The 576,716-nt window shown below is 39.2% G+C and overlaps 9 protein-coding genes, 1 non-coding gene and 1 pseudogene across 18 annotated transcripts; 5 read left to right on the top strand and 6 right to left on the bottom strand.

Annotated features, from left to right (window-relative positions):
- Nucleotides 1-86,678: 86,678 nt before the first annotated feature.
- Nucleotides 86,679-87,365, top strand: LOC122739180 (chloride intracellular channel protein 1-like). Its single transcript, XM_043981016.1, is given in 2 exon segments — nucleotides 86,679-86,857; nucleotides 86,860-87,365. Coding segments are annotated over 2 exon segments (597 nt in total). The 5' UTR covers nucleotides 86,679-86,766.
- Nucleotides 87,366-111,697: 24,332 nt separating this feature from the next.
- ASAP2 (ArfGAP with SH3 domain, ankyrin repeat and PH domain 2) lies at nucleotides 111,698-402,005 on the top strand. 4 transcript variants are annotated; one of them, XM_043983860.1, is made up of 29 exons: nucleotides 111,698-112,240; nucleotides 210,241-210,313; nucleotides 239,675-239,820; nucleotides 266,409-266,483; nucleotides 268,112-268,161; nucleotides 275,842-275,971; nucleotides 280,545-280,630; nucleotides 294,704-294,779; nucleotides 295,602-295,688; nucleotides 297,113-297,121; nucleotides 305,379-305,482; nucleotides 305,577-305,646; nucleotides 312,107-312,194; nucleotides 318,834-318,882; nucleotides 318,970-319,136; nucleotides 322,516-322,649; nucleotides 338,766-338,860; nucleotides 354,046-354,235; nucleotides 359,395-359,480; nucleotides 363,523-363,638; nucleotides 365,691-365,758; nucleotides 368,240-368,353; nucleotides 370,058-370,295; nucleotides 374,906-375,067; nucleotides 377,132-377,306; nucleotides 388,166-388,215; nucleotides 388,725-388,813; nucleotides 396,761-396,883; nucleotides 399,265-402,005. In XM_043983860.1, the coding sequence occupies exons 1-29, from the start codon at nucleotides 112,115-112,117 to the stop codon at nucleotides 399,337-399,339; spliced, it is 3,051 nt and encodes a 1,016-aa protein (XP_043839795.1). In that variant the 5' UTR covers nucleotides 111,698-112,114; the 3' UTR covers nucleotides 399,340-402,005. The 4 variants fall into 4 exon arrangements, with proteins under 4 accessions (XP_043839795.1, XP_043839793.1, XP_043839794.1 ...); XM_043983858.1 differs by lacking the exon at nucleotides 297,113-297,121 and having other exon boundaries at nucleotides 111,968-112,240; XM_043983859.1 differs by lacking the exon at nucleotides 374,906-375,067 and having other exon boundaries at nucleotides 111,968-112,240.
- Nucleotides 270,196-270,302, top strand: LOC122744785. Its single transcript, XR_006355130.1, has one exon. It is a non-coding gene; the product is annotated as a U6 spliceosomal RNA (small nuclear RNA).
- On the bottom strand, nucleotides 346,413-348,118 carry LOC122740945 (beta-synuclein-like). 2 transcript variants are annotated; one of them, XM_043983864.1, is made up of 3 exons: nucleotides 347,888-348,118; nucleotides 346,670-346,754; nucleotides 346,413-346,505 (listed from the first exon to the last, which is right to left on the bottom strand). In XM_043983864.1, exons 1-3 carry the CDS (start codon nucleotides 348,091-348,093, stop codon nucleotides 346,413-346,415), a joined length of 384 nt encoding a protein of 127 aa, XP_043839799.1. In that variant the 5' UTR covers nucleotides 348,094-348,118. The 2 variants fall into 2 exon arrangements, with proteins under 2 accessions (XP_043839799.1, XP_043839800.1); XM_043983865.1 differs by having other exon boundaries at nucleotides 346,413-346,418.
- A 491-nt stretch (nucleotides 402,006-402,496) lies between the features above and the next one.
- Nucleotides 402,497-412,571, bottom strand: LOC122743077 (annotated as a pseudogene).
- A 17,343-nt stretch (nucleotides 412,572-429,914) lies between these two features.
- LOC122744359 (annexin A11-like) lies at nucleotides 429,915-432,202 on the bottom strand. Its single transcript, XM_043989823.1, has one exon. It carries the CDS (start codon nucleotides 432,176-432,178, stop codon nucleotides 430,649-430,651), a length of 1,530 nt encoding a protein of 509 aa, XP_043845758.1. The 5' UTR covers nucleotides 432,179-432,202; the 3' UTR covers nucleotides 429,915-430,648.
- A 5,440-nt stretch (nucleotides 432,203-437,642) lies between these two features.
- LOC122744065 (vacuolar ATPase assembly integral membrane protein VMA21-like) lies at nucleotides 437,643-441,866 on the bottom strand. Of its 3 annotated transcripts, none has more exons than XM_043989401.1 (3): nucleotides 441,675-441,866; nucleotides 441,164-441,313; nucleotides 437,643-440,954 (listed from the first exon to the last, which is right to left on the bottom strand). In XM_043989401.1, the coding sequence occupies exon 3, from the start codon at nucleotides 440,856-440,858 to the stop codon at nucleotides 440,565-440,567; it is 294 nt and encodes a 97-aa protein (XP_043845336.1). In that variant the 5' UTR covers nucleotides 440,859-440,954; nucleotides 441,164-441,313; nucleotides 441,675-441,866; the 3' UTR covers nucleotides 437,643-440,564. The 3 variants fall into 3 exon arrangements, with proteins under 3 accessions (XP_043845336.1, XP_043845338.1, XP_043845337.1); XM_043989403.1 differs by having other exon boundaries at nucleotides 441,172-441,313; XM_043989402.1 differs by lacking the exon at nucleotides 441,164-441,313 and having other exon boundaries at nucleotides 441,675-441,865.
- Nucleotides 441,867-462,732: 20,866 nt separating this feature from the next.
- LOC122739179 (integrin beta-1-binding protein 1-like) lies at nucleotides 462,733-481,595 on the bottom strand. The gene is given in 8 exon segments (XM_043981015.1): nucleotides 462,733-462,861; nucleotides 463,128-463,222; nucleotides 463,225-463,276; nucleotides 464,463-464,555; nucleotides 468,956-469,092; nucleotides 475,710-475,788; nucleotides 480,032-480,133; nucleotides 481,457-481,595. Coding segments are annotated over 7 exon segments (657 nt in total). The 5' UTR covers nucleotides 480,104-480,133; nucleotides 481,457-481,595.
- A 12,459-nt stretch (nucleotides 481,596-494,054) lies between these two features.
- Nucleotides 494,055-546,371, top strand: CPSF3 (cleavage and polyadenylation specific factor 3). 2 transcript variants are annotated; one of them, XM_043987027.1, is made up of 18 exons: nucleotides 494,055-494,522; nucleotides 497,303-497,366; nucleotides 498,236-498,333; nucleotides 501,843-501,971; nucleotides 504,299-504,476; nucleotides 505,631-505,720; nucleotides 507,937-508,087; nucleotides 513,704-513,879; nucleotides 515,732-515,890; nucleotides 517,346-517,492; nucleotides 519,821-519,973; nucleotides 524,346-524,454; nucleotides 526,377-526,475; nucleotides 531,330-531,424; nucleotides 533,739-533,826; nucleotides 541,144-541,213; nucleotides 543,899-543,995; nucleotides 546,230-546,371. In XM_043987027.1, the coding sequence occupies exons 1-18, from the start codon at nucleotides 494,473-494,475 to the stop codon at nucleotides 546,329-546,331; spliced, it is 2,055 nt and encodes a 684-aa protein (XP_043842962.1). In that variant the 5' UTR covers nucleotides 494,055-494,472; the 3' UTR covers nucleotides 546,332-546,371. The 2 variants fall into 2 exon arrangements, with proteins under 2 accessions (XP_043842962.1, XP_043842964.1); XM_043987029.1 differs by lacking the exons at nucleotides 494,055-494,522; nucleotides 497,303-497,366; nucleotides 498,236-498,333 and having other exon boundaries at nucleotides 501,920-501,971; nucleotides 504,427-504,476.
- Nucleotides 546,372-552,026: 5,655 nt separating this feature from the next.
- On the bottom strand, nucleotides 552,027-552,523 carry LOC122744489 (60S acidic ribosomal protein P1-like). The gene has a single exon (XM_043990002.1). The coding sequence runs from the start codon at nucleotides 552,387-552,389 to the stop codon at nucleotides 552,042-552,044; it is 348 nt and encodes a 115-aa protein (XP_043845937.1). The 5' UTR covers nucleotides 552,390-552,523; the 3' UTR covers nucleotides 552,027-552,041.
- A 3,677-nt stretch (nucleotides 552,524-556,200) lies between these two features.
- On the top strand, nucleotides 556,201-570,174 carry IAH1 (isoamyl acetate hydrolyzing esterase 1 (putative)). 2 transcript variants are annotated; one of them, XM_043990000.1, is made up of 6 exons: nucleotides 556,201-556,337; nucleotides 559,466-559,518; nucleotides 560,964-561,109; nucleotides 563,594-563,755; nucleotides 566,700-566,821; nucleotides 569,317-570,174. In XM_043990000.1, exons 1-6 carry the CDS (start codon nucleotides 556,242-556,244, stop codon nucleotides 569,494-569,496), a joined length of 759 nt encoding a protein of 252 aa, XP_043845935.1. In that variant the 5' UTR covers nucleotides 556,201-556,241; the 3' UTR covers nucleotides 569,497-570,174. The 2 variants fall into 2 exon arrangements, with proteins under 2 accessions (XP_043845935.1, XP_043845936.1); XM_043990001.1 differs by having other exon boundaries at nucleotides 556,248-556,337; nucleotides 560,996-561,109.
- Nucleotides 570,175-576,716: the final 6,542 nt, after the last annotated feature.

The following is a 576,716-nucleotide window of genomic DNA, read 5'->3' as shown; positions in this document are numbered from 1 at the left end:
TCATAAAATGTCAGAGATGGAATGAATCAAAGAAATTATCTAGTTCGCTCCTCTCATTTTCAGTAAGCTATGTGACAATGGGGTGTCATTTATCCTTTGCAAACCTCAATTTTCTCATTTGTAAAATGAGAATAATACTTAACACTGTCTTCTTCAGAGGTTTGTGGTAGGCACAGCTCTTCATAAAACTGTAAAGTATTATGTTAGTGTGAGGTATTAAAAATCATCTAGTCCAGTTCTCCCATTTTACAGGTGACAAAACTGAGTCCCAAAGAGATGAAGTCACCTCCCCAGAGTTATGCAATGATATCTCTCTGACTAGGATCTCTAGTCCATGTCTGTAGTGTGTTGACCCTCTTTTGAGGCATTGGTCATGAAAATCGACAGATTAGGATGGGGAAAGACAAATCAATCATTAAGAACCCTTCCTAAAAAGGCCAGTTCTCAGGTATTCACAGCTCTTAGTACTCAGTAGAAAAACTCCCCTCCTAATCCTTTCACTTGTTCCTCCAACCTCACATTTCAGAAAAGGCCACTAAGGAAGTCAGTGGTAGCTAAATAATTCCCCCTGTAATCCCTGGTGCGGGATACCGTGTTGCCCTCCCCCACCAATATTCTGGGCTCCAGGTCTGATCCTGGGGATTGATCTCCCACAGGGGTCTTTGCTACCCTTAGATTTTACTTTGGGGGAAAATCTCTAAAATAAAGTTTATCTCATGTCTAAGTTTCCCCATATGTGAGTAGTGAGGTGCCAACTCCCACACAGGTACATGGTATATAATCTAACAGTGATTGTCTGGAATCCATTCTTTGAAGGCCAAGTGTATTACATTTCACTGTTCACTCAGAGTTCTCTGATACCCTTAGGGGGTTAGGGGTGTCTCTTCTCTCTACCATTGGTTCAATCCCCCACCCATTTCATACCCCCCAGTTTTAGGGGCCCAAATACCCTAGTTACATTTAACCACCCAATTCATATTAGCTTTTACAGAGGAATATTTACTTCAAAGTAAACAAGAACAAACAAACATTTTCCAGAGACATAATCACCCCTTACACAATCTTGGTATCTGGGGAGGGGAGGAGGAATTAGGAATTAGGTTCACAATTTAGGTCAGTTCCTGCATAGCATTAGTCTCCCCAAATTCCAAGTTCAAAGCAACTCCCTTCCCCCACTAGCCCCCCTGACTTTGGCTTCTTAGGGGTCCTTTGTGGGGCCAGTTGCAACATCTAGCCTGAAATCTTGGGTTCCAAGATTCCCATGGCTAGAGCTCATGGTGGGAGACTCCACTCCCTGAACTTTGAGCTACACTGAACAAATGAAACCAACCAAAACATCAACCCTGTTTCTCTTACAAGTTCTCCAAGTTGACCTGGAAGAAGGGGAAGGTGACCCCCAAGACCCTCTCCAATTTACTGCATGGCATCCCTACTGTAAGTAAATGAGTCTTTCATCCCAACCTAACAAATGGGTCCCTCACCCCACCCCCACCCCAGGGTCCTAGAGTCTTTCTATAGCATTTATTAAGTGTTCACTATGTGGCAAGACCTGAGTTGAGGACATAAATACAAAAAAAAAAAAAAAAAAAACCAAACCCGAATATAGTCCTTGTCTTCAAGTAAAGACTTTGCTCAGGAATTGTATTTTCTGACATGTACTCTGAAAAGGAAACTGAAAGAGAGAAGATAGTAATTTGGGATCCATGAATTCCCCTCTCACATTCACCATGTGTTTCTCTTATAAGCAGCTAATGATGGGGGGGGGGATTGGAAGAGGAGGCAGAAATTGCCCCATTTTCTTTTCTTTTCTTTTTTCTTTTTTAGTGAGGCAATTGGGGTTAAGTGACTTGCCCAGGGTCACACAGCTAGTAAGTGTTAAGTGTCTGAGGTCGGATTTGAACTCAGGTCCTCCTGAATCCAGGGCCTGTGCTCTATCCACTGCACCACCTAGCTGCCCCTAGAAATTGCCTCATTTTACAGAGATGAAATCTAAGGCTCAGAGAGAGGAAGCAATATGCCCAAGGTCACACAATTAATTTGAGACTAGAATCCAGGTCAACTAATTCCTTGCCCATTGGTTTTTCCACTACATGAAGCCACCTTGTGGTTTAACTCTTTAGCCATTAAAATACAAGAATAAATCAAACTTATTTGAGTTAACATACAGGCCTGATGGAAATGAAAATAGCAGGAGAGTCTGAATACAGCTATCTGCCCTTATATCTACATGCAAATAATTATGACAACTCCTGACAAATAACATTTACATTTGGAATCCAGCTGTCAAAAGGAAGTAGCTGCCTTGAGGTGTTTAAGGGCATCTCTAAGGTGAATTCTTTCAGCTTAAAAAAAAAATCATGTGAGTGCAAACTATTTATACTGTATTTCTATGGAAGTTTCAAACTGAAGTCTCGTTGTTCCCAGAGGATGACTCATGCATGCCCTTTAAAAAGGAAAAAAAAAAAAGAAATCAACAGATGTGCTTCGATGGAGAGCACACATAAAGAATGTGGTTCATTTTTCTAGCTATCAGGAATTTTAATTTAGCTACCCCAAGAGTAAAGTAGCTCCCCTCAAAAAGTCAGCCTGACCTTGTTGAGTGAATGCATTCTCCTGTTTCTTGCTCCCCACTGGGCAAGGGGGGAGTATATCCTATATCTTTTAAAAAGGGGGTGGTGGTGGCAAACAAGCTTTTCCATGATGTCTTTTAAAGTTTTATTAGAAATGGAATTCCTGGGGGCAGCTAGGGGGTGCAGTGGATAAAGCATCGGCCCTGGATTCAGGAGGACCTGAGTTCAAATCCAGCCTCAGACACTTGACACTTACTACCTGTGTGACCCCGGGCAAGTCACTTAACCCTCATTGCCCTGCCAAAAAAAAAAAAGAAAAGAAAAGAAAGAAAGAAGAAAAGAAATGGAATTCCCTAAATAGATAATAGCTGTATTTCCATGGGTAGGTCTCTTAACCTTAATGCTCTAGACATATGCTCAGAGGAATTAGGGGTCTCGCATCAGTACCTCTACACACTGGGAATTCCCTCTACTTATGAAATTATCAGTCTGGCCCTCTCCCCACCAAAAACAACGTTTTAAAAGAAATTGGATATCCTTGTCATCCTAGGTTTCTGTCCAATTTATCTTTTTTTATTTTTTTATTATTTTCTGTGTAGGGCAATGAGGATTAAGTGACTTGCCCAGGGTCACACAGCTAGCAAGTGTCAAGTGTCTGAGGCTGGATTTGAACTCAGGTTCTCCTGAATCCAGGGCTGGTGCTTTATCCACTGTTCCACCTAGCTGCCCCTACCCCCAATTTATCTTTAGAAGGAATACTATGTCCTCCAGAAGTCTTTTCTAACAATCACAAAATCTTAGGTTTGGAAATTACCTCAAAGGATATCTACTGTAGCTCTTTCTTACCTAATCAGGAATTCTTTCTACAGTAACCATAGAAAGTTGTTATCTAGCCTCTGCTTAAAGATTCCTATAACAAGTACATCCATTATATCCTGAGAACTCCCATTCCAGTTTTGGACAGCCCTAATTGTCAAAAAGTTTTTCCTTATATAACCATTGTGTCAGAGGCTTCTTCTTTAAAGAAAGTCACAAATACAATTTGGGAAATTTCTCTCTACTCAGATAATCTGAGAATGTGAATATCTAAAAACACTGCCTCTATTCAAATTCCATAATCACCATCTCCCCTTACAAGCACCTGGGCTCATAAGGCTTAAAACATGAACAGGTTTATTCGGAAGTTAAGAGAAAGAAATTGGATTCATAGCAGAAATTATAGAAAATAACAAAACCTATCAGTGAGTAACCCTTCCCCCAGAACACTACACCTAGTCTTGGTTACTTACAGTCTTGTTCTGGATATGGTACCCTTTGAGTATAACAGGTGTTCCTTCATACTAGTGTACTGTGTTGGCTGCTTCTGACAGCTCTTATTGTCACCAGTTGCTGTTCCATATTGAAGTTTCTTTTGCCATTCTCCTCTACCCATGCTTCCTTTGGTTCTTTTTTTTTTTTTTTTTTGGTGAGGCAATTGGGGTTAAGTGACTTGCCCAGAATCACATAGCTAGTAAGTATTAAGTGTCTGAGGCTGGATTTGAACTCAGGTCTTCCTGAATCCAGGGCTGGTGCTCTATCCACTGTGCCACCTAGCTGCCCCTCCTTCAGTTCTTAGCTCACAGGAGATGATGGTTGTGGTTTTTGAACTTCCTTTCTGTCCTCATGTTTATAAATTCCTTTCAACAATATATCCATGGGTAAGATAATTGAGGGACTTTACAATGAAAGGAAGGTGTTTTCCCCCCACAAATGTCCATTAATAACTACCAAACTCTGGAAATGTCTTCTATTTAAAATAACTTTTTTTATGAAGCATACAATAGCTTTTATTTCATTCCACAGAAATTGTGTACATCACAAAGGATTCACAGGAGCCCACAAACAGATAGCATAAAGCACTCTCAAATCAACACCATTTTATTCCCTTGATATAATGGGTCTCTCACCCCTCAGCCCAGTGTCCTAGAGTCCTTCTATTTAGCATCACTCACTGGTCTGGGTTTCCCTCAGAAGGGAACTGAAGTTGAGGTTGCCAGTGGGGCAGTATTCATAAGAACTCATTGAATATGATGAGGTAAATTAGTGCTCCCATCTCACTCCTTGTTGAGATGTTATGTGACCCACATATTTGACAGATGCTCAACATAACTGACATTTGTCAAGCAACAGCTTTGGGATAGCAGCCTCTAGCCAATCTAACATCATTATCCATCACTCTTGTCCTTTCAGTGTCTTCTCTTCAAACATAACAAAGCCATCCTCATTGCTTAGCAGTTATTTAGAGGTGTTGGTCTATCACCAACCACTTTCCTTGTGGGTCATTAAAAAGTGACAGTTGCCTCCAGAAGTCCCTTGTGGTACATGCTCATAATGGTAAAGTTTCTACTCACATGAAGGTCATCCTCTCCTTATCTTCCTCAGCCACTGTCATGAGCTAGCATGCAGGTCTAACATGAAGAACCACTGACAGGTTAGCAGACAGTTCAATAAAGGCAAGAAGCATTGATTAAATGCTTGCCATGTTCCAGGCAGTTTACAATCTATGGGGAAAGAAAATACACAAAAGGGAACTGGATGGTAGGGAGAAGGAACTGTGCATGATGTTAAAGTCCCAAAAGTCCTAAGAGGAGCCAGGAGGGGAATGAAAGTTGACCAGACTGAGCCCCTCCCCAAAATGGAAGCCCCCAGAAGAACTCACCAAAGGGAGACAACAAAAGGATATTCTAGGGAGAAAAGGCTGCAGGGACTCATGGATGTTCCAGGGTGAGACTCCAGATGAGGAATAGTGTTAAAAAAAATCTAGGGCAACCTGGATTCATGGCATTTTATAGTGATCCACCTTAATTCTTTTTTTTTCTTTTTTTTTAGTGAGGCAATGGGGGTTAAGTGACTTGCCCAGGGTCACACAGCTAGTAAGTGTTAAGTGTCTAAGGCTGGATTTGAACTCAGGTACTCCTGACTCCAGGGCCGGTGCTCTATCCACTGCACCACCTAGCTGCCCCTACCTTAATTCTTTAATTCACCTCCTGGGCATGTCCTACATCCCATTCTTGCACTGAAGATACTGCAGACCTAGTGCTTCATTTCTTCTATTCCTAGTGTACCAGGGATTCTCCAAAATCATACTCCTCAGGGTCTGAACATGAGGCTGAGGATTCTGAAGCATTGGATTACAAATATCTCCTATGCTTTTATCAACATTGCCTTCTCTTCTCCTATAAAGCTTCTGGATAAGAGATACAGAGAGTCCAAATTAATACTGCAGAGAGACTGAAATCTATCCCAATCAAAGTAGAAACTTGAGAAATGTCTTTTTGTGTGAACATACCAAGGCCATGGTATCCATCCCCTCACTAACATCTACAGTCATGCCAATAGATAGTTGGCATTGGTATACCATGATATCATAATAATACAGATAATCCATTTTGCTAAAGTCCTCCCTCTCAAAAACTATAGAGATGTTCATATCTCCTGTTTTGCTTTTTCATTAAATGACAAAATAGTTACTCATTGATTGGTGAATATTCGTGGTGCGAAAACAAAAGACAACAAAATTTGCAAAATAAAGATCAAATGAACAAATCAAGGGAAAGGCAGAGGAACCAAAAAGGGGAAATTCTGTTTTGGATCTGATACTTGTTGACCGAGAGGAACTTGTTGCTGGAATGGAAATGATGGGAACTTTTGGAGGAAGTATCCACCCCATCTTACACTTTGTGATGTAAAAGGGTGTATTAGCCTCCTAACTGGTCTTCCTACTTCTACTCTCTCTTCTCTTCAACACATCCTCCACATAGCTGCCAAAGTGATATTCTTAAAACACAAATCAGACTATGTCCCTCCTCCATGCACTCAAAAATCTTTAATAGCCTCTTATTAACCTCACCAAAAATATGAGTTATGTCAGTGGCTTTTTAGGCAGCTAGGTGTCAAAGTGAATAGAACACTGGACTTGGAATCAGGAAGAGTTCAAATCTGGCCTTAGACACTATTTTTAAAAGTATTTATTTTATTCTGAACTTAAAGGAAACAAACATTTCCATAATACAGTAGAATAGCATTAGAGAATAACCCCTCCCTTCTTCCCTTCCCGAGACAGCAAACAATCTGATATGGACAATACATGTATGATCATGTAAAACATCACCATACTTCTCACTTTGCACAAGCAAACTTAATCATAAAAAATTGTAAGAATGTGAAAAATAGCATGCTTCAGTTTGTTCCATCAATATCACTTCTTTCTTTGGGTGTGGATAGTATATTTCCTCAGTAGTCACAGTTCTTCATCAAACAGTATCGTCTCTGTGCATTGGTTCTGCTCATTTCCCAAAACATCATTTCATACACATCTTTCCAAGTTTTTCTAAAGTTATCCTGCTTGTCATTGCTTATTGCACAATAATATTCCATCGCCATCATATACCATGGTTTGTTTAGCCATTCCCCAATTGGTGGAAATTCCTTTGATTTCCAATTCTTAGCCACCACAAAAAGAGCTGCTATAAATATTTTTGTGCAAATAGGTCTTTTTTTCTTTTGGGGGATGTTTTTGGGATATAAACCTAGTAGTGGTATTGCTGGATCAAAGGGTATGCACAATTCTAAAGCCCTTTGGGCATAATTCCAAATTGCTCTCCAGAAGGGTTGGATGTTTTCCCAACTCCACCAGCAGTGGATTAGCATCCCAGCTTTCCTACATCCCCTTCAACATCCAATATTTTCCATTTTTGTTACATTTGCCATTCTGATAGGTGTGAGGTGATACCTCAGAGTTGTTTTAATTTGCATTTCTCTGATCAATAATAATCTAGAGCGTTTTTTCATATGATTATTGATAGCTTTGATTTCTTTGTCTGAAAACTGCCTGTTCAAATCCTTTGACCATTTATCAATTGGGGAATAACTTGTATTTTTATAAATTTGATGCAGTGCTTTATATATTCGAGATATGAGACCTTTATCAGAGATATTTGTTTCAAAAATTCTTTCCCAGCTTTCTACTTCCCTTGTAATCTTGGTTACGTTAGTTTTGTTTTTGCAAAAGCTTTTTAATTTTATATCATCAAAGTGGCCTCAGACACTTAGTAGCTGTGTGACCCTAGACAAGTTCACTTAACCCTGTTTGCCTCAGTTCCTCATCTGTCAAATGAGCTGGAGAAGGAAATTGCAAACCACTCCCATATCTTTGCCAAGACAACCCCAAATGGAGTCATGAAGAGTTACAACTGAAGAGACACAAATGAAATGACCGAATAACAGCTGCTTTTTAGATTACAATCCATTTCATTTTCCCCTTTCCCTGAGAATTAAGGAAGTTCGTATTCAGATATCAAGAATTCAGGTTCAGTAATGGCACCAAAAAGACATAGACATGAAAAGTTGGATGGCCTTTTGCTGTAATTGTAGACAATATGGACATGTATGTTGAATGTACCTGAGAGGAGAACCTGGCATCAGGATGACAGATGATGGAACCAGGACCAGGGGCTACCCTTGGTCCATAAAAAAAATCAATGCTTGCCTCAATACAATTTCTTAAGTTGACTTCACCAAGATTAAGGTTCCTGGGTAGTGGTAATGGTGAAGATTTAAATCAGGGCATTGTGCTGAAAAGTGGATCTCAGGTAACAATTGTTTGTCAATTCAATTTGATAAATATTTAATAAGTGATTGCTATGTGCAGAGCTATGTTCTAGGTTTTAAGGAAACAGATGTAATAGGGTGAGGTTGATGAGGAAAAAACCCTGCCAATCAACCTGATGAGATGGAAGGGTAAAAATCTTGTCTGAAGGTTCCCTGGAAGTATACATTCACCCTAGCACCTTGCTAAGAGGACACAGGAAACTCCTCTGATTGGTCTCCAGTAACTAGGGCTGCCTTTTTTTTTTCAGTGAGGCAGTTGGGGTTAAGTGACTTGCCCAGGGTCACACAGCTAGTAAGTGTTAAGTGTCTGAGGCCGGATTTGAACTCAGGTACTCCTGACTCCAGGGCTGGTTGCTCTATCCATAGGGCTGCCTTTTGATAACTAGACTCTTACCAAAGAAACCACACTCCCTGAAATCTATAAGAGTGAGAAAAGAGAGCAGGTGTACTATCCTCCCACTAGAACACTTGATTCCATATGCCATAGGGAAAGGGAACAAGCATTTATTTACGGACCTAATATGTTCTAGGCACTGAACTAAGTGTCTTACAATATTATCTCATTTGATATCACCCAGAGTATCCACAGCCTTTTCAGTAGAATTAATGAAGTCATGGATTTAGAGGTGGAAGAGACATTGGAGGCCATCAAAACCAACTCCCTCACTTAACAGATGAGGAAACTGAGACCAGAGCTTCAGGGTCACATAGCTAGGATCAGAGGTCTTCTTGCCTCTAAGTCCAGTATCCTAACCATAAGACCACTTAACTACTTCTTGTCACACTTCACAGTTGTCCCCCAAGACTAAACAGTTCTCTGTGAAGATCTATATTCCTCTTTGAGTAGCAACCCTTTAATAATTGAATATTTATTTTTGTTGTTCACTCTTCCACACACAGTAAATAAAAGTAGAGTGCTCCTTAGGCTTCATGCTTGCCTTATAAGGTGTGCTCTTTCAATTTGGCCACTAAATGTAGACAGCCTATGCTTAACAATCAAATTTCTGATAAGCTCCCAAAAGATAACCCCTGTGGCATAGTCTTTTTCCTGGTACCCGAGTCCTGGATATACTTTGAGCTGTCTTTGCTTCTCTGGCTCATCACCCCCATTCAGCTATAAGAATGTGGGGGGAAGCCCCTTCATACTTTGAATGTTTGCCAGATGTCTATAATGAAGAGGTAAGAGGGACAATGACCTTGACTCTTGGACTTAGCTTTTATTTGTTCTTTCTTTCTTCACCTACTTATCTAAATGGAAGAACAGAAAAGACTTGAGTTTGAAAACTGGGAAACCTCGAACTCCCAAAGCAATTTTATAGTTATTGAGCAAACAACTACTACTGGGCTATATTAGCCTTCAGAGATGAAAGTTATAAAGTTTATAGAATATTCACCATAACTGTGGCTTTTGAATAAGAGACCCAAGCCTTGAACTAGGAAGAACAATCGACGATAGATAGATAGATAGATGAATGAATGAATGAATGAAAGAATGAATGAATGAGCAAACAAATAAATGAATAAAGACACCACCTAAATGTATGAGCTAGCCTGTACTATCCTGCCCTTTCTTACAAAGAGCCTGGCCTCCAGGGTTGGGGAGAATCTCCTATTAGGGAAGTGCAAGTCTTCAGCAATATCCAAAGTTCTGAGAATTCATGAGGGGAAAAATTTTCTTCTGCACTTAGGGAAAGGGTTTTTCTAAAAGAGCCTATAGCAGTACCCTGGGTCAAGAATTCAGATGAGGAGGGGCAGCTAGGTAGAGCAGTGGATAAAGCACTGGCCCTGGATTCAGAAGGACCTGAGTTCAAATCCAGACTCAGACACTTGACACTTACTAGCTGTGTTACCCTGGGCAAGTCACTTAACCCTCATTGCCCCACAAAAAAAAAAAAAGAAGAAGAAGAATTCAGCTGAGATAGAAACTGGATTATAAACCGTAGAGATTATAGACACATGTTAACTGCAGAGACTATAAATTCAATGGGGAAGTCTCTGGTACAGTCTGCTGAACCAAATCCAATAGAAGCCAGTGACTCGTGGACCTAGTCTTCTAGAGACCAGAGAAACAGCGAGTCTGTCAGAAACCATAAGATCACAGTCAGTGGGAGTAGCATGATGATGCTCTTTTAACATCACTAAAAAGAATCAGTGATATCAGGGGCCTTGCAGCATCAGAAGTATGTTGCCTCATGTACCTTTGCCATATATGTTCTCTATATATCCTACACATATCCATGTGTGTTCCCTATGTATGCTAACTCTTCCCACTAATGTTATATGTATTTGTAGAAGAGTCTATTTCAGGTTTTCTTGGGGGGAATTTGTTGCTTTTTATTACTATACCTTTTTTTTAAAACTTTTTTTTGTAAGTGAGTCAATTGGAGTTAAGTGACTTGCCCAGGGTCACATAGCTAGTAAGTGTTAAGCGTCTGAGGCCAGATTTGAACTCAGGTACTCCTGACTCCAGGGCCAGTGCTCTATCCACTGTGCCACCTAGCTGCCCCATTTACTATGCCAATTTAATAAATGTCTTTTTTATGAAATAATTGCATCCCCTGGCTGACTAGTAAAGGTAAACACAACAGTGGGGACTCAAGAGCCTTAGGGATGGTGGAACCACAGAAAACCTTGAATCTGGGGTGTCTATCCCCTGGGCAAGTCTGCTTTACAGGTTGGAGTATGCCTATACTCTAGTGTATTCAAGTAAGAACTATATTCTCTCTCCAAATGTGTGTCCCACCACAATTTCTGCTGGAGTGAAAGAACATTATCTAGTGTTGCTTTCTGAAATATCTAGTGGAGAAAGTGGGATCTACATACTTCTCAGGCATGGCTACACAAAGGGGAGACTAAACTTTATAGTCCCTGTTATGCTTATCCTGAGTCAAAATGTGTCTCTTGGTGTTTCTAGCTCAGTTCAATTCAATTTTTAAAAAAACAAACATTTATTAAGTTGCCCTATGGCGCCAAGAAGAATAAGTCAAAAACCTGTTCCACATGATAGTTCTCCATGACTTGAAGACAGCTATCGGGGGTGGCTAGGTGGTGCAGTGGATAAAGCACCGGCCCTGGATTCAGGAGTACCTGAGTTCAAATCTGGCCTCAGATACTTGACATTTACTAGATGCGTGACCCTGGGCAAGTCACTTAACTCCCATTGCCCCGCAAAAAAAGAAAAAAGAAAAAAGAAAAAGAAGACAGCTATCAAGTCATTAAGAAAAATGTTAATTGACATAGTAATAACCACCCTTTTAGTCCAATCATTCAGGTTGCAAATCAGCTAAACTGTATTAATATATATCCTGATTATGTATAGTTATGGTATTCATCTGATAAATCAGCTAAGAAACACTCACAAAAAGAAATGAGTTGGTTTGGTATGACTTGCTCTTAGTGAACCTATGTTAACTCATTGTGATCACCACTTCCATTCTAACTATGTACAACAAGTTATCTAATAACCCTTTGAAGAATTTTACCATGGATCAATTTCAAGCTAGGCCATGGTTTCTAAAATCCCTTCTTTTTATTGGGACATTAGCAACTCCCCAGTCTTCTATACCTTCCTACTTCTCCATGACTTTTCAGAGATTACTGAAGAGTTCTCTAATATCATACAAAGTACTGGACAGACTAGTCCCAGTCCGGGACCAGGGCCATGGGGTGGTACTCCTGGAATGAGATAACTAGGAGATATCTGGTAGGCTGGCTAATGCATCACAGGAAAAGGAGAGGGCAGTGGAATGTTGCTGCCCTAAAACACAGCTCTTTCCCATGTAGGAAATACAACAAGAAGTTAGTTGTGCATAGCCAAAGCTCACCAAAAAGAGCTAGGAGATGGGATCAGACTCAAAATACAGCCTAAAAACAAAGTCAATGGAACAATCACTGCCTTAAGTGAGTGAAATTGGAAGCAAACATCTTGGTTACTTCAAAAGCATTTGGGGCACCTGGTTTTTTGAACTCTTGTCTGATATTTGACTACATTTGTTTAGCCCTCAGATCCTGACTCTGCAGCTACCCTATCTGGTGTCCCTGGGTATGGGGTAAGTAGCAGAGCAGGTTCCTTCCTGCTGTTAAAAGAAATAAGACAAAACCTGGTACTTTAGAGAAAGACTAAGACAATCTGAGTATATGGAGGTTGGGGTGGGGATAGATGAGAGATAGATGCATGGGGACTATAGGAAGAAGAAAACAGAGCAAATCTGGGAATGAAGGTCTAAATATAAGCAATAGCCGTGTCTCAAGAAAGTTAACCAAAATCTAAAATGGGGCAGGGGAAGGGCTTAGCAGTGGTGCTGGATGAGCAGGGAGGTACAATCCTAAGGAATTAGTCTTCAGAAACAAGTTTTTGGAGGAACTAGCCTTCAGCTCAGTTTTCAGAATCTATTTGTACCAGGAGCTCATAACCAGGCCCCCTACTGCTCCCACGCCTGTTGAATTTGTTACTGATATGGTATAAGCTAGCTCTGACAGCTGCATTGCTGACCTCTGATTCCAGATCTTTTGCATGGCACATGACTCTGGCTCCTGCTTCTTGGTTATTTTTCCTAGGATAATAAATCATTTCATTGAATATGCTACCTCTTGTTTCTGTCCTGAGTCATAACTAGGGTGGGGTAATGAGGACTTTGCTCAAGTGTACTAGGCTTAGTTGGCACTAAAATTTAAAACATGCATTCCTTTAGAAACAACTGAGCTTAACACGTAGTTACCAAGACTAATTAAAATAGGAAGTGACCAGATTGGGAACATTGTTAATAATATCCATCTGTGAATCACCATATCTCCCACTAACTGGTCTTAATAATTTCTTGTATTATTATTTTTTTTGTGGGACAATGAAGGTTAAGTGACTTGCCCAGGGTCACACAGCTAGTAAGTGTCAAGTGTCTGAGGCTGGGTTTGAACTCAGGTCCTCCTGAATCCAGGGCTGGTGCTTTACCCACTGCACCACCCAGCTGACCCCAAATGCTTTTGTGTGTGTGTGTGTGTGTGTGTGTGTGTGTGTGTGTGTGTGTGTATTGGGGTTAAGTGACTTGCCCAGGGTCACACAGCTAGTAAGTGTTAAGTATCTGAGGCCGGATTTGAACTCAGGTCCTCCTGAATCCAGGGCTGGTGCTCTATCCACTGCACCACCTAGCTGCCCCCAACTGCCCTCTTTTGTAGTATTTTTATACCAAGAATTATAAAGTTGATTTGAGAGCCCATTTCACCCTGCTTGCCCCAGGTGCCAAAATCACCAGTGATGGCTCTGTTTCTGATCTTCCCCCTCATTTAGCCATTGCTGAGGTCATATTTGACAGGCTTTTGTCTATAGCCTCTCTTGGGGTAAAAGAACAGTAAAATTGTCTCAGAAATAGATCAAACTAGAGTACAAGAGTCCACTATGGTTCAAATAAACTGTCCTTATTACAGTTCCTCACACACAATATTCCATCTCCTTTCTCCATTCTCAGCTAGAAGAGTTTGTATTTTGCCCTAAAGGTACCTGGGAACCATTGAAGTTTCTTGAGTAATATAGTGATATGGTCAGGAATGGTCAGATTAGACAGCTGTGTAGTACAGACTGTAGAGAATGACTGCTAGAAAACCAAATAGGAGACTATTGTCAGTTGTACAGTACTAAAATTCTAGCTAGTCTGTCTAAAATATCTAATGAGTGGTTGCCAATAAATTATAAGCTTTAGCAAGAGTTAGACTTTTAAGCATTTATTAAGGAGAATAAGAATTTGGTAAAGAGAAAAGAAAAGGCCTAGATTCCTATCTATTAAAGGGAGAGCACATTTCTAGCTCCGCTCTCTACCAGAGTCCAAAGGGAAGAGACTGAGACCGAGCGCCAGTCTCTTCCTTCCTCCTCCCACTAGCCCGCGTCACTTCCTGACGCCAAAGAAAAGACTCCTGGTCTTGCCCTCAAAGACCTTCGCTTCATGGGCAGAACTCTTCTACAGTAAGTCTCCAGCAGGTGTCGTCATTCCAATCGTTACACAGTCCAGATGAGATAAGGAAAAAAGTGTATTCCTGGCATAAGGGACAGTTTGTATGAAGACATACAGGTAGGAAATAGTGATATTGAGTTCAGAAAACAGCTGGTTATCCAGTTTGGTCAGAATACAGAGTACATGAAGGGGAATAATGTGAAATAAAGCTAAAAAGGGAGGTTAGAGTTAGATTGTGGAGAACCTTAAGTGCTAGGCTTAAGAAGTAGGAGGGAGCTATGGAAAGTTTTTTTAGTAGGGGAGTGACATGGACAGATCTGTGCATAAAGAAAATTGATAGCTTTGTAAAGAATAAATTAGAGGGAAGAGGGATTAAAAGCAGACAAAACAATTAGGAGGTTATTATAACAGTCTGAGTAAGAGACAATGAAGGCCCAACTAGAAGAGGAACTGTGTTACTTTTTTTTTTAGTGAGGCAATTGGGGTTAAGTGATTTGCCCAGGGTCACACAATTAGTAAGTGTTATGTGTCTGAAGCTGGATTTGAACTCAGGTACTCCTGACTCCAGGGCAGGTGCTCTATCCACTGCGCCATCTAGCTGCCCCCTGTGTTACTTTTTTAATTGTCATGTAAGTCTTTTTATTTTTTAAAATGCACAAAAGAGAGCAGAAAGAAAGCCAGAAAAAAATCATAGATGAATAGAACACTTTTGAAAGTTGCAAGTTAAAAGATTATTTATGATGTTATATTTTAAAAGAAAAGCAATCTGTACAGAAAAGATTAGCAGTTTGATATACCACCTTCTTTTTCTGTTCTACTATATATATGGAAATGCCCATTTTATTTGATGTTTAAATGCAGAATTAAATTGGAATTTAAAAATAAATTCTAACTGCCCAAAGAATATTTCCACCTGGGTGTCCCATTGATACCCAAAACTTAAGATGCCCCAAACAAACTTCTTTGCCTTCAAATCTGCCCCCTCCCCCTAACTTTTCTTTTTTTTGGTGGGGCGATGAGGGTTAAGTGACTTGCCCAGGGTCACACAGCTAGGAAGTGTCAAGTGTCTGAGGCTGGATTTAAACTCAGGTCCTCCTGAATCCAGGGCCTGTGCTTTATCCACTGTACCACCTAGCTGCCCCCATCCCCCTAACTTTTCTATTTCTTCTGCTGGCATGACTGTTTCCCCAATCACTCATGCTCAGAACTTCAGTTATTTTTCTCTCTCTCTGTCAATACCACACATCCAATCACTAATAAAACTCTATCAGTTCCACCCTCACAATATCTCTCACATTGGATTTGTCTCTCGACTTACAAGGCCACCATCCTTGTTCAGACCCTCATTACTTTCTTCTGACCTTAAGTTATAGCCTCCCAACTCTTCTCCTGGCTCATATCCTTTCTTCTCTCTAATTCTATCCAAATTATGCTCATAATACATTCGTAGGATATTATGGAGTTAAGATTGATAGGATTTGGCAAGTAATATGATATTGGGTATGAGAGAAAGAATCAAAGATTATGCTGGGGGCAGAGTCAGGAGGACCTGAGTTCAAATCTGACCTCAGGCACTTAACACTTACTAGCTGTGTGACCCTGGGCAAGTCACTTAACTCCAATCACCTCACACACACAAAAAGGTTATGCTAAGGTTTCAAGATTGGCTGTCTGTAAGGGTAGCAATATCAGGAATATAATTAGAAAATTTAGGAGGAAGATCAGGTTTAGAAATGAAGATAATGAGTTAATTCAGGATGTGCTGAATGTAAGATGAAGACAGTTGGAGATATGGGATGGGAGGTCAGGAAAGAAATTAGGGTTAGATATGTAGATTGAGGAGTCCTTTGATAGAGATAGCAATTTAGCCCATGGGAGCAGGGAGATGATATTGCCAATAGAGAAACTATAGAGAAACAATGAGAATTCCTAGGACGGAGCCTTGAGGAATCATTCACACACTTTAGGGGGTAGGAAGAGGCTGAATCAGCAAAGGAAACAAGAAATTCAGCAACAGATGTGAAGAGAACCAGGAGAGAACAATGTCATGGAAGCCCAAGGAGAAAAGAATATCTAAGATGATGGGGGCAGCTAGGTAGTATAATAGATAGATCTCTGGGCCTAAAATCAGGAAGACCTGAGTTCAAATCTACCCTCAGACACTTGTTTAGCTGTGTGATGGTAAGTTACATAACCCTGTTTGCCTCAGTTTCCTCATTTGTAAAATGAGCTGGAGAAGGAGATGGGAAAGCACTACAGTATCTTTGCCAAAAAAACCTTAAATTGAGTCACAGAGAGTTGGACATGACTCAACAACAATAGGATGATAGGGAAGAAGACAGTGTCACAAACTGTAGAGAGTTTGAGGACAATGAGGACTAAGGCAAGAATATCAGAACTATCCAAATAAGATGATCGGTAACTTCTTAGAGAACAATTTCAGTAGAGTAGTAGATCAGAAGCCCAGTTTGCTAGGGGTTGAAAAGTAAATGACCAGGAGGTGGAGACAGCAAGGGTAAATGACTCTTTTTAGAACTTTGGCAGTACAAATGTGGAGAAATATAGGTTGATAATTTGAGAAGATATCAGGGCCAAGATAAAGGAGATCTTTTTTGTTTTGTTTTGTTTCAGGGCAATGAGGGTTAAGTGACTTGCCCAGGGTCACACAGCTAGTAAGTGTCAAGTGTCTGAGGCCAGATTTGAACTCAGATACTCCTGAATCCAGGGTCAGTGCTTTACCACTGCGCCATCTAGCTGCTCCCCTGTTTTGTTTTTTAAGACAGGTAAGACCTGAATATATGGATAGGCAGTAGAGAAGGAACTAAGAGATAGGACAAGATTAAACAGCAGAGAGGAAGGGGAATGATTGATGAAAAAACTCCCAAAGGAGACAGGAATATTAATCCAAACTGTACCTGAGCAGGAATCAATCTTGATGTGGTCTTCCAATCTCTGCTTGAAGACCTCACACACCAAATCAACCTGTTCCACTTTTGGAGATAACATAATCCAAATCCTTTGTCCAAGAATTGCAAATTGCATACTACAATTAATTACATTCAGTTATCTGGGAAAGTCTATGGGCTTTTAAATGACAGCACATGGAGGTAGTCTTGCCTACCTGATGGACTACTGCTATTTTGGGAGTGGGCAGATGGGGGAGAAGGAAGAAGATGCCAACCAGAATAGGATACAGTTATGTTAGGAACAGTGAGGGGTAGGGGGACATACAAGTTCTTTTAATGTCCAGGAGTGTAATTGTCTAAGCCTGGACATTTGAACTGCTTTAAAGAGTTTAGGAACTCTCTTAGCATGAACTCATCCTTCTTGGGCTTCAATTCCCTGTTAACCCCCCTTGTTCTGCTTTTTCCAGTCTGAAAATCATTCTCCCAGATAGGAAAGACAGAAGCAAAAGAGGAGTTAGGTAGCTTGGCTGCATCCCTCTGATCTGTTAACATTACACCATCTGCCCCCAAGCACTTGGCTTATCCTTTCTTTGTTCTGAACATAGTTTTAAAAGCTCTTTTTATTGTCATTAGCTTTTTTCTGCCAGCCTCAGCTCATTCTAGGCTTTAGCTTCCGGACACTCTTCTTACAGATCTGTATCTCTCTTTTGTATTCTTTGATCATATGCCCCACCTTCCATGTATGTAGAGATTTGAATTCTCGCCAGAGTTCCCCATGGAGTCACATTTGTTTCTTTCGCTTACTCCCCATTTTCTTCACCCCTTGCCCTGCCTTCTCTTTTAGAGTCACTGTTCAGGAGTCTGTATCTATCATATCTCTGAATTTTTTAAATTAATTTTTTTAGTTTTAAGTGTATAACTAGCTTCCTCCTCTTCTTCTCCTCCTCCTTCTTCTCTTTCCCCTTCCCCCTCCCTTTCTCCTCCTCCTTCTCCTCTTCCTCCTCCTCCTTCTTCTGAGAAGACTTGGAACAGGAGAGGATTTCAGTGTTGTGATTTTATTGTGTAGGAAACTCCCTCTGTCTGGAGTCAGAAGAGTAGGATTCAAGTCCCACTTCTGACCCATACATCATGTGTGGCCTAGGGCAAGTTGCTCAACTTCCCTAAATCTCAGTGTCTTCACCTAAAAGATAAAGCAGTTAGTCTAGATGGTTTCTGAGGTCCCTTCTAGCTCTAGGTTCCTCATCTACCTGACAGCATTGATATGAGGATCAAATAACATAATATATGTAAAACACTTGGCAACCTTAAAGCACTATAAAATGCTAATTTTTATTATTATCACCAAACATTTATTAAGTGGTATTATGTGATAGGTGCTGGGAGATACAAAGACATAAATAAAAAACAGGCCCTAACCATACACACACACACACACACACACGTATAAATACACATGCATAGAGAGAGACAGAGTGACAAGGAAAGACAGAGATAGTGACAGAGAGAGAGAGAGAGAGACTGAGGGACAGAGAGAGAAAGAAAGAGAGAGAGACTGAGGGACATAGTGAGAGAAAGAAAGAGGAGATAGACTGAGAGACAGAGACAGAAAGACAGAGATACAGAAAGAGAGAGAGAGAGAAAAAGAGAGAGAGAGAGAGAGAGAACATGCATACACAAGTCCCCGAACTTGCTCTATGATATAGTATTAAAGAGTTGCCCCAGGGCACTGAGCATTTAGACAGTTTTCTCAAAGTCATTTAGCCAGGGAAAGACTTTAGTCCAGATCTTCCAGACTGAAGCCAACTCTCTAGCTATTGTGCCTGGCATTGCCTTCCCTTCCTTCTCCCTTACAAATTCAAAGATCATCTAGTCATTTTCTCTGAAGGCTTATAAGATTTAGAACTGGAAGGAACCTCAGAGATGATATATTCCAAAATCTTTATAGATAAGGGAGGTAGAATGACATCCAAAGTGATACAGGTAGTAAGTGGCACAACTGGGTTTCTAGCCTGTGTCTGCTGACTTCAGAACTCAATGTCATCTCCTCTCCATTACATTAAACCTATTCTGTGAATCTACAGTTTCAGTTCTCATTGCTTCCTCTCACTCAAAAGAGATTAAATTCAGTTATATTAATAAAAAACAACTACTCTTAGAACAAGAAGGGAATCTCAAGAGACATTTAGGACTATGGCTTCAGGTAAATGCAGATATAAGCCATTCAAAACAGATTCTTGAGAATACCCACAGCTTCCTTCTCATTCCAGTGTTTTAATAGTCTCATATCCCAGAAATCTCTCCTTCTGGCCAACCAAAATCTCTCTTACAAGATGAATATTTCTGGTATTAAACTATAATAAGAAATTTTTTAGCTTGTGGAATTTTCCAAGAAAATTGGTGAAGAAATGCGAGAGCTTTAAGATAAGGCATAACAACTAGTTTACTTAGAGAACCCTAAAGAATCCACTAACAATCAATGAAATAATGACTTCAGCAAAGTAGCAGGATATAAAATAAATCCACATAAATTATCAGCATTTATGTATATTACCAACAAAACCCAGTAAGAAGAGAGAGAATGGGAATTGCATTTTAAATAACTGTAGTATAGATAAGATACTTGGAATCTGGATGCAGATTGAACCATACTGTTTCTACTTTTTTTGGATTTGTTTTTTTCTTTTTTGAGGGTTTTCCCTTTTGTTCTGATTCTTCTTTCGCACATGACTAAATATGCTTAATGTGATTGTACATATATAACCTACATCAGATTGCTTGCTGTCTTGGGGAGGAGAGAGGAAAGGGAGGGAGGGTGAAAAATTTGGAACTAGAAATCTTATAAAAACAAATGTTGAAAACTGTCTCTACATGTAACTAGAAAATATTAAAATATTTTTATGATAAAAAATAAAAAATTTTAAAAATAAAGCACTAAAAAATAAAATACAATATTTGGGAATCTACTTACCCAGACACACATAGGAACTATATGAATACTACTATATAACACTTTTTTTTTTTTAGTGAGGCAATTGGGGTTAAGTGACTTGCCCAGGGTCACACAGCTAGTAAGTGTTAAGTGGCTGAGGCTGGATTTGAACTCAGGTACTCCTGACTCCAGGGCTGGTGCTCTATCCACTACATCACCTAGCTACCCCTATATAACACTCTTAATGGAAAAAAGACAGACCTAAAGAATCAGAGAAATATTCATTGCTTGTGAATAGGCAAGTCAATATAATAAAAATGACAATACTACCTAAATTAATTTACTTAGCACTATACCAATGAAACTACCAAAATGACTTTATAGACTAGGAAAAATAATAATTAAATTCAAGATTCTCAAAGGAAATAGTGGGATGGGGAGGGAAGTAGGTAAAAAGAGGACCTAACAGTACCAGATCTCAAGCTATACTACAAAGCAGTAGTCTTCAAAACAATTTGGTACTGGTTAAAAATTAAAGAGGTCAACCAGTAGAAAGATTAGGTGAACAAATTATAGAATAAATTGAACATAGTAACATATTACACCAAACACTGAAGCCTATACCCACTATTTGGCAAAACAAACAAACCTGCTCAGTGGGAAAAATGGAAAGTGGTCTGGTAGAGATTAGATAAGTTCCAAATGGTAACTTGACTTGGATATGAAACATCACATCACAAGCAAATTAGAAGAGCAAGGAAGAAATTACCTTTCAGATTTATGGCTGAGGGAAGAGTTCATGACCAAACAAAAGATAAAGTTATAGAATATAAAATTGAATTTTTGAATACATAAAATTTTAAAAGATTTTATTTAAACAAAACCAATGCGTTCAAAATTTAAAATCATCTGAGGAAAAGATCTTTGTGATAAGTTTCTCTGATAAAAGTCTTATTTCTAAGATATAAATTAATACTCCACAATTGATAATTGGTCAAAGGATATGAGCAGGCAATTTTCTAAGGGTGAAATTCAAATTATCAATAGCTATATGAAAAAGTGCTCCAAATCACTAAAAATTAGAGAAATGTACATTAAAGGAACTTTGAGGTTTTACCTCATATCCATCAGATTGCCAAAAATAACAAAAGAGGAAAATGACAAATTTTGGAGGGGCTATAAGAAAACAAGCACATTAGTGTATTATTGGTGGAGCTATAAATTGGTCAAGTTGTTCTGGAAAGCCAGTTTGGAACTATGCTCAAAACAACACTAAATTTTGCATACCCTTTGTTCCAGTGATACCACTACTAGGCCTATACTTTCAAAGCGATCAAAGAAAAGGGGGAAATGACTCATATGTACAAAAATATTCAAAGCAATCCTTTTTGTATTAGGAAAGACCTGCTAGAGGGTAGCCCTCAACTGGGGAATGGCTGAATACTATCTTGCTGTAAGAGAGACCGGGAAGACTTGTATGATTTGATTCAGAGTGAAGTCCAGGAGAATAATTACATGATAAAAACAACATTATATAAATGAACAACTTCAAAAGACTTAAGAAATCTGATCATGATGACTCAACGATCAGTCAATTCTAGAGGAACTGTGACAATGAAGAATGCTACATACCTCCTGAAAGACAAATGATGAACTAAATAAGCATGAGACACATATTTTGGAACATAGACCATATGGGAATTTGTGCTTTTTAGCTATGGATATATTTGCGACGTGTTTTGTTTTTCTTTCTTTTCCTTCCAAAGGGGGAGAAGGGGTAGGAGAGCAGGAAGATGGGAAGGGAAAGAAATAAGTGCTTGTTAACTGGAAACAAAATTTAATTTAAAAAATTAAGTATAGGCACTAGTCCCAAAAGAAAAACCTATTTGTAGATGGTGGAGGTTCAAGGTCCCACAGTTTGTGGTACAATACAGATTTTTAGGGAAGCAAAGATTGGTTGCAACTTTTCATGTGGTCATTTTTAGCAGAAATTGTATGTGATATTATAGAAAAAACACTGACCTTAGAGTCATACTAGTTGTATGACTCTAGGCAAACTATTTAACCTCTCTTAGCCCTCAGTTTCATTAGATACAAAATCAGGTTAATAATACCGTACTTGTTTCTAGTTTATTGTAAAGATTTTTAAACCTTAAACCACTGTAGAAATATAATTGATTAGTGTTTGTCTTTGTTTACTCCAAGTTCATTTAAAAATCATTAAATGAGGGCAGCTAGGTGGCACAGTGGATAAAGCACCAGCCCTGGATTCAGACGGACCTGAGTTCAAATCTTGCCTCAGACACTTGACACTTACTAGTTGTGTGACCCTGGGCAAGTCACTTAACCCCAATTGCCTTACCAAAAATAAAAATAAAATAAAAATAAAAATAAAAATCATCAAATGTTTTTGCACAAACAAAACCAATGTAGCTAAAATTAGGAGGGAAGCAAGAGAATGGGGGGTGGAAGGGAATCTTTGCAGCAAATTTTTCTGATAAAGGTCTAAGACATACAGGAAACTGACTCAAATTTATAAAACTATGAGCCATTCCCAAATTGATAAATGATCAAAGGATATGAAAAGGCAGTTTTCAAAGGAAAAAATCAAAGCTATCAATAGCCATAAAAAAAATGCCCTAAATCACTAATAAAGATATGAACATTTAAAAAAACTCTGAGGCACTACCTCATACCCACGTGATTGACTACGTTGACAAAAAAAGAAAATGACAAGTACTGAAGAGGCTTTGGGGAAACAGGTACTTTGTTTGTGAAGTTGTGAATTGGTCTAAACATTCTGGAAAGTAATTTGGAAGTATGCCTAGAAAGCTATTAAACTGTATATAACCTTTGACCCAGCAATACCAAGCTATACCCTGTAGGGATCAAATTTAATATATGGAGGGGCAGCTAGGTGGCACAGTGAATGGAGCACCAGCCCCGGATTCAGGAAGACCTGAGTTCAAATCTGACCTCAGACACTTGATACTTAACTAGCTGTATGACCCTGGGCAAGTCACTTAACCCTCATTGCCCCACCAAAAAAAAAATTAATATATGGAGAGTTAATTGGGTGATGCCAAAATATTGAGGTCCCAGAAATAATGAGGGACCTCTAGGTTCAAAGCTCCCTCCCCTCCAAACTGCCCTTTTAGATATTTCTCCAAGGCCAATAAGAAAGGAGCCTTACAGCTTCTTTTCCACAGAAGGATCAGATTTTATTACTTGGGAATTAATTAAACAACAAAGGTAAAATTAATAAAAATAAAAGATAAGGAAGTAGGGGAAAAGAAATACAGATAAATTCTCCTAGCTCTAACCTAAGTCTATACAATCCCCAACTTGCTTCCAGTTAAGCTAATTCAAAAGAAAACAGGGCTTTTGTGTTAACTCACCACCTGGGACATCTGCTCTAGCTGCTCACGCCACTGGAAGAGCAGAAGAGAGAGAAGAGAGCCAGCATTCTGGAAGCAACTCAGTCTCCCCTCAGCAAGTGTTCAATCTTCCTCCCCCAAAAGGGGAGGTCCTTCAAAGACTGCCTGTGGAGAGGTTTCTCCTTCTGACCTCAGTAACATACCTAACTTTAGGACCAGGTGTGGCCCCTCCCTACTGAGTCAGCTAAATTCCAATAATTTTTACCACAACCCCAAAGAGATCAAAGAAAGAAAAAAAGGACTCATGTGTATAAAAATACTTTAGTGGCTCTTTTTGTGGTGGTAAAGAATTAGAAACAAGAGAATGCCTATCAATTGTGGGACAGCTGAACAAGTTATGGTATATGAATGAGATAGAATACTATTGTGCTATAAGAAATATTGAAGGGAAAGGTTTCAGAAAAACCTAGGCAGACTTTATAAACTTATATTAAGTGAAGTGAACAGAACAAGGAGAATAATTTCTATAACAACAATATTTTAAAGACAATAAACTTTGAAAGGCTTGGTAACTTATCAATACAATGACTCACCACAATTACAAAGGACTCATGATGAAGCATGCTATCTAGAGATAGAGAGCTGATAGACTCAGAGTAAATATTGAAACATTATTTTCCTTCCTTCCTTCCTTCCTTCCTTCCTTCCTTCCTTCCTTCCTTCCTTCCTTCCTTCCTTCCTTCCTTCCTTCCTTCCTTCTTTCCTTACTCCTTTCCCTCCTTCCTTTCTTTCTTCTTTCCCTCCCTCCCTTTCCTTTTTTCTCTTTCTTTCTCTCTTTCTTAGATATAGCTAAAGCGGGAGTTTGTTTTGGTTGGCTATACATATTTGTAAAAGGATTGGTTCTTATCTTCCCAATGGAAGGGAGGGGCAACAGGAAACGAATTGAGAACAGAAAATAAAATTAAAATGAATTTTAAAAATAAAACTCTTCAAAGCAGAATTCTCAAATATCCTTTAACAGGCTCATTGTATTATTTAGTCCACTCACCTCAAGGCAACTGTCAGTGAAGTTATACTCTGAAACTTTGTCAAATCCTGGAGGTAACTGTAAACTCCTAAAACTGTCAAAGTTCAATTCAACAAGTATTTATTGATTGTATATAACATACAAAGTACTGTTCTAGATTGATACAAAGACAAATATGAAAAACTATTCCTGTCCTCAGGGAAGTTCATCCTCCAGTGATATACAAAATGTAACCTAATATAAAATAATACATAAGATAAATATGTATAAGGTAAAATTTAAGATAAATTGGGAACTGAAGAGGTAACAACAAGAAAGGATGTGGAACCCGAGTTGATTCTTGAAAGACGTCAGGGATTCTAAGAATCAGAGGTGAACAGGGAGTACATTCCAGTCATGGGGCACAGATTTGGCAAAGGCACAGAAAACAATAGGAGATGGAGATTCAAATGTGAAGAGCAGTAACTGGGCTGTAGTGGATTTTCCCACTTCATATTGATGGATCTATTTCTTACACTATCATACATTTCTCCCTCCCTAAGGAAGGCTATGGATAAGAGCTTGGCCTAAAGTAGTCTGCAATGACAGCAGGCTGTCCTGGTCTAAGCAGCAATGGCTAAATTAGTGAGGGGTCAAAAATTGGGTCATAACTAGTGATTTTGGTGCCCAGGGCAAGCAGGATGAAATGTACTCCCAAATTAACTTTGTAATTCATGACCTGAAAATATTACAAGAAGTAATTAAGACAAATTAAGTTGAAAGCTATGATGGATCACAGATGGGTACTACTAACAATGCAAATTATCTGGTATCTTCTTGTTTTAAGTAATCAGTCTTACTAACCAGATGCTAAACTCAGTAGTTTTTTTTTTAATTTTCCCTAATTACATGTAAAGACAATTTTAACATTTTAAAAAAAATTTTGAGTTCCAAATTCTCTTTCTCTTCTTCCCTCTCCTCTCCCCTCCCTGAGGTGGTAAGTAATTTGATATAGGTTATACATGTGCAAAATATATTTCCATATTAGTCACATTCTGAAAGTAAACACAGACCAAAAAAAGAAAAACACACACACACACAAAGTGAAAAATAGTATGCTTCAATCTGGATTCAGACTCCTTCAGTTCTTTCTTTGGAGGTGGATAGCATTTTTCATTATGAGTGTTTTCAATTGCTGAGAAGAGCTAAGTCATTCACGTAACCCCAATAGTTTTTTTTTTAAGTGAGGCAGCTGGGGTTAAGTGACTTGCCTAGGGTCACACATCTAGTAAGTGTTAAGTGTCTGAGGCCAGATTTGAACTCAGGTCCTCCTGAATCCAGGCCGGTGCTCTATCCACTGCACCACCTAGCTGCCCCCTACCCCAGTAGTTTCTGAAGGAATTCGTATTTTAAATTTTGATGTCATTAAACTTCAGAGATGGAATGTTGGATTGAAAGAATAGCAAGTAGACCAGTTTGGTTGGAACAAAGAAGACAAGAAGGAGAGTACTTACTGCAAAAGAAGCCTGAAAAGGTAGGATTGTGCCAGATTGGGAAGGGCTTTAAATACATTGCTAAGGAGTTGATATTCATTCTAGAGGCAAGAGGGAGCCACTGAAAATTCTTCAGTAGAGGAGTCTTTCTGAGACATGCTCTTTTGGAACATTGTTTTTGTAGATCTGTGGAAGATAGATTGAAAAGGGAAGATTAGAAATTGGCAGACCGGGAGGGCGGAGCCAAGATGGCAGAGGAGAGGCTGTGACTCCCACAACCTCCAGATAAACCCGTCCATTCATGCCCAAATAATGCAGTAAAAATCAAAACCCAGAACAGCCTAATGCACATAAGAACAGAGTGAGACTATTTCTCCGCAAAAGAGGGCAATTCTGATCACCTACTGATCAGGCTGAACAGCTCAGCGCGCGGTCCAGACCCAGCCAGGGACACTGCTTCCAGCACACATCACAGTCTTCAGCACCAGCAGCTTCTGAGGCTCTGATCACAGACTGGTGAGGGGATTTGGCGGTAGGCCAGGGTGAAGTGGAGGCAGTATCTACTGGAGTTGGGGCAAAGCGCCCTGGGTCTGGACCAGTGGGCTGAATCGAGTGGTGGTGGCCGAGTGGAGGAAGGGCAAAAACACGCCAAGCTTCTGACCATAGAGAATCAGAGTTCAATCAGACTTCTGTTTCCAGGTCAAAGAGAAAGCGGCTGTGATTACTCACAAGCCAAGCAGGCTGAGAAGTCCAATCACCCCCTGGGCCATGCTGTAGCACGAACAGTGTGTCCTGGAAGCTGCACTACACTTTAAGGAATAAAAAGCCAAGAAATAGTAAGCCAGGATGAGTAGGCAGAGAAAGCAGAAGACCACCGAAAACTTCTTTGGGGGAAAGGTAGACCACAATACATCCTCAGAAGAAGATAATAACAGGGTCAAAGTTCCAACATCCAAAGCTTCCAAGAAAAATATGAACTGCTTTCAGGCCATGGAAGCTCTCAAAAGGGACTTTGAAGAGAAAGTAGGAGAGATAGAATGAAGATGTACAGAAAGAGAGGAAGGACTGGAAAGAGAAATGAGAGTAATGAAGGAGAGTCATGAGAAAAAAGTCAATAGTTTGAAAAGCCAAATGGAAAAGGAGATTAAAAAACTGTCTGCTGAAAATAATTTCCTAAGAATTAGGATTGAACAAATGGAAGCTGGTGACCTTAAGAGAAACCAAGACACAGTAAAGCAAATCCAATTGAATGAAAAAATAGAGGGCAATGTGAAATATCTCCTTGGAAAAACAGCTGACCTGGAAAATAAATCATGGGGGGCGGCTAGGTGGCACAGTGGATCTGGCCTCAGACACTTGACACTTACTAGCTGTGTGACCCTGGGCAAGTCACTTAACCCCCATTGCCTTGCAAAAAAGCAAAACAAAACAAACAAACAAACAAAAAACAAAAACAAAAAAAGAAAAGAAATCTAGGAGAGATAATTTGAAAATCATTGGACTACCTGAAAACCATGACCAAAACAAGAGCTTAGACACCATCCTCCAAGAGATTGTGAGGGAAAATTGCCCTGATGTTCTAGAAGCAGAAGTTAAAAATAGAAATTGAAAGAATCCACCGATCACCTCCTGAAAGAGATCCCAAAAGGAAAACCTCCAGGAATATTATAGCCAAATTCCAGAACTCCCAGGTCAAGGAGAAAATATTGCAAGCAGCTAGAAAAAAAGGAATTTAAATACTGTGGAGCTCCAATAAGGATAAAGCAAGATCTAGCTTTAAAGCAAGATTCTACTTTAAAGGACTGGAGGGCATGGCATATGATATTCCAGAGGGCAAAGGACCTGGGACTACAGCCAAAAATCACATACCCAGCAAAACTAAGCATCATCTTTCAGAAGAAAACATGGAATTTCAATGAGAAAGAAGAATTTCAGGCATTTGTTATAAAAAGACCTAAACTGAATATAAAATATGACTTTCAAATACAAGACCTTGGAGAAGCATAAAAAGAAAAACAGGAAAAAGACTTCATGAAGGATATTAAAAGATCAAACTGTTTATATTCCTACATGGGAAGATAATACTTTGAACTCATAAGAACTATCTCAGTAAGGAATTAACAGAGGACACAGGTCTGAACTAAATAGAAAGGGATGATATCTGTAAAGCATTTATGTTTTGTTCTTTGTGGGGTGTCTTATGTCTGGGGCCGGATTTGGGCTTGGGGCCTCCTGGGTCCAGGGCTGGTGCATTGTCCACTGTGCTACCTAACTAACCCATAATGACATCTTTAAAATAGGGTTGAGGTGTAGGAGAAATAGACTGGGGGAGGAGGAAGGGGAGAGATGGTCTGGGGAGAGGTTGTTCACATGAAGAAAATAAGAAAAAAGCTTATGGAGGGGAGGGGAAGAGGGGGGAAGGAATTAGGGAGTGAGTGAACCTTAATATCATCAGAATTGACTCAAAGAAGGACTAACATACATACTCAAGTGGGTATAGTAATATATTTTTGCCCTGAGGGAGGGGAGGGAGATGATAAGGGGGGAGAGGGGAAGGAGGGAAGGGCAGATTGGAGGAGAGAGCAGTAAAAAGCAAAATACTTTCAAGGAAGGTAAAAATGTTCTACATAACTGCACAAGTATGACATATTGAATTGCTTGATTTCATAGGGAGGGTTGAGGAGAGAGGGAGGAAGAAAATTTGGAACACAGAATTACCTCAAAGACCTTAAACTCATCAGAGTTGGCTCATGGAGGGAATAGCATTCACACCCAGTTGGGAGGAGTAATCTATTTAACCCTACAGGAAAGTATGAAGGGAAGAGGATAAGGAAGGAAGGGTGAAAAAAAAAAAAGGGAGTGCAGAGTAGGGGCAGGGACAGTCAGAAGTAAAACACTTTTGAGGAGGAATAGTTTAAAAGAAGATAGAAAATAGAGTAAATATCATGGGAAGGGAATAGGATGGAGGGAAATAGTTATGATGATTGAATATAATGGCAAAACATATGGTACCTACTTTGCTGGCCTAATATGAAGAAAATTCTTTGTCAAGTTTAAGGTACTTTATTTAGGTCATGATGAACAGGATACTATCAGAAAAACCTAGAAAGACCTACATGAACTGAAGCAGAGTGAAATGTACTGTATACAAAATAACAGCAATAGTGTAAGATGATCTGCTGGGAAGCATGTGGTTATTTTCAGCAATCCAATATAACCCTGAAGGACTTATGAAAATGACAACCCATCTACAAAGAAAAAAGTGATAGTATCTGAAAATAGATGGAAACACATTTTTTTCTTTTTTTTTTTCTTTTTGGTGAGGCAATTGGGGTTGGGTGGCTTGCCCAGGGTCATGCGGCTGGTGGGTGTTGAGTATCTGGGGCCGGATTTGGGCTCGGATGCTCCTGGTTCCAGAGCCGGTGCTCTGTCCACTGTGCCACCTAGCTGGCCCTGGAAACACATTTAAAAAAAAAATTTTCCCTCTTTGACAATTCCTCAATCTGAAGTTTTGGGGTTTTTTGGACTGTTTTCTCTCACAACCTAGCTAATGTGGGAATGTTTTCCATGACTACTCATGTATAATTTATTTTGAAATGCTTAAGTTCTAGTGGGTGGGGGGTGGGAATGGAGGAGGAACAGAAGTTGGAACACAAATTTTTTAAAAATTGATGTTAAAATTTGTTTTTACATATATCTTGGAAAATAAAATTCTATTCAATAAAAAAATTTTTTAAAAATAGGCAGACCAATTAGGAGGCTATTATAATAGTTCCAGTTCATACTTCAGGGATTCATATGAGCCTCTACACTACTACTACAGTAAGGGTTAGACTTTCTTCAGAAGACAAATAAATTTGAGACTGCTAGAGATTCCACCCCCCACATTCTAATGAGATCTGCTTTCTACGCCAGGAACTGATGCTGGCCTCAGCATTATAGTATTATCCTGAGTCTGTACATGTCCCAGAAAGACGACTACTTCTTCTTCTTCTCCTTCTCCTTCTCCTTCTCCTTCTCCTTCTCCTTCTCCTTCTCCTTCTCCTTCTCCTTCTCCTTCTCCTTCTCCTTCTCCTTCTCCTTCTCCTTCTCCTTCTCCTTCTCCTTCTCCTTCTCCTTCTCCTTCTCCTTCTCCTTCTCCTTCTCCTTCTCCTTCTCCTTCTCCTCCTTCTCCTTCTCCTCCTTCTCCTTCTCCTTCTCCTTCTCCTTCTCCTTCTCCTTCTCCTTCTCCTTCTCCTTCTCCTTCTCCTTCTCCTTCTCCTTCTCCTTCTCCTTCTCCTTCTCCTTCTTCCAGGGCAATGAGAGTTAAGTGACTTGCCCAGGGTCACACAGCTAGTAAGTGTCAAGTGTCTGAGGCTGGATTTGAACTCAGGTCCTCCTGAGTCCAGGGCCAGTGCTTTACCCACTGCTCCACCTAGCTGCCTCCAAACAAACATCTTCTGGGGGGAAGCTAGGTGGCACAATGGATAAAACACTGGCCCTGGATTCAGGAGGACCTGAGTTCAAATCTGGCCTCAGACACTTGACACTAGCTGTGTGACCCTAGGCAAGTCACTTAACCCTCACTGCCCTGCCCAAAACAAACAAACAAACAAACATCTTCTGAATCACTCATAGTAGTAGTAGTAGCAGAGGGTGACATCCAGGATTTATTCCTCTTCATCAGGGGCTTGGTCCTTTCCTTCTCTTCTAACCCTGGTACCATGAGTTGCTCCTTCATCCAAGAACTCTTTCTAAAGGTTGGGGTTCAGGAACTCTCTCCACTCTTCCAGAAGAAAGGTTCAGGATTCCCCACAATGAACAATGTGACTTCCCTCCCTCTGCCTGTCACCTCTTTGAAGAAAAGGCTTTGTTATTGCCTCTCTTGGGTTATCATCTATGGCAGTGATGTCAAACTCAAATAGAAATAGCAAAACTAATCCATATGGAAGTATACCTGTGGGCTGCATATTGACTTAGTTTTAGAATGTACTGTTGTCTATGTTTTATTTTATTTTTTTTTGTTTTGGTTTTTTTTTGTGTTTTTTTTTTTGTGAGGCAATTGGGGTTAAGTGACTTGCCCAGGGTCACACAGCTAGTAAGTGTCAAGTGTCTGAGGCTGGATTTGAACTCAGGTCCTCCTGAATCCAGGGCCGGTGCTCTATCCACTGTGCCACCTAGCTGCCCCGTTTTATTTTATTTTTACTTATTTTGTTAAATAAGATCTGGTTACTGGCACTTGAGAGGGTTCCGGGCCACATGGCCCTCACCTGTGTGGCACCTCTGATCTATGGTGCTCATGGGAGATGATGTTTCCTAGAAAAGGACTAAGTCAAGTCAAGAAACATTCATGAAGCACTTATGGGTCAGGTACTGTTTTAAGTGCTGGGAATGCAAATACAAGCAGAAAGATAGTTCCTGCCTCAAGAAGCCTACATTCTAAAAAGGGAGTAGGAGGGAGGTAGAGGGTGGAGATGAAGGTTCCCTTGAAGGAAGGAATTGTAGAGAAAGTCCAAAAGAGTCAGAAGTGTAGCCTATAGAGAAATGAAACCACAAAACGTGACAGGCTTCATACTGCCTCCCTGTTGCAAACATCCAGGTCACCTTATATGATGATGACACATTGAAATAAAGGTTTCTATCGTCTATTTCTTTGAAAAACATTTGTTGGTACACCTAGGTGGCACAGTGGATAGAGCACTGGCCCTGGAGTCAGGAGTACCTGAATTCAAATCCGGCCTCAGACACTTAACACTTACTAGCTGTGTGACCCTGGGCAAGTCACTTAACCCTCATTGCCCTGTCCAAAAAAAAAAAAAAAAATCCCATCTTCTACAGAAAAACATTTTTCAATCAAATTTGATATTCAGCTGACCAAAGGAAGTGAAAACACAATGGGTTTGTACCCAGAGTACTTGCAGTTCATGTTATATAGAGCTTCAAGGTTTGCACAGCACTTTAAATGCATTAGCTCATTTGATGTTCCCAACAGTCTTGGGAGGGAGGTGCTATTATTATCCCCATTTTACAGATGAGGAAACTGAGGCTGGTAGGGGTAAAGTGATTTGCTTATAGGGTCACACAGCTGGTAAGTGTCTGCCCTAAGATTCAAACCCAGATCCTCCTAAGAATATTGAAGACAATATGTTAGTTACTACGTCATCTAGTGCCTCTAGCCAAAACACTGGCTTTCGGTGCTCATGATAATACTTACCACTTGAATGACCTTAGGAGAGTCACTTCCTTTCTCAGGGTTTCAGTTTTCCCCCACTATAAAACGAGGGAGTTGGAATTTTGTTGTTAAGTTGTTTTTCAGCTGTGTCTGACTCTCTGTGACCCCAGTTGGGGTTTTCTTGGCAGAGATACTGGAGTGGTTTGTTATTTCCTTCTCCGGCTCATTTGACAGATGAGGAAAGGAGGCAAAGAAGGTTAAGTGACTTGCCCAGGGTCAGCCATACAGCTAGTAAGTATCTGAGGCCAGATTTGAACTCATGAAGTTGAGTCTTCAGGCCTGGTGTTCTATTCACGGAAGCACCTAGCTTCCCCATCCCATCTAGTTGGAACTAGTTGATTTCTTAAAATCCATTCCATTTCTAGATCCATCCTACATACCTCGAGGAGCCACAAGCAGCTTGATCTCAGTTGGATTCATTTTTTAGGAGGGGGAGAGATGCTGTGAGGGTTTTTTGGTGGCAAAAAGACAAAAATCCATTACATTGTTTGTATTAACAGTGATTGCTCGAATGGAATGGAAGATTGATAAGAAATATCAAGCCCTATGAGAGCACTCTTCTTGCTTGCATCCTATGAAGAAATTCCCCAAGAAGAGTCAACCTATGAAACAAATTCCTTCTTCAGTAAGGAATGAGCCATATTCCCTACCCAACAAACGTTCCCTTGGCTTCGTAGCTTGGATGCTCCTTCACTGAGGTGAATCCTTCTTCCTCACTTTTAGCTGAGTCATTGCTTGCCTTCCACTTGGAAACTGCCTTTGGAGAAAAAGGAAAACAAAATTAAATAAAAGGAACCCCCAATTTATGATTGGGTTGTGTCCAAGGGTGGACTGGAACCAGTTCGAACTGGCCAAAGGAGTTGGTTGTTAAATATTTGTGTATATTTTCACTGTAGAAACTCACAAGCTACAAAGCAGGGCTTGATTTATTATTTTGTTGATTATCTAAACTCAAGAAAGTGATGGAGGGGCAGCTAGGTGGCACAGTGGCTAAAGCACTGGCCTTGGATTCAGGAGGACATGAGTTCAAGTCCGACCTCAGACACTTGACTAGCTGTGTGACTCTGGGCAAGTCACTTAACCCCAACTGCCTCACAAAAAAAAAAAAAGTGATGTAGAAAATGTTAATAATGAAGATTCAAATTAAAAGTGTGTCATGCCTACATTTTTTTTTCCTGGAGCACTGATTGGTAAACATTTCTGAGCATGCCCCTGGTTGTGCTCCACAAATTCATAAGTAAAGCAGTTGTTTGGAACTGATGCTATAAATGCTGGTTAGGTTCCCAGCCTAGGCCCCAAAGAGTCTTAATTTTGGACAATAGCATTTGCTTGAGTTCTGGGACCTGGGAGCAGGAGATCAGGAAAGAAGAGGGGATGAGGAGAGTCTTTTTTTTTTAACTCTTTTCCTAGACACAGGACTCTTCTAAGCAAAGTTTTGAAGCAGGTAAATCTTTGACACTACCTTTGCTACAATCCTCCTCCACCTGCTAGGGTTCCTCTCCCTAGGACCTATTTAACTAATTGTATTCAGTTTTTGCCTACTTTGGGTATCAGTTTCTTTACTGCAAAATCAGATTTATTTCTAAGTTTCTTTACAACTCTGACATTCAGTAAGTATAAAGCTCTCCCACCCCTCCTCTTCCTTTCCTTCTCACCCCACACAGATACTTAAAAATTCATATATATCTGCAGTCAATTATTAGACACCAAAAAATAGACTTAAAGCATTTTCTAAATAATTCAAAGATACCTAATTTTCTTTAATAATTTAAGTAACCAAACCTAGCATCATTTTTATAAGCATTAATATAGGTTCATATTAATTAATTGCTATAATGATATTAATAATTAATATAATGATAATATATAATGATATGTTTATTGAACACTCAGTATATGCTAAGAGATTTTTTGGATTCTATAAAGGTTACAGAGATAAACAGAGAATGACCCCTGTCCTTAACGTGCTAGTTGTCTAGTGGTAGAGGGATTCACAGAATGGAGGAAGCATTTGTTCCTGGTAAGGATCAGGGTTCACTTCCTAGAGGAGGTGGTTAGTATACATTGTCACCTAGCTGGAAACATGCTGGACCTTAAAGGGTGTACCCAACTGAAAAGGGAAAAGGGAAAGACATTCCCCAGGAAGGGAATAGCATAATTAATGATGCAAAGTCCAGAAAATTCAGAGCTTGTCTGAGCAATAGGGAGTAGTCCAGTTTGCTCAGAGAATAGGCAATCCTAGAGGATTAATGGAGATGAAGCCAGAAAGACAGGTTGGGTCAGATTGAGGAGGGCTAAAGGAATTTGGACTCTATTCAGTAGGCAATGGGGAGGACTCCAGATTTTTGAACATCGAAGTGAGCTAATAAAAATGATGCTTCACAAATACTAATCCAGCAGTGGATTGGAGGGAGAGACTGGACATGAGGAGGCCTCTTGGGAGGGGAGAACTATGTGATACTTCGATAGGGCAGATTGTTTGCACTAGGAATTAGGAGTTTGGTGTCAGACAATGGCAAAGGTGAGGCAGATTATCATTTAGCATAAACTGGGTCTGGCCATGAAGAAAGAAACTTAAAGAACCCCATTTCCCAGAACGATCGGCCTTGGGACAGTGAAAAGAGCACTGGATAGGAAGATTACCCTGATGTTTCAAGGTTGGATGTGACTATAGTAGAACAGAGCAGCATTGAGAGAAAAAATAAAAGTACAGAAGAAGAACTGGTTTCAGAGAGATCCTAAGTTCCTTTTTAGATGTGTTGGTTTTGAAGGTTTGTATTTCTTTTTTTTTTTTTTTTTTGGCAGGATAATGAGGGTTAAGTGACTTGCCCAGGGCCACACAGCTAGTAAGTGTCAAGTGTCTGAGGCTGGGTTTGAACTCAGGTCCTCCTGAATCCAAGGCCAGTGCTTTATCCACTGTACCACCTAGCTGCCCCCTGAATTTGAAGGTGTGGAAAGAGATCCAGATGACAGCTGGAAATGCCAACTAGACAATGTCTGCATCAAACCATAAGTAGTAGCACAGGACTAGCAGGGCTTTGCCCCCTGGAATTTAAAGGGCACTGTAGCAACTAGATACAACCAAGCTTAACATCTAGTTAAGCAAGACTAATTAAAATTGGATGCTAGTAGAAGCTTACCTCCTCAGCACCTCAGCCCATCAGGTCCCATGACCCTGTCTCCTCCCTCCCACCCCTTCCTATTGCCTTTGTAACCATGACCTTGTGGTGCTCCCTCCACAGGAAGCCAGTGCCCTAAGGACTCTGTGTTCCCCCACATAGGCTGGTATCTTGGATCTTTCCCAAACAACTAAATTTCTCTTAAGATGTTCATCAAGGGGTGGCTAGGTGGCGCAGTGGATAAGCACCGGCCCTGGATTCAGGAGGACCTGAGTTCAAATCCGGCCTCAGACACTTGACACTTACCAGCTGTGTGACCCTGGGCAAGTCACTTAACCCCCATTGCCCTGCAAAAAAAAAAAAAAAAAAAAGATGTTCATCAAAAAAGTGTATTCCTGCTGCTTGCCTTGGGAGGGCTTGGTGAAGCTTGTCCCAGGTTCGGAGACTGTTAGTTAAGACTCTCTTCTCAAGCTGACAGGTTTTCTGGTAAGAATTCATCTATGTACAGTTATCCCTTCCACACTGCACCTTTCCCCATTGCAGTTTTGCTCTATGGAGGTTCAGCATAAGAAATGAAACGGGAATTTCAGGGGAGTTTTGCAGAGGCTGCAGATGACACACAAAAGTCAGCAGAAGACACAAGAAGTTTAGAAACTCAGAAATGAATTCTCTATATACATATATATATACACATATATACATATATTATTGTATAATTCCAATATATTTTATCTTTGAATACCATAATAATTCAGTCTTCTCTGGTACAAAGGAAGGGCCAAATATTTTATGTGGATTTTCTAGATCACAGAGTGCCATGCCCCTAAACTGCCTTGATGTGGAAGATATAACTATACAAGCATTTATTAAGTGCCTACTATGTATCAAGAACTGATACAAAGATTTAAAAAGTAAGGAACAATCTATGCTCTCATAAAGTTCACCATGGCTTCACAATTATGCATTACCTGGCTATTACTGAAGCCAAAGTTAGATTTTATTTTATTTTATTTTTTTGCCCAAATCATCCAGATAATTAACACAATTGCCTATTTGACTCCTGCACTGGAGCCAAGGCCTAAGTGCATGATGGTCCCTCCAAGACACTAAACTACTCTCTAAAGGCAGATCAATTCTCAAATGAAAGACTCTGGCATTGACTCAGACTTTTAAAAACTTCATCTGACACAAGGTGCTTAAGTAAATTATCCAGCCACAAAAGGAATTTTCTTGAATGACAGATAGAGGCTTTTAAATAGTCCTTGGCAAAGACTATGGCTCAGCTATTCTCCTGAAGGAGGCTTTAATCAGCATTCCTTTGCAGTACCAGGCACGGCTCACCATGCCCACCAAGCTGAATCAGAAACTCCAGTGGCTGCATAAATTTTGATCATTGTTCCATTCAAGCAATATTCCTATTCCCAGTTCATAGCTATTTTCTCTTCCCCAGTATCTTATTCTGTATCCCTGGACTATGAGTCATGAAATTGGGTTCAAGTCTTTACTCTCCCAATTACTCTCTCCGTGACCTTGAACAAGTTATTAATCCCTCTGAATCTTAGTTTCCTCATCTATAAAATGGGTGATAATCATAGCTGTAGTATTTCACAGGTTTATTGGAAGCCCCAAATGAGATAGTATACATAAAGTGCTTTGTAAATGGTAAAATGTTAACTATCTATCTGAAGGGGGGGCCTGGAATTAGGAAAACCTGAGTTTAAATCTAGGCTCAGACACTTGGGTAAGTCATTTGATCCTGTTTGCCTCAGTTTCCTCATCCGTAAAATGAGCTGGAGAAGGAAATAGCAAACCACTCCTGTATCTTTGCCAAGAAAACCCTAAATGGAGTCATGAAGAGATCGGTATGACTGAAACAACTAAACAACAACAAATCTACATACAAACAGACACACATATTTGTTCTGTTATCATTAATAATAATACAATTATAATATATGTCATCTGTTTCATGAGTTACCATGGCCAAACCTGGTAACCAGCCTTCAGGTGCTTTAGTCTCTCTCCAGTTATCTAGGCTGGTCCTGGGCCTCACTCTGTTGCCAGGAACGCTTACAATTTTTTTTTGGGGGGGGGGGCAGGGCAATGAGGGTTAAGTGACTTGCCCAGGGTTACACCGTGTCAAGTGTCTGAGGCTGGATTTGAACTCAGGTCCTCCTGAATCCAGGGCCAGTGCTTTATCCACTGTGCCACCTAGCTGCCCCTTAGGATCACTTACAATTTAAGGTGGCTAAAGTGCCTATCTGCTTAGAGTTCACCAAAATCCTTGATGAGTGCAAATCCCAGCAAGTCTTTGTCTAAACTATAAATATACAATAATAGTAAAACTAAACAATAAGACTGAGAAGTTCAGTTATAGGGAGGAGGGGAAGAAAAGGTACCATGCCTCCCTCTCCCCTGCAATGAAAGACACTTTCAGCATGGTGCCCTTGTGTTCAATCAATAAACATTCACATTTAGATTCTAAGAAAACAGGGGTTTTATTTAAGATTTTATAAGATCCTCTGTGATTTAAGTCCAAGTTAATCAGGCACCTTCCAAATCGAGTCAGAAAAACTATGGTTTGGCTTTTGGAATCAGTTCAATTGACCTCCAGCTTTCTCTATAGGCATATTTTCTGATACATTTTAGAAGTGGAGCAGGGGGTAGATTCTTCTCCTCCTCCCCTCCCCCAACCTAGCTCTTTGCTTAGAGGAGTTAAGGTGACATAATCATCATTTTTGGTTACTTGGGATCATAAATGAATGATAAATTGCACATTAGTCAACTCCATGTAAGCTCTTAAATATGCTTATTTCTTCTTACTTTGCCCTCAGAAGAAAAACAGCTATTCACTATCACCTACACGATCTCTCTGTCTCTCTGTCTCTGTGTCCCTCTCTCTCTGTCTCTCTCTGTTTCTCTCTGTGTCTCTGTCTCTCTGTCTCTTTCTCTGTCTCTGTGTCTCTCTCTGTGTCTCTTCCCCCTCCCACCCCTGCTTCATCTGCAGTTTCCTCATCTGCAAAATGAGGGAATTAGCTTAGAAGGCCTCTGAAATCCCTGAAACAATTTTTGGAATCAATTTTTTTTAATGACTCAGGTTTTGAGCAGTGACTCATTAAATAATACTGCAATAGTCTAGGAGAGTCAGACAAGCAACCAAAAGTGTGTGACTTGGGACCAGGCAAGTAACACTGGCAATGGAGTATCCTGTTTCAAACATCCTATAAAGATAATCTTTTTTTTTAACAAGCCATAAGTCACTTGATGAGAGGGATGGTATCTTTCCCATTGTGTATAGTGCTAGTGGCCTTCCACGTATTCTCAAATATCTCATTCAAGCCGGAATATACTGAGGCTCTACTATATTATATGTATGGCAATACTTAAGTGTATACATGAGCCAGCCAAGGTCTCTGTATTCAAAGAGGATACAGTGTGGTAATTCATGTAACTTCAGTGTCAGAGCATTTCTCTGACATGAGAACTAAAGTCTGCCAACCTTATACCAGGATACCACGTGAACTTTAGTATCTGGTTTGTTTCATTCCCCAGGGTTCTCTGTAGGTATTCAGGTCAATAAGACATTAAACAGAGAAAAAAAGTACTTATAGAGCAAAATGCTTGGGAGGACTCGTACCCAAACCCACAGACAATCAAGAAAATTCTACCATCTCCCACAGAGACCTATATAGTCCTTATGACTTACAGTACTACCCTGTGTGGCTGAGTTATTTAAAGACCCCATCCTTCCTTCTTCCTATCCTGGCCCTGCACAGCCCACATGACTTATGGTATTTGTGAAGGGTAAAGCCCAAATTTGCTCCTGTTCATTATGACTCCAATATGTTTCTCAGTTCTGAGTTCCCTCTTCAGTCTTTAGATACATGCTTCCCTGTCACTCTGATCTGTTTCCCTCGACCCCACCTCTATCACACTCTATCAACATCACTGTTGATTCAACATTCCCAGCTATCACTAGCTGCTTCCCTTCAGGGGCTACATGGATACGACACCCTTCATCACAAGTCTCTAGCCAGACCCATTCATATATGTCTTCGTGTCTGGCACCAATGTCTTTAAATCATTTTAATTCAGTTCAACTCAACAAGTATTTATTAAGCATCTACTCCTGGTCACTGAAGATAGAAATACAAATAAAATAAAATATGAAATAAAATAAAATAAAACCAACCAAATGGTCCCTAACCTCAAATAGTCTTCCCTCCAGGGCCATATGGATCAGTGAAGCCCTTTCTCCAGAACACACCAACTTCTACCTGCTGCTTGCTGCCTTTAGATTCAGGTAATGTTAACTGGTCCCTCTTAAATTCTCTTCTTCTATAGTCATCCTTGGAATTCACAGCACTTGAAAGGAATGTGCTTACCCACACTCATAGCAAAGGTCTGCTATATTATTATTCCCATTTCTTGCACTTTTAGGTTTAAAAAATACTTTCCTCACAATGACCTGTAAAGTAAGCATTGTAAGTAAGCACCGCCATTTTGCAGATGAGGTGACACTCATAGTTACCTAACTAGTAAGTATTGGCATTCGAGCCAAGATCTAGCTCCAAGTCCAGTGCTCTATTATTCCACATTCCTTCCTTGTGCTAAGGGCACATAAAGCATATACAGACAACTATAATATAATATATTATAAAATATAATACAATAATATATGATGTGATATGATGTATGATATGACAGAACATGACAGAACAAAACAGAATAGAACAGAATAGAATAGAAATTTGGGGAGTGACAAAAACAACAACGAAGCCCTAGAGTAGTAGGTAGGTAGTATATGGAAACATCTACCTTGGCTCCAACTCTAAGTCAACTTGGAAATAAGATATTCCAGGGGGCAGCTGGGTGGCGCAGTGGATAGAACATCAGCCCTGGATTCAGGAGGACCTGAGCTCAAACCCAGCCTCAGACACTTGACACTTACTGCTGTGTGACCCTGGGCAAGTCACTTAGCCCTCATTGCCCTGCCAAAAAAAAAAAAGATATTCCAGTGCCACCACTACTGTCTATCTGAGTCATACACTTCTGCTTGCCAGTCTGATTTTTCTAGACCACTGCCATATTATTTAGCAAATTACTGTTCATATTCTGAGGAATATTTTTTTTGATTGCACAAAGTGTTTTTGGTTCCAAGGAGTCCAATACAAGCCAGCTAGTAGTTATAGATAAGTAAGTTTGTCAAGTACAACTGGAAAAAAAGTGTTCCTTAATTCCGTTTGCACCTTGTTATTTAATTCAGGATGCTATTGACATGATTTCCTTTCCCATGTTCGTTATTATGACACTCAGGATAAATTGAATGAATGAATGAATGATATGTCATAACCACTATTATTGCCAAGCCTTGTGCTATGTGCTGGATATACAAGTGCAAAAGAAAAGAAAGCTTTGGGACAGCTAGGTGGCACAGTGGATAAAGCACTGGCCTTGGATTCAGGAGGACCTGAGTTCAAATCCAGCCTCAGACACTTGACACTTAACTAGCTGTGTGACCCTGGGCAAGTCACTTAACCCTCAATGCCCTGCAAAAGAAAGAAAGAAAGAAAGAGGAAGGAAGGAAGGAAAAAGGAAAAGAAAAGAAAGCTTTGCCCTTGAGGAACTTATGCTCTAACAGGGAGGAATAACCCAAATAGGGAAGTGGTAACCAAGGCAAGGTAATGTGGTTTGGAAAATTATAAGGATGGACTGAGGCATTCTTTTAGTAGCAATGGTTATATTGATTTGATTGTTGTTCCAGAACTAGAAGAAGGTGGGGAATATAGAAGACATATCCACAGCCACGTGGGTGCAGGAGAGAAAATAGGGAGTAAAGTGAAAAATTAAGTGAAATGTACCACATATAGTACTCACCAGTAAGAACAGTGGAGTTCTGGGATAAAAGTTCTAGAAATGAAAGGGTTAAGATGGGAGCAAGAGAGTGAAATGAGCAGAACCAGGAGAACATTGTACACAGTATCAACGACATTGTGTGATGATCAACTGTGATAGATGTGGCTCTTCTCAGCAATACAATGATCCAAGATAATTCCAAAGGACTCATGAAAATGTTCTCCACATCCAGAAAAATAGAACTGTGGAATCAGGATGCAGATTAAACCATACTGTTTCTACTTTTTTTGGTTTTGGGGGGGGCAGGTAGGTGGCACAGTAGGTAAAGCACTGGCCCTGGATTCAGGAGGACCTAAGTTCAAATCTGACCTTAGACACTTGACACTTACTAGCTGTGTGAACCTGGGCAAGTCACTTAACCCTCATTGCCCTGGAAAAAAAAGAAGTGTCTTTTTTTCTTTTTGAGGTTTTTCCCTTTTGTTCTGATTCTTCTTTCACAATATGACTAATGCAAAAATATATTTGGCTTCATTATACATATATAACCTATATTGGATTGCTTTCTGCCTTGGGGAGGGTGGAGAGAAGGGAGGGAGGGAGAAAAATTTGGAACTAGAAATCTTAAAAAAACAAATGTTGAAGACTACTTTTACATGTAACTGAAAAATAATAAAATAATTTTATGATTAAAAAAAAAAGGATGGGAGCAAGACACAGCTCAATAGTCCTCAGTTTCTTCTTCTATTAAAAAGGATTGAATTAGGTTATATCTAAGGTTCTTTCCACCTTTAAGTCCTAAGATCCTGTATGTAAGTTGTCTACCTCTTTTGGAAAGGGGGAGAAAAACAGCTGGTTTTGAAAGGACCTGAGAGAAAGCAGTCCCTAGGCAAAAAGCAGTAATAATAGCTAACATTTATATAGCTCTTGTCATATGCCATACGTGGTACTAAGCTCTTTACAATGATTATCTCACAACTCGGTGAGATAGGTGCTATTATTATCTCCATTTTACAGATGAGGAAACTGAAGCAAAGACAGGTTAAGTGATTTGCTGAGGGCCACATAGCTAGTAAGAGTCTGAGGTCAGTTTTGAACCCAGGTCTTCTTGACTCCAGGCCCAGTGCTTCCTCCTCTGTACCACCTAATTGCCCTCAAAGTACTTCTTGAAGGCAAAAATAGCCAAAGTGGCCTGTTTCTCAACAGCTAATAACTAGATAATTAACATGATAGATGATAACTAGAATTTTTTTAGTGCCTGAGAAAATCAAATATTGCTGATTCATTCCATATCTAACAAAAATGGAACTTTCGGTTTCTCACTCTAAGGTAGAATCAAATGACTTCACGCAAGGAGTCCCCGTTTTTGAGGCTGAAGACTTGTAAGGACAGCAAGAGAAGGCAAAAGCTGAGGAAGGAGAGAACAAAAGCAGAGCCAAGGAGAAGGAACGGAGACAATCCTGCTGTTTCCAAGGAGCTGAGCTCATCTCAGACCAGCTGAGGAGAGTGTGAGTCCACATGAATAGGACCACTCCCTGATCCTTGAAAGGAGCCAAGCCCAATTGTACACAGCTGGGGAGATGGCGCCTAGAAAATCGGCCAAAGTGAGAGCTGAGGATGCTTAGAGCCTGCACTAGCCACTTGCTGGGCTGACTAGAAGAAGAAAGGTTTTGTATCTGCTGCTGGAAGTTAAGCTGATTGGAGGAAAAGAATTGTTGCTGTGAGCTTATTGGAGGAAAAGAATCTTCTCTAGAATAACAGAACTGCCTGGGGGAAAGGAGAAGCTTGGCTGCCTTAGCAACTATAACTTGAGAAAGGGAATGTCCCTCTGAAGCTTGTCTGCTTTGTCCTTTACTGTCATGGGTAGCTTGAGAGGATGAAACCCCTTGGAGTCCAGCCAAGAGAGCAGACCTGAATAGCTCTGCAGACCCCAGGATTAGGGAAGTTTCTTTGGGTAAAGAGTATAACCCTCCCTTAGAGCCCTGCCTAGGAGTGGTTCAAGTGAAGTAGCTGCTTGATGCCACCTGGAAAGCAAGACAAGAAAGAACCCTCTGAAAGCTGTCTCCTGATGTTGTTCTTCTTGTTTGTCTTTTGATCTCAAAGAGGTGATGTCATGATTTGCGGTGAATTGGATTTAAGTGAGGGAGGGATGTGCAAGGTCACCAACCTCACTCTCTCCTCCAGAGCCATCTGGGTCCAGTGGCAAGATATATCAGGATGACTGGAGATGGCCCCAGATATTTAAGGCAATCGGGGTTAAGTGACTTACCCAGGGTCACGCAGATAGCAAGTATATGAGGCCAGACACTGACATCAGCTAGGTAGTACAGAGGATAGAACACTGGTCCTGAAATTGAAGTTGGATCTCCTGATGTAGTATCTTATTTTTGTTGTTGTTGTTTGTTTGGTTTTGGTTTTGGTTTTGTGGGGCATTGAGGGTTAAGTGATTTGCCCAGGGTCACACAGCTAGTAAGTGTCAAGTGTCTAAGGTCGAATTTGAACTCAGGTCCTCCTGAATCCAAGGCCAGTGCTTTATCCACTGTGCCACCTAGCTGCCCCCAGATGTAGTATCTTATTGATGTAGTACATTTCCCTGCTACTGACTACTCAGGGTTTGCCCTATCATACTAAAATGTGACCTAATGGGCCAAGTCTTCTCAGAATTGGGTCATCAAATGGCCAGAAACAAGAACCACAGTTCCCATGTAATTGACCAGAATAAGGGAGAACCAGTCTGAGCATATTCCATGGAATGGTCCTTGTTACAATAGTCAAGCTTATTTTTAAATAAACCCCTTATGTAAGCTTGTTTATTTGCTATTTGTCTATATCTTACAAAATCTGAAGGCAGAAAAATGCTGGCCATTTTAGCTTTCCATATGTTTGCAACCAAAAATCTGAATAAAGGAAGGCACATTATGTAAAATGATCTCCTACCTTCTGTCTTTATTTCTATCAGGAGCAGAATACTCTTGGAGTCTTCTGAACTCCTCCTATGGTCAACGTGACCAGCAAAGAACATAACACAAGGCAAAAAGCAAATATACTTTATGTCCCTGGATCAGTTATCAGTGTTCTGTAACTTCTGACATAGGCATGCCAAAGGGCATAAGCCTGGGTTCAGAAGGTACAGTAAAGGGCAAAGCTATCGCTGATTGTATGACACAGTATCATTGCTGGGATCTAAATTCTGTGTCTAAGACTTCAACTAGCTTATGGTATAGTTCAATACACAAAACATGTGTGAATATGTGTATATTACATTCCGTCGCATATTTATACATATCTGTATAACACATTTACACACATCTATGTATATATGTAAATGTGTTTATACAGATATGTATAAATATGCAATGGAATGGAATGGAATATAATTTAGAGCCATAGTAAATTCACTGAGATATCCAGACTTCTCAGAGCTCCACAGCTAATTCATAATGAGGCTTTCCCTGAATCTCTTCTCCCATCAAAACTTTCCGATCTTAGATCATAGTATAAGGCACAGTTTGGAAAATATTGGCCTGGGTTATTTCTCCTTCCATAAACTGCCTACAGATAATCTCTCCCCCAAGCAGCCAGAGCCTCCTTCTTCTCTAAGGCTACCTTCTATCTATTCTAAATATATCTTGTTTGTGATATATGTATGTATGTGCATATATATACATATATACATATACATATTTTTATATACCTGGAGTCTAAATTAGTTATATACACAGGTGTGTATGTGTATGTGTGTGTACAATGTATGTGTGTACACACACACACATGTGTATATATATATATATATATATATATATACATATATAAATTCAAATGGGGGAAAATACAAAGACACACAATGTCTTTGCATTTTCCCCCATTTGAATATAAGCTCCTTGGGGGCAGGGACTAGTTTTGTTTCTTATTAAATACCTAATGCTCAGAAAGATCTGGGTTCAAATCCTGCCCCTGATACTGGGTTTGTAACTGACTCCTTTTCTAGTATCTCAAACATGCTCGCGTCTCTCGCATCCTTAAAAAATTCTCACTGTGGATTCAGGAGGGCCTGAGTTCAAATCTAGTCTCAGACACTTGACACTTACTAGCTGTGTGACCCTGGGCAAGTCACTTAAATCTCACTGGATTCTTCTATCTCCACTCTTTTGTCCTTTGTGGCTAACCTTGAGAGGTCATCTACAATAGATGCTTATACTTTCTTATTCTCTGGCTTTTAACCTTATCAATCCACCCAAACTGTTCTCTCCAAAGTTACCAATGACCTCTTGGTTACCAAATCCAATAGCATTTTATCAATCCTCATTCTCCTTTACTTCTCTGCATCCTTTGATGCTGTTGATCACTGTCTTCTCCTTGATACCCTCTTCTCTCTAGGTTTTTGGGATACTACTCTTTCCTGGTTCTCCCTCCTACCAATCGGATCACTTCTTAGTCTCCTTTGCTGGATCCTCATCAAGATCATGTCCTTCAACCTTAGGTGTCCCAGGATACTTTGCTCTGATGCTTCTCTTCTCTATACAACTTCACTTGATGATCTATTCATGTCCAATGGAATTACCATCTCTATGCTGAAGATCTCAGATCTACCTAACCTGTTCTAATTTCTCTGCTGACCTCCAATCTCACATCTCCAATTGCCTTTCAGTCATCTCCAATTGGATGTTCAGTAAAAATCTTAAACCCAACATGTCCAGAATGGAACCAATTATCTTTCCCCTTAAATTCTCCCCACTCTTAACTTCCCTATCATTGTAGAGGAAAACACCAACCCTCCAGTGCCTCCGGTTCACAACCTCAGTGTCATCCTGGATTCCTCACTGTCTCTCGCCCCTTATATCTAATCCATTGATTGTCTCCTTCTCTCCTCTGACACTGCCCCCTCTCTAGTGAAGGTCCTCATCACCTCGAACCTAAATTATTATTAGAGCCTGCTAGTGGGTCTGTCTACCTCTACTCCCTCCCCCCTAATTCATCCTCCATTCAACCACCAAAGTGATTTTCCTGAAGTGTAGGTCTGACCATGTTACTCCCCTCCCTACTTAATAAACTCCAGTGGTGCCCTATTGCCTCCAGGATCAAATACAAAATCCTCTATTTAGTGTTCAAAGTCCTTCATAACCTAGCCTCCTAGCCTCCTAGCCTTTAAGTTCACAATGAAAAAAGAAAAGCTAAGAGCATTCACTTAGGGGTTTCCTACTTTTAATAGCATTTTCCCTCTTTCTCTCTCTATCTTCTCTCCTCCCTCCCTCTCTCTCTCTCTCTCTCTCTCTCTCTCTCTCTCTCTCTCTCTCTCATAGGGCAATGAGGGTTAAATGACTTGCCCAGGGTCACACAGCGAGTAAGTGTCAAGCGTCTGGTCAAGTGTCAAGGTCAGATTTGAACTCAGGTCCTCCTGAATCCAGGGCCAGTACTTTATCCACTGCTCTACCTAGCTGCCCCACCCTTTCTCTCTCTCTCTCTCTCTCTCTCTCTCTCTCTCTCTCTCTCCCCCCCCTCCTCTCTCCTCTCTCTCTCCTTTTTCTTTCTCCCCCATATCTCTATCTCTTTCTCCGTCTCTATCTGTCTGTGTCTGTCTGTATTTTCAGATTCTGGATACTGCCTGCTTAGACCTATAGAAACTGCCTAACACTACCTTAGTTAATATATCTGAATTAATCCCTATTTACCATCCCTGGCACAGATGGTTTCTCTAGAATTACTCCAGACCTGCCTAAAATTACCACGCCTGCCTGATGCTTCTGTCTTTGGCTGATTCCTCTGGAATTTGACTTTTATCTTGCTGACTGATAATACCTGTCATCTCTTTTTTGCCTATACAAACTCCTAGGACTGTTCCCTCTGGCTGGCCTGTCCTGTCCTGTTATTGCCTGCATTCAGATGTGACACATTGGCCTAGTTCCATTGTTCCTTCTGATGCTAGGAGTGATGTGGGATCTTATTCAGTGGTTTTCTTTTAGTCTCTATCCCTTGCTCACTACAGTAATAATAATAACATTTATATAGCACTTATGATGTGCCAGGCACTGTACTAAATACTTTACAATTATTATATAGTATTTACAATACTTACTGATATTATTATTATGTGGGTATCCACATTACTTAACCAGCAATTGGTGGAGCTGGTCCTGGATCGTCTAACTCTAAAATGGAACAGGACATGTGATTGTTTTTCCTCAGGAGCCCTTGATGCCTAGCTACACTCAAAGTTGCTAAATAAAGCCCGCTCCTTCTTCCGTTGCTTCCCACTTCTCACACATAGAACTATAACTAGGAATTCTGGCACCCAGGGCTAATCCAGGAAGGATATGAGGCAGTGATTCTAACTCCCCAACCTAAGTTTTGGGAAAGGGTAAAGGAGTTAGGAGGTGATGGGAGAAGGACATGATGTTGAGTCAGGGATGGGGGAGAGAGATTGGAGGAGAAAAGCAGTCCTTGGTCTTTACCAAGAGATAGGTCTCTACAAGAGGCAGCCCAGGGTTGGGCTGCACAGACCCAGAAGACTCCGGGGAAAATAGTGGCCAAAGAATGACTACCATGAACCTATATATCAGTGTCCTAGAGAAAAGCCCCAGACTCCCTAAGTTATCTTTCTACTTCTACAGGTGAAAGAGCTGGTGCCTCATCTTCAATAAGTCCTTGATCTTTGTAAGTTCATTCATTACTCTAGGGTTCAATAGATCATAGATGGAGAGATAAAACCCAGAGATGCAAAACTAACAATAACAATTCACATTTCTGTCCTGTATTAAGGTTTGCAAAGCAATTTCCTAGGGATGATTGGGTAGTTCAGTGGATAATGTACTGAGTCTGGAATAAGGAAGGCTTGAGTTCAGATCCCACCTCAGACATCCTGGGCAAGTCACTTAACCTTGGATTTCCTCAGTTTCCCCAACTGTAAAATGGGAATGATAATAACACATACCTTCCAGAGTTGCCATGAGGATCAAATGAGATAATGTTTGTAAAGAGCTTAGCATAGTGCCTGGAACATATTAGGTACTTAAATAAATGCTTGTTTCTTCATCAACAGTGGCAAAAGCTATGGGTATAAGGCAATCCCCTCCCAGTCTAAAAAGATGTCAATCTCTTGGCATTATGATCCTTCGAATTTCTATATCTCTGACTTGGTGTCTATCTTCTACCACCTAACACATGTCTTTATGTTCCTCCCATGACCTAGCACAGTTGGACACTCAGTCCCATTAAATAGGTATTTTTAAAGGACCTACTATGCACAAAGCACTATGCAGGCCTCATTAAGTGTTTGTGAAATAAGAAGAAAGGAAGGTGTCTGACAAAATTTGAAAGACAATCTTCACCAGTCTAAGATGAAAATATTATAAATTTCAGAAATTTTCAATAATATGGATTTCTTGTTAAAAGGCATTAGATCTAGGGGGGGCAGCTAGATGGTACAGTGGATAAAGTACCAGCCCTGGATTCAGGAGGACCTGAGTTCAAATCTGGCCTCAGACGTTTGACACTTACTAGCTGTGTGACTCTAGGTAAGTCACCTAATCCTCATTGCCCCACAAAAAAAGGCATTAGATCTAGATGGCAGAAGAAAAAGCAGGGACTTACCTGAGCTCTCCCGAATTCCCCTCCAAAAAACTTTAAAATAATACCTCAAAATGAATTCTGGAGTAGCAGAACCAATGAAAGGACGGGGTGAAACAATTTTCCAGCCCAAGACAACTTAGAAGGTTGACAGAAAGGTCTGTTGTACTGGAGTAAGAAAGAAGTGCAATCCAGTGTAGACAGTGCCTCAGGAAGACAGGTGCAGGCCTTTGGGCAACTGAATTGCCAGCAGCAGCTTCCTCCAGAGCTCTCAGCCCACAGATGGTAAAGGGGTCAGACAACTGGTCAGAAGGAAATTATAAGGGACTCTTTACTGGCACTGGGTGAGGGACTCTTTTTCATTTCCCAAATGTAGATATGGGTCACAGTCCTGGGTTGCAGTCCCAGGGCAAGGAAGATCACTAGCACGACAGAGCTTGTTAGCTACAGGGGAGGAGGTATGCCAGTCACAATTCTAGGGTGGAAAAGAGTACTTTTTGTCACTCACAGACCAGAGCACAGGCCAGCTAAGTAATAAAAACACCACTTCTTAGATCACACCTTAGAAGAACTAAACATTTATGGGGCCCCAAGAACTGGCTCTGAAAATAGCTGTGCAAAAAACCTGAAGCTTGAGACAGTGAGCCCTCTTTCCTGGGAGCAGAGATTAAGTTTAACATAAAATTAAAAGTCAAGATATAAGCTGGGAAAATGAGCAGACAAGAAAAAAACCTGACCATAAAAAGTTTCTCTGGTCACAGGGAAGATCAAAACACAAACTCAGAAGAAGACAACAAAGTCAAAACTATTACATCCAAAGCCTCAAAGAAAAATGTGAATTGGTCTCAGGCCCAAAAAGGAATTCCTGGAAAACCTCCAAAAGTAGTTTTTAAATCAAATAAGAAACTTAGTGGGGAAATAGGAAAAGAAATGACAGTGATGCAAGAAAATTATGAAGAAAAAAGGCTCAACAGCTTGGTAAAGATGGTACAAAAAATAGTGAAGAACATAACACCTTAAAAAACAGAATTGGCCAAATGGTAAAAATATATACAAAAATTCACTGAAGAGAAGAGCTCCTTAAAAAGCATAAATGACAAATGGAAAGGGAGGACAAAAAGCTCACTGAAGAAAAGAATTCCTTAAAAATTAGAATGGTGCAAGTGGAAGCTAATGACTCCATGTGACATCATGAAAACAAAATCAAAAGAATGAAAAAATAAAAGAAAATGTAAAATAACTCACTGGAAAAGGAACTGACCTGGAAAATAGATCAAGGAGAGATAATTTAAGAATTATTGGTCTAGCTGAAAGCCATGATCAAAAAAAAAGAACCTAGATATCATCTTTCAAGAAATTTTTAAGGAAAATTGCCCTGATATCCTAAAACCAGAAAGTAAAAGAAACATTGAAAGAATTCACTGATCTCCTTCTGAAAGAGATCCCAAAATGAAAACTCCTAGGAATAGTATAACCAAATTCTAGAGCTCCCAGGTCAAGGAAAAAACATTTCAAGCAACCAAAAAGAAACAATTCAAATATCATGGAGTCACAGTCAGGACAACACAAAATTTAGCAGCTTCTACATTAAAGGATAAGAGGGCGTGGAATATTCCAGATATCCAGATAACCAAGCAAAACTAAGTATAATCCTTCGGGAGAAAAATGGAGATCTAATTAAATAGAGTGTTTTCTTTTTTATTTATTTATTTATTTTAAAATAATAAATACTTTTATTTATAGTTTTGAGTTCCAAATTTTATCTCTCTTTCCCTCAATTCCCTCCCTGAGCCAGTAAGCAATCAGATATTGGTTATACATGTGCAATTGTGTAAAACATTACCATATTGGTCATTTTGTACAAGAAAACTTGAATAGGGGGCGGCTAGGTGGCACAGTGGATAAAGCACTGGCCCTGGATTCAGGAGTACCTGAGTTTAAATCCAGCCTCAGACACTTGACACTTAATAGCTGTGTGACCCTGGGCAAGTCACTTAACCCCCATTGCCCCACAACAAAAAAAGAAAAAAAGAAAATTTGAATAAAAGAAAAAAATGAAAGTGAAAAATAGAGTGCTTCACTCTGTTCAATCATATCAGTTCTTTCTCTGGAGGTGGATAGTTTGCTTTATCATTAGTCCTTTGGGATTGTCTTGGATCATTGTATTGCTGAGAATAGTTGTTATTCACAGTCCTTCATCAAACAATATTGCTGTCTCTGTGCACAATGTTCTCTTGGTTCTGTTCACTTCACTATACATCAAAGGAATATTCATCAATTGGGCCTGTGGTATATGATGGAGATAGATTATTATTGTGGTATAAGAAATGACAAGCAGGATGACTTCAAAAAGGCCTGAAAAGACATGTACGAACCAATGTACTATCCCACAGCTTTCAGATCGGCTAATATAGAAAAAGAAACTGACAAATGTTGGAAGGGATATGGAAAAATTGAGACACTGATGCACTTTTGGTGGAGTTGTGAATTAATTTGACCATTCCAGAGAACAATTTGGAACAATGCCCACAAGGGCTATAAAACCATAAATATCCTTTGACCCAGAAATACCACTACTAGATCTGTATTCCAAAGAGATTTGTTTTAAAAAGGATCTATATGTACAAAAATATTTATAGCAGGTCTTTATTGGTGGCAAAGAATTGGAAATGATGGAGATACTCATCAATTGGGAAATGGATGAACAAGTAGTACATGATTGCTACAGAATACTATTGTAATATAAGAAATGACAAGCAGGATGCTTTCAGAAAAACCTGAAAAGACATGAACTGATGCAAAGTGAAATGAGCAAAACCAGGAGAACATTGTATATAGTAACAGCAATATGTATAATGATCAACTATGAATGACTTAGCTATTCTCAGCAATACAATGATCTAAGACAGTTCTGAAGGACTTGTGATGAAAAATGCTATCTACCTCTGGAGAAGGAACTGATAGGGTCTGAATGTAGATCAAAGCATACTTTTAAAAACTTTATTTTTCTTGTTGGTTTTTTTAATCTGCATTTTCTTTCATGTCTAACATGGAAAATATGTTTTGCATGACTACACATGAATAACCTATATAAAATTTTTTGCCTTCTCAAAGAAGGGACAGGGCAGGGAAGGAGGAAGAGAATTTGGAACTAGAAAAAATTTTTAATGAATGTGAAATTTTGTTTTTACATGTAATTGGGGAAAATAATATTAAATATTTTGAAATTTTGAAATAAAAGGCATGTGATCACTAAGAAGGGAAATGGGAAGATATATACTCAGAAATTAATATGATGTAGAAATAAAAGTCATCATTAACAATATTTTTATTTTTATTTATTTTTTTGGTGAGGCAATTGGGGTTAAGTGACTTGCCCAGGGTCACACAGCTAGTAAGTGTCAATGTTCTGAAGTCACATTTGAACTCAGGTACTCCTGACTCCAGGGCCAGTGCTCTATCCACTGCGCCACCTAGCTGCCCCCCAACAATATTTTTAAAAGCAAAGAATTCCAAATTTCACAAATAGAAAAAAAAGGCTCTAGAAAATGTTTTTAAGCTAAAGCTGAACATCACAAGATATCTCTGATGATTCTTTATCTCACATATTAACCCTTGATTGAATAATTGACTGTAGGGTAGTAACATTTTATGAGATCCTAGAAGGCAAGTAATCTTGAAAGCATAATAAATTTGAATTGCAGCTAACTAATCTCATGGAAAGAAACACACTGGCCCATGCTAAAACAGCCCTCGTGACAATATCATTTCAACATTAGAAGCATTCCCATAATTGGTTTCATGTAAAACAGATACCAAAAGACACCAGCTCATTCCCCAAGAGAGTGCTGGAGTATCCAGCCTGAGATGAGTTCCTTAATTGAATGTATCTTAGCTAGGATATCACAGCATGAGCCCTAGGTGCTGTGTCACAAACCTCAATGTTATGACAACATTTCATTTTACACATGATCCTCTTTGTTCCCTATCTCATTCTCTCCTTCCCACCCCTGCTATCTCCCCCAAGGGTTAAGTGTTATGTTTTAAACAGCAGTTGCTAACATCCAATAAATGTAGTAGAAGAATTACAAAGAGTGAGCAAACTGAATTTCCCATTTTGACTGAGGAATGAATTTTACTTTTTATTGTCTGTGAAAATACAATCAAACACTGTTTTTGATACCAGATAGGGTTCTGCTCATTTGATTCTATCCTACTCTGGGCCATTTAGGATGTGAACCCATTTGTTTCTCTCTAGAGATTATCATCTACTAGGAATAGGGACCATAACATTTTATGTGGTAGCCTCATTGTTAAGGCTATGTTAAGTAGTGGTGTATGTATAGTCAATTAAATCTTCTCTGACGCCCTCCTGGACTATTCAAGTCTGCAACTTTTTCACCCTGAGAAGAGTTCAAAGGCAGATTGAGAATGAGAACCATAGAATTAAGAATTTGAAGGGGACCTTCATAAAACTCCACTTTTTTTTTCACTGAGAGAGGAAAATTAGTCCCCGGTAGGCAAGTGACTTGCTCAAGGTCACATGGATAGTTATGTCTAAAAGGAAATATGACATATTTCTCCAAATCCATGTGGTCTCTACAGTTCTTCAGATAAGATATTCCATCTCCTATCTGATCCGACTCCAGGAAAGCTCTGTTATTGGGAGCTGACTGGAAAAAGCAGAATGCTCTGCTGTTTGAAGAGCTGACTGGAGAAAGGCTGCCTTGCTCTTTAGCACTTTCTAGAACTCTTTTTTGTTGTTCAGTTATGTCTGATTCTTCATAACCCCATTTGGAGTTTTCTTGGCAAAGATACTAAAGTGGTTTGCCATTTCTTTCTCCAGTTCATTTGAAAGATGAGGAAACTGAAGCAAACAGGGTCACATAGCTACTGAGTGTCTGAGGCCAAATTTGAACTCAGGTCTTCCTTACTCCAGACCCATCACCTAGCTACCCCTCTAGAAATCTCTGCCAACAGGCACCAGGAAGAGTCTATATAAAGGTTTTTGTTGTTTGTTTGTTTTTTGGCATTCTCTCCCAGCCTGTGCCTCTTAGAATTACCTAGCTTCCTTCAAGGCTCCAATATCACCTTCTAAGACCTTTCTTGATTAGCCCCTGAGGTATTGGTGCCTCAGTAACCTTTGTGGACAGGTGGAGTATTGGCCAGATGCCACGGAGTAGAGCAGTTATTTGAAAAACAAATACCAACCTTTCACTGCTTCTGGTACATTTATCTATTGTGCAGTTAGCTGTCATTTTCTCTCTCTCTTCTCCTTCTCTGCCAGACTTGTTGAGCAAGTGGTCTACAATCATTCCCTCTCCTCTCTGTTCTAAAACCTCTACAGTTTGGCTTCCCAAACTTATCATTCAAATGAAACTACTTTTTCCAACTACATTTGGCATCAGTAATCTCTAATTGCCAAATTTAATGGTCCTTTATCTTTACCTATCTTGACCTCTCTACTACCTTTTTGTCAGTCACCTTCTCCTGGATATTCTTTTTTTCTCTAGATTTTCCTAATACTATTCTTTCTGGGTTCTCCTCCCACCTAAATGACCACTCCTTCTTGGTCTCCTTTGCTGGATATTCATCCAAGTCACAATGGCTAACCATAGACATCCCCCAGGGCTCTGCCCTGGACCCAATTTTCTTCTTCCTTGACACTATTTAATTTGGCGGTCTCATCAGTTTCCAAAGATTTGGTTATCATCTCTGTGCAAATAATTTCTAGCCCTAACCTCTTTTTTGAGCTCCAGTTGCCCATTGGACATTTCATAATGAATGTCATAGATAAATGATAGATAGATAGAGATGCATACATACATGCAAGCATGCATGAATACATGGATATATGGATACATAGATGTCCAAAAACTGAACTCATTATCTTCCCCCACCCCCACTGAATCCTCCCTTCTTTCTAACTTTCCTGTTATTGAAAGGGTACCATCATCCTTCTAATTACCCAGACTCCTAATCTGGATGTCATCCTCAATTCTTCATTCACATTCAAAAGAAGAAGAAAAACACCATTCCATTTCATTTCCTCTACTAGACACCTCTCTAGACCCTTCTTCCATACCTTTTCAGCTTTTTAGCTACATCTTTTTGCCTAAATTCCCACTCCATCATAGTCTCCCTGTCCCAGTGATTCTGATCTCCTAGTTGTCTGTATCTAAACCCCTTCCTCTGTTCCACATTGACCAGTCCCTTATTCCCATTCTCAACCCAATGCCACTTGTCCGTAACCTACCCTTACCTTCCATTGTGCTCTCTGGAATGCCTACTCCATAAGTAATTACCTTTCATGTTAAATCTTTTTCCTTTCTCACTCCTTCCATCCTCTGGTTTTCACTGACCTGACTCCTGATGACACGGCTTCCCTGGTTGCCCTCTTCAGCACTGGTTGTACTTTTATGAATTTCCTGACTCACTAGTTGACACAGGGGAGTAGAAATTCTCCATTGTCACTTCCAGGCTTTCTCTTTCCCCCTACCATCATTACTCAATAATCTCACCTCCTTTGAGGTTCTTGTTCTCTGTCTCTCTGTCTCTCTGTCTTTTGTGGGGCAATGAGGGTTAAGTGACTTGCCCAGGGTCACACAGCTAGTAAGTGTCAAGTATCTGAATCCAGATTTGAACTCAGGTCCTCCTGAATCCAGGGCCAGTGCTTTATTCACCACACCACCTAGCTGCCCTCAAGGTTCTCTTAATACATATTTATTACCCAATCGAGATTCTAGTAGCTGTTATCTATCCATCTCCAGAACACTTCTTTCTTCAATGAGTTCAGTGTTTAGCTCACAATATTTTCTCTTCAAATCTTGACCATAATTATATTAGGGAACTTCACTATACATTTTGATACTCCCTTCAATACCCTGATCTCCTAGTTCCTCAATTTGTTCATTTCCCTGAGCCTACTCCTCCAGCACACTCCAGCCACCCAGAGATGGCCGTATGTTTGATCTAGCTATTACCCATACATTCACCACTTCCATGTTCTTGAACTCTGAAATTTCTTTATCTGATTGTCATGAAATTTACCTGTTGTCATGAAACCCCAAACTCTGCTCTTCTTCTTTGCCATCAAATCTCCCCACTCTCTTCAGTTCTTTCTCAGGCTGTCAACTCTGTATTTGCTTCGATCTTCTCCCATTCACATTGGTGAACCAATTCAACTCTCTACTATTCTCTTGAGACCCTTGCCATCTTATCCTGTCACCAGTCTTGCCCTGCCCAGCCTCTGCCTGGTGTTGTTCCCACCATAGACTGCCTTTGTTCCTACACACACACTGCTAATTGAAGCTGGATAAAATCACAAAACCATGCTGAATGAATCCATTGCAAATTTATGTCACATACTATTAATTGGGCCCTCACAGCAGCAAGGCAATTATGTTGCACATCCCAAGTCAACTCACTCTCCCACTCACCACAGTACCTTTTCAAAACCTTTTCATGCCTCCTCAATGGCTCTGCCTCCAATACCATCTCAACTTAGAACTTTGTCTCATTCATAAAATTGAGGTTATTCACCAAAAGCTCCCTCTTCTCTTATGCCTTCCACCACTATCTCCTCCCCATTATCTCACACAAAGAGATGACCCTCCTCATTGCTAAGACTAACTCCTCTACATTCACAAGTGATCCCTTACATCCTGTCTTCTCCAACAGATTGCCCCCACTATCATTCCTACTCTCTTTCATCTCTTTTTGTCTGCTGACTCCTTCCCTACTTCATATAAACATCCCCATGCCTCCCTCACACTTGATCTGTCTATCCTATTGCATCAAATCTCTCCTCCTTTTTGTAGCTAAACTCCTTGACAAGGCCATATATAGTTGGAACCTCCATTTCCTCTCCTCATACTATATATATATATATATATATATGTATATATATATATATATATATATATATATATATATTTTTTAGTGAGGCAATTGGGGCTAAGTGACTTGCCCACGGTCACACAGCTAGTAAGTGTTAAGTGTCTGAGGCCGGATTTGAACTCAGGTACTCCTGACTCCAGGGCCAGTGCTCTATCCACTGCGCCACCTAGCTGCCCCTCTCGTACTATATTCTTAACTTGCTGCTTCTGATTTCTTTTAACTGAAACTACTCTGTCCAAACTTATACATGATCTCTTAATTGACAAATCAAATGCTCTTTTATCAATTCTCATCTTTCTTGCCTCTCTCTAATCTTTAATACTCTCAGTCTTTTTTTTTTCAGGGCAATGAGGGTTAAGTGACTTGCCCAGGGTCACACAGCTAGTAAGTGTCAAGTGTCTGAGGCCAGATTTGAACTTAGGTTCTTCTGAATCCTGGGCCAGTGCTTTACCCACTGTGCCACCTAGCTGCCCTTCAGTCTCTTTTCCTTAATATTCTTCTCTCTAGGTCATTGTGATAGTATTCTCTTCTGGTTTTCCTCTTACATTCTGTCCACTACTTCTCAGTTTCCTTAGCTGGATCTTCATCTAGGTCAAATCTGCTAACTGTAGGTATTCTGCAGGGCACCATCACAAGCCTGCTTCTCTTATCCCTCTATATTATTATTATTATTTTTTTTTTAGTGAGGCAATTGGGGTTAAGTGACTTGCCCAGGGTCACACGGCTAGTAAGTGTTAAGTGTCTGAGGCCAGATTTGAACTCAGGTCCTCCTGACTCCAGGGCCGGTGCTCTATCCACTGCGCTACCTAGCTGCCCCTCCCTCTATATTATTTCACTTGGTGATCTTGTCAGCTTCCATGGATTCAGTGATCATTTCTACGCGGATGATTCCTAGATCTATATATCCAGCCCTAATCTCTCTCCTGGACTCCAGTCTCACATCTTCAACTGCCTATTGACATCTCAAACTGGATATCCTGTAGACATCTTAAACTCAGAATATCCAAAATTGAATTCATTATCTTTGCCACCCAACAAACCCTTGCCTCTTCCTAATTGTCCTTTCTGTCAAGGGCATAACCCAGGCTCACAACCTAGTTGTCTTCCTAGATAGATCCCTCTCTCCCACACACCCATATCCAATCTCTTGCCAAGTTCTGACAATTCTGCTTTTGTAACAGTTCTGGTATACATCCCCTTCTCTCCTCTGGCGCTACTAGCACCACCACTATATAGGTCTTCATCACCTCATACTGGGGCAATAGCCTGCTGACAGGTCTCCTCGACTCAGTCTCTTCCCACATCAGTCCATCCTCCATTCAGCAGTCACACTGATCTTCCTAAAGCACTGGTCTAACCATGTCACCCCTCCACACAATAAATTCAAGCAGCTCCCTATTATTTCCAGGGTCAAATGTGAAATGCTCTGTTTGTCTTTTAAATCCTTTTATAAACTGGCCTCTCGTTACCTTTTCAGTCTTCTTACACTTTAGTCGCCTCCATGATCCACTGACACTGGCTTTATTGCTATTCCTTGCACAAGACACTTCATCTCGCAAATCAATGACTTTTCAATGTGTCACCCGTTCCTAAAATGTTCTTTCTCCTCACCTCCACCTCCTAGCTTCCTGGATTCCTTCAGAACCCAGTTCAAATCCTACCTTTCTCAGTTCTCCTCATTGCTAGTACCTTCTTGATAAGATTGTCTCCCATTTATGCTATATACATATACATATATACATACACACATTTTATATACATAGTTGTTTGCATGTTGTCTCCCCTCAAATGTTAAGTACTTAATAAATGATTGTTGATAAATCTCTGGGTTCAAAAGCAAAGATGTGGATTTTGGGGGTTAATTTCCCTTTTCTCATCCCCAAACCATGTACTTATTGGTTGGAAATTAAATCATTGTAAATGATCAGATGCTTTAAGAACACATATCATATCCCCTCTGACCTACTCCCCCAACTTTCATTCACACATTTGGGTTACATTCCTAAAGAACAGCTGCTTCTTTGGGTTCTAGGGTAATTTGTTAGTCTATGTTCTTATGCCAATAAAACATAAACCCCAACCAGTGTTCCTTGCAATAATGTTCATCCAGTAGATGCAATTAGTATTCAAGAAAAGCATTTACTAAAATGGCTCATAGTAAGAATAGTAGCTAATAAGCATTCTACCCATAAGCTTGAGGTGTACTGTCTTCCCAATATACATCACATCTATAAGAAAAGGAGGCACATATAGAATACAAAAGTAATGTGACACATTTAAGAAAGTCATGGCCAAGGTTATTTATTCCTCTGGTACTGCTGGGCCTTTCTTACCTGTGTGTTTACCACAAAGCTCCCCCTGAGCTATGAGGGTTACTTATCTGGGATCTCAGAGTCTGTTCCTGATTGCCAGGGCTAGTTTCCTGTTAAGTCCATAGCTGGTTTTCTTTGCTTCCAGAGGTCCTTCTCCCTGAAACTTCTTCCCACTATCTATCTAGAAATGGGAGATCACTCTGTATCCATATTTTTTTCTGTAGTGTTTCTCTATTTTCTCCTCTATGCCTTGAACTCTCTGTAATTGACTCACCAAGCGCTAAATGGGTTGTCTCCTCCTGGGTGAGTAGCTCCATTGATTGATACCATGGACTATGGCAGGAGAAAAAAGGAAAATTCTTCTCCCCCATGAGAAGTGAAGAGCTGAGTTTTTCCTTGCTTCAACTTCCTTGAAGTGACTGGACTAAAAGTCCATCCCATCATTGTTTGTCTAATAAGATTGTTCCTTTCTGATTCTCTAAAAGGATTCATTGGCACCTTCCCTTGAACAACCTCATTTTTACAGTCAATTTAACCCCATGTTGTTGCTTCCCTTTCTGTGATGAGGTCCTGGGCTTTCAAGTCCTTTACTCAAAGAAATACATACAAACATTTAAAGGAACATATTTCAGCTTACAGGCCATATTATTTATAGTCAGGGAATTAAACCTCCCCCCACCCAGCCCCTCCCAATCAGAGAGGAAACAGGAAGTAAAATGACTAGACTGTAAAATGATCTCCCAACTCCTTTCTGCATAGCAGGGAAGAAAGGAGAAGAAAACAATTGTGGACGGAATTCTAGCATTCACCTGCCTTCACAATGGCTGATTCCCAGGTAGTTCTTTGCTCCATATTGATCTCTGTTGTCTACTCCATCATTTTACCCCCCACTTTCATGAATACTCCACCATGCCACAAAGTCTCAGCTTGCTTGCTTGTCTTGTTATAAATCATAGGCAAGCACCCAATCCTTCATTCCCTGTTGGCTCATTGAGAGAAGCACAGAGAACCAGCATGACTCATAGTATTTCTCTTCTTTGGTCTATACACATAGCTTCTTATATTTTGGCCACTTGGCTTCTTGATAGAAGAAGCCTTCTAAAGTGAAAAGTTCTGGAAACTTAGGGAATTCTTGGTAATAAATATCTGAGCGCTAACATTTCCACTGTACCAAATTACCCTGGTAACATCCCCAGGGGAGGGGTTTACATCTTGTGTTTATTGTATATGTATTTGATGTTTATTTATGTAGGTACATGATGACTCTGCCAATAGAAAATACGCTCCTAGAATTCAAAGACTGTTTCATTTTTGATGCTGTATCCACAGTGCCTAGCACAGTGCCCGGCATACAAACAGAATGTTTCATCAGTGCTCACTGATTGACTGATTTACCCTTAGTGATGAGGTATTTGTCTAAACAACACTATGTAGTGTTCATTTCAAACCTAAATCTTATAATTGGAAAATGCTGTGAATTAATGACATTGTGAGGTAAAGACAGATGTAGACTTTCCCTGAGAAGATTGCTTCCCAGCCTCTTATTGTTATAGGGGCAGCTTGAAGAGGGAATGATTTAAGATCAGTTCAACAGATGATGCTTAGATGGGTGAGGGAACAGGAAGAGGGCTAGTGCATGTGGCATATGAGCTGATTGGAAGCCAGCTCTGAGTGCTATGAATGTGGCAGCATAGAAGGAAATCAAATTTTGCCACTGAGTATCCATTCAGATGTATGTTTGAGCAGAAAGCTAAGAGAGGAAGAAGCAAGGGTGGAGGGACTAGACATCTAGTATAAGTGCATGCAGGCCACTGTATTACCTGGGAGACTTCAGTGCCCTAACATGGCATGGATCTCCTTCCTCTGTACAATTGTCATAGTACGTGTGACATTATTGGAGGGAGGGAATTCTTATGTATAACTTATATCTAATTGTTTGCCTTCTCAAAGGGGGGTGAGGGAGGAAGAGAGAGAATTTAGAACTCAAAATTTTTTAAATGGATGTTAAAATTGTTTTTTACATGTAATTGGGAGGGGGCAGCTAGGTGGCACAGTGGATAAGCACCAGCCCTGGGTTCCGGAGGACCTGAGTTCGAATCCAGCCTCAGACACTTGACACTTACTAGCTGTGTGACCCTGAGCAAGTCACTTAACCCTCACTGCACCATCTAAAAAAAAAAAAGTAAATTAGACTAGTGAGGAAGGATGGGGTAAATAATGTCAAAGATACTGAGGAAAAATAGGAAGGAGGGAAATACACAAGTAATTATATCTTAGAATCAAAGGGATGAATTTACCCATAAAACAGAAATGAGTAGCAAAATGGATTAAAAATCTGAATTCAGCAATATGTTGCTTTCGGTAAACACAATAAAAATAAGAGAGACACACTGAGATAAAATAAAGGGCTAGAGAAGAATTTATTATTATACCCCTGTAAAAAAAAAAAAGCAGGGGCAGTAATCATGATCTCAAAGCTAAGGCTAAAATATATTTAGCTAAAATAGAAAAATAGGGAAACTCTACACTATGTGTTACCAGTATTATTCAATATTGTTTTAGACCATTTAAAATAACTAGACAGTACAAAATTCCTGAGTGTATACCTGCCAAAACAGACACAGGAACTACATGAATATAAACACAAAACATTTTTATACAAATAAATTAATATTTAAATAATTAGAGTAATAGTTATCATTCATTGGTAGGTAAAACCAACATAATTTTTAAATTGTAATTTTATATAATATATTTATTAAATTCCATCCCAATTAAATTACTAAAAATTATTTTACAAAGTTAGAAAAACCAATAACAAAATTTATTTAGAAGAACAAAAGGTAAAGAATTTCAAAGAAACTGAGGGGGGGAAATGTAAAGGAAGATTTAGCAGTACCAGACCTTAAACTATATTATAAGGTGAGAGCATTGTTGAAGTATAAAATGGATAATTTGGATTATTTTACATTAAAATTTTCTTGTTTAAATAAAACCAATATAGCCAAGAATAGAAGGGAACCAGAAAATTGGAAGGAAACTTTAATAAACAATTCCTCAGATAGGACATGATAGTACTGTAAAACTGCTGAGATATAGGAAATGATGAGCTGATTAATTTAGAAAAACATGGAAAGACTTGGACCTATTAAGGAAGATACTATCCACCTCAAGAGAAAGAAATGAGATATAGAAAAATTCATCATATGGTCTTACAACATACATGTATGTTTATAGATATTTATGTATATATCCACATTTAATTGTAGTCTGGGGATGGAGAAACTAAAGTAAAAAGTGCATAGCAGGGGGCAGCTAGGTGTCACAGTGGATAGAACACTGGCCCTGGAGTCAGGAATACCTGAGTTCAAATCTGGCCTCAGATGCTTAACACTTACTAGCTGTGTGACCCTGGGCAAGTCACTTAACCCCAATTGCCTCACTTAAAAAACAAACAAACAAACAAACAAAAAAAAGTGCATAGCAGAGAACAAAAGAAAACCTAGAATGAAGCAAAAAAAGAAAAAAGCTTGGTAGCTTTGGAAACAATGTATAATGTTACAGAGGCTTTCTTGAAATGGAAATTTATTGTTTTATATTGAATCCACTCATGTTCTGCTGTGTACATGTAATTTTTTTCTTTTCTCATTTTGTGTTTAAATTTAAAATGAATTTAAAATTTACACAAAGGAAGAAAGGAAAGAAGGGAGGAAGGGAGGAAGGAAGGAAGGGAAGAAGGGAGGGAAGGAGAGAGGGAGAAAAACTCCCCAAGCAAAATAAAAGATACATGAGCAAAGAATATAGAATTCAAGGAATTTTCTTTTTTCTTTTTTGATTATTTGTTCATACGTTAAATTTTTTTGCGTTGATACCTATTGATTTTATACTACCTACATCTCCCAGTGTGTCCCACCCCACTCCCAGAGAGACAACCCTTGCAACAAAGAATAAAAAAGAAAAGGTAGAACGTCAGCAAAACTAATCCATATATGGGGGCGGGGGAGGGGGGCGCGTGGAGAGAAATCTAACTATATACAGTGTTCCATACTTCTTCAAAGAAGTAGGGAAAGGTACCTTCTTCTATCTCTTCTTTGGAGCCAAGCTTGGTCATGATAGTTTCATAATATTGAGTTTCCATTGTTTTGTTCTTGTTCTTTTCACATACATTCTTGTCCTCGTAGTGTATGTTATTTTCCTGAGTCTGCTTACTTGACTTTGCATCATTTCATATAAGCCTTCCAATACTTCTCTATATACTGTAGGGAAATATTACATCATATTAATATACTATGACTTTTTTGCCAATCCTTGCTCTCAAGGATTAACAGAGGAGAAAATATGGAAACAACTACATACAAACAAAAATATACACTATAAACTGAAAATAATCAACAGAGGGAAGGCACTAAGACCAAGGAGGACTGGGAAAGCTTCTTACAGAAGAATTTCTTAGACATTTCCCAATTGATAGACACCTACTTTGTTTCTAGTTCTTTACTACTACAAAAAGTGCTTCTAGAGTCACATAGGGATTCAACGGATAGAGCACAGGGCCTAGAGTCAGGAAAACCTGAGTTTAAATCCAGCCTCAAACATTTTCTAGCTATGTGATTCTAGATAAATCACTTAACCTCTGTTTGCCTCAGCTTCCTCCACTGTAAAATGGACATAATAAAAGTATCAATTTATCAGGATTGTTGTAAGGATCAAATGAGATAGTATCTATAAAGCACTTAGCCCAGTACCTGGCACAAATGATTATTCCTTCCCTATATATATTTGGGAATATGAGGTCATTCATTTTTGTCATTGACTCCCTAGAAGTCTATATGGAATAGAATTTCTTATTCAATGGATATTGACATTTTAATCACTTTCTTTGCATAATTCCAAGTTGCTTTACAGAATGGTTGGACCAATTCATAGCTCCATCAATAATGTATCAGTAGTCAATAACGTATCAGTAGTTTTACTGTCTTTCCACAATCCCTCCAGTACTGACACTTCCTATCTTCTGTCCTCTTTGGCAATTTACTGGTTGTGATATGAAACTTCAGAGTTGTTTTAATTTGCATTTCTTTTCTATTAATGTGTAAGAATTTTCACCAGCCATGTAATAATCCAGTTTGACTGTCACTTAGAGTGTACAGAGAGGAGTAATAGAGAATGGAGCTAGAAAGTTAGAGAGGACTTTGAATGCCAGGCAAAAGAGTTGGAAATATACCTGGAAGACCAGGAGGAGCACCTGAAGATGTTTGAGCAGAGGAGTGGTATGACCACATCAATTCACGACAAAGATTCTGGCAGTGTTATGAAGAATAAATTGGAAAGGAGAGAGAGTAGATGTAGAAAGACCAGTTAAAGTAATAGTTTAAGCAGATGGTAACATAGGTATATATTAAGGTGGAAGGATGTGAGAAATATTATACAGTTGGAATTGAAAGGATAGAGATGACTGATTGGATGTGGTTGAGGTAGTGAGTAAGAGGAAAGAATCAATTGATAATTTCCAAGTTTCCAAAATTAGAATATTAGATGAATGGTTATACCTTGAACAGAAAGAGTGAGCAGATTTAGGACAAAAGCTACTAAGTTTTATTTTGGACATTTTGAAATTGAGGTGCCAGTAATTGTCTTGATGGCGATATCCTATAAGCAATTCATAGAATCTCAGAATTGGACTGGGCCTCAGAGGCCATCAAGTCTTACCATAACATGAATAGGTTTTTAGCATCTATAGTATTGCCAACAAGTGGTAATTCACTCTACTTGGAATTTCCAATGATAGGGACCTGCTATCTCCAGACCCAGCCCATTACACTATACCATGAAATACTAGAAACTGCAGGTTGAAAAATTTATCACTTATCAAGTACCTAGCAAAACCTGGGGGCTAGAATTATAAATCAGAAGCTTACTATCTTTCATGACCATATAACAAATCCCCATTCTACAAATAAAGGCCTCAAAATATCTGGAGAACTCAGCCAATAAGTTGTATTAGAACCGGAATGTTATCACAGACCAAACTGTTGCCCACAAAAAGCTGAATGTAATATTGATCCATAAAAACTCAAAACCAATATTTTAACAAATGCTGCCATGCCAAATATTCCTAATGTACAAGTTGTGTAAAACACAATGCTTTCAAAATTTAGAAACCTAGCAGAAGAAATCACAGAAGAGGTACATATAATCTCTGCTGTTCAGCCTGCTAAGGAATTATATAGAAGATATTTTACATGAGCTTTAATACTTTTGTCAACTACAAAAAGCTTATCATCTTAATGCTGAATAAAAAAGAATAATTGCCCTGGGTCTATTTTATCTGAACTCCATTAACTAAGACAAGAAGAAATATTTTTATATAATCATCATCAATAATAATAATTGACCATATATAGTACATTAAAATTTGCAAAGTTTTTCCCACATTATCTCATTTGATCCTCAAAACAACTCTATAAGTGCCACTGATAATCTTATCCCCATTTAACAGGTGAGAAAACTCCAAACTTCAGATTTTTTCAGATATTTTTATTGGCTGCCCCATATCTGGAATGGTCTCTCTCCTTATCTTCATCTCTGTTTCCTGACTTCCATGGATGTTCCTTCAAGTCCTAGAGATTAAGTGACTTTCTAAATATCACAAAATTTGTAAGTGTCTGAAATTCTAACCCAGTTCTTTCTAGTTAAAGCCCAATGATCTTAAATCATGCAGCTTGATTAAAAACATAGTACCCAGTTCAGCATCTCCATGTCACAGTTTATAATTGAAAAGACCAACTAAGGGGTTCAAGTTCTTCTGAAAGATCATAAACCTAATACTCGAATGGTCTTTATTGGTGCTCATTGCTTCATTCACTGAAAATGGATCAAACTATAAACCATTATCTGCAGGACGAATTTTGTCCGGGAAAGAGACTATATTCAGAGCATCTGTCAGTAAGTTTTTTGCAATAAGTTCAGATGGAAGGAGCTGATACTAAGGTCATGGGAGATAAATTATCAAAGGAGTAGGAGTTAGAGACATTTCAGAGGCAGAATTACTAGATCATTCTTGTTCTCAAACTCTGTCTCAGGAGGGAATGGTGAAGCTGGAGAATGAGTTCATTGAAGCTCAAGCCCAGAAATGTTATTCTCAGAACTACATAGAATCTTTTACTGGATCCTAAGCTAGTCTAAGATCTCATTCCATGGCACAAACATGAGGAACAAGCACAAAAATAAGAACTGGCAAATGAGGTCACTCTGAGTCTGGAAATACATGGTCAAAGAAGGAATGAGGGTGTAAGAGAGGAAGGAAATAGCCTTGGACTGGATGTGACCAGGGTGTGTCCTTTCTTAGGAAAAACAAATGAGGAACTTTCACTGAACAAACAACACAGCTCTCCAGATCTGTCTTAGCCTTGCTTATCTGAGAGCTGACAGACCCAAAAAAAGGGCCCAATAAATGGCATTCTTAAGCCCAAGGTAGAGATATTTAGAAAATAATTCATAAATCCCAGTAAAAGAGAATTTAGGATGTAGCTTCATAGAGTATGGGAATTCCATAAAACAGGGAACCTAAGTTTTCTGTTTGAAGAGATAATTAATATTCTTATATGACTAAAGAACCAGTACTTCTGTTTGGAGGAAGGAAATATCCACTGTTCCAGATACTGTGGGTGAATAAACTACTCCCTCAGTGAAAGTTAAACAAGTACTTTCAGAATGATTGTTTGGCGCTTTCACATCTCTAGGGAACCATCTGTTGCTCTCAGACAGTAATTTTCTAAATAGTTCCCTGGAGGCCCAAAAGAGTTAATGTTCTTCTGAAAAGGTCTAGCTTAATTTAGGGAATGGTTCTTTCATCTGTAAATTCACCCGTAAAACCCAGATTCTAGGGCCACCCAAGTCAGTCAGTCAACAAGCATTTATTAACCACCTACTATATGTTAGGTTCTGTGTTTGTGAATATGAAGAAAGACAAAAATCAGTCTATGCTCTGAAGAGCTCACAATCTGGTCTTACCCACACTGGATTCAGTCCTGGTGTTTGACCCACAATCAATCCCCTTTCTCTACTTGGCTTATTGCCCCCACTTTTAATTACTCCAGGAAAACTGTAAAATGGAGATGTCATAGTGCATAAAGACCTGAGTTCAAAGGCAGCCTCAGATGCCTACTAGTTATATGACTCTGAGCACTTCACTTAACCCTCTGTGCCTCTATTTCCTCATCTGTAAATGAGGACAACAACAGTGCTCCCTACCTTCTCTGATACCAACACCACCCTGGTACAGGCCTCATCACCTCATGCCTGAACTACTGCAATAGCCTCCCTGTCAGTATGCCTTTCACAAGTCTCTTCATACTCTAATCTAGCCTCCCACTCTGCTGTCAATGATCTTCCTTTTAAAGGTCAGGCCTGACTGTGTTACTACCACTTATAAAAGTCCAATGGCCCCCTATGAACTCCAGAATAAAATACAAAACCTTCTACTTGGCATTCAAAGCTTTCATAAGCTATACCACCAGGACCACCTTTTTAGTTTCCTTACTCCTCTCACCCACATACAAATGACATTGGCCTTCTTGCTATTCCTCCAAAAACACAATTCTCCAAACTTCAGATATTTTTACTGGCTGCCCCATATCTGGAATGATCTCTCTCCTTATCGTCATCTCTATTTCCTGACTTCCATGGGTTCCTTCAAGTCCTAGTTAAAAACCTCACTTTAGGGGGCAGCTAGGTGGTACAATGGATAAAGTACCATCCCTGGATTCAGGAGGACCTGGGACCTGAGTTCAAATCCAGCCTCAGACACTTGACAATTACTAGTTGTGTGACCCTGGGCAAGTCACTTAGCCCTCATTGCCCTGCAAAAAAAAATAAAATAAAATAAAACCTCACTTTCTATTAACTTTGGTTTTTTTTAAAAAAAATTTATTTAAAGTTTTGAGTTCCAAATTCTATCCCTCCCCCCTTCCTTGTTGTTTGTCCTTCATTCTCAAAGATGGCCATGACAATGGGGTGATGTCATGACTTGTAGTAAATTGGATTTAAGTGAGGGAGGGCTGTGCAAGTTTACCAACTTCACTCTCTCCTCCAGAGCCATCTGGCAAGATAGAGATCAGGATGACTGTAGATGGCCCCAGATGTTTTAAGGCAATGGGGGTTAAGTGACTTGCCCAGAGTCACACAGCTAATAAGTGTGTGAGGTGAGATTTAAACTCCATTCCTCATTACTTCAGGGGTGGTGCTCTATCTGGTGTACCATGTAGCTGCCCCTAGTAGACACTTACTAAATGTTTATTGACTGACTGATCTCCCAGTGTTGTTGTGAGGATCAAGTGAGCTGGCATATGTAAAATTATTTGTGACCTTAAAGAGATATATATAAATACTAGCTATCACCACCACCACCATCATCATAATAAACATTTTCATTATTATTATCAATTATATTTGGCTAGTGGTTTCCCCAAATGTCGACAAAAGGGCTCTAGCTTCTATAAAGACCCTCAAGGAAGAAATGCATATAGGTAGATCAGCCTTTATTTCATCATACAAGAAATGCAGAAGATTGAATGGACTCACAGGAACCCATAAACAGATAAAAAAATAATTACTAACAGTCAAATAGTTCTTCAGATCTCTTTAGAAGGAACTAAACTTGGTGTCACCACCGAAACCAGCTTTTGATATTCTTGTAGATCCTCACCTCTCCCATAGGTTCTTTCTTTCTTTTTTTTTTTTTTTTTAGTGAGGCGATTGGGGTTAAGTGACTTACCCAGGGTCACACAACTAGTAAGTGCTAAGTGTCTGAGGCCAAATTTGAACTCAGGTACTCCTGACTCCAGGGCTGGTGCTCTATCCACTGCACCACCCAGCTGCCCCTTCCCACAGGGTCTTACTCAGTCCTGTTCAGAAGCACTCTTCATGAAGAACTGTCCTTTGGAAGCACCCAAAGGCTCAGGCCCTATAATTACATCAAGGTGATTGGCAAATTTTGTGATTGATCAGGAACAACTGTGATCAACTTCTCCTTACCCCGTGCCAAAAACATACACCCACACACATATCCAAGCACCCTCACATTTGTCCTCCAGGTATTCAAGGAGATTCCTTAAGTACCAATAATTATGTTTGCATTGCCATGGCAAGCTAAGACCTGTTAGGGAAAGTGGACAGGACTCCATTCTACCGAGTAAATTCATGATAATCCCTAAAATTCCCTTGATGTTTGAGCAATTGCCAGGTTAAAGAGGGAAAGATGCTGGCTTCGCTGTTCAAAGAGACTCCAAAACAAGACAAGAATGTTCTAGGCATGAAGATGGAAGCAAATGATCCCAGTAAGCCAGAAGTAGTTATAGCTGCTTGATTTCTAAACTTGTTCCATGAAGGGTTTTCCTTTTCTCTTTTTTCTGCAGCCTAACTCCTACCTGGGCCTTGAGGAAACTCATGACCAGGATCAAGCCCAGTCTTATCAATTCTATCTCATAAATCTTTGGTTAGTGATCATCCAATCTGGCCTGTCACTTGTAAAAATCTATACTTTCCCCAAGAGAGGTAATCTCTTGAATGTGTCCCTCTGAATTTTACCATGCTGGTGCTGTCCCTCCTGTTTTAGTTTGGATCACTTCTGATCTTGTGTAACAGTGAATATTTCAGTATAAGATTTTACTACTGCAATTGCTTCCTAACAGGTGCCCTTGCCTCCATGATAGGACCCTAGATTTAGAGCTGAAAGAGACCTTAAAAACCCCTCATTTTACTGATAAGGAAACTGAGGCACAGAGAGGTTAAGTGACTTACATAGAGTCACACTGCTAGGAATTGTCCGAGATGGGATTTGAACCATCTTCCTTTGCTCCCAGTCTAGTACTGTCTCCACTGTTCCATGCTGCCTCTCTGTCTTCTCTTTCCAATATATTCTATATCTCCCCCTCAAATTCCCTCCCCCCAAATCTTCCCAATGCATAGGTATGATGAAATGACTTTACTGCTTGAAAACCTTTAATGAATCGTCACTCACCACAAAATAACGTCCAAACATACTGCAGCATTCAGAGCCTTTCACAATCTGAATCCCACTTCCTTTGTTGGTATATGCTCTATGCCCCCTGTCACTGGATTATTAGCTGTTCCAAGAACACTTCCCATTGTGTTTCCCCTGTGTTTTTTATCATGACAAAGGAATGATCTGGGCATAAGGGATCTCTAGGGAACCTTTTGTTGATCTCAAACAGTCATTTTCTAAGTGGTTCTCTAGAGCTCTGAGTTAATGATCCCAAAGAGTTAAAGGCCTTCTTACTTAAATTTAGGGACTAACTCACTTATCTAGTTGCTTGCATATGCATAACCTTCACATCCTAATTTTTATTCCATTCTCCTTTTATTCCACCTTGGTTGGAAATTCTATCCATCCTCCAGCATCCAACTCAGTTGCCAGCTCTTCTATCAGGAAGCTTTCATTAATACACCTAGATCCAAGTGATCATTGCCTTCTCTGCACTCTAGTAACACTTGGTTTCTACCTCTCTCATTCCCTTAAGGCAATTAGATATGGACCTGGAATTAGGAGAGACCTAGGTTTAAATCTTGACTCCAACACTTCATAGCTATGTGATACCAGACAGGTCAGTCGGTCAGTCAACAAACATTTATTAAACACTTCCTATGTGCCAGATGGAGCAGCTAGGTCTGGAGTCAAGAACACCTGAGTTCAAATCTGGCCTCAGACACTTCGTTTCTGTGATCTCGGGCAAGTCACTTAACCTTTGTTTGCCTTAATCCTCCGGAGAAGGAAATGGCACACCAATCCAATATCTTTGCCAAGAAAACCACATGTACTTGTACTAGAGACTAGAAGACATCTATAGTTAAAAGTGCTTGCCCATAGTAGGTGTTCAGTAAATGCTGAGTGACTTGAATTGAGTGGGAGAAGGGTAAACACTCCACAGAAACCAGACTGAGAGATGAGGAAGGTTAACAACTCTCCTGCTCTCTGATAAAGACCATCCCAGAATAACATGTACTAAATAAGTCTGGCTGGTGCTCAGAGATCCTGAGTCACAATGTTAGGACTCTTTTGGACAGAGATAGTTCAGAGTTTCCTGGTGACCGCATGAAGTAAACTGTGCAGCCTGGTGAATTTGGCTAGTGGTTTCCCCAAATGTCGACAAAAGGGCTCTAGCTTCTATAAAGACCCTCAAGGAAGAAATGCATATAGGTAGATCAGCCTTTATTTCATCATACAAGAAATGCAGAAGATTGAATGGACTCACAGGAACCCATAAACAGATAAAAAAATAATTACTAACAGTCAAATAGTTCTTCAGATCTCTTTAGAAGGAACTAAACTTGGTGTCACCACCGAAACCAGCTTTTGATATTCTTGTAGATCCTCACCTCTCCCATAGGTTCTTTCTTTCTTTAGGAGGTGCTAGAGTGGCATTTTGACCTTGAGGTTATTAGCACATCAGATAACTCCAGAGCAACCTGGTCTATTGAAAGAAAAAAAAAACTCTAGATTTAGAATCAGAAGACACTGTTTCCATAACAGGGGTAAGGGAGCTGAGCCTGGGCCCTTCCTTATTGTCCAGTCATTTCAGGCCTGCTTGACCCTTTGTGACCCCATTTAGGGTTTTCTTGGCAAAGATGCTAGAGTGGTTTGTGGTTTCTTTCTCCAGCTCATTTTACAGATGAGGAAACTGAGGCAAACGGGGTTAAGTGACTTGCCCATGATCACACACCTAGAAAGTATCTGAGATTAAATTTGAACTCAGGAAGATGAGCCTTCCTGACTTCAGACTTGGCACTCTACCCACTGCACCACCTAGCTGCCCAATGCTTGCAATGGGCCCCATATTTGCACCACTTCCAGAAGAGGCCAGGGCACAGGCTCAGCTCCATCACCTCTGTCATACTTCAGACCTGGCTATATTACCTACAACAAGACAGTTTGCTTCTCTGGGATCAGTTTCCTTATCTGAAAAATGAGGTTAATAGTACCTAAGTCGTACATTTCATACAATTGTTGGGAATATCAGATAATTTATATAAAGCACTTCATAAATTATGAAGTGTTTTATGAATGTCAGCCAGCTGGAAAGAGGGAGAGAGAGAGAGGAGGGAAATAAGTGTTTATAGCATGCCTACCATGTGCTAAGTACTTTAGAATATTGTCCCATTTGATCTTCACAACAATCCTGTAAGGTCAATGCTATTATTTCTCAGAGGAAGTTGAGGTTAAATAACTTGCTCAGGATCACATAGTTAGTAAGTGTCTGAAGTAGGATTTGAACTCAGGTGTCCCTGACTTCAGGCCCAGCACTCTATACATCATACTAACCTACTGCCCCTCTATTGCCCAGAAGTATCTGTTTCATCAGCTTCAAGAAACATCTTGTATCATATATATGTGTGTGTGTGTGTGTGTGTGTGTGTGTGTGTGTGTATATAGGTACATACATAGATACACAGAGTCTGGTCTATTGAAATAAACTAGATTTAGAGTCATGGTAGGCACTCTATGTATGCATGCATGTATGTGTGTGTATATATATCACACACACACACATACATATGCATTCACACACACACACACACACACACACACACACAGGCTAGCCTTCTCTATCACCACCAGAACAAGAAACTTGGCTTTGATTTTTTTTCTCTCTCTCTTTCAAGTTTCCGGAAACCTTTATCTGCTACAGGAATTCCTGTCTATTCACCTTCACTGAGGCCACTTGTTCTTAAGTATCTTTCTTTGCTCCATTCTTCAGAAGCCTGCTGAGATGGAGACATCGCTTCAAATGGGGAGTTCCAGATGCTTCTGACAGGAATTTAATGACCAGAAAGTCCCTAATGCATAAATGGATGACTCCACTCCTTGATTCCAAGCTTAGGCCATGTCCTCCATGCCCTTCCCCCTTCAGAGTAAGCAGCGCTCTGGGTGATCTTCCACAGTGTTTTTGCCCTTTTAGACTAAGCGGTATTCTGGGTAGTCCCAGAAGGAATCTGGAAATGAAGTGCTGAGCTGTGTGTGCTTTCTTTAGATAGCTGCAATTACCAGTTCAGAGAACTAAAGCCAAAGGCAAAGAAAGGAGTCAGAGGTAAGAAAAGCAAGACAAATCTAGGCCCTTCCAGGCCAAGAATAATGCAAGGGAATATATTTTTCAAGGCATTACAATGCCTGGTGTCCCCATGGTGCTTTCTGAGAAGAAGAAAGAAGCCCTTATTTAATTGACTACAGGCAGCTGGGTGGTTCAGTGGATAGAGCTCTGAACCTGGAATCAGCAAAACCTGAGTTCAAATTCTGCCTCAAATGTTTCTTAGCTGTCTGACCCTGGGTGATTCATTTAGCTTCAGTTTCCTCATCTATAAAATGAGGATAATAAGGGTTATATTAATCTTAGCTATTATTATTCTCCTGCAGCTGCAAGGAAGATCTGTGGGCTTTTTCAGTGAAGACTACTCCTTAAAAAGAACAACAAAGAAAGTAGGAGGTGATATTCATAAGAACTAACATTTCTATAATGCTTACTATATGCCAGCCACTAGGCTAAGTACTTTACAAATATTATTTCAACTGAACCTCACAACAACTCTGGCAGGTAATTGCTATTATTGTCCCCATTTTCAGATGGGGAAACTGAGGCAAAGTGACTTACCCAGAATCACACAGCTCAGAAGTATCTAAGACTGTATTTGAACTCAAGTCTTCCTGACTCCACGCCTGGTGTTCTAATCACTACACCACCTGGCTCCACAGGAAGAAGTGCCTCCTCATTAACTATCTAGGATGTATTTTGTATAGATTTTGTATGTACTTACCTATTAGAATTCCCATTCCCATTAGAATTTAAGATCTTTCAGAGAAAAGAACTCTGGTTTTTGTCTTTGTATTTCTAGCACAGTGCCAGGGACATTTGCTGTTCGGTTATTTCAGTCATGACCTACTTTGAGGTTTTCTTGGCAAAGATACTGGAGTGGTTTGCCATTTCCTTCTCCAGCTCATTTTACAGATGAGAAACTGAGGCAAACAGGGTGAAGCGACTTGTCCACGCTCACACAGTAGGTGTCTGAGGCTGGATTTGAACTCAGGAAGATGAGTCTTCCTGTCTCCAGGCCCCAAGCTATCTACTCCCCATCTTAGCTGCCCTGACCAGGCCATAGTAGGCTCTTAGTAAATCCTTACTGAGTGCCTGGCTGATATGTTTTTATGTTCCTTAGTCTAATGGCCTTTTCTAAGTCTACATCCCTCTCGACGTCTCTGCAGCCTTTGATACAGATCACCCTCTTCTCCTTGACAGCTTCTCTCTAGGTTTTCATGACACTGCTCTCTTCTAGCTGTACTCCATTCTTGAAACGCTGGCCCTCCTCATCTCTGCCTACCTGATTCTCTGGCTGCCTTCAAGATTCAACTAAAACCCTACCTTCTGCTGTAGGCTTTCTCTATCTTCTCTTTCCCCATAATTTCTCCTGTTCCTCTCATTGCTAGTGCCTTCCCTCTGAAATTATCTTCCATTTATTCTGTGTATGTCTGTTACATACATGTTTCGTTGCATGTTGTCTCACCTGTAATAGAGCCCCAAAGCCCATTGTTTTTTGTTTTGTTTTGTTCTGTTTTGTTTTTTGCAGGGCAATGAGGGTTAAGTGACTTGCCCAGTGTCACACAGCTAGTAAGTGTCAAGTGTCTGAGGCCGGATTTGAACTCAGGTCCTACTGAATCCAAGGCCAGTGCTCTATCCACTGTGCCATCTAGTTGCCCCCCAAAGCCCATTGTTATGAGACTCTCTCCTCATTGGTGGAGATCAATGGGCCAGCATGAGTGGAGGGTGGAGTTGATAAAACAGGAAAAGAGAGGTTTGCTGTCTCTAAGTGTTCCTTTGGACTCTTCAGTTGCTTCTAGTTTCTAGCTTCAAGATAGAAGCTAGAAGATGCCAACACCATTTCCAATTGTTGAAGGAAAAGACTCTGGGAATAAGTCAACACAGAGGAGCTGGCAGTCTCTGTCATGCACGTCCTTATTCCCAGCTTGCTAACACTAGAAATTTTGTGGAATTTCCCCTTGGGTAAAATCTAGGAGTCCCTTGGCTGAGCTGAGTTCCTTCTCTCCTAATGGGAGAGTTCCTTCACTGTGTATTCTCTGGGATATATTCTCCTCTGGGTACCTTCTCTGATTTCTGCTTTACTTTGGATAAATGGGTTTCCTTGCTATATTCTATGTATATTCACTATGGAACCAGTATTGGGTGGAAAGGGAGTCGTCTTAAATATAAAGCTTAAGGTTCTGTTCCCTCCGATTAATGAAACAGGAATAAAAAAAAGTTAGATTGAACCTGAAAATCATATTCCATAGACTCATAATATTTAAGGGAGAAGACAGAGATAATTCTTGCCCAGTATCCCCACTCTCCAAGGAAAGCAGAATGGCCAAGCTTCTACCCCCAACCTCCTGCTTCCCTTCCTGGTAGGAATTAAAGTCTCCCTTGGAGAAGAATGAGAGAAGAGGCTAGAAATGTCTGTTCTGTGGGGCAGCTAGGTGGTGCAGTGGATAAAGCACCGGCCCTGGAGTCAGGAGTACCTGAGTTCAAATCTGACCTCAGACACTTAACACTTACTAGCTGTGTGACCCTGGGCAAGTCACTTAACCCCAATTGCCTCACTAAAACAAAAACCAAACAAACCATCAAAGAAATGTCTATTCTGCCTCTCTCTGAGCTACACAATGTTGCAAGAAAGGGGGTGGGGGGTGGCAGCTAGCCTTTGCTATGCTTCCATAAGGATGGGAGTTCTATGAGAATAAAAATTATGTTTTTGCCTTTCTTCATATCCCTGCCACTTAGCACAGTGCTTGGCATAGAGTAAATATCTAATAAATACTTGTTAATTGGCTAACTGATTTATTCTTGTTCTGGGCATGTCTTCCCAGCTCCCAACCATCTAGAATGGGAAGTCCGGTATCAAGGGCAGAAGCTGAGAGAGAGAAGGCAGGAGAGGAAGAGCTCATGTTGGTCAGTCTTGCAGAAGCACCACCATTCCTGTTAATAGTATATCAACATCTTCAGTACTTAAAGGCAATTTACTATGACAGAACCACAAAGAAATATAGACTGTATATATGAGGGGAGGGTTTTGTGGAAACTGAGACTCAGAAAGGTAAAATCACATGCCCAAAGTCACAGAGCTAGTTAATGTCATAGCAGGGATTTGAACTCAGGTACTTAGATTCATTGAGAGGCAATTTGGTAGTGGTTGGTGAACTGATCTCAAAGCTAGGAATTCCTGAGTTCAAGTCCTCCCACGGAGACATACTGACTGTGTGGTCCTGGACAAGTCACTGAAACTCTCAGTGCTGTCTGCAGCTCTCTAAGAATGTAAATTGCAGAGAGGGTAATAATCTGCCTTAATTGATAGTGAGAGTTTCTTAATCCAAGGAGTTCCCCATAGCAACAAAATCAAAGCTCTAGACCCCATCCCTATTACACGCATGTGCATAATTATCAGGAAACTAAAATCTAAATAACTGAAAAACCAGTGATAATCCAAGAGCCTGGAGAATGGACCATACCTCCCTTTTAACAGCAGAGAGGTGAGGAACTACTAGGTTATACTCTTATATACACTGTCAGATGTTCTGCTTAATTGTTTTTCTTTGTTATAAGCGAGGATTCAGCATGGAGTAGGTGGTGTGGTATGGTTTTTTCCTAAAATGACTAATGTAACAATAAAAGGTATGAATGAAACTTATATATGCATGCATGTATACTGAGATGAAATAATGGGATTTAGCAGATACTCAAAGACCCACCTGGAGATTAATCTATCTATACTGATTGAATCAAGTGAGAGTGATTGACTGCTGATTAAGCCTACTTCAAGTTAATTGGATTGTAATCACACCTGGCTAGCCCTTAAGAGGGTATTGTTCTCAGAAACTAGACTGTGAACTCAACTTGAGAACACCTTCAAAACCAATAGATTTGGATGATGCCAACCAATCACCTTGAAGTAGTGTGTAAGGACTGCCTCTGTTCCAGTTCTATAAAAATCGTCCACAAACAGCTTGCTAGTGTGTTCCTGATTAAAGCAGGCTTGTGGAGGAGGACTTCAGGAAGAACCCAACCAGGCTGGAACTCTAGGCTAGACTGGAGCTGAAGCTTCTGATTTAAGGCGACCACAATTTAGATTTTAAACATCACAATACATAATAATAATTATTATTACAATAATAAGCAGCATTTCTATAGCAACTACTGTGTGCCAGGCACTGTGCCAAGAGCTTCACAAATATTATCGCATTTGATCCTCACAACAACCTTGGGAGATAGGTGCTATTATTATCCCTACTTTACATTTGAAGAAACTGAGGCAAGCAGGTTAAATGATTTGTTCAAGGTTACACAGCTAGTATGAGGCAATATTTAAATTCAGGCCTTCCAAACTCCAGGTCCAGCACTATATACACTGGGTTACTTAACTACACACACACACACACACACACACACACACACACACACACACACACACACACACACACACACACAAGAATTAGTAATATATATGATAGAGAAATCAATTGAGGTTGAGAGATTTGTACATTGTCGCTATGATACCTCTGGGGTTTGGTCCTGGTTCCATCTCCCCTTGTATCATGGTGTTTGAGGGTCAGCCCAGAGTGGTGGTCTAGGACACTCCAGAATCCATATACAGCATGCCCTAGGACTGAATGTCTGAGAAATGATGAACTTGTATTCAGATTCAGGCCAGCATCACCAACCTAACTGGTCTCAGTTGAGTTTATTCCCCATCTTGCATCCATCAGAGGTGCGCATAAAGGGGTCAGAGTATGCCAACACACCCCAGGGGAACATCCTCATCAGTCCTTTCTCTCAAGAAAAGGAGAAGATGCAAAGGTAGAGTAAGATGAAGGTGCACAGGCCTTTCTGAACCACCATCAATACACATTGAAGGTCAATGGGGATAAAAAGCACTACGAGCACAGTGAAGATCTTGACCCCTCCTCTGTTACTTTGGACAGGTTCATAGGGATGGTGCAGAGCCTGAAGGAATAATTACAGCCATTGCAGGTGCTGACTTCAGGAATCACACCTCATTTGCAATGCCTTATGTAGGTTAACCAAATGGCTTTTCCCATGCTTTCCATGATGACTGTTCCATGACTGTTATTTTATTCCCCACCCATTTCAGGGAACAGCAGAAGGAAATGTGAGGCATTCTTTTTTGTTTGTTTGTTTTGCAGGGCAATGAGGGTTAAGTGACTTGCCCAGGGTCACACAGCTAGTAAGTGTCAAGTGTCTGAGGTCAGATTTTGAACTCAGGTCCTCCTGAATCCAAGGCCAGTGCTCTATACACTGCGCCACCTAGCTGCCCCCAATATTAGGCATTTTTAGTCTTTCAGATTCAGCCCTACACTTTCTAATTACATCAGGAACAAAGGATATTAATTAATGGAAATTGCGGAGGGGCTGCACTGACCAGCTTGTGTCTCATGTCCTAGATGGAAAAGGAAAGTTTGTTGGGTGGGAAATCTACCAACATTTTGAGGCAGAGCTCTAGAGAAGGCATAGGTAGGTCCATGAATAGTCTGGTAGATGTTTCCATTTTGATGCTATGTATTAAGTAGCATTTGGGATCTATGCTAAACTACATTAATGAGTTTTGCCAACTGAGAGACTTTTATGGGCCCGAAGGAGGATCATTAGTGAGGAGGTTGGTGAACATCTAGAAAGGGAAGGGAAACAGTGATTACAAAAGGCCATGGGGCAGCTAGGTGGCGCAGTGGATAGAGCACTGGCCCTAGAGTCAAGAGTACCTGAGTTCAAATCCAGTCTCAGACACTTTACACACTTACTAGCTGTGTGACCCTGGGCAAGTCACTTAACCCCAATTGCCTCACCAAAAAAAACAAAAACAAAAACCCAAAAGGCCATGGAATGGCTTCATGAAAAATAAGTCATAGGGCAGCTAGGTGGTGCAGTGGATAGAGCACCGGCCCTGGAGTCAAGAGTATCTGAGTTCAAATCCAGTCTCAGACACTTTACACACTTACTAGCTGTGTGACCCTGGGCAAGTCACTTAACCCCAATTGCCTCACCAAAAAAAAAAAAAGGATAGGTCATGCTGAAGAATTAGAAACTAAGGTAGTGCCCATCAATTGAAGAATGGGTGAACAAATTATAGTATACGAATATAATGGAATGTTATTGTTATACCTGAGATATTTATAACATTTTGCTACATGATATAATATTTGTAAAAAATATATAATGCCTGGCAAATAGTAGGCACTATATAAATGCCTATTCCCTTCTCTTTCTTCCCTCAATTTCCCCTAAGAAATGAAGAACAAGACACAGAAAAACCTGGGAAGAATTATATGAACTGATGCTGAGTGAAGTGAGCAGAACCAAGAGAAAAATGTATACTATAATGTCAATATTGTAAAAAAAAAAATAAGTATTTTAAAACACTTAAGAACTGTGATATTGCAATAATCACATGATTCCAAAGGACCAGTGGTATAAATGCTCTCCACTGTATGACAGAAAGGTGATGTATTTATATGCAAAATGAGGTATACATTTTTGGATATTACCAATATAAGAATTTGTTTTACTTGACTACGTTCATTTGTTAAAGGGTTTTCTTTTTTTTTCCTTTTTCAATGGGGATAGGGAAGGTGGGAGGCAGAAAAAAAATGATTGATAACTGTTAAAAATATTTTTAAAAAACATAATAAGTCATGCTAGACTAATTACCACATTTTCTTTTTTATAGTATTACTAAACTAGTAGATGAGAAGAATGCTGTGGATACGGTTTAACCTAGATTTTAATGATGCTTTTGATAAGTATCTTATACTATTCTTCAAAAGATAGAAAGAGTAAGATTAGACAATAACATAATTATGGATTTAGAAATGGTTGGATATCTAGACTCAGAGTTATTAATAGTTCCATGTGCTTGTGGCAGAAGGACTCCTGGGGAATACCCTCGGTATCTGTGCTTGGCCCTATGCTGTTTAAGATTTTTATCAATGATTTGGAAACAGACACAGATGGTGTACTCATCAAATTTGCAGATGATTCAAAGCCAGGATGGGAGGCTAACGTAGTAGACGACAGTCAGAATTCAAAAGGACCTTGACAGGCTAGAGCACTGGGCCAAAACTAATAAGATGAAACTCAAAAGTGACAAATGTTAGGTCTTGCACTTAGGGTACAAAAAATCAGCACCACAAATATGAGATGGGGGAGGCATCAATAGATAGCAGCTGTTCTGAAAAAATCTGGAGGTTTTAATGGACTGTAAGCTCCATGTGTCAACAGTGTGATGCAGCAGTCAAAAAAAAAAAAAAAACCCGAATGTAATCCCAGGCTGCATTAAGAGGGGTCCAGCTTCCAGAAAGTGATAGCCTCTCTGAACTCGGGCCTTGTCAGGCTTCCTCTGAAGCATTGTCTTCAGTTCTGAGTGCCAAGCTTTAAGAAGGAAATTGAAAAGTTGGAGACTTTCCAGAGCAAGACAAGCAAGGTGGTGAAAGGCCAGCCTTGAGACAAATGAAGATCACTTGAATTAAGTTGGTAGGTTTAGCCTGAAGAAGAAATAGACCCCAGGGTGAGTGGAGGGGAGGCAGTATGACAGCAAATTGCATGTGTTTGAAGAAATAGTTAAATATTATTCAATAATCTCTGTTTTAGAAAGTAGGAAAGTGTATAAGTCAACTTAGAAAGCTGGGAAGTATATAAATCATTTTTGAATAATTTGTATTAAAAAGAGTAAAAAATATTTGGTAATTAAAGTGGTAAGCTTCTACTATCTACAAAATTTACTTAGGTAGAACAATGCATTCCCCAAGGATAATCAAGTTGAGACAAGTCAATGAGCATTTATTAAGTACCTACTATGTGGCAGTCACTATACTAAGTCCTGGAAACAAAAAGAAAGGTAAAAGACAATCCCTGCCATCAAAGAGCTCACAGGGTTTAAAGGGAGAAGGAGGGGGGTGAAGCCAAAGAAGTATAAACTATATATGTGTATATATGTATGTATAAATGTACATGTATGTATGTATGTATGTATGTATGTATGTATGTATGTATAGGATAAATTGGAGAAAACCAAAAGAGGGAAGTAACTAACATTAAGGGGATCAGGAAAGGCTTCTTGTAGAATATGGGATTTTAGCTGGGACTAGAAGTAAATCAGGGAGGTCAAGAGGCAGAGATGTGGAAGGAGAGAATTTCAAGCATGAGAGCATATAGTGAAAAGGCATGTAGTTGGAAGATGGACTATCTTGTGTAAGGAACAGCAAGGAGACCAGTGTTACTGAATTATAGAGTCAATGATAGTGGGAGATGGGTGTCTAAGGTGACTAGAAAGGTGTGGGGTAGGAGAGTAGATTCTTAAGGGCTTTGAAAATGCTAAACAGGGGCAGCTAGGTGATACAGTGGACAGAGCACTGGCCCTGGATTCAGGAGGACTCAAGTTCAAATCTGATCTCAGACACTTGACACTTACTAGCTGTGTGACCCTGGACAAGTCATTTAACGCTCATTGCCCTGCAAAAAAAAAAATAAATAAAATACTAAACAGAAGAGTTTATTGAGAGGGTGGGTGGAGTTGAGGGGGAAGTGACATGGTCAGACCTGTGCTTTTGCAAAATCAGTTTGACAACTGAGTGGAGGGTGGAGTGGAGTGGGGAGACACTTGAAACAAAGAAACAAACAGGAAAGTTATTGCAATAGTCCAGGTGTGTGGTTATGAGGGCCTCCATAAGGGAGGGTGGCACTGTCAGAGAAGAGCAGGGGGTATATACAGAGATGTTACAAAGTCAGAAATGGCAGAAATTGGCAAGTGACTGGAGATAGGGGTGAGAGAGACTGTGGAACTGAGGGTGAAACAGAGTTCATGAGCCTGGGTGATGGGGAGGATGGGGGCATCCTGCACAGTCACAGGAGAATTAGGAAGAGGGAAGAACTTGAAGAGAAAGGTAATGAGGTCAGCTTGGGACCTATCATGTTCAAGATGACTCCAAAACATCCAGCATTAGATATTCAGCAGTTAGAGATATGAGAATGGAGGCCAGGCAGGAGGTTAGGGCTGGATAAATGTATCCGAGGTTAATCAGTATAGAAATGACAACTGAATCCACAGGAGCTGAGGAGATCAACAAGTGAAATGGTATAGAGGGTGACAAGAGGGTCTAGGACACAGAGCTCTGGATTCTTCCTTATAGGCATGCTGGGGACAAAATACTTTTAAAACCTTAGAGATGTCAAACACAAGGCCCTCACGATCCCAAGTGTAGCCCAACCAGATTAAAATGCAATTGGGAAATATTGAACAAAATAGAGAAATAAATTTATATAGCACTTACTATGTGCCAGGAATTGTGCTAAATACTTTATTATCTCATTTGGTCCTTACAACAATGCTGGGAGGCAAGGTGCTATTGCTATCCTTATTGTACAGATATGAGGAAACTGAGGCAAACAGGGGTTAAGTGACTTGGTCAAGGTCACACAGTTATTAAGTATTTGAGGTCGGATTTGAACCCAGATCTTCCAGACTCTAGGCCTAGCACTCTATCCACTACAACACATAGACAATGTTACCATTTCATTTTCTAAGTCAGGATATGGCCTGTAGGGATCCTTATATACAGTTTTTTGGCCCCCATTTCTGTTTAAACTTGACACCGATCCCTTAAAGTACTAAAGAAATGTTAGCCCTTCATCGAGAAGCAATGTGGCATAGTAGAAAGTGTGCCTTTGGCATCAGATGACTGGGCTTTGCATCCCATTTTTACCACCTTTGCAATGTTGGGCAAGTCGTTTCATCTCTCACTGTGCCTCCGTTTTCTCATCTATAAAAAGTGGAGGTTTGACCAAATGATCTCTAAGATCCCTCCCAACCGTATATCTTTGTTCCTATGATCATCATTTCAATATAGACAAAAATATACATCAATGGTGGGAACCCTTTACCTCCCTCTCTGAACCAAACTTTTCCCTAAATCCCATGGGGGAAAAGTTATTTGTCCTCTATAACTGGGCATCTGCAAATGAATCACTAGGATATAGAACTCAAGAGCACTAAAATGGATGAGAAGACCAGACCCTTCCATTCATGGGTTTGGGAATGACCTCGATCCCCAACTCTGATTATTTCTTCATTCTGTTCAGAGAAGAAATCCCAAGATTCTGGGGCATGCTTCACCATCCAATGAGCCCATAATAAATCCTCTGGAATATGCCCTCCAATATTTTAACAATATTCTTCAAGTGATGTTATATGAGTGTGAGCTGTGAGAAACCAGTCTCCAAAGAATTGAGGTTGTGGCTTGTTGCCATATGGGCAATAGAGAGTCATGAAAGGTATGACGAAGCTGCAGCAACCAATCACAAATTTATTCAAGTGAAGTGACATAAAAGACATCATCAGGACTGTTGGGCTTAAATAGGTGAGCCATGCCTGTGACAAAGAACCACATAGAGGAGCTCTTTTTTTTTTTTTCCGTGAGGCAGTTGGGGTTAAGTGACTTGCCCAGGGTCACACAGCTAGTAAGTGTCAAGTGTCTGAGGCCGGATTTGAACTCAGGTCCTCCTGAATCCAGGGCCAGTGCTCTATCCACTGTGCCACCTAGCTGCCCCTTAGATGAGCTCTTGATGAATTTTTATCCCCCATTAAGCAAGGAGAATAAAACCCAGAATATTTGAGTGATTTGTTCAAGGGCACATGCCAAGGTAATGACAGAATTCAAATAGGAGGAAAGACTAGGGCCCAAGTCTCCTTCGTGTATTCCTTCCATTATACCAAGTTCCCCCCATATCATACTGATCAATAGAAAGTAGATTGTCTAAAATAAATCCCTCATTTTGCCCGGTAGGAAACAGAGGCTCAGAGAAGAGCAATGATGTGCCCAGAATCACAAAGATAATAAAACTCAGCTTGAACTCTGACTGCAAATACACAGCTTTTTGCTCTAGAAAATCACCATGTGCTGGGGTAGGTAAATATTGGGCATCATCTGTGGTTCAATTTACATCAACTTAATATGCACACATATTTTCCAGAAAATATATCATTTAAAGTGAGCTATACTTATACTACTGTCAGATAACAAGGACTCCAGTAACATAACTATCCAAGCAGCTATTCTTGGAGGAACAACCCATGAAACCCAGAAAGCTGAGTGACATTCACTTGGAGGAATTATAAATGTATGGAATCTTAGAGCCAAGAAGGAGTTCAGTAGTTAGTGAGCCCCACTCCCTCAGTTTACAAGCTATGGCAATCGGAGCTTTAACTGGGAATTTTTATTCCTGGATCAAGAGGGATCAAACAGTAGGAGGAGTTTACCTGGGGTACAGATTTTGTTGTTGTTCAGTCATTTCAGCCATGTCTGACTCTCCCTGATCCCATTTGGGGTTTTCTTGGCAAAGATATTGGAGTGTTTTGCCATTTCCTTCTCTAGCTAATTTTACAGATGAGGAAACTGAGGAAAACAGTCACTTGCCCAGGGTCACATAGCTAGTAAGTGTCTGAAGCCAGATATGAACTCAGGAAGATGAGTCTTCTTGACTCCAGGCCTGGCACTCTATCCACCACACCACCTAGTTGCCCAGAGTACAGATACTGAGAAGAAATATGACCCTAGGACTCCAGGAGATTTCAGCACTTTTGAATAACTGGTTGCTGCTGAAAGAATGAAGGAAGGGAGACCAGGGTTGCAGCTGCTAAGCAAGGAAGCAGGCCCTGAGATGGTGTTGGCCGTGCCTTCTAAATTTTGGCACCCTGGCACAAAACCTAATTGTTTGGGGCAGCTAGGTGGCACAGTGAATAGAGCACCAGCCCTGGAGTCAAGAGGACCTGAGTTCAAATCTGGCCTCAGACACTTAACACTTACTGGCTGTGTGACCCTGGGCAAGTCACTTAACCCCAATTGCCTCACCAAAACAAAACAAAAACCTAATTGCTCCAACCTACTTATGGTTCCAGTGAAAACTGAGGTTTAGAGAGTAGAAGTGATTTGTCTGTGGTCTCACACAAACACACACCCACAGCCAAGACTCCTGTGTCCCTATCCAGTCACTGTCCTTTCCATTACAACATATTGGAAAGTCCAGAACTTGTCCCCTAGCTTTCTGACCTTATTGGCCTGCCCTCCATAGAATAGTGAATGACTGTTCTGGTCACACATTCTTTGTAGGTCATGGCTGTTAGCAACATCAGGCCACTTTCTCATAGGTAGCCCCAAAGAACCAAAGGAGCTACAGAACACCAGAGACTCATCAAAAGTAAATGCCTGTGTTAAAATATAAATGAACAGACCTCAATTATCTTTCTGTAGAATAAGCCCTTGGGAAATTAGCTATGAATAAATCAGCTTGTCATCTAAATCTGTCATCTATGAGAAATGGCTACTTTCTTGAAAATGTTATCATCTAAAACATGTTCATTTGGAGTTTTAAGAATAATTTAGTAGTGTCAGAGAATCATTATGGTCTTTTCATTACTGGCATTTTGGTATTATTGTGGTTGTTAATAATGATAACAATAAACATTAAGAATAACTACAATTTTACATAGTATTTTAAGGTTTAGAAAGATAAATGCTCAATGAGTTGAATTGAACGACCCCTTGAAGCAGATGTTACAAGTACAGTATTATTATCCCTACTTTGAGGATAAGAAAATTGAGGCTCGGAAACTTAAAGCAACTCAGAGATGGAATTTGAATTGAGGTCTTCTGACTCTAAATGCTCTTTCCATTATGTTCTGATGCCCAAATCAGGCATTTGGGTAACAAATATTATTTAAAAGACTTTTATCTTTGAAACTAATAGAACTTACAAAGTCATTACTGAACTTAGAGTCAGGAATATCCAACTTTGAATTTTAGCTTTGATATTCACTGACTATGTCACCACATAGCCAAGTCACTTAACCTCTCTTGGCCTCAGCTTCCTTATTTTAAAAATGAGAAAAACAAATACCCATAAGTACCTCCTCATAGGGTTATTGTGAGGTTTGCATGAAATATTGTACTTAAAACACATCGTAAACCTGAAAGTGCTGCAGAAATCCTAGTTGTTATTATCGTCACTTTGTTTTTCTCATCTCTTTTGCTGGTGTTCAGATAGTAATAATTCAAGGACAAGTGGATATCATCCTATTATTCTTTTATATTTAATAAGCTTTGCACCTAGTAAGTACTTAATAGATGCCTTATTCATTCATTCATTTGATGTTCTATGGACTATGATTCAAGTGGGTAAAATGACTTTTTAAAATTGTACTGGGATATAAGTTCATCTTTTATAGACCCACCAAAGATATATTCAGGATAATTCCAGTAGCTTAACAGGATGATGGAAGGATACACAGCTAATCTTGTTCCCACGTGATTTTGACTTCTATTCTGTCTTTATATATTTTTTGTTTGTTTTTGTTTTGTTTTTGTGGGGCAATGAGAGTTAAGTGACTTGCCCAGAATCACACAGCTAGTAAGTGTCAAGTGTCTGAGGCCGGATTTGAACTTGGGTCCTCCTGAATCCAGGGCCATTGCTTTATACACTGCACCACCTAGCTGCCCCCTCTGTCTTTATATTTTGAAAGTTTTTCATTCCATATAGTTTGGAGATTATGACTATTTGGTATGGTGACCTATATTAGTCAGTCAGTCTATAAGCATTTATTAAGCACCTACTGGGTGTCAGGCACTATGCTAACTAAGCATTGGGGACACAAAGAAAAGCAAAGACAGTCCCTGCTTTCAAGGATCCTAAGTCTTAAATGTTTATGGGTTGTCCAGTCGCAGCCACGGCTAAAGAGCAGACACAGGTCAAGTTGTTTGTCAAGGCCAGCAGCGATAGTGCCAAGATTGGGAACTGCCCCTTCTCTCAAAGACTTTTTCATGGTGCTCTGGCTTAAGGGTGTCACCACTGTAGACACCAAGAGGAGAACCGAGACAGTACAGAAGTTGTGTCCTGGAGGTCAGCTTCCATTTTACTGTATGGCAATGAAGTAAACACAGACACTAACAAGATTGAAGAGTTTCTGAAGGAAGTGCTGAGTCCCCCTAGGTACCCTAAGTTGGCAGCAAAGAACCCAGAATCCAACACAACTGGCCTAGATGTCTTCACCAAATCTTCTGCCTACATCAAGAATTCAAACCCAGCACTCAATGCCAACTTGGAGAAGGGGCTGTTGAAAGCCCTGAAGATTCTGAACAACTATCTGACATCACCACTTCTAGAGGAGATTGATGAGAGTGTCTCCCACAGAAAGTTTCTGGATGGTGATGAGCTTACACTAGCTGATTACAACCTACTGCCCAAGCTCCACATTGTACAGGTTGTGTGTAAGAAATATCGGGGATTTTCTATCCCAGAAGAGTTTCAAGGGATGCCAAGATATCTGTGCAATGCTTATGCCAGAGAGGAATTTGCCTCTACTTGTCCAGATGCCGAGGAGATAGAGCTGGCCTATGAGCTCGTAACCAAAAGCCCCTGAAAAATATTATAAAAAACTATTGGGGCAGCTAGGTGGCACAGTAGATAGAGCACCGACTCTGGATTCAGGAGGACCTGAGTTCAAATCCGACCTCAGACACTTGACCCTTTCTAGCTGTGTGACCCTGGGAAAGTCACTTAACCCTCATTGCCCTGCCCCCCCAAATTAATAATATTTATCAGTTTCAGTACAGTTTGTTTGTAGAATTCTTAATGATATTTTGAGGTTTTTATTTATAGGATGGAGATTTATTGTTTGTTAATTTGCAGAAGACAGAGGACTTTTGCTGTATATAATTCCAGCCAATTGATAGGTAGTACAATGGACTGGATATGGAGACTATTGTCAGGAAAGACCTGAGTTCAAATCCAGATTTGGACACTTACTAGCTATGTGACCCTGGGATAGTTATTCAATTCCTGTCTGACTTACTTTCCTCATCTGTTAATTGGGGGATAATAACAGCACCTACTTTCCACAGCCAAATGATTAAACGAGGTAATATGTATAAAGCTCTTAGCAAAGTGCCTGGAACATAGTAGGTGCCATATAAATGCATATTCTCTTCCCTTTCTAGATATTTGGTAGATTCTAAATTTTTTCAGCTGGCAGTGATATATATGGCACAGTTTCTACTTCTTTATTGCAAAATATGATTACTAGCTGTGTGACCCTAGACAAGCTGCTTTATCGCTATCAGCCTCAGTTTCTCAATTTCCTCAATTGGAAAATGGACATCAATAATAGCACCTGCCTTTTGAGGTTGTCGTAAGGATAAAAATGAGATCATATTTATAAAGGCCTTTGCAAACCTCAAAGAGCCATATAGATTCTAGTTATTATCATTATTATTATTATTAGGAGGAGTGGTATTATGGAAAGAACAAAAGATTTGGAGTCAGGAGAGAGATCTGATTCAAGTTTGCCACTTATTAGCTGAGTGATCTTGGGACCATAAGAAGTAGGGTGTGGTTGGAGGCGGCAACCCCAAGATAGACATCACTGAGGAGCCTCACTCTAGTCATAAATCCCTGGTAAGTGAAATACTTTGTTCTTCATCGCAAGTGATGTAGCCTTTATTTGTGTTTTACTTCCTGTGGCCTTTGGTATTAGAAATTACGCCTTTTAAAGTGAGCAGGGAGATCCAAACCAGAATGCAACCAAACTGGAGCACATCTAGACAAGGGAGCTAGGATTAAAAGGGGACTGATGAAAGAAAATTATTAATATAATGACAGAAATATTAGTACCAAATGTAGTATGTACTGCCACTCCCTTAAATGATCCTTGTCATTTCGGAATTTCAGTAATGTCTTTACATTCCTACTCTCTACTTTAGATTAAGTTGAACTAAACCACATCCTAGGTCCCCCACCCAGGGATTTTGCCTTGTGGGGGAGAATGCCTCAAGCTGGATCTCAGTTTCTAATGTCCTGGCTCCCTTCCATTGGGATTCATGGCTTGAAGGGCAAAACAGCCAGAATGAAGTGGTTTTCCTTGCCCAGAGTGCCAAGTACCATTGGGGTTTCATAACCAAGACTTGCTACCTCATATAGCCTTCTCCCCCTCTCCTCCTAAAAGTACAAGAAGCTTTTGCATGGGTCTTGGAGTTGGGAAATCTACTGGATATCCCTCAGGGTGGCAGGTTTACTACCCTGTTATCTCGGTGAAAGATGCTTTACTCCTCAACTCATGGCTTTGATTTATTTCAGTACTTTATGCCAGAAAAAGTCTTTATAATGACTGGTGGAATTCTGGAAAGCAATTTGGAATTATGCCCAAAGGGCGATAAAGTTGTCCATACCCTTTGACCCAGCAATACCACTTTTGGGTCTTTTTCCCAAAGAAATCATGGAAAGGGGAAAGGGACCCACATGTACAAAAATATTTATAGCTGCTCTTTATGTGGTGGCAAGGAATTAGAAGTTGAGGGGATGCCCATCAATTGGGGAATGGCTGGACAAGTTGTGGTATATGAATACAATGGAATACTATTGTGCTGTAAGAAACGATGAGCAGAAGGAGTTCAGAGAAACCTGGAGGGTCTTGCATGGGCTGATGATGAGTGAGATGAGCAAAACCAGAAGAACATTGTACACAGTATCATCAACATTGAGTGTTGATCTACTGTGATGGACTATATTCTTCTCACCAATGCAATGGAACAGAAGAGTTCCAGGGAACTCATGATAGAAGAGGATCTCCAAATCCAAGAAAAAAAAAAGAATTGTGGAGTATAGATGCTGAATGAACCATACTATTTCTTTTGTTTTTGGTGCTATTGTTTTTTCTATTTTGAGGTTTTTCATCATTGCTCTGATTTTTCTCTTATAACATGACTAATGCAGAAATAGGATTAATGTTGTTATGTGTGTGTATATATATATATATATATATATATATATATATATATATATATAACCTATATCAGATTACCTGCTGTTTAGGGGAGGTGGAGAGGGAGGGAGGGAGGGAGGGAGAAAAATCTGAAATTGGAAAGCCTGTATAAACAAAAGTTGAGAACTATCTTTACATGTAACGGGAAAAAATAAAATACTTTATTAATTAAAAAAAATAATGACTGGTTGAAAGAATTGGGAGGGGCAGCTAGATGGTGTAGTGGATTAAGCACCGGCCCTGGATTCAGGAGCACCTGAGTTAAAATCTGGCCTCAGACACTTGACACTAGCTGTGTGACCCCCCACAAGTCACTTAATCCCCATTGCCTTGCAAAAAAAAAAAAAAAGAAAGAAAGAAAGAAAGAAAGAAAGAATTGGGAATGTTTAGCTCAGTCTTACAGTGAACATAATGGCTCTCTTCTGGTAATTCAAGGGTGGTCATATGGAAGAGGAATAAAACTTGTTCTACTCAGCCTCTGAGGACAAAACTATGGGGGAGGAATTGCAGAGGAAGATCTTAGTTCAATGTATATGTAACACTAGGTGTCACTGTAGAGCAGGAGGGTCTGTGCTCTCCTCACTTTCCCATCTCAACCATAACAGGAAAGAGTAGATTCTTTTAAGGAAAATGCAAGTGAACCTCAAGATTTAGGGTTCTGCTTGGGAGACTCATAGGCTCCTTCATAAAACTAAACTGTGACTTGATAGTCCTTAGTGATGTATTTTAATCTTCCGTGGCAGAGTTCTAGTCTAGATAGTCTGTATACTTTGGCCACACAGCAAGAAGACAGGATTCATTGGAAAAGACCCCAATGTTGGGAAAAATTGAAGGCAAAAGAAAAAGGGGTCGGCAGAGGATGAGATGGATAGATAGTGTCATGGAAAGAACAAACATGAACTTAGACTTCAAAACAGTGGAGGATAGAAGAACCTGGTGTACTATGGACCATGGTGTCTCGAAAAATCAGACATGATTGAATAACAACCACCAGAGCTGTTCCCCTAGGCCAATCTGTTATCATTGTCAGCCAGGAGACAGTGGGAACAAACTCATTCATAAAAGAGAATAAGCTTACAAACTACAGTCAGACATTAAGATAGCTTGTTAGACAGGGCGACAGACACAAAACTAGACCTAGAATCAGGAAGATCTTAGTTCAAATGCTGCTTCAGGCACTTGCCAGCAGTGTGATCCAGAGCAAGTTATTTAACCCTCTGTCTGCTTCAGTTTCCTCATCCATAAAATGTGGATGATAGTATTTGCAAAGCACTTTGCAAGGGAAAGAACAGAATACATTTCAGCTCTGCCTAAAGTGACTGAAGAAGGAAAGAAAGGGAGGGGAAGGGAGATGCTCCTCCAGGCTTTAGCTTAGCAGTTAATGGGTCAAAGAAGTAGACAGTAGGATAAATTTTGTAGGTCCTAGTAGTGTTCCAAGGAAGTCACATTCAGGAAAACAGCAAGTTTTGTCCAGGAAGTTTACAGAGCCAACAGATTGGCAAGCCAGAGATAAATCTCCAATATCTTATAATTAGTGTGGGTCCCATAGATAATCTGGGGTAACAGTGTGCCTTACTTGTAATTCAAAAGTAGCTGCCTTAGGAGGTAATAAAAGGTCTTATGGTAATACTGGGTAACTATTGTCAGGGATACTTTAGAGGAGATTCTTGGTCAGGTAATGGCTGGACTCTAGTCCAGCTTTTGAAATGCCTTCCAGCTCCAAGATTCCAGAATTTTGTAACCACACAAAAGGCTTGGTTAGAGTCTACCCCTTAATTAAAACTAATTTTAAAGTTTTATAGAGTACATTCTCTCCTAAATTCTAGGAAATCCTGAAGTAAGTAAGAGAGCTAGCAGCTTCCCTGGGTAACAGGATGAGGCAGTTAGGGAAATAGCAATTGTTTTACCTCTTTCCATCTCAGTTTCCTCTTCTGTCAAATGAGGATAATAGTACTAGCCCTGCCTTCCTCACTGGGTTCTCCATAAAGTTGGCCAGGTTGGTAGTATGAAAAAGTATATTTTCCTACCTAAAACAGAATGAGAAATTCACAGAACAGATCAGAGAACAATTAGGAAAACACAGCACCAGTTTATTGTCCCATTAGCAAGCAGGCATGTACATGCGGATATGCCTTCCAAAGAAGAAGCTCAAAACTGCTTTGTTAGTGAAAGTATTTAAACCTTCTCTGCTCGCTGGTTATAGACCTTAGTCATCCAAGTTTTAGGTCTCTATTGGTAAATCAACCAGATCTAGCTTGATTAACTTTTGGTTTTCCTGGTATAGGATGTTATCATACTAACATGATACAAATTAGTTTGACAATTCAGCTTAAAAGCAAACAATATGACAAAAGTTTATGATTCAAAAGGGATTGTCACAGATAAAGATACCCAGATGTTTTTACAAGTATTGGGAAGGAAAACAAGATGGCCCCAGCAGAGGAAGGTGTTCATTAGAGAGCCATCAAATCTACCAATTATCCTGGAGAAAGAAGTCACAATAGATGGGAGTTTATCTGCTAGCTATAAACTCCCAGACATTTGGAGAGGCAAATAGTATTCAACACCCCAAATAACTCTGGGGTTTAACACTCACTTGGATATTTTCTGTGTTCAGTTGGAGGGCATTTTGATCTCATTAATCCAAGGTTTCATAAGATTCTTTTGGATAATAAGGCAGCATTATCAAATCCAGGTAGTTTATATATTTATTAACCATCTCATTTGTATCTAGATTTTAAAATTTTACATAACAGCAGCTACCAAGAACACAACATGAATAGGGAAAAACAAGGGATAATTGTTAATATGAATGTTAATAAATGCATATGATCATGGACTTGGAGCTAAAGGTACCTTAGTACCTTTACCATCTAGTTCAACCTTCTCATTTCATGCGTGAGGAAAATGAGTTCCCCAAAAGGCTAGGTAGGTACTTAGCACAAAATCACACAGGTAGTATGTGGCACAACAAAGCTTTGAACTCAGCCCATTGAATCTAGATGCACCACCGCTGTTTCCAATGCACCATGCAACCTACCTAATACTCTACTGTGCTGATGTATGGTTGGGAGTAACAGGATTTGACTTGAAAAGTGAGTATTGGGGAACAATTGAGAAGTTTGTGGTGGCTATGAAAAGGCTACAAAACATAACAGATAAGGAACTACGAAGAAATTAATATCATTAAAACATGTCAGGGGCAGCTAGGTGGCGCAGTAGATAGAACACTGGCCCTGGAGTCAGGAGGACCTGAGTTCAAATCTGAACTCAGACACTTAACACTTACTAGCTGTGTGACCCTGGGCTAGTCACTTAACCCCCATTGCCTCACCAAAAAAAAACCCCAAAACTTTTGGGGGCAGCTAGGTGGTGCAGTAAAGCACTGGCCCTGGATTCAGGAGGACCTGAGTTCAAATCTGGCCTCAGACACTTCACACTTACTAGCTGTGTGACCCTGGATAAGTCACTTAACCCTCATTGCCCTGCAAAAAAACCAAACAAACAAACCAAAAAAAATAAAATAAAAAAAAAGATGTCATGATGGAAATGTATCATCTAAAATGAAGGACTTATCCTATGTCAAGAGTAGATGTTCAGTAGTATCTGACTCTTCCTGACCCATTTAGGATTTTCTTGGCAAGGATAATGGAGTAGTTTGCCATTTCCCTCTCCAACTCATTTTACAGATGAGAAAACTGAGGCAAACAGGGTTAAGTGACTTGCCCAGAGTCACAGAGCCAGTGAGTATCTGAGGTCAGATTTGAACTCAGGAAGATAAGTCTTCCTGATTCCAGACCTGGAGCTCTATCCTCTGCATCCCCTACCTGTCAAGAGGAAGGGCTAGCCAATGAACATCCAGTATGTTTCACTGGTATCCTTTTGATGTCAAGAGAAATCTTGAAAAGTTCCCAGCACCAGATCCACCTGTGCCAAACTTAAGAAAAGGAATAGATAAAAGTTGTACAAGATGCATAGGCATTAATGAGTTGTGACTTACATCATTGGAGATCCAAAAGATCACAGGTCCCTTGGAGTATTTGAGTAAATTTTTAAGCAACAGACTAATCCTCTTTCCTTAGATGTAAATAAATAAAAATAAAATTTTAAAAATACAAAATAAAATTTATTTTATAAATGACTAGGTAACTGGACATCATCACCTATATGATGGCAAATGAAGCCTAGGGTTCAAGTCTTGGATTTGACACAGACTAGTTACAATTCACTCAATGTCTCGGTTCTTCAGACAGTAATACAAAGCAGAGGGTATCATTTCCAAATTTTACTGAAGGCCTACCTACAAATGCCTTCACTGAACTCTGTAAATTAGATAATGAATTTATTAATACCATATTCCTTCCTCAGAGTCACTGTAAAATATCCTGTATAAAGGTAAATTATTATTCATACATAAGTTGTAATTACTAATGTGAGATTTGTGTAGCAAAATGTGGCCTCTTTCAATTTGGAGCTTTTTTTAAAAAAGATCCCCATGGGTCAAGTTATTTTTCTTCTTCCTTTTTTTTTTTTTTAAATGAGGCAATTGGGGTTAAGTGACTTGCCCAGGGTCACACAGCTAGTAAGTGTTAAGTGTCTGATTTGAACTCAGGTCCTCCTGACTCCAGGGCCGGTGCTTTATCCAGGGTCAAGTTATTTTTCTGATGGGGGTTATTAGGTATGCAAAATTCTGTTCAGGCCTACATGCTCTGAAGTACATGCTCTGGGTGTTTTGGTTTGTTTGATTTTTAGGGTTTTTTCTATTTTATTACAAGGCTTATCAGAGCCTCCTAAGTGCATAGATCCATTCCAAGAGTAATCATTTACAAGTTAACAGCAAAGAAACTAGACAAGCCAGGTCTTTACTCCAACTACCCTTCAGGGCAAATTTCAGAATTAAGAACAACTTTTACATTCTGACTTAAAGGATACTATCTATCCAACCAATAGAAGCAGAAAATTCCAGTATACTGAGATTCATTGCCAATAGTGTCACAGTCTCCAACAGTTAAAAATTCCTAAAACTGGACAGCAAAATTGATCCATCTATACAAGATAACTGCCTTTTAGGACACACCCATTATTAAAAAGACAGTTTGCACACCATAGCTATTGTGTTCGTTTCTCATGACCGATTCAACAAATATTTATTAAATAAGCACTCACTCTGTATAAGGTGAAGGAAGACAACATGTAATAATGGATAAAAGGGTTCCCTTTCTTGTTGTGAAGACTTGGGTTCAAGTGTTATCTCTCACACATACCAGTTATATGACTAGGAGTAATTTGCTTAATCTCTCTAGGTGCCAGGCACTATGCTAAGTAGTTCATAAATGTTACTTGATATAATCTTCATAAAAACCTCAAGAAATAGGTGCTATTATTATTATTATTCCCATCTTATAGTTATTGAAACTGAAGCAGACAGAGGTTAAGTGACTTGCCCAGGGCCACACAATTAATAAGTGGCTGAGGCTAAATTTGAACTCAGATCTTCCTGACTTCAGATCCAGACATCTCAGGCAACTCTGAGGTTGTGTCAGGACTCTCATAGACTATAAATTATAAATGAACTTTTGAGAGCTGCTTTGATGGAGGGAGTTTAATAGTGGAAATTATCCACACTAATGAAGTCACAGGTCCAGACTTTTAAATAAGCACAAGAGACTACTCTGAATATTGGGTACACTAATATGAAAAAAGGATGTAGTTATAGTTATATTAGTAGCTGTAAGACTGTGGTTACAGTCTAACAAGAGAGAAAAAGTGTTGGGGAAAGCTGGGAGGGGAAGGGGGGCTGGACTTCAATTACTCTGGAAGAGAGAGTGAGGCTGATGACTCTTTACTTTCAAGTAAAGATGTCACCTTGATGTCATTAGTCCTCTTTGAAAATGAAGGATGAATAATAACAAATAACAAATGTGTACACAAAAAAACTTTGATGCAAAAAAAAATGTGATAAAGGCAATAGAAAGAGCTGGACAGGGGCAGCTAGGTGGCGCAGTGGATAGAGCACTGGCCCTGGAGTCAGGAGTACCTGAGTTCAAATCCGGCCTCAGACACTTAACACTTACTAGCTGTGTGACCCTGGGCAAGTCACTTAACCCCAATTGCCTCACTAAAAAAAAAAAAAAGAAAGAAAGAAAGAAAGAACTGGACAAAAAGCTCTGTCATTAAGGGTTGACAAAGGAAATCACAAGCCACTGAAGGGATCAGGGAAGACTTCATGAGCAGGTGAGGCGGCATGAGAGCTACATATCGAAGGAGGAGGATTTCAACAGCTTCGATGTGGAGGGAATGTATCCCAAATACATGTTGAGGACAGAAAACATTTAGTAGTCTAGTTTGGCTGGAATATTGAGTTTGTTATGGAACAGAGTTTTATTAAGCACCAGAAAAGTAGGTTAGAACCAGATTGTGGTAGGCCAGAAATGCCACTTATTTAATCTTGTAGGCAATTAAGGGTACTGATGATTCTCAAACAAGGGAGTGGCACCACCACATTTGTGCATTTAGAAGATTCTTTCAACAATAACACAAGGAATGATTTGGAAATGGTGGAGATTAAAGGCAAGGAGTCCAGTTAGAAGCCAATTATTATAGTTCTTACTAGAGGTAATAATACCCTAAACTAAGGTGGTGACAGTATGAGTACAGAAGAAAAGACAGCTTTGAGGAGTATTACAGGGGTGTATACATGATAGCTCTTGGCAATTGACACTTACTAGCTGTGTGACCCTGGGCAAGTCATTTAACCTCAATTGCCTCAAACATCCGGGGCCATCTCCAGTCGTCCTGATGTCTATCTTGCCACTGGATCCAGATGGAGGAGAGAGTGAGGTTGGTGACCTTGCACAGCCTTCCCTCTCTTAAATCCAATAAAATGCAAGTCATGACAACATCTCCCAATGTCACAGTCCTCTTTGAGAATGAAGGACAAGCAACAACAACTTGATAACTGACTAGATGATAGAGAGAGATCTGAGGGAAAGGAAAGGGTTATCCTTTTACTTTTAGCCACCTTGTTCAGTCGCATCTGTCTCTTTGTGATCCATTCATGGCGTTTTCTTGGCAAAGATACTGCAGTGGTTTGCCATTTCCCTCTGAATTCAATTAAGGCAAACAGAGGTTAAGTGACTTGCTCAAGGTCACACAGCTAGTAAACATCTGGGGTTGGATTTAAACTCAAGTCTTCCTGACTCCAAACCCAGTTCTCTCTCTACTGAGTCATCTAGCTTCCTGACTTTTGGTCATAAGATCATAGACTATTAGATCTGGGGAAGGACCTTAGAGAATATTAGGTAAAAATCCCCTTCCTGAAACATGAATTTCCAATATTCCCAAATAGTCAATCAATCTCTGCTGAACATTTCCAGTGCATTATTTAATGAGGCATCCAATTATGTTTTCAATCCAACTTCAATTCAACAAGCATTTCTTAAATATCTACATTGTATAGAATACTCTGCTTGTTTTGGAGGAGAGGCACATTTTAAGTCAGATCCGATTTACTGTCTAGTAGGGGTATGATATACAAAGACAAAGAGGTAGGCAGGTGCCAGGTGGCTCAGTGGATGGAGTGTTGATCTTGGAGTCAGGAAGACCTCAGTTCGAATGCTGCCTCAGACAGTCACTAGTTCTATGTCCTCCGGGGCAAATCATCCAACCCCTAGAAAGTGTGTTCATCTGTAAAATAAGGCTAACAATAGCACCTACCACACAGGGTTATTGTGAAGATCAATTGAGGAAATATATGTTAAGTACTTTGCAAACTTTAAGGTGCTACGGAAATGCTAGCTATTGTTTTTATAACTATCTCATGAAAGGACTGAGTAGTACAGCTGGGTTTCATAACATTCTTCATTCTCTTCTGCTATATATAATCAGATGGCCTACCAGTGTCTTTCTGTTTTCCTAGCAGAAACAGAATAAACAAACAAACAAACAAGGTAATAATGGTTTCTGGATTCAGGGCTAAGTTTAACTTTTGGATTCTTGGGTAACCATTACTCACTTTTTACCACATTTGCCTCAGACAGGTATCAGTTGTCAGCTCAGGTACCTATAATTTGCTTGACATTTCCCTCCACCCCCTCTTAACATAACTGATTCCTTCCCTTTTTTACTCTACGTTTATCCTGAATTTAGGCTTTGGCACTGATTACAGGGTTACTAGGTGACCTTTTTGCTGATACTTTAAAAGGGATTCTGGAGGAATTCACTCCTTTTAGTTTTCAACAGGCATCTTCTTTCAACTATATAACATAGTGGGAAAAGCACTGGATTTGGAGATAAATTGCATCTGTCATGGGTCAGAAGACGATAGGGGAAATTGTGGAGGTGTGTGTTAACTCTGCCTCTCCCTCCCAGAATTCTTGTCCTTCTAGTCTCCCAACATCAACCTTGGTCCTACAAGGAAACTGTGGTGCAGATCTGAGGTAGTTAGAACTAACTTGGTTTGCCCCCAGGTGGATTGACCTGGAAACCAGCTGGAGTACAAGCTGTGGGCAAGAAGACTATAAAAGTAGTTTTTAGATTTTTTTTTTTTAGAACTTTGGTGGGGAACTCCTAGGACCCCTGGAGACATTTTTGCTGATTGCTTTTAACCTTCTTGCTTACAGTTTTCATCTTCCTGAGCTGCTTTTTTAACTGCCACAAAAACTACTTCTACTGGAGGTACTAGCATACAGGGTTTTTTTGGTTTTGTTTTGCTTTGCTTCATTTTGTTTTAGTAAGCAGATTGCTTGTCTGAACCCTTGGGCTCTGACTGATATATTATTCCAAATGTGGAAGCAGAAACTGAGCAAGTTCAAATCCTAACTCTACTGTTAACTAGCTGCATGACTTTGTATAAATTACCTCAATTTCCTCATCTTACAGAAGAGGAAATTGGCATAGATGATCCCTAAGGTGGCAAAGTTTAAGGAACGATGGATATGGAGTCAGAGGATTAAGGGCAGCTTAGGAAAGCCTCTTACTGTCTGGGTGACTTTGCTTCCCTGGACCCAAATTTCCTCACTATAATGTATTGACATTGATGTAGATTATCTCTAAGGACCAGGGCAAGTATAATGAGCCTAGCCTAGGATCCCACCACATGAACGTGGAAATCACGTTTATTTTTTTCATTTGTAACTCTATAGCTCTCTCCCTCCTTCTCCTTCTCTGTCTCCTCCCTCTCCCTCCTTTCCTTTCTCCCTCCCTCTCTCTCTCTCTGTATACACACATGTATATTAAATACATGTATATATGTATATGTGAATAAGTATTGCATGTATATCTTTTATGTATATATGTATGTGTGTATATATACATACATATATATCATGTTCTCTGTTTCCTTACTAACATCGGATTTCAAATCAATAACCCTTTTAATGACATTGCCCCTTTGGGGGTCCAACTTAATTTGCAGCACTAATTGATCTGTAGCTTAGGGATAGTGAATGAAAACCACTTTGGTCAATATAACTCCAAGGCTGTATACACTTCAAGCACATTTAAAAGGGGACCCAATGAATACAGTCCACTTTTAAATGAGTCCTTCTTTCTCTATTAATGTTTAGTGCTATGGAGAATCTTCAATTTCATAAGACATTTTGCTGAACACTTGATATACTTATTATCATATAGATTACTATTTAAAACATATTTAAGTGAAAAAAGACTAAACCATACCACCTCTATTTCACTCAGCCTCCTTAGTCTCCATTCCACTATTACTTTGAAATCTGTCCCTAGGACCCCGGACTCTGTGATAGGTTTGATTTTGCCATATTCAGAACCCAGCAGGAGTTTGCTGGTAAATGTTTAACAACTGGTTTGTTGGTGGAGAAAGTATACTGGAGAGACAGGTTTAAGCTGCCTTAACATTTTCTCCAGAATTTTCTTGAAATCTAGATAGTTAACAAAACAATAAATTGAGCCCTGATTTGTAGCAATTTTCCTTTTCCAAGGTCTAAATGCTCACACTGAAAATTTAACATTTGGCTTTCCCAAAGCTTATCTGAGCTGGCTTCTAACACACCCCTTAGAACCAAGCCTTTATATCACTTCCAGACCATTTCCAAACTATGCCACCACATGAGGCAGCTGATGAAGCTTTGGATAGAGGCATAGGCCTATAAACAGGAAGACCACCATTCAAGTTTGGCCTCAGACATTTTACTAGCTTTATAACCCTGAGCAAGTTACTTAGCCTTGGTTTGCCTCAGTTTTTTCAACTATAAAATGGGATAATAACAGCACCTCCCTCACAGGGTTATTGTGAAGATCAAATGAGATATTTGTAAAAAGCACTTAGCATACTGTCTGGCACATAGGCCTTCCCATTAGTACAGTACTCCTCCCCCCTTCAAATACATACATATAATTATAGCTCTCTTTTATGTGGAGGTCTTACTTGCTTGTGTTTATATCCCTAACCCTTATAATAAAGTCTGGCAAATAGTGAGTGCTTTATGATTCATTATTATAAATTTAAATTAATACTTTATTTCCAGGGAATAAATATTCACTGTAAGAAACAACAACTGATATTTCTAGAGCACTATAAGGTTTGCATAGTTGTTCTCACAAGTCTGTGAATAATGTGATACAAATATTATCTCTATTCTACAGATAACAAAACCTGAGGCTCTGTAGAATAGAGATAAATCACTGTGATTTGATTTCCTTATGATTACATAGCTATTATGGGGTCAGCTAGGTGGCACAGGGGACAGACTACCAGGCATTGGAGTCAGGAAGACCTGAATTCAAATCTGGCCTCAGATACTCACTAGCTGTATAACCCTGGACAAGTCACTTAACACTTTCTTGCCTCAGTTTCCTTATCTGTAAGCTGGAGAATGAAATTGCAAATCACTCTAGTATCTTTGCCAAGAAAACCCCAAAAAGGGTCATGAAGAATTTGGACATGACTGAAAAATGACTAAGTGTCTAAGATAGGATTTAAACTCAAGTCTCCTGATACCCAGTCCAACACTAGGGTTCCTGCCAGAATCTGGTACCTATTTTGTATGATCCAGTCCTATTGCATGAAGGAAAATGGGGATCTAATATGACCATTGTCTCTTTCCTTGTGGCTTGTTGAATAAAACTATACTACTATTGTAAGAGATGCTCTGTATTTTTGCTGACTGGCCCCCAAACTTGGAACTCTCCCCATCCTCATCTTCACTTTCTAGCTTCCTTAAATTCTTAGCTAAAAACTCACCTTCTGCAAAAAGCCTTTTCCAGTCCTCCTTAATCTTAGTAGCTCCCTTCCTTGGAGATTGTCCCGTTTATCCTGTATATATTCTCGTTTGCACATAGCTGTCTCCACGTTGCTCCCCACATTAGACTGTGAGCTTCTTGAGGGCAGGAATCATGTTTTTGCCTTTCTTTGTGTCCCCTCCACTTAGCACAGTGCCTGGCACACAACCGGAGCTTAATAAAAGCTTGCTGATTTGGGATGTCCATCTGGTTTCCTCCATTCTCACTGAATGATTGGCCCACTTCATTTTCCCATCATATGTTTCCTGGATAATGTCCTTGACGCCACTCCTTCAAATCAATTAAACAATTCAATTCAACAGGTATGTACTACATGCAAAGCACTATGCTAGGTGCTAATATTTCCAATCATTAGAAATATGCTGTCACCCCAAAACTCTCATTTCTCTCCGTTGCCACTACTTTGACTCTTTAGAGCTTGTCATATTATAAGATTTAAAACCACACAGAATCAGTAGAATATTTCAATCCATCAATATTTGGGAAGAGGGGAAGGAAAAGGGAATACTGTATTTATACAGTGCCTACTATGTGCCAGGCACTGTGCCAAGTGCTTTACAGTTATAATCTCCTTTGATCCTCATAATAACCGAGTCAGGGAGGGGGCATTGTTATCATCCCCATTTTTACAGTTGAGAAAACCGAGGCAGACAGAGATTAAGTAATTTGCCCAAGGTCACACTGCTAGTAAGTGGCTGAGTCCAGATTTGAACTCAGATCTTCCTGACTCTCCAGCACTCCAGCCACTGTGCCACCTAGCTGCATCATCTGTCTGGCTCTGTGATATTCATGAAGATATTCCCTCCAACAATGTGGACTGAAAGCCATCTATATCTGTGCCAACCTATGTGACCCCCATTCACATCCTCCTCTAAACATGCCACCATGGGTATTTGCAACATGCTGGGATCCTCCCTCGAGTTTTCTTGGCATTGTAAGGATACCAGGGAAGCATGTGGACTGTCTCCTGGTTATTTTCTGCTCTTGCCAGGAAATAAGCTCAATTTTTCTGGCCTATATTTCTTTGATGACATTATTTATTCCACTTCCCCTGCATAATTTCTTGTTTGTAATGTGTTACAGGCTGCTCACACCCACCACGCACCTTCCCACTGCCCTTTGGATGATATTCAATTTCAATTATTCAGATTGTAGCATTTCATGAAATGCTCCTGAAGGGAATGAATAGTAACTGTCTTGATATTCTTGCAGTAAATAAAAGTATAAAACAAAAGGAAGTGGCATTGAAATTGAACGGTGTCTCGCTGTTTCTCTCCCTCCTCCCCCCCCCCCCCCCCCCCCGCCCAGGCAAATAAATGAATTGGCATATGTAATGTCTGCATTTATCATTATTATTATTATAAATTTAAAGAAACGTTTAATGTAAAAATTGGTCAGCCTCAATTACAGAGCTCAGGATAAATATTTATAAAAAGATCACAGATTTTTCCTAATTGTCCAGAATTTGCCATATCTAGGTACTCCCAGCACCAGTACAACTCATTTTGGTGATCTTCATGCTTTGCTGATGTAAATTTATTCTTCCTCCTCCCCACCCCAAACAGTAATCAAGTTAACACCATCATTCCTGAAAAAGAGGAGTAATTAAATTTTCTTATGACTCCATTTATCATCTCTTACACTGCCCAGACCAGAACAGCCTTCTCTGGGTGCCACTTCTCTATATGAAGTTGTCTTGCTCCCCAGCTGTTAGTACTTTCTCCTTTTTCATGGTACTTTGAATTGACTTAATTTCAGGTTTTACTTCCCTAACACCACCTCAGCAGAATTTAAGATGCTCAAGGGTAGGGATTATTTTGTTTATGTTTGTAGCCCCAAGAACTACTAAAGGTCTGGTGGGTAGTAGGTACATATGTATTCCGACCAGCACAATTTATGGAGAGTTTATGCCAGACTAAGGAGTTTATATTTTATCCTTCAGGAAATGAGGAGTTTCTGGAATTGTTGTTTTTGTTTTTGTTTATTTTGTATTTTTTGCAGAGGAATGACATATCTGTGCCTTTGGAAGATTATTTTGACAGCTGTGTAGAAAGGAGAGAGACTAGAAGCAGAGTGATCAATTGGGTAGCTATTATAGCCTGATCATGGGTAATGGCCATGTAAATGGGGAAAAGGGAATAGGGTTGAGATTACATACCATTTACACTATACATATCTTGTACTGACATTGTTAGTTCAAATCTAGCCTACTTACTAGCTGTGTGATCCTGGGCAAACCACTTCACCCTGTTTGCCTCGGTTTCCTCATCTATAAAATGAGCTGAAGAAGGAAATGACAAGCCATTCTAGTATCTTTGCCAAGAGGGATCTTGAAGAGTAGGACACTACTGGAAATGACTAAACAACAACAACAACACTGTTGTCTCCCCCAAAAGAACGAGTTCCTTGAGGGCAGGCGTTGTGTGTTTGCCTTTTTTATATCTTCAATATTTAACATAGTGCACATCATTGCACTATGTGCTTTGCACATCTAAGTACTTCATAAATGCTAACAGAGATGTTGTTGGGGGGTAGATTTGACAAGATCTGGCAACTAGTTGGATGTGGGAAGGTGGGGTGAGAGAGAAGAAAGCAGCAAGGATAACTCAAAGTCTGAATGTTTGAGTTACTAGGAGGATAGTAATGCCCTCAATGGAAATAGATCAATTTGGATGAGGGATATGTGTGAGGGGAGAAAGGGAAAATAATGATACGCAATACACTGTAACAGGTAGTATGCTGGACCTGCAATCAGGAAGACCTAGTTTCAAATCCCAGGACACTTAATAGCCGTATGACCCTGGGCAAATCACTTAGCTCCTAGGCCTCAGTTTCCCAGATTTCCAGTCCTGTTTCATACTATTCCCTTTCATGAACTCTGGATTCTAGTCAAACTGGACTGTCAGCTATTCCATGATATTGATATTCCACCTTCTGTTTCTGTCTTTATATAAGTTGTATATCCTGTTCAAATAATATTTTAAATATTGTTCTCTCTTCCTACAGTTATGAATAAAAAATAAAACTTTGTAACATAAGATTTTCATAATTGGTTATAATCTATTAAGCTAGCAAGTAGAAAATGAATTATATGTTCTTTGTTGCTGTTGCTCAATTGTTTCAGTCATGTCTGATTCTTTATGACCCCTTTTGGGGTTTTCTTGGTAGAGATACTGGAGTGTTTTGTCATTTCCTCCTCTAGCTCATTTTACATATGAGGAAACTGAGGCAACCAGGGTTGAGTGCCTTGTGCAGGGTCATACTGCTAGTGTCTCAGGCCAAATTTGAACTCAGGTCTTCCTGACACCAGGCTCAGCACTCTAACCACAGCGCTGCCTAGCTGCCCCAATTAATTATGTCCCAAGTACTTACTATGTGCAAAGCAGGGATCCAAATAGAAAAGCAAGACAGCCCTGTTCTGAAGGAGGTCACATTCTAACTGGGAGATAACTTACCTAGATTTCAGCTGCAAGTTAGAAGCAAAGGTCACGAGGTCCTTATGGTGCAGCAACAAAGCAGATGGTAATGCTTCTCTTCAATGTCATTTGCACTGATAAAATCCTATCCATTTCTGAGGTTAAACTACTTAACCGTACTGAGGACTTTAGTGGCAGGAACCTGATTTTCCAGGTCTTGAATAGCCAGGCTGTATCTTCAGAGGTCATTGGGGGCAAAGTGTGCTTCCTGGGCTGATACACACAAGATCTGGGCTAGAAGCAGAACTGGTGGTGTGTGGGAGATGCTTACACTTCAGGGGATCTTGGGTTTTACCTGCCAGCTGATGGCAGTTGGTTAGCAGGTGGTGGTGGTGAGGAAAGCAATATCCAAGTAGCCATTTTTCTACTGAGGCAGCTAGGTGGTCCATTGGATAGACCTTTGGGCCTAGAGTCAGGAAGACTAGTTCAAATCTGGCCTTGGATAATTATTAAGTGTGTGACCTTGGGTAAGTCACTTAAATGTTCTCTACCTCAGTTTCTTGAACTGTAAAATGAGGAGAATAATAGCATCTACCTCCCAGGGTAATTGTGAGGATCAAATGAGATAATATTTATAAAGTGCTTAGCACAATGCCTGGTACCTAGTAGGCCTATACAAATGTTAGCTATTATTCTTATTACTGGTGGCAACAAATCTAGAGTTTAACCAGAGTTAGGTATGGAATGTATTCCCCTCACCTTTCTACCTCTCAAAATTTTCTTCAAGGCTTAACTGAAGTACCATCCTCTGAAGCCTTTCCTCATGACCCCCAGCTGTTAGAGCCCTCTCCTTTCTTAAATTACTTAGAATTTACAGAACTATTGACATGTTATATCCCACCCACCCCTCCATCCCCCTCATCCTCTGCCACAGTGGAATGTAAACTCTTCAAAGGCAACAACTATTTTGTTTTCATCTGTATCCCCAGGAATTACCATAGGCCTGGTGAGTAGCAGGGACATACATATTCTGGCCAGCACAAAGCTGCCTTTGATATAACTGTCTGTCAGCAAGGGAACCCCCTGACTTTAATGCAGTATTTTGCTGTCAGCAACAAAACTCACTGTCATCTTCCTGCATTTAATGTCTGTTGAATTGAATTTGTATTCTAAACTAGTGTCCTTGGCTGCACATCTTTTCTGCTTGGCAAGGAATTCAAGTGTCTGCTAGCTAAGGTATTCCTGAGCTATTTGGACCTATTTATTATTACACTTGTTTTAAATTAGTTAAATTTCTGTTGGAAATGGTGGTAAGATCCATGTATTTTTCAGTTTCTGAAAACTGAGGGTGTCAATGTCTTGCTTGAATAAAACCCGATGAAACTGTTGTGGTGTTCGATCTTTATTCTTCTACTTTGATATTACTTAGTTAGTTTGACTTAGTATGATCTGACTACACATAGATGTTTCTTTCTTCTTTTTTGAGAGGAAGGCTTGATTTTATTGGTCCATATTCATGAAATCATCATAAAGAGTCAACTGGCACTTGCATTTCCATGGGTATCCTGTTCCATATGTGATCATGTCATGCATGAAAATTCCCTACTATAATGGCAGGAGCCTGTGATTTCCTTTCAACACATAAACCTGCTCGCTATGTTAAGAATATGCTATGGTGGGGCAGCTAGGTGGCGCAGTGGATAGAGCACCGGCCCTGGAGTCAGGAGGACCTGAGTTCAAAGCTGGCCTCAGACACTTAACACTTACTAGCTGTGTGACCCTGGGCAAGTCACTTAACCCCAATTGCCTCACTAAAAAAAAAAAAAAAAGAATATTCTATGGCAAGAAGACAGGAACTACTCTCACCCAGATTAGTTAATTAAAACCACACAGAATCAGTAGAATATTTCAATCCATCAATATTTGGGAAGAGGGGAAGGAAAAGGGAATACTTTCTAGTCACCCATCTTCACCCAAAGTTAAAAGGGGCACCTTGGCTTCCCACTCCAGAGCATCCTCCCCCTGGCTAAAGAGATGAGGCCCTCCCTACCCTGGGGGCTTTCCGGAGAGCCCTTTAGAGATAGAAGAATTCTGTCCCTAAAATTCTAACTGGGGTTGAAGAGAGAGAGAGCCTCATGGATTAACTCTGTGCTTTTCTCTCCATCTGGCTATTGACAAAGCCCGAAGGGTATAGGCCACAATATCCAGAGTCTGGCCAAGGGCAGCAGTCATCCTCTTCACTCCTCCATAGAAATGACAGGTGGGGTGGTGGGAGGGAGAAGTGACTGTATAAAGCGGTCACCACAGGGAAGGCAGGGATCTGGTGAAAGCAGCAGGCTGAAGGAAGCCCAAGGTCTCTTCACTTAACAGGGCTGAGGATATGAGTTAAGAGTGGCCCCCTTCCTCATCTTCTGGATCCCAGCAGCCAGTTCCTGGTCCTAACAATGAAAGAAGATGAGGAACAATTCAGACACCCTTGACTTTGAAGAAGACACGGTGGAGCAGCCTAGGTCACACTGTCTAGTTTTGTTCATTTGTTTCTGATTCTTTGTGACCCTGTGGACCATAATGTCCATGGGATCTTCTTCTTTTTTTTTTTTTGGCGAGGCAATTGGGGTTAAGTGACTTGCTCAGGGTCACATAGCTAGTAAGTGTTAAGTGTCTAAGGCCGAATTTGAACTCAGATCCTCCTGACTCCAGGGCCGGTGCTCTATCCACTGCGCCACCTAGCTGCCCCCCATGGGATCTTCTTGACAAAGATACTGGAGTGGTTTGCCATTTTCTTCTCCAGTGGTTTGAGGCAAATAAAGGTTAAGTGATGTACCCAGAGTGACACAATTAGTCAGTGTCTGAAGTTGTATTTGAACTCAGGTCTTCCTGACTTTAGGCCCAGTACTCTATCCACTGAGCCATCTAGCTGCCTCTAGTGTCCAGGCCGACAATAGTTAATTCTCTAGTGGCCTCTAGGAGTTTTGAAAAATCTATTGACCTTGAGGTTCAAGTGGAATCTGTGAATGGGGTACTTCTTAAACTTTTTCTACTTGAGACCCCTTTTCTCCTGAGAAATTTTTACATGTATATAGGGAAATAAAATAGGTATACATAACTTTACTGTTGCCAAATTTTTTATGACCCCCACATTCAGTTATATGACCCCATATGGGGTCAAGACCCCCAGTTTAAGAAGCTAGGCTTTAGATCAAGGTTGTGGCTTCTTTTTCTGCTGCTGAGGTTTACTCCTGGGAGGGAGTCTGTGTCTTGGAATTGTCTTCCTCCCTCCCCACTGCTCCTCCATCCCCTGAGGCCAGACTGCTCCTGCAGAATAGTCAGGAATGTTTTATTTTCTTGATTCATTTACATAAAATCCTCCTGAGATATTCATCATAAGAAGTCCACTGGCGCTGGGGCTTCCATAATTGCTTCTTATTACAAATGAACCTCCAGTGCTGGAGGAGAGTGGAACTGTCCACAACCAGAGCCCAGAGGAGGCCTCTTAAAGATGTAGGGCCATTTGTCCTCTGGTCAAGGCCAAGGTCAAAGTTCAGTTGGGGAGGTGGTGGTGGTGGTCTAGATACTACCTCCTTTGAAGTAGACAGTCATATAAAGGGAAAGATAGATGGTGGGAAGCAGGTGAGGGCAGCTGAAGGAAGGCAAGCCAGCCCCATGTCCCTGACTCCCTTAGTACCTGGGTTGTACCAAGGAAGGGAGGGGTTGGTCTACCTTCAGGTTGGTAACTAAAGTCAGCAGCCTTGAAAATCCATGAACTCTGAGGTTCTAGTGTAGACTGGGAAGGGATGTTGTCCTTCCTTCCATTTATCTTTTTGAGGTGGGGATTCAGCAGTCCCTGGGCCTGCTCACGTCCCTGCTCACCTGGCTAACTGTCCTACCAAAGACTGTGATTTCACAAAAATGATTCTGTTCTGGGTGAGTAGAGGGGGCTTTCCTAATCTGGGTGACAGCAGCTCCTGTCTTCTTGGCATGGCATATTCTTAACAGTGAACAGTGACTAGTCAGTTCCTATCCATTATTTAATCAATTTTGTTGTGATATTCAGTGATCATTATATCTAATGCCTTCCAAATTTTTTCATGAAGAAATTATCTGTGATTGATAGCCACTAGGTTTCTGAGTAGTTTAGAAACCTCTTTTGTTTCTTAAACTTGAACCATATCTTCCAGCATTCTTTTCATCTTCCTCCTGTTTTTGAAATAAAGTAGCTAAGTGAATATATGACTTGCTAAATTAATTGTATAATTTTTCTATTTCATCCTATGCGATAGATGTTGGCACATTCATGGTGGTCTTTTTGTTTGTACTCATCCAGGCTGTTATGAGATAATGGATCATCCCATGAAATTTTGTTATAGGAAAGCCTATGAACTTCTCTTTTCTTTTATCTACAACTTCTGTTTGCCTTCTTGGTTCATTTATCAGTCAGTTAATAAACATTTATTAAATGTCTACTCTGTGCCAGGCACTGTGCTAAGTGCTGGGCATACAAAGTAAGGTAAAAGACCATCCCTGTTCTATGTCAGCATTGATGTGGTTCATTTCTTCTTGTAATATGTCCATTTATTCATTGGGCAAAGAGCTAATATTTAGACTAATTATAGAATTGTCTATGGTCTGCTTAAAAACTGGTTTTTAAACCTCCTGTCCCTTTTCCTGGTATTCTACCACTATCACTGTGGAGGTAGTCACACAGGATTTAGGAACATGTGAAAAAAAATTTGTTTCATGAGTTGCCATGGCCAAAGAATTCTTCCCCTAGTATTAGCCACCCTGGAGCCAGTAGGTCATGAGCCTCTCTCTATACTTAGCTAGGTTGGTACTCAGATAACAGATTTAGTCTGTCACTCAAAGCCTTTCCAACTTGGTAGCCCCTTCCAGAACATGCACTCTGCTGGAATAGCTGTCCAGGGTCACCTTTGTCCTATGATAAAGAGGTGAGAGTAAGTTTTAATGGAATACTTCTCCCTATCTGGTCCCACAAGTGTAGGGGAGAAAAAAGACAAAAGTTGGAAAATTAGGTAGTCTATCTGGAGTGTTAGGAAATGGCTTAGAAGAAAATATAAAGAAAATGAGAGAAAGCATGTAGATGTGTGTAAAAGAACAGGAGACTGAAACAGACATTTACTTTAGTTTACAATTTTGCTGTCAAAGGCAAGGATAAACTGGTATTCATGAAAACCATTACACAAAAACTATAGTTAACAAAGGATCCTGATAAAATGTCAGCAAATACAATGTCATCCCTACTAACCAGAGCCCTGCTGTGTTACTGAGCACATAGATGGATAGGCAGTTAATAAATGTTGCTTGAGTGTCTGCCCTATCTGCCACGAGTTTTATAAGTCTGTCCAACTACATTTCCAGTGTCTCTTATACTTCCTCCTTTTTCAGATGCACAAAAGATTTCTGTAAAGATGGTTTTGGTTTTATTGCTGGTAGCAGCACAAACCATTCAGCATGCCTGTATAAACTTAAAGAGTTTGACTTTGAAGTAAGTTATAAAACAAAAGCAGGCATATATTTCTCTAGTATAAAATGTCTTTAGAGCTTTGGGATTTTTCCCTCCCTAAGTGTGGGAATTTCCTCAGAAGTTATTAAAACACACACACACACACACACACACACACAGCCTTTTTTTTCTGGATTTTTTTTCTTTTGCTAATCCAGTTCTCTTATGAAATTTTCCTGCTGTTACAAATGAATTCTGGTCCTTTACTTAATAGCCCTGCCAGAGCTGATGAGAAAAACCACCTTCTACAGTCTCCCACAACACCCCGCCCCCACTTTCCTCCACTTCCTCCGGGAATACCCACTGCAGTATTTTATTGCAGGGTCTGCTGAGAGAGGTTTTTACATTCAAACTTGAGTAGGAGATTTCAATACAATGTCAAGAGCCGGGAGCTCTGTAATTAAGAGATGTAGGTTCGAATCTTGACTTGAAGCTTGAGACCTGGTGACCTTGGACACCTTGACCTTTCTGGCCTTTCATCTGTGAAATGCCGAGATTAGACCAGACGACCTCAAAAATCCCTCCTGCTCTAAATCTATCATTTTACGAAATCATTTGTCTGGCTTGTCACCTAACAGCCATTCATAACTTCAAGAGAACTAGCAACAGGCACCATTTTGAGAATGGCTTGTGATTTCAGTGCTTACAGGAAGGCCCTTGACTACTGGGACAGGCGGCACCAGAACTAGGAATCCCCCATCTCTTAGCACCAGGTGAATTTGGACAACGAGGAAAGGCAAGAGTAGTGGGGACGTTTTAATCCTCTCCAGGATGGGTGTAGCCCGTTTTCATTCACAGAGCGTAATCTTCAAACTATTGCTCTACCGCAAAGGGATTTGCCCTCTTTGTGATGGGAGAACACTGGCATAAGCGAGGTTCCTCCGAAGGGGTGGGGTTAGGATGAAATGGGGGTGGACTCTGGCACTGACTCTAGGGTGTGTTAACGCATGTGCACGTAAAACAGAAACATACACACCCCTCCCATACTTTGGAGCACCAGGGACGAGACTTAGAAATGTACTTAGACCTTGGAGAAGGGAGGGGATGATGATAACTTACTGGAGAGGGAATCGAAGCTCCCCTGCGAACGCGGCCACTACCTGGGGAAGGGGGAGGGAAAGTTCCCCAAACTCTCAGACCCAGCTTAGGGGGTGGCAGTATGGGAAGGGGAGGAAGAGTTCGAAGGGCCAGTCGCTCCGGGGGAGGGGGGCACGCAACGCTCAGACAAGGTGGGGGAGGGGAGGAACACGGAACATTTAGACACAGCTGGCGGGTTGGGGGCGGAGTTCGAACCCTCTGATACCGCCTGGAAGCCCCGCACAGAACAGTGGGGGTGGGGGTGGGGGGGAAGGAGGAGAACAGCGAAAGTGTCCACAGCCTATACGGGAGCTGGGGTGTTGAGTCTGGGCCCCTCCTCCGTGCCCCCCATGTCTATCCCCCTCCCAGCCCCGATTTTTTTTTTTCCAGGTGGATTAGATTTCCAGCCGCTCGGAGAGGTCGGTGATTGGCACTTCTCTCCAGAGCAGCCGTCCCCGCCCCCTCCCCAGCCCTGCCTCCGGCCCCTGTTCTCCGGCCCCTCCCACCTGCATCCTCCTCCTCCTCCGTGGTGGAGTCGGTGCTCGTCTGGGTGGCGGGTAGTTCCCGCTCTGGCTCTATGCTCCTGCCTCGGGGTCTCATTCAGAAAAAAAAGAAGAAAAAAAAAGACTGGTGGGTAGGAGGGACGCTCGACTGGTGAGGGGGATCGGAGAGGCGGCGGCGGCGGCGGCGATCACGAAGAGTCCAGTAGGGAGGAGGCGAGAACTGCCGCGGCGCGTCCGGATCTGCTGCCTCCCGAGGCTCCAGGGCTGCGCTGGGAGGGAGGACGAGTTGCTCTGAGCCCGCTCTCTCGGGCTAGCGGCCCCGGGCCCTCTGCGGGCAGAGCGGGCTCCGCGGCGGCCGGCTTCCCTTTGTCCGGGCGGGCGTCGCTGGGGCGAGGGAAGCAAGCCGCAGGCTCGGGCGGCTGCAGGGGGCGGCGGCGGCTGGGTCCCCGGGGTCGCGCTCGGCTGGGTTCCTCCTTTCCACCCCCTTCCTGGGTAGTCGACGGCGGCGGCTCGCCCCAGCCCCAGCCCGTGCCCCCTGCTCGTATCCCGGCCGAGGCGATGCCGGACCAGATCTCCGTGTCGGAATTCGTGGCTGAGACCCATGAGGATTACAAAGCTCCCACCGCCTCCAGCTTCACCACCCGCACCACCCAGTGCCGGAATACGGTGGCGGCCATCGAGGAGGTAAGGCTGCCAGCTCTCCCTGAGCGGGCCGGGGTCCTCCTCCAGGGATGGCTGCGGCACGACCCCGGGCCGACCTGGGCGGCGGCGGCGGCGGCGGCGGCGCGGAAGCCCTTGGGAAGCCGTCTTCTTCCTCCTCCTCCCCTGTCTCCCTGCCTCCCTCCCGCGCGCTCCATTGGCGAGGCTTGGATGCGCTCTGGGGACCACGGCCCGCACCCCCCTCTCCCTCCCCTGCCTCCTACCAGCAGAGAGCCCTGCCTCGTCTTCCCCGCCCTTGAGTTCAGCTTTCCTACAAGAATAGCCTTCCCGCGTTTGTCCAGCTACAGAGTCCTGGTTTTGGACTCTTGAGACTCGGGTTCGAATCCTGGTCCTGCCGCTGTTTGATCTAGCATTCCCCTCTCCTCTTTCCCTCCCCCTTTGCACGTTTCCTGGTCTAAATTTCCTCCTCTGTAAGATGAGGGTGTAGCTTTGGATGATCTCTGAGCCCTGTTCCAGGGCTAAAATTCGGGACTCCCTGAGCTATGCAGAAACTGGAGTCCCCCCTGCCCCCACTCCCTCTTCCTCGCTTGGACGAGGGAAAAGTTTTTTTTTCTATTCAGAATCCAGAAGCAGCAGGGTTAATCCTGTAGGGAACAGAAGCTCTTTGTTCCCAGTGTAGGTTGGTCTTAGGAGATCTGTTATTGATTGTTGGCCTTTTAGTCTTCAAATATATATATACATATATATATATATATTTTTAAATCCCACTCCTCCTTACCCTTTGCTTTGTTTCCCCTTCGACCAACCCAACTTTTACCCCGAACAAAATCGATGTCTGGCAGTAAGGAACCTGTCTTCCTGTGCTGCTGCTTTTCCACCTTCTCGATCTTATGGAGACTTGCCTGAAGCTCTCTGGTCCGGAAGCTTTGGGTTTTTCCAGTGTCACTTTTTTAAAAAAAGGAACGATTCCCTAAACTTAACTTTATAACCTGCCTTCTGTTTTTCGTTTGCTCTATGGGTTAACCATCAAGAGTTAACAGCCTTGTGCTGGAGAACCCACTTTGGGTTTGCCATCCACTTTCACTGAGATGAATACCCTCCCCCATGACTTCTGAACTTTCCTTAGCTTCTCAGAATCTGGTTAGACAAGGACTGAGCTTCGAATGTAAACTCAGCAGATCAATATTGGACTGTGGGTTCCTTAAAATCATGAATTGGTTTTTGCATATTTCCAGCGCTGACCGGCATGTAATAGTAGCTGTTTAAACAAATGTTAGTTGTCTTACAGTGTCGTTTGTTAGAGGGGGCCATAAAAAACCTTTATAAAGGTTGTCTCTCTCTCTCTCTCTCTCTCTCTCTCTCTCTCTCTCTCTCTCTCTCTCTATATATATATATATATATATATATATATATATATATATATATATATATATATATATATATATATAAATACGAGGCAGTAGTTTAGGGAAAGAGGATCCTCAGATGTAATACTCAGAAAGTGAAAGACTGAGAAAAAGACCTTAGAAATCATCAGCTAGATTAACCTTCTCATGGGGGGGGGGGCGCCTGGCAGTGAGGGTTAAGTGACTTGCCCACGGTTGCACAGCTGGTAAGTGTCAAGTGTCTGAGTCCCGATTTGAACTCAGGTCCTCCTGAATCCAGGGCCGGTGCTTTATCCACTGTGCCATCTAGATGTCCCCTTTAACCCTCTCATTTTGCAGGTGAGTGAAGCATACACTCTGAATGGGGAAATGACTTCCCAAGGTCACCCAAGAAGTTAAGCAGAGTTCATGGCTGAACTCCATGCAGTCCTGGTCTTCTGGTTCTAGAGCCAGTGATCTGTAATTACTTTTTACATTCTGGATCACCAATAACCTGTTTTACCTAACAGGAGTCCCTTAGAAACCATACTGCCTTTCCACCTTAGTAAGTACAGAATGAAGCTGCCAAATTGGTTATGGTGTTGTAGTTGATGGTCCTAAGGAGCTTTGAAGAGCTCCTTACTGCAGTTACTGACCTAATAACAAAATACAAAAAGGGAGAAAAGTTTTAGACCTGACTTAGCTAACTTGCTGACTGGTCAGGGTTAGATTATAACTAGGACAGGCTACTTCTCGATTTTTGTTTATTTATTCAACTAGTTTAATTCCCAGTCACACAAAGACTGGGTGACCTCAAATTCTTCGCTTGGTTTTAAGGGATTAAAACTTAATCCTTTTGATTGGATACCTGAAAGCCCAAACATTAAAAGATATAATAACATAGCAATAGGTGGAGGTTAAAACTGCACTAAGACTTTGGTGACATCCTTTATAGGAATATTGAATCATCTTGGAAACTCCACTTATTGGTAAGTTACTATAGCTTTAATGTTTTGACTACTAGGTAGTTTAGTAAAATTTAGTGGAGTAATAGTAGTTGCCAAACAGTCTTTAAGTACCCTCATTAATCCTTCCAGTCTCTTGAGCAAGCCATCTGTGTAGCTGGTGACCAAGTGAAGAAACCCAGCAATGATTTACTTAAATGTAGTGGAGTATTTTGCTTTTTTTCACCTGAGGCAATTTTTGCCTGTTCAAATAAAAGGCAAAAAAACCCCACTGAAGGCATTTGGAATCTTGATAGGAAGCATATTTAGATAGACATTTTGTATAGAACTGCATATTTGATTCTCAAAGGTCATTCAATATTCATATCCATCCTGTCCCAAAAGTCTCAGTGCAGTTTAAACAATTAAAGCTTAAAACTTCACTGAGATTTTTGGGACACCCTGGATAGGAATATTGAATCAATATCTTGGAAACTCCTTATTGGCATATTGCTATAGCTTTAATGTTTTGGCTTGCAGGTATTTTAGAAAAGTTAGTGGAATAATAGTCCTTAAGTACCCTTATTAATTCCTCTAGCCTCTTGGGCAAGCTTTCTAGAGTTAGTGACTAAGTGGAGAAACCCAGCAGTGATTTATTTAAATGAAGTAGTACATTTTTCTTTTTCTAAATTGAGGCAATTTTTGCCTATTTAAGTAAAAAAAAAATCCACCAAAGATGTTTGGTATTCTGATGGGAAACATATTTAGATGAACTTTTTGTATGGAACTGCATATTTGAATTTAAAAGGTCATCGGAACCTCAAAGGTAATCTAGTCCAGTTCTCCCCCCCCCCAGTCATTTATAATTTATAAAATTATAAATTAGGAAACTGAGGTCCAGATGAATTCAGAAACTTGCCCCCAAATCATATGATCACTTACTGTCAGAGCCTTCACTAGAGGAATGTTCATTTTATTTTTTGAAGTTCAGACTTAAAAATTTCATCAGCAAAGGAACTCAGTGTATTAACTCTCTTCACTTGTAATTTATAGAGAGCACTGTCTGTGTCATTGAGAGATTAAGTGGCTTGCCTATAGTCACAAGGTCTTTCTGTCAGAGGTAGGCTTTGAACCCAGATTCTCCTGGCTCCAAGGCCAGCCCTCAGTCTCCTCCACCATGCCACCTCTCTTTCAAAATGTCATAGAGCCAGTGCTAGAAGGGACCTCTGAAGCCTTCTAGTCAAACCCTCTCTTATTTAACATATGAAGAAACTGCTACTCAGGGATGTTAAGTAACTTGTCCAGAGTTAAACAGGTGAGATTTGAACCCAGGCCTTTGAGTTCAGAGCCAGGGTTCCTTCCACTGTACTAGGCTACTACTATCTTTCCCTCTAAATCTTCCCGTCTCTCCTACCTTTGATATTGATGTAGAGGGAAACACCATCCTCCCAGTGCTTCGGGCTTCTCCTAGCCTAAGAGCTACATCCTGGACTCCTCACTGTATCTCACCTCCCATAGCCAGTCTATTGCCAAGGACTGCCAATTTTACCGTAGCAACATGACATCTCTCAAATATACTCCCTTCTCTCCTCTGACCCAGCCACCACTCTAGAACAAATCCTCGTTGCCTTATGCCTGGACTGTTGTAGTACCCTACTGGTAGGTTTGCCACACTCCATTCAGCCACTAAAGTGATTTTCCTAAAGCACAGGTCTAACCATGTCTCCTCCTTATTTAGTAAACTTCAGTGGCTCCCTGGTGCCTCCAGGATCAAATACAAATACTCTGGCTTTCAAAGCTCTTTATAACCTAGTCCCCTCCTACCTTTCCAGTTTTCTTATGCTTTACTCTCTGACACATATTCTTTATTTATTGTTATTATTATTATTTATTTATTTTGGCAGAGCAATGAGAATTAAGTGACTTGCCCAGGGTCACACATCTAGTACGTGTCAAGTGTCTGAGGCTGGATTTGAACTCAAGTCTTCTTGAATCTAGGGCTTTATCCACTGTGCCACCTAGCTGCCCACCCCACCCCCCTTCTTGATTTTAATGCCTCTTTTTGTATCCCAGTTCTTAACACAGTGCTTGGTACATAGGAGGAACTTAATAAATGTTTGTTGATTGCTTCCCTTTCCTTAAGCTTTTGAAAAATGTGTCTTTAAATTTATAACTCTTTCTTTTCCCTCATCCTCCCCACCACTCTCCATAACTATAGTTCACTTTGGAAAGTCAGTGCAGTAAGCATTGTCATTAAATTTGATATACCCCTGTCTGATTAATTTCAGTTCAACAGTTAAAACATCTTAAAATCCAAAGCTTACTTTGAGGCATGGGTAGGAGATTACCTCTAATCTCAGCAATCAGTTGATTACAAAGCTACTGGATTTTAGCAAAAAAAAATTATTAAACTAAAAGCTTGCTCTATATTTCTTGCTTTGTGTCATTTAAATATAATAATTGCTTATGCTTATTGGTGCAGAGGCAGGGAAGTCCTCCTTCCAAAACTAATTAGTCTTAGCTCACTTAAGCGAATCCAATATATGAAAGACTGAATTTTTACCAAACATAATGTATTGTTTTTGCAAAAGGATCCTCATTAGGGATTTTCTTACAATGCCTGGTTCTTACTAAACTAGATGCCAGCAGCCCTTGTTCTGTTGCTCACTAGCTGTGTGACTTGTGGGCAAGTGACTTGCTCTCTCTGAAGCCCCATTTCCTTATCTGTAAAATAGGAATAAAAAAAGGCCTATTTGACTTTGCTCCCAGCATTGTTTGAGAGGATTAAATAACATTGGGACCTTTTAAAAAACCCCAAGTCACTACAGAAAGGTAAGTAATTATTTAAGGAATGTCATTTGTCTAGAAAATATCTTTCTCAAGTTCGTTTAAAAGATGGTTACCTGTAAACAAATCTGCTTCACAAACTGTGGTGCTGTGGAAAGATTGCCATATTTGCTGTCAGAGGACCTGGGATCTAATCTGTCACTACCTCTATGACCTTATGCAAATCCTTAATCTTACTGGGGCTCAGTTTCTTCATCTGTAAAAAGAAAGACTTTGACTAGACCTCTGAAATCCATTTTTCAATCTATTATTGTTTAATTTGGGATTTCAACTCCTTCTGAGTGCATCTTTTGCAAAGTGAGGTATATCTGTTCTGCCTTTTACAAATTTAGTTTTTAAGTTGGGAAAAGGCAAGTGTGTTGTCATATTTTTTTAGACTTTTAGGAAGAATAAAGTCTCGGCTCTTGGTCCAAGATCTAAAGAAATGACTTGCAAAATCAGTAATCTAGTTGTAAACAGATTAATTCTTGTGGATCACTTATTTCTAGTGCAAGTTCTAGATGCTCAAGTCATATTAGAGCTGAAAGTGTGCCATTTCTGTTTTTAAATTTGTACCTTGAAGAACACTGAATTCATTAAACTCCTGATGCAGTTGCTTGGCACTAGGAAACTAATGTGTGCTCCAGGGGACTCTCGATTTAAAAAATAAATAAATAAACCCAACCAGAGAATATATTAGAGTTACTTCACAGTTTGCTAATAAAAGCTAAAGGAGCCATAGATCAGGATAGTTGATGATTCCTACTTGTATAGAACTACTGAGAATTTATTAGGCCTCAGAATTTGTTTTGTTTTAACCACCTCATTTCAACTGCTGGAGAGAGAGAGAGAGAGAGAGAGAGGGAGAGAGAGAGGGAGGGAGAGAGAGAAAGAGAAAGGGGGGGAGAGAGAGAGAGAAAGAGAAAGGGGGGGAGAGAGAGAGAGAGAGGAGAGAGAATAGAGAGAGAGTGAGAGGGGACAGACAGAGACAGAGACCAAGACCGATAGTGAGAGAGAGAGAGAGAGAGAGAGAGAGAGAGATGGAGACTGAGTGAGAGAATTTCAAATTTCATTCGGCTTGAAACATTTCTTTCCTTGGGTGGAACATTCTTTCTATTTGTTTTTAAGGTGTTTAGGAGAGACTGCAGAATTAGTAATCAACAATATGCTTTTTTTTTTTAGCTTATTTTTTTTATTTTTTATTTTAACAATATGCTTTTTAAAAAAAGAGATTAATAGAAAAAGTAGATAATGGAATTAATTGAGTACTTAATTTGGGGGACATATTAGTCATGTCATGAATAAGCATTTGTAGAATTCTCATTGTTTTCTATTGCCCAGAACTTTGCCTACTTTTAAGTAGTAATGTTTTCTTTTTTAAAGTGGTGGAGAAATCTTTAGAGTTTAGGTAGTTGAAATAGTTTGAAAATTAATGTTTCCCTTAAAAAACCCCTCTAGTTCATTCTGCCTTAAGGATTTTTATTCCTAGATATGTAGCTTTTTATAAAAATGATGATGACTCTTAAATATTAAAATTTAATCCACTTCCTTCCAGAGCCATCATTCTCTAATACGTTGCCTTTCGTTGCCCTGGAAATCATGTTGCCGACACAAACAGAGGGTTATAACTGTAGGAAAGGAACTAGCAGCTGCGGTTCCTAAACTCCCATGGGCCAAACTGTCCTTGGGGTTTGGTTCATCTCTTCCATGTTTTAGTGGGAACCACATACACATGTTTCCTAGGGCAGAGTGTTACTCTTAAAATTGATCATTTGAATTGTTTAAAAAATAATACTTACACCCAAAACACTTAATAGACCCTGACTCAATTCACTCTAATCCATTTTCCACACCAATTCCTGAGTAAATCTTCCTAGTTAACTCCTGTGATCACCTCATTCCTCTACCCAGAAACCATCAGTGGCTCCCCATTGTTTCCTAAATAAAATCTGAAACCCTGTTGCTAGTATTCAAGGCCCTCCTGAATCTGGCATTAACCTATCTGTATAGTTTTATCTTAATACCATTCATTTCCTAGATTCTAGCCAAACTCAGCTACTTTCACCTTCCATTCTTGTTCTTTTTCTGCTCTATTCCTTTCATGCCTTTTCTATTTTTATTTTTATTTTTTTTGTGCAGGGCAATGGAGGTTAAGTGACTTGCCCAGGGTCACACAGCTAGTGAGTGTTAAGTATCTGAGGCTGGATTTGAACTCAGGTACTCCTGACTCCAGGGCCGGTGCTCTATCCACTGCGCCACCTAGCTGCCCCTATTTTTATTTTTTTTTTTTGTGCAGGTCAGTGGGGGTTAAGTGACTTGCCCAGGGTCACACAGCTAGTAAGTGTCAAATGTGAAGCTGGATTTGAACTCGGGTCCTCTTGAATCCAAGGCCAGTGCTTTATCCACTATGCTACCTAGCTGCCCCCTTTCATGCCTTTTCTAAAACCAACTCCTTTGCTTAAAGTTGACTTTATGCTGGACTCTCCTTTCCATCTTTCAGCAGCTACCTCCTCCATGAAGCTTTCTTTGGCCCTTTCAGGAGAAAGTTTCCTTTGGAAATTTTTTGTCAGATTTTGCCTGACTGTCCTCTACAGAGCTTTTTTTCTTCTTTACTCATTAATCATCCCTATCCTCACTCCCATGTGTGGGTATATCTCCAGAACTCTGTCCTGAGCTCCTTTATCTTTGTATATGTTTTCTCTCTTGGTGATGTCATCAGTTCTTACTGATTGAACCAACATTTCTTTGCAGATGTCTCCTAAATCTCCATCCCTCATAATCCTCTTGAGCCCTAGTCCTATATTTTTAACTGCCTGCTTGACATCTCCATGGACATCTATCTCAAACTCAATATGTCCCCAAACAGAACTCATCTTTACCCCCAAACCCATTCCTTTCCTAGTTTACCTATTTTTGTCAAGAACACTACCATTTTTTTTTTAACCCAAGCTTTTAGCCTAAAAGTTACTCTTCTACTTTTTACTTAGTCACCTCTTTCCCCATACAAATTGCCAACCGGGCAACTAGTCTAGGTGCTCATCACCTCCCCTCTGGACTATTGGTCACCTTTCATGCAATCTCTACCCTCTCCAATCTATTCTCCACACAGTTGCTAAATTGATATTCCTAAAGCACAGGTCTGATTATGTTACTCTTCTGATCAAGAACCTTTAATGTCTCCCTATTGCCTTTAGTTTTAAAACTCAAACTCCTCCATTTGATATTTAAATCCCACTAGCCTTGGAATCAGGAAGATCTGAGTTCAAAATCCGACTTCAGACACTTACTAGTTTTGTGACTGTAACCTTGGGCAAGTCAACCCTTATTTGACTCAGTCTATCTGATGTAAAATGAGGGCATGATGAAGAAAGAAATGGCAAATCACTACACTATATTTGTCAAGAAAACCCCATTGACAAAAGTTGAATACAAATGAATGACTGAACAACCACAACAATAATATAGCTCTCACTTATCTTTTTAGGCTGATGAAATATTATTATGCTCTCTTACATGCTTTGTCCTCCAGCCAAACTGGCCTACTCGATGTTCACTGTACATGACATTCTATCTCCCACCATCTGTCTTTGCACAGGCTGTTTCCCCCTATATAAAGTGATATCTTTGAACCCCTTGCTCCCATCAAGGCACAGCTCAATGTCAACTACAAGATTACAGAAGTTTAGCACTTCCTCACCCTATCACTGTGTATTGTTTCTTTGTATATGATCTGCTTATTTATCTATGAATGTGTTATTTCCCAGAACAATATTGGTTCCTTTGGGGCAGAAACTATTGCTTAGGTATTTTTAATTTCTAGTGCCTAGCCCAATGCCTAGCACATAGACATAATAAGTGTTTGTTGGTTGGTTGATTGCCTTCATCATACTGTGCTGTCTTTTCCTGTCTGTATGTGTGCATCTGGTAGTATTGGAAGGGACCTTAGACACTGTTGAGCAGAGCCCATGCCTAAGTGAGAAATCTCTTAGGCGATATCGCCAGCAAGTGATCAAAGGTCTTTCCAATCTCCACTTGTAAATGTCTAGTGAGGGCAATCACCTCGTTCCCAAGGCAGCCCATTCCTGCTTTTGGACAAATCTAATTTCCTCACATCAAGTTAAGACTGCCTTTTCAAAGCTCCTACCCATTGCTCCTATTTAGACCTTCTTAAGACAGAGTAGAACAAGACTATTGCCTCTTCACATGACAACCCTTCAATAGAGGAAGGAAGCTTTCATATCCCTTCTAAGTCTTCTCTAAGCTAAACATCCCTAGTTCCTTCCATAGATGCTTTTATGATGTGGTTTCTCATTCTTTCATCATTCTAGTGACCTTCCTTAAGAGAAGCTTTGGTTTGTCAGTGTCTTTCCTAAATTGTAGTGCTTAGAACTGAACGGTTTTTCAAATAGGATTATCTTCTTTGTTTGGACATTGCTTCTCATAATGCAGCCTCATATTTCTTTTTTTTTTTTCATTTTTCATTTTTGTGGGGCAATGAGGGTTAAGTGACTTGCCCAAGGTCACACAGCTAGTGTCAAGTGTCTGAGGCTGGATTTGAACTCGGGTCCTCCTGAATCCAAGGCCAGTGCTTTATCCACTGAGCCACCTAGCTGCCCCCATATTTCATTTTTTAACTGTATTGTCACACTTTGGATTCATTTTGAATTTGCAGTTCAGTAGAACCCCAAAATTATTTTCGCATGAACTTTTTAGACATGCCAATTTCATTCTACCTTTGCTTGGTAAAATTTATATTTTTAGATTATGTTTTTATTCATATATAATATACTTATTCCTATTAAAATATCTTATTTTATTCAATCCATTGTTGTAGCCTGTCAGAATCTTTTTGAGTCATGACATTCTCTGTCAGTGGTTATATATACCTCTTAGCTTCTTATCATTGCCAATTTGACAAACCATGTTGTCTGTTCCTTTAGCCAAATCAGTAATTAAAAAGGTAAACAGCATTAGATCCCAGGAGAGATCTCTGGAACACTCAGACATCTAACCAAATTGATATTGGCCTGGGCTAATGACAGGTCTTTAGATGGTAAGCTTCTTGAGGACGAGAATATGCCAGTCTTTTATCCTTAGAATCCTTGGATTAAGAGCTGGAAGCGATCTTAGAGAACATCTAGTTCATTTTTACAGATAAGGAAAGAGGCTCAGAGTGGGGAACCATAGGATCATAGACTTGGAACTGGAAGGGAGGCAGTTTCCACCCTATGCTTGTACAGTTAAAGAATCTAAGTCTCAAAAAAGATAAGCGATTTTCTCAAAGTCACAAAAGTGGTAAGTGGCAGGATTTCAACAGAGTAGATATTCTTTTCGCTTTACCACAATGCCTTCTGGTGAGAGGCATTCGGGTTAGGCATTGGGGTTTAGTGGCTAGAGAGCTGGCCTCTGTACCAGGAAGATCTGGGGTTAAGTCCTTTCTCTGAACCATACAGTCTGTGTGGCCCAGGACAAGTCATTTAACTTTGTTGTGCTCTAGGCAACTTTTTTTGGCCGGGCAATGAGAGTTGCCTTGCCCAGGGTCACACAGCTAGTAAGTCTCAAGTATCCGAGGCAGGATTTGAACTTAGGTCCTCCTGAACCCAGGGTTGGTGCTTTATCCACTGCACCCACCTAGCTGCCCTCTCTAGGCAACTCTCCAAGTTGCTGTGAAGGTGCTTTACTCAACCTGGGAGTTCTTTTACATCAGTGAATTCACAGGCCTGGTTCCTGTCCTTACCTCGCAGAGGTAGCAAATAGCCAAGTTAGGATTTTAACCAAGGTCCTTTGACACCAAAGCCAGTGCTCTTTCCACTCCACTGCATTGCTTCGTATCCTCTGAACCTAGCACAGTGTCACAAAGTAGGCAGTAAACATGTGTGTTGAATTGTTGAATTCTTTCCCTAGTGCATCAGTGTTCCCAATGAATCTGAAAAAACAAGTAACTTCTATTGAACAAAGCCACCTCTTGATTGCTTCATCTGAAAGGCTAGCGTGACTTTTGAGGGAGATTTCCTTCTTTGAGGTTCTTTCTCTGTGCTTTTCCCTTTGTGAATTTTTGTTCTCCTTTTTCTTTGTGATATTCACATCAGACTCCAGAAGTGCCAGTCATATATCTAAGGCTGTATGGTGACTATGAAAAGGCACCAGGCCCTGCTACTTACCCAGCCTTCCCTGGATCCCAGCAGAAGGTTCTAGTCACTGTGGAGCCACCAATGTCTCTTACCATCCCAGGCTCCAGTTGCTTCATAATCAGTTTATGGGGCAGGAGAATGACTGCAGAAGCTGAGGCCAGTTCTGCCTAGTGCCTGTTAATAGGAATGACTGTTCCAACTTGATGCTGGATTCTATCCTATAGTGGTTGAGGGGATTTGACTGGGGCTGCCATATGCCAAATGTGACACCACAAGTGATATATGGGAGCTTTGTTTGAGACACCAGTAGGAGTTGGTCTGGACATACACTATACCTGGTAGCTCTCCCAATTTAAACTCTCTAAAGCCATTTTATTAAGACATCTGCTAGACTCCAACTTCCATAATAAAGCTGTAGGTGATTCAGAAACAGGGATCAAATTCACCTTTCTACTGTTCCACAATACGGACTCTCTGTCTTTCCTTGTGCATCATATATGGTATTTTCCCTTCAAATGAACTCTGTTTATCCATATTATTTTGTTGTAATGGAATTTTACTGTGCCCAAAACGGTTGGGAATAAATGAGCAACAGGTAAGAGGTTTCACTGAGATGTTTATTATAGTGGTATTTACTGTAAGCAGAGGTCCTAAGCCTTTTTTCGTGTCATGGATTCTTTTGGAAGTCTGATGGAGTCTATGGACCTTTTTTCCGCCTCCCCAGAATCATTTTTGATGTGTTTTTTGGAGTGGGGGAAGGGACAGGGAGACTGTGTCTCCCTATCTTACTGAGGCTAGAAGTGTAGTGGTCAGGGGCAGCTAGGTGGTGCAGTGGATAAAGCACCAGCCCTGGATTCAGGAGGACATGAGTTCAAATTCGGCCTCAGACATTTGACACTTGGTAGCTGTGTGACCCTGGGCAAGTCACTTAACCCCCATAGCCCTGCAAAAAAAAAGAAGTACAGTGGTCATTCATGCGACCAATCCCAAATCTGGTTCACATTGAAGCATTAATCTATTGCATTTTTCTGACCTAAGCCCATCCTTAGACAGCCTAGTGGCTCCTCCTCTTCCTGGGTGCTCATTGATTTGAGGATAGACAGCGTGGATGGCAGATCAGCTTTAGCCCTATTGCAACTCAGATCTCTCAAACTCAATTCATGAGCCTCAACATTCCCAGCAGTGGGGACTACAGGCTTATGCCACAATACTTGACTAATATTTTATTTATGTTTTTAACATCATTTTTTTTTAAGTTTTGAGTTCCAAATTTTATTCTTCCCTCCCTGAGACAGTAAGCAATCAGATATAGGTTATACATATACAATCATATAAAACATTTCCATATTAATCATTTTGTACAAGAAGACTTGAAAAAAAGAATGAAAGAAAGAAAGAAAGTGAAAAATAACATGCTTCAGTCTGTATTAAAAAATATCAGTTCTTTCTCTGGAGGCAGAAATAGTATGCTTTATCATTAGTCCTTTGGGATTGTATTGGAAATACTTTTTAAATGAATAATACAATGTTTAAGATTACAAGGAAACTAATTATATTGAAATAGTTATCAAAATATCAACAACAACAATAAAAAAAAACCAAACACAGTAGCTCATGGACTCCAGGTTAAGAACTTTTACTGTGAAGAAACTTGACTTATATTGTGGTGTTAGGCTAATTGCTGCACTTTCTCAGTGTTCACTTTGTGTGCATCTGCCTAGGTATTGTTTTAGGTAATAATGACATATTTATATGGCACTTTATGGTTACTGAGTACTCAACATGTATTATCTCAATTGATCCATGCAGTAGCCCTGTGAGGTAGGCAATAAGAGTTTGATTAGTCTCACTCTGTGGATGAGGAAACAGCTTTAGATAGATAAAGTAATTTGGCCAGGTTCCTCAGAGGAAGGAGAGAACAATTTTAATAGATTCTTTAGGGCATCAGTTGCTCTTTGGAAGTCATTATTGGCTTTTTGTGGTGGTTGAAGGCGAAAGAAGCAGTGGTATGGTAGAATGAGCTTTATATTGAGAGGAGAGGTGGCAATTTCAAATCCTAGCTCTCTTACTGTGTTGTCTTGGAAATCACACTAGATGTTTTCTGCAAAAAAAGAAGGTTGGGACAGGGAGTATCTAAGTCCCCTTTCAATCTTATTCTATAAGAATAAGATTCCAAAGGATTCTTTTTTGTCATTAAGCCTCACAATGCTCCTCTGGTCATAGGTTCTGTACCTTGGAGATTTTAGGAGACCTAGAAATGAAGTTGGTTTTAGTATGGAAGTACTACCCTGTTATAGAGGAGAGATATTACTTGGAATGGTAGTAAAGGTAATTGAGGGTTGCTGCTACTATGTTTCAATTTCTATTCTTATGAACTTCATAAATAACTTGAGCTTTGTTGTTGTTGATTCCTTGTTATTCCATCATAAGCTTGTACTTTTTTTTTTTACCTTTTGTATAAGGAGTAAGTGATCCTACTTGAGTTGGCTTATTAGTTGGTTAGACTAGTATTGTCAAACAAATAAAAATGGGAGGTCACTAATCCATTACATAAGGTACATATTTAGCCTACATAGTGACTTAGTTTCCAATGTTATATTATACATGATTTTTATTTATTTGTTAGATATTTACTTGTTTTATATTATTTATATTATACATAAATTTTTATTTATTTCATTAGATATTCCCCAATTTTATTTTAATACGGTGCCAGTCATGGGTTAGACTGGGTTAGTTATGAGTTAGACTATTGAATTGACTTGTATCTTGTTTTAATTTCCTTTCTTCTCCTATGCTGTGTTCCTTTTTCTGGTATCCCATCTTGCTGGCCTTATATCTGGAGAGTATCCTTTATTACAAGCATTTCTCAGATTTGGTTGTACCTTTAAATTCAATAGCATAATAAAAAATATTTATTTAACACCTTCTGTGTATGCAGACAATTGTGCTATGTAGGGTGTGTATGTATTTGTATGTGATGGAGTGAAGGGTGAGCATTAAGAGCTGATAGAATCTATTCCCCTTGCCCTCAAGAAGATATATAAAGAAAATGTGATGGAGTCAGAAGAGTGCTTGATTTGGAATGAGAAGAAAACAGATTTTGAATTTCACCTCTCATACTAGCTATATAACTATGGGAAATTCTCTTAAAGCCCCAGTTTCCTCTTTTGTGAACTTTGGACAGTACCTCTAGTACTTAACCTCATAGGGTTGAGCTATTGTGAAGATAAAATGAGATGATATATATATATATATATATATATTGCTATAAAAACCAACTATAATGATTGTATTCCCATATCTGTGTTTTATACCTTTTGTATATGGAATAAGTGACCCTACTTGAGTCACGTGGATCCTTTGTAGAACCTTTATGGGTCCTCTGTGTTTGGGATATTGCTTTTAATGTCATAATTGTCTGAGCTGGCAAATAATGGATACTAGGTCCTCTCCACAATTGATAACCACATGTGATTTGCTTCTCTTACCCTTGGAGCCAATATATCTCCCACTTCAGAGGCAGAAAGTCACTGAGTTTGGGGTTATTACTTGCTAAAATGAGCTCTGCTGTATTTGCTTCCTGGTAAATGTGTCCGCCTTGGAAACTGGTGCTTCAGGCCATATTTGTACTTTGTTTTCTTTAATCATGCTATTTGTTGTTGTTTTTTTCCCTTCTTGGCTATCGAGATGGCTTTCCTTGACCCATTTTCACTATCCCCTTTCATGTATGCAGATAGACATTGAATTTAACTAAAATCTTGGCTGGCTGCCTGATGTCCAAACCATATAATATAGTCATGTTTCCATTGAGTGTTGAGTATAGCTTTTCTAGAGATGAATTTGTAAATAAACCCAGACTATGGAAATACACTATTGTTTTTGTAATGGCTCCCATTGTGTTTTATATCCTGGGCTGTATGGACCTAATGCAACTTTGCCAAACTTATGTGTCTTCTACAAAGACATGAAAGCAGCTGAGTGGATCAAAAAATGCTCTGACACTTGGTCAGCTGGACTTGAGGTCAGGAAGCCAGGTTTTGAGTCATAGGAACTTAGAATTTTGATCTGGAAGGGACTTTGAGATCATCTAAGTTCTTGATCAGTGTTCTTGATCTTTTTTTTTTTTATCATATATCCCTTTGGTAGCCCATCATCTTAGAATGATGTTTCTTTTCTTTCTTTTTTTTTTGGGGGGGCAATGGGGGTTAAGTGACTTGCCCAGGGTCACACAGCTAGTAAGTGTCAAGTATGTGAGGTAGGAAACGCCTTCATTTTACAGATGAAGAGACTGAGTTCCGGAAAGGAGAAGTGTTTGGCTGATTTGTTTAAGGTCACACAGGTAGGAAATTGCAGAACTGGGATTCAAATTCAGGTCTTCTCTGACTCCAAATTCATTATATTTCCTATTATGTCATGTGTTCCCTCGTGCTTTTACAACTTATTAGATTTGTGATCTTTAACGTTTGTGGGCCTTGATTTTCTCTCCTATTAATTGGTGAGACTCCCTGCCCTCTCTACTTTACAGGGTGTTGCTATGAGGATGAAATCAGAAAAAGTATGTTAAGGGATGAGATAGAATGCACTAACGGGTGTAAGAGGTTATCATTAAGTGATTCCTTGATATAGTTTTTTTACATTCCAAAATAAAACAATTCAATTTCTTGTCTCCTGCAATAAAACTTTAACTTAAAATACTTTTAACGGGGGCAGCTAGGTGGCGCAGTGGATAAAACACCGGCCCTGGATTCATGAGGACCTGACTTTAAATTTGGCCTCAAGACACTTGACACTTGCACTTACTAGCTGTATGACCCTGGGCAAGTCACTTAACCCTCATTGCCCGGCAAAAAAAAAAAAAAAAAAAAACCAAAACAACTTTTAACTCCCAGTATGCCCTCCTATTTCTACAGTAATTTTTCATACCTTTTGTCATTGAGTTCACAAGATTTTGAAAAAACATTATTTAAGTCTTCATCATGAAGCCAGTCTTTACACAGTTTTTAGGTGACTTGTTCTTGCAGTTTCTCTGTTGTCCTGGTTAAATATGGAAGTGTTCTGATTGGGTGAGTTTTCTTGGTGTTTATACTTGGCCTTGGGCCTCTACTTCCTGGCTATATGCCTTTTAGCACTGGGCTCACCTGGAAAAGTGATACATGTACTTTTACATGTATTTTAGGTGACTTTTTTCAGGCCAAAGTCTTCAAACACTTGTCTTAGAAGAGTCTTTAGCATTATCAAAGGCATCTAATTAATGCATTTATGTCTTTTGTACTTAATATGAAGCAAGTTAAACAGACTTGTCCTTGCTATCTCAGAACCTTCAGTGAGTCAGATGTTATAGGCCCTAAGAGATGTATAACAGGCACAAGAGCAGTACAGGCAATGAATAAGTACAGAAAGTGTTTGCACTGTGTGTCATTCTATTTTGTGTCACAGCCTATGGAGGATGAATCACATATATTACATGTTTATTTAAGTAGTTTGGTTTTAAGGGAAAGTCGATTTGGATAGTTGATCTCTCCCTTCCAAAATCCCTCCCCAATACTGTGTGATATGGAGATGACTTTGGAAACTCAAAGTTTGTGACAGTGGAGTGCAAGGTTTGACCAGTCCTGCCAATCTGGAAAGACTTTGACAGTGATCCAGCAAGCTGCTTCTATGTCCTTCTTCACTTAATTCAGTAACTACATATTAAAAACTTTTTAGGTGCCAGATGCTGTGCTAGGGCTGGGGATTTTTGTTGTTGCTGTTCAGTTGTTTTCAGTTGTGTCCAACTCTTTATGACCTTATTTGGGATTCTCTTGGCAAAGATACTGAAATTGTTTGCCATTTCCTTCTCCAGCTCATTCTACAGATGAGGACACTGAGGCAAACTGGGTTAAATGACCAGACTTAACTGGTTGACCAGCTAGTAAATGCCTGAGGCCAGATGTATCTTCTGACACCAGATCCTGCACTCTATCCACTGTGTCACCTACCTGACCTGGGCTGGGAATACAAAATTAAAAATGAAAAGTTCCCTACCCTCAAGGTATTTGCATTCCTTTAGGGAAATATATTGTGTACAGATAAATCAGAGTAATATGAAGAAGGAGAAAAGTAGTAACAACTGGAAGGATCAGAGAAGCTTCTTGGAACAGGTGTCACCTGGACCTTGAAGAATCATAACAATTCCAAAGGTGGAGATATGACATTGAGTTCCCTAAGGGGAAATTTTATGCAAATGAATGGAGGCTGGAGATGGAATGTTGGGTTTTGCTAGGGCGTTGTTTGAAAGAAAGTAATGCGAGATAAGCTTGGGAAGGTAATTTGGAGTTATATTGTAGAGGTCATTAAAAGCCAGGCTTAGAAATTTATATTCTATTCTAGAGGTATTAGGCAGTGGAGAGTCCATGAAATTATTGAGTAGTGGAATAATGTTCCTTAGGAAGATTGTCATGGTAGCTTTTTTTGGAGGATAAATTGGAGGAGAAGAGACTAGAAGCTAGGAAACCAATTGAGATTATTATCTATTATTATTAGCTATTAGAATAAACATAGTTCAGGTGGGAGGTGATGAAGGGTAGTTGCCATGTGAGCACAAAGAAAGGGATAGTTAGGGGAAATGATGTGATGGCAGAATAGATTGGACTAGTCAACTAATTGGTTTTAGAGTATGAGGGAAGGATAATGAGCGAGGAAGAGAAAAGGTTAAGTTTTAGATGTGTTGAATTTGAAACACTAATGAGACTTTTGTGTGGAGATGTTCAGTGGACAGTGTGCAGTATAGGGCTGTAGTTAAGCAAGATCAGAGGCAGATATTTAGATTTGGGAGACATCTGAATAGAGGTGACAATCGAACCTATAAGAACTCATAAGATCACCATGGGAGAGAAGTTAGAGTGAACAGAAGGGGAAGAGGGTAGAAGATAGATGAAGATCTAGCAAATGAATAAAGTTTAGGCAAATTGAAAGAGGACCAGAAAAGAGCATTGTTATAAAAGTCAAGGGAAAAGAGCAGGATTTTAAACTGCAGAGATTAGGGAGGATGAGGATTGAGGAACAACAGTTGAATTAAGGAGTAAGAGATCTTTAGTAAATTTGGAGAAAACAGTTTAAATTGAATTATTAGGCCAAAAGCTTGATTGCAAAAAGTGAGAAGTAAGTGGGTGTCAAGGAAGTGGGGGTAGCTGAAGTAAACAACTCTTAGAGATATATAGAATGATCTTTTGAATTTATAGCAGAGTGAAGTGCAGACTACTTGTTTTTAAGGATCTGGAAGACCTTAATATTTGTAGGCAGCACAAAAGGAGCTAGTAGATTAGGAAGATTAGGGAGATTGAAGAGGCTGAAGCAAGCTGCTGGAGGACATAGGAATGGGCTGGATGGGACAAAGGGAATTGTGACTTCATTCTCCCATACTGGAGCAAAAGAGAAGAGGATAAGAGAAAATGGGGAAGGGTTTTGAGGTGTATTTTATGGGAAAAACTAGGTGTAAAGGCTTAAAATTTGCAGGTTATAAACAGTGGTAGGACAAAGGGGCAATGGATTGAAGAAAAGGGGGTGGCACATAGTCAGTTTTAGGGTGTCAGTGGAGAAATTGTCAGTTTTATGGTGTCAGAGGAGAGAGGGAAGTGAGGCCAGATCAAGGGTGATCTACTTAGAAAACAAGGAAGAACTGAGGCTGTGATGAAGATGAAAATAGATTTAGGAAGAGTGAGGCAAAGGAAGAGATGGAAGGAAAGGAAATTATGATGAATTAGGAGGGGAACCCTCAGTTAACCTGACATTCAATTTCCTACATGCTGTTACGACAAAGGGTGGAGCTGTTGAGATGGCGGGGGCATGCTATGTGTCTCTCTAAAAACAGGAGCTAAAGGAGTAGGAGTAGGGAAGGATGAGGATGGAGGAGTGGGAGATCAGTCCCTGTGGGCTGCTCTGAGGTCAAACATGGCACCAGCTGTTCATCTCTTCCCAGGTCATATGCAGAAGATGTTTCACTTATGGAATATGCCCTGGATTCCAGCCAGACTGTGGCTCTGGTTCTAGCTGAGTGGTTCTGGGCTTGTTGGCCCTGATCTGAGCAGATATGGTTGGTTATATGGGGAGGAGAATGGAGCAACAACATTTGCCTTTCCAAATATGGCCACATGGTAGGTCATAAAGGAGCTCAACTCTCACTTTTATTCCATCAGTGATCTTAAATGAACAACAGATCAAACAATGACCAAAAAATCCAAAGAGAAATATTAGTAAGTTCCTTACTCCAACCCAGAACTGAAGAAAAAGAAATCCAGAAGCTGTGAGAGACACCCACCAAAAAAGTGAGTACTGGTGCTGGTTCTTGGCATTGCCCTAACTGGGAAAGCCCTAGTGAGTTCAGAGACCCCTGAGCATCCTGATGAAGGAAACCCCATGGAGTACAGAACTATCCAGTTCCCTGATCAAGGTCAGTGAGATGGAAGCAAGCATGAGCTATCTGGGGAAATCCCAGGAGGAAATGAAAGATCACTTAGCACCTTGGTTGAGGAAACATATTAGTATAGAGATCATCCAGTATCCTAATGAAGAAAGCCCCAGGTAATAGAGACTAACCAGACCATAATCAAGGTAGCCCCAAGGTGGCTGAAACCAGTGCCCTGATCAGGGAAACCTCAGGGAGGGAGAGCAGACCACCTAGTGGGTTAGGGACAACCAATTATAGAGTTCTGACTGGGAAAACTAAAGCCTAGCATTCTCTGAGTTTTGGAATGACTTTTTTGAATGCCTTGTCTTAAGATAAAAAAATGAAAAAATAGAAGAAAATAGAAGATATTTCTTCTTCAAAAAAATATTGATAGCTGACATGGAAAGTAGACTGAAAGAATCTATGAATCATTGGGTTACCTCAGAACCATGACCAAAAGGAAGGCCTAATATATGCCATATTTCAAGAAATCATAAATGAAAACTGCCAAGATCTGTTAGAACTAGAAAGCAAAGGGAAAGTCAAAAGAATCCACCAGTCACCTCCTGAAAGAATCCCTCAATTTAAAACTAATAGTAATTTCATAGCCAAAATTCATAGCTTTCAGGTCAAAGGGAAAAAAAAATATTACAAATAGCCAGAAAAAGAGAGTTCAAGTACCAAGGAAGCTCAATCAGGATCACATAAAATTTGGCAGTTGCCACATAAAAGGAGATTAGATATTGGGGTTTTCCTTGTCAAAAAGCTAAAAGCTTACAACCAAGAATAACTTAGCTTACAAAGCTATTGGGACAGGGTGAGGGGAGTGAGGGACAGAAGGAACAGACCTTTAATGGAAGAGGACTTTGAAACAAATATTCCTTATGAAAGACCAGGGCTGAGTAGAAACTTTGAAATTCTAACACAAGAGACATGAGAAAAATCGAAGGGTAAAAATATTTTATCAGATCCCTGAATTTCTTCAGTGGTCATAAAGGGAGTTATATAAGGCGAGTAGAGGACATGGGAGTAGATCTTTTCTCTTTGGAAGTCACAAGAGAAGAAACAAAAGTGGGGGGAAAGGAAAAGACTACGGAAGAAGGAGAAGAAATTTACTCTTTCTTGTAATCAGGTTCATGGGCAGAAGATTGCAAATGTGGAAAAAGGGATGAGAGAGTAAGCACCATGTGAACAGGCAAAGGAAGGTTGGATACACACACACAACTTAAACACACACACAAAGAAGGGGGTACAGAAATACCTTAAAGTCAGTGGAAGAACAGGTAGGGGCAATGAGATGTGAAACGAGGATTCCAAAGAGAGGATAGTATTGGGGAAGAATAGCCACAAGTAAAACAAATTCCAGACTTTGGAGACTGGGTTTTCAAGGGGCAGAATTAAAAGGGGAAAAAAATAAAAGGGGAAAAACCAATGATCCCTGGAGTCTGGCCAAGAGGTGAGGAGGAGCAGTGAAAATGAACCAAATGGCTCAGATTATAAATCACTAGCATCAACCATACTCTTCCTTCACCATTGTAGTTCTCTGTATAAAAAGGGGTGGGGTGGGGTGGAGGAGGAACCAAAGAAAAGAAAAAATACAAGAAAATAGGATAGAAGATGATACATAATGAACAATCATAACCATTAATGTAAGTAGGATGAACTTATCATAAAATGGAGAAGCCTAGTAGACTTGATTAGAAATTAGAACCCACTAATGTTACAAGAAATATACTTGAAACCCAGAGTTAAAATAAAGGGCTGGAATAGGATTTGCTGTGTCAGTAAAAGTAGATGAACAGGGAAACTACATAGTGCTTCAAGCATCACTGACAATGAACACAGCACCATAATACAAAATACATAACAGTACCAATGTAGTACTGTACCAAATGACATTGTATTTAAGTACTTATGGAAAAGTTACTTGAATTACAGGGACAACTAGACAGCAAAACTGCAATAGTTAGGGACATTAGTGCATCTTCTTTTACACACAGTCATAGCTTAAAAAGAAAGAACTTAAAGAGTTCAATAGAATTTAAGAAAAGTTAGATATAATCTCTGGAGATTGCTAAATGGGAATTGAAAAGAATATACTTATTTTTTAGCCATATATAGACCCTTTGCAAAAACTGACCATGTGACTAGGGCATAAAAATCTCATAAAGAAATGTATTGAGTTAGGAATTTTAACCATATCCTTAACACAATAAAAATTATAGTTAATAAAGGACTTTGAAACAAAGATTCAAGTTTAAGTGGAGACTAAATACTTTAATCCTAAGGATTTGATGGGTCAAAGAATGAATCATAGATCATTCATCAAGAAAATGACAGTGAGCCAACATACCAAAACTTTGGTGATGCAGCCAAAATAGTCCTTTGGTGAAAATATATATCACTATACACTTTCATCTACAAAAGAGAGAAAAAACAGATCAACAAACTGGTCAGACAACTAAGAAAACTAGAAAACTAACAAGTTAAAAGATACCAACTAAGCATAAAAATAGAAACTCTGAGAAATCAAGGAGGACATTAACAACATTGAAATTTTTTTGAAAGTTGAAATGATAAAACTAAAAATAAATAAACTAGTAGCCAGTGTGGTTAAGAAAAACGGAGAGGAAAACCAAATCACCAGTATCAAAAATCAAATAGAAATCACAAAAATGCAGAAAAAATAAATTACTATAAAATATGTTGCACATGATGCCATCATAATAAATAAGTGAAATGTATAAATCTTTACAGAAATATAAGTTACTTAAACTTAGGACAAGAAATAGATAATTCACATAACTCACTCTTTTGTTGTTGTTGTTGTTGTTGTTGTTTTGGGGGGGAGCAATGAGGGTTAAGTGACTTGTCCAGGGTCACACAGCTAGTAGGTGTCAAGTGTCTGAGGCCAGATTTGAACTCAGGTTCTCCTGAATCCAGGGCCGGTGCTTTATCCACTGTGCCACCTAGCTGCCCCATAACTTACTCTTTTTTTTTTTTAACTGGGCAATGAGGGTTAAGTGACTTGCCCAGGGTCACACAGCTAGTAAGTGTCAAGTGTCTGAGGCCGGTTTTGAACTCAGGTTCTCCTGAATCCAGGGTCGGTGCTTTATCCACTACGCCACCTAGCTGCCCCTATAACTCACTCTTTAAAAAAAAGAAATTGAATAAGACATAAATGAGTCTCCAAAGGAAAAAAAAAATTTCAGGAACAAATGAGTTTACAAGTGACAATGTTACAACATAAACCATTTACTACATAAAATAATGAGTTCCTACAAAATTTCTTCCATGACACAAATATGTTGTTGGGAGGTCAAACATTATCAAGGAGAGACAAAATAGAGAAAAAAAAAGAATAGATCAATATTATTGCAAAAATGTTAAATATTAGTTGAGGCTAAAGCAGTACATTAAAGAGATTATATGTGGTTTAATTTATATTTACCATATTAGCTTAATTTAATATTAAGAAAACTAGAGATATAACAGTCCACGTAGATAAATAAAAACAATAAAGACCACAAGATTGTATCCATAGATCCAAAAGAAGGTTTTTGGTTTTTTGGGGTTTTTTTTGGTGAGGCAATTGGGGTTAAGTGACTTGCCCAGGGTCACACAGCTAGTAAGTGTCAAGTGTCTGAAACTGGATTTGAACTCAGGTACTCTTGAATCCAGGGCTGGTGCTCTATCCACTGCGCCACCTAGCTGCCCCCAAAAGAAGTTTTGATAAAATTACAACACACATTTCTGTTAAAAACAATAAAAAGAATGAGAATAAATTGACCATTCCTTAATATGGCAAATAATATCTAACTAAAACCCAGAATCAGAATTATATGTAATGGAGAAAAAAGCGAGACCCCTTTTTAATAAGATCCAGTAGTAAGGCAGGTATGTCCATCATGACATTATTATTTGATATTATTTCATAAATGGTAGTGATTGTAACAAGAAAAAGAAATTGTGTAACTAAATATAGGAAAAGAGGAAACAAAACTAATGCCTTTCTTTGCAGATGATATGATGGTCTACTTAAAGTAGAAATCAAAATAAAACTAATTGGAGAAGAAATTTTGCACAGTATCAGGAAATTAAGGAAACCCACATAAATCATCATCTTTTGGGGGTACGTTATTAACAAACACCAACAGCAAGAGATAAAATAAGTTCCATTCAAATAGCAATAGAATATATAAAATATTTGGGAATATTTTATTCTCCACCAAGATACTTATATGAATCTATCTTCATATACTTATGTTCATATACTCAGATGATTCCAACTACATTCTTGATAGAAATATAGACAGACTTTAATAATTTGAGAAATATTATAGTCCACGGTTGGACCATGCCACTATAACAAAAATGACAGTAGTACCTATATTTATTTAGTGGAAAGACAAAAAGGCAAGATTCTCTAGTGGTACCAGATCTCAAACTATATTACAAAGCAGTAATCATCAAAATAATTTGGTACTAGATAAAAAATGGAAAAAATGATCAGTGGAACAGATTCAGCATATAACATACAGAAACAAATGATAATTCCTGGAACCCCAGCTACTAAGTGCTCACTATTTGGCTAAAACTTCTGGAAAAACTGGAAGGTAGTTTTGTTTAGACTAAGTGCTCACATCATATACCAAGGTTATATTCCATTGGATACATGACCTAGTTATAAAAGATCACATAATAATTCATGGGTGCAAAAAAAGAAAAAAAAAAAGCTTTTACAACTATGTGTAGGGAAAGATTTCATGGCATGATAGGGAATAGACAGCATCATAGAAGAAAAAATGGACAATTTTGATTACATAAAGTTGAAACATTTTTGCATAAACAAAATAAATATAGCTTAAATGAGAAGAGAACCTGTTAACTAAGAAAAATATCTTTGCAGCAAGTTTCTCTGATAAAGGTCTTATATATAAGCTATACAAGGAAGTATTTCAATCCTTACTCTGCCCAATAGATACATTGTCAAAGGATAAGTATAGATAGTTCTCAAAAGATATTTTTTTTTCCTTTGATGAGGGAGATGTATTTTGGAGGGAGAGGGTAAATAATGACAATGTTGGTCCTTCCCCCAATAAACAGAAGACCGTTGAAATATTTTTAAGTCCAGAAAACAGAAGGAGGTTCAGAGGGAAACAGCAAAATACCTTAAAAAGTTAACATTTTTTAAAAAGTGTTACTTCTAGAGAGTCATGGTTTTGTACATACCTTTTTTTCATTCTTCTGACTTTGGGGTATGTATTCTTGCTCCTCTGAAATGGGCATAATACTTGTACTACCCACCTCAGAGGGTTATTATGAGGATCAAATAATGTATATGTGAGCACCTTTGTCAACCTTAAAGCACCATCAAAATGTCAGGTATTTTTCTTATTGTTACCCTTATCCTTGGGGATAAATCCCTGATCACTGGGTAAAAATTATATTGAAGAGGAGGAAAAAAATACATTCATTCATATCCTCAAATATAGGGATTAAACATGTTAAGGCATGATTGAAAAAAGCATGGTACTTTTGAAACTTATTCTTAAGAGAATTGCCTAGAACACCAAGAGGTTAAATGATGTGTTTAGCATCACAACCAGTATGTCTCAGAGGCAGGACTTGTCGCCAGCACTATCCACTACATCACGTCTCTCCTCAGACAAGCTGAAAATATGAGCAAAATGATTAATTCCCTCAGGACCTAAAAGCTAAAATGAGGTAGGAACTCCTACCAAGTTTCCATGACACCAAGGGTTCTAACCTAATAAATATTGAGAAGTCTTTGTCCTGTCCTTGTATCCATCAGCAACAAGAACTGGACTCCAACTTAAGTGCATACTTTTGCTGGGTTCTTGATTGGGTAAGAAGTCCTCCTTTATTTCAAGTGGAAATGTCTCCTGATTCAATTTAAACCAATCTCCTTGTCTTAGGTTTTCAGCCAGTATAGTGAATAGCTGTTGGATTTGCCTACTCAGTCCTTACTTACAGTATAAGAATAAGGGGAATTGATGATCACAGTGGAAATCAGAATACTGAGATTTTTTTTTTTTTTTTTGGCCTGGCAAGCCTGCTCAAGATTGCGATTGTCACATGGGAGACTTTTAGCCAATCACTAACTATCCCTTTTCTTTTCTCTTTAACAATAGAAATCATAACAAAACATTGTCAGCTCGTTGAAGCGCCTGCCTTATGGCTGTGTCTTTCTATAACCATTACTCTGATTCTGTAGCTGCAGGAAACTATTCTACTCTTGACAATAGCTAATCCCCATGTTTTAGTGTTAGGTACCTAGCCTTTGTCTTTCACTTCAAATACTCCTGTTTATTTTTCTTATCCAGATGTTAGCTTGATTTTGAGTTGTCTTTTCAAATAGGCATGGGACTGTACCATGAGTCCCCAGAAAATATAGCTTTTATTTGTTTTGAATGTGATTTTGTTTTGTTTTGTATTGTTTTTAACCAAGTGGTGAACTGAGATTTCTTAAGAACTCTTATTTGATAGCCATCAGCCCATGGAGAAAAACTGAATTTAGACTTACTCCTTTACCTCCCCTCTCCTCTTTAATCTGTGTAACTCTTGTCCTCCCTTTCATGGGGAAAAGGGACCTGTCTTCTGAAGTTTTCTCTCAGATTAATTTCCTCAGTTCTAAGATCTCAGCTTGTTATCACTGTTTACACTCAAGTGTGAGCCACTGATGGCTTCTCCAGGTGTTACTCTTCCCAGGTATATATGCATTTCAAAGTAGAGATCTTGTTCTTAAAAACACAAAAGGAATGGACCTCTAATAATGCTATTTTAAGGCATTATGGCAGGTTAGTGGAGGAGGTATGATTTTTGCAATTCATATTTATTTAGGGTAGGGAGAGGGACAGCACACATCAAAATTAGAGTTGGATCATATAAGCAAACACCTGTTCTGCTTAATACAAAAAAAATCTCATATTTGTCACCATGTTTCTTTCTCTTAGTTGTTCACAAAAGAGTCCTGTTTTCCATTGGTCACAAGGTACCTTTACAAATAGATATTTTAAAAACCTAACTAGCCCACCACTATTTTTAGCAGATTGTTATTTTTACCAGCCTTCTCCTAATGTCACTGGTGTGGTAGTGCTCCTATACTATTGATGACACATCTTAGTGAAGGCATACAGGCCAGATGTTTTCAGGGGAGCAAACCAGTCTTGGTTCATTGCTGATAATTCTGTGACCACTGCAATATCACAAGGATGAGCTTCCCTCATTCCACAGTGAAGTTGAGGTGTGTGTGTATGACCAAGGTTGGGTGAGAGGATGCTGGACTTAAAGGTAATGAAAAATGTGGACTGGAGATTGACCACTGGGTAATAATTGACTCACTAGGAAACTTATGGAGCAAAGGTATTACCTGAACACTACAGAGCCAGGTGTGACTAAGCTACCGTTCTGACAACTGTATTGCTTACCAGAATTAGTTGGTTTCCCAAGTCTCTTCTTGTCTCTTTTTTAATCTTTTTTTTTTTTTGGTTGGTTGGTTGGTTGGTTGGTTTTTGCAGGGCAGTGAGGGTTAAGTGACTTGTCCAGGGTCACACAGCTGGTAAGTGTCAAGTGTCTGAGGCCAGATTTGAACTCAGTTCCTTCTGAATCCAGGTCCAGTGCTTTATCCACTGAGCCACCTAGCCACCAATGGATGGAAACCAATTGCTGAGTTTTATGTATAGTTTTTGCCTTTAGGTTAATAAATAGAAAGGCACTGCTTTGCTTCTCTAAGCTGTTAATTTGCTGAGTGAGGACAGTTTCCAATATCCTGTGACTACTTTTTCCCTGGAAAATAGTGATTATTCTTATAAGGATGTATCAGGGTTGTAGAACCTCAAGCAGGACCCAAAGCATGAATTCCTCTACTGCAGGGATGTTAAACTCAAATAGTAATGAGGGTCACTAATCCCCCTGTACATAATGTAATGTTATCTATATTTTATTGTAGCTTTCTTTTGTTAAATATCTTCCAATTACATTTTCATCTGATTTGGTCCATATTTGGAGTGTTGTGGGCTACATGTATGTGTGTTTCACACTTTCTATCTGTAGATGGATTTCAGGATGGGGGAAAATGACATCTTCATTTTCACCTATCTCTCACTGAAATTGATCATTTTCTTATAAATTTTTTAAAAATCATTCATCTGAGAAGGGATCCATAGACTTCTCCAGAGTTCTAAAGGCAGTTCCATGACACAAAGGGTAAGAACTCTTACTCTCCAGTAACCCTGGCTATTTATTGGTCCTAACTTCCTTCCTTCCTTCCTTCCTTCCTTCCTTCCTTCCTTCCTTCCTTCCTTCCTTCCTTCCTTCCTTCCTTTTTTTTCCTTTTGCAGGGCAATTAAGTTTAAGTGACTCATCAGGGTCACACAGCTAGGAAGTGTCAAGTGTCTGAGGCCGGATTTGAACTCAGGTCCTCCTGAATCCAGGGCCAGTGCTTTATCCTCAGCTCCATCTAGCTGCCCTGGTCCTAGCTTTCTGCTAGATCTTCCATGATGGTTTAATTGTTGCAGCTTCTACCCATTGTGCCAGGGTCTGTTTCCTGGAGCAAAGTAGAACAAGTCTAGTCCCTCTTCCACAAGTGAGCTCTGCAGATATTTGAAGACAGGGATGATGCCTCCTCCTCTACTGTACTCTTCTAGTCAGCTCCACTTCCCTCAGCTGGTCCTTTGGGTAACCCTTCTCCGTGTTGACTCTTGCTCACTGGTGTCTTCTGTGAAGTGTAGTATCCGAATTGGACATTTCATTTCAGATGTAGTTGGACCAGTTCATTAGGAGCCTAATATGGTAGCTTTGGGGTAAAAATTCTTACCTACTCATGACCGCATGTTGCTGGTTTGACTTAATCTCTCTCTCTTATATACTTATACTTATATATTTTTATACTTATATATATATATATATACTTTTATACTTAATCTCTTTATGACCCTGAAGCTGCCATACAGGTAAGGTAGCCTCTCCCCTTCCCCCCCCCCCCCCAAGCTATTTAGATTGTGGTCCATCCTACAGGCTACTCAGATCCTAAAGACTTCAGGAAATTTTTCCTGATCATTTCAACGGCCCCTTAATAATCTTGTATCCTGAACATTTTATATAAAAAACATTACCATTTTAACAAATGTAGAACCCCCCCACAAAAAAAAATGAAAACAAAAAAGAAATATTTTTCTCTGTGTTCCTTTCCAAATCCTTCTTGAATCTTCCTTCTACCTTTGGCCTTGTTTTCTTTGGTGACATGTAGTTGTAATCATTATATATACTGTTCTTATTGTGCTAATCACATTTTACAAAGGCTTGTTTGTATTTTCTTCCTAGCATTTTTCAAGGCATTGATACCATTTATGCCATTTCATGGCAAGCATAACATAATTTATTCAGCTATTCTCTTAGCAATGAATATATGTGCTGTTTTCAGTTTTTTACTATCACAAATAAATCTGCAAGCATTTATTTTGTTCCTACTATATATCCTTGCAGTGTGCTAGCAGATCAGCCCAACCATATTTCCCACTGTCTCTTATCATCAATCTTCCCCAATTAATTCTAATTTCTTATCTGCTGTCTACAAATATTTCTACTTCTATCCTTTAAAAAAAAAAACAAACCCACACTTGATCTAACCATACCTGCTTGCTATGATCCTATATCTTTCTTCCCTTTTTTTTCTTTTGTTTGTTTTTGTGGGGCAATTAAGGTTAAGTGACTTGCCCAGGGTCACACAGCTAGTGTCAAGTGTCTGAGGCCAGATTTGAACTCAGGTCCTTCTGAATCTAGGGCCAGTGCTTTATCCTCTGTGCCACCTAGCTGCCCCCTCTTGCTAAACTTCTTGAGAAAGCTATCTGTGTTGTTTCCATTTCCTTTCCTCTCAATGTCTTCAAAACCCTTTTAATTCTGACTTCTGATCTTATCCTAGTAAGTGCTATATAAATGTTAGTTATATACTTCCAACTATCCATTTACCTATCTATATCAATTTATCATTCAACTGAAACTCCCTCCAAATCTTTATTGCCAAATCTAATGATTCTTTCTAAATCTTCGTTGTTTTTGACTCCTTTGCTGCATTTGATATTGCTGATCACCTTCTTTTATATATTTTTTCCTTTCTAGATTTTCATAATATTGCTTTGTCTTGATTTCTCCTACATGACTCAGCCCTTCTCAATCTCCTTTGCTCCTTCTTTATTCATGCCCACTAACCATGTTTATCCCCCAAGACTCCAGAGTGGACTGGATATTATGAGCCTGGTTTAGCTTGGAGGATGGTGGTGCCCTAACCAGTAATAGAGAAGTTCAGAAGAGGAGGTTGGGGGGCAGCTAGATGGCGCAGTGGATAAAGCACCGGCCCTGGATTCAGGAGGACCTGAGTTCAAATCCGGCCTCAGACACTTGATACTTACCAGCTGTGTGACCCTGGGCAAGTCACTTAACCCTCATTGCCCTGCAAAAAAACAAAAAAAAAAAAGAAGAGGAGGTTGGTTTGGAATGAAAAGGTAATGAATTCTGTTTTGAACATGTTGAGTTTTAGATACCTATTGGGAAAAATATCCATTAGTCAGTTGGTCACGTACAGGACTGGAAATCAGGAGAGAAACTAGAACTGAATATGTTGATCTAGATATTACCTGTAGAGATGAAAATTGAGCCCATGGTAGCTAATGGTTAACACCCAAGTGAGAAAGCATAGAGAAAAAAAGCACCACATATAGTAGGTATGACAGGGTTGAAGATCTAGCAAAGGCAACTGAAGAACAGTAAGACTGATAGGAAGAGAACCAAGAAAAACCAAGACAGGAGAGAATATTCAGGAGAATGGTGGCCAACAGAATCAAATGCTTTAGAGAGGTCAGGAAGGACCATTGGATATGGAATTAAGAGATCATTAGTAAGTTGTGGGGGAGGGAGCAAGAATTTTTTTAAGCACCAGGAAGTGTCAGGAAGTATGCTAAAAACTTTACAAATACTATTATTTTATCATCATAACAACCTCCATAGTAGGTGCTTTGATTTTTATAGTTTTGGAAACTGAGTCTGACAGAGGTTAAGTGACTTGCCTAGGATCACACAGCTAGTAAGTGTCTGATGCTAGATTTGAAGATTTGAAATCGGGTCTTCCTAATTCCAGGCCTAGGGCTCCATCCACTGCACCACCTACCTTCCTAGGTGAAGGCACTTTGAGTTGAGTAAAGAGGTTGGAAGCCAGGTGGTAAAGGGTTAAGTATTATATGAGAAGAGAGGAAATGGTCACTATGATTATATGTACCTTTTTCTATAAATAAATCTGAGAAATGGAGGAGCAATAAAAGACACTAGTCTGAGAGCATCGTAGGGATCTAGATAAGGATTTTCTTTTTTTTTTTAAGGATGTAGGAGACTTGAGCATAGTTGAAGGTGTGGGGTAGGAGTGGTAGGTAGAGAGGGAAGGAGGGAATGATTGAAAGGGTAATCTGCTAAAGAAAATGAGATCAAGGGCATATAGGTTCTTTTTTATTGTTTCATGCCATTTTTAGGGTAAACCCCTAGTAAAGGAATCTACTGTTGGGTCAAAAAAAGGTGTCAAAAGTTTCATGACTGGCTCATTTCATATTGCTCTTCAGAATGTTGACACCCATCTCCAGCCCACTGACAACATAGTACAATGCCTCCTTCCCACAGAGACCTGGCAACTCAAAATTTGATCATTTCCTTCTTAATTTAGCATTCTTGTGGGTACATGGTTGTTTTAATGTGCATTTCTCTGATCATTAGGAAATTTGAGCATATTTTCATGTAGTCATTAACAGTTTGTAATTTCTCCTTTAAAAACTACCTGTTCATATTCTCTGACTCTTCATCCTTTGAGGTATATATGTTAGGCTTATAGATCTATTTCTTTTTTTTTTTAATAGATCTTGGGAGGAAGACTTTTATCTGATGTATTTACTACTAACATTTTCCCCTACACTGTATCTTTTAATTTTTAGAGAGTTATTGCTTTTGTGGGAGAAAATCCTTTCATTTTTGTATAAGGAGATCTATTAATTTTCTTCTCAGACCCTGAGGTAATTTGATGACAATCTCTTATAAGTTGCTTTACATTTTGAAAGTACTTTGACATATATTTCTTCTTTTGACCTTCACAAAAGTTGGGCAGATATTTTCCTGACTTTATGGGAGAAGTTGTGACTTGTCCATGGTCCTATAACTAGCTAGTGGTAAAATTAGCTAGCATTTATACAAGGCTTTAAGATTTGCAAATTGCTTTATGCATATTTTATTTGACCCTCACAACAACCCTGGGAAGTAGGTTCAGTTATTATCCTTATTTTACAGAGGAGAAAACTGAGGCAAGCAGAGGTTAAATGACTTGTCCAACGTAACATAGTGACTCCAAATGTCTGAGGTATGATTTTAACTCAGGTCTTCCTGATTCTAGATCTAGCATACCAATCTATGCTGCCTAGCTGCCCCCAAAAGTAGTGACTTGAATGAACTTACATCTTTCATGCCATTTTTAGAGTAAAGTGCTAATAAAGGAATCTATTGGTGGGTCAAAGAAAGGTATGAAAAGTTTCATGACTTATTTCATATCAATGTATTGCTCTCTAGTATGTTGACAATCCCCAATCTGTTAGGCTTTACACTACTCAGTATGGCACCTAGTAGTTACTTAAAAAACATTCATTGATTAATTTTCTATATTTATACTTTATATATAATGTGCACAAAGTCTGCATGTGTAGGGATTTTTTTTAATGCAGTCTTTTTAAAAATAGAGGCTCTAGAAAAAGCTCATTTTAACATTGTAAATATTTCTGTCACTCTGAAAAGTGTTGCTGTCTGAAAAAGACTGGAGAGATGTGGACAATTTAGAAATTTTGGCAGGTTATATCATAAGAGTTGTCGGCATTTGTTACTATTAATACAAGTGGTATTAGCTGTTCCCTGAAAATGTACAGTCTATTCAGAATAACCAGATTAGAACATCAAGATCATAGTTCAAACCCTAAATAATACAGTTATCAGTGTGATTATTATGTGAATGAAACATGGGGTAAATCTAATAGAGATTTTAAAAAATGAATTCTTAAGATTTTAAAGGCATATTTATGCTGATACTATTTAAATAAGCTCTAGGGCACTGGTGTCAAACTCAAATAGAAATGGCAACCACTGAACCACACATAAGGATCCAAATGACCCATGCTTATGGTTTTTCTTTTTTTTCTTAATTAAAACACCAACACATTAAAATAAGGTAGGGATTACATTTCATTCTGCTTCTGGTGCCATGTTGTGGGCCACATGTAATATCCTGCAGGCTGTGTGTTTGATACCTTTGCTCTAGAGTATCAGCCTTGGGGAGAAGTGATTAATATTGAGCTGTTCATCTTTGGAACCAAGTATTCCTCTGTTGAGGGACTTGATATTTTCTCTCTTCCTTTTTTTTTTTTTTGGTGGGGCAGTGAGGGTTAAGTGACTTGCCCAGGGTCACACAGCTAGTAAATATCAAGTGTCTGAGACTGGATTTGAACTCAGGTCCTGAATCCAGGACTGGTGCTTTATCCGCTGTGCCACCTAGCTGCCCCTTCCCCCCCCCCATATCTTCTCTTTGGGCTGAAAATCCATAACACCCCAATGGGCATAGTATTTGTACTTTAATAGGAGGTAGCCAAGTACAGAGCAAAGATCTCTGGTTCTAGAACCAACAATCTGGATGCTGATCCTACCTCTTAAGTCATGTGACCTTCCCAGGCCTTATTAGCTTTAACGGTAAAAGGAAGGGGTTAACTTAGATGGCCTCTGAGGTCGCTTCCTGCTCCATTCTGTGACCTTTGATCATGAATGTTTTCTGGTCTCATAACTTTCATTTTTATTTTTTGCATTGTTTTTGCATGACATTCATTTCTGAATATATTCTCTCCTTCCCATTCAGTGGGCCTTTCCTTATAATAAAGATTGAATATATGTGTACATATAAACATAAAGAGAGTTCTCACTTTAGATAATTGGACAGTTTTATAGACTAATTGATTGACACATCAGTCACATCTGATAGCAATGAAGAGAAAGGATATATTTCCTCAATTTCTCTTAACTTCTTCACAACTCCTTTGTTTCTCCAATTATCTCAGGGATACAGAGGTAAAAACAACAGACCTCGAACTCAAAGAGTTTTCATTCTAATGAATGGAAGCCTTAAGCACTAAGGGTACAGACACAACAAGGAAAGAGAAACCTTGCCCTCAAGGGAATTGTGTTTGGGGGAATGATGGCCAGGAAAGGGTGAATGGCCAGTGTGGACATGATCTAAAATAAAATATGGTTTAGTTGATCTAAGGTCACTATTAGATGTTGCACAACTTAAGAATTTGTATTCACTCAGCAGTTAGGACCACTTTTTCTGAGAAGGCAGGAATCTCTCTCTCTCTCTCTCTCTCTCTCTCTCTCTCTCTCTCTCTCTCTCTCTCTCTCTCTCTTTCTCTCTCTCTCTCACACACACACACACACACACACACACACACACACTCTCTTAGTGAGCTTTTAAGCTTTGATAGCTAAATAGTGCACTAAGACTTTTGGGACACCCATGTAGCCCTTTAAGCTTTGCAAAGCACTTTGTTACCTCATTTGGTCCTTATAATAACCATGGGAGGTAAAGCCCATTATTATTCCTATTTTATAATTGAGGAAACTTGAGGCTTAGGCAGGTTAAGCAACTTGTCCAAGATCATGTAGGCCTTCTTCCAGAATGAAAAATGAACAAAAACAGCTATTAAATGCCTGAGGTAGGATTTTGAACTCAGGTCTTCCTGACTCTAAGCATTATGCCACCTAGTTATCTGGAGTCATCAAAAGATAGCCTCTTGGAAGAGAAAATTAAACTGGGCCTTGAAGGGTGGATAGTATCTGGCTAAGTAGAGTGGAGATGGGACGGCATTATAGGTGGGTGAGTGTCAACAGCTTGAGTCAAAACAAAACCGTGTCTGAGGCCCATAGAGCTAGAGAATGGGGGTGGGAGGCAGGCTGAAAGTTGGGCATCTGGTGCAACAGTTCCCATTTTTTGCCTGAGTTTCTTTAGGCGGTAGCATGAACTTGGGCTGATGACTTGTTCCTGGGTCTTCTGGATATGCTTAGTGGTTTAATGCAGGCTTTGAGCAGCTCCTCGAATCTCATAGGATTTTGGATAGATGGAGACCTCTCGTTTATCTGAAACAGTGTGGTGTCCTAGAAAGGACTCAGCCAGAGGACCTGGACTGGATTCCCAGGTCTCCCACTTACTGCGGTGGGCAAATCACTTCACCCACATGGTCCTTAGTTTCTTCATCTATAAAACGAGAGGGTTGGGTTTAAGATCCCTTTCAGTTTAAATCTGCAATTATATTCCTATCAGGTGTGGAAAGCATTGGTTTTGAATGTGTTCACTTTTTTTTTTTCTGGACAACAGGTACAGGTCCAGGCTTTCTATTTGTTGCAGTGTGGGTTATTTGTTATGATCTCAGATTATCTCGGCAGATAATTTCTAGATCAGCATGTTCAGCTCTAGTTTCTCTCTTGATCTCCAGCCCTGCACATCACCAACTGCCTAATGGACATTTACCTATAGGCATCTCAAACTCAGCGTGTTCAAAACAGAATTTGTTCCCTTTAACTGCCAAACCCATCCCCTCTTCTGAACTTCCCTATGACTGGTGAGGGCACCATTATCTTCCAACCCAACCAGGCTCCTAATAATCCTGTCTACTCTGGAGTCTTGGGGGATATTCATGGTTAGTGAGTGTGAATAAAGAAGGAGCAAAGGAGATTGAGAAAAGCTGAGTCATGTAGGAGGAACCAAGACAAAGCAGTACGGTGGAAATTTACAAAGAAAAAAAAGTATATGAGGAGATCAGTAGTGTCAAATGCAGCTAAAAGGCCAATTGCTTGCAAAAAGCTTTCCCTTGATAGGTCCCAGCTGGCATAGAGGACATAAATGAGAAGCAGAAAATCACCTTTACTTAGCATGTGTGCCAGGGATTCTTGCTAAGAAGGAAGAGTCTAAAACTTGTTACCCTTGTCCTGAGTGACTTGGTGATTTCATCTAGGAAGTGCAGCTGGGCACTAGTTGGGCAAGAGAGTAGAGGGAAAGAAAGGAAAACCTTTTTCTGTTTCCAGGATCTGCATTTTCAAATCAAAAAACCCTTTCATTCAGTAAGGATTTACCAAGGTTCTGATGAGAACAAAGATATAGGAATGGCAATCTCTTAAGCAGTCAGACCCAGCTAATCTACGGTCTGTGCATGACAGGGATCTATCTATGTAACCAGGGAGTACTCTGTGAATACTCTGTATGTGGAGGGAGAGGTCTAATTTTATTCTATTGCAATAGCCTATCAGTGATTTCCTGGAGTACAGATCACTGAAAGGTCATATATTTGTTCTTTGTAGCTATTAGTCACTCTTTCCCCCTTGACTTGTCCTTTTTATACCATTCTTATCAAAGGAGAGCGACAGCTAGATGGCACAGTAGGTAGGATGTTGGGCTGTGAGTCAGGAAGAATCATCTTCCCAAGTTCCAATCTGGCCTCAGACACTTACTAGTTGTGTGACCCTGGGCAAGTCACTTCACCCTCTTTGCCTCAGTTTCCTTATCTATAAAATGAGCCGGAGGAGGAAATAGCAAATTACTACAGTATCTTTGCCAAGAAAACTCCAATGCGTTCACAGAGTTGGTTCAAAGGGGTTCTTTTCTTCTGCCAGAAGAATGTGATGGAATCGATAAGATTACAATTAGGCACTCCTGTCTGCCTGAAAAAGAATTTCCTCTATCCTAACTATAATACTAATCTCCGTTCTTTAAGGTTTACAAAACACTTTCCTTCATAGGAATGACAATCTCTTGAGTAGCAAGAACGAAATCATTAATTTTATATTAAACATCTACTATGTGGGAAGCACAGTGCTAGGCCTAGGGGATACAGATACAAAAGTGAAAAAGACAGTTTCTTCCTCAAGTAACTTCTACTGGAATAAGAACTATTGATCCCATTTTTACAGATGAGGCTTCAATTTTTCTGTCCAACTTTATCTTATATTTCTTTGTTTTTGCCAAGCTTGGACCAATCTCCTCCATTTTGGTCTTTTTTAATCCCCACCTTAGTTTTCTTCACCCTATCCCCTGTGATTGAAGTGTTTTTTGTTTAGTCATTTCAGTCTTATCCATCTCTTTGTGATCCCATTTGGGGTTTTCTTGGCAAAGATACTGGAATGGTTTGCCATTTCCTTCTCCAGCTCATTTTATAGGTGAGGAAACAAGGAAAACCACATTGTGACTTACCCATTGTCACAGAGCTAGGAAGTGTCAGAGAACTGATTTGAATTCATCAAAATGAGTCTTCCTGAATATCTTGCCCGCCCCCAACACACACATACACACACACACACACATTCTCTTTGTTTCCCTCCTGTAGAGTGTAAACTCCTTAAGGGCAATTTCTGTTTCATATTTGACTTTGTGTTCCCTCTGCATAGCACACTGTCTGGCACATGGGAGCTTGATGAATGCGTATTGATTGATCTGTGAGACTAATACTCTTCAATGAAATGATGATCAAAAGGCACAAAGGAAAAATTTTACAGGAGGAAATATAAACTTTTAACTATATGAAGAGGTGCCCAAATTTCATAATGCTAAGAAAAATGTAAATCAAGACAGTCTTAAAATGACTGCCTTTCACGCTCTAGAATGGCAAAATAGCAAAAGCATAACTTCATATATTGGGATCCTAGGAAAATGAGGTAGCATAATATGTTGTTAGTGGGACTTGCAAGCATACTGGAGAGAAGTATGACCATATGTAATAAGAGTCCCAGAATTGATCGTGCATATGTTTTGACAAAACAGTTCCATTGCTAGGACTTTATCAAAATTTTAAAAGGACTTATCACTACAAAAAAAATTTATAGATGCTTATTTGTAATGACAAAAAATTAGGAACAGCATTTATGTCCATTGCAAAATACATTCTAGAATAGAAAGGTAATAGATTGTTTTGATGCCATAAAATAGATAATTTTGAAGAATATGAGGAAATATGAAGTGATGTAAAATGAGGACAAAACTAGAACATCATTCACATCTAAATAAAAGGGGAGGAAAAAAATGAAAGGTAGAAGAAACCGCATACAGTATTGGCTTACTTCTTTGTATAGTGGATTGTTTGTAAGATTTTATTGATGTATATTCATAAGCTGATTTGTTTTAGTTACTGGTAATTACCTTGGTAAAACCAAAATTTAAAAAAATTCTAAGACTTGAGTTTGGAATGAGAAGAGTAAAGGGGAAAGAGATAGGATTGAAGCACAGTTCTCTCTTCCACATCAACACTTTCCCCATCGTGGGGAAATATACTGCAGGTCAGTATAAGAAATTAAATGGGAATTTTGGGGGAGTTGTGTAGAAGCTGCAGATGACGCACGAAGGCCAGCAGACAACACAGAAAAGATATAAAAACTCAGAAATGGGGGGCAGCTAGGTGGCACAGTGGATAAAGCACTAGCCCTGGATTCAGGAAGACATGAGTTCAGATCCAGCTTCAGACACTTGACACTTACAAGCTGCGTGACCCTGGGCAAGTTACTTAACCCTCATTACCCTGCAAAAAAACCCCACAGAAATGTATTATATATGTACACATACACATATATGATATTGTATAATATCCTCTTTGGTATGAAGGGAGGGCCAAAAAATTTTACATGGATTTTCCATATCTTGGGGGTGCAGTCCCCCTAACCCCTGCAATGTGGAAGGGGTAACTCTATAGGAAATCATGAAGGTAGTCCATAGGTTTAATATAGACCTACTGCATCCCAGAATAATTAGAGGAGGCCTTCCATTTGAAACTAGACAGGTAAACTTACTACAAATATATAGCCATTTATTCAATTTATAGAGCTCATGTTAGATTGTAAGTTCTCTAAGAGGAGAAAATGTGTCTTAACTTAGAATATTTTGCATGTTCAGTAGATACTTAGGTATTTGTTGAATGAATTAAGTGAATGAATTACTCCCAGGAGATGGCAGAAGCTGAAATGTAAAGTTAACATTTAAAAAAAAACAACAACAAACAAAACTATAGTTAAGTTTATGGATGATAGATCCATAATGGCTTATTCAGGATTTGGGGCTTTATAAGTTGAACTCCTTCCATTGATCTGAATGCTGTCTCCACAGTCTGTTCTTGAGAATCTAGTTGGAGAGAGAACATGAGACTTTCTTAAAATCCTACCTTTTGCTGGAAGCCTTCCCCAAGCCCTCTTTTTTTTTTTTTTTTTTTTTTTTTTGGTGAGGCAATTGGGGTTAAGTGACTTGCCCAGGGTCACATAGCTAGTAAGTGTCAAGTGTCTGAGGCCCGATTTGAACTCAGGTCCTCCTGATTCCAGGGCTGGTGTTCTATCCACGCCCTCTTAATTCCAGTATCTTCACTCTGTTAATCATCTCTTATTTATCCTGTGAATATAGCTTGCTTTGTATATATTTGTTTGCATGTTGTTTCCCCCATTAGATTGTAAGTTTCTTGGGAGCAAGAGCTGTCTTTAATAAATGTTTATTGATCGATTGTTTGTTGATTGATTGAATGGGTCAGAGGTATGACATTTCTCACTGTTGCTCTTAAGCATTACAGGATTTGGGAATGAGTGGAAGGGTTTTCTCATGTAGGATGAGCTCCAGTGTAAAATGGAGCACTGGATTTTAATCAGAGGATGTGCCTTCAAATCTTGCAGCTTAGTACCTATGACTGTGGGCAAGACACTTGACCTCTTTGGGTCTCACGTTATTCATATGGAAAACAAGGGGATTGGACTAGATGTTCTTTAAGGTTCCTTCCTGTTTTAGATGCTGTGATGTCTAGGCAGTTTACCCCCCCCCCCCCCCCCCCCCCCCGCCCCTCCAACCCCCAGATGTAAGGGAGACTTAACAGCTTTGCTTCATTGTATCTGGGTTGCCTATTTGGAAACTTTTATCCAAGCCTTGTTTTATATAGTCAGTCTTCTGGCCCCATAGGATAGGTGGGAATGGAGAAAGGGAGGTGCTTTGCTTGCTCAATACTGTGGACAGAAACAGTTGTTGCTCCTCAGGGTTCGTGAATCAGGGATGGGGTACAGGACTACTTCCTGGAACCCTGATTCTTGCTATTTGTTGGCTAACTTAAGCTTTGTTTCTCTAGCTGTGAAACAAGACAATACTTAAGGATGGCTGTTTTAAATGACTAATTAATGGTTGTAGGATATTCAAAAAATATGAAGTGCTGTGTAAATGCTTAATAATTATGTTAGTTTGCAGGATTGTAATTTCAAGAGGTATAGTGAAGGTGTTGAGGTTGTGATTCCCTTTGGAGGGAAGGATAACAAAATTAAAGCTATTCTCAACTACTTTTTTTTGTGGTTATTTGGCATTTCTTTCTGCTGGCCTTCAAGAATTACCTTTATTTTTCTAAGTCACTACTTATTAGGGATGGCCAGCTAAACTTTGCTTATAATTGCTTTTTAGTTGGAGTAACTCAGAGAAAGGGATTTTGAAGCTGTATGATTCAACTAATTATTGTCCAAATAGGATACAAAGTTGACTAGGGCAAGTGCTTTTGGTCAGTTGATGTCTGTGGGTGCAGGTAGGAATTATGTTGGAATTTTGAAGTGTCTGTCAGATAAGTGCCAGGATCAAGGTATGGTTAATCACCTGTTGCATTACTCCTGATTTTCATTTGCTGTATGCTTTTGTTGGGATTTATTTCTATGTAAATATTAAGGTATCATTTTAGAGACTTAGTCAGAAAAAACAGAGGTCAAGAGGGGTGCTCTTCACAAGAGGCCTTTAATGATAACAGCAACACAACTGACATTTGTATACTTTACAGTTTGCAGAGCCCTTTAATTTATTTATACACTTTGTAGTTTGTAGAGTACATTTTCACATTTGAATGTCACAACAAATGCTGTGAAGTATGTGCTACAGGTGGTAGCTGTAATTTACAGACAAGAAAATTGATGCTCAGAAATGCTGAATGACTCGTCTGTGGTGACTTAGAAATAAATATCAGAGGCACGATTTGAACCCACGTCTTCGCAACTCCAAGTCCAGCACTCCAGCATAAGACAGTGCTGGTATCACCAGATTTGTATACTAAAGAAATATGAAGGCATAGTTGAGCTGGACTTGGAGTTAGGAAGATCCTGAGTTCAGATGCTACCTCTGCTATTCATTGACTGAGTTACTCCAGGCACTGTACTTTTGTTTTCTATAAAATCCAGATGGCTTTTTTGTGAGGCTTAAATGAGACAATGCACATAAGGGACTATGCAAACCTTGAAGTGCTCTACAAATGTCACTTATTATTATGCTTAGTTAATATTTAATTCTGTTCACATGTGTCTTTTTGTTCTGTTTTTCCCCCCATACCTCTTCTTGTCAGTGGCTTCTTTCCTGACTCAGGGACTGATTGTTGTGTTGTCTTTAGGACTAGTTAAAGAGACATGTTGAGGTTGATGTGGCACTTACTCTTTGTGATTTATGGTACTTGAGGAAGATATTTGTGTTTCCTGCTTCTCGTGAGAAAATCCCAAAGCCTTTACCTTCACCCTTATTACTCAAGGAATAAACATTTTAACTTTAGATGTTAAGGACACGGTTTACTCTTGTTTCCCTGTAGGGTTTCTGTGTGAGTTTGTACATTAGTGACTTGATGGCATAAATCAAGTTAGCAGTCAGCTCTAGTTTTGTGAATTTGATAAAATGATTTGACCTTTTGAACTAGGCAGGCCAGTATCTTCTTCATCTCCTTTAGTGCTACAGTGATGGAGTGTGTATGCCCAAGTCCCCTGTGTACACAGTCTTATTCAGAAGGTTATTTATAATAAGCAGAAAAGTTATATCATCACTTCTGGAGGACCAAATACAATCTGTTGTAGTGGATGTTGGCACTTGTCCTGGAGTTGTTGTTGTTGTTCTTATTCCACCCTGTGCTATCATTTAGATTCTTATTACAGATCATGCTCAAACACTACTCTGAAAAACGGAGACAAGATGTCTTTAAGTTGTAACCCTGTAAGCTGCTTTGTAAAACCTACTTTAACAGTCCTGGACCATTGCAATAGCCTTCTGTTTGGTCTTCCTGACTCAACTCGCCTCACTCCAGTCTATCCTTCATTCATACTCAGCTGTCTAATTGGTCTTCCTAAAGTGAGGGTCTGACCATGTCACCCTATTATAAAGTAAATTCCTTATTACCTCCAGGATCAAATATAACATCCTCTCTTTTGCTTTTAAAGTTTTTATAACCTGTCCCCTGTCTACATTTCCACTTTTCTTAGACCTTCCTCCCATCTGTGTATTCTTTAATCTCCTGATAATGGCCTTGCCCTTCCTTCAACACAACACTCATCTCCTGACCCTGATTGTTTTCATTCAATGTCCCCCATGTTTGGGGTTCTTTCCCTTCTCATCTCCACCTCCTGTCGTCCCTGACATTCTTCAGGTCCCTGCTAAAATCCCACTTTCTGCAAGAAGCCTTTCCTGATCCACCATGATGCTGGTGCCTTTCCACTAAGATTGGCTCCAGTTTATTCTTTCTGTATCTTGTTTGTATCTTTCTGTTTGCATATTGTCTCCCTTATTGGACTGAGCTCTTTGAGAGTAGGGAGGAAAGGGAAGGGAAACAAGCATTTACTAAACACCTACCATGTGCCAGGCAGTGTGCTAAGCATTTCCCAGATATTATCTTATTTGATCCTCACAACAATCCTGTAAAGTAGACATTATTATAATCCCTAAACTGGAAAATAAACAAAAAGGCATTTAAACCAAAAAAAAGGAACTTAATGTTGCTTTTCTTTGTATTGCCTGTGCTCAGCACAGTTCATGACTTACTCATGATGGGTGCTTAATAAATGCTCGTTGACTTGACTGAATAGTCACAAATTAGAGTTGTAGACCTTGATGAATGAGTGGAACAAAAGCAAAGTAGATGAAGCAGAATTTGTCTGTGCAGTTGAAAAAAAGGTGGCCACCACAAAGCTGTTTCTATATCAAGAGAGTATAAATGAGAGGTTTGGTGGCTTGAGAGGCAGAGGAGTGAGAGGAGGAAAGCTAGCTTCAGACAAGTAAAAATAGAAATACACTTGACTATTTAGTGTGAATTTTCAATCAAAAGCACAGCTTCACTGGCCACAACTAAGGAGTTTGACTTCCATTTTGGAGGTTCAAAGCAGCTATGCTAAAGAGATGAGTAAATGGTATAGTTGAGAACTGGATTTGGAATTGTAAGACATGGGTTCGTATCTTACCTCTGCTCTTAGTATCTTGGACAAGTCATTTGATCTCTTTGGGCATTAGCTCTTCATCTCTAAAATGAAGTGTTTAGTTCTTATGTCTGTGAGCCTGTGAGGGAGGTTATGGTTTTGACAGGATGGTGACATTTCTTATCTATCCTCAAATGACAGGCAGATCTGGGCTGAGATGCACGGGCTGGAATGTAGTAGAAGTAAAGTGAACAGTATGAATCACGGGCAGGATGGCATTCTGTGGGGAGCCCCACTTCCCTTAGTGGGACCTCTGGTGTCAAGGTACTCAGGGTCTTAGTTGGTAGGGCCACTGTTTGTGTTCACCGCATAAAATCTATTTTCTGATTCTTACTTGATGATTTCAGTTTAGAAATATTGGCGAACAGAAGCTTCTAGAATAGTTGAGCATTTAGAAGCTTTGGATTTACAGTGCCGATCCTCTTTGAAATCTATCTTTAGTTGTATCATTTTACTGTGCCCTTTAACTTTGTGGTCTTAATAGGGCAATGTGAAATCCACGTCAGGGCTGTATGCTTTTTGATACTTTATACTTAGAAATATATATATATATATAAACTCATTCTTGGGGGCAGCTAGGTGTTACAGTTCAAATGTGACCTCAGACACTTACTACCTGAGTGACCTTGGGCAAGTCATTTAACCCTGTTTACTTCAGTTCTTCATCTGTAAGATGAGCTGGAGAAGCAAATGGCAAACCACTTCAATATCTTTGCCAAGAAAACCCCATATGGGGATCATGAAGAGTTGCACATGACTCGAAAATGACTGAACAATAACAAATCCATTATTATAACACACTGCCTCCCTTAATAATAGTATAGCTTTGAATTTAAATCACTTTAAAAAATAATTACCTATAAACAACCTTTATTCAACATAAATCTAAATTAACCATATTTTCTTTCCATTGGTTCACTAAGAGGACATTAAGGATTCCAAACAACTGGGTATCCAGTTTCTGCTTGAGCACTTCCAATGACAGGAATTCACAATCTCTCTAGTGAAACAGCCCTCTTTATTTTCATCCTTCAGCTTCTTGGGTCTTAATGTCTTCATCAGTAAAATGAGTCAATTACCAACTTGCTGTCCTGATCAACAGTTCCATGACAAAACCCTATTCAAGTTTTTTCAATATTTGATGACAAAAATATTTGACCTTAATCCACATCGTAGGCTATCATCTCCTTGATTATCTTAGGAAATTTTTCCAAGACCATTTCTAGTTTCATTAGGTTTTTTTAACCAAACTCTTGTGAACTTAAGCAACTATATATGTCTAGCAGTTTCTCTTCATTTGGGATTAATTCTGTTTATATCATTCCAAAATCCTTTTATATTGGGGATTCAGGTAAGAACTAAATCTGTAATTTCATTGGCATATGAAACTCTCTACCATGCAAATCAGAACTGCGTTCTTTTCAGTCATAGGCTTAGAGAGTTTCCTAGAGCATTTAAAAGGTTAAATTACTTGTCAAGATTCACACTTTCAGTCTCTCTCAGTCTCTCTCATCAGAGACAGTAATGAGATTGTGTTGTTCCTGTGTAATCAACTCTAGAGCCATAGGATTATAGATTTAGACATGGAAGAGACTCTGAAGGTCATCAAGTCTCAATCCCTCATTTGACAGATGAGGAAACAAACCCACAGTGGTAAAATGACTACATGCCCGGGGTTGTGTAGCTAGTAAGTGTCTGAAACAGGGTTTGAATCCAGGTCTTCCTGACTTGAGTTGAGCCCTCTCTACTCTGCCACCTAATTGAATTCTTTGGGAATTAAAAATTGCAATTTAAAGAAAAATTGTGTGGGAGAGGGATCTGGCTTATGGCTTGTTATTGGGAACCACTCATGTAGAAAACTACTTCTATCAATACAGATCAGTCATTAATCAGTAATTGGCCGTTTTAAATAGTTTCCTGGGGCCCTGAGAGGTTAAGTGACTTGTCCACATTTGGTCATACAGCCAGTATGTGTCAGAAATAAAATTTGAACCCAGCTCTTCCTTACTCAGAGGCCAGATTTCCATCTGCTAGGCCATGCTGCCTCTCTCTTGAAATTTATATCTGTGGTAAAGGTGACATTCAGGTCACTGACTGGCCACTCATTCATTTAGCAAACAGTGCTCACTATGTGCAGAACATAGTGTTAACTTCTAGGAAGCCCCTATTCTATTGAAGGGCATGATCTGTTGCCACCTTAGACACTGCAAGTTTTTTTTGTTGTTGTTTCTATTATTCATTACAAAGGTGTGTTTTTGAAATCCAAATAGTAGCTACCTCACTATGCTGTAGCTACCTTACTATGCTAGGGAAGGAATGAGTGAACTCAGGCAGCGAGGGAGTGATTTTTGGGGAAGGAATTTAGTGATAGAAAACTTCCTCATTCCTCATGGATCACATTTTCATGGTATGACCTCACAGAATTTTCAGAATGTTAAGACACACCCACATGTAAAAGTAAAAAGCAAAACAAAAATCTGCCACGTTTTGTTAAAGCCCATTTAGCCCAGCATATTCTCAAATGTGCTCAACATTCATACTTCTCATTTTCTTTTATTTATATATATATATATATCTTTTGTTTTGTAGGTCTTGAGCTCTGGAAGATATTTTATTGATATATCAATGTAGCAGAATTTATGGTTGCCTTGGGAACCATTGTGCACATAAAACATTAACTCTGCATTGGTCTAACAGTTCTTTGACAGACTTTTTTTTTAAATCACAAAAGTATTTTATTATTTCCAATTACATGTAAAGATAGTTTCCAACACGTGTTATCATAAGATTTTTAGTTCCAAATTTTTTCCTTGAAATAGTATTTAAGTAGTATTTTGAAGTGGTGAGAATGCTGGACTCAGAGCCAGGAGTTGTTTAGTCATTTTTTTTGGGGGGGACAATTGGGGTTAAGTGACTTGCCCAGGGTCACACAGCTATTAAGTGTTAAGTGTCTGAGGCTGAATTTGAACTCAGGTACTCCTGAATCCAGGGCCAGCACTCTATCCACTGTGCCATCTAGCTGCCCCAGGACAGACTTTCTTAATGAAGGTCTAGTGAAGTAATGGTAGGTATTGAACCCTTGGGTGTATAGTACTAGTCTGGGTATATATACTGTTGTGTGATCAAAGTACATATTTCAATACTTTGTCCTGAGAATTGGCATATTGAGGAAAAAGGAAGGTTTATCTTGGATGTGTGAGTGCAAAGGATTTCCTTAGGTGGAGTAAAGTGAGAAGTTTATACTCTGGTGGAGGGCTACATGTGAGGTGAAAGAGGTGTTTGGGGAGTTAATGACATACTTTGTATTTATAAATGGCAAATCCAGTTATCATTAGGTTCTTCTCAATTGACCTTGTGAGGCTGTGGGAGTTCAGATGCAGGAGAGACAATTTCAGGCTAAGATCACTCCCAACTTTAAACCACTAAAGAAGCTTCAAGAATCTGATTCAAGTGCAGCATTTATGGGGCCTCTGACTAGCTTGATCACCTTTGATTGTAAATCCTTGCCAACCAGATGTGATTCCTCTTTTGAAAGGCCAGTTTCTCATTACTTAGAGCTTGCAAGGCAAAGTGTGGAGAAAGCAAATTTTGATTATTTTGGTGGCTATATGAAGCACTTGCTTTATCTGTTCAGACTGTTAGTAGTGTGGTATAGTGGCAAGAACACTGACTTTAGAATTAGAGGATGTGGGTTCAAATGTCACTGCTGTTTAGAGTCTGGGTGACATGAGGCAGACCACCTCCCTGATGAATTCACAGGCCCAATCCAATTTAATAACTTAAATCTGCACTGAACTTTTTGGAACACCCTGTATGAATGTCAGCTATTTTTATGATTAAAATGGTTTCAATGTTTTGAGACGTTAAAATATATTAATAGCGTATTTCAAATGTAGATTGGTAAGATTAACAATTAAGATATTTGACTTTCTTTGTAAGTTGAAAACATGACAACTTAAAGATCCAGTTTTGTACTAGTTTAGGTAAGTCAGTGATTAAATACTGTTGCAATGTTCTATGTTCCTTTCGAGGCAGCAGCACGGAGAAACTTGGGTAATTTTGTAATCTTTGATTACCTTAGCCTGAGTTTTACTTTTAGGTTGCAGTGATAGTGGTTAATTGGTTAAGAATTGGAAATAATGTTCATATGTATGTATATGGAACCCTCTCTTCTTTAATAATATAAATTCTATGTAAATTCTAATATACCCACTAAATTGAAAAAATAACCCCTCCAAAAACCCCAACTTTTATCATACTTTTGGCCATTTTGTTAGAGTGAGTATAACAACTTCACATAACTGAGTTTTGTAAACATTCTGTGATGAGTTATGCCCATATGCTTACATTAATATATGATTCACCAGCTAAACTCAACATAATACTGTTGAAACTGACAAAACTAATAGATTCATGGGATTGAGAGCTGAAAGAGGAACCATAGAGATCATCCAGTAAAACAAAAGCTTTTGTTAAATAGGTCAGGACAGAGGTGTCAAACAGGCATCCTGAGGGTAGTCTGAACCAGATTAAAATGTAATTGGGAAATATTTAACAAAGTTACTATAAATAACATTAATAGGTGGTTTTCTGCATCAATATACAGCCAGCAAAGATCTTTATTTAGTGGCTTCTTTTTTTCTGAGTCAGGAAACTAAAACTCAAGAGTAAATTATTTTTTCAGTGTCACTGGGTCACACACATGTACAGATATAACCTTGGTCCTCTTACTTTAAATCCAACATTCTTTGGTGTTCCACATGGCCTCTCCTCAAGAGATTGGTTCGGATTATAAAATAACTTTTCTTCTTTGAATACTATCTTGTACTTAACTGTTTTGTATTTATTCCCTTCCTATTTCTTCTGTATGTACCTACTTAAGTATTTGTCTACCCTTACATTAAATTATTTATAAAATATTATACTAAAATGTAAGCACCCTGGGAGTACACTGTTTTTCATATTTCTGTCTCCAGCCTGTATCCTTGTGCTTTGCCCGTAGTTGGTACTTAACAAATGTTAACTGAGTGGTTCATTTGACCAAAAGAGCCAACCCAAGCATCCTTTTAAATATGGAGTCTTTTTTTGCATTCAAAATAAGATTAATTTACCCAAATTCCATTTTGCAGAACTTTTCAGAGACCACAATCAGTTAATTACAGGCTTTAGAGACTGAAGTAACTCTAAGGAAAAATCCATCTGTTGCTTTAAAGTGATGCAGAGCTGTGTGTAATTATTCATCCTAGACTCAGAGTTGAAAGTAGGCCTATAAAAGGTCCCACTCAGCAGCTTGGTGAGACAGTAAAGCTGGGGAGGTTTTCCAAACTGCTTGTCCTTTGAACACAGTAGCTTTTCCCCTCTGTCGATCCTTTAGTATCTTAGTCCTTATCTACACATCCTAATGGAGTGACTCATAATGGCTCCTCAGTGTGAAGTAGAGGTGTGTTACCAGGAAGTTAATGGATTGTGCACAGTGGGGTAGAAGCCTCTGTCAGCTGGTGCTGATAAATCATGTAGTGAATTTTGTTGAAGGGTCTTTCTGCCTGATATCAGTCTATTCATGAGTTTCCATGGCACAGAGGACAAGTGATGTTGGTAGGCAAAGAGAGGAGCATCTGGAGAGCTTGATGAGAGTGAACTCTTTGCTCCCTCAATTAGGGAAACTTATTTGCCCTTTGCCAAAGTGGACAGTCATCTAAGAATGGCTCTGAATTAACAGATGCCTGGGGAGTCTCAGATGGTCATCCACACTTGGTGTATATCAGTTTAGCAATTTGCCTGCTAAATAAGATATTCTCATGGAATATATTACCTTGTGCCTTTCTGGCTGATCTCAGTTCTTTTTGCCTTAGAAAGCCACTGAATTGGGACAGCTAGGTGGCACAGTGGTAAAGCACCGGCCCTGGATTCAGGACGACCTGAGTTCAAATCTGGCCCCAGACACTTGACACTTACTAGCTGTGTGACTCTGGGCAAGTCACTTAACCCTCATTGCCCTGCAAAAAACAAAACCAAAAAACAAAGAGCCACTGAATGGGGTAATTTGTGATTTTCCTTTAGCTTTTAAATTACATGAGTCTTTCCTCTCTTGTCCCACATATTCTCTTCTTTTCCCTGGAATTCAGCTGATTCATATTCTCTTACCTAAAAACATCTCCAAACTTATCTCCAGAACTCTTCTTTGATGAGGACATAAATTATGAAGCTAGAAAGGGACTTGAGGGATCATATAGATGAAGAAATAAGACCAGAAATATTTTAAGTGACAGAGGTGTCACAGAATCCTAGAATCGGAAATAGAAGGGACCTTAAACATCTATTTGTATAGTGTCTGCCTGAATAAGAATTCTCTCTACAGAATTTCTGGTGAGTGGTTATCAGTGGGAACCCATATCTTTAGAGACAGGCAGCCCATTCCACTTCTGGATTACTCAAATTATTGAGAATTTTTTTTGCTTACATCAAGGTTAAATCTGCCTCTTTGCAATTTCTACTTTTGGCTGTGTTTCTGCCCTCTGGGGCCAAGCTTCTTCTTGTTCAGTTATGTCTGCCTCTTTGTGACCCCATGGACACTAAGGTCCATGGAGTTTTCTTGGCAAAGAATTTGGAGTGGTTTGCTATTTCCTTTTGCAGTGGATTAACAGAGGGTTAAATGACTCATCCAGGGTCACATAGTAAGTGTCTGAGGCTGGATTTAAACTCAGGTCTTCCTGGTTGCAGGCCTAGCACTCTGTACATTGAGCCACCTAGCTTCCTCTCTTAGGTCAAGCAGAAGTTATCAAATCCCTCATTCATATGAGAAACCTTCAAAAACATAGAGGTAATTCTCTTCAACCCCATTGAATTTCTTCTGGTGAAAACACTCATAGTTCCTTTAATTTCATATAGCATGAACTAGGGGACTTGCATAATGCTGCTTACCTTCCTGAATGCTCTCTTTCTTATCAGTGTCCTTCCTTAGAACACAGTAAATACATCAGATATGGCCTTAAAAAGGCAGAGTACAGTACTACCATCCTCTCCCTAGTCCTGAATATCTTGCTTCTTAATGCCTTAATAGATCACACTGTTGACTGATTGAGCTTGTGGTTCACTAACTAGCTGTCCTAGCTCTTTTTCACACAAACTTCTAATCACACCTCCCCATTTTGTACTTGTAAAGTTAATTTTTTGAACCTTAGCATGACACTTTGCATTTGTCTTGGTTGAGTTTTGTCTTATTGCATTTGGCCTAGTATTCTAGCTGATCAAGATGTTTTCAGATCCTGACTGTGTGGTGACTATTAGCTCTCCCTCCAAACTTTGTGTCTTGGGCTGATTTGATAAGCATGTATAATAACACATGGCCAAGCACAGATCCCAGGAGCACTCCACTGCAGACTCTCCTGGGAAGTTGATGCTGAATCATTTATAACTGCTTTTTGGATCCAGCCATTCGGCTAGTTTTGAATCCAAACAAATGTATTATTGTTTATCCTACATCTTCCAGTATTTTCTGCAGCAATAGCATGAGAGACTCCGTCAACTGCTCTGTTGTATCTAATTCTAGCATTAGATATACACAATATCTAGCATTTCCTTGACCTTCTAGTTGACCTTACTAATAAAAGCATAAGGCCAGTCTGGCTTGACTTGTTCTTGATAAAGTCATGCTGGTATTTTGTAATCACCTTTCTTTCACATGTTACAGAATTTCCCCAAGAATTGAAAGCAAGCTTACAGAATCATAGTTTGCATATTCCATTTTCTTTAAAAATTGGATCATTTGCCATTTCTAAGCCTTTCAGGCCCAAGCACTAGATATCATCTTGGCCTGGCAGTTTACCCTCATCTAGAATAACTTGGTTTTGTCTCACAGTTTCCCAACTTACCTTGAGCATTGACTCTTTATTATTTTTTTTTTGTTCTGACCTTTCTAGTCCAAAGGTCACTCTTATTGGAAAGAAAACAGAAGCAAAATAAGGGTTGAGTCCCATTTTTGTTACCTGTTATCACTGTCCCATCTACTCCAAAACAGTAGTCCTGTGCTTTCTTTGAGCCTCTTTCCCCAACATAGCTTTTAAAAACCTCTTTTTGTCATACTCAGCTTTCCCTTCTAGCCTCAACTCATTCTGAGCTTAGCACTCCAAATGCTAGTCTTCTAAGGCTATTCTTTTACTTTCCTTATAAAAATTCAGATTGGTTGATGAGTTCCCTGTGTATCTTTATCAGTCTCTTCAGGCAACTCCCACTCTTCTTTTGTATCCTAATTGTTTGTGTCTTAACATTTTCATTTTTGAGAGTTTCCCATTCCTCCTCAGTTGACTTCCCATGTAAGTAACAATCCATAGTCCATGGATTCTCACTTAGCCTTTCTTGGAATCTTTTGAAATCTACTCTCCCCAAATCTAGGGTGCATGGTTGACTGTTCCTGGTTTTCTGATTCTTTGTCACTGATTCTAAAATGGTCACTTCTCTTAAAGGTTCCCATCATTTATTTACACTCCTGAAACCACTTCCTTCTTCTTTGTCAGGTTCAGAATTGATTTTTCCATAGGTTCCCCCACCACCACCTTTTGAAAGAGCAGAGTTGGTTTTTGAACCTAAGTGATTTTTGTCTCAGAATTCAGTGTTTCTGCCTTTATAACATGCTGCCACAAAATATCATTCCCATTCTTATCTTTATTGTTTTTTTCCTCAGTATTTATGTAGAGATCTGCTTTTTGTGGAGGTCAGACTTTTAACAACCCTAAACATCTAGAGAGGTGAGGCAGTGGTTAGAGCACTGGGCCTGGAGTCAGGAAAATTCTGAATTCAAATCCAGCTTTATTATTTACTAGACCTTGGGCAAGTCACTTTAATCAATCCTATTCACCTCAGTTTCCTCATCTGTAAAATGAGCTGGAGAAGGAAATGGCAAAACTACTACAGTATCTTTGCCAAGAAAACCCTAAAATGGTGTCATGAAGAGTTGGATATGACTCAAAGGACTAAACAACAAAAAGAAATATTCAGAACCCAATTGTGAATCTGAATGTAAGTTTAAAAAATGGAGGGCCCAGGGCCCAGCAACTAATAGCTGTCACAAACCTATATACTGTAATTTATAGGAAAAGGAACTGTCCTAATTGTGTACAACATAAAACAGAAGATTAGGATCAAGGATGCATTGAAAGAGGAACTACTAGGACAAAGGCATAGTTGGGGGGGGGGTGGGAACTTGTTGTTGGGGCAAAGAGCTATATGCACTTCAGTGACCTCTGAAGATATTTTTGCATTACATGCAGTTACATACTTTACATCCAGTCTTGTACTATTACTCACTCTTTGCCTCAGGTTGCCCTCATCTGTCAAACAGGAATGTTGATACTATTCACATACTAGTTTGCCATATCTAGAATAATATTCTGTGTGTGTGTGTGTGTGTGTGTGTGTGTGTGTGTGTGTGTGTGTGTGTGTGTACACATATAACTTTCCTTCATGGAATTTAATCAATCACTTTGAGAGCAGGGGATTTCTTTTTTGTTTTAGTATCTCAGTACCACTTAATAAAATACTAATTGATTGATTAATTGATGGTGTTCTATATTTGAATAAAAGGTAGATTCTATCCCATCAGGCAAAATCACATTCCTCCCTCCTCTAGACTCCTAGAGCACTTTCTTTCTTTTTTGATATCCCATTTTGTCAGTTTGGAAGAATAATTTAAGGTACAGCACTGTGTCTGAGAGGTACTTTTGAACAGCCACAGAGGAGATGTTTACCAGAGCTTATTTGTAGCAGCCAGGTCAAAAATTGGACCTGAAATGACTTAGGAGGAAACTTTAGAAATTAGGATTGTGTACCAGAATCTTTGATATTTTCCTTCCCATATAGTTTTTTTTTTTCCTCCTCAGATTGTTAGCAGTTCAGGGAATTCCTTTAATCAATTTTCTTTATAGCCCACAATGTTCTCAAGACCTACTGATAACATTAATATTGAAGTAAAACTAGTAAACTCTAAAGAGTATCATCTTTCTGGGAAATGTTGTAAGCAGAGAAAGGAAAGAATCAAGGAGCCCAAAATATGTAAAATTGGTCATATAGCTGCCAAGGAAAAAGTAACTGGGACTGGATAGACAGTGAGATCTCTCTGCAGAAATGATCATTGTATTTAGACTTTGAGGTTTTGAGATTTGGGCCTTTGGGAGGGGGAATTATAACTAAAGAAACTAATAAATGGATCCAAAGGAATTTATTTAAGAGGAGTGTTGGAAAACTGCAAATTTTTTTAGGGCAAAATTAAAAAAATTTATTGGATCTTCATTCCAGCATTTAAAAAACCTGCAATTCAGAATAATTTATCCTAATACTGAGAAACCATCTGTTTCCTGATACACTAAACTATCTTAATATGAAATTATAGCGATTAACAGTACTCGAAGGGAGTAATGTGAATATAGGAGCTGAGGAATCGTACAGTGTACTTTTTTTTTTTTTTAGTGAGGCAATTGGGGTTAAGTGACTTGCCCAAGGTCTAGTAAATAATAAGGCTGGATTTGAATTCAGAATTTTCCCGACTCCAGGCCCAGTGCTCTAACCACTGCCTCACCTCTCTAGATGTTTAGGGTTGTTAAAAGTCTGACCTCCACAAGTACGTGTTAAGTGTCTGAGGCCAGATTTGAACTCAAGTCCTTCTGACTCCAGGGCCAGTGCTCTATCCATTGCGCCACCTAGCCGCCCGTAAAGTGTACTTTTTAACTTAGTGGATACAGTAAGGTTAAGAAAAGATTCTCTTGGGGTTGGTATAGAAAGAAAAGGGATAAATTGTAAAAAAAAATATATTGTAAGTTAGTTGTTTACAGAAGGAAATGCATCAGAAGAATAAAAATTTGGAAAGCGAATGCTTTTTATCAGAGAGAATGTTGAAGAGAAATGGAACTAAAAAAAGGACTGGGAAATAAGAGATTAGAAGATGGTCTCTTTGGGATCATAGGGCTTGGAATAGATCAGTGCAGAAAAGTTAAAGAGAATCTGCAGCCCTTTATATTTATCTTTTTTTAATTGACCTGTCCATTATTTTGATACCACTATTCTCCCAGTGATGCCATATGACTGTAACTCTTGGAACAACATGATATCAAAAACCCCCTGCAATTTCAAATGACCCAAAAGACACATGATGGGGCAAGAGCCCACAGCATATTATTCCCAATAGTGTCTGTGTGCCAGAAGTAGTGGACAATATATTATCAGGGTCTAGGGAAAAGAGGAGGGCCACTTTAGCCACAGCAAGAACTCTTAATCTGCTTTGTGTCATGTTTCCATTTGTCCTTTTTTTCCAGAATAATGTTTTAAAATGCATAAAATAAAGTCACTAAGATTGCAAAGGAATCCATTTGTATTGAAATATATATATACACATAAATACATAATGTATATATACATGCATGTAATCACAGACCTCAAGCTTAAGAACCCCCGAGTTAAGCAAAAAATAGTTTAAATGGATAGCCTCAGTGCTACGTTGGTATGTGTTTGTGAAATATTAAAATAACTAGGAGGGGCCCTCCAGCTAGTTTAGTAGATCTTTACAGTGGATTGATGTAAAAATATGGGAAAGAATTGCACAGGAATGGGAGGTGTGGCTGGGTTATTATTTGGATTAGAAGTCATAGAGTGATTGAAGTCTCACATTGGCCAGCAATTTTTACAAGGTCTTCTCAGACTGATCAGTTAATTTTAAGGAGATGGAACATCTACTGTGAGTACTCCTCAGGACCTTAAAGAAATTTATAGGTTAGTTAGGTGGCACAGTGGACAATGCACCAGCCCTGGACCCAGGAGGCCCCAAGCTCAAATCCGGCCCCATACATAAGATACCCCACAAAGAACAAAACATAACATCCCTTCGTATTCAGTTCAGACCTGTGTCCTCTGTATTATCTTCCCATATAGGAATGTTAACAGTTTGATCCTTTAATATCCCTCATGAAGTCTTTTTCCTGTTTATCTTTTTATGCTTCTCCAGGGTCTTGTATTTGAAAGTCAAATTTTCTATTCAGTTCAGGTCTTTTCATAACAAATGACTGAAAGTCTTCTTTCTCCTTGAAGTTCCATGTTTGCCTCTGAAAGATGATGCTTAGTTTTGCTGGGTACGTGATTTTTGGCTGTAGTCCCAGTTCCTTTGCCCTCTGGAATATCATATTCCATGCCCTCCGGTCCTTTAATGTAGAAGCTGCTAGATCTTGCTTTATCCTTATTGGAGCTCCACAGTATTTAAATTCCTTTTTTCTAGCTGCTTGCAATATTTTCTCCTTGACCTGGGAGTTCTGGAATTTGGCTATAATATTCCTGGAGGTTTTCCTTTTGGGGTCTCTTTCAGGAGGTGATCAGTGGATTCTTTCAATTTCTATTTTAGCTTCTGCTTCCAGAACATCAGGGCAATTTTCCCTCACAATCTCTTGGAGGATGGTGTCTAAACTCTTGTTTTGGTCATGGTTTTCAGGTAGTCCAATGATTTTCAAATTATCTCTCCTAGATTTATTTTCTAGGTCAGCTGCTTTTCCAAGGAGATATTTCACATTGTCCTCTATTTTTTCATTCAATTGGATTTGCTTTACTGTGTCTTGGTTTCTCATAAGGTCACTAGCTTCCATTTGTTCAATCCTAATTCTTAGGCAATTATTTTCAGCAGACAGTTTTTTAATCTCCTTTTCCATTTGGCTTTTCAAACTGTTGACTTTTTTCTCATGACTCTCCTGCATTGCTCTCATTTCTCATTCCATTCCTTCCTCTCTTTCTCTACATCTTTGTTCTATCTCTCCTACTTTCTCTTCAAAGTCCCTTTTGAGAGCTTCCATGGCCTGAGACCAGTTCATATTTTTCTTGGAAGCTTTGGATGTTGGAGCTTTGACCCTATTATTATCTTCTTCTTCTGAGGATGTATTGTGGTCTACCTTTCCCCCAAAGAAGTTTTTTATGGTCTTCTGCTTTCTCAGTCTACTCATGCTGGCTTACTGTTTCTTGGCTTTTTACTCCTAAAAGTTTAGCTCTGCTTCCCGGACACACCATTCGTGCTACAGCGTGGCTCAGGGGGTGATTGGGCTTCTTCTCAGCCTGCCTGGCTTGTGTAGGAGAAATAGACTGGGGGAGGGGGGAAGGGGAGAGATGGTCTGGGGAGAGATTGTTCACGTGAAGGAAACAAGAAAAAAGCTTATGGATGGGGAGGGGAAGAGGGGGAAGGAATTGGGGAGCGATTGAACCTTAATATCATCAGAATTGACTCAAAGGACTAACATACATACTCAAGTGGGTATAGTAATATATTTTGCCCTGAGGGAGGGGAGGGAGATAAGGGGGTGGGGGAAGAGGGGAAGGAGGGAAGGGCAGATTCTGGGAGAGAGTAGTAAAAAAGCAAAATACTTTCAAGGAAGGTGAAGATGTTCTGCATAACGGCACAAGTATGAAATATTGAATTGCTTGATTTCATAGGGAGAGTTGAGGAGAGAGGGAGGAAGAAAATTTGGAACATAGAATTAGCTCAAAGACCTTAAACTCATCAGAGTTGGCTCATGGAGGGAATAACATTCACACCCAGTTGGGAGGAGTAATCTATTTAACCTTATAGGAAAGTATGAGGGGAAGAGGATAAGGAAGGGTGAAAAAAAAAGGGAGTGCAGAGTAGGGGAGGGGACAGTCAGAAGTAAAATACTTTTGAGGAGGAATAGTTTAAAAGAAGATAGAAAATAGAGTAAATATCATGGGAAGGGAATAGGATGGAGGGAAATACTTATGATGACTTTGCTGGGCTAATATGAAGAAAATTCTTTGTCAAGTTTAAGGTACATTATTTAGGTTATGATGAACAGGATACTATTAGAAAAACCTGGAAAGACCTACATGAACTGAAGCAGAGTGAAATACACTGTATACAAAATAACAGCAATAGTGTAAAATGATCTGCTGGGAAGCATGTGGTTATTTTCAGCAAGGCAATGGTTCAATATAACCCTGAAGGACTTATGAAAATGGCAACCCATCTACAGAGAAAGAAGTGATAGTATCTGAAAATAGATGGAAGCACATTTTTTTTCTTTTCTTTCTTTTTTTTTTTTTTTGGTGAGGCAATTGGGGTTGGGTGGCTTACCCGGGGTCATGGGTTGGGTGTCTGGGGCCGGATTTGGGCTCCGGTGCTCCTGGTTCCAGGGCCAGTGCTCTGTCCATTGTGCCACCTAGCTGCCCCTGGTAACACATTTTTTAAAAAAATGTTTTTTCTCTTTGACAATTCCTCAGTCTGAAGTTTTGGGAGTTTTTTGACTGTTTTTTTTTCTCACAACCTAGCTAATGTGGGAATGTTTTCCATGACTACTCATGTATAATTTATTTTGAAATGCTTGAGTTCTAGTGGGTGGGGGGTGGGAATAGAGGAGAAAGAGAAGTTAGAACAATTTTTTTTAAAAAAACTGATGTTAAAATTTGTTTTTACATATATTTTGGAAAATAAAATTCTATTAAAAAAAAAAGAAATTTATATAGCTTTGGTGCTATGGGTGGTTCTATTTACTTTGTATTTGAGTTTATTCCACATATCCCTACTCTGATGTCTCACCCTTGTATGGAGGTCATCTTGCATTCTCAAAGTTTTGCCAGCAAGGCATTTCTAAGTTGGAAAGCCTTTGAATATAGGTCTTTTGATGGATTATCTCTGTTTAGTTAAATTCAGAGAGATATCACCAAATTGGTCAGAAAAGGTTTTTTTGATGTTTGGTTTGGTTTGGTTTCGTTTTAGCACTAGCAACTCTTGAAATCCCTTACCTCATAGAGAAGTGCTGATCTGTTGTTTTTTTTTTCTTTTTAGCTTTTTTTTATTATGAATTTAATAAACACAAAATAAGAGAGAACATTTCCACATATGAAGTAGAAAGGAAGAAGAGAGGATTATAAGTGAAATTGCTAATCTATTGGATTCAGCTTACTTTTTTTAAAAAAAGTATATAATGAATTCAGAGCCATCCTATTTGGCTATGTTTCTTTCTGAACTTCACTCTTTTGTCTTCATCTGTGTTGGTGAATGGGGAGTCCATGTTGATGGAAACAGGTTTTTGATGTCTCTAAGAAGTTACTGAAGTAGAATTTTTGTTTTTGTTTTGTTTTGTTTGGGGGGTGGGCAGGGCAATGAGGGTTAAGTGACTTGCCCAGGGTCACACAGCTAGTAAGTGTCAAGTGTCTGAGGCTGGATTTGAACTCAGGTCCTCCTGAATCCAGGGCTGGTGCTTTATCCACTGTGCCACCTAGCTATCCCCGAAGTAGAATTTTAAATCAACTTACCAGTCAGCCATTAAGTATTAAGTTCTCAGTATATGCCAGGCACTGTGTTAAGCCCTGGGGGATACCAAAAAAAGGCAAAAACATGGTCTCTGTACTCAAGGAGTACATGTTCAAAACAACATGCAAAACAAATTTTATCTACAAGATCCATACAGTGATTATATGGAAGATAATCCCAGAAGGAAGGGAAGTGGGGGGTTGTGAGAGGAAGAGACTGGACCAGGAAAGAATTCCTGCAGAAGGTGGGATTACAGTTGATTCTTTCAGGAAGTCAGGAAAGCCAGGAGATGGAGGTGAGAAGGAAGAGCATTCCAAGCATGACAGGATAGCCAGTAAAAAGGCAGCGTGGGAAGGAAATCCAGAAGGTCAACGTGGCTAGATTGTAGATAGAGGGAAGTCCGAGAGGTGGGAAGGAGCCAAGTTGTTTTGTTTTTTAATTTTTTTTTAGTGAGGCAATTGGGGTTAAGTGACTTGCCCAGGGTCACACAGCTAGTAAGTGTTAAGTGTCTGAGGCCGGATTTGAACTCAGGTACTCCTGACTCCAGGACCAGTGCTCTATCCACTGCGCCACCTAGCTGCCCCTAGAAGGAGCCAAGTTGTGAAGGACTCTATAAGCCATAGGATTTTGTATTTGTAGTTTCCCACTTGGCTGCACTCCTCCCACCCTCTACCTCCCTTTTTAGTTTCTTTTTATGTATTTATATGTATTGTCATCCCTTATTAGATTGTGAGCTCCTAAGGGCAAGGACTGTCTTTTGCCTTTCTTTGTATCCCTGGTGCTTAGCACAGTGTCTGGCACATAGTAGGCACTTAATAAATGTTTATTTATTTGGTGACTAAAATGTCTTCCATTCTCATTTCTGCCCCTATGATCACCCTAGATCCCTTCAAAGCTCCTCAAAAGTCATCTCTTAACAAAATATCTTTCCTGATTTCTCTATTTATTAGTATTCATACTCCCCCTACAATTACTCACCATTTATTTTGAATATGTTACATATTTACTTATCTTTGTATGTTGTTTCCTTCTATCAGAATATAAGCTCTTTGAGGTCAACAACTGTATCATTTTTGTATTCCTTTCCCTAGTGTTTAGAATTACTTGTTGAATTGAAAGTCTACTAGTCTGGGGTCCTTTAGTATGGGGATGGAAATAGATTTATATGTCTTATTAGCTCCTGAGGGTATCACTGCTTGGTATAATTACCAATTGATATTTTTTTAAGTGACTTACATTTTTTAAATAACTTTTTTTAAAAAAGTGAAAATAGCCTCTGTTCAAGAAAATAAGAATGTGTGTTGTAGGAAGATTTCCATTAACATATAATATATAATGTAAAGTCAGTGCTTAAAGGAGTTCATTTCAGTTAACTGAAAAATTCACATCCATCACATTCTTCATTCCCTGGTGATACTGGATAAATGAGTTTTGACAATAATAATAATATTATTATTATTATGAAGAAGGGCTTTCTCATTCCAGGAAGGAGGTGGCAAGAAGTGGGGGAGGATTTTGGAAAACCCCACAAGGCAGTATTTATAAATACTATTTGCTTTTACTAGGTCTACCCAGATCTCCCTCTTTTGTTCTGTCCCATGCAGCTCAGGATATTCTTGGTAGATATGAATATCCCTTTCTTTTCTCCTCTTTCATCTCCTCCCGGAAGGGCTAGGGATAGGAATTAGATGGAAAGATTCCAGGATGAACTTGGCACGACTGTATTGGCCAAAGTGTATTTATTGAGTTCAGTTAGGGAAGGCTGAAGTTTGCACCCTTTAAAACTAGTCCTTTTTCCTTCACTAAATCCACAAGGGAGTAGGATCATACTAAGCCACTATACACCATCTGTCTCCCTCCTCCTCTTTGCCCTTTGCCAGCTGCTCCATGCCCAGTGAGGCTCAATTAAAACAAATCATGATCACATGTTTGATGCATAAATCTGGCCATGTTACTCCCCTGCTCACAAGCATTCAGTTGCTCCCCATTGCCATCAGATAAAGTGCAAAGTCTTTAGCCCAGCGTTTGAAGCCCTCCCCATTCTGACTCCAACTTGTCTTTACAGCTTTGTTTCTCTCTACTCCATCTTATAACCTATGCCACCTTCCAGCCAAACTGGACTACCTGTTTCCTGGTCTTCTCCTACCTTTCTCTTGCCTACATACATTTATTTGCAATATCATCCTCCAAAGCCTGGAATGTGCTTCCCTGGCATCACTACCTGTTCAAATTATTTTCTTTCAATAAGGCCCTTCTTGTAGCATGCCTTGGTCTCCCTCTCACCAAATGCTTGTTCAGTACTCTTTGAAGACCAAAATTTGAAACATAGTTTTATTTCTTCAATAAGCAAGTGCTTGCCATGAACAAGGCACTGTGTTTGGTGCTGGTAGTACAAAAGGGAATTGAAAAGTAATCTGCCTTCCAGGTGGTTACAGTTTACTAAGAAAATACTTTGTTTACACAGATAAGTAAGTGCTAGATAAAAGGAACAGAGCACTAACAGCTAACAACTCAGGCAAGTCAAGGAAGGCTTCCTTTGGCAGTGATTCCTGAGCTGATCCTTGAAGCAAGTTAGAGTTTTAAGAGGCACTGCGTTGCTGACATGGGAGACAGCCTGTGCAGACACATTGATGGTAGATGGATTGTCAAGTTCAGGGAACAACAAGTAGACCAATTCAGCTGAAATTCAGATTAGATGAAGGAGAACAACTGTAAAATAAGTTTGGAAAAGTAGGTTGGTGCCAGATTGAAAAAGACTTTAAGCACCAAGGAGGTCTTTCTTCCCTTACATTTAACTGTCTGTGGTGGCCTAGCCATTAGGTGTCTAAAGGGGGAGTTCAAACCAAAGTCTTTCCCAATTCAAAAGTCCAGCACATTTTTCTTTTACCATGCATTCTCTCAGCAAGTGGGAAGGCAATTACTTCCCCCCCCCCCCACATCGTGTGCATATGTGTTCAGTTTGATTCTTGTCACACACTACAAAGGTCTACTAAACTGACTCATTGCATGTTGCTCAAAGGAGCTCTCTGTAGCATTCTGGGATGGAACCTTTCTGTTTCCCAGTGGGAGAATGTGTCTGCATCTTCGCAGTCCAATGTCTAACCATTGTCTGCAGGTAGAGGTGTTTCATTAGTAGATAGCAGAAGCTGTCTCAGGATATCAGGCACAGGAAATAATCCAGTCCAGGCTGTCTTCCAGCATGTGGATGGGTTTAACTGTCTATCTACCCCTTAGTTGTCATGGCCTAATAAACATTTTCCCCTGTCTTACCAGCTCTTAACTTTTAGCTGTGGTTTTTCCCCCCTTAATGAAAATAAACAAAGTAAGAAAGTAAATGCTAAGAATCTGAAAGCTTTTCCTTTGGGACAACCAGCCCTATTCCCAGATGCTGAAAATAAATAGTTTTTAATGACCCTTGAAGTTCTAAGTTGAATCTACATAGGGCTTTTCTTTGCCTCTGTCCTCATCACTCCCAGCTGCTTTTACTCTGTAGTATGTGCCCTATTCCCTTCTGACTTTCTCCCCATTCCTCCCTACTCCCTCCCATCTCGGTCCATGTCCTGTTCTCATTCTCTTCTCCACTTCTCCTTGCTGCCTTAGGGAGGCTTCTTCCTGTCTGTTCCCAACATGACTGCAAGATGGGACAGGACTTTTCCTGCCAAAGGGAAGGGATTAGGACTAAGCTGGTTATGCCAGTCAGAGACTAGGTTAGGTTTCCACTGTGAGAGGGTGAGTCAGGAGTTGATCTTTTCTGGAACCTTGCCTCCAAGCAGTTTTTACATGTTCTCTGCCCTCTGAAAAATGTCATTTCCGCCCCATGTACTGGCTAACTCTTTTTCCCTTCCTGCTCCACAGTGACCTAATATCCCTCTTTTTCTGCTTTTAAAAATCAGCCTATTAACTCTTTCCTCAATGAATATATATGTCCTAAGGATTGGTGGGTCTTTCATTGCATCCCTAGTGCTTAGCACAGTGCCTGGTACATAGTAGTAATTTAATAAATGCTTGTTGACTGAATAGCTTTGGAGAGGGGAGTACAGTCTTCTTAAAAAAAAAAAAACAGACCTTAGATTAATTGCTTTTTAATTTTCTTATTGGTGACTTTTTTTTAAGTGGGGCAATGAGGGTTAAGTGACTTGCCCAGGGTCACACAGCTGGTAAATGTCAAGTGTCTGAGGCTGTATTTGAACTCAGGTCCTCCTGAATCCAGGGCCAGTGCTCTATCCTCTGCGCCACCTAGCTGCCCCCTATTGGTGACTTTTTAGGGTTTTAAATTTTTAAATTCAGTTCAACAAACATATCAAATGAAGCTCCTACTCTGCTTAAACATTCTACTGGGCACACAAAAAGCTTTAGCCTCAAGGAGGCTTCTTTTCCTTTCTGACACTTGGCTGGGGGGAGGGGGGTTGGAGTATAGGTTTGCAAAGAGTTTCTCTAAATAACTACACCTTACAGTTGGACAGAAACTAGGTATGAACCAACATCTCACACTGTATACCAAGATAAGGTCAAAATGGGTACATGATGTAGATGTAGATGTAAAGAGTGATAACCATAAGCAAATTAGGGGAGCACAAAATGTCAGATCTGTGGGTCTGTTACCAAACAAGAGATAGAGAGCATTGTGATATGTAAAATGGGTACTTTTGATTATATTAAATTAAAAAGGTTTTAACACATACATGTGTATGTGTATACACACACACACACACACACACACACACACACACACAATGCAGCCAAGATTAGAAGAAAAGCAGAAAGCTGGGGAAAACTTTATTTTACAGCAGATGTCTCTGAAAGGCCTCATTTCTCAAATATATAGAGAATTGAGTCAAATTTATAAGAAAACAAATAATTCTCCAGTTGATAAAAGGTCAAAGGATATGAATAAGCAGTTTTTTGATGAAGAAATCAAAGCTATCTATAGTCATATGAAAAAATACTATAAAACACTGTTGACTAGAGAAATGTGAATTAAAACAACTCTGAGGTACCACCTCAAACCTATCAGATTGGCTAATATGACAAAAAAGGAAAATGATAAATGTTGAAGAGGATGTTTGGGACACTAATACACTGTTGGTGGAGAACAGTTTGGAACTATACCCAAAATGCTATAAATCTCTACATACCCTTTGACCCAGCAGTAGCACTACTAGGTCTATATACCCCAGAAAGCATTTATTAGACATTGACTAAGGTCTGAGTACTGTGCTAAACCCAGGAGGTACTAATATAAAATCAAAATAGTTCTTGTCCTGAAGGAGATGACATTTGGGTAGGAGGAGACAACACATTTAGGGAGTGGTTCCCAGAGAAGAGTATTTTGTTCTCGAAATCCACAAGGAGAGTGAGTGCAGTCCAGGGGGAGTTGATGGACAGACTCTTTCCAGTAGCAATGGTAGTATTGATTTGATTACATTTCCCAGAGGAAGAGATGAAAAGTTGGGCAGAGGAAGAATTATGCTCAAGAATAAGGGGTAGAATATGAAGCATGGTTAGAACCAGAGCTGAATAATAGTAGGCCATTTCACCATATGAATTTAGGCTTACATAGTCACCAGTCAGGACAATGTGGCCCTTGGGGCAGGAGTTCCAAAGCCAAATGGGTAGTAACTCTAAGGTTTGGTCTCAAGAGGTCCTATGATCAGAGCAGGTGTTTGAATGAATGAATATATGTATGAATATAAAGCATTGTGTAATTGTAAAATGCTATGTAAACATTGATTATTATAATGAATAATTTTCATTTCTGCCAGTCCTTACTTCCCTTTGGCACCTAATAAGGCAGGTCATGATTGACTTTGTAGTGATTATCATTATCTCAGAAGTGGGGTTGCTTGTTGTTGGAGGAATGCAAGAACAATTCAGAGGTGGCGAAGAGTATTCTTTGCACCACTCTCTACTAAATACATACCCACAGAGTATTGTATATCCCTTCTTTTTCAGCCAATAAGAATTTCCCTTGTGTTAACCAGATTCTCTCCTAAAATGTGAAGCTTGTAGGGATTTCAGTAACTACTTTAATCAGATTTCCTTCTGGATCTGGCTGTTTTAGTTTGGGGATTGGAAAGGAACAAATTAGGAGCATTTGTAACTACTAGGATTGGGTAGGGTTGGTCTAGTTGAGATGTCCTCAGTGGGAAGCCTTGCACAAAGTGCAGTACAAGTCATTAGGCATGGAAGGAAAGAGATGTTCAGAGGAAAGTTGCTGGACTAACTTGCCATACATGGCAATTTTGCCCTCCTTCCATTGAAACTAGTCTCCTGTGTACATCTATAGGTCACTGATGCCTACAGTGGGCTAGTGTTCTCCAAACTGTCATCTCTCTTGGGGGGTTTTGGAGGCAGAAAAAGATGCCTGGTATTTTTCACTACTACCCATTAATATTTTCTCTTTGCTTGTATATCTCCCTCTTTTTTTTTTTTCATTTCTGAGCTCAAGCAATGGGGTCAGTTGTGGTAGCTATAGAATAGAAATAGAGATGTGGAAGATCAAGAAATCACAAGACTAAAGATAGCAATGATTTATTTTGTCCTTTGAAGGTTTCTTTGGAATAAATTTGCATAGTGTAAGCATATGTAAGCTTATATATAAACCATTATCAAATATATTTATGTCTTTCCTTTTTCATATACTTGACTATGTCCTTCAGGGAACAAATCTTAAGAAAAAAGGCAAATTAAATACACAAGAAACCAGGCCTTTCTTTACCTGATATGGAAATAATGCACACAATGTTAGATGATAGAGACCTAGAAGCCATTTTAATTTCATTTGCTTGTGTCTGTAAGCTATGATACAACTCAGAAAGCTGCTGAAAAGAAAATTAAGAGCAGCTTTCTCAGATAATATAGGCTAATCAAGCTTATAGAATTAAATATAGCAGAAAGCAGAGACATTGGGCTTTGTAGCAGCTGGGGCTTAGAGAACGAGAGTGTACCAAGAAAATTAGCCTTTCCCTAAACATTGGAGAAGAGTAGAAGAGGCCTGCATTAAGCAAATTACTCCCCACCTTGCCCCCAACCAACAATATTTTCTAATTAAAATGGAAGAAAGAAATTCAGACCATGCCTCACCATGTGTCCCAATTTCCCAAGTGTTTCTGCCATCCATTTCTTAAACTAGGGTAGGATGTCTTTAATTCTTATTTGTCATTGATGTCAGTGTAACTTGAAGGCATTTCTCTAGGGTTAAAGAGTAGTTAGTTCCTTAGTGACAATCAAGAGTTAATAACCTTAAAGCCTCCTACAGTTCTAAAACTATATGAACTTTACTTGGGATCATGGATTTTTTTTTTTTAAGAGCTGTTTGGGACCTCGAATATCAGCAAGCCTGAGACCCAGGAATGTGAAATGACTTGCCCAAAGTCACAACTAAGTTAGTGGAAAATCTGAGACTCTGCTTCAGGTCTCCTTAATCCAGTCCATCACCAGTACCACACTAGCATGTTTCTGCTTGTGTAACCTCCCTGGGGAATTAGAGGACCAAAGACCAGAGGTTTAAAGTATGGATGCTGAAGAATTTGTTAATAGGAATAAAAGGCATATAATGTCAAAATTCATTTCATACCAGCAACTTATTTTCTTACTAATAATCATTGTTATTATGTCAGCTGCAAATCCTCCAAGGAATTATAATTTCATCAGAAGGCTACTCCCTTTACTGATGCTAACCAAAATCAATCAGTTAGTCAACAAGCATTTTTTAAAAACCTACTTAAGCCAAGAATTATGCTAAGTACTGGACATAAAAAGAAAGGCAAAAACATGGCTCCTACTCTCAAGGAGCTCACATTGTAACAGAGAAGTGACATACAAATAACTAAGTATGTATAAGATATATGCAGATATATAACTGAGAGGGAATCCCAGAGAGAAAGTGTTAATAGTAAGGCTGGGAGTTCTGGATGGGACAGGGAAAAGGTTATTTCAGAAGGTAGGATATGAGCCAAGACTGAAGGACTTCATGTAAGCTAGGAAGTAGAGGTGAGGAGGGAGAGCATTCCAGGCATAGGGTACAGTCAAAGATTAGGCAATGGAGTAAGAAGATGAAATGTGTGGGGGGCAGCTAGGTGGCGTAGCAGATAAAGCACTGGCCCTGGATTCAGGAGGACCTGAGTTCAAATCTGGCCTCAGACACTTGACACTTACTAGCTGTGTGACACTAGGCAAGTCACTTAACCTTCATTGTCTCACCAAAAAAAAAAAAAAAAAGAAATGAAATGTGTGAGAGGAAAAGCAAGAAAGGCAGTGTATCTAGATTGGAGAGAATCTGGATGAAGAGTAAAGTGTGAGAAAATTGGAAAGGTAGGAAGGGAACAGGTTGTAAAGGACTCTAAATTATCAAAGGGACATTTTATATTTGATCCCAGGAGTAACAGGACACCACTGAAATGTTTTTTGAAGTTGATGGGTGTCAGGGTAGTGTGTAAAGTAACATGGTTACCCTGCATTTTAGGAAGATCACTGGCAGCTAAGTAGAGGATGAACTGGAGTGAGGAGAGACTTGGGACTTACAGGCTACTGCAACAGTCCAGATGTGAGGTAATGAAGACCTGAATAAAGATGGTGGCAGTGTACAGGTGAGAAGGGGTGATAGGAGAGATGTTAGGATAGTAGGAATGACAGGTTTGGCAACTGATCGGAATTGAGAACAGAGGATAGGAGAGAGTGAGGAGTCAACGATTACACTTAGGTTGCTGTAAGCCAGAATGACTGGGAAAGATAGTAGTGTCCTCAATAATAACAGAACTTGGAAAGAGGGAAGGTTTTGGGGGAGAGATCATGAGTTCTGGGGGTTCTTTTTGTTGTTTTTTTAAAATGTAATTGGGGTTAAGTGATTTGCCCAGCTAGCGTCTCAGGTCAGATTTTAATTCAGGTTCTCCTGACTCCAGGGTCTGTGTTCTATCCACTGTGCCACCTAGCAGCCCTGTTCTATTTTGGACATGTTGAGGTTCAGGTTTCCAATAGGCAGTTGGTGATGTGAGATGGGTGCATGAAAGAGGTTAGGTTTAGATAAATAGACCTAGGAATCATCTTCATGTAGATGGTATTTGATGGTAATTGAACAATATAGAGTCCTCCACTCAAATGTTTTTTGAGAGTTGCTGTGCCTAAAAATTTGTGATATGCCTCCTCAAATTGAGGAGGTTCTTGAATGATAGACATATACTTCATTTCTGGACCATTGCTTATAGCCTTTCCTACTTAATTGGACTTTCTAGAACTCTTTAATAACATAAGAAGCTGGAACCTTTCTGTGTTTTTAAGAACACAGAGTCAGATCTGCAGCTGGACGAGATATGAAGGCTGGCTTTCAGATGGGGTATAATCATCACATTACAAATCAGTATTTAGAAGTGGAAGGGACCATCAAAGCTATCTAATCCACTTATTTTACAGATGAGAAACATGAGTCCCGAAGAGGTTATGTTAAGTGATTATGCCAATGGCATCCAAGTAATAAGTGATGGTACCATTCATACTCTTTAAAAAAATCTGATTGTTTAAAGTCTTTATTTTCATAATGTAGATATGACTTTTTCTAGAAACATGGGAATGGAGTTCATCAATTTTTCCTTTATATCAGGAGTACTTAATCATTTTTGTGTCGTGGACTTCTTTGGAAATACAGTGAAGTCTGTGTACTCCTTAGAAAAATATTTCTAAATGTATAAAATAAAATATGTATGATTACAAAGGAAACCAATTATATGGAAATACAATTATGAGAACATACTTATACACACACACACACACACACACACACACACACACACACACACAAGTTCATAGACCCCCAGGTTAAGATACTCTTTGAATTGAGTGGACTACTTTTTCCTTAGCATCTCCAGACTCTAAAGATCTGTATTGTGAACTTAATGGCATGGATTTAAAAAAATGTATTTAGTATTTTATTTTTTACCAACTTCATGTAAAAACAATTTTCAGCATCAATTTTAAAAACTTTGAGTTCCAAATTATCTCCCTCCCCCTCTTCTCTCCCTCTTTGAGAAGGCAAGCAATTCAATATAGGTGATACATGTGTAGTCATGCAAAATATTTCCATATTAGTAATGTTGTGAAAGAAAACAGGGGCAGCTAGGTGGTGCAGTGGATAGAGTACAGGCCCTGGAGTCAGGAGGACCTGAGTTCAAATTCGACCTCAGACACTTAACACTTACTAGCTGTGCGACCCTGGGCAAGTCACTTAACCCCAATTGCCTCACTAAAAAAAAAAAAGAAAGAAAGAAAACAGACAAAGAAAACTCAAGAAAAATGAAGTTAAAAAAAAAAAAGGTGTGTTCAGGGGGCAGCTAGGTAGCAAAGTGGATAAAGCACTGGCCCTGGATTCAGGAGGACCTGAGTTCAAATGCGGCCTCAAACACTTGACACTAGCTGTGTGACCCTGGGCAAGTCACTTAACCCTCACTGCCCCGCCCCCCAAAAGAAAGAAAGAAAGAAAGAAAGAAAGAAAGAAAGAAGGAAAAAGGTGTGTTCAGTCTGTATTCAGATACCATCGCTTATTTCTCTGGGGAATGGATAGCATTTTTCATCATAAGTCCTTCAGAGTTGTCTTGGATCATTGTATTCCTGAGAATAGCTAAGTCATTCACAGCTGATCATTTTACAATATTGCTGTTACTTTGTACATAGTACATTTCACTTTGCATCAGCTCATTTAAGTCTTTCTGGGTTTTTCTGAGAACATCCTGCTCATCATTTCTTACAGCACAATAGTATTCCATCATAATTACATACCACATTTTGTTCAGTCATTCCCCAATTGATGGGTATTCTTTCAGTTTGCAATTCCTTGCCACTGGAAAAGAGCTGTTATAAATATTTTTGTACTATAGGTCCTTTTCCTTTTTGTTTTTCTCTCTTTGGATACAGACCTAGTAGTGGTATTGCTAGGTTAAAGAGGATGCATGGTTTCATAGCCTCTTGGGCATAGTTTGAAATAATGGCATGGATTTTAAATGTAAATCTGAATGCCACAATGAAATGAAGGCTGTCTCTTCTCTATCCCAAATAATTTTTAATATACACACTGTCTTAAAGAACTCTGGACATTAATAGAAAATATAATTTTTCAAGAGGAATATTTAAGAAAAATAGAATAAGCCTACTGACTTCCTTGGCTTCCTTTAAGTACCAATTAAATCCTACTTTCCACAAGAAGTTCTTCCTAACCACTCTTAATTCTAGCACCTTCTTCTCTTACTCTGTTTCCATGTTGTCATCCCCATTGGACTGGGAGTTTCTTGAGAGCAGGGAGAGGTTTTGCCTTTTCTTTTTTTTTTTATCCCTAGCTCTTAGCTCAATGCCTGGTGCATAGTAGGCATTTAATAAATGTTTATTGACAGGTCGACTGACAACAGGTCGTCTTTAGTACAAGAAACTGAATGGGGTTTATAGGGTTTGCAGATTCCCTTACACTGTAGGTATGCGGAGGAAAAATTTTACTTTAGGTTTAGTCTGAAAGACAACCACCATAGATTTATTTGAACTGGAGGTGGTGGAATCCCTAGAATCAGAAGGGTCATTTCATTGAGTCTTGGATGAAAAACCTCCTATGAGGGGGAACCTGTTGCTTTCTGGGCTTCATAGGCAGCTCCAATTTATTAGGAACCCTTTTACATCTAACTAAATTTGCTGCCTTGCAGCTTCCAAAGTTGGTTCCTAGGTCTGCATGCTCTGAGGCAAATAGTCTTAGGGATGATACTGGGTTTTTTGTTTTGTTTTATTTTTATTTTTGTTTCTTTCTTGGGGCAGTGAGGATTATTTGAGCTCAGGTCCTCCTGACTCCAGGGCCGGTGCTTTATCCATTGCGCTACCTAGCTGCCCTGATACTGGGTTTTGTTTTGGGTTTTTTTGTCCAAATAAAAATGTAAGAAGTAAAGTTCTACCCCTTTGAAGTACAGCCATCTTAAATAAACTCTTTGCCTCCACTTGATTTATTCCAGCTAAGTTTAGGGAGTGTGATAATACTTTACATTTGTATTTTGCTTTTCTGCAAAGCACTTTCACATCCACTATTTCATTTGACCCACACCACAATCCAGTGCAGTAGATTGCTGCAGATATTATTATCCCCCTTACACAGATAGAATCTAAGTCTCAAAAGTGAAGTGACTTATTCTGAGTCATATAGCTAATGAAGAACATACCCAGAATTTGAACTCAAGTACTTTCCACTGTACCCGTAAGATAATTGCAATATAAAGGCATGGAATGCCATTTATATTGGGTCCTGTCCCCCCAACCCCCAGCATCTTAACTTTTTTTCCTTCTTGGCACAGAAATGTAATAGAAATATTTTATGGAGGGGCAGCTAGGTGGCACAGTGGATAGAGCACCAGCCCTGGAGTCAGGAGGACCTGAGTTCAAATATGACCTCAGACACTTGACACTTGCTAGCTGTGTGACCCTGGGCAAGTCACTTAACCCCAATTGCCTCAACAACACCCCCCACCCCAAAAGAAAGAAATATTTTATGGAAACATTTTCATGTATTGGCATAATCCACCTAATTGTCATTTTTGGCAGATGCAAATTATACCATTGTAGCAGTATGCTGTAGTCTTAGCCATTTTACTGTTATAGCACATTTGGGTTGTTTCCAGTTTTTACAAGTATTGCTGCATTGGCCATTGTTAAACTGTATAGTTTAGTTCTTATGATCTTTTAGGTTATTCCTTGGGATGTTTCCAGGAAAGGAATTACCAGATCAAAGGGTATGAACAGCTTGGTAACTCTTGTTATTGTCAGATTGTTCTCCAGAAAAAATGGACCAGTTTCCAGTGTCTCTAGAAATTCAGGCATTCCTTTTTCTTCCCTGGTGGTTCAGACAATATTGGTTTTATTTTGGCTTATTTTCACTAGATTAATAGGTATATAATAAGACCATATATTTGTTTCAATGTGTATTTCTTTAATTAATAATGTGGTTGAATTTCTCCCTTTGATCTACCCACTAGAATCTTTGTTCCCTGACATTTATGTGGGATGGGTTTACAAAGCACTTTATTTATTTGATCTTCCCAGTAACCCTGCATTTACAAGTATTATTATCCATTAGGTATTATTATCCCAGTTTTATAGGTGAAGAGCAGAGAAGTTAAGCAATTTGCTTGTGGTCTCCCAGCTAAGTCAGAGACAAGATGTGAAGCCAGGTCTCTCCAGGTTCAGTGTTCTTTCCATTACCTCACATCATGTTGCTTCTCTTAATGGTAAAGTCAACAAGGATTTCCTGCATTGTGTCAGGCAACCATGCTTAAGTGTAATGGATACAAAGAAAAGGAAAAATAGTTTCTGCCTTCAAGGAGCTCACAATCTGTTAGGGGAAACAGCATGCAACAACTCTGTGTAAACAAGCTATATCCTGGATAAACTGGAGATCTCAGAAGGAAGGCACTACTCAACATTAAGGGGAACTAGGAAAGACTTCTTGGAGAAAGAGGCATTTTAGTTGTGACTTTAAGGAAGCCAAAAAAGCTTAGAGGTGGGGAAGAGGAGAGACAGCATGGAGGACAGCCAGTAAAAAGACCAGAGATGTGAAATGGGGATTGTCCTGTGTGAGGAACAGCAAGGAGGCCAGTGTTCCTGAATGACAGAGCATATAGAGGAGAGTGAGTTCTAAAAATACTGCAAAGGTAAGTAGGGGCCAGGTTATGAAGGGCTTTAAAAGCCAAACAGAAGATTTTACATTTGATTCTTCTTTGTTCCTTACGACCTATTGCTGTTCTGACCTTCAGGTGTTTCTCCCCCCATCCCTGCCCCACCTTTACCTGGCTGATCCTGAGTTGCCTCTCTGTATTATCATCTGAGCACAATATGATCATAGAATTCGATGCTAGAGTCTCAGCCGATTCAAGATTTGTGTGTGTTCTTCCTTTTTCATTAGATAGACCTGTGTTCTCTGTTACCAGTCATTTAATTAATTCTTTTAGCACTTTTGTGTGCTTAAAGGTAAAAATAATCCTAAAAACAGCTCAGTAAATAAAAAAAAGATGGAAAATTGAAAAGGACACATGAATTTTACAAACTTTTAGATTTAAAAGACATACTTGAACCTTGATCGTCTCTTCTGTGGCAGATATCATTATTATAATCTCTTTCTAACGATAACTTAATTTACTTTGATACTCTCATGTATTCATAATTCTCAATTGAGGTGACAATTTCTTAATCTTCTTCTCTCCCATTTGTCAGCGTAGAGTTTCCTTTATCCTTATTGGATTCAGCTGACATTTGTTTTAAAAAATATATATTAAGAAGATGATATCATAGGCCTGTGTTGTAGAAAAGAGGTGGAGGGTATTTCCAGCAGGAGATACGGTACAGTCAGGAAATAGCTTATTTCCTATTTTTTTTTTAATGTCAATTCCTTGAAAGAAAATAAAATTTACTGTGTTGTCACTTGGCTGGAAAATTATAATCTGCTGTGGTCTTCAAGGTTCTTTAGGATTTACCCACATCAGAAAATCACTATAATTTTCATGCTTGGAAAGAAAGAGTTTTTGATACTTTGAAGCCCATTTTGAGACAGAGCATGGACTAGGACCAGGGTACAAAGGTTCTTAGTCATGGTTCTGTCATTAACAACCTGCATGACTTTGAATGGGTGCCCTTTTTCATTCTAATGAGCTCAAAAGTTCTTTTCCTTACTTTGTCTTTCTTGCCTGTAATAACTAGCTCAGGATGGTAGTTATATGATTTCCTTATCATAGAGTCAGGGATTTAAAGCTGGAGGGAAGCTCAAAGGTCATTATGTCAAATCTTCTCATTATATAGCACTTAGTACAGTGCCTGGCACATAGTAGGCACTTACATGTTTATTGAAGCAGCTAGTGGTACAGTGGATAGGGCACTTGATTTGGAATCAGGAAGACCTAAGTTTAGATTAGGCTTTAAACACTTACTGCTATGTGACCCTGGCTGTCAAAGGGTTGTTTTGAGGATCAAATGAGATATGTATAAGTGCTTAGTACTTGCCTGTCACATTGTAGGTGCTATATAAATGCTTATCTCTCCCATCTCTCCTCTCCTCATTGACAAATGAGGAAATGGAACTCTAGAGAACTTGGACAAAGCCACACATGTGTCATAGCAGTTTTAGTTTTGTGAAATAAAAATTTGAGACAGAATTTTTTTAAAATTTGAATTAATTTTGTTCATTTTGCAGCAACTTGTTTTGCTGAAAGGTTACTATGTATAGTGAATAGGACCTGTGTTTGCTGTCAGGAAGATCTATATTCACAACCAGTCTTTGACACATAACTGGTTTGTGTGATACTGGGCAAGTCATTTAACTTTTCAATGTCCCAGGGAACTCTCTAAAATTATAAGTTGCCAAGTAGGTGCCAGTTAGCAATGGTAAAGGGAGTTCCCTCTCTATAATTACTACATGGTCATGTGTCTTCCCATAAAGGGCTGAATTTGCTTTGGTTTGCCTTCTCAGTCAGTCAATAAGCATATATTTAGTGCTTAATACATGCCAGGCACCATGCTAGGCACTTGGGATGCAGACAAAAATGGAACTTGCTCCTTTCAAGGAGTTTACATTTGGCAATAGGGGAAAAAAAATGTACTGTATAAGTATTTTTACATACCACATAGATGATGTGATAGCTGTTTGACAATGGACTACATCCTGGGATTTGTAGTTTTAGAGGCAAGCACATCTCAACTCCCAAAAATGATTTTGGGCTAACATATAGGAGCCTTAAGGTCAATTTGAGTGAGTTGTTAGAGACATGAATAGTTAGTAGGATAGCTCCTTAAGAGGAAGGAATGGGGGTTACATGAGTTCAACCGCAGCATTGGGAGAGATGATATATAGTTGAACTAGAAGGAATTAGTGATACAGGAGCACCAAGTGCTAAGAGAAGCTGAGAGGATACCTGAGCTACATTGGGGAAGGGAAAGATCAAGGTGAGCAAAGTTTAGCTGGACTTAGTAAAAAAATTAAGTTTAGGGCAGAATGAAACCCCTGTATGAATGTTAGAGGTTTTCTTTAATGAGGGCTCTGAGCTATTGTGATGGTAGTAATAATTTTTCTTTACGTATACACAGGAAGGGACACCTTAGATGTGGGCCAATATGTTGACCTAAGGCTAAAAGTAAACTAATAGTTGCAATTGGGTACAGCTGCTTAAATCTCCATCTTCTGATGTAAGAAAGGAAAGGGGTGCAGGGTGGCGACAGACTTCTTGGTGTCATGAAGACAAAGGGTGACCTGGAGATGGGAGAACACTAGCAGCTGAGGGGACTAGAAAGCTTACACCCACCTTCAAAGTAGCACTCACCTGAATTTTTAAGAATCATTTTGGAAGAAAGGCAGAAATGAAGCTGAGGGACCAAAAGATTTGTTTCCTTCTTCAGACCAGTACAAAGGAGCCAACAAATTAGGCCAATGTCAGTGAAACATCTTTTTCCACAGGAAGAAAAATCAAAATTCCTGACAGGTTCACCATCCCCTAACTCTTCAAATCGATGTGGAAACTCTTTTAAGCAATGCTTTTTATTTAAAATATTGAAATCGGGGCAGCTAGGTGGCGCAGTGGATAGAGCACTGGCCTCGGAGTCAGGAGTACCTGAGTTCAAATCCTGCCTCAGACACTTAACACTTACTAGCTGTGTGACCCTGGGCAAGTCACTTAACCCCAATTGCCTCACTAAAAAAAAACAAATTTAATAATAAATAAATAAATAAATAAAATATTGAAATCTATCAAGATAACCTTCAAATAAAGTAAAAACTCGAAGCTATTCACAAATTTGTTAGGAGAAAAGTGTATATTCATTCTATTAAAATAATAACATCTTATTTTCTGTATATTATTGTATATTTCTGGATTTTACCACCATTAATTCTCTCATACATTTGTATTGAGTCAGTGTATATAGGATCCTTTCTTTTTATGCTCTGCATGACATATATAAATCCTCCCATATTTCTTTGTATCCTTCATTTTGATCAGTTACTCTTGTTAGAGTTATTGCTGTAATGACTTCCAAGTTATCCTTGAGTTAGGTGATTTGCAGAAGTCTCAATGCTTAGCACTTATGAACTAAATGCGCCTTCACTTCAACTTTCATTCTACTTTCTGAATGGGGAAAGAGAACTCAAGTTTGCTTCTGAAAATGTTTTATTCTCAGTTTGTCATTGCTTGTTGTGTTCCTTGCTATGCTAGTTTGAACCTTTTGTTTTGTATATGTAATGGTTAGGGTGATTGATTTACTCAATTAAATTACCATACCCCTTTTAAAGTAAGTAATAAGATGCCTTGATATGTTAATGAGGTAAGAATAAGTGTGAGTCAATCAAGCCTTAGTCTAAATATGAAAAATACTTGGAACCTGAGTAATATTGGTTGTGCTGGAAGTGTTTGGATAGGTTAAGGAAACTTGGTCACAACCTAGGCAATGAGGTGATCACTGTGACATTAATAACATTAATATGTAAACACCAAAATAAATGTACATTTATAAATAACAAATGTATATACACATGAATATATGACATCATACAATATAATGCTGGCAATGAAGAGGGGGACGAAAAAGAGGAGAATGGGTTATCCATAAATTATAAAGCTAGGTGGAACAGTGGATAGAATACTGTCTCTGGATCCAGGAAGACCAGAATTCAAATCTGACCTAAGACTCTTACTGACTGTGTGACCCTGGACAAATCACTTCACCTCTGTCATGCCCAAGGAGAACTTGCCAGGCACCCCACAGAGGGAAGAAAATCACCCAGCAACCAGCTATGAACTGCCACTTTGTTCCATGTTTTCCCTAACTTGAGACTACTTTCTCATGACAGATTTTGTTTTACTGGGGGTTTTGGGGAAGTATGTTTTGTATCAACTGTTTCCCCTCCTCAACAAAATTTTGCTCTCACTTTTCTTCTGCACCTCAAGGCTTGTTAAAAGAAAAGGGTTTGGAACCTCTTCCTGATTTAGTTATAAAACACCACCTTAGCTTAGTTGTATGGCTCATATCTCCTTTTTAGAATGCTCTACACTTAGCAGGATCTTGATATAAGACTGCACAATGACTTCTAAAAGCAACTCTTTTTTAAAAATGTTAATTATTTTTAACATTTCAAAAAATGTTGAGTTCCAAATTCTCTCACCTCTCCCACCCTCTCTCTCACCAGCTGAGAAGGCAAGCAATGAGATATCGATTATACATGTGAAATCGTGCAAAACACATTTCCATGTTAGCCATATTTCAAAAGAAAGTGAGAAAATTATACTTCAGTTTGCACTCAGTTCATCAGTTCTCTGGAGATGGATAGCATTGTTTCATCTTGAGTCCTTTGGAACTGTCTTGCATTGTATTGATTACAGCAGTCAAATCATCACAACATTGCAGTTATCTCCCAGTTCTTCTCACTTCATTTTGCATCAGTTCATATAGGTCTTGCCATGTTTTTCTGAAACCACTTCATCCTTTCCTACAGCATAACATTGTTCCATCATAATCATCTACAACTTGTTTAGCCATTCCCCAATTGATGAGATCCCCTCAAGTTTCCAATTCTTTGACAACATAAAAAGAACTGCTATAAATATTTTTTGTACATGTAAGCCCTTTTCCTTTTTCTTTGGTCTTTTTGGGATATAGACCTAGTAATGGTTTTGGTGGGTCAAAAGGTATGCACAGTTTTATATCCCTGTGGGCATAGTTTTGAATTATTCTCCAGAATGGTTAGACCAAGTTCATTACTCCACCTGCAGTTCATTAGTGCCAAGCTTCTTAAACTGAGTCATGACCTCATCTGGGTTTTGCATAACTGAATGTGGGGGTCATGAAAAATTTGGCAACAGTAAAAGGTTATGTATACCTATTTTATATACCTATATATGTGGGGTCATGTAAGAATTTCTCAGGTGAAAAGGGGTCATGAGTGGAAAAAGTTTTAAGAAGACCAGCATTAGTGTGCCTATTTTTCCCTTATCCCCTCTAGTATTTGTCATTTCTGATAGGTGTGATGTGGTACCTTAGAGTTGTTTTGATTTGCATTTCTCTAAACAATAGTGAGCCTTTTTTCCTATGACTATAGATTTGATTTCTTCTTCTGAAAACTGCCTATTCATAGCCTTTGACCATTTATCAATTGGGGAATGGCTCTTTTTTTTTTTTTTTGTAAATTTGACAGTATATACTTGAGAAACTTGTAAAAATTTTGATATTCATTGTCTATGATACTTTTTAACAAAATGTAGTTTTCCCTGATTATCTCTTTTAATTTGGTTTATTTTTTCTTTTGCTTTGTCTGAGATCATGATTGCTTCCCTTGCCTTATTTTTAGTTCAGCTGAAGCGTATTGGATTCTCTTCCAGCCCTTTAATTTTAATTTTCTTTTTTTGCATGGCAGTGAGCGTTAAGTGACTTGCCCAAGGTCACACAGCTAGTAAGTGTCAAGTGTCTGAGGCCATATTTGAACTCAGGTCATCTTGTATTCAAGGGCCGATGCTTTATCCTCTGTGCCACCTAGCTGCCCCTGCAAGCCCTTTATTTTAACTTTGTGTGTCTTTCTGTTTCAAGTGTGACTGTAGTAAATAAAATGTTGTTGGATTTTGGTTTCTAATTCATTCTGCTATCTTCTTCCGTTTTATGGGTGAGCTCATCCCATTCACACTCACAATTATGATTACTAAATGTGTATTTTTCTCTAACCCAATATCTCCTGTTTCTTCTCTTTTTATCTTGTCCTTCCTCAAAAGTTTGTTTTGCTTCTAACCACTGTCTCCCATAATCTGCCCTTTTCTTTTATCATTCCCCTCCCCTTTTCTCTTATCCCCTTCCCCTCCTATTTCCCTATTGGGTAAGTTACATTTCTGTAAATAACTGTGTGTGTGTGTGTGTGTGTGTATTTTTCCCTCTTTGAACCAATTCCTATGAGAGTGAAGTTCAAATATTGCCTGCCACCCCACCTATTTTCCCCTCCATTGTAAAAGCTCTTCTTTGTGTGCCCCTTTAAGTGAGATAAGTTTCCCCATTCTATTTTTCCCTTCTCCCAATGCATTCCTTTTTCTCACCCCCCCCTTTTTGAGATCATTCCAACATAATCAACATTTGCCCATGTATTCTATGTAAACTCCTTTTAACTGCCCTAATAATGATAAAGTTCTTAGTTCAGTGTATCACCTTCTCATATAGGAATGCAAACAGTTTAACTTTGAGTCTTTTGGGATTGCTCTTTACCTTTTTATGCTTTTCTTGAGTTTTGTATTTGAATGTCAAATTTTCTTTTCAGCTTTGGTGTTTGCATTAGGAATGCTTGAAAGTCCTCTATTTCATAAAATTTCCATTTCCCCACCTTGAAGGTTCATATCCACTTTTGCTGGGTAAGTGATTCTTGGTTGTAATCCTAGCTCTTTTGCCATCTGGAACATCATCTAAGCCCTTGCTCTTTTAACATGGAAGCCACTAAATCTTGTGTTATCCCGACTGTGGCTCCATAATATTTGAATTATTTCTTGCTGGCTGCTTTCAATATTTTCTTCTTGAAAAAAAAAATCTGGAATTTAGGCAATGTTTCTGGGAGTTTCATTTTGGGATCTCTTTCAAGATGTGGTCACTGGATTCTTTCAATTTCTATTTTCACCTCTTGTTCCAGGATATCAACAGTTTTCTTTGAGAATTTCTTGAACTGTGATGTGTAGGCTCTTTTTTTTTTTTGATCATGGCTTTCAGGTGGTCCAATAATTGTTAAATTATCTCACCTTCATCTGTTTTCCAGGGTGGTTATTTTTCCAGTGAGATATTTCAATTTTCTTCTTTTTTTATTCATTCTTTTGACTTTGTTTTATTGTTTTTTGATGTCTCATGGAGTCATTAACTTGCACCTGACTAATTGTAATTTTTAAGGAATTACTTCCTTCAGTGAGATTTCAAACCTCTTTTTTTCATTTGGTCTATTCTTCTTTCCAAGGAGTTCTTTTCTTCACTGAATTTTTGTGCCTCTTTTACCATTAGGCTAATTCTGTTTTTAAAGTATTTTCTTTTTTACCAAGCTATTAGTTCTCTTTTCATAATTTTCTTATATCACTCTCATTTTGTTTCCCAGTTTTTCCTCTACCACTCTTATCTCTTTAACTCGTCTAGGAATTCTTGTTGGGCTTGGGTCCAACATTCTTCTTTGAAGCTCTTTTTGGGGGGAGGGGAAGGGGAAGAAACACATTGTTGTCTTCTGAGTTTCTATCTTGGTGTTCCCTACCTCTGTAGTAGCTTTTTGTGGTCAAATTCTTTTTTTGTTGTTTGCTAATTTTCCTAGTCTGTTTCTTGACTTTGAACATTATGTTAAAGGCTCTCTTTATGTGGGGGTAGGGAGGCACAATCCCAAACTTCAGGCTTTTTTGTGCTTCTGTTTTCAGAGCTAGCTTTGGGGGGAGGGGTGAAAGATTTTGGGTGCTTCTAAGGGGGTGTGATCCTGGGAGAAGTACGGTCACTACTCTCCTGGTCTGCACTCTGGTTCTAGCCAAAGGAAGGGACCCTGATTGTCTGTAGTTGCTTGTACCAGTACTCCTCTTTGCCTTGGAATTATGACCAGGGCCCCTACTCTCTTGTGACCAACCATCAACACTTATTTCTGCCCTGGAAATGCGACACAGAACTATATATGGGCAAAAGGCTTGCCAATCAGTGCCAGCCATACCCAGTGGCAGAAAAGGGTTTCCTGTATTCTCTTTCTGACCAGTTGTCCGACTTCCTTCCCTTCTCCGAGTTGAGAGTTCCCAAAGCTGCTGCTGCTGCTGTTGTTACTACCTCCACATGTGTGGGCTCTGGACAGATCTCCATCTTGGTGTTACAGACTTCTCCTGCTGACCTCTTAAGGTTTTTTAGGTCAGAAAAGTATTCTCACCTCAATTTTTGATTGGCTTTGCCACTCCAAAAAGTGATTTAAATTGCCATTTTCAAATTGTTTTGAGGGGAATGTTGGGAGAGTTCAGCTGGGTGGCAGCCCATTATCTACCATGTTGGATCCTCCAAAAATAACTTTTGTTTATGTTGCTGAGCATTTCAGTGTCACTGTATACTTATATTTTCAAATGTTGGTTTATGTATTTCTCAGTATGTTTCATGGTTTTCAGCAAACTAGCATTTTAGTTGTATATTTTATCCATTTTCATACAAATGTCAAAATCTAATTTTAGAGGTCCATATTTATCCATGAGCATGCTAGGCTTCATATCTCTGTGTATCAGCGTTATGGAGTATATTTTATTCAGAGCAAGAACAATGTTCCTGAAAAGTTTTCTCAGGCCTATCATCAGTTCCCCCAACATTTACTTACCTGGTCCAAAGCTATATTTCCTCTCACTCCTTCTGACCTTCCCACCAACTCTCAGAAAAGATGATGATTGGAATCTTCCTACAGTTATCCATTCCTAAGGAAAAAGCATGGATAAAACTAAACTCCCATGAGTATTGAAGCAAGTCACTCAAGGGAACCTCAGATCTCATTTGTTGGTAATCACTAGGACTTAGTAGGACTTATTCCCATATTCATTCTCATCATTGTAAATTTTAGATTAATTCAGGAGTATGTTTGGCTGTTTTCTCATTAATTAATAAAATTATAACCTCTTTCTCATTAATCAGTAAGCATTTTTTAGATATTTTCTTAATCAGATGGAGAAATCTTCCTCATAGGCAGTTGTTCACTTCTTTCTACAGATATCAAAATTCCTTATTTCCTAGAATTAATTCAATATTAAAGTTATTGGCTTTACAATTTATTAACAGTATAATCCGTAGTAACACAGAAACAGAAATGTCATGTGTTACCTAGCCAGTCACCTCTAATTATCACTCTGACTGCAGTTGACTTCTCTTTATTGTGGAAACACAGTTCTACCATTCAGTTCATTAAAAATTCACCAAGCAAAGTCTTTTCTAAAGAAATTTTTTCATCCTTTTTGCAAGATAAAAGTTGACTGCTCCATCAAGAAAGATGGTTTCTCTATCTTCTTTCTCTCTGTCTTCTATAACTTCAACCATGACTAGAAAACAGTTATTTTCTGCTTTTTTCAAGCCATCACTCTGAAGTCTCCAAGTTTTTTCCATAGCATTCCATTTGGCTCGTAAAGCTAACAGTAACTATAATCTCAGTGAGAGAAGCTTTTGAAATTGGTGATATGCCCCTGATATCTTCTATTATGTATGAAATATACCCCCAATGAGCTTCTAGCAAATTTTGATTATCTAGGACAATGCTGCTAGGCTCAGAAATCACCATGGCCAGTAGACTTTTACTTTTTAAATCATATAATCACTTCCCAGAGGGTATATAACTACAGCACCTGACTGTAGCCTCTTGGTTTCTGTTTTCTTTATTTTAGTATTCTCATTGGCAGTTCCTTTCTTTACATAAGGGCTATGTCTGTCTGAAGTTCTGTTTTTCATTTGTACCTATTGACAGTAATTTTGTGTCATCATTCTTTTAGTTGTTTTATAATGTGGTTGGGGAGGGAGGTAAAGATGAATCGAAATATGGCTACACAAGAAGTAAGTAACTCTTAATGCCATAAGCAAATCCACAGAGGAAGAGGCTGATAAACACTGTTTGAATGTATATGCTAGAATAAAACCAAGATAGCTCTCTTCATACCCAGCTTTAATATGATATTGGGGATGGTATGGTTTTATTTTTATTAAGCTGTTTTGAAAATGGTTTTCTAATAGAATTAGGATAATTGGCTCATATCAGTGTAGCATTGTCATTCTTACCTATCTGATTCTAACTCTGGGATGCCCTGATCAAAAGTCTCCTAGGAATGTATTTTGAAGGAATAAATGTTCATTTGGTGATTGGCTCCATGCATGTTGATTTTGCTTCTTCCAGTTTTTTCAGGAAAGCTGTTCTTAAATTTTAACAATTGATATGCTTTGGTAGCATCCAACATGCTGAGTTGTTGTGGGAATCAAATGACATAATAATTGTAAAGCTCTTAGCACAGGGCCTGGCATATAGTAAGCACTATATAAATGTTAGCTATTAATATTATTATTAGTCTAATGGATTTATTAGTCTAGAGGATGAGTGCTTTGTAATATGGAAAGTTACCAAGTTTATTATCTAAATTTTATATCTCCCCTAGTGTCTAGCTCAGTTCTCAGCACACAGCAGATACTTAATAAATGTTTGAGTATAGAAGGTAATTGGTTCCTGTTTATATTGTCAAGAAGGTGTTAATGAAAAAATGGGCTGTTATTTTTAATTGTTGAGGAGAAAGTGGGGTGGTGATGGGAAGTCTCCCTTGGTAGGGGATAGATAGACAACCATCTGCTCCCTCCTCACTTCTTTTATTATGCAATCTGGCTGAGACAGGACAAAATCAAGTCAGCTTTGCAAATAAAGACAAATGCACATCCTGGGTACCAGTCTCTTCCGTTTGAGAAGATACAGACCTATGAGTAAAATGAATGAAACTATTCTTTCCTATTTACTTGCTCTCCAGTGTTATTAGCATGAGTGAGTGGGACTTACCTTCTCTGGATGTTACCTTCCTCTTCTACAAAAGGAGAATATTGTATTAGATATTTGTGAAGGGTCCATGAATCTCTGAGGTTTGGAGAAATACCAGTGGGTCAAAGAGTAGATATGATAGCAACAATCTGCTTCATTTTTGTATGATCAGAGGCAACTAGGTGGTGCAGTGGATAGAGCATGGGACTTGAAGTGAAGAAACCTGAGTGCAAGTTCAGATCAGACCCATAACTAGCTGTGTGACCCTGGGCAAGTCACAGTTTCTGCCTTAGTTTTCTCATCTGTAAAATTGGGATGATAGCACCTACCTTTCAAGGTTGTGATAATTAAATGAGATAACATTTATAAAGAACTATATAAAGTGCTAGTGATCATTAGTTATTTTTATGATCAGTAACAGACTGGCAGCTTTTTAGAACAAAGATCAATATCAATACTGAATCGGATGCAAGAATAAAAATTTGAAAATAGATATGGTACGATTAAAACAGTTCTACTTTAATAAATTTAAGCAAGTTGTTGATACTGAAAAATGGGAAATGGATAAAAGAAAATATATAAGCAACCACTATTTCTTTAGGAAGATTAATAAATGAAAATCATTTGTCACAACAAAGAAGCCAAAACCAAAAACAATCCCTATAAACAAACCACCAAGGCCTACAAATACTTGTTCTGCTTGGCAGCAGAAATATATGCCAGTTAAGGATAATACTAGTTTGGAATATAAGCTTGTTTGTAGAATCTTTCAGAATAATATATCACCTTAACAATGTCACCTCAGTAGTGAGAAGTAGAAAGAAAAACAGGCTTAAAGAAAAGAATTCTTGCCAAGATGGCAAGAGACACAACTTAATCACATCACCTCAAGGACAACTAGGAAGGAAAGAAAGAGGGAGGAGTGAAGGAATAATGGGAGGAGAAAGGAAAGGAGGATGGGAGGGAGGAAAGAGAGAAGAGAGGAAGAAAGAAGGAAAGAAGGAAAACAAGCCTACTATGTGCCACAGTACTGTGCAGATCCGATTAGTCATATAATTGACCATAAATTATAGAAAATACACAAGACACAATCGCTCCAAAAAGCACCCAAATAACGCCATAGGAAAATGCCTGGAGCAGCAAAACTCATGGAAGAATGTGCTGAAATCAACTTTAAACCAAGAACGGCTTGGAAGGTCAGAAAGAGGGAGCTGCTGTGCTGATACAGGAGTTGAGCCCAACCCCACAGTCACCCTGACACGGATCCAGTCCCAGGAAGGCCTCACCAGAGAAGCAGACCCCCAGAACCTCTGAATCAGCTGAAGTGCCAGTGTCGTCTGGAACTAAGCTCACAGTCTGATGAGTGGGCTGAGCCCTGGGAAGGGGGGAGACCACAGGGGTCTATGCTGGTGCTAAGGCAGAACCTGGATTTTACACCCCTGCTGAGAACCAGGAGGTAGGCTTGAGTAGCAGTGGCCCAGGTTGGGGAGGGGCTAACAACCACAACACACAACACACAAAGCTGGTTGATTAGCAAGTTGGTCTGGGGTCATCTAAGGACCAGGGAACAGGCTGGGCGAGTGAAGAACCTGATTCTCCTTAAATCATACCACCTGGGACTTATTAAGCTTGGGATACTGCAGCCTGGAAACAGTGCCCCACTTTAAGGAGCTAAAAGTCTAGTAAAAGAAAGGCAAGATGAGCTGACAGAGAAAGGTGAGGGCCATAAAAAGTTTCTTCAGTAACAAGGAAGACCAAGGGGCACCCTCAGAGGAAGATGTCAACATCAGGACCCCTATATCTAAAGCTTCCAAAAAAAATACGAATTGGTCTCAGGCCACAGAGGTGCTCAGAAAGGACTTTGAAGATAAAGTTAGAGAGGTAGAGGAAAAAATGGAAAGAGAAATGAAGGTGATGCAGGAAAGACATGAGAAAAAAGTCAACAGCTTGAAAAGTCAAATTGGCCAAATGGAAAAGGAGGTACAAAAGCTCTCTGATGAAAATAATTGCCTAAGAATTAGGATTGAACAAATGGAAGCCAGTGACTTTATGAGAAACCAAGACACAATAAAGCAAATCCAAATGAATAAAAAAAATAGAGGGCAATGTGAAATATCTTCTGGGAAAAACTGCAGACCTGGAAAATAGGTCCAGGAGAGATCATTTGAAAATTATCGGTCTACCTGAAAACCATGATCAAGGAAAGAGCTTTGGCACCATCTTCCAAGATATTCTCAGGGAAAATTGCCCTGAAATTCTAGAAGCAGCAGCTAAAATAGAAATTGAAAGAATCCACTGATCACCTCCAGAAAGAGATCCCAAAAGGAAATCCCCTAGGAATATTATAGCCAAATTCCAGAGGTCTCAGGTCAAGTAGAAAATATTGCAAGCTGCCAAAAAGAAAGAATTCAAGTACTGTGGAGCCCCAGTCAGGATAGCACAAGATCTAGCAGCTTCTACATTAAAGGACTGGAGGGCTTGGAATATGATATTCCAAAGGAAATGGGATTACAACCAAGAATCACCTACCCAGCAAAACTCAGCATTATCTTTCTTTTTTGTTTTTTAATTGTATTATATATTCTTTAATTTAATGTTTGTATTTTTGTGTTATTTAATAAATGCCAAATTATGTTTAGATATTCTACATTCATGTATGGTGTGACAAAATGCCACTTGAAAACATCTTTGTCTTAGTGCTATTTCAGACATGCCCAGAGCAGAGTAGAATTTGTAATTGCTGTTACATATAGTCTACAAAAATAAAAAATAGCATGATCAGCCTGTGGCTTTAAATTTGAACTCAATCATATTATAGCATTTTTAATTTCTAAAAATACATCAATTTATGCTTAATATAAGAAAATGAGAAAACTATACAATGAATGTGCTATGAGCAGTGTAAATGCCTTGGATGCCTTAGTTAATAACTTAGTTGAAGATAATGCTCCTACCAGTTCCAGTGCATTCAATAAACTAACTAATGAACAAGACAGATTTTGTCTTAATTAAGATTGCTATAATTCCCATTCAAAGCCATCAAACATTCCATCTGATGTCCTGGCTTATGATATTCTTTTTTTTTTTTACATATAAGGTATTTTATTTTTTCCGTTACATGTAAAGATAGTTCTCAACTTTTGTTTATATAAGCTTTACAATTTCAGATTTTTCTCCCTCCTTCCCCCCTCCCCTAGACAGCAGGTAATCTGATATAGGTTATATCTATATAGCTATATACATTTACATATATATATATATATATATATATACATACACACACACACACACACACATATCCATAACAACATTAATCCTATTTCTGCATTAATCCTGTTATAAGAGAAAAACTCAGGGCAGTAATGCAAAACCTCAAAATAGAAAAAAAAAAACAATAGCACCCAAAACAAAAGAAATAGTATGGTTCAATCAGCATCTATACTCCACAGTTCTTTTTTTCTTTTCTTTTTTTTTCTTGGATTTGGAGATCCTCTTCTATCATGAGTTCCCTGGAACTCTTCTGTACCATTGCATTGGTGAGAAGAATATAGTCCATCACAGTAGGTCAACACTCAATGTTGATGATACTGTCTACAATGTTCTTCTGGTTCTGCTCATCTCACTCATCATCAGCTCACGTAAGACCCTCCAGGTTTCTCTGAACTACTCCTGCTCATCATTTCTTACAGCACAATAGTATTCCATTGTATTCATATACCACGACTTGTCCAGCCATTCCCCAATTGATGGGCACCCCCTCAACTTCCAATTCCTTGCTACCACATAAAGAGCAGCTATAAATATTTTTGTACATGTGGGTCCCTTTCCCCTTTCCATGATTTCTTTGGGAAAAAGACCTAAAAGTGGAATTGCTGGGTCAAAAGGTATGCACAGCTTTATCGCCCTTTGGGCATAATTCCAAATTGCTCTCCAGAATGGTTGGATCAGTTCACAGCTCCACCAACAATGCATTAGTGTTCCAATTTTCCCACAGCTTCTCCAACATTTATTATCTTCTTTTTTTGTCATTTTAGCCAATCTGATAGGTGTCAGGTGGTACCTCAGAGTTGTTTTAATTTACATCTCTCTAATCATTAGAGATTTAGAGTATTTTTTCATATGGGAATAGATAGCTTTGGTTTCTTCATCAGAAAACTGCCTGTTCATATCCTTTGACCATTTCTCAAGTGTGGAATAACTTGGATTCTTATAAATTTGATTTAGTTCCCTATATATTTTAGAGATGAGGCCTTTATCAGAAGTACTGGCCTCAAAAATTGTTTCCCAGCTTTCTGCCTCCCTTCTAATTTTGGATGCATTGCTTCTGTTTGTACAGAAATGTTTTAATTTAATATAATCAAAATCATCCATGTTGCATTTTATAATATACTCTATCTCTTGTTTGGTCAAAAACTGTTTTCCTTTCCAAAGATCTGATAGGTACACTATTCCTTTCTCTCCTAATTTACCTATGGTATCACCTCTTATGTCTAAATCTTGTATCCATTTTGACCTTATTTTAGTATAAGGTGTAAGATGTTGGTCTAAGCCTAATTTCTGCCATACTATCTTCCAGTTTTCCCAGCAGTTTTTGTCAAATACTGAGTTCCTATCCCAGAAGCTGGAGTCTTTGGGTTTATCAAACTCTACATTACTAGTGTCATTTACTACTGCATTTCCTGAGCCTAGCCTATTCCATTGATCTACCACTCTATTTTTTAGCCAGTACCAGATAGTTTTGATGACTGCTGCTTTATAGTAAAGCTCCAGGTTTGGTACTGCTAACCCACCTTCCTGTGAATTTTTTTTCATTATTTCCCTGGATATTCTTGATTTTTTGTTTTTCCAGATGAATTTTGTTATTATTTTTTCTAGCTGTATAAAATAATTTTTAGGTAGTCTGATTGGTATGGCACTGAATAAGTAAATTAATTTAGGCAGTATTGTCATTTTTACTATATTAGCTCTGCCTATCCATGAGCAATTGATATCTTTCCAATTATTTAGATCTGATTTGATTTGTGTGAAGAGTGTTTGGTAGTTGTGTTCATAGAGTTCCTGGGTTTGTCTTGGCAAGTAGACTCCCAAGTATTTTATATTATCTACTGTTACTTTAAATGGAATTTCTCTTTCTGTCTCTTGCTGCTGGACTTTATTGGTCATGTATAGAAATGCTGATGATTTATGTGGATTTATTTTATATCCTGCTACTTTGCTAAAGTTGTTAATTGTTTCAAGTAATTTTTGAGTTGATTCTCTAGGATTCTTTAAGTATACCATCATATCATCTGCAAAGAGTGATAGTTTTGTTTCCTCCTTGCCTATTCTAATTCCTTTAATTCCTTTCTCTTCTCTGATTGCTAAAGCTAATATTTCTAGGACAATATTAAATAATAGGGGTGATAATGGACATCCCTGTTTCACCCCTGATCTTATTGGGAAGGCCTCTAATTTATCTCCATTGCATATAATACTTGCTGATGGCTTTAGGTAGATACTGTTTATTATTCTAAGGAAAGCTCTACCTATTCCTAAACTCTCTAGTGTTTTTATTAGGAATGGGTGTTGTACTTTGTCAAAAGCTTTCTCTGCATCTATTGAGATAATCATATGATTTTGGTTGGTTTTCTTATTGATATGGTTGATTATGTTAATAGTTTTTCTAATGTTGAACCAGTCCTGCATTCCTGGTATAAATCCCACCTGGTCATAGTGTATTATCCTGGTGATCACTTGCTGTAATCTCCTTGCTAATATCTTATTTAAGATTTTAGCATCAATATTCATTAGGGAAATTGATCTATAATTTTCTTTCTCTGTTTTTGCTTTGCCTGGTTTTGGTATCACCACCATATTTGTGTCATAAAATGAATTTGGTAGAACTCCTTCTTCACCTATTTTTCCAAATAATTTGTATAATATTGGAATTAATTGTTCTTTAAATGTTTGGTAAAATTCACCCGTAAACCCATCTGGCCCTGGGGATTTTTTCTTAGGGAGTTCATTAATGGCTTGTTCGACTTCTTTTTCTAATATGGGTTTATTTAAGGATTTTATTTCTTCTTCAGTTAACCTGGGCAGTTTGTATTTTTGTAAATATTCATCCATTTCATTTAGATTGTCAAATTTATTGGCATACAGTTGGGCAAAATAATTCCTAATTATTGACTTAATTTCCACTTCATTGGTGGTAACATCACCCTTTTCATTTTTGATACTGGTAATTTGGTTTTCTTCTTTCTTTTTTTTAATCAAATTAACCAATATTTTATCTATTTTATTGGTTTTTTCATAAAACCAGCTCCTAGTTTTATTGATTAATTTTATAGTTTTTTTGCTTTCAATCTTATTAATTTCTCCTTTAATTTTCAGGATCTCTAATTTAGTGTCTAATTGGGGATTTCTAATTTGTTCTTTTTCTAGCTTTTTAAGTTGCATGCCCAATTCATTAATCTCCTCTTTCTCTTTTTTATTCATGTAAGCATTTAGAGCTATAAAATTTCCCCTAAGCACTGCTTTGGCTGCATCTCATAGATTTTGGTATGTTGTCTCATTATTGTCATTCTCTTGGATATAGTTATTGATTGTTTCTATGATTTGTTGTTTGGCCCATTCATTCTTTAGAATGAAATTATTTAGTTTCCAAATGATTTTCATTCTACTTTTCCCTGGCTCTTTCTTACATGTAATTTTTATTGCATCATGATCTGAGAAGGATGCATTTACTATTTCTGCCTTTCTACATTTGACTATGATGTTTTTGTGCCCTAATACATGGTCAGTTTTTTAAAATGTGCCATGTACTGCTGAGAAAAAGGTATATTCCTTTCTATCCCCATTCAATTTTCTCCAGACATCTATCATGTCTAACTTTTCTAGTAATCTATTCACCTCTTTCACTTCTTTCTTATTTATTTTTTGGCTAGATTTATCTAATTCTGAGAGGGGGAGATTCAGATCCCCCACTAGTATAGTATTACTGTCTAATTCCTCTTGTAACTCATTTAACTTCTCCTCTAAGAACTTGGATGCTATACCACTTGGCGCATACATATTTAATATTGATATTACTTCATTATCTATAGTACCTTTAAGTAAGATGTAATTTCCTTCCTTATCTCTTTTAATGAGATCTATTTTTGCCTGCACTTTGTCTGAGATAAGGATTGCTACCCCTGCCTTTTTTACTTTAGCTGAGGCATAATATATTCTGCTCCAGCCTTTTACCTTTACTCTGTGTGTATCTCTCTGCTTCAAATGTGTTTCTTGTAAACAGCATATTGTAGGGTTCTGGTTTTTAATCCACTCTGCAATTCGCTTCCATTTTATAGCAGAGTTCATCCCATTCCCATTCACAGTTATTATTACTGACTGTCTATTCCCCTCCATTCTATTTATCCCCTTTGTACTTTTCCCCCCTTCTTTCACCCTATTCCTCCTCACTGATGTTTTACTTCTTACCCCTGCCTCCCCCGATCTGCCCTCCCTTTTTATCACCCCCCTCTCTTTTCTTTACCCTTTTCTTCCTTGCTTTTGTCCTCCCTTCTATCAGTCCCCCCCTTTCCCTTCCCCTTTTGTTTCCCTAAAGAATGAGTTAAGTTTCTTTATCCCAATGAACGTATATGTTATTCCCTCTTTAAGTCAAATCTAATGAGAATAGGGTTGAAACAATGTTCCCCCCTCCTTTCTTTCCCTCTATTGTAATAGGTTTTTTTCCACCTCTTCATATGATATAATTGATCCCATTCCACCTCCCCTTTCCTCTCCTCCCCATAGACTCCCTTTTTAACCCCTTAATTCTTTTGTATCATCACATCAAAGACAATTTATATTTATACCCTCTATATAAAGTCCTTCTCTCTGCCCAAATACATTTACAATTCTTAAGAGTTATGAGTATTATCTTCCTGTGTAGGGATATAACCAGTTTAACCTAATAGGGTAACCTTTTTTTTTCCCCCTCTGTTTACCTTTTTAAACTTCTCTTGAATCTTGTATGTTGAGATCGAATTTTCTATTCAGTTCTGGTCTTTTCACCAGGAAAGATTGAAAGTCCCCAATGTTATTAAATGTCCATCTTTTCCCCTGAAAGAAAATGCACATTTTTGCTGGGTAATAGATTCTTGGCTGCAATCCAAGCTCCTTTGCCTTCCGGAATATCATATTCCAAGCCTTGCGGTCCTTTAATGTTGAAGCTGCCAGGTCCTGAGCAATCCTGACTGTGGCTCCATGATATTTAAATTGCTTCTTTCTGGCTGCTTGGAGTATTTTCTCCTTCACCTGATAATTCTGGAATTTGGCTACAATATTCCTTGGAGTTTTCCTTTTGGGGTCTCTTTCAGGAGGTGGTCGGTGGATTCTTTAAATGATGATTTTATCCTCTGATTCTATGATATCAGGGCAGTTCTCTTTAATAATTTCCTGGAATATGGTGTCTAGATTCTTATCTTCCAACTGTCCCACTTTAATTTTTAAGGCATTGTTTTCTTCAGTGAGATTAAGCACCTTTTTTTCCATTTGGCCAAATGAATTTTTTAAGGCTTTGTTTTCTTCAGTGAAATTATGTGCTTCCTTTTCCAAGCTGTTGATTCTTTTTTCATAGTTTTCTTGTTTTGCTTTCATTTCTCTCCCCATTTTTTCTTCTACCTCTTGCAATTGATTTTTAAAATCCTTTTTGAGCTCTTCCAGGAAGGCTTTTTGTTCTTGCGACCAATTCACCTTCCCTCATGAGGCTTCAGATGTAGGCAATTTGAGGCTCTTGTCCTCATCTGAGTATGTATTGGCTTCTTCCCTATTGATACAGAAGCTCTCAATGGAGAGGGCTCTTTTTTGCTTCTTACTCATTATTGCAGCTTATTTATTTATTCTTTAAGTTGAGGTCTGCTCTGGGGCCACCAGGGCCCCTGTCTTGGGCTTCTTGTGCAGGGGTATAGGTGCTGTGTGACCGGGTTTTTACTCTGAGGCCTTTATGGTGTGTGAAGATTCCCCCGCCCTGCACTTCCTGTCTGATTGTGCTCGGCCAGCCAGGCACCGGACCCCGGCGTCTGATCCTGCCTGACCCGTTCGTGGCCCTCTCGGCCGGTGCAGGTAGGTTTTTCCACTGTCCTTCTTGGCCACCAGATTTTTGAACCAGGTTCCAGGGGCCTCAGTTGTTCGGCTGTGGCCCGCAGCTCCTGCTGACTTGCCCCAACCCCCTCGGCGCTGGGTTGCTGCCCTGCACTGGGCCTCCCTTTTGCCTGAGTCAGATCGACCTTTTCCTGAAGTTTTCTAAATTCTCTGGTTGGAGGACTGTGTCTCTCTGTCTCTTTGCAGGTTCTGTAGTTTCAGAATCCGTCCAGAGGCTTGATTTAATGTTCATTTTGAGGGAACAGAAGGAGAGCTCAGGCAGCTTGCTGCTTCCTCTCCGCCATCTTCAGCATTATCTTTCAGTGGAAAAAATGGGCCTTTAATGAAAAAGAAGACTTTCAGATATTTGTGATGAAAAGACCTGAACTGAATGGCAAATTTGACTTTCAAATACAAGACCCTAGAGAACCATAAAAAAATTGGAGCTGGGGGACATACCTGGGGCCGTACAGTGGGCGACTGTCTTGTGTCCGAGGCCGGGTTTTGGCTGGGATCCCCTTGGGTCCAGGGGTGACGATTTGTCCACTGTGTCACTTAGTTAGATGATAACATCTTTAGGGTTAAATTGAGGGGTGAAGGGAATTCACTGGAGGAGGGGAAAAGACAGAAGTAAAATCCTACATGAAAGTAACAGGAAAAGGCTTATGCAGTTGGGGAAGAGATGGGAGAGGAGCAGGGTAGTAAATGAATTTTACACTCATCAGAAAAGGCTCAAAACCTTAAACTCATCAGAGCTGCCTCAAGGAGGGACTAACAGACACACCCAACTGGGTGTAGTAATCTATTTAATCTGGGCTCAAAGACCTCAATCTCATTAGAATTGGCTCAAGGAGGGAATAATGTACACACTCAATTGGGTGAAGTAATCTCTCTAACCCTACAGGAAATAAGAGGGGAAGGGGATAAAGAGAGAGGGGCAAAAGAAGGAAGAGCAGATTGGGGGAGGGGACAGACAGAAGCAAATCCCTTTTGAAGAGTGATAGGATGAAAGAAGATGGATAAAAGAATAAATATCATGGGGAAGGGAATAGGATGGAAAGGAAACAGTTAACAATAGTAATCAAGAAAAAGAGAAAAGGGGGGAAAATTGTACAAAAAATATTTATAGTGTGTAATTTAAGATTCTAAATGTGGATTCTAATGTGTTCCCCCAGTTTGGGGGAAACTGACTAAAAATCACTGATAAAACGAGTTTAGGTTTTTAAGGGTTTATTGGAAAATAGAAAGAAAAAGATTGAGAACAGAATTCTAACAGCCTGGCATTCCTATCTTTCCTCAAATTTCCTGTGAAGTCCTCTGCCGCCGCCACCATCAAGCCCGGAAGCCAAAAAGGCCAGCGCTCTCTGCTCAGGCTCCCTTTCCTCCTTCCTGTCCCCTCCCAGACCATAGGAGGCTCCTCCAGTTGATTGGCTGGTAGACTTGATAGACAGCACCCATGAGCAAATGTCATTTCCTGACGCCAAGGAAAATCCACAATGCCTCTGAGGCATTTTCCTCATGGTGGAGCTCTCCACAGCAAGTCTCCAGTAGGTGGCGTCATTCCAATCATTACAATAGCAACTCTTGGTGGAGGCTAAGAATTGAGAATCAAGGGAATGTCCATCAATTGAGGAATGATGGAAAAAGCTGTGGTATATGATTGTAGTGGAATGGTCTTGTGCTACAGGAAATGACAAACAGGATGATCCCAGAAAAACCTGGAAAGACTAATGAACATCGATGTATAGTGAAGTGAGCAGAGCTGGGAGGACATTGTGGGTAGTGACAACAGTATTGTTCAGTGAGCAATTGTGAATGACTTAACTACTCTCAGCAGTGCAATGATCCAAGACAAACCCAAGGAACTAATGAGGAAGCTTACACCTCTATAGAAAGAACTGATAAAAAGAACATTTGTGGATTGTACATATATAACCTGATTGCAATCTTGTGGAGGGGGTAGGAAAGGGAGGGAGGGAGAAAAATTTGGAACTCTAAATCTTATGAAGATGAATGTTGAAAACTACCCTTACATGTAAATGGAAAATAAAATAAATGTTTGTTGCTGGAAAAAATAAAATAAAATGCAAAAAAAAAAGAAAATACACATTCTCGTTTTGCTTATTGTGGACTTTGAAAAGCTTTCCTCCAACGAAGCTTCACATGTATCTATAAAAATCAAAGCAGATTCTTTGAAACATTCAATAACAGTTAATGCTGATCCTCTTTTTATTAATTTCAAGTGTACCATAAAACAGGGACATATAAGCTTTCCTAAAATATTTGTCACTGTCGTGGAGAATAAGGAATCTTATTTAAGGCATCATACAGTTAGTCAGTGATAGACTCTAGATTCAAAACCAGATCTTTTTAACGAAAAGCTAGTGGTAATTCTACTATATCATAATTTCTACTCCATGCTTTGTCCTTTCTTCATTACTCAAAAGCTTGCAGGCATTTAGGGGCTACCTATTGTACCCCCTCTCTTTTTTTTGGAGACTGAGTCTCCCTATCTTGCCCTGGTTGGAAGTACAGCAGCTGCTTGGGAACCATATCCCTCTGTGGATCTGGATGGGAACTCTGACCTGCTCAGTATTTCTGACCTAGGCCAGTTTGCCTTTTCTTAGGCAGCCTGGTGTCTCTTCTCTGTCCCAGGCACTCACAATATTAGTCACATTTAGTGTGAACATTCAATTGATATTAGTGCTACTGTAGCTCAGAACCCCTGAACTCAAGCAACCCATCTGCTTTGACCTCCAGTAGCAGGGATTGATTATAGGAGTGTACCAGCACACCTGGCTCCTACCAACCTTTAAAAATCTCATTTCTTCTCATGCACTGCCCCAGTTTTGGTTGAACTTAAATGGAGATTAGAAGGATTGGAAAATGGAAAAGGCTGAAAGACAGACACATTAACTATAATTGGGTTTTTCATCTATTGTTTTCATTTCTATTTTGTTCCAACAATTGCCTGTTCCAAGCTGGAGTTCATGCCCATCCCTTTTATAGTTTCAAATCTGAGCCCAGCAAACCTAATAAGTGTTCTTGCTTCTCTCTGCATCTTGTGAGCTCCCTTATTTTCAGTTGCATTTAAGAACAATAAATAACATAGACAGTTATAGAACATCATAAAATTATAGAGCTCCAAAGGGACTTTAGAGACAACCTAGTACAGCTCCCTTGTTTTTATAGATGAGGAAACTGAGACCAGAGAGGGAAGTGACTTTATTATATACAATATATTCTTTCTCTCCATGCTCCACTCATTCTTCTTTCAACTTGTCTTGAAGATCTAATTTTTATCTCTTCAAGGTTCCCCACCCCTAACCCCCTTTATTCTCCTAACCCTCTCTGCAGAGGACCTGACTTCATAATTTACTGAAAAAATAAAGTCTTTTTGCTATAAGCTCCCTTTTCACACCTACTCCATATCTCCACTTTCTTCTTTGGTCTAGTCTCTGATGAAGAGGTAGTCCTTCTCTTCACCAAAGCTAACCCCTCTACATGTACTCTGGGTCATTTCCCTTTCCTTTAGAACATAGCCTCCATAATCATCTCCACCTCTTATTCCAGTCTTCAGTCTCCCTATCTCCTGGCTCATTTTTTGATACCCGTAAACACGCACACACACCCTCTTCCTTAAAACAAACAAACAAAAACACCCCTTGACTTGACCCTACCCCCTGTTTCTCTCTCACCTCCCTTTCACAGCCAAGCTCCCAGAAAAAGCTGTCTATATGTCTGTGTTCTAGCTTCCAACCTTATGACTTGACTGCTGTCTCCAAAGGAGTGGGGAGGAGGGGGGGGGGGGAGACAGAGACAGCATCAGAGGGACAGAGACTAATTCGATATCTCTTTATCTACTGGTCCCTTCCCTGCTACCTTCACACATGCCAAACCTCTGTAATCTTTCTTCCCCAACCTGCCTCCCTACAAAAACCTATGCTTCACTTGACTCTTTCAACCCTTCAAGTAAATTCCTGTCTTTCTCTTCCCTTTTATAGCTAAACTACTAGAAGGGAAAAAAACCTCTCTATACAAGATTACCTGCATTTTCTCACTTCTCAACCCAATGCAATATATTGGTTTCCATTCCCTTTATAGAAATCACTCAGCTAGGTCACTAATGATGGCTTTAATACTAAATCTAATAGGCACAACATCCTTTTAAACTTTCTGCAACCTTTCAGCCCTTCAGATGTTTGTAAACTTCCACTTTCTGGTTCTCTGAGTTTGATTTATTTAGGTACAATTTCTGTATGTTAGCAAAATGAAGTTACAACTATTTCAGCCTTCTATATTGATTAATTATCCCAGTGTCCCCTGTTGAAGTTTGGTCTTAATTAGGTAGAAATTTGCAAAGTACAGAAAGAGCATGGCTAGTTGCTTTTCCCACCTGCTATATTTTAATGAACAATTACCTTTATGCGTAGCCTCCTCTCATCTTGATCTCAGTATTTCTGCTTGATATATAAGAGGAAAATAACATCTGTTGTTTCTTAGCCAGTAAACATTCAAAACTACATTAGAGATTAATACCTTTTTCTTCATTTCTGAACTTAGTAAAATTAGATGATTTCTCATGCCTATTTTTACATATGTGCTATTTTACATATGCCTATTTTTGCATAGTACATGGTTGTGGGGGCTGTTTCCAAGTATAGAAGTATAATGTGGGAGGAAATCTTTGAGTTAGCTCAAGTTGTACAGAGTATTTTCTCTCTTGTCAGGAGAGAATTAACCTTTTCATAGTGGGGTACCTCCCCCCACCCTAGTTTTGTTTTTTATTTGAAATTTGATGAACTGATGCATCTGTCTGGATTTTTTCTGCCAGGGAGAGCTAAAGTCTGGTTCAGAGTCATAGAATTTTAGAACGAGGAAGAACCTTTGAGACCTTCCAGGCTTCTTCACCTTATATACCTCTCTGGCAATCTGGTAAAGCCTGTGGACCCCTTTTCAGATTAATGTTTTTAAATACATGACATAAAATTAAACAGGGTTACAAACGAGACCAGTTATATTGGAATATTCGTAAAAATGGTTTTATTTTCTTTTTATTATGTTTTTGAAACTGGGTCTTCCTAGCTCACCCAGACTGGAAATGCAGTGGCTATTCATGGCCCCATCCCAACTGCTGATAGTTTATGGGAGCTTAATTCTCTATTTCTGTTTTTTTTTGTTTGTGGGTTTTTTGGGTGAGGCAATTGGGGTTAAGTGACTTGCCCAGGGTCACACAGCTAGAAAGTGTCAAGTGTCTAAAGCCGAATTTGAACTCAGGTCCTCCTGAATCCAGGGCCAGTGATCTATCTACTGCGCCACCTAGCTGCCCCCTGAATTCTCTATTTCTAACATGGGCTGGTTCACTTCTCCATAGGCAGCTTGATGCCAGAGGAACCCCAGCACTTTGGGGTTCACTATATTGGTGTCAGTCTTTGTGTAAATGTCTAAATGGTTTTTAGCTCTACTGAAGCTTAGAACTCCCTATCTCAAGTGGTTAATCAAGCCTCAGTTTCCCCAGTAGCAGGAATTATAGGCATGATCCATGCTACTTAAACAAAATGTTTTGGTTGGGGGTTTTTTAGTTTGTTTTGTTTTCATTTTTGTTTTTTTGGCCAGACAATGAGGATTAAGTGACTTGCCCAGGGTCACACAGCTAGTAAGTGTCAAGTGTCTGAGGCCAGATTTGAACTCAGGTCGTTCTGAATCCAGGGCTTTATCCACTGCATCATCTAGCTGCCCCTTGGTTTTTTGGTTTTTTGGTTTTTAAGTTAATGGACCCAGGTTAAGAATTGCTAACCAAGGCCAACCACTTAATTTTTCAGAAAGAGAAATTGAGACTCAAGGAAGGATGATTACCTGCTTAAGGTCATACAGCTAGTTAGATGAGCCTAAGACTAGAATCCAGATCTCTTGATTCTAAATTAGCTCCTACCCTACATTGAAAGTTTACATCAGAGGAACAGTGTTGTATCTTGTCCTCTAAAGTGGATTAGAGAAATCCAGTCAAGTGGAGTGTGGGGAAAGGGGATTACAAGATGGAAATGACCCAATTACAAGTTGCCTCATGACCACTTAAAATATTTTCTTTATTTCAGGCTTTGGATGTGGACCGTACAGTTCTTTACAAAATGAAGAAATCAGTGAAAGCAATAAACATCTCTGGGCTGGGTGAGTACCTGATGGGATACTGTGGGTATCAAAGCTCTCCACCTAGCACTGAGAATGGCAGAATAAGTTCTTTTTCAGAATATCTAAATAGCAGGGGAGTTTGATGATTCCCTTTCTCGTAGGATCCTGGTACTACATTTTAATAAAAACAAACAAAGAAAAAGTCTAGTTTTGGTTCTTCAGCCACATTTGTCCTCCTTGCTTCTCGTCCGGTGTTATATTTTGTCATCTAATGTGCTTGTACTCTTCAGCTTTCTTTTCCCAGTAATTCCTCCCACAACCAACCTAGACCATGTCATATTCATCTTTGCCTTTCTGGCTTGGCTCACACCATTCCCCAAGCTTGGATTCATAGACTCAAACTGCTAAAATTAGAAGGAACCATTGAGGTCGTCTACTATAACCTTCCACTTATTGCAGTAGTCATCTATAATATCTCTGACAATTTTTATCCAGCATCTACTTGAATACTTCCCCTGATGGAATACTTACTATTCAGCAAAAAAGGCCAGGTTTATTTTTGGACAATTCCAGACACGCAAAATTGCTGTATAGTTACATCAACAAAGAATGCTATCAGTTGGGAATGGGAGAGAAAAAAGGGAAAAGAGAGCATTGAGTTTAATCTGGGATGGCTTTATGAAGGAGACAGAATTTGTGCTGGGTATTTAAGGATGAGTGGGATTTAGGCTAGTGAGAGGAGAGGGGGATGCTTAGGACATTTGCATATCTACACTTGCCCTGGTTACTGTCATTGTAGCCCTTTGATCCCAGTGGACAAGTACACATTCATTACTACTTCTGGAAGCTGACTTAGCTTTGAAACTTTCAGCTTTGACCCTATCACTTGAAATCATGGAATTTTAGAGAGAAAAGGAACCTTAGAGATGGTCTCATTTAGTACCTCACTTTACAGATGAGACAACCGAGGTCTGAAGAGGAAACATGACATGTTTAATGTTATATAACAAACAAGTCAGTGACAGCGCTTAGATAGCCCAGAATCAAGGTCTCCTGTCACTTTTGGCCCATTGTTTCACTAGTCATACTATTGCCTTTGTTTTGATAATCATTAATTTGATAATTATTGTTTTTTTATAATTATACTTTATATCAGTGTTTATTTTTATATATGTTGAATCACTCTGCTAGATTGTGAGGTTCATGGAGTAGGGGCTATATCTTAATTACCTTTCCATCTTTCTCTAATGCTTAGTGCATTCAATATAGTTACTTATTAAATGGTCATCGATCGAATTATGAATAATGGTTTTTCCACATGGCCAGAAAAGTTTCTCTGATGTCCTTAAATTAATAAACATTTATTCATTATTTAGAAAGAGTGAATAACTCTGATTTTAAAGGTATTTTAGATAGGCAGAATACTGAATTTTGCTGGTAAACAAGACAAACAAAAATTGTTTTGATATTTGGATGTTTCTGTTTATACTTCACTGTGATGTCTTGGGGCTGTTGAATTGGGGGAGTTTTATAGGATCATAACTATGAGAGATGTTAGAGATCATCTTCCCTTTTTACAGAAAAGGAAACCAAACCAAACACCAAATAGATGAAGTGACTTGTCTGGAGTCACATGGGTAGAGATTTGAATCTAGATCTTCTGACTCTAGATCCAGGTCTCTCAGATAGGTCTTAGAAATAATTTTTGTATTGGCTCTTTCTATAGTTATTCTCATCATAAATAAAAAGGAAACTTTTTAGCTACTTGGATAAAACTTGGCTACGTGACTGCTGTGTGTCCCTTTGGAGCTCTTGAGAAAGGCAAATGTAAATCTCCCAAGGCCCTTCCTGGAAGTCTTAATTTATAAAATAAACAAAGGTTCAGTCAGATGTTAGAAAGTTCTCCACTGAGATTCTAACCAACTTCTAACTCCCCTCAGTTCCCAGTGTGGCCTGTGTCACCTTTTTCTTTTTTCTTTTTTTTTTTTTTTTATTAAAAGTATTTTATTTTTTTCCCATTACATGTAAAGATAGTTCTCAACTCTTGTCTATACAAGCTTTCCAATTTCAGATTTTTCTCTCTCCCCTCTCCTAGACAGCAGGTAATCTGATATAGGTTATATATATATATATATATATATATATATATATATAAATATAAAAATATGTTTAATGTTATTTTATATATATATATATATAAATATGTTTAATGTTATTTTATATATATATATATATATATAAAATAACATTAAACATATTTCTGCATTAGTCATGTTATAAGAGAAAAATCAGAGCAATGATGAAAAACCTCAAAACAGCACCAAAAACAAAAGAAATAGTATGGTTCATTCAGCATCTATACTCTACAGTTCTATCATGAGTTTCCTGGAACTCTTCTCTACCATTGCATTGTCACCCCTTTTCTTAATGGGGCCATGTTCCTACCTTGTTGTTGTTTGGTCTTTTTCAACCCATTTGGGGTTTTCTTGCAAAGATACTGGCCACTTCCTTCTTCAGCTCATTTTACAGGTGAGGAACTGAGGCAAACAGAGTTAAATGACTTGCCCAGAGTCACACAGCTAGTATATGAGGCCAAATTTGCAGGTCTTTCTGACTCCAAGCCCAGTACTCTATCCCCTGTGCCACCTAGCAGCTTTTGTTCCTACCTTTGTGGTTAGATACTTTTTTTTTTTAATTCACTAGCCCTAGGTTCCACGTGACTTTTGTTTTTTCTCCAAAACCCAATCCACCCTCATAGGACAAAGATCTGTCCAAAGATTATGCAAAAGCATGTGCCACACGTTTAGAAGATTATGATATACACCCTCCCATTGTGCTTTGAAGGATTTAATACCTCTCAGGTGCTTAAGCTCTGGTATGCTTGTTATAAAAGCCAAACAAATGAACATTTAATTTGGTAACTTCTCCAATATAATAGAAGCATAGAACTTTAGACCTACAAACCTTAATACTTTTCTGTGGTTTAATACTTGATTTTAAGGGTTATAAAGGGAATCAGTTTCTCTCAGTCACATAGCTAGTTAGGATTTCTGCTTTTTAAGAGATAGAAGAAAAAAAAAATGAAGCGTGATTATAAAGTAATGACTGGGGGCAGCTAGGTGGCTCAGTGGATAAAGCACTGACCCTGGATTCAGGAGGACCTGAGTTCAAATCCAGCTTCAGACACTTAGTAGCTGTGTGACCCTGGGCAAGCCACTTAACTTTCATTGCCCTGCCAAAAAATTATAAATAAAACATATATATATGAAACATTTGAGTATCAGTGTGCCCTATAAGCACTTATAAAAACAGTTACATTATTTGAAATCTTGTTTCCAAAAAAGATGCTAGACATCCCAACCAGATGTATTTTTCAGGGGAGAAAATGTCTTGGTGGGTTCCAGTTTGCAGAAACAGCTATTGTAATTCTTGTTGAGAAACAGTTTCTATAACATTTTTCCCACCCGTAATAAGCTGCCATCTGTCCTCCTTTCAAAGAAAAATTCCCAGTTGTACATATTTATTTAAAAATGTGTTTAGAAAGAAATTTCCCAAGCTTGGTCTCAGCACAAAGGTGATCTTTTTCCTTCATTTTCTGGGAAGTTTAGGCCAAATTTTTTCAGCTGTGTTTGACTTATCAGTGGGTGGAAACATTTTTCTCTTTATTAAGAAAGAAACAACAAAAACTATTTTATTTTCACTTCTCTAAAATCACTGTAACTCCTGTGCTAGATTTGAACTCAGGTACTCCTGACTCCAGGGCCGGTGCTCTATCCACTGCGCCACCTAGCTGCCCCTACCTAATCTTAATATTATAGAAAATTTTAGAATGGTTTCAAAGCACATATATATTCAAAAGAAAAAGACCCCAAAGGAAGGGAATTTTCATTTACTGTCCATGTTTTATTTTGAAAAAAGAAAAAATTCAATAGTTAGGTGTGTTTGGGGGTGAGTGGATGCGACATATTTTATAATATTAATTATAATATCCAAGTGCACAAAGTTTGGCTACTGAGGCAAAATTTCAACACAGGTTAAATATGATCATTGAGGCAGAATTCATGAGGATCATGGGATCATGTCTTCAGAGCTGTGAAGAACATTAGAGATCACACAGACTCATTCCTTTTCTTCATCTAGAACGACCCCCTTGTTTTAATAGATGAAGAAACTGAAGGTCACAGAGATTTAATGGCTTGCACAAGATCATACATATAGTAAATGATAGAGGTCGATAACCTAGTGGAAGAAAAACTAGTGGAAGAAAACTGGAGATTGTCTGGAATAAATGCTAATACAGGTAGGTGGATTTGGAAGTGGTTGACTGGCCAGATCCAAATTGTTATTGACTTCAGAATGAGGTTTCCCGTGGGCTTCCCCAGTGGTATCTTTGTTTGGTGACGTTTTTTGTTGCTTTTTTTCCAAAGAGTTCAGAAAATTGTGTGCTATATAGAAATCCACTCCCCTGAGGATGGAAACACCATGGAGAAACTTGTAGGTGAATATATAAAAGGAGATAGCCATAGAAGTGGCATTTTTATGGAAACCTATAACAGATTTTACTTGTTAAAATAAAGTCGGGGGAATGAAACATCTGACATGAAGCTGCAAAATTGACACAGAGGCAAAATCTAGCATCGATAGGGAGACTTCAATTCTTTGGAATTCTAATGTCTGTCTCATGTTGGTAAAAAAAATAGCATCGAATCAATGTTTTACTTGCCTTTACTTATCCTTCATACTATAGAGGAAGCAATGAGGAGACATGTTCAAATGTGATAATGTAGATAATGCACTCTATAAATGTAAGCTGTTTCTGTTATTATTATTAAATGTTCTCCCACTGACTTCTGACCAACAAGAAATCCTGATAGGAATGTGATTAGAAACTCTGGTGTGATTGTGTCCTTTGGGAGCTTATTATTGTCAAGGTGCTATCGAACAAATATACTCTGATATTTAGGAAAGCAAACTGCAAAAGAAAAAAAAGTGAGGAAAAAGTAGGTGCAGTCCAATGGTGAAAGACCATGGAAGGGACTGGCTCAAGGCATTTTTGAACAATTAAAAACTAACAAAAATTCTAAACACCTAGAGTTTCTTAACCTGGGTTCTGTGAGCTTATATTAACATTTTGATAATATTTCAGTTTAATTTCTTTTCTTTGAAATGCAGTGTATTTTTATGCATTTAAAAACATGATTCTATGAAGGGGTCCAAAGGTTTCACCAGACTGCCAAAGGGCAGCACACAAAAAAGGGTAAGAACCTCTGATCTAGAAGAATGTTATCCAGGGAGCTCTGGAAGTTCAGGGTTGTAAAAGGCACATATAAAAGGGAGAAAGAGGAATTCTTATCTTTCAGCAAACACCGGTTAACACCTATTATGTGAAAGGTTCTTTGCTGGCATTGGTAATTCCAAGACAAAAGAAAAGACAGTTTTGGCATTCAGGAACCCTCATCACCTCTGGCCTACATTGTTGCAACAGTCTCTTACTTGGTATCCTTATCTCTAGTTCTTCCTCTTTCACTTCAATCCACAGATATCAAATTGACATCCTTGAAGTACCTGGCTGATTATGCCATCCCCCTGATTTGTAAGTGTCAGTGGTTCCTTCTTGACTATAAAGTTAAAGACAAACACCTTAAATTACTTCTCCAAACTGATTGCAATTACCTCCCTTCATGTAGGTTCCAGCCAAATGGACCTACTTTTTCTCACATATATTCTGTCCCACATATATCCTGTCCATGTGTGCATCTCTTTGCACGGTCTGTGCTTTGCCTCCACCAAACCCCTAGCAACTCTGGTTTCCTTCAAAACTCAGTACAGGTACAGCCTCCCACAAGAAACCTTGAATTCCATAGTTGTAAATTCCCCTCTCAATTACTTTATATGTACTTTGTTTATGTTTTGTACATAAATACCTGTACACATTTTGTTTTTCCAGTGGAAAGATGGTACTGTTTTTTTATTTTTTCTTTATTTCTCTCTGTGCACAGCATAGTGCTGAGAACATAGTAGGTGCTCAATAAATGCATATTGAATTGAATTGAGCTTATATTCTATTGGGATAAGTGGGAATGAATGCAAAAGAGTAGCATACCTCGGGAATTTCTGATGACCTGAAGATTGCCTCCCCCCCCCCAAAAAAAGCCAAAGTCAATTAAAAAATGTTTTTAAAATTAAAAAGAATTACTGGTCAAACCAAAATGAACAAGGAAGGGCTAGGCAATTAGTAACAAATAGTAGAGACATGGAATCATGCAATACCCATTTTGTTGCTGTTTTCTACATGAAAGGGAATGATTTTCACCTTGGGAAGGGTAGAAAATTCATGGTTAAGAGGGGACTGCATCCAAGCAAGGTAGGGAGATAGCAAGAGAGCACTTAACTGATTTTAATGAGTCATGCTCCAGCAAAATTACATTCTAGGATACTGAAAGAACTTACAATTGTGATGACTAGAGTACTGTTGGTAATCTTTGAGGACCAGGGGAGAAGAAAGTTTCCAGAAGAGTACACATAGGCAAATGTTCAAATATTCACAAAGGCCAAAAAAATGCAGATTCTAGAAATTATCTTTCAAATAAACATGGCATTTATCACCAAAACTATAGCATAGTTCATTTATCTAGTTAGTGATTACTTAAAGAAGAAGGCCAAGGGGTCAGCTAGGTGGTGCAGTGGATAAAGCATCAGCCCTGGATTCAAGAGGACCTGAATTCAAATCTGGCCTCACACATTTGACACTTACTAGCTGTGTGACCCTGGGCAAGTCACTTACCCCTCATTACCCTGAAAACAAAAAAACCCAAGAAGGCCGAGATTACCAAGGCCAGAGTAGATATAGCAAAAGTGGTCATGTATACTACCCCCATATCCACATATTCCACATTTTTTAATGCCCAATCAAATGCCATGTCTTTCATTAAACTTTCCTTAATTGTTTCAATCTAATTGTTCAGCTCCCACACCTAGTGGCCAGGTAGGTAATCTAAGGACAGCCTGGTATGTGATGGTACAAATTCTTATGTACTAGTTTATCCTACAGTTATTTACATTTCTGTTTTTTAGAAATATTACTAGATTGTAGGCTTCATTAGGTCAGAGACTTAGTCTTATTTAATCTTTATGTCTTCCCTCATGTAGTACTTTGTTTATGATATGCACCTCATTGTCAGAATTGAACTTAAACCTCATTTCATTTTTTTGTTGGCATTCCTAGACTGGTAAAAATAGAAGAATGCTTTAGATCTGATATTTCTTCATTTCAATAAGGTTTCCCTTCACAAAGTTTCCCATTCCATTCTATTTTTGTAACCTCTTGGAACAGTATAGATTGTGTTGGTAGAAAAGTTGGGATTTGCAGGTGCAGAATGAAGTTTATGATGTCAAATGGGGTCACTGTCAGTTTATTTTGCTTAACTATACTTTCTCACATCTGCCAATTCTATTTCCTAGTTTCTTTTAACATTTAACTCATATGCCATTTCTCTATGAAAGCCTTTCCTGATTGTTCCCAGCCCTTGGTACCTTCTACCCCTCTCCCTCCTCCCCAATTATCCTGTGTACATTTTAAATATATTGATGTATACTTATATATGCATATGCTCTCTCCCTTCCTGGAATGTGAGCACCTTGAGGGCAGGAAATGCTTTCTTTTTGTATTAGTATTTCTAGTGCCTAGCACTGGGCCTGAAAAAAAATATTAGATGCATAATAAATGCACATTGATTATCTTTGTTTTAAAAGGAGGATGGGGGGATTTAAGAATGACAACTGTATTTAAAGCATTGAAAAAACATTTTTAATTAGAGAAATAAAAGATGGATGATATTGAACAACTTTACCTAAAAATGACTGGTACTAATAGGGTCTCTGTCTTTGAGCCTATCCCATTTAGCATTTTTATCAATGACTTGGATAAATAAATACAAGACTTGATTATTAAATTGCTGATATAAAAATATTCATTTAGGGTTTTTTAAAAAGTTACACAAGTCCAAGATTTTAGATAATTGTTTTATGGCTCATGTGAAAAAGATCTGGAGCAGTTCAGTTGACTGTAAGCTGAACATAAGCCAACAATGTGCCCTAGTACTAAAAATTTAATGGATTGGTAGAATGCTTATATAGAATGCAAGCTTCTCTGATAACAAGTAAACTTTTCTTGGGGTTAGAGACAGTTTCAGTCTTTGTCTTTGTATCTCCAGCATCAAGTATAGTGCTGGGCATATAGTGGGTGCTTAATAAATGTGTAAGTGTTGATTATCATGTCATGACTCCCCACTTCCATAAAGCTCTCTAGTTCCTACTCTAGGATCCTGCCCTGTTGAGTGGTGGAAGTTCTCCATAACCAGCCTGACTCAGACTCATCATACAGCTGCTCTTTGGCCATCTTCATTCGTATCCTTCCCGTCCCACTTCCTTTCTACCTCTAGCTCCATGAATAGCACTCAAATCAATCCTCCCATTCCTGGCAAGGACATATTAGTCAGTTGGCCGTTCTCCATCCTATGATTTCTCAGCCCAACACCCTCCCACCTTCACCTTGGCCACCACTCCCTTCTATGTCTTGTTTCTTTCTTATCATGTGAAGCCATTCTGGGCAGCCCTTTCTTTTTGTTTTTTGTATTTTTGTTGCTTAATATAGTGCTGGGCACATGCAGAATAAGTGCTTGATAACTGTTGTTTTTTTTCATTCATAAAACTTTAAGCTACCATGGGGGGCAGGGCAGGGAACACAAACCAAATCTTAAACTTCAGAAAAAATACTATAATGTGAAGGGAAACCAGAGTGTTTCTCTCATGCTAAATGGAAGGGAAAGTCTAAAATCCTGCCCACAAAGCCAGGGAAGCTGAGTTTTTGAGGAAGTTTATCCATCCCAAATTTGAGTACATCTTATGTTAAGATATAAGCAATATGGGGGCAGCTAGGTGGTGCAGTGGATAAAGCACTGACCCTGGATTCAGGAGGACCTGAGTTCAAATCCGGCCTCGGACACTTGACACTTACTAGCTGTGTGACCCTCGGCAAGTCACTTAACCCTCATTTCCCTGCCCCCCCCCAAAAGATATAAGCAGTATGATTCTCCATTTTCCATCAGTCTCTCTTCTTGGTTTTCACCCCTTGTAATGTCATGGTTCCCCCTGGAGCAACTGATGACCTGAAATCCCATCACCATGCAAATTGACTTAGTTTTTGATACTCAATACTTTCTTTTTTTTTTTTTTTTTTTAGTGAGGCAATTGGGGTTAAGTGTCTGAGGCCGGATTTGAACTCAGGTACTCCTGACTCCAGGGCTGTTGCTCTATCCACTGCGCCATCTAGCTGCCCCACTCAATACCTTCTTAAACCCTCAGTTGCCTCTCCTTTGTGATTAGAGAGCTAGAGAGGAGCAATGAACTCTTCCCAAAGCCCTACTTCATAGAAGGCTGAGAACTTTCCAGGTAACTCCATTTTCTATCAGGGGCTCTGCAATAGCATGCTGATGGGTCTGCCTGCCTGCTTGCCTTCCTTCTTCTAGTCTCTTTCCACTTCATGTCTCTCACACTTCCAGGAGCAAATACATACTGCTCTATTTGGTATTCAAAGCCCTTTACAACCTAGTCTACTTCTACCTTTTCAGTCTTACACCTTTTTCCCCTAACACTTACTCTTCAATTCAGTGACACTGGCCTCCTGGCTATCCCCTATACCCTGGCTTCCTTTAAGTCCCAACTAAAATCCCACCTTCTACAGGAAGCTTTTCCCAACCCCATCTTAATTCCAGTGCCTTACCTTTGTTAATTATTTACTATTTAACCTGTCTATAGCATGCTTTGTGTACATTTGTTTGCATGTTGTCTCCCCCATTAAATTGTAAGTTTTTTGGGGGCAGGGACTATCTTTTATATCTTTTTGTATTCCCAGGGCTTAGCACAATGCCTGGCACATCAGAGGCACTTAATAAGTGTTTATTGATTGACTGATTTCTACTCTATAGAACAACATCTTGCCCTTGCACCCCACCCCCTTTTCAGCTTTCTTTTGTGTATTGTCTTCTCCCATTAGGTGTAAGTTCCTTAAGGACAGGCACTGTCTTTTTTTTTTTCTTGTTTATATCCCCAGAGTTTGGAACTGTACCTGGCACCCAGCAGAATAAGTACAGAATTAATGTTTATTGAACCGAATTGAATGAATCCACTAAGCCTTCCATTAGACATGAAAGAATTGTGGCGTTTGGACTAAAACCAAATATTTGTTTGATCTTGTGAGAAGGAGTCTTCTCTCAGATTAAAGACATAGTCAGCAACATTCAAATTACACTCCTCCAGACCTGTTTTGAGGATTCAAGTCTCAATTCCCCTTCCCTCTGGCAGTCAGATCACATGGTTCAAGTAGCCCTAAGCTGGTCTCAGTGAGGTCCTCTTTCTGAGCTGTGTCCATATAAAGGGATGTCCCTGTGTTAATTCCCCATTACCTAAGAAATCAAAGAATGATTATGGAAATTAGGGTTAAGAATACTGCATTCTGGTTAGCTAGTTTTCAGAGCTTAGTTTATAACCCTTAAGTAATTGTCCAATGATGAACAAGGGGAGAGTCCATTTTGAGTTAGGGACTAGGGATTAAAATGGAGCCTGCAGCCCTATGCTTTACACTTGCTGGATGTAGCACTTATTTGCAAGTGTCCATTCTGGAGAGAATGAAAATAAATGAGCCTTTGATACATTGCCATAGAGTTTCAGAGAATTATTGAGCAGGGGTCATTTTCCTCTCAGATATTAAACTAAAGTCAGTCAAATGGGCATGTATTCATTAGAGGTATTGAATATCCACAGAAGTATAATACCATATCCCACCCCTGCAAGAAGTATATAATTTTACAACATCCAATATGCAAAGGAAACAGTAATAGAACAACTCGGTGCTAAGTTTTGTGGTTTTGATAATAAGTATGGTTAAGAATTGCAAGAAAGGTTGAAGCAGTTTTCCAAAAGTAGGTAAGAGCTGGGCTTTAAAGGATGGTTGGACTTAGACAACTTGGGAGGGAAGGAAGGAAGGTAGTAGCCAGCAGAGGTACTAGAAAGTAGTAAGAAATAATGAAAAAGGAAGAATAGAGATTTTGTTCTGTGGGGGCCATAAAAGCCCCTTTAGCAAAGGTTATGATTGGTTTTGATACAGTAGAAAAGCTGTTATGATACAAGCAGAATGTTTTTATAGATCCTTGAACAGGAGAATGATATCAGGTCAGAGGATTTAGAGTGGGAAAAGATCTTAAAGATGTCAGACTCCTTTGTTTTATAGATTAGGAGGAAACTACAGTGGGAAGAATACTAGATCTAGCAACAGAGAACATGGGTTTGAATCATTTCTCTGCTACTTACTATCAATGTGACCTTGGTCAAATCTCTTCCCCTCTCTGGGTCTCCATTTTATAGAATTTAGTGCTAGAAAGGATTTTTCTCCCTCATTTTACGGTGCAGGGGACTGAGAGGAGGACTGGCTTTTCCAAGGACTGACATCTAAGACATAATCATCTTTTTGCAAATGAGGCTCTTTTCTGAGCCTCCAGTCTCACATCACCACCAGTCTTTTGGATATTTTAAACTTCGTTAAAACTGCTAATTATCTTTCCTTCAATCAGCAGAGGGATTTTTGAGAGATACAAAGCAATTAATTTCATTAGAATTTCTACCTTTTCTATTCATTCTTGTTTGTTCCCTTTATTTGAAAAGGAAAGGTTGGTGAGTAGGAAAACTCAAAAGTTACATTAGGAAAACATTTAGCTTGAGCAGTCAGGAATTGGTATGAAATTCTTTTGACTGGTATTATGCTTGCATTGGAAAAATTTATAAGAAATAAACATTTTTCTCTCCATACAGCTTGCCCTATTTTGTTTTTGCTTTGTTTTGTTTTGAAAGAATAGATAGCCTGGTGAGCTGGAGTTGGGCTATAGAAGTTGCCCACACTGTGATCATAGGGGAAGGAAATGAGGTACTGTAATGGGAATAGCCAAATTCCAAGGAAGTTAAGGTGTGTTTTGTGGGAGGGAACAGATTGAGTGCCTGGGCTTAAGGAAGGAGAAATATTGATTAATTTATTGATTCAACAAATACTGAACCTTCAGATTAACTTGAGAATTGCATGGTACAGTAGAAAGAGGACAGGATTTGGAGTCAGTATTGGTTCAAATCCTAACTCGGCAACTCATTTCTGTGACTATAGACAAGTCGTTCCTTTGAGGGCTTCATTTTCCTCATCTGTAAAGGAGAGTGTTGAAATCTATAACCTCTATGGTTTACTCCAGATCTGTGATCTTATGTTTGTGGTGTGAGAGAGGCATCTTGTTTTAAGGGAAGGAAAGAGCGATTGATATCTCCGGGCCTGCCATTGACAAGCTGTGTACTTTGAACGAGTTATTTAATCCCCTTGAACCTGTTTCCTTATCTCTAAAATGGGGTCAGTAATATCTAGATCATCCATTTCACAGAGCTGTTGTAAAGCTCAAAAGAAATTATGAATGTGAAAGTATGTTACTTGTAATCATAAGATACTATATAAATATAAGCTGTTATTTATTACTGAGAACCCATTAAAGAACAAGACGCTTTCCTTGATTTTAGGTAAATCCCCCTGGGAGAGTGAATGGTATTTACATTCTTTCTCTCATCACACCTCACCAAATTGCAGTTAATATCTGTATGTCAACCTAGCTTTGAGGATGTGTGCCTAACATCAGAACTGAAAGTCAATAGCATGTAGGGCTGCCAACCGGAGATGAACTTGTTTCATTTATTTAGATTTATGCAGAGTGATTCAATGTTAAAACTGCAGCTCCTCTTTGAATATTAATCATCTCAGTATCTAGGGAGGCTCTTCACCAAGTAGTTATTTTACCTGAGGAGCTTATGTCACTTGTGAGATGCATTCTTTATAAAATGTGTGAATCCAGAACAAATGCTTTTTTGGTACTCCTTCATGTGGTGTAACCTGGCTCCGGCGTTGTCATACATTACTTCCCTTTTCTCACGCAGAGCACCCCATTCCTGTCCCCTCTTCATTTAGCCATCCTTGTGCCTGGGACACACTTTTCCCTCATTTCTGTCTCAAAGAATCTGGTTTCCTTTAAGGATCATCCTAAGTGCCTTCTACGTTAATGCTTTCCTGATCCCCCACTTCTCCCTGAGGCTGCCAGTGCCTTCCCCCAGATATTTTGTATGTCAGGACACATATGTTAGCCAGTCATTCTTTTGTTTGTTTCAATTATGTCTGACTCTTGGTGACCCCATTTGGGGTTTTCTTGTCAAAGATACTGGACTTCTTGACTTCTCCAACTCATTTTACAGTTGAGGAAACTGAGGCAAATAGGGTTAAGTGACTTGCCATGGGTCACACAGCTAGTAAGTGTCTGAGGCCTGATTTGAATTCAGGTCTTCCTTACTCCAGGCCCCAGCACTCTATCTATTATTAGATCATTTAGTTGATCCCTAGTCAGTCAGTAAACATTTATTTAGCACCAACTGAATGCCTGCCCTGTGTTCAGCATGGGAGATGCAAATAAGAAAAAGATTTGCCTTAAGAAGCTTATAATTTAATGGGAGAAAAGGACTTTTAAAAGGAGGCTGAAAAGGGGAGGGAAAGGAGAGTAGTTACCTCATAAGAGAGTAGGGTGGATCCGTTTGGTAAAGGAAGAGAAGATGGCTTGTCTGGGAATCTTCCTTAAATGGAAGCTGTTGGGCTTTTACTACTTACAAGGGACTTTGCTAAGTACTAGGAATATACATAAAAGCAGACTGACAGTTCCTGCCCTGAAGAAGCTTACATTCTAATGGGGGAAGACTGAGGGTCTGAACTATGTTGTTTACTTTGGTTAGACTATAAACTCCTGGAAACAGACTCTTACATTTTTGTCTTTGTATCCTCAGCATCTGGCCCTGTGTTCGGTACATAGTTGGCATCTGATTATTGCTCATTGATTGATTAACTTTAGTCCTGACTCTTAGAGTGAATGGCTGGCCTTTTAGCTAAAAATTTTCTTTCTGAGAATGCTTAAAACTACCTCTAGGGAGAAACGGGGAAAAAGAGAAGAGAGATTTACATTCTGTTACCACCTTTTTTATTAATTAGTTGTGTAACCTTGGGCATTGGACAAGTTTAGCAGTTTTCAAACATTTTAGTCTCAGGACCCCTTTACACTCTTAAATTATTAAAGACTCCCCCAAAGAGATTTTGTTTGTGTAGACTACATCTATCAATATTTACTGTAGTGGGCAGTTAGGTGGCACAATGCATAAACCATGGGCCCTGGATTCAGGAGGACCTGAGTTCAAATTAGGCCCCAGACACTTGACACTTATTAGTTGTGTGACTCTAGGCAAGTCACTTAACCCTCGTTGCCCCTCCCCCCAAAATATTTACTGTAGTAGAAATTAAAACATTTTAGTATTATGAAAATAGTTTTGAACTCATGGATTCCCTGAAGGGGAAGATTCCTCAGATATCACTTTGAGAACTGCTAAACTGGGTGATCTCCGATGTCCCTTCTAGCTCTAAACACTCTAGTAATTCAGCCTTTCAAGTGAAAGGAGCATTCAAGTTGCAGATCTAAGAGAATTGTACATGCTTCCTTTATCTCTTCTGTTTCCTTTTTCAATTAGGATGCTTTGGCAGTTTATATGGCTGGGGTAAACTGTGAATACAATGTACACAAATGCAATGTGCTTATCTTAAGCTAGGGCTGGAGTTAGCAGTGGGAAGAATGGGCATAGGTGGAGGGGTGAACATGTGTTTAGTATAAGAAGCAGAATGGAAAGATGTGTTGCTTCTCACGGCATTAGAAGGCATAGGTGGGGCCAGTTCTCTGGGATATTCCAGAATGCCGTTGTGTATTTATTATGCTAGCATATCCACTGGAGTATTAAGAGTTGTAGGGTTGCTTATAGTTGTTTACACATGCAGTGAGAGTGAGATGTGATTTTATGCAGAGGTTCACTGAGGCTAGCAAGGGCAATATAACAACAACAGGTGATGATTCTATAATGCTTTTAAAGTTTACACAGAATTTACCCCATTAAGAGAAATAGAAAGGATGTATGAGTATTAATATCTGCATTTTATATAAGAGGAACCAGAGGCATGGAGCAGTTGAGACATTCATAAGTTTACAGTGGATAAGGCACCGGCCCAGGTTTCAGGAGGACCTGAGTTCAAATCTCAGACACTTGACGCTTACTTTCTGTGTGATCCTTGGCAAGTCACTTAATCCTCATTGCCCCACCAAAAAAAAAAAACTCCCGAAAAAACAAACAAAAAGTCAATCAGTGAGTGAGCATTTAGTGCCAGGCACTAGGGATGCAGGCAGAAGTGAAACAGTCCCTACCTCAAAGAGCTTAATTTCTAATGAGGCAGACTACAATGAAGTGTTTGTAGCCTAATTAAGATTCAGGTTTAATGCCTTTCTAGTACACCAAATGCCCCTCTGGTATGTAACTACAGAGTGTCAGGGCTGGGGCCCTTCTTTCTTGGTCTTCATTATGATGATGGGATTGGAGGGTGGAGGCACTCATAGGCAGCCCTATTAGTCTAGACCAAGAGTGACAAACTCAAAGAGAGATGGATCCCTGCAGGCCACATATAACTTAGAAAACCACAAATTCATGTTGTCTATTTATTGTATTTTGATTTAACGTGTTAAATATTTCCCAGTTTTATATATTTATATATATATATATATATATATATATATATATATATATATATATTTGGACTGGGCAATGAGGGTTAAATGACTTGCCCAGGGTCACACAGCTAGTGTCAAGTGTGAGATTTGAACTCAGGTCCTCCTGAATCCTGGGTAGGTGCTTTATCCACTGCGCCTCCTAGCTGCCCCCTTCCCAGTTATATTTTAATCAGTACCACTTCTTTATTCATGAATTCTGAAATCCCCTTATCTGACCATCATCTGTTAGCTTTTCATCTCTCCCTTCCCTTACAAAACCTTACTCTTCATCTGCATGGTGACCTCTAGTCCATTGATCCCTCAATTCTCTGCCTGGCCACTCTTTCTGCTCTAGGCGCTTTTTCCGTGTCTCCCTACTGAGACCTCTTGGTGAGTTAATATACCTTCACACTGTTCTCTCTTGAATCCCTAGCCCCATTATCATTAGCCTTGGATCACTCCCAATATTCTTCACTTTTGTTTCTGCATATATGCTGCTGAACAACAGTAGAGAAGATCAAGCAACCATTCTGACCTGGTCCAGTACAAATTCGTTATGTAACCTCAACTGGACTCTCACTGTTGCTAGGCAAATCTACTATACTTCTCTTAGGAACTTGCTGCCCCACTCTCCACGGTGAAACCATTTCATCCCTCTTCAGACTTTTCATAGCTCCTCTGCTCTCTCAACTGAAATCCTCACCTCATATTTTACAGAAAAAAAATTGAGGCCTTGAACTTCCTCTTCTCTTCTCCTACTCATCTCCTAACACTCAGATACCTTCTGTCACTTTCTCCTCCACCCCTGTTCTCACATGATGTAGTGGCCTTACTCCTTACCAAGGCTTACTGCTCTACCTGTTCAAATGATTCCATTCCATCCCATTGCTTCTTAAAAGATTTCTCCTCTGCTATCCCCACTCTTTCACTTATTTTCAATCTCTCCCTCTCTACTGATTCATTTCCTACTACCTTAAACATGTTCATGGCTCCCCATCCTGAAAAAAAAAAAAACTCACTTGATCCTTCCATCCCCACTAAATGTCATGCTTTATCTCTTTTGCCCTTTGTAGCTAAGCTACTTGAAAAGGCCATCTACAATAAGTGCCTCCACTTTCTTTCCTCTTATTCTCTTCTTAACCCTGTATAATGTGGCTTCCAATCTTATTCCACCAGAAATGCTTTCTCTCTTTTTTTTTTTTTTTTTAGTGAGGCAATTGGGGTTAAGTGACTTGCCCAGGGTCACACAGCTAGTAAGTGTTAAGTGTCTGATGCCAGATTTGAACTCAGGTCCTCCTGGCTCCAGGGCCAGTGCTCTATCTACTGCGCCACCTAGATGCCCTGAAATGCCTTCTCTAAAGTTACTAAAGACCTCTTACTTGGCAAATCCAATGGCCGTTTCTCAATTCTTTTTCTCCTTGATCTCCTTTGACACTGCTGATCACTCTCTCCTCCTTGATTCTCTCTTCCCTCTAGGTTTTTGGAATACCACTCTTTCTTGGTTCTTTTCCCTATCTGGCCACTGCTTCTCAGTCTCTTTGATGGATCCTCTTCCAGGTCATACCTTGTAACCATAGGTGGCCCTCAGGGTTCTGCCCTAGGCCCTCTTCTCTTCTTCCTCTAAATTACTTTACTTGGTTGACCTCTCTCTTAGATTTAATTATCATCTCTTTGCTGATGATCTTCAATTTACCTATCCTACCCTAATCTCTGTTGACCTTCTTAAATCTCACAGCTCCAACTGCCTTCCAGACAACTCCAACTGGATGTGTTAAATGGATGTGTTAAACTCATTTTGTCCAAAACAGAATTCATTTTTTTTCCTCCTAAAATTTTCCTCCTACTACCTTCCCTATTGCTGTAGAGGGACATACCATCCTCCCAGTTCCTCAAGCTCACAACCTAGGATTCATCCTGGATTCCTCACTCTATCTCATTCTCTATATTCAGGGTTTTACCAGAGCCTATTGATTTCACCTTTACATCATCTCTCAATTAGGCCTTCTTCTCTCCATTGACATTGCCACCACTTAAAGGCTGGCCCTCATTACCTCACACCTTGATTACTACACTAACCTGCTGGTGGGTCTGCCTACCTCAAGTCTTTCCCCACTCCAATTCATCCTCCAATCAGCCACTAAAGTAATTTTCCTAAAACGTAGGGCTGATCATGTCACCTCCCTACTCAATAAACTCCAGTAGCTTCCTATTGTCTTCAGGAACAAATACAGTGGCATTCAAAACCCTTTATCACCTAGCCTAACCCTACCTTTCCAGTCTTATTATACCTTACTCTGTCACATACTTTTTGATTCAAGGACAGCAGCCTCCTGGCCATTGGACACCTCTCAACTCTTGGCTCCAGGCATTCCCTCCCCTCCCCATCCCCCAGCTGGAAATGCTCACCTTCCTGTTCTCTGACTGCTGACCTCCAAGACTTCCTTTAAGTGCCAACTAAAATCTTAACCTTCTGTAGGAACCCTTTCTTAACCCCTCTTAATTCCAATGCCTTCCCTCTGTTAATTATTTCCTATTTATCCTATATATAGCTTACTTTGTGTATATTTGTTTGCAAATTATCTTCCCCATTAGACTGTAAACTCCTTGAGCACAAGGACTTTTTTTTGGGGGGGGGGCCTTTTATTGTATCTCCAGCACTTAGCTCAGTGGCCTGGCACATAGTAGGTTCTTCATAAATATTTATTTATTGTTTGATTGATTGGTTTGGGCTGCACATTCAGCACCTCTGTTCTACACCAGAGATTGACAAACTAGGGCCTAAGTGTAAAAAACCATTTTAGCCCCTGCGGCTGTATAAAATAAACAAGCTGGATTTGGCCCATACATCATAGTTTGTCGACTGTGATCTAGAGTCAAATAATGGTGATTAAAGGAGCTTAGTCCTATAATATATTTCCAAGAAGGATCTTTCCTTGTTTTTTCACTGTGTTTTATCAGTGATTTGGATGGCCTCATAGAAGGTGTTATTAAATTTGTAGATGTCACAAAACTAGGAGGGTAAGCTTAACACAATTGATGGTAGAACCTGGCTACAAAAAGCTCTTGATAGTCAAGAGCAGTGGACTAAATATACCATGAAATGTAATAGGTGTAAATGTCAAGTCCTACCTTGTGTTTCACAAGTACAAGATAGGGGAGGCAACGCTTTTTATTAAAAGGGGGCAGCTAAGTGGAAAAGTGGATAAAGCACTGGCCCTGGATTCAGGAGGACCTGAGTGCAAATCCGGCCTAGGACACTTGACACTTAATAGCTCTGTGACCCAGGGCAAGTCACTTAACCCTCACTGAGAAAGAAAGGAAGGAAAGAAGAAAGAGAAAGAAAGGAAGAAAGGTAGGTGTATTTTGGTGGACTACAAGCTTAGTATTTGTCAAAAATGCTACATAGTAGCCCACAAACCTAGTATGATCTTAGATCACAGTAATAGAAATGTAATGTCCTGCTGTCCTTTACCCTGGTCACTTTACATATGGAGTATTATATTCGGTTCTTAATACCATGTTTTAGGAAGAAGCTGACACTAGGAACAATGGATGGCACTTTGAGACCTGACATAAGAAAAATCTTCCTAATAACCAGAGCTTTCCAAAAGTGTAATGAGGCAAAGGGTTCTTCATTATTGCAGGTCTTCTTGTGAATACTTGTTGGGTATGTTGTAGGAGGGATTCCTGTTCAGGAGGAAAGTGTAGGGGGGAGGAAATGGGAAAGTATTAAGTAAGAGGAAACAATGTATACAGTGTCTCACAGAGGTACTATGTTTCCTAGGTCAAAGAGCCATATTAAATTCTTTAGCTCTGAGATTGTAGGCTCCTGTGCTGTTTGGGACCGAGACAGTTTAAGAGCCATGCTTAGTGACCATGAAATGAAGGTGAAAATATGTACGTTGTTTAGAATATGTTGCCAGCTAGAAACCTCTTGATCTCTTCTGGTTTGGCCGGGCTCCTTAAAGGTCCTGGGAGGCACCTGTGCTATCATAGTCAGATAGTGGGGAAAGCACTTGATTTATAATAGAGTCAGATCTGGATAGGAATTCCTCCTTCTAACTCATTAGTAAAAACATACAAGTGACTTTGAAACCTGAGGATCATTTTCTTATCTGTAAAATGAAAGAAGTAATACTTAGCTTCTTTTGAGGAAAGTTTTTTATAAACTTTAAGTTGCTATATAATTGTGAACCCTGATTATTATTAGATTTTCCCAGTGTAATTATGTTGCAAGGCTATTCCTTGCTAGGCCTTGGACCCCAGGGAGTTAGATGGAGGTAAAGGTTTAATTGAATGGCCAAGAGCTTTTTTTCCCCTATCTCAGTATGGGTCCTTTGACCCAAAGACAATGTCATCTCTCTAAAAAAATTTTTTTAAATTAAACACAAGAGTGAATTCTGTTTTAGATTAATATAGTACTGACATATGCCTGCTAGGTTCATAAGTCTTTGACATAATAGTCTGACCTTTGCATCTAACCATAAGTTGCCTTTGAATGTCCTTGAGAGCAATGTGCTACATGGTGAGAATAATGATATCATAAAACAAAAACAAACGTGGATTTATAAGTCAGTAAATATGAGTTCTTTTTTTTAGATCTGCAGCTAAATAGCTTGGTACTCTGGAGAGTCGATTAAACTTTTGGGCCCTCAATTTTGTCCTCTGAAATCAGAGAGGTGTACTAAATGGTATCGAAGGTCCCATCTAACCCTAAGAGCTTACATTTTTTTTTTACCTGTAAGAAGGGCCTTAGCCAGAGAGTTAATAGTAAAGCTTAGAGAGTAAACAGAATTGCATTTGAGAAGTTTCACGGTGATTTTAGGAATCTCAGGCTACTTTCTAATCCCCTCCCCCCCCCCAAATCCCTCCCACAGAAAATAAACCAACCTTTAATACCAATTTTCTCCTGGTGATGCCCTGTTTTTGAGAATTTTGTTATACCCTAGTTTTTTGGGAGGGTGGAGGTGGGGTTTTTGTTTTTGTTTTTTGTTTTTTAGTGAGGCTATTGAGGTTAAGTGACTTGCCCAGGGTCACATAGCTAGTAAGTGTCAAGTATCTGAGGTCGGATTTGAACTCAGGTTCTCCTGATTCCAGGGCTGGTGCTCCATCCACTGTGCCACCTAGCCGCCCCCCAGCCCATATGTTTTTTGGGTTTTTTTTTTTGGTGAGGCAATTGGGGTTAAGTGACTTGCCCAGGGTCACACAGCCAGTAAGTGTTAAGTGTCTGAGGCCGGATTTGAACTCAGGTCCTCCTGACTCCAGGGCTGGTGCTCTATTCACTGCGCCACCTAGCGGCACCATACCCTAGTTTTTTTTAAAAGATCAAGGATGTGAAGGAAGTTCCTGAGTTCAAATCTGGCCTCAGACACTTAACACTTACTAGCTGTGTGATTCTGGGCAAGTCACTTAACCCCAATTGCCTCACTAAAAAAAAATCAAGGATGTGAGTACTGTGGAAAGAGAGCTATATCTGGAATGAAGACTCTGCTACTTACTACCTGCATGACCCTCGTGGGCCTCAATTTCCTCATCTATAAAATGAGAGGGAGGACTAGATTACCTCTCACTTTCTTTCCACTTGTAAAAATCTCATTCTGTAACTACTCAAATGCTGCACTCATGTACATGAAATATTAATTTAAAAAAAAAAAAAGACCTAGCCTTTCTGTGCATAACAGATGGAATTCCTTCATGAAGAATCTTGTGACAACTTGAACAAAATTGCACAGGATGAGAAGACCAGGCTCAGTTACTATTTGCATAGATGGTAGAAATATTTGAGACTGAAATCATTAATTCAGTGAACTATTTAAACATAAAGAAAGGCCCTGATTATAAGTATAGTTGAACTCTACAGGGAACTGGAAGGATTGAACTCTTTTTAATGGAAACATTTGCAAGTACTATAATCTAAAGGCTGATGTGTTCCCTTTGGTTACTTTCCAGAAACTTTATTCCCAAGCTTTATTTTAGATTCCTATTTTGAGATGACTTTTGGCAAAAGAAAAATAAAGGTACCCAATTACTTCTTAGTTTATAATAAAAAAAATTAAAACCTTAAGGCAAATTGAAGCAATAAATATTTGGATAGATATTTTCTGGAGATGTATTATGTGCAGGATATATGACAGGCTGCTATAAGGGTTCTGAGGAAACGTAAAACTTGGGTCCCTGACCTAAATGAGCTTCTGGTCTAGCTGAATGGAGAGGATTCATAAATGAAAACATTAATAATACTATAAGAACACACACACACACACACACACACACACATATATATATGCAAGATATATTACAAATGTTATAGGTGTCTGGATAGGATGCGATTGTGGCCGTGAACTCATGTGGAAAGAGTATTAGATTCAGAGTCAGAGGATTTGATGTCAGAAGACCTGGGTTCAAATCTTGACTCTGCCACTTAGTACTTATCTGATTTGGGGTAAGCCTGGTTATACCCATTGACATTTCTGGGCCTCAGTTTTTTCAACTGTGAAATGAGGCAATTGGAGTGAATGAGCTTTCAAACCTCTCTAAGATCCTATAATCATATGGTTATGTTTTCCAAAATCTTTGGCCCTAACAACTTGAGGCTCCACATTTATTCTTTTCCTCTCCCCAAAAGTTGGGTATAAGAAGTAATAACATCTCTTGACAGTTGACAACACTTTCATTTATGAAAATGAGATCTCCACATACCTTTGCCAAGTGACACAAGAATAAAAGCCAAGAAAATGGGCTCAGTTGTGTGGACTTGCAGTGGGGACACCTTATCCCACCACTTGTTTTAGTTCAGGATACAAAATACCGTCCTGAGGTGCTTTATGCATTCATTCTCATCTTTGCACTCTTCAAGGCCCTTTTTTAAGGAAGCCATCTAAGAAGGAAGCATCATGCTGTCATACTTCAATAAGGGGAAGCATGAAACAAGAATAGTTCATGCATTCTTAAAAGTCCTGAGTTTTTAGGTACATTCATCCCCACCTTCAAATGATGGGTGATTATTGAATTTTACTGAACTGAACAAACTAAAAATGCTGCCATCTCATGGTTTAGTACTAGAAGAAAGGCATGTACCATAGATGGCCATGCACCCAGAAAGCTTGAGACAATGATAAGGGTAACATCACAGGAACTTTATTCCTTAGGATTGTGAGATTTAAAATTGGATATTAGATCATAAATCTACCCTACTTAACCTTTCCCTTAATTTGTCTCCCAGACTAGTAAATGGAAGAAGCTTCTGGTTTTCTAGATAGACCATTTATTGTATGGTAGTCACAAGGTGATGTTGATTGGAAGGATAGGAAAGTAGAAACACAATACAAATCGTCTTAAGTCTAAGCTTTGTCTATATTCCGTATAAAACTCACCAAAAGAGAAGGCCACCTTTGGGGAGAAAGAGACCGTCTGTGCAGCTCAGTCAGGAGACCAGCAGAACAGGAAAAAACTCCCACTTCCGTTCTCTCCTTGCCTTTTAAGCTCGCACCCCGGAAGTGGAGTGCTAGCAGGCAGTCTGACGTGTGCAGCAGGCGGACTGGCGTGCGTAGCTCATGCCGTTGGTCTCCTCCCCGAAAGGGTGGTCCTTAAAAAAAAAAAACTGGTGTCTTTCAGTTATCCTAACCGACTGTTAAAAAATTTTCATATTTTTTTTTTACCACAGGATGTGCAATCATTCTGCTCCTGGTTAGTGGGCTTTTCTCTGAATTTTGTCCAGAATGGCACTATGTGGATGAACTACACAGCCTTTGTGTACGAAAACATAGAGATGTGATCTCTTCTTTTCAGCTACTCAACTCTGAAAATAGAAAATTCTCTGCTCAAATGGCAAATCCATTCAAATACTGGACCCAGAAAATTTGTAATGAATTCATCATATACCAAACTTAACTAGTTGCCTGGCTCCTACTTTTACTGACTCATAATTACTGAGATTACATGGGAATAATTAAAGACGTGCTGTTATTTGGTGATTATAATCTTCCACTTCCTACAGCACTCATTTCAGGATAACTATCTTACAAATCACTACTGTCACCTCTTTTTAAGGGTGTGTCAAGATTCAGAATTTACTTCTTATTCACCCTTTGCAGACCCCTTCCAATGGCAACTTAGGCTCCTCTTCCTATTCCCTTAGTCATTCCATAGACGCCATACCCACATTTTGTCCAGAATGGCTCAAGCATCAAGAGAGGTCAAGTGGACAAAACAGCATTTGATGAGAAATCTTAAGGAATTTGTTATGATGCTTGATGGGACTTTTAAATGATTTCAAAAATCAATGTGCTTTTAAATAAAGAGGACTCGGTACCCTTTTTATGGTTTCCATGGAAAAGGGTTTCCATAAGGTTTTAAAGATGAAAAAAACCCTCAGACTGGACAAAACAATACTACAGTAGATGAACAAAACTGTACCATCATACCCTATACAGAATAAATGGTAATACTTTCTAAAGCATCTCCAGTAATGTACATTGAGCACTTATTTAATAAAGAACAAACCTATATTTCAGAGTACTAAATGTCAATGAGTAGGCTTGGCTTTGATGTGATCCAGTATCTACCAAGACACAGAGGGAGAACTGATCTTGCTCTTGCCACAGAACCAATAAATAATAATAACAACAATAATAATAGATAGCATTTATAACACTTAGTATATGTGAGGCACTGTACTAAGCACTTTTATAATTATTATTTTGTTTGATCCTCAAACAACCCTGGGAGGTATGGTCTATTATTATCCCCATTTTACAGATAAAAAAACTGAGACAAATAGGGATTAAGTGACTTACTCAGCATCACCCAGCCATATTTGAACCAAAGTCTTCCTGACTTCAGGCCCAGCACTCTATCCATTGCACCACCTAGCAAATAAAAGAAAGCTATAAGGCATAATAGGATCCTGGATATCTGGAGGAGTAAGGATGACAGGGGCTATCATAAGTGACTATGCTCTGTGGAACATCTCCTCATGCAGGCCTAACATAGCTAAGGCCAGATTCAAGGGCAGTGACATTGTTAATAAGATTTTGAATATCCTGAATGCCCTACTGTTGTTTGATGGAGCTTTAATTAAAACTACAGCCAAAATTAATATCATTGATAACTCTTGATATTTAACTATAACTTTGAGTATTTCACTCAAGTCAGCAAAGTCTAAAAGGATGCTCTTCTATAAGAGGATTGATGTACTTCAACAATTGTCACTGACTGCCAAATGAAATGACATGATAAAGACTAAGACAATAGAGAGATCTTTAATATGCCTTATATGACAAACCCTGCCTAGTCCTGAGTAAAAATCTCACTTGATAATGAGATTTGCGCAGCCAGCATTTGGTAATGATAGAGACTGCTGCCAAAGGTATAGACTATGCAAAGGGCATTCACAGTGGGGATACTAATGGTACTAGATTTTTCTCTAGCCTCAAATGAGAACCCATTCTTCATTAGTCAGGCATTCTGTGATAAGTCGGACTAGACGAAGTCATTGAGGACCTTATATGCCAGCTAACAAGAAAGTGCCTTTGGTCTAGAAAGACCAACCACTTTCCCCATCTTTCCGGCCTTCATAAACAACATCTTGGGGTAGAGTACAAACTTTTCAAACTACCAGAAGGGCACATAGAATGTTGCTAGCATGGTGATAAGGAACACTACTCACTTAAAAGCAGAGAGTACACATACACCTATACATTCATCCCTTTTTAGATAATCTTCGCTATAAGTCACAGATACAACTTTTTCACCTGATTGAGTCACAACAGAACTTATTTATGATATACCAAAAACTGCATAAACATCACTAAGAGGAAGTACAAACAATTAAAATCTTGGACTCAGTTCTGCAAGAGGAAAAAAGGTATTATGAACAACGTGATTATTAGTACCAGACAAAAGATCACAGGAGATAGACAAAAATGGGAGGAAATTTAAAATGTTGCATTATCTACTCATATATAAGTAGTTGGCTTAGATTGTGGAAAATTTGCAGTGAGAGATTCTGGAACAAATGGAAGAACTCTGGACATAGAATCTTCACTTGTCCATCAAAGATTTTTTTTTTTAACAGACATTTGAGTATGTTAACTTAGTATACCTGACTACATTTTGTTTTAAGCTTCCATTTTGTGATTGAAATGTTTTGAGTAAATTGTTTTTCTGTAAGTTATTTTACAATACGATAAACATTTGTATAGTATGGTGTGGTAAATAATAAGTCTGTGTTTGTAAACAGCTGATAAACACATGTGGACCCTCTGTTAGAATGGGACAATTTTATAAACAGTTTAATAAGTTTGCATGTGTTGATGAGTATAAGTCTGATTTCTTGTTTCCATTGCACTATCCAGCGTTTTTTTGGTTTTGGTTTTGGTTTTTTTTGTGAAACAATTGGGTTTAAGTGACTTGCCTAGGGTCACATAGCTAGTTAAGTGTTAAGTGTCTGAGGCCGGATTTGAACTCAGGTCCTCCTGAATCCAGGGCCAGTGCTCTATCCACTGTGCCACCTAGCTGCCCCCTATCCAGCATTTTTAACTGTACCTTGGCTTGGTGTTGTTCCATATGTTATAGCACACTAGCATGAAGACAAGAGCCCCAATATTCCAGTGATAAGTGTTTGCTATATTTGCAGTTGGGCTATTCTCTTACTCTTGCATATTCTCTATCCTTGCTCTTCCCTCATTTGGTCTTGTAGTGTATACAATGCAGGTATCCTCATTTTGATTTTAGAGATGAAGCAACTGTTTCTGAGAGAGGTTCTGACTCAACCAAGGGTTCACAGTTAATGGCAAAGGCAGAACTGGAACCGATGTCTTTAGAATTATAAGTCAAAAGGATTCAGAGTAGTAAGGAAGGGAGGGACCTTCGAGGCAGTTAGGTATCCAAGTGGATAGAGCAGTAGACCTGGAGCCAGATACACCTGAACTTAAATTTAAATCTAGTCTCTGACTTTTCAGCTGTGTGATCCCAGATATGTCATTTAACCTCTGGCCACCTTATTTCCTTCATCTGCAAAATGGGGATAATAATAGCACCAATCTCCGAGGGTTATTGTGAGGCTAATATGAGATATATGTAAAGTGTTTTGCAACCCTTAAAAGTGCTATATAAACCTGCTACTACTACTACTTTTAATGATGACAATGATGATCATTATCATCATTAATATCTTCTCTAAACCTCTCATTTTGCAGATAAAGAAACTGAGAACTGGAGAAGGGGAAATGACTAGTTCAAGGTCTTATAGTTATCAAGAAATATCATTAGTCTTCTGACTCTAAATTCAGAATTGTTTTGATGATGATGATGTAAGGCTGCTTCCCAATTCCTTTTTCTTCTCTTTTCATTCCCTCTTCAGATTTAATTTATGGGATTTAGTCTCTTAACAGATGCTTAATTTAACCTATTTGTTGTTGGAATGCCAAAAGCCTAAAAGTAGAGGACATAAATTCCAAGACTAATTTACTCTGTGCTAACTCGATATATTTGGGAATCCCCTTAGGCTTCAAAGTATCACTGAAGGTCAAGGTCAGAGAATTTTCCTAAGCCTTTTGTACTTGTTGAACTCCTGATGGGTCATGGGAGTCTGGCTGTGGCACTAAGTGCTCTCCAAACACAAACACCCACTTCATTGTCCCCACCACCCCCATCCCAATCCCCATTGTAAGGTCCAGGAAACTAGATTTAGAATGGGTGATGACTTTCATTTTCCCTGGGGAAGAATCCAAGCCCTCTTAATAGAGGCTGCTTTCTGGACCTTTTCAATGAAGGGAAGACACAGTGTCATAATCTAACAGTCAAAAGCTTCTCTGAGATAATGTCTGTGAAGTTTCGTGTGGTAGAGAAAGAGCCTTGCACTAGAAATCAAGAGATCAGGGTTCTTGTCTTTGCTGTGTCACTGACGGACAGGCGTCAGAAACAATAAAAACCCACATTTATAAATTGTTATGTGCTTTACAAAGTCCCTGCCTCACAGGTGCTCTTTGGGGTAGGATCTCCAAGGGTCTGCTGAAGGATTAGGGATGATTGGAATAGAAGGGCTCAAAATGGAAACTGAGCAATTGAGCCATAGTCCATCCTAAATCATATATCAAACTGGTGGAATGAAGTTCTGGTGATCTGTCTCTTCTTCTTGTGCATCAAAACTAGAACAGAGTAGTACATTGGAACACACACCAGATTTGAAGTCAGAGGTTCAAATCCTGGCTCTGCTACTTAATGCCTGTGTAACCTTGGGCATGTCACTTAATTTTTTGGGGCCATCTGTAAAATGAAAGGGTTCAACTACTAGATGGTTCTAAAGACCTTTCCATTTTTAAGTCTGTAATCTTAAGAGTTTTTGAAACTCCCTACTGCTGCCTGGACTGTGTCACTATCTAATGCTAGGGGCTTTTTTTTTCAGGTTGTCAACATAAGGAGAAAGAATGTTATTACACTCCTACCTTACTAGTCTTCTTAAACCTTGCTCCCCTCTATGTAATCTGGCCGCCTTGCTGTTCCCCATGATTGGATCCCTCTCCTTATTTCTAACAGCTGATTTTAAGTCCCAGTAAAGTCCTACCTTTACAAGAAGCCTTTCCCAATCCTCCTTAAGGCTAGAGCCTTCCCTTTGGCATGATCTCCAATTTATTCTGTATATATCTTGTTTGGTTGTAGTTATTTGCATGTTCTCTTCAGCATTAGATTGTAAACTCTTTGAGGACAGGGACTGTTTTTGCTTAACTTTGTATCCCCAGATTTTAGCACAGTCCCTGACATATGGTAGATGCTTAATAAATATTTATTGACAAACCAACTAGCTCTGTAGTGTGGGGTGGGATTGGGCCATAATGAAATAGTTTCTTTCTTTTTTTTTTCTTTTTTGCAGAGCAATGGGGGTTAAGTGACTTGCCCAGGGTCACAGAGCTAGTAAGTAAGTGTCAAGTGTCTGAGGCCAAATTTCAACTCAGGTCCTCCTGAATCCAGGGCCAGTCCTTTTTCCACTGTACTGTATCTACCCCCGACCCTTAATGAAATCATCAGGCACAGCCATGGTCCTTGAGATGTATTGACTTCTGCTATAAGGATCCTTGTTGTTCGACTCCAAGAGCATCAGTGCCTGCTCTTCCATAGAAGGGAGAAATCACTGTGGTGTGTCTTTGGGCTTGAAATAATCAGGATCTGGACAGAGAGGAGAACAGAGTTTTTATTGTTGAATTTCTAGGAAGAGCTTTGTCATTGCTTGGAACATGGAAGGCCCTAACCTTTTCCCCTACCCTTCCTTCCAGTGTAATTATTGAAACAGCTACTGGTCAGTTAACTTGACTCCTGAGACTTTTGCCATCGTTTGACCAAAGGAGGCTTTTCCAGAAATATGTGCTCATAAAATTTATGCAAGTATTCTGCGTATGGATTATAGTCACATCCTGGAACACCATAGGTTATTGTAATGAAAGGCCAATGTCTTGGCCTTTTCCTGTTTGTGTTGTTCTTATCTGTCTGTGTCTGTTGGCTTCCCGGTGGGTTTCTGGCACATAACTAGGGGTTAAGAGTTCTTTCTGTTCAGAGGGGCAGCCTGTTTTCATGGAGGGTTCATTCATTCCTCTTAATGTATTCACGGCTTTGTTTTTCAAAAACAAATGGATCTTTGCTCAAAAATGCTTGTTGTACTTGCGTGCTGCCAGCAGTAATGGTGTGATATCTCCTTGTTTTTAAGCACACGTGGAAAATGAAGAACAGTATACACAAGCTCTGGAGAAATTTGGTGGCAATTGTGTGTGCAGAGATGATCCGGATTTAGGAAGTGCATTCCTGAAGTTTTCCGTGTTTACAAAGGAACTGACTGCACTTTTCAAGAACCTGGTAAGAGTTTGTGTGTGCGACCTTCCTTCAGTTGAACTGAAGAGATCAGCATTCTTTGTAGACAATCCTCAAATTATTTTACCTGGAAAGTAAGCTCATTGAAAGTATCAGCTTGATGTATTATAAATATGTTGAGTGATTTTTACTTGGTACACAAAATAATTACACTTGATGGAAACATTGGACTATCTTAGAATATCTTAAAATAGTAAAATTTTCATTTTCATTCTGTTTGTAATAATAGGTGTAAGTGGTGCCAGACCTGGAGTCTGGAATGCTTGAGTTGAAATCTGCCCACAGATAATGCTTTGTGACCATGGAACTCACTTAACCTCTGTCTGCCTCAGTCTCCTTATCTGTAAAATGAAAGTAATAATAGCATCTGCTCCCCAGGATTGTTGTGAGGATAACATAAGATAACATTTGTAAAATCCTTTGCAAAACTTAAAGCGATACAAAAGTGCTAGTTGTTGTTGTTGCTGTTCTCATTGAACAACTTAGACTCTGGAGAATAGAGAGCTTTAGGATAGTGTGGGTGTTTTACTCTGTTGAAAGCTCTGTAACATCCCTGGCTTCTATTTCAGTAGTTTCTAGATGGTAGATCCCTCCCTTGGGAAGTATTTGTAGATAGTCATTTTCATTTTTAATATCAGATTAAAAAATTATTTTTGGTCCAGACTTGTGATTTCATCAGTGTAGGAAACTCTTTATCATAAAAACTTCTTCCACTGATACAGATCAGCCACTCATCTGTAACCATATAATCTGAGAAAATTGCTCAAGGCATAAGAGGTTATGGGACTTGCTTGTGCTCACACAGCTGGTATGTGTTAGAGCCAGAAGCAGAACCCAGGCCTTGCTGAAGGCACAGTCAGTCCATTGTCCCACTGCCTTACTTAATTAAATTTTTTTTTTTAATTTTTGTGGGGCAATGAGGGTTAAGTGACTTGCCCAGGGTCACACATCTAGTATGTGTCAAGTGTCTGAGTCTGGATTTGAACTCAGGTCCTCCTGAGTCCACTGCATCACCTAGCGTGCCTGCCCCCCACCCCCCTTTCTTTAATAAATATGTCAGAATCTTTGGAGTGGAGACTAAGAGAAACAGTGCCATCCTTGCTTCTTTTTACTTGAAACATGTAAAACATGAATAATAGACTAGGCATGGTGGCACACACCTGCAACCTCTGCTGTTGGGGAGGGCTGAAGCTTATAGGATCTTTTGTGCTTGGAAATTATGAGGTATGGTAGGGCCAAAACCAACTGGGCAGCTGTACTTTCTGACTCTATTATGCTGAGCCCTGAAGTGGGGATTTGAGATTAGGGGGAGGAACTCCAGGCTGCCTCAGGAGAATTGAATTGGCCCAGGTTGAAAGCAGAACAAGTTAAAGCTTTTTTGTCAGCTTTGGGAACAGGCCTGTAAGTGCCTGATGACTTCCAAGAAGGGGACCCACTTTCCAAAACTAAAATAAAATATGAAAAATATATAAGAAACAAGTTTTATAGTACTTTAAAGTTTGCAAAACTTTGCATTATCTAGCAGTTGGTACAATAGAAAGAGCAGTGGCTCTGCTTTTTCTGGCTTCTTTCTCTGGGTTCAAATTCCACCCTATATTACCTTTGGGACCTTTGGCAAGTCACTAAACTTCTCTTGGTCTCAGTTTCCTCATCTGTAAAAATTGGATGAAATGATCTTTCACACTCCTTCCAGCTCTGAATCTATGAACCTCGGATTCTAAGATATGCTCTCATATGTCAATGGAAATGGGATCTCTTTGATGTATTTCTCCATGTACTCTCTTGAAACGTATTCACACTACCTCCTTCTGTTTATTTCTTGTCCATATTCTCCCCAAAATCCTTCATTGAATATCCATCCATCATATTTAAAGGCTTTCATGCTGCCTATCTGTTATTCCTCCTGCACTGTGAGATATAATTGCTAATAAAATCTACACAAATATCTGGGGTTTAGTTTCTCTTCAGGCAAAATAGGCTCTCTCTGAAGATTGCCCTTTGGTTGTTTACCATTCTTATTGCTCTGTAGCCATTGGAGAAGGGTAAAACATTACATTACTTATTGTGAGGTTAGCTGCATGTTGTGTTCCACAAATGAAGTATACATTGGTTTGTGCATCTTCCCCACAGTTCTGTTTTCCTGCTCGTTCCTTCCAGACTTTGTCTAGAAAGGTCAAAAACGACCAGGTCATGCTCTCATTAATGTGCTCTGTGTCCGTCTTTCATCTGTAACTGCAAACAGTGTCCCTTTCATTTATCCTGTCGGATGCTTGGACCAAGGGAATAAATAGCTCTTCATTCTTGGAATGATGGTAGTGGTTTACAAGTCTCTACTCAAAAGGGCACGAGAGAGGGAACATAATGTATTATTAGTTAAGAATGAGAAGGGGAAAAAACCAGGGCTGCCCAGCTGCTGATTCATTGCGAGAGTTGAGGCCTCATTTGATTTCTTTCTCTGTCCCTGCTTCTCCATCTTTCAACTGGAAATGATCCTCCCACTTTATGAGAGAGTATGGAGATATTCATAACCCTAAATTTCTTTTTTTTTTCAAAGATACAAAAAAATCTCCCTTAAGTTATTTTTAGATAATACTATTAAAATTTATGGGGTGTGTGTCACCTTAGATTCTTGAAATCTAGTAGGTTGGAAGAAGGGTTTCCCGTATGACTCTGTGGTTTAGCTAAGTTTGAGAAGATCTTAGCAACAAAGTGATGAATTTTTTTTTGGCCTTAGCAGTTCGTAAAAATTATCTGATGAGGCAAAGAGGAGCTGCAGTTTCTTTTAGTAGAGGGATATCGCCTGTCCTCTCCGTGATCATTTTTTTTTTCAGAACTCCTGATAGATCAGTTTTGGCACAGATTAGCAAGTCACTCAACCCCTTTCAGCCCAAGTTTTCTCTTCTTTAAAGTGGAAGTAACAGTACTTTTACTGGATGCCCCCAAAAGGATATTAGGAGGAAATTGCTTTGTAATCTTTAAAGAGCAATAGAAATGTGAATTGTCATTGTTAATAGGAATTGCTTAGCTGTTGCTGCTTGCCATTTTTGAACACCCTGGGTGATGATAATATGTCTGGACAGAGTTGATATGTCAGTTTATTGGTACTGTTGAGGACAGTGAGCTGGTAATAAACTACAAAATAAAAAAGTGTTAGGGGTTTTGTTTGTTTGATTTGGTTTGTTTTTAAGAAAAAAATCTAGAATTTGAAAGGAACCTGAAAAAGCATAAAAGAGGCTTATAAATTCAAGTTGACCACGCTTTTGTTTTTATTATTCTCACTGCCTGCTCTTTTTTTAGCACCTCCTTCTCTTGGTTCTTTCAGCTTTTCTGTTGATGTAATTGATTTGAAAAACTCATACTGTCATTTTAGAAAAGATGATTGGACTATAGAAAAGGAAATTTTGAGAATTTTTAAAAAGAGAGATGAAATGCTACTTTTTAAATTAACCTTTCCTTAGAAATGTGTCAAACATGGATGGTATCATTATGCTATGGTAGTCTCTTGCCTAAGAATCAGTGATTAGTATTACACACTAGGTTCTCGATGGGTTGTTGAATGGCCTTAGATGTTTCTTCTCAGTAGGTCACTTTGTATGCATTAGTAGCCATTTCTGAATTGCAAGTGTGGATATGACTCTCCTTTCCTTCTTTGTGAAGATGAAAATGAAAGTAGTTGGCTTAATAAAAAGAATACTAGATTTGAAGTTAAAAGTTATAGATTTGAATACCAGCTCTTTACAGGTATTAACCTGTATGACCTGGGGCAAGGCACTTTCCCTTTCTGGGCTTCAGTTTCCTTATTTGTAAAATGAGCAGGTTCAACTAACTGATTGCTAAGGTTCTTTCTATCTCTTATTTTTTGTGGAAATTTTTATGTGTATTTATTTCTCCTTATAGCAAATGTTTAATAATGATATCCCTTGAGGACTGAGAAAGTATTTTATAGTGTTAAAGGGCTAAAATTCTAGCTAGTCTGTCTAAAATATCTAATGAGTGGTCGCCAATATATTATAAGCTTTAGCAAGAGCTTTACTTTTAATACTTTTTAAATAAAATGCTTTTAAGCATTTATTAAGGAGAATAAGAATTTGGTAAAGAGAGAAGAAAAGGCCTAGATTCCTATCTATTAAAGGGAGAGCACATTTCTAGCTCCGCTCTCCACCAGAGTCCAAAGGAAAGAGAACGAGACAGAGCGCCAGTCTCTTCCTTCCTCCTCCCACTAGCCAACTTCCTGACACCAAAGAAAAGACTCCTGGTCTTGCCCTCAAAGACCTTCACTTCATGGGCAGAACTCTTCTACAGTAAGTCCCCAGAAGGTAGTGTCATTCCAGTCTTTACAATAGCACCTCAGGATCATTAAGAAAACCAGTTATCATTATTCTCAGACAGAATATAGGGTTGGGAGAAACCTCAGTGAACATCTAATCCAACATTCTGCCCATTGCACTTAGTTCCAATAGCTGTACAGTCTTAAGGAAGTCATTGCTTGGGTATACGACAGTCAACCTACTTGGTGGTTTGTTTTTTTTTTTCAGGAAGCAATGGTAATGTTTGTTTGATTACTGTTCCCAGAGAAATAGGTGGGAAGGATGATAGGCAAAGATAGACTAAGTAAGACAATATAAAATAAAATTATTTAAAACTAAGTGAACCAGACGCTTGAAGCGTACTAGCTGTGTGACTCTGGGCAAGTCACTTAACCCCAATTGCCTCACCAAAAAACAAAACAAACAAACAAAACTAAGTGAATGAGAAAGTTGATTTTTTTAAAAAAATACATATGAAAATATTTCATAAGATTTTTAGGCTTTCTAAAATGTGGTGAGATTATATGAGATAGAGTGGAAGGGAACAATAGTATGTGCCCTGTGTTAGGTTAAGAAAAGACCCAGGTAACAGCATGGGCAGCTAGATATAAAAGGTCCTATCATAAGTAAATTAAAGAAGTTTGAAAAGAGATGACCTTTCACAGCTATGGATAGGGGGAAAGTTCTTGATCAAACAAGGGATAGAGAGGATCACAGAACATAAAATGGAAAATTTGATTACATAAAATTGAAAATTTTCTACATAGATAAAATCAGGGCATTTAGATTTCAATGAGAACTAGATCACTGGGGAAAATTTTTATAGCCCATTTCTCTGGTAAGGGTTTGCTGTCCAAGATATATGAGGAATTGATACAAAATATTAAGAACCAAAGCAATTCCCTAGTAGATTAATGAGCAAAGGATTTGAATAGGCAGTTTTCAAAGGAAGAAATCCAAACTCTCAGTAGCTATGTGGAAAATGTTCCAAATCACTAAAATAAGAGAAATGCAAATTAAAACAACTCTGTTCTATCTCATATGGATCAGATTGGAAAACGACCAAAAGAAAAAAAGTTAGATGGCCTGTGGGAAGATAGGCATGCTGCTTTGATGTTGGTGGAGGTAAGTGGTCCAACCATTTAGAAAAGCAATTTGGTACTATATCTAAAGAATCACTGAACTACACACACCCCCTTTTAGCCAGCAGTACATTACTAGGATTACTAGCTATGTTCCCCATGGCAGTCACTTAACCTCTGTCTGCCTCAGTTTTATTGTCTGTAAAATGGGAATAATGAGAATAATAATACCACTTCCAGGGTTGTTTTGAGGACAACATATTTGTAAAATATTTGATAATGAGATAATGTTTGTAGTATGCTGAGATACTATTTGTAAATGAGATATTTGTAAAATGCTTTGCAAACCTTAAAGTACTGTGTAGATGATGATGCTGATTAGCCATGTCCAATGTATGAAATTGTTTTTCTTTAATATTTTTGTGACAAGGGAAGGCTTTTCTTTTTCCTTTTCTGGAGGGGGGGGAGTGAGTGGAGGGATAGTGATAGTTATACTAACCAAGAAAGGAAAGATCATCAGTGAATGATTTTTAAAAATAAACAGAAAGGTGGCATCTAGGTGGCGCAGTCGATAGAGCACCGGCCCTGGATTCAGGAGCACCTGAGTTCAAATCCGGCCTCAGACACTTAACACTTGCTAGCTTTGTGACCCTGGGCAAGTCACTTAACCCCAATTGCCCCTTGAAAGAAAGAAAGAAAGAAGCCAAAGGAAATTCAAGAGGACATACAATTAGAGCATAGTTGGAACTACTGTGTTAAATTTGAATTGATTAAAAAACAAAACAAACCTGTATGTAGCAGGAGGAAAATAAACCAAACTAGCAGAAGTTCATAATTTCCTAGACAATTCTTTTTTTTCTTTGTGTATTGAAATAATCATGTTTGTTGATGTTTATTAAGTTCTTAATTAAAAAAAAAACACAAAATGTTACATTTAAAGGAACAGGAGGAAAAAGATCATATTAAGGTAGAATAAGTTGTCACCCATCAGATCAGCTCTGGAGGTCCAGATATCCTCCAGGGGACATTGTTTCTAGTTATGAGGTCTAGAAGAGGAGGATGCGATAGCAGGAATAGTGAAAGTAGCCAGGGTGAATATCTGCTTTATCAGCTGCCTTAGGGAATTAAAGTTTGACTAATAGGAAGATGTCTCCACCTTCTAAATCTTAAGGAATGGTTTCCCTGGCAGAGTGCTTTGTTATCACTTTGATTCATTAAATCAGTTAGGACTATCACCTCTTGTTTTCCTTTGGGTACCCAGAGCCTGGGAAAATAAATAGTCTGATAGGGATGAAATTTAAATTCATGGCACCTAAGTTTTCATCCTGTTGTCTTCCCTGTGGTATTTCATGGTCTGCTGTACATATGGAAAGAAAGTTAACCAAGAAGGATTTATTAAGTGTTAACTACATTCCAGGTGCACTGTGTTGGGTGAGTGAGGCTATTGAGAATAAAAAATGTGATAGTATCTTCCTTTAAGGAACTTACACTCTACTAGCAAATGTGTGTATGTGTAGGTACATGTGTGTACATAAATATGTTGGTTATCCAAAATGACAAATGATGAAAATGACATCACTATGTTAGAGTCTAGTTACAATGTGTCTATGGCTGATCAGACCAATATGAGCTTGGAATGCTCTGCCACAAGTCGGGTGCAAATTGTCCATGTGAACATTTGGGGTGGGAGCCCTAAATTTATACATGTTTCTTTTGAGTTGCTTTAATTCTGCTTTGCTTATAGAACACACTCTTATGAGAGTATACTGTGCAGGGTGGTCCTTTGCCACCCATGTCGTGCAATCAATTCCAAAGTTCTTAAGAGAGACCTTGAAAGTGTCCTTATGTTGCTTTTTCTGACCACCATTTGAGCACTTCTCTTGTGTAAGTTCTCCATAAAATAGTCTTTTAGGCAAGAGTACATTTGGTATTTGAACAATGTGGCCAGCCCATAGGAGTTGTGCTCTCTGCAGGAGAATATAAATGCTTGGCAGTTTAGCTCAAGAGAGGACCTCAGTGTTTGGTGCCTTATCCTGCCAAGTGATCGTTAGAATCTTCCTAAGACAATTCAAATGGAAGTGGTTCAGTGTCCTGGCATGGCACTGCTATACTGTCCAGCTTTCGCAGGCACACAACAATGAGGTCAGCAGTTTGGTAGTTAGTCTAATACCTCTTCTCTCCCACACTTTACTTCAGAGCCTCCCTAACACTGAGCTGTCTCTGGCAATGTGTGCAGCAACCACATTATCAATGTGTATATCCTTGGAAAGTGTACATGAATTTATCCACAGTATTCAAAACTTCTCAATTTGTTATAACTGAGGGTTCCACTTATGGATGGTGTGGTGCCGGCTGCTGTTGCACCTGTGTTTTCTTGGTATTAATTGTTAGGCCAAAATTATCACAAACAGCAGAGAATTGGTCTGTACTCTGTTGCGTCTCAGCTTCAGAGGCTGCATTGAATACACAATCATCTGCAAACAAAAAGATCTTAAACCAACCCTCCCTTTACTTTAGTATTGGCTTATAGCCTTTTCAAGTTGAAGAATATACCATCAGTTCAGTAGCTGGCCTTGATGACGTGTTGATCCTCACTGAAGGCGTTCAATAACACGGGTGAAGACATCATGCAGGGGAGCAAGCACCAGCCTTCTTTTATTCCATTGGTGACTGGGAAAGCACAAAAGCATCATCCATTATCCAGAATCTGGGCAAACATGCCATTATGAAATTGACTTATAGTACTGATGAACTTCTCCAGGTGACCAAATTTTGACATATAAATATGAATAAACATGTTTACAGGTGAGTAAATACAGAATATGTACAAAATCGGTGCATGATTTGGGGAGGGAACACCAACAATCATTTGCATTTAGGAATTAGGGGGTATTGTGAACTGATTATTGGAAAGATATTTTCCCCTTTGGATTTTATATGTCTAGTTAAGCATGTTTCACTCCCATTTTCTATGACATGTAGGTTATCTTCTGTTCTCAAAGCCTTGATTTCTGTGTTTGACATGCTTTTTCTTTATCTCCCTTCATGTTCAGTCGTTAATGGGTTTTAAACTTCATCCCGATGAGTGTTCCTTTCACTGATGCAAATAATGATTCCTCTATGCCTCAGAAGGTTGTTTACATATTATATAACTAAGAGTACACATCACTTAGTAGCAGTCCTTCAGATGATAAGACTTTCTGAATTTAGCCTTTTCCTTAGATGACAGATATACAACCTGTGACTGGGCCATACTCAAAGTCCTTCCAATCTGGTAAAATTTTCCAAAACTAGATTTCTACTTGCATAACTTTCAAAAGTCCGGTTTACTTCTGTAGCATGAAGGATGCATTGATTGTAACAGGACTTAAATGGATCTTCCATTCTTATAGTACTAAAATAACCATTGTTGCCTCAGTCCACAGGTGAATAGTATCACATACCAACTAATTAATGCTGAAAGAATTGTGAAAATTCACTAGAAAATGTTTATCAAGTAGATGGAATGTTAGGCAGATTTTGTATTCTCTTATCGGTGGGTGAAATTCTCATCCTCAGTAGTTCTGTGAACGTTATTTAGCATTGTATAGTTTAGAAGATAATGTGTGAAATAGAGTTCACCCTCCTTGAATTGCTAGTAAAAATTCTCTTGACCTGGGGCAGCTAGGTGGAGCAGGGGATAGAGCACCAGCCCTGAAGTCAGGAGGACCTGAGTTCAAATCCTGTCTTAGACACAACACTTACTAGCTGTGTGACCCTGGGAAAGTCACTTAACCCCAATTGCCTCACCAAAAAAAAAAAAATTTTCTCTTGATGAACAAGTGCTTCTTGGAGTGTTTCTTTGAGGTAACAAGATAGGTATTCTAAAAGTATAATGCTAGTGGAATTGTATCTATGGCATGGTTTTCAGTGGGTAGGTTAAATTTTCTTTAATGGATGTTAAAATGTTTCATAGAATTTTCTATAGTAAAATAATTCAACAAATGACCCCTTTTAAATGGTAAAAAGATCCCTTAAAGGAAATTAGTGGGCTTGTAGCATTATTTTCACTGGATTATGGGAGTTGAGACTGAAAATAGATTTCAGATCTGTGAACAAAGCAGACTACAAACTGATATTTATATTTCAAGTTTTAAAAGTGTTATCTGCAAAAAACCCAAAGAGGAACCAAGAAGGAGTAGAGACTTTGTTGACAATAGAACTTTTGTGCGACATCTCTGGGCACTTCTGTGGCTTCAGAATTGTAGTGCTTTCATCAAATCTTCAAATTGGAGGAGACTTTGGAGGTCATCTAGTTCAGGACATACTTGAACCATGCTAGTCGCCATACTAATCTTCTTTGTTCATACTTCTGGTCTTGAAAGTTAAAATATCTTTGGTGGTCTGTGAGAAAAATTTATCCTTTGTTTGCTTGGTATTTTGTGTCCTCTGCAATTTGGTAGCGTCCTACCTTCATGTAGTACTGTTCTTACAAATGTGCTCCATTCTTCTCTCTTCCTCATGCTCCATCCATATACACTGTGCCTTGCTGTTCCTTTGAGTCTTTGCTAACCCTTTCTCTGTTCACTAAATGGTCTTCCTCAACTCTATTCACCAGTTAGATTCCTATCTGTTCTTTAAAATCAATTTCAAAAGCGACCTCCTCAAGGGAACTTGCCTGAGTTCCCTTAGTAAATGTTGTTGAATGAATAAAAAGAGGAATCCATCAGTCTTTAGCCTTTGATTCCATCCATGCAGAAGAGAAATCATTTATTTTGTTATTTTCCAAATAGTCATATTTCAGAAAATTTCTCCCTTTGATTCTATAATCAGTAGGAAGGTACTTCAAAAAAGACCTGTTAAGGCATGCTATGGGACACTGATTAATAATTGTTAAAAAATTTAAAACACAGATATTTAAAATGTGTTAAGCACTTAACATCATAGATTATCTAATTTGAGCCTCTCAATAACCTGAAGAGGTAGTTGCACAATCCCTCTTTTACAGATGAGGAAACTGAGGCTTAGAGAGATTGAATGAATTTGGGTCTTCCTGATTTCAAGTCCGGCACTCTGTCCATTATGCCAAGCTACCCAAGATGTTTATAGTTTGCTCAAACACCCAGTGTAAATAGATGTTTTTCCCTCTTTTGATAGTATAGTAACATGACATTTACTTGACATTATTGGGAAATTAATGTCCCTTAGAAATGAATTTGCCAAATAACTGAAACTTAATCATTTAAGCACCCATACTTTAAAAACTTTTAACCTGGGGCAGCTAGGTGGCGCAGTGGATAGAGCACTGGCCCTGCAGTCAGGAGGACCTGAGTTCAAATTTGGCCTCAGACACTTGACACTTACTAGCTGTGCAACCCTGGGCAAGTCACTTAACCCCAATTGCCTCACTAAAAAAAAATATATATATATATATATATATATATAAAACAAAACAAAAAACTTTTAACCTTTTGTCAATTCCCTGTCCTCTTTAACAGAATGATGAGCATAAAATAATATTTTCTTCGTGACCCAGTTTTATCTTTTTTTTTTTTTTAGTGAAGCATTTGGGGTTAAGTGACTGAGTGGTAAGTGTCTGAGGCCGGATTTGAACTCAGGTACTCCTGACTCCAGGGCTGGTGCTCTATCCGACCCAGTTTTATCTTAGAAACATCAGTTAATGTTAGGAATTCTTGGCTGCAATGTAGTATTGCCCTCATTGATTATTGAGACCTGAGGGTCTGTTTGCCTTTGCTCTCAATGTCAGTAGACTTTTGGACTTTTCTGGTGACTGACTTAATGTTCTTAACTCCCTCACCATCCTTCATCACCTGTTTCCCACTACTTTTCCACTCCATTGTTAGTTGCTGGATTCTAATTGTCTTGGGGACTGGTAATCCAAATAACATGGTTTATTTAGTGTAGCAACAGAGAACCTGAGGGCTTTTCTCTAAAAAGGCTCCCCTTACTCTAGATTTGCTTTTGTGGATAAGATTTGGTACTGAGAGACCTTGGTCCTTGAAGAAAAGACCAAATTTTTCAATCTTACGACAATGCACAAGGCCTACTAGAAAAGGCCACAGCAAATGTATCAGGAGAAGGGGTCAAGCTTTAGGAATGCTCCATAATCTTTAAGGTATAAGTGAAAGAATGAAAAGCATTTGTTGAGCTTTTACTGTGTGCCTCATGCTATGCTAAGCATTGAGGATATAGGTCAAAAAAGTGAGATAATTCTTGCCCTCAAACAGTTTATCCTCTAATAAAAGAAGAAACCATGTATAAGAAACTGTTGGTCAGGGAAGACTTTTCTGGACTAGGAAGTCATAGTGATTGACAGGAGAGTTGATTGAAATGCCTTAAAATTTTGAGGGGGTATTTTTTCCCATTATATATAGAAATTTTGAACATTCATTTTTTAAAATTTTGAGTTATAAATGTTCTCCCTCCCTTCTTCCCCTCCCCCCTCTTTGAAAAAACAAGCAATCTAATATAGATTATACATGTGAAGTCATGCAAAACATATTTCCATGTTGCAAAAGAAAACAGCCCTGACCCTCCCCCCCCAAAAAAAACAAGAAAAATAAAGAAAAGCTGCATTCAGACTCCATCAATTCTTTCTCTAGAGGTAGATATTATTTTTCATCATAAGTCCTTCAGAATTATCTTGGATCATTGTATTGCTAAGAATAGCTAAATTATTCTCAGTTGATCATCGTACATTATTTCTGTTGCTAGGTACAATGTTCTCTTGCTTCCACTCACTTCACTTTGTGTCAGTTCATATAAGTCTTCCTAGGTTTTTCTGAAAGCATTCTCCTTGTCATTTCTTATAGCACAATAGTATCTCATCATAACCATATACCACAACTTGTTCAGCCATTCTCCAATTTTCCCAATTGAGGGCATCCCCTCATTGTCCAATTCTTTGTCACCACAAAAAGAGCTGCCATAATAAATATTTTTGTACATATGGATCCTTTTTCTTTTTTTTTTTAAATCCCTTACGGGATGCAAACCTAGTAGTGGTATTGCTGGGTCAAAGGATATGCATAGTTTTATAGCCCTTTCGCATAGTTCTAAACTGATCTCCAGAATGGTTGTAATCAGTTCACAACTCTACCAAAATGCATTAGTGTCCTAACTTTTCCACATCCCCTCCAACATTTGTCAATCATCTCTCCTTCTAACTGTCTGCCTCTGCTCTCTCTTTTCCCTTTCTCTCACAGTCTGCTCTCAGGAATTCCTAGGATATCGATCAGTTTACTATTTATTTAAATATTCTAATCACTTATTCCAGGTTGTATTTTCATTCTAACTTTACTTTTTAAAACTGGCAAGTAAAAAGCTTTGTCCAGCACAAAAGATATTGCAGGCAATGGAGATTTGTTAGGTGGATACTTATTTGATGGGAATCACAGGCTATCTACTCTGCTTTATGAGTAAGGCCAACCACTTTTATGGTCATTTATCTTTTGTGTTGGCAAAAAGATAATTGAAAAGAGTATGTGGTAATTCACTATAGGTTTTGGGTGAGCTTTACTTATATTTGAAAGGTAATTGAATCAGGGTTTCCATTTTGCTGAAATTTTTTGATAAAATAATTTCACCAAAGTTTAAATTATGACATGTAATTTACATTGGTAGTCTTATTATAGATTGTTATCTGTATAGTAAAATTTTTAAAAAATAGTTTACAAAGTATTTTGACATAAATGATTTTAGTTGATCACCATTAAAATAATGGTTGACATGTAGTGATTTACATATAACATTATTGATCTGAATATATACCATACATTGTCCCCTTCGGTCTGGCAGTTGTAAAGCCTGAGTGTGGCCTACAGTCAATGTTAAAGTTTTATTGGAGGGGGAAGATAATAAACCTATATTCAGGCCAGTATGATAGTTTATCACATCCTGCCAACCCTGGGAAATGATAGTACAAGTATATTATTATCCCTATTTGACTTATGAGGAAATTGAGGCTCAGAATAATTAAGAAATTTTCCCAGGGTCAAACAGCAAGTAAGTGGCAGAACTAGGGCTTAAAATTAGCTCTTCTAACTCTAGGTCTGGCGTTCCTTGAATTGATCAAATTGGTCAGGGATTTTTGGTGACTTAGTTCAAGGTATTTGTGTTTTCTGGACTTGAGAAGAATAAAATTCCAAGGTAGTGAGTTTCATGTTCTCTTCCTTCCTACTACCTTTATGTTCCAAGCATAAGCTTTATTGACTTCTTTAGTCTTGTGAAATTTCAAGCTTATTTCAGGGTGAGGAGAAAAGAGAGTGTTGTTTTTTTCCTTTCACCCCCACAATAGAGCCCAAAAGATCAAAGCAGTTGTGAGTACCAGAGAAGTAGTGTTAAAAGCAGAAACCAGGTCAATGGTTTCATTTTTTTTCTCCCTTGGTGTGAAAGTTGCCAGAGTGTTTCTGCCAGCTGGTCCATTTTGATCTTTCAGTTTTGTTAAACACTGAGGATCTGCGTGGGCTCTTCCCCCCTCCCCTTTTTAATTAAACAAACTATCAGCCTGGTTCCATTGCCAAGGAGGCAGCTTTGGAAGCATCTGCTTGGTGATGGCTCTTTTTGTAGGAATGAGTGTGGATGTGTGTGTGTGTGTGTGTGTGTGTGTTTGTTTTATTAGGCTCCTGAGCAGTGGCTATTTCACAAAAAGGGGGGGGGGTCTCTTTCCATGCACAAACACTGATCTGTTTTCATTTAACTTTTAAAATTCTCTGAAATCCTGACCAGCCTGCTCTGTGCAGGAAAAGGAGAAAATGACAACTTGGGTGGTAATAGAAGGCTAAAGGGGGAAGCATTAGTTCAGTGTTACAGCTCAAGCTGAATCAACTCCTTCTTTAGCTGGAGACTATCTCCCTCCAATGAGGGCAAAAGAACTTTTTGATTCCAGCTACCTGTTGATTTTCCACTCTCGGGAGACTTCAGACCCCTCCTCTTCACTCATTTCTCTAGTTGTTAGAACAGTCCACCAGTGGGGGAATAGATTCAGGAAGCAATTTATCATAGGCTACTAAGGTAGAAGGCACATTGACTATCATCTAGTCCTGCTTCCTAATTTTATACAGGAGGAAATTGAGATCCAGAGAGAAGTAACATAGTTATTGAGTAGCAGAATTGAGACTCAAATTCAAACACTTTTTTTTTTCATCTTTCTCTCACAGTTTGAGTGCATTTTTATTTTATTAGTCTGTAATGTTTTACCATTATAAAACTTAAGTCCCAGTAGCAAGCCTGGTGTTGTGGGAAGACCACTTAGCAGACCAGGAATTAGAAGGCTTGGGTTCTGGTTTTGACTGCCACTGACCCAGTACATGACGTGGGGAGGGCGAGAAGCCATTAATCTCTCATAACCTCAAACGGGAATAATACTAACACCTACCTTACTTCACAGAGTTATTGTGAGGAAGTACTTTAATACCTCAAGGGTAGCTGTGGTACTGACTCCAATGATGCAAATTGCAAATCCTCTGTGAATTAGTGGAGGGGTTTTTGAGAGATACTGTGACTGAAAATGTATTACCCTAGATCAAACTGGTGAGGAACCTCTGAATGAGCTATGCTGCTTCTTCATTTATAGTCACACATTTCTTCACTGGGCCTGTACTTGAAGTACTTGCCGATACCAAGAGTCACTTCTGCAGTATGATGAGGAACTGGGTAAAGATTTTACTAGAGGTTGTGAGGGAATGAGTATTTAAAAAACAAATAAACCTCTTGTCACAGTGTTAAAATGCTTTATAAGAATAATACTTTAGGGGGCGTAGCTAGGTGGCACAGTGAATAAAGCACCGACCTTGGATTCAGGAGTTCCTGAGTTCAAATTCAACCTCAGCCTCTTTATACTTACTAGCTGTGTGACCTTGGGCAAGTCACTTAACCCTCATTGCCCTGCAAAAAAAAATAATAATAATAATTTATTTGAAAGTGATCTTTTCCTCCTGGGATCTCTTTAAAGTATTCTTTGTTCTAATCTTCTTTATACATTTAAATTTCCATTTTTCTATTAGAACTCTTTGTTTCCGTATTCAGTATAATGGAAAGGGCACTGGATTTGCAGTCAGGGAAACTTGAGTTCAAATTTTGACATTGCCACTTGTTACCTGTATGACCTTGTACGAGTATCTTAATCTGCCTTATAAAAAATAAAAATGTAATGGACTTTGAGCATCTTCATTTATAAAATGAGAGGATTAATGTGAATGTTCCTCTAGTGATTCAAGTTAGAGTCTATCCATATGTTTTCAAGTTGTTTCCTGTGATAGAATGTAAGTTTTTTGAGAGCAAGGCCTGTTTCATTTTAGTCTTTGTATCCTCAGAACTTAATACATTCTAATGAATCAAAAGCTTTTTTTTTTTACAGACAATAAGCAAAGTGTGGGTCCTTGTATTCTTTACATCTTTCAGATACTTGTGTGATGGTAAATAGCTATCCTATTGTTGAATATTTCTCCTGAGAGCCTGTCTGGCCTCATGCAGGATGCTCTTAATTCATACTTACAAAATTCTCATAAAGCTTGAATATAGTTGTGAAAGTAGGCATATAAGTTATTCGTTGCTGCTTTGGTCCCCTTACCACTTTGTGGTATTGTGATCTGAGATTTTTTTCCCCTATCCCTTTAATATAGTTTCTTGTTTTAGATACCTCAGGAATCAATTGCTCACAACTATGTTGTTTCTAGTATGGCTCTCCTTTATTATTGTTATTGTTGTCCAACAACACTTTAATAATAACACCTAGCTAATAGGGAAATTGAGGCAGACTATTTAACTGAATAGCCCAAGGCTAGACAGCTAATAAGTGTCTGAGGCCAGATTTGAATTCAAGTTTTCCTGACCTTAGTCTCAGTGCTCCATCCAGCTAACCATCAAGCTTCCTCAAGTACTTCCTGATTAAGAAGCTTTTAAAACTCCTTTGGTTTCATTACCAAAATTAATTAGTTCAATTTCTGAATCAATTAATTGTAAACAGTGGCTGTCATTTAGAACAGAGGTGTCAAACCTGAACAGCTTGCAGGACCAACTATAGCAAAACTCCCAACTGCCTTGGGAACCAGATTAAAATGTAATTGTGAAATGTTTAACAAAGTCAACAAAAATACAGTACAACATAGATAATATCAAGAGATCATTTGTGGTTTTCTAAGTCAATATGTAGTCTGCAGGGAGCCCTTTCTATTTGAGTTTAACACCACAGATTTAGTATATCCAGTCCCATTTTCACCCATCAATTAAGCAGCAAGCATTTATTAAGTGCTTATTATATGCCAGGCATAGTGGTATATTCTGGGATACAAAGAATAAAGCAAAATCACAGTTTCTGCCCTCACAGGGCTCACATGAGACAAGTTTACACATATACAGTGTAAATGGAAGGTGGTTGTAAGAAGGGAGATAGTAGCATTTGGAAGAGGAGAAGGGCTTGGGGAAGGAAGACCTCATGCAGAAGGCGAGATTTAACCTTAGTTATAAAAGAAGCCAGAAAGGAGTTTAAGTGAGGAAGGGGAGCATTCCAGGCATGGGGAATAGTCAGGGAAAAGGCAGGAAGTCAGGGAAGATGGAGTGTCCTTTTCAAAGACATTCAAGAAGGTCAGTGTAGTTTGTGCAGAGGGAAGTAAATTCAGGAAAGAGCCTGGTTGTGAGGGGCTTTAAACACTCAGCACACCCTATGCTAAGAAGTTAGAGAGGCAGCTCTCTATTCACTGAAGTGTTTTTCTCTCTCCCCCATTTACTTTTTATATTGAGGATTCATTCAAACTTAAATGTATTTTAGTTTTATTTTTGTCTTTTTTAAAACATGAAAGTGTTAAACTTTTTACATCTTTAATTTCCTATAAAATCGGACATAGTAAAATGTAAAATAGTGTATGTCCATATAAGTAGGCTTCAGCATTTTACCAATAATGACTTGCACTCAAAAAAGGGCACAGGAAATGTATGCTCAGAAAAGGAGGTAGGCCAGTCATTTGCTAAGAATAAAGCAGATGGACCTCTACACTGATATGAGCAGAACATTCACATACTTGGAGGAAGGTCTCCAGGCATTGGGAAGGTACTCAGGAATTCAAGAGAGGACATGAGCAAGGCTTGGACAGGATGAGAAGATGTGGATGGGTTTTGATTTGTATTGTTGGAAGGGAATACTCACATTGATGAGATTATGGACCTAATGAAGTCCTGAAGAATAGAATATGAATATTGTCCCACCTCTCACCTAGGGACAAGCATATGGCTATTTTAGAAGATCATTTATTTTTAAGGGAAAGTACAAAATTCTAAAGGATATTAATTAGGATTCTGTTAAGAGTTATGGGTGTTCGGGCAGCTAGGTGGTACAGTGGATAAAGCACCGGCCCTGGACTCGGGAGGACCTGAGTTCAAATCCAGCCTCAGACCCTTGATACTTACTAACTGTGTGACCCTGGGCAAGTCACTTAACCCTCATTCCCCCCACACACACACACACACACCCCCAGGGGGGAAAAAAAAGTCATGGGTGTACAAGGAGCCTTGCCATACTCTATAATGGACAAGATATTTCCAGGACTGGGACTGGCCTTCTTTGTTCAGTATTTAACACTTCAAAAAGAGAAGATGGGACATGTTTTGAAGGCAGATGCATTGATTGAACTTGAGGGGCCTGTACTCTAGAATTCTGTCATTCTGAACTGTCACTGAACTTTCAGACCCTCAGAATTAGGGGAAACACTAGGACAAAGCAGGAGCTAGGCATCACCCTAATGATTGGGGAATGTCTAAGGAAAGTGTGGCATATAAATGTAATGGAATATTACAGTATCATAATGATAAATAAATACAGTGGGTTCTGAGAACCATGTAAAATGTATATAAATTATTATAAAATGAAGTAAATAGTACCAGGAAAACAATATATACAACTATGACAATTTAAAGAGAAAGAACAAAAACCAAAAATTGAATGATGTATAATTATAATGACCAAGCCTGGCCTCCAAAAATAAATGAGAAAATGTACCTGCCTTTCTTATTTTCAGAGGTGAGGGAGAAGGAATATGGAATATTTCATATGTACCTTCTGAAATGATTAATTTGTTGGTTGGTTTGGCTACTTTTTTTTCTAATTTTAGTTTGGTACAAAGGATAGCTCACTTGGTGATAAAGGGAGGAACATAGCATTGAGGATGATATAAAAATAAAATATATCAATAGAAATAAAATCGGGGGGGGGGGCAGGGCAGTGAGGGTTAAGTGACTTGCCCAGGGTCACACAGCTAGGAAGTGTCAATTGTCTGAGGCTGGATTTGAACTCAGATCCTCCTGAATCCAGGGCCAGTGCTTTATCCACTGTTCCACCTAGCTGCCCCCTAGAAATAAAATCTTTTTTTAAAAAAACCACTAGAAATGTGAAAACAAGTATTGGGGTGAAAGTTTCATTTGTATCTCATAATGCTAAGGAGAGTTTAGGGAAGGAATATGGATTTTTAAAAATGGACAGACCCTTACATATTCAGTATCTGGCTAGAAAAAATGTAAGCTTGTTTGGATAAAGGGTTCCTTACTTTCAAATAGACAGTTAAACAGAAAAGTCTTAGAAGAATTTAGTGAAAAATTGAAAAAGGAATTTAAAATCAGAATGTCATCTTAGAAAATTATTAAGCTTCCATATGATCTTCTCTAGTCATACATCTTCTTCCTCCTCACCTCCCAACTTGAATTATTCTTTCTCTTGATAGAATTCAAGTGTTTTTGTCAGATGGATATCTGACATGCTTATTTTAGACTTTTAGATCTGAAAAGAACCTTAGGGATCTAGTTCAAGCCCTTCTTTTTTACAGATGCAGAAATAGAGAACCATGTAAATATATACTTCTTTGTTATGTGTATTGGTCTAAACTCAGGGCCTTTTCTATGCACTTGGCAAATGTTCATTGAATTGAAAAGAGATCGAAAGGGCAGTGGGGGAGACATTCAAATATGACAATGATTTCATTGTTGGTGACCAGCAGCCTCCTCAGTCTATACATTTTTGCCTTTACCATGACCTTTCTGACTGACTCACTGTATTCAACCTGTGGAAATAAGGACAAACCCCAAACATGAGATTTTTGTGCAGGTAAATGGGACAACTTAGAGAAGTCAAGGAGAGGTTATTATTTTTTAAAAGTTTGCTTATTATCTGCTGGTAGGTGCAAATCCATAACTCAAAGCAGCTATTACTATTAGTTCACATTAATAATAGTAATAATGTGTCTTCAGTACTACCTTCTACTTTCCACTGTACCTGTGTCTCATTTGGAAGCCAAGCCATAGCAGAAGGAGTAAAGTTCAGTGCTTGCTTGGAGCAATGAAAAATATATTTTGGTTCTGTTTCTCAGGGACAATTTAATTCTTCTCCTGGATCATAAAAATTTTATTACTTATAAATTGAAGTTAGAGGCTGTCAGGACACCAGGGATGTGCAGTAATCTTTTGGCATTGGTTTTTTTCTCTCCGCCAGACCTGGAGGAAGGGTGTTTTTAAATTGCATGCCTGAGGCTGTCTGTACAGCCCTTAACAAACAATCAGAAAGGGATGCAAAGCCAAGCTTTCATTTGGCATTGAGATGGAGCATCAGGACCCTTCCCTACTTGCCCTCTGGCTTTAAGAAAATAGTACTTTTCTGTGCTTTGAAGTTCTCCCTCTTGTCACACTGGAATCAAAGTCCTTCAGTACTATGGTGTCAGATACAGATCAATGGCCAAGTTAGTATCTAGTAACATGGAAGGATAATCAGTAAACTCAAGGATAAAGGATATGTGTATATGTATATACACACACACACACACACACACACACACACAGAGGGAGTTAAATAATATCGTTTTCATGCCCATCCTCCTACAAAAATAATAAACAGATCAGAGACATCAATAATATCTCCTACAATTTGTTCACCTAGATCAGAGAAGGCTATTTCTGCCTCTCCTATCAGAAGTAGGTACCTCACAGAAACCAGATCAGAGAATGGATAGGAAAAACATAATAACAATTTATTTTTGTTCCAAGAAGAAAGAACCATGATCATGTTGGAGACCCCCGCCCCTCCTCAGAAGGGAGCTCTGAGCTCCACTCTTTCTGAGAGTATATAAGATTTTTTGTCCATTGATTACAGGGTATTGTAGTTTCAATAGTATGATACAAAAATCAACCCAGAAGCAAAAAGCAATTTAACAATTTCAGTTATAACAAGTATGGAGGAAATAGAGAAGCAGCATGATAAGATTACAGGATTCCAAAAAAGGGTTTGGCAAGGATGAGGATTCCCAGATGCCACCATAAGACAGGGACTTATTGTCCTGAGGGGAAAGAAGTCACTAGGTAGGGACTTTTATCAGCTAGCTACCTGGGTTCAGTTTGGAGTTCAGCAGAAGGACATTTTGCTCCTATTAACCCAGGGTTTCATAAAAAATACTTTTGGATAATAAGGCACCTCCATCAAATCCAGGTGATCCATACATTCATATTAACACTGGTATTATGGTATACTCTCCTTGAACATCAGAAAACCAAGGTCAAGCTTAGCTATGCCTACAATTCAGAAAAACTGTATCAAAATAGAATCAAATTTCACAGTTCTCATCATTGCTTGCTCTGTACTTGCTCTATTAAGTGAGTTTACTTGGAGCAAACTGTATTAAATTTTGTTGTTATCCCTTCTCCCTTCCCTCCACCTCAGTTGATTCGCAATTACTTCCCGACCTCTCCTGCCAAAGGCAATCAGGGAATCTGAAGGTGATAATAATAGGTCAAATATAGTGAAATGACATTTAATAGGGGAAAATGTAAAGGTTTATACTTGTATTTATAAAATCAACTTCACAAGTATCAGAGTTGGAGAAGGAGAGAGCATGGCTAGCCTATATCATTCAGTGCATTATCTCTACAAGTAAACAGTATTACACCTTCACCAAAAAAGCTAAACACTCTTTCATTGAGGAGAGGCGTGGTATCCATAAGGAGGTTGTCATCATTTCCTCTGTTAGGGAGAGAGAACCACTTACTGAATTGGAAAGAGTCCTGGAGGAATATTGTATCCTTGTAGATCAGGCAGGACTTGGGTTTAAATCCTTCTTCCGAAGCTTCAGTTTTGTGGCAGTAGGCACTTAGCTCACTGAAGCTATCTGAACCTCATTTTTTTCCATATATAAAATGGGGGTGATAATAATGTTTATTAACTACCTCACTGGGTTATATTAATTCAACTACCTCATAGCATCATAAAATCTTAAATCCAGAGCTGAAAAGGGACCGTAAGGGTTATCTAGTCTGACCCCTCTCCCTTCCTCCCTGTTTTACTGATGAAAAGTGGCAAGATGATGCCCCAGATTACACAGGTAATAACAGAACCAAGAATAAATAATTCCAGTTAGAATAACTTGAGCCTGTGACCCCCAAGTTCAGCACTCTTTCCACTGCCTTTTCATTGTGAAAGAATGTAAGTAAAGTGAGTCATGATCCTCAGAGCACTATGTAAGTGCCAGTTATTTCTATTATTCAGCTGTTTTCAGACAGCATCCGAAATACTGTGATCACCCGGGCACCACAGTGTGGGAAGGACATGGACAAACTAGAAACTAAATTAGGGTGGCAGCAAGACCCATGCCAGTATTCAAGGAAGGAACTGGAGTTGTTTATTTAGCTTAGAGAAGAAAGGTGTGGGCTGGGGCATGATGATTGTCTTCAGGTATGTGATAGGCCTTCTTGGGAAAAGGTATTATCCAGATAACAACAAGGACCAAAGGGAAGCAGATTTAGGTTCACTGTAATAAGGCTCCACCTCTTTATAATTAGATCGACTGAACAATCTTGAAAGGTAGCAGGTCTTCCCCGTTTAAGTAGAGGCTGGGTGACTACTTGTTGGAGATGTCATACAGGGAATTCTTGGTCAGGTACAGTTTGGACTGGTTGGTCTCTAAGGACTCAAGTTTCTGTGCAGAAACTTGTGATTTACAGATACAAGCACTTTTAAAAGCCTAGTGGAATGTGGCTTAATTAAGTCAATAATGGGTGCTATAGAACTGCCTTAAATAGGTAAATCTAAATTTCTGTCTCTACTATTTCTAACAATTTTTCTAAATGAGATCAAGATACATCTGCCATCCTAGTGTCATCTGCCTTTGTAGCAGAGATTTTTGTGGGGCAAGGTCTGACTTCTTGGATAGATAGTCACCTAAATTCTAATACCTCCTTTACCAGAGGTGAAAGGACATGGGTGGAGCTTAGGGGGCTTAAGTCACTGTCCAGGAATCTGGCCTCTCCTCAAGCCTCTCCACTCTAAGGCAGGTTACATTTGAAAATTCATCAGACTTTTAATATTTGTCTGCAATTAATCTATTCACCAGCTCCTTTAATCTGCATCTCCCAATTTAAATGTGTAAGGTTATTTCTCTTGACTCATGGTTGATCATAGACTACTCTCCAGGCATTTTAGGGGCATGATAAATGTTGAGTTGTTTAAGTCTAGGGCAGACATTGTCCCAAGTATCATTTCTTAAATGGTACTCATTGTTTGGTCATTCTTTTGGCAGCATTGGCCGTCTGTGTATCATTATATCCTTTTTCTATATTTTCCAGTGGACTGTCTTCACTCTGAAAAAGTAATTTGCTGAGGAGTTTACTTGAATCCATTTTTAAGTGCTATTTTCAAAATTGACCATAATAGGTCAAATGGTGGGGGTGTTCCACAATCCTGAATATTTCATTCGAGGTACTCGGGTTGAAAAATCTTTAAAATGTTTTAATTTTTATAATGTAAAATTGTTTAAGTATTGCAAAATTCTCATTTTAAGGTTATTCCATAGAAAGGGGCAAATTGTTGGAAGTTTTTACTCTTAAAGCAGATTATAATTTTAGTTTTCCAGTACATATAAGTATGTTAGCCCAAAGTAGCATGAATGTACTGCTGGCCTTACACTATTGTCTCTCTCCCAATGGCAACCCTCCCATTTGGTGTCCTTTGTAAAGCCAGTGTCTCCTGTACATCAGAAATATTCTCCCTCTTCACCTTTTTCCACTTGGCTTCCACCAAGTTTCACTTCAAATGCTAACTCTTAGAGTCTCCACACTTGTTAGCTTCTCTCATCCATCCCTTCCCTCATTACTTGTTTTTTTTCATCAACTTGTATATGGGCCATCCCCCACCCTCCTTGAGGGAACTGTTGCAGTTTTCTTCTTTGTCTTTCTAGAGACCAAATAACTTAATGATGAGGTTCTTTTGAATGTCATGGATCTCTTTGGCAGTCTGGCCAAGCACATGTTGGATCCCTTTTCAGAATAATGTTTTTAAATGCATAAAATAAAATATGTAGGATTACAAAGGAAAACCAATCCAGGCAGTTTGTTTGGCCAATGGTTAGAGCTGCTGGACCTGGAACCAGGATGACCTGAGTTTAAATACAACCTCAGACACTTAGAAGCTGTATAACCTTCTAGAAGTTGCTTAGCCTCTGTCTGACTCAGTTTCCTCATCTGTAAAATGGGGATAATAGCACCTAACTCCCAGGGTTGTTGTGAGGATAAAATGAGACAATAGTTTGTAAAGTGCTTTGCAAATCTTAAAGTGATATATATGTTTATATGTGTAATATATTAATACATAGTTATTGACTTTTGTTTTTTGTTTTTTTTTTGGGGGGGGGGTTGGCATGCATCTTAGTTAAGAACTCCTAGGTTAGTGGTTAGCTGGTCTTGGAGCCAGGAAAACTTGGCTTCAAGGCCTGCCTCTGACAGATACTGGCTGTTTGGCCTTAGGACAGTCACTTAATCTCCCAGTGTTCTAGTAACTAAGAAAATAAAAACTGCAGAGGTTGTATTAAGAGAAGTTTTCTCACCTAGGAATTCCCTATACCTTTTGCCTCACAGGTCTGGGCAGCTAGGTGGCGCAGTGGATAGATCACTGGCCCCGAATTTGGGAGGATCGAAGTTCAAATCTCACCTCAGACACTTATTAGCTGTGTGACTCTGGGCAGGTCACTTAACCCCAATTGCTTTAAACATCCAGGGCAAACTCCAGTTGTCCTGATATATCTCTTGCCACTGTACCTAGGTGGCGATGGAGGAGTAACCCTCCTTCCCTCACTTAAAAATCCAATGCATTGCAAGCCGTGACATCACCCCTATGTAGTGGTCCTCTCCAAGAATGAAGGACAAATAACAAAAACCTCACAGGTCCAATTTCTAGTAAAGTGCTAAGCTCTTAAAATGCATATCTAAATGAAATAAATTGGGGAAGCTTAAGAATGGGGGGGGCTCGGATGCAACTGGTTTGGAAGATTCTTTCACGCATTATTTACGATGTGATTTGAAATACCAAATGTAGCTTCGAAGCCCTGAGGCAGGTGGGCCCTTTTACCATTATGCTAATTCACCCTTGAGATTCTGGAAGCTTTCTACACTTGTTTACTCATTGAGAGATTGGTGAGCTTTCTTCCCTCCTCTTTGTCTAGAAGTGTTGAACTAGAATAACTGTAGAAATGTTGTCAGAAATAGCCAATTTGGTAGTTTGTTTTGCTTAGTTGTCCTTAGTTAAAAGGGAAGTTTCTTTGGGGAGGTGGGAAGGAGGAGAATGAGTCATTAGCAAGTGACTGATGTAAGGAAAGGAAAACATCAATAAAACCTTTGTTAAAAATAATGCTTAAAAATAAAGTATGGATTTTGAAGATGGAAATGGAAACCATTACAAATTAGAAAGGGTGAGAACTGAGCAATCACTCAACACGTATTTGTTAAGCACAAACTGTATTTCAGGACTGGAAATAGAAATGCAAAGAATGAAACTACATTCTAATGGGAGGATGCAGATAACTGGGTCTGAAAGTTTTCTTCAGCTGAGGCTGTGCAAGTTTACAATGTTGTAGAACAGTTAGTGGAGCCAATCTCTTAGCCAGAAACGAGTGTGTGCTCAACCAGGATGATTTGGTCATGACAATCACCTCCATTTTAGCGGGAGAATGGGACCCCACTCTTCACTTCCTTTGTACCTTCTCCCTGCCTCCCTTCACTTATTCCATACATGTAAATTGTAGAATCACAGGATGTTAGAACTGGAAGGATTCTAGCGTCTGCGTGCGTGTGTGTGTGTGTGTGTGTGTGTGTGTGTGTATGTGTGTGTGTTTCAGACATGTTTGGCAGTCTAGTGAAACCTCTGGATGCCTTTTCAGAATAATATTTCCCTCCCCATAATCAAAGCAAATGCTAAAAAATTATCTATTGGTTAATGAAAATAAAGATGTAATTTTTCCCGAGACCTGAAATATGTCCGCCAACCTTAATTTAAACTAGTCCTCTTATTTCTATAATAGAAAACCTTGAGGTCCAGAAACTAGGGACCTACCCAATGGTCTTTAATTGAGATAACAGGGTCGCAAACCTATCACCCTGGGTGGTGTCCCATGAGGACATAGAACAATGGATTTCTCAACCCAGAAACCTATGAAAAAAAATGTGTACTTTGATGAGAGGTTGGGGAGTAGGTAATATGAGGTAGCAAGCCCTGGTCTTAAGACCTCAGTCACCCTTGGCAATCTGAGCAAGGAAAACCACTCCATTCTGACTCTTTGTGCTATAAATCCCAATGCAAGGGAGCAAGGACATTAGAAGCTGAGATCCAGCTTAAGCTAGGTTCCTTTACAAGGAAACAAATCTCTGGGTGAGGGGGAGACTTGGGGTGTGATTCACCTCAGCCTAATAGAGAGTAAATACCTTAAGAATAGGAATGTAAAGACATTTCTGAAATTCTGACATTACTAGGGTCACGTAACGGAGTGGAAAGGAACATTACATTTGGTATTAATAATTTCTGTCATTATATTAACAATTTTTCTGTCTCTGCTTCAAAAAAAAAAGAATAGTGGAATGCAAAATTAGCAGGAAGATCCTTTAAAGTGAAATTTTCAAGTTTATGATTATTACTGATGAGCCATAGAAGTCCTGACCATTCTGTATTGGAAATATCACATAAATGACCATTGCTAGGATAACCTTACAAAAGAGTTCAAGGATTCATATAATCTTTTTGTCAGGTCAGGTTTTGAATACAAGTTATTTGGGTTTTTTAAAATCACTTTAAGCCCTAGAAGTTGATCTGTCTACTGTGTGATGCTTTATTATATTCTCTCCTTCTTGAAAAGAACCGTGAATGAGATTAATTTTTGTGTATTTGTTTTTTTAGATTCAGAATATGAACAACATAATTTCTTTCCCTTTGGACAGTTTGCTGAAAGGAGACCTGAAAGGAGTAAAGGGGGTATGGCAGCTTTATATTTTCAATCGTTATATAGTATTTTTTTTTTCACATCATCCATCATTGAGCATATTAGCCTGTTGAGGCAGGCAGCTCATATATTCATTATGTTTTTAATATGGGGGGGTGTGGAGAATGGGAGAGGCAAGATGGCCATCTGTTCTCCACATTTGCTTTTATTTGCTATCTTATTGGCATCATGAGCCAAGAGAATGGGCACTCTTAGTCTTTATAGTTTCAGCCTGACATGTATAAACATACAGTGGGTACTAGGAGTGGAGAGGATGATATGTTTATAGAAAGCAATAAATAGCTTAAGTAAGGATTTTGGAATCATAACCACACTGGGACCTTTGGGATTTGGTGGTGTCTGCTGTTATCCTGGGCATTTCCATAGTTGTAGTCTGACATCTGAGCCAGCTAGACAGGACTTTCTTCTTGTTTTGAACTGGGGTGGCAGAGGGAATGGGAAGGATAAGGAAAAAGGAGGAAGAGGAGGAGGAGATGGGTACATCCACATCTAGCATCCTACTGGACTAGAGGATTCCCTTTAATTGGTTGGTGGAATTGTCATTCGGCTTCAAGCTGGCCAACAAACAATTAAAACCTTATTGTCTGCTCAGTTATTGAAAAGAGGGGTAAGGGAATGGCCGCCTTTCACCACATTTTTGTGTTTTATAACCATTTCTGGTGTCCCATTATTAACACCAAGCTCTCAATGGTTTCCAGAATATGCAGATGGCTAAAGATCAGTAGATCAGGTTGAGGAAGTATGGGTAAATTGTTTTTGCAGAAAGATTGAATTCAGTCAAAACAGAGACCCAGCAAGAAAGAAAAGCTTGTAGCTTCAGTTATTTTATAGATTGCCCGTTCTTTACTTGCACCTGATCTGAATAAAGTTAAAGTCACTGCTCTCAAATCATGGGAATCTTTCAGCAAAATGTGGTCAGTTGTAAAGACCTCAAAGCTAGCTCTTTCACAGTGTTCAGTACAACTCAGCTGATCTCAGATCTTTGGGGAAATTATGGTTGGGGCTCCCCACTTAGGAGGCACAGACAAGAAGACTGTTGGGATCCCTTAGTGAACAGGTTAGCCATCTAGTAGTTTGGTTTTTTCCCCTAGTCAGTGGAAGATACAGTGAGCAAACATGGGTAATTACTGTTTCCTGTTTTGGATGGATCATTCTATACTTAGGGCCACTTATTAGTCTAGACTCTGTGTCCATCACATACATTCTCTTTGTGGGTTCTTTACATAAGATAGATAGATAGATAGATGGATAGATAGATAGATGGATGATAAGTAGATAGAAAAACAAATCATATGTGAATTCATTTAACTCTCTGAAAGTAAAATGGTTCAACAATTTAGAATGATATATTGGTGTATGTGTGTATACATGTATATTCAAAAGGATATATTTTGGGGTCATATCTTTAAAGATTATCAAAGTTATCTTTACTAACAGCATCATCTCTTATCTACTTAAGAACATGTACTTTAGGTAGATTCATTGTAGTTCATGGAATCTCATACAGCATAATCACAATAATTTAAAGTATATTACTGTGATAAGTAGGATTGCTTGGGAGTTAATACTTAGCCATATCTAATTTGTGCTCTGTTCACAGGATCTGAAAAAGCCTTTTGACAAAGCTTGGAAGGACTATGAAACAAAAGTGTAAGTGTTTTTCCCTTTTAGAAATAAGTACAGAGTTTGGTTTCTAGATTAAAGCTGAGCTGTAGTTCTCAAAGGGATTTTAGATAGTGGTTATTCAAGGGAGGAGAATATCTATATTGTTGTGGTTATACTTTGTGATGTCAGATACCTGAGGAGTAGTTTGAAATTAAGGTTTGGGTTCAAATTCTGGTTCTGCTTATTCCCATATGACTATGGGTAAGTCACTTTTCCACTTTGGGCCTCAGCTTCTTCAAATGTAAAATGAGGTTTAAATAATCTGCCAAACTCCTACAATCCTGTGAATTTCACTTTTTTAAAAAGTTAGTATTGTAAATACATACTTATATTCCTTGGAAAACCAGATTTAAATAGGTTTTTCCTTGGTCCCTTCCTATCCTTTCATTCTAAATCATTGAAGAAGGTTACTTTCAAGAAGTTAATTAAGTCTCAGTTAAAATCACTTGTATGACTATTTTTTAAAAGATGCTATATCCATTTTATCATTCACAGTGGCAGGATTTTTTATCTTCTCAGGGTCCATGAGTGGTTTCTAAAAGTCAAAGTACTCTCTCTGCTATATGCATGACTTTTGCACCATCGTTTTCCCTGGAAAGATCAGAAAGGATTTGAATAGCCATCTAGTTTGAATAAAAGCAGCAGAAGTGGGAGAATGTGGGGGGAACCCAGCAAGCCTGGATGTGGGAAGTAGAAGACAAGGGTGCAATTTTTTGTTTTACGTATATTATGTATATTTATATGCATATTTTGTTCTGTGGATTCTTGGGCAAAAATATCTTCACCTCAGTGCAGCAGTTTTTCCACCTGTAAATGAGGGGATAAGTTTTTATTAGTGAGTCGAATAAAGGCATAAACTGAATGTTCGTTAATTTTTCAGATGACATGAAACTGGGAAGATAATAACTAACTTGTTGGGTGAAAAAGTCAAGATCCAAAGCAGTTCCCAGTATGCTAACATGTCACATTGAATCTAGACATATAAAATTTGTAGTCTTACACTTAGGTTCAAAAAAAGTCAGCTTCAGAAGTATAGGTTGGTGAAGAGGGAGGGTACATGAATAGACATCATTTCATCTAAAAAAAAAAAATCCAGGGGTTTTAGTGGACCACAAGCTCAGTGAGTCAGCAGTGTTGCTTGAAAACCAAGAAAACTAATACATTCTTAGCCCACATTAAAGAGATGCAGGATCCAGGAGTAGGTAAAAAGTTCATCTATACTTTGAGAGTACTAGGAGCAGCTAGGTAGTGTAGTGGAGACAATGTCAGGCCTGAAATCATGAATAAGTTTAAATCTGGCTTCAGACACTTACTTGCTGTGTGACTCTGGACAAGTCACTTAACCCTGTTTGCCTCACTTCCACATCAGTAAAATGAGCTGGAGAAAGGGCAGCTAGGTGGCGCAGTGGATAGAACACCGGCCCTGGAGTCAGGAGTACCTGAGTTCAAATCTGGCCTCAGACACTTAACACTTACTAGCTGTGTGACCCTGGGCAAGTCACTTAACCCCAATTGCCTCACTAAAAAACAAAAAACAAAAACAAAAACAAAAAAAATGAGCTGGAGAAAGAAATGGCAAACCATACCAGCCAAGAAACCACAGAAGGGGTCATGAAGAGTCGGACATGATTGAAAGGATTGAATAGCACACTTTGGGAGTATTATGATTAGTTCTAGGTGCCATATTTTAGGAAGAACACCAATAGGATGTAAAATGTCACAAGTAGTTATGATGGTAATGAGTCTTGAGATGATGACAGATCGATTGAACAGAAACAATAATAATGATAGCATTTATATAGAACTTTTTTTTTTTTAATTTTTTTTTTTTTTTTTTGCGGGGCAATTGGGGTTAAGTGGCTTGCCCAGGGTCACACAGCTAGTAAGTGTTAAGTGTCTGAGGCCAGATTTGAACTCAGGTACTCCTGACTCCAGGGCCAGTGCTCTATCCACTGCACCACCTAGCTGCCCCTATATAGAACTTTAAAGTTTACAGAAAACTTGATAAATATTATCTCAGTGCTCGCTTTGGCAGCACATATACTAAAATTGGAACGATACAGAGAAGATTAGCATGGCCCCTGCACAAGGATGACACGCAAATTCGTGAAGTGTTCCATAAATAAATAAATATTATCTCATTTTACCCTCTTCTCAGCCCAGAGAAGTAGATGCTATTATCATCTCCATTTTACACATGAGGAAACAGAATTTCACAGAAGTGAAATATTTGCCTAGAGTCATACAGCTAATAAATGTCTGAGGAATGGGGGATATCGAGTCTGGAGAAGAGAAGATTTGGGGAAGGGTGGGATAAAACAGGTGTCTTCAAGTATTTGAGAGGTTATCCTATGAATAAAAGATGAGAGTTGTTTTGCCTGGCCACAACTAGAGGCAATGTCTAGAAGTGGCACGCCGGTATTTAGGCTTGTGATAAGGAAAAGCTTCTTAACATTTGGGCCTTCAAAAAAGACAAGGGACTGATAGGAGAAATGAGTTTGCTCTCACTAAGCGACTTCTAGCGAAGACTGGCTGGCCACTTGTTTAAAGTATTGCAGTTTTTTGGTTCAGGTATGGCTGGGGTAGGTGGATTTTTATGGCACTTGTGAATCTGATTCTATAAATCTCAGTAGATGTGCTTTCAGGTCCTTTCCAGTTAAATCTTGGTGACTTCACTGAACACAAATACAATTGTCTATCTATGTTTTGGCTTAGACTTGTAAGTGAACTGTTTGATTTTGGAACTTACCTGTTCCCCATCCCCCCACACCAAGTAAAAATTACTGTTACTGGTTTGAAACAATTCACAGTTTCTGTTCTGCTTTCCCCAATGTAAAATGGGGAGATTTAATAATATATTAATTTAAATATAAGCTGCTTATGAATATAGATTGTCACCAAATATAGACTGTACTGCTAAAAAGATGCTTTTTGGGTCACTTTCAGTTTTATTGATATTTTGTTTTACATTACATCTACAGATTACTCCCTTTTTTTTTTTTTTTTTTTTTAGTGAGGCAATTGGGGTTAAGTGACTTGCCCAGGGCCACACAGCTAGTAAGTGTTAAGTGTCTGAGGCCGAATTTGAACTCAGGTGCTCCTGACTCCAGGGCCGGTGCTCTATCCACTACGCCATCTAGCTGCCCCAATTACTCCCATTTTTGAGAGGTCTTTTGTAACAGAGTAAAACAGTTAAATAAAATTAATAATACAGTGAGCTCAACTGAAACTACTTGCAACATTTCACATCTTTAGCACCCTCTCTGTTTTTAAAAAGTTAAACCCATTTTGTCTCTCTTCATTCCCATTTTAAAATATATTTAAATTTTTGTACCAAATACATATAGTCAAGCAAAACCAATTCCTCTATTGGCTCTGTGTGTGTGTGTGTGTGTGTGTGTGTGTGTGTGTGTGAGAGAGAGAGAGAGAGAGAGAGAGAGAGAGAGAGAGAGAGAGAGAGAGAGAGAGAAAGAGCTCATACCACAAAAATAGCGCTTCTCTGTAACAAATAGCATGCATTCATCATTGATCCTCTGGAATCATAAATGGTCGTTGTATTGATTGTAGTTCTTACAGTTTTCAAAGTTGGTTGCTTTTACAGTGTTGCTGTTATTGTACAAACTGTTCTGGTTCTGCTCATTTTATTCTTCATGAGTTTATAGAAGTCCTCAAAAATATTTATTCTTATAATATTTATGTTAATATATAGGTATGCATTAGGAACATAATTGCACAAAATTATTAGGATAGATTTAGTGTGAACTTTTAAAATTTTTCTTTCACTTTAAATAAAAATGTTTCAATCCTTTTGGTAATCACTACTCTCTTCATACTTTTGTTGTCTTTCTTTTAGTAAGAGTGAGACATTATAAGCCTCATTCAGGTTTTGTTTGAGCTAGATTGAGAGAAAACATGGCCTGTATTCAGACCAGTGTGGTATCTAGGTAACAGAGCTATGAGACTTAATGGTTCCAATAATGATGGTCACAAAATATTTGAGAAGTACAGCTTTGCATGATTTTTTTTTTTGTCCAGAGAAGAAAGAATATTGAAGATGGGGAGAAGATCTGAGGAGCCAGTGGATGGAAGTGGTAGAGAGCCATTAGTGGAGATAATGCAAACAGGGCATCTACACACAATAGCCCTTTCCTAAAAATAAAACAGAAAACACTATAAAACTCAACCTGACTGATTTCAGATGTATCTGACAGTGTGCTTACTGATTGACAAAAGGACATTGTGCTACTGGGCTGCCTTCCTAAAGGTCCCTGAAACAGACTTGATTGTGCCACTTCTTTCCTCAGAAACCTTTACTAGCTCGTCATTGCCTACCAAAGGATCTTTAAACTCCTGACTCAAGGTCTCAAGGCCCTCTACTTATTGCCTCCAGCTTTACTTGCTCAGCCATCTATTGTTTCATTCTTTTTAGTCTATCCAAATTGGACAATATCTTCCATCTCCTGTTTGCATTCTGTTTCTTTCCTATCCCAGTACTTTTGCTCATAACATTTCCCGTGCTTGGAATCCTCTATCTTTAAGCCCTGTTAGTCATTTCCCTTTTGTTGAAGTCTCAACTTGAGTCACCTTTTCCATGTAACCCCTCCCTCTCCCAGGTGGAAGTATTTTCTCTTCCCTTTTTCCTCCTCTTCTTTCTCCTCTTGATTCCCCTCCCCCTTCCTCCTTTCCCTTTCTTCCCTCTCACTTCCTCCCTCCTCAAATTTCTCATACCAGTTTGGCTGTTCCTTGGCCATATTGCCATTTGCCTTCTGTTATATTTATCTCTGTCCTTCCTGTATTCCTCCACTAGCATTTTAGCTCTTCTGGGCAAATAGTGTGTTATTTATACTTCCACGGTCTACAACAGTGCCTTACACATCTTAATGCACGTTTGCTAGGTAGAATTAGATTCCCCAAAACAACCCCAAGAGGCAAACAGGATTGGCCATACTATTCCTACTTTATCAAATAAGGAACTGGAGATGGAGAATGCTTAAGTGATTTATCCAGAGTGCTCTAACAAGTTAAAAGGTAAAACCTGTACTAGAAACTCCTTTTTCTGACTGCCAGGCCTGTGGTCTTTTTAACACATCACCCTACCTTTCATAGTAGAAAGAGAATTATTTGTGGAAAACAATCCAAAGTATGTGGCGTAGCCTCCACGCCAAAGTAATCTGAAAGGACTGGGTCTCTCTCTGGTCTAGAAGGATAAAGGTGTAGAGACTAATGAGATAGAAAATTCTGAAGTCATGAAGTAGATGGAAGGAGTTTGGAATTGGAATTCCCAGAATATTGGAATTAAGAAGTACTCCAAAGAGCTTGAGGGAGGGAGTTTTAGGATAAAGAGAAGTAGTTCTGTACAGAGTAAACCCCCTTTTTGAGGAGGCTTTAAACAAAAAGATCCAGTAAAGGCTCAGTTAAACTCAAGGACAGCATAGCCATTCCCAGCCGTACTGAGGGATGTTAGGTGGGGAAGCATGATAAATCTTTGCCTGAAGGAACTTTAGAGATCATCTTCACCAACCCTTTCATTTTATAGATGAAGAAACTGAGACCCAAGGAGATCAAGTGACATGTCTAAGGTTGCTCAGGTTGTACATCTCAAATCTCCTTACTCTTAGTTCATAGCTCATTCTGCTTCATCAAGACGCAACATTTGCCAACTACAGGACTTTGGTCCAGTTTCATGTCCTTCATCCTTCAACTTTTCTGTCTATTCCTTAGTTGGTTACTATTGCTTGAGTGAAGTGGCAGATGGGAGGAGAGAAAGTGATGGAAAGTCTAACGTAGCAGCAGCAACAGCCAAGGAGAGTGGCAATATAGCTGACTGGTTAAGTCATGGCTGTGGTAATAGGGGGGCAGACCAGATGGCCTGGCATGCTACCTTCTGGCACATGCTAGAAGTTGCTGACCTCTGTTATCCTCCTGGCTTCTATCCCATATGGCTAAATTTAGTTCATTATTACTGCAGTTAGGACAAGAGTGGGGGATCTTATGATATGAGAGTCACTGGCTTAACAAAAAGAGTCCATCAAAGGTCAATTATAAGTAAAAAAAGAAAAAGTAATTTAATTCATGGTGGGTATTTTTCCCTTGGAGAAAAAGAAAACATTCAACTTAACTGCTTTTTAAATTAAGAACAGGGAACATAAAACTCAATTCCACATTATCCCCCTAGGGAGAAATTATCCTCTGGGTGGCAACAGCGGTGATCAGAGCAGCCCTACCCCCATGGGCAGAATGAAATCAAACTGAGGGCCAAATTGGACCCAGGGGCCGGATATTCTCCTCTCTGGCCTAGACAGTTATAAAGTCCCTGAAGACAGGTTGGCATTGTTTTAGGACAGGTCTAAGAAACACATGGTCTTAAAGTTAGAACAGACCTTTAAGATCATCACATTCAACTCTGTCATTTCACAGAACAGGGGACTGAGTCCCCTAAAAGTGAAGTGATTTGTCTAAGGTAACACGAAGAATCGGTTGAAGAATCAGAACCAAGACCTAATTATTCTGATTCACAGTCTAGGGTATTTTTTCTTTACTCAGTTCAAGTAAGGAAACATTAAGTGCTTGGTATGCACAGGATAGAGTGTGTGTGTGTGTGTGTGTGTGTGTGTGTGTGTGTGTTTCAGTCATTTTCAATGATGTCTGACAATTCATGGCCCCATTTAGGGCTTTCTTGACCAAGATACTGGAGTAGTTTGCCATTTCCTTCTCCATCTCATTTTACAGATGAGGAAACGGGCAAACCAGGTTAAGTGACTTGCTCAGGATCACACAGCTAGTAAGTGTCAAGCTGGATTTGAACACATGAAGATGAGTCTTCCTGAATCCAAGCCCAGGACTCTCTCTATCCATTGTGCCACCTAGGGGTGTGTGTGTGTGTGTGTGTGTGTGTGTTGTAAATCAAAAGGAAAGTAGAAAGTGGTAGAAAGCTACACTGAAGTTTTCCTAACCCTATTTTAGAAGACAAGTGATTAATTCAGCATTCAAGATTAATTCAACTTTCAAAAAGTTTAGAAGCTGTCCTATAACTTTTCTGTCTATACCTCTTCTCTGTTATATTTGTGTCTAGGTTTGTCTCCCCAGTTAACATGGTAAGTTTCTTGAGAGCAGGGATGTTGTTTTATTCATCTGTGTAGCCTGATGACTTTACATAGCTCGGCCTCACTCAAATCCAGTTCATGCACAAGTCAAGATATCACACTAGATGTCATTGACCCTCTTTGAGAATAAAGGACTAACAACAATAGCATGTAGCATTATAACACTTAGGACAAAGTACCTTGCACATGGTAATTACTCAATAAATATCTGTTGAATTAAGTTGAACCAGGCAGGCATTATAAGACTTTTGGAAGATCATAGAATTTGGAACTAGAAAAGACCTTGAAGATTATCTGGTCTTCATTTTATAGATGAAAAACCTGGGATCCAGAGGGGAAAGGGTATGTGTGTGAGTTGACTTGCACAAGGTCTTTGGCATGTATAGCAGAACTAAGATTCAAGCACAGATTCTTTTATTACAAATTAGTGCTCTGCAGGCCATGCTACAAGGTGATAGTGGTCTCTTCAGGCTATGTAGTAAGCATGGGGACTTGTAAGGAGGCTGCTCCGAATCCTTAGGTCAATAGGCAACTTGATTTATTGCTGCTGTTTTCCCCTCAGGACAAAAATAGAAAAAGAGAAAAAGGAACATGCCAAGCTTCATGGGATGATTCGCACTGAAATAAGTGGAGCTGAAATTGCTGAAGAAATGGAGAAAGAAAGGAGGTTCTTCCAGCTACAAATGTGCGAGGTAAGATGCTGAACAAGCACAGATGTCCAGTGCTGGTAAAGAGCCTAGGAAGCTAATGAAATCTGCTTTTATCTCTCATTAGGAGTCTTGCAGGTAGACTTTTTATTTTCCAAAGGAGCTTTGTTTTTGTTCTTTAAAGAGAACTATTGGGCTCAGGGGCAACATAGCTATTGGATCCAATTTTTCCCAATGACTTTAGCACATTAATTTTAATAAGGGAACCTAAATCTTCTGTAGCATGGGACTGGAATAATCTAACACAGAATCATTCATTGAATGAAGAAAATGAAACTAAAAATAGGGCCAAGCTAGTCATGCACATGTATATATACATGCAAACATACAAACAAGACTCACTCTCTTTCTCTCTCTCTCTCTCTCTCTCTCTCTCTCTCTCTCTCTCTCTCTCACACACACACACACACACACACACACACACACACACTCCCTCCCTCCCTCTCTCTGTCTCTGTCTCTGTCTCTCTCTGCCCCCAGTGCTTTAATAAAATGACAGACCCTATTTAATGACCTTTCACACAGCTTTTTGTCTTTAGGCTGATGTCATACCCAAAGAGTTTGACCCTCCTTGTGCCCTCCACCTCACTGAGTCATGGGCAAAGGGCAAAAGGGAGAAGCTACTTGAGGGGAGAAAGAGAATACTATGATATGTGGAGTTCCTATTTTAATTGTATGAGGGCCTGTTTATAAAAAGCTAAACTGCTTCTCATTTGAAAGTTGTTTTCAAATAGATTCCACTTACTCATTAGTAATTATACTTACTGAGGTCAAGGAAGCTTAGCTATCCTTCCAAAGCTATTCTCTTGTTTTAATGCATTCTGCTGGCACAGTTACCTAACCATTCTGGCCTGGGGGAAGGAGGAGGGATAGGGACACTATAGGAGCCTTCTTTCTTTTGTCATATTTAGTGAAGGAAGAATATCACAACATAAATTCTCCAAGATGTTGGATACCAGTGGGTTGTTTGGTTTTTTTAAAATACTTTTGTTGTAGAAGAAATATAAGAAGACAACAGTTAGCTCATCTCTCTATCCCAGTGTTTGCTCTTCTTCGCAATATTTGTCCTGTGTTTTGGTAAAGTATGTACAATCTCTAGGAAGTAATTAAACTTAAATTTATGTCAAATATGGGTTTGTGACATCATAAATGAACTTCTACAATTAACTCTGGATTATCTGGAAGGAATCCAAAAGTCACTTAATTTTGTCTTTAGAATGGCTGGTGACTTTGGTTTTGGTAGTAGCTTTCTTTGTCTTCAAAAATATGTCTAACTTAAATATTTTAAGTAGTTGTCTTTCCTAGATCAAACACTAATTGGACAATGGAGGGAGCTACATGTGGAGGCTAACTCACATTGAAAAACACAGTAAAAACAATTATGAGTGTAGATTGATTTTCATTTATATGTAATTTTATATAGAGTCTAGAGTGTATCTTTAAATTAATGTGTATTGCCAGTATTTAATGCAATCAGAATTAATCTTTTAATTTAACCAGCTATCAAGGCAGTGATGGAGTAGTGTCTAGAAAACTGACCACAGAATCATGAAGAAGGACCTGGGTTCAAGGCTCACCTCTGCCATACTGCCTTTGTGATGCTGGGCAAGTCACATGACTCTTTAAGGCGCTCCACCCCCCTCCGCCCCCAAGAGCTCCCTCAGACTAGAGGTTACAGAACCCTTGCTAGTGTGCAGTGACAAAACAGAGTTTTGTCAACTCAACCAGAGTTCCCTGTGCCAAGTAAGGTCTGGACCAGTGTTCAAAACCCCATTATTATGAAAGGCATTGTATTATACTGGGAGCTAGAATACCAAGTTCTTGTCCCAGCTCCACAACTTATAAGATATGTGATCTTTGGCAAGCTGGTGGATTTCTTTGAGCCTAACTTTCCTCATTTGTAGAATGCGAATAACAACCCCCACCCTTCCTACCTCCTGGTGTTGATAAGAAGAAAATCAAATGAAGTTCAATAGGGGAGAAGGGGATGAAGGGAGGGAAGGAGGGAGGGAGGGAGGGAGAGAGAGAGAGAGAGAGAGAGAGAGAGAGAGAGAGAGAGAGAGAGAGATCTGTGCTTGTACAAAGCCTTATGTCTTGGGCTGGAAAAGAGACTTTTTAAAAATTCTGTACATACTACTTGATAAGCTTCCTAAGTAGTTCCATATAATATGTAATTGAGCATGTTATTGGGGGGAACAATTTGCCATGTTAGAAATGCATTATTTTGGCCATGTCTATCAAACAGTCAATTCCAATTTAAAGAGAAACTCGAGTCTAAAAGATGGCATTCAGGCTTACTTGGTTCTGAATTATCCCCCCACATTTAATTAAGTGCATTTTAAAACTTGTTTGAACACTTTTGAAAAGAAGCACAGAAATGCAAAAGCCTCCATTACCCTCCCTTCTTCAGCCTATGTCAAGATATTTCCGATTTGGTTGTATTTTTAGCTAAAGATGTCTCCTTTGTTTTTCTCTTCTCAGTGACATATGAAACCTGTCTGTAAATCCAAATCCTGACTAATACTGAAATTGCAAATTTGTTAGCACTGTCTGCTGAGTTAATAGATAGTCCAACTTAAGTATAGCTTAATTTGATTGGTTGTTTCTTTTGCTTTTCCATACTATCATTAATATTATTAGTAATAGTAACATGGTGATTGGTATAAATAATAACATAATTAATAGAAATTAATAATTAACCAATAATTATCAATGTAACCATCAGTTACATTAATATAATAATATTAATAATGAACATTGATATGTTTATGGCCCGACATAGGCTTTCCTGCCATGTGCCAATCATTAAACCTCTCTGAATGTCAGTTTCCTCTCCTGTATAATAGGGATAGTAGCTTTGATGTTTCACAGTGTTGTTTCCTTTGAAAAGGGAGTATGTAAAGTGCTTTGTAAACCTTAAAGCACTCTAGGTATCAGTTCTTCTTCTAATAATATATGCCATCTGTAGCAAGCATGCATTACCTAAGCAGTCTAGGATCCAAGGATTTAGTGTTGGAGTGGACCTTAGCTGATTCAGTCCCTTCAGGGACTGAACTTCAGGTGAAGTTCAGAGAGGTGAGTGATTTGACTAGAATCACAAGTAGTAAGTAAGTAGTGGAACAAATATTTCAGCCTAGCTTCTCTGACTCAAAATCCAATGATCTTTTTAGCCTCTTTTATGTCGAAATAAGATGTGAGGGGGCAGCTAGGTGGCACAGTGGATAAAGCACTGGCCCTGGATTCAGGAGGACCTGAGTTCAAATCTGGCCTCAGACACTTGACACTTACTAGCTGTGTGACTCTGGGCAAGTCAACCCTCATTGCCCCACAAAAATACCCAGAAAGAAAGAAAGAAGATGTGAAGAACTCCCTGACTATCAGAGTCATTAAACACTAGATGGATCCTAGAGGTTGATCCTAGAGACTTCTTCTCAAGAGATCTCTGGTAAAGGAAGCTCAGGATTCCACCATGTTGATTATGCCCTGAGGATATTATTAAAGAGCAAGAAGGTTGGGGGTGTGTGTGTGTGTGTGTGTGTTTATAAAAATATATGGAGAGGGTTTATTAATGTTAATGAAAACCTGGAAATGTGCACAATGATTGGGGAATGACAACAAATGTGGTATAGCAACATAAAGGGTTATTATTGCTCCATTCAGAATTACAAAAATGAAGAATATATGGAAATTCAGAAAGGCATTTATGAAACAATGCCAAGCAAACAAAGCAGAATTAGAACAATAGCATGCTCATTGGCTAGAGAATGTATGAGAAAACAACAAAAGAAAATACATAAAGTCAGATGGAAAAGGCATTTAAAAGGGCACTGGAGGAAATGTGTTTACAGTTATTTAGGTAAAGTGTGTATTTATTGAAGTGTTTTGATTACTTTTTTGTTTGAATGAATAGACATTTTGTTGTTCTAGCTGGATCAGACCATTGATTGGTCAAGCATAGCGTGTTTTTGTTTGTTTTTGTTTTTGTTAGCCCTGGTGGCTCTGGTTATTGGAGCAGCTATTGCGGTATTTTCCCTAAAAATTCACTTAAGTTATTTTTTTTAAATTTCTTTATTTTAAGAGGGGCAGAAGATTGTCATAGAATCAGACAAGTTACAATAAAGTATCAGTTTTCTCAAAACATTGCAGATCACTCACTGGGCAAGTCAGTTAACCCTCATTGCCCCACCCCCAAAAAAAAATCCATCCTTGTTCAAGGCTTTTATGCATCTCATACATCTCTAGCACAGTCACAGCCCTTAATTTTCTTCAGCGTACCTTCACATAGTTCATAGCACATGGTATAGGGACTTAATGACAGTTTGAATTGAATTTATGTAGAAATGTCCTGATATAGAAATGATTAATTCATTTACAATTACAAAAGAAAATTTTTATTTAGCTTTAATTTCATGATTTGCATTTGGAGGAGATAAAAATGAATAAAGGACATGATTCTTACCATTATGGAAATTAGACTGTAGTTGGTTTTCTGTTACTAACACAGTTAGCTTTTTGGTTGCCTACTTATTCCTGTGAATTGTTCTTTTTTTTTTTAACAGTACTTACTAAAGGTTAATGAAATCAAGATTAAAAAGGGAGTTGATTTACTTCAGAACTTGATCAAGTATTTTCATGCACAGTGCAAGTAAGTTTTTCTTTCTTGTGATTATAACTTAAAGTGTATCTCTTTTTCATGGCAGCTGTGGATATTCTAATATGGAAAAGAAATCTACTAAATTATGACCCTTATTCAGAGTTACATTTTGCCTTGTTATCTTTGTATGATACTTTTGTCTTTCCTTTATTCGGGGGGGGGGGGGGGGTAAAATGTTTTGTTCCAAAATGTGAGATTTAAAATTGGATATTAGATCATAAATCTCCCCTACTTAACCCTTCCCTTAATTCATCTCCCAGACTAGTAAATGGAAGAAGCTTCTGGTTTTCTAGATAGAGCCTTTATTGTATATAAGGTGTTGTTGATTAGAAGGATAGGAAAACAGAAATACAGTACAAATCGTCTTAAATCTAGGCTGTCTATATTCCTTATAAAAACTCACCAAACCGATTTAGGCCACCTTTGGAGTGAGTCAGACCGTCTGTGCCGCGCCGCCCGGAGTCCCGCCAAGCCGGCAAAAAAAAGGCTACTCCCGTTCTCTCCACCCCGGAAGTCAAAAAAACCCGGCAGGCAGTCTGACATGCGCAGCAGGCGGACTGTACCCCGGCAGGCAGTCTGACATGCGCAGCAGGCAGACTGTTCATCTCCTCCCCAAAAGGGTGGTCCTTGAAAAACTGGCGTCTTTCACTTATCCTAACCGACTGTTAAAAACTTTCATATTTTACCACATTTCCCCCCTTTGCTTCCTCAAGAAACGGAATGTTTCCTTGATGGAACAGTAAAAAGAATATAATAACTTTTGCTGACTAATAATATGCGAACAACAATACAGAAAAGGAAGAGAGGAAAGTTTTGTCCAGAGGGGCGATTTTTTTTTTTCCTCATGAACCGACGCTTTGACATTAGTCTTGCAAAGGGAGAGCCTCTGCAGAGAGTACATGTTACAGATAGTATATAACAGAAAGGAGATAGTAAAAGCTAATAAAGCAAAACAGTTCATATAAAGTCTCTGAGTTCTCTTGTCTTCTTGAAGTGGTAAGATGTCATCAGGAGGAAACTGGATTCTGGTCTGGAAAACTGGATTCTGGACTCTGGTCTGGAAAGCTGGATTATCTTCTTTAACTGTTTGAATTGCTGTATTTTTAAAACCTTAGCATAGCATTGTCAATGATCAAATTAATAAATTCCATTACATTCCCTCCTTTATATGGTTAGACTTGTAATAGAGGGTTGAGGTAGTTATGCAATGTGTAACACTTTTTACCACCATGTGTCTGGATCAAAGCCAAATTTAGTATGTGTTCATGACACCTGAAAATGTTATGGAAAGGTTATCATACCATATCTCATGGTTCTGAGACAGCCAGTGATTGTGCTAGGCCACAGGTGAATTCAACTGAGTGAGATAAAAAGATAAATAAGTTCAGTTAAATTAGGTTAAATTAGGAGGGAGAGAGGATGAATACTGGACTGTGCCTAGTAATTGTGCTCTACATAGTCACCATCATAAGCAAACCATGGACTTACGTATACCTGTCTCTCCTTTTGTTGCACATATATTCTCTCCAGGGCCTGCGTCAGAGTTCACAGCAAGTTAGTCTCTGAAATGATAAGTTTCCATATTTCTGAAATCTCATTAATTTCACCAAAGACAATATGATGGTAAAAATGTGTGCTATGCTGCATAACTGAGAATATATTAGTGATATATACAATAATTCCAAACCATACCCAGAGTATAATGACATATAAATAATAAACGAATGTAAATAGCTGATTATATTAGACATTGTTACATAATCTTCTTTTAGACATTATTACATAATCTTCTTTTAGCAAGTAGACCACATCATCTTATACATGAATTCTCTGGTATAACAGTAGCAGATACTTAAAGTGGTGATTAATTCATCAAAAAGAAATAAGACTTCAATTAGCAAGATTCAATATTCAATGTTTTCAGTGAGGTATCAAGCAATTTCTGGTACTTTTTAGTTAAACAGAACAACATACAAGAGAAAGGAGAAAAATAAATAAATAAAACAAAACTCATTAGAACTCATGGTTCTCTCAAAAAGAAAGAGTAAATAAAAAAAAAGAAGAATTCTGGTAGCTTCTGAGGCCCGATAGCCTCACCCACAGCATATACTTAAAATGTCTTTGAATAATCACTTAGTTTACAAAATTTAGTTTTAAAGAAAAGCAAAAGAAACAAAAGTAAAAAAAAAAAACCAAAGCAAAACCAAAAATAAAAAATAAAAAGCAAAAGATTCGCTAAGCACCCTTTTGTGCTCTTAAAGAACTTAAAGGTGCAGTCAATTCCAGGTCTTTTCAGTGCCTTTCAAAAGTCAAAACAAAAACAAAAAAACCCAAAAATTAATAAAAAAAAAAATAGTTGAGGTAGGCCAGAAAACTAGGCCATGTACTTCAGTGCTTTTGCCTGTAGAAGGAAATGCTTGTTAAATTATAAGGTATTTAAGCTGCTAGAGTTTGGGGTATGCCACATTGTTTTAACTGGTTCCCCAATTCTCTGCATGCCAAAGTGGCAGGGGTTTCTGAATTGTCATTGATCTTTCTAATGCTGTCATAATGTTCTTTATGGTAGAAAATGTGGAGTTCTGTAGCATCAGTTTTGTCTGTGCCACTGATTTTCAATAAAGGCTGATTTAATTGATGAACCACAACATTCAGCTGATGCTGCTTAGCAAATGCTACAATTGTATCATTTCCTCCCCACTTTCCAAATTTCTTTAATTCATCAACATATTCTTCAAAAGGGGAGTCATTTACTATAAAAGACTCAAACTCTTGTCTATGGTTAATCATATAAGAAGCAGCTTCTTGTCTGTGTCTGAGATGATTTCTACAGTGACCTTCTAGCTGGTCTGCTAAAGCCCTAAAAAGGCAATTTCCGTCTCCTGATACTTTACGAAGACTGAGTCCCAAAGCATTTAACTGATCAGTGGGATTCTTAAATGGGAACTTCCTGTTTCCTCTGAACTTTCTTTGCTCTTTAACAGTTGCTATCGTTAGGGTTTTTACCTCTTTAGCGTCTACCTCAGGTCTATCTGAAATCTCTTCACCTATGAATGGTGCAGGCTTTATATGAGAGCAATGAATCCATGAGTCTTTTTCACCAATTTTAATGGCGGTAGGAGTTGTCAATAATACCTGAAAAGGTCCTTCCCAGGCAGGTTGAGTTCCACTGGTTCTCTGAAAATTCTTTACATATATTTTATCTCCTGGGTTGAAGTTATGCAATGAAAAGTCTAATGGTCCTGCCTGGACCACAGCTCCTGCCTCATGGAGTTCACGTAGCCTGGTCTGTAATTCCTGTATATAGGAAGCAACAGAAGTATCACCTCCCACCAGTGATGTATAAACTGGGGAAAAAGTTTTAGCTTGGATAGGAGGGTGACCAAAAAGCATTTCATAAGGAGATATATGAAGTTCTCCTCTTGGTCTACTTCGTAGATAGAATAATGCCAATGGTAGAACATCAGGCCATTTCAAATGGGTTTCAGTACATAATTTGCCAATCATACTCTTAAGCTCTTTATTCATACGTTCGACTTGGCCTGAACTTTGTGGATGGTAAGGCGTGTGGAATTTTGGAGTCACTCCCAAGAAAGAGTAGATTTGGGATAAAATCGAATCAGTGAAATGTGTGCCTTTGTCAGAATCGATGCGGGCTGGTGGGCCAAAACGAGGTACTATCTCTTTAAGAAGAATTTTGGCAACAAAGGCAGCTGTGGCTCGGGGGCTGGGAAAGGCCTCCACCCACCGAGTGAGCTGATCAACTATAACAAGGCAAAATTTATAATGTCCTGCTTTTGGCATAGTAATATAATCAATTTGTAAGTGCTCAAAAGGTGTATATGCTAGAGGACGCCCTCCATAAGCTTTGACCTTAAAAGCATACTGATTATAAGACTGACATGTGGAGCAGCCCGAGCAGATTCGAGATGCTGTATTAGTCACACCTGGTGCTATCCAGGTTCTCTTAATAGAGTCTACAATGCCTTGTGTACCAAAATGGCCTTTTCTGTGAACAGAGAGGCATACCTGGTGGTAGAATTTCCGGGGAAGAAATGGCTTACCTTCCGGAGACACCCAGATGCCATTGATCTGTTTCGCCTTAAATTTCTTTTTCCACTTTTCTACTTCAGAATCGTCATAGGTTAGGTTGGAAGGAATATCCTCAGAAGGTGAAAGGTTAAATACATGTTCAGGAGCTTCTAATGCAGCAAGCTTGGCTGCAGAATCGGCTCGTGCATTTCCCTTTGAAACAGGATCACTATTCCCTGTGTGGGCAGGGCAATGTACAACGGCTAGGGAAGAAGGCAGTTTTAGGGCATCTAAGAGGTCCTTGATAAGGTCCCCATTGGCAATAGCCTTGCCCGAGGATGTTAGAAAGCCTCGTTGACGCCAAATCATACCAATAAAGTGGCATATGCCAAAGCCATATTTCGAGTCAGTAAAAATGGTGGCACTCTTATCTTTAGCTATATTACAGGCCTGTGTAAGAGCCACAAGTTCAGCAGCCTGTGCACTAAAATGGGAAGGCAGAGAAGCTGCCCAGAGGGTGTCATAATCAGAAACTACAGCAGCTCCAGTAAAACGGGTTCCCTCTCTCATAAATGAGGAACCATCTGTATAGAGGACAAGATCAGGATTTTCTAAAGGTGTATCAAAAAGATCATCACGGGGTTTTTCAGCCATATCAACTAAAGAAGCACAGTCATGCAACGGTTCCCCCGAGAATGGTAAGTTAGGGAGTAGTGTTGCTGGATTAAGAACTGTGCAGCGTTTTAAAGTGATATTCTCATTACCTAACAGGGTTATTTCATACTTAGCCAGCCTTTGATCTGAAAAGGCTTGTGTCCTGTGACGTAGTAAGAGAGCCTCCACTTCGTGAGGGCATTGCACAGTTAGAGGGTTACCTAGGACCAAATCAGAGGCTTTTTCTACCAAAAGCGCTGTGGCCGCCACTGCTCTAAGGCAAGGTGGCGCTCCAGCCGCTACAGGGTCCAGCTGAATTGAATAGTAGGCTATAGGACGTTGGTTAGGCCCCAGTGACTGAGTCAGGACTCCAGAAGCCACCCCCCTTTGTTCATGCACAAAGAGAGTGAAAGGCTTACTATAATCTGGCAGTCCTAGGGCAGGTGCTGATAACAAGGCCCGTTTTAATTCTTTTATGGCTGAGAGATGCTGGGGATCCAACTGTAAACTGTCTGGAACAGAACTTTTTGTAAGAGCTATGAGGGGTTTAGTAATTTCACCAAAAGAGGGTATCCATTGTCTACAGTACCCAGCTGCTCCCAGAATGGCTCTCAACTGCCTCTTAGTAGTGGGGGCAGAGAGTTGTTGAATGGCCTGGACTCTCTTAGAAGAGACAGAGCGAGTTCCAGCAGCCAAAATAAATCCTAAATATTCTACCTGGGGCAAACACCATTGTACCTTTGTCTTGGAAACCTTGTGTCCTCTCTTGTGCAGCTCCAGCAGTAAGTGACGGCTATCTTCCTGACAAATTTCAGCATTAGGAGAGGCCAAAAGTAAGTCATCTACATATTGTACTAGTGTGGAGCCCTTAAAGGTAATAGAGGCCAGATCCTGCTGTAAAATTTGGGAAAATAATGTGGGACTGTCTACAAATCCCTGTGGGAGTCTAGTCCAGGTCCACTGTCTATTTTTCCAGGTAAAAGCAAATAAATATTGGAAGTCCTCATGTACTGGTATGGAGAAAAAGGCAGAGCAAAGGTCTACCACTGTGAAACATGTAGATTCATAGGGAATTGAGGAAATTATCATAGCCGGATTTGCGACTATAGAATGTCTAGGAATAACATAATTATTAATCGCTCTAAGATCTTGCACAAAGCGATAAACAGGTTTACCATCTGGCCCAGGCTTGGGTTTTTTAACTGGCAAAATGGGAGTATTGCATGGAGAGTGATGACATGGAATAATAATACCCTGGCTTTTCAAAGCCTCAATTATAGGGGTGATCCCTTCTATTGCTTCCCTAGACAATGGATACTGTGGAATGGAGGGGGGTGGTCCCCCCTTAACTTTAAAGGTAACAGGCATGGCAGACTTAAGGAGCCCCACCTCATTAGGGGATGAGGCCCATAAAGACTCAGGAATGTCAGAGGGGATTTTGGATACCTCCCCTGCTGTTCCTTGAGCTTCTGTAAGTAAAATTGGTAATAAATGAACAGTATCCTCTGGCAATTGTAAGGAGACAGCCCCATCTGGAGCACAAGATATGGTTGCTCTAAGCTTGCAAAGGAGATCACGACCTAATAAATTTACAGGGGCATCAGGCATGAGTAAAAATGAATGTTCCACTGTTAAGGGCCCCATAGATACCATGCGAGGATTCAATTTTGCCACTCTCTGGCTCTTTCCTGAGACTCCCACTACATTCAAAAATCCTACAGGTCTACACCCAGCATCTGGTTTGCTTACTAATACTGATTTAGAGGCTCCTGTGTCTAGCAGACAATCATAATAAGTCTCCCCCACTTTTAAGGTGACATGTGGTTCATTACTCTGGGGAGGTGAATGGACTGGCACAAGTGCATTCAAAAAATCTGGATCTGGGAATATATGGCTTTCATTATCTATGTTCCATTCCTCCCCAAGACACCATCATTCCTGTGTCCTCTTCTGAGGGGGGTCTTGGTTACCATTATTCTGGTACTGCCTTTCTGTATTCCTCCAAAAAGATCTATTTCTATTTTGATTTCGCCTGTAATTAGAATTAGAATTTCTTCTCCAAGTCCTACATTCTCTCAATTCATGCCCCTCCTTACGACAGTAACAACACACCTTAGTGTCCTTGTTCCGGTGTCCACATGGCTGACTAGGAATCGCTGGTGCCAGAATGCTCTGTTTAGGGTGATCTGGATCTTCCTCACGTGAGTCAAAGACATAATTTGCAAGTTCCTTAATTCTATCTACTGAGAGATTTCTCCAGTCTGGACATTGTTTCAGAAAGTATCTGCGTATTTCTGGCAGTGAATTATAAACAAATGTGTTGAGAATGATACAGGAATCTCTTAAATCTACTGGATCCAATCTGGTGTACTGTCTAGCGGCCTCACAAAGTCTATCATAAAATCTGTTTGGTCTTTCATTAGCCTCCTGAGGTAGGCTTAAAAATTTCTGCCAGTTTTCCGGTTTTCTAGAGCAAGATTCCATTCCCTTCAGAAGTGTTTCTCTAGCATCTTTTAATCTTTGGAAATCCCTATCATCATTATAATTCCACTCTGGATCCTTTAGAGGCCATTCCACATCGGCCTTACCTTTCGCAACAAGGGCATTTCCTGCTGAGATAATATCTGTAATCTCAGTTGGGGACAGTAAAGTTTCCAAAAGGCAAGTAACATCAGCCCAACTGGGTTGATATGCATTAAATATAGTCCTTAACTGTGAAATTACAGTGTTTGGATTTTTCTCAAAACTAGGGATGATTGATTTCCATGCGCTCAAGTCACTTGGTCTAAAGGGGCTATATTTTCTGACTTGAATTGGCACTCCCTTCTTACTATGTTCTATAGCTTCCTGCAGAGGGAGTAGTTTCTGCTGATCTGATTCTGAACTTGGATCATCTCTAGTAGAAACAGCCATTTTGAGGTCTCTCTCCATATGTGAGAGTTTCCCCCACATCATAACAATGATAATAACAAAAACAATGATAATAACAAAAACAAAAAAAAAACAACAAAAAAAAATAAAATCCTTAGTCGTATGAACTATGGATGTGGTATTAAAAGGTATTTCAATTGCAGGCATAAAATTTCTACTTATATTAAACGTATTTTCCCAAAGATTCTCACGTATACTATTATACAAAAAACTTTTTGCTGCCTGAATGAGGAAAAAACCAATAATGTTATGAAGGACCATTGAATAAACTATTCCTCTAAGTCGGGATGTTATGCTGTCCCAATACATTCCGATGAGAAAAATCAAAGGGATGGTAGAATATTCGAGCATCTTGCCCTTTAAACTGGGCTGGCTTTTCTGTTTAAAGCAAGACTTTTAGAGGCTTAAAGTCTTTAAGGGAGATTAGACAAAGGGAAAGTCCGCGGGGGGGGGGGGGGGGGGGGGGTATTTGGAAAATCCACCGAATTAGCCGGCTTATGGCCAAACTAGGGAGGGTGGGAGGGTCCTTAAGGTCCCTTCGGGGTCGCCAAACTGTGAGATTTAAAATTGGATATTAGATCATAAATCTCCCCTACTTAACCCTTCCCTTAATTCATCTCCCAGACTAGTAAATGGAAGAAGCTTCTGGTTTTCTAGATAGAGCCTTTATTGTATATAAGGTGTTGTTGATTAGAAGGATAGGAAAACAGAAATACAGTACAAATCGTCTTAAATCTAGGCTGTCTATATTCCTTATAAAAACTCACCAAACCGATTTAGGCCACCTTTGGAGTGAGTCAGACCGTCTGTGCCGCGCCGCCCGGAGTCCCGCCAAGCCGGCAAAAAAAAGGCTACTCCCGTTCTCTCCACCCCGGAAGTCAAAAAAACCCGGCAGGCAGTCTGACATGCGCAGCAGGCGGACTGTACCCCGGCAGGCAGTCTGACATGCGCAGCAGGCAGACTGTTCATCTCCTCCCCAAAAGGGTGGTCCTTGAAAAACTGGCGTCTTTCACTTATCCTAACCGACTGTTAAAAACTTTCATATTTTACCACAAAAAGATGAATTTCTGTTTCATTGGTGTTTATTAGATATTAAATGATGATAGCACCGATGGTGTGACATTAGATTAAAATGTAAGGGGCAGCTAGGTGCACAGTGGTTAGAGCACCGGCCCTGGAGTCAGGAGGACCTGAGTTCAAATGTAGCCTCAGACACTTAACACTTACTGGCTGTGTGACCTTGGGCAAGGCACTTAACCCAATTGCCTCACCAAAACAAAACAAAAAAGATTAAAATGTAGTTTTTAAGTTACTGTCCTATGAAATCTGCCATAATCAGTGTGACTAGCATGCTCAACTGCATATAAAAAGAATGAGAGCTTGATATTTGCCTTTTCAAAGTTTTTTCCATTTCTAAAATTTAATCAAGGTTAAATAGCACAAAGAGGTATGAGAAGTGATTTTACTTAGGTGGAGAACTCCAAGTTTGAGAAACAAACTAATCTGAGCATAGAAAACATTAGTACCCTGGAGCACATTTAAAACAAAACAATTTCACATAAACCTCTACTCTTAGCTTCAGGTTAACCGCCATTATGCTTCTTCATTTTTCCCCTTTTCTCTTTGCATGGTGAAATTTAGGAAGTGAATCTCTTCATTGTTAAAATTTTATTTCTTGGGTTATTCTGGATTTTCCTATATTTTATTTGCCCAACTGGTGATTTAAGTAGCAACAAGGCTTCTCTTTTTGGTTGGTTGAATGAGAAAGTTGACCTCTTACGGGCATAATTTTATTTCAGTGTTTATCTCTTTTTTTTTTTTTTTTTTAGTGAGGCAATTGGGGTTAAGTGACTTGCCCAGGGTCACACAGCTAGTAAGTGTTAAGTGTCTGAGGTCGGATTTGAACTCAGGTCCTCCTGACTCCAGGGCCGGTGCTCTATCCACTGTGCCACCTAGCGGCCCCCTCAGTATTTTTTACAAAACAAATTATTTCATCAGTGTGGACACTGAGATGGATTGTAGCTCTCTCCATGGTTTCATGAGTTCTTGGGAAAAAAAAAATCTTTCTTTTTGTGTGTGTGTGTGTCCAACCTACTAATGATGAACCTTTCTGGACTTATTATCTAGATTGATCAGCACATGTAGACCTTTGCCAGACTTGCAAATAATAACAATAATAGCATTTACATAGTACCTTAGGGTTTGTAAAGTACTTTACAAATGTTTTCTCAATTTATCTTCACAATAACTCTGGGAGGTAAGATAATAATTATACCCATTTTACAGATGATGAAATTGAGGCAGAATCTAGGGTAACACAGCTAATAAGTGTCTTAGGCCAAATTTGAATTTTGGTCTTCCTGACTCCATAACTACATTGTTCCTTTGAACTACCTTGAAGCCTTTCCAACCTTCTAGGAGCTGGCATTGCTTTTGAAAGTCCATTTCTGTACCATGATGAGGCATTGGGGATGTGCGTTAGTACAGGATAAACTCACTGACCTTTTAAAAAGGCAGACCTCACATTGTCTGAATGTGTATGTGTGTGTGTGTATTCATTATGCCCTCCAAAGCCATCTAGGGGAACTGAACATTTTTTAGAACAAAATATAGAAGGCCTAATGATTCTACAAAAGAAGAAAAGTGACCCATAGCACATCCTTTCTTATGTACATAAATGTTATATCAGTCTTACATGTAGGTGGGGACTTGAGGTAAACTGAGAGGAAAATATTCTGCTCTGGATCAGTAATAAAGTATCCCCCATCATCATGATTATTTCTAGTCCCTTTCTGTCTTTAGAGACATTTGCAATTCCAAATTATATTCAAACCATCATAGACTATATAACTCAGTGGCCTTTACTGAATTTTGGATGTCTACTTTCTCAAGAAATCTAGAATTAGGGATGATTTTCTTTTTAAATAAAAAGGGATTGGGTACTATGGGGCAGTAGATTTTCAGGAAAGTTTGAGAATTGATCCTGAGGACATAAAAAATGGAAGAACTAAGAACTTGATTCAGGAGGTCAGGAAATATTTAGAGTAGGAAAAAAAACAGTGTTTATGATGTTAAGCATTTTTTTGGATGGAAGATTAGAATAATGCCAATAGTTTAGCCCACTGGAATCTTGGAGAGTACTTGAAACTTTTGAGTGGCAATGCTGGTTAAATTCCGCACACTTTTTGTAAACACACACCAGGAACTGGTGGTCACCTCCATTTTGTAGATAATAAAACCGAAGTTCACCAAAGTTATAGTGACTTGGTCTTGTATTAATCAGTAAGCATTTATTTAGTGCCTTCTGTGTGTCAGGGATTATGGTACGCCCTGGGGATAATAAGACAAACATGAAATAAACCCTCACTAAAGTAATCTATAGTCTGCTGGGGGGAAGAATTAGGTACCTATTATATAAGCATATACAAAGTAAATTCAAGGTAATTCTGGGGGGGAGGAGGAAGTTACAAGCTAGTGTAAAGGGGGGGCATTTACATACCTAGTGAATATTAGAGTTGAGATTCCAAATCAAGTCTAGCATTCTATTGACTTTATTAATAGAAACAGCAAGATTGCACAGTGCCGGAGTCAGGAAGACTAAATGTCATGATCCAGATGTGTGATCTTGGGGGGCAAGTCAGTTAACTTCTGTTTGCCTTAGTTTCCTCAAGTATTAAACTGGGGTAAATAATAGCACCTATCTTACAGGGTTGTTGTCAGTATCAAATGAGATAATAATTGTAAAGTGCTTAGCACAATGCCTAGCACGTTGTGAGTATTATATCAGTGTTAGCTGCTGCTACAATAATAATTATTATCAATATTTATTAATAATTATTATTATTTTGTCGAGCTGTTTGTTAATGATCCTGACAATGACCACATTTTTTAAAAAAACAAACACTGTGAGGAAGTGGCTTTAGCTTAACTCTACTAGATAATATTCTTGCAGGACCTCCTCATGATCAAGAGGGTTGCTAGGTTGCAAGGATTCTTGGAGCTCTACTTTCCCCAGGGATATTTCTGCACTGGGGTTACCGGAGGTTGAAATTGGTCTATTATTGGTTAGTTATTAACTCATACCCATAATTCCCTTAAACTTGGAACTTCTAGCCAAAGGGTGAAACACACTTTCCAACTTCTGCACTCTTGACACTGTAGTCCTAAAGATTGACATGTGAGGTTTATAGTAGCTGATCCCCATGGCCATTAATGATTAGCTTCTGATTACTTATAACTCACAGGCTGTGTTTTCTTTTTCCTTTTCTCCTTCCTGGCCTTCTTTGTTTTTCACAACCTCATATATTTGTGGTGCTTGATTTGTGGAAGAAGGCATCTTGATGCAGGGTTAGGAAGTGTGAAGAGATATGCATCTTCTGCCCCAAAGTGCTTCTGCCTGAGATCCTCTTTGGAAGGCAATTTCCCCAAGAGCCAATACAGAAGCATTTTATGTAAGATTCTTATTCCTTTGGTCCCCTCATTTGATATGCACACTTTTTTTAATTTTAGAACCAGTGCTGAATATCTTAACTCCATTAAAATATCCACCATCACTACCTCCCTCTGAACATCATCTTCTCTTCCTATTCTAGTTTGCAAATTGTTTTTCTCATAACACCCCTTTGAACCACGTAGTAAAGATTTATTATTTTCATTTTACAAATGGGGAAATTGTAGCAAAGGTGGATTAGAGTGATCTGTTCTAGGTCCTCACGCGAACCCTTGTCCCATGGCTCTGAGGGCAGGTAGGTGGTGCCTTAGTGCACAGAGTGGCAGGCCTGCAGTAAGGAAAACTCATCTTCATGAGTTCAAATCTGGCTTCAGACATTTTCTAGCTCTGTGACCCTGGGCAAGTCACTTAACCTTGTGGCCTCGGTTTCCTTATCTACAAAATGAACTGGAGAAGGAAATGGCAAACCACTCCACATCTTTGCTGAGAAAACCCCAAATGGGATCATGAAGACTCAAAAATGACTAAACGGGGGCAGCTAGGTGGCTCAGTGGATAGAGCACCGGCCCTGGATTCAGGAAGACCCAGGTTCAAATCCTGCCTCAGACACTTAATAATTACTAGCTGTGTGACCCTGGGCAAGTCATTTAACCCCAATTGCTTCACCCCCCCCAAAAAAATGACTAAACAACTCCTGGCTCTGAGTCCAGCATTCTCACCACTTCAAAATACTACTTAAATACTATTTCAAGGATCTGTTATTTGGTTTGGTCTTGAAGACTGCTTCCAGGGCAGCCAGGTGGTGGAGTTCCTGGATTCAGGAGGACCTCAGTTCAAATTCCACCTCAGACATTTGACACTTACTAGCTTTGTGACCCTGGGCAAGTCACTTAACCCTCATTGCCCCTCCAAAAAGGAAAAAAAATTATAAAGACTACTTCCCTTGGGGCAGATCAATCTTCTATTCATCTCTTCTTTAAGTATATGGTCCTTGTGAATTTGTGTAACCAAAAATTCAGCCTGCATGTGCTTAGCTAGGCTTTTCCTCTGACTGTACACATGCTAGTCTATCTCCAAGATGGTACTGGCTCTTGCTCTGATGCAGAATGTGTCAGAGTTTGTGTTCCATTGGCACCATCTCAGAGAACTCAGAGTCACCTCTATGCCATGATGAAACATCGACACTAGCAGAGAGAAATTCATGTTGTTGTTGTTATTTTAATAGCCTCCTCCTTCTAGATGTTTCCATTTGTCTTTCATGAACTATTTGTTATAAGTGCTGTACCTATGAACATTATTTCTGATTGTCTTTTTTTAATGATTAATATCCTTAGACATTTCACTGTTTGCTGAGCCCAAGTTTCCTATTTTCTTTGGCTCAGCTTGGGATTCTTGGGTGGTATTTCTCTATTCTTCACTAATTTCCAGTTTCTTACTCATTTCCTCCCCTTCTTCCTTATCAATATAGTCCACTCTCTCCCAATAAAAATCTCTAGTTTTTATTCTTCCTTTCCTTTCCTGTCTCTTGTGTTCTTTCCTCATCTCCCAGTTCTTCCTCTTTTCCCCGAGTCATACTTTTGGGGTTTACGTTCTTTCACATCTGGAGATCAACCAACTGGAAGCTTATGGTTATTAATCCTTCATAGCCACTTTTTCTGTAGAGTCATATTTCCCAACGTATCTTGCAGGGAAAGAAGACATTCAGTAGTAGCAAAAATAATAAAAATAAAATATTTTCTTTTCAAGCTTTTAATATAGCTTCTCAGAATCAGGAAAATAGATTTTGTTTGCCTAACCTAATTTTGGAAGTGCCTCTTAATTCTCATTTACTCAAAATTTTGAGGCCCTTTTCATCTTTTTTATTGCCTTGTAATTATAAGAACCTTAAACCCTTTCCTATCGAAATAGCTTTTTTCTCCTTTTAGTATTAGCCTTGAAGATCCAACTAAATTGTCTTTTCTCTTGTGAATCAGTCTTTTTTGCTTCTTTTTTCTTTTCAGTTTCTTCCAAGATGGACTAAAAGCTGTTGAAACCCTCAAACCCTCCATTGAAACTCTTTCAACAGATCTTCACATAGTAAGATGTTACCTCCTACATTTGTGTGAAAAGCTATTATTTTATTTTTTTAAATAAAAATATTTTATTATTTTCCAGTTACATGTAGAGATAGCTTTCAACGTTTGTTTATATAAGATTTCCAATTTCAAATTTTTCTCCCTCCCTCCCCCCCTCCCCTAGACAGCAGGTAATCTGATATAGGTTATATATATGTATATATACAATAACATCAAACACATTTCTGCATTAGTCATGTTATATAAGAAGAATCAGCAAAAAAGAAAAACCTCAAAAAAGAAAAACAACAGCACCAAAACCAAAAGAAATAGTGTGATCCAATCAGCATCCATATTCCACAGTTCCTTTTTTTCTGGATGAAAAGTTTTTATTTTAAATAAGTATTTTTACTTTGAATGTTGTCACTCTGTGTTTTCAAATTTCCATACTATTCTATTAGAAACCCCTTAAAAATTGTTTTTTATTATGCTGGATTGAACAAAAAAATGAGCATTTCCATATACAATGTAGAACATAAAGTGATGATAATATATGAAATTGCACATTTCTATTCCATGCAACTTGCTTTTTCTTTTAGAATATATCATAAATTCAATATATTATTTTCAAAGCTATGCTATTTGTTAATGTCAAGCGATTTTCTTCTAACACTACTTAATAGGCTTGCCAATTTCTTCATAGTCCTACTTAATGCCTATCCTTGATTTGGTTGTTTGGAATAACTTAACTAATTAAGGAATACATATTCTTGTATAATGAACAGTAGTAGCTTTTTGGCTTTCTTCATTTTAACCCAAGTTTTGCCTTTTCCATTTAATTTAGATCAAACAGGCCCAGGATGAAGAAAGGAAGCAGTTAATACAGCTACGAGATATTTTAAAATCAGCACTCCAGGTCGAACAAAAAGAGGTGAGGGGATTTAATTTTGTAGGATCTATGACTCTCTTGGTTTATTTCTAAATATCTTTGAGAAGGGGGGCAGGTAGATGGCACAGTAGATAAAGCACCAGCCCTGGATTCAGGAGGATCTGAGTTCAAATGTGACCCCAGACACTTGACACTTTCTAGTTGTTTGACCCTGGGCAAGTCACTTAACCCTCATTGCCCCGCACCCCTCCCCCCCAAAAAAAGACATCTAAATAGCTTTGAGAAACAGGGTAGTATATTGCAAAGATCACTGGGGGGAAAAAAAGAAAAGCTCACTGGTTTTGGAGTCACTGAACCTAGTTTCACATTATAGTTCTCTTATTTACTACTTATGTGTTCTTGAGCACTTTGGTTTCTTCACCTGTAAATTGGAGGAGGTTGGAATAGGTAAGCTTGATGCTTCCTTCTAGCTCTTCCAGCCCATGATTCTTAAAACATTATTATAAAATCAGTCATGTTGCTGCTTAAGGTCTTGATGGTTAGCACACCAACCTTGAGGCTACACAATACCAAAATTACTGTTTTCTTCTTTCAATTTAATCCAAGTCTTAGTTCAGTGTGAAAAAAGTTAGTAAGACTTCTGTTTGCTACCTTGTGGATTCAGTAGTACCTTGTAAAATCTCTTCTGTGTATCACCTACACAGGCAATGGGCCCAAGAATTGTTCCTGGTGGCTCCGCCTTTTTATAACATTGTGCTGTGTCACATGGGAAAATATTTTTTTATTTATGCTGATTATTTTCTGGGCTAAAATGTTAATATTTTCATCTTTTTCCTCCTTATACACGTAAGAAATATAAACCCAAAATGTAAAAAGGGTTTTTAAAAAGACTTGTGTCTTCCAAGGGAAGACTCAGAATGGCTGAGAAACTAAAGTCTCTCCTAAATAATATGTTTAGAGGGGAGGTATCATAGTATGGTGGAAAGGATATTAAGCATAAGAGTTTGGCTTTTTAGTGTTGGCATTAAGCTTAGACAAGTCACTTAACTGTTCCATTCTTTATTTTTCTTATCTGTCAAGTGAGGCCTGTGTTGTAAGGTCTTTTCCAGCTCTGATTTCCTATGAAAAGTGATATCACTCTGTTAACCTACCAAAACTCAGAACTTAGTACTAGTTGGACTTGATTTTTAAGGTATTTCTAAAGACAGTTTTTATAATAAAGCCCAGTGCAGTGTCATTAAGATGTCACCTTTCCAAAAATATGCTGTTCTTTAACTTTATGTGTCTGTTTGCTTTGCACTATAGGAAATGTTTTAAGATGTGCCTAATAGATGTTAGAAAACAGGTTCATGTTAAGATGCTAATTTAGTAGTAAGTGTTAAGATTTTGTGTTTTACATTCTTGTCCTATAACTGAATATTGTTATTTTTTTCTCCTGAAAATGCATTTGCCTTTTGTGACCGAAGTCTAGGAGAGTAAGTAGTTTAGAATTCTTTAAATTGAAGTACTTTGCATGTTCCTTTCTTGAACATCAAGAAACTGGATTTCCCCCATCCCCCACCCCCTTACTATTTGGGGGGTAGAAGTAGCTTAAATCTGTGACCCTTTATTTCCTTTTATATCTGCATAATCTTGAATAGAGGACAGAGATTCTTGATTCTCCCACTTCACCATAAACAGTGAAATTGATGTCCCTTTTGCCACCAGAAACTTCCAGAGCTCATCATTTGTCATTTTAAGTTGCCTACTCAAAATGCAGCCTGGAACACTGCCATTTTCCTTCTGGTGTTGAAAATAAATTAAATCCAGTTCCTTGGTTTAGCTACTTAGTGAAGTTTCCTGGATTTTTTTGTCCATTGTGTATGGAAATGTGTATTTTCCTGGCTTCAGTGCACTGCCGAGCTATCCTTGTAAACATTCACAGGAAGAACTGTATTTTTGTGAATGAGTTAATGTGTATTTTTGTCTTGGTGATCAGTCTTTCTACAGTGCAAATTCCTCTGTGAATTGTTTTCAGTCACCATTTAGAAGAGAGGCTGGGTTGTGCTTATTAGCCTTGTTTGGTTCAGTGTATTAGTACTTTGGGACCCTCTGTGGAGCATCATTCAAGGAGATTGGGCTTCAGGAACAAAACTCATGACTTTGTCTTCTAGTTCTTGTGCCCCATATGCTGATATCTCATGAATGGTTTCAGTGACTACGTCTCATTTTGCCCCCGTTTATTTATATTTGCACTATTTCCCTCCTCACATTGTTTGTGTGGGAAATTCAGCTATGAGTGTTTTTGGTTTTGTTTCTAAATTTGGGAAGAGTGCTAAGATCATACCTACCTCCTGCATTCCTTTACACCCCCACTGCTGCCACCCAGATTAGGCTCTTACCTCCTTATGCCTAGGTTATTGGCCCTCCCACCACTCCCACCCTACCCCTTTCCTATCTATCTTTCATAACGTTCCCAGATTAACCTTTCTGAAACAATTTTCATTAGGTTGCCTCCTTACTTAAAAAACTTCCTTAGTTCCTCACTGCCTACCCAACAAAGCCATTATACAAAGCTCAGCTTGGCATTCTCAGTGCCCTTCACAACCTACCTTTGTAGCATCACCTCACACTATACACCTTGGGTACTGGCTAGAGGTGTCAAACATATACACCTTAAGTGTGACCCCAACAAAATTGAAATGTAATTGGGAAATATTTAACACTATAATTAAAAATATGATAAAATGTAAATAACAGTGCATTTGAAAACTAAGTCAATATGCTGTCCCCATGGATCCTTATGACTCAGTGGCCCTTGACACCATTGTTCTAAGTGGGCTGGACAATATATTTACCATCCTCAAAACACAATTCAGGCTTTTTTTCTTTGCATTTTTGCTTGTTTCATTCCACATGCCTGAGTCTTCTTCCTCTGTCAAAGCCTGTTAAATTAGTCCTCTTTGAAGATCTAGCTCTAATCCTAACCTTCTCAGACCAAATGAGCTTATATATGTAAAGCACTTTGTATATCATCAAGCTCTCTATAAATGTTACCTGTTATTCTCCATGAAACCTTCCAAGTGATTGGTCTCTCTTTTCATTAATATATTCTAATTTTCATTTTACGTGTCTCTGTCCGTGTCTTATGACTCCTACTAGATTATAAATTCCTTGTTGACAGTTACCATGTCTTATTCATCTTTGCATCTTCCCCAGGCCATAGCACAGTGCAAAGCACTTAATAAATGGTTGTGGAAATATTTTTTTTAAAAAACAAAACAATGGTTTCCTCACAGCCTCCAAAATATAGGTTATTGTGCTGTTCCAATTCCAACATCACAAGTAAGCAGGAAAAAAAAAGCAAAAGAATTTGGGGTGTGGGAAAAATCAGGACAAAAATGTACATTGGAAATGAACTGTTGAGGCCAGGGAAGAAGCCTCTAGTATCCCAGAGTGGCTGTTCAGTGAGTTATTAGGAATGGGTGAGAGAAGCTTTTGTTTTTGGATGGAAGATTGAGCACAGATAAGAAAAGCACCAAGTTAAAAAAAACACGCCACCACCAAGGCAGAGCCAACTCAGAGGTTTATCAGCCCTCTGGGCACAGTGCAAGGTCTGTGTTTGCTTTGCTTGAGTACTGTTAGGAGGTTTGGAAGCATGGGACTGTTTTCACATTGCTTGCTATTTCTAGCTTTGCAGAGAAGCATAAAAAATTTACCAGCACATTCACCCTATCTTCATGTTTATTTTAATTTTTTCCCTGGTCCATATGCCCTAGTGAGCACATAGATAGTCAAATAAATATTTCTTACTACAGCTGTCTGCCTCCTTTTCCAAATGACTATGTGCCAATATTGAACCTGTCAGCTCCACTGTTGCTGGGGTTGGTGGTTTTGTAAATTGTACCTTGAATTGCTTCTCAGTGTTCTAACAATTGAAAATAGTTGATAATACAAGCAGTGGGTGATAGGCAATTGTTTGGAAGATAAATGTTACAGATTTTAAAATTAGCTTCCTGACTAGGAAGTTGAATTTCCCCATCTCTCTACCTCTAATCACAAAGTAAACTTAGCTTCATTATTATTATTTAGATTCTGATTCCTTTTGGTTGTTTTTTCCTATTTCACCCCTCATTGTTTGGAGTATGTAAAGCAGATTGAACAAGAATATTACTTGACATGCAGCCATGATTGATGACTTTGACCCGGGTGGTGTAGAGTGGAGTTGTGGATAAAAATACTGCAAAAGTAGGATGAAGTTAGATCATAAAGAGCTTTAAATGCCAAGCAGAGGACTCTCTATTTGATACTAGAGGTAAAAGGAAACCAAAGAAGTGTAGTAGGAAAATCATTTTGGCCACTGAGTGGAAGATGGCTTAAAATGGGGAGAAACTGAAGTCAGGAAACCAATATGGAAGCTGTGGGTCCAAGTAAGAGGTGATGAGGGCCTAAGTGAAAATAATGGGATAGACAAGAGTCCAGTTTTGAACATTTTAAGTTTGAGATACTTGCAAGACATCAAGGTTTAAACATCCTCTGGATAATTGGAGATCTAGAACTGGAGCTTGGGAAAGAGACTAGGGCTGGATAGTCTAGGGGTCATCTGCATAACCACAAAAATTAAACCCACGAAGCCTGCTATGGTCACCAATTAAGAGAGTTCAGAGAGAGAAAAGGGCCCAGGACAGAACCTTGGGGGACACCCACAAGAAGGGGTTGCAATATGGATGATGCTCCAACAGAAGAGCATGAGGCATGGTTAGGCAAGTACAAGGAGAACGTAGAGAACATTATTTTTTTAAGTATATATAGGAGATCTGTTACCAGCTTCTTAAATACCTAGTCATACTGGTTTTACAACTATATTTTAATATAATTGGTTTCCTTTGTGACTCAGTGCATTTCATTTTATGCATTTAAAAACATTATTTAGAGAAGGGGTCACTCAAGATCACTTTGACCATAACAGATTACTAGACTCCTTAAGTAAAGAGACCGTTGCCTTGTTTCATGATCCTATTTCCTAGAATTGTGTGTCAGGAAATTAAAATTTGGGTCTTATGGAAAGATGGAATGTCTGTAGAAAGGAATACGGAAAGGAAAGTATGTGGCAATTTATTTTATCACACAGAAAGGAAGGTAATCTTGGTACAATTCCAGGTTACATTAGACCCCTTCAACAGGAATAATTAGGAGGAAGAGAGATTTAGAGTTCTGTGGGCTAAATCCTGCTCTACTTACTTAAAACAATTAAAATTTTTAAAAGATAGTTTGACCTCATTCAGTGTAATTATTTATAAATTGTCACCCCTATGGAACTCTTTGAAAGGAGATACTTTATGTGTACCTAGCTCAGTGACTTACTTTTTAATGAATTCAATAAATATAAGGTTTAAAATAGAAAAAATTATGTTGACTTGCTCCTTAATTTTTGTCCTTAGGGATCATTGTAGTGAGATGAATGAATTTTTCTAGACCTATTCAGAAGTTCTATAAGTGATGCCAGTTAATATCTTTAACATGTATATATTTATCAGTACTGAGTTATGTGAAGTCACCACTTATTTTTGTGGGTTTTTTGCTGTTGTTAAATCAATAGGCTCACTTCTTGAATATTTGATTTATCCTTTTGACAGATTTCTTTTTAGGCATTCTTAGAAAACTGTTTAGGTGAACATCATTTTTCCATGCCCCTTTCAGTGCACGTATTCCCAGTTGTACTTGATAGGACTTGTCCTAATTTTCAGTTTCAGAGATGGTGGGTACCAGAGAGCCAGGGGCCAAGCCCATTTCTTGGAAAAGTAGGTTTGTCCTTTCAATCAGAAACGTGATTACTAGACAAACTCTCCATAGAAATGGAGATGGTTCTTTCTAGTTTGATTCTCCTTGTTCAGGGTATGTCATCAGATGATAAATTTACTGACTTTATGTCTAGGACAGCTATTGCTTAAGCAAAATTTAAATTCCAAGATGAAGAGAATATTTTTCTTTATGCTTGTCCTGTGTAGTGGTGTTGGGATGATTTGTAGAGTCAGTAAGGGGAGGTAGGGGGGTTGCTGAGATTGAACAGTATCCAAAGGGTGATAGGACCTTACATGCATAGAACCAAGGGATATTTTTAAATGCTTATTAGAGGAATATTCAATGTCCAGTTGACCTTTATCTATCTCCAGGTGCATCTAATATATCTTTATTTGCATGCCTGTGCATAATGTCTCTGAACTGTAACATCTTACTCGGCTACCTCTTGCAAGTTTTCCCCTTGTATGTTTGAAAGAGTGTTGGACTATGAGTTGGGAGATCTGTATTCCAACCATCTCTCCAGCAATTAATACCTGTGTGAATCTTGGCAAGGTGCTTAATCTCTCTGAGTCTCAGTCCTCATCAGTAAAATGGAGTAGTAATGTTCACACTACCTACCCCATAGGGTTAGCATGTGAAACATGTTCTGTAAACTTTAAAGCGATATAGAAGTATAAGCTAATGAGAGGCAGGATGGTATAGTGGCTAGAGAGCTAGCCTTTAATCTGGTGGACCCAGCTTCAAATCTTGCCTCTGACACAAACAGGCTGTGCATCCACAGGCAAGGCATTTAACCAGTAGCCAAAACAACCTTCTTTTTCTTTTTCTTTTCTTTTTTTTTTTGTGGGGCAGTGAGGGTTAAGTGACTTGCCCAGGGTCACACAGCTAGTAAGTGTCAAGTGTCTGAGGCCAAATTTGAACTCAGGTCCTCCTGAATCCAGGGCCGGTGCTTTATCCACTGTACCACCTAGCTGCCCCGGCCAACAACTTTCTAAGGGTATGATTTACAAAGTAGGGGCAGATCTGCATTGGTAGCCCCTCTTTAAGAGTGTCTACTGATGAAATTACAAGTCTCATCTAAAAAGAAGAACCCTAAAATTAGAAATATAAGTTGTTATCTTCTCCACCACTACTACCCTTCTGGTTCTCTGGGTAAATTGATCATGTAGTAATTTAACACTCATCTTTCTCTTCTGCTTTCCCCACATCCAAGTCATTAGTCCGTCTAGTCAACAAGTGTGTGTTTGGTGATTACTCTGTGCTAGGGGCAAGGGATACAATGAAAGGCAAAAATAGTCCTTGCCTTCAGGAAGGTTACATTCTAGTGGGGAGGGGGACATATGTAAATAGCTCGGTTCAAAATCTGAAAGGAGAAGTTATTAGCAGCTTGGGGACAGGGCAGGAAAGGCCTCCTGGAGAAAATAGAATTTGAACTAAGTTTTGAATGAATCCAAGGCAACTTAAGAGTTGGAGATGAAGGGAGAAATTATTCCAGGCATGGGGAACAGCTTGTGTAAGGCATGGTACCAAGAGATGGAGAGTTGTATGAGAGGAACGGCAAGTAGACTAGACCAGGATAGTTGGATCATAGAATTTATAGAGAGGAGGAAAGTATAAGAAGACTGGCAAGGTAGAAATGGGCTAGATTATGAAGAACCTCAATGCCAGAGGGAAGGATGTGACATAAGTCAGACCTATGATTTAGGGAACTCACTCTGTTAACTGAGTGAGGGGGCAGGAACACTAACCAGAAACCACTGCAGCAGTCTAGGGGTGAGGTGATCAGACCTGCACCCAGTTTGTGTGTGTGGAGAGGAGATCCTAGAGGAGCAATCTGCTACATAGTGGGAGGGGATGAAATCAAGGGTACACGTAGAGGGCTCAGCTTTGGTAAGGACAGGGGCCAGCCGCTTCATTGGCGACGGTAGTGGAGGAGGAGATAGTGAAGGAGGGTGTCTGAATGATGTAAAATGTGGTGAAGGGGAGAACTTGGAGCTCTCAGGAATGGCCTCAGATATTCCTGGTGAAGTATGATGCAGGCTCTTTGGCTGAGAGGGTAGGGAGAAGGAAGGAGTGCTGTGAAAGACTTGAGGAGAGATAGCATTTAGAACATCTGCTTTCGAGAGTAGAATAGGCAGTTGGGTTGGGAGGAATAGAATGTTAGCTCTGCTGCAGAGCGGGCTCAATTGAGAGTAGATGACATAAATTTGTAGTGTCCATAGTCAGCAGAATTTAGTGATTTCTTCCCCTCCATTTATCAACATGAGAGTAAGAGCTTAGGAGGTGGAGTGTGAGAAAGCCATCTAGCTTTGGGGATTGGTGTGGAGTAATCAGAAGTAGGACAGGGGGAGCAGGGGATATGAGAGATGGGGATCCTGTAGAATTACCAAATTCTGCCACTTATTTCAACACAACCTCTTGAAGCTGTGTGGAGGCCTCTACTTTCCAGGCACATCTCTCCCCACACTAGTCTGCCCTCTACACAGCAACCAACATATTTATTAGACACTTACCTTCTTCAAAACATAAAATGACTCCTTTAGTGCCTTTGGATTAAATCCAATCCCAGCCTGTTATGCAGAACCTCTTGTCAATTCCTTAACACTTCCTTCTATGGCTTCCATCAAGATTCATTTTGCTAGCAACAGCCTCTTCCTATTTCTCTGTGCATTACACATTTAATTCATCCTCCTTGGAATGTCCTCTGCTCTCCTTTCTTCCAATCTATATTTTCATTTTCAAAATTCACCTCCAGAACTTACCTTCTGTGACTAACCCAATGTGATTCTGTTCACTCCTCTACTAGGTGCCCTCAGGTATTTATATACTCAGTATGTTTGTGTTAATTTATACTATTTCATTTGAGCTTCACAGCAACCCTATGAGGTAGGTACTGTGATTCCCATTTAGCAGTGAATTGAATATTGAATGCTAGCCCATAAAGAGCCCTTCAGTTGTACTTAAGGTCTATTTTTTCTGTTTTCTTATATAGTTGGGCAGTTCACACATCATTCATACTGGTCTTGCAATCTAGTAAAACTTAGAGGTGGCTTTTTTTCCCCTCACATGGTCAGTTGTCTAGCCATACCTTTATTCTAGATGTATACAGGTGATTTGGGGAACCCAAGTGTTGTATTTTTATAGTGAGCTCTTACTTGATGCTGAATCATCAGCAATGGTAAAATAGGAAGAAATCACTTAATTGTTCTGACTGGGGACATTGCAAGTTTATGTCATCTCCTCTTAACTGGGCCAGCTCTACATCAGGGTTAACATTCTATTCCTTCCAAACTGATTCTCTATCCTACTCCCCAAAGCAGCTTTTCTAAACCTTGTCTGTATTCAGTTAAATGAAACACAAAACTCTAGTTTGATTTCTAGTGTAAACTGAAATTCCTCACCCAGATTCTCCATTTACCCAGTGGATAGAACTTCAATATTGTTAAAAGGTACTTGTTCAGTCACCTAAAATAAACCTACATTCAGTACTGTTGATTTTGAGGGTTTTTGACTTGTACAAGTGGGGCAGGTGTGGGGAAAAACTGAGATAGGAAACAAAATGAAAGTCTGTGCTCAGGGGCCTCAGACAAACCTTAGTAGTCTACATTCTGTGACATCTACATCAGTAATTGGCCAGGAAGGTTTGGGGGTGCTCTTTTCATCCCACATCCCCTGTTGTGTCAAGTAGTTCTCAGAGGTTCTTCTGTGTCTCCGAATGAGCTGCCATCTTCCTTTACTAGTAAAGAACATGAAATAAAATACCTTTGGTCTGAATTGGTATGTTATGGGGTAAGAAGGAAAAGTTATTTGCTTTTGTAGAGAGACTGTCCAATTAAAAAAAAATTAATTGGGCACAAATTAAAATTGATGAAGGGGCTACAATACAAGATTTCTAAGGTCTCTTTTGGTATTAATTACCTATTAATCAATGGTTACTTCACCGTTCTTTAGGATTCCCAAATTCGGCAAAGTACAACCTATAGTTTACACCAGCCTCAGGGAAATAAAGAACATGGGACTGAAAGGAATGGTAATCTCTACAAAAAAAGTGATGGGTGAGTTCTAGTATTTTGCAAAAATTGAATTTTTGTGATTTTTATACCATTTACATTAAATTTGAAATTATTTTTGTGTTCTTTTTAAAAACAGGATCAGAAAAGTATGGCAAAAAAGAAAATGCTCCGTTAAAAATGGTTTTCTGACAATATCCCATGGTACCGTAAGTACTTACACCCCACCAAAAATTTTATATTCTCTCATATAAGCATATATTTGTATGTTCTATCAGGCTGAAATATGTTAGCGGGTTTTGGGTTTTTTTGCATGACTTGTATTTTTTAAAACTGAGGGGCAACATGGTGTAGGGAGGGGCTAGAGAACTAGCTTCAGAATCAGGAAGACCTGAATTCAAGCCTTGCCTTTGGCTCATACTAGCTGTATGACCCTGGACAAGTCACTTAACCTCTCAGTGTTTCAGATAGCTCTCTAAAATGAACTTATAAAATAATAATAATGCTAACAATAATAATAACTAACACTTATATAATGCCTAGTGTAGACTAGACATTGTGTTAAGCATTTTACAAATACTATTTCATTTGAGCTTCACAGCAACCCTGTGAGGTGTAGGTACTATTATTCCCATTTAGCCGATGAGAAAACTGAGCAAATTGCAGTTATTTGCCCAGAGTCATACAGGTAGTTAGTGTCTGAAGCCAGATTTGAACTCCAGTATTCCTCACTCCAGATGCAGCATTCTTATCCATTGTGCCACTTAGATGCATCAGAGTCACTATAGATCTGCCTTGGTAGAATGAGTATCCCAAATGGGAGTTCCCTATACCAGTGACGTCATGGGTACAAACAAAAAATGGGTAGGACTTCACTGTTGAGGCATAAAAGATTCATTGGATTTTCTTCCCATTTTTAGTGTGCAATGACATCTGAGCAGCTGAAGTTCCTTTTTCCAGTGAAAGGGAAACATGCAGTCAATTAGATCTATTTTCATGTAGTATTTCATGGTGACTTAGAGAGGAAGGCCAGTTATGGCTGCCTTAGCACAGCAGGATTCATCAGTCAATAAGGCAGCACTGTCTCAGGGTGATACTTAAACATGGTTTTTTGAGGAAGTCCATTTATGGTAGAGATAACCCATAGAGGATTCTGGTTAGGAGATGCCGGTAGCCCCAGGGCTCTGTAGAAATAGCACATAGGGTCAAATTATCCTAATGTATGGACCCAAGGTGATTGTTCCTTGATTGAGGTGGTAAGTGGCCTTGATGGCATAAGTTCCTTGCCTCATAGTCTACAGAGGGAGCTGTCCATCAGCTGCCCCTCTTCCTGACAAGTTCCTGGGCTGAAATATGGCAAGTTTCTCAACATGGGCGACACCTCTACTTTGTTCTGAGATCTTGTCCTTTTTTCCTAATTTTTCCTGTGATTGTTTCATAATAAAGTACCCCCTTTGGTGGGAGGGGAGGAAAATTTTCTTTTAAGTTGTTAAGACTGTGGAAATCTTCACCAGAGGAAAAGAGTGCTATGAATGCTGTGTTATCAACTCAGGTGCACCAAGTATACTGTGCACAACCCAGATCAGATCCTTGCCTTCCCCATACTCGCTTTATCTCCAACTTTCCCAGAGATAGATGGATAGATAGATAGATAGATCTATCAATTAGTTGATCACAGAAAGTACCTCAGAAACCATGTAGTTCAAACTGTACCTGAACAAGAATCCTGTCTATAGCTAGCATTTATAGCATACCTAACAAGTGGTGCGGCAACCTTGGATTCAAGGACTTAACCAAAGGGCAACCCACTGCCTCCTGAAGCAGCCCATTTCACTTTGGGATAGCTCTAGAGATTAGAAAATTATTTGGTTTCTCTAGCTAATTCTGCTATTAAATCCTGTATAGGTAGACAATTTTGAGGGCAGGAGAGAAGCAGAGATTTTCTGTTTTGGTCCAGTAGACAATGTATAGAGGTATAAGTATGTATCTGTGTATACACTGAAGGAATGAATTCATTAGAGCCTTGTTTATGCTTCTCTTCTCATATCTGTTTATTTGAACTAAAGTTTACTGAATTGGGGCAGCTAGGTGGCGCAGTGGATAAAGCACAGGCCCTGGAGTCAGGAGTACTTGAGTTCAAATCCGGCCTCAGACACTTAACACTTACTAGCTGTGTGACCTTGGGCAAGTCACTTAACCCCAATTGCCTCACTTTAAAAAAAAAAAAGATCATCATATAAAGTTTACTGAATTCTACAGAGAGCCTTTCAGAGAATAATAACATGCTCTAATTTCACACCTATTTGGAGAGTATTGATTCTTGCCCATTCAGCACCTTCATATAATTATGAAGGATATAATCAAGGCTCTGGATCTTAGTTTAAGCTAATAAATAATTATCCTTTCACAACACACGTCAAGACAAGGCCCTGAATTGTGTGAGTATACTGATTGTCCTCTTCTTCTAGGTATGCGAGTTTTTTTAGACATCACTGCCCTTTGCTTGAGTTTCCCTTCAGAGGATGGTTTAGATTCCTTTAAAATTTGATGTGATGCCCCAGTTTCTAGCTGCTCACATAAATGTAACCAACATCACTAGGAAGCTGACAACTTGGCTTGTCATACAACTTGCATTTTTAATTAGCACTTTGTCTTTATAGGGGAAATACTCTCTAGGGATTCCCCTACTCTGTGAACATGTGGCCCCTCAGTGGATTTGGTCGGGAGCTCTGGCTGCGCCTCTAGCAGCTTCTGGATAGGACAGATTGAGCCAGCCATGGCATGCCAAAGATGAGAAAGCAGATTGTGAGTTCTTCGTTACGATCTCTGTCTGATTCCTTCTCTGCGAGGAGAAATGAAGAGGATAATCTGACAATCCCCTTGACAGTCACTGAATTCTTTTTCTTCCTTCCCTGAAAGTGTGTCTCCCTCACCCAGAAACTCATCTCCCTTCTCCATTCGCTATTTTATGTAGTCAGACATTGCAGGTTCAAGTCAATCAATTCTGGAGAAGAGAGTCTTGGAGCTTTTGGATTTTGGGGGTTTGGGTTTTGGGTTTTTTTTAATCATGTGTATGTGTATTACACATCTAATGTTTCCTACGTGTATTAATTTGCAATCAGGAAAAAGGACTCTTTTCCAGTGCAGCTGTCTAAATAGGCACCCAGGAGTAGGATCTAGTACACAGCTGCAAACCAGTTCTTTAAGAGAAGGAATCAGAAACTATATTTGTGATGCTGGGGGGTGGGGAAGGGGAGCCCTTTCTTGGAAGCTGACAAGTAACTTAGATTTAAACAATTAGTTTCACTCACCTCCCCCCAACTAGCTGGGGGATAATGGTGTCCACCAGTATATATTCAAGCCCAAATTTGGGGTTCCCTGTTGACTAACTAAGGCTAATAATTCTGCTTTCCCCATGCTGGTAAGAAGTGATCCTTGGCCTCTTTTGTAGTTACCATACAACTTTGCTCTAGGGTCAGATAACTGTCATTACTCGCTGTTGTTAGTTTTCAAGAATTGGGTTAGTAGTAGGTTCAGGAAGGATGTGAAAAGACATTTGAGCTTTATTCTGAGACATTTAGAAGTCAGTTGTAAAGGTATAGATTACTAGTGTTCTCCTGCCTGGCCTTTTCTGTGATATTAGTAACAAAAAGGAGGCATTCTCTTTTTCCCTAAATGGTCAGAGACAAAAAAGGCTCATCAACTTTTTATTCTCCTTCCTGCATGACTGGCTTTAATTTTTTAAAAATATATGATCCTCGGCAAGTCAATGAACATTTCCTTCTTTCTTACTCCAATCCCATAGGCTTTAGTTCTATATGACTAGTTTTATCACTTAGACATAGGTAAATAGGATACTTAATTAAGATAGGGTATCCAATTAAGACTAAGCTTAATTGAGATCTGTTTGTCCATAGTTTAGAGTTATGTCCAGAAGTATTTTAAAGATGTTTTTCCCTTAAACTAAATGCTTAATTTAGTGAGACTTTTCTCTATAGAGAGGGAAAAATTGTTTTGTGAACCAGAAGATGGAATAATATAGTTTGGTATTAGTTGGAGCAGGGGGTTCATTGAAATGTTTTATTTTCATTTAAAATGGAATTATTTTCAATTTAAGTTAAATTATTTCAAATTTTAAATATTCCATATTTAACAAGGAACCACTATCCATTCCCTCATTACTATTCCCAGTATATGTGCTATTAGATTATATTTCATGAGTGACTATAGCTGCTCTGAGACACAAAAGGCCATCTTTTTAACACCAACATTCTCCTAATGATATGTGGCAGCAATTCACAAAACACCACAATTTCCAAAGAATCAGAATTTAGGTTTACCAAAGTTATTTGCATGTAAAAATTGGCTTAGACTAGATTATCCAGAAGTATGATCAGAAGGTAGTTAACTGGGGGGCAGCTAGGTGGCGCAGTGGATACACCGGCCCTGGATTCAGGAGTACCTGAGTTCAAATCCAGCCTCAGGCACTTGACACTTACTAGCTGTGACCCTGGGCAAGTCACTTAACCCTCATTGCCCAGCAAAAAAAAAAAAAAAAGAAGAAGAAGAAGGTAGTTAACTGGTCATATGGGGTGAGCAAGAGATAAGAACAGATGGGAATCTTGAGTGCTATGTTGATAACCACAAAATGTTTCATGTCCTAGAAGAAGGCTGCTCCCAGGATGTTGGGTAAGTCATCTGTAGAGGATCTATGGGACAATCTGAACCCAAATCAGAGAGGATGTGAGGCATAGATTAGTTGTGTTCTGCACCAGTGGAGGGAGTATCCTTGTGTATGAGATCATAGATTCCAGGTAGTATACCTCTTTAGGCTAAGCAGATAACAGCAATTAGTATGCAGTCTAATATATTCAGAAACCCCCTATGAGCATAAAGTCTTTTGCAATCTAATAGGAAATAGACAATTGACAGTTTTTACAGATGTCATACACATGCTAAAAGTAACGTGGTGATGAACAATAGGGTAGGGTTACTCTACTGTAGAATAGTGCATTCCTCATTCTATGTGGATGTTGATAGACAATGACTTGTAGAGGAATAGAATGAATCTGGTCTAAGTTTATCTGAATTATGAGAAAGTTCAAAGATCTTCATTGTGGCATTCTAAATAATAATGCCTAAAGGTACAAAGAATGCCTTTAGGTACTTTACAGAACATTTTTTTTTAATTGAGTCAGAAGACAGATATGAATGATCTTGGGGCAGATTACTTCACTTACCTGTGAAGGGAGAGTATACACTCCCTTAGCTATAAAATGGAAGGATTGAACTAAAATGGACCCTTATCTTCTAGGAACCTATTTTAGAGAAGATAAATATTGATACCAGCTGAGACAACTCAGCATAACAGGTCCTGACCACTACTCTTGGAGAGCCTGCAAGATAGAATCTGGGGGAAATTCTCCTGGGTCATTTTATGGGGCATTATGATGTACTTGTATGTGGGAGGGGAGGCTCTCACAGAAATCTCAAGATGTTCAGATAATGTTGGTTTTAAAGGAGTACCAGTTGTTCCAGATAAACAGGATTTTCTTATAGATAAACATGGGATTTTCTCATTTTCTTTCATTTTGTTGGGTGTGGTAGCCAGGGGGTATGTTCTGTTTGAACTTGGCAAAGTCTGGAAATCATTTCCTTTAGCTCCTCCTTAGCAAACCTGGGAGGTGGGTGAAGGGCAGAATAGTATGTTTCACAGAAAGAAATCTTAGTCCATTTTGCTATTTTAAAACGTTTCTTTTTTCTAAATAAAAGTAAATCCTCCTATCCTCCATTCTAGTCGACTAATTATGATGCTTTATGAAAAGGGGAGAAAATAGCTATTTTTGACGCTTTTTTTTTGTTCTGTAGCTAACGTGCGGGAGTAGATGTGTGAATGTGGGGTGTTTTGTTGAAACTTCAGTGACAGAGGTGCTTTGCTTTAAAAGACACCTCTCGAAAGCTTTTTTAGTCTCCAGAAGTATGGATCTGTTATCTGTCATCACTTCAAGAAGAAGAGAAAATTACTTATCTGCCATTTGTGCTCTCTGAAGGCAATAATTATTGCGAGGCGTACTCCTCAGCTTTCTTTCCCTGCTGGGAGTTAGCAGTGTGTTTACATTTATAGATGCATTTTTAATTTAGCCAGAAAAGAGAGGTGAAGGCCTGTGTCAGTCAGTGGCCATTCTACTTCATCAGAAGGTATTAGGACTTAATGACTCTAAAATTGAGCTGCAGGGCATTTCAAACCCAGCCAGGTAAGGCTGGATCCCCTGAGCTGGAATAGACATGCTGATCACACTAACTACTGATAGATATTTGGTTATGGTCACATCTGCTGTTAAGCTTAAACCATATAGAAAAAAAAATATTCACCTTTTGTCTTGAATGCAGATCTTAGATGAGAAGAATCCACAGAAAGGGGCTCTGAACGTGCTTATCTTGTGCTTTCTAGACTTAGCAGGTCCTTGAACCCTGAGACCATGTCCTACTTAAACTTTGTATCCTCTTATTGCTTGCTTGGTGCCCTGTATGTAGTAGTTGCTTAATAAATGTCTTTTTTAAACAATATAATTTATTCTAAGGTTCATTGTAGCAAACTAGAAAAATCCTTTTAAGGACGTGCCTGCTATTAAAGAAGGTTATTTTGTGTTTTCCCTTTTCTTGTCTTAGGCTAACCGTCCTCCTGCGAAGCTCAATCTCTTAACCTGCCAAGTGAAAACAAACCCAGAAGAGAAAAAATGTTTTGACCTCATATCACGTAGGTTTTTCTGAGACCCTTGGGGGATGGGGAGAATCAGCTTGGGAGCTGGGAGAGGAACTTTTTTTGATGTCAGCTTCAAGGCTTCCTATGTTTTGAACAACCTAATACCTTGTTGTTGTTCAGTCGTGTCTATCTTTTTTGTGGCTCCATTTGGAATTTTCTTGGCAAAAATACTAGAGTGGTTTGCCATTCCTTCTCCAGTTCATTTTACAGACGAGGAAACTGAGGCAGAGTTAAGTGGCTTGCCCAGGATTACACAGCTAGCAAGTGTCTGAGGCTGCATTTGAACACAAGGAGATGAGTCTTCATGACTCCAGGTTTGGCACTCTGTCCACTGTGCCACCTACCTTCCCCAACATAATAGCTCTCCCTCTGCAATTCTGGGTGGTTGCTATTTAATCAGACTAAGGTTGTAGACACTAAATTAAAATAGCCACAAGGTTCATTGTTCCTATCGCCTGTAGAAACTACATGTGACGTCATGAAGCATTTGATTCATATTTGTAAATAACAGACAACCCACCAGCCAATGTATTTTAGCAACATGTACTTGCCCCTGAAGGTGGGTAGATAGGAAGTAGTGTGATATTTCAGTCATCCGTGGTCTCATCGTTGTGGATACTGCTCTACTGGCACTGGTTGCAACTTTTCTACAATCTAGTAGATGAATCTATAGGAATTGTTCTGACTTAGTGCAGATGATTATACATAAATATAATTGTAGTTCATTTTTGAAACAAATCAGCATAATTTAATTCTCCCCTTGAAAGAGGATTAGAGACAATTATTTGACAAAAACTACTGAGAAAACTGAAAAACAATTTGGGTGAAGTTAGGATTAAGACCAACATTTTATACTACTTATCACAAGAAGCTCAAAATAGATGTTAAAGGTCACAGTATAAAAAATTAAAGCCCAATTAGGTATCTTTTATAACTATAGCTATAGATAACATTTTAACCAAACAAGGAACAAAGCTAGTCACAAGCTAAAATAATTCAATTTCATAAAATTGAATATATTTTTCATGAACATAATCAGTGCCACTAAGATAAGAAAGGAAACTATTGAAAGAGAAGGGGAAACCCTTGCCTCTAATATCTGATATGGGCCTAATAGTCAAGGAATCTAAATGGAACTAATACAAATCTATAATTCAAAAAGTCATTCACCAGTGCATAAATGCTTATACGATATGCGTAAACAGTTCTCAGAAAAAGAATCTAAAACTATAAACAGCCATATGAAAAATGATTCTTAAATTACTGTGAATCATATATCTCTGGATGAATCTATCAAGCTTGGGTTTAAATCTCAGCTCTAATATTTAATACCTGTATGACCTTGACCAAGACATTTCCTCATCTGTTAAATGAGGGGATTGGACAAGGTAAGAGGTGTCAAATTCAAATAGAAATGGAGCCCACAAATCCATATGAATCCTACACACTGTATATTGACTTGGTTTTTAAATATAATATCATCTATGTTTAATTATATAGATTTTTTTTTTATTTTGTTAAAAATTTCCCAGTTACTTTTGGGGGGGGGTGGATGAGGCAATTGGGGTCAAGTGACTTGCCCAGGGTCACACAGCTAATAAGTGTTAAGTGTCTGAGGCCAGATTTGAACTCAGGTCCTCCTGAATCCAGGGCCGGTGTTCTTTCTATCCACTGTGCCACCTAGCTGCCCCTCCCAGTTACATTTTAATCTGGTTTGGGTCACACTTGGGAGTATTGTTAGCCAAGTGTTTGATATCTCTGGACTGGATGACGCAGAATATTCCTCATGCTTTAAATCTATAGTTCTATGATCATACCTGTGAGCAAGTAATTCCTACTGGTAACTTTTCCCCAAAACCCAAGTGCAAATGTCTAAAAATGATGGCTGTCATCTTGGGCGATCTAAAAGCATTTGCCAGTGCCAGTTTAAGGTAACATTGCAAAAGAGGCCATTATGGAGGCAGCTAGGTGGCGCAGTGGATAGAGCACTGGCCCTGGAGTCAGGAGGACTTGAGTTCAAATCCGGCCTCAGACACTTGACACTTACTAGCTGTGTGACCCTGGGCAAGTCACTTAACCCCAATCGCCTCACTAAAAAAAAAAAAAAAAGAGGCCGTTATGGTCTTTGTTGGATTTCTGCCTCTTTTTTCAGGATCCCTCTTTGTGCTGTCCTGATGGCACATCCAGGTTTTTATCCTGTATATTATTTCTACAGGTTTTTCTTGCCAGGTTTTAATAAGATCATTACACTTTGATTCTTCAGGACTTGGGGAGGATGGGCTCTTAGAAGATTTTTATTAACCCTTTGACAAAGGGATTGACAAATCTTTATGCAGGGATAAAAGGGTGTAATGGAAAGTGCATGGGAGTAGGTATTAAATCATGAGTGACATGGAGAAAAATCAGAGAAACTTGATCCAGATTTAAAGTTAGTAACTTGTGTAACTCTTTGTTACTCTCTTGTAACCCTTTTGTAACTCTCTGTCCTATCTGTACCTCTTACCCCTCTACCCTTGTTGCAAAAATTTCTAAGTCACAGTGCTAGATGAAGAAAACCAAAGTCTCCAAGCCAAAGAAAATAGGTTTATTGAGAAAGGGATCCTATCCCACAATAAAGGCAGTCTCAGGTCTAGGACCCAAAGACTGTGAGCTTCAGGATCCAGTGATATTTATACACAATGACTCCTCTCACAACTTAACACAATCCAAGTAGTACCTATACAATAAGTATGGAATAGGAAGAAAGAAACCACCGGTCAGATATCAGCATAGTCACTTGCCATTTTATATACCCTACTTAAAACAGCTCCATTATTAAGTAACAGGCTCATAACATAGGAAGCCATCTATTAGAATACATCTTTGCCATCTCAGACGATGCCTCTCTTACCCCTATTCTTCTGAGTTGTTTTCTACTTTCAAGGATTTCCACCATATTGCTTTGTGTGACTTTCCAACTTCTCCCTAGCTCTTATTGGTCCCTTTCAGCTCAGAAGTTACTATTTTGGGTATTTAACCTTTAAGTTGATTGGTAGCTATACCTAACCACAACTGGAAGTCAGATAGATGGATTCTAGGTAAATGATAGAGTAGACAAGTTGACAATCAATATAGCATTTGCATTTGCTCCTACCAATATCTATCTTACTTACTTCATTATCATTTGCTTAAGCTACTAAAGAATAAATATTTTAAATCACAGTTTGTAGTCTATAAACGGATTAGTACTACTGTTAGATCACTTGTATCGAAGGGGTGGGGAAAATCTCACACCCTCAAGTCTTTCTCGCTCATCATCAGGAGCAGAGGTTTTTTAACTTTTTGCTCTTAGAACCCCTATATACTCTTTTTTTTTTTTAAGTGAGGCAATTGGGGTTAAGTGACTTGCCCAGGGTCACACAGCTAGTAAGTGTCATGGGTCTGAGGCTGGATTTGAACTCAGGTCCTCCTGAATACAGGGCTGGTACTCTATCCACTGCACCACCTAGCTGCCCCCCCCCATATACTCTTAAAAACTACTGAGGATATCCTTCTTTTGTTTATGTGGGATAATCTATTACTGAATTACTGTATTAGAAATTAAAATGTCCTAGTATTATAAAAATAGTTTCTAGTTCCTGGACTCCCTGAAAGAGTCTTTGGACCATACTTTGAGAACTATTGATCAAAAGGAAAAAGGAATGGAGTTCTAAGATAGTCTTTCACAAGACCCTTTAGTGCTAGAAAAAGAAACCTTAGATGTTGTCTAGGCCAGAGGTTCTTTCTTAGCTTTTTTTGTGTCATGTATTCCTTTGTCACTCTGGTGAAGTCTGTGGACCCCTTCTCAGAATGATGTTTTCCAAAACATAAAATACATAGGATTATAAAAGAAACTCTTTGTATTAAAATACAGTCATCAGAGACCCCAGGTTCAGAACCTCTGACCTAGTCCAGTATTTTATTAATAATCTAGATATTGTCTGATCAGAGCAAGGTACAGTAGGTCTGTCACTTTACTATGTCTATATACTCTTTCTCTCTTAAGTTACTTTGAAATTTCATAAGCTTTTTTTGGATGTTGTATAATACTTTTGACTTCTACATATCTTTTTTCAGGTGAACTGTTTTCTAGCAATTTTTTCCCCATCTTGTATTTGTGTGTGTGTGTGTGTGTGTGTGTGTGGCATTTGGGGTTAAGTGACTTGCCCAGGGCCACACAGCTAGTAAGTGTCATGGGTCTGAGGCTGGATTTGAACTCAGGTCCTCCTGAATCCAGGGCTGGTGCTCTATCCACTGCACCACCTAGCTGCCCCGCCCCCATCTTGTATTTTTTAAGCTGATTTTATGAACCCAAGTTTAAGACTTCACATTTATCCCTAGTGAATTTCATCTTACTAGATTTGGCCCAGTGTTATAGTCTGTCAGGATGTGTTTGGATCCTCCCTTTGTCAAGTCCTCTGTTCCCAGTGCTCTTTCTGCCACACTGCAACTCTTAAAAAGAGAGAGATGAAGAGAGAAAACACACTTCAACGCCCCTGACAGTCAAGTGAGCTTTTCCCTCAATTTATAACTCCTATTATACCTTCACGTAAGGCTGTACCTACTCAGCTAAAAAATTTCAGAGGAATTAGGAATTTGGAGTGGGTTCTTCATGGTATTTCACTGTAAAATTCCTCCTTTCCTTTTCCTCTGCCTTCTACAAGAGATTTCCCATTCTCATTCAGATATAGCCATGGGGACAGGTAGAAATATGGAGAGAGCTCTGGAACATGAAGAGGGATATAAAACCACTGTCCTCTAAAGATTTCATCTCTGTGTCTCAAACCTTTGAGATATGATCCAGATCTAAATTTAGGATTTTTTCTGTAACTCTTTTTTTTTTTTAATCATAAAAGTATTTTTTGTTATTTTCTAGTTACATGTAGAGATAGTTTTCAACATTTTTTTATAAGATTTCTAGTTTCCAATATTTCTCCTTCCCTCCCCAAGACAGCAAGTAATCTGATATAGGTTATATATGTACAATCACATTAAACATATTTCTGCATTAGTCATGCTGTGAAAGAAGAATTAGAGCAGGGGCAGCTAGGTGGCACAGTGGATAGAGCACCGGCCCTGAAGTCAGGAGTACCTGAGTTCAAATCCGGCCTCAGACACTTAACACTTACTAGCTGTGTGACCCTGAGCAAGTCACTTAACCCCAATTGCCTCACTTAAAAAAAAAATTAAAAAAAAAAAAAGAATTAGAGCAAAAGAGGAAAACCTCAGAAAAGAAAAACAAAAAAAATAGTGTGGCTGAACAAGTTGTGGTATATGAATGTAACTCTTTCTTGTACCTTTGCACCCCTCTAGGCTCAGAGGTGTTTTTCTTGCTTCTTTAAAAGGTTTGATCCTATAATCTTAGAGAATTAGAAAGGAACTTAGAGCTCATCTAATTCAACCCCTTTGTTTTATATATGAGGAAACCAAGACCCAGGAAAGGGAAATTGACTTGGCCAAGGTCACATCAAAGGCAGAAACAAAATTCATAGGTCCTTCCTGGCTCTCCAGCTCTTGGTTGTTTAATTTTGATTACTCTCATTTTCATGTACCATACATATGTTGTACTCATTTCGACATAGTATGTGTAAGAAATAATTGATCATTAATTGAGCCTGCATTTTTAATTCCTTCCATATAAATGTTTCCTGCCCCTAACATTGGCTGGTCACTGCCACTCCACCACCCATCTACCCCTTCCACCATTCCCACCTCCACTATTTTTAGGAGTTGGCATTGTTTTTGTCTCTGCCTGTCTCCCTCTCCCTCTCTTTCTATCTGTTTCCCTACTCTTTCTTTCTTTCTTTCTCTCTCTTCTCTCTTTCTCTGTGTCTGTCTCTCCCTGTCTCCCCTGAGCCCCTTTTGTCTCCCCCTCACTTTCTATGTCTTTCTGTCTTCTCTGTCTTTCTCTCTCCACGGCCCCCACTAGATAGCAAAACGAGATTTTTTTTTTAAATTTGTATTATTAAAAATTTTTTGACATAACAGGCTCTTTACTAAATAAGCATTGCTTCCCCATAAAAGTTCATTTGCACAATAGTTTTGAAAGATTGTTGACCTTTGCACTTTTGAAGTATAAAGCATTATCATTCAACTGTCTTATAACTGTATGAAAATGAGTTAGCAGTTCCTATAATTTTGAATTCCTTTAGTGTGCTTTTCTCATAACATTAAAAAAAAAAAATACTAGGCCAGAAAACCCTACGTGATTTTGTTTCATTTTAAAAATTGTTAACAAGACTTTTAATAAAGGTTTTTATGCCAACTACATAAATAGAAGTTTAAAATCAAAGCTTTTTGGCAGATAGTGGCGTAGCATAAACTCATTTTCTGTGAAGATGGTCCCTCTTTGTGTATAGCTTGAATCTTTGGAAGCAGTGCCTATAGGCGTGAGTGGAGCAGTGCAGGTTGGCTCATTTACATTATAAAAGTCAGTTATTACTAGGCAAGGGTAGACATTTGAAGGACATGACGAAGCGTGATTTTATACAAATCATTAATTTTCCAGTACAGAACTAAAATTATTCTCAAGGTTAATTATCAACTATTTTTTTTTTGTAATTATCCATGGATTTAGTGTTTGGCTGTTCAATATATGAAATCTCTCTTGCACAGATGATAGAACGTACCACTTCCAAGCAGAAGATGAACAGGAGTGTCAAATGTATGTTATTTGGGGCTGTGCTTGGGCTTTGGGTGGGGGGTTATAAATTGTTCTTGTAATACATGTAGCTTTTACTGTCGTCTTTAGATGGATGTCTGTGCTACAGAATAGCAAGGAAGAAGCTCTAAATAATGCATTTAAAGGGGATGACAACACTGGAGAAAATAACATTGTCCAGGAGCTGACAAAGGAGATTATATCAGAGGTCCAGAGGATGACTGGAAATGATGTCTGTTGTGACTGTGGAGCACCAGGTACCCCACTATGTTTTAGTTTGTCTTCTACGTGTTTTAAGATTTCATTTTAACAGATCAAAACAGACTTTCTTTGCTTTTTCTTGGGTTGTTATTTTGGTCTGTGTTTTCTTTCACAACATGACATATAGAAATACATTTTGTATGACTCCACATGTATAACTGATATCAAATTGTTTGCCTTCTCCATGAGGGGGGTGGAAAGGAAGGGAGAGAATTTGGAGCTTTGTTTTAAAAACCAATGTTGAAAATTGTTTTCACATGTAATTGGGGGAAAATAAAATACTAAAATACTAAAATTTCATTTTAACTTAGTGGCTCAATTCCTATATGAACACAACAACTTTAGTATACAAAAATGCCTCATATGCGCTTTGCTTAGACCATGTGATTTTGCTTTCCCAGTGTATGATGGGAAATGTTTTCTCAGCAGACAGCAGGAGAGGACACAGAGTGAGAATCATAGAATATAAGAGTTGAGCAATCTGTTGTGACATAGAATGTCTGAACTGGATGGGTCTTTAACACATAGATAGGAATATTAATGGCACCCAACTCCCAGCATAGTTGTAAGAATCAAGTGAAATAATAATTGTAAAGTGCCTAGCATATAGAAAGTGCCATTATTATTTTATAATTAGCAGAGCTAATATTAAAACTTAGATCCTTTGATAGATCAGTGCTCTTCCTGTTATATCAAATGATAGTATTTGTTTTGCTTGACTTTGCTTATTTGTTCATTATTTTTAATTTTGCTTATTTATTTTTTTTTTTGGTGGGGCAATGAGGGTTAAGTGACTTGTCGGGGGTCACACAGCCAATATGTGTCAAGTGTCTGAGGCCAGATTTGAGTCCTCCTGAATCCAGGGCCAGTACTTTATCCACTGGGCTACCTAGCTGCCCCCTAAAATTTTTTTTAATTAATTCAGGCCTGGGGATTTGGGTGGGAAAGGGGGGCTAGCTGGTGTATTTAAGTGCTACCCCTTCTAAAAAGAAATGGTGGCCATTCCAAAAAAATGCACAAAAAAGAATCTATACAGAACAGAGTCACCATTTTCTACACAATCCTCATTTTATATTCTATTGTAGAAATACCTAAGAGTTTTTTGTGTTAATTTCAGAATATTTTTAAGAAAGCCGCACTGATTTTTTTTTTAATCCTACAATATGTTAATCAAAGGAGATCTGAAATAGTGTGAAATCTGAAGTAAGGGGACCTGGATTTGAATCTTTGCTCTAGGCCTTTTACTACCTACTTATATGACCTTTGGGCAATCACATCTTCTCTCTAGACTTCATTATCCTCATCTGTAAAAGTAAGGGGTTGGAGGCAGCTACCTGGCACAGTGGATAAAGCACCGGCCCTGGATTCAGGAGGACCTGAGTTCAAATCTGGCCTCAGACACTTGCCACTTACTAGCTGTGTGACCCTGGGCAAGTCACTTAACCCGCATTGCCCTGCAAAAAGACAAAAAAAAACAAAACAACAACAAAAGTAAGGAGTTGGACTTGATGACTTTTATCTATGAAGGCACAATTCTACATTAATGATGGAATCATTAGTAAACTCCAAAAATCCTATTCCCAAAGACCTTGTAGTCATAGGATAATAGACTTAGACTTAGAAGGGATCTTAGAGGCCACCTCCTTTATTTTAAGGTGAGGATGCTGAGGCAACTCAAGCTTGCTGAAATGACTCCCCTAAGGTCATACATGTAATGTTAGGGATGGGTTCTGAATCTCATTCCTCTGACTTCCAGTCCTATGCTTGACTGGCACATAGTAGGAGCTTAGTGACTCATTCTTCAATTGATTTTTGTTTTGTTTTGAGGTATATTTGTTTGTTAGGAAGTATAAGTGGGAAAAGAATTTACTGCTTAGCAAAACTAGACCGTCTGAAAAGAGCTGTTGCTTTTAGACATCTTCCTCACCTACCCCCCATAGAAGTATACCTTCCTTTATAAAGTAGATATGTTCCTGAAAAAGTGCTTGTAAATAATATTGTTGTATATATTTTTAAAACTACTCAAGACTCTTGCCCTTCTTGTTTTTGCAATCCCAGTAATATAAACTCAAATATCTATCCCTTTATGTTTCCAATGACTAGGAAGTTCTTTGAATACATTCAAAGAATCACAAAACTTTAAAAAACTGGAAGTGAGCTCTCTGGCAACATGACAGTAATGACTATGATGCTAATGATGATCAGAATTGGTGATAACTAATGTTTATGTATCAGTTTAAAGTGTGAAAAGTGCTTTGTATATGTTAGCTCATTGAATTGCCTTCATTCCCTTTTGCCTATTTCTGACCAGGATATGCTTTCTCTAAGAGTGGTGCAGGGAGGAAAGAGAATGTCTGAGATAGATATGGATGTGTTTATATACACGTCTCTGTAGCCCACCTTAAGAGGTTTTACAGATTAAATATTGGACAGACGGACGGACGGATGGATGATGGGGGGTGGGTGGATAGATAATGAATCCTTCATTAGGTATGAGAGATATCTAATTACAGTGTGAAGAATACCAAGTTTGGAGTGGGGAAAGTTGGAGTCTTGACACTATTATGAGCTATTTCTGTAATGCTAGACAACTCAATTGACCTCCTTAACCCTCAGTTCCACCTGCCATAATTTTGGATTTGTTGGAAGAATAACATGTGAATCAAGTTAGATAGTATATATGGGGAAAAATGTTTAAAAAAAAAAAGAAAAAATGTTTTGTAAATAGTGAAGTCCCATAAAAATGTATAGTTGTATAATTATAGGTGTTCATCTCTAAGTTCAGGAGAATGAAAGCTCATGGAGGGCAGCAACTACCTTTCATTTTTGGCTCTATATTCATAGGACCATAGACTCATAGATTAAGTTTTTTTTGTTTTGGGGGGGTTTTTTGTTTGGTTTTTTGCAAGGTAGTGAGGGTTAAGTGACTTGCCCAGGGTCACACAGCTAGGGCTCATAGATTTAGATCTGAAAAGGGCCTTACTTGTCATCTGGCCCAACCTCCTCATTTTACAGATGAGAAAACTGAGTCTCAGGGAAGGAAGTTGAAGTGACTTTCCCAGGGTCACACATCTAGTAAATGCCTGAGAAGCATGGGTTGGATTCTCCCTGACTCTAAGACTAGCTCTATCCTCTATGATATCTAGATGTCTAAGAGACTACCCTGCAAATACCAAATGATTACTACATATTTTTTAATTGAATTAGAGTGCCTAGATGGGTTGGGGATAGAAACAAGTTGGGGAGCACTATGCTCAACAGTTACATAGTAGACTACCTAAACGGGATAGGTAACCATGCTGTTTGCCCACAAGGCACTCAAACTTCTTTTATTACTTACATCATGTAGTTAACCTTGTTTCTTTTATCTGGCAGATCCTACCTGGCTTTCCACAAATCTGGGCATTCTGACATGCATCGAGTGTTCTGGGATCCATCGAGAGCTTGGTGTTCACTACTCGAGGATGCAGTCCCTCACGTTGGATGTGTTAGGAACCTCTGAGCTTCTGGTAACTAGCAGGTCTTTGATTTCAAAGAGGAAAATGTGTTGAGTCAGATGCAGGTTTTTGGTCTTTGTATTTCATTGTCCTTCCATTCTTTAGAATTTCAGGAAAGAGGTTATAAATTTGAGGCAGCCTTGAAGTTATTATAAACATTTTTCAAATTCCTTATTCTTTACCAACTCACATTTCCTTGCTGACACTTGGGACAGATTTTGTCATGAAGCTGATTCTCTTAAATAAGATGGCTGCTGAAACCCAGCTCCCATTTTTAGGAAGGAGGTTAAGGAGGCTTATTATAGAAAGGGCAGGATAGTGTAGAACTCTGGGCATCTGGAATCACAGTATTAAAGCATCAAGTGACTTGAAGGGATAATTTGGTCTAGTACCCTCTACCTACTGGTGGAACAGCCTCCTTACCTGAGAGGTGAAGTTACTTGTGTAATATCAAAAAGCTGGTTAAGTGGCAGGACTAAGACTCAAACCCAGGGCTTCTGAATCTCTTGACTCCAAGTCTAGTGTGCTTTCCACACTGTAAGGTTCTGCTGCAGAAGAATGAGGCAGTTACCTAAGTTCCTACAAACTTAGCTTTTTTAATAGGCAAATATATCCAACTGGCTCCTCTTAATTTCCGAATCATAGAATGTTAAAGTTGGAAGAGACCTTAGAGCATACACCCCTCCCAGCCACCTCCGCTATTCTGTAGTTGAGAAAACTGAGGCTAAGAGAAGCTAAGTTACATCGTAATTTATAGATACAAGACTCAAACCAAGGTCATTTGACTCAAAATCCTGGTCTTTTTGCACTCCAGATTTCTGCCTCCCATGATGCTGCCCTTTAATTGCGTGTTAGTTATAACTTGTTTTTTAGTGTTTGAGTTGCCTGATAAGTCTTTCATTCTTGGTTCAGAGACATAGTACATGCATGATGATGAGGATGAGTACCATGGTGGTGGTGATGACGATGAGGAGCATAAGGATGATGACAGCACATAGCTTTTCTGTAATTTAAGCTAAAAGGTTTCCAGAGTGCTTTACAACTATCACCTCATTTTATCTTCCTAACAACATTGTGAGGAAGGTGTTATTATTATCACCACTTTATAAATATGGAAACTGAGATTGAGATGGGTTAGGTGACTCACCCAGGGTCACACAGCTAGTAAGTATGTGAAGCTAGATTTGAACTGGTCTTCCTGATTCCAGATCCAGCCCCCCATCCAAGCATCACCTTGCTGCCCCAGTGCTGCACTTATGATGGATGGTGGTTGCAGTGCTCTGGCTTTTCAACAGTTTCCTCTAGAATGACCAGGTTTTAGCCTAGTCAAATGACTAGTTATTTATGGAGACAGGTGGCATAGTAGATATACTTGGAATCAGGAAAACCTGATTTCTAATCCCATGTCATACACTTAATAGCTTGGTAAGTCACTTTATTTCCCTATGTTTCAGTTTCTCATATATAAAATAGAGATGATGATGATGATGATGATAAAAATAACTCTTCATAGGGTTGTTGGAAGGATCCAGTGAATTAACATATGTAAAGTGCATTGCAGAATAAAGTGCTGTATAAGTGCTAGCAATCATTTTTATATAATTAATATCATTTTTACTTATGCTGTTCCCTTGGATTGCCTTGCTAATGAGATCTAGTCAGATGCTTTCAAAAATGACAATGGATGAGTTTGTTGAGACTGGTATACATGATTTTTTTTTCCTTTGAGGCTATAAATATTAAGTGGATATTGACTTTCATTGATTTTAATGTCAAGATTAATTGACCTGAAAGGAAAGCATTTACTGAGGCAAAGCTGAAGTCAATAATACCCTCATGGGACAATAAATCTTGTTGCCCAGATCACGAGGCCAGAGTGCACATATGTAGAGTACATTTTCAGCTGCCTTGTTGAACTTCCAGTATGTCTCAGGATTCCCTTCATGGCCTGGAAGATGGGGGAAGGAAGGAAGGAAGAAAGAGAGAGAGAGAGAGAGAGAGAGAGAAAGAGTTAGATGTTTGGTAAAACTTCTAAGTTCCTCCTACTGAGCCTGTAAATGTTTGTGCTTTATTCATTGAAGTGGAAAACTTTTCACTAGACTTGGTCCCAGGTATGCAGTGTGTAGTTTCTTTTTTTTTTTTAAGATTATTCAATCAGTCATGCAAAATAACAATAAAAATAAGTAACATTTATGTATCACTTTAAGGCTTGCTTGAGCAAATGCTTTATAAATATTATCTCATTTTATCCTCACAAAAACCCTGGGAGGTAGGTGATGTTATTTTCATCCCTATCTTGCAGGTGTTACATGAAGCCAGATCAGAACTCAGGTTTTTCACACTCCAAGTCCCATGCGCTATCCACCTAGCTGCCTCTAGCAGTAACTTATATTTTACGTGTTACAGCTACATATGGGGTCAGCTGGGTTGGTACAGTGATGTAGCTAGATGGCTCAGTGGTTAGAGTGCCAGGCCTGGATTCAGGAACTCTTCTTCCTGAGTTCAAATGTGGCCTCAGACACTTACTAGTTGGGCAAGTCATTTGACCCTGTTTGCCTCAGCTTCCTTGTCTACAAAATGAGCTGAAGAAGAAAATGACAAACCACTCCAATATCTTCACCAAGAAAACCCCAGATGGGGTCACCAAGAGTTAGACACAACTGAAACAACTTGACAACAAGATACATATATAAATATGAACATTTACATGTACATGAGATTATAGATTTAGGGCTGAAAGGGGCCTGTGGTCATCTCATTTAATTAATTAATTTGATTTATTTTTTCAGGGCAATGGGGGTTAAGTGACTTGCCCAGGGTCACACAGCTAGTAAGTGTCAAGTGCGAGGCTGGATTTGAACTCAGGTACTCCTGAATCCAGGGTCAGTGCCAGTGCTTTACCCACTGTACCACCTAGCTGCCTCATTTAATTTTAATTTTTCATTGTAAAAACCTGGCTCAAAAAAGTTAAATGACTTGCCCGAGGGCATACTATACAGGTAGTTTGTAAATAGCAGAACTAAGGTTTGAACCCAGGTCCCCAGACTCCAAAATTATTCTTCTTTCTACTGTACTACCTAGTCTGTCAATATGTATAAGCCTATGAAAAGCAATCTAATGGATAAAACCCTGTACTTAGAGTCTGTAAGACCTGGTTGAAATCCTGCCTCTGCTGCCACCTGTGTTGTTACATGATCTCTGTGGTCCTCAAGGAACTTGCTAAGATTTAGGTGCTAAGTTTTAGATGGTTTCTGTAATGATTGGAATGACGCCACCTGCTGGAGACTTACTGTAGAAGAGTTCCGTCCATGAAGCGAAGGTCTTTGAGGGCAAGACCAGGAGTCTTTTCTTTGGCGTCAGGAAGTGACGCAGGCTAGTGAGAGGAAGCAGGAAGAGACTGGCGCTCGGTCTCATGCTTTTCCTTTGGACTCTGGTGGAGAGCGGAGCTAGAAATGTGCTCTCCCTTTAATAGATAGGAATCTAGGCCTTTCTCTCTCTTTACCAAATTCTTATTCTCCTTAATAAATGCTTAAAAGTCTAACTCTTGCTAAAGCTTATAATTTATTGGCGACCACTCATTGGATATTTTAGACAGACTAGCTAGAATTTTTTCCCTTAACATTTCCCATGGGCATTGGTTCAAGGGAGTTGCCACGTGGACTAAATCACAAATCTTTGAGGTATCACCCTGAATGCACATAGCTATATTATCTACTTAGACTAATAATAATAACTTCTTAGAATAATAATTGCTTGCTTATAACTGTAACATTTTCTTCACGCTGCCCATGATGCATAGAACAAATATGCTTACCTTAGAAATGAGGAAATCGGGGGCAGCTAGGTGGTACAGTGGATAAAGCACTGCCCTTGGATTAAGGAGGACCTGAGTTCAAATCCAGCCTCAGACACTTAACACTTAAGTAGCTTTGTGACCCTGAGCAAGTCACTTAACCCTCATTGCCCTGCAAAAATTAAAAAAACAAAAAAGAAATGAGGAAATTGGCAAATAATCTGAAGACCCATTTTCTATCGTTATCTAAGCCTCTTTCCTTAACAAAGCTCCAAACAGATCAGTGAACAGAGAAGTATAAAGATGAAGTCACTTACCCATGTCCAGGTGACTTTTAAGTTTCAGACTTAGGACTCTAACCCATGTTTCATGAGTCCAAGTTCTAGGGTCTTTCCCCTACACTGCCTCAAAGTGGATGATATAAGATCATGCATCACTCTTCACTATTGATCAGTCATTTCAGTCATGTCTAACTCTCCATGTCCCTATTGGGGGTTTTCCTGGCAAAGATACCAGATTGGTTTGCCATTTCCTTCTCCAGCTCATTTTACAGATGAGGAAACTGAGGCAGACAGGGAGTTACCCGGGGTCACACAGTTAGTAAATATATGAGACCCCATTTGAACTCGGGTCTTCCTGACTTCAAGTCTGGCACTCACTCCACTGCATCACCTAGCTGCTCCCAGTGCCAGACACTGTGCTAAGGATACAAATGCAAATAAAAGCAAAGACCATCCTTGCTTTAAAGGAACTTAGAATATCATGGGGAAAACTATACACAAGAGGAAGCAGTAAAAGGCAGAGGGAAAGTACCCAACCCAAAGCAGTCCAAAGGCAGTATGGCTGGTGAGAAATGTAGAGACCCTGGAACCCATGACTCTGCCCTCCAGTCAGAAGGTCCCATCAGAAGGCCACAGGGTACTGATGAGTTGTGAGAACCAAACAGATTCAGTGTCATGGATAATGAGATTTCTCAATTATCCATTTCCTAGGAAAGGAAGGCATTATGGAGAGTTCCCAAGAAGTCCAAAAGCAGTGGAGCTGATGGGAAATGGGGAGTGCCATTTATATTTAATTCCTAAAACTACTGGAGGAATTAAGTGACTTCGAAATAATTCATTTAAGGAGGGGAGAATAAAATTCAGCACTTAAAATAGAGCATGACAAATCTCTTTGACCATTTATTTAACCTACATGAATTCCTCTCCCCCCTCATCCCCCACCTCAGTCCTTCCCACTACTGTTCCAACCCCTTGGCCATCCAGTTATGATTTGGGATATAACTAGATTCCTGTTTCTTAGAAAACATAATTAAAATAGAACTATCAGGTCCACAGTGCCCTTTACATGTATCATCTCATTAAAGCCTCACAACAATAGCTGAAGTAGCAACTGCAGGTCTTATCATTTCCTTTCTTATAGATGGAGCCTGGGGTTAAGAGAGGTGCAGTGACTTGCTAGCAATGGCACAGCCACTAATCTCATTATCAGGCTTCCAGCCCAGTTCTTCCCAATTCCAGTTCTAATGTTTTATCCATGATACCATGCTGCTTCTCCCAACTATAAGATTTGGAAATGACCTTAGGGATCCTTTAGTTCAACTTCACTTCACACAAAGGGAAACGGAGTTAAAATGATTTGCCCAAAGTCACCCATCAGCTCAGTAGCAGAGCCACAAATTAAACATACATTTCCTGCTCTAAGTTAAATGTTACTCGTACATTTCAACTGCCCCAGAAACCTAACTGATGAGTGGTCTTAAATTTAGATCCTGTTACCTACAATTGGGCAAAATATTCCATAGGGGGGAAAAGGGATGAGCTATGTCTGATTTGAAAGGAAAATGAGATTGCTTGTAATTCCTTCAAATCTCATTTACTTTTTCTCCTCTATGGATAATACAGAAACTCAAGCTGCAGTCAACTCAACTATTATGAACGGGAAAAATAGCAGAGCCTGGCTAATTAGAATCTGAAAATAATTCCCAAACCTAATTTCTATCATTGTCTGTCTAAGCCTCTTCTCCAATCATGTGTCCTGCTGGATCAGCTCACAGAGGAACCAAGTGGATTCAGGTACACCTAGGTGTCATAGTCAGTACAGTGCTGAACCTGGAGTCAGGAAAACCTGAGTTCAAATCTAACCTCAGATACTTACTAGCTTTGTATTCATAGGCAAGTCATTTAACTTCTGTTTTTAACTTAATTTCCTCATCTATAAAATGGGGGTATTAGTAGCCTCTCTCCTATGGGAATTGTGAGGATTAAGTGAAATATTTTTAAAGCGCATTGCAAACCTTAAAGCTCTGTGAAAATGTTAGTGGCTATTATCATCATCATCATTATTATTATTATTATTTCCTTCATAGCATCTGTTTCTTTTCTTTCCTGGATCCTACATGCAACCCCACTGCCTGGTAGGTAGAGTAGGGTGAAGAATTAGGCTTAAGGAAGACAGGTAGTGTGAGGTCAGGGCTGAGACCTGGTGGGATCCACAGCTGCCCTCCCTGAAACATTAGCAAATGCATAGGCACAACTGGGGCCAGGAGCAAGTAAACCACATCTGTAATCTCTGCTAGAAGCGAAGACCCAACCCCACAAGGGGGTGTACTAAGGTTGTGGAATGTTACATTGTGTCCACCTTTGTCTCACATATACCATTTGGGGGCACTGACTTGAACAAAGCACTACTCCTGTCAGTTCGTGCTTTGGTGTTGTGTCAAGTCAACTCAGGATGTGTTTATCAAGCACAGATAACGTTAAAGTTATTGTGCTGAGACACTGTCTGGTTATGCGCTATAAAACCTGCTCTCTGCCTTCACATTTCTGAAAATCCTGTTGCTCTTTGTGAGATGGATTTCTTGCTTGCTTGCTTTTAGGTAGAGTGAATTCATTCATGTGGGTACTCCTGATCCAAGAGCAGATAGTGATGCTTCCATGCCTTGCTGGGCAACATGAGGGGATTTGGAAGGGACCTTAGAGATCACCCCCTTTTGCTTTATAGATAAGGAAACTGAGTTTCAGATAGCTGAAATGACACCCACAGTCACAGAACTTGTTAGCTACAGAGCCAGAATTTGAAGCCATATGTCCTGACTCCAAATACAGTGCTCTTGGAGCAGCTAGGTGGCTCAGTAGATAAAGTACCAGCCCTGGATTCAGGAGGACCTGAGTTCAAATGCAGCCTCAGACACTTGACACTAGCTGTGTGGCCCTGGGCAAGTGACTTAACCCTCATTGCCCCACAAAATGAATGAAGGAATGAATGAACAAGTGAACGAGTGGATGAATGAATAAATAGATAAATAAATAAGTGAATAGGCTCCCCCAAATACAGTGCTCTTTCTATTACCCTTTCCTCTAAACAAATTTATGAATTGGGGTGACAAGGAAAATTGTTAATTGTGGCTAGTCTTCTGATAATAAATCTCTCTCCAAAATTAGCTAGGCTGGTACCTGGACTTCAGCAGATGTGCATTATATTTCTGGGTCCATGCTTGAAGCTTTTTCAGTTTTTCAGTAATGACTAGAGTTTGCCCCCTGCCAGCCTAGCCTTCCACGATTCAGACTGGGCTGTTGCTTCAGAGGGAAGTATCTGAAGTAGGAGAGAGAGAGCTTGTGGGACCAAATCTCCTGTCTCATCTGTACAGTGGACTGGTCCACTTAGACAGTCTGCTTCACGGGATTGTTATGAGAAAAATGCTTCATTAATCTTTGAAATGCTATAGAAATGACAGCTATGTTTTAGAGATTTAAGTATTCAAATAAATGTTTATTGCATTGAGTTTACATCTTTTGTTCATCCAAGGAGATAATATCCCATCTCTTTACCATACCCTACATCAGATATGACCATATTAATATAATCCCTACCACACTCTACCACTACCCCCTAAAAAGTAAATAAGACTAGATATTTACTTACAAAAAAGCAACATTGCATAGTGGATACAGGGCCAGTCTTGGACTCAGGAAAACCTGGGCTCAGGTCCAGCCTCCCAGCCTCTGATATAATACTTAACTATGCAATAGTGGCCAAGTCAGTTAACTAATAATAATCTCTTGTGCCCCCAGGTAACTCTCCAAGACTATAAGTTACAGTTGAGTTGCTGGCGTACATCAGTGGAGGTGGTTCCATACTAGGTATTTCCCTGCACTGATGAAATCCTAAGCCCAGACAAATAAATGAATGCTCTTTGACAATTATAAAGCTTTTGTTTGTTTGTTTAGAATCGGATGACTAAAAGGGACTTACCTAAATCATGCAGTGCATAGCTCAAACAGGGTAGCTATGTCTATCAATTCCAAAAGCAATAACAGTATGAAAAGAGATTCCACAAACATCTAGTTGTGGGTGTTTATGAAACTGATGTAGGGTGCCTATCAACAATATACAAGATGATGCTTAAGATCCCAGAGAAGTGATAACACCAAGGCCTCCTTCTGGCTTTTCCTTCCACAGAGGTTAGTGTTCTGCAGTTGTTAATTAAACTTTCCTGAATCCCCCAGTGAACAAAATTTTAAGTGTGGTTCAATAGTAAATGACTTTGCTAAGGTCACATTGTCAGTAATATAAGGAGAAAACAACCCACCAGAGTTTAGGTTCCAGGTTTTCTTACTAAATCCTTAGAGCGCTTACCATTTTTAATGGAACTTGCCAGGGTTATTGCAGTCATCATAAATGAAATTAGGGGAGCCATTGAGAAAGCATCAGGACCACAAGCAAGACTTGGTTTGATTGCTTTTTCCATTTCTGGTTGGCAATACATTCCTAAATAAACAGATGCATCACTTGTGTTTGCCCATCTGTTCTCACCATATTCCTCATTATTAGCTTTCTTGACTGTAATCTCTTATGGTTTTTTTTCCTGGTCTTGGGTCCAAACATGATTTGGTGGAATGATGCATGTTGTAGCCATCTTCATTTTATTTAGAAAGGTATGTTTTTCATTTCTAGCTGAGATTATTTCAGGCATCCAACCAGAGAGAAATTTTCTTAGTCTCCTGCTGTTAGAATCACTTATGATAATAATATAAGCAACTATGGGTAACATTTATATAGCACTTACTACGTGCCAGTTGCTTTATAAATATTATCTCACTGATCTTCACAATAACTCTGGGAGGTAGATGCTATAATTATCTCCATTTTTCAGATGAGGATAGTGAGGCAAAACAGAGGTTAGGTGACTTTTGTAGGGTCATACAACTAGTGAGTGTCTGAAACTCGATTGGAACTCAAGTAGTCCTGACTCTGAGCACAGTGCTCTATTCATTGTTCGACCTACCTTCTTATCCAAGTGAATGAGGTAATGGTAGTTCAATTACTAAAGTATCCTACTGTAATGGGTGTGTGTGTGTGTGTGTGTGTATTTTCCCTTCTACCTTCCAACTAAAATCCAACTCTTTTGTTATGCCTCATCCTTGTTTTGGATGGGATCCTGATTCTCGAAGGCTGTGTTGCAGCAGACTGCGGACTCTGTCTGGCTTATGAGTCTCTGAGTACAGACTTAATGTCATATAAGGACCAGACTATCTGGATTCAGAGAAGTTCATCATTACCAAGTGGACTACAGTGCTCAGTTATTAGAGAACTTGAAATATGTATTGGGGAAGGGAATTCACATACCAACAAAATTACAGATCCATGAAATCATGAATCTGGGGGAAAGAAAGATGGGTGGGCAAGGGGGAATTGGCAATTGTAAATACTTTCAATCATAGCAACTTAAAGTTCTCAGGCATGGGTCATCTATTATTCAACAAAACCAAATCTTGTTTTTGTAGAGTTGATCATAAGCATAGGTTTTTGTTTCTATGCTTAAAATCATAAAAGAGGTAAAGACATTCCAAGGACTTTCAGTCTCTTCATTTATAAAATCAAAAGTGTTAAACTAGATATCTTAAGTTCTTTTCAATCCTTGCATTCCTCAGTTTTGTGACTCTGAATGTTAGTACTAAGTAATGACCAGGGATCACCTAACATTTTTTTTTTCAGTGAGGAAGCAGAATCCCAGAGAGAGGAAGTCATTTGCTCAAAATTACTAGTGATTTATTTAACATAGAAGAATCAGTAAATTCAAAAAGAATCTATCATTTTTACTTACAATACACATTTATGAAGTGCTTTAAAGTGTTTTCCTTACAACAATCCTGAGTTGGGCACTGCAAATATTCTCAATTTATAAATGAGAAAAATAACCAGCACAGGGACTAAGTGACTTACCCCTGGTGACACGGCTCAACAGCAGAGCTGCGATTCGAATCCTCAGTCTTCTAAGCTAATAGCCAATACTCTTTCCACCACCCCATATTGTCTCTCAGTTCCCACTTCATAGGATACCATCAGAAATGGTTGAAATGAAAAAATAAAATCATAAAATCCTTGCCCTTGAAGATATTACACTCTCATAATCAAGTCAAATCAGGTTCATGAGCAGCTCCTCGTCACCTACTTTGTGACAAACATTGTGCTAAGCATTGGGGATACAAAGAAAAGTAGAAATGGCCCCTGCCCTTTTAGGAGCTCACAGTCTAACGAGGAGACAACATGCAAACAGGATGAACAAGACAGATACAGATAAAAGCACTAGCATTAAGGAGAATCAGGAAAGACTTCTTACAAAAGGTCAGATTTCAGCTGAAACTTGAAGGAAGCCAGTAGGCGAAGATGAAGAGGCAAAAAATTCAACATTCAGGGAACAGGCGATAAAAAGGCATGGAACTAGGAGACAGTCACCTGTGAGCAATAGCAAGAAGGTTCCAGTGCTGCTACCCTGTAAAGTAGGTGAAAGGGAGTAATGTGTAAGAAGGCAAAGGGTACCAAGGGTCTAGGTAGTGAAGGCCTTTAAAAGCATAACAGGATTTGCGCGGGGTGGGGGTGGGGGGGTGGCAACGACAATGAGGGTTAAGTGACTTGCCCAGGGTCACACAGCTAGAAAGTGTCAAGTGTCTGAGGTCAGATTTGAACTCAGGTCCTCCTGAATCCAGGACCAGTGCTTTATCTACTGCGCCACCTAGCTGCCCCCCAAACAGGATTTTTAAGATTTGATCTTATAGGTTACAGAGCATTTATTGAATAGAGGAGTGGTATGGTCAGTACTGTGCTTTAGGAAGATCACTTTGATAGCTAAGTGGATGATGGACTGGAATAGGGAGAGACTTGAGACAGAGTGATCCACCAATGGGCTATTATAGTAGTCCAAGTGTGAGGTAACAGAGCTTGTACACCAGTGAGGTATGGCTTCTCAGGGAGGGAAGGAGGTCTACATAAAGAGATGTTACAAAGGTCAGATCAACAGGACTTGGCAACAGTGATGTAAATAATACCTCCTTCTGGTCGTTTACAAAACTCCTCACACTGAGTTGTAGGTAGCATAAGTATTTTCATTTCCATTTGACTGATGAGGCAACTGAGGCTCAGAGAGGTTTAGTAACTGGCTCAAGGTATTTATTTATTTGTTTGTTTATTTTTGTGGGAGAGTGGGGCTTAAGTGACTTGCCCAGGGTCATACTGCTAGTAAGTGTCAAGCATCTGAGGCCGAATTTGAACTCAGGTCCTCCTGAATCCAGGGCCAGTGCTTTATCCACTGTGCCACCTAGGTGCCCCCAGTGATTTTCAATAGGGATACAAACCTACATCTCTTCAAAGGCCAAAACCAATGTTTATTCTATTATACTGCTCTGCCTATGATGATGATGAAGAAGAAGAAGAACTCTCCTTAATATATATGAGACTAAGGGGCAGCTAGGTGGTGCAGTGGATAGAGCACCCACCCTAGATTCAGGAGGACCTGAGTTCAAATCCGGCCTCAGACACTTAACACTTAACTAGCTGTGTGACCCTGGGCAAGTCACTTAACCCCAATTGCCTCAAAAATAAGATAAAATTTTAAATATATATATATATGAGACTAGGAAGAAATATTCACAGGTAGCTGTGATATAAATTATATAATTATATAATGAATGTAAGTGATTTTGAAATTTGGGAAATTCCATTTCCATTGGTAATCAGAATCAAAATATCATGAATGAGTGAAGTCCAGATAATCCCAAAAAAATCTTTTTCAGGGCAGACTATAGGATAATCAATTTAAAGATGGAAGGGCCCTTTGATAACATCAATCCAAGCCTCCCCCCTCCACTTTTTTTTTTTAACAGCTGAGAGAATGAGGCCATAGTAATTCATTATCTTCCTAAGGTCAGTCACATGGCAAGCAGCAGAGCTGGAATTTAAACCTAGGTCTTATTGATATCAAATCTCTTGGGTCTTTCTCCCACACCATGCTGCCTCGTCAGTATTCTTCTTCAGGAAAACTTTGTAAACGGCTGCTACCACCCAATAAGCAATGAGTTGTGAGCAGTGAACACTAAACAGTGAATTGTCTGCTTGGCAGGCAGAAAGCCAACAGAGAACAAAGAACATGGAGAACAAATCCCTTGAATGTCCTGGAGTTGATTTGTTCCTGTTCCAATTATTTTACAAATTGTAGCAGTCACTTCACCCACCACTGAAATGAAGCTGCCCTGGGGGTACATGAAAAAGCTGTTGCTTAGCCTTGTACTGAAATCCTACTAGACACTTCAGAACAGGAAACTAGGAGAGTATCACTCCTAATTAGAATGCAAGGACATTTTAAATAAAGGGACCACAGAGGATAACGCTGCTCATAGAACATTTTGGCTCTAGGCCTAGAGATGAGGGAAGGAGAAAGAAGAGGCCAGGAAGCAGAAGAGACCTGGTGTCTATTCAGAATGAATTGTTAGTGATTTCCTGATGATTGTTGATTTTTGCCTCTTTAAAAAAATATTTCTCCTGACTTCAGGCCTAGATTGTTGGTTAATTCCTGGCTCAGCACAGGACTTACTGAATTTTGCCAAGTTTCTCTCATTTCGAGGGTAGCTGAGTGTCAAATCAAAGGTGTATGGTCCCATACCTGGCCTTCCTAGTTATTCAGCTCCTACTCTATCAACTTGATCAGCCTTACATTGCCATCCAATAACATAGTCTCCATCTGTGAACAGTTTCCTCTTGTCCTACTGGGGAGAGACAGGGTGGTGTTCTCAAGCCTGGAATGTCAGCTAGGAAGGGATGAGCTGGGAAATAACAGCTTGGTTCTTCCCACCACCCAGCACCAGTAACATGTTTCTCCAACATCAGATGGTTAGGATACAGGAATGGCTTGCCTAGGCCAGCTGTCCCTCTGTCAGTCAATGAAGACAAAGCCAAAAAGAGGGAGTTTTCTCATTCCTGGGGGATTCTCCCTTCCTCATCCTGCTGCTTCTTTCCTGGCCATAAAAGCCACAGAAGAGATCAGGGTATTCATTTGCTGTATCTACCTTATTTATAGGTTATCTTCCTTAGTTATGGAAGAAAGATTGGGGACCTCTATGAATATGCTTGTCCTTCAGTAATTCATTGGCTCTATGATCTCATCAACATGGGTATGCCTTCTATAGGTGCCCACTACAACTTAGAGTGATTCTTGGGTTTTTTGTTTTTATTGAACAAGCATTTATTTTATCTCCTTCCCACCTCCCCATTCCCTCCACTGGGGAAAAAAAAAAATCGAGAACAAAATCCTTGTTGACAACATGCATAGAAAAGCAAAACATGTTCTCACGTTGGCTCTGTCCAAAAATATGCAGCTCATTCTGCATCTTGAATCTATTACCTCTTTATCAAGAGGGGGTGGCCTGCATCAACATTTCAAACTATTGATTATCCTTCTCTTTCTGGATCATAGCTTCTCCCTGAATTTCTGTGACATTGTTTTATCATGATTCTCTGCCTACTTTTCTCATAGAGACTTCTCGTTCCTTTTCTTTTCCCAAGAGATTGGAAAATATGTCTTTTTAATGAAATAGAAAAGTTTTATATTTGTTAGTATCTGTGTATTCTTTTTCGTATTTTTTAAAATTTAATAGAATTTTATTTTTTCTAATTACATATAAAGACAATTTTCAACATTTGTATTTTAAAAGGTTGTGAGTTCCAAATTTTTCTCCCTTAACTCCCACCTTCCCAAAGACAACAAGCAGTCATGTAAAACCTTTCCACATTAGTCACGTTGCCCTCTCACTCTCTTTTGCAAGATCCTCCTTCATGTCCTGCCTCCTCTGCATGAATGAGACCAGGACTCTCTCTACCCTTTTTGGTAGACTCCTTATAGAGTCTGTTATCTTCTCTGTGTCGATAACTCTCAGACATGTGTGTCAGGTTCTCATCTCTTGTTTCCCGATACCTCTGTTTGGAATTTAAGGCTCTTCTCCATTTGACCGCAAACGATCTTTTCATGCTCTTTCTACTTTAATCCCCTTCACACCCACTATACACTAGACAGACTGCCCTACTTGGGATAACTGATGTGCACCATTCCTTCTCTTTCCTCCATGCCTCTGCCCAGGCTATTTCCCATGTCTAGAATGTTCGCCGTCCTCACATTTGCCTCCTAATTCCTGTTCCCTTCAAAACTCAGCTTAAATACTATTTCCTTTACAAGGACTTTCCTGGGGACTGCTAGATGGCGCAGTGGATAAAGCAGTGGCCCTGGATTCTGGAGGACCTGAGTTCAAATCCAGTCTCAGACACTTGACACTTAACTAGCTGTGTGAGCCTGGGCAAGTCACTTAACCCTCATTGCCCCACCAAAACAAAACAAAAAAACAAGGATTTTCCTGATTTTTCCTGTTTTTTGTGTCCCCACTCCTAAATTACTTTGTATTTCTTTTAAATATATATTTCAAATATACTTACCTTCAAGCAGCATGTGTATGTATGTGTATATACATATGTGTGTACACTTTATTCCTCACCCCCTAGTAGAGTATAAGCTCCTTGAGGTGCAAGGACTGGGACTGTGTCACTTTTCTGTTTTCATCCTAGTGGATAGATAGCACAGTGCTTGGCACATGCTGTTATTATTAAATATTAAATATTTGTTGATTGGTACCATCACAGTATGGCTTGAAACCATGGAGCTATAATTCATTGGTAGGACACCTGAAAGTTCGTAAATTGCTTTCCTCACAACAATTTCATGAGGTACAGAGATAGTGCAAATATTTTTAAAGGTTAAATGACTTACTTCAGGTCACACAGCTTATAAATAGCAGGGTTCAGACTTAAACCTAGATATTTAGTGTCCAATCCCAGGGCTATTTCCACAGTACCTTGCAGGAAGAAATAAAGCACAATTACAAGGAATGATTGCTTCTGCTTTCTGATCCTTTCCTGTCAATGTCTTCTGCCAGTTGTGGGTGAAATGGCTTTGTTGTCATGGAATCATTGAGTTTCACTACTGAGTGGATGCTAAGTTGTCCCCTTTTGTGGTTTATCCTGTTTTAAGAGATATAGCATAACTTTCCTCCACAATTCAATTTACTGTTTGCCAACATTTCCTACTGTCAAGGAGTTCTCACTTATCTAGCCTAAATTCTTTTGCCACTTAAACATGTTTCTTATTCAATTCTTCATGGAGACAGAGAAAGGCTCCTTGTGCCCTTCATTTACCTGAAGATTATATTAATCTCTTAAGTATATAATAGTAGTATATAGGTTGGTTTCCTTGGAATGTGAATATTTGACCAAAAAATTAAGCCATTTTTCCTGTTATAATGAATTTTTCCCACATGGAAATGACTTGCATTTTCTTTATCTGACAGCTTGTTTTTCAGTAAACCATATTTGATAGTTGGGGAGGGGGGAATGTACATATAACATGTCTGTTTATACACATATACACACACATTTTTAAATATAAAAAATAAAACTATAGTGGTTTCTAATCAACTAACATTTATTGAACATTACTACATAGTATAAGTAGCTATAATATTTTTTAATATCAACTTCTATGCTGCTTGTTCTGACATCTGAAAAGTATAATTAAGCAAAATTTTTCTAGGTTTTGGGGGTGGGGGTTGGTGTGCTTATTGCATGAGCAAGGCACATCTGTGGAGTGGTGAGTAGATTGGTTTGTGTGGAAATTAGAGAATTCATGTAGGAGAGTGGTAGGACATGAAGCTAAAAAGGTAGGCTAGGACCAGATTGTAAAGAATTTTAAATGCCTCCCAGAACCCTCAGGGAATCTGCTTACTTTATCCAAGGGACATTTTGTAAAAGCAACTCATCAGTAATCCACATAATAGACCTCACTTAAAGTTTATGGGCACCTTTGGGCTTTGGATTTTTGTACATCTTCATTAAAGGCTAACCACTTTATTTGCTTTATTTTTAATGGCCATTAAGTAAGTCATCAAATGGATAAATAATGTGTGACAGTGGAGTATATTAATAATTAAGCATACTGAAAGCAGACTCTTGTTTTTCAGCTTGCCAAGAATATTGGGAATGCAGGTTTTAATGAGATTATGGAATTTTGTCTGCCAGCTGAGGACTCTGTCAAGCCCAACCCAAGCAGCGACATGTAAGTGCAAAATAGCTCTCCTCAATTTAAAACCACCAATAGTGCACTACATCAGGTCTCAGTCTGTTGAAGCTGAGAAGATATCTTTGGGGTATGTTATCCTAGATATTCAGAAGCAGACCTGCTAATTTTCTGCCTTCTTTCTCAATCCCCTATGCGCTGTAGATTGACCATACATAAGAGTAAGGAGTGCCCATATAGCTGTTGTAGAATCATGGAAGAGGTTGTGGTAAGTTCAAAGAAGTCCACATACAGCAATCATCATTTTATTAGAAAATCATGCAATTCATTTACCATCTTTTATAGTCCTAGTTAATTTTTTATAATCCCTAGTTTGTCTTATGCATTGCCTCAAAGAATTGAAAAAAGCAATTCTAGTTTCGAATTCTATGATTTGTAGGGGATTAAACATGGGTAGTTAGTTCCTTATTCTGTCACAGATCCTGAAGCCCTAACTTCAGAAAACTTAACTTTTTTTTCACTTGGAAATGTACTTTGTGGTAGCATAAACAAAGGTGGAGACGGCGGCAGAACACAGGGTTAAAGTAATTTCTCTGCATAGATAAAAATGGTCTTTTCTCTCATCTTCTGGCTGTATGTATGTGCACATATGCTACCTTTTGTCCCTTGCTGTTTGCCCTCATCAGTCACTTTCCTTTTGCATTTCTCTCCTCATAAATTCTTAGTCTCAGAGGGTGTTAGTTGTCATAGATACAAGTCACATATCTGCTTCCTTTGTCACTGGATGCCTACAGATATGCTCGGAAGGGTTTTGTTTTAAAGAAAAATATGGTTTTAAAAATCTCATTCTTCGTTCTCTATTCTTTATTCCTTGCTGATAAAAACAAGACAAAATTAAAAACCTAAAATTTGAACTTTTATGCCTCATTAGGCCTTTCTTCTCCTCAAGGAGAAAGGGCTTAGCCCTGAGTACTGCTCTCATGACAAACTATCTAAGTGTGCCATTATCTTCCAGGAATGAAAGCACTACAAATTACTTATATCAAAGTGAGCCTGTCGTTCCCTCTTAAGTGGTAGTTAAAACAGATATCCTGCCTAGTCCCCAGAGGTCACTTACCCATTCCTAGGCAGTATAGTCCCTGCACCTGGGGTGACTTCTTCCTAGCCAAACCTTTTTTCGTGATAAAAACTCCTAGTGTATTGAGGTAATGCATGACATAGTATCTTATACCTATTGTAGAGATTTTCTGAATAATGACAAAATGCATAAGACATATGGGACTTAAACTACCAAAATACATACAAGCCTAAGTAAAGTCACAAAATGATCTTTGCAGAAATAAAGAATTAGAGAGAGATTCAGTGATCTTGGCTGGATTTTACCAATATAATAAAAATGACATTACCACCTAAATCAATTACAGATAATTCTCTATCAGTGCAGTTACCAAGGGAATGGTTTAGAAATTCAGACAAAACAATAAGAAAATTCAACTGGAGGAATGAAAGATCTAGAATCATATAGAAAATAAAATTTTAAAAGTAGAAATGAAGGGGGCACATTATTACCAGACTTCAAATTATATTATAAAGTAGAAATCATTAACATTTCTTGGTACTGACAACCAGAAAAGTAGACCAGGGAAACAAATAAGATAAGCAAAACCCAGAAGCAAATTAAAACAGTAGCATAGCATTTGATAAACCTAAGGAGATTTTAAAATATACATATTAATAGCTTGCAGAAGGACTACCTATTTGACCAAACTTGCAAAACAAACCAAACAAAAAAAAAACATAATTAGAAAACAATTTTACAAAAATTAGCTGTGGACCAGCATTTGCTTGACCTGAATATAAAAACCTACATTAAAAAAAAAAAGTAACATGAAATTGGAGATTCTGCCTTTTACAACAATGCTAATGGGAGAATTTTTTTTTTTTTTTAGTGAGGCAATTGGGGTTAAGTGACTTGCCCAGGGTCACACAGTTAGTAAGTGTTAAGTGCCTGAGGCCGGATTTGAACTCTGGTACTCCTGATTCTAGGGCTGTGCTCCATCCACTGCACCACCTAGCTGCCCCTAATGGGAGAATTTTTAACCAAATAAGTGAAAGAGCTGATCATAAAAGATAAAAGAAACAGTTTCTTCATGTACATAAAGTTAAAGGGACTTTTGCATAAGTTAGTCAAGATTAAAGAAGATAAACTGTCAAGCTGGAAAAAAAAATCTTTGCATCAATAAACTGGTCAGGGAGTTAGTTAAGAAAAATAGGGGTGGGACAGCTAGGTGGTGCAGTGGATAAAGTACCAGCCCTGGAGTCAGGAGGACCTGAGTTCAAATCTGACCTCAGACACTTAACACTTACTAGCTGTGTGACCCTGGGCAAGTCACTTAACCCCAATTGCCTCACAAAAAAAAAAAAAGAGAGAAAGAAAAAAAAGAAAAATAGGGGTATTGGTACAAATCTATGAGACCTAAGGTTATACCTCAGGTGAAAAATTGTGAAAATATATGCACGGTTTTCAAAAGAATTACAAATCATTACAAATGACTGTGAAAACACACTAAAGATAACTAATAAGAAGAGAAATGTTCATTTGGACAACATATTCTACCTCACATTCTACAAATTGGCAAAGATGACGACAAATGGGAACAGTCATTGTTGGTGGGGCTGTGAGAAGACAGGTCCACTCCTATACTGTTGGCAGAGCTTTGAATTTGCCCTACTCTTCTAATAAGAATTTTAAATAACATGAGAAAAATTATTAAGCTGCCTCTGATATAGCTATCCCATTACAGAGCATAAATCTAAAAAGATCAAAGATGGAAACAGAGTTCCAGTATATGCCATAATTTGGCATCACGGAGCTGGAAAAAAAAAAGTAAGCACCCATAGATTGGGAATAACTGAAAAAAAATGGGTATGTGAACATAATCATAATGGAATATTTTTTTGCTATAAGAAATGACATTGGGAATTTAAAGAAACATGAAAATATTTGTATGGATACAATGTAAAATTAGCATATATATTTATATATTTACAGATATATTGTATATCATACTATCCGTATGATTATTGCATTATATATCACATGCCATATACTCTTAAATATATGATGTATAATATTACATTTCATATACACACACACATTTTTTGTTTATATAAATAAAAAGATCAGAATGGAAGCCCAAGTAACTAAAAAAACAATCATTCTTCCAGAGTACAGATAATGAAACATACTTCCTTATTCACGGGAGAGAATTGGACAACTACTGAAGCAGAATGTTGTACACATGGTCAGATATGGCCACTGGTGTTTTTGCTTAAGTGTTTTTCTTTGTTACAAAGGAGGTATCATTGGGGAGAGGAAGTAAAATTTGTAGAAATGACAGTGATATGAGTTTAAAAGGCATCAGTAAATATAATTAAAACAATTACCTGCTGAGTTTAATAAAACAAGGGGAGAGTAAAACAAGCCAGTTTGCTAGGAGTTAAGGTAAAAGGAAGTTTCTGTTTTCTAAAAACAGGACAAATTCACCTAAAGAAATTATTTTTTTTTCCCTGGTGTTGTATTCAAGCAGTAATTTTCCCTGTGGGCCTTTGTATATAGACATTTCATAATGATATCCTCAACTCTGCAGAGAATATTGTTCAAGTGGGTGATTCTGGTATTGATCCAGTAAAAGCAGAACCCATAACAGTAAATTTTAACTCAGTGGGCTAAGTTAAAAATAGTTCTGATACTTTGTGTTCATATGCTATAACTTATTACAAGAAAATAGAGGAAGTAGACTATGTTTAGATTGTAGGTGAATGGATAGTTCAAAGATCAAGTTGACCGTCCCTCAAATAACTCCTGGCTTATGTTTTTGACAACTTTTAGTCTGAATGCAGCTTGGAATTAAGTTGTCTGCAAAGTAGATTTTTTGGTATTGTTGGTAGTACCTGCTAAGTTCCTCCCTTTTACCTTTCAATCCTAAATCAAATGCCACTGCCTCTAGGAAACCTTTCATGATATCCATAGTTAGAAATGGAGGGGTAGGGGAGAGGGACAGCTATGTGGTTCGTGCAGTGTATAGAGCACTAACCCTGGAGTCAGGAGGACCTGAGTTCAAATGCAGTCTTAGATATATACTAGCTGTGTGACCCTGAGTGAGTCATTTAACCCCAATTGCCTCCCCCACATCCACCCCAAAAAAAAAACATGTGTGTGTATATGTGTGTGTATTTATTACATACTAACTTCATATAGTCATCTGTGTTGGTAACATCTTCCTCTCCTGGACTGTAAATTCTCTGAGGGTAGGAACTATATCTTTCTTCAATGTTGTATAATCCTTAGCCCTTAAGAGGGTATTTAATAAATGTTTTATTGCATTGGTTTTTTTTTTTTAATTGAGCCACATGCTGACATGAAGGAAGTCAGTGTCACCCTTAGTTGTGGAAACTGAAGAGATGAACTTGCGTTCTTGCTCAAACAGAAAGTAACATGAACTTAGGCAACAGGAACACCTCTGGGTATCCTGTACTCTATTGTTTCTGCACTAGCTTTGAAAAAGATGGCTGCCAGGTTTGCAGTGTTGGGCATGGTGAGGTACCCACATGGGGGAATGGAATAAGCATTTTTATAGCACCTATTAAGCACTTTTTACAGTTGTTACCTTATTTGATTCTCACAACAACATTGTGAGGCAGGTACTATTATTATCCCCATTTTATAGTTGAGGAATCTGAGGAAAAGAGGGGTTAAGTGACTAGCCTAGGATCACACAGCTAGTAAATGTCTGAGGCCACATTTGAATTCAGGCCTTTCTGACTCCAGGCACATCGTTTTATCTACTAAGCCATTTAGCTGCCAGTAGACATTTATTAAGTGTCAGCTATGTGCCAGGCACTGTGTTGCATGCTGGAGGGACCCTACCAGTCTCTAAGTGCTGTTAAAATCTGGATACAAAGGGAAGGACGGATGAAGAAAGGTCACCCCCTAATCACACAACAGCAGTGGCTCTGAATTTTTAGACCATTATGACTTTTCCTCCTAATTATTTACCACACATAGTCTCATCCCTGGATTCCAAAGCCACTACAAGTTATCTCTGGCCCACCCTTCGGCACACTTATTCTGAGCTAAGGCTGGAAACGCTATGTTTTTTTCCTCAGTGGCATTGATGGATAAGCTTATTCAAGCAGGGACAGAGGTAGGTGGTGCCTTTTCAGTACATGGCCACTTTAGAGATGTTTTCATCTTTAAAATGAAAGAGCCAAGTGACATTCACAACAGACTTGGGCAGGATGCCCAAGTCTTACTCTTGAGAAGTGTTTATCAGGTGTTTAAGTGACTGCTGTATGTACTGGGGGGCCCTGTGCCGAAAAATGCAAAAAGAAAAGTCAAATAGTACCTGCCCTCAAAGAGTCTTCAGTCTAACCAGGAGAAATAGCATGTGTGTATACAAGGTGTCCAAAAAGTGTTAGTACAATTATAAACTTTAATAGCTCAAGATTACACAGGACTTTTGTGATAGCCCATATAGGCACATATGCCTGCATGGGTATATACAAAACAAATACAAGATAAACAGGAGGGAATAGTGGCTAGAAAATCAGGAAAGGTTTCATGAAGAACTTCACCAGGAAGTGAATTCACCACCAGGGATGGCAAACATTCTTCATTAAGACTACATTCTGGGTACCACAGGAAGAATTTATTCACCTCCTGAGGTTGAGGAAGGGGAGGGGTTAGAGTAGGGTAATTCCCAATTCCCGACATAGAAGGCATTGTTCTGTAGCACAGTGTACAGAGTGATGGGCCTAGAGTCAAGGGAACCTGACCTTGGGCAAGTCACTTCACCCCATTTGCCTCAGTTCCTCATCTGTAAAATGAGTTAGAAAAGGAAATAATAAACCACTCCATTATCTTCACCAAGAAAACCCCAAATGAGGTCATGAAGAGTCAAACACAACTGAAAACAACTGAATAGCAGTGGCAGCAAATGTTTATTGATTAATAAATGCCTGTTGAGTGTCTTGCATATATTAGATGTTCAGTAAATAGTTACTGAATTGAAGCCCTGGTTTTAAAATCAACTTTGGATAGTAACTAAATTTCCCAAGGATTTATGATTTTGTTAAAATGTGAATTCCTTCCACCAGTATAGCTCACAGCTCCTTTGTGCTTTGTTTTTTGGAATTGGTGTGGCTGAAAAAATTCATTACCTGTTGATTAATCCATTGGTAACTGAACTTTTCCACATTTATCTAGACAGGTCCTTGGACATAGCATTTCTGAAGTCGTTTAAGTGGAGTGGGACCTAGTAGAGGTCTCACAACCTCAGTATTATCTTTTTTTTTTTTTAACAGACAATTGGCTTCATTCATAGACACACTGGGGAGTCCCAGGATCGGGTGGGGGAGCAGCCCCATCACACACACACAAGAGGGGAAGGGTGTCTCCATGCCACAGTCACAACATACAGCGCCAGGGCTGGGTCAGGTTGGGGGTGACTCCAGTGAAATTTTCAAAGGGAGGGCAGGGGACAGTGGAACTGGAGGTAGGGGATTGGCCTGGCTCCTGCTTTGGGTTAAAAACACAAGTTCTTAGGTCCTGGAGGGGGTCCCCAGAGACACAATTATAGAGAGGAAGTCTAAGGGATCCAGGCTCACCTAGGGAGCCCCCAGCCAGACAGGAAGTACCTCAGTCTTAGCCTAGGCCAGGATTGAGTTTGCCTAACTTGGTTTAAAAACATATGGGCCTGGGGCAGGTAGGTGGCGCAGTGGATAGAGCACAGGCCCTGGAGTCAGGAGTACCTGAGTTCAAATCTGGCCTCAGATGCTTGACACTTACTAGCTGTGTGACCCTAGGCAAGTCACTTAACCCCAATTGCCTCACAAAACAAAAAACAAAAACAAAAACATATGGACCTGGGGAGCAGCTAGGTGGCACAGTGGATAAAGCACTGGCCTTGGATTCAGGAGTACCCAAGTTCAAATCCAGCCTCAGACACTTGACACTTAACTAGCTGTGTGACCCTGGGCAAGTCACTTAACCCTCATTGCCCTGCAAAAATTAAAAACAAAAAACAAACAAAAAAACATATGGGCCAGGCATCTAGGTGGCGCAGTGGATAGAGCACCAGCCCTGGAGTCAGGAGGACCTGAGTTCAAATCCAACCTCAGACACTTGACACTTACTAGCTATGTGAACTTGAGCAATTCACTTAACCCTCATTGCCCGCCCAAAAAAAAAAAAAAAGAATAATCTTCCCACCTATCCCCCCAAAACAAAAAGATCTTAAAAACATATGGGCCATGCTGTATCCCACCCTGGGAGAGGGGGTGGCTGGGGGAGGAGAACTGGAAGGCTTCCAGGCTCTCCACCCTGCCCACTGACTCCAGAAGGGAGGGAGGGAGGGACAGACACCAAACACAGACTTCAGGGAAGGGGGGAGAGGAGCTTGAGTCAGGAAGGTCTTTTGTTGAGGGGAATGGAAGTAGGGGTTAGCCCTGGCTCTGGGGTCAGGGATCAGTTATTGTGCTGCTGGTGGGAGGGCCAGAATCCAGCTCATTATGCTTCTGGTTCATATTCCTAGTACTCCTCTTGGGGGGGCTCTTCATAACTCTCTCTTTCAGTATCCAGCAGTGGCTCAGCCATTGGCTCTTCCCCAACCTTCTTGGCCCACTTTTTTTTTTTTTTGGGTGGGGCAATGAGGGTTAAGCGACTTGCCCAGGGTCACACAGCTAGTAAGTGTCAAGTGTCTAAGGCCAGATTTGAACTCAGGTCCTCCTGAAACCAGGGCCAGTGTTTTATCCACTATGCCACCTAGCCGCCCCCTCCTCACCCACTTCTTCTGGCTTTAGGTTGGTGGGGAACTTCTCTTTCTTCACCAGGCCCATGGCAGCCGCGATGTTCCCAGCCCCAGAGAACATTGTGCTTCCTCGCTGGTGTAAAAAAATTAATTATTAATAACTATATCTAACCTGGAAAAATTTATATATAATTAGATTTTTGAAAAATTATAACTATATGGAAAATGATAAGTTTATAAAAATTATAATTGAGCCGTAAGTCCTGCTGCAGTCTCCATTCAAATGTAAAAATATTTTTGCTGACTAGGGCTAATTTGGGGGGCTAAATCTGACTGGGGTGACTAATCTGGGACTTTTGACTATTTGGTTATCTGACTGCTGTTAATTTAATGTGGGCCGTTTATATGAAGTTCCACCACACTGCTCCACTCCCAAAATTGATAAGCAAAATATTAAGAAGCCTCTTAACTAAATAATCAAAGCAGAGTTTATTTATGAGATACTATTTAAAATTAAGAATACAGGGAAATAAAATGTACAACCTGACTGCTTTCCTGTGGTCTCTTTCCACTGCATCTCTTTCCCCACGTGCTGCGCTTTGAACTTTTTTAATACAATAAGGGCCTTAGCCGCAAGAGGCCTTAGGGCACTCAGGTCCTTTATTCTAACTCTGAGCCCCTTTCACTTTGTAAGTCCCTTGCTTCTAACTTTCCTCTCCTTACTGCCACTGATGAACCCCTGTGTTTCTCTCTCCACGACCTTCTGTCTGTCTGCTCCATCACTCTGCCCTTCCGCCTCTCTTTTCCCTGCTCCTAGTCCTTCTCATCTTCTCCTGCATCCTTGTAGCCCCATCTCTAGTCCTAACTTCTTCATCTGCCCCCTTGCTGTCTAACTCCCAAGTCTATATATACCTTTTCTTCTCTCCACTCAAATCTCTGGGCTTCCTGCGCCCCCACAGACCAAGCTAATCCACCAGCCAGGGCTGCGGCTGGAGGTGGGGGGGGGGGTGCACTCCAGCCTCACGTGCCTCAGCACAGGCTATCTGGGATCTTTTGGATAGCTCCACTCTGGTCAGAGGGGGCTGGGGGCTTTTTTTCCCTAGCTGTCTGACCTGGCATCTTGTATAGCCCACAGGGCTTTTGGGCTCAGCTGAAGCAGAGGGGGAGGGGGCACCAGCCTCTCCCACACAGAAGAGACCCTGAGGGCCTAAGGCTTTCCAATCTCAGCCCAAAGGTAGGGTCCCCAAATCAAAATAAATTTCCACATTGAGATGCTTGCTCCTTGGTCTTCTGGGCCACTGATATGATGCCTTGTATCATACCCTCCCAGGTCTTGCTTCTGCCATAGAGAACCCCCTCCTTGATCTTTTCTGCAGCCTCTTTGACCCCCTGTTTGGTCTTCTCTGCAGTAGCTAGCATGCCCTCCTTGGCCATGGACAGGCCCTTCATGAACATGTCCATCTTGCTGAACTCTGGGCCCGGCTGACCGGGCTGGGGATGGATGGGTGGGTGGGTGGATGGATGGATGGATGGAAGGAGAGAGAAAGGGAGGGATGTGGCAGTGGTTGGTGGATGGAGGGGCAGAGATGTCTCTGCAAGAAGGGCAGAGGCAGGAAGGCGTGGGGGTGCTCATATGTCTCCGGACTTGCAGAAGGCCTGAGCCATGGAGCATAGCACGGTCCAATTTCGAGGTGGCAGCTCGTCCCCTGCCTTCAGTGCACTCTCCCAGGTTCTGTTTGTCTCTTGATTCTCCCTCCCCAGTGTCTGCTCCCAGTTCTCAGTATTATCTTTTACTACTCTTCCACCTATCCAGTCTGTGTCCAAGTCTTTTCAATGATGCTTTCACAACATTTCCTTTGTTTGCTCTCTTCTGTCTCCTCACTTTTCTCCTCTGCACCTCAGTGCAGTCCCTTGTCACCTCATACCTGGATGATTGCAATAACCTACTCATTGGTCTTTCTGACTTAAGTCTCTCCTCATCCACCACTCAGCTGCCAAAGTGATTCTCCTGAGGCTCCGGTCTCGCCGTGTCATACCTCCCTGCTCCCTTCAAACCATTTGTTCCTTATTCACTCAAATATAAAATTCTCTCTTTTGGGGACTTAAAGCCCTTCACAGCCTGGCCCTTTGCCACCTTTCTAGTCTTTTTAACTATATCCCCCCCATGCCCTCTATAGTCCACTAATGGTGGCCTTCTCTTCCTCCCACATGCCACTCTTTCTGAACTCCGTGGCTTTTCACCGGCTGCATCCCATGCCTGGAGCATTCTGCCTTTTCACTTCTACCTCTTAATTTCCCTGCCTTCTTTCAAGACTTAGTTCAAATGCCCCCTTCAACAGGGGGGTGTTTTTTTATCCCTTCCCAGGCCCCCAGTGAGATTATCCACCGTTTACACTGTATGTATCTTGTATGTGCATAGTAGTCTGAATGCTGTCTCCTTCATTAGAAGGCAAAGTCCTTGCTGGCAAGCCCTATGTTTCTGACTTTCTTTGTATCTCCAGGGCTTAGTACAGTGTGTGGCACATGAGAAATGCTTGTTGACCGAGCGTTGCCCAGGTCTTTGCTATACTGGCATAGCCTTCCAAATACCAAGGTCCCCTCCAGGCACTGCTGAGGGTTTGGAAGAAGATGGTGGTGTACCAGATCTGTATCGTCAAGTCCAATTGATTGATAGGACATTCAGTGTTTTTCCTGGCAAGCCTAAACCTTTGAAGGAAAGTGGTGGGAATGAGCCATTGAACTTGCTCTAAGGAATCAAAGGGTAGAGTAAAGACTTTGTCTAACTCCTCTTTTCGGATCTATTTGCTGGGAGTTCAAGGTACCAATGTCCAGGTTATTGAATACAGGGAAATCTTGGTAATTTTCAGTATGTGCTCATGAGGAAGGATTTGGTCCTCTGGCCATTATTATGCAACAACCTGTTGAACAACCTTATTCAATCTGATTATCTCATGGGAGTCCCTCTCATAGTCAGTGCTTAGAATTCTGAGTATCAAAAGGTTCTGCTTCATGCAGATCAGTCAGTAAATGTTTACTGTTGTTCAGTCATGTCCAATGCTTTGTGTCCCCATTTGGGATTTTCTTGGCAAAGATTCTGGAGTGTTTTGCCGTTTCCTTCTCCAGCTCATTTCACAGATGAGGAACTGAGGCAAACAGGGCGAAGCAACTTGCCCAGGGTCATACAGCTAGTAAGTGTCAAGTGTCTGAAGCCAGATTTGAACTCAGGAAGATGAGTCTTCCTGACTTTAAGCCTAGTGTTCTATCCACTGCACCCTTAAACCCAATGTTTACTAAGCCTCTGCCACATGTTCTTTGCTAGGCAGGAATTGTAGATAATTTTTAAATATTAATGTGGTCCCTACCTTCAAGAGGTCAGGAAAATGATGCATATACCCTTGAAAATGCATACTTCATACATTGTGGAAGTTAGATTCTGAGGGACTTCCATTTGAACTGCCACTGTTTGTACTTTATATTGTCCACAATAGGAAGCTATTGAGCAAGGAAGTAACATGATAAAATTACCACAATAGGAAGATTAATTTGGCAGCAATCTGTAGGTTGAATTAGAGGACCAGGGCCAGGGTGGGGGTGGGAGAAAGCAGTGAAATAATCTAGATATGGAGCAATAAGATGGTGGCCATGGCAATGAAAAGAAAGGACCTTAGGAAGAGTGTCTCTTATAAAACTGATTTGGTAGGTTAGGATAACTAGAAGAGGAAGTAGGGGTAGAATAGAGAATTAAAAGATATCCTAGGGGCAGCTAGGTGGCACAGTGGATAAAGCACCTGCCCTGGATTCAGGAGGACCTGAGTTCAAATCCTGCCTCAGACACTTGACACTAGCTGTGTGACCCTGGGCAAGTCACTTAACCCTCATTGCCCCACCCCCAAAAAATATATCCTAGAGATTTTTGAGACTAGGAGACTTGAATAATGATGGTATCATTAGCAAAAATAGAGAAACCACTTTTGGAAGCCTCTTTGTGGAAAAGTAGGTGATATGTTGGGTTTTGGATGTGTTGAACTTAAATTACCTTGTAGGAAATCCGAAGTAGATCTGGAACACTAAAGAGATGAGAGTTGATGGCTTAGATTTAGAACTCATCCATCTAGAGCAGACTGGGTTCTTAATTTTCTTGTGTTATGGACCCCCTTGGCAACCTTAATAGACCCCTTCTCATAATATTTTTAAATGCATAAAATATATAGGATTGCAAAGGAAATCATTTATGTTGAAATCCAGTTATCAAAATATTTTTAAACTAGCTTTACAGACCTCCGTGTTAAGAACCCCTGTTTTGGATAGGTATTAATAGTTAAAAGCCATGAGAATGAATACGTTGAGAATTCTTGTTTGGTGAAGACCAGAAGACAGGATTAAAACTTGGACATACACTGATTAGAAAGTGAAAGATTAAAAAAAGAAAAGGTGGCACTGAATTATGAAATCTTGTTATTTAAAAGCCAGGTACATATTTAAGAGAGAACCTGGTGGTGAAGAGCCATCTGTTGGAACACATTGTACTTTCAGAACTGGGAAGACTGAAAACTTTCCCAAAGGTTTTGTCCAGCACTGAGGTTGCAAACTCATTTTAGCCACGCTATTAAAATAATTTTCATTTCCAGCTGGGCAAGCTGTTCTTGTAGATAATTTTCTTCTGGGAAACACTGAAGCGAGTACAAGCCCTTTCGGGCCTGGAAAATGCTTAAAAGAGAATCCAAAGCCATTTGGCCTGTCCTTTGACTGCAGGAGGTCCAGTTTACTTTCAGCAATGCTGGTTTATTGGATCTGGGCTAGCCCTGATGCAAGGGGTTCTGGAATAAGACAGTGCAGGGACTCCAGTTGATTCAGATTCCCTTTGAGGAGCTCAGAAGATTCCTTCAAGTAGCTTCATTTGTGAAGTACCTGCTGTATACAAGTCTCTGTTCTAGGCACTGAAGGAGATACAACGGTTAATGAGACTGCAGTTCCCACCCATTTGGAGTGTAGTTGTGGTATATGACATATATATATATATATATATGAATAATGTATATCGAATATGCAATGTGTTATGTGCATAAGGAAATTGCAAATAAAGGGCACTGAGAGTTCTAAGAGGAAAGGAGTTGCCATTTCATTACAGGATCCCCAAGTATCTGAGCTGTTTATGACAAATGAATGAGTATGAATAGAAAAGAGAGGCTTAGCGCCCCCCCCTCCTTTTTGTGGGCCAATGAGGGTTAAGCGACTTGCCCAAGATCACACAACTAGTGTCAAGTGTCTGAGGCCGGATTTGAACTCAGGTCCTCCTGAATCCAGGGCCAGTGCTTTATCCACTGCACCACCTAGCTGCCCCCAGCCCCCTCTCTTGAAAGCAGAAATGGTTCGTTTTGGTCTCCCCTCTCTGCCCCCAAAGAAAAAAACACAGCAACAACCACCCAAAGACCAAACTCCTAATTGGAAGAGCATATATTCCATTAATAGAGGAGGAGTGGATAATGATCCCAAGAAAGTTGGAATGGACCCTTTTGAAATTGAGTGTTTTATGGAAGGATTTGACCCCTTTGTCCACCTGTATTTCATGTAGGACCCTGGTGGTTATGTACAATAGGCAAAAGCTTAACATGGATGAATACTAGAGGGAGAGAAATCTCAAAGATGAGTAGTGTCCAGCTTTAAATAGAAGGCAGACCAGATTTCATTTGTTTTCTAAAACAGATTTTCACAGGATTTAGAACTTGAATGGATCTTAGACATCCACTAATATAATCTCCTAATGTTAAGGATACTGAGGTCCCGAGAGGGTAACTGACTTTACCAAAGCCAGAGTTGAGACTTGAACCCAGATCCTCTAATGCCATCTGCACTGTTTATGTCTTCCAATCAGTGCACATCTCCAGTGACTATGAGATAACCGAGGATGAAGTGATCCTCTCTTGGGCATTTCAATTTCTTCAAAACCTGGGGCCTTTCAAGTCTTATACCTTTCTCTGCTCCATATACTCTGTTGTCCAGCTATACTGGCCTAATTGCTACTCCTCCTTTATAACTCTCTAATGATTGGCTTTTCACTGGCTGGTCCCATGTCAGAAATCTTTGTCCTCACTTCCATTCCTCTTAAGTTACTCTGGCTTCCTTTAAGACTCAGCTCAGTCCCTCCTCCTAGAAGCTTTTCCCAGTTAGCTCCTCCACTTCCCTCTCAGAAATTGCTTCCTATTTACACAGGCTATTTCACTAGTGTTTTTTCAAGAACCCTTTCTGTTTCTTTTGTTAACAAAATATTTTACAAATACATTTCCTCTGTTAAGTTCCCCCTTCAGTGACTCAGCATGGTACAGAGGCAACCATGAGTTCCCAAAGGCTGTGCCAAGGCACCACTACCTCTAGCATGTTCTTCCAAGTTGCACAAGGTTTGAGAACTGATTGCCTATCTGACCAATAAGGAAAAACCCAGCTAGGCTTGTGGAGTCTTTTTATGGGAATGGCAGTGCCTGATGAGTTCTTCAGTCACAGTAACTCTCCTTGGACTGTCTTAAGAAATTGTTACTGCAGGGGCTGCTAGGTGGCGCCAGTCCCAGGTTCAGGAGTACCTGAGTTCAAATCCAGCCTCAGACACTTACACTTACTAGCTGTGTGACCCTGGGCAAGTCACTTAACCCTCATTGCCCCACAAAAAAGAAAAAAGAAATTGTTACTGCTTTTGCAATCTATGTTAGTTCAGGGATTGCCAACACAGATAAAAATGTACCTCCAAGATTTGGGGAGGGAAGGAGGGAAAGAGAGAAAAAGAGAGGGAGAGGGAGAGAGAGAGAAAGAGAGAGATACAATACAGCAGTTACATAAAGTAAGAGGACTGAATAATAATAACTGACATATAAATAAGTGACTATATCACATTTATTTCAGCCTTTGCCAAGTACCTTTTAACCTCAATACCTCTGTGTGACAGCTACTAAAAATCTGGTCTCCATTTTATAGATAAGGTCACTTAGACTCCAAGGAGTTATGTAATTTGCCTATGTTCATACTTCTAAATGACAGAAGTAGGACTCACTTTTCCTGATTCCAAGACCAACTCTCTTATGAACAGGACTAATAGATGTGTTGTCACTTATAGACCCAGAAACCATACCACAAAGGAGACCAGCTCTTTGCCAAAGCAAAACTGCCACTGGGTCTTCTGTGTCTGATCTTATGTCCTCTGCCTCTTTTCTATGTTGAAAACAGTCACATTTCAACTTTTTCCCCATGGCTCAATACAAGAAATATAAAAGAACTGCGTATTTTGCTTCATTTCTCCAAATTCCTCGGGCCAAGCATTCGTTGAAAGGAGAATTTTGTTTAACTTTTTCAGTAAATGGGTATGAGGATTTATCTGACTGGGGGGGGTGTCATTAAAATTTATAAAGCAATTGTGTTTGATTTCAGGAATGCAAGAAAAGATTACATAACTGCCAAGTACATCGAGAGGAAATACGCAAGGAAAAAACATACGGACAATACAGCTAAACTACATAGCCTTTGTGAGGCTGTGAAAACACGGGACATCTTTGGGTTGCTCCAAGTATATGCTGATGGCGTGGATCTGACAGAAAAAATCCCTCTTGCAAATGGACATGTAAGAATGACAAGCACTTATTAGTCATCCACTGTTTATAAAAGAGAGAATGGGAGACATGGCGAAAGAATGTAAAAAATGTCGTAAAAGACATGGACATTCTGTGATGAGAAATCAGTGTTTTGTATGGATCTTTGCAGAAGGAAGTTGGAATGTTTTCTTAAATGAAAAACAATATATGTTTTGTATCCACTAATTTTTATTGTTTTTGTGGCATTTTAAAAGTTGAAGAGACATAATTTCTGGGTAATTAGTCATTTTATTAATAATGCCGGCATTTTTCACAAAGGGTCAGTGGCACTCTTGAATGCCAAAAATCATCATGGCAGTGGGCGTTTAACTATAATTATGTGCCCTTGGAAGAGGAATGTTCCTAAAGATGACAATTAACTCTGATTGGTTAACAATTAATGAGAGAATGAATATTACAATGAGGAAGCCAGACATATTCTGACGAACTTTGATTATGTCATTTGCTTCTAAATTATCCCCAGCCTTGGGCAATCTATTCAAAGAATTTATCCCCACCTAAACCTGAGTAGAGTACAATGGCTTCCCTGCCTGGGAACAAGATTATTAAGGTTATTAAGAAAGGTAATTCAATGTCCCTCAAAAGACTGAACTTTGAAATCAGGACTGTAGAAAAAGGGGTGAACCCTAGCTCTCCCCAAATCATTGCTTATTAACAATCATTTCTCTCATTTGAAAAGGTTGCTAAGTATAGGCCAAGTTAGGATTTTTTTTTTTCTTTTGGCTTTTTGGTTTCTCTCTTCTCAGCCCCCAGTGGCACTTTCTTCTTGCTGAGATGACCTTCTATTTATACTCTACATATCCTGATGTATGTACTTATTTGCATGTTGTCTCCCCCGTTAGGCTGTGATGTCCCTGGGGGCAGGGCCAATGTGTTTGCCTTTCTCTCTATCCCCCAGTCCTTAGCACGGTTCCCTGCTTGTAGTAAACACTTAATAAATGCTTGTTGATTGACTGACACATAAGTAGACACCTCAGGGCTTTCCACATTTAAGCCACCTTTGGAGAAACAATTTCAGGTAAGTAGGCTGGGAGTTTCAGAGAACCACTTAGCTTTTTGGCACAGATAGGGGCACTTTTGCATCCAGGAAACTTTCCATGTGTTTTGCCAACTCCACTTAGAAGAAAAGCAGTCATCTCTGGGGAGGGGTTAGCACTACAGGGAATCACAGCAAACAGTAAAGAAGGTTAGGGCAGGAAGCCCAGATTCACAATGTCCCATTGAAATGGCAAAGGAATTTTAGCAGGCCCAACCTAATTCCCAGGTTTGAATCTTAATGGGAAAGAAGTACTGGTTTTTCTCCTGTCTTACCCACTCACCCCACTACAACAGATCCTTTGTGGAGCTTTATCCTGCAAGAGTATCCCATGCTAAGAGCATTGGTCCTGACACTATTGCCAGTTTAGGATCTGTCAAACCTTAACTTCACTTTCAGCCCTCCCGTCTCTGTATCAAAATATCTATTATGGGACTGCTTTGACCTGAGCCGTGTGTGTGTGTGTGTGTGTGTGTGTGTGTGTGTGTGTGTGTGTGTGTGTGTGTGTGTGTGTGGTTTTAGCCATTTTGTGCAGTGTGGATAATTGGTACTTCATGGTACTGGGCTTTGAAAGTACAACTTGTGGTAACAAAAATACTTTGAGTCAAAAAGAAAAGGAACTTGGCTATTATAGCTCAATTCATAAGTGGTTCCCAGTAGTGGCAAAGGCCTAATAAAGATTGCTTATGTTTTCTTCAGAACATTAACAAAATTGAATAAAATATGTGTTTCCAGGTGCTCTTCACCATAAAATTTGCGTGTTCCCCTATTATTCTCTTATTTTAGAAGAAAGTTAAGGCAATGGCTCGTCCAATTTTGATTTTTTTTTTTAATTAGTGTTAGAAAGATTACCTGCTAATGTTCTGTAAAGACTCCATATTCTCCAAATGAGGCCCATAAGGATTGTTGGATGGATCGTTTATGAAGGCCTCTCAGATACCCAGGTTACCTATCTCTTCCCCTCTTAAGGGTTTCCAGTACAACTTAGAATGCTCATGGAGATGGAACTCACTTCCACTTGAGACAGGAGTAGGCTCAGTAAGGCCTTGTCTCTAAACTGCATTTCAGTCATTTAGAAGTCTTTACTTTCTAACTGGAGGTCTTTCCCTAGAAGATTACTGATTATACATCTATCATTCCCCTTCCCTCTCTCTCCAACCCTGTTTAGGGTAAAGGATACCCCTGGAATTGATAACACAAATCCATTTCTTCATCTTCTAGAGGTAAAAAGTGCATTCTTGGAAGCCCAAGATGAAGCAGTGTGCTTATAGTAGAAAGAGCCCGGGATTCAGAATCAGATGGCCAATTCAAATCCCATCTCTGCTGCTGACTAGCAGGGTGACTTTGGTCAGGTTCCTTCCCCTCTCTAGGTCTCACTTTTTTTTATCTGCAAAATTAACAGGGTTAGGCTAGAAGATCAGCTGCTAAAGTCACTTCTATCTCCAGATTTTATGAGTCTAAAGAAACCCCTTTCTTTCTTTGATAGATTTTAACATGCCATATTTTAACCAACCATACTCTCTTGGTATATAACATCAACAATACCTTTTGACATTACACTCATGGGTCAAAGTTGGGAATGAAAAATACCACTGAGTTCATCTTGATGTGACAATATGTTTCTTCGATGACCTGGTTCCCTATTTCTGCTATGTGTGAGAAGTCAGGGAAGTAGCTTACCTGGAGCAAAATGAGCTGCTCAGTCAATTACTAAGAATTTAGTAAAGGCCTGTTATGTGCTAGATACTCTGCTAAGTGCTGAGGATACAAAGAAAGGCAAAAGACAGATCCTGCCCTCAAGGAGCTCACAGTCTAATGGGGAAGACAACATGCAAACAACTTTGTACAAACAAGATTTACACAGGCGAGATTGGTAATAATCCGTAGAGAGAAGGTGCTAACCTTAAAGAGGCTTAGGAGAGGCTTCTTGTGGAAGATGGGATTAGAGCTAGGGCTTGAATTTGGGGAATCTCATAGATAAAGAAACAGCCCTTCCAGTCACCTAAGCCTCTAGCCTAAGAAATTTGGCGTGCTGGATGCCCAGTCGTCCTGATATATATCTTGCCACTGGACCCAGATGGCTCTGGAGAAGAGAATGAGGCTGTTGACTTTACACAGCCCTGCCTCACTTAAATCCAGTTCACTGCAGGTCATGACATGCCTTCCTGATGTCATGGTCTTCTTCGAGAACGAAGAACAAACACCAACAATCATTATTCCCAAGTATCTAAGTGTGATGTTTGATTTTTGGTAATAATAGACTAAAGGGGTATAAAATACAACAAACTTTCTACTAAGCTCTTGTATACAGGGCCATGGACCAACCTGGTACCTTCTAGACTTACTGTTTTATATTAGCCTTTTCCATATTTTCAATTCAGTAAACATTTATTGAATAGCTACTGTATACCAGGCACTGTGTGGGGTGCTGAGACTACAGAAAAGAAAAAGACATTCCCTACCTTCAAGGTGCTCACAATCTAATGGGGAAAGATAACACATAAAAGGAAGCTGCAGACAGTGAGGGGAGGAGTACCCAGCAAAACAGCATCTTCTTCCACAGGGCTAATACCATGCAGAGCTGCAGATGGTAAAGTGCAGTGAGCTGCAACGCCCAGGTTCTGTTCTCTGTGAGTCAAGCTTACAAGCAAACACATCAGCTAAAAGCCCAAGGACTAACCACTGCCACAAACGCTGGTCTTGTGTCCAAGCATGATGTAGCTAAATCTAGGGTCAGGAGCCTTGGGTTAATACTCTTATTGAGTTATTTACTGGCCATTTGACCTTGGACAAGACACTCCTCCTCTCTATACCTCAGTTTCCTCTTTTAAAAAGTCTGGGGGTGGGGGGGTGCAGCTAGGTGGCACAGTGGATAAGCACCAGCCCTAGATTCAGAAGGACCAGAGTTCAAATCCAGCCTCAGACACTTGACATTTATTAGCTGGGTGACTTTGGGCAAGTCACTTAACCCTCATTGCCCTGCCAAAAAAACAAAGAAAGAAACAAAAAGTTTGGGGATAGGACTAGATAATTATTCAGATCTTTTCCATTATCCCTTGTTAAAGGAATTTGATATAGGAGGTGAGTCAAGAAAGGGTGGTGGGTTGGGGGAGAACAAGAAGGAATCTTCCATGCTTAGTGGACAATCAAACCTTATAGTTAATTTCTTTGCTTTTTTTTTTTGCTTTTGCTTTTTTTTTTTTTTTAGTGAGGCAATTGGGGTTAAGTGACTTGCCCAGGGTCACACAGCTAGCAAGTGTTAAGTGTCTGAGGCCGGATTTGAACTCAGGTACTCCTGACTCCAGGGCCGGTGCTCTATCCACTGCGCCATCTAGCTGCCCCTCTTTGCTTATTTTTAAGATTTTGTACATAAGAAGATTCAGGGGTGAGGTGGGGTGGGGTATGCATTAAGAGAACCCTGGCATTAAGTTGTTCATAGTATTACAGGATTTAAAGATAGAAGGGACATTAAAGATTATCCAATATTGTTGTTGTTGTTGTTGTTGAGTCTTTTTTCACTTGTGCCCCTATTTGAAGTTTTCTTGGCAAATATACTGGAGTGGTTTGCCATTTCCTTTTTCCAACTCATTTTATAGATGAGAAAACTGAGGCAAACAGGATTAAGTGACTTGCCCAGGATCACACAGTTGGTGTCTGAAGTTAGATTTTAACTCATATCTTCCTGACTCCAGGCTCAGCACTCTATTCACTGTGCCACTTAGCCATCCTACATCTTAATTTTATAGAGGAAACTTGAGTTTCTTATTTCTACAGGGTAAGGAAGAAAGACTGGGAATAAATATCATCAACATATAAGTTTTTGTGTTAACAAATCAGATCAACAGAGAAATCTGAACATGTTAGGAGAGTACTTTAAAGGGATTAATGGCAAGGCTTTTATGGAGAAACCTCTCTATAAGCCTTAAAGCACTCTAAATATGTCACTACTTGTCACTAATCTTGGAAAATCTGGCTCTTTTAGTGGGTTATTCTCCATGGTGTTTTGTTGTCTTGTTAGCCTATGTCGTGGTACTAAATAAGTGTCTGTGCAGTGGGCAGAGCCTTCATATATGTCTTTATTTTGTTCTATAGGAGCAAGATGAAACCGCCCTCCACCTTGCAGTCAGATCAGTGGATAGAACTTCTCTTCACATAGTAGACTTCTTAGTTCAGAACAGGTAAGTCACTTAAAATAGGGGAAAGTTGGGGAGGAGGTGGCACAGAACACCAAAAATATTTCCCTTTGGGTTCAGCAGCGTGGGGTAAAGGAGCTTTGGATCAGGAGTCAGAGGACCTGGGTTTGAATCCTAACTCTGTGACCTGGGGCAAATCACTTAGGCTTTATTGGACTCAGTGTCTTCAATTATACAAGGACTTCTTATGATTTTGTACATTGGATTAGAAATCACAAAGCTGGGATTCTGAGCTCTGGAAGTAACTTGCTTTGTGACCTTGATTCAAGTTATTTGACCTTTAAGAGTCTTGGCTCCCATTCTGTAAAATAGGGGAAACCCCAGTTATTCTTCCTAACCCTTCCCACCACACTGGATTGCGAAGATCAATTAAGATGAGTTTATGAAAACAATTTGAGGGGGGGCAGTTAGATGGCACAGTGGATAGAGCACTGGCCCTGGAGTCAGGAGGACCTGAGTTCAAATCCGGCCTCAGACACTTAACACTTACTAGCTGTGTGACTCTGGGCAAGTCACTTAACCCCAATTGCCTCGCTGAAAAAAAAAAAAACAGTTTGAGGGGGCAGCTAGGTGGCACAGTGGATAGAGCACCAGCCCTGGATTCAAGAGGACCTGAGTTCAAATGTGGCCTCAGACACTTCACATTTACTGGCTGTATGACCCTGGGCAAGTCACTTAACCCTCATTGCCCTACCCCCCCCCCAAAAAAAAAAGAAAACTATTTGAAAACTGTCATGTACTCTAGAAACATTAGAGTGTATTATTCTCTTATCCCCAGGGCACTGCACATAGTTATGCTTAATAAATACATATTTGATTGAATTGAATTGGTGTTCCAAAAAGAGAGTTGATGGGCCTGCATTACTTTAGTTGTGTCACCATTAGAGTTATTAATTTTTCTAGAATCTAGAAATCCATGCCTTTGAGACAGGAAATGTACTGCTCTCTCTACCTCAGACTTTACTATGAGGAAATGGGACTTTATAAAATGAAAAATCCTTTGTCAGTGTGAGCTATTCTTCCCTTTTCCCTGTGGAGATTCCAATGAACTGTCACTTGGCAAACAGTTCATCTTTAACAAAATAACGTCATGTCCCCAGAAGAACTTTGTGCTTCCTGGCTTATTTGTGACTCCAGTCACTTTACAAATCACAGAGATAGCACAGTGACTTGCCATTGTTGGCTGCCCAATAAGTATTTGTTGAATGAATGGTTGCCTTAGTTTACTGCTACCTGGTGATAAATTCTCAGTGGGGAAGGTAACCACATTCCTTTGTCCTCCTTTTATGTTTCTGAAGTAAAGGAAAAGTTTACAAAGTTTGGGGAGTGGGGTTCTTGTGGAGTTTGGTGTCTGTTGTTGTTTTACACAAAAACCTAAATTCCAAGTTATTTTTAATTTGTTTTCAAATGTACATATACATTGGAACACAACCATAACAAATGGCCTTCCTTGGTCCCTGTGTCCCCATTGAATTACTTTTCTGATTTTTTTTTTATCATAGCCATAGTGACTGCTGCTTCATTCTGGATCAGTCTCCCCAGATTTCTTTGTATTCTTTACATTTGCCATTCCTTGTGGCACATCATAATGTGTTTAACCATCTTCTAGTTTTGACGTTTTTGTTTTTCAAGTAAAACTGATTTGCTTCCCAAATGAGCTTCAGCTTACCTCTCCTGTTCTCTTCCATTGTTCTTCTTCTACCCTCTGTCAAGTTGGAAGCTGGGCTCCACTTTCCCTTATCAGAACGGGAGATGTGATCAGTGAGTTTAACAATTTGTTTGATCATTCCTGAAGTCTGAGTCAAACCGGATGTGCCTTGACCTCTTTCATATAAAAATGTTCTTTTTAAATATTCCCTATAAATACAGCGAGGTGGTATAATGATTGAGTGTTGAAGTTGGAGTCAGGAAGACCCAAATTCAAATTCTTCCATAGACTGTGTGTCTTCAAAATAATGTGTCATGGACCAGGTACTTAACTTCTCAGCCTTAGTTTACTCATTTGTAAAATGGGGGTGATAACAGCAGCTACTTCACAGGTTTGTTGGGTGGATCAAATGAAATGAAACTTGTAAAGTGCTTTGCAAATCTTGAAGCATCATGTAAATCTTTTCTGTCCTTGGCTCCTTCTTAGAAGAAAAATATTAGGCAGGCAGTAAGTAGGAGAGGCAAGATCTAGCTTGTGTCTAATTTCAAATCCAGAATTATTTACATCACACCAGGTGTGATGTTATTTTGGAAGTCACAAGACCTGTGGTTATGTAGCAATGTGAGCAGAACCAAAAAAGCATATGGGGAGAAATCAATGAACTTTTCCTCCCTCCTCATGGGTCTTCTATGCCAATGGATGTTTTTGTCAGATAACTTTTAAAAATCTGCCGGCCCCCCCCCCCCCGCCCCTTCTTACTCTTACTTGATGGGAATAAGTGAGTCACAAGGATTTCCAGAGGTATTGCCCTTACATGCCCCTACATCCTAGCCCTGTCACCGTACTATAGCCCTGGAACTTGAGCAATCATTGCCTCCAGGTCATCCCAATTGGAAAGGAATCGAAGGGGAAGTCAGTCAGAATTTGGGGGTGGAGGAGGAGTAACTAGTTGTCTAGGAGCCTAGGAACACTTGAAAATGGAGTCATGTGACCCAGCCTTGGGTCCCATCTTCTCTGTTGACATGATTTCTAAGGTTCCTTCTTGTCTTTATGCTCTGTGATGAGATCATTTCCCCTCTCTGGGCTTGAGTTTTATCATCCATAAAAATAATGGGGTTGGACTTGCCGATGTCTAGCAGTGGATCCTTGGTTAGTATTACTCTGGTTGCAGTGGAAATCTTCTCTGTCGTGACACACACATCCCTCTCCTCCAGAATAGCTATATTTTTTTAACATAGCCATCCAGCCTCCCACCCATACACATGCACACAAACTTCTCTGTTTTAGTTTGCTTATTTCAAAAATTACTAGAAATTATATTTTGGCAATATCTGAGAAGTGTGTGGTTCAAGTCAGTAAGCATTACAGTGAAGTGACAGCAGATGGACAACCACAAATCAGGTCAAGTATCATCTAGTTCAATCTCCTTTACAAATGAAGAAACCAAGTTCAAGAAAGGTAAAGTAACTTAGACAAAGACACAGGCTGGTAATAAGTAGACGGATTGAGAATTTGAACCCAGGTCCTTTGACCCTAAATCCCATTCTCTTTCCTCTATACTTATCTGCCTCCAATAAGTTAGTTGCCTCCTTTTATCCAACATAGAATCATTGAATTTGAGAACTGAAAAGGATCTCAGTACATTTCTATTCCAATCTTTACGCAAAATGAGTCCTTGCTATAACATATTCAATAAGAAATCATACAGAATGCCTGATAACAAGACTTTCAGGAAGGAGGAACCACCACCTCTTGGAGCATTCCCATTCAACTCTTGGGTTAGTCTTTAGTCAGGAAATTTTCCCCTAACCTCAAACTTAAATTTGCCTCTTTGTGGGTTGGCCCATTCCTCCTGGCCCAACAGACTAAGTCGAGTCTCTCTTTCACATGACAGCTGATCAGATATTTGAAAACAACTATCACATCCTCCTTGGGTCTTTTCTTTCTACTACATTGTATCTTTGTACCATTAAAGAACCTCATGATTTCTCATGAAAATGCATCCAAAGTAGCCCTTCTGGGCCTCACTTTTCATACTGGGTTAGTTGAAGTGATTTTTAAATTTCCAATTCTACATCCTTTGATCCTGTAATTAAACCATAAATATGTTTGTAATTGATAAGTGTGTGTTGCAGGTGGTTTTAGGTATTCAGTTCTGGTAGACGGCACCCATTGTTTCTAGTCATGAAACCCATTGGGCTAATATTTTGTCCCTTGCCACTGCCCCAATTTGGGGGACGCAAAACCAAAACTAAAGTCCTCTGACTCTATGCTTCCCAATTTTTTGTTTGGAAAATACGGTCACTGTGCCTTCCTACAACTCATGATAACCAGCATTCCATCTCTCTCCCTCTCTCTTCTCCTTCTTCCCCCCACCAGTGGGAACCTGGACAAACAGACAGGGAAAGGCAGCACAGCCCTCCACTACTGTTGCCTGACGGACAATGCTGAGTGCCTAAAACTGCTGCTCAGGGGGAAGGCCTCCATCGAAATAGGTAAAAGGGAAATGGGGACATAGGGCTGATTCCGGTTTGAGGGGAGGGGAGCTTAAGTGAATTACCCAAGGTCACAAAGAGAGTAAGCATCAGAGACAGAACCTGAACCCAATACTCTGAGTCCAGAACCTGCATTCTGTCCATTGTATCTCGGGTCTGAATGAGGAAACAATGAACAAATCCATAGCTGCTCTGGTTATACCTGTCATCCTATTGAGGTGGGGGCAGTGGGGGGCAGGGGGGGAATAAGCAGAAGCTTTGTAAACTTGGGTAGTATTTGGCAAGAAAACTTGACACATATGTTCATAAACCGTAAGCTTCTGGCAGAATTCACATTTGGATCCTCTTAATTACCAGCTCCTACTCAAATAAAGAAGTTATTCATTTTAAATGGGATCCCTGGCCACTGCAATTTCACATGAGAGGATATTTTGTAGCACAGCCACTTCTCAATCACTTTTGGAGAACGTGGTGTGAGGAACTGACTAACAGAGGATAGAGAAAGTAGAGAAATGAGTGTCAGTCTATATGAATGTCAGATTTCTCTCTTCTCTGTTTATAGCCCTGTTGGAATGAATAGAAAATCCCTCTCATAGAATATTAATGAAATTTCCATGCTTTGTGGATAGAAGGGCCACTAAGAATGTACTGGAAGAGATTATAAGCAAGTCTTTTCCAGATCTCCTTATATAGATGGCCAAGCATCATGGAAAGAGAACTAGATTTGGAGTCAGTACTTAGGCCCCAGTTCCCATTCTTCTACTTCCTGACAGGTGACAGGATTTGGTTAGGGAAAATCGAGTCTCAAATCCTGGCTTCTTCCATTCAGGTTACACTAGATGACTTTTGAAAGCTCCCTTCTAACTCTGATTCTGTGATCCACCCAGTAGTTGAAGTGGGACTAAGAATGCTGCCCCCATGGAGGTTCTCAAAATCAAATGCTATTGTGAATAAATAGAATGATTTTGGGGGGGGTGGCGCAATGAAATTAAGTGATTTGCCCAGGCTCACACAGCCAGTAAGTGTCAAATGTCTGAGGCCGGGCCCAAACTCAGGTCCTCTTGAATCCAGGACCAGTGTTTCATCCACTGTGCCACCTAGTTGCCCAAACAGAATGATTTTTAAAAAATAAATAATGTCATTATGTTTCATTCTGTTTTGGTCTGGGCCTACAATTCATTTGGTGAAAGAAACTCCCTCAGTCAGTGCCAATTGGCACTTTGCAATTTATATCTTACCTAGTTGTCTGAAGGATTGAGAGGTGAAGAGCCTTGACTACCCTTAGTCTTAGAGCCAGCATACATCAGAGGCAGGAAATGAATCCTAGGGATTCCCAGCACTAAAGCTGACTCTCCATCCAGTGCATCATGCTCCCTGCCATCATTATGTTGATGCTTGAAAATAGTTTGTTCTTGGGCAGCTAGGTGGCGCAGTGGATAGAGCACCAGCCCTGGAGTCAGGAGTACCTGAGTTCAAATCCGGCCTCAGACACTTAACACTTACTAGCTGTGTGACCCTGGACAAGTCACTTAACCCCAATTGCCTCACTAAAAAAAAAAAAAAAAAACTAAATTTAAAAAAAAGACAATAGTTTGTTCTCAGAAAAGCAAAACAAAACAAAAAAAAAATGAAAAAGGGCACCTAGGTGGTGCAGTGGGATAGAGCACCAGCCCTGGAGTCAGGAGGACCTGAGTTCAAATCCAGCCTCAGACACTGGACACTTACTAGCTGTGTGATCCTAGGCAAGTCACTTAACCCCAATTGCCTCCAAAACGAAACAACCAACAAACAAACGGAAAAAAGAAAATAGTTTGTTCTACTGATTGATGTAATCTTTTTCAAAATATTCCTCAGAAGTCATATTTTCTGAGATGATACCAAAGTAAACTTCATCTCAGATTCTATCCAAATTTTCACAAATGTTAACAATACAAATTAATGAAGTTCTGCTATAATTTATTTTAAATAACTAGTTATGTGTTTTACTCCATTAGGTCACCTTTTCATAAATCTTCACAACAAACTTTTCTCTCTCTTTCTCTCAACCTTCAGCCAATGAATCAGGAGAGACACCACTTGACATCGCTAAACGCTTAAAACACGAACACTGTGAAGAACTGGTGAGTTTCTCGGCAATGCGATGATTGCTGGCCTCCTGATGATGTGTCTAGCTACTTAGAGGAGAGTGTTATGAGGTGTCCCTCTTCCAAAAGGTGGTGGCTTCTTGTGGAGGTTTTATCCAAGATCTTCTTTGGGCCATCTCCAAAGCATATAGTGGAGTCCTAACAGAAGCAAAAGTATGATATTCAAGATTTAGGCCTGGGCTTCAGAAGTCTTTAGCTTAAGTCTTAGAGTCACTATTCCTCTGGAATATCCTCCATGTCTCTGCTTAGTTCCTTTGTGTTTGTGAAGCCCAAGTAGCATGAAAATCTGGGACCCTTCATTAATGTCTGATCCCTAGTCACAAGACTAGAGATGCTGTTTTCACTATTTGTGTATGCCAAATTGCTAAACCTTAATCTTCACAAGCTGACTGATTTTTTTTTAAGAATTTTTATTTTTATTGTAATAAGCTTGATAAATGTCAGCAAATTTGAATGTTTCCATATACAAATAAGAACAGAAAAAGATTTTGTTATGATACTATGAATTCCTACATACAGCTTAATTTTTTAAAATATATTAAATTTATCATGGTAGTTCCAACACCGATCTGCTTATCTGTATCCTCTCCTGACCTTCCTTTACTATTCTTTGTATTTTGAAATGCTTTTTTAAATTGATGTTCTTTTCTTCTTTCAGGGACATTATTGTCACTTAAATTCCTCTATTGCTCCTTATAGGGCGGGGGGGGGGGGGCACTCTTTGTATAATTCTCCCTCACCAACAATAAAATCCCTCCCTTGTATTCATTATAACATCAGATTCACACATTGGTCATGTTAGAAAACGTATGCCTCATTTTTCACCTTTAAGCCATCACCTCTGAGCCAAGAGGTGGGAAGTATAGATTCAGCATCTGTTCTCTGAAGTCCCAGTGGATCATTGCATTGATCAGAGTTCTTAAGTTTTTCAAAATTGTTTTCCTTTATAGTGTTGTAACTACTGTTTAAATTGTTCTGCTGGTTCTATTCTTTGCACTCCACTTCAGTTCATGCAAGTCTTCCCCAGTTTCTCCGAATCTGTCCCATTTGTAATTTCTTAGAATAATCTATTATGTTCATATATCATAATTTCTTGATGGATACCTTTGTTTTTCTAGTTCTGGACTGTAATTTAAAAATTACTCCTATAAACACTTGTCCATATGGATCTCTAAGTATATGACTATAGACTTATCATTTTTACTTCTCTGGACCTCAATTTCCTCATCTTTACAATGAGAGATCCTTAGTGATCCTTAGTGTTTTCCAGAATAGTTGAATTAACAGCCCCACCAATAGTCTATCATCATCATCACCAAAGCTGATATGAATATAGCACTTAGTATAACAACAACAATAATAATAATAGCTAATATACTACTATAGCACTTACTCTGTGCTAGGCACTAAGATAAGCACTTTACAATTATCTCATTTGATTCTTACAACCACTGTGAGAGATATGTATTATTATTAACCCCATTTTACAGATGAAGAAAATGAGGCAAACAGGTGACTTGCTCAAGCTAAGTGTCCTGTGGCCATGTTTGAACTCAGGTCTTCCTAAGTCCAGGCCTGGCACTCTATTCACTGTGCCGCCTAGCTTCACATGAGTGTACCTGTCCTCCCTCCTCCCTGCCATCATTTGCCATTATCCTTTTTTTCTTCTCTGCCAATCTGATGAGCATGAAGTGGTAGCTCAGACTTGTTTTAATTTGTGTCTCTATTATTAGTAGTAATTTGAAACATTTTTTAAAATATGGTTGTTGTTCAGGGGGCAGCTTAGGTGGCTCAGTGGATAAAGCACTGGCTCTGGATTCAGGAGGACCTGAGTTCAAATCTGGCCTCAGACATGTGACACTTACTAGCTGTGTGACCTTGGGCAAGTCACTTAACCCTCATTGCCCCGTAAAAAAAAAATTTTTTTAATAATTAAAATATATATATAATATGGTTGTTCAGGACTAATGCAAAAATGTGTTTAATGTGATTGTACATGTATAACCTATATCAGATTGCTTGCTTGCTGCCTTGGGAAAGAGGGAGGGAGAAAGATTTGGAATTAGAAATCTTATAAAAACAAATGCTGAAAACTACCTCTACAAGTAACTGGAAAATAATAAAATACTTTTATGATTTACAAACAAAAAATATGGTTGTTAAAAATTCCCATTTGTATATTTGGACTATTTAGTTATTGGAGAAAGGCATTACTCTCAAAAGCTAGAACTGAACTTGACACAGTCTTCTCTGCAGAGGACAGATTTTGTTTTTGAAGGGAGGGAGATTTTTTTTTTTAATCTTTGTTTCAAGACAAATGTATGGATTCAGGATTGGGAGAGGGTCCCTTGGGTGAACATAAAGGTTAAGTTTGTTTCTGATAACCTTAAAAATGCCCATTCCCTAGTTCTCCATGCAGAAGCAATGGTGATTAACCCCCATCCTTATTTTTCCTAGCTCACTCAAGCATTATCTGGGAGGTTTAATTCTCATGTTCATGTGGAATATGAATGGCGATTGCTTCATGAAGATCTAGATGAAAGCGATGATGACGTGGATGAAAAATTGCAGGTTTGTGTTGGGTGATAAGTGCCAAATTGTATAATCCTGAAAAGCTTTTGATCCACTTCATTCCGAGAGATGTGGATCCTACTCTATAATTATAGGAGGCTGATGTTGTGCAGTAAGGAAAATAGAATTTGCTTTTTGTTTTCTCCGAAGCCAGGAGATTTGAGGTTCTTCCCTACATGTCCTCTCTCCTCCCCACCCCCTATTTAATTTTAACTGTAGTTAATCCTTTAATCATATTCAGCTGCTAACCTTACAATGTATGGGAAGGTGTTTGGTGTGTTCCTTCTTTATCTAGTGGCAATAATGGCCACCTCAAGAGTTATTTAGAATCATGAACATTTAATGCTAGAGCTGAAAGGAATCCTAGAAATCATCCAGTCTAACCCCCTGCCCTCGTTTTGTTCATGAAGGAACTCTGTGGATCAGCTGTGTGACATGACACGAGAAAGCCAAGGTATTCGCCAGGTAGAATAAAAAAGGTTCAGTGTTGAGGACTTAAGAAGAGCTTAGTTCCACTCTGTTTGATTCAGGTGCCACGTCTGGAGGATTGTGTTGAATTCAGGTTCTTCATTTTAGGGGAAACTTTAATAAGTTGGAGAGCATCCCAAAAGAGGCCAGATGAGAGGATAGAGTGCCTTGAGGCCATGAGAAATGAAACTTGGTTGAGAAAACTGAACATGTTTAGCCTAGAAGAGAGAGTAGTTTCAAGGACATAATAGCCCTGTTTGAAAGGTTGTCCCATAGAGACAGAGTTACATTTATTCTTCTTGACCCCAGACCAGAGAACCAGAAACAGTGGATAGAATTTTTGAAGAGAAAATTTAGGCTTGATATGAGAGAAAACTTCCTAACAATTATAGCTATTCTAACGTGTAATGGGTCACTTTAGGAGATAGTGAGTTCCCCCTCACTTTGCTTGAAGAGAGGTACTCTAGCAAAGGCTAGAGGTGCCATAGAGGGGGCTCATGTTGAGGTATGATTAGGTATCCCTTTAAACTCCTCCTAACACTGAGGTTCTGTGTGATGAGGGAGGTACCAAGTGCTCTTTGAGGAAAGGGATCTCACACCTGGAAGATCTAGAATTTGAACTCAGCTCTCAAGCCCCTGTTCCATTGTTACCTTCACTTCACCCTGCCTGGATAACTCCCAATCTAATTATAGTAGCCACTCCCCATTTTTTGAGACATAAGGAGAGAGTCCATGTGCCTTGCATTAATGTGTATACCAATTTCAAAGTTGGGGAATGGGAAAGAAACTTATTACAGTATTCTTACCTTGGAAAGCACAGGCTTTTGGCATTGTCTTCATTTCATTTTACTAACATTTATTAAGCAGTTGCTTACAACTAAGGAAAATGAGTCCCAGAAAGGGAAGTGTCTTGTTCAAGGTCACAAGTTAAATAGTAGGAAGTCAGAATTCAAATCCACCACTCTACACATTGCTTTGCTAGAGAGGAATAGCATGAGTAAATCACTGGAGAGGGGGGAATGTTTTACTTAATGTTCCACAAACATTCTGGTGACTTTTTTGGAGAGGAGAATTGGGAGATAGCAACCATAGTGGAATTGAAGTTATGTCTATATTCAAGCTGATGTGTTGTAGGTGAATTCTGCCCCTTGCCCCCACCCTGCCAAGATAAGAAGTAATAAAAAGGGAATATTAAATATCACCAATGTGGACACCTCTGTTTTGGGGTTCCTTTAGCAGCCCAGCCCCAATCGACGAGAGGACAGGCCCGTCAGTTTTTATCAACTGGGTTCCAGCCAGCACCAGTCGAATGCCGCATCTTTGGCTAGAGATGCTGCTAACATCGCTAAAGACAAACAGAGAGGCTTTATGCCTAGCATTCTGCAAAACGAGACCTACGGAACCATCCTCAGCAGCAGCCCCCCACCTTCACAGTCCACCGCACCCCCACTACCTCCCCGGAATATTGGCAAAGGTACTAAGCTGGAAAATAGAAAAATATATGGGGAGAAGCGGGTACAAAAGGATGAATGTTTTGCTTTTGATGTTGTTTTGTGGTTGATGACAAACAAATATCAGAACATTGTTTTTCTGGTTTATTTGAACTGTTTTACAATAGTAACGATCACTTGGATTTATGTAGTTTCCTATGATTACAAAATGCTTGGCGCACATTATCTCATTTGGTCCTTCCTCAGTCAGGTAGGTAACAAAAATACTATTGCCCACCATTTTACAGAGGAAACTGAGACTCTCAGAGAGGTTAAGTGACTTCACTTAGATCATGCAGCCACTGAATTCCAGAGTCCAGAGTTTGAACCCAAGTTGTCTCTTAAGTCCAGTGTTTTTTTCACTACATTCTGCTGTTTCATTTTGTCAAAGTGTGGTTTCATTGAGCAAAAGGGTTGCACATTTATGATTAGGGTAGAACAGTGAAGGTAGTAACCTTTGGCATTCATACTAATATAGCATCTGACATGGGCAGTTGATGACACATTTATCAAGATACAAAAAGATAATAGATACACTCCTGGTGTCTTTGTTTTCCTCCTCCCTTTCTCCCTCCCTTTTCCTTCCTTCCTCCCTTTTTTCTTTCTTCCCTCCCTCATGTCTTTCTTCCTTCACATTGCTTGGGGTTTTTTTCCTTTTCATTCTTTCCTTCCTCTTCTCTATACCTGCCTATAGCATCCAGATATATTTTCTAGTAGCATGGACATCTCTGATAAACCCTCAAGCTTAAAATATTGTTGGCTCTGGAAGCCAGGAAGAACAGACAGAATTTAGAACAAGACAGAAGGGCCTGTCTTCATAGGGAAGTGTTAAGGGTCCATATTAGGCTTTGATGGCAGGCTTAGTTGTGTTGCCAATTTCTGGCAAATCCAACTTTGAGAACCAGTGACTTGGCTGGAAGTACTCAAGAAGTATTCTGCTGGGTACAGAGTCTTTTGTGAGAAGGCCAAGAGGAGTTAGAAGACCCTTATAGCACATGAGAACTAAGAAAAAAGACCGTGAAATTGAGAGCTTGAAGGGGATCTTAAAGATAGCCTAGTATAACCATGCCATTTGACATACAGAGAAAGTTGAGAGCCAAGGGGAGCAGATAACATAGTCAGTCATATAGGTCATACACAGCAAAGCTGTAAATCAGACTTGGGTACAGTGGCTCTGTATTGGCTCTGTATTCCTGTAGACCATGCTGCCCCCGAGTCCAGCTGGGATCCCCCATAAGCTACTGATGTCAATGGAATCTTTGAAATCATCATTACTGTAACAACAGCACATTTATATAGTGCTTCAATGTTCTTAACCACTCTAAAACAAAAATAAATGATATGTATTTATGGAGATCTTGCCATCAGAAATATGGTAAGTGGGTTAGGTGGAAAGTGAATCTTTGCAGATGTGATGAATGTGGCAGTTTGTAATTACATTTGATGTTAATCCTTAAGTGTGGAGTATCTACTTTCAGCCTAGCATTCTCTTAGTCACGATATGAAGGAAATAAACAGTATGTTATCTATTTGCTGCTTCTACCTCAGGGGTAATCTTTTTTATTTTATCAAGGAGCTAATTGGGAGTGGATAGGAGGGCTGGACCAGGAGTCAGACAGATTCATCTTCCCAAGTTCAGATCTGGTCTTAGACACTTACTGGCTGTGGGACCTTGGGCAAGCAACTTCACCCTGGTTGCCTCAGTTTCTTCATCTATAAAAAGAGCTAGAGAAGGAAATGGCAAACCACTCCAGTCTCTTTGCCAAGAAAACCCCAAATGGGGTCAGAAAATCACTTGACAACAACAAGAAGGCTGGACCTGAAGTCAGGGAGATCTGAATTTAAATCCAGCTTCAGACACTTGCTAGCTGTATGACCCTGGGTATATCACTTAACCTCTGTCTGCTTCAGTTTCCTCATCTGTAAAAAGGGATAATAATAGCATTTACCTCCCAGGGTTGTTGTGAGGATATTTGTAAAGCTCTCTGTAAAGCTTAAAGCATTGTAAAAGTGCTATTGTTATTGTTAATATTACTGTTATTATATTATTTTTGTGTCAGGTACCCTGCCCCTTTGATAGTTTGATGAAGTCTATGGACCTCTTTTCAGAATAAAATTTTAAATGCACAAAATAAAATATATAGAATTGGACTACAAGGAAAACAAATCATGTTGAAATATCAAAAAAAAAATTTGTAAAACAGGTTCATGAGCCCCCATATCAAGAACTTTTGATCTAGCTCATCCTCTCAATAATGAGTAACAATGAAAGGACCATATACTAACTCTGTTTTGTACATAAGGATCTTGGACATAACAGAAAATGTTCACCATCAGCAGGTGCTATATCTTTATCAAAGCAGAAAATACCATCACATTTCCTGGGGTCTCAATCAGATTGTTGATGCTCAAAGTATATATAAGAAAGTTCTGAGTGATAAAAGACTGCTGAAAAAAAGGAAAGATTAGCAACCATCCCCATCAAGGTGACAATAGACACTGGATAATTGGGAAAGGGTTGGCACTTGGAAAGGGGAGGAAATGAGGGTCTGGTGATCATACCCAGGAAGTAAAGTGATACAGGTCATAGGGAAGTAGTCCAAGAGAGCTAAGATCTCCAAAAATGCAAAGATAGTCCATAAAATTATCATAGCTGCCCAAAGGGATCTTTGGCTAAAAATATTAACACTACATTGTCTGTTACTCAAATTCTTCCTGGCAGAAATTGATTAATTAATTGCCTCTGCAATATGGTTTATTTTTGTTTGCTCCTAATGACCTTTAGTATGTGCTCTCTAAATCACTCCTCCATTGGATGGCCCTGTACACAAGCTCAACAGCAGGTACAGGACACAAAAACTAGACTCTGGGTCTCTCATCCCCACAGGTATCCCCTGTACCCCAGTGATTGATGGGCCAACTTATTTATGCTCAGCATTCAAAGTCATCTTTGCACTCCTCTATGTGGGTGCTCCCTCTAGTGGTTCATATTCAATCCATCCACACCTTCTCATCTGTAATTCTTGTGTTTCCCCAGTATAAAATTCTCCATATAAAATCCACCCAGCATTCCTCCAGGGCTATAGATTATTATCAGATGAGTTGTGAATGGGGTTCTTCCCTAGGTCAACCCAGATCCCTTCCTCCAGTCCCCTTTTTCAAGCATTTGTTGTATATATTATGTGTTCTTTTCTAAGTCACAAAACTAAAATGACTTGGTCATCCCATCTCATTAGAGATTTCTAATGATGGAGTGTATATTGGTATAAGGAAAGTCAGTCTCCAAGAATAGGAAACAATCTCAAGCTTTTATATTTTACTTGGTGGATTGTATGGGAAGATAATGTCATTAGATCTGTGTATTCTACAGTTGTTATTATTCTCTGTTTGCAGATGAGAAGCTAAGGGAAGTTGAATGACTTGCCCAGTGTTATGCAGCTAGTTAAAAAGAGTCTGCAGTCATATTTAACCACAGGTCTTCTTAACTTCAAGCCCAACCACCTTTCACAGTTTTAATGATCTTTTTTTTTTCTTTGCCCAGTTCCTGAGCAAATATGTTTTGTGGTTACACACACACACACACGTTTTCTCCTATTGCCACCTTTTCTGTCTTTAAAATTAACTAATTTATAATAACAAATAATGTACATTTTATTTTTTGTGCAAATTGATGTTTCATACTCACCACACATTCCCATGGTGTTCATCTGTTATTAAGCCCATAACCTTTCCTAGAACCTCCCCCTGGAGGATGCACACACCTTACCTGAAATTGTTCTACCAGCAAACAGGATGTTAAAAGATGAAAGGATATTGACCTTATATGGCTGTAGGTTTCACACATAAACACGCAAGGAACCCTCTGAAGTTTTCTCCTGATTACATAGCAGGAGGTGATGCTTCTTTCTAGTATGAAATCTTCAAGTGCACTATCATAGTTATCCTTTTCAGTTTCTAGATTCCTAGCTGTATTTTTCAAGTTGTTTGTGTCCTTTGAAGCCCATGGGCTTAGAGCACCATGCTAAAAATGCCTAGCTCCATGCTGTGCATACTTAGGTACTTGATTATAAATGTCATTTGAAGAATGAATTGAATGAATCTTTAATCTCTACCCTGTGTTGTTCCCTCCCACTTCCATTCGAGGAAGTCATTCTTTGTTCAGAAATAACACAAACTCCAGGTATGAGAAAGACTGTTGGCAATGGCTCGGTTGGGAAGGAGAAAGCTATTTCATGACATGAACCCTGAACTATGGGCTCCTCAGGAGACAAAGTCTGGTGGGTGCCTTTTTCACCTCCAGCCCCCTCTGAGTAGTGCATCCATTTGAGAGATGAAGCCATGAGTATTTAAAACTGTACTGTAAGAACCAAAATATTAGCTCTGCATTTTCCCTGAAGCATCTTTGGTTTCATATTTGTCCCCATGAAGAGGGGAAAAAAAAACTCCCAAGAGGCAGATTTGAACTTGTGTTCTGAAGCATAATGGTTTTTTTACCACTTTCCAAGGCCACAAGCGTTGACGGCACTTTGGCAGAGAGGATCAATAATGTGGTATTTTTTGTTTTGTTTCTGTGTGTGTCCGTGTGTGGGTTTAGTTCAGCCTCCCATCCTGGGCACTGGTGTTCAGACAGCCTCCTCAGCTAACACCTCGTGGAAGACAAATTCTTTAAGTGTGGACAGTGTAAGCAGGCAGCGATCTTCGTCAGATCCGCCAGCTATCCATCCACCGCTGCCCCCTCTTCGAGTGACATCTACGAGTACGTTTTTCATTCTTCCTTCTGTTGCCATTCTACTCAGTAACTCTTCATGGCAGGGGACAGACCTCCTTGAAGGAGGAAAAAGAGGGAAAATAAACTCAGCCAGCAAAAGTGTGATCCATGATTACAAGGGGAGAGATGGGTTTAATCAGTCCTTTGGTGTGTATTAGTTATGTGCCCAGAATCATGCCATTCATTCATTTGTTTATTCAGCAAACACTGATTAGTCACCTACTGTGTGCAGAGCACTGTATAATGCATTGAGGGATTACAGAAGGAGATAAAAAGTTTTGATGAGAAAGGTCTCTGCCTGCCCTCATGGAGCTTATAGTCAAATAGGAAGTAACACACAAAGATAGACACCGTTAATAGGGGGGAAAAAAAGTGCAGAAAGAACCAACTCTCTGAGTGAAAACATTGTTACCAATTCCAGTGATCAAGAATATAAAAAAGTAAGATTTTCTAAAGTCATACTTTCTCCTCCCCAATTACTTTTTTTTCTTACTATTCTCCAACCCCATTTCTTCTCTAGCAATTATTAGGAAAGTCATTTTCCTGACACACATTTTTACTTTCTTCCTTTGTATTTTAAAGCATTTTAGGCTATTTCCTCCCTCTAATTATAATAATGATCCTCAGCCTTCCTTTGGCCAGTTAATGGTTTCAGTGATTAATATAGCATTATTCAGTATATACTACAGCCCTATGGTGCAGTCAATTTGAACAGGCTTACCTGGATGATAGTGTATGGTGTGTTATGTCTCTTCCCATCACCATCCTCTCCTTACCCTAGTAGCCAACATGTGATTGAAACTTCCCACATCCCTATTTCCTGCTGAAATAGGGATGGTAGAATGGTGTTTTCCCTGACATTCTGAATATTGGACTGGAGTTGTTTTCATCTCAAGCTTTGGAATGGCCCATTCAGTAAAATGTGTGAACTTAGTACATCTGTAATTGCTTGTCTGTTATAGAAGAAAGGAATGCCCTGGTACTTTTTGCTAAATTCATTTAGTGAACATCATTTTCATGTTCCTCTATGTTAGAGGGTCTTTGGACACATGTGTACTTACTAAATTAGAATAAGGGGAAAATGTTCATCTTAGAATGAAGTTCAATACCAAGTATCAGGCCCTGGAGCTAGAATGTCACTTTATCCCTCTCCTCAGTGGGCTGGCCATAGCAGAGGCCTTACCTGTAGTGCTTCCATTGGTAGGCCAAGCCTATCTGCTTTTTGTCTTTCACTCTGTAAAATTACTGTCATCAGTTATTTTCCTCACCTTCATGTATCCTGCCTCGTCACCCTGGCAAACTGAAATTTTCTCATCTTCTCTTAGAAGCCTATTTAATGATGAAGAAGCCCCAGGATTTTAAATACTAATAACTGGCACTTGAGTTTTACAAAGCACTTTCTGTGATGCAGAAAATGTGAATATTATCATCCCCATTTAAAAATTAATTGTGCCTTCCACTTACCCAGGTCTCTTGGAAAAGAAATAAAGATGAGAGTCTTTTACATTTAACTAATGCTTATTTTTCTAAAAGCATCTGTTTCATATCTGTGAATATATTTCATTAATGAAAAATGAAGAAAGTGAGACTTGAAAGGTTGGACAGATTTGCCCAAGGTCCCCCATCTAGTCAAGGGCAGAGCCAGGACACCAAGTTGTCCTCTCTTCTACCTTGGGGCTATTTCCACTGGTCCTTGGACTGAAAGCCTAACAATCTCTTGACTTACCGGTGGCTGCTTCTTTCTGGGGAAAAAACAACCAACATGCCACTGGCTGATATAAAGCTTTCTTAGTGTGAACTCTTGAACTGTATTCTCCTTATTGGGTTGAAATGCTTTCTACCCCCCTGTTCCTTCCCCTTTAATGTTCTTTTTTTTAAAACTGCAATAAAATAGTACATGTTTTTCTTCCTTAGGAAATATCTGTTAGGGCAGAAGAAAAAAGGAGGCTCCTCCCTTTCCAGGACACTTTGGAGGTGAGAAGAAGCACAAGTGCTACAGAGATTCTATTCTGATTTCTTGTACTCTTTTGTGTCTTATTTTTTGCCCAATAGATCCCCTGACTGCAACACCACCCCCTCCTGTGGCAAAAACAGCCAGTGTGATTGAGGCCTTGAACCAGCAGCAGTCCAAGCCCCCCCACACAACAACCCTGCAGTCCAAGTCTACCCCCCCACCCCTGCCTCCACAGCCACCTAGTCGAATCATGCAGAAAAAACCAACTCCTGGGTAAGGAATGGTTCTCTCTCAAGTCACAGTTAAAGGTTTCTTAATAGTTGGTTACATTTTCACTTCTTAATGTCAAGGACCTTCCAAAATGTTGATATGTCTTGGTATATTAATAAGCCTCCTTTGAGGTATATTCAGATGAACAAAGGAAATTCTATTGATGGGATGTGGGGTTTTTTGTTTGTTTTTTTGTTGGGTTTTTTTGCGGGGCAATGGGAGTTAAGTGACTTGCCCAGGGTCACACAGCTAGTAAGTGTCAAGTGTCTGAGGCTGGATTTGAACATGGGAACTCCTGAATCCAGGGCCAGTGCTTTATCCACTGCGCCACCTAGCTGCCCCCGGGATGTGTTTTTTAAGGCAATTTCAGCTATTTATTATCTGCATGGTCTTGACCAAGCCACTTAACAATTCTTACCTCAGTTTCCTCATCTGTGAAATAGGGGAATTTGGATTTAATCACCTCTGAGGTCCTTTCAGCTCTAAAACTTGATACCATGATTTTGTAAAAATTGACCCCTAAAATTAAGTTTATATCAATAATAATTGGACTACATGGTCTCTGAAGTACATTCCCACTCATATAGCACTTTATAGTTTGAAAAGAAAAGCAGGGGCAGCAAGGTGGTGCAGTGGATAAAGCACTGGCCCTGGATTCAGGAGTACCTGAGTTCAAATCCGGCCTCAGACACTTGACACTTACTAGCTGTGTGACCCTGGGCAAGTCACTTAACCCCCATTGCCCTGCCCCCCCAAAAAAAAAGAAGAAGAAGAAAAGAAAAGCCACCCAATGAAGTAGGTAAGTCAAGCATAATTATGACCTTTTACAGATCAGAGTAACTTGCCTGAGGTCACACCTCTATGAACTATTGTTACTCAAACTAGAACCCTGGATCTTAAAGCATTCTATGAATGCCAGTTATGCCCTACTGCACTGAAGTAACTTCTGTATTTTTAAGCCTTATCTCCTCAATGCTTTCATTGAAGTATATTTGCTTTTCTTAATGCTGTGGCTGGCATATAGTAAGTGCTTAATAAATGCCTGTTAGTGAGCACCAGAGTCTCTCACTCACTAGATACTTGGTAAAAATTCAGTCAGTGATGAATGGATGGATGGAAAAAGCAAGAGTGGAGCAAAGAATTTGGAGGCAGGACTGGATAAGACAGAATGAAGATGCTAATAGAACCAGTCAACATTATGGGCTTTACGGTAGACTGTGGGTCAGCTGTTAGGAATAGCCTAGCTCAGTTTGGAGAAGCTGATCAACAGAATGTTGGACAAGAGGTGATAGAATTGTTTTTAACCAAAGATTCTCATAAAGATTGACTAAGGAGCCAAGGCATGGGGCAGGTTATGCATTTATTGAGCATGTATACTATACTTTACTCTGGGGAATGTATAAAGTTTAAATTGTGTTCTCTACTTTTATGAAGCACACAGTCTGGTGGGGGGGGTAGGACAGGTAATGGCATAGATAATTATCTGGCCATATTACCAAGTGCATTAGAAAAATGGATTCTAGGTCACATGATGAGCAAGATGACAGACCAGACATTTTCTCTGATCTTTATGACCTCTCAGAGCTCTCTAAAACAGAAAGTGTGCACCAAAGACAAAGCAAGTTCAGCTGTCTGCATGGTCTAGGATACTCAGAATTCAAAAGAAAGTTTAAAAAAAACAAACCCAGGAACTGGTGCTCACTGACCCCAAGTTCATTCAGCACCCCTTTCTGTTCCTTCCATGGTCCTGGTAGCAAGAATACAGCAGCAGAACCAAGGATATAACATAGGCATATATCAAAGCCCACCCCAAAACCCTGATTCCCCTCTTCACTCTTTCTATTTTTGTAAAGACTTTTGCTCAGGCTTTGCTGGGGCCTCAACATCCAGCTTGACCACAGCCCTTTGGAAGCAACAACCTGCAGAGAAAATCATTCCAGAAGTACCAGCACTGCAAAGCTTTGGATTGGCAGGGTCAAGTAAAAAAGAGTTCAGAACTGCTGGCACCAAGCTAAAGAGCTGAGTGAGAGAAGGAATGGGACAGAACACAAAGACACTGGGCACATTGGGGTTGTTACCTGAGGAGAAGAGCACAGCATCTCACTGGGGCCGCTTCTGATCACCCAGAAGTCAGTGGGGCAAATACTACTAGGCCGGTGAACCATGAATTGCCTCGTGTGGGAGAAGGGTGAGACACTGAGTTCCAACCCCCTAGGAAACCGCATTCAGAGGGGAGGGAGTCATGAAGTGAGTGATAAGGAAAGTAAGGATGGAAACAAAGTATTTTAGGAAGAAGAAAGTATATATACGACAAAGAAAACTCAAAGACCATGAATGTAAAGAGGGATATCAACAGGAAAAACATTAACAACAAAAGGAAATATGGTCTCCATATCTAGTAAATTATTTCATGCATCTATGAATAAATACTGCAAAATAAAGGAAAATGATCCAACACTTGATGAGAAAGAGAATCCTGTGGAATTTGAGGAAAACTTGGAAGCACAATTCTGGCTCCTGGGTGTTTTTTAAAAAGAGAAAGGGTGGGGCAGCTAGGTGGTGCAGTGGATAAAGCAACTGGCCCTGGATTCAGGAGGACCTGAGTTCAAATCCAGCCTCAGACCCTTGACACTTATTACCTGTGTGACCCTGGGAAAGTCACTTAACCCTCACTGCCCTGCAAAAAAAAAAGAGAGAGAGAAATGAAAATTAGGAGAGCAGAATTTATATCCTGCACAGAATAGGAAACTATAATCTGTGATAGCAAGCTTCCCAAAGAAACAAAAGAAAGAACAATAGATTGGTAATACAAATACACAGAAATGAATGACAACCTGGAGGAAGAGAAGAAAGAAACAATAAAACTAAAAGAAAATATGCTCACTCTTGCAAGCAAAACATACTGATCTCAAAAACAGTATATGTAAAGACAACCCAAGGAACATAGGACTCCCAGAAGATGACAAGACAGAAACTAAACACTGTAATGAAGGAAATAATAAAAGAGAACTACCCAGAACTTCTGAACATAGAAAATGAAATTCCAGTGGAAAAAATTCACAAATTGCATCCAGGAAAAAAAATCCAAGGCCAAAAACTCCAAGACACATAGTGGTTAAATTTAACAATTCAATTCAAAATATGTTCTGCAAGCCATCAGGAAAAAGACCTTCAAATACAAAGGAAAGGACAGTTCAGATAACAAGACTATTCCACCTCCACTAGAAACAGGAGGGGAGAATTTAGTAATATGTTCCAAAAAGCAATGGAGCTCAGGATGCAGTCCAGGCTGACTTACCCTACAAATCTGAGCTTAACCATGCAGAAGAAAAAATGTATGTTAAATAATAAAGAAGTATTTGAAATACTTTTTTTAAAAACACCAGAACTGAAGCATTTGTTTCTTGAACATCCCAAACAACAGAAATGCAGGAGGAATAACATAAGTGGAATGAGCAGTGGCAGCAACAGCATCAAAGTGACAGCTGAGAGACCAGTAAGAGCCTTCTTTCTAAATGTACACAAAGAGACAGGAGTCAAGACAGAAATCTGATAGAAGTAGATAGGGTGATTATAGATAGAATGTGGTGGCATCCCCCTGCAAGTGAGTCAGTGGTTTATTGTTTGTTAGGTTTTTTGTGGGACTACAGTAAAGCATGGGAGAGTACATAAAAGTGGGGAGATGAGCACAAAAGATATGGAGGAGATGGTGATGCAACAGTGTCTAATCGAGGGCTACAAGTAAAGAAAGGGTGACCTCTCTGGTCTCGGAAAGAGATGTTCCTGCAGGGTAGTGGGTAAGTAGGAGGAGGGAAAGCTTGAAAAAGGAGGAGGGAAAAAAGGAAGCCTTACTTTGGAAACAGGAAAGGGTTCCTGTGATGAATACTTCTATGGGTGAAGAGAGACAGTCGGTGAAGATGGATGAATACTTTATACTGGATGAGTCAAAAGGGATTTGGTACTGGAAAAGCCTACTTGTCCTGGAAAAAGGGGAATTGGGATCTGTAGGGGCAATTGGCATTGTTCTGGGAGATACAATGGAAAAAGGGAATTGGTGGGGTAATCTCTACAAGGCAGAGGCAGAAAGTGCCTAGAGAAGAAAGCCTAGAAATGGATACCTCTGAAGCTTTGATTATATGAAAAATACAAAGAAAAGACAGAAACCAGTTATGGAGGGTTATGAATTAGAGAATGAGAGTTTAGAGTAAACAGAAAGAAAAGATGAATAATTAAAAGAAAGAAATTCTTTTCAGAAAGGGGCACAGAAAAAGAAATTTAAAAATCTAATGAATTGGACTTGATGAAAGGGAGAAGAGCAAGAGGGAATCTACTTGATTAAAGAAAAAAAGTAGAAGAAATACATAACCAGATAAAAGAGGGAAAGGGGGAAAAAGTAATAAAAAAACCCTAAAGGGAAAGGGACAACAAATGAGAAGAGGGCATCAGGATTTAGGGAACAAAAGCCAGTGGGAACAAGCCCACCTTAAAAGATTAAAGTAGGGGCAGCTAGGTGGTGCAGTGGATAAAGCATTGGCTCTGGATTCAGGAGTACCTGAGTTCAAATCTGGCCTCAGACACTTGACACTTACTAGCTGTGTGACCCTGGGCAAGTCACTTAACCCCCATTGCCTCACTTAAAAAAAAAAATTTTTTTTTTAAAAGTGAATGGATTAAGCATTCCAATAAAACAAACAAAATGACAGATTGGATAAGAAATTAAAACCCTATAATTTGTCTCTTTTGAAAGACACATAAAACAAAAGCATATACAAAGTAAAATTGAAGAGATATAAAGGAAACATCTGAGCTACAAGAAGGCATAGACAGTATGTGACAGGAGACTATATTATCTGTTGTAGATAAGACTAACTGAAAGATAAAAAGGAAAATATGGAACTGAGCAAATTTGTGGAGAAACTAGAGTTAAAATACTTATATGGTATCTTTTAAATGGGACAACAAAAGAAAATACATATTTCTCTGCTCTACATGGAACTTTTACAAAAATTGAACATATACTAAGGAAGCAAAAAAATAGTTAATAAATCCTTTTTGTAGCATAATGCAATAAAAGTAAAAATTGGTTCAGGGACCACAAACAAAAGTTGCAGACCGAAATGGAGACTTAGCAGTGAAATCTTAAATAATGAGTGGACCAAAGAACAAATCATAGAAATAATTAATGACTACCTAATAGAAAATTGTCATGATGAAACAGCATATCAGCATTTCTGGGACAAAACTAAAACAGTCAGTCCTCTGGGGGAAAATCATATCCATTTAATCATACATTAAGAAAGAAAAGATTAATGAACCAAATAGGCATTTTTTAAAGAAAAAAACAACAACAAATAAACTAAAATATGAGCAGAAGAGGACATATTATAAACAAGAGGGGAAATAAATTAGAAACAAAAATCCCACAGAAATGACAAATAAAATCTAGCCTCAGACACTTGACACTTACTAGCTGTGTGACCCTAGGCAAGTCACTTAACCCCGATTGCTTCAACCCCCCCCCAAAAAAAAAAAGAAATGACAAATAAAACAAAGCTGGTTCTTTGAAAATATTAATAAAATTGACAAACCCTTAGCTAATCTGAATAAAAAGAAAAGAGCAGAAAATTAAATCAATAAAATGGCAGATGAACAGGGTTAAATCACAGTAAATCCAGAAGTAAAAGAATAACCAGAATATATACAGCTAGGTCCAAACAAAATTGAGAACACAAAAAGAAATAGAGGAATACCTTCAAAAATATAAACTAACCCAATCTATCAGAAGACCAGATAGAAATCTTAATCCAGTCTCAGAAAAGGAAATAGATATAGCTGTAAAGGAACTACCAAAGGGGATTTGGGTGTGGGAGGGGAGGCAGGGAAGAAGGACCCTGGTCCTGATGGATTCCACAATAATTCTGTCATACTTTTGAAGAAGAGTTAATACTAATATTTCACAAATTATTCTCAAAAACTGAGAAAGAACCCTACCTGAATCATTTTGTGAAACATATGGTCTTTTTTTTTTTTGCAGGGTAATGAGGGTTAAGTGACTTGCCCAGGGTCACACAGCTAGTAAATGTCAAGTGTCTGAGGCCAGATTTGAACTCAGGTCCTCCTGAATTCAGGGCTGGTGCTTTATCCACTGCACCACCTAGCTGCCCCCTGAAACATATAGTCTTAATACTGAAACAAAGTAAAGATAAAACACACAAAGAAAACTATAGGCCAATTTCATTAATGAACATTGACTCAAAAATTTTTTCAAAATCCTATCAGACAGACTACCACAATTTATTTTTTAAATATCATTCATTATGATCAAGTGAGATTTGTATGTGGGATTGTAAGGGTGGTTCAACATTAACAACATAATTAATCATTTTAAAAACCAAAACATCTTAATCATCTCAATAGATGCAGAAAAGGCCTTTGATGATGCTTTTTAATTCTAAAAACCCTACAAATTAATGGCATTCAGGGACCTTTTTTAAAATCATTTTTAAAATCTATCTAAAATCAAAAGCTACTGTCTTATGCAATTGGGGATATGCTAGAACCTTTTCCAATAAATATGGGAGTAAGTTAATCAAGGATGTTCACCCTCTCCATTATTGATATAGTTCTGGAAATGTTAATAATAAGATGAGAGAAGGGAATTAAGAGAATAAAGATAGGTAAAAGAGAGATAAAACTATCCTTAGTTGCTGATGATATGATAGTTTGTTTGGAAAGCCCCAGGCAATCAGCAGATATGCTAATTATGACAATAGCTTCAGCAAAGTTGTAGGATACAAAATAAATCCTCAGAAATAAATAGCATTTATACATAATAATAACATGAGAAGCAATGATAGATAAATTCCAATCCAGATACCTACAAAATGCATAAATACCCAGTGATCAACCTCCCAAAGCACACAGAAGGCTTGTATAGATTTAATTACAAAGTGCTTCTTTTTTTTTTTTTTTTTTTTTTTTTTTTGTGAGGCAATTGGGGTTAAGTGACTTGCCCAGGGTCACACAGCTAGTAAGTGTTATGTGTCTGAGGCCAGATTTGAACTCAGGTACTCCTGACTCCAAGGCCAGTGCTCTATCCACTGCGCCACCTAGCTGCCCCCAACAAAGTGCTTCTTAAAGAAAAAATGAAGTCAGAAAAGCCAGAGTACTTCAGGGCATTCAGTGCTCATGGTTAGGTCATGCCAATATAATAAAAATTACAATACTACTAAAGTTAATTCCCACTTTTTTTTTTTTTGCAGGGCAATGAGGGTTGAGTGACTTGCCCAGGGTCACACAGCTAGTAAGTGTCAAGTGTCTGAGGCCGGATTTGAACTCAGGTACTCCTGAATCCAAGGCCGGTGATTTACCCACTGTACTGCCTAGCTGCCCCCAATTCCCACTTTTATTGATATACCAATGAAATTGAGGATCATGATATAATAATAACAGAAAGCATTTGGAAAAACAAAATATCTAGGCTATCAAGGGAAATAATGAAAAGAAGTAAGAAAGAATGAGGAGGGGCAGCTAGGTGGTACAGTGGATAAAGCACCAGCCCTGGATTCAGGAGTACCTGAGTTCAGATCCGGCCTCAGACACTTGACACTTACTAGCTGTGTGACCCTGGGCAAGTCACTTAACCCCCATTGCCCCACAAAAAAAAAAAGAAAGAAAAGAAAAGAAAGAATGAGGAATAGCACTTCCAGACCACAAACTATATTATAAAGTGGCATTCATCAAAATTATCTGGTATTGGTTGAAAAATAGAGATGTGGATCAATGGAAGAGATGTGATTAAGAAACAATACAACTCAGGAGGCAGCTAGGTGGATAGGTGGATAAAGCACCAGCCCTGGATTAAGGAGGACCTGAGTTCAAATCCAGGCTCAGACACTTGACACTTACTGTGTGACCCTGTGCAAGTCACTTAAGCCTCACTGCCCCACCCAAAAAAACAAAAACAAAGAAAGGAAAGAAACAATACAACTCAATAACCCAGTTTGGGGGGGGGGGGAGTGGAAAACAAATTACCAAGGGAAGACTCCCTATTTGATAAAAAAATGTTAGGAAAACTGAAAATAAAGCTTCAACCAACAGCTTACACCACACTCCATGATTCTAAATGTATTCATGACTGCAATTTTAAAGATGATACTTTTTTTTTAATTAGAGGAGAAATAAATCATACTTCTCACATTTTTAACCAACAAGAGATAGAGGTAAATACAAAAGATAAATAACTGATTACTTGAAACTGAAAAGTTTTTGCACAGGCAACATTAATGCATCTCAGATGGGGGCAGCTAGGTGGTGCAGTGGATAAAGCACTGGCCTTGGATTCAGGAGGACCTGAGTTCAAATCCAGCCTCAGACACTTGACACTTAACTAGCTGTGTGACCCTGGGCAAGTCACTTAACCCTCATTGCCCTGCAAAAACAAAACACAACAAAAACAAAAAAATGCATCTCAGATTAGAAGAGAAGTGGTTGAATGGGAAAAAAAATCTTTGAATCAGATTTCTCTGATAAGGGTTTCTCTCACACACATACATATTTATTCTAACAGCTATTCCCCAATAGAAAAATGGTGAAAGGATATGAATCAATACTTCTCAAAAGAACTGCAATGTATCTACAACTACATGAAAAAGTGCTCCAAACTACTAATAATAAGAGAAAGGAAAACCTACCCTGAAAATTGGCAAAAATGACAAAATATGGGTGTAGCTAGGTGGCACTTTTGATAAAAAATCCATCAAATGTCAAGTGCCTCCTATGTGAGACATTGGACGGAAGCCTTTTTCAATATCTTACTTGTTTTCCTGAGATCTCTGATTAACTATCTGGAACTTGATTTTACCTTAACTTGATGCTTCTGAATCATTATTGTGCTGTGCTATAATACCAGCAGACCCTTTTAGAGTTCTTTGTCCTTATACGAAATAATTCCCTCAGGGTTTTGGGGGGGGGGGGCAGGGCAATGAGGGTTAACTGACTTGCCCAGGATCACACAGCTAGTAAGTGTCAAGTGTCTGAGGTCAGATTTTAACTCAGGTCCTCCTGAATCCAGGGCCAGTGCTCTATCCACTGTGCCACCTAGGTGCCCCCTAATTCCCTCAATTTAAAAAAAAAAAAGATTTTGTTGACATCTTTTCCTTCTACATTGCCTAAATTTCTCCTATATTCCTCTCCCTCTTCCCTTCCAGAGAACTATACCTTATAACTCAGAATTTTTCCTTTACATTTTTATATTATTTTCATGTTATTAGCTGTATCTTCTCACTGAAGACATTGTACTTGCCTCCAGCAAGTACCTCATGTGCCCACAGGGCTCCCCGCCACAATTACACATGCACTATGAGTTGAGAAGATAAATACCCAAGTTTGTTAGGATTAAAGGTAAAACAATGTTATTAATATCTAACATTTTTATAGCACTTACTATGTGCCAGACACTTTACAATTATTAGCCCATTTGATCCTTACAACAAATGACCCTGTGAGATAGGTGCCATCATTATCCTCATTTAATAGATGAGGAACTGAGGCAAACAGGGTGACTTGCCCAGGGTCACACAGCTAGTAAGTGTCTTAGGCTGGATTTGAACTCAGGTCTTCCTGATCCCAGTAACAGTGCTTTATCTACTGTACCACTCAGCTTCTTCCACTCTGAGAGCCCTAGAATCTCTTTTTGCTTCCACCTTTTCAACTGTGTTCTGGATGGATTGAGTTTATATATGTATTCCTTAGAGCAACTAAGTATTATTATATTAAGATACAAAATCTAGACCACAGATTTCCATTATCTGCCTCTGAAAGGAAACAAGCCACAAATAAACTAAATCTAAGAATGCTTACCAGTATTCTTGCTTTATACAATAGATGTGGTCTGAAAAAAGCTTTGTGTACACATTGAATCACATTTCTAAAGGCATTATTGGAATTCACTTTTTAAAAGAAAACAGTTCCTTACCATAATGCTACAATTTGTATACATTTGTATTTTCTTGAAGAGGGACGCATTTGCAGCAGGATCCTTTGTATTATTTTAAGGTGTTTTAAGGCCAATATTTACTAATACTAAGCACTGTCTCTCTTTTCTCCTCCTAAACATTTAATCCCTCTCCTACTAAGCACAATAGAAGACACCAAGAATAATAAGGTGTGGTCTTTCTCCTTGCTTTCCAGTATGTTTTATTAATCCTCTAAGAGGCTGCGAGATAGGGCAGGAATGATGTTGTTATTATCTCCCTTTCACAGAAGGGAAAATCCATTTAGATTTATAGACTCACAATTGGAAGGGACCATGGGGATCGTCCCACCCATTCTCTCATTTTATAGAAGAGGAAATTGAGGCCCAGAAAGGGGAAGAATGAGCAGACAAATGGCAGCTTCCAAGGCTTTATTGTTTTGGGTTCTGATTCATAAATGTACAGTAGGCCCAGAGCTAACAACAGTGGGCCTTAGCAACTAAGGCTGTAAAACCAAAGGCTTATGATCAAAGAATTAGATGCTTTGAGCTGGAAGGGACCTGAGAGACCATTTCATCCAACTACCTCTTTACGACCTAAAGAAAAAGGATGTCAGATCGCTAATCAGTAATGCTACTATTAGCATTACCTTAGAGACTGTCAATCCAACACCTTTGTTTTCTAGACAGTTCACAATGGTTATGTGACTTGCCTAAGATCTCCCAGTAAGTGGAAGAGCTGGGATCACAATCCGGGTCTCTTGACTCTTCTTTGGGCTTGAGAAAACTGAAATGATAACTGTGATGTCTATGCATACTTAACAAAAATATTTGGCTCTTAAAGTTTATAGATTGGTAATGTCTTTTTTTTCCTTTTTGTTCTTAACAGCATTGACAGGTCATCCCCTTTGATCAACAAAGGCCAACCTAAAGGACCTGGTAACTACCTCATTCAATATCTATTTGGGGGGGGGGGCCCTTTAGGGAAAAGAGAGGCTGAATTCAGTTTCCAGAACATAAAGCCCCATGTGCTGGGAATCACTAACATTCCACTATTAAAGGAGCATAAGCTTTAATGATCGTTATCCACTGACTCCCATCTCTTGACTGTCGTAAACTGGCCAATAAGAAAAAGAGCAAAGCCCAGGAACAAGTCTCAGAATCATAAATTAACTGAGGAGTGTCTAGAGCTTAAGCCCATGGAATTATTAAATCTGTGAATTATTATGAAGGTTGGAAACCTGCAGGTCAGAAAAGTCAAAGAACAAGATAATAAATAAGATTATTTGGAAACTCAGGAGAACATAGGAATAGAATCGAGAAACATTTTCTCTCAAGGCTGTTTTCCTTTTTCAAATATAGAAAGTGACTCTGTTTGGGTTAATTAAGGTTCATTGAAACAAATTGAGCTAGCATATTTTAAGAGATTCTTTTTGGGCTTCTCACAGCTGGGGAGATCTCTGAAGTGTCCAGTCTTACATCCAACACGTCCTCGGGTTTGCAGCCACCAGCACCCATGCCAAGGAAGTCACAGATAGTAAGTAGCAAAGTTTGCGTACAAGACACCAAATGAGGATACAAATTTGACCAAGACATTGTCCGCTCCCTCAATGAGCTTACAGTCTAGGAACAGGACTGACACATATGTAAATAAATCACTGGAGAGTGTGACATTTATAGGAAAGGAAAGAGCCCAGAATCTGAGTCCTTAGAGGGAAAGATCACTTCCAATTAATGGGATTAGGGAAGGCCTCCTTCCTAGAGGAGGTAGTGTTTGAGCAGGGCTTTAAATGATATGTAGGGGTTTTTAGCTATCTGAAGTCGGGGATGGCAGAGGGGGACAAAGAAGGAGAAATGGATGACATTCCAGGATAAGGACTGGGGAGAAAACCTTTGAATTTGAGGACAATTGGTCAACAAGCATTTATCAAGCACTTGTTATATCCCAGTACTGGGGATGCAAAGAAAGGTAAAAAACAATCCCTGCCCTTTGGGAGCTTACATTCTAACCCATGGGGAGAACTTCTACATAGATAGATACAACTAGAGTAGATGGAAGGGAAGCCTCTAGCATCTGGGGGGCGGGGATCAAGAAAACTCTCGTAAATGGTGGCATTTGAACATAGTATCGAAATGATGCTAAGAGGTGCTGATGATGAGGCATGGAGAAGGAAAATGAAATGTCTTATCATATGTGAGGTTGAACAAACGGGCAAGGCTGGCTGTGTCATAGACTGTCTGGAGGTGAATCCAAGACTTTCCAAAGGACTGGAAAAGTGAAAAGAGGCAGATTGTGAAGATCCTTAGTGCCAAAAGAGAATTTATATTTAATCCTGGAGGTAATATGACCACTGGAATTTATTGAGTAGGGGAGGTGACACAGTCAGACGCATGCATCAGGAAAACAACTTTGGTACCTAAGGGGAAAATGGATTGGAGTAGACAGGCCAGGAAGGATGAGAGGTAAGAAAAAGCCATTAGATTTGTTAACTTTGGAGAAAGTAGTTTGAATTGAATGATGAGGTCAGGAGCTCTGTTTGACCTTTAAAGTTCTTCATTACCTAACTCCTACTTTTCAGTTGTTTTGCACCTTACTTTCCTATACATTCTCTTTGATCCAGTGACACTGACCTCCTGACTGTTCCACAAACAAGATACTCCACCTCTCTGCTTCTGGTATTTTCTCTGGCTGTCCCCTCTGCCTAGAATGCTCTCCCTCCTCCCCTCAGACCTTTGACTTACCTGCCTTCCTTTAAGTCCCAACTAAAATCCTACCTTCTATAGGAAGCCTTCCCCAATCTCTCTTAATTCCAGTGCCTGCCCTCTGTTAATTATTTCTATTTATCCTGTATAGAGTGTGCTTTGTATATGTTGGTTTGCATATTGTCTCCACCTGTTAAATTGTAAGATCCTTGAGGTCAGGGACTGGGTTTTGTGTAAGTTTTAACCTCTCGTATCCCAGCCCTTAGATTGGTGCCTGGTACATTGTAGATGCTTAATCAATGTTTATTGATTAATTGCCACTTTCTCATACTGTGATCCTACATTCACTACCACCACTTCCCCATTTGTTCCTTAGCCCCTTGCAATCTGGGGGGTTTGTTCTTACCACTATGTTTGAAGAAGTCCTAACACTCTCCCTCGTTCCTCAGTGAGCTTAGTACCTGGCACACTGTCTTCCTCTCTCCTGCTTTCATACTAAAAGACTTGAGCATACATGTTGATGTTTTCTTTAATACCCTATCTTCCCAGTTGCTCAGTTTACTCAGTTTCCATGACCTATACCTCCATTCCACTTTAGGTCCACAGATGTGGGCATACATTTGATTTTGCCATCACCTGAAAATGTTCTGCTTCCATGTTCATAAACCTCAAAAAAAAAAATCTTCTGGTCAAATCTTATATCATTCTGTCTTTTCCTATGCCTTGTCATCACTAACCCTGTTGTTCTTCCTCACTGTGACCTCCAATCCTTCGAGCTTTCCATACTTTCTCAGGCCAACTCCGTGTGAGTGCTTGCCTTGTTTAAGTTTTTTAAAATAGTCTTTTAAGTAAGTGTGTGTTTGGCTATGCAGCCAGCCCATCAGAATTGCCCTCTCTGAAGTAGACTTTGAATGCTTGACAGTACAGCTGGAGAGAGAACCTCCATGTCTGGTACCTTATCTTGCCAGGTGATCTTCAGAATCTTCCTAAGACAATTCAAATAAAAGCAGTTCAGTTTTCTGGTATGGTGCTGATAGACTGTTCAGGTTTCACAGGCATATAACAATGAAGTCAGTTACAGTGACTCTGTAGACCTTTACAGAGAACTCACACAAGATAAGCACTGACACAGATGCCAGAAATATCAGTACAAAGACATTCTCAGGGTCTCTCTGCAGAACTTTAATATCAATTTCAAGACATGGGAGGCATTGGCACAGGATTGCCCAGCATGGCTTGCCCACATCAAAGAAGTTGCTGTGCTCTATGAGCAAAGCAGAATCTCAGTAGCACAAAGAGATGTGCAGATCTAGAGACATCTCCATTCCAGATGTTCAAACAGATTATTTGTGCCTGACCTGTATAGAGCCTTCCAAGCTCATGTTGGACTGATCGGTCACAGTCAACACATTGTATCTTGACCCCAACATCATGGTGTCATTGATCCTCTTTGAAGTACAAAGGAGAAACAACACCACTCACCAATTCGTTCTCCCAAGTCCTGGTTGGTCCTTTACCCAGTGAAGAAGTGTCTTATTGTTATGGTGAGCTTGTCTAGCTCCACCTATATGATTTTGTAATATCCTAAAATCATGTTATTTAGATCTGCAAAGGGCTTTAGTGTTAATCTAATTGGAATTCATATTTGAGGATGCTCTTATTCCCAGACTTTACTGCATTGAATGTTTTGGGGGAAACCTCAGTCTTTGAATGTACACATGTGATGGTAATTGGTTTGCAGAAACTCTTAGGAAGGGAACATGAGGGAATAGAATTCTGTTAATTGCAGCATTTTGTATGTACACTGATTACTGGCTAAGAAGACAGTTAAAGTATTTTCGTGACCATGAAATAAGTTAAACGGAAAGTCAGAATACCTGTATTTACTCTGAATTGGGGAGGTCAAGGGCTGCCTTCCTGTCCCACATTTCCAGAAGTTGGCTTACTTAGCCTCCACATGGGTTGGTATATTTATATGGTGCATGCTGTAAGAACTGGCCCTCATTGGTCAGTCTTCTCCTTACATAGACTAGTCTTCTCATTTTACAGATAATAACAATACCCGTCATTGATACAGCACTCTAAGGTTCTCAAAGCACTTTACATATGATCTCTGCATTATTTGGCCTCAAGGCTTTGATGAAAGTAAAGTCCTGGGTTCTGGAATTTACAGGAAATTGGTACTTGGGGAGCAGATACAAACAAAAGGCTTTATCATAATGTGGTTCAACAAGGACTACATACTAACAACATCAAACAATATAAAGTTTACAATTATCACAATCTACCCCCTTGATCCTAAGGACCACTTGACTAACAAGTCACATATCAACAGTAATACCTCTTCCCTCTTTAGATATGGAGAAGTTTCCAAAGAAACTTGATGGCAATCACACATAAAAACACAATAAGAATCTGCAGCAGACCAAGAGCCCAGTGGTCCCACCCCAAAAGGCAGGATCCAGGAAAATAGACCCTTAATTTAGGAGAGGACTGGGGACAAGATCTTTTAGAAGATGGTGATTGGGCCTTCCATTGTCCTCATCTTCAGGGTCACTAGGGTGAGAGTCTAATTCTCCCCAAGAATCATTTTCCTCAGGCTGGCCAGGGCTGGAGTTGCCAGAAGAATGGGGCTAAAAACAGCTGGTGGAATTAGCAAAGGGAAGGGACGAAGAGGATGAGCCTTAATTCTAAGTCTGCCAGTAAAATTCATTCACAGCTAGAGGCTTGAGTGTTGGCCACTCTAGTCTTGGAAGTGGAGAAGAAACAGGGGTTAAGGTCAATCACCCCTTTTAAAGCTAAGTCTTCCACAATAAGCAGGGTGTAGGGTTGTCTGGATTCCTGGAACCTCATAGGTGGTGTAAGGGGATTCCTCTGAATGGTTTCCCACAAAGTCTCTTACTGAAGTTGGGGAAACATTTTGTGCAGCCTCTGAAGTAATAGGAAAATTATAGGGGCAAGTGCATCCTAAACCTTCAGCAAAGTCACTGCTGTTGGTTGCAGGCTAGTGGCTAACACGAGGTCATTGTTGGGCTGGTAGCTAACTGGCCATTCACAGATCCACCATATTCACCTGAATGGAAAGGTTTTCAAGGTGTTGGGAGGACCTACTGGAAGCAAGCTGGTATAGGCAGGTAACCATTTCAGGTACTCTTAACCTTGGTGATGAGATGCAAGGAAGAGAGAGTTGGATCAGTCCCTTTGTCTTCCATCTGGTGGGAGTGGGGATATATATTGTTCCATTGTCTTATGGCTACTGTAGAGTCAGGACTGGACTTGAGGGCTGGAAGTAATGTTTGCAATCCCTTTTCGCCCAAGAAATATTTACACGACCCCAGGTATAAATGTATGTAACATAGGTTATATAGGTTGCCAAATTTTTCTCGACCCCATATTTAAGAAAGTAGGCTCTAGAAGTGCTTCAGTCACTGGTGCCATGAAAGAATCCAGAGACCATCCCCATTGAGGTACAGGCTACATAACCACCAGGATAACTTCTTCTCGGGCTTCTGCATTGGGCTTTTGAGCAGAACCTGGAGCTCAGGGAAAATTAGGAACCTAACTTCCTTTGATGTTCAGAGGGACTACAAGCATCTGCCTTAGTGACTGTACTGGTTGTTACCAGGACGGCTTGAAATAGACCCTGAGAGTGGGCAGTGTCATTCTTCAGGTGGTCCCAGGCTGTCTCATCAAGATCAGGGGAATCTTTGAAAGGGTTGGCCTTGCTTATATTGGTAGCAAGGGGGCTTCTGGCAGAGTCCAGCAAAGACCTTTAGGGTATTTTACAGCCTTTGATAGCACAGGCAACTTCAGCAGGGGTCTTAGGAGAAATTGACATGAGAGTTTCTTTACCTTATTTCTTAAGAGGACACCTGCCAAAGGACAGAGAGTCAGAAACCTTCTGAACTGGGTTCTCTGTTACAGGAAAGGCAGTAACAAAAGTGGTATAAACTCTACTGTATTTGAACTGTCGGACTTTCCTTCCTCATTCTTTAGCTTAGGCATAATGTAGGCCATTTTCTAACCCAGAGTAGCACCTTAACCCTGAGCAACAGACAACACGCTCTCTTTCTAATTCAGAAGGAGCCCGAGGAGACCTGCTTTTGGCAACACTCAGAACAGCACGTTGTACAAAGGGGAAGCATTCCCTTAAGTACAGCACCCCTAATGTCATAGCAGACACTGGCAGAGGCATTCTGGAAAATTTTACCCAGGGTCCCCAAGAAATTCATTATGAATTATTATTTTCTCACAATATTATATAGCAATATAGACAGAGGCTTATGGCCACAGATGCCAGAAACACACCAAGCATGAGGGGGAGGAGATGTATCAGGGAAAGAACCTGATCAAAGATGGGCTTCAAGTAGCAAAATTTCATGTCCTAAAAATGGACTTGGTTGAGAACAGGTAATTGGTACCAGGTAGGGGAGGGGGCATTCTTAACTACTTTTTTTTTTTTGAGGCGGTTGGGGTTAAATGACTTGCCCAGGGTCATACACTTAGTGTTAAGTATCTGAGGCTGGATTTTAACTCAGGTCCTTCTGAATCCAGAGCTGGTGCTCTATTCACTGCGCCACCTAGCTGTCCCGAGGGGGCATTCTTAATCAGACCCAGGTGTGGTAGAGAAGTTCTTGAGATCACTTATCAGTACTAGTCTTAGGTGAGATTTGGGTAGAGGCAAGTTTATTGGGACCAGATAATGGGAGAAGATCGAAATTAACTATATAAAGCAGAAGGAAGAGAATGACTAAGAGACCACTGCAGCTGGTGAAGAATTGTATCTAATCAAAAGCAGCAAGAATTCTATGTCTGACACAGGATTCGCATAGGTCGAATATATATAATATTATATGTATATATGTTTACACACATACATATATGGCAATATAGACAGTCTTATCATTATATAACTATCATAGCTACAACATCATTATATATCAACCAATATGGAGCTTACAATAATCACCCTCATTCAGCCCTGAGACATAGGTGCTATTATTATCCCCATTTCACAGAAAGGTTAAAGGACTTGCAAAATAATTGTCTGAGATAGGATTTGAACTCAAATCTTCTGGATTCCAAGTCTAGCACTTTATCCTCTATGCTACCTAGATGCCTCCAATAAATGAACATATATTAGGAACTTTCTGTGTATAAAGCTCACAGTAGATACCGTGAATATAAAGATGAAAGAAAATTTTTAACTTTCTGGCCTTAAGGAGTTCACATTTTATAAGGGGTGGAGGGGAGGTGGCTAGAGAGGTAGAGAAGAGGAAGAAGAACATACAAGGACACAGACAAATATATTACAAGGGAGAGTGTGTAAGATGTGAAGAGAGCATTCACTTTCACCTTCAGATTCTTGCTCTTATAAATAGGAAGTGTATCTATGAGAACACGGATGCCAAAGTAGTAGGGTATCTTTCTTGTTCTTCCCAGGTAGATGAAAGAGTTTTGACTACTGAATAGCTGTGATCCCATTATTACAGAAAGAGAATAATAGCTAGATGCAACTCACCTGCTAGCTGTAGACAGGTCTTAATTGTTCTCAGCTTCAGATGAGGTGATCCCTGAGGTTTCTTTCATATTGAAAGTCTGTGATTCTATGAAGGGTAATGCTTCCCATTACTAACTTGAAATGACAAATATTGGCAAAGAATTTGAAATTGAGGGGATGCCCCCAAAATTGGGGAATGGCTGAAGAAGTTGTGGTATATAATTGTGATGGAATACTATTGTGCTGAAAAAATTATGAAGGGGGTGATTTCAGAAAAACCTGGGAAGACTTGTATGAACTGATACAAAACGAAGTAGAACCTGTAGAACATTGTACACAGTAAGAATAATATTGTAATGATGATCAATTGTAAAAGACTTAGATCAATACAGTGATCCACAAAAATTCCAAAGGACTGATGATGAAAAATGCTGTCCTCTTCCAGAGAGGATTAAAGCAAATTTTTCCTTTATTTTTCTTTCTTTTCAAAATATGGAAATATGTTTTACTTGACTTTACATGTATAATGGGTATTATATTGTCTTCTCAGTGGCTAGGGGTAGGGATAGGTGGGGTGGGGGGTGAAGAGAGGAAACTGGAGAGGGCTACAGAGAATTTGGAACTCAAAATTTAAAAGTGAATGGTTAAAAAAAAAAGAATACCCCAAAAAGAGTTTAAAAAGAAATAAAGAAATGACAAATATGAGGAGTCCAGTGAAGTATGTAAAGACTTGTGTCAATGGATACTAAGTAAAGTAAACAATCAGGAGAGTAATAGATAAACTATAATGACACTAAGATCGTGAGACTTCTTTTTTTTTTTTTTGGTGGGGCAATGGGGGTTAAGTGACTTGCCCAGGGTCACACAGCTAGTAAGTGTCAAGTGTCTGAGGCTGGATTTGAACTCAGATACTCCTGAATCCAGGGCCAGTGCTCTATCCACTGCGCCACCTAGCTGCCCTGACACTAAAATCCGAAACAAAAAACGAAGCCAAGCTCTGAGGAAATGGATCCCTATTGGTTGTGCTTATTTTTTTTTCTTTGTTATGAAGGAGGATTCCTCTGGGTAATAGTTGTTAAAAAGTGACTACTATGTAAAAACTTGGATTTTTTAAAAAAGAAATTCCCCTGCTATGTAGATATGTAAAAAAGAGGCATCCAAAAACTGCACCAAATGAAGGATTTTTCCCATTTTCCACCCTAAATAGAGAGCAGTTGCTATTTACTGGCTCCATCATAATGACTTGCTGTGCTTTTTTCTATTCTTCTTTAAATATTCCAGACAAAGACAAAACCCAAAAGAGTAAAAGCTCTCTACAATTGTGTAGCAGATAACCCTGATGAGCTAACATTTTCAGAGGGGGATATGATCATTGTGGATGGTGAAGAGGACCAAGAATGGTGGGTGAGTATGGGGAAGAGTTGTTTGGAAGTGTTGAATTGAATATGCTATGGCTCTGGGCTTTGGGGCATTGACCCAGTGATTCTTCCCCCTCTCCCTTGCTTTTCCTTTATGAGCCAGAAAGGTCTGCTAACAAGACTGAAACAGTTTGGTTTCATCTCCCTCCTCCTTTGTCCACTGGTGTAGGACTAATCTGACAAATGAATGAATGTCCACAACCCTGGCAGTTAATGCTTCCTTAAAACACAAAGGCCTTGATGCCTCTCTCCTGGCCCTCATTAACTACTTCAAGTGCCTACTCAATTTAAATCTACACTTGAGTTTCCTGTGTTCTTGATTGATTCCCTGTGATTCTTCCTCTTGACACCAAATAAAAAGCAGGCCAACTCTGAAGAGTTGCATATGCTAGGGATTACCAGGCAGTGGGAGGTTCTTCTCCCATCTTGAGTTCACCATTGCACACTTGACAGAAACAAAAGCCAAGGTCCCTAAAGATCTTAAGGCTTTAACCTTTAATCCTTCTGCCCTCAGAGACTTGACTTAGCTGCACATGATAATCTGAAGTGTTCCCTTTTCATAGCCATCTTGCTATGTTAGGGCAATAATAATCATAATAAATGCTGCACATTAATAATGGTGCTTTAAGGTTTGCAAAGTGCTTTTTTCTTGAAATAAGTCCGTGAGGTTAGTAGTGCAAATATAATTATCATCATTTTTCAGATAAGGAAGTTAAGTCTTGGGGAAGTCAAATGCCTCACCCTAGATCAAAGGGCTAATAAGTTCTGGTTTCAAGCTACTGGAGCCCTACTTGCCACCCTCTCTTAGGGTCATAGGGTTTAGAGCCAGAAAGGACCTCCAAGACCATCTAATCCAGAGGTCTAGCGTCCCTTAGGGAGTATATGGATTTGGATGGGGCCAAAAAAAATCACATCTTTATTTTAACTAACCTCTAACTGAAATTTAGCATTTCCTTCAGTTATTTAAAAACGTTATTCTAAGAAGGGATCTATAAACTGCCAGAGAGATCCATACAACAAAACAAAATGTTAAGAAAGCCCCTTATATTATTCAGGTAAAGACCAAAGTCCAGAAAATAGAAGTGACTTGCCAGCTAACTCACATACTCCAATACGTCTGTGATCTTGTTGATTTGGAAGTTCTCTCCAATGACAAAGATGACAATCCATCTTGTCCACGTCCACCCAAGAGTCTGGCATAGGGAGTCTACCCACCATGGTGGAGTTCTGTCTTGGTTTCTCTTGATACCATAAGAATAACAGTAGAGCTCTCTGTCCACTTGTCATACTTGGTCCTTACTTCATGATCAACCCATCTTATCTTGCTATCATACATTTCTTTGATGATACTTTTTACTCTTGTTGTTCTTCAAAGTCCTTCATTGGTCAGATGACACACTTAGCTCCTATGTGCTGTGAGCTTCTCTTTCCCTCTGTGTGATACTGATTTTCAATTCAAGCCCCAGAACATTACAGAGCCCTTGGAAGAGATCTATAACCACTCAGCACTTTGGCCTGACCATCCACACAAGAAACCCAGGTGGATGAAGGATGTCTGTTGCAAAATTTGGCTTATTACATTAATTTGAAATAACAATTTATAGAAAATGTCCAATAAGTACTTATGTCTGGGATGGAAAGGGCAAATGTATGAACTGGACCTAAAGTTGACAGGAGAAGGAAAGGTGTTCTGGATTCCCTTTGGGAATGAGGTGAGAAGTTTGGTAAAGATAGATATATATACACATTTATTTAGTTAGTTAGTTGTCATCTCTGTGATTACATTTTGAAAAAGCTTATATCTAATATCTAGAGGGTCCTTTCCTGGGAAATCCATGTAAACCTTCCTTACTTTTATTTCCATAGAAAGCCACTGAGGTGTTGACTCCAACCTAAGTTGGAGGTGGTGAAAAATACCAAAAGGTCTGAGATTTATCCTTACTTTTATCTCCCATTTTCCAGAAAAGAGTAAAAGTGAATGGGGGGGGGGGGTGCAGCCAGATGGCGCAGTGGATAAAGCACCAGCCCTGGATTCAGGAGTACTGTTCAAATCTGCCCTCAGACACTTGACACTTACTAGCTGTGTGACCCTGGGCAAGTCACTTAACCCTGATTGCCCCACCAAAAAACAAACAAAAAAGTGAATGGGGTTGGGTCTACCGTGTGGATACAAATTCTCTTATTCTTTATTATGAATATATGAGCTGCCTCTCAATAGACCACATCATACAGTTATTTAGAGTTGGAGTATGGTGGAGTAGTGATCTTTTCCAGGTGTTCATTTCGGGTACCAGATCCCAGAACAAATGTTTGCATAATGACTTTGGTGCTCTCCTAACATGGAATTGTTTTAAATCTTCATTTCAGATTGGCCACATTGATGGAGATCCTAGTCGTAAAGGAGCTTTTCCTGTATCATTTGTGCACTTTATTGCTGACTGAATTGCTACTGAACAAAAAATAGGAAGAAATTTCTCATTTTCATCATATACAAATCAACATTTATGTCCCAGTTTCACTACTGGTTTGAAAACTCTTGCCAGAAATCCAGTTTCTTGAGTTGTGTTTGTTCATTGTTCTGGTTTCAAACTCTGGACACAATTTTTATATGTAAATGATTTTTAAGAAAGTTTTGTTTTCTTCATGAAACAGTCATTGATATACTTTCTCAAAGACACATTTTTACATTTTTATTTTTAAAGGTGAACTGAAAAAATAATTGTAACTAATATCTCTGCACCCAAACCAGCAGAATTCAGTATACCAGCTTAAGATAGACCTTTATTTTGAAACATGAGGTTTGAAAATAAATCCCTCTAGGGGGCAGCTAGGTGGCGCAGTGGATAGAGCACCGGCCCTGGAGTCAGGAGTACCTGAGTTCAAATCCGGCCTCAGACACTGAACACTTACTAGCTGTGTGACCCTGGGCAAGTCACTTAACCCCAATTGCCTCAGTAAAAAAAAAAAAAAAGAAAAGAAAAAAAGAAAAGAAATCCCTCTTGACTTGTCATGGCTTGATTTGGGAGTTATAACTTTTCATGTGCTTATATTAAAGTCAGTGAATCTCAGAGCATCTCATTTGTCTTAGGGAACCAGTTGAAACATTCATTGTTGCCCCAGATGCTTGATAACCCAGCCCCCTCCTAAACTAAGGTCATTCCAGATGCAAGGTCCTGAGTTCACCTTTAAGGACATTTATTCCTTTGAAATCTACCATATGCACACATTTAAAACAACTAGGAAATTTCTGCATTACCTGTTTGTATTTTCTAATTTGTGAGGTTGAGAATCTCTGTATCATTATATGCTGCATGTGTGTATAACCTGTTTTGGAAGTCCTTTATGTAATGTTGATCCTGAACAATTGTATTCACAAGACTACTGATGGTTACTTCAAATCCATGGCAATATTATCAGTTCATTCAACTCTAGGAGGTTATAAAAACTGCATTTCCTGAATTTGGTTTTAAACTAAGGATGATGGATTGCAAAGCAGTTCTTAAAACCAATTATATGCTTTAGATGTTTTAGAATTTGCCTTCTTGAACTTATTTAATCACCCAGTAACACCTGTACACACAAATAGACTATTGTGGTGGACCATACTATATTTATCCTGAGTCGCAAGGGCATTTATTGAAAAACTCACTAGTACATCTTAATTGCTGTTTCCTGTTAAGTGTACCACTGCCTTTCCTTCCAAACACAAAGCGCTTGTTTCCTAACTCAGCAATGAGTGTATATGTATTTATATAATATACCAGTATGAACAGTAGTTAACAATGTCTTAAAAATAATTCTGTTCATTCATCTGTTAACAACTACCTAGCAAATATCCCCAGGTCCCAGTGGATAGAAATAACACTACATAACATTGCAATTTTCACATCCATTTTAATAGTAAGTGTGTTATACCTTTCTTGAATTTATGCTACAAAAAAATCAGGTAATGAACACTAGCATATGTTGATAATAGCCTAATTAAAACATGCTTACATAAACTTGACTATCTACTAATGGTATATAGGGGTTCCATAACATAAATACCTGATGTGAGAATTTTGAAGTTTTATGGTAAAATACATTAAGACAGTGGCCACCTGGACTTTTCATAACCACAAAAATATCTTACAGACTCTGGAAGCCTCAAACTAATGCTAGGACAGTTGTTAATGATTAATTTTTTTGAAAATGGTACACTTGATTGTGATAGCCTGTTTTTATCATGTGAAAAGCTTGTGTGTATAGCTCCTTGATGTATTAACTCATTTCTTAAGCCACTGAGAAAGTGAAAAAAAAAAAACTGGAATGTATTACAATGTTTTTGTTGCGTTTTGAAGTCGATCTCTTTGTACTTTCCAAAGTTCCCAGTTAAAGTTTAAATTTTTAATTGTAGACTTAGTTTAGCACTACAACTATGTTTACTGATGATTTCCATTTTTGGTTTTGGAAATATTTTTAATTCCCTGGTAAGATGCAAGAAAGTAAACAGCCCTATTTTGCACAGTTCCCTTCTCCTCCTGTCTATTTTAACACAGATTCTCCTAGTATATGAAACTTGCAGTCAGCATTTGGTTGATTTGGTGTCAGCTGTGAAATAAAGTCAAATTTACAATAGCCTTTGGGTTCTGGTCCCAGACACTACTCAGTCAGGTTCAGTGGTACATGTCTGGGATACATCTTGGCATTTTTTAAAGCTCTAATTTGGTGGTGCTATTGTGCAGGTAATTAATATTATTCTTCTTGCCAGAGCAGAAATACATTTTCAGTACTTTGCCCACTAACATCCTTTGAGGTATTTGCTCCTTTTTGCAGCAAAAAAAAAAAAAAAAAAAGGGCAGGCAGAGATAAATCTGAATCCATTGTAGATATCTATTTATATTTAAAGTTTACTTTTCATAAATTTCAGCTGCAAGATTCTGGCATTTTGCATTTACCATTCTTCATCAAAGCAAACTTCAAGGGATGATGATTCTGAAATGTTATGCACAGTCTATTTGGTTGCTGTGTTAACTGTTTCAAAAGGAGTGGATGACACCGAATCTGCAGCGTAAAATGCTATTTGAGATGTATAATATTCAATTCATTCATTTGATTATTTTGGTGTAGTTGCAGAGCAACTGTATATATTGTATAACCTAAATCAACTCTTTATTTTCAATGTCCCGAATGCAGTGATTTATAATTAGAGCATGTTTCAGAAGTTTACTCTTGTTAACCAGTCATTTGGCTGGAAAAAAATAAAATACTTTTAAACTGACTTACTTTTCTTAAATGTGCTCCTGTGTGTGTAACCTTTATTGTTAGGTATGTTGAAAAGATAGCCTGGTATTTTAGAGTGCTATCAACAGTCACTTTTGCTAAGGGACCCCTACTCCCAGAGACACAAGGTCTGCCGGTATACCCCCTGGGCAAGCCAGCAATGCAGGTGGGGCCCAACATCCAGGCTTTGCCTTCCTCAGCAACCCATGGGCCACAAGGCCAAGGCAGGAGAAGTCAAGTCTTTTGATTAAGCTAATTCTCCCTCTCTCCCCCCTTTCATCATATCACGTTAATAGCAGATGGCTCTAGAAACTCATTCAACTTTCACAAGGTAAACTAGGTTGCAATATTTATTATACATTAAAGCATTTTTACACACAACACTTTCTGGTGCTAAGCTGGGTAAAATTTGGCATGCAGGCTTCTTTTTATACTCCAAGCAGAAAGTTCACTCCATTGACAGCACTCAACTGGGTTTTAGAAATGTTTGGGGGCAGCTAGGTGTCGCAGTGGATAAAGCACTGGCCCTGGATTCAGGAGAACCTGAGTTCAAATCTAGTCTCAGACACTTGACACTTAATAGTTGTGTGACTTAACCTTCATTGCCCCACAAAAAAAAGAAAAAGAAAAATGTTTGGGAGAGCTTAGAAAATTTTACATTTGAAGGGTTGAAATGACAATACTTTTAAAATTCATCTTCTTCTTTATGAAACTGGAATGAGGGTTCTTTATTCTTTAGTGGAGATAAAAGTTTACCTCCTGTTTCATCCTGAATGCTGGGTTCCTTCAAATGAAGTTATTTCTCTTCCACTCTAGCAGGAACTCATGATTTCTCAGATGTTTAATACAGAGTCAAAAGCTGTGGCTAAAACTTTGCAAATAGCTTGTGCTTGTTCCTGTATTATGTAAAACAGTAAAAAGACAAAACTAATATTACTAAAAACAGCATTCCTTGGTTTTAAAAATATTTACTGTAGGGGCGGCTAGGTGGCATAGTGGATAGAGCACCGGCCCTGAAGTCAGGAGTACCTGAGTTCAAATCCGGCCTTAGACACTTAACACTTACTAGCTGTGTGACCCTGGGCAAATCACAACCCCAATTGCCTCACTAAAAAAACAAATTAATTAAAAAATATATATATTTACTGTGGATTTTGACCTAATACAATAATTTTCCCAAAGGGTCTCAGGCATGAGTAGCCAACCCAGCCTCCAGAATTGTGCCATCTCCCCAGACCTTGAAAAACCAACAAAGTTTCTTAGTTTTACTTCTTGGTTTGAATTAGCTAGTAAAAAAGTAGGGACAGGGAGGAGAGGAAATAAGCCAAAACCTTACCAGACTGTTACACTGATACACCCATAGACTATATTCTTCATAGCTTGCATCTGTGGTCTTTAGTGCCAGTAAGCTTTTTCCTGCTCCTAGACCATCATCATAACACACCATCCGGATTAAATACAGAGTATGTCTGTGCAAAACATCCTACAGAAATGAGGGGAAAATCCAGAATGATCATGGCTGTTAGGAAAGCTGGTTCTTGTTCTAAGGATACACACATGGAAAAACTCACACTTTCTCACAGAACTCTCTCAATACAATATACAGAAATTTGGTCATGTAATGCTTTTTGAAGCTACAAAATAGGGGTAGCTAGGTGGCACAGTGGATAAAGCACCAGCCCTGGATTCAGGAGGACCTGAGTTCAAATACAGCCTCAGACACTTGACACTAGCTGTGTGACCCTGGACAAGTCAATTAATCCCCATTGCCCTGCCCCCCTCCCCCCAAAAAAGCCACAAAATAGTGCCCTCTGCTGGTCAGTCTTTGTAGTCCACTTTTTATATCACACCTCCCTAAAGTAAGCTCCATAAAAGTCAATCTAACAACTTCCTAATGTATGTTGATGATAAGAATAATAAAATATCATCCTAAAAGGTCCCTTCCCTCTTAAAGGAGCAGTCTTATCTCTTGGTAAAACTGCTTCAAGGATCCCTGCGAAGCAGTTGCTAATATGAAGTAGTCATCTCTACCTACAGAATGGGCCCCTGCTACTTACTCCTTCAAGGGCATCAGACAAGAGGACAAAGCTTTCCCTGATGTTCTTCCTTGGTTTTAACAAATATTACCCCCCTTACACCTGCCAGAGCACTTTCCTTTATACTTCCAAGTGTGTAATTTAAGATTCTAAATGTGAATTCTAATCTGTTCCCCCAGTTTTGGGGGAAACTGACTAAAATCACTGATAAAAACGAGTTTAGGTTTTTAAGGGTTTATTAGAAAATAGAAAGAAAAAGATTGAGAACAGAATTCCAACAGCCTGGCATTCCTACCTTTCCTCAAATTTCCTGTGAAGTCCTCTGCCGCCGCCGCCACCACCACCAAGTCAGGAACCCAAAAGCCCAAGAGCTCTCCACGCAGGCTCCCTTTCCTCCTTCCTGTCTCCTCCCAGAAAATAGGAGGCTCCTCAAGTTGATTGGCTGGTAGCCTTGATAGACAGCACCCATGAGCAAACGTCATTTCCTGACACCAAGGAAAAGCCACAATGCCTCTGAGGCATTTTCCTCATGGTGGAGCTTTCCCACAGCAAGTCTCCAGTAGGTGGCATCATTCCAATCATTACACAAGTAACACAGCAATGTGATATTTGTCTATTTTGTCCCTCTCACTTGTAAGGGCCAAAAGGACAGGGGCTGTGTGAAATCTACACCAATGAATTTTTTTTTTTTGGTGAGGCGATTGGGGCTAAGTGACTTGCCTAGGGTCACACAGCTAGTAAGTGTTAAGTGTCTGAGGTCAGATTTGAACTCGGGTCCTCCTCGACTCCAGGGCCAGTGCTCTATCCACTGTGCCACCTAGCTGCCTCCCAATCAATATTTTCAAGGACGAGAGGATTCTTTTCACTAAAAACAAATTTCATGGTCCTTAATATATTTATAATTGTGCTGTTCATTAGCTTCTAGCAATTCAAAAGCTGTGACAAAAAGCTACCATGAATTTGTTAATGTGGAACACAAACCAGTAATACTATACAGAAACATCTATCTGTGTGAGATCTTCAGTCAACAGAAGGTATTTACTGAGGAGTTGGACCAGATGCCTGAATTGCATGTACGCACAGAGATCCCTTGTAATGACTCCATGGCCCTTGAAGGGGTACATGACCCACAGGCTAGACACACAGCTCCAGAGATATATTTTCCTACTGCCAGGCAGAGTACTATCCCGTATAGGTGTTTAACAAATGTTTGTTGAATGAACAATGGAGTATCTAAACACAACAAGGTCTCTAGTCATTTGAGAACATTAAATCTTCAATGATCTTTTTTCCTTTCAAATTATATTTAAAAGACATGATAAACTTTACACATTAATCAGACGGGGATACTTTAATGCCATATTTAGACACTTCCATAATAAACTCCTCCAGAGAAACAAATGGTAATTTTTCATCTTGCTTTGAAGTTGTGATGTTTAAAAACCATATTGTGGTCTCCTTAAATTAGAAGCTTCAGCACCAGTCTTTGGACATTAAACATTTATTAAAACATAGAGGTATTCACAAGGAGTTCAGAAAGTTAAGAAAAAGAAGTCCTACCTAGCCTAGAGTTCCAGCCTGGTTGAGTTCTTCCTGAAGTCCTCCTCCACGAGCCTGCTTTAACCAGGAACTCTCCAGCAAGCTGATTGTGGAAGGTTTTTATAGGTCTGGAACAGAGGCAGTCCTTACACCTGCTTCAAGCTGATTGGTTGGCGTCATCCAAACCATTAAGGGATAGGCAGGTGTGATTACAATCCAGTTAACTAATCAGCAGTCAATCACTCTCACTTGATTCAATCAGTCTAGATTAATCTCCAGGTGGGTCTTTGAGTATCTGCTAAGTCCCATTATTTCATCACAAAGTCTAAAGGAAAAACAGAAAAGAAAAATAGTCACCACCAAAGTTCTACATGAAAAGTCCAGTCAGACCCTCTAAGCTTCACTCCCCATGTCTGTGCTTATGGGACTATCACAAAATGGTCCAACATTTAAAGCCCAGAGAATTCAGGATGTATGATGGACTTAGGAGAGTTTCCTATAAAGCAAAAATCTTATTCATTGCACAATTAAACATTATTGTTTGTTATTTTGCTATACTATTATTCGGAGATGTGTGAAAAAAGTCCATATTTCCACATATTTGTATGTGTGGTTTTATCTGCTGTTTTAATTTTTTGTGAACCCTGAAAGTTATAACAGAGATTTATCCTCATGGAACCTGATGAGTTTAATGGCTTATTTTTTTTTTTTTGGCCTCTGGATTAAAAAAAAAAACATAACCTTTCTAAAAAGAGTTCTCCAAGTCTATGATTAACAAATTAAATAATCAGGAAGTATGGTCAAACTTTGTCTCATGTCCACAGCAAGGTTATATGCATTTCTTTAAATCATATCCTGCACATCAGATATATTCAGTTATACCAAAGCTACCTAGCTCTTCAGGTAGGTTGGCAGATTGTTTCACCTGAAAAAAAGTTATTTTTTTCCAAACCACTTTTTCAAACAAATATTCACCACTTCTTTGTTTTAACCTATCAGAAACAAGATAGTAAATTTTTATTTTAGCTTGATCATCTTTTCCCCAGATTTACCTGTTGAATTCAGTTGACATTTGATTTTTTCTATAATAATTGGGCATAATTCTCTGGATATGTCTATAATGATTGATGACATTCAGCTGTGTGTTAAATAAAATCATCATTTCCATAAACAAGGGCTGAACTGCTTGGCAACCAATGTTATAAAAAGATTAGGCAAGTCACATACACAGACTTTACTTTTTGGTTTCAAAGTTTCACAGAACCTAGATATTCCCAGGAAGTTGCTAGGGTTTCCACAAAAGAGATTTAATCACAGCCAGATGTTTGACTTCTTAGTCACCAAAATTCTTTTGTGCTCTTATACAATACAGTAACTTTTCCAAAGTAGACTAGAAGAAAATATCTTTTTTAAAAGTTCTGTATTACTGATAGAATTTTAAGACACTATAGGAACAGGAAGGCTGGACGAAAAAAATCACACTGATATGAGCAATTTGGAATTTGTGCTTTAGTTTTTAAAATAATGAAAAATCCTGTTACATTATGTATGCAATACTCTCAAGTTGTGCCATACTGCTATACAAGCACAAACTATTTCCTATAGTTACTGTAATCTTACTTTAATTACTTACAGTAATCTTAATTACTGTAGCAGCATTATTAGTACCCTAAACTTAGTTTTAGAAGATTGTTTTAGCTCAGATTAAATGACAACTTCTACTCCCATACTAGATCAAACTCATTTTAATCACAAAGGATTAACTCTCATCACAACTTAATACTAATAATTTTATAATGATACAAAATATTAACTATAATTAAAATAGGAAAACATTCATATACAAAATTTCAGCCCATTACCATAATTTAAATGATTAGACAACCTATGTTATAAGAAGTAAGTAGGTTAATATGGAAATTAATAGCTAAGGAAATTAATATCAGGAATATCTTTTCCAATTAAAATAAGATTGACTTAATTTCTATAAACTACTAAGAAACATTTATTTTACCACTTGCCTATATTAATCTCTCTTCTTCCACATTCATTTCCACCAACTGCTCTGTCAGTAGCATTATGGCTAAGTTTTCCAGAAATGGAAGTTGTGATCAATTATTAACATGAGTAATTATATTTCTAATAATAAGTTTTAAATTAAGCATTTATTTTCTTTTCTTCTTCCCTATCCAATTGAAAAAGAGAAAAGAAAAGCAAAAACTCTTGTAACAAATATGCCCAGTCCAGCAAAAGAAACTCCTGCAATGGCCATGTCAAGATTTATAAATTTACTGAAGAAAAAAAACCCACTGCCAAGCATGCAAGGCTCAATAACTATTAACTACTAATACATATTTTTTAAAACCTGCTGGAACCATAGTTCAAGAATTAACCCATGGAAACAGTGCCATCTAGTGGACTGAGATGTTACTGACCTTTCAAGAGCCATAGCCAAAAATTGATTTAGTATCTAAGATTAGATAACAGCAAGCAGTTGAGCTGTCCTGACCATAGTCACTACAACTTCTGTCTCTTACATAAACATATTTTTACCTGTGCCACATCGATGTAATTTATTAGATCCAGTGGTCCTTCAAGACTTTTCCCATCACATGTTGTACCTTCTCTAATATACCACAAAACCCTGGTCCTGGAGGGAAGATTAGAATACTCCCTGACCCCTTTCTATTCCCCTAGTTGGGCAATCCCAGACTCCCCCTTTACCTCCTTCACTCAGCAACCTTTCTCTTTTTTTTTGAAGTCCACTCAATCAAAATGTCACACCCTCTCCAAATTATAGTAGCTGCCATTTGTAGGACTCCCTCAATACCTGGCTCACCATATTTCTCTCCTATCTAACTCCTCCCCTTATACTAGCTTATACTAGGGTATTTGTAATATCAACTTAGATCCTCCCTCAAACTCCCTAACCTTCCAATTTCTCAGTCTCCTTAAATCCCCTGACATACTAGTTTATTCCACCTTAGCCGTACACAGAGATGGTCACACATTAGATTTCCCCATTAACCGTAGTAGTAGTAGTAGTAGTAGTAGTAGTAGTAGTAGTAGTAGTAGTAGTAGTAGTAGTAGTAGTAGTAGTAGTAATAGTAGTAGGCCTCCACCAGTTGAGGACGACCATGGATCAGCACCTTGAAGAACCACAGGCCACAGTGAGGCTGCTCAGTTCGATATGGGAGCCACAGCTCCTGAGTGAGTAACTGCCACATCCCGTGTTGTATCTACCCCATGAAGAGTAGCTGGAGTGTCCTCTCCAGGGCACTGGCCTGGGCGGATCAATATGGAAAACAAGCTGTTGCCCATGCAGCAGGTTTTCCCTCTCTGTAACATTGGTGGATCCAAAGGAGAGGCAGAACCAATACAGTTTGGCACCAGTGCCACCACAGGAGTTGCCAGAGGGATGTGATGTACAACATCCAACTGCCTAAGGGACTCAACTCCTGATTTTTCCTTGGGGTTAACTACTGAAGCCTTTCCCATATCTGGGTATAGCCGCAAAGAAGCAGAGGTTTAAAATCAGGGTTTCCTTCCCCTAGGGGGGTTGCCTGCCAAGGCTAATGAGCCCCACCTGCCCAAAGTGACTGGTTTTAAGGTGCCAGTGACTTTCCTTCGCCCCTTCTCCTGTTAGTGGAAACAGTTCTGCCTCGAGAAGGCCAGGAGTTGGGCTTTGGTTGTCAGAGGCTATTTGAGATGCACACTATTGGAGCATTTTATAGAGAGTGGGAGCTTATCCCCACTCCCACCCCAGCATGACAAACCTTTGGAACCCATAAGTGTTCTACTTAACTAATCTCAAACTAATCATAAGCTATCACTGCACCTCTCCCACAATTTCACTCCTACTAAACCTATTCTTCAACCTTCATCTGGACCTTCAATCTCTTTACCTCCATACTTTCTCAGGCCATTACTCTGATTTCATTTTCTTCCCTTTCCAACCTCAACCCAATGGCCATTTCAACTGTACACTGTCCTCTCCTCTTGAATCCCTTATCACCTTTTCCTATCACCACCATTCATCTTGCTAAACCTCAGTTTTGGATTACTCCCACCATCCCACCTCCTCTACTCCTACTCAAGAGCAACAAGGACACTAGAGAAAGCTTGACGACTGAGTAGCTGAGTACATTACAAATGCATGGAACCTAACCTCAATGGGGCCTTCACTACAGGTAGTCAGCCCTTTTACTTTTCCCCAATTGCTTTCCTATCTCACTTCCGACAGAAGCTATTCCAAACTTTTTCCTACCTGAAGGCCCCTTCAGGTGAGACCTGGCCCTGTAAATTGCCTCTTACTTTATTATGAAGATTGAAGCCATTTGAGCTTCCACTACTCCCTCTCTTCATCTCAAAACCCCTTGATAGTTATATCTCCCTCTTCCTCTTCTTTTCCCCCAGTCTCTGACAAAGAGGTGGCCCTTTTCTTGCCAAAGTCAACTCTACCACTTAATTTCATTTCATTCCATCTTCTCCAGCAGACTGCATGTTCCATTATCACATCTTTCTGTCTCCCAAATCTTCAAACTCTCCCTGTCTACTGGTTCTTCTCCTACTGCCTTCAAACATACTAAAGTCCCGTTCTTTAAGAAAGCTGTTCTTCCCTCCTCATCTTACATCACCTCTCAGATGTTTTTCCTCCTTCACCCTGTGAGAAAATAATTATTAATAATGGATTTCTTGGGGGACCCAGGGATCAGTTTCTCAGTGCTTTTTCTCTTCCTCCCTCCCCATTCCAGAAAGTCCAGTTCTTGAGAAGCTTCTACAAATCTTATTTGGGACAAACCCAAGAGAACAAAAGAAATGGAGATAGACTTTTGTCTAGCTCAGTGAAGGACTCTTGGGATCAAATCATACCTAGATAATGGACTTTGCCTTGGGCAGCTTCGGTGGGGGTCTTTTGCATTCCTTTCCCTGATAATAATCAACAGAGTTCATTTTGCAATGTAGTGACTAGAATGTAGGGTATATTGTAGTCCAAACTTTTCTGTGCTTTCATAAACAGGAATTTTATGTTAGAATCCAGAAGCCAAATAATTCTGGATGGAAGGACAGGAGGAGGGCAGAGCAGGAGAGGGAATCAAGAAAGCTTTCAAGCAAGAAATGGAATTGGAGGTGACCTCTGAAAGGTAGAATGTCAGCAGACAAAAATGTTGGTAGTTTCTCTATCACTAGGGACACATATCATAGAATGCCTTCCTGAAACTAAGAATCCCTACAAGGAGAGTGATTCACTACCTTCCTCAACATTTCACTTTGAAAATCCTGCCAATCAAAAAGGCTGATAGGTTTTATCCTCCTACTTAAACTGCAAGGTCCATGAGAACAGGGTCCATGTCTATTCACCTTCATGTATCTCTTCAATTCAGTGCTGGGCCCTAAGTGTTTGCTGAATTGTTAAATCAGTCTTCATAAACTGTGACTAGGAAAATCAAGAGCTTTGTTCAGGATTAGATGTTCTCATTTGCATCAATTAGATTTTGTAAAACTAAATCATGGGGCAGCTAGGTGGTGCAGTGGATAGAGCACTGAGGTCAGGAGGACCTGAGTTCAAATCCGGCTTCAGACACTTAACTAGCTGTGTGACCCTAGGCAAGTCACTTAACCCCAATTGCCTCACAAAAACAAAACAAAATAAACAAATTTTTTAAAAATCCTAAATCATAGGATAACAGGTCTAAACCTGGAAAGGGCCACAGAGGTCACCTAATCCAGGCACCTCACTTCACCCATGAGGAAATCTGAGGCCCAGAGGAGTGAAAGGGCTTGCCCAAGGTCACACTTGTAGCAAGTGGCAAAGTCAGGAGCTGAACCCAACTCCTCTGGCTCTAAATGCAGCAATCCTTCCTCCATCTCACCACTGTGCCTATCAGAATTATTTATTTTCCTTCCTATGTCATCTGTGATTATGAGAGATAATATACCCACATATTTGAACTTTACCTGCAAACTGACAAATACCCAGCTCTGTCACCTCTATGACCTTAGGCAACTCCCTTAATTTTGCTAATTTTCAACTTCCTCATCTATAAAATGAAGGACCTGATCCTTTGTCATGCATGCTGCACTGTTTATTAATCTCCCACTGGAGTAAACAGAATTGTACAACAGATGTCTCTAAAACTCAAGTGTCTTCTCCTAGAACCCTGTGTGTAAAACTCTCCTCATTTGGGGGACCATTTAAACCTGCAAGTTCACAGTTGAGGGGAGTTCCCATTGCTATATGAGTAGTATTTGGAAACTCCCATCACAGATGCAGAATGACAACTCTTCTACAAGCTAGCATCTGAGAAAGCTGCCAGGGGCCCTGAGAGGTAAAGTGACCCCAAGAGGGAAAATCTGAACATTTTCAGCTCTCATTGCAAAGAACCCACTTGCACATTGTAGCAGATTTATTTTAATGGCTTCAATGACTTGAGAAAATCCAAAATAGGACATCGTCCAAAGTGGAATTAGATCCAAGACTTCAAATTACAAAATTAAATGTTCATACCACTTAAAGAATATCATGTTGGGGGCAACTAGATGGTGCAGTGGTTAAAAGCGCTGGCCCTGGATTCAGGAGTACCTGAGTTCAAATCCGGCCTTAGACACTTGACACTAGCTGTGTGGCCCTGGGCAAGTCACTTAACCCCTATGAGCCTATGATAAACACTCTATTTGGATTATTTGTTATAAATACAAACAAATTAACTGGCTGCCTGGTGACTCAAGTCTAAACTCCACCCCCCTTACCTTGCTCTTAGTACTGATTTCACTACTTTGGGAACTGCTACTACTGTGTCGCTTTTTGCCTTTTCGAAACATTTTTCACCATACTTGGATCCATAACCTCCCCTGGAAGAACAAAAATTGGTTACAACCAAATCAATGAAAAAGTGGCTTCTTTAAACCACTTGTCCAAAAATGTTTATTCATGCATGTAAATCAAACGTGTATGTATGGGAAAGAAAATGAAACAATTCTTTCTTGCAACTGTGGTTCTAATTCTTTTCACTTGGAATTCAAAAGACCTAAACATTTACCCTTTACCGCAGAACTTGGAAGCTAGTCTACTTTTTCTTTTTTAAGAGAAGCTAACTAACAATGTATAACTTGACTCAATTATCTGAGTCAAAAGGTCTTGTTTTTCTAAAATAATGAAATTCAATCTAAGTCAATGGTATATTAGTTTTTCTAGTTAAAGGAGCTCATGGTACTTAAAAAGTTATTTTTATATCTGAATTCATAAAAAAAGGGAGACATGTCAATCTCCTTGCTATAGAATCATGGAACAAAATATAATTGTACACACATCTAAGAAGTTCCCTTGCTTTGCAGGGAGGGCTTCTTGTTGCCTGAGCATGTAACAAGTTATTTTGAAGAAACAACACTTTTGACAAAGGAAAAAGAGTAAGGGACTGAATAAGAGGTGGTCAGTAGGAAACCCCATTCCAATTAAAAATCTCTTCCTGTCATAGGACAATGTTTACCCTACACTGACTTCTAGTATGGTATCAAGGAGACCTTAACTGCCACCTCATCAAATTATGAAAAAAAGTCAGAATCCCTATTGTCTTTGTAGGGGTAGAGATGGATCAAGGACGCCCACTACTCCCTACCCATTCAGCTAAGACAACACAAATCCTAAGGGGTCTCAAAGGTGCCTGTCCTGTGTAATCAATCCATTTACTGGAAGAAAGATCACAGAGGTCTCAATGGATCAAAGGGAGATTCAGAAGAATTTCTCTCAAAGAAAAAATATTATCTTTATTGATATTCAGCTGCAGAGTAAAATCTAATCATAAAATTAGTTTTAGAAACAAATTCTAGGGGGCAGCTAGGTGGCGCAGTGGATAAAGCACTGGCCCTGGATTCAGGAGGTCCTGAGTTCAAATCCGGCCTCAGACACTTGACACTTACTAGCTGTGTGACCATGGGAAAGTCACTTAATCCTCATTGCCCCGCCAAAAAAAAAAAAAAGAAAAGAAACAAATTCTAACATTTGTCTACTTTTAAAAATCCCTATGGTCAGTGAACTGAAAGAGCCTTAAAGGGAACTTGAAGATCCTATTTATTTTAATATATGGTTTTTCACAGGCTGTTCTGTCTTTAGGTTTCTCCAGGCATAAAATACAGGTTGACAATAACTAGCCTCTCCCCCTACCTCAGCAAAATGGCATCAGGAAGAAAGAAATGATATTCATGAAATGTTTGTGATCTCCTTAAAAATGGCACTAAATAGGCACAGAGTGCACAGTAATAATACATCCTTCAAGACCCACCCACATATCCTTAATACTAATCAAAATGAAGATTACTTGGGTAAATACTTTTGAGAAATGCTTTTCCTCATGACTTGAGATATAGGACTTGAGACATATGAGTTATCTTGTAGCTAAAGCTGATTTCATTCCATGAAACTCTAATTAGTCAGGAAAGATCCAGATTCTTATATTCACTGTGGCTGAAACTGTACAGAAATGAAATGTTTAATTAAAATAAATATTAGCTACCTAAACCAGGAAGAGCCAAAACAGAGAAAGAAAATTATAGTTCAATTTCCCCAATGAATATTGATGCAAAATTTTTAAATAAAATATCACCAAAGAGATTACAGCAATTTATTACCAGGATAATACACTATAACCAGGTGGGATTTATACCAGGAATGTAGGGCTGATTCAATATTAGAAAAACTATCAACATAATTAACTACATAAATAATAAAACTAACTGAAATCATATGATTATCTCAATACATGCAGAAAAAGCTTTTGACAAAATACAGCACCCCTAGGAATCAATGGAGCTTTCCTTAAAATAATAAGCAGTATCTATCTAAAACTATCAGTAAGCATTAAATGTAATGGGGATAAGTTAGAGACATTCCCAATAAGGTCAGGGGTGAAACAGGCATGTCCACTGTCACCTCTATTATTCAATATTGTACTAGAAATGTTAGCTTTAGCAATAAGAGAAGAAAAAGGAATTGAAGGAATTATAATAGGCAGGGAGAAAACAAAACTATCACTCTTTGCAGATGATAGGATGGTATACTTAGAGAATCCTAGAGAACAAACTAAAAAACTACTTGAAACAATTAACAACTTTAGCAAAATTGCAGGATATAAAATAAACGCACATAAATCGCCAGCATTTCTATATGACCAACAAAGCCCAGCAGCAAGAGATAGAAAGAGAAATTCCATTTAAAATAAATATTAGCAATTTTCATTCCAAATGTAGAGCATGCTATGGTTCCTGAATCCAAGTAGGTTCCTAAATTTTTATGGTCAAAGAAAAGCTGTTTTATTTTAAAAAACAAACAAAAACCCAGAAGAGGAAGACAGGAAATAAGCGAACATGTAAAAGAGAACATATTTGTAACAAAATTTATTCCCATGGAATGAAAAATCAATTGACAAAGTTGGAATACAGATAGAACAAATATTCATTAATGGATATGGGTGATCGTAAATACTAGATCAAAATTGTGCTTAGAATCTGTACATATATTCATACTTTTGTCAAATAGCTACAACACTATGGTCATTTGTTTTGTATTGCACTGACCTATCAGACGACACAGTCCATGAATGCAGGAACTGTTTCTAATTTAATATTTACATCTCCACTGCTTAGCTTAGCACTTTTCACATAAGAGGGCAATTCGAATACTTGTAGGTGTTAAAGTGAAGAGGCTGGATTTTCATAAAGATTCGACAGCATTTGAGTACTTGCATACTTGTATATTGTCCTCAAGTACCTATATACCAGGTACTACACTAAGAGTCTAATCAGCTTGGATATAGGTTATGGGCAGATTGTGGAGGGCTTTAAATGCCAAAGAATGCCTAGAGGTAACAGGGGCTTTTTAAGTAGAATGATAAGGTGATCTTTAGAAATATCACTTTGGGGAGCAGCTAGGTGGTGCAGTGGATGAAGCACCAGCCCTGGATTTAGGAGGACCTGAGTTCAAATCCCGCCTCAGACACTTGACACTTACTTACTCTCATTGCCCCACAAAAAAACAAACAAAAAAAACAAACAAGAAATATCACTTTGTTAAGCTCAGTTCAAGACAGATTGAACAGAGGAGAGACTTGAGGCAAAGAAATCAATTAATAGGAGTTTTCATTGTCTCTTAGCCATTCTTTGGAACATGCTCCCTCTGCCTCTGCCACCTAGCTTTCCTGATTTCCTTCAAGTTTCAGGTAAAGTTGCATCTTCTGCAAGAAGAATTTCCCAGTCTTCCTTAGTCTTAACCTTAATGTCTTCCCTTGCGATTATGATTTTAGAGTTAATTTATTCTGGTTAATCTTTTTTGTGTGTGTTGGTGGGGGGGACAATGAAGGTTAAGTGACTTGCCCAGGGTCACATAGCTAGTAAGTGTCTGAGCCCAAATTTGAACCCAGGTCCTCTTGAATTCAGGGCTGATGCTTTGTCCACTGCACCACCTAACTGCTCCTGAGTTAATTTATTCTGAATACATCTTGTTTATACATAGTTGTTTCCATATGGTCTCCCCGATCAGACTATAAGCCACTGAGGAGCTGGGACTGTTTTGTTTTGCCTTTCTTTGTATTCCTAGGGCTTACAAAGTGACTGGCACATAGTGAGCCCTTTATAAATAATAGCTGACTCTTATATAAATCCAGATAAATAGGGATGAGGCACTGAACTAGAGTGGAGGTCATGTGAAAAGGGAGGAAATGAGAAATGTCATAGGGGTGAAAGGATTTAACAATTAATTCACTACAGAGCATGTCTCCAAAGTTATGAAAATATGAATACTGTAAAGGCTAAAATTCTAACTGTACTGTCTAAAATATCTAATTAGTGGTCGCCAATAAATTATAAGCTTTAGCAAGAGTTAGACTTTTAAGCGTTTATTAAGGAGAATAAGAATTTGGTAAAGAGAGAGAGAAAGGCCTAGATTCCTCTATCTATTAAAGGGAGAGAGCATTCCTAGCTCCACTCTCCGCCAGAGTCCACAGGAAAGAGAGAGAGCGCCAGGCTCCCCCTTCTTCCTCTCATAAGCAAACGTTACTTCCTGACGCCAAAGAAAAGACTCCTGGTCTTGCCCTCAGAGACCTTTACCTCATGGTGGAGCTTTTCTACAGTAAGTCTCCAGCAGGTGGCGTCATTCCAATAGTTTCAATACAAAAAAGGTGGTTGTACTCTGGACAGAAATAGACAAGTCATTAAAAAGGTAGAGAGAAAATGAGTTCTATTTTAGACATACAGAGTGTGAGAAGGCTATGGGACATAGGTGGAGATGATCAGGAGGCATATGTTCATAGCTCAGGAAACAGACAAAGACTTCACATGTGGATTTGAGAGTCAAATACATAGAGGTGATGGATAAATCCAAAAGAGCTGACAAAACTAATGAGGAAATGTGTGTAGAGAGTGGAGGGCTCAGCCTAGAACACTTGAGTATAACCACACAGAGGGGATAAAACATGAGTATACAGCAAAGGCTAATGAGAAGTACAGGCCAAAAGGAGTAGGTGAAAGGAAAAGCAAAAGAGTATCAGAAGGGAGAAGACAATTACTACAGCAGCAATTCTGAATGACCGACTTGATGAACTACATAATCTGTAAGATTCAGTGGAAAACAAGTGCAATTCGGACCACAGGGTTCAGATCCAGGCTTTGCTTCTATCTTGTTTGCATGACCTTGAGATGGTTACTTAATTTCTCTAGGCCTCAGTTTCCTCAGCTATAGAATGAGAGTACCAAATGATGACCTAAAAGGTTCCTTCCATCTCTAATTCTATGATTCTGAAACTATGATCCTATTCAATTATAGTGAGAGGATTTCAAGGCAAGTCAACAAAATAATAAAAAGTCTCAACACTGAACCTTACTTAATAGGGGGAATATATAAAAATAACAAAACAAGGCAGAGTACCCTAAGTGACTGTTAAAGAATACAAAGTCCAAAAGAGATCACAATCAGTTGGAGGGAATCAGAAGAGGTACCGTAATATTTATTAAGCATCTATTATTTGCCAGTCATTGTGTTGAGGTCAAGGAAAGGAAGAAAAGTAAGAAGGAAGGAAGGAAGGAAGGAAGGAAAGAAGGAAGGAAGGAAAGAAGGAAGGAAGGAAGGAAGGAAGGAAGGAAGGAAGGAAGGAAGGAAGGAAGGAAGGAAGGAAGGAAGGAAGGAAGGAAGGAAGGAAGGAAGGAAGGAAGGAAGGAAGGAAGGAAGGAAGGAAGGAAGGAAGGAAGGAAGGAAGGAAGGAAGGAAGGAAGGAAAGAAGGAAGGATCTTCAAATAGCATTTTGAAGAGATTTGCAAGATTGTGGGCAGCAAAAATGTTAACAACTAAGAGAACAGGGCAAGTAATCGAGGTTGGAAAGATAAGTCAAATTAGAGTAGGGATTCTTAACCTTTTTTTGTGTCATGGACATATTTAGCAATCTGTTGAGGATTATGAGTCCCTTCTAAGAATAATATTTTAACATATATAAAGTGTATGTGACTATAAATGAAGTCAATTATATTGAAAAGTAATCAGAATATTTTTTAAATTTTTTATTCATTTAAAATTTAAATACAAAACAAGGGGGTGGAGAACATTTCCATGTACACAGCAAAACAGAGTGTTCAATATAAAAATATGAATTTCCATTTTAGAGTGTTCCCCCTTTTTGGAAAAATGATAATAAATGCTATGCATCGTTTTCAAAGCTACCTGGTTTTTCTGTTTCCTTCTAAGTTTTCTTTTGTTCTCTGCTGTGCATTTCCCCCCTCCCCCCCTCCCCACTCCACCATAGAGAAGGCTATAAATAAACATGAATACATACACATATGTATATATCTATATACAAACATATATATACACATATATGCCTATATGTAAAACCATACCATATATACTTCTAATTATGAGTTCTTTTTCTGGAGGTTGATAGCATCTTCCTTCATAGGTCCAAGTCTTTTCATGTTTTTTCTAAAAATCCACCAGCTCATAGCACAATGGTATTCCATCAAAATTATATACCACAATTTATTTATCTATCCCCCATCTGAAGGGCACCTATAATTTTAACCAATCCAATAGGTGTAAGATGTTATCTCAAAGTTGTATTAAATTGGTTTTTTCATCAATAATGATTTAGAGAATTTTTTAAATGACTATATATAGTTTTAACTCATTAAAAATTGCCTGTTCATATCCTTTGACCATTTATCAATTGGGGAATGACTCGTATTTTTATAAATTTGACAAAGTTCTCTATATATTTGATCTCAATGATACTTTTTTTTGGTGGGGGAGCAGGGCAATGAGGGTTAAGTGACTTGCCCAGGGTCACACAGCTAGGAAGTGTCAAGTGTCTGAGGCCGGCTTTGAACTCAGGTCCTCCTGAATCCAAGGCCAGTGCTTTATCCACTGCGCCACCTAGCTGCCCCTCTTCTCTATATATTTGAAATATGAGGCCTTAATCTGAGAAACTGTCTATAAAATTCCACACCCCCTCCCAGTTTTCTGCTTTCCTTCTAATCTTGGCTACATTGGTTTTATTTAATATAATCTAACTTAACTTAATATAATCTAAATTATTCATTTACATGGCTCAATGCTTTCTATCTCTTGTTTATTCATAAATTGTTCTCCAATCCATGAGTCCGATAAGTAATATGTGCCATGTTCTTCTAATTTTCTTGTAACATCTCCCTTTTATCTAGGTCATGTATCTACTTTGATCTTATCTTGGTATATGGTTTAAGATACTGGTCTATGCCCAATTTCTGCCAAACTGCTTTCCAGCTTTCCCAGCAATTTTTACCAAATAATGAATTCTTATCCCCAAGACTTAAATTGTACATTAGTCAGACACAAGGTTACTATCTTGCTTTACTACTGTGTATTGTATGTGTACTCTGTTCCACTGATCAAGCTTTCTATTTCTTAGCCAGTACTAGATAGTTTTCATATTTATTGCCTTATAATATAGTTTGAGGTCTGGCAACTCAAACCTCCTCTCTTTACATTTTAAAAATTAGTTTCTTTGACATTCTTGATGTTTTGTTCTTTCAAATGATTTTTTTATTATTTTTTCTAACTCAGCAAAATCATTGTTTAGTAATTTAATTGGGGTGGGGTTGAATAAATCAATCAGGTAAAATTACATTTTATTATATGAGCTTTGCCTACCCATGAACAATTCATATTTTTTCCAATTATTTAAATCTGACTTTATTTGTATGAAGAATGTTCATGTAGTTCCTACATCTGTTTTGGCAGGTATGTTCTCAGTTATTTTCTATCGTCTACAGTTATTTTAAATGGGGTATCTATTACTAACTCTTCTTATAGGGTTTTGTTGGTGATATATAAAAATGCCAATGATTTATATAGGTTTAGTTTACATCCTACTGCTTTGCTGAAATTACTGTTTCAACTAATTTTTTTTAGTTGAATCTTTAGGATTTTCTAAATATATCATATTGTCTGCAAAAAGAGATAGTTTATTACCTTATTTCCCATTCTGATTCTTTCAATTTCTTTTTCTTTTACTGCTATTGCTAGCACTTCTAAAACAATATTTAATAATATCAGTGAAACATAATGTAGTTTCCCTGTTAATCTTTTTTTTTTTTTTGGTGGGGCAATGGGGGTTAAGTGACTTGCCCAGAGTCACACAGCTAGTAAGTGTCAAGTGTCTGAGGCCGAATTTGAACTCAGGTCCTCCTGAATCCAGGGCCAGCGCTTTATCCACTTTGCCACCTAACTGCCCCCAGTTTATCTTTTAATTAAATCTATTTTAGCTTTAACTTTGTTCAAGACCATGATTGCTACCCCTGCATTTTTACATGAGCTAAAGCATAATAAATTCTACTCCAACCCTTTATTTTAACTATGTGTATCTCTCATTTTTTTTTTAAGTGAGGCAATTGGAGTTAAGTGACTTGCCCAGGGTCACACAGCTAGTACATGTCAAGTGTCTGAGGCCCCATTTGAACTCAGGTACTCCTGACTCCAGGGCCGGTGCTCTATCCACTGAGCCATCTAGCTGCCCCTGTATCTCTCATTTTTAATTGTTTCTTGTAAATGACATATTGTTGGATTCTGATTTTTAAACCATTCTGTTTTCCATTCTATTTCTGTTTTATGAGTAAATTCATCCCATTCATATTCAAAGTTCTAATTATTAGTTGTGTATTTTCCTCCATCCTATTTTTCCCCTCTGCCATTTACCCTATCCCTCCTTACCTGTCTAATTTACTTCTTTTGGGGGGGGGGCAGGGCAATGAGGGTTAAGTGACTTGCCCAGGGTCACACAGCTAGTGTTAAGGGCTAAAATTCTAGCTAAACTGTCTAAAATATCTAATGAGTGGTCGCCAATAAATTATAAGCTTTAGCAAGAGTTAGACTTTTAAGCATTTATTAAGGAGAATAAGAATTTGGTAAAGAGAGAGAAAAAGGCCTAGATTCCTATCTATTAAAGGGAGAGCACATTTCTAGCTCCCTTCTCCGCCAGAGTCCAGAGGAAAGAGGCCCGAGACTCCGCGCCAGTCTCTTCCTTCCTCCTCCCACTAGTTCGCGTCACTTCCTGATACCAAAGACAAGACTCCTGGTCTTGCCCTCAAAGACCTTCGCTTCATGGGCAGAACTCTTCTACAGTTAGTATCCAGCAGGTGGCGTTATTCCAATCGTTACAGTGCCCCCTGTTGTTCCTCAAGAAACAAAATGTTTCCTTGACGGAACAGTAAAAAGAATATAATAACTATTGATAACTAATAATATGTGAACAACAATATAGAAAAGGAAGAGAGGAAAGTTTTGTCCAGAGGGGCGATTTTTTTTTGTCCTCATGAACTGACGCTTTGACATTAGTCTTGCAAAGGGAGGGCCTCTGCAGAGAATACATATTACAGATGGTGTATATTATAACAGAAAGAGAAAAAAAAAACAAAAACAAAAACAACAAATCAAAACTGTTCATTTAAAGTCTCTGAAAGTCTTTTCTTAGATGTCCTCTAGGTGTAGTCGTGGAATGGAAGTCTTTTCAGGGGTTGATGTGTGGATACTGGTAATCAGCCAGGAAATTTCCTACAAAATTGAGCTTAACACAACTTTAAAATAGCTTTGTCAATAATCAAATCAAACAATGAAAGTTCTCAAAAACATGTCTAAGGGAATTCAGAATCTTAGTTGTTACACATGAAACATATAATAAAACAAAAATTGAAACATTCTTTAAAATTATAATATTACTATAGTCCCCCCCTTATGGAGGGTAATTGAGAAGACAATTGCTGCGATATTAATTATTAAAAATAATTTTTTATCTTTGTTTCATCACTTTTTGCATCATCTGCCTAATTATCCTCATGCCATTATGAGAAATTAAAAAATCTAATATAATTGGTAACAGGTGTCAAGGCCAAATTCAACACTGTATTTATCGTGACACCTGAGATAATTATGGGGGTTACCATAAAAGAACAGAGAAATGATGGGATATGAGCATTCCCACACTTGAGCAATATGTACTGCCCATACAGTATGCCAGGCTTAAAATAGGTGGATGGAATATATGTCCATGCCACCGAACATATTGGAAGAAACTGAGTCAGACTTAATCAGATGCATGGGATTGAGATGTCCATGGCATCAGGCATATAGGAGGGAGCATAGAAGCCAGGTGTAGAAGTGAGATGGGTGGGATGAATACTTCCAGCCATCTGTACAATATTGTGGGGAAAAATAAAATAAAATATTAAACCAAGAGAATCCAACCTCAACAATAGTCAAAAGCCGTTCTCTCAGCCATACCTTGACTTCATGCATGTCTCCCCTCATGTGACAGTTCAGTGTCTGCTCTTGCATGTATTCCTCTTGTGATTGGATGGCACCTTGGCCAACTGGCATCTGATAACTCAGAATAATGGCAATTAATGTCTTAAATGATAAATTCCCATAATTTAAAATCTCATATGGATTTAAAATTGAGGATAATAAATGATTGCAAAAAATGTGAATACATCTTGACTCAGAACACAATATATAGTTATGCAACAATTTCAAATAATATCTTTTTTTTTACTTAGTATACAATTACTTTTGTGAAAAATCAGAACATATTTAAATACAAATTAAAGCACAACAGAATCTCAAAGAACTTTTTTTTTTGAAAATAGAAAACTTTTACAAATGTTCCCCTCTTTTTTTGGGGGGGGGAATATGCTTATCAAAAATAATACTTCTAGAATCAATTTACACTTGCCATGGCAACCAATTTGCCAGGGAAATGCTTTAAAGAGTTTGATCAAATAATCAGTTGAGAAAAAATAACAAAAACAAACAACTCAGAATATGGGAGCACAATACTCCTAGAATTAACATTGTATAATAAAATCAAAACCATCTTGCAATGTTTCAAAATTAGATAGACAAATGAATAGAAGAAAATACACATGGAACAATAAAAGACAATGAAATTCAAACTAAGGAAGTCTAAATGAATGTGAACTTAATATTAATAAGAGTATTATAAAATATAAACTTGATCACATGACTATAAAAAGCTTTTACAAATATTCTCCTTGTTTTAAAAACTAAATATAAAACACAATCTCAAAAGCATGAAAATCTCTATGAAAATAAACCCATACCATTAATTTCAAAATGTATATGTAATAGCATAGAAATCCTATGTAACCTCTGAACTGATATTAATACTCTGAGTGAATTCAGAACACCTTTGATTCCGATATCTAAAATCCCCAATACTCATATCAATACCTTGCTGCTTACTTCTACATTTCTGTAAAATATATACCCTTCCATGGCAAAAGAAGCAGAGTCTTGAACTATGTTGATTGTCATTCTTATTCAGCTTAAGTTTTTCTTCTTTAACCCCTCTATATTGTCTGTCGGGCTTTTCACCATACAAATGCTTTATAAGATTACTAATTAAAGACAAAAGCAGGTTAGCAAAATTATGAACAAAACGAGTATATCTGGAATTTAAAGGGCTTTCTAAGGTTGTCTCAGAAGCACAGCCAGGCTGGGGAAGGGGTGAGCCTGAAGCTGCAAATGCAGTTAGAGAAAGTTGAGCATGCGCATTAGATCTTTGGACTTCCCAGGCCAGGGAAGCAATGGGCTTGGCCATGGGAGGAGTAGAGGGTGGGGTTTGGAGAGGAGGGGAGGGACCAGAGCAATTAGAATCAGACTTGATTTTGAACTCAGGCCTGGATTCCTCTTCCCCCACTGGGCCTCCAGGTGCTAGGGGATTAAAAGCTTCTAGAGGGTGGGTCATTGCCTCCAGGCATGCAAAATTAAAGCAACAATTAGTGTTAGAACTGGGAAAAGCTGCAGGAATCTCTTCAGGTTTCTCTGAAAAAGCATGGTTGGGAGAGGGAGAGATATTTCCTTGTGTGAGTAAGTTGCTGGCTCTTTTAACAAAAATAAAAAGAAAAATAGAAAATCCACAAAAACAAAGCATTAACATGATCTTATCTCCCATTTGTCTGGTTAAACAGACTAAAATCAAAAATAGGGTAATTAGGGAGTTTAAAAGGTCCATTCGAAAAAATTTAAAGGAAAACACAGCCAGTGTGCCAGTACTTAGCAGTTAAAGGGAGAGGGAGGGGAAATTTCTTACCCAACCAGAAGATCAGAAGTGAGGTTCAGCTTTCCTCTTCGTGGTCAGCCATCTGTTAAGGGCTAAAATTCTAGCTAAACTGTCTAAAATATCTAATGAGTGGTCGCCAATAAATTATAAGCTTTAGCAAGAGTTAGACTTTTAAGCATTTATTAAGGAGAATAAGAATTTGGTAAAGAGAGAGAAAAAGGCCTAGATTCCTATCTATTAAAGGGAGAGCACATTTCTAGCTCCCTTCTCCGCCAGAGTCCAGAGGAAAGAGGCCCGAGACTCCGCGCCAGTCTCTTCCTTCCTCCTCCCACTAGTTCGCGTCACTTCCTGATACCAAAGACAAGACTCCTGGTCTTGCCCTCAAAGACCTTCGCTTCATGGGCAGAACTCTTCTACAGTTAGTATCCAGCAGGTGGCGTTATTCCAATCGTTACACTAGTAAGTGTCAAGTGTCTGAGGCTGGATTTGAACTCAGGTCCTCCTGAATCCAGGGCCTGTGCTTTATTCACTGTGCCACTGTGGAAATATTTTAAATTGATTAGCCTAATTTGGGGGGACTAAACTGTGGATGACTAATCTTTCTGAGTGGAGGACTAATCTGGGGACTTTTGACTGTTTGGCTACCTGACTTTGTTAATTTAATATTGGCCGTTTATAAAGTTCCACCACACTGCTCCACTCCCAAATTGATAAGCAAAATATTAAGAAGCCTCTTAACTAAATAATCAAAGCAGAGTTTATTTATGGGATACTATTTAAAATTAAGAATACAGGGAAGGGGCAGCTAGGTGGCGCAGTGGATAGAGTACCGGCCCTGGAGTCAGGAGGACCTGAGCTCAAATCTGGCCTCAGACACTTAACACTTACTAGCTGTGTGACCCTGGGCAAGTCACTTAACCCCAATTGCCTCACTAAAAAAAAAAAAAAATACAGGGAAATAAAATGTACAACCTAACTGCTTTCCTGTGCTCTCTTTCCACTGCCTCTCTTTCCCACCTGCTGCGCTTTGAACTTTTTTTAATACAATAAGGGCATTAGCTGCCTCTCGCCTCAGGGTATGTACTTTCCCTGCTCAGCTACTTTCTTCTAACTCCTCTTAATCTTCACTTTCTCCAACCTGTATCCAGTGCTGAGTGCTTCTGTGCTTTCCACTGCCTCCTGGTCAGTCTGCCTTCTGCCGTCTTTGCCGCCCCTCTAATCCTGTCCTTCCGTGGGCCTTTCCTTCTTGCTCCTAGTCCTGCATTACTGTCGTGTTCCCCCCCCCCTTGCCCGAACCTCTTCTCAGCCTTTCTCATCCCTCTGAACCCCTCTAATCTCGTCCTCTCTCGTCCAACCCCTCTTTGCTGTCTAACTCCCAGATTTATATATACCTTTTCTTCTCTCCACTCAAATCTCGGGGCTTCCTGCGCCCACACACCAAGCTAATCCGCTAGCCAGGGCTGCGGCTGCTGGGGGTGCACTCCAGCCTCAGGTGCCTCAGCACAGGCTATCAGATAGCTCCGCTCAGGTCGGAGAGAGCTGGGGGCTTGCTTTCCCCCCCCCCCCCCAGCTGTCTGACCTGGCGTCTTGTATAGCCCACGGGGCTTTATGGCTCAGGTGAAGCAGAGGGGGAGGGGAAGAGACCCTGAGGGCCTAAGGCTTTCTAATCTCAGCCTAAAGGTAGGGTCCCCAAATCAAAATAAATTTCCACACCACCCAGTTGCCCCCATCTAATTTACTTCTAACCACTACCTTGCTCTCCTATTCCTTGCTGCCCTGTAAGAGTAGCTCCTTCCCCAAAGGGCAATAAAGCTGTCCACACCCTTTGACCCAGCAATACCACTTTTGGGTCTTTTTCCCAAAGAAATCATGGAAAGGGGAAAGGGACCCACATGTACAAAAATATTTATAGCTGCTCTTTATGTGGTGGCAAGGAATTGGAAGTTGAGGGGATGCCCATCAATTGGGGAATGGCTGGACAAGTTGTGGTATATGAATACAATGGAATACTACTGTGCTGTAAGAAACGATGAGCAGGAGGAGTTCAGAGAAACCTGGAGGGACTTGCATGGGCTGATGATGAGTGAGATGAGCAGAACCAGAAGAACATTGTACACAGTATCATCAACATTGAGTGTTGATCTACTGTGATGGACTATATTCTTCTCACCAATGCAATGGTACAGAAGAGTTCCAGGGAACTCATGATAGAAGAGGACCTCCAAATCAAGGAAAAAAAAAAAAGAACTGAGGAATATAGATGCTGAATGAACCATACTATTTCTTTTGTTTTTGGTGCTGTTGTTTTTTCCATTTTGAGGTTTTTCATCATTACTCTGATTTTTCTCTTATAATATGACTAATGCAGAAATAGGATTAATGTTATTATGTGTGTGTATATATATATATACATATATATATAACCTATATCAGATTAGCTGCTGTCTAGGGGAGGGGGGAGGGAAGGGAGGGAGGGAGAAAAATCTGAAATTGGAAAGCTTGTATAAACAGAAGTTGAGAACTATCTTTACATGTAACGGAAAAAAATAAAAAATAAATAAATAAACAAATAAATTTTTTTTAAAAAGAGTAGCTCCCTCATCTCCCTCACCCTCCTAATTCTTAATCTAAACACTCCCTTATCCTATCCCCTTGCCCTCTTATTTCTTTATAAATTTAGGAGTCTTTTATACCTACTAAATGTATATGTTATTCCCTCTTTAATTCAGTTCCAGTGAAAGTAAGGTTCCAACTCTACTAGCCCTCTTCCCACACTTGCTTCTTCTATATCAATTCTTCCTTCTACACCTCATTTGTATGAAGTAATTGTTCCTTTTTGCCTTTCTCTACAGTTTTATTTTTTAGAATAAACGCATCCTACTCAGTTCAGCCAAAGCCTTTCTTTCAAACTATTCAAGTAATGATGATAGTCTTAAGAGTACCAATTGGGGGCAGGTAGGTAGTGAAGTGGATAAAGCACCAGCCCTGGATTCAGGAGGACCTGATTTCAAATGGGGCCTCAGACACTTGACATGTACTAGCTGTGTGACCCTGGGCAAGTCACTTAACCCTCATTTCCCACCCCCCCCAAAAAAGAGTACTGATAATATTTTCACATATACTTATTAAGTCCCTTAAAATTGGCCTTTAATGTTTACCTTATGTTTCTCCTGAATATTATGCGTTGAATTTTCCATTGAGTTGGGATCTTTTTGTCACAAATACCTGCAAATTTTTCAGTTCATTAAAATGTCCATTTTGTTGCTGTTGTTGTTTGGGATTATTCTCCACTTTCCTGGGTAAGTAATTTTTGGTCATGACCCCAGCTCTTTTGTTTGCTCTTAGAAATATTACATTCTAAGACTTATGGTCTTTTAATGTAGAAGCTGCTAGGTCTTTTTTGATCCTGATTATAGCTCTGTGGCATTTAAATTGGTTTGTGGTTTTTTTTTTCTTGTTCCTTGAAATATTTTCTCCTTAACCTTGGAGTTTTGAAACTTGACTATGATATGCATGTCAGTTTTCATTCTGGAAACTTTGGTGGTGGTTGTTGGATTTTCTCTATTTCTACTTTATCCTCTTGTCCTAAAACTTCAGGGCAATTTTCCTTTATTTCTTGTAATATTGTGTCAAGGCTCTTTTTTGGTCATAACTTTCAGGTAATCCAACAATTCTTAGACTGTCTCCTTTCAATCTGTTCTGTAGATCAGTTATTTTTCTAATAAGATGTTTTATATTCTCTTCTATTTTTTCATTCTTTTGATTTTGTTTTATTATTTCTTGGTGTTGTATGTCATTAGCTTCACTTGCCCAATTATGATTTTCAAGGAATTAGTTCTTCCTTTTTTGATATCTTTTTCCAATTGATTGACTTCCTTCTCATAATTTTCTTGATTTTCTTGGATTGTTTATTTTTTTTCCCAATTTTTCCTCAATCTCTTTTTTGACTTTTGAAGTCCTTTTTAAGTTCTTCCAAGAACCTTTTTGGGGCTTGTGATATTTCTCTTTGATTTAGAAGTGGCTTTTTTAACGTCACTATCTCCCTCTGAATATGAACCCATCTTCTGTATTGCCATAGTAGCTGTCTACAGTTGGTTCTTTCTCCTTTGCTTATTCATTCTATTCTATTTTGTTTTATTGATTTTATTTTTATATATTATTTATTTTACTTTATTTTATGTCTAGCAGCTTATCATTGTCATCAGCTCTAGTCTGGGGATATGGGGAATGGTGCCCTAGGGCTCAGATCCTTCTTACCATTATTTTCTGAGCCCTGTCCAGGAGCTCAATCTCAGGCACTTCTCCACCACAGACCTCCAAGCCAAGGCTAGGGCTCTAGACAATGTTCTTCTGCAAATGTTCTTGCTCCCTGAGGTTTCTCTGGCAGTTACAAATTAAAGCTTTCTTCTCTGCCCTGGAACTGAAACCAGGAACTCCGCTATCTTGTAAGTGCTCATAGCCAGCAGGGTCCCCGCCCTTCTTCCCTCCTCTCTTCACCCCACCCAGCATGTGCCTTAGCCTGGGACCAAGTCTGGTCAGCACAACTGGGCCTGGCATCCCACAACAAGGAGGGTCCTTCAATCCTCAGACTCTGCTGTCAGATGCTTCCCCCACCCCTCACCCGACAACACACACTATCCTGGAGATGTTGGCTTCTCCACCCCTGGAAGTCAGGTCTCTCCAGCTGTCTTAGGATGACAACTGTTTTACCCCTACTTTTATTTACTTCTGTCACTCTACATTCACTTTGAGGTAATGTTCTGTCTTTTCAGTAGGGGAAGTTTGGGGTGCCTGTAATTTTCTGACCTACTCCACAGTCTTCCCAGAATCCTCCAAGAATATTTTTTAAAGTTCAAGGGGGCAGCTAGGTGGCGCAGTAGATAAAGCACCGGTCCTGGATTCAGGAGTACCTGAGTTCAAATCTGGCCTCAGACACTTGACACTTACTAGCTGTGTGACCCTGGGCAAGTCACTTAACCCCCATAGCCCTGCCCCCCAAACAAACAAAAAACAAGTTCACAGAATTCCCAGGTTAAGAAGAACCCTTTGAAAAAAAAGTGCAAAGCTGAAGAGATTAGATTTAATTCAACAGACAATCGGGTGCCATTTAAGGTTTTTTGATGGAGATTCAGTTTAACAAACATGTATTAGGCATCTACTTTGTGCTAGGTGATCTATGACTAATGAAGTAAGCATTATCTAGAACTTTGACCATTTGTCCATTGTTCAATAAGAATTGCCTTCACATTTTTTTTTTTTAGTGGGGCAATGAGAGTTAAGTGACTTGCCCAGGGTCACACAAGTAGTAAGTGTCCAGTGTCTGAGGTCATATTTGAACTCAGGTCCTCCTGAATCCAGGGCCAGTGCTCTATCCACTGCACCACCTAGCTGCCCCCTTCATAAATTTTTAACAGTTCCTTATGTATTTTCAATATCAAGTTTGTTTCATAATTTGCTCCTATTTTTTGTTCATAAATTTTTATCCGAATGTAAAGACACAAATTTACTTGTTGAATAGCTTTTTATGCATGAAATTAATTAATTAATTAATTAATTAATTAATTAATTAATTTATTTATTTATTTATTTATTAGAAGAGAGATGGCTTTAATTGGATAACAGCTTTCAGCTAGACATTCAGGTTTAAGGCATACATATCAGAAGAGAAGGCGCTTCAGTTGTCGCTAGCAGCTGCTGCTACATTCTCATGATTTGTGCATTAAAGGTACAGTACACAGTCTCCACGTAGACTTTAAAAGTGTTTGGCAATGACAGTCATTGTGACACATTCCCTCCAGACTACGTTTAAATGCCTTCCTACCCCCTTCACAAACATGCCCCCCCTCCCCAGAGAACCAGTCATCCCTTGTACCAGAAATGTTTGTGGCTTAAAATTTTTTTTTAAAAAGACATGCGTAGAGCAATGGCTATTTTTAAAAAAGTAAGCATTGCTTCAAAACACAATTAAAGAGTCTAAATGAAGCCAACAGTCTCAGAACGTGCAACAGGAAAATGGGACTATGGGAGGCTCTGAGGGAGGAAAGGAAACAAATTATCTACTTCAAGAAGCAGAAAGCTGGTGGCCACAGTGATGGATGGGAAAAAAATATCCTGAGAAAGTTCTAAAACATCTATCAAAGTCCTTCAGGGTGATATGGCATTAGGGAAGGGGAAGGGATGGGATGAAGAAGGGTATCTACGATGGATGTTTTGGCATCCACTTCTCACTGGAACATCTACAAAGGTCTGGGTTTTCTTTTTTGGGGAGGGGGGGAAAGGCTTCTTTCCTTTCCCTCTTCTTGGTCAGAAGGCAAACACACGGGCTCAGTCGTTGCCTCCACATATCTTCAGCAGGATCTTCCGGTAATCCCCGGAGGTATCTCCCGTAATGTCATGATATAGACTCTTGCCATAGAGCCTCTTATACTCAGCTCGGATGTCAAGCAGGTCAATCTCACTTCGAGACACCAAGATCCGGATGAGAGTCCTGTCTTTTGTTCCTGCTCCCCTCATTGCCTTGTTGAGTCTTTCGGCAAAGAAAGCTGGAGTGTTTTTGAGGCACTTGACCACAGCCAGCATGCCCTGTTCCAAGTCCCCAGACATCTCCCGGCAGATGCTTTTCTCAATATCTCGGTTTGTCATCCGCTGATACTTATTGAAAACTGCTGTCAGGTGAGCTCGGCTCCGTGTGCACAGGATGGCATTGAACTTGGATTCATCAGTCCCCAGACGATTCTCTCCAGCTGCATACAGTTCCTGGGCATCTCTTTGAGCCAGGGACAAATCCACATTTGTGCTTTCATCTCGGTTTCCCTGAGCAAGAGAGATCAGGAGCCTCTGGAAGTGTCCTGATGTGTCACTTCTAATGGCTTCCTCCAAAGTCTTCTTGAATTCTGTTTTGTAGGCCCTGTTGATTTCTCGGATGTGTTCATTGGGAGAGGCGAGGATCTCAATGAGGCATGCTTCATCGGTGCCAGCGCCCTTGATGGCTTCCTTTATTTCATAGACGTCATAAAGGACCGGTGTCTTCATCAAAGCCAGGATGGTCTTCTCAAAGTTCCCTGAGAGTTCGGATTTGAGATCTTTGATCAGGTCCTTCCCATATGCTGTTTTGAAGGAGAGAAGAATCTGCTGCCTCTGCTTGTTGGAGCGACTTCCAAGGCAGTCGATGATTGCCTGCTCATCAGTCCCAAATCCCTTCATAGCTTTCCGCAAGACCTCCGCATCCCTCAGGGGATCAAAGCACGGAGCATCTGGGATGGTGCCTCGTTTTCCCAACTGTGATGGAGTGACAGCTGGGGTGACTGATCCTGAGTATCCAGGGTAGGATGGCACCGGTTGCTGCTGCCCAGGTGGTGGTACTGGCTGCTGGGAGGGCGGTGGCATTGGCTGTTGCCCTAGATAGGTCATTGGTGGCTGACCAGGATAGGCCCCTGGAGCCTGCTGCCCTGGAGGAGGCATGGGTTGGCCTGGCATGGGGCCCCCAGGGTATCCTGGGTAACCTGGCATTCCTGAGGGTGGGTTTCCTCCGGGAGGTGGGTACATCCCATAGGGGGGTACTGGTTGCTGGGCAGGAGGGGGCTGCCCAAAGCCCCCAGGAGGAATGGGTGGGAAACCTCCGCCGGGTGCTCCAGGATACATATTTGGCATGTTGGCACCTCCAAATGTCCCTGATATGTTAGAAGCCATTCCCGAAAGATAATCCTGGTTGAACTGCCCAGCATAGTTGGCCACATTGTCCAGCCCGATTGGGGGCATGGGGGCAGGAGGGTAGGTTGCGCCCCCCCAGGCATTACCACCTGGGGCAGCCGGAGGGTAAGCACCTCCGGGGGGAGGATAACCTGGATAACTCATCGCTTAGACCTCCTAGCGCTAGCCGTCTCCCGAGCAGATGCCTAGGTGTCCCACCGTCGGGCTCTCTCTCCAGCCCCGGCTCCAATTTATTTCTTTTTAAAAATAAAAGTATTTTATTATTTTCCAGTAACATGTAGAGATAGTTTTCAACATTTATTTTTATAAGATTTCCAAATTCAAATTTTTCTCCCTCCCTCCCTCCCTACTCCCCTCCCCAAGACAGCAAGTAATCTGATATAGGTTATATATGTACAATAACATTAAACATATTTCTGCATTAGTTATGTTATAAGAGAAGAATCAGAGCAAAAAAGGAAAAACCTCAAAAAAGAAAAACAACAGCACCAAAAACAAAAGAAATAGTATGGTTCAATCAGCATCCATATTCCACAGTTCTTTTTTTTTTTTTCTGGATTTGGAGAGCCTTTTCCATCATGAGTCCTTTGGAACTTTCTTGTACCATTGTATTGGTGAGAAGAATATAGTCTATCACAGTTGATCAACACATAATGTTGATGATACTGTGTACAATGTTCTTCTGGTTCTGCTCATCTCACTCATCATCAGTTCATGAAAGTCCTTCCAGGTTTTTCTGAAATCTGCCTGCTCATCATTTCTTACAGCACAATAGAATTCCATTACATTCATATACCACAACTTGTTCAGCTATTCCCCAATTGATGGGCAGCCCCTCAATTTCCAATTCCTTGCCACCACAAAAAGAGTAGCTATAAATATTTTTGTACATGTGGGTCCTTTTCCCTTTTTTATGATCTCTTTGGGAAAAAGACCTAATAGTGGTATTGCTGGGTAAAAGGGTATGCACAGCTTTATAGCCCTTTGGATATAATTCCAAATTGTTCTCCAGAATGGTTGGATCAATTCACAGCTCCACCAACAATGCATTAGTGTTCCAATTTTTCCACAGCTTCTTCAACATTTATTTTCTTTTATTGTCATATTAGCCAATCTGATAGGTGTCAGGTGATACCTCAGAGTTGTTTTAATTTGCATTTCTCTAATCAATAGTGATTTAGAGCATTTTTTTATATGGCGATAGCTTTGATTTCTTCATCAGAAAACTGCCTGTTCATATCCTTTGACCATTTCTCAATTGGGGAATGACTTGGATTCTTATAAATTTGATTTAGTTCCTGATATATTTTAGAAATGAGGCCTTTATCCATAGTACTGGCCATAAAAATTGTTTCCCAGCTTTCTGCCTCCCTTCTAATTTTGGATGCATTACTTCTGTTTGTACAAAAACTTTTTAATTTAATGTAATCAAAATCATCCATTTTGCATTTCATAATATTCTCTATCTCTTGTTTGGTCATAAACTGTTCTCCTTTCCAAAGATCTGAAAGGTAGACTATTCCTTCTTTTCCTAATTTACCTATGGTATCACCTTTTATGTCTAAATCATGTACCCATTTTTACCTTATTTTAGTATAAGGTGTAAGATGTTGGTCTATGCCTGGTTTCTGCCATACTATCTTCCAGGTTTCCCAGCAGTTTTTGTCAAATACTGAATTCCTATCCCAGAATCTGGAGTCTTTGGGTTTATCAAACAGTACTTTACTAAAGTAATTTACTACTGTGTCTCCTGTGCCCAGCCTTTGAATAGCTTTTTAAAAGTCATATTCAAAAAAAAAAAATTCATATTTCCTCCACAATTGATGAGGTAAATAGATTAGCATAAAGATTCTCAGCTAGAAAGGTATGTGAAATATGTCATATTAGTCAATATAAATTAATGTCTTGTGAAGTTATTAATACATTTCTCCAACTATTTTTGCCATGTGATACTTTGCCACTTCATTTTTTTAGGTTTACTAAATAATAATTTTCCATGTACATGTGGTTAACTATATAGCATATCGGTTTTATTTCATTCATCTATTTATCTCTTTTGCCCAGGTGGTTTTGATAACTAATTATTAAATTAATAATATGTTACAGGGCAGATAGGTGGTGCAGCGAATAGAGTGTTGGACCTGGAGTCAGGAAGACCTGGGTTCAAATCCAACCTCAGATACTTACTAGTTATGTGACCCTAGGCAAGTAACTTAACCCTCTTTGCCTCAGTTTCCTCATCAGTGGAATATGCTGGAGAAAGAAATGGCAAACCACTGCAGTATCTTTGGCAAGAAAATCCCAAATGTCGGCATGAAGAGTTGAACATGACTGAAATGATTGAACATGTGCTAGGCACTGGTAATATAAAGAGAACAAGTCCCTCACCTTTAATGGAGTTCTTATAAAGTGTAAACATCTTGATACAAGATAAAGATAAAAAAATTCTCCTCTCTTTTGCCCTCTATTTTTTTTTAATTAGGGAATCTAGTGGTCTTGGTAATGAATTCATACAGAAAGACCCAAAAGACTGAGATGATTTAACTCTATAATCCTCACAGCATCTAGCTATAATATCCCTTGTGCTCCTCTTTTTTTCTGCTGATCTTCCCCTTTACTAAAGGAGGCTGAAGCCCTTCTACACAGATAGCAAATGGTCTTGTGGAAAGAACACTAAAGTAGGAGCCAAGGAGACCTGGACTCAAATTCTCACCCTGACAATCCCTGGCTGTGTGAATTCTCTGTGTTGAGGGTGCCACCATCCCTCTGATCTCCTGTATTTGTTTGTAAGTGTGTTTGTTTGTTTCCCAAATAGATTGTGACCTCCTTGAGAACAGGGATTGTCTTTAGCTTGATCTGTATCCGCAGCCCTCAGCACAGTGTATGGCACATACTAGGCAGCTAATAAATGTTTACTGACTGCCTGTGTAACTAAGGTTGGCATTATTTTGGCCTCCTCCCTCTTCTCATTACCACAGCTACATTCCACACATATGTATGGATCTATGTTTTGTGAGTAGTTATATATGTACATCTTCTCCACTAGAATATAATCTTAAGGCAGGGAGTTTTGTTTTTTTAAAAATAAACATTTTTTATTTAAAGTTTTGAGTTCCAAATTCTATCCCTCCTTCCCTCTTCCCCTCCCCCCCCCCTGAGACAGTAATCAATCAGATATAGGTTAAATACCTGCAATTATGTAAAACATTACCATAATAGTCATTTTGTATAAGAAAACAAAAGAAAAACAGGAAAGTGAAAAATAGCATGCTTCAATCTGTGCTCAATCAATATCAGTTCTTTCTTTGGAGGGGGATAATATGCTTCATCATTAGTTCTTTGGGAATGTCTTGGATCATTGTATTTCTGAGAATAGTTAAGTCATTCACAGTTCTTCCTCCAACAATATTGCTGTCATTGTGCATGTTCTGCTCACTTCAAAATACATCAGTTCATATAAGTCTTTCCAGGCCTTTCTGAAATCATCCTGCTTGTCATTTCTTATAATAATATTCCATTACAATCATATACCAGTTTGTTCAGCCATTCCCCAATTGATGGGCATTCCTTTGATTTCTAGCTCTTAGCCACCACAAAAAGAGCTGCTATATTTTTGTACAAAGAGGTCTTTTTTCTTTTTGAGTATGTCTTTGGGATATAAACCTAGCAGTGGTATTGCTGGATCAAAGGGTATGCACAGTTCTACAGACCTTTGGGCATAGTTCCAAATTGCTCTTCAGAATGGTTGGATCCGTTCACAACTCTAACAACAGTAAATTAGTGTTCCAGTTTTCCCACATCCCCTCCAACATCCAATATTTTCCTTTTTTGTCATATTAGCCACTCTGATAGGTGTGAAGTGGTACCTCAGAGTTGTTTTAATCTGCATTTCTCTGATCAATAATGGTTTTTAGCATTTTTTCATATGACTATAGATAACTTTGATTTGCTTGTCTGAAAACTGCCTTCATATCCTTTGACCATTTATCAATTAGGGAATAACTTGTATTTTTAAAAATTTGACTCAGTTCTCTATATATCTGAGAAATGAGGCCTTTATCAGAGATAGTTGTTGCAAAAATTATTTCCCAGTTTTCTGCACTGCTTATAATTTTGGTTGCATTGGTTGTGTGTGAAAGTTTTTAAATTTTATATAATCAAAATTTTTGCTTATATTTTATAATGCTCTCTGTATCTTTGGTCCTAAATTCTTCCCCATCCATAAATGTGACAGATAAGCTATTCCTTCCTCTCTTAATTTGCTTATGGTATCACTCTTTATGTGTAAATCATGTAGGGAATTACATTTTTGGTTTTGTATCTCCAGCGCTTATTAACACTGCTTGGCACATAATAAGAACTTAAATTATTGTTCAGAGAATACTGACTTGTTAGGAACTGATGAAGAATGAACCTAAAGAATGTGAGAAAACAATAGGGTTCTATGAGACCCAGAGAGCCTGGCCAGACCTTTTTTAAGGCCAGCCCAAAGTCTGGAGAAATTCAAAGGAAATGTAGTTGGACTTCAGACTGTGAATACAGACAATAGAAGTTACCTCACTAAAAACCACACCTACCAGAAGGCTTTTTCTCCTAGGAGGGCTCCATACTCTGACATGTACTGCTCATGGACCACCCTCAAGTCCAGTAAGCCAATAGATTTGAATGATGCTAGCCAATTAGCTCTGAGCAGCATGGAAGGGCTGCCTCTCCTCCAAACCCACAGGAAGCTTCTGCTCATACATGCTCTCACAGGCTCTTAGCCTGAGACTTGGAGGAGGCGGCAGCACCTTGCTCTCTCACTCTTCTATCCTAGGTACGTAGGGCTTCTGAACTTTCTGAGTCATGTGTTCTCTTTCTTTACTAATATTTAATATGCTTTAATAAATGCTTACCTCCCCAAACTGGTACAGTATCCTCTTATTTCTAAGTAGCTATATATATTAGAAACCCCAGCTAATTTTCCCTAAAACTTGGGACAGAAATAGGATAACCCCATATAATTTTAAATACCACAAGAACAATTTGCATAGTAACAACACTGCAAAGATAAACAATTTTGAAAAACTTAAGAACTCTGATCCAATCAATGACCACAATTCCAGAGGACCCAAGATGAAACATGCTTCTTACTTACCTCATGGTATTGAGATTTAAAATTGGATATTAGATCATAAATCTCCCCTACTTAACTTTTCCCTAAATTTATCTCCCAGACTAGTAAATTGAAGAAGCTTCTGATTTTCTAGTTAGAGCTTTTATTGTATGGTAGTTACAAGGTGATGTTGATTAGAGGGATAGGAAAGTAGAAATACAAAGCAAATCGTCTTAAATCTAAGCTTGGTCTATATTCCGTATAAAACTCACCAAAAACCCAAGGCCACCTTTGGGGAGAGAGAGAGAGAGAGACTGAGTCAAGCGCATGCTGCTAACCAAGAGCCGGGCTGAGTCGAACTCCAGTCAGCGTCTATCTGTGCAGCGCAGCCAGGAGAGCAGGAAAAAGCCCCCACTTCCGTTCTCTCCTTGCCTTTTAAGCTTGCACCCTGGAAGTCGAGCGCTCAGCAGGCAATCTGATGTGCGTTGCAGGCGGACTGGTGTGCGTAGCTCATGCCGTTTGTCTCCTCCCCAAAAGGGTGGTCCTAAAAAAAAACTGGCATCTTTCAGTTATCCTAACCGACTATTAAAAAACTTTCATTTTTTTTTTACCACAGTATTGAGGTGATGGACTCAGGGTACATAATGAAACATGTTTTTTGGACATGGGCAAAGTGGGAACTTGTTTTGTGTGATAATGCATATTTGTTGCTACAAGAGTTTTTTCTTTCTTTTTTTTTCAAATGGGGGGTAAGAGAAAATAAATGCTTAACTGAAACTTTTTAAAGTTCATAAATGCTTTTTGATTTGGTGCCAATCACTTCATCTCTCTGGGCCTGTTTCTACTTCAGGAAACACTCAGAGGTGTGCTGGAGTCCACTTGCCAAGAAGCTCTCAAGAGTAGATGTTGATGAAGTAGAATCATTTTTTTTCAAAATAAAAAGTTTTTATTAAAATGTTTTAGATAAGGCACATGAACTGTACAAAGGGAACTCTTCAGTGAAGCACTTTCCAAAGTAGCCCTATTTGTCACTGACCCTCTGTAGCATGCAGAAGGACAGTCGTGAAGTAGGAGGCTCCAGCAGGTAGATGGTACAACAGGGCAGCTAGATGGTATAGTGAATAGAGTGCCTGGCCTGGAGTCAGAAGACATCTTCCTGAGTTTAAATCTGGCCTTAGACACTTACTAGCTTTGTGACCCTAGACAAGTCACTTTATCCTGTTTGCTTCAGTTTCCTCATCTGTAAAATGAAATGGAGAAGGAAATGGCACCCCAAATGGAGTCATGAAAGTTGGACATGATTAAAAACAACTGAACAAGAGACTCCTCCGTTGAGAAAGCAATTGCTTGGAAAATAAAATGGTTTTGTCCTTTTTTACACAAATTTTCAGGACCTCATTCTAACAGAAGTGACTAAGAGCTTGCTTCTATTTACCTATTAATCTAAGCACATAACAAATAGAGCAGAGTTTATATACTAGGTGAACAATTGGGATTGCAAGGATGAAGAATAGTAGAATGTCACACTGGAAACTCATTTTAGAAATGGGAAGAAGGGGGAAGCTAGGTGGCGCAGTGGATAGAGCACCGGCCCTGGAGTCAGGAGGACCTGGGTTCAAATCTGGCCTCAGACACCTCACGTTTACTAGCTGTGTGACCCTGGGCAAGTCACTTAATCCCAATTGCCTCACTAAAAAAAAAAAAAAAAAGGGAAGATGCCTACCCCACCCAACCCCCCACGCACAAAAGCCAAGAAATGATGTAAAAAGAAACCACATAACTTATGTAGGTTGTAAGAAATTGTTAAAAACAATTGATATAAAGACTTCCAGAAGACATCTCTTGACCTAAAAAGCAGCCTTTGCAGGAAGTCTAAGTTTCATATTTTCCACCTACAAGCAGTCTGAATTGGCAGACAACACTGAAGGGCAAGAACAGGGGGCCAATAAATTCAGACATTCTTTTTATTACTTCTCAATAATGTAAACTTCAATCCTTTCATTTGATTTTTACCTTTAATCATGTCTCCTCATTCCCTCAGACTATTTTTAGAATTCAGTTACTTTAAATCACATATAGAAAAACCAGTAACAAAGGCAAATTGAATAGGTTAAGGAGACCTATTACCTCATCTCAGAACTTTCACTACAAGGAAGCTCTGATATTGAAAATTTGGTTTCTAGTAAAAAGATCCATAGTGAAACTGACCTATAACAAAGTGATCTATATAAATATGCACCATAAAAACTTGGAAATCAGAGGTGGGTGAAATTTGCTTAAATCAATAATTTCTCTAAAATTAGGAAATGGCTACAAATACTGGAAGCTGTAGGTTTCAAGTGGTTGAAAAGAATGCCAGTTGACGTGTGCTCCCCACCTCCAAGCAAGGGCAGTGTCATTTTAAAAACTTCATAACCCCAGGAAAAACAAGACTGAGTTGGCACTCCAGCAATATTTGTTCCTGACTAGAACTTTGTTCTCATCCACAAGACAGTGAACTTTCAAGGGGTGCCTTTCTCAGGTACCTTAGGATGACAGAAAGGTTTTCCTTGCTAGATGATGATTATGCAAACTATGGAATTATGATGAATTAAAAAGTAGTTTTTTTTAAATAATGTAGTGTAGCTAAAAAAAAAACATTAATTTCTCTTTCACCAATTTACTAGGGAAACAGGACCCCATTGTAGCATATACATCCTTCAGAAAACCAAAATTGCTTCAATATGAATGGATGTGATTTATTCATTTTCAACCAGAATAATGTACAGAAAAATTCACGCTACTGAATAAATCTTAAGGTGCAACATTAATGGGAAAGATTTATTTCAGTGTCTAAAACCTGAGCACTTATCTACATGAAATGAAAACAAACAAAAAAATCTAATGACCTGAGCAGTTTTTACTCATTTCCAGTGTAAAGTGCAGTTTAATCTGCTACTTAAAACCTGCATGTGTCCTGAACAATTTTTGCATGTAATACAACAAAACTCTGTGAAATATATTTTCATTGTGAAAGATTAATTTTAGTGTCTTAAACCTAAGCACTTATCTACATGAAAAGAAAACAAAAAGACATATCTAATGGCCTAAACAGTTTTTACTCATTTCCAGTGTAAAATGCAGTTTAATCTGCTTGATAAAACCTGCATGTGTCATCGACAATTTTGCATATAATACATCAAAACATTGAAAAATATATTTTCTTTGTGAAATGGTGGAATTCTTTGCCTATCAATTCCAGCTCATTAACTTTCTAACCTTTTCTTTTGAAATAACATGAGTGAAATGACAGATTTCACAAACTACTGTACTATGAGGGGAATGACTCCTCGGATGGAGAGCCATAAGCAGTTTCCTGCATCCTAACCTAATCATAAATGTACTCTGCACCTGTTTCCTTATTCTATGCTTATTCCAAAAGGGGTGCTGCTCCCTTCAGTCTTGTTTGCCTTCCCGCCACTGGCGTGAGCCTTCATTCCACGCAAAGTAGACGAAGAGGGCAAGTACCAGGTGAACTGCCACCACAGCCACGATCGCGGCATAGAAATAGCTGTCTCTGTTAGACATTCCCAAAGTACCCTCAAACACATAGGACTTAGAGGAGAAATATAATCCAATGGGCAAAGTGATCATTAAAGCCGAGAAAACCAGGAGAGTCTTCAGCGTCGACGTGAAGGAGCCTTCGTATCTCCGCTCGCTCAGCATCGCCTCCTTCTCCAGCTGTTCCATCAAGGCCTGCGACGCGGGACCGGGGGAGCTGCCGGTGACCGGGACCGAGACGGCCCACGTTCGGCCTTGCTCGCTTGGGCACTGGGTCTGCGCAGGCTGCGGAGGAAAGAAGGGGGGTTCTGGAGGCGAGCGCGCCCTATCCGTGCACACTAAACTGTGTGATGCACACTGTTGCTCCCCCCGCCCCCCGCAAGCCCACTGACCCTCCCATTCCAGACGTGGCCTGAAGAAAGGAGGAAGAAACCTTGTTTCCTCGATGTTCTAATGCCCGTACCCCCTATTCTCCTGCGGCATAAAGACCCTACCTGCTCACCCTGGGCGGTGCCTTCCTAGACCTGCCCACCAAGGTGCAGGTGCTGCGACGAGGGGAAGACGCGTGGGTCCTAGGTTCCAATCCCGGCCTGGCTACTTACACAGGGAGAAGCCGCTTTCTCCCCGAGCCTCGGCTGCCTAATCTGCAAAAATGAGAGGGCTGGGCTGGCCGACTCTGGGGAGGTCTCTCCCAGCTCAGAGTCAGGCGGCCACCGTTCCGATCCGCAGAAGAGGGCGGCGCCCATTTTTCTTATTCTTCCCCAGTCTCCTCAACCCTCCAAAGCCTCCCTCTTTGCCCCTGCGGCGCCATGGCAACCGGAGGCCTACCTCCCCCTCCCCCACCCCGAGACAAGCTGCCCAGGCCCGACTCCAATCCAACAGAGGTTGGTTGGCACGTGGCTGCGGAGCTGGGCGCGGGAAACCGAAGGCTCGCACGGAGTCGCGAATAGGCCAACTAAGGAAAAAAGATCGGAGCAGGGCGGGATGGGGGGGAAGGGTCCTCACCTCACAGCTACAGGACGAGGAAGGAGTGTTCCCGGGTGGAACAGCTTTCAGTTCAGCAGAAAATCGGCCTTCTCCAGCCCAGGTGCCAGCGGCAGCCACTCCCACTCCGCAGCCAGATTTTTTTCCCTTTCCCTTTCCTCACTTCCTCTCACTTCACCTCCCGGATTCCGTCACTATTCCCACCCCGCAGGCGCAGAACGCCTCTCTCAGCCCCGCCCTGCGCGCGCCTCAGCTCGAAAGGAAGTCGTGAAACCTCGTGAGCCGGGCCCGCACCGGAAGTAAGGTCGTGAGCGCCTCTGCGACCCGACCGGCGGCGCTGGAAGTGGTGCTGGTCGTGCTTTGGGAGGAGGGCAGGGGCTGTCCCTCTCCTGTAGCGGCTTCGCAGTGGTGGCGTGGCTTTGGGTCCCCTCTTTCTTTATCCCTTCCCCTGACCCCAGAGATGTCGGCGATCCCGGCCGAGGAGAGCGACCAGCTACTGATCCGACCGCTGTAAGGAGCCTGGGGAGGGAGAAGCAGCGCGCCGCCGAGCCGGGGTGGGGAGGCCTCTGGGGGGACTTCTTCAGCCCCCCACTGGCGGCGAGACTTACCCGGGCTCGTACTGCCCGCGCCTGTGGGCTCAGGCTGTTGTCCATACTTTCTTTTAAATACCACCCCCCGACCCCTTCACTTGTTGCTCTCTGTCACTTTCTACGGGAATCCTTCCCCGACCTCCTTCCCTCCCGCCGGTAGTAGTGACTTGTCCCCGCAAACTTCACCGGATACTGTTTTGCATCGCTCTGGTGCCCTGTGTATTATTGTCGTCTTCCTTGGGATCTCAGTCTCCTTACTAGCCTGAGCTTTGGGGGCCTTCTATAACCTCGTCTCCCCTACAGGTAGCAGATGTTTAATAAGTGTGTGATCAGTGAATGAACGAGCGAATCCAATAAATGTTAGCTGAGGACCCTCTTCCCCTCCCAACCCCAAGTTTGCTGAAGTTTGGTTTCTTCTCTAAAATCGACACATTCTACCTCTACCAATGCCCCAGGGTTGGTTTCTTGTTTGGGACTTGATTCTTTTTGAGAATCCAAAGAATTTATATGGAAAGAGCTTTTTTAAACATCCCAAACAGTTATCACCTAACAGACGTTTAATGTTTCTTCTAAGCATAATTACATTTTACTGGGGGACCGTAACTTGAACGGAGACAAACGCAAGGAATTATTTGTTGGCAGTCTTTGTGAGGCATAGTACTAGATTTTGTCTCGGCCCATAGGGAGGTTGCTGTCTAATTAGGAGAGATAAAATATACAAGCACAGAAAACTCAAATATTAGTTAAATATGGAATGTAGGAAGGGAATATCCAGAGAGAGTACCAGAAGAAATTGAAGGAAGATGAGATCCCATCTAGTTAGAAGGAGAAAAGTAAGGCAACGATAGAGTCAAGAAGACCTGAGTTCAAATATAGCATCAGAGATATAATATCTGGGTGACCGTGGGGATTTTACTTAACTTCTTTCTGCCTCAGTTTACTTATCTGTGAAATATGGATAATAATAGCACCACCACTTGGCAGTGTTAAGAAAATAAAACGAGATATTTGTAAAGTGCTTTGCAAACCTTCTAGGCCTATATAAGTGCCAGATATTATAGGTTGGTGACACTTAAATTTTGTCTTTTTTTAAATTGTTTTTGTTTTTGTTTGCAAGGTGACTTGCCCAGGGTCACACAGCTAGTAAGTGTCAAGTGTCTGAGGCTAGATTTGAACTCAGGTCCTCCTGAATCCAGGGCCAGTGCTTTATTCACTGCACAACCTAGCTGCCCCTAAATTTAGTCTTAAAAGCTGATTTTTATGGGAGTCCATTTCAGACATGAAGGGAAAACCTGAAGGAGGGAAAAGGTCAAGTGAGAACAGGGAATTATGGAGGATGAAATATGACTGGAAAAGTATGTGGAGCCAGTATTTGAGGGGAGGAGGGCATAATTTTACCTTGTGGGTCATGGAAACTCACCTCTTGATTTTTTTTTTTTTTTGAGCATAGAGTTGTGCAGGCAGATGAATTGTGGAAGATGAATTGTAGGCAGGAATTTTAAAAGGGGGAGAATAATGATGTTGGAGTAGGAAAGAGAATTGATTAGAACTACTGTGGCAGCAGATTTAGCTGGTCTTGACAACAGGTTGAAGGTGCATACTGAGAAGGAATATTGGAAGATTAAAATTTGAAGTTGTATAACAGTACAGTATTGCCATGAAAAGAAATAGGAAAGTTGAAAGGCAGTGGGCTCTGGTAAAGATAAAGAATTGGTGGGTTTATCTAGTGAGCTGATAGGGATTTGGAAAGCAATAAATCAACAAGTATTTATTAAGCACCTGCTGTGTGCCTGGTGTCTGCCTAGAGGTAATTATGGAAGCAGTGGGAGTAGGTGAGTTGTACTAGAATGTAGAGCAGGTGTTCTTAACTCTTTTTATGACATGGATCCCCTGGGCAATCTGGTGAAGCCCAAGGATTCCCCAGAGTAATATTCTTAACTACATAACTTTTTAAAAATGAGATTACTGGGGCGGTTAGGTGGCTCAGTGGATAAAGCACCAGCCCTGGATTCAGGAGTACCTGAGTTCAAATCCAGCCTCAGACACTTGACACTTACTAGCTGTGTGACCCTGGGCAAGTCACTTAACCCCCATTGTCCCGCAAAAAAAAAAAAAAAAAGATTACTGAGAAAAGCAATTATATCAAAATAAAGTCATTGAAATATTTTTTTAAATCAGGTTCACAAACCATGTGAAGAACCCACGTAAAAACATGAGAACCAAGGACACAACCATAGGAGGAATTTCTGTCCTTCCAAGGAATGTAAGGAGAACTAAGAAAAAAAACTAAAAAGAGTAGTTGGAGAGAAAGATGAAACGCCATCAAAGTTTAGTGTCATGGGAGCCAAGAGAGAAGAGGATATCAAACTAGTTCAGAGGTTTATTAATAAAGTCCGTCAAATACTGAGTTCCTTGTATTAAAAAAGGATAGTCCTTAAGAAACTTACATGGTGGCAATTTGGGGGAAGAGGAGGAAGAATACAATTTATGTAGATAACTATATGAAAAGATAGGAGGTGATGGAGGTCAGGGAGAAAACCAAAGTACTCCAGGAAAATTTGTGGAAGGGGAAGAGTATGTTTTCATTTGGGTGAATCAGGCCCAGATTTCAATATTGAGATGGTATGTGAACTTACTTGTGAAGGAAGAATTTAACAAGTAGAACTGAGAAGAGAATATATTCAGGGCATCAGAGACAGCTTATGCAACTGTGTAGAAGTGGGAAATGACATGTTAAATTTGAGAAAAGCTAGTCTAGTTTTTCTGAAACATGGAGTTTAAAGATGTAAAACAAGGCCAGAAAAAGAAGTTGGACATAAAAAGCTAAACTGGCAAGGTTGTATATAGCTAGCCATCAAAAATTTAAATTGGGAGAGGAAATCCAGTCAGTCAGTATTTATTAATCTCTGGGTCAGGCACTCTACGAAGCACTTGTGATACAAAGAAAGGCTAAGGACAGTCCCTATGCTCAAGGAGCTCAAAGACTGGTGGGGAAGGCAACAGGCAAGCAACTATATACAAATAATATATCCCAGATAAATTGGAAATAACAGAGGAGAAAGGCAGTAGAATTAAGAGGGAGCAGGAAAGGTTTCCTGTAGAAGGTGAGATTTTAACTGGTACTTGAAGGAAGCAGAGATGAAGAGGGAAAGCATTTCCATGCATGAAGAAAAACCAGGGAAAATTCTGAGTCTGGAGATAGTGTCTTGTTCAAGGAACAGAAAGTAGTCCAGTGTCACTGAATCAAAGAATATGTGGGGGATGCCAAAAAAAAAAAAAGACTATGTGGGGGAGAAGTGTTAGGTGTAAGAAGGCTAGAATCATTGGTCCAAAGAGCATAAATGGAGGAGTTAACCTTAGAATAAAGGAAGGATTATTGTGAGCCTAAAAATGTGTGTGTCTAAAATTCTTTCTATATCAGATCTAATCCCTTAAATCTATACGTCACCTCTACTTTATATTCATATGGGTTGTTAGGTCATACCTATGTAGTCTGATTGTTTTCCCTTTTTCAATTTAAGTCTGAATTTTGCAATAAGAAGCTCATGGTCTTTGTATGAATTGATGTGTAGTGAATTGAGCTGAACCAGGAGAATGTTGTGCACAGGGACAGCAATATTGGATGAAGAACTGTAAATGACTTAACTATTCTCTGCAATACAATGATCCAGGAGATTCCCAAAGGACTAATGAAGAAGCATACTGTCCACCTCCAAACAAAGAACTGATATTGATGGAACAGACTGAAGCATGCTATTTTTCATTTTCTTTCATTTTTTTCTTTTTCTTTGAGTTTTCTTATACAAAATGATTAAATATGGTAATGTTTTACATAATTGCACATGTATAACCTATATCTGGTTGCTTACTGCCTCAGGGAGGAGGGAGGGAAAGAGGGATAGAATTTGGAACTCAAAACTTTAAATAAAAATATTTATTATTTAAAAGAAGCAGCTCATGAACTGAGCCACAGTTAGCTTCTGGTCTTATATTAACTGACTGAATAGAGTTTCTCTACATTTGGCTGCAAAATATATAATCAATATGATTTCTATATTGACTATCAGTGATGTTTTTCTTGGCGAAGATACTGAAGTAGTTTGCCATTTCCTTCTCCAGTGGGATCATCTTTTGTCAGAACTCTCCACTATGACTTACCCATCTTGGTTAACCCTGCATGGCTTAGCTTATGGTTTCACTGAGCAGCTATACAAACCCCTTGGCCAGGACAAGGCAGTGATCTGGTCAGGGATCAGCTTTGACATCCTTATTTTTTTGGTGAGGCACTTGGGGTTAAGTGACTTGCCCAGGGTCACACAGCTAGTAAGTGTTAAGTGTCTGAGGCCAGATTTGAATTCAGGTCTTCCTGAATCCAGGGCCGGTGCTCCATCCACTGCACCACCTAGCTGCCCCTGACATCCTTATTATAAACCAGAAGATCTAAGTTGTGGTTAAATATAAATGTGATTTGTGTGTTCTCCCTAGAGAGGCAAATAAAAGCAGTTGGTTTTATTTTTTGTCTAAAAGCAACGAGAGACATCATTTTCTATAATGCTTGCTCATTTTGTCTTTCATTATTCGTAGACCCCTTCAAGTCTGGAGATCCTATGGACTCCTCAGAATAACCTTTTAAATGCATAAAATAAAATATATGATTATAAAGGAATCCAGTTATTGAAATAAAAAATTATGAATTGAAAAAAATTTCTCATTTACTCTTGTAATGTACTTTAATTACATTAAATTAATTAATTAATTAGGGAGAAAAAAACACCATGAAGAAAATTGCAGCATACACACCATCCTTTGCAAAGAGATTTTATGAAAAATTAAGCCCTTCAAACTGAATTAATACACAGTATTGTCCATGCAAAAGTCCATAGAGGGGGCAGCTAGATGGCGCAGTGGATAGAGCACTGGCCCTGGATTAAGGAAGACCTGAGTTCAAATCCGGCCTCAGACACTTAACACTTACTAGCTGTGTGACCCTGGGCAAGTCACTTAACCCCAATTGCCTCACTTAAAAAAAAAAAAGTCCATAGAAGATTAGAGTGGAAAATAGGATTCAAGATTAAGAAACAAATGAAACCAAAAACTTGTACATTACTCAGAAGCTTCTTTCCTCTGTATCTGGATTATTTTATCAGGGAAGAAAATTAAAGGTACTAAATTCAGCAAACATCAAACAATATCTAAAAAGGAATTTGACTATATTTTGACAGCTTTGTTCTATTAGAGCATTAGCTGGTTACAGCAAAAGTAAAAGTCAGTACTGTTAGAAGGATAAAGTCAAGAAGAGATGGCCACATACAGATGAAGCAGCTCAGTCGACCTATGTACATAAGCTACTGATGACAAAAAAAATGGGAAATGGCTAAAAGAGAAGACATCAATGTGGACTAGCTTCATTTCCTACAGAAACTTCACCAATATAAAGTGAAGAGGCCAAAAGAGCCCCAAAACCCCTCTGAGCCAGTGAATATTTCATTTCCTTGCTGAGCCAAGTGGAGAAACCTAGCAACCAAGGGAAACAATAGTTTACACCACAAATTTAAATTAATTTGAAAAACCTTATGTAGAAGGATGTGAAAGATTGTGAGCAACATTTCTAATTTTCCTGTTTGTGCTTCATTTTGTAAGAAATAACATCATGATATCACAGGTGATGACTTGCATGTGAATTGGATTTAAGTAAGGCAGAATTGCAGTCATCAGCCTCACTTTTCCAGAGTCATCTAAGTCCAGTAGCAAGAGAAAAATCAAGATGTAAGGCTCAGCATAGCCAGATCATTCTAAAAGCATTAAGTGAAATCGGAGGGACGGCTAGGTGCCGCAGTGGATAAAGCACCGGCCCTGGATTCAGGAGTACCTGAGTTCAAATCCGGCCTCAGACACTTGACACTTACTAACTGTGTGACCCTGGGCAAGTCACTTAACCCCCATTGCCCTGCAAAAAACAAAACAAACAACAAAAAAAAGAAGTGAAATTGGAAAGACAGTGAAGAGATGAAAAATAAGATTTGATCCTTCGGTATTTCTATAATAAACATCACCAGTGACAGAACTGCTATGCCATTTGTCATATGAGGAAGTCGAAATCATACTAAAGAAGACCAAAACGGGAAGAGTAGTTAGACCAGACTATGTATACAAGTAAGTATGTATGAAATCTGAAGGCTACAGTTTTGAAAACATTAAGAAGTCAGTTTTCAAGATAGCTTTGAAAGATGGGAAGATAAAAAGTAATTGGGGGAAAAAAAAGAAAAAAGCACAGACGTTATCATTCCCCAGGGATCAAGTGTACATAACTACCAGTTCATATGTCTGCTTGCTCACATTTTAAACATCCTCTATCTATCTCTATCTATCTTTCTATCTATACAGCAAGATTAGTCTTGATGAAAGTATGAAAAAAAAAACAGGCAGATTTGCTCAAATTATTTCTACAGCTATTCTAAGCTATTGTCTAAAAAGTTCAAAGAAGTTAAGATCCCACATCATTTACTGATTATAAACAAACATTTAACTTTCTAGAGCAAAAGGCAGTCCTGACTTGCCTACAGTGGGTTTTTCCCCATGTAATGTTTGGAATGACGCCACCTACTGGAGACTTACTATAGGAAAGCTCCACCATGAGGAGAATGCCTCAGAGGGCAAGGCCATGCGGCTTTTCCTTGGTGTCAGGAAGTAACATTTGCGCATGGGTACTGTCCACCAAGGCTACCAAGCCAATCAACTTGAGGAGCCTCCCATTTTCTGGGAGGGGACAGGAAGGAGGAAAGAGGGCCTGCGGGGGGAGGGCTGTCTCTTTTTGGGTTCCTGACTTTATGGTGGCGGCGGCGGCAGAGGACTTCACAGGAAAATTGAGGAAAGATAGGATTGCCATGCTGTTGGAATTCTGTTCTCAATCTTGCTCTTTCTATCTTTCAATAAACCCTTAAAAACCTAAACTCATTTTATCAGTGATTTTAGTCAGTTTCCCCCAAAACTGGGGGAACAGATTAGAACCCACATTTAGAATCTTAAATTACACACCCAGGCATATATTGAAACCATACGGAAGATCCTTGGATAGATGCAACTACAAAAATAACTTTTCTTCAGTGCTCCTGTGATTAACATCAAGCAAGGCATAACATAGGGAGAGCTGTACTTGTTAGTTCTTTGACATTTTCAGGTAAGGTCCAGATAGAGAAGGAATGGTATCATTCTCCAAACTCTCCTGTTGGAAGATGATATTGTGTTGATTGCAATAAGCCCCAGGATGTTCTTTTGTATGTATGTGAGGCAATTGGTGTTAAGGGACTTGCCCAGGATCACACAGCTAGTAAGTGTCAAGTGTCTGAGGCTAGATTTGAACTCAGGTCCTCCTGAATCCAGGGCCAGTGCTCTATCCACTGCGCCACCCAGGTACCCCTCCCCAGGATGTTCTTAATGAGATTCATAGCCACTCAAGAATTTCACCTAGTATTCCACATATGAAGAATAAAGGAGATGAATACTGCCTATGTATTTTCCATACTGTTACCTGTAATCAGCTGGAGTTAGTCCATTGGAACACTTATCTTGCAGGATAGTGAGTTGAATGAAGAATTGACTAGGAAAAGAAAAGGAGGCTAAATTGCATTTGGAAGATTGTAAAGCATTTTTCAGTGGTCATGAGCTTCTGACAGACAAATCTCTTTTTTAACATTAGTATTGTTCAGCTCCATCGTTCTGAATTATAAAAAGCATGCTCACTGAATAAATTATAGAAGATTGAAAAAGGCAATGCAGTCATATGTATTGGTTGTTTATAGACTCTAGCATTTTGGTCACTAGTGACATACATAGAAATACTATCCAAGAAAGAGATGCAGTGAGAAAGAAAAAATTAAATATCTTCAGCCAGATTGATGGAGGAAAAAACCTATGGAACTTTGAAAGACCTCTATGAAGGCCTACCTCAATGATATCATAGATCAATCCAAGTATATATTGTCCTAGACTTGGGTTTCAGTTCTGTCTTAGCCACCTAATAATTTTTTTGTCTTTGTTTTTTACTGCATGCATATCAATAGACTTCTGTTTACAGGTCTATGTAATGGGAGGTGTTATGGGGAAGATACATTAATTAAATGACTTGTAAGGTCCCTTCCAAATCAAATGTTTTGACTCTTGTTATTTGTTATATTATTCTCAATGAATGTCTATTCTGACTTACCATTGTAGAGAAATAACCTTGGGTTCTTGAAGCCTATGCTATTAGAGTGAAAGCACAGGTCCTGTAAGCCGGAAAGGTTTTAAGTACAAGCTCAGTGACATTTCACATCTCTCGCTAAAGCTAAGTTTAGAGAGGCTCCTTTCCAAAGGTTTGACTCCTAAGAAATAAATAATTTCTTTTTAAAAAAATTTTTTTAGGGGCAGCTAGGTGGCACAGTGGATAGAACACCGGCCCTGGAGTCAGGAGTACCTGGGTTCAGGTCCAGCCTCAGACATTTAACACTTACTAGCTGTGTGACCCTGGGCAAGTCACTTAACCCCAATTGCCTCACTAAAAAAAAAAAAATTTATAATAAAGAATTTCAAGAACAGCAATAGTAAAGTTGGGCTTCTAAGTAGAGAGGAGCTGATGATCTGCACTCATGGAGAGAAGGCCCATACCAATGAAATCTTGGGTGTTTAGTGTATTCTCTTATTTTTTAAAAGGCTCTACATTTAATCAGTTATTAGTACACCATTTCTACTTTAAATATTTAACTTTCATAGTATCACAAGCTAAACTTGGAGGTGAGTGGTAATTTTTTTCTCCTAAAGAGCTAAACATTCCTTTGATTTTTTCTATTCCGATTTAGTTTTAAAGCACATTTATGTATAATAATTTTATGCTGTAATGCACAAACCAGTACTCATTCCTAACTTATTCATTCAAAAATATTTGTCGAGTGCCCATTGTGCCAGTAAAGAATACATGAAATGACATGAGTTTATCATTAGAATGCCTTCATCTTTGGTATTCTGCTGACTGCTCCAAGAAAAAAAAAATATTTTTATCTGTTATCCTGCCTAACAGAAACAGAGATAATAAATTATATCCTAATCATTATGTCACAAACCAATTTTTAAAAAGTCAACAACTGATAAAAATAAAATTAGCAGCTCAACACTTGTCTATAGAATAAAACCAAAATTGTATACAAGGCCCTCCATAATTTGGAACCAGCCTACTCTCATTTCACTAACTTACTGTATACCATACTTAATATTTCTAAGTTTATTTTTTTCTGGACTCCAATTAATAGTTTCTGTTTAAAATTTTCTTTACCTGGGGCAGCTAGGTGGTGCAGTGGATAAAGCACCGACCCTGGATTCAGGAGGACCTGAGTTCAAATGTGGCCTCAGATGCTTGACACTAGCTGTGTGACCCTGGGCAAGTCACTTAACCCTCAGTGCCCCGCCCCCCCCAATTAATTTTACCTGCTTTTCCTTAACAAAACAAAATGTTCCTGTTTTCACAATATGCCATTGTCACAGGATAATTACTAAATCAACTATGCTTGTGAATATCTTTAACCTCAAGTTTTATTTCTCCTGATCTTCCATTGACCATAGAAGACTTGTATATTTTCTAAATAGTTGCTTTTACATTAATTTACAACTTTTGTATCTGATTATTTGCATTTCATATGGCATCTCACTGACTGTCAGTGTGTTTTGTAATAGCATTCAAGTTTTTTGAAAGCATGGACCTTCTTGGTTAATCTGTTCATAATCGTATAGACAAAATTTTTTGCTAAACAATAATTAATGGTTTTAGATATATTCCTTAGCATGTTTTACAATGTTCTTCAGTGTGAATGATCGATATTTTAGTGATATGCCATTATCACAGATTTCACTTGAAATTGTTTTCTTAGGTACCTGTTTTTCTCATTTATATGCACAGTATAGAATGTTATTTTCATGTCAGATCAGTGTGTATCACTTTCTTTATGTTAAAAATAAATAGTATAGGGGCAGCTAGGTGGCGCAGTGGATAGAGCACCGGCCCTGGAGTCAGGAGTATCTGAGTTCAAATCCAGCCTCAGACACTTAACACTTACTAGCTGTGTGACCCTGGGCAAGTCACTTAACCCCAATTGACTCACTAATAATAAATAAATAAATAGTATTGTAAAGGTGTAAGTATAATCATTACGACAATATGAGAGTTAAATTATCTATTAATTTCTGCACGATAGTATAACCATCCTATTGTCTAGTTACAGTATACTTCTATGTACTTCAGGAATCTATGATTTCATCAGTGTGATTACTCCACCAATGCATATCCTTAGTAAATACTCTTTATGAATTGCTTCATACAAAAAATTTTATCACCTGGGGGGCAGAGGTGAGCTTCTCTGCATTTAACTAGGCTAGTCCTTCGACCTCAGACACACAGTCAGTTTTTTATCAGACATTCAAAGCCTTTCACCTTCATGACCTTTCAGAACTTAAACTCATTGGCACAGTCTTTTAGAACCTGGGTCATCTCTATGCCACAGTGAGAACTTGCAAGGGAACTTCAGGGGAAGTCACCTGGATACTTGTCTATATCTGTAGTCTGTCCTTATCATAAATGACAGTGAATTTACAACAATAACAGATGGCATAGTAGATAGAGTGCCAGGTCTGGAGTCAGTTAGACTCATCTTCCTGAGTCCAAATCTGGCTTCAGATACTTACTAGCTATGTGACCCTTGGCAAGTAACAATTTTCTCAACCATATAATGAGCTGGAGAAGGAAATGGCAAACCACTCTAGTATCGTTGTGGAGAAAACCCCAAATGGGATCATGAAGAGTTGAACACAACTGAAAAATGACTGAACAACATCCAGTGTACTACAAAGGAAGACGCTGAAATAACACATAAGAAGTCAGTAAGAGTGACTGGACATCAACAGATGTCTCTTCTGGAGGTGACCCAGTTTTGAAAATAGCACTTTAGGGTTTACGTACATTAATTCTTTTGTTCCTCCTAACAACTCAGTGAGATAGGTAATCGTGATGGAGAAATTGAGATATAAAGAGGTTAAATGACTTGTCCTTGGACACACAACAAACTAGTGAGATTCAGAGCCCCCCCTGACTCCAGGACTTTTTCCACCAACAATATTTCAAAGTGGAGAAGATATTAAAGATTAGGAAAAAGTGACTAACGGGTAGTATTGCCAAGGAAAAAATGACAAGAAGATATAAACCATACTAATATGCTTTCTTTTTCTTCCCTATAAAATCTTTAAGAGAGAGTTTTATTGAGAATATTTTTGATGAATATCTAAGGAGATAGAAACAGCCACATTTTCACAAATTACTTTCTTTTTAAATTTTTTTTTTTGGTGGGGCAATGAGGGTTAAGTGACTTGCCCAGTATCACACAGCTAGTGTCAAGTGTCTGAGGCTGGATTTGAACTCAGGTCCTCTTGAATTCAAGGCTGGTGATTTATCCACTGCGCCACCTAGGTACCCCCCCACAAATTACTTTCTAAAGCAGATAGTCTTCCCAGTCACACTATCTCTACCCCTCTTTTTTTTTTTTTTAAGTGAGTCAATTGGGGTTAAGTGACTTGCCCAGGGTCACACAGCTAGTAAGTGTTAAGTGTCTGAGGCTGGATTTGAACTCAGGTACTCCTGATTCAGGGGCCGGTGTTCTATCCACTGCTCCATCTAGCTGCCCCCACACTATCTCTAAAAGCACATACGAGATCCTACTCTGTTTATTGTTTGTTGATTATGAAAGCATTTGGCTACTAGTGCAGAACCATCTTAAAGGGCTCTTCTGGAACAATGGATTTATCTCCTGTGTTAATATTATTCTAGATTCCTTGATAAGGCATAGCCACTTAGATGACTTTGTCCAGTGATCACCTAATGATTTATATGAAATGGGGCATAAATATCAGAGCCATGTGTTAACCAGAGGTGTTCATTGCTATCATGGAAGATGTACTATACAGAGTCCAAACACTGCAGGTCCCCTAGATGTTTTTGGGTTTTTTGCAGATCACATTTTGTTGCCCCAGAATATTATATGAAGGTTCCTATAGCCACTTGAAAGAAAAAGTCTTCTTTTTTTTTTGTTATTTTTGTTGTTGTTGTTGTTGTTATCATTGTCTAAACCCTGGAGCTGATCAATACCTTGAGGAAATGGGACAAAGAACCTACACTTTTTTTTGGTGGGACAATTGGGGTTAAGTGACTTGCCCAGGGTCACACAGCTAGTGTTAAGTGTCTGAGGTTGGATTTGAACTCAGGTCCTCCTGAATCCTGGGCCGGTGCTCTATCCACTGTGCCACCTATCTGCCCCAAAAGAAAAAATCTTAATAATTCATACAGGAAAAATCCAAGTTGGTGAACAGTGTATATTGCCCAGATCACATGCATAAGATACCCTGTGGGTAACCATTGAGTTTTTTGGTGTTTTTTTTTAGTGAGCCAGTTGGGGTTAAGTGACTTGCCCAGGGTCACACAGCTAGTAAGTGTTAAGTGTCTGAGGCCGGATTTGAACTCAGGTACTCCTGACTCCAGGGATGGTGCTCTATCCACTGCACCACCTAGCTGCCCCTAGCCCATTGAGTTTTAAGTCAATTAGTATTTCTGTTTTGGTCAGGATGAATACTCCTGATGAGATGACCAAGAATTAAATAGAAGGAAGAACAAGCTGGGTTGTGTATGCTAAATTTTGAACAGTAATTTGTTTCAGTGAAACACATTTGATGCTGTACTACTGCAGATTATGGACTATAATAATCAGAATTGCAGGCAACTTAAAGGACAAGTGAAAGACATAGGTATGAATAGAATGTAGACTATTACCGGTAGAAACACAAGAAGTGGTAAAAGATGGGAACTGAACCTAATGCATGGTACAAGAATTCCATGATCAGTACCTTCTCTGTAACTTCTAACTTTAGAGTTCCTTAGAGTATTGAGAGGTTGGCTGATTTTCTAGTCTCATAGCCAGCATGTGTCAGAAGTTGGACTTGAACCTAGGTTTTCCTGACTTAGCTTAAAAAGGCCAGGATCTCTCACTGCATCTGGGGCCATTCCCACTCGACCTGACCTATGTCTTGCCACTGGACTCCAGTGACTGGAGAAGAGAATGAAGCTGATGACTTTTCACATCCCTGCCTCATTTAAATCCAATTCACTTGCAAGTCAAAACATCATCCTCCTGATGGCATTGGTCCTCTTCAAGAACGAATGACAAAACAAGGTCATCCTGCTCCAAGGCTAGCTCTCTATCCATTATGTTACATTTCTTTTTTGTATAGCATCTATACTATCAAGGAAAAGAATAATGAGAGAGGGAATTGAACTAGTATTATAAAAAAAGCAGAGGATGGACAGCCTGGGTGCAGTAGCCATACTAACAAAATGGTAAAAATTCTAAAAGAAGGCCTCCAACAGATTGGGTCTGTCAGCTGTAGAGGAAATAAGGGAGATTAGGAAACAAGAAATGCGTAGGATGAAAAGGACATGGGTGGGTTGTTAAATCTGCTCTGTGGAGGAAATTACATTCATGAAATCAATGGCTCCATTAAAGTATCAAAGTATTACTATTTGTGTGTATTATGTGTATATAGACATACATATATTTGCATGTGTGTATATTATATGGGTGTGTGTGTATATATATATATATGGGTAGGTAATTTGGTTGTTTGTTGGGGGTTGGTTGTTTGTTGTCCTTCATGCTCAATGAGGATAACACGGGCAGCTAGGTGGCGCTGTGGATAGAGCACCGGCCCTGGATTCAGGAGGACCTGAGTTCAAATCGGCCTCAGACACTTAACACTTACTAGCTGTGTGACCCTGGGCAAGTCACTTAACCCCAATTGCCTCACTAAAAAAAAAAAAAAAAAGAGGATAACACAATAAGACTAAGCATTTATTAAGCATCCACCATGTGCCAGGCACTGTGCTACAAATATTATATAATTTGGCAGCTAGATGCCAAATACATAGAATGGATAGACTGCTGGGCATGGAATCAGGAAGTCTCATCTTCCTGAGTTCAAATCTGGCCTCAGACATTTATTAGCTGTGTGACCCTGGACAAGTCACTTAACCCTGTTAGTCTCAGTTTCTATGGCAAACCACTCCAAGTATCTTTGCCAAGATGCCACAATGCCAATAACAGGGAAACTGAGGCATGTTTTCTCTGAGCAAGACATCAGTTTATTAACAGTGATGCATAAAGCTGTTATGTAGGTTCTCTGACAACCTCAGTAAAGCCAGGGACCCTATAGTCCAGAAATAAAACACTTTATTGAGACCTAGGAAAGGAGAGGGTGGAGGAGTTGCCAAGTCTTCTAATTGGCTACTACTGGGGAAAGTGGATTGGCCTCTGGGTGTGGCTTATTATGTCCCCTCTCTGACAATCACTGAATGTTAATTACATTATGAGTCTCAATTTCCTCTAGTAATATTAGCTAGAAAATCAAGACCAGTTGTAACCTTGGGTATCAAATCACCTTTAGTTTTCCTTCAGGACAGGCGAGGACTGAAGAATTGGGGTGGGGGGGGATGGGTATAGACAGCAGCCTAAATTGGTTGCTTGTTTATGGTCAACAAATGAATCCGGGTTAAACTGGTTAGAGCAAAGCATGACATCATCCCTGGATTCACAGGTACTCGCATGGCCTTTCTTCCCAAGGCTGCTGGAAGCCCCAGAGACATTTGAAATTATCCTTAATGACACCAGCATAATCCAGTGATCAGCTATGGTTCACTGAAACATTAACTATGCTGTGTGCAGCAAATCAGGCTGACCAAGCTCATAGAAGCGTAATTGAAGGAATCAAGGCTCATGTGTCCTGGACAGTCAATGTAACCCTGGCTCAGAAACTGGAGGTTCTTGGGGCAGCTTGATGGCGCAGTGGATAGAGCACCGGCCCTGGAGTCAGGAGTACCTGAGTTCAAATCCGGTCTCAGACACTTAACACTTACTAGCTGTGTGACCCTGGGCAAGTCACTTAACCCCAATTGCCTCACTTAAAAAAAAAAAAAAGAAACTGGAGGTTCTTGACCTTATTGTGCAAAACTTGTCAGACCAAGCGCAGGTGAGCATTCTACTCTGCTTTTATATCTGCTGGCATTTTCTTTTAGGGTGGGAGATATCTCAAGCTAAATTAACACACCTCCAGCAAAACCTGGTATTGGCTAATTGACTAACCTGGTATTTGGTATTTGGCTAATACCAAATGTCATTAAGCAACTCCTGTGTACAGATATAGCACTTACATGGTGTAATTTTGGTCATGTAATGAAGGATGGTAATATCACTTCCTTAAGCTGTCACTGACTGAACCAGCATCAGCATTACAGTTGAGAGTATACTTAGTCAAGCTGCTGGATCCCAATTTACCAGCCTTGATGTGATAACTTACCCTCTGTTTGAGCACCTGGATACTTCCCATAGCATCTGCTACAAAGGATGTATCCTCAGAAATGAGAAAATGGTAATAGCTTTTCTCATTGTGGGGGGCAGTCCATAGTATGGGTGTCATGGTGACTTGTCATGTGTCCAATACGCTCGTTTCAATAGTTTGGTGTATACATGTGGGTATCTTTTTTTTTTTTTTTTTTGGCGGGGCAGTGGGGGTTAAGTGACTTGCCCAGGGTCACACAGCCAGTAAGTGTCAAGTGTATAAGGCTGGATTTGAAACTCAGGAACTCCTGAATCCAGGGCCGGTGCTTTATCCACTGCACCACCTAGCCACCCCCTGGTATCTTCTAATAGAAATAAACTACAACCATCAAGGATTTGTAAAAGATTTCTGTAACCATGTTGCAGTAGATGATTTTATTAGGAGATATTCTCAGTCCCAGAAAGGACCTAATCTAGTTGCAGAGCCTGTTGCTGGTAAATATGGTAGCTTTGGGGCACACATGGATTTTATTGCTCTATACCCTGCAAACACAGGTCTTCTAATGAATGTGCAGGAGCAGGAAGACTCCGTGAAACAGAACAGCAAGGTGTTGATAATGGGAGCTTGGGTCTCACAGATTTACCTGATCCTCTAGTAGGAAGCCCACCTGCACATGGGCACCAACACCTTGGAGGTGCACATGGTGAGTAGTCTAGGGCTATCTATGTATGGACATCTGAACCCTTATCATAACATTACAATCTCAGTTACCACCCACTATTACTAACATGGAAACTAACGGTTATCTCCTGTTTACATGTCACTAAGCATGACTTAAAAAAAACAAAACTATGGGAAGAAGTCATTCAAGCTTCTTAAAAAGAAAGTGACATCATTTATACTGTATTTAGAAATATCAGTTTAGTAGTTATGTGGAAGATGGACTAGAATACTTGGAGACAGAATGACTAGTTGAGGATAATATTGAAATAGCCCAATGGGGAGTTGATATGGGTCTGAACTAGGGTAGGGATCATGCAAGTGGAGAGAAAGCATTGGATGTGACAGATGCTATAAAGGTAGGATCTACAGATTGAAACTTATTGGGGAACTGAGGAGACTAGTGAGAAAGAGGAAAGAGATGAGTATGGGAAGAATGGTGGTGCTGTGCCCTTAAGAAAACAGGTATGCTTGACAAAGAGGTGGGTTCAGAAGGAAGACATTGAATTCCATTTTAGACATGCTCATCCAGGTGAAGATGAACAACACAGTTGGTGATATAGGATTGGAACTGATGAGAGAGGTGGGGCTGAAACATATAGATTTGAGAATCATCTACAAGGAGATGGTAATTGAACCAATGGGTACTTGATGAGATCACCAAGAACTCTACTGTAAAGGGAAGGCCTAAAAGATAGAGCTTAGAGGCTTTCTACAGAGTTTCATAAATGCAGATTATAGAATAAAAGAATTGTAGAGTTGGAAAGGCCACTTCAGCAGACATCTAGTGCAATTTATATCTAAAAATGGATCCCCACCCCAACATATGCAAAAAAGTGACATCTGGCTTCTGCTCCAATGAAGGGGAAATACCAAGGAAGTAATTTCACTTTGGACAGTTCAAATCCAACCTAAATTTGCTTTGCTATTTTCACCCACTGGTCCTGGTTCTGCCTTCTGGGTAAGCACAGTATGTGCAGTTCCTCCAACATTATCATAGCCTTTCAGATATTTGAACACAGCTATCAATGAACCCTGTGAGACTTACCCACTCCATGCTAAACATCCCCACTTCTTTTAACTGATCCTCATATGGTGTAGACTCAAGGCCTTTCTGGTTGCCCCTCCTATGGATGTTCTTCAGCTAGAAGGTACTAGTCTAAAATGTACCCAAAATAGAACAGAATATTGTATGTGTGAAATGGAGAACAAGGCACAGTCAACTGTCAACCAACTTACTCTTCCTGCAAGCTGTGCCTCATAATGTAGCTCAGTGTGTTATTGTTTTTTTGGTGCCATTATCACAAAAGGGACTCAAACTTGTAGTCCACAAAAATGCTGTTCTTTTTCTGAAAAAAAAAAAAAAAAACTTCTAGCCATTCCTCCTTTTATTTCTGAAGTTCATTTTTTGAACTCAGGTATAATACTTTTATCCTATTATATTATGTCTTCTAGAATTCAGCCCAGTGTTCTAGCTTGTCAAGATGTTTCTGAATCCTGACTGTCACCTACTGTGTTAGCTATTCATGCCAAGTTTGTGTTGTCTGCAAATTTGATGAGCATGGTACTTACGCCTTTACCTGACCACTAATAGAAATGTTGAACAGCACAGGACCAACTTTAAGTTCCTGCTTCATCCCATTGCAAACCTTTTTTTTTTTTTTATTTAGTTTTTTTGGTGGGGCAATGAGGGTTAAGTGACTTGCCCAGGGTCACATAGCTAGTAAGTGTCAACTGTCTGAGGTCGGACTTGAACTTAGGTTCTCCTGAATCCAGGGCTGGAGCAAATAGCCCTCTAAGGTGATACCAAAACATTAATGACTACTCCTTGCCTGTGGCCATTCAACCAGTTCCTAATCCACATAATTATTCCATCATCTAACATATCTCCTTTTCCACAAGAGTGGTGTAAGATACATTATTAAGTAGTTTGCTAAAAATCCGGGTAAACTATATCTGTAATATTCCTCAGAGCCACAATTTTTGTAACTGGGTCAAAAAATACCTTGGGGATGAGATGGTCTTGAAAAAAGCCAGCCTGGCTCTTCTGAGTTCCTTTTCTAGGTGTTCCCCAACTATTTCTTTAGTAGTTCATTCTAGATTTTTGCCAGGACTCAAATCAAGCTTATTAATCTCACTTTGTAGTCTGTATTCTCTTCTTTTTTCTTTGAAGGGATTTTTGCCCTGTAGATTCTTCCCCCCCACCCCTCCATTAGTGATCTTTCAGATATCACTGACAGTGTCTCAGCAATCACCTTTGCCAGCTTTCAGTACCCAAGGAAATAGTTTGTTTGAATGTTAGGACAAAGTTGTTAATGATTTATTTTTTTGAAGATGGTACACTTGATTGTGCTTGCCTGTCTTTTTTATGTGAAAAGCTTGTTGTGTATAGCTTCTTGATGCATTAACTCATTTCTTAAGCCACTAAAAAAGTGAAAAAGAAAAAAAACTGGAATGTATTATTGTTTCTGTTGAGTTTTGAAGTTGCTCTCTTTGTACTTTCCAAAGTTCCCAGTAAAAATAGTTTGTTTTTAATTGTAGACTTAGTTTAGCACTACAATTATGTTTATTAATTGATGCTTTCCATTTTTGTTTTTGGAAATATTTTTAATTCCCTGGTAAGATGCAAGAAAGTAAACAGCCCTATTTTGCACAGTTCCCTTCTCCTATTTTAACACAGACTCTCCTAGGATATGAAACTTGCAGTCAGCATTTGGTTGATTTGGTGTCAGCTGTGAAATAAAGTCAAATTTACAATAGTCTTTGGGTTCTGGTCCCAGACACTACTCAGTCAGGTTCAGTGGTACATGTCTGGGATACATCCTGGCATTTTTTAAAGCTCTAATTTGGTAGTGTTATTGTGCAGGTAATTAATATTATTATTCTTGCCAGAGCAGAAATACATTTTCAGTACTTTGCCCACTAACATCCTTTGAGGTATTGCTCCTTTTTGCAGAAAAAAAAAGGGGGCAGGCAGAGATAAATCTGAATGCATTGTAGGTATCTATATTTTTTTTTTTTAGTGAGGCAATTGGGGTTAAGTGACTTGCCCAGGGTCACACAGCCAGCAAGTGTCAAGTGTCAGAGGCTGGATTTGAACTCAGGCATTCCTGACTCCAGGGCCGGTGCTTTATCCACTGCGCCACCTAGCTGCCCCTAGGTATCTATATTTAAAGTTTACTTTTCATAAATTTCAGCTGCAAGATTCTGGCATTTTGCATTTACCATTCTTCATCAAAGCAAACTTCAAGGGATGATGATTCTGAAATGTTATGCACAGTCTATTTGGTTGCTGTGTTAACTGTTTCAAAAGGAGTGGATAACACCAAATCTGCAGCGTAGAATGCTATTTGAGATGTATAATATTCAATTCATTCATTTGATTATTTTGGTGTAATTGCAGAGCAACTGTATATATTGTATAACCTAAATCATCTCTTACTTTCAATGTCCCGAATGCAGTGATTTATAATTAGAGCATGTTTCAGAAGTTTACTCTTGTTAACCAGTCATTTGGCTGGAAAAAAATAAAATACTTTTAAACTGACTTACTTTTCTTAAATGTGTTCCTGTGTGTGTAACCTTTATTGTTAGGTATGTTGAAAAGATAGCCTGGTATTTTAGAGTGCTATCAACAGTCACTTTTGCTAAGGGACCCCTACTCCCAGAGACACAAGGTCTGCCGGTATACCCCCTGTAGCAGTCTGGGCAAGCCAGCAATGCAGGTGGGGCCCAACATCCAGGCTTTGCCTTCCTCAGCAACCCATGGGCCACACGGCCAAGGCAGGAGAAGCCAAGTCTTCTTTTGATTAAGCTAATTCTCCTCCCTCTCTCCCCCCTTTCATCATATCATGTTGGGTTTTTTTGTTTGTTTTTTTGTTTTGTTTTTTGTTTTTTGCAGGGCAATGGGGGTTAAGTGACTTGCCCAGGGTCACACAGCTAGTAAGTGTCAAGTGTCTAAGGCCGGATTTGAACTCAGGTACTCCTGAATTCAGGGCCGGTGCTTTATCTGCTGCACCACCTAGCTGCCCCTCATCATATCATGTTAATAGCAGATGGCTCTAGAAACTCATTCAACTTTCACAAGGTAAACTAGGTTGCAATATTTATTATACATTAAAGTATTTTTACATGCAACACTTTCTGGTGCTAAGCTGGGTAAAATTTGGCATGCAGGCTTCTTTTTATACTCCAAGCAGAAAGTTCACTCCATTGACAGTCAGCACTCAACTGGGTTTTAGAAATGTTTGGGACAGCTTAGAAAATTTTACATTTGCAGGGTTGAAATGACAATACTTTTAAATGCATCTTCTTTATGAAACTGGAATGAGGGTTCTTTATTCTTTAGTGGAGATAAAAGTTTACCTCCTGTTTCATCCTGAATGCTGGGTTCCTTCAATGAAGTTATTTCTCTTCCACTCTAGTAGGAACTCATGATTCTCAGATGTTAATACAGAGTCAAAAGCTGTGGCTAAACTTTGCAAATAGCTTGTGCTTGTTTCCTGTATTGTGTAAAACAGTAAAAAGACAAAACTAACATTACTAAAAACAGCATTCCTTGGTTTTAAAAATATTTACTGTGGATTTTGACCTAATACAATAATTTTCCCAAAGGGTCTCAGGCATGGGTAGCCAACCCAGCCTCCAGAATTGTGCCATCTCCCCAGGCCTTGAAAAACCAACAAAGTTTCTTAGTTTTACTTCTTGGTTTGAATTAGCTAGTAAAAAAGTAGGGGCAGGGAGGAGAGGAAATAAGCCAAAACCTTACCAGACTGTTACACTGATACACCCATAGACTATATTCTTCATAGCTTGCATCTGTGGTCTTTAGTGCCAGTAAGCTTTTTCCTGCTCCTAGACCTCATCATAACACACCATCCGGATGATTAAATACAGAGCATGTCTGTGCAAAACATCCTACAGAAAGAGGGAAAATCCAGAATGATCATGGCTGTTAGGAAAGCTGGTTCTTGTTCTAAGGATACATGTATGGAACAACTGTTTCTCACAGAACTCTCTCAATACCGTTTACAGGAATTTAGCCAAAGGTGGTCATGTAATTCTTTTAAAAGCCATGAAATAATGCCCTCTGCCTCAGACACTTGACACTAGCTGTGTGACCCTGGACAAGTCACTTAATCCCCATTGCCCTGCCCCCCTCTCCCAAAAAAAGCCACAAAATAGTGCCCTCTGCTGGTCAGTCTTTGTAGTCCACTTTTTATATCACACCTCCCTAAAGTAAGCTCCATAAAAGTCAATCTAACAACTTCCTAATGTATGTTGATGATAAGAATAATAAAATATCATCCTAAAAGGTCCCTTCCCTTTTAAAGGAGCAGTCTTATCTCTTGGTAAAACTGCTTCAAGGATCCCTGCGAAGCAGTTGCTAATATGAAGTAGTCATCTCTCCCTACAGAATGGGCCCCTGCTACTTACTCCTTCAAGGGCATCAGACAAGAGGACAAAGCTTTCCCTGATGTTCTTCCTTGTGTGTGTGTGTGTGTGTGTGTGCGTGCGCACGCGCACGCGTGCGCGTGTTTTTAAGTGAGGCAATGGGGGTTAAGTGACTTGCTAGTAAGCGTTAAGTGTCTGAGGCCGGATTTGAACTCAGGTACTCCTGACTCCAGGGCCGGTGCTTTATCCACTGCGTCACCTAGCTACCCCCCTCTTTAACACATTTATAATTGTGCTGTTTATTAGCTTCTAACAATTCAAAAGCTGTGACAAAAAGCTACCATGAATTTGTTAATGTGAAACACACACCAGTAAGTAATACTATACAGAAACACCTCTTTGTGAAACCTTCAGTCAACAGAAGGTATTTACTGAGGAGTTGGACCAGATGCCTGAATTGCATGTATTCACAGAGATCGCTTGTAATGACTCCATGGCCCTCGAAGGGGTACATGACCCACAGGCTAGACACACAGCTCCAGAGATATATTTTCCTACTGCCAGGCAGAGTACTATCCCGTATAGGTGTTTACCAAATGTTTGTTGAATGAACAATAGACATAACAAGGTCTCTGGTCATTTGAGAACATTAAATCTTCAATGATCTTTTTTCCTTTCAAATTATATTTAAAAGACATGATAAACTTACGTATTGATCAGATGTGGATACTTTAATGCCATATTTAGACACTCCCATAATAAACTCCTCCTCCAGAGGAACAAACGGTAACTTTCCATCTTGCTTTGGAGTCCAAAGGAAAAACAGAAAAGAAAAATAGTCACCACCAAAGTTCTACATGAAAAATCCAGTCAGAGTTTCTAAGCTTCACTCCCCCGACTATGCTTAAGGCACTATCACAAAGTGCTCCAACATACAAATAATCAGAGTATTCAGGATGTACAATGGACTTAGGAGAGTTTCCTATGAAACAAAAATATTTTTCATTTCATAATTAAATATTATTTTTTATACTATTATTCGGAGATGGGTGAAAAAAGTCCATATTCCCACATACTTTGTGTGGTTTTATCTGCTGTTTTGTCTTCATGTGAACCCTTAAAGTTATAACAGTTCCTCATGGAACCTTATGAGTTTAATGGTTTACTAATTTTTTTTGGTCTCATGGATAAAAAAAACTTTTCTAAAAAGAGCTCTCAAAGCGTATGACTAGCAAATTAAATAATTGTGAAGTATGGTCAAACTGCCTCATGTCCACAGCAAGGTTATATACATTTCTTTAAATCATATCCTGCACATCAGATATATTCAGTTATACCAAAACTACCCAGCTCTCCAGGTAGGTTGGCAGATTGTTCACCTGAAAAAAAGTGGTTTCTTTTCCAACTTATTTTTTCAAAAAAATATTCACCAGTTCTTTGTTTTAATCTATCAGAAACAAGATGGTAAATTTTTATTTTAGCTTGATCATCTTTTCCCCAGACATCTCTTAAATTGGGGCAATGTTTAATTGTCTTTTCTGTAATAAGTGAGCATAATTCTGTGTGACAGTTTCTATAATAATTGATAGCATTCAGCTACGTGTTAAATAAAATCATCAATTCCAGAAACAAGGGCTGGATTGCTTGGCAACCAATGTTGTAGAAAAATTAGCCAAGTCGCATACACAGAATTCCCTTTTTGGTTTCAAAGATTCACAGACTGTAGATTTCCCCCTGGAAGTTGCTAGGGTTCCCACAAAATCCTACAGAAGATTTAATTACAGAAGATTTTTGACTTCTTAGTCCCTAAAATTCTTTTGCGCTTTTATGTAATAAAGCAACTTTTAAAAAGGAGACTAGAAGTAAATACCTTTTTTTAAAGTTCTATGGTACTGATGATATTTTAAGACACTATAGGAACAGGAAAGGTGGGAGGCTAGGAGAAAAATTCACACCCATATCAGCAATTGAGAATGTTTGCTTTACAGAAAGCTGGAAAAAAAAACTTAACAGCAAGTATCCTTGATAAAAATCTCAAATATATGGAGGATGGAGTCAAGTTTATAAGACATTAAGTCATTCCCCAATTGATAAATTGTCAAGGATATGAACAGGTACCTTTCAGAAGAAGAAATCAAAGCTGTCTAGTCAAATGAAAACATGCTCTAAATCACTATTGATTGAAGAAATGCAAATTAAAACAATTCTGAGGTACCACCTCACCCCTATCAGATTGGCTAATATGAGAGAAAAGGAAAATGATAAATGTTGGAGAGAATATGGGACACTAATGCACTGTTGGTAGAATTGTGAACTGATTGAACCATGCTGGAGACAATTTGGAATTGTGCCCGAAGTGCTACAAAACAGTGAATATCTTTTGATCCAGCAATACCACTAAGTCTGTATCCCAAAGAAAATTTTTTTACAAGTGGCAAAAAGGACCTATTTGTATAAAAATATTTACAGCTGCTCTTTTTGCAGTGGCAAAGAAATGGAAAGGGAATGTCAATTAATTGGGGAACAACTCAACAAGTTGTATATGATTGTAATGGAATACTACTGTGTGTAAGAAATGAAAAGCAGGATGATTTCAGAAAAACTTAGGAAGACTTACACGAACTAATACAAAGTGAAGAGAGGAGAATAAGGGGAACATTGTACTCAACAATACCGTATGATGATCAGCTGTGAATGACTTAACTATTCTCAGCTGTGATACAAGACAATTGCAAAGGGCTCCTGATGAAAAATGCTATCTGTAGCCTGAGAAAGAAGGGATGGATTCTTAATGTTGATCAAAGCATACTTTTTTTCACCTTATTTTTTCATGGTTTTCTTTGTTTTTTGTGTCTTCTTTCACAACATAACTAATATGAAAATATGTTTTGCATGATTGCACATATCAAATTGCTAACCTCACAGAGGGAGGAAGGATGGGAAACAGGAAGAATATTCAGAACTCAAAAATTTTAATATGGATGTTAAAAATCAGTTTTACATATAATTGTGAAAATATAAAATATTATTAAAGTAAAAAAATAGAATGTGTGCTTTAGTTTTTAAAATAATGAAAAATCCTGTTATGTAGGCAATGCTCTCAAGGTATAGGGCCTTAATTATACAGCTTTAGCATGCTGTTATAAAAACATGAATCATTCCTATAATTACTGCTGTAGCAGCATTATTAGTGTTCTAAACTTAGTTTTGGAAAAAAGACTTTTTTAGCTCAGATTAAATGACACTTCTACTACCATACTAGATCAAATTAATTTTAATCCCCCAAATTAATACTATCACCACAATTTAATACTAATAATTTTGTAATGATGTAAAATATTTTAAACTATGTAACTAAAATTAGAAAATATTAGTAAAATAAAATATCAACCCATTGATGGGTGAATCTATGTTATATAAATTAGGTTAATATGGAAATAAATGGCTAAAGAAATCATTACCAGAAGTATCTTTTCCTATTAAAATAACAGATTGACTCAATTTCATAGATTACTAAGAAACAGATTTCCTTTACCATTCACATATATTAACCTCTCTTCCTTGAATTTACTTCCACCAACTGGTATATGTTAGCATTATGGTGAAATTTTCAAGAAATGGAAATTGTGATCAATCATCAAGATGCAAAATTTTATTTTAATTATCTTTTAAATTATCATACATTTATTTTCTCTTCTTCCCTCCTCCCTACCCATCTGAAAAAGAGATAAGAAAAACAAACCCTTGTAACAAATATGCGTAGTCAAGAAAAAATATTCCCACATTGTCCATGTCAAGATTTAGAATTTTAATGAAGAAAATCAGGTCACCAGAATTATTCTAATAGAACTTCCCTTGGGAAAAAATAAAAACTAAACGTGTAGTCTGGTAACATGTTTTTTTTCTACATCTTGTAAGTTCTTTAGTTCCCAACATGTTTTAAACAATGCCCAGCAGACAAGCCTCAATAAATATTAACTACTAAAAGTTTTTTTTTTAAAAAACCTTCTGGAACCATAGTTCAAGAATTAACCCATGAAAAAAATAAAAACAAAAACATCAAAAAAAATTAATCCATGAAAACAGTGCCACCTAGTGGACTGAGATGTTACTGACTTTCAAGAGCCATAGCCAAAAATTCATTAAGATTAGGTAAAGGGAAGCTGTGCATACCCTTTGACCCAGCAATTCCACTTTTAGGTCTTTTGCCCAAAGAAATCATGGAAGGGGGAAAGGGACCCACATGTACAAAAATATTATAGCTGCTCTTTACGTGGTAGCAAGGAATTGGAAGTTGAGGGGGTGCCCATCAATTGGGGAATGGCTGGACAAGTTGTGGTATATGAATACAATGGAATACTATTGTGCTGTAAGAAATGATGAGCAGGAAGAGTTCAGAGAAACCTGGAGTGTGTTACTTGAGCTGATGATGAGTGAGATGAGCAGAACCAGAAGAACACTGTACACAGTATCATCAACATTGAGTGTTGACCTACTGTGATGGACTATATTCTTCTCACCAATGCAATGGTACAGAAGAGTTCCAGGGAACTCATGATAGAAGAGGATCTCCAAATCCAAGAAAAAAAAAGAAAGAAGAACTGTGGAGTATAGATGCTGATTGAACCATATTATTTCTTTTGTTTTGGGTGCTGTTTTTTTTTTCTATTTTGAGGTTTTGCATCACTGCTCTGATTTTTTCTCTTGTAACAGGATTAATGCAGAAATAGGATTAATGTTATTATGTGTATATATTTGTGTGTGTATATATCTATATCTAAATGTATATGTATAGAGATATATAGATATAACCTATATCAGATTACCTGCTGTCTAGGGGAGGGGGGAGGGAGGGGAGGGAGGGAGAAAAATCTGAAATTGTAAAGCTTGTATAAACAAAAGTTGAGAACTATCTTTACATGTAACGGAAAAAATAAAATACCTTATACATTAAAAAAAAAAAAGATTAGGTAAAGGGGCAGCTGGGTGGCACAGTGGATAGAGCACTGGCCCTGAATTCAGGAGGACCTGAGTTCAAATCTGGCCCCAGACACTTAACACTTACTAGCTATGTGACTCTGGGCAAGTCACTTAACCCCAATTGCCTCACAAAAAAAAAAAAAAAAGATTAGGTAAGAGCAAGGAGTTGAGATGCCATGACATATTCACTACAAGTTCTCTCTTACATAAACCATTTTTTACCTGTGCCACATCAATGTAATTTATTAGATCCAGTGGCCCTTCAAGACTTTTTCCATCACCGAGTTTCAGTTTCTCAATGGCACCAACATATTTTATTCGAAATTCAGCACAGGTATCAGAATTACTGTTGCTTTGCCCTATTGATTGAAAATAATAATGATCAGTTAAGTTTTAAAATTCATATTATCAATAAGATTCAGCAGGGATGCTTTCTTCACACTTTCTCTAAATTCAGTCCCATATCACCAACTGCTTGCTAGACATTCCACCTGGTTATTTTGTAAGCATTTCAAATTCGATACATCCAAATAGAACTCAAACTTCCTATTTATATTATCTTTTCCAATTACCAAGGTTCACGAATTCAGTCATTATTCTCTCTTCCCATCTCAAATCAGCTGACAAGTCTTGTCAGTTCTAGCTGCAAGATATTTCTTTTCACATCCCTTTCCTCCATCCTATCCATTTACCTGATTCCATCACCTCTCACCTGCACCATTACTGTTATGATAGCTTCTCTCTCTACTCCCAGGCTCTACCTAGGCTTCTCCAATTCATCTTCCACAAAGCTGAGAAAATAATCACAGGCTTTAACCATGTTACTCAGCTGCTCAAAAACCTTCAGTGGCTCCTAATGCCTCAGATAAAATACCAACTTCTCTACCTGGTATTCCAATCTCTCCGGACTTACTCTGTATTACTTCCCTCAATGCATGTTCTATTCCAGTTTAACTAAACAACTGGCCTCTGAGCCTTCCCAGAGAATAACTGGTCTAACAAGAACCTTTTTTTTTTTTTGCTTGGAGCAGTGAGGGTTAAGTGACTTACCCAGGGTCACACAGCTAGTAAGCGTCATGTGTCTGAGGCCAGATTTGAACTCAGGTGCTCCTGAATCCAGAGCCAATGCTTTATCCACTGCACCACCTAGGTACCCACTAACAAGGACTCTTTAGCACCACTTCTCAATCTGTGTACATTCTAGGCTAAGTCTTTAGGGAAGGTCTTACATTATTGCTCAATTAATAATGCCCTCTCTTCTCCTAAAATTATGTTGTATTTATTAATGTACTGACAAGTTATATATAAACTCCTGAAGGACAGACACTGATTTGACTTTGTCACTGTATCACCAGCTCCTATCACAGTGCATGCTGAGCTTCAGAGACCCTTATAAATATTCTGATGAGTAAGTGAATTCATTCAGTGCCTCAGCCTTAGTAGGCACTTCATAAATGTTTCTTGAATAGAAAAGGGAATTCTCAGTTTCATTTCATCCCTCCCTTCCAAAACAAAAACCTGACAATCACTCCAAAAAACATCCAATAACGCCATAGGAAAATGCCTGGAGCAGCAAAACTCACATAAGAATGTGATAAATCATCTTCTAACCAAGAACCAACTTGGAAGGTCAGAAGGAGGGAGCTGCTGTGCTGATACAGGAGTCGAGCCCAACCCCACAGTCACCCTGACACAGATCCAGTCTCAGGAAGGCCTCACCAGAGAAGCAGACCCCCAGAGCCTCTGAATCAGCTGAAGCACCAGTGTCATCTGGACTAAGCTCACAGTCTGGTGAGAGGGCTGAGCCCCTGGGCATGGGGGAGACTACAGGGGTCTATACTGGAGCTGAGGCAGAACTTGGATTTTTCACCCCCCTGCTGGGAACCAGGAGGTAGGCTTAGTAGCAGTGGTCCAGGTCGGGGAGGGGCACAGGCTCATTGGAGCTAACAACCACAACACACAAAGCTGGACTGATTAGCAAGTTGGTCTGGGGGTCATCTAAGACCAGGGAACAGCCAGGTGAGTGAAGAAACTGAATCCTCCTTAAATCATACCACCTGGGACTTTTTTTTTTTTAGCAACAAACATTTTATTTTCCAGTTACATGTAAGGGTAGTTTTCAACATTCTTTTTCATAAGATTTAGAGTTCCAAATTTTTCTCCTTCCCTCCTCCCTTTCCTCCCCCCTCCACAAGATTGCAACCAGGTTATATATGTACAATCCACAATTGTTCTTTTTATCAGTTCTTTCTATAGGGGTATATAGTAAGCCTCCTCATTAGTTCCTTGGATTGTCTTGGATCATTGCACTGCTGAGAGTAGTTAAGTCATTCACATTTGCTCATTGAATAATACTGTTGTCCTATGCACAATGTCCTCCCAGCTCTGCTATTTCACTATACATTGATGTTCATTAGTCTTTCAGGTTTTTCTGGGATCATCTGTTTGTCATTTCTGTAGCACAAGACCATTCCACCTACAATCACATAGCACAGCTTTTTTCCATCATTCCTCAATTGATGGACATTCCCTTGATTCTCAATCTTAGCCTCCACCGAAGAGTTGCTATAAATATTTTTTGTACAATTTCCCCTTTTCTCTTTTTCATGATTACTATTGTTAACTGTTTCCCTTCCATCCTATTCCCTTCCCCATGATATTTATTCTATTATCCATCTTCTTTCATCCTATCACTCTTCAAAAGGGATTTGCTTCTGTCTATCTCCTCCCCACTCTGCCTTCCTTCTTTTGCCCCTCTCTCTTATCCCCTTCCCCTCCTATTTTCCTGCAGGGTTAGAAAGACTACTCTACCAATTGAGTGTGTACATATTCCCTCCTTGAGCCAATTCTAATGAGATTTGGGTCTTTGAGCCAATTCTGATGATGTTTTAAACTCATTTACTGCCAGATTAAACAGATTACTCCACTCAGTTGGTGTGTCTGTTAGTCCCTCCTTGAGGCAGCTCTGATGAGTTTAAGGTCTTTGACCTTTTCTGATGAGTGTAAAATTTCATTTACTGCCCTGTTCCTCTCCCATCTTTTCCTACTCCATAAGCCTTTTCCTGTTTCATTTCATGTAGGATTTCACCCTCTGCCATTCCCCTCCCCCAGTACATTCCCTTCACCCCCTCAATTTAACCTAAAGATGTCATCATCTAGCTAAGTGACACAGTGGACAAATCATCACCCCTGGACCCAAGGGGATCCCAGCCAAAACCTGGCCTCAGACACAAGGAAGTCACCCACTGCATGACCCCAGGTATGTCCCCCAGCTCAATTTTTTATGGTTCTCTAGGGTCTTGTATTTGAAAGTCAATTTTGCCATTCAGTTCAGGTCTTTTCATCACAAATATCTGAAGTCTTCTTTTTCATTAAAGTCTCATTTTTTCCTCTGAAAGATTATGATGATTTTTGCTGGGTAGGTAATTCTTGTTGTATCCTAATTTCTTTGCCCCTGGAATATCATATCCCATGCCTCCAGTCCTTTAATGTAGAAGCTGCTAGATCTTGTGCTATCCTGACTGGGGCTTCCACAGTACTTGAATTCTTTCTTTTGGCAGCTTGCAGTATTTTTGCCTTTCCCAACCTCTCTTAATTCGTAGCGCCTTCCCTCTGTTGTCTTTTCCCATTCTTGTATCCCCAGCATTAAGTACACACGGGTTGGTGCTTAATAAGGGGTTTATTGACTGACTAGTCACCGTCCCTTTCTAAGCAAAACACCTTGAAAAAGCCATCTACATTCACAGTTCTACTTCCTCTTCTATAACCTTATAATCTAGCATCTAACCTCATTACTCAGTTGAAACTGCTCTCTCCAAAATTAAACCAATGACCTCTAACTCCTTCTCACATCTAGCTGTTTTATTTGACACTGACAACTGTTTCCTCCTGCATACTCCCTTTTCTCTGGGCCTTTGTGACCCTACTCTCTCCTAATTATGAGGGAAAAGTACCTGACCTTTCCTGTCTCCTCTCCAGGATTATCATTTATATCATGCCCCTAAAACTCTGGGTATTCCACAAGGTTTTATCCTAGCTCCTCTTCTCTCTCTGTAACTTCTTTACCTCCCAGGTGCTTATCTACACCTCTATGCAGATTACTCTAAGAGCTCTGTATCAAGTCCATCTCTTGCCTAACTTCAGTCCTAATCATCAGCTGTGTGAGAATAATTATTAACAACCATAATGTGGGGATTTCAGAGCTTTCTCCTTATACAATCCTTTAAAAGTTCAGTCTGAAGGATATTACTGATGACCCCACCCAATCTTGCCAAGAATTTAATCTAGCAGAGAAGCCCATTGTATCCTGCTCAAACATGGATGGGGTATACCTTCTTTGAATTGATAGTCTAAAGCTATGGGTGATCTGGTATAGAGATACTCAGCCCTTCGTTTTAATACAGACTACCTCCAATCAAATTAACCAATTAGATTTGATTGCTGTTCTGAAGGGTATATAAACCGATTCTGTCTTTGGTCTGAGAGAGATGGCCAAATGACCATCTTTTTATTTTATTTTATTTTCCCGGGGCAATGAGGGTTAAGTGACTTACCCAGGGTCATACAGCTAGTAAGTGTCAAGTATCTGAGGCTAGATATGAACACAACTGCCTATCAGACATTTCAAACCTGATGTTTCTGAGACAGCTTAAGCTCAACATGTCCAAAATTGAGCTCATTATCTTTCTCCCTAACCTTCCTTTTTACCAAACTTCCCTATTTCTGTCTTTGAGGTTCATAGCACTCAGCACTATCTTGGACTCCTCCCTCTTTCTCACACCACCCATCCAATACTTTGCTAAATCTTGTCATTTCTACCTTTACAACACTTCACATTTATCCTCTTCCCTCCAGGCATACAGCTACCACCTAAGTACAGGCCCTTATCATCTCTAGCCTAGAATATTTTTTTAAGTAAGAAAATTAGCATTTATTTAGTACCTGTTATTTGCCAGGCATGGCATCAAGCACTTTACAAATATTATCTCATTTGATCCTCATGATAACTATTATGATCTCAATTTTACACTGGAGGGAACTGGGCACACTGGGGTTGCATGATTTGCACAGGGTCACACAGCAAGTAAGTGTCTAATGACAGAACCAAAGTCTGGTCTTTCTGACCCCAGACCTTGCACTTCATCTACTGAGTCATCTAGCTGCCTATGGGATATGGGACACAGCTCAAGGTGTCAGTACAAAATAGTTGGTAGTAACTGGGCTTGGAGCTCTCCATGGTAATCCTCTTGATTCAGTTGATAAAACCAGGGTTAGGATTCACACTGCTTCTGGCCTAGAATATTGCACAAGAATCCAGGTTGGTTTCTCTGCCAAAATCTCTCACCACTCTTGTGCACTCTATATTCTTTTGCCAAAGAAATTGTCCTTAAACACAAATCTGACTACATGGGTCTGCTGCTCAATCAATTCTAGTCGATTCCTATTGCCTTTAAGATACATTTCTCTGTCTAGCTTTTAAAAGCCTATGTAATGACTTCCCAGCCTCATCAAACATGTTTTCCCATCCTGCACTCTGTGCTCTAGCCACACTATCCTTTCCTATTCATCACACATGATACACATGGTACTTCACCTCCTATCTCCATGCTTTTTGCATGTCAGTCAACAATACTTATTAAGCACCTATTATTTATCAAGAACTGTGCTACTGACTAGGGATGAAAACAAAGATAGAAGACGGTCTTTGCCCTTGAGAAGCTCACAATCTAATGAGAGAGACAACAATGTACAAAAAAGGCTATATATATATAGGATAAATAGGAAATAATCAAGAGAGGGAAGGCACTAGGATTAAGAAAGATCAGGAAAAGCTACCAGTACAAGGTGGGATTTTTGTTGGAACTTGAAGGAAGTCAGGGAGGGCAGGAGACAGAGCTGAGGAAAAAGAATTCCAGAGATGGGGAACAGTCATGCTGGATGATGGAGTGTCATGTTCCAGTGTCAATCACTGGACTGCAGAGTCAGAGGTGAGGTGGAAAGGGAGGGAGAGTAAGGTATAAGGAGACCAGAAAAGTGGGAGCAGCCATACTACATACTTGAAATTCCCAATCTCTTCACCTCCACCCCCAAGAATCCCTTTTCTTTTATGATGCAGCTCAAACACCATCTTCTGCAAAAGGTCTTTTCTGATCCCTCCAACAACCAGTGGCCTCCCTCCCAAATTATTCTATATTTATCTATTTTGTATATATTTGTTTTTGTTTCCTTTATATTGTGTAAATATTTTTATTGTCATTAGAAAGAAAGTAATTATTTAATTCTTTGTATTTGTATCCTCAACAGCTGGTATGGTACCTGGCACAGAGGAATAACTTAAGTAATACTGGTTAATAGTATAATCCCTCTTCTAACACTGCTTAGTGTATTTTTTTTTTTTTAGTGAGGCAATTGGGGTTAAGTGACTTGCCCAGGGTCACACAGCTAGTAAGTGTTAAGTGTCTGAGGCCGGATTTGAACTCAGGTACTCCTGACTCCAGGGCCGGTGCTCTATCCACTGCGCCACCTAGCTGCCCCTGCTTAGTGTATTTTTATGGTACTCCCCCCACCTGTTTTCCCAACCTTTTTAATCCATGACACTCAAGGTTGGGGTTCTCCTCCATCATTTTCTCTAGCCCTCTGACATTCTAGTCATCTAACAATCAATATTCCACCATAGTGTGTGTGTGTGTGTACACACACACAGAGCTTCTTCCCTCTCATCTCTATCCCCAGTCAAAACTTAGCAAACACACAAGTGAAAATCCAGGATTTATCACAATGCAATTAAAAACTCTACTAGGATCTGCTAATATACTGACATTTTTTTATAATGAAATAAAAAAGACTGAGTAGGATTACAAATATAGAAAGGCAAAGACCTTCAACAAGCCATTTAGTCTAACCTCCTCCCAGCCCCAATTTTAACCAATGAAGGAACTCACCAAGAGTGGTAAAGGAATGCACATTGTTTACATACCTGAGCTTTTTGTAGAGTCTGTATCTAGGCTAGCCACAGTACTTGATCTTGAAAGTCCACCAAGACTAGAGTCAACAGACTGAGGAGATAAGGGAATTTGGGGGAGGGGGTTAGGGGGAAGGAATATGGTTGGGGAAAATACAAGAAAACCCACCTAATTAAATATAATAATAAACATTTTCTTTAAATTATTGCTACTAAATACATTCAAACTATCTTTTTCACTGGTGACAGATTTTTTTTTAAAATTAAATCAGGTCAATTAAGATGAACAACGTAACAAAATTTAAAATATCCAAGAATCCAAATATTTATATAATGCACATCTGCTCATTCTGTAAGTCTATTAACACTTACAGAGAAGTGTTTCTTTGTCTCTACTAATCTAAATTATATAGACCCTTCCAAATTATGATATTTTAATCAAAATTGTACCAACCACAATCTTCTGTCTACTCAAATACTTTAAAACACCTAAATTAATTATCAACACAAACACAGAACCCAACCAACATATAAACTATCCTACTTTTGATATTGGTGAATTATATGAAAATATTTAACTAGGGTAATATTGCATTTTTAAAATCCCTTTATTCTAAGAAATAGAACTTTCAGTGTGCACTTAGGTAGCTATTTCTTTGGGTATATTCCAACGGTGCAAATCCTGAATTCTTAATCTATCCAGCCTCAAAATATACCTTCATGGGACATAGCTGGCTACTATAAATATCAAGCTGGCTTCTGAGGCAAATTAAATTCCTACCAACAGAACTGGACCTAGGTGTGCTCTTCTTTCAATTCCCATCGTCCTGGAGGGAAAATAGCCCTGAGTGAAGTCCTGGAGCCCTGCAGGGCTTTTGCCACTTCAGTTATTGTCAAAGAGAAGCAAAGTGGCATGGGAAAAGCTAGTGTTCTTGAAACTGATTTTGGCAGCTAACATGGATCTCATGAGTGAGGGAAGTGCAGAGAAGCCAAGGGTAGAATGTGTAGACCTAACTCCCCTCCTTTTTTCTTCCCTGAATTAAGTTATATGTAGATATAGTTGCTTTCTCAGGGAAGGCACCTATATACCTCCAACACAACTCTAACATAGGGTTTTATACAGGAAAGATACTTACTAAAAAGCTGTTGAATTGCCCTCAAGTCTTGAAAATCTATCAAACAGCTTCCTGAACAAATTACTTAATAGTGGGTGAAAAAGGTAGATGATGCAGGGTAGTTTTCTATGTAAAATTCACTATGTACAAGACACTAAAGGAAATTCCAGCCATCACAGACTGTTTTTTAAACTTTAATTTCTGACTTAATATTCAATTTTAAATGAAAACAAAGTGAAAGGTGTCAATAGCAGCCGGAAATTCTACTAAGCTCGCAAGCTTGCCATAGATAGACATTTCTGTTTATTCTCTAGCAATTTATTCATGTTCAAAGTAGAAAGAAGCTTTAAAAATACTAGGTTAGGAATTAGGATACTTGGGCTCTAGAATCTGTTCTGTTATAAATTAGCTGCATAACTCTATGCAAGTCAGAAGAAAATGAGAACACCCTGACTAGAAACAAAGAAGTAGAGATTGTTACAAATGGAAGATATCAAACTAGTAAAACCCCCTCATTTTATAGATGTGGAAACTGAAGCCCAAAAGTAACACGCCCACGGTCACAAAGGTGTTCAGTGGCAGTTCCAGGAGTTCCAAGAGCTTAACTCTTCTGACCTGGGCTCCCAAATCTATAGCTAGTCTCATATCACTTCCTTACTTGCTCTCCCTGAATTTAGTTTTCTCCTTTGTAAAAGTGTGGAAAAAACAAGATGACTTCTGAGGTTGCTCTCAGCATTAACATCCACAATTCTTTGGTTCCAGTTAGAAAGGTTCTTTTATTTTTCCAACAAAATACCAATCTTGAGTGTTACCACAATGCCTGGGAGGCAGGAAACACTTAATAAATACCTATTATTTAAGTGGTTGCTTGGTGAACTCTAGACGGAATTATTTACCCCTTCTCTCCTTAATCTCTTAAATCCTACAAATCCTTCCAAGCCTAACAAGTCCCACTTCTTTCTTGCAATTGCAAAGTATTAATGGTAATTATTACACACCAAGCACTATGCTAAATGCCAGGGAATACATATTTTAAAATGAGACAATCCCTGCTCTCAAGGAGCTAACATTCGAATGGTGAAAAACAACACATAAAGAAATTATCATATTCATAGGAAGTTAATGGCAGATATAAATGCCAGGCAGTACTTAGGTTCTAAATCCTAGCAGGGAAAGTAAGAGAGCAGGCAGGGCCAACAGCAGGTCCTGAGGATAATCTGTATTATCTGTGTCCTTTAGTTTAGAATCTCCTAATCTATATCTCTTTTTACATATATTCACAATAGCACTAACATTCTATCATCTGTCTTGCAACCTTCCTCACTAGTACTTCTCTTCAATCTCTCCTTTTTCTAGGTTCCACAGCATTCGTAACAGTCGCTACAAATTTGGCACAAATCGTTTAAAAACACTGATGCCATTTCTTGTTCCAAAGCAAAACAAGTAACCAAATACAGTGACTACATCTGACAATGCGTACAACATTCTGCCCCACTAGTCCTTTGCCTCTTTGTGATAAGGAATCAGTTTGTCTCATCTGTATATTTTCCGTATTGTTCACGATTTCATGTTTCTTCTCCCCATCTCTATCATTAACCACTTCAGGGAAGAGACCAAAGGCAACAACTTCTACGTTCTCTAAAGCATCACATAAAGCGAAGAGTATTTAGTAGGTGTCCAATTTGTTGATTTCAACTACGCTTGCAATGTAGTGACTAGAACGTAGGGTATATTGTAGTCCAGACTTTAATGTGCTTTCATAAACAGGAATTTTATGTTAGAATCCAGAAGCCAAATAATTCTGGCTGGAAGGACAGGAGAAGAGCAGGGCAGGAGAGGGCATCAAGAAAGCTTTCATGCAAGAAGTGGAATTGGAGGTGACCCCTGAAAGACAGGCCGAATGTCAGCAGACAAAAATGTTGGTAGTTTCTCTATCACTAGGGGCACATATCATAGAACGCCTTCCTGAAACTAAAAATCCCTACAAGGAGAGTGATTCACTACCTTCCTCATCATTTCACTTTGAAAATCCTGCCAATCAAAAAGGCTGATAGGTTTTATCCTCCTACTTAAACTGCAAGGACCCTGAGAATAGGGTCCATGTCTATTCACCTTCATGTATCTCTTCAATTCAGTGCTGGGCCCTAAGTGTTTGCTGAATTGTTAAATCAATCTTCATAAACTGTGACTGGGAAAATCAAGAGCTTTGTTCAGGATTAGATGTTCTCATTTGCAGCAATTAGATTTTGTAAAACTAAATCATAGGATAACAGGTCTAAGCCTGGAAAGGGCCACAGAGGTCACCTAATCCAGGCACCTCACTTCACCCATGAGGAAATCTGAGGCCCAGAGGAGTGAGAAGGCTTGCCCAAGGTCACACTTGTAGCAAGTGGCAAAGTCAGGAGCTGAACCCAACTCCTCTGGCTCTAAATGCAGCAATCCTTCCTCCATCTCACCACTGTGCCTATCAGAATTATTTATTTTCCTTCCTATGTCATCTGTGATTATGAGAGATAATATACCCACATATTTGAACTTTACCTGCAAACTGACAAATACCCAGCTCTGTCACCTCTATGACCTTAGGCAACTCCCTTAATTTTGCTAATTTTCAATTTCCTCATCTGTAAAATGAAGGGCCTGAACTAGCTCTAAATCTATGATCCCATGTCATGCATGCTGCACTGTTTATTAATCTCCCACTACAGAATTGTACAACAGATGTCTCTAAAACTCAAGTGTCTTCTCCCAGAACCCTGTGTGTAAAACTCTCCTCATTTGGGGGACCATTTAAACCTGCAAGTTCACAGTTGAGGGGAGTTCCCATTGCTATATGAGTAGTATTTGGAAACTCCCATCACAGATGCAGAATGACAACTCTTCTACAAGCTAGCATCTGAGAAAGCTGCCAGGGGCCCTGAGAGGTAAAGTGACCCCAAGAGGGAAAATCTGAACATTTTCAGCTCTCATTGCAAAGAACCCACTTGCACATTGTAGCAGATTTATTTTAATGGCTTCAATGACTTGAGAAAATCCAAAATAGGACATCGTCCAAAGTGGAATTAGATCCAAGACTTCAAATTACAAAATTAAATGTTCATACCACTTAAAGAATATCATGCAATGAGCCTATGATAAACACACTATTTGGATTATTTGTTATAAATACAAACAAATTAACTGGCTGCCTGGTGACTCAAGTCTAAACTCCACCCCCCTTACCTTGCTCTTAGTACTGATTTCACTACTTTGGGAACTGCTACTACTGTGTCGCTTTTTGCCTTTTCGAAACATTTTTCACCATACTTGGATCCATAACCTCCCCTGGAAGAACAAAAATTGGTTACAACCAAATCAATGAAAAAGTGGCTTCTTTAAACCACTTGTCCAAAAATGTTTATTCATGCATGTAAATCAAACGTGTATGTATGGGAAAGAAAATGAAACAATTCTTTCTTGCAACTGTGGTTCTAATTCTTTTCACTTGGAATTCAAAGACCTAAACATTTACCCTTTACCGCAGAACTTGGAAGCTAGTCTACTTTTTCTTTTTTAAGAGAAGCTAACTAACAATGTATAACTTGACTCAATTATCTGAGTCAAAAGGTCTTGTTTTTCTAAAATAATAAAATTCAATCTAAGTCAATGGTATATTAGTTTTTCTAGTTAAAGGAGCTCATGGTACTTAAAAAGTTACTTTTATATCTGAATTCATGAAAAAAAAAAGAGGAGACATGTCAATCTCCTTGCTATAGAATCATGGAACAAAATATAATTGTACACACATCTAAGAAGTTCCCTTCTTTGCAGGGAGGGCTTCTTGTTGCCTGAGCATGTAACAAGTTATTTTGAAGAAACAACACTTTTGACAAAGGAAAAAGAGTAAGGGACTGAATAAGAGGTGGTCAGTAGGAAACCCCATTCCAACTAAAAATCTCTTCCTGTCATGGGACAATGTTTACCCTACACTGACTTCTAGTATGGTATCAAGGAGACCTTAACTGCCACCTCATCAAATCGTGAAAAAAAGTCAGAATCCCTATTGTCTTTGTAGGAGTAGAAGTGGATCAAAGACTCCCACTACTCCCTACCCATTCAACTAAGACAACACAAATCCTAAGGGGTCTCAAAGGTGCCTGTCCTGTGTAATCAATCCATTTACTGGAAGAAAGATCACAGAGGTCTCCATGGATCAAAGGGCGATTCAGAAGAATTTCTCTCAAAGAAAAAATATTATCTTTATTGATATTCAGCTGCAGAGTAAAATCTAATCATAAAATTAGTTTTAGAAACAAGTTCTAACATTTGTCTACTCTTAAAAATCTCTATGGTCAGTGAACTGAAAGAGCCTTAAAGGGAACTCAAAGGTCCTATTTATTTTAATATACAGTTTTTCACAGGCTGTTCTGTCTTTAGGTTTCTCCAGGCATAAAATACAGGTTGACAATAACTAGTCTCTCCCCCACCTCAGCAAAATGGCATCAGGAAGAAAGAAATGGTATTCATGAAATGTTTGTGATCTCCTTATTAAAATGGCACTAAATAGGCACAGAGCACACAGTAATAATACATCCTTCAAGACCCACCCACATATCCTTAATACTAATCAAAATGAAGATTACCTGGGTAAACACTTTGACTACTTACCTGTAGTAGAGAACTGCTTTTCCTCATGAGAAAATAGGATTTGAGACATATGAGTTAACTTGTAGCTAAAGCTGATTTCATTCCATGAAGCTCTAACTAGTCAGGACAGATCCAGATTCTTACACTCAGTGTGGCTGAAACTGTACAGAAATCAATTAATTAAAATAAATATTAGCAGGGCAGCTAGGTGGCACAGTATATAAAGCACTGGCCCTGGATTCAAGAGGACCTGAGTTCAAATCCAGCCTCAGACACTTGACACTTACTAGCTGTATGACCCTGGGCAAGTCACTTAATCCCAACTGCCTCACCAAAAAATAAACAAAAAACCAAATAAGTAAATATCAGCAATTCTCATTCCAAATTATCCAAATGAATATTCCTGTTTTGAAGTATGCTGCAGTTCCTGATTCCAATTAGGTTTTTGAGTATTTATAGTCAAAGAAAAACTACAGTATTTAAAAATGAAATGGAAAAACAAACCCAAAAATAGGGAACAGGGGAAAGGGGGGTAATGGAACAAGTAAAAGAGAACATGTTTTTAAAGAGATTTATTCCCATGGAATGAAAGGTCAAGTGACAAAGTTGAAATACAAAAAGAAAAAATAATCATGAATGAATATGGGTGATTACACTGGATCAAAATTGTACTTAGGTTGTGATGTTTAAAATCTAAATTGTGGTCACCTTAAATTAGAAGCTTCAGCACCAGTCTTTGGGCATTAAACATTTATTAAAGCATACAGGTATTCACATGGAGTTCAGAAAGTTAAGAAAAGGTCTATCTAGCCTAGAATTCCAGGCTGGTTGGGTTCTTCCTCAAGTCCTCCTCCAGGAGCCTGCTTTAATCAGTAACTCCCCAGTAAGCTGATTGTGGAACCTTTTTATAGGTCTGGAACAGAGGCAGTCCTTACACACTGCTTCAAGCTGATTGGTTGGCATCATCCAAATCCATTGGTTTTGAAGGTGTTCTCAAGTTGAGTTCACAGTCTAGCTTCTGAGAACAATACCTTCTTAAGGGCTAGCCAGGTGTGATTACAATCCAGTTAACTTGAAGTAGGCTAATCAGCAGTTATTCACTCTCACTTGATTCAATCAGTCTAGATTAATCTCCAGGTGGGTCTTTGAGTATCTGCTAAATCTCATTATTTCATCACATTCCCCTCTTTGTTTCTTCTAGGAGCAGGTGTTCCTTGATGAAACAGTAAAAAATAATTAAGTCGGGGGCTAGATGGTGAAGGGGAGCAGCTAGGTGGCGCAGTGGTTAAAGCACTGGCCCTGGACTCAGGAGTACCTGAGTTCAAATCTGGCCTCGGACACTTGACACTTACTAGCTGTGTGACCCTGGGCAAGTCACTTAACCCCCATTGCCTGCAAAAAAAAAAAATTAAGTCTTTGGAAGTTTTTTCTCAGTTTTCTTGTCTTCTTAGAGTGGTAAGATGTCATCAGGAGGAAGCTGGATTCTGGTCTGGAAAACTGGGCTCTGGACTCTGGACTGGAAAGCTGGATTCTCTTCTTTAACTGTTTCAATTGCTGGATTTTTTACTAAACTTTAGCATAGCGCTGTCAATGATCAAATTTAATACAATGAAAGTTCTTAAAAACATGAATTGAGAATAGAAGAATTATGGGGATTACCATAAAAGAATAGAGAATTGATGGGATATGAGCATTCCCACACTTGAGCAATATATACAGCCCATGCAATATGCCAGGCTTAAAATAGGTGGATGGGATATACATCCATGCCACCAAACATATTGGAGGAAACTGAGTCAGGCTTAATCAGATGCATGGGATTGAGATGTCCATGGCATCAGGCATATTGTAGGGGAATAGAAGCCAGGTGTAGAATGTGATGGGTGGGATGAAAACTTCCAGCCATCTGTGCAGTACCTGGACTTCATAAGTGTCTCCCCTTCTGTGAGAGTTCAATGCCTGCTCTTGTATGTATTCCTCTCATGGGTAAAGGCGACTAATGTCTTAAATGGTAAATTCCCATAATCCAAGTCTCATATGGATTTAAAAATTTGAGGATAATAATGATCGCAAAAAAATGTGAAATGATCACAAAAAATGTGAATTTTCGTTGAGTCAGAATATGTTACAATGTAAAATGATTCCAAATATTTTTTTTCAAAAATAGTATTTCTAGAATTAATTTACACTTGTCATAGTAATCAATTTACCATGGAAATGTTTTATATAATTTGATCAAATAATCAGTTGGAAAAACAAAACACAATCATAAAAGAATGAAAATCTCTATGAAAACAAACTTATACTACTAATTTCAAAATGTAGATACAATGGCATGAAAAGGAAACATTTATGTAACATTTGAACTGACACTATTTCTCTGAGTGAATTTAGAGAATTTTTACTTTCAATATCTAAAATTTCCACATCTCATATTAATATCTTGCTGTCTACTTCTGCATTTTGGCAAAATAAGTCCCAGTTTATGGCAATAGAAGCAGATTCTTGAAATATGATGATGATAAAGTTTCTCTTGTTTTTCTTCAACCTCTTTATTTTCTCTTTCATAATACCAATGCTTTATAAAGTTATTAGTTAAAGGTGAAAGCAGGTAAAGATAAATCAAAATAGAAAATCCACAAAAATGAAGCATTAACATGATCTTATTCCCTGTTTGTCTGATTAAACCAGAGAAAAGCAGGTAATTAGGAGATACTTGGGTACTTAGTGGGTAGAAGGAATCCAATTGAAAATTTAAAGAGCCAGGCACATAAAATCAATGAAAATAGGAGAAACTTACAAAAATAAAATTTCTTACCCAATGAAATCAGAAGGTTGAGAGGTTCAGCAGACCTTTCGTGGGCACCAAACTGTGATGTTTAAAATCTAAATTGTGGTCACCTTAAATTAGAAGCTTCAGCACCAGTCTTTGGGCATTAAACATTTATTAAAGCATACAGGTATTCACATGGAGTTCAGAAAGTTAAGAAAAGGCCTATCTAGCCTAGAGTTCCAGGCTGGTTGGGTTCTTCCTCAAGTCCTCCTCCAGGAGCCTGCTTTAATCAGTAACTCCCCAGTAAGCTGATTGTGGAACCTTTTTATAGGACTGGAACAGAGGCAGTCCTTACACACTGCTTCAAGCTGATTGGTTGGCATCGTCCAAATCCATTGGTTTTGAAGGTGTTCTCAAGTTGAGTTCACAGTCTAACTTCTGAGAACAATACCTTCTTAAGGGCTAGCCAGGTGTGATTACAATCCAGTTAACTTGAAGTAGGCTAATCAGCAGTTAATCACTCTCACTTGATTCAATCAATCTAGATTAATCTCCAGGTGGGTCTTTGAGTATCTGCTAAATTTCATTATTTCATCACAAGGTGCTGTAGACACATTTAAATTTTTGTCAAATAGTTACAATACTATCATCATTTGCTGTGTATTGTACTGCCCTACCAGAGGAGGTCCATGAAAGCAGGAACTGTTTCTAATTTAATATTTATAGGTCCTCCACTGCTTAGCTTAGCACTTTTCACATAAGAGGGCAATTCAAATATTTGTAGGTGTTAAAGTGAAGGGGCTGGAGATTCATAAAGATTCAACAGCATTTGAGTACTTACATAGTACCTGAGTACCTATATTCTAGGTATTATACTAAGAATATAATCTGCTTGGATGTAGGTTAAAGGCAGATTGTGGACAGCTTTAAATGCCAAAGAGAAGTTTGTATTTTTTCCTATTGTATTGTAAGAGGGAGCGAAAGGAGCTTTTTCAAGTTGAATGACAAGGTTAGCTCTGTTAGCTCAATTCAAGACAATCTGGATAAAAAACTTGAGGCAGTGAGACCAATATTAATTGAAGAAGGTGTTTGAACTGTCTCCCATTCTTGAAACATTCTGCCACCTAGCTTTCTTTAATTCCTTTAAGTCTCAGGTAAAGTTGCATATTCTGCAAGAAGAAATTCTTAGTCCTCCTTAGTCTTAATCCTGAATACATGTTGTTTATACATAGTTGTCAGTAAACTACTGAAAATCAGGGACTGTTTTGTTTTGCCTTTCTTTGTACTGCCAGGCCTTGCAAAGTGCCTAGCACATAGTAGGCCCTTTTAAAATTTTTATTTATTTATTTTTTTTGTGGGGCAATGAGGGTTAAGTGACTTGCCCAGGGTCACACAGCTAGTAAGTGTCAAGTGTCTGATGCTGGATTTGAACTCAGGTCCTCCTGAATCCAGGGCCAATGCTTTATCCACTGTGCCACCTAGCTTCCCCAAGTAGGCCCTTTATAAAGGATACCTGACTATTATAAAAATCCAGATTAATAGAGATGAGGCCCTAAACTAGAGTGGAGGTCACATGAGGAGAGAAGGGAAAAAAAGAGACATGTTGTAGGGATGAATGTAGGTAAATGATTGGCTATGGAGGATGGCTCTAAGGTTGCAAAAGTATGAATATTTAAATTGATTTTTCCCTGTTGTTCTTCAGAATCCCCTCCAACATTTCTAATTCCCCCCTTCTATCATTTTAGCTACTTTGATAAGTGTGAGATGGTATCTCATAGTTGTTTTAATTTGCATTTCTCTCATCAATAACAATTTAGAACATTTTTTATATGCCTATATAATAATTTTGGTTTCTTCATATCCTTTGACCATTTAGCAATTGGAGAATGACTTAATAGTCTTATAAATTTGACCAAGTTCTCTATATATTTGAGACATGAGGCCTTTATTTGAAAAACTGTTTATAAAAATTTCCACTAATTTTTTGCTTTTTTTCTTATTGTGGCTACGTTTGTTTTAATTGTACAAAACCAGGGGCGGCTAGGTGGCGCAGTGGATAAAGCACCAGCCCTGGATTCAGGAGTACCTGAGTTCAAATTCGGCCTCAGACACTTGATACTTACTGGCTGTGTGACCCTGGGCAAGTCACTTAACCCCTACTGCCCCGCCAAAAAAAAAGAAAGCAAGCCTTTATTTGTACAAAACCTTTTTTGGGGGAGGGGGGGTGGGCAATGAGGGTTAAGTGACTTGCCCAGGGTCACACAGCTAGCGTCAAGTGTCTGAAGCAGGATTTGAACTCAGATCCTCTTGAATCCAGGGCTGGTGCTTTATCTACTGCACCACCCAGCTGCCCTTGTACAAAACCTTTTTAATGTAATGTAATCTAAATCATCCAAATTGCATCTCAAAATGCTCTCTTGTTCATTCATAAATTCTTCTCCTTTCCAGAAGTCTGCTACTAGGTAATATGTTCCATGTTCTTCTAATTTTCTCATGTTAGCCCCCTTTATATCTAGGACCTATATCTATTTTGACCTTACCTTGGTAAATGTTTTAAGATATTTGTCTATTCCCAATTTTTCACAAATTGCTTTCTAGTTTCCCATCAATTTTTAAAATAGTAAATTCTTATTCCAAAAACAAATCTTCACATCTGTCAAACACAGGGTTATCATCATCAGTTAGTACTGAGTATTCTGTCCATTCAGCCACCTTTCTATTTTTTAGCCAGTTTCAGGCAGTTTTGATAATTACTCCTTTATTATATAGCTTAAGACCTAGTGGCACTAAACCTCATTTCTTTACATTTTTCTTTCATTAATTCATTTGATACTCTTGACTTTTTGTTCTTCCAAATGAATTTTATTATTTTTTTATAGCTCAATAAAATAATTTTTTGGTAATTTAACTGGGATGGCATTGAATAAGTAGATTATGTGGAATTATCATTTTTATTATACTGGTTCTGTCCAACCATGAGCAATTACTATTTCAACAGTTACTTAAATCTGACTTCATTTGTATAAAAACTGTTTTATACTTATGTTCATGTAGTTTCTGGGGTTGTCTTAGCAAGTGCACTCCAAGGTATTTTACATTGTCTATAGTTATTTTAAGCGGGACATCTCTTAGTATCTCTTCCTGCAGGTTTTTTTGGTTAGTGATACATAGAGGTTCTGATGATTTATGTGGATTTATTTTACATCTCGCTACTGCGTTAAAATTAGTAACTGTTTCAACTAACCTTTTAGATGAATCTCTGGGATTTTCCAAGTATATCATAATATTATCTACTGTAAGCAGCTAAAATTAGCCTGGGTGCCCTGAAGGGGCCGCCCCTCCCCCAGCTCAACTGCTCTCCCTGAAACCACCCCAGACATGTAAGCCTCAAGCACCCATGCCCTACTCATTGGGGATATGCACGGGTTTCTTGGCCCAGCCCCCAGCTCCAGCATGCTGGCACAGGGGCTTAGTGCCCCTGCCAACCTTGGGCCTAGCCCTGGAGGCTCCAACAAATTAGCTTGGCATGCATGGATATCCTGGCACAAGGCTTCTGAGAGGAAGAAGGGTTACAGAGCCTAGGGGGTAGGGGGAAGAGGTAGGAGGAGGACAGCTAGAGAGAAAGAAAAGTGAAGGGAGGCTGACAGTGAAAGAGAAGACTGAGAAAGGGGGCAGTTGCAGAGGACTGAAGGAGAGAGGTAGAGTGAGGCATGGCTGCAGCAGTGCAGCAGCCAGCATACCCACAGGTGAGAGATGTGGGAGGAGATTTCACATTGACAGGTTGTATTTTTCTTTGTCTTTTCCCCTAAGTTTATTCACCTCAATAAACCCTGTTTTTGTAATTAAATTGAAAAAAGGCATTTGCTTATCAGGCTGGGAGGCAGTGGGGGAGGGGGAGCCTCCCAATTGGCTCTTCCCATATTAAATTAAAAATTTTCAGATAGCTTATAGTTATAACTTTTTCAGAATGGCGAGCTCCAGCTAGGAATTTACAGATTAGGAGCAGTTAATATTTTTTTAACACTACAAAGTGAGAATTTTATTTCACTGACCATTATGATTCCTTCAACTTTTTTTTCTCCTCTTATTGCTATTGCTAACACTTCTAATACAATATTGAAATGATATTGGTGATGATGGGCATCCTTGCATCACTTCTGTGCTTACTGGGAAAGGTTCTAGCTTATCCCCATTACAAATAATGCTTACTGAAAACATTGCAAGCAGCTAGAAAAAAGGAATTCAAATACTGTGGAGTTACAATAAGGATAAAACAAGATCTAGCAGCATCTACATTAAAGTTCCGGAGGGCATGGAATATGATATCACAGAGGGCAAAGGGACTGGGACTACAGCCAAGAACCATGTACCCAGCAAAACTGTCTATAATCTTTCAGAGGCAAAAATGACACTTCAGTGAAAAGGAGGACTTTCAGGCATTTGTGATGAAAAGACCTGAACTGAATAGAAAATCTGACTTTCAAATATAAGACCCTAGAGAAGCATAAAAAGGTAAACAGGAAAATGAAATCATGAGGGATATTAAAAGATTAAACTGTTTACATTCCTACATGGGAAGATAATACTTCGAACTCATAAGATCTTTCTCAGTATTAGGGCAGCTGAAAGGAATACACTTAGACAGAAGGCACAGGTCTGAACTGTGGAAATTTATTTTGATTTGGGGACCCTACCTTTAGGCTGAGATTAGAAAGCCTTAGGCCTTCAGGGTCTCTTCCCCTCCCCCTCAGCTTCAGCTGAGTCAAAAAGCCCCATGGACTGTACAAGACGCCAGGTCAGACAGCTGGGGGAAAAAAAAAGCCCCCAGCTCCCTCCGACCTGAGTGGAGCTATCCGAAAGGTCCCGGATAGCCTGTGCTATACAAGCTGCTCGAGCACCGCCTCGCCCTCCCCCCCCCACCAGCCGCAGCCCTAGCTGGCAGATTAGCTTGATGTGGGGGCGCAGGAAGCCCTGAGAGTTGGGTGGAGAGAAGAAAAGGTATATATAGACCTGGCAGTTAGACAGCAAGAGGTTTGGACAAGGACGGACAAGAGAGGCTGAGAAGAAGTTCAGACAAGGAGACAGGGGATGAGACGAACAGCAACGCAGGACTAGGAGCAAAGGCAGCAGAAGACAGACTGAACAGGAGGCAGCGGAGAGCACAGAAGGGGTCAGCACAGGGTACAAGTTGGAGAAAGTGAAGATTGAGGAGTTAGAAGAAAATAGCTGAGCAGGGAAAGTGTAACGTGCCCTGAGGCTGGAGGCAGCTAAGGCCCTTATTGTATTAAAAAAGTTTGAGGCACAGCAGGTGGGAAAGAGACACAGTGGAAAGAGACACACTGTAATGTAGTCAGGTTGTACATTTTATTTCCCTGTATTCTTAATTTTAAATAGTATCTCATAAATAAACTTTGCTTTCATTATTTAGTTAAGAGGCTTCTTAATCTTTAGTTTATCAATTTGGGAGTAGAGCAGTGTGGTGGAACTTTACATATGGCCCATACTAAATTAATAGCAGTCAGATAGCCAAATAGTCAACAGTCCCAGAATTAGTACCCCAATCAAATTAGCTCCCCAAATTTAGGCTAGTCAATTCAAAATATTTTCACAGAACTGAATAGGAAGGGATGATACCTGTAAAGCATTTATTTTTTTATCCTTGTTTTTTGTGGGGCAGACAGGGTCAGGTGTCTTATGTCTGGGGCCAGATTTAGGCTTGGGGCCTCCTGGGTCCAGGGCTGGTACTTTGTCCACTGTGCCACCTAGCTAAACCATGATGACATCTTTAAAATAGGGTTGAGGTGTAGGAGGAATGCACTAGAGGAGGGAAAATGGGAGAGGTACACTGGGTAGCTCACATGAAGGAAACAGGAAAAAAGCTTATGGAGGGGAAAGGAAGAGGGGGAAAGTGTGGGGGAGTGAGTGAACCTTACAATCATCAGAATTGGCTCCAAGAGGGAATAACATACATACTCAAGTGGGCATAGTAATATATTTTGCCCTGAGGGAAATCGGGAGGGGAAGGAGATAAGGGGGGAAGGAGATAAGGGGCGGGGCAGGAGGGAGATGAGGGGAAGGAAGGAAGGGCAGATTGGGGGAGGGAGCAGTAAAAAGCAAAACACTTTCGAGGAAGGTGAAGATGTTTTGCATAACTGCACATGTATGACATATTGAATTGCTTGATTTCATAGGGAGGGTTGAGGAGGAAAGGAGGAAGAAAAAGTTATGATGATTGACTATAATGGCAAAATGTATGGTACCTACTTTGCTGGGCTATTGTGAAGAAAATTCTTTGTCGAGTTTAAGGTACTATATAAAAGTTATGATGAACAGGATGCTATTAGAAAAACCTGGAAAGACCTACATGAACTGGAGCAGAGTGAAATGTACCATATACAAAATAAGAGCAATAATGTTAGATGATCTGCTGGGAAGCATGTGGTTCTTTTCAGCAATGCAATGATCCAATATAACTCTGAAGGACTTATGAAAATTGCAACCCATCTACAGAGAAAGAACTGATGGTATATGAAAACAGATTGAAGCATATTTTTTTTGACAGTTCCTTAATCTGAAGTTTTTTTTCTATCTGTTTTCTCTCACAACCTAGCTAATATGGAGATGTTTTCCATGACTACTCATTTATAACATATATTGAATTACTTGAGTTCTTGGGGGTGGGAAGGGATGGAGGAAGAAAAGTTGGAACACAAAGGTTTTTTGTTTTAAAAATAAACATTTTTGTTTAAAGTAAAAAAAAAATAGGTGGGAAGTAGCAATACAGAACTAGAAACAATGGGTCCAAATTTTGGAGAGCAGATCATCTGTTTAAAGAAAATAATATACATTATAGTAACATGACAAAATGGAATGCTTTGGAAAGCAGTAGGTTCCCAATCACTAACGGTCTTCCAAAAGAGCTAAATTATAACTTGTTTGGGTTTTTTAATTTAATGCTGCATTTAAAAAGCAGAGAATTTCCATACATAAATCAAAACATGCAAAAAATAGGACTATATAAAATTGTGAATTCTATCTCATACCAGTTGCTCTAAGTACATAATTCTATAATTTCATTTTTTAAAGTTCTGCTTAACATGTATTTGATCTTCCCTTGAGTGAATCTGAAATATTACAATGACTCCTTAAGACTATTATTACTAACAAAACCTCCCATTAACCTTCCTTTCTTCCTCCCAAATTCTCCTTCTACAATGGGGAAGTGGAGGTTAACCCACAGTATAGCCACATCTAAAAGTATTCCTTTTTCCATCTGTTATCCACATCTTCTGTATGAAAAAGGGTAACATGTTTAAAGTATTTTCAGGTCTCCTGGAGGCTTGATTCTTGGAACACAAAGTTTTTAAAAATTGATGTCAAAATTTGTTTTTACATGTAATTTGGAAAACAAAATTCTAAACAGAAAAAAAAATGCTTACTGATGGTTTTAGGTTGATACTTCTTATCATTTTAAGGAAAAATCCATTTGTACCTATACTTCCAAGTGTTTTTAATAGGAATGAGTGTGTCAAAAGGTTTTTTTTTGCCTATATTGATATTATATGATTTCTGTTACTTTTGTTATTGCTATAATCAATTATGTTAATAGTTTTCCTTATTTTAAACCGTCCCTGCATTCCTGGTATAAATCCTACTTGGTCACCAGGTATAATCTTTGTGATATATTATTGTAGTCTTGTTGGAGGCTAATATTTAGAATTTTTGCATTCATATTCATTAAGGAAATTGGGCTATAATTTCCTCTTTTTTTGCTCTTTCTTATTTAGACATCAGCACCATATTTGTTTCATAAAAGAAGTTTGCTAGGATTCCTTCTTTGCTTATTATTCCAAATAACTTATTTAATATTGGAATTAGTTCATCTTTAAATGTTTTATAGGATTCATTTGTAAATCCATCTGTTCCTGATGCTCTTTATTCTTACAAAGCTCATTTATGGACTGTTCGATTTCTTTTTCTGAAATAGGCTTGTTTAGATATTTCATTTCTATTAATATAGGGAGTTTATATTTTTCAAAATATTCTTACATTTCAATTAAATTGTTAAATTTATTGGCACATAATTGGGCAAAATAACTCCTAATGGTAGTTTTGACATTCTCTTCATTACTGGCATATTTACCCTTTTCATTTTTGATACTATTGATTTGGTTTTGTCTCCGTTTTTGATCATATTAACTAATGTTTGATCTAATTTTTTTTTCATAGAACAAACTTCTAGTTTTATTTACTAATTCAATGCTTTCCTTACATTTAATTTTATTAATCTCACCTTTAATCTGTAGGGTTTTCAAATTGATGTTTATTTGGGGATTCTGAATGTTCTTTTTCTAGTTTTTTAATTACATATTCATAAACATGTTTGTTGCTAAAAAAAAAATTCTTGCAGTACTATTATTTTTTCCTAATTATTCCTTAACCTCTCTTATTTGATATTTAAAGTTCTCTTAAGCTGTTCCAGGAAATTTTTGGCATGTGACTATTTCACATTGTTATCTGAAGCAAAAGTAGCTGTTTTAAACTTCACTATCTTCTGAGTTTGAAACCACAGTAGTGATCTATGGTAGAATTCCTCTTTTGTCTACTCACTTTAAAAAAGTAGCATATTTCTTGGGCACCAAGTGAACAACTTAAAGCAACAATCAGTACCAAATGAACAACTTATAGCAACCATCAGCACAGAATCAACTGTCTCTGTGAGACACTCCCCAGGTACCTTTAGACGCAAAGTTTTTAGAAGAGAAATATGATCAAATGGGGAAAGAGATGATTAAACCCCTTAAAACCAGAAGAGCCTTCAGGGTCGATGTGAATGAGCCTTCATATCTCTCTCTTTTTTTTTTTTGGTGGGGCAGTGAGGGTCAAGTGACTTGCCCAGGGTCACACAGCTTGTAAGTGTTAAGTATCTGAGGCAGGATTTGAACTCAGGTCCTCCTGAATCAAGGGACAATGCTTTATCCACTGCCACCTAGCTGCCCCCCCCCAACTCCTCCCTTGCTCAGCATTGCCTCCTTGAACCAATGGGGGAGGGGGGGGAGGAAAGGGGAGCAGTTGGTGACTTAAGGTTCCCTGGCTCCCATACTTAGTCCAAGCAGGCTGAGGAGGAGAGTGAAATGAAGTTCACGGTGCAGGTGCCCCAGCAGTGCAGACCAAAACCTGTTGTTAAATACTGACCCTCCCATCCTAGAAATGGCCTTAAAAATGAGAAATGATGCGTTTCCTCAATGTTTTAATACCCGTGCCCCTATTCTCCTGCAGCATGAAGATCCTTCCCCTCAGGTACCCCTTATCCTGGGCAGTGCCTTCCTAGACCTGCCACCAAGGAGCAGCTGCTACGATGACGACGAGCACTCAGGGTTGGGGAACACGTGCCGGTCCTAGGTTCCAATTCCGGCTTGGCTACTCAAAAAGGAAGCCTCTTCCTCCCCGAGCCTCAGTTCCCTTATAGGTAAAAATGAGAGGGTTGAGCTGGCCGACTCTGGGGAGGTCTGAGTCAGACGGCCACCGCCCTGATCCACAGAAGAGGGCGGCACCCAGTCTTCTTATTCCCCGCCCCCCCGCCCCCGTCCCCTCCCCCTTCCCCTCCCCGTCTCTTCAATCTGCCAACACCTCCCACTACCGCTCCGTCCCTGGTCGCCATAGCAACCCGGAGGCCTACCTCCCCCTCCCCCACCCTAAGACAAGTTGCCCAGGCCCGACTCCAATCCAACAGAGGTTGGCACGTGGCTACGGAGCTGGGCGCGGGAAACCGACCGCTCACCCTGAACTGCAATAGAGAAACAGAGAAAGGAGCAGGGAGGGATGGGGAAAGGGTCCTCACCTCACTGCCCAAGAAGACTGGAAGCTCCGGGTTGAAACTGCTATCAATACCAACCGAGGTGCCTGCGGCAGCCACTCCCACTCCACCACCAGATTTTTTTCCTTTCCTTTTCCTTCCTTCCTCTCGCCTCACCTCCCGGATTCCGTCACTATTCCCACCCCGCAGGCGCAGAACGTCTCTCTCAGCCCCGCCCCGCGCGCGCCTCAGCTCTAAAGGAAGCCGCGAAACCTCGTGGGCCGGGCCCGCACCGGAAGTAAGGTCGTGAGCGCCTCTGCGACCCGACCGGCGGCGCCGGAAGCGGTACCGGTTGTGCCCTGGAAGGAGCGCAGGGGGCGTCCCTCTCCTGTAGCGACTTCGCAGTGGTGGCGGCGGCGACGGCGCTTCGGGTCCCCTCTTTCCTCATCCCTTCCCCTGACCCCAGAGATGTCGGCGATCCCGGCCGAGGAGAGCGACCAGCTACTGATCCGACCGCTGTAAGGAGCTTGGGGAGGGAGAAGCAGCGCGCCGCCGAGCCCGGGTGGGGAGGCCGCGGAGATGCTCGTGAGGGGCGGCCTCTGAGAGGACTTCTTCAGCCTCCCACTGGCGGCGAGACTTACCCGGGCTCGTATTGCCCGCGCCTGTGGGCTCAGGCTGTTGTCCATACTTTAAAATACCCCCTGCCCCTTCACCTGTTGCTCTCTGCCACTTTCGTTTTGTTTTGTTTTGGCGGGGCAATGGGCGTTAAGTGACTTGCCCAGGGTCACACAGCTAGTAATTGTCAAGTGTCTGAGGCTGGTTTTGAATTTAGGTACTCCTGAATCCAAGGCCGGTACTTTTTCCTTTGCGCCACCTAGCTGCCCCCTCTCTGCCACTTTCTAAGGGAATCCTTCCCTGACCTCCTTCTTCCCTCCCGCCGGTAGCAGTGACCTGTCCCCGCAAAGTTCACTAGACACCGTTTTGCATCGCTCTGGTGTCCTGTGTAGTATTGTCATCTTCCTTGGGATCTCAGTCCCCTTACTAGCCTGAGCTTTGGGGGCCTTCTCTAACCTCATCTTCCCTACAGGTAGCAGATGCTTAATATGTGTGTGATCAGTGAATGAAGGAGCGAATCCAATAAATGTTAGCCGAGGACCCTCTTCCCCTCCCAACCCCAAGTTTGCTGAAGTTTAGTTTCTTTAAAATCGACACATTCTACCTCTACCAATGCCCCAGGGTTGGTTTCTTGTTTGGGACTTGATTTTTTTTGAGAATACAAAGAATTTGTATGTAAAGAGCTTTTTTAAACATCCCTAGCAATTATCACATAATAGATGCTTAATGTTTCTGCTAGGCATAATTACATTTTATTGGGGGACCGGAACTTGAACGGAGACAATCACAAGGAATTATTTGTTGGCAGTCTTTGTGAGGCATAGTACTAGATTTTGTCTCGGTCCATGGGGAGGTTGCTGTCTAATTAGGAGAGATAAAAGGTACAACATATACATAAACGTAATGCTAGGTTAAATATAGAATGTAGGAAGGAAAGATCTAGTCAGAGTACCCGAAGAAATTGAAGGGAGTTGAGATCCCATCCAATTATGAGGAGGAAAGTAAGACAACGGTAGAGCTAGAGTCAAGAAGACCTGAGTTCAAATATAGCATCAGAGATATATCTGTGTGACCTCTGGCATTTCACTTAACTTCTTTCTGCCTTGGTTTCCTCATCTCTAAAATGTGAATCATAATAGGACCATCTACTTCACAGTGTTATGAGAATAAGATAAGATAATATTCGTAAAGTACTTTGCAAACCCTATAGGCTTTTATAAATGCCAGATATTATAGGTTGGTGGCACGTAAACTTGGCCTTGAAGAAAGGGAAACATTTCAGCAGGCAGGTGTTGATGGCAGTCCATTTTAGATGTGGAGGAAAAACATAAAGAAAGGAAAAGGTAGGTGAGAAAGTTTCCTGTAGAAGGTGAGATTTTAGCTATTTGAAGGAAGCAGAGATGAAAGAGAGCATTCCATGCATGAAGGAGGCAGAGATGAAGAAGGGGAGAGAATTTCCATGCATAAAGGACCAACGGTGAAAATTCCAAGTCTGGAGATAGTGTCTAGTTCGAGGAACAGTGTCACTGGATCAAAGAGTACATCTTGGGGGAGGGGGGTGGAGGAAGTGTTAGGTGTAAGAAGGCTAGAATCCATGGGCTAAAGAGTGGATGGATTAGTCTTGGAATAAAGGAAGACTTCTCCATTACATTTGGGGGGGGGGGAGGCAATTGGGGTTAAGTGACTTGCCCAGGGTCACACAGCTAGTAAGTATTAAGTGTCTTAGGCTGGATTTGAACTCAGGTCCTCCTGAACTGAGGGCCAGTGCTCACTGCGCCACCTAGCTGCCCCTTCTCCATTACATTTTGAGCTGGGAGGGGAGGAGTTGAAATTTAGAGATGTGGAGAAGTCACACTCATAGGATCAAAGATTTGGAACTGGAAATGATCAAAGAGATCACCTAATTCTGCCCTGTCTAGGGGTTTGTTTATCCTTGTTCTTTGTGGGGCAGACAGGGTTGGGTGTCTTATGTCTGAGGCCAGATTTGGGCTTGGGGCCTCCTGGGTCCAGGGCTGGTACTTTGTCCACTGTGCCACCTAGCATGACATCTTTAAAATAGGGTTGAGGGGTAGGAGAAATGTACTGGGGTAGGGGGAATGGGAGAGGTTGACTGGGGAGAGGTAGCTCACATGAAGGAAACAGGAAAAAAGCTTGTGGAGGGGGAGGGAGTTGGGGGAATGAGTGAACCCTACTATCATCAGAATTGGCTCAAAGAGGGAATAACATACATATGAAAGTGGGCATAGTAATATATTTTGTCCTGAGGGAAAGTGGGAGGGGAAGGAGATAAGGGGGTGACAGATTGGGGGAGGGAGCAGTAAAAAGCAGGGGGGGGGGGCTTTTTTATTCAGGAACTTAAATTTAACATTTGGCCTCTAGCTCTATAACATAATCTCTTCAGAAATTAAAATACATGCTTTCAAACTCATATATACTCAATCCCTGAACCTTTTCCTTCTCTAGATTGTTCCCTTTTCTGGTAATTTTATAAGGTTGGGGTTTTTTTAATCCTCAAGGATGCCTAGGGAGTTCTCACCAAGAACTCAGAATATGCATTTGGCTTTTAAAAGAGGGGAAAGCATAGATGGATTTATTGCTTAGTTTTCTGCAATTATTTAAGTTTTTCCTTAATATATTTTGCACAAATGTTTATGTTTGTTTCTTTTATTATTGTTTTTTACAGTGGTGCTGGACAAGAAGTAGGAAGATCATGTATTATTTTGGAGTTCAAAGGAAGAAAAATAATGGTAATCACTGTAAAGACATATATACATACATATTTACATACACATAAACACATGTAGTATAAATCTGTTACTATATAAAACATTTGTCTTTGTTTTTTGTAAAAGCATTAACATAATATACTTTTAGGAACATGCTACTTATAAATGCAGTAAATTGTGTTCACCTAGATCTGCCCACCAGTTTTTTTAGAATAAATTCTAAAGAGGTCGCCAGTTCTTCTGCTGTGGGTTGGAATTATATGCAAAAGTTCCAACCAGGATTCTAGAAACTTGGTAAAAAACGTGTACTTAAAGATATTGTGACTAAGCCAATTCTTCCTCTCCAACCAGGAGAAATGTGTAGATTATACAAAGATAGTAACTACCCTGAATGCATGAAAACAAAGCCTTAGCTCCTTTATTTTGCCTCATCTTAAAGAGAAACATGGTAGATTTAACTGGTGTTATTAATGACTTAAGGGTAAATCCTCAATCACAGAAGATCAGAAATTCATGACTGATGTCTAATGTACATGGAGAAAGTTTTTACCAAGTTATTCTCAGTCTTTGGAAGAGTTCATTTGCAGTCCTATTAGACAGTTGGGCAGAGTAGTTTCAAGCTCCACCTTTGGCACATCCTTTGTGACCACAGGCAAGTCAGTTAACTTAGTGCTTACTTGAGCACTTAAAACTTCTTACTCTGTCATTTATTTTGAGAAGTCAGTGATATTAAATGGTAAGTAGTCTGTCACCATTATATTGTATCCATCTTAAACATGACAGATTAATGATAAATGTTTGTCAACTTTAATAGATTTTTTCAGTAGATATATTTGTACTATGCATTATACAAATATATTTTAATTAATTTTTTCCCAATATTTTTACAGTTGGATTGTGGAATTCATCCTGGCTTAGAAGGAATGGATGCTCTTCCTTACATTGATTTGATAGATCCTGCTGAGATTGATCTCCTCTTAATTAGTCAGTAAGTCTTATCTTGAATGAAGATAATTGATTTCAAGGGGTTTTTTTTTAATTATGATTATTCAGATTTTTAAAATGATTTTAATTTCACTAGTAAAATGTTAATACCAGTAGGAAGTACACTAATATGTTACTTAGGGATTTTTTTTTTGATGCCTTTACATCATTTACTTTTTACCGTCTTACTAAAATGTTCTATTTTATCTTACCTTGAATCAGATCTACTTTTCTGAACTGACTAAAATTGATCATCTGATTACATAATTAATGGATTACCAATGAGTTGATGTCAACCAGCAATGTTGCTAGCTTCTGACTTTGTCACTTCCCTGCTCAAAAATCTACAGTGTGTATTGTTTCTAGGATTTTTTTTTATATACTCTCTAGTCTGATATTTCAAACTCTCTATAATCTGGCTTCAGCCTACGGTTCCAGACTGTTTCATACTATTTCACCAAGGCTACATTTGAGCCAAACTAGACAGCTAGCTATTCCCTGAGCTTGTCATTCCATCCTAGTCAGTGCCTTTACTTAAATTATACCCCCTACCTGAAATGTACTCCCTCCTCACTTCTACCTTTTACAATCCTCATCATTAGCGACCTCCTATCTGAAGCATTTCCTGATTCCTCTAGTTCACAGTGCTTTCTCTGCTTATGTTTATTTATTTGCAGGTAGTATCGCTAATAGATGACAAGCTTCTTGAAAACAGGGACAGTTTCAGTTTCTTTTTTTTCTTTTTTTTAGTGAGGCAATTGGGGTTAAGTGACTTGCCCAGGGTCACACAGCTAGTAAGTGTTAAGTGTCTGAGGCCGGATTTGAACTCAGGTACTCCTGACTCCAGGGCCGGTGCTCTATCCACTGTGCCACCTAACTGCCCCAACAGTTTCATTTTCAACTTGGTATCCACAGTGCCATGCACATAGGGGTTGCTGGGTAAATGTTTGTTGGGTTGAACTGCTGAGTGAAATAGTTGTCATCTCTAGGAAGCTAGCTGAAGCAGCAAAGCACACTGAGAAAGAGACAGGAAGCAACAGGTGCCAGGAAAGGCAAACTAGCACCTTGGCCATCATCAGATCTTTTGGGGGGGGGGATGAGGGGGGCAGGCCAATGAGGGTTAAGTGACTTGCCAGGGTCACACAGCGAGTGTCAAGTGTCTGAGGCCGGATTTGATCTCAGGTCCTCTTGAATCCACGGCAGGTGCTTTATCCACTGCTACCTAGCTGCGCCCTTCACCATCAGATCTTGGTGGAAACAGCCTAGGACTTTGAACTAAGTGCCCCCAAGAGCTCTAGGAATAGTGGCATAAAATAATATTTTAAAAGAGACATCGACTTCTGCTTTGCCTCTGTGCCTTAAGGACCATCCTACTTGCAGCTGAAACCTTCATTAGAATGAATGTGAGCGGGCAGCTAGGTGGCGCAGTGGATAAAGCACCGGCCCTGGATTCAGGAGTACCTAATTTCAAATCCAGCCTCAGATACTTGACAATTACTAGCTGTGTGACCCTGGGCAAGTCACTTAACCCCCATGGCCCCGAAAAAAACCAAAACCAAAAAAAATAAAATAAATAGAATGAATGTGAGCAGGGCAGCTAGGTGGTGCAGTGGATAAAGCCCTGGCCCTGGATTCAGGAGTACCTGAGTTCAAATCCAGCCCCAGACACTTGACCCTTACTAGCTGTGTGACCTTGGGCAAGTCACTTAACCCCCATTGCCCCGCCCCCCAAAAAAATATGAGCTCCTTGAAAATAGACTCTTACTTTTCTGTTTGTATTCCCTGTGTTTAGCAAAGTGCTCTGCACACAGTGTTTTATAAATGCTTCATTGATTCCTTTCTCTTTTTTTACATGTGACTCTTGTACTATAATAGTTTTTCAAACATCTATCTGTTCTATTTCTCCATTTGATTTTATATAGCTCCTTGACTCATTTCAAATTTTATTTCCATTTTTTCAGTGGAAAAAAGTAATTTAAAGTACCACTTTTTAAGAAAAACATTGACAGGTTCTTCCTTTTCCATATCAATCCAGCAACATTTATTAAGTGCCTACTGTGTACTAAACACTGGGGATAAAAGTTGAAAATAGTTCCTGAACTCAAGGAACTTAAATTCAACCAAGTGAGACAACATATGTATAAATTGGTATATACACAAAAGAGGTACAAGGCATCTTCTAAGGGGAGGGAAATAACAGCAGAGTTGACCAGGAAAAGGCCTTCTGCAGAAGGAGGTGCTTAAGCTGACTTTTAAAAGTAAAAGAGAGCCACTGGTGGTTAAGTAGAGAGGTGACATGATCAGACCTAGACTTTAAGAAATTTGTTGAATGAATTTGACTGTGTGGGAAAAAAAGTTAACATGGGAAGAGACTTGAGGTGGAGATACCAAGTAAGAATCAGTTGAAGTAATCTGGTTGAAAGATGACAAGTGCCTGAACTAGGGTGGTGGCTGTGTGAATTGAGAGAAGGGGGTGTGTCTTTGAGATGTATGGAGAAAAATTTGGCAGCTGATGGGATATGTTGGTTGGAATGAATGTGAGGAATCAGATGTCACTGAGATTGCAAACATGGAAGACAAAAAGGATAGTGTATCCTTAGCAGAAAATAGGGAGAATTGATGATGGTTGAGATAATGAATTCTTAGACATGTTAAGTCTGTGATATCTATGGAACATTAGCTTGAAATGTCTAGTAAGCAGTTGTTGGTACAAGGTTAGAGCTCAGGGCTGAATAAATACTTCTGAGAATCATCTGTATAGAGATGATAATTGAACTTATTGAAGCTTATGAGATAACCAAATTGTATATTTGTTTTAATTCTAGCTGTAATAAACCTCTTTCTCCAGTTATTGCCATTCAGAAGTGTTAAGAATTCTCCAGACTAGCCATTCAGAAGTGTTAAGAATTCCTACTATATGCCAAATTTAGGTGCATTTTTTTCCCCTTTGCTCATACTACTTTTTTTCTCAACAGTACCCATAGATTAGTGCTTCTCCAAAGGGTGTGCCACAGGCTTCACTAAGTAGCCTGTGAAATTTTGTATTTTATGTTTTTTTATGCAATAAAAAGAAAAGTTATGAATAATTTTGTTTAACATATATTTTACTAATTCAGAAAAGTATAGCATGACAAGTATAATATTCACACAGTAAGCAAAATTTGCCTATTATAAAAATTTACTCCTTCATATATCAGACTTTGAAGTCACAAAGAATTTTTTTTAAAGGCTGATCTTAATCTTATTAAAGAGAAATTGAGTCTGCAGACATCTCCTGACTTTCTTTATTGTCTCCATCTTAAAATTTTAGTGTTCCATGATTCTTCATAGCAAAGAACACCATCCCACAAGAAAAATAAGTTTGAGAACCAATACAGTAGTTAAAGAATACCTGTTTATTATGCCAGATTGCCAGATTTGGGGATCTTGTTATGGAAACTTTATCTTGTCCTGTGTATAATATTTTAAATTAACTATACTGAATGATACTACAAGCATTCCTTTTATCTTAAGTTTTCATTTAGATCACTGTGGTGCCTTACCTTGGTTTCTGCAGAAGACAAGTTTCAAAGGAAGAACATTTATGACTCATGCTACCAAAGCTATTTACAGATGGCTTCTTTCTGATTATGTCAAAGTTAGGTGAGTTGCTACAAAACCAAATACAATGGCAGACATTGTTCAAGTTTTCCTGTTATATTCACAGTATTGGTTCCTATACTGGTCATGTTTATCCCTCTAAATTTGGCTTGTAGATACCAAAGTGTAGGTTAGAGTAATGGGTCAATGTTTACTGAAACATTGTTCCTTTCAAGGTGAGAAAGGAATCAAATATTTACATTATTATCATATTTCTCAGGCAATATTACATAGTGGGGGAAATGTTGGACTTGGAATTAGGAAGATCTGGGTTCAGATATTACCTCTGACATGACCTTTATAACACTGAACTAGTCATTTAACTTCTTAACCTCAGGTTCCTTATCTGTAAACTGGGAGTAAAGAGACCTGTAATATCTCTCTCACAGGGTTGTTGTGTGACTCACATGAGGTATGCATGTAAAGAGCTTTTTATATAGTTTAAAATGTGGTATAAATGTCAGCAATTGTTACTTAAACCATAATTGAAGTCCACATGATCTGTCAGAAAAAAATATTCACTCTTTACTAGAAAGATAACAAATTGTTTTTATGTTACTTCTAGCCTAAGTTGTATGTTAAAAGCTTAGAATTTTAATGTCTAATTCCAGGGTGTTCATGACTTAGAGAGAGAGAGTGTGAGAGTAAGAGAGAGAGAGAGAGAGAGAGAGAGAGAGAGAGAGAGAGAGAGAGAGTAAGAGAGAGAGAGAGAGAGAGTGTGTGTGTGTGTGTGTGTGTGTGTGTGTGTGTGTGTGTGTGTGTGTATGTGTGTGTATGTGTATCCATCCATAAAAAACCAGCATGGTATAGTAGGTAAATGGCTTGCCATTGTGTCTCGGAGATCTGGGTTCAAGTGTAACCTCTGTCATATACTAGTATGACACTTAACCTTTCAGTTACCTTTCACTTAACCTCTCAGTGTCCCAGGTAGCCCTCTAAGACTATATAAGTTACTAACATACTTTGACAAGGGAGATAGTTCCCCCCACCAATGAAATCACTGGTCTGAACCAAACATATATAGATGGATAATTCCTTCTAATGTTTAATTTTTTGGTTTTCTTTTACTGAAACATCTTTCCCCCACAATATATGCTGTGTTATTCTCAAAAGTGTGTTCACGGGGGCACCTAGGTGGCACAGTGGATAAAGTACCAGCCCTGGATTCAGGAGAACCTGAGTTCAAATCTGGCCTCAGACACTTGATGCTAGCTGTGTGACCCTGGGCAAGTCTCTTAACCCTCATTGCCCTGAAAAAAACAAAAACAAAAGTGCATTCACATAATTACCAGAAATGATATGTTCTGAAAGGAAATATTGACCCTTTTTTTGTTCATTTATTTGTTTTAGATCATTAACTTTCCCTCACAGGTTTAATTACTAAAGTAAGTGCCTAGAATAACAGTTTGTTGTTGTTGAGTTGTTTTAGTCATGTGGGATTTTCTTGGCAAAGTGGTTTGGATTTTTCTTCTCCACTTCATTTTACAGATGAGGAAACTGAGGCAAACAGTGAAGTGATTTGCCTCTCTAAATATGGCCTCCTAAACAGGGTAACACAGCTAGTAAGTGTCTGAGGGCAGATTTGAACTCAGGGAGATGTCTTCCTGACTCCAGGTAGGCCACTCTATCCACTGTCACCTAGCTTCCCTTTACCCTGACTTGTCCAGAACCATACAATTAGAAAGCTTGCAAGGAAGGATTTGAACCCAGTTTCTCTGACTCTGGAGACAGTGCTTTTTCCATTTTACCACATATTGCCTCTTATTCAGAGTCCTCACTAGTCTTCAGAGACCTATAATTTCATCCATAAGGACCCTTCCTCTAGCAATACAGATTTCAGCTGCTCTGATACCTTAGGAAATTGTTTCATGAATTGTTTGAGCCAAAAACATTTTACCACCCAACCTCGTAGTAATAAACCTATGCAAATTTGGGTAACCTAGTTCTTCAATGGTAGTTTCTTTCCAGCCCCCTGCCCCCCAGCCCTTTTTAATTTTATTTTTGTTGTTGTTTTCGTTGTTTTCCAGCCCCTTTTTCAATTTACTTCAGCAGACATTAAGCACCTCCTCTGTGTAAGACACTATACTAAATTCAGACTAATATTGAAAGACTCTGAGCTCAAGGTGCTTAAATTCTACTGTGATTTGAAACCTTTTAAGCCTGGAAAATATCTTAGCATAAGTATTTCAAGTAACCGTAACATAATCTGCTTATAAATATAAATGGAATAGCTTTAAGTATGTTATCAAGGAACAGTTTTCAATGATTTCTTTAAATTAAATTTTTAAAATGTTTAATCTTTTTCTTCATGTGTTTTTTGTTTATTTTAGTAATATATCAGCAGATGACATGCTATATACTGAGACGGATTTAGAAGAGAGCATGGACAAAATTGAAACTATTAACTTTCATGAAGTAAAGGAAGTTGCAGGAATCAAATTTTGGTGTTATCATGCAGGCCATGTTCTGGGAGCAGCTATGTTTATGATTGAGATTGCTGGTGTAAAGGTACTATGTATTTTCTTACAAAGATAAACTATAATATTAATGGAAAGAAATATGAGTTGGGAGATAAATGTTCAAATCCTGGTTCTAATGCTTAATATCTACGTGGCCTTAAGCAAGTCACTAAGCCTGTTAGACCTTCAGTTTTTTCCTCTGTAAAGTGAGGACTTTTTTTTTTTCTACCTACCTCATAAACTTGTGAAGAGTTTTTCAGGAGAAATCAATGTACTTCCAGTTACAATGTAATAATGCAAATTTCTTAAAACCCTTAAAAAACTTACTGTGTAATAGGCAGAATCGAACTTTAGTTGCCAATCTTCCATTTCCAGACTTCCATCGCCAATCAGGTGTTCTAAGTGAAAATACCATAATGCTTCACACCTCTATCCACTAGTTTACATATACATGACAATGTTGATCTTCTGTTTTTCTTTGCTTAGAACATTTTCTTTAATTAGGTTTACTGCTTTGATGCAGTTGGGTTCATCAGTTCTTATAATGAATATTTGTAGTTCAAAATAACAAAATAAAATTTCAAAGGTTAAAAAATAAGCTGAAGTAGCCAATGGTCTTCATCCACTTGCCTGTGATATATAGAAAATTGCCTAGGGAATAACATCTGGTATTATATTCATTTTACATTAAGAGATAATTTGCTTATAAAAACAAATGTTGCAAACTATCTCTACATGTAACTGGAAAATAATAAAATACTTTTATGAGGGGGAAAAAAGATAATTTGGCTGGGCAAGTCACTTAACCCTTATTGCCCCTCCAAAAAAAAAAAAGAGGAAGAGAGAGAGAGAGAATTTGGCAACCATGTCACCACACTGTACCCCCAGAAGGGAGCAAAAGGAAGAAAAGATAGGCTGGTAAGGATAATTATTTTCATCAACCTCTAACAAAATTGGCTAGAAAAAAATTAGGAAAAATACTGAAAATTCTAGTTACAAGGTAGCATATTGATTTCAATGTAGGCCATACTTTTTTCCCATCAAATCTAGTTTATTTAAAACCTAACTGCAGCTTATAACTTTTTTCTTTTCTTTCTTTTTTGCTTATGAATACACATATACAAAATCGCTCCTAGATTTTACTAGTTTAATCATAAAATGCCTTTCCAAAATCCTAATTCCTGAGTTTTTTGTCTTTCATAGCTCTTATACACAGGTGATTTCTCAAGACAAGAAGACAGACACTTAATGGCAGCTGAAATTCCTAATATTAAACCAGATATTCTTATTATTGTAAGTAGTAAAGGTTTCTTAATTTTAATGGTTTTAAAACATCTTTTGTTTTTACATCCTGTGGATTCCCTCTATACCCTTCTCCTTGCCCCTTTTAAAGAGACATGCCTTGTAACAAAGAATTTTTTTCTTATGTTTATTGAATTAGTGTAAAAGGTGATGTGAATTATAAAGAAATTGAATTATATGTTTTATTTAAAACATGATGTGCAGAAAATACTTGGCTTTCTTGGGTTAACCTGAACTTTTGAACCAAAAAAATCAGGTATTGATTTAGGCTTGCCATAACAATCCAGCTTTATCCTTTGGTTTTTTTGTTTTGTTTTGTTTTGTTTTGTTTTAGTGAGGCAATTGGGGTTAAGTGACTTGCCTAGGGTCACACAGCTAGTAAGTATTAAGTGTCTGAGGCTGGATTTGAACTCAGGTACTCCTGACTCCAGAGCCGGTGCTCTATCCACTGCGCCATCTAGCTGCCCCTATCCTTTGGTTTTTAAAAGTGGTAGCTCGTGGGAAGGCTTATCCTGAAAAAGGGCAGTGGACCTGGATGGAGCAAGTAATGTGTGTTCTATCTGACACTCTATCTCCAATATTGTAATCAGGGTGAAATTATTTTAAAGTGAACATTTAAGGTAGCCAAGGAGAGAAAAAGAAATTATAAAGTTAAACCTGAGGATCATATGTGGAAGAACGAAGAGAATCTTTGTTTTGTCTCTCGGCACTGAGCATGTGCCACCTTCTATTTCTATTTATCTTTGTCTCCTTAATTGACTCATAAATTCTTTGAGGGAAGAGAAGACATCATACCCTTCTTTGTATTCCAGGCCTACTCCAGTACAGTGTCCTGCGGCATAGTAAGGGCTTATTCAATAATGTCTATAAAGTTCTACTAACCTCATACTGTCCTGCATCATGTCATGGAGGTTACCATGGATTCATGAAGTCAGGGCATACAAATGTGAGCTGTGACAAGCCCCATCAAACTGGAAAATCTTTTAAAATCACCCATTAACCTGCTCTTTGTCATTTCAAACCCAGGATTGCTAAGTTTTAAGAAACTAATGCTTAGTTGGCAGTAAATGTGATTCACATAGTAGGAGGGAATAATACCCTGTGAAATCACAGGTCCTTTGAAGCTTGTTGTTTATGATAAAATGTCAGCTCAGAGAAATTCAGTAATAGTCTGATTGGGGTAGCTAGGTGGCGCAGTGGATAGAGTACTGCCCCAGGAGTCAAGAAGACCTCAGTTCAAATTTCACCTCAGACACTTAGCTGTGTGACTCTGGGCGAGTCACTTAACCCCAATTGCCTTAAACATCTGGGGCTATCTCCAGTTGTCCTGATATATATCTGGCTACTGGACCCAGATGGCTCTGGAAAAGAAAGTGAGGTTGGTGACCTTGCACAGCCCTCCCTCACTTAAATCTAATTCAGTGCAAGTTATGACATCACCTCAATGTCCTCCTGGAGAATGAAGGACTAACAACAACAGCAACAATAGACTGATTATGTGTTTCAAAACCTTTTTGAGGGCTAGTTGTTGATGGTCTTTCCCCACTAATGTCTGTTTCCTTGTATTCTTATCTGGCCTCTAGTACCTCCAGTTCCCTACCCCATTGTTCCAAGAGCAGTGGCAGTCTCTTCAATTTTCATTTACTTGTTGATGGTTGTACTGATAAATGATAACATCAAGCATTGGGATTACTAAAGAAGATTCAGCTGCCTGGTTACAAGGCAAATAAATGACCTCAATTTTAAGAAAAATTTCTGAAAATCTGCCTCAATTATTTTTATCATTTTTTCTTGGCAACTACGTGGCATAGTAAGAACACCAAATTTGGAGTCTGGGATCAGACTGTTAAGTCTGAGTTTAAATCCAGCCTCAGACACTTACTAACTGTGTGACCCTGGCAAAGTTACTTAACCACTGTCTGCTTCAGTTTCCTCATGTGTAAAGTAAGGATAATAAAAGCACCTATGTCCCAAAATTGTTGTGAAGATCAAATGAGATAACATGTACTGCATTTTGCAAAATTTAAAGCATTAAATAAATGCTAGCTATCATTATTAATCACACTTAATGTTAACGTCTTATATTTGTGCAAACAAATTATATAATGTTAATGGGATAGGTAATTTATTTGAGTGTCATATTTTTTAAGACAGTTGAGGTTGGACAAATGTCTCATTCTGATATCTCTTTATAAACTATTATTTAGGAATCTACGTATGGGACTCACATTCATGAAAAACGAGAAGAGCGAGAGGCGAGATTCTGTAACACTGTTCATGATATTGTAAATAGAGGTGGCAGAGGTCTTATTCCTGTCTTTGCTCTAGGACGAGCTCAAGAACTTCTTCTCATTTTAGGTATGTTTCCCCCCCAGCGTAATAATAGTAAACTTAAAAAGGTATAAGTAGAAAGCATCATGGAATAAATTATGTTGGGGATACATTGTATTTATACTGCATGCTCAGTTTATTCTCTTATGTATTTTTTAAACTAATGACTATTGCTATGGATACCAGTTTGGGGTAAACGTATTATTATTTTATTAATATTATACCAATAAAGGATTGACTACTAGTTTTCCTAACTTCTCATGGTCTCAGGCCACGTGGTAGAGAAAGCAGGGAGAAAGCTTCAGCATAGCATTTAGCTCGAGGAGGAGAAAAGCCCCCAAAGCCCCATACTGTCTCCCAGAGAGATAGCACATGGTCTCAAGGAGATCTAAGAACAGTCACAGGATACCTAAAAGACCTAGAAGATGCCCAAGAGTGCACCAAGAGAGAGCTCATGGTATGTCTACCAAGGGTTTTTATCCTGTTTTGATAGAGGTGGGTCATTATACATTGATCAAAGCTAATTGATTAGCATCATTCAATTCCATTGTCAACCAATGATTTGAAGGTGGTTTGCAAGATTCAGAATACTTTGCTGCATGTATATCATGGCAGACACTGACAGCCAGTTGTTCTCCAGCTCCCCATCCTGGACTTCATGGTTGTCTTCATATCTATAATTTTGATCATTGGATACATCTTGCCATCTTGTCATATTTGTAAAACTGTCACTTCTTAAGTCGCTTCTGGAATTAAAGCTTTCACTGAAGCCATAGCTATGCTTCTATCACCACCAAACTTTTTACTACCTCTCTCCTTCAGCTTTGAAGAAGTTCTTTCTCTATAGATGCAAATAGCATTTCTTCGTTTGTCTTTATAGTCAATTTGGGTGTTTATAATAGACAAAATAACTTATTTGCTCAAAGTATTTTTTTTTTTCTTTTTGGCAAGGCAATGTGCATTAAGTGACTTGCCCAAGGTGGCGCAGTGGATAAAGCACCAGCCCTGGATTCAGGAGAACCTGAAGTCAAATCTGGCCTCAGACACTTGACACTAGCTATGTGACCCTGGCAAGTCACTTAACCCTCATTGCCCCATAAAAAAACCAAACAAACAGTATTACTGTTACTGTGTACAATGTTCTCTTGGTTCTGCTCATTTTGCTCTGTTATTTTGTGCAAGTCTTTCCATGTTTTTCTATACCACAACATATTTAGCAATTCTGTTCTTATTTGAGTGCTGCTAAATGCTGGACAAAGTCACAAAACCATGCTGATGGAGCCCCTATCTAATATCACTTTGGCTATCACTGCCAATCATTTTTGGGTTTTTATGATCAACTCTCCTCACAGTGGTTGTTCAAATCATCATTTTTTGTCTCGAGCCACCTATCTTCCCACCTCCTCCTAGGGTGCAACAGGATTTTTACCTCTCTAGGCCTCTTTTAATGTAGCCTAAAATCATATTGGCCTTTTTAGCTACCTTATCACAGTTTTTATTCAAATCTACATTCTACCAAAAAAGTTCTGCAGAATAACTTTTGGTGTCTAACCTCATATTTTCCATTTTGGAGCCCAAATATAAGACTTTAGATGATTGTAAGTTTAGATCTAGAAGAGAGAGCAAAGATCCTCTCATCCAACTCTTTCATTTTATTGATGAGGAAACTGAGACCAAAACAGTATATAAATGTATACCTGTATTACCACACAGGTAATAAATGGCAGGCCCTCCAACTCTAGAATGAATGATGTTTCCATCGTCTCTGCAGGCTCAGGCCAGTATTATAGCCTGTCAGTATCTTGGCTGTCACCCAGTATATTTAGCTATGCCTCCCATCTTTGTGTCACCTTCACATTTAATAAGATTGCCATTTATCTATACCTTTATCCATGTCATAGCACAGAGCCAAGCACAGATAGCTGAAGTACTTACTCCATTGCCTCCCTTCTTCAGAATCATACTGTGTCATTATTGTTCAGTCTTTGAGTCTGGGCATTCAGCCAGTCTCAAATCCATCTAGCCCACATTTTTTCTTCTTTTCTATACATATAACATGGTTTTGTGAAATGATTTTTGGAATCAAAGTAAATTCTAGCTAGGCAGCTAGCTTTTACTTGTCTGCTAGTCTTTTAACTTGTCCAAAAAGAAAAAAAAATAGGTAAAGAACCTACTCTTATAACTACACCATTTTGGTGACCACCATTTCCTTTTTTTGTTTGTTTTTTTGTTTTTAGTGAGGCAATTGGGGTTAAGTGACTTGCTCAGGGTCACACAGCTAGTAAGTGTGTGTTAAGTGTCTGAGGCCGGTGCTCTATCCACTTTGCCACCTAGCTGCCCCACCACCATTTCCTTTTATAGATATTCACTAACCATGTTTCTAATAATATCTTCCATAACTTTCCCAGGATCAAAATCAAACTCACTGACCTATGGTTTAAAGACTCCATTCTCTTCCCTTTTGTGAAATTTGGGGTAATATTCATCCTTCTGAACTCCTGTGGCCCTTTTTGTATTTCCATAATCTTTCAGAAGTCAGTCATAATGGTTTAACAGTCACATTAGCCTGTTCTTTCAGTTCCCAGGAATATTCTGAGCCCCGCCTCATTTATGCTTCTTATAGACTGTAGCCTTTCGTAAAGGTCATCTCAAGTGCCACCTTCTGCATGAAGCCTTTCCTGATTCCCCTCTCCCCCAAAGCTGCTAGTGCTTTCACCCCAAAATTATCTCATGTATTTTATATATACCTTTTTTGCATATTGTTTCCCCTAATAGGTCCTTGAGGGCAGGCCCTGTTTCACTTTTGTCTTTATATGCCTAGTGATTATCACAGTCTAGTAATGGATGCTTAATAAATGTTTTTTGATTTATTAGGGAATTGAACTTACCAAGGGTAGCTAGGTCCTATATTATTTATCTCCCTTGTTATCTTGATACCTATATCAACTTTCTAGTTGACCATTTTTAAATCTATTTTTTCAGTCTATTGTTCACCTTTAGGAAAAAAAAAATAGAGGGGCGGCTAGGTGGCACAGTGGGTAAAGCACCGGCCCTGGATTCAGGAGTACCTGAGTTCAAATCCAGGCCTCAGACACTTGACACTTACCAGCTGTGTGACCCTGGGCAAGTCACTTAATCCCCATTGCCCTGCAAAAAGAAAAAAAATAGAAGCCAAATAAATAGGTTTGTATTCTTGCTTTCTCTTTGTCACCAATTTTCATCATCCCAGCTACCCTGAGCAGAGTACTGCCTTTTTTTTTTTTTAATAGTTTTTTATAAAAATGCTATTTGTTGTCCTTAGCATGTCTTCTCAGCTTTGGATTATTCTGAGTTTTAGTATTCCTGATATTATTCTTCCAGTTCCCTGCTGAATTTCTGTACTTCCTCTTAATTTGATCGTATGTATGTATGCATGTGTGTCTCAAAAATGTAAAATAGGAAGCAAATTTTCAGTGCATTTACACTCATCTTTTTTGACCACACGTCTTTTTCTTTTATGTCTTCAGAATCTCATTCTTTGGGGTTTCCCATTCTTCCTGGACTTACTTGCAGTCTGCTTCCCAAAATCTAGGCAGTATGTCATGATGTCTTCCTGTCTCAGAAATTTTATGATGTGCATGTACATTCCTCTTCCCCTCTCAAGGTTTCCAACATCTTTGTTTTAGCAACTGATAAGCTGGTATTGAGAATCAGATCCAGAATGGCAGTTTTTCTCATTAATTATTCTTCTTTAAAGATGAAATTATCATTAAGGCAAGGCCCCTGATAGCCCCAAAAGACTAAGCTACAAAGAAATTGGCAAAAGTTGATATTTAGGTTGGAAGGAATTTCCAAAATGGGAGTTCCCTATACTGATTTAATTATTGGTTCAGATCCTCTCTCCTCATGATCTTAAATTATTAAAGCATGGTTTCAGAGGGGTTTTTTTATTACATTAAGAGTGGGTTGGGGGTGCAGCTAGGTGGCACAGTGGATAAAGCACTGGCTCTGGATTCAGGAGGACCCGAGTTTAAATCCAGCCTCAGACACTTGACAATTACTAGCTGTGTGACCTTGGGCAAGTCACTTAACCCTCATTGCCTCACCAAAAAAAAAAAGAGTGGGTTTGGGGGGCAGCTAGGTGGCACAGTGGATAGAGCACTGGCCCTAGATGCAGAAGGACCTGAGTTCAAATCCAGCCTCAGACACTTAACACTTACTAGCCGTGTGACCCTGGGCAAGTCACTTAACCCCAATTGCTTTCCCTGCCCCGCCCCCCGCCCCCCCCCCCAAAAAAAAACAAAGTGGATTGGGGGCAGCTAGGTGGCGCAGTGGATAGATTACTGGCCCTGGAGTCAGGAGGACCTGAGTTCAAATTCAGCCTCAGACACTTGACATTTACTAGCTGTGTGACCCTGCTCAAGTCACTTAACCCCAATTGCCTCACCAAAAAAAATTTTTTTTTAAGTTGGTTGTTCAAATACAGAGACCTAAAGTTCTTACTACTGGTTTCAGTTATAATAGTTTAAAACCGAACTAAGACTTTTGGGACAACGCTGTATCAGTGTCTGCATTTTCTTTGGCTGTTGTAGCTGAGCATAAATAAGGCACTTAACTCCCAAGTCTTTTGCCCCTTCAACTATTCCACATAGCTCCTAATCAGTTAGTAAACATTAAGTACCTACTCTAGGCCAGGCACTGTGCTAAGTACTAAAGACACATTATTTTAAAAAAAAAAAAAAAAGACGGTCTCTGTTCTCAAGAAGTTTACAGTCTAATAGGGGAAAATAACACACACGGAAGGTTGAAAGGTTAAGGGTGTGAGGGAAGGTACACGAGGGCATGGTAGAAAAGTTAGACAAATCTCAAAGTAATTCAGCCAGATGAGATATGAAGAAAGGATTTTAAAGTTTTTAAAAGGCTTTTTTTTTTCCCCTGGAAATTCCTATTTTTCATAATACTTTCAGTAATTATCATATTTTTTTCCCCTAGTTACCAGTTTTTAAAGAATACTAAGTTTAACAGTAAGTAAAGGTACTCCTAGACTGGTGGGGGGGGGGGGCGCACCTTCCTCTACCATTGCAGGTCAGTACTTTCTCTGCAACTAGGAATCATTAGACACTAGCTCAGGTTACTGAGATGTCAAGTGAGTTGCCCGGAATTGCTCAGCCACTGCATTAGATTTACTTAATAACGCATTTTAAAATTTTAAATATGTTCATAATTTAAGATACTTGCTGGCCAGTATTTATTATTCTTTCTAAAGATGTGTGGAAAGTACCAGTCCTGGATTCAGGGGGACCTGAGTTCAAATCCGGCCTCAGACACTTGATATTTACTAGCTATGTGACCCTGAGCAAGTCACTTAACCCTCATTGGCCCCCCCCCCAAAAAAAAAGTGTGTAATAGTTTTTTTTCCTGTGTATTTTTGTGCTATGGTTAAATAATTATTTTGAACTGTGTTTTTTAGGACTAAATTAGAGATAGGTCCTAATGAAGGAGTACTAGGTTAATGTTTCCGTGAAGTTTTGTTGTGCTTTGAACTTTTAAAATTTCTTATAAGGATAAAAATTTAAACTTAGCTTCAAATGAAATCTTGATTTTAAATTTTGATATCTTCATTTTAATAGAGTGGAACTCTTACCTTGTAAAATTTCTTTCTAGATGAATATTGGCAGAATCACCCAGAACTCCATGACATTCCAATATACTATGCATCATCTTTGGCTAAGAAGTGTATGGCAGTGTACCAGACCTATGTGAATGCCATGAATGACAAAATCCGAAAACAAATCAATATCAACAATCCTTTTGTCTTCAAGCACATTAGTAATCTCAAGGTCAGTACATTTGCGGAAAAAAGGTATATTGTAGGGCGTAAAAATCCACTTCAATTTCACTTTTTTTTTCCTCATTACTATTTGGAAGGTTTTTAGAAATTTTTGCCAAAGTTCATCTTAGCAGCATAATTTTTAACTGACTATCATGATATTTTTAGCTAGAAGGGACATTAAAAATCATTTAGTACAATATCATAGATGAGGTAACAACCCCAAAAAGGTTAACTTAATTGCCTAAGATCAAAGAAAGAAAAGTAGCAAAACCATGATTTGAATATAAGTCTTCTGTCTTCAAATCAATATATTTCCCAGGCGCAGGGGATATAAAATCTGATGGGGGAAAGACAGTACCCAAAAGGAAACTAAAAAACCCAGAGATTAAGGGCGTGTGGGAGAATGACAAGGTGATCATAAAGTCAAAACAAAGCAAAGCTGCTGGTGGCAAATGAAATGACTGGGATTTTGAGCCCTCCGTAAAGGGAGGCTATGGGAGAAGTTTTTTACTCAGCCCTCCAGTTAAATTTTAACTGGAGGGCCGCTAGGTGGCGCAGTGGATTCAGGAGGACCTGAGTTCAAAGTGTCTTGAGTTCTCAGACACTTAACACTTACTAGCTAGCTGTGTGACCCTGGGCAAGTCACTTAACCCTCATTGCCCTACCAAAACAAAATTTTTTTTTGCTGGAAAGGCCCAAGCAGTTGTGGTGTGAGTAAGAAAGCTGAAGCAATTCCCCTGGTGATGAGTTTATCCCGGGTGGGACATGATGAAAATGATAATGGAGTCAAAACCGAGCAGGGCAGTTAGGGGCAAATGAAGGGAATCCAGTGTTTTTCAACTATAACACACTTTAAGAACCTGGAATAAATTGTTATTTTTCTTTACTTAAATATTTTTTAAAACCCTTTAATGAGAATCATACTGAAATCTTTAGTATTAAGACAGTTCAAAAGCATTTAAATTATTTCTAATTTGGATGGTATCACTGTTTTTTTTTTTTTTTCAGGGAAGAAATTTACCACTTTAACATTATTGCTTAACCTTTTCCATTGGTGGGGGAGGGAAATGGGGCAACAATTTAAGTGTTGTTTCTGAACCATTTTTGTAGTCCTTCTCAAATTAAAAAGTCATTTTTTTTCTGGGATAACATCTGCTGAAAATTTAATGTGTCAGTAAGAGAAAACTCTGAAAAATTCATCTTAATAGTCTAGTCATTAGTTTGAAGTCTAATTCTAATCTGTTTTGAAGTTCTTTTCAAGCCAGTGGTTATTATTACTATTATTTTCCTATATGTTCCTTCTATATTTCCTTCTCATGATTTCCAAGCTTCCTTTCCACTTGTGAATGACCAAAGACTACTGTATTAGCCATTGTAACATTGTTGTTATTGACCTAAAGAAATAGCTTTATTTGTGTTTTATAGGCCAGAGGTTCTGAGGGCTACAGATAAGTCTGTGGATAAATTTCATGGGTTTGTGAACTTGAATGGTAAAAATATTACATCTTTATTTTTATTAGCCTCTAACCAGAATTTAACTTTTTCACAAACTTATTTTATGCATTTAAAGACATAATTCTGGTAAGGGGTCAGTGGGTTTCACTGATTGTCAGAAAGGTCCATGATGCAAAAAAAGGTTTTAAACCCCCTGCTCTGAGCAATCCCTACCATTCTTGCTCTAAATTGTTCAGAAGCTTAAGAACTTAAATTTGTTGTTACTGTACTGGTTAGTCAGGCTAATTAAGTATCTTTTAGTGGTGATTCATTTCCCCCAGCTTGCTATTTGATACATTCTTAAAAAACAGCATCCATTATCAAACACTAGTGATTAACATAACCTTTTTTATCTCTTTTCTCAGAGCATGGATCATTTTGATGACATTGGCCCAAGTGTTGTGATGGCTTCACCAGGGATGATGCAGAGTGGCTTATCTAGAGAATTATTTGAAAGCTGGTGTACTGATAAAAGAAATGGTGTGATTATAGCAGGATACTGTGTTGAGGGAACACTTGCCAAGGTCTGTTATCCTGCTTAAGCTTTGCATTGTTTTTTTGTTTTTGTTTTTGTTTTTTTTTTTTGTGGGGCAATGGGGGTTAAGTGACTTGCCCAGGGTCACACAGCTAGTTAGTGTCAAGTGTCTGAGGCTGGATTTGAACTCAGGTACTCCTGAATCCAGGGCCAGTGCTTTATCCACTGTGCCACCTAGCTGCCCCCCATTGTTTTTAATCATATGTATTTATAATACACATATAACTTTTCCCACTAGATTAAATTAAGATTTAGGCAATCTCAACTCATTTTGTTGATTTTTCCAATGCAATGATATTTACCTACTATTCAGATTTTCAACTCTATAAAGTAATCAGCATGCATCATGGAATCAGTTATGAAAAATATGTTTTATCATTCTAATCATGACAGGAAGCATTGTTTTTCAACTGTCAACTCCTATAAAATTCATTTTGTTTATGTAAATGAAAGCTATGCCAAGAATGTATCAAGAATCCTGAAGTTAAAAACATTTTAAATTTATAAAATATGTTTCATTTATTTTCTAAGATAGAAATAATTTCTCTTCAGAACTAAGATTATAAAAAGGATGGTTAGATTTCTAGGTCACGCTGAAAACCAAAAAAGTTCTTTATTCTGTAATGTACCTAAAGTATGATAGTGGCTTTAGTACTGGGCCCCAGAAACTGAGGGTTGATAAGTATATGAGGAAAAAGGTAATTTGCTCTACTTTTCCTGGGCATAGGCGTGACCTCAGGGGAAGAAAAATTTAACCAGCAAAGATTGTCTTTAGCATTGTCGCATTCTGGTATCTCTACCTCTTTCCCACTCCCTCCTATTAATGCTCCTCTCCCTAGATCTGCAGTGCCATCAAATTGCTTTAGATACTACTACTCCCAGCTGTGACCTTACCCAGGCTGACTGCACTTTCCAAAACATTCTATATTTCAAAATTTACCTAATTTACTCACTGCATTAAAAACTCCCACTCATAAGTATTGGTGATATCAGCTAAAAGGAAGTCAGTCTGCATTTTGAAAATAGTACTTTAATACAAATTACTCTGTTTAGTAAGAATTCAGGCAGTGCAAGAGAAGATATTTTAAGCATTGGAGCTGTTGTATATAGCCAGGTCTGACATATCAGCTTCCCTAAAATATTCCTGCTCTCCATGCTTTGTCCCTTTCTTTCCTGAGCTCTAATATTTACTCAACTCTAGTGCTAGCAGTAGTGAAGGTCTTGCACTAGGATAGAAACTAATTTGTAAGTTAGGGGCCAAGTGCCTGCCTATCTGAGAAAAATAACTATTCCACATTTATTCAGTTAGTGGTAGTATGATATTTGTTGTGCTAGAAAACCCTAATGGTGACACAGAAGTTTATAAAAAGGGAAATAATGTTACACTGTATTTTTCCAAAAATAATTTTTGAATATATGTATCTTCTGTCTTTTGGGTCAATAGCATATCATGTCTGAACCTGAGGAGATCACTACCATGTCTGGACAGAAGCTACCCCTGAAGATGTCTGTAGATTATATTTCTTTCTCAGCTCACACAGATTACCAACAAACCAGTGAATTTATTCGAGCTTTGAAGCCTCCCCATGTGGTTAGTGACCATTTCACTTGTGCTAAATTGTTGTTTTGGGGGTTTTTTTAATTCACTACTTATTTAGGACTATAAGCCCATATGATATGACAAGGCAAATTTAGGATGAGATAAAGATAATTATGGAATAGTGTTTAAGAGGTCTAATATTTAGATACCTGCAAAATAGTGTAAATAACATTTATTCTCCATAAACTTAGCTAATTTGGCATTATTGAAAAATAGCAGTGCATCAGTCAATCAGTCAACAAGAATATATTGAACACCAACACTGTGCCCATCACTGTGATAGTCACTCGGGCTACAAAGACAAAATGTGAAGTGATTCGCTGCTCCAAAGAAACTTAGATTTCCTCTGGGGAGACAATACGTATATAACATAAGTACATGCCAAATAAATAGAAAATAAATATCAGGTAGTTAAATTCAGGATGTTGGTGGGGAAGAAAGTGATATTTGAACTGTCTTGAAGAATTGCAGACATTCTATGAGTTAAAGGTGGAGAAATTGTATTGTAGATAGAGAGGGCAAGTACAAAAAACATGGAGATGGGATTTGAAATGCTATGTTTGAGGAACAGATTGAAGTACAGTCGGCCTCGGCAGTAGAATGTGGGGAGAAGAGTTATATAGAATGAAAATTGAAAGATATATTGGGAATAAGTTCAAAGAATATTAAAAACTAAACCAGATATTTAAAATTTATCATAGAGGCAGTAAGAAGTTACTGTAGTTCATTGAATAAAAGAGTCAGATGGTGAGATCCTTTTCGAAAATCATATTGGCAATTTGTGAATGATGTGAATGGTTAGAGACTTGAGGCAGGGAAACTCCTAGGAGGCCGTTCCCATAGTCTTGGTAGTTCTGAACTAAGGTGGTGATTGGATGAGTAAAGTAAAAAAAAATTGGACGCAGAGGTGTTGTGGGGATAGAAACGTTAAGATTTGGCATTTGATCGGGTATCCGAGCATGAGAAAGAATGAAAAATCAATGCCAGTGCTTAGAGTTGTGAACTTGGCGTTTGGGAGAATGTTGAGGCCTTCAGGAGAAATGGGTATCCTCAACAAAAATGGGAAAGATAAACAGAAGTGAAGGTAACGAATTCAATTTTGGACATGTTGAGTTTGTTACCTCTAGGACATACAGTTTAAAATGTGTACTAGGCAATTAATGATGCATCACTGAAACTCAAAGGAAAGACTGGGGGCAGATATATAGACCTAGGAGTCATCTACATACTTTCTTTTTTATTTGTTTATGAGGTGTGTAGGTTTATATACATATTGTGCTGTGTTAGTTATGTTACAATTATTCAAGAAAAGATGGTCCAAGAGTGTCTCTAGGGACATCGACAATGTAGCGGTGTGATAAGGTAAAGGACATGATGATCATGTAGAGGAGACTGAAAAGGAATAGGTAGGAGGGGACCAAAGAGAAAGAACTGTTGCCAATTCACAGAAAGGAACACTGTCTAAGGGGGGTGGGTTTTCAACAATGTCAGAGAATAAAAGGAGGAGGAAGAGTGAAAAAAGACCATCATATATGATACTTAAGAGATCACTGGAGATGGTAGTTTCAACTGAGTGATGAGATTGAAAGCCAGATTGCAAAGAATTGAGGAATGATTGAAAGAAGTAGAAATATAGACATTTTTTTCTAGGAATTCAGCTGGAAAAGAGAGGAAAAATAATATTAATATATTGATTAATATTAATAAATTTTTTATTAATATAAAAGGATGATAGCTTGAGGGTAATTTATAGGGTAAAGGTATGAAGCTTAGTTGGGCTCTGGTTATGAAGGGCTTTAAAAGACAAGCAGAGGAGTGCTTATATTGGATACTAACTTTCCCATTAAGTAAAATTACTTGTGGAAGATGGGTTGGAAAGTGGAGAGACTTGAAACGGGGAGAACAGCGAGGAAGTTATTGCATTAGTCCAGGGAGAAGTGAAGAGTTTCTGAACTAGGGTAATAGCTGTGTGCATAGAGAGAAAGGGACACATGGGACATATACTGTAGTGGGAAAATGCCAAGATTTGGTAACTGATTGAATATGTGGGGTAAGGGAGAGAAGTGTAGAAGATAATGACAAGATTTCAGTGCTTGGAAGAATATGATGCCCAAAAAGATATAAGGAAGTTTGGAAATGTGGAGGACTGGGAGGAGAACTCAAGTAGTGAGTTCTGACTTAGACATAATGAGGTTGAGATTCCTTCAGTAGGCTGTATGGTATAGTGGTTAAAGCACTAGATCTGGGTTGAAGAAGGCTTATTATTATTCTATTAGCTGAATAAGTGAAGATTCTTTCCTGTGTATTTTTTCCATTTAGATACTAGTACATGGAGAGCAGAATGAAATGGCAAGATTGAAAGCAGCACTGATAAGAGAATATGAAGACAATGATGAGGTTCACATAGAAGTTCACAATCCTCGGAATACTGAAGCAGTGACATTAAATTTCCGAGGAGAGAAACTAGCCAAGGTATGAAGAACATTCTTTTTTATTGGTGAGGCAATTGGGGTTAAGTGACTTGCCCAGGGTCACACAGCTAGTAAGTGTTAAGTGTCTGAGGCCGGATTTGAACTCAGGTCTTCCTGAATCCAGGGCCAGTGATCCATCCACTGTGCCACCTAGCTGCCCCTTGAAGTTAACATTCTTAATGACAATTGAAGGTTTTATTCATTAGGGTTATATATTTCCACAGAGAAGAAAGCATCTCATTTGTAAAATAAAGGGATTTAGACTAGACGTCCCTTTTTTGCTCTAAATCTATGATCTTTTTAAGTTTGATGTTGATTAGTCATTCTCATATATAAAAATATTTGTTCTCATTCCACATGGTTTAAATTTTCAGTGTGGTTTTTAATGGCTCTTAAATGATTCCTAGTCAGCTATGGTATCTCTCTTCCCTATTTTCCAGTTTGAAACTCTTGTTGCCAAAATTGCAAAATTCTAAGAGCACTAATTGTATGACACTAGGCAAACCACTTAACCTTTCTGTGCCTCAATTTTTTTTATCTTTAAAATGATGAAGTTGAACTCAGTAGCTTCAAGATCCCTTTCAGCTATAAATCTATGATGCTATGGTTCTAAATAATTTTATCTTTTTTTGTTTTCACAGTATTTTTTTCTAATTACAGGTAAAGATAGTTTTCAACATTTACTTTTTGTTTGTTTTTTGGGTTTTTTTGTTTTTGTTTCTTTGCAGGGCAATGGGAGTTAAGTGACTTGCCCAGGATCACACAGCTAGTAAGTGTCAAGTGTCTGAGGCCGGATTTGAACTCTGGTCCTCCTGAATCCAGGGCTGGTGCTTTATCCACTGCACCATCTAGCTGCCCCATAACCTTTATTTTTATAAGATTGTGAGTTCCAAATTTTTCTCCCTCCCTTCCCTCTCCCTCCCCAAGAAGCAAACAATCTGATATGTTATATATGTATAATCAGAAATTGTTTTATCTTTAAAAATTCTTATTATGAACTACAAAATCATCAATATATATGTTTCCATATACAGAGACCATAAAAAGAGTATTATAGATGAAACCACAAAACTATTACATATAACTTTTTTAAAATCCATATTAAATTCTAGCTGCTCCTTTTGTGGTGGCAAGGAATTGGACATTGAGGGGCTGCCCATCAATTGGGGAGAGGCTGAACAAGTTGTGGTATGTGAATGGAATGGAATACTATTGTGCTGTAAGAAACGATAAGCAGGCAGATTTCAGAGAAACCTGGAAGGACTTACATGAACTGATGCTGAGTGATATGAGCACAACCAGGAGAACATTGTACACGGTATCATCAACATTATGTGTTGATCAACTGTGATAGACTTGATTCTTCTCAGCAATACAATGGTACAAGATAGTTCGAAAGGACTTTGGGGACCAGTTTTTAATTGGGGAGTGTTAGCTAAGTGGCTCACCGCAATATTGGGGCAAGGAAGGAGAGCAGCAGCCTCCCTCAAAACACAGCAGGATTTATTTAACAAGAACAAACTTTAAAAAAAAAAACACCCACAAACAGAATCAGTAGGATCAAGGGAAAGGAAATAAAATGGGGAAAGGAAAATTATATAACCTGAATAACACCACCACCCAGGAATCAGCTGAGAATACACAGCAGATGTCCTGTTGTCTTCCACCTTCTAGCTAGAATGATGAATCTCCTTCTTCTCAGCAGACCCCAGACAGCCCCCAGCCAATTGGCTGGCTGCTCTGACAATCACATGACTGCCCTCACTAGGCTTCCAATCATTATAATTTTGCCAGGCCCTTGTAGATGTTGGCTAGTGGTGATAACGTGAGGTGCCAGTGCCATGGCAACAGCTACAACTAGTGGGTGGAGCATTGTACCATTTGTGGAGCCCCAGGGGCCAGTGCACGTGCCGAGGATTTTTTTTTTTTAAATTCTAGCCAAAAGATGGGGTCATAAAAACCTCAAATAACAATTCTTTACAGGACTCTTCATGGAAAATGCTCTCCAAATTCAGAAAAAAAGAACTGTGGAATCTAGATGTAGATTTAACCATACTATTTCTATTTTTTTTTTTAATTTTCTTTTTTGAGGTTTTTCTTTTTTGCTCTGATTCTTCTTGCACAGCATGACTAATGCAGAAATATGTTTAATGTGATTGTATATATATAACCTATCAGATTGCTTGCTGTCTTGGGGAGGGGGGAGGGAGGGAGAAAAATTTGAAACTAGAAATCTTATAAAAACAAATGTTGAAAACTATCTCTACATGTAACTGGAAAATAATAAAATACTTTTTTTGGGAAAAAAAAATATATATATATATATTCAACATAAATTAAATTTCTCTGCTTTCCTGAGTCCCCTTCTGAACCTCTCATTTTTCCTATGTGTTTTTAGATGTTTCACTGTCACTGTTTTCCTTTTATTATCATTACCTCTTTCTGTACTTTCCCCCTTCACCCAATAAAAACACTATTTTATAACAGATTATTTTAAGTCAGACAAAACAAATTCTTATAAAGGCTCATTGAACTTAGAAGAACATGGAAAGACTTGTATGAAATAATGAAGAGTGAAATGAGTAGCACCAGGAGAACATTGTATACAGTAACCACAATGTTGGTTTTTTTTTTCTTAATGTATGAGGTATTTTATTTTTTCCATTACATGTAAAGATAGTTCTCAACTTTTGTTTATACATGCTTTACAATTTCAGATTTTTCTCCCTCCCCTAGACAGCAGGTAATCTGATATGTTATATATATATATATATCTATACATATACATATACATATAGATAGATAGATAGATATATACACTTAATAACATTAATCCTATTTCTGCATTAATCCTGTTACAAGAGAAAGAATCAGAGCAGTGATGCAAAACCTCAAAATAGAAAGAAAAAAAAAAACCAACAGCACCCAAAACAAAAGAAATAATATGGTTCAATCAGCATCTATACTCCACAGTTCTTTCTTTCTTTTTTTTTCTTGGATTTGGAGATCCTCTTCTATCATGAGTTCCCTGGAACTCTTCTGTACCATTGCATTGGTGAGAAGAATATAGTCCATCACAGTAGGTCAACACTCAATGTTGATGATACTGTGTACAATGTTCTTCTGGTTCTGCTCATCTCACTCATCATCAGCTCACGTAAGACCACAATGTTGTTTTAAAAACAACTGTGAGCAAATAAATTATTTTGACTATTATAAATATCCATATTAACTATAAAGGACATAGGAAGAAAGATACTATCTGCATCCAGAGAAAGAATTAATAAATATAAGTATGTATTAAATAATTTTATACAAATGTATCTATCTATGTCTAATGGTAGCCATCTCTAGGTTGGGGGATAGAAAAAAAGAAATTTACTTGATAATTTTGTTGTATATTTGAGAGGAGAAGCAAGTTGTACATAGTAGGTTTACAGTTTCATGTACAGTCATCTTTTTTATTTATACTATGTTATAAAAATGCTTGTCTTATTCCATAGATTAAAAATAAAATAAACATTTTTTAAAAGAAAGAAAAGAATGTGTATGCCTCAAGACATTCTCTAAGTAATGGTCAAAGGATGAAATTCAAACTATCAGCAACCATATGAAAAATGTTCCAAATTATTAATAATTTAAGAAATACAAATTAAATTAATTATAAGGTTGTGCCTGAAAAACAAGCACTTGGGCAGCTAGGTGGCGCAGTGGATAAAGCACCGACTGTGGATTCAGGAGGTCCTGAGTTCAAATCCGGCCTCAGACACTTGCCGCTTACTAGCTGTGTGACCCTGGGCAAGTCACTTAACCCCCCCCCCTCCCCCCCCAAAAAAAGGAAAAAAAGCACTCATATGTGATGTTGGTGAGATCTATGAATTGGTTCAGCCATTCTAGAAAGAAATTTGGATCTATGACCAAAAAAGTCATTAAATGGGGCAGCTAGGTGGCACAGTGGATAAAGCACCAGCCCTGGATTCAGGAGGACCTGAGTTCAAATCCTGCCTCAGACAATTAACACTTACCAGCTGTGTGACCCTGGGCAAGTCACTTAACTGCAATTGCCTCACTTTAAAGAAAAAAAAAGTCACTAAACTATTTGTACCCTTTGATCTAACTATACAACTATTAGGCCTATACCTTTCCTAAGCATTCTGGATGTGTTTGTCTTTCTGGCATCTTCTTTTAAGTTGTGTTAGTAAGCATTATGCTACCCTAATAATGATAACTTCATAATGTATTTTTGTGTACTTGAGATAGTTTATTGTTTTCATGGTAAAATGCCTTGAGGTTAAGATTTTCAGTCTGAGTATTTGAAGACTTTTATCCCGTCCAAGATTCCCTTCCAGTTACTATTTTCTTCCTAATAATAGGTTATGGGCTTCTTAGCAGACAAGAAACCTGAACAAGGACAGCGTGTCTCAGGAATATTGGTTAAAAGAAACTTTAATTACCATATTCTTTCTCCTTGTGACCTCTCCAGTAAGTACTTATTAAATGGTCTGTTTTATTTTAAAAATAATTTGACACAAAATTGCATATGTATAACCTATATCTGATTGCTTACTGCTTCAGAGCAGGAAGAAGAGGGAAGTAGGTGTGGTAAGATTATTGGAATTTGGCTGTTTGATTGGGATGAGCCACACTTGGCCTGCCCTGAGTGGCTTGTGCTGCTGATGTCAGCAGGAGAAACCACTCTCCACAAGCAGTTTTGAAGGGCCTCCCCTTCTGGGGGAGGAAGAATAAATGCTCACTGAGGGGAGCTCAGTCTCTTCTGGAGTGACTTTCTTTTCTGGCGAGGCAAGCAGCAGGAGCAGGCAAGTCCTGTGGGCCCTGGCTGAAAAGCTGTTTTTCCATTGAAGCTATGGACCCCTAAGCCCTGCTCTTTTGAATTAGCTGAACTGGAAGTGAGTTTGGGGATTGTATAGACCTAGGTTAGAGTTAGGAAAATTATCTGTATTTCTTTTTCCCTATTCCCTTGTCTTTGATTTTGTTAATTTCACCTTTGCTGTTTATTTTATTCCTATTAATAAAACCTGATTCGTTTGTGGAAAAGAGGCTGTTAGGTTCCTTTCTTATTGGCCTGGGAGAAATATCTAAAAAGGCAGTTTTGAGGGGAGGGAGCTTTGAACCTAGAGGTCCCTCATTATTTCTGGGACCCCAATATTATGGTGAGCCACTCAATTAACTTTCCATGTATTAAATTTGGCCCTCACATAGAGAAGGATAGAATTTGGAAGTCAAAACTTTAAATAAAAATGTTTGTTAAATATAATTTGGCCTTATCATTGAAAGAAATAAAATAAGTATGAAAAATTATAAGATCTACAATATCAAGTGGATTTGGAGCTGAAAAGGATAATTTTTTAGTTCTTGTCCACTTATTTTATAAATGAAGAAACCTCGGCCCTGCATTCAGGAGGACCTGAGTTCAAATCCGGCCTCAGACCCTTGACACTTACTAGCTGTGTGACCCTGGGCAAGTTACTTAACCCCAATTGCCTCACCAAAAAAAAAATTTTTTTTTTTTTAAATGAAGAAACCTGATGCCCCAAGAGGTTAAGTGATCTAACTGAGGTCCCACCAATAATAAGACCAGTTTCTAAATTCTGTTTTCACAATTCCCTGCTATAATTATAAATATGTTCTAAAAGATGATTAACTGCTGTCTTTTCAGTTCCCTCCTTTTCTCTGACAGTGGAACTCTGGTAGTTCCCTGAAGTAATTTGAATATCCAAGAGAAGTAGTTTTGTTTTCTATATTTTTAGTCGTGTATTGTGTTTCTGTCCTTCTGTTCTAACAGATTTGAACTATTAGCAACTGTAAGGCAGGAGTGACTGATTGGGGAGAGACCTATGCTATGTGGCATAGTGGAAGGAACATTGTACTGGGGGGAAAGGTGTGGTGATTTCAAAAGACACAGCAGAAATCTTTTTTGTATGACTTTAGCATTCATTCAACAATCATTTACTAAACCAGATACCTATGCCAGGTGTTGGAAGTTCATTCCACATTCAGGTGACAGGCTATGCAGAGAACCGATATCAGAGATGAAATCTCAGCTATAGGGCATTGCAAGTAGGCCAGTTTGGCTGCAACATAGAGTATATGTTTGGTGCCAGACAGCCTGATCACCCCTGCAGTGTGGAAGAGAGAAAGGCAATTCATTTCATTGTATTCTTATGGCCATAAGCTGGGCATCACTGATAAGAGAATGTGTTTGTGTGAGGAGTACATAAACTAAACTGTTCGTGTTCCTAAAATGAAAGTAAATGAAAATAAAGCTTTTCCTTTTTAGTCTCTATCTCTCTCTCTCTCTCTGGTTGATATATCTAATTACAAACTATATTCTGTTGCAGTCACATTGAGTATTTTTAAAAATGTTTTTTTGTTTTTCTTTTCAGATTATACAGATTTAGCAATGAGCACTGTAAAACAGATTCAAGCCATTCCTTACACTGGTCCTTTTAGTTTGCTGTTTTATCAGCTACAGAAACTGACAGGTAAATGTGGAGATTTGTTCTAATTACTCTGTGTGAGATAACTGGAATTCTAGGAAAGTGTGGGTTAGTCTTTATTAGTGTGGATTTCATTGTCACTTCAATACAGCAAACATTTACTGAGTGCCTAGTAGATACCACATGCTTTGCTAGGTACTGAGCATGTCCAAACAAAGGACCAGTTCGCATTTTCAAGGAGTTTATAATCTGCTGGGAGAAACAGCACATACATAAATAAGTATATATATAAAAATAAATACTAAGTAAATTTTTTTATGGTGGTTGGGGGTTGTAGGAAGAATTTGTCTTGGTTTGTTTGAACTGGCCTGTTAAAGTTACTGAATGATTTTCCTTTAGATGAATACTTTGAAAAAGAAAGGGTTACCAAAAAATTCTGTTACCGCCTGGTCTCTGGTCTTTGACTATGTTATTTTTTTAACCTTTTTCTTTTTAAATTAACAAAAATCTATTGTCTCTCCCACCTCCCTTCCTCTCCACTGAAGGGAGGAAAAAAACACCCTTATTACAAATATTCATTGTTAAGCAAAACAAATTTCCTCAGTAGCTATGTCCAAAAAAAATCTGTTTCCTTCTGCTTCTGGAGTCCTTCTCTGTTAAAAGGTGATTAGCATGTTTCAACATTTAAATATGAAGAACTTCTGTAGCTTCCCCTTTGGTTAGTTTTTAAAATGTATGCTTAATTGGATATAACTGAAAGTTATTATATTTTGCTTTTTTGTTCCATGCAAAATGATTTTCTGGTTTCTGTCTAAATATCATATATATAATAAATAAATTTGGATGGCTATACACATGCATACATGCACACATGCATACATACATGCATGCTAAAGGCAGTAGTACTTCTTACAGTGATCTTCCAACAGTCAATAAGATAACAGTACAGTGGAAGGAGAGCCAGTTTGGAGTCAGCCAAAAAATTTCTTCATCTGTAAAGTAAGGGAATTAGACTGGATGACCTTGGTGTCATTTCTAGCTCCAAGTCTCTAATCTCATGGCCTTTTATTATGAAAGCTGAGTTTGATGCAAAGTTTTATTCTAAAGTAACATTTAGAAACGGGGTTTTTTTGGGTGATTAATAGAAATATTTTGGGAGCAGCTAGATGGCGCAGTGGATAGAGCACCGGCCCTGGAGTCCGGAGTACCTGAGTTCAAATCCGGCATCAGACACTTAACACTTACTAGCTGTGTGACCCTGGGCAAGTCACTTAACCCCAATTGCCTCACTAAAATATATATATATATATATATATATATATATATATATTGGCAGGGTTTGGCATCCCTTATAAAGCAGGCACAATCTTCAAATTTTAAAATGTGTTTTCAAATCTTTTTTTTTTTAACTTTTCTTTTTTTGTTTTAATTTTGCACCAGGCCTATATTTTCAAAGTTACAGGGAATTCCCAGTGCAGAAACTTTCTCAATTCAAGTTCATATCTGTTCTTCAGCTTACAGTTTAGGACACTCTCAGGCAACTTGCCCAAGGACTACGTTATCAATTTTTGTCAAGCATTTGTTAGGCACCTACTCAGTGACACCACTTTAAAAATGAAGTAATAAGATTTAATAATAACTCATTTAATAATAATAACTAATTTCCCAATGAGTTTGGCCACAGACTTTGGAGAATGAAATATATTAACATACTCCATAAATTCTTTTTGGAGGTGTGGGTCACTGTTTAGGATGTGAAATACTCATAATAAAGTTTGTAGGAATTTTTTTTTTCAGAATAGAGGCATTTAAGCCCATTTTCATACTGAAAATCTGCTGCACATAAGGATTTTTTTTAAAAAATCTGTATCATTCTATCTTCCACTGAAGCCCTGCTCTAGTATTTCTTGGTGACGTGGAAGTGATCCTGGATTCTCAAAGGCCATGGGAAAGCTCTTAATATGGGCCCAGCAATAGACTGTTTCAGTCATCTGGGGATCAGTTTAGGGGAAATTGGGAAGGCTCCTCAGTAGAAGATTGACTTACAAGTGATACATTTTCTTTTCAGCTACTGCTACTTATAAAGACAATCTAGTCAGCCTTAAAGGGACTATAATCTGTATTGATAGAGGGAGTGTCCATATCATTGGAATCACCAGTTCTGGTGTACTGAACTACATAATTGTGATAACTATTCAAATTTTCTTAGGGAACCCTCATTCATGTTGTGTGGAACACCAGTCTTATATGAAACACACATTTGAAAGCAGTTTTGTAAGTTAAGGTTTAAAGTAACATCTTGCACCATATGCCACCCAACACTATCTAAATAGTGAGCTCTAGTCTTTCATCAATGCTTGTTGGACTTTTTCAATTAGATGTCCCATGAGTATCTTAAACTCAACATATCCAAAACAGCTTTCATAATTCCCTCTTCCATTCCCTCTTTTGTTTTCTGAACTTCCCTATTAACCTTTGTGCCCAACACTATTTTTGAAGTCGTATAGGTTCAAAACCTTGGTATCATCTTTAACTCCTCTGTCTCACCCCTAGTTTAGTCGGTTGCCAAAGTATAATTTCTTTATCTACAACATCTCTCACATGTCTGCTTTCCACTCACACAGTTTACATGTTTGTTCATAGTCCATGCCTCAAATTATGCCCCATTTTCCAATCATCAGCCACAATTATTTATTTATTTATTTTTAGCCATAATTATTTCTAAAGCATATTCTGACCACCTCACCCTTTTATTAATTATAACTCTAGTGACTTACTGTGACTTACAGTATCAAATATAAAGTCCTTTGTTTGGCTTCTAAAGGTTCTCAAAACTTACCAGTCTTCTCTCATTCTACTCCCTTTCTCAAATTCAGTGATCCACCCATGTAGCCTGTTGGCTCTTTCATATTTATAGCACCATTTTCTAATTCCATGGCTATTTCCTGTGCCCGGAATGCTGTCCCTCCCAACCTTCCAGTTCTTGAGAGTTCCTGGCTTCTGTTATCAGAAACCTTTCCTGGTTTCCTCAGCTGCTAGGACCATCTTCACTAAGATCAACCTCCATCTGCTCTGTATTTACCTTGTGTGTACTTTTGTCTCCTCTATTCAATATAAGCTATACATTTTTCTTTGTGTCTTCAGAAATTAACACAGAGCCTAGCACATAATATCAATAGAAATTCAAAATAATGGGTAAATGGATAGAAAGGAAAGCTGTCCTTCGTCATTAGTATAAACTTTTCTGCTGTAGTGCAGAATTTAGTACAATATATATACCTGTCCTATACTCTGATTTAGGAAATTACTTGCTGCATGTCGGCCAGGTACTGTGCTAAGAACTGGTGATGCAAAGAAAGGCAGAAAATAGTTCCAGTTCTCGAGGAGCTCGTAGTTTAATGGGGGAAACAACTTGCAAATGTGTGCAAATAAGATACAAGAAAATTGAAAATAATCTGAGGGAAGGTATTAAGAATGAGGAGAGGGGTTGCTAGGTGGCGCAGTGGATAAAGCATCAGCCCTGGATTCAGGAGTACCTGAGTTCAAATCTGGCCTCAGACACTTGTGTGACCCTGAGCAAGTCGCTTAACCCCGTTGCCTCGCGTAAAAAAAAAAAAAGAATGAGGAGAACTGGAAGAAGCTTCTTGTAGACAGTAAGACTTTAACCAAGACTTAAGGCAAGCCTAGAGGCAGAAAAGAGGAAAGAGAGATGGCATAGGAAATAAGCCATTGAAAATGCCCAGTTGGGAGATGGCATTCTTTTGCTCCAGAAACAGCCAGGAAGCCAAGCTTCATTGAATTGAAGGATAGATGGGAGGAAATAAGGTATAAGAAAACTAGAAAGTTAGGGGTCATGCTGAAAGGAACTCATTATAAAATAATGCATTGTCCTTATAGAAACAATTACAAAATATAAAATGTATAACTTAATTACATGAAAAGTTCTTGAGAAGAATTATCAACTATTAATATGTGAAAGACTATACCAAATCACTAAAAATAAGAATATAAACTAAAACATTCCTGAAGTTTTATCATGTACCTAGCAAATTGGGAAAGATGATAAAACATGGAAGCAGTCACTGTTGGAGAAGTTGTTGGAAGAAGTTGTTGGAAGCACACCTGGTGCATTGTTGGTTGGAACTATGATAGCACAGTCATTTTGGAAAGTGATTTGGATTTGTGGAAATATAGTGACTAAAATGTCCATAAACTTTGACCCAGAGATTTCACTGTGAGGCATATGACCCAAGGAGTTCAGTGACAAAAAGATGGGCCCTGTATACATCAAAATATATGTGAACTGGAAACAAAGTAAGCCACTCATCAACTGAGGAATGACCAACCTGGTTTTTTTTGGTGGGGGTGGGCGGCAATGAGGGTTAAGTTACTTGCCCAAGGTCACATACCTAATAAATGTAAAGCATCTGAGGCTGGATTTGAACTCAGGTCCTCCTGAATTCAGGGCCAGTGTTTTAGCCACTGTGCCACCTAACTGCCCTGGAATGACCAATCTGATACGTGAATGTTATAGTATTACTGCGTTTTAAGAAACGATAAATATGAATACAATAAACAAGCATGGGCCCAAAGAAGAGATAAAAGAAGATGCTTTCCCCCATTCTTTTGCAGAGTTGAGAAGTCCATAGAGGTAAAATAAGGCATATATTTTCAGATTTTTTGATATACTAATCAGTTTTGCTTGGGTTTTTAAGTCTTTGTTATATGGGTTGGCTCTGAGAGGGAAGGGATACAGGGGCAAATGTAGGTGATGTAAAATCAAGATAAACAACAAATTCTAAAGCATAGGCACAGAAACTAAGCATCAGGAAAATGGTTAACAGAAAATTTATATGTACATTATAAGCAAGTTTTTTTGTTTGTTTTTTATTATTTCAGGTGATGTAGAAGAAATTGACATTCAGCAAAAACCAGCTTTGAAAGTGTTCAAAAATATTACTGTCATACAGGAACCAGGCATGGTAGTATTAGAGGTAAGCATGGTAAAGAAGTTGTTCACTTATAAAATTAGGAAGACAACTAGACAGTTTCATGAAATTAGAAAAAATTAAACTTTCTTAGCAATATCAGCTTTCAGTCCCTGGCTACTTTAAATCTAAGTTTCTATTGTAATAACTTTATTGACTTTTTTTTTTTTTGGTGAGGCAATTAGGGTTCAGTGACTTGCCCAGGGTCACACAACCAAAAAGTGTCGAACGTCTGAGGCTGGATTTGAACTCAGGTCCTCCTGAATCCAGGACTGGTGCTCTATCCACTGCGCCATCTAGCTGCCCCTATTGTAATAACTTTAATAGGAATGACTTATTTAGTTCACACATAGTTATAGAACATTTAAACTCACAATTCCAGTTCTACTTTAGTGCCACTTCATTATGTCTCCAATTATCTCACTCTATATTGAAATTCTCCAGTTCTAGAAAGGATTTGATACAGTTCTTTTATGGGATGGTGTCGTAGAATTAATGTCAAAACTCCAAAAGAGCTAGTAATCTTTGGTTTTGAGGTATATACTTCCTAGTAGTAGAATTTCAGCTTAGTGTAACGGGATAGTAGGAACCAAAATAAGAGATGGTACACTGATGAATTTAGATCATTTGCTTCAGAGTTTCAAGATGCCTTTACCATTTATTCATTTTGAAGTGTGTCCAGAAAGGTTCCATCTGGCCATGTCATTCATACTTTCTCAAGCTAATGAATTTAATGAGAGTGGAAGTCAATCAGTGAAATTCTCTAAATTACTCTTCCTTGGTTGGATAAATAGAAGGAACATTATGAAAAATGTAGCCCTACAAACAGTTCTTTTGATAAAATTGATTACTAAAATGGTTGTGAACATTCTGTTGTTTAAATAGATAGATGTCTTTGGAGAAGGGAACAAAAATTCAGTTATGGATAGACCAGAACATGAGGAATGGTAATTCAGAATGGCATTTGGAAACAGTGAAAGAAATATTATCCTTAAAATGGTGTTTTTGAATATTTGAACATAAAGCACCATAAAAGTGTGGGGGGGGTGGTGGCTGGAGAAGGAGCTGTGATTAGCAACAAACATCTCAAAGGGGTGGTTAATGAGGTGAGAGGATCCTTTTTACTGAAGTTTTTTGGTTGCAGAAAAGTAGAGATAATAACATCACATTTAAGATAAACAAATTAGAAGAGACCAAAGTGCAGATAATAAAGTAGAGTTTATTGTAAAACAAACAGAGCATGAGAGCATATATGTCCAGAAAGAGAGGAAGAACTTAGCTATTTTAGAAGTTTTTTAAGATTTGTTTTTTGATATTTTGCTTTGTTTGGAAGGGTTTTTTTTTTTTTTTTTGGCATATTTATTCCGTATATTCTTTTACTAAAATCACAAACCAGCTATAGCAGGAATTTTTAGCCATTTTTTTCTCTGATCCTTTTGACAGTCTGGTGAAGCCTGTGTATTCCCTCTCATTAAAAACAAAACAAATTCTTGTACCCCAGGTTAAGACCCCCTAATAATTTTGTTTTCTGAACCTAATAAATGTTTGTATTCTGTCTTTTCTTCTGTTGAAAAGAACTTCAGAAATAGCCATGGCCCAATTCATTTATCTGGCAAGTAATTCAGTTATTGTACATGATTCAGGAATGTATTGGGCTTAGAACGAAAATATCAGTTTCCTGCATAAATTTCTTCCATTGTGCCTCAGGTCACTTGGGGTCGGTATCCTTTAGATAATTAAAGAGAGTAGACTGATTGACACCAGAAGACATTTCTGTTTACCTAGATCTGAAATAGTAAGCAATCAGAAATTTCTTGTAGCACTAAATTTAAAAGAAGAGTTTTAGGTTTTTTAGCATCCCTGTAAGACAAAAATTAATAGTAAAAGTATTAAATGTGAGTAAGTGTGAGGTTGTAGATGGAAAGCTAGCCTCAGAGTCCAGATGACCTGGACCCAAACTGTCTTTGTAACCCTGAGAAGTTACTTAACTTTTAGTATCCTGAATAAGTTACATTCTGCACTGGAGGAAGGTGTTCCCTTCTCTATATAAATATAATCATAGGTCCTGTCATTCCCAAAATTTATTAGAATTTTGTTTTAATTAGAAGAATCCAATGGACTGAGAATTACTCCATATACACCCAGTTATTCTATTACATAAAATAACCAGTTTCCATGGGGGGAGGGGGGGAACCAGTTGTATCACCACATGAATTTATCAGCTCAGTAAAAACATTAGAACCAGTAGGCCATTAATATGTGTGGTGGTAGTTCTGGTCATTGTATTCCTTCTTTGTTAATTCAAATCTTTGTTTTGCAGTGGTTAGCAAATCCTTCTAATGATATGTATGCAGATACAGTAACTACAGTGATCCTTGAAGTTCAGTCAAACCCCAAAATACAGAAAGGTACAAATATATTTTTATACAGTTTTATCAAATATTTTTAATTGCATCATTTATGAGACTAATATATTTATTATAATATACCAGTATGTTACATACTAGTCTTTATAACTCACAAGGCATAGTCCACTAATATGATAGTATATTTATTAAAAGTAGAAGTGTCTTTAGAGGTTTGGGGTCTTGTTTTACAAATGAGGAAATCCATCATTCTGCAGTGGAGATGACACAGTTCTCTAAGCCATGTTATGATATACAAAACTGAAAAGGTTTAAAGTATAATCTCATCAATAGATGTCTTTTAGCTGGGCAGAGAAAGAGATAGGGACTGGCCTGAGCTCTCCCCAATTCCCCTCCTAACAACTTTAAGTAATGCTTCAACAAAACAAATTCTGAAGTGGCAAAATCCACAAAAGGATGGAGTTAAAGAATTTTCTACTTCAAGTCAACTTAGGTCAACAGGAAAGGTCTGTTGCACTGGGGTAACAACTAAGCTCAGTTCAGCACAGGCTGAGCCGCCACAGAATGAGCCCCAGCAAACAGCAATAGGCCTTGGGAGCACCTTCTGGAGCTCTCAGCTCACAGACAACAAGGGAGTCAAGGAATTGGTCAGAAGATTGTAGGGGGTCCCTTTGCTGGCACTGGCTGCAGGACTCTTTTATTGCTTGCACATAGATCTGGGTCACAGTCCCAGGGCAAAAAAGTGCACTAGCACACCAGAGCTTATGACTGAAAAGGAACAGAGCCCCTGGCCATAGTTCTAGGGTGGAGAAGAGTGCTTGTGGTCACCCACACACCAGAACACAGGCCAGAAGAATAGTAAACACATCTTTCCTTAGATCATACCACCTTGGAAGAACTGAAAACTTGTGACCCACCAAAACTAGCTCTGAAAAAAGCAGCATGAAAAACCTAAAGCTTGGGACAGTGGTCCCCTCCACCCTAGAAGGAGAGCCCCATTTTAGCATAGAGTTAAAAGTCAAGAAATAGGCTAGAAAAATGAGCAAACAACAACAAAAAAGAACCTAACTATAGAAAGTTAGTATGGTGACACGGAAGATCAAAACACAAACTCATAAGAAGACAGCAGTTAAGTCAAAACTGCTATCCAGAGCCTCAAAGGAAAATGTGAATTTGTCTCAGGCCCAAAGATAATTACTGGAAGGGTTCAAAAAAGTTTAAAAAATCAAATTAGAGGGGGCAGCTAGGTGGCACACTGGGTAAAGCACCGGCCCTGGATTCAGGAGGACCTAAGTTTAAATCCAGCCTCAAATACTTGATACTTATTAGCTTTGTGACCCTGGGCAAGTCACTTAACCCTCATTGCGCCCCTCTCTCCCCAATCAAATTAGAGGAAGAATTGGGAAAAGAAATGAAAGTGATACAAAAAAATCATGAAAAAAGAGTCAACAGGTTGGTACAGGAGGCACAATAAAATACTGAAGAAAGTAACACCTAAAAAACCCAGAGATGGCCAAATGATAAAAGACAAAAATTAACTACACAGAAGAACTCCTTAAAAAGCAGAATTGGCAAAGTGGGAGGAGGCACAAAAACTCACTGAAGAAGGTAATTCTTTAAAAATTAGAATGTGGCAAATGGAAGCTAATTGATCCATGAGATATCAAGAAACAATAAAACAAAATTTTTAAAAATGAAAAAATAGAAGAAAATTGAAATATCTCATAGGAAAAACAACTGACCTGGAAAACAGATCTGGGAGAGATCATTTAAGACTTATTGGACTACTTGAAAGCCATGATTTAATTTTTTTTAAAAAAAAAGAGCCTACAGACCCACCCCCCCAGTGGGGGGGTTTAAAGTCAAATAAAAGCCAGGCCAGGCAGGCTGAGAAGAAGCCCAATCACACACACACACCCCCCACCCCGGGCCATGCTGTAGCTCAAACAGTGTGTCCTGGAAGCAGAGCCACACTTTAAGAAGGAGTTAAAAGCCAAGAAATAATAAGCCAGGATGAGTAGGCAGAGAAAGCAGAAGACCATCGAAAATTTCTTTGGGAGTTAGGTAGACCACAATACAACCTCAGAAGAAGAAGATAATAACAGGGTCAAAGCTCCAACATCCAAAGCTTCCAAAAATAATATGAACTAGTCTCAGGCCACGGGAGCTCTCAAAAGGGACTTTGAAAAGAAAGTAGGATAAATAGAATGAAGATGTAGAAAAAGGGAAGAAATAATGGAAAGAGAAATGAGAGCGATGTAAGAGAGTCATGAGAAAAAGGTAACAGTTTGAAAAGCCAAATGGAAAAGGAGATTAAAAAACTTTCTGATGAAAATAACTGCCTAAGAAATAGGATTGAACAAATGGAAGCTAGTGACCTTATGAGAAACCAAGACACAGTAAAGTAAATCCAATCGAATGAAAAAATAGAGGACAATGTGAAATATCTCCTTGGAAAAACAGCTGATCTGGAAAATAAATCTGGGAGAGATAATTTGAAAATTATTGGACTTCCTGAAAACCATGACCAAAACAAAAGCTTAGACACCAACCTCCAAGAGATTGTGGGGGGAAATTGCCCTGATATTCTAGAAGCAGAAGCTAAAATAGAAATTGAAAGAATCACCTCCTGAAAGAGATCCCAAAAGGAAAACCTCCAGAAATATTATAGCCAAATTCCAGAACTCCCAGATCAAGGAAAAAATATTGCAAGCAGCTAGAAAAAAGGAATTCCAATACTGTGAGCTCCAATAAGGATAAAGTAAGATCTAGCAGCTTCTACATTAAAGGACTGGAGGGCATGGAATATGATATTCCAGAGGCCAAAGGAACTGGGACTACAGCCAAAAATCACATACCCAGCAAAACTAAGCATTATCTTCCAGAGGAAAAAATGGAATTTCAGTGAGACAGGCATTTGTGATGAAAAGACCTGAACTGAAAGAAAATTTGACTTTCAAATACAAGACCCTGGAGAAGCATAAAAAGGTAAACAGGAAAAAGACTTCATGAGGGATATTCAAAGATCAAACTGTTTACATTCCTATATGGGAAGATAATGCTTTGAACTCATAAGATCTCAGTAAGGAACTCACAGAAGACACAGGTCTGAACTGAATATGAAGGGATGATATCTGTAAAGCATTTATGTTTTGTTCTTTGTGGATCAGACAGTCTTATGTCTGGGGCTGGATTTGGTCTTGGGGCCTCCTGGGTCCAGGGCTGGTGCTTTGTCCTCTGTGCCACCTAACTAACCCATGATGACATCTTTAAAATAGGGTTGAGGAATAGACTGGAGGAGGGGGAAGGGGAGAGATGGTCTGGGGAGAGGTAGTTCACATGAAGGAAACAAGAAAAAAGCTTATGGAGGGGAGGAGAAGACGGGGAAGGAGTTGGGGAGTGAGTGAATCTTAATATCAGAATTGGCTCAAAGAAGGACTAACATACATACTCAAGTAGGTATAGCAATATATTTTTGCCCTGAGGGAGATTGGGGGGAGGAAGGGGGGAAGAAGGGAAGGGCAGATTGGGGGAGAGAGCAATAAAAAGCAAAACACTTTCAAGGAAGATGAAGATGTTCTACATTACTGCACAAGTATGACATTGAATTGCTTGAACTCATAGGGAGGGAGGAAGAAAAATTTAGAGCACAGATTTAGCCCAAAGACCTTAATCTCATCATAGTGGGCTCATGGAGGGAATAACATTCATACCCAGTTGGGAAGAGTAATCTATTTAACCCTACAGGAAATAGGAGGGGAAGAGGATAGGGAAGGCAGGGTGAAAAAAGGGAAGGCAGGGGGTGGGGGTGGGGGAGGATAGTCAGAAGTAAAACACTTAAGGAAGAATAGGTAAAAAGAAGATAGAAAATAGAGTAAATATCATGGGAAGGGAATAGGATGGAGGGAAATAGTTATGATGACTGATTATAGTGGCAAAACATATGGTACCTACTTTTCTGGACTGTTATGAAGAAAATTCTCTGTCATGCTTAAGGTATTATATACAGGTTATGATGAATAGGATACTATCAAAAAAAACCTGGAAAGACCTACATAAACTGAAGCAGAGTGAAATGTACTGTATACAAAATAACAGCAATAGTGTTAGATGATCTGCTGGGAAGCATGTGGTTATTTTCAGGAAGGCAGTGATCCAATATAACTCTGAAGGACTTAACGAAAATTGCAACCCATCTACAGAGAAAGAACTGATAGTATCTGAAAACAGACGGAAACACATTTAAAAAAAAAATTTTTTTTGTCTTTGACAATTCCTTAATCTGGAATTTTGGGTTTTTTGACTGTTTTCTCTCACAACTAGCTAATATGGGAATGTTTTCCATGACTACTCATGTATAACTTATTTTGAATTGCTTGAGTTCTTGTGGGTAGGAGGTGGGAATGGAGGGAGGAAGAGAAGTTGGAACACAAAGTTTTTAAAAATTGATGTTAAAATTTGTTTTTGCATATATTTTAGAAAATAAAATTCTATTTAAAAAGGAAAAAAAAGAGCCTACATATCATCTTTCAAGAAATTAGCAAGGAAAACTGCCCTGATATTCTGGAACCAGAGGGTAAAATAGAAATTGAAAGAATCCACCAATCACCCCTTTAAAGGGATCTCTAAATGAAAACTCCCAGAAATATTTTAGCCAGAACTTCCAGATCAAGTAAAAAAAATACTGCAAGCAACCAGAAAGAAAGAAGTCAAATATTGTGGAGCCACGATCAAAAATAACACAAGATTTAGCAGCTTCTTCTGCATTAAATGGATAGGAAGGCTGTGAATATGATACTCCAGAGGGCAAGGGAGTCAGGATTACAACAATAATCACCTACCCGACAAAACTGTGTATAATCCTTCAGGAGGTAAAAATGGACATTCAGTGAAATAGAGAACTTGTAAGCATTACTGATGAAAAGACCTGAATTGAATAGAAAACGTATGACTTTCTAATACAAAACTCAAGAGAAGCATAAAAAGGTAAACAGGAAAGGGAAATCATAAGGGACTTAATAAGGTTAAACTGGTTATATTCCTGCATGGGAAGATGATACTTGTAACTCCTAAGAACATTCTCATTATTAGGACAGTTGAATATATATAGAAAGTCACAGGTGTGAGTTGAATATGATGATATATGGAGCAGCTAGGTGGCGCAGTGGATAAAGCACTGGCCCCAGATTCAGGAGTACCTGAGTTCAAATCCGGCCTCAGACACTTGGCACTTACTAGCTGTGTGACCCTGGGAAAGTCACTTAACCCCCACTGACCCGCAAAAAAAAAAAGAAAACAAACAAACAAATTATCATGTTTGGATATGATGGGATGATATCATAAAATTAGGGGTTTTGAAAGGGGAATGCACTGTGAGAAAGGGAAAGGGAGAGGTGGAATGGGGCAAAATATCTGACATAAATTAGGCAAGAAAGAGGGTAACATGGGGGAGGTGGCAAGGAACACCTGAACCTTACTCATTGAAATTGGCTCAAAGAGGAAATAATATATTTATACACACAGTTGGGTATAGGAAATTCATCTTACCTTATAGGAAAGTAGAAGGGGATAAGACAATGGGGGGTGGTGCTTAATAGAAGGGAGGTCAGATTTGGGGGGGTGGTAGTCAGAAACAAAATACTTTTTTTTTTTTTTTAAGTGAGGCAGTTGGGGTTAAGTGACTTGCCCAGGGTCACACAGCTAGTAAGTGTTAAGTGTCTGAAGCCGGATTTGAACTCAGGTACTCCTGAATCCAGGGCCGGTGCTCTATCCACTGCGCCATCTAGCTGCCCCAACAAAATACTTTTGAGGGTGGATAAGATGAAAGGAGAGAGTAGGAAAACAGGATAGAGGGAAATACACAGTATAAAAATGTCATTCCCCAGTTGATAAATGGTCAAAGGATATGATCAGTCGGTTTTCAAACAAATAGTTAAAGCTCTCTATAGACATATTAAAAAATGCTCTAAATGCTGTGCTTTATCCACAGTGCCACCTAGCTACCCCCAGACACTAATGCATTGTTGATGGAGTTTTGAACTGATTCAACCATTCTAGAAAACAATTTGAAACTATGTCCAAAGGGCATACCTTTTGACCCAGCAATACTATTGGTAGGTCTATATCCCAAGAAGATAAAAAACAAAAAGGACCTGTTTGTAATACACAGATATTCATAGAAACTCTTAGTGGTGGCATAAAAAATTGAAAATTGAGGGAATGGCTGAACAAGTTGTGGTATGTTATTGTAATAGAATACTTTTGTACTCTACAAAATGAGGAGGAGGATGCTCTCAGAAAAGCCTGGAAAGAATTAGATCAAATGATATAAAGGGAAATGAGCAGAAACAGGATAACATTGTACACAGTAACAGCAATATTTTATGATGATCAACTGTGAATGACTTAGCTATTCTCAGAAATGTAATGAGTCAATTCAGTTCTGAAGGACTTATGATGAAAGGTTCTGTCCATTTCCAGAGAAAAAACTGGTGGAACCTGAATGAAGATCAAATATACTTTTTCTTGGGGTTGTTTTTTTTTTTGGTCTGTTTTCTTTCACAGCAAGACTTCTATGGAAATGTGTTTTGTATGACTATACATGTATAACCTATATCAAATTGCTTGCCTTCTCAGTGAGTGGGGAGGGAGAAAATGAATTTGAAACTCAAATGTTGGGGGAAAAATTAAAGTGTGTGTGTGTATATAAAATAAATGATCTACTGTCTAGCTATAGATAGGCTTAACACAAGCAGACTGGATACGAGATAATGAATTATTTGACAGTGGCAACCTATGAAGTAAAATATAAAATAACCCTCACTCTAATCTTCTTCACAGTGATGGTGGCATATTGTCAGAAAAAGGGTAGAGGAAGCTGAAAAATCATAGTTTTTAGACTGTCAGGTACTTTAAAATAGGAGAACCTTATCTAACAGTCAACAAATTGGTGTCTTTCTAAAGATATCAGTATCAGCATTTACACCCTTACTATAAACCAGAAGATATCAGCACTTACTTATGTGGTTAAATGTAACTGTGGTTAATGTAAAAATGGCTCATGAGTTCTCCATAAGGAATCAAATAAATGCAGCTTCTTTTATTCTTTGTCTAAAAACAACAAGAAGCACTGTTTGATGTAATACAGGATCATTTTGTCTTTAATTACTCATGAACCCCTTTGGCAGTCTCCTGAAACTTATGAACTCAGAATAACTTTTTGAATGCATAAAATAAAATACATAGGAATATAAAGGAATACAATTATTGAAATACAATTATAAAAAAATTAATTGCTCTTATTCTTGTATTTATTTGGAAAAGGAACTAAATCTGATTTTTTGCTTCCCCTCCCCCCAGGTGCAATGCCTAAGGTATCAAAAAAAATAGAAATGCACATTTACAGCAAGAGATTGGAGATTATGCTTCAGTAAGTCTTTCACATCACTCAGTATTGTTCAAATTGAATGGTTGAAATAGTGGCATTTGGTAGACCTGGGATTGGGCTTCAGTTCTGTCATCAGCTAGTTTTGTGGGTTTGGTAGGCCATGGAGTAGTTCTGCTCTTTCTATCTTTGTGACCGTGGACAAATTTTTGCCTCTCTGAGCCCAGGTTGCCTCATAATGGCAGGGGGGAGAGTGGTGGTGCCACTAGTGAGAAAGAGGAAAGAGATGAGGATGGGAAGAATAGTGCTGTGGCACTAGAAAAACAGGTATGCTTGACAAAGAGGTGGGTTTCAGAAGGAAGACATTGAATTCCATTTTAGACATGCTCATCCAGGTGAAGATGAACAACACAGTTGGTGATATAGGATTGGAACTGATGAGAGAGGTGGGGCTGAACATATAGATTTGAGAATCATCTACAAGGAGATGGTAATTGAACCAATGGGTACTTGATGAGATCACCAAGAACTCTACTGTAAAGGGAAGGCCTAAAAGATAGAGCTTAGAGGCTTTCTACAGAGTTTCATAAATTCAGATTTATAGAATAAAAGAATTGTAGAGTTGGAAGGCACTTCAGCAGACATCTAGTGCAATTTATATCTAAAAATGGATCCCCACCCCAACATATGCAAAAAGTGACATCTGGCTTCTGCTCCAATGAAGGGGGAAATACCAAGGAAGTACATTTCACTTTGGACAGTTCCAATCCAACCTAAATTTGCTTTGCTTTTTTCACTCACTGGTCCTGGTCCTGCTTTCTGGGGTTAAGCAGAATAAGTGCAGTTCCCCCAACATTATCATAGCCTTTCAGATATTTGAACACAGCTGTCATGAACCCTGTGAGACTTAGCCACTCCAGGCTAAACATCCCCACTTCTTTTAACTGATCCTCATATGGTGTAGATTCAAGGCCTTTCTGGTTGCCCTCCTATGGATGTTCTTCAGCTAGAAGGTACTAGTCTAAAATGTACCCAAAATAGAACAGAATATTGTATGTGTGAAATGGAGAACAAGGCACAGTCAACTGTCAACCAACTTACTCTTCCTGCAAGCTGTGCCTCATAATGTAGCTCAGTGTGTTATTGTTTTTTTGGTGCCATTATCACAAAAGGGACTCAAACAAAAATGCTGTTCTTTTTCTGAAAAAAAAAACAAAACTTCTAGCCATTCCTCCTTTTATTTCTGAAGTTCATTTTTTGAACTCAGGTATAATACTTTTATCCTATTATATTATGTCTTCTAGAATTCAGCCCAGTGTTCTAGCTTGTCAAGATGTTTCTGAATCCTGACTGTCACCTATTGTGTTAGCTATTCATGCCAAGTTTGTGTTGTCTGCAGATTTGATGAGCATGGTATTTATGCCTTTACCTGACTACTGATAGAAATGTTGGGGGCAGCTAGATGGCGCAGTGGATAAAGCACCGGCCCTGGATTCAGGAGTACCTGAGTTCAAATCCGGCCTCAGACACTTGACACTTACTAGCTGTGTGACCGTGGGCAAGTCACTTAACCCCCATTGCTCCGCAAAAAAAAAAAAGAAAAAGAAATGTTGAATAGCATAGGACCAACTATAAGTTCCTGCTCTATCCCATTGCAAACCTTCTAAGGTGATACTAAAACATTAATGACTACTCCTTGCCTGTGGCTATTTAACCAGTTCCTAATCATATAATTTTTCCATCATCTAACATCTCCTTTTCCACAAGAGTAGTGTTAGATACATTATTAGGTAGTTTAATAAAAGTCCAGGTAAACTATATCTATAGTATTCCTCAGATCCACTATTTTGGTAACTGGACCAAAAAATGGTACCTTGGGCATGAGATAGTCTTGATAAAGCCAGCCTGGCTCTTCCCAAATTTCTTTTCTAGGTGTTCCCCGACCATTTCTTTAGTAGTTCATTCTAGATTTTTGCCAGTACTCAAATCAAGCTTATTAATCTCACTTTGCAGTCTGTTTTCTCTTCCCTTTTTTTGAAGTGACTTTTGCCCCATAGTACTCACACCCCCACCCCCTACCCCCCCTTCAATGATCTTTCAGATATCACTGACAGTGTCTGTTAAGGTGCTATTATTATCCCCATTTAATAGATGACAAAACTGAGGCAGAGGTTAAATGACTTGCCCAGAGTCACATAGCTGGTGTTTGAGGCTGAATTTGAACTCAGCTTTTCCTGGCTCCAGTACTCTTAACCACTTAGCTGACCTCTATGAACTGGTGCCTTAGTAACATATCGGTCTTCTCTGCTTAAAACTACAAATCAAAAAAAAAAACAACTACAAATCATCTCCATATCATATTAAGGAATGGGAGGAGCACTTCAGTGAAGGCATTAAGATTATCTCCACATGAATATTTATGTTTTTGTCATTTAATATCTACTACTTAACAAAAGATCACTACTGATAGATAACTTTAGGCTTAACTCTGTGGCTATTATAACCAAGCCAGGTTAATAAAACTAATAAAAGCCATCAAATTTAGAAGAGTTACCCCCAATTGATGGTTTTAAGTACTTGATTAAATGCTGCTTTGGAAGTGTAGTAGCATTAATTTTGTAACCTTTTCTGATTTTATGAGGTTGTAGTTTTATCCACTTAACTATAGTTCTGCACTTTTCTAATGTCTAATAACTTTTCAGCTATGGTTTTAACTTTTTTTGTTTGCAGGGACATATTTGGGGAAGATTGTGTGAGTGTTAAAGAAGGATCCATTCTAAGTGTCACAGTGGATGGAAAGACTGCCAATATATCCTTGGAGACACGAGTATGTATATTTATTGAAAGCAGCCAGTCCACTGCAAGTAATATTCAAATAGTTTCTTAAGCAGAAATAAGAGCATTTTTTTGGACATGTAGGTTCTCGTGATCTTTATAAATTGAGAACAGATTTTGATCTACACATATTAGAGCAGTTCTGATGATTTAATATATATTTGATAATTGATTTTTTTTTTTTTTTTTGGTGAGGCAATTGGGGTTAAGTGACTTGCCCAGGGTCACACAGCTAGTAAGTGTCAAGTGTCTGAGGCCAGATTTGAACTCAGGTACTCGTGAATCCAGGGCCGGTGCTTTACCACTGCGCCATCTAGCTGCCCCCTTAATATATATTTGAAAGGAAGATGTCCATTGCTTTATCTGAGCAATGTAAAGAATTAATTGTTATTTGAGGTTTTTATGCGTTGGTGCGCACTGGCCTGGTGCTCCACCCACTGGTTGTAGCCATTGCCATGGTGCTGGCACCTCACATCATCACCACTCCCTGACGCCTGCATGGGCCTGGCAAAATTATAGTGATTGGAAACCTAGTGAGGGCAGTCATGTGACTGTCAGAGCAGCCATCCCATTGGCTGGGGCCATGTGGGGTTTTTCTGGGATCGGAGGAGAATTGGGCATTCTAGCTGGATGCTGGAACGACAGGAGTTCCGCTGCGTATTCTCAGCTGATTCTTGGGCTGTATTCTCAGCTGATTCTTTACAGGTTGTATAATTTCCCTTTCCCCATTTTATTTCCTTTCCCTTGATCCTACTGATCCTGTTTGTGTTTTTTTTTTTTTAAGTTCTTGTTAAAATAAATCCTGTTCTGTTTTGAGGGAGGCTGCTGGTCTCCTTCCTTGCCCCAATATTGCGGGGAGCCGCTTAGCTAACACTCCCCAATTAAAAATTGGTCCCCACAGCAGTGAGATTTGAATTACTTTGCTATCCAAAAAAAATGTCATGTTTTTCTTTGCAAGTATCTACATGGCTAATACTGATTTGAAATCAGCTTTAATATAAACAGATGTTAATTGGATTATCACATCCATTTTTCAATAAAGTAATTTATTAACCTCCTTGTGAGGATACAAACCAAATTAAATTCCTAGGGTACCTTTTACATCAGAACCTTTGGAAAAGTAGTATAGTCCTCATAGGACTTTAGATTTATTATTTAGCTTTTCCAAAATTGATCTTTTTGACACAAATTCATTATGCTTAGGTAAACCTAGACACATGCTCTCTCTTTTTTTTTTTTTTTTTGGCAGGGCAATGGGGGTTAAGTGACTTGCCCAAGGTCACACAGCTAGTGTCAAGTGTCTGAGGCCGGATTCGAACTCAGGAACTCCTGAATCCAGGACCGGTGCTTTATCCACTTCACCACCTAGCTGCCCTGGCACATGTTCTCTTAATGGAGAACTCAGCCCAGTTCTCAAGATTTAAATCCCTTTCTTCCTAAAAGGGAAAGAAGCCAAAGAAAGACAATGCCTGTAAAAATTAAAAGAAATGTTTTATTAAGCAGGCAAGAAAATTTGACATAATCATGGCTTCTATCCAGCTTATTGCTGAATAGGATGCTAGGTAACAGATTACAGGTGTTTATATACAGTTTAAACAAAGGTAGGTAAGGAATTTGGAAGGAAAGAGAGGCTTGGAAAGGAATAGGTCCTATTCCCTAGGGGAGTGGGGAATTCTTGGCATCAAGGAAGAATATGACCTTTGATATACAAATCAGAAGGCATCCTTGATGATTAGTAGTTCAGTTGAAGGCCTTATTAGGAGATGTCTTGATAAGATGGGGGGGGGTGGAGATTATTGCAAAGTTAGGGAATCTCTGCATATTCTGCAGTCAGATTAGTCTTTGATTGGCTTCAGAGTTACTAATTCCCTGCATGTCCAGCTGGGTTTACTCTTGGTCGGGGTCACTGGTGTGTTAGCCAGTGCAGTCAGTCCTCATACAGTTGTTCTGGTTACCTGGATAATTGGAGGGCTCAAGCAAATCAAGGTATTCATTTTCACACTTTCTTTTTTTGTTATTTCTTAGTAGGATTATAAATCTCTTAGTGAACCTCTCTGTATAGAATGTTTAAAAGTTTACATTGCAGCTGAAGTCTTGTCTCTTGATAATTGGCCTTAAAATGATCTTCACCCACATAAAAATATTTGCTACTTAAGCTGATATTACTATTTTCCCTTATATTAACTATAGAATCTAACTTAAGGTGTTGTGTCCATTATCTTTCAGACAGTGGAATGTGAAGAAGGAAGTGAAGATGATGAGTCCCTTCGAGAAATGGTAGAACTTGCTGCACAGAGACTCTTTGAGGCCCTCACCCCAGTTCATTGATAACTATACTCCCGTGTACATTAAAATATTTTTAATCCTTGATTCTGTTTCTGTTGCTTTACAAAAATAAAGTACTTTAGTTTCCCTGGAGTAGCATACATACTTTCTGACAGAAAATTTTCATGTCTACTCTATGAAAAAGACTATTATGTTATATACTTCAAGGTTTTTTGGTATCAAGAATGTTTCATCCATCAATGCAAATTGCAACCTCTCTCCACCTTATGTGGTCATCCTGAGTTTCTTTTGCCAAAAACAATTTTGTTACCTTGTGGCCAACCTTTAGATGGTGCATTATTTTAGAAAAATACAAGTTCTTTCAGTCATGTACTTTATTTCCCTTTTTTTATGAGGCAATTGGGGTTAAGTGACTTGCCCAGGGTCACACAGCTAGTAAGTGTCAAGTGTCTGAGGCCAGATTTGAACTCAGCTCTTCCTGAATCCAGGGCCAGTGTTCTATCCAGTGCACCACCTAGCTGCCCCCTAGTAGCCATGTACCTTTAACTGAAGTTAATAGAATCTGCCTAGGTCAGAATAGCTAACAAGTTTATCTTACTGTGTAAGCTCATAAGGAAGAGAAATGCATATGTGTTTTTTTATGTGAGCATGCAAAGCTTGCTCTAGTAGTTACTATAAATAATTGTGTATTTTATTTATTCCCTCACCTCTCCTTGTTACTGTTCAGAGGTTCTTAACCTGGGATCTGTGAACTTTATAAAAAATATATTTTGGGGGGCAGCTGGGTGGCGCAGTGGATAAAGCACCGGCCCTGGATTCAAGAGTACCTGAGTTCAAATTCAGCCTCAGACACTTTACACTTACTAGCTGTGTGACCCTGGGCAAGTCACTTAACCTCCATTGCCCCGCTAAATATATATATATATATATACATATATAAACTATTTCAGTATAATTAGTTTCCTCTGAGCTTATATATTTATGGTCTTAAAAACAGTATTTGAAGGGGCAGCTAGATGGCGCAGTGGGCTAAAGCACAGGCTCTGGAGTTAAGGAAGACCTGAGTTCAAATGTGGCCTCAGACACTTGACACTTACTAGCTGTGTGACCCTGGGCAAGTCAACCCCAATTGCCTCACCCAAAAAAAACAAAAACAAAAACAAACCAGTATTTGAGAAGGGGTCCAAAATGCTTCATTAAACCACCAAAGGGGGAACAGCTAGGTGGCGCAGTGGATAAAGCACCGGCACTGGAGTCAGGAGGACCTGAGTTCAAATGCGACCTCAGACGCTTGACACTAGCTGTGTGACCCTGGGCAAGTCACTTAACCCCCATTGCCCCATAAAAATAAAAAAATCCACCAAAGGGGTCCATGATATACAAAACAAAACAAACATTAAGAACCTTTGCTCTAGGCAAATCTGAGGCATCTAGATGGTAAGGTGAACAGAGCACTGGGCCTAGACGCAGGAAGACCTTAGTTCAAGTCCTATTTTAGACACAAACTTGGTGGCCTTGGGCAAGTCACTTAACCTTAATTGGCCTTGGCTTCCTCAACTATAAAAATGGGGATAATAATAGCATCTACCTGCCAGGGTTGTTTTGAGGATAAAATGAGAAAACTGTAAAGCCTTTAGCACAGTAAGCACTATGTAAATGTTAATTAATTTTATGTTCATTTTAATACATGTAAAACATATATTGAAACATCTCAAACTGATGTTATAAAAATTAATGTTTGGGGCAGCTAGGTGGTGCAGTGGATAGAGCATTGGCCCTGGAGTCAGGAGTACCTGAGTTTTAATCCAGCATTAGACACTTAACACTTAGTAGCTGTGTGACCCTGGGCAAGTCAATTAACCCCAATTGCCTCAATAAAAAAAAAGAAAATTAATGATTGTTTAGCTCAGTGAAACAGGTTAAAAGAAATAAAATACAAATACTTTTGTGGAGTTAATACATTTGCTTTGATCATTTACAAGTCTTTTTTTATAGCTATGATGTATGTGTGACAGAAAACAGGCATATAACTAAAGAAAAATTTAAAAACATTTGTTCTGGCCTTTGTATTTGTAAGGTGCTTTGTGTGTTAGTTAATAAGCTAGTTCGTGTTTGGTGTTTTGGCTATTTTTAACACAACTACAGGGCAGCCAGGTGGCTCAATAGATAAAGCACTGGCCCTGGAGTCAGGGAGACCTGAGTTCAAATCTTACCTCAGACACTTACTAGCAGTGTGATCCTGGGCAAATCACTTAATTCTAGTTGCCTTAACCATCTGGGGCCATCTCCAGTCGCCCTGATATCTATCTTGCCACTGGACCCAGATGGCTCTGGAGGAGAGAGTGAGGTTGGTGGTCTTGCATAGCCCTCCCTCACTTAAATTCAATTCACTGTGAGTCACGACAAACAACAGTACAATTAGATTAATTACTTAGAATGAAGGTGTGGTGTAGGGGGATACCTTTTTGGGCCAAACAAGCAGTCCCTAGTGTAGGCCCTGCTTCTTTATTGGAAGCAGACAAATGCATATGAATGGTACTACAGGCATATAGGTGACCCCCTGCAGAGAACACTAGACCTAGAATTAGAAAAACCTCTTCAAATCCAGCCTCTTAACCATGTGACCCTGGGCAAATGACTTCTAAATCAAATACTTGTAAGGAGCTCAGCAAAGTTCTTGGCACATAGTTAATGCTTAATAAGTGTTTATTCTATTTATTCTGTTCTATGTTCTCCATCAATTTTGGAAGAGTTGGAGAAAGGCTTGTAAAATTACCCTCTCAACTGTTCACCTCTCAGATGGACTTTGGGGAAGCTTTTATCTCCAATGTGGGTATGGTATTGTGACTTTGGAAGCCTGGATTCTGGATTCAGGTCTCAGCACTTCCATTTGGCAGCTCCATGACCTTGGGAAGGTCATTTCAGTTTGGTGGTGTTTTTTTTTTTAATAAAGTGCAAAGTTGGACTACAATGTCAGATAGTTCAAGGCCCAACACTTTTTATGAAAATTATTTTAGGATTCTTCTGACTGACTTAATGGGGGTTTTTTGGTTGTTTTTGCAGGGCAATGATCAGAGGAAGAAAGGAAGCAAGCAGACGTTTCCCAAGCTAATGATTAATTATTATGTGATCAGCATTAGGTGCCTACTATTCAATCAATACTGGATTACTCTGTGCTATGACCTGACAATATAACATAAAAATTCATTTCTATAAAGCTCACACACCCTTTTCCCTCAAGCTGGGTAGTGTTAGTGGGAACATTTTAATACATTTTATATACATTTAATATCATAGGCTTAATGTCATTCACCTCATAATGCTGTGTGGTAACTATAGTGCAAATAATATTGAGTTTGTCACCCAAAACCCTAGGTTTGAATCTTAGCCCAGGCGTTTAGTAAGTAAACTGTGACCAACTCCTTTTCCCTATTCAGCTGCTTCATCTGCAAAGGGGATCTGTACTAGAACCTCTTAGGTCCCTTCCAATTTTCAATCTTTTAACAATGAATTTTCCCCTCAACACCATATTTGAATTCTCCATTGCCTTTGGCTGTGTTCAGGTCATACGTTCTCCCTCAGCACCCTCCAGAAGGAGAAGTCCTTGAGGTCCGGTGCTCTTTCTCCTATCTGATGCACTGACTGAGCTTTGTACCTTGCATCTAGTAGATGTTTATAAAGTTACCCTTTCCACATCGAGGGGGTTAGAGGCTTGGACCCCCAAAAATCTGGAAAATCCGTGTAAAATATCTTGGCCTTCCCTTTGTACCAGAGAAGTCTGACTTTTTTCTTTTATGTGGTGTTTACCTTATTGTAAAATTTAGGTTAGGTATTTGGTCAGAAGCTCAGTGTTCTCTGCTGGCCTGCTAGTGTCATCTGTGGCTTCCAGCAAAACTCCCCCAAAGGGCTTAATCAACAAACATGAAGCACCTGCTGTTCTTGAGGTGCTGTGGTAGAAGCTGAGAACAGAAAGACACAAAAAATCATGATCCTGCTCTTGAGATTAAGTTCTAGTGGGGAAACAACATGTACACACAAGTAAATGCAAAATACATGCAAATGCATATAAATGTATGCATATGTGTGCTTATACATATACACACACACACACACACACATACATACATACACAAAATAATGGGAAGAAGTTTGGCAGCAGCTGGGGAAAACAGGGAGAAAGCTTCCCGAACTGAAATAAAGAGAGTTTAGGGTGTATAGGCCTTGTTAAGGAAGGGATGTAATGTGTACTCATTCTCTGCACAGGTGAGCAGGGGCCTGATTAGGAAAGGCTTTTGAATATCAGAGCAATTTGTATTTGAACCTAAGAGGCCAACAGATCTTTTTTAGAAGGAGAATAATATGATCAAACCTGTGCTATATGAATATCACCTTGGCAGCCGACTGTGTTTGAAGGATGGATTGGAGAACAAAGCCATGAGCCACAGAAGCCTCCTAATTAGGAACTATTGCAATTCTCAGGGACATAGTCTCCAGTCACCCCAAGCATGGATAAAGGTTCCTCTCAAGTGCCATCCCTTCAAGGGATCTTTCCTGATTCTTCAGTTGTTGGTCCCCACACCTATCACTGATTCTGTTTACTTGCTGATTCTGTTCACTTCTTCACAAATGTGGCTTACATTTGTATTCTGTATTTACTCATCTATGAAGCTATGCTATTTATCTCCCTACTAAAATGTAAGCTTCTTGGGGCAGCTCGGTGGCGCAGTGGATAGAGCACCGGCCCTGGAGTCAGGAGGACCTGAGTTCAAATCCGGCCTTAGACACTTAACACTTACCAGCTGTGTGACCCTGGGCAAGTCACTTAACCCCAATTGCCTCACTAAAAAAAAAAAAAAATGTAAGCTTCTTGAGGGCAGGCTCTTTGGGGGGGGGGGGTTTGCAGGCAATGGGGGTTAAGTGACTTGCCCAAGGTCACACAGCTAGTAAGTGGCAAGTGTCTGAGGCCGGATTTGAACTCAGGTACTCCTGAATCCAGGGCTGGTGCTTTAACCACTGCGCCATCTAACTGCCCCCAGGCTCTTTGTTTTTGTCTTTGAATTACCATGTACTATTGTCCAAACCTGGCCCATAGGAGGTCCTTAATAAATTCTTGTTGAATTAATTAGATTTGAACTGACCTAGGCTGGTGGCCTGGAGGGATATTGTAGAAGAAAAATTGACAAGACTTCCTAAAGGTTGATGGAAGATGGAAGAGTGGAGGATGAGTCCTCTAAGATTTTGAACCTGAGGAGAGAAGGAATGGTGGCACCTTGGTTGTTTGAGCCTCATAGTAGGGACTTAGCCAATTTTTGTTGAGGTGAACTGAAATCTATCAGTCAATCCCCAAGCATTTAAGCCCTTCATGTGTTCTGAGACTACCTCCTAAGACACCTCCTAAACCCCTTGTCTATTTTCTCCTGTAAGCTTGCCAAAGGAAATATGTGCTGTTGGCCCTTCTTGCTTTCTCTTGACAGCCTGAGGATACCAGTCAATTGATAATCATTTATCAAGGGCCTCTTATGTGCCTGCCACTGTGCTAAGTGTTGGGGATAAAACAGAAAGGCAAGAGAGACCTTGCTGTCCAGGAGCTCACAATCTAATGAGAGAGACAATATGCATACTATGGACAACAAACAAGATCATAAAGCATCAGTTGGAGATATCAACAGGAAAGGCACCAGCATTGAGGATCAGGAAAGATTTCTTTTTTTTTTTTAGTTAAGCTTTTTATTTAATATTTCAAAAAATATATTTAGTCAAACAGACCAAAGCCCATGTCATCATCAGACTCCTCGGACTCTTCTTTTTTTGCTTCCTCTTTCTTCTTCTCCTCAGCTGGGGCAGCTGTGCTAGCAGGAGCAGCACCTCCAGCAGGGGCAGCACCACCAGCTGCTGGGGCAGGTCTACCAAGTCCTACATTGCAGATGAAACTAGCAATGTTTACATTGTTCAGGGCCTTTGCAAATAATCCAGGACAGAACGGTTCAACATTTACACCTGCTGCTTTAATGAGGGCATTAATTTTATCCTCCGTGACCGTAACCTCATCGTCGTGAAGGATGAGAGCAGAGTAGATGTAAGTGAGCTCGGAGATGGCCATTTTGGAAGATGGATGAGGAGAGACTTGTTTGTAGTGATGCTAGCCACCGGCTGAAGTGGGGGTTCACCCCAACGTGGCCTTAGCTTCCGAAGAAGAGTCGAGCACCTTACAGACAACTGAAGAGCAGGAAAGATTTCTTGTAAAAGGTGAGATTTTAGCTGGTACCTGGAGGAAGTAAGGAGGCAGATGAGGGGAAAGAGAGTTCTAGACTTAGGAGACCAGAAAGTGAAAATGCATGGAATCTGGAAATGGAATGTTTTGTTCAAGGACCAGCAAGGAGGCCAGTGTCAATGGTTCACAGAATGAGAGGGGTAGGAAAGGAGTTGGAGTATAAGTAAGAAGCTTGTGCTGGGCAGCAGGTTATTAGGGACTTTAAACACCAAACAAGATTTTATGTTTGATCCTGTAAGTTAAGGAGCCACTGGGGCAGCTAGGTGGTGCAGTGGATAAAGCACCAGCCCTGGATTCAGGAGTACCTGAATTCAAACCTGGCCTCAGACACTTGACACTAGCTGTGTGACCCTGGGCAAGTCACTTAACCCCCATGGCCCCACCAAAAAAAAAAAAAAGTTAAGGAGCCACTAGAGTTTATTATGTAAGAAGCAGAGTTGTGACATAGTCAGACCTGCCCTTTAGGAAGATCACTTTAATAGCTGGGTGGAAATGGATTAGGTGGGGAGAGAGTTGGGCCAGGGAGTACAAACAGCAAGCTGTTGCAATAGTCCAGGTGTGAAGTACTCAGGGTCTGCAGCAGGGTGGTGGCAGTGTCAGGAGAGAAGGGAACAAGAGATGTTCCAAGGGTAGAAACAAGACTTGGCAATGGGATTGGATATGGCTGAAGGTAGGGGTAAGGTAGACGTGAGAAAGAGAGGGAGGAGTTGAAATCAATTAGGTTGTAGGTATGGGTGATGGGGTTGGGGGGGGGGATAGATTGCTCAAGGGTAATAATTGGGAAATTTGAAAGGAGGGAAGATTTTTTTTCTTTTTCAGGGCAATGGGGGTTAAGTGACCTGCCCAGGGTCACACAGCTAGCAAGTGTCAAGTGTCTGAGGCCGGATCTGAACTCAGGTACTCCTGAATCCAGGGCCGGTGCTTTATCCACTGTGCCACCCAGCTGCCCTCTAGGAGGGAAGATTTTGAGAAAAGAAATTAATTAAGTTGTGGACATGCTGAGTTTAAGATAATCATAAGACATCCAGTTCAAGATGTCCAATAGGAAGTTGGATATGTGAGATTGGAGGTAAGCAGAAACTGGAGAAATGGAGTTGAGAATCAGTCATCATAGACATGATAATTGAATGCATGGGAGCTGATGAGATCACCAAGTTAAACACTTTTTCCATTTGCAACCCCTTTTTGCCCCCCCCCAAATTTTATGCAACCCCAGGTATATAGCTATATAACAAAGCTTTTAAAAATTTGTTTATTTAATTATTTATTTTATACGTAAAGATATTTTTTGAGTTCCAAATTTTTTTCCCACCCTCCCTTCCCTCCCCCCTCCTGAAGCCAGTAAGCAATTTGATATAGGTTATACATTACAATCATGTTAAACATTTCCATATTAATCAGAACAAAAGGAAAAAAAACAAATGCAAAAAAATAAACAAGAATAATAACAAAAAAGCAACAACAAAAATGAAAATAGTATGCTTCGGTCTGCATTCAGACTTCATAGTTCTTTCTGCATTCATAGTTCTTTTTCTGAATGTGGAGAGCATTTTCCACCATAAGTCTTTTGGCATTATCTTGGATTGTTGCATTGCTGAGAAGAGTCAAGTCCATCACAGTATAGAAAAGCTTCTTAATCTTTTACTATTGCCAATTTTTTTTTACAACCCCCACATTCAGACCCATAGTTTAAGAAGGTAGGGTATAGAGATTTAGAGGGAGAATGGAAGAAGTTCTAGACAGAGCCCTGTGGGATACCCACAGTTAGTGGGCATGGCTCAGATGAACATCCAGTAAAGGAGACTGAGAAGGAACAGTTGGATATGTAGGAGAACAATGAAAGAATAGTCACATAAACCTAGAAAGAAGAGGGTTCTCCAGGAGAAGGTAATCAGTGTTCTCAAAGGCTACAAAGGTCCAGAAGGATGAGGATTAAGAAGCCATTGCAAGGGGCGGCTAGGTGGCGAAGTGGATAGAGCACTGGCCCTGGAGTCAGGAGTACCTGAGTTCAAATCCGGCCTCAGACACTTAACACTTACTAGCTGTGTGACCCTGGGCAAGTCACTTAACCCTAATTGCCTCACTAAAAAAAAAAAAAAGCCATTGCATTCAATTTGGCAACTAAGAGATTATTATCATTGGAGAGCAGTCTTAGAGGAATGATAAGGTTGGAAACCAGATTGAAGAGAGTAAAGAAAGTGAGAGAAAAGGAAGTGGAGGTATTGATTGTAGAAGATAGGGGAAGATAGACCCCCCAAAACAGTAATAAAACAACCCCTGGAGCAGCAAAACCCACAAAAAGATGGGCTGAGATTATTTTCCAGCCAAAGACAGATTAGAGGGGGCCATGCTGTGCTTTAAATAGAGTCCAACCCCAAGACACCAGACCCTAGGTACCCTGTGCCAGAAGAACTTACCCTTAAGCTTCCGAATCAGCTGCAGCACCACCATCTTCTGGAACTAAGCTTAGGGTTGGGTGAGAGGGTTGAACAGCTGGCCAGGGGGGAAAATACAGGGGTGTGTGTGGGGACCTAAGAAGGAATTCAGCTATACCACCCCAGCTGGGAACCAGGAAGAAAACTTGAGTGGAGTGGGAGAAGGCATCTGGGAAATGTGGGATAAAGAAGGGGGAGAATAGGTAACACAGTCAATGGCCTCTATTTTTTTTCAGTGAAATTATGAGGAAAGACTCTCAGCTGAGGGCCTGTGGGAGGGGAAATTGTTTAACATACAAACTTTTTTTCCATAAAAGTATTTTGTTATTTTCCAGTTCTGAACTCAGAAGAAAAAGTACATTTCCCTACTGTGATATTTTATTTTAGAGCCACTCAGTGCCCCTGTTAAAATCATTAAACCGATTTCTTACTTAACATCCGTAGATACTCAGGACAAAACAGGTTTTAAACCTTTTCTAAGTGGAAGGGAACACACACAGTAGAAAATACTGTTTATAAGGTACTTAATGCCTCTCTTTCTATCCCCCAACCTCTAGGTTATAAACTTCTTGGGGGCAGGCACCCAGTCCTGTATGCCCTCACTCCCACCTCACCCCCTCCACTAGGGCCTGGCCAAATGCCTCGCTCTTGGTAAATTCAGAGCGAATGAATGCCCACCTCCCACCTCCCACCCCGCAAAGTTATGGCTGGAATGGAATGTCCAGGTGATAAGGGATCAGATGGCGTTTGGGAGGCTGAGGTCTAGGACTCTAAGTCTGACGCTGCTAAGCCCCTTCCCCCTTCGAGGCCTGAGTTTCTTCGTTTCAAGAGATAGAGAGCATTTGAACTAGGAGAAAAAAACGAGACCCAGAAAGATCAAGGGACTTGCCCAAAGTCATAGAGACAGAGGGGAAACGTAGATTTATGTCCTCTGAGACGGAGGACTAGAAGTACGCCCAAAAAGGGTAGGGTAAAAACTGAAGCACAGGGCTGAGGCTCGAGAGGGACCCAGAAGGGGGTCAGAAGAGGAAGACCGCGGTCAGAGCTAGGATGGTCCGAGGTCCGGATTCGGATAGGGCGGGGACTGAGCTCAGGGCTCAGACTGGGCGGGGGCGGGGCTCAGGACTCTGATTGGGCGGGGACGGGGCTCAGGGCTCAGGGCTCTGATTGGCGGGGGCGGGGCTCAGAGCCCGCCTAAAGCCTGCAGCAGCTGCACGCGACGCACATCCGGGCTCCCGCGTCTTGGATGAGAAGGATGTCAGCGTCCGACTCTCTGTTGGAGGCGGTCGGAAGTGCTCAGCCCTGGCCACAGGTGCTGCTTTTCGGGGACTCCATCACCCAGGTACAGCCCGTCGGCCCGGGACTGCGTGGCCTTCCCGGGATCCCGCCTTCCTGAGGCATTTCTCTGTTGTTTTTAGATCACCTCCATTTCTCGCCGTGTCCCTCCCCCCCCACTCTCTCCCAAGGGCCACCCCCTTCTGAAAATTAAGAAAACCGACGTTAGACGTTGTATGTGTTGCTCCACACCCACGGTCCTTTTCCTGTTCAGTTGTGATTCCGTCGTGTCCGACGCCCCGTGACCCCATTTGGGGTTTTCTTGGCAAGGAGACTGGAGCGGTTTGCCGTTTTCCTCCCTGGCGCATTTTACAAACCGAGGCAAAGAGGGTTACGTGACTTGCCCAGGGTAGCACAGCTAGTAAGCCTCCGAGGCCGAGTTGTATGTAACTTGGTCTTCCTGACTCCAGACTCAGCGCTCAGTCCTCGGCGACCCCTCGCTCGCTGTCCGTGGTCGTCCTCCTTCTCATTCAGATTCCGCCTTCTTTCGTTCAGCTTGGGTCCCCTTCCATGACTCTATAATCGCATCCCTCTCTCAACTCTCCTCCTCATGCCCATTGTTTTCCTCACACGGTTCTGTTCATCCTAGACGCCCCCCCCCCTTCCCCATGGCTCCTCGTTCTCTTTGACCCCCCCCCCCCGGGCTTCCCTCAACATCCTGTTTTGCCCACGAGGTCAGATTTACATCTGGAAGGGACCTTAGAGAGAGGCCATTTCGGTGACAATCATGGTTGACCTTTGTGAAGCACAGCAGGTGTGGAAGGCTCTTCTCTTACCCTTCGTCCCCGCTGGGCATGGGGCTGGGTAGAGCCCACGGACACTATTACCCTTGTTTTACTCATGAGCAAACAGACTCAGTTTGAAGACTTGCCTATAGTCACATAAGCAGTGTCACAAGCAGGATTGGGAGCCGGGTCTTCCCCGATTGCAAATCCAGCACACTTCACACTACTCATTTTCAACCCCCCATTCTTACCCCCACCCCATTTTTGTAGATAAAGAAACTGGCTTGTAAAAATCGTGACTTGTCAAAAGATACAAAACTGGGACTCAATCCCATTTTCATTCCAAATTTTTCCCCCACTGTACCTGGCGGCCCACAGTCTCCATTGTGTACCTTTATATATTTCCCGATCTCTTGCCCCCCTCCCCGGGACCCCATAGTTACCCCTCCTTATATCCTCACCCACAAGGACCCATAGCGTCATTCCCCAGAACCAAATAATCTCCTCATATTCCCATGTTCCTCAGCTGTTTCTATCAATGTTCTCTTTTTTGCATCACCCCATTCCTACCTTAGCTCTTCTCTGTCAGTGTCTCCATTTGTCACTTGAACTTTCTGCCCTACCAGTAATTCCTGTGTTCTTGAACATCTTTGCCTAGGGTAGGATTTTATTTCTGAACTGCTTTCTTTCTGTTGGGTGGTAAAAATGAGGAGGCAGAAATTATCTCAAATTAAGGAGTTTATTTTCACGTGCACTAGCCAGAATGCATTAGGTGTAGGCTGAATATATGTATGCAGGTAACCTGCTTAAGACACTACAAAATTCCCCCTAAATCGCCTCAATTTTTATATCCTTCAAATAACTCTGGCTTCTTTCTTCTCTTTACCAAACATTATTCCCCAGTTGACATAATAATTGACACAACTTCTTTTTCTTATCTTGAAAACATTCTGTTTTCCAGAATATCTAGAGGTCTCCTGTGCAGAGAAGCCTGCAATTTATCAGCAACTCTATTGTCTCCTTTTTCTATTCTGTAACCTTGTGAGTCAGCCTGAATTATTACAGCATTCCATCAGTCATATGCAAAAATTTAACCTATTCCTTCCTTTATTATCAGGCCACTCCTTGGACTCTCAGTTTAAGTACCTGTGGAAGAAGAGTAGCTTCTTGAATTTCTTTTAAAAGCTACAAGCTTTCAGGAAGGGGGTTGGGAGAGGGATAGTATTTGGAACTCAACACTTAAATAAACACATTTTTTAAATTGTAAAAAAAAAGAATTAGTAGAAAAAAATTAAAGCTTCAAGCTCCTGACCTATATCTCTCTCCCCCTCTGCACACATACGTACAGTTTGTTTACTGTTAGCAAGTTTACTCCTAGGAGTCCTCAGTAACTTGGGTTCTCATTGGCAGGGGTCCTACCTCTTGAAGATCTTATTTTTTGATAAAATAGTAACTACATGTCCCCTTCCGCCCACAGTATGCTGATTACATTTTTAGTGTCTTCTTACATGGATAGAATTTATTTATCTGGAACATGTTTTAGTCTCCCACACATAATGCTTAACAAGACCCTTTGTAATTGTGCTTCTGAGAGTAGTGAAGAATATGGAACAGAGGGGGCAGCTAGATGTTGCAGTGGATAAAGCACCGGCCCTGGATTCAGGAGTACCTGAGTTCAAATCTGGCCTCAGACACTTGACACTTACTAGCTGTGTGACCGTGGGCAAGTCACTTAACCCCCATTGTCCCGCAAAAAAAAAAAAAAAAAGATGGAACAGAGATGATTGAAGGCCATCTGAATTATTTTTTGCAATATCATTTTCTGTATAATGTGTTCCTTTCACATTAGGAAAGGCTTTGAACCTATTTGGCTTTGGACATCCACTAATATATTAAGGAGTGCTGGGCCTGAGTCAGAAAGACCTGAATTAAAATCTAACCTTAGGGGGCAGCTAGATGTTGCAGTGGTTAAAGCACCGGCCCTGGATTCAGGAGGACCTGAGTTCAAATCTGGCCTCAGACACTTGACACTTACTAGCTGTGTGACCCTGGGCAAGTCACTTAATGCCCATTGCCCCCCCCCAAAAAAAAACTACAGATAATCTATATGGATAGAGGATACAGATTTTAAAGTTGCTTTTCAAGATAAATAACACTTCTATTTGCCTTCATAAAATGCTGACAAGCTGAAATCTTAATAATCACAGGAAAGAAAATCACTTCATAACTGAGATTAATGCTAAGATGTTACTATGGCAACCAAAAATGACTTTTAGATGAAAGGATGGGGGTTAATAGAAGAGATGGCAGTTCAAAGGCACTCATGAATTGCCAATCAAAATTCCTCTCACTAAGATTTTAAATTAAATATATAACTGATAAATGATTAACACAGTAACTTGTTTTTCAGTTTTCTTTCCATCAGGGTGGATGGGGAGCATCACTGGCTGACCAGCTAGTCAGGTGAGAGCTGTTTTTGTATTTATACCTTGGTGTTTATTACTTTAAAATATAACTGCATCTTAGTGAAAGTTGTAAATATAAAGCCATTTCATTAAGGCTATATGGTATAGTGAAAAATTATTTTAGAGTCTATAGTCTCAGGTTCAAATGCTGGCTCTGTTAATACCTGTGAAAGAGGCAACAAAGCATTACAACTCAGATTCAAGCTCCACCTCTGCCCCACTTGCAGAACAGTTGAAGATCTGCTTTGATAGAAGGAGCTTTCTAACCAGGGAGAGTTCCTTTCACCCATAAAATTGCAAATAAAAAAAAAACCCTGAAAACCTTGGGCAGGTCACTTCACTCCCTTTGAAGTTTACTTTCCTCATCTGTAAAATGTAGAAGTTGGTTCTAGTTCTACATTTATGGTACCATATCTTTGCTTATTAAAATCGCAAAGATTTGTGTAGGTAAAGAAAGGGCAGAAAACTCAACTTAGCAAAAGGTTTTTTCTTTTTTTTAAATTAAATTAAATTTTTTTTTTTGCAGGGCAATGGGGGTTAAGTGACTTGCCCAAGGTCACACAGCTAGTAAGTGTCAAGTGTCTGAGGCCAGATTTGAACTCAGGTCCTCCTGAATCCAGGGCTGGTGCTTTATCCACTGCGCCACCTACCTGCCCTCAAAAGGTTTTTTCTTATCACAGTGTAAAGGCAAAAAGCTAAGAAGTTGTGAAGAATAAGTATTAATGTATAAGACAACAAAAAATGCAGTTTTAGTTAAAAGGTGAGTTTGAGGATCTTCTACCCAAAGAAGCCAAGAAACTGGAGCTGAGGACTGATCTAATTTACTACTTTACTTGTTAGAGTGTGATTAGTCAGCTAAGTTTAAATATTAACCATTAAAAAAAATCAGAAATCTACTTTTTGTCATTTAAAATAACCCTAATAAAGATCATCAATAATTCAGAGATAGTTATAGTTGTCATCTTTAGTGGTTAATACACTAGACATTACTATGTTTGTTTGTTTATATAGCATTTTAAGGTTTACAAAGCATTTTTCTTTTAACAAACAAGTAAGGTTAAGTGACATGCCCATGATTGCAAAGCTAATAGGTATCAGAGCCAAGACTGGGATTCCTGTCTCAAAATATATAAACTGAGATCCATAAAGGCTAAATGACTTTCCCAAGATCATATCCATAGCAAATAGCAGGGCCAAGATTCAAACCCAAGTTACAGACCTATAAAAAACATCCTTTTCCCACTAAGTCACTATTATGTATCTCATTGTAGCACAGCTTGTTAAAAAAAATTTTTTTTGTCCACCAGTATATTCTAGTGGGAATCTAAATGCCATTGATTCATCTTATTCCTCTGCTCATACTGAGCCATATTGATCTTTGTTAAATGGATAAGTATTTTTTTTCTTACTCAAGATTTTTCTTTTTAATTAACTTTATTTCAGAAAATGTGATGTTATAAATCGTGGGTTTTCAGGTTATAATACCAGATGGGCTAAAATCATTCTTCCAAGATTAATCAGGAAAAGTAATGCTGAAAACCTTGTTGCAGTTACAATTTTCTTTGGTGCCAATGACAGTGCTTTAAAAGGTAACGACTTTTTCTCTATTCTTTCCACTTTTTCCCAGGTTCTTTTCATGTTTTTGTTTTTGTTTTTGTGAGGCAATTGGGGTTAAGTGACTTGCCCAAGATCACACAGCTAGTAAGTGTCAAGTGTCTGAGGCTGGATTTGAACTCAGATACTCCTGAATACAGGGCCAGTGCTTTATCCACTGTGTAACTTAGCTGCCCCTCAGGTTCTTTTCTGTCAATTTTTATCTCTGTGAAGGTATCTGTAACCAATATTTTTTGGGGGAGGGGACAGGGATAGGGAGGAGAGGGAAGTGGTTGTAAATAAGTTTTTATATAAGTTATCCTGAGTTGGCTGAGTTTTTCCCTGTACGTTTCTATCTACCCTGTTGAAAGGTAAATGAATATTAGAAGATCATCCAGGCATAGGCCTAGCTCACAAGCCTGAGCTTGCCCCCTCTATGAACTCCCAGATGTTTTCTGTGTACTCTAGCTTTAGCTTAATGTGGGAAATTGCCTGTTTTGACCAAGAGTGGCAATGTGAAGGAGGATACCCTGCCCTGCTGGGATCTTGGCCAGGTCCCTTCTAGGCATATCTCACTGATTAACTGCCTAAGGTTCCCAGGAACTAGCCATTCCTAGGGACTATAAACAATTCCAGGAGTAGTCCTGGAGGGTTGGCTCCTCCTCAGGAGTATGTCCTGAGAAACTAATGTTTATTCCAACTTCTCTGGCAGTGATCCTGCATGAATTCACTTGTCAGTCATAAAATTAGCCATCATACAAGCCGCTATTGGTGGCTTCAAGACACTTTTGTTTAAAGTCCTATATAAGTCAGAGTAAACCCCCAGCCTCTTTGGAATCTCACCCATGGAGAGGACGCTCTGCCTGGGATATTCCCAGTTGGGACTCTGGGAGGCTGTACCGGGACACCCAGCCAATGGACCCAGGAGTTGGTGCTTCCCTGATTTGGTGATGTATTTCCCCTCTAAATATTTACATAGTGGTTGCTTTTGCTTTAATAGTTAGGCTGCTTACTTTATTGCTGCTGCAAAATGAATATCTTTTTTCATGTACTATAATATTAATTAAATCTAATTTTCTTCACCTGGTGTTGGAGTGTCATTTTGTAGGAGTGAATCTGAACATTACTCTTAACAATACACCTGTTTGTTGGTGGAACTGACATTTCACTGCCTCAAGTCCCTCCCCTCTCCAGTTCATCCTCTACTCAGCTGCCTAAGTAATATTCTTAAAGGCCTAAGCCTGATTATGCCATACTACTGCTCATAAAACTCATGTGTCCTACTTTTAAAAGTCTTTTATAAGCTGGCTCCATTCTTATTATATAGTACTTTCTCTCATTCATTCTGCAATCCAGCCACACTGGTCTTCTCACTGTTTTTCAAAAATGACACATCTCGGGGGCAGCTAGGTGGTGCAGTGGATAGAGCACTGGCCCTGAATTCAGGAGGACCTGAGTTCAAATCCAGCCTCAGACACTTGACATTTACTAGTTGTGTGACCCTTGGCAAGTCACTTAACCCCAATTACCTTACACACACACACACACACACACACACACACACACACACACACACACACACAAAGACACATCTCTCTACTCCATCCATATTTATGCACAAGTGGTCTTCCAGACCTGGAATGTACTTGCTCTACCTCTTAGAATTCTTAGTTTGCTTTGGAGCTGAATTCAAATCCAATCTCTTAAAGAAGGCCTGTCCCAGTCTCTCCTACTGTTATTACCCACCTTCCTCCCTTACCTTGTATATATTTTGTATATATCCTCTCATATTTATACTCATTGTATAAAATGTAAACTGTAAAACATGTATTTGAGCATAAAAATCTCAACAGAAAATGTAGAAAAACAAAACACTTAACACATTTACTAACAATGTAATAAAATTATATTCTAGCTTTCAAAGGATGGTTTTTCCATATCTTCAACTGGCACAGGACCAACTCTAAGCATCTTGCTCTTCTAAGCAGGGACTCCCTAGATAGAGTTGACTGTGTATGGTATAGGTCTTTAGGATAGGTCAGCTGGCACCTTGGATACAAGGAGTTCTAGCTGACTTGCTGAAAGTACTATTTATATTGAAAGCGTTCATGGTAAATTCCAGAAAAATTAGAGCTCATTTTATCTGACATTCATATCTGAAATGATTTACTCTTTTCTTTTTACCCCCTTTTTTCTTAAATTATAAAATAAACTACACAAAGACTGAAACAACTTCTGTTCACAAAGAGTTTTTATCCTAATGGGGGAGAGAAGAACATATGTAAATATATAGTATAAATATAAAAAATGAATAATCACAAATATTTACAAAGTCCTTTGGGAGGAAAGAAACCAGCAATTGAAGGATCACATAATTTTTGTGTGCATTTTGGAAGAGTGATTGAGGAAATTGGTTATTTGCAAGAAGATGTGAATAGTTTGGCTTTGGTCAATAATATTTTAACATTTCTCTTGAATAGATGAGAACCCTAAGCAACACATTCCACTTGATGAATATGTTGAGAATTTAAAGAGCATGATACAGTATCTAAAGTCTGTAGATGTTCCTGAAAGTAAAGTTATTCTTATAACACCACCTCCTCTTTGTGAATCAGCTTGGGAAAAGGAGTGTATTGCTCAAGGTAAAAAATACATCTATATTTGTTTTGTATTTTTGGCAAGCCTTAAAAGTTACACCATGACTCTGCTGAATGTCTGAATAAAATAGGTAAAACTGGTATGTAATTGCAAAGAGAGACATAAACATAAGCATCACTTACTATGATTTTTACTTAGTCACCTTGAAATTTAACTGAACTACTTCTCTTTGTAGCAAGACAAACAGTCATGCCCTTTAACATCAGTCTGGGTGTATTTATTGACTCCAGCTGCATTTGGATTGAGGTGCTGGCTGCCTATTTTAATCCAGTTTTGCCTAGAGAATAGGATCCCTCTTCTCCACTATAGCCTTTGATACCTCACTTTGGTCATGGAACCAACACATTTTTCCTAAACAAAAACTTCACAAAACCTCCCCCTTACTTTCCACTGGGCATAGGGCCATGGACCACATCTTTTGAAGCTCTCTTGTAGTAAAGGACAGTGTATTTGAAATCAGGTTTGCATGCTAGCTCTGCAGTTTACTACCTAAGTGACAATGAATATAAGGTCCCTTCTAGCTCTAAATTCTGACACCCTTTCCCCTTCCCTACAGTTCTATATAAATGAGGAAACGGGCTCAGCAAGAATAAATGAGGGGCAGCTAGATGGCGCAGTGGATACAGCACCGGCCCTGGAGTCAGGAGTACCTGAGTTAAAATCTGGCCTCAGACACTTAACACTTACTAGCTGTGTGACCCTGGGCAAGTCACTTAACCCCAATTGCCTCACTTAAAAAAATAAATAAATTGCCCAAAGATATCATAGCTAGTAAGAGCTTGAATCCATGGCTTCTTACTCCAAGAATAGAATGCATTTTTTCTTTGAAATTCTTTCTTTCTTTTTTTTTGTGAGGCAATTGGGGTTAAGTGACTTGCCCAGGTTCACACAGCTAGTAAGTGTCAAGTGTCTGAGGCTGGATTTGAACTCAGGTCCTCCTGAATACAGGGCCAGTGCTCTATCCAAGAATGCATTTTTTAAATTCCCCTAAACCAATGTGCTTTTCAAAGGTGGGGACTAGTTTTATTTGCCACTGTAAAATAAAACATGGTGAGCAGATACCATTTCAGCTTCTTACCATTACTTGCTCATATCTAACAATCTGGGGGTCCAAAAAGGTGTGTTCAGCAAAACATACAATGTATTTTCAATTATCTATGAGAGCATAGATTGTAATATGGGGTAAAACAATTTTCCAGCCAAAAGACACCTTAGGAGAACTGCAGGAAAGGTCTGTCTCACTTGGGTAAAAGGGAAGCCCAGACCAGCGCAGGTGGTATCTGGGCAAGCCACAGGAAGTTCCTAGCCTCAGCACACATCAGTAACCAAGGCCAAGTGGTTCTGGCACAGCGGCTCAGCTGTGAAGCCTCTAGTCCCAGTGCAGCAGGGGAACTGCCAAGCTAGTGATCAGGCCCCAAGCCCCTGGCCCCTGGTACAGGAAGTTTGGGACAGTGCCCGTTATACCTTAGGAACAGAGATCAACTTTAAAATTCACAAAATGAGGGACAGCTAGGTGGCGCAGTGGATAAAGCACCAGCCTTGAATTCAGGAGGACCTGAGTTCAAATCCGGCCTCAGACACTTGACACTTACTAGCTGTGTGACCCTGGGCAAGTCAATTAACCCCCATTGCCCTGCAAAAAAAAAAAAAAAATTCACAAAATGGGCTGGGAAATGAACAAAAACAACAACAACAAAAACTACCCTAAAAAAGGGGCCCTGACCATAGAAAGCTATGGTGACAGGGAGTATAAAAAGTATTTCAAGAATTCAGGTTTCAGTACCTCTCTATCCAGGAACATACTGCACATGCTAAAAACAGCAACAACTAGATGAAAAATGGGAGGCAAAAAAATGGCCAAAACCCCGGCATCTAGAATCAGGTCTTTTCGCTAAAATAAACAAATCTATAGGTTTCTGTTGACTCGTTAACATGGAATACAGACTTGGAAAACAATGTGTTCAGATCCTGTAGAGCTCAGGACTAAAACTTAAAACTCTCCTGTTCCCCTTGTAGTCCTATATATAAAGCAGAGCTCTCTCACAGGGGCCTCCTCTCCCTAGCCACTACCTGCCCCATGTATCCCTCAATGCTAGTTCTCACCTTGCCTTTCAGCACAGCAGTCAACTAATTTGACAGGCTTTTCCAGTTGACTATAATACCTTCTGCCAATGAATATGCTGATCATTCTGTTGTACTGGATTAACTTGTATAAAAGGAAAATGCATGAAGTATTTCAGATGAGGTTGATATAAAATATTTGACACTAACTGAAAAATTCTATACACTACTTCAGTAAATTAAGGATTTGTAATTTCATCATTGTGGGTACCTTTTCCACACACACCCCTCCTTGCCCCGAAGATGAAGCACCTCTATAATTTCTAAGATAGTCTTCAAAAATTGCCCCTGAAAAATTCATCACACTGTAGCCAGGATGCTGGGTTTTGAACTTTATTTATGTTGTCCCTCAGGTAATAGGTACAACCTGTCACTGAGCCCATTCTGAAAGCTTTTCTAGTTTGTTAGGTGCCAGAGCACATGGCCAACTGACAAAGCCTTTGTCAAGGTAAGAACTGGCATTGAGGGCTACATGGCTGCAATAAGTGGGGGCAGGTAGTGGCCAGGGATATCTCTGTACTACTCGGGAGATATACCGCAATATGATTCTTCAGAAAATTATGTTCCAAGATTATTCACAAAGTAGAATCAATGTTCAAGTAATTGAGAGTTAACTCTTATGACTATGTGACCAAAAGTCAATCAATAGGTATGCTCTGAAATCTCTCATTTGAGTCTCTGCAGAAAAACAGCACCAAAGAAGTCATATGCTAGTAAAAATTACTATCTTGGACAAAAGTTATTCTTGGATACAGTTGTCACTTAATGGGTAGTTTGAATACTGATACCAGCATTTTCCTACCTCAGGTTACAAATTAAATCGAATGAATCTGGTTGTTGATGAATATGCCAAAGCCTGTTTGCAAGTGGGCCAAAACTGTGGAACAGATGTCCTTGACTTGTGGACACTAATGCAAAAGGATAACAAGGTAGGATAACTTATTTAAACTAATATGGATTGATGTAAATTTGTCATGTTCTCCATAATCTATTAAACATTTGTGATACAGAAAAGGAATACAGCAGATTTTCACTAGAAGATCTGACATCTTCTCTAGGAATATAATCCTATAGAAAAGACAAGACCTAGTTTCTTGAGGCAGCATACTTTAGTGGAAAGAGCCTTGAGTTTGGAGTCAAGAGCTAGGTTTGAATTTTTGACTCTTTGTTACTGAATGCCCCTTGCTCCTAGTTTACTTTCTTCCCTCCATAGCTTCTCTGACAGTGTGTATATATATATATATATATATATATACCTTTCTATATAAGTACTATGAAGTATGTATCTTCATCAAGTAACTGCTACTGGGGGCAGCTAGGTGACCAGTGGATAAAGCACCGGCCCTGGATTCAGGAGGACCTGAGTTCAAACCTAGCCTTAGACACTTGACACTTACTAGCTGTGTGACCCTAGGCAAGTCACTTGACCCTCATTGCCCAGGAAAAAAAAAAGTAACTGCTACTGACTGATCCATATCCACCTGGAAGTACACTGGTCACTGATCTCTGGGTATGAGGCAGAAGACTGATTTTTCACTTAACAAGTGCCCTCAAATGCCTATGTCCCAACAGGCTGAGGCAGCAAAGAAGAATTTATAAATATATGTGTACACACACATACACAGTAAATGTATTATTATTATTTTTAGTGAGGAAATTGGGGTTAAGTGACTTGCCCAGGGTCACACAGCTAGTAAGTGTTAAGTGTCTGAGGCCGGATTTGAACTCGGGTACTCCTGACTCCAGGGCCAGTTTTCTATCCACTGCGCCACCTAGCTGCCCTGGTAAATGTATTTTAAAATCTCTGCTGGGAGCCTCCCTCTGTTTGGCTGTTTATGCTGCAGCCGATTCTGGGCACAGGCTTCCTACCCATACTATGCTGTGAGATATTATTATCTTATGCTTTACTATATACTGTTATACTATATAGTATCTATATTATATACAATATGTCCTATTTAATACAGCATAGTAGAGCACAGCACATTAGGGAGGCAGAGCTTACAGGGACAGTCAAATGATAGTTCCACTGTACTCTGTTTTAGGTGGATCACATCTGCAGTAATGTCTTGAGTTTAGGGTGCCACATTTTAGGAAGGACATGGAACAGAATTTTCAGAAGAATGCAACCAGAATTGTAAAAGGGCATCAGTGAATGCAATGCAAGAACTGTTTGAAGGAAGTTACCATGTTTAGCTTGGAAGACATTGGGAGGAAATGAAGGGGGTAATAGCTGTTTTCAAGTTCAAGTACTTTAAGAGATTTGAAAGGTAGAACTTTGGAAGTCATACCTTTGAATATTTATCTTGGATACTGAAAATTGGCAGTGAAGCGAGTCCAGAATTTTTTTTTTTTTTTGTAGGGCAATGAGGGTTAAGTGACTTGCCCAGGATCACACAGCTAGGAAGTGTTAAGTGTCTGAGTACGGATTTGAACTCAGGTCCTCCTGAATCCAGGGCCGGTGCTTTATCCACTGGGCCACCTAGCTGCTTGGGTCCAGAATTTAATGAGAAGAGGAAGGTGGGCTGGACTGCCTTTGGAAACTCAATTTCCTTGAAATGAAGGCCCATCTTTTTAAACACTGGTATTATTCCAGTGATGTTATATGGCTGGAATTGATAAAATACTACAGTTTATAAAGAAATGAAGTTTGGGGGTCAACCATGTGGTGCAGTGGATGAAGCACTGGCCTCAGGAGGACCCAAATTCACATCCGGCCTCGGACACTTGACACTTGCTAGCTGTGTGACCCTGGGCAAGTCACTTGGCCCCAATTGCTTCACCAAAATTAAAAAAAAAAGAATTAAAAAAAAAAAAGAAATGAAGTTGAAGACCACCCAAAAGACAGTGTAACATAACCTATTGCAAACTAAGGTTTATAGATTTCAAAATATACCATCCAAGAAATGTATGAGTAAAAAAGACAGACCAGACATTCAGCAAGAGAGGTCGAAAACCGACATAACTGTGATTCAGTGGTATCCAGGCAATAGAGAGAAAAAGACACGTTGGGCAGAACCCCTGTAGCAAACTTATTGGAAGATACAGTACACACACCAATAAGGTCACAGGTCCAAAGGAGTATGTTTGAGTGGCATTTGGGAAAAGATGGGAAAACAACAAAGAGGCTTACATATAAAACTACCCTATAGAACTATATGAGCAATTAATAAATGCTTTAATTCTTTTCTATATCATAAAGGCCAGGATAGGACCTGGTCTTGAAGCTAACCCTTTCTGCTAGAACAACAACAACAAAAATCTGACTCTCAGAATTAAATCTTTGTAGATCAGAAATCACATGCTAACCCTACTGCAAAAGTACTGTAAACAGAAGCTTATGAAACGTTAGCAATAGCAAAATGTTATAATTCATTTTCAGACAACTGTAAACCTTTTGTTTTCCCTCTTTTCTTCATTACAGGACTTTTCGTCATATTTATCAGATGGGCTGCATTTATCACCAAAGGGAAATGAATTTCTATCATCACATCTTTGGCCTTTGTTAGAGAAGAAAGTAGCCTCACTGCCTTTCATATTTCCTTACTGGAAGGATTTAAGTGAAATAAAACCTGAACTTCTTCTAGGGGATGGTGACCATTAATTAATTGCATGAAATGTGAGTTGGCACTTTATTTACAAAGCATTAAAGTACCTATTACATTGTGATGATTAAAGTAGTAGAGACAGTTTCTGATTTTATTAATAGGACAGCAGATTATTAATAAAAGAATGGTTATTGGCTGTCTCTCCTAGACCAAAGACCCCTAATGATGGTGTGGTTACAGTTTATATATCTAATTGGTTATCATGTTTTGGAGTCTGGGGATCACTCAAATCTTGGTAACAATGATATCAGAGAAAGAATGTAGACCCTCCAACCCAAGATTCCCCCTAGGTGTGATTTTGGTAAAATCAGACGGTTTCTACTATTTTAATCATCACAATGTCATTGGCACTTTAATGCTTTGTAAATAAAGTGCCAACTCACATTTCATTCAGTTAATTAATTTCTTATCAGTCAAGTCCTTCAGCCGTAAAGGACTAAGAAAGAAAAGGAGAACAGTACTATCAATTATTAATTTTTCAAAATCTCCTATTTGATTCTATTAAGATAAAATCTCCTTGATGAATCAATAACTGATATTACAAAATACTTTATTGAGGGTTCTTAACTATGGTCAACAATGGGAAAAAGGGGAGAAATGGAGGGTTGTATAGATAACTAAGGGGTTCTGTAAGTAGACCTTACACAAATAAATAAAAAGAAATTTTAAAAATATCTATTTAAGTCTCAGAATTCTGAATTTTGGGACACCATGTGATGGAGCTCTCTATTCCAGGTGTGATCTCAGAGCAGTTTCTAGCTATCTGCTTAGACTCAGGTCAGTTGTAGAGATCCTCTCAGTTAAAAATCTACAAAATTACTTTGCCAGGTCAGATAATGAAAGCCAACTCTCTATTCTTATGTGGTAAAAATTATTTGTGGTAAAGATTAATATTCCTATTTTTAGCTAACTCATTTGGGAGGGGCCACACCTGTCCCACCCCGAGGTTACATATGCTACTGAGCTCGGAAAGGCAGCTTTTGAAAAACTGCCCCTTTGGGGGGAGGAGAGATTGAACACTCCCTGAAGGGAGGTAGGCTGCTTCCGGAACACCAGGCGTCTTCCAGAACTTGAGTGTTCATGCACTGTCTCGGTGTGGCAACTGCTGACCAGGTGGCGTGTGCTGGTTCTCGGTCTGGTGGGCTGTTCAGGTGTTTGGTGAGTTAATGACGGAAAACCCTAAATTCCTTTGAATTAGCTTAATAGAAAACAGTCTGAGGATTGCACAGGCTAAGTTTAGAGTTAAGAGCATTTATCTGTATTTCTATTTTCCCATTTCCATATCTTTGATTTTTATTAGTTTCACCTTTGTTGTTTAATTAATTCCCAAGTGATAAAATCTGATCCTTTTGTGAACTAAAGCTTAGAGGCTCCTTTCTTATTGGCCTGGGAGAAGTATCTAAAAAGGTCAGTTCAGAGGAGAGGGTTAAACCTAAACGGCCCCTCATATTTCTGGGACCCCAATATTAAGGCGAGTCACCCAAATAACCCTCCGTATATCAAATTTTGGCCCTCACAATTAGAAAATGAAATTTGGAAACTTTTGGACCAGAGGCTCCTACAGATTTTGTCCAATTATGTTGAGATCTATCTATCTATTTATCAATACATATAGATAGATGTGTGTGTGTGTGTGTGTGTGTGTGTGTGTGTGTGTATATATATATATATATGAAACTCAGATACAAACAAAATTAGAATCCAATTTTTTGGGGGGGGCAATGAGGGTTAAGTGACCTGCCCAAAGTCACATGGCTAGTTAAGTGTCAAGTGTCTGAGGCCAGATTTGAACTCGGGTCCTCCTGAACCAAGGGCTGGTGCTTTATCCAATGAACCACCTAGCTGCCCCATAGAATCCAATTTTTTGACCTGATATTCAATCTCACATTGGTAATAGTAAGAAATTCATTACAGAAAAATCACATCATTTGTACTTGTTTATGCTAAATATAGATGCTTTTTGTTCCCTAAATTCAATTTACACAAATGATTTTGCTTTAAAATGCTTAATGAGACAACAAAAAGACTAACAATCTAACAATGCCAGAGTGTATACAGAGAATAAACTGTTTCATATAATATGTTCAGTTATTAACCATATTCAAATGGACATAAATATAGACTACTGTGCTCAGAATCCCTTTAAACGATGGGAACTTTAAGGTGGCTCTTAGTTTTCATGCATTTCTACATATTCTAGGTTAAATCATAAACAGGTAAAATCAGATTTACCATTACAGTGGCATAAGATAGCTCATAAATTATAAACAGTACTATAAATAAATTCACTAGCATAACTGAATTTACTAAAATCCTATTCCATGACACTGGGAGGTGATGTCATGACCTGCAGTGAATTGGATTTAAATTACCAGCCTCACTCTCTCCTCCAGCACCATCTGGGTCCACTGGCAAGATAGTCATCAGGACTAGAGATGGCTAAGGTCTTTCCCAGGCCTCAGTAATAAATAAATGGAAGAAATGAAGAACTAACTGAAATCCTATTTCTTAAAAGCAAAAGAGGTTTCTGACTTTAACCTCACTACTTAACAGATTCGCATCTTTGCTTCACAACTTTTATCTATTATTATCCCTTTACAGGACAGTAAACAGAGGTAAATAGAACTCTCTTGGAGCCACACAGATAGTACATTTGGGGGGGTGGGAAGGCACATGGGGCAATGAGGTTAAATGACTTGTCCAGGGTCACACAGCTAGTATGTGTCAAGTGTCTGAGGTCAGATTTGAACTCAGGTCCTCCTGAATCCACCTGACCCCCCATAGTACATTTCTTAATGCCAAATAAATAATTGTTTATGTGAGGTTCTAATTTACCATAATAATCCTGACACAAAAGGACAGAGGACATACAAAAGATTATCTGACCCGGTTACTAGCAAAGTAATTTTGTAGATTTTTAACTGAGTAAGGATTTCTACCACTGACCTGAGTTTAAGAAGATAGCTAGAAACTGCTCTTGGAATGGAGAGTACTATCACATGGTGTCCCAAGAATCAGACAGCCTTAAAGGAAATAACATGGTCTGAGTGTGTGTTCAAGTAAAATCAAATCTGTATTTTATAATCACTAACAGTAACAATTCTTTAAAAAAGAACTTTAAGGGGCAGTTAGGTGGCACAGTGGATAAAGCACTGGTCCTGGATTCAGGAGGACCTGAGTTCAAATCAGGCCTCAGACACTTGACACTTACTAGCTGTGTGACCTTGGGCAAGTCACTTAACCCTCATTGCCCTGCCCCCCCCCCCAAAAAGAACTTTATAAGAAAAAGAATATTAGCCATAAACTTTAACTTTGTTAAAGTCATGTGGTGACAATTTCCTAGCTATGTATAAATTTGTTTCCTCCTGTCTCTACCTTTGAGACTCAGCAGATAACAAGCTGAGATTCTCGAAGCTTTTTTCCTTGGCCCAGGCAATGCTACCTAAGGAATCTGGCTTGATGCTGACAGAGCTTGCCCAGGAAGAAACCTTTGAGAGGTAATTCTCAATCTGAATAGCCCAAGGAGAGATTTCAGATTTCATATAATAATCACAACAACCAATATTTTTACCATATCCAGTATTTATGTAGTGTTAGATTTAATAAGGTCTTCCTAGAGATTCATCCTAAAAGGTGGGTTGACACATTTAATCACAAAACCTAACCTTGCTAGTTGGAAACTGAAGTCAAGTTCTTAGGACAATATGGTCTTTTGGGAAATTTTCTTTCCTCACTTTTCCTCACACATTTCTGCCCCCAAATGCCAAGAATAGCTCCTGGGCAGACCCACACCTTTATACCTTCACCTATATACACTTTTGCCTCTCAAAAAAACTTTTTTCTTTGCAATTTCTAGCTCTGTACTTTACACCCTACACAATAGTAGCAAGTAGTCACTGTCAGCAGGTCTAGAAAGATTTTTGGATTATGTTTCACAGATGAGGATATTTTAAAAGGTTCATTGCTATGCCCACTTCACAGAAAACCATTATTCCTTTTATATTTCTAAATTTAAAAAAAATTAAGACATTTACGTCAATCTCTTAGCAATTTAATACATGACTGAAAACAATCAGAAAATTCACATCCTAACAATATCTCTAATACAATGAACTATTAAAACTAATATTAGGTACTTTTATACATTATAAAATAACAGCTGGGGTAACTTGGCTTAAAAACACAAAGTAAAAAATGTTAAATTTCACTTAAAATGAGACTAGAATTAATGCCAATTCTCTCTCCCAAATATCATGCAGAACCGTAATTTGCAATTTTATTTAGTGTGTGTATGTATACACACACACACACACACACACACACACACACACACACACACACCTCCCACCAGAGCTATTTATTCCCAGCATTTCATATGATGGGATTTCCTGGTTTTTAGCTCTTCTACTACAAGAGTTTAGAAATGGCAGTATATAACAGATTGGAAACCATTCTTATCAAATTCCTCCTTTCCCCTACAACAGAAACTGTCACATGGACTGAGAGGGGCTTAGAACTCATAGCGCCCTCCATTTTGATCCTAGCCCCTACAGCTTTGTCTATGGGCTTCAATCAAGCTACACAGTTTTCATTCTCAGTCTTTCTACTGAAACTAAAATCAAAGTTCCTCATACCCTCTCAACATGCTTAAACCATCTGAATGGGTGATTAATACACAATGGCTCCAGGGGGACAGGCAGAACTGAGAGCACGTGGGCAATAGTCCCCTTTGTCCCTAATTCTTCTTTACCTTTCATATTTTCCCTCAAGCTTTTACTTCTCTTTCCTAATCTTTCAAACCCATTACTCAGACTGCCTACTTTCCTTTACATTTCAAAAAGATCCCAGACTGCACATACTATTAGTAGGCCTCCACCAGTCATGGATGACCATGGATCAGCGCCTTGAAGAGCCACAGGCCACATTAAGGCTGTGCAGTCTGATATGGGAGCCACAGCTCCTGAATTACTTATAACCAGCAACTGTCGCATCCCGTGTTGTATCTGCCCCATGAGGAGTAGCTGTAGTGTCCTCTCCAGGGTGCTGGCCTGGGTGGGTCAATATGGAAAACAAGCTGTTGCCCATGCAGCAGATTTTCCCTCTCCATGACATTGGTGGATCCAAAGGAGAGGCAGAGCCAATAGTTTGGCACCAGTGCTGCTGCAGGAGTTGCCAGAGGGATGTGATATCCAACATCCAACTGCCTAAGAGACCCTGGAGCACATGCTATTATTAAGCCAATATCTTACTAAAACCCAATTTTTCCAAAGTTAAGAAGTTGATTTCAACCCAGGGGATCTCTTCATTAATTTTCCTATTGATGTGGGCTGAACTTGGAGTCAAATTGATCATGAGTCGTCCCAAAAGAATTACAAGACTCAGTTTACGAAGTTTTATTGCAATACTGTGAGTGATCACAGGGAGAGAACCAGAAAAGTGGAAAGGTATCTCTTGAATAGTGAAAGAAAAGAGAGTTATATTTATAGTATAAATTGATTTATCAGTCTCATTATAATAATCTCCACCTTGGGGAGGGCTTATCCTAATTTGGAGTTCCTGGGGTCCTAAATCAACCCCCGAGGCAGTACCTTTTTCTGTGGGGGTATGTTTTTGGGGTTTACATGTCATAAATTGAATCTGGGGACAAATTTGGCCTTTTATGCATGTCTTTCTGATTCCCATGACTAGTTTCAAAATATTATCATTATCATTTATTCCTAGTTTGAGTTTCTATAGCCTGTCAATGTATCATTGTTATAGTCTTAGGCCTTCCTGGCCTCTACCCCTGTTCCCGTTATGGGTACTGATTACCATGGATATGAGAACCTAGCATTCTGACTTGTAAATTATCCATTAACTGGGGTCTGAATCCCTTTTAGAGCTAATATCTGAATTAGAGCTTGGATCTTAGGTTTTTCTGTTAACCCTCTTTTTGGCCTCCTACATCACTATCACAAAATTCAAGTGTTTTCTAGGAAATCAAAAAGATAAACTGTCTCAATAAAGGAAGAAATTTGTGGGACGAATCCTTAAAAGAAATCCATTAAGATGTTTTTAGTAATTATGAAAACTTTTAGGAGATTTTCCATGACTTATACACAAGAGTGGGGTGCTAGCTATTCCTAAACCCTGTTAACAGACTACAAAGTTTTATTTTTAAAATCAGAATTCATACTCCCCCTACTTTTTGCTCTGCTGCTCTTTACCTTTCTGGAGTTGGGAGAAAATTGGCATTTAATAATTTACAGATTAAGAGAGCTATATTTCTCTTACATCCTTCAACTCTATTTTTTAAAAAAGCTTTTAAATTTTTAATGAATTTTAAGCAAATCACTGAAGTCCTAAAATGCTTATTTATGGTTATAATATTATTAAAAGGCCTGATCAAAATCTTAGAAGACTGTGTCAAGATAATGAAACTCAGGGGTTCATCTGGAGATTAATCTGGGCTGACTGAGTTGGGGAAGAGCCACTGACTGGCATACGAGATTGTAAGCATTATCTGGCTGGTACTTAAGGGTACTTAATGAATTCGAATGACACCAGCCAATCAGCTTGAGGAACCTCCCATTTTTGGGAGGGGAGCAGGAAGCAGGAAGCAGGAAGCAAACCCTGGAGGAGGGTTATTCCGATTTGGCTTTGAGACATCTACGGGTGGCAGAGAAGTTCAGAAGGGGGAGATTAGGAAGGCTAGATTTGCCAGGTTATAAGGAATCTGTTCTCAATCTTTCTTTCTTTTACTATTTTTTCAATAAACTCTTAAAAAGCCTAAACTCGTTTATCAGTGATTTTAGTCAGTTTCCCCCTGGGGGGACAGATTAGAAGCCACATTTAGAATTTTAAATTACACAAGACAAAAAACTTATTTTTGCAGTTTTAAACATTGTCCTGATGTCAGATATATGGCGGGGAGGCAAGACAGTTCTCTAGATTTAATCATCCTAAAGGACCTCACTTGAGATAATGGCCTTGCTCTTAAGATTTAGCCAAGTTGATAACATCTTGAAGACTACTAGGCCTTAAAGGTGTTATCAACTTGGAGACACAAGGTAAAGCTCCACCTTACTCTAGGTTCTGCCTGCTTAATAAGAATAGGTTGATGGGACACAGTTTCTGGGTAATTTAATCATTTTATTAATAGGCTGGAAGGTTATTAATAAAAGGATGGTCATTAGGAGAGTTCAGTCTATGGACCCTTCTGACTGTAGGTCTATCT

The sequence above is a fragment of the Dromiciops gliroides genome, chromosome 2 (assembly GCF_019393635.1).
Source record: "Dromiciops gliroides isolate mDroGli1 chromosome 2, mDroGli1.pri, whole genome shotgun sequence".
NCBI lineage: Eukaryota > Metazoa > Chordata > Mammalia > Microbiotheria > Microbiotheriidae > Dromiciops > Dromiciops gliroides.
This window is presented reverse-complemented; position numbering and strand designations above follow the sequence as displayed.

What these genes read in the sequence shown, in the direction of transcription:
- LOC122744489 (XM_043990002.1), bottom strand. Translation starts at nt 552,389, where the DNA reads ATGGCCATCTCCGAGCTCACTTACATCTACTCTGCTCTCATCCTTCAC.
- LOC122744359 (XM_043989823.1), bottom strand. Translation starts at nt 432,178, where the DNA reads ATGAGTTATCCAGGTTATCCTCCCCCCGGAGGTGCTTACCCTCCGGCT.
- CPSF3 (XM_043987027.1), top strand. Translation starts at nt 494,473, where the DNA reads ATGTCGGCGATCCCGGCCGAGGAGAGCGACCAGCTACTGATCCGACCG. An exon ending in CAGCTACTGATCCGACCGCT is followed by an intron (nt 494,523 to 497,302) that starts GTAAGGAGCTTG and finishes TGTTTTTTACAG; the next exon opens with TGGTGCTGGACAAGAAGTAG. An exon ending in AGCACATTAGTAATCTCAAG is followed by an intron (nt 513,880 to 515,731) that starts GTCAGTACATTT and finishes CTCTTTTCTCAG; the next exon opens with AGCATGGATCATTTTGATGA.
- LOC122744065 (XM_043989401.1), bottom strand. Translation starts at nt 440,858, where the DNA reads ATGGAACAGCTGGAGAAGGAGGCGATGCTGAGCGAGCGGAGATACGAA.
- IAH1 (XM_043990000.1), top strand. Translation starts at nt 556,242, where the DNA reads ATGAGAAGGATGTCAGCGTCCGACTCTCTGTTGGAGGCGGTCGGAAGT. An exon ending in CTGGCTGACCAGCTAGTCAG is followed by an intron (nt 559,519 to 560,963) that starts GTGAGAGCTGTT and finishes ACTTTATTTCAG; the next exon opens with AAAATGTGATGTTATAAATC. An exon ending in CAATGACAGTGCTTTAAAAG is followed by an intron (nt 561,110 to 563,593) that starts GTAACGACTTTT and finishes TCTCTTGAATAG; the next exon opens with ATGAGAACCCTAAGCAACAC.
- ASAP2 (XM_043983860.1), top strand. Translation starts at nt 112,115, where the DNA reads ATGCCGGACCAGATCTCCGTGTCGGAATTCGTGGCTGAGACCCATGAG. An exon ending in GACTTCTTAGTTCAGAACAG is followed by an intron (nt 359,481 to 363,522) that starts GTAAGTCACTTA and finishes TCCCCCCACCAG; the next exon opens with TGGGAACCTGGACAAACAGA. An exon ending in ACGAACACTGTGAAGAACTG is followed by an intron (nt 365,759 to 368,239) that starts GTGAGTTTCTCG and finishes TATTTTTCCTAG; the next exon opens with CTCACTCAAGCATTATCTGG.
- LOC122740945 (XM_043983864.1), bottom strand. Translation starts at nt 348,093, where the DNA reads ATGGACATGTTCATGAAGGGCCTGTCCATGGCCAAGGAGGGCATGCTA. An exon ending in GCATCTCAATGTGGAAATTT is followed by an intron (nt 346,755 to 347,887) that starts ATTTTGATTTGG and finishes GCGAGGAAGCAC; the next exon opens with AATGTTCTCTGGGGCTGGGA. An exon ending in CCAACCTAAAGCCAGAAGAA is followed by an intron (nt 346,506 to 346,669) that starts GTGGGTGAGGAG and finishes AAAAAAAAAAAG; the next exon opens with TGGGCCAAGAAGGTTGGGGA.